General features: G+C 36.0%; 2 protein-coding genes across 2 annotated transcripts; one reads left to right on the forward strand and one right to left on the reverse strand.

Annotated features, from left to right (window-relative positions):
- Window positions 1-10,704: 10,704 nt before the first annotated feature.
- On the reverse strand, window positions 10,705-486,023 carry IMMP2L (inner mitochondrial membrane peptidase subunit 2). The gene is made up of 6 exons (XM_050914864.1): window positions 485,935-486,023; window positions 482,499-482,636; window positions 475,644-475,747; window positions 167,503-167,568; window positions 113,749-113,851; window positions 10,705-11,155 (listed from the first exon to the last, which is right to left on the reverse strand). Exons 2-6 carry the CDS (start codon window positions 482,631-482,633, stop codon window positions 11,036-11,038), a joined length of 528 nt encoding a protein of 175 aa, XP_050770821.1. The 5' UTR covers window positions 482,634-482,636; window positions 485,935-486,023; the 3' UTR covers window positions 10,705-11,035.
- On the forward strand, window positions 288,735-290,861 carry LRRN3 (leucine rich repeat neuronal 3). The gene has a single exon (XM_050914863.1). The coding sequence runs from the start codon at window positions 288,735-288,737 to the stop codon at window positions 290,859-290,861; it is 2,127 nt and encodes a 708-aa protein (XP_050770820.1).
- Window positions 486,024-487,587: the final 1,564 nt, after the last annotated feature.

Genomic DNA, 487,587 nt, shown 5'->3' on the forward strand with positions numbered 1-487,587 from the left:
GCACTTTGGAAATCTCATTCTTCCATAGCTATTTCTTCTTATTTGTTGTATAGGGAGCCTGGGTATTCAGATGGAAGATATTAATTCACTAAAGAAGTAGTGTAGCACCTGAAACCTTTTATGAATGTAGCTTTTCACACCTTAGATACCTACAGGATTAAGTAACGAGAGAGAGAGAGAGAGAGAGAGAGAGAGAGATATGCAACAGAGATTAGACTCTCTGTGCCTAAATGATAGGCTAAAGAACTTATGCTGACTTCTAGATGCCTAAATCACTCTTTGGATTTATCCAAAAATGATTTAGGGTAAAAAGTTCCATTACCTTTCAATGAAGGTAATGCATTTACTTGTGCATTTAAGTATTTTAAGTATTTTTAGAAAATCCCATCAGAATTTTTCAGTGTTTTTAAAAAACTTTCATCTGCCTGCCTCTGAGAAGGGTCTGTTTCAAGTATAGCTCATTAATAGAGAAAAGGTAGAGGTAATAATTTTCTTTTTTTTATCCAGTTAACAAAAGAGCAAATATGTTCAAACTTAGTATCATACTCTTGCAGTGATTTTCAGTAGTGGCTAGTGATTTCACAAATGAAGCATTTCATTTCAGATGCCTTAAAAGGAGAAAGACCTGATTTTCAAAAAGCACTAAGAAGTCAACCCCTGAAGAACAGGCCCTTTCACAGTTGGCACCCAGTTATCGATGACTCAATGTCAGATTTGGAATTGTGCCATAAGGCAATCCAAATAAGTTTAACCAACTTTAGTGAGAGAGCAGAAACTTTTTTTTTTTTTTTTTTAACTTGCTAGGTACTACTGTGTTTAGCATGGATTAGAAAAGACTTCACTTACTTATATAATTAATTTTGGATTTAGTTGCTAAGATCTAGAACAGATATTTTGAAATTTTTTCTGTGAACGTTTAAGAAATGAGAAAAGTAGATATTGTTCCATTTGCTCACATAAAACTACTAATTTCAAGAGTAGGCAACATGAATAGGATCTCTTAATGAAAAGCTCACTGTAATCCACAAAAGAGTTAACACAAAACACAAGTTGCCTGGACTGTAAACTTTTTAACTCACCTGTAGAGTGATGTTATTCAGATGTTCTCCTTGTGTAAAATATGATGTAATCAACAGAATTCTGTATGATCTGGCTGATATATGTGAGTTAAAGCAAAATATCTAAATCTTCTTTTCAACATTTCTGTGAAAAAATAGACATTAGGTTTGGTGGAAATTATTTTTTAAAATCTTAAACTCATATTCTCCAACTGTGAACAATCTATCAAGAAAGAAATCAGCACTTGGGGAAACCTGCAGCTACATAATTTTGTGGGATCAGAGGGAAGTTCACGACTAATCTGTGTAATAAAATTCAAGCAGAACTAGGAGACAATTTGGTCTTGATTATCTAAGTTTTTGATAGCAATCTGCTGTGCAAAGTACTAAATCATATAAAAAAATCAAGGCTCAGATTCATGGAACTTAACTGAGGCAACCAAAGGCTCTTTTAGAGTCACTGAAAAGAAACTAGCACCTTCAGAGAGTGACTTAACCCACATAAGTCCTGCAGCATGCTCTGAAGGGAACCATCTTTAAAAATCTATTAAGCAGGGTCCTGAGTATGAGTACAGCCTCAGTTAAATGGCTGAAGTTTGGTAAGTGAATCTGGGCTTAGAAGTTCTATGGAGGATTTGGTATTCCTTCTTCATGAAGTAGCCCTAAAAAGTCCTTTTAGATTCTGGATCCTACTGTAAGCACTGAGGTCTTTTCTGCTTGTATAGCAGAACCATCTCCAAGGGACAATTATTGTTATCTTTCAGGAGAGAAAAAAACACATTTTTATTGTCAGAGAGTGTTAGTCTGCTGTTTACTCAACACTTTATCTCAGGTAACAAGTTGATAATTAAAAAAAAAAAGCAAAGAAAAAAATGAGAGATGAGAAATTAATTTTATCCCAACTGTTCTCCAGACTTCAGGCACAGAAGATATCTTTTTATTATTATTATAACAGTGTGAGAAGATAATACCCTTAACACACATGGTTTTCATGAAGAAGTGCTTGAAAGATCATGGTATGGCTTTTCCATTTACCCTCTGTCACTCTAGACCTCCGGCAGGAGGAAAAAACTTCTTGCTAATTGCTGAAATAAAGTCCAAGGCATTTTGTTTGAAGCCTAAAAGTGGAGGTTTCCTTCTTAGTCATAATTTTTGTCAGTATTTGTGAGCTTCTCTATTTCAAGTTTCACCTCGCTTCTATTTTTAGACATAGCTGTTCTTTCCCTTTGGAGATTTAACAACCTTCTTTTCACTGAAAATAAAGCCTTAAGCATCAGCTGACCTCACTACTAGGCATTAGGTAATACTATTATAGATTCTGCCAGGCATTTACAGAAATTTATTTCCCGTTGTGGGTATTCTTTAAAAAGGTTTGTATCTTATTTTGGTGACAAGTTAAGAGATTCTGTAGTTTAATGCTCTGTGGCACAAGATATTTCAGCTTTCCTCTAGCACTTTGTTCCTCACAGTTTTATGCATGTCCCTCAATATTATTTCTATGTACAATATCCACTGCTTTCCCCTCATCTACCAAATCAGTCATTTCTTTGTAGAAGGTTATCCAGTTGGTGTCAGCTCTTCAGGCTGAGGAAAGCCTGAGCCTGAATGCTGCTATTTTGTAGGTGAATATACTAGCCATTCAGCTATCATGTAGAAGATAGTCACTCTCAGCACTTTCCTCTCAACACGTCTTTTAACATGAAACACATCGCTGGGACCAGGGTATGCTCCCAGGCAATGGATTCCAGTAAGCAGCCCTTCCTGGAACTGTTGTAGCCCCACAGAAGTTTGCAGGTCTGGTTTTAGTTTTGCCTCCATCAGCTTAAGCACAATGATTAAATATTGCCCTTCTCAGCGTGCCCCTGTTTTGACTCTGGCACTCCAGAGCATGAGTCTTCCTGTGCACCTTTCAGGGAGTCTGGGTGGCATAGATGACACAGTCTATTTCAGGGCCCAAGCATCCTAAACAGTAGGGCTTCATGTATGTCGACCATCATCACCAACTTTGCACACATATAGCAATCTGCTACCTGAATCTTTGTAATCTTTAACAGTGACACTCATAAAGTGTAAAACATCATGATAATAATCATTAACATTGGTATCAGTCTTAATAGGTAATTCTCACAATGTTTTATGAGGATAAAGTTTTTTCCTCCCTAGAGTAAGAGAACTGAAACAAAAGCATTTCCATTTACCAGATTTTTCAGACAGATACCGTGGGCCAAGCATCCCAACATACAGACAGAAGCAGCTAAAAAAGAAATAATTGCTCCCAACTTAACATAGGGGATAGCACAAGTAAACAGAAGTTAAGGCTAAAAATTTCAGACTTTACTCAGCTGTTTGCTATTTACAAACTGAGACTTTTCAGATGTTGCTCTTGAACATTAAACATTTGTATAGATAATGAGAACATTCAGTTACATTAGAAAGGATGTAAGATAAGTAAGGAATTTAAACTTCCGTGCCTCAGGGCATAACACTAACATTAACTGCCCAGGGCTGGAAAGTAATTTCCCTTATGGCAGGTTATTCCAAACTCTTCATGACAGGGAGTATAACTTACTGACCCCTGTCAGGAACAGCTTACTGGACAAATGGACTACTTATCTGAACCTTTAAGATATTTCATGTCAGATTCAGAAACTATCCATTCATAATGAGGGAAGAATGCAGGAGAATAAAGGAAATGCATTTCTTTAATTACAGGCTCATCAAAAGCAGGTTAAAAAGTTAAGTACTATAGCCTGATCTTAGATCCTGAGGCATCACAGTCCTACAGAAAACTCAGGACCATTTGTGTGATTAACCTTTGTAATCAAAGGGATAAAACTATAGGGAGTGCTAAAAAAATGCTGTTATATGTTTCATTTATTAATTGAAATGTGTATAAGAAAAAAACATGAGGGTGGTACATTTTAGCTCCCAAAGGATGTAAAATTCAATTTTGACATTTAATAGAAGGGTATGAGAAAAGGTTAGATGTTAAATAAAACGCTGAGACATTTGTGAGTGGGATGAAGAAGATAGTACATGATGTGGTGTGTTAATATAGTTCCAACAAGTTATCACAAATTAAACATTTTTTTAAATTAATTTTTTTGTCACTATGATCAGGATAACCTGATATTCAGATACAGCTGCTGCATTTTTTAAATATTCTACACCTTCAGGTTTTTAGTTACTAAATCATCCAAAGGTGAGCCACTCATCCAATAACACTCTTAATAAATTCCAATCAAGAAGATATTTGGATGGTGACATAGTTTGAGTATCGGTAATATTTTCTGTGTAATGTTCTGCTTAAAAGTCTCTTGACGTGGAGTTACATAAACCAGCTTCTGGCTTATCTTTTATTTCACAAATTAAAAAACAAACAAATAAACCCACAGCATTCAGGGGCATAACAGATAATGCTAGAACTTCCACAATAGGCTACACAATATTTTCTTTAATTAAAAAACACTGGAAAACACTAGATGAAATTAAGTTTGTAGTTGTGGTACCAGATTTAATAATCTGTGCATTTGCTTCACACAAAGGAATTACTGAAAAGGAGTACAGATGTAGGGACGAGGATTTCAGCTCTGCTATCTCTGGGGTTCCCAGTCTATCCCCTAAGCCACCGCCATGTGGTTTTCTTACAGCCTTTGTCCTCTAGTTTTTTTCAAGAATTTTAATTTATTTCTGCACAAAAGCACAGCTTCAACAGGATGGTTAGAAAGTGCTGCTACATGTTATTTATACAAATCCAGTCTGTTTGGGCGAAATCAGATATTTATGGAACAAGGACATTTTCTACAGTATTTGCCATTAGTATGGCCTCATTACGTTTTTTACAAGCCTATATTGCCACAGGAAACCTTAGCTCTGAAAAGACCCATCTTTCCCTCTCACCATACAATAGTGGAGGGCTAAGCTGTCTGCTTGGAATTTTGGTTCTCACTGATCTTTTTCTTTCATTTAGATTTGTATTTTATATCACAAATGGTACATTTGTGCATTCATTGTGCAAGACAACGAATGATAGTGAATGACAGACAGTCTTGCCACTAAGAAGGTAGACTGTGATCTAAGAAATCCTGTTTTTTTCCAAACCTGTCATGATTATCTTATATGACCTTGGACAAGATGCTTAATAGACTGTGATAAGAAGAATATACCATGTTGGTGGGGGGAGGAAGAAAGTAATAATTTTCTTCATCATAATAGTAATGATAGTAAAATATTCCAAAGAGAGAGGATTATTCCATATTATAATGGATAATTACCAAAAGGATCCAAAATACCAAAGGATCACCAAAGTTGCACAAGAGCATGCAGGTTCATCAGCAGCTAGACTTCTGAGCAATACGCCTACAGAATGATGCTTCTGACAGCTATTTTACTTGCAATATGCTGGAAGTGTTCAGAGCTCTTTCTGATTTTAGTGTGGTAAACAAATCTAAAGGAATGAAAAAGATTTGTGAAAACCAAAATTCTTCATAGCAAGAGCTGATATCTGTCATCACTTGACTTTACTATGATACTTTGAGTTCGTATGTCTTAGATGCTATCTTTGATGTCTGGCAAGTGTGTTATTTCATTAGCGTTAATACTTGAGGATCCAGGCAGTGTAAACTGTTTACTAAAGCACGATCTATTGTCTTGGCTTTACCTTCTTTTCCTTGCATACTTCTGCACTAAATTATCCATTTTGTAATGGCTTCAGATCTGAACAGCTAGTGCTTTGTGCATGCCATGACAGATTGCTAGTCTTCATGTTGCATCATCTAGGCATGTTATCTTCAAGGATGAATAGATGGAAGAAACAAAACACAACACATCTGCTACAGTGTTTCTCTGTCACAGGAAATCCTGAATACCTAACTGAGGATCCTCATATGCACTAGATGATCATTCATTCCTAGCACCAGCTTTCCACTTTCTCAGTTGGCGTTTTTGTTTTCTGTATGAGGCTGGGATGCTTAGACATTGCTGAGGTACATAGCTTTGCTCCGTCACTCTCTCAGATGCAGTTGCTGATGGCTGCTAAGAATACCAATTCCTGATCAGCTTGCAACGTCTCTCCTTGCTCTACAAGTGCAGTCAGGCATCCACTCAAGACAATTCTCTGTCTTGGGCCATAGGAAGGGTATTTATGTGACTCCTTATACATAAAAAAATCAAGTTTTAAAATATCCTGTCATCCTTTCGTTTCTTAATGTCCTACTTCTCACTTGTGCTCATTCTTATTGAACTCCCATGAAACCAATTCCCTATTGCATTGCAGATGTGAGCCAGCACCAAAACACCAGAAGGCCTGTGGTTCAAGAGGAAGACGTTGACTTGGAAAGCTAATCATGAGGACTTGAGTCCATGAGAATTTTGCCACTGACTTCATTACTGCCAGAACAGGCTTCTCATTATATATTTCACATCTGAAGGTTGAAAATCACATATATTGTTATATCAATAAAATAATAACACCTTTAAATATGTGGTCATGTGTTATTGCCGCTGCTTGGTCCTTTCTGCTTTGGCAATATGGGTTTGCTTTTCATGCTCTGGATACTGAATGTTCTGTTACGTTATCTTACTCAAATGCTTACGAATTCACTGAGCTATTTCCATTCACTAAGCTATGTGATGATGTAAAATGTCATGCACATTAATCTGATGCCAATATGTAGCAAAATAGCTTCTTTTACAGGAATCAGATTCCTTAGATGCTTATTACAAGAAAGTGGTACGTGAGGCTACTGTAATACTGTTAGGCTTGCATATAATGAATCTTATAAGTCTAAAGGAAGTAGACGTTGATGTAACTACCTGCCTGCCCAGCATCAAAGGCACCACCAAGTTTACCAATCACAGAATGCCTAATCAGAGAATGTATAAAATAGCTGATGTGGCTCTCAAGGTCTATTTAATCCATACTCCTGTCTCAAAGTACAAACAGGCCTGATGATAAAAAATTTTAAACCCTTGCAATGAAAAATAATCTATTCCAATGTTTTATTATTTTTAAAATTCAAATGTTTCTTTCTCCATGTCTAGCCTAAAAGCCTTATTGTTGCATTGTAAGTCTGTTAGTTCTCCTCCTGTATATGATGGACTTGGAGAACCAATGATTCTCTTCCACTTCATAGCAACCTTTCATGATTTTGAAGACTGTGCCTCAGACTCTCCAGGCTAAATGATAAACCCAAGTTCTTCCAACATTTTTCACAAGTCATATTTTTCTGATTTCTCTTCATTTTTGTTGTTTCTTCTAGACTCCAGTTGTCCCTCTTTTTTTTTCTGAATCTGGTGCCTAAAATCATACTGTAGATGAATGAAGTAGGAATATTGTTTCCTGTGTTTACAATCTGTACTGCTGTTTACAAAGTGTGCTATTTTCCTTATTCACAACAGCATAGTGTTGATTAATGCTCAACTACAATCCACTGTAAGCTCCAAATTTTCTTTTAACTTAATCCAGCATGTGTATGGGTAATTATTCCACCAGACTCTCTGCTCATCATTATTGAATGCAGATCACTGCAGTCTAATACCATTCTTCAAAATGATGGCAGTCTTTACAACCATTGTAACATCTTCAAACTTAATAGGCATATTCTCTATTCCATCATGCCATCATGTATATCCCATATATCCATGTAAATTCATAAATATTTATAAATATATGTATGCAAATACAGATGAATAAATATTCCTTGAGGCATGTCACAGTTGAATACTTGGGACATTTAAACTTCCATAGCTGGTATAAGGTTATGTGATAAAGAGCTGGTCTCCACACAGACAAAGGAGCCCAGAGGAGAAATGGCAGCTGAGGGAAGCCAAATAATACCGTGACACAGCTCCTCTGTGGCTATTACAGAAGTCAGCAGACTGTGAAAGTCTCATCCTCACAGCCATGAAGGAGCACAGAAGCCCCTGCACCAGCCCCACGGGGGACAGCCAACAGCAGGAGTCGGTGGAGAGGTTCTCTGGGTTGCCCCACAGACTGGTAACACTACCCAGGGGTATGGGGTTTGCTATGGGGTCCAGGGAAGAGCATTTCAGTACTGCGCAAGACATGTTGTGGGATGTTTAGGGGACCAAAATCAGGGAAACAAGAGTGGTTTGGGGAGGATCAAGTGTGGAAAAATAGAGAGAGAAGGGTACAAAAGGAGCCAATTGCACATAAACAGGTGCTGGTCTGTCGACACCTGAGCCTGATCAGTGCAATCTGTCTCATCTTCTCATTAAACTTCATTTCTAGCAATTTTCCTGGGTGCGGAGCTTCCTGGGCTGTGTGCATGTGTGGGGAGGGTCTGAGTGCCAGTGGCTGGGGTGGACCAGAGGTGGGAGGCCCATGTGCCTGTGGTGCCAGTATGGGGTGTGATGAGGGTGCACTGTCAGTGAATGACACTGGCCAGCACCACGCTGGACCAGCCAGCAAGTGGGGCACATGGCCTGGAGGGTGGGCTGAGGGTGTCCCCAGAGGTGAGACCACAGATGGCTTTGGCTAACAGAGGCACCACGGGGTCCCAGCCAGCTGCTGAGACTGCGGTTCGATTGGGAGACCCATTTGTGTGTGTACGTGTGTGCATGGGGAGAGTGAGGATCCGGGTCCAGCTACTAGATGGACCTGGATGGACTGGGTGTCTAAGCCCAGGGATCCACCGGAGGGTGTCTGGGGGCTTGTTTGTCCAGGTGCCAGCAAATGGCACTAGGATTCTGCATACTGGACAAAATGGTTGTCTGAATCTGGAGGCATCCATGCTGTATATATTTGTACATATTTCTCACTTACGTATTTTCATCCTGATCAGCCAGCGAGAGGAACAGGATGAGGTCACTGGTGCCATTAGTGTTTATGTGAGTACTGAGTGGGTTTGTCTATATTGATGTGCGTGGCCAGTCACATGTATATGGATGTAACATACTGTGTCTGTGTGTGTGACCAGGGGGAATACATGCTTGGCCTTGCTGCTGGATGGACCTGGGGACATGGAGCTGCAGCAGCGTTGCCTCTGTTGGGCTGCAAGATCTGGCACCCCCTGAGAGCTTGCATGCAGCCCTTGGTGCTACCTCATCTGTAATTTTATTCTCACATATCTCTGGATCCTTCTTCTCCATTGGAAAATAAGGTCTGCAGTCCTAAGGAACTTCAAAGAATCTTTTTGGAAATGTAGCTGGTGCAGACACATTTGGCTGTATCTTTAGACAACATGAATACAAAAATATAATTAAGATAATAACTGAGGAACAAATGCCTTTGTTCTTGTTGATAACTCTCTGGCACTGGTTTTGCAGAATACATACCAGTGAATCAGAACAGCCAACCAAATTTTCCAGCTTGTCAATATATGAAAGAACTTCTACCCAGTTGATACTCAAGAGGAGGAGGAGGGAGGGACTGAACTAGTGGAAAGAAGGGAAATGAAGACCTGAACAACTGAGAGAAATAAAGCTGATCTAATCTGGTTTTGTTTCGCTGCTTTTTATGTTTGTCTCTTTCTTTGTCCTTTCATGGATGTGTGCTTGCATCTTTGTCACCAAAATTAATTATGACTGCAGTAAATTTCTTGAACTCATTTCAGTTTTCTAAATTAATTTGGAAAAAAAAAAAAAAGATTGTAAACTACTGTTTTCAATCACCCTATGCCAATCAAAATAATTGTGAATTTTCTGCAATTAACACCCAAACAAACTGCATTAGGTTTATCTAAGATAAGTTCACACACCTATGGAACAGCTTTTTGGAACAAAGAAAGAACACGGCATACGTAGACAGTAAAGTATTCAGAAAGTCTACAGAGCTGGAGCATTTAAGAAGGTTAGACAGTAATAGAGAGTTTTCATGGTGACTGAACTTATCATCTAACTGATACGCAGATGTGTGTCTTCAAAGAGCTATGGACTTATTTTCATCTTGTCTGAAGTTCTGATAATTGCATGATTTTAGCTGAAATGTTTAAAGATCTTTTGTGTGATTTGTTAAATTTTTAAAGGACTATCCTATCTGAAGTAAAATTCAATAAATATGAAAATAAGCTGGCTCATATTAATCTGCAGCTGAAAATGAGTCATTTTTCGAGTTCTTTTCACTTATAATGTGTGCAGAAGCTCTATGGCATATTCACAGAGTGTATTTATAATATTAATTATATATTTATAGTATTAATTGTATAGTATTTATAATCTAATTACATAGTCTCAAAGAAATGTGGCAATCAATACTAACAATGGTTTACTATACTTGAGAAATTAACAAAACATTGCTTTCAGATGCTGCAATATAATTTGTATATTTTGACTGAATATCTACTTCAGCAAGATATACAAGGAATGTTTATATAAAACACTCCTGAAAGATAAACTAAAAATAAGTAATATGTACTCAGTTTAATAATAAACACAAGCTGCATTAAAAGAAAAAACTCATTAGCTTTTTGAAAAAAATTTGTGACATACGATTAACTTTTCAGCTACACAAGTACTGATTCTTCAGTATTAGAAATTATAGGACAATCCAAAGCATATTACGTGTTTGGGGTTTTTTTCATATGCAATCAATGATAATAATAAAGGTTCCATTCAGTTACTAAAGAAACAAGCTGAATGTAAAAGATTAAAATATTTTATTGAAGTTTTTAATAATTCCTTATCCAGAGAAGCACAGGTACAGACATATGTCAAGCATTTTTCTGCTCCCAGAAAAATTGAACATTCAAACCTTCTACAACCAATTATTTCAAACCAAAATAACACACAACGCACTACTGTTTGAGATTTAAAAAAAACACCAAACAACAAAACAAACAAAAAACCAAAACCACTTTACGCTTAAGGTGGCATTTTAACATGAAGATGTCACGTGTATTTGCTGATATGGTACCTGATGTTAAAACGCACATGGCAAAGCTCTTACGGGTGATGGTATAACCACCGCAATTCTTCCTGGTTAAACTTCACTTCAGCGTTCTGTCTGAACGTTTAGATCACTCTTGCTCTCTCTGGAGTGGTTTGCGCTCTGGAGGTAGCATTGGCTGTAACTTCTGCCAGCGTTGCGGAGGCCAGAGGATATGAGTAGCTCGAGCATGTAGAAGTCCAAGAGAAACCTGTAACCAAAGTATAAACCACAGAGATTATCAAATACTGCAAATAAAAGCAAACATGGAAAATACAAAGCACATGAGGATTCATTAGAGCAATGAGAGAATACAAAGCAGAGAACTTTGCATGCATGAGGAGTGTCTCATGCATGTAATGAAAGGAAAAGAAAAACTGCTTCAGTGACAATTTCTTTTTTTTTATAAAATATTTCATGGAATTCAAAACAGCTTGCTGAAATGTACTGGCTGTAACAGACATGAACTAGGAATGTTTTTTCAGGTTCAAGAAAAACAGCTGGTCAAAACAGGTGAGGCATTCTATAATTCACCTAAAGCTTTTGGTTATTAGTTACTCTGGGTATGGCAGAACAAGGTTCAAGTATCTATTCTGAATAAGTTAAACAGAACCTGTGTCTCAGATTTGAGCTATGTACACTAACCACACCAGGACAGTGGCTTTTCTAAACATGCTGTGCTTTCTATTTATCACTATCCTTCCAAATTCCATTTTGTCTCCAACCAAAAATGGAAATTACTGCGAATCATAAATATTTCCCCGAGGATGAAAACGTATTTCTGATAGAACTATTTGAAACACATCTACAGATCAAATATTTCTGAAGTTTCAGGACTACTTACACTTCATTCATAGATTTTGTAAACATGTTTTACCATCTTATTATTTATCATTGTTTTACTTCAATAATTTTACTTCACTAATGTTTTACTTCAATAAATCAAAATACAAGTCAATACTGATATTGCTTACAAATGAATCACTTATAGGTGGCATAGTTTAGAAAACTGAATTGCTTAGAAAACCTTAAGAAAATTACAAACAAGGCTCTCTTCAAATATGGTATGAAATGGCTAGACTAAGAATAACAGAGAATAGAACAGTCATATTTTCAGATTGAGATAAGACAGGCCTTCAATGTCTGTACTTAACATTGAAATTAAGTAATTTGGTATGGATTTAATCTCACTTAATTTGAAAAGCCTGCAGGATAGACTTCTGCATCTTAAATTATTTGGTTAGTCTTCTTCTGGAGACAATAGTGAGTAATAAGCTTCCCACCAACTACAAAGTATCCAGTGCCAATAGAAAAGTTACAAACAGGACAAAAACATGGTTAGAAATACTGGAATGTCTCCGTAAGTGAAGAGATGAAATAATTCAGACTCCTAAAGAGACAACAGGGTCAGAAGTCTATAAAATTATGAATGGCATGGACAAAGAATGCATAGGCTTTATTTGCCTATTATGTCACCATTTCTCATAAGAATGAGGAAACATCAGATGACATCTTAAAGAATTTTTAAAGCCAACAAAAAGCAAATACTTCTTCAGAGTGTGCACGATTACATCATATTTGCATACATTATACAGGATACTGAAGACACCAGAAAAGAATAACAAACTGGTTCAGAAAATAATAATAGAAGTGAAGTCCATCATGCATAATTGAACATCAACAAAGTAACAATGTAGTCTCTATACTCCACATTAGGAAACACCGAGGGAAAAATTATATATTGTTTTTGTTCTTATGCTCTAATGATCTGGTATTGGCTGTTGTCAGAGCCAGGAGTTAAATGGATTGCTGGTTTGAACCCTTATATTCCTGCTTAAATTTTTATGTAAACTCAGTTCTTCAGTTCTATTGCATTTCTCATCACAAAAAAAAAGCGATTTCAGTAAGCAGGTAATTCAGCATTTTATGCAAATAGACATCAAATAGGCCCCTAGGAATATCTTCAGCTAATTTTCTTGATTTAATTTCATGTATATTCACCAGTCTCTCTCTACTACATAATCAAATCAGTAAGGCTGAAGTGGTCTATATCTAATTCCATATTCTGTAGCTTGATGAAGCAGGTGCTGAATTACTTGAATATAATTTGGTTACTTAATAACCCACGATATCTAAAAGAATCTGAAGTAGATCACCAAAATTGCAGTCTGGCATCATATGTCACTTGCTTGATCCCTTGCAGGGACCACTTGTTTCCCAGATCCATTGCAGCTTTTTTCCTACATTTAAGCACAGGACAGGCTGCTAAGTGACAACTCTTTTTTGATAGGATTTAGCTACTTTTTTTTAAGTCTTGACATACTTCTGCGTAGTTTGTTGGATATTTATGGAATTCACAATATCCTTTATCTTAATTAACCCATAAAGTGGTCTGCAAATGTAATATTACCATGGGGATTTGTTCCCTGAGTATACAGCATGATGGCACACATATTACAGGCTGGTACCAAAATATAAAACCACAGCAAACCCCACCACTGCATATAAAATGTGACAGCATTAGTACAGAGAAAAATGTTAAAATACTCTTCTCAAACACAAATAACATCTCATTTTCAAAGCTTTGTGTTTTTCTCTGTGCATTGCTTGTTACTGATGTCAGTAGGAGGTCTGCATGCAGACTGAGAATATAATAAATTAATCAAAACTTGTTTAAAGCTGAGGCTGGGAATATTTTGCCCAGAGGATCACTTCTACTGACCATCATATCTGACTTGAAACTAATAAAGAAATATCTTTCCTATAAACCTGATTTACAGGACAACATGACTAGTGTTAAAAAGGAAAAACAGGTATCGTTGGGTGATGGAAGTCTTTACTAAATAACAAATGACACTGATGCTATAGGGCTTCTTTTATAATAACTTAAAGACTCACTTTAAAAGCACCTTGATGTTTGACTTCTGCAAACAACCTTAATAACTTTTGTCCATTGCCTATTATTATTATGTAGTTACCACAGCAGCCATGAATTTCACTGAGGAAGAACAGAACTGTTCGCAGAGAATAACCTGCCCTTGTTAATGGGTTTAACCTCATCAAGGTTAGATATGGACAAAGGGTGAACTGAGAGGCTACACTTTCTGTTGCAACAGTGAAATACTGAAATAATCTATTAAAAAAGAGACTAATCAGTTCCCTTACAGACATTATTTACTCTCCTTACTTAAGAAAATGTTTACCCCCTTGAAACACTGTCTTAACTATAAGAAAAATCAGTACTTTACAGGCACAAATTCTTTGAGGAACATATTTCATTTATAGACGTAAGAGATGCCAGCAATCTAAATAGCTGATTTTTATTTCTACATTACGATGTATTTATTATTCTTGCTGTGGCAACAACAGACACTATGTTGAATTGAATCCATATTATTCTCCCTAACCTGAGTTGTTTAGGCATTAATTGTATTTTTTTTAATCTTTGAATATTTAATTGAACAACTGAGAAGTCATTCTGTTGACACAGCAATTTTATCTGCAAAACAAGTTTTGAATGGATAATACTGTTTTGACACTGTTACTGTGATAAAAGCATATTTCCTCAGAGGCAGCTCGTTGTTAGTGTGTTAGTTGCACGGAGACTGATTAGTTTTGGCACTGCATTAGGGAAAGATAAGCCTAAGCTTGATAGTGCTATCTGCAGTGGTATTTACAACTATCTTGCTCATTCTGTCCTAACAGGTTGGGATCAATGCACCTTTATTAGTACAGAGACTTATATTACTATTACTTCCTCTGGTTCCAAAATACATAATTTTAAAATAGACATTGATTTACAGACTATACTGTCCACCTCTTCTTGTCTGTTTGCCATTTGACACCTTCACTGTCTCTTAGCATGATGCCTTTTCTAATCTCAAATCGCAATGGGAAAAGCAGCATTCAGACTGTGCAAGTATCCTGTATAGGTGTAGCATGCAGTGGCGCACACCAAAATTTCTATGGAAATTCAGGTCTTGAGTTTGGATTTCAAGAAAAGAAAAAGTCCAGATAAGGATATGACCCTAACAAGGGTATTCTCAACTTTCTCAGAATATGTAAAGTCTACCCAACCTGCTAAATTCAGGTACTGCTACTCCTAGTTATGAGTTCACTTTACATTAGGAGCATTCCCCACATATTTCTCTTTGCTTCTTTTTCCCTTGAACCTTTGGTGATTTTGCTCTAGCTTAAACAGCCAAGATTTCAAATTCTGTAACAACATTAAAACAAGAAAGTACAGCACCACTGAATCTAACCCGAGAAACAGCAATGGAGAATCAAAAAACCCAGGCCTTTGCAACTTTTTCTAAAGTAGAATTCCTAACTAGCCAGTTTGCTATTTAGAAGTAATAATAACACAAAGAGACAAAAAACAATGCAAGTCTAATTAAATACTGTAAGTAGTTATGATTTTAATGCAGCTGTGAATTGGTGGCTTCCTGTATCAGGTAAGTTTGCTTTTTTGCTCACAACAAAGTTTTGACTGTAATATTTTGTTACTGTTGTTTTCTAATTGAGACTACATAAACTCTCGTTAAGTTGTGCAAAAGAGAGAAAGGTTATCTTTCTTTTCCTCACTTCATATTTCTTTTCGTATTTTTCCTAAACAAAAATGGTGATTTTGATGAAATCTTAATAAACACATTTTGGTTTCACTGTTTCTTCTGCTTCCAAAAAAACCACACTCAAAATCAGAAAAAAGGAAATTAAATAGACTATTCTATTATTTCCTTACGATGTATTTTGATTTGGGGGGATTGTGACTGAAATTTAACTTAGTTATTTCAATAAAAACATGAAATATACATGAAACATTTACATTTTCGTGACAGAAGGTCCTGTAATAATCAAATTACAAAGTATAAAATAACATAAGAAATCTTGGAATATCTAGATCACTCACAGAAGATAATAATAAGCGAAGGTAATAGGAAGATAATAATAAAGCACAGCAGTAATCCTTAACATTGGATCAACATAATGATCCTCTCTGAAGGTGTACTTGAATAAGTGCTTGAATACAAATATACTTCTTCTGAAGAAGAAATACTTAAAAATACTATCTGAAAAATGATCTTGTTTCATCATGTTTAAGCCCAGAAAAATTTCAATATTCATTTGTATTTTGTCTCCTGGTCTCATTCATAAATGTTTAAATTGTGCAAATCCTCTAAAATACCACTGGAAGAGAACAATAATAGCTACCCAACAAACTAGAAACAGAACTAAATTACAAGTGCCACAGATTATAACCTGTGTACTTGAGAAATTTCATCAACAGCCAGAAAATCACAATTTTAAAGGCATATATCAGCCTCTGGATTTGAAGAGTCACTTTTGCTTTAGTCTCTTAAGCTGAGTTATATTCTAGCAATATTGCACAGGACTCTTAAATGCCATGGCCAATAATAAACATGCAAACACAAAAATTTAAAATTCTCTCAAACCAAAAAGAGATAAAACAATACGAACAATCACAGTGGTTCAAATTATGCTTTCTATTCTCTGAAGTAATATATTCTCATTATATTTTTTTGTTCATATGCAGGTTAATGAAGAAGCTTTATATACAGCCTTTCACATGCTCAGCACTATGGAACATCAGCTGTATAGAAAATTTTCTTCTCAAATTTTCTGTTTCATAACACAAAGTCATTGGGGATGGGGGGGTGTAAAATTTTCTGTTTCATAACACAAAGTCATTGGGGATGAAGGGGAGTAATTCTACAGCAGTAGAGGTCTATTCAGACTGTATTTTGCCGGCTGGATACTTGCTGCTCCCCACAGAGGTTCTGAAAGGTGCCAATACACATTAGATGAAAAATCCTCTAATATGGAGAAATCCTGGGTGATTTATAGATGGCATCATTTGAGCAGACATATAGCTTCAATGAATTTTTCCAGATCCAGTAGTTTATAGCCCTGCTACCTATATCCTATTAGCCAAGTAGCTGTAGTTTTATTATACTGAAATTCTGGAAGATTGGGAATGCCAAATTTGCATGGAGGTTGAAAACTGTGTGTAAAGGGACCAGGCTAATGAGAAAGGAGAGAAAAAAGTTCTAGAATATTTCAGCCCCCAAAATCTCAAAGAAAACCTCAGGATAGAAACACTTAGGCAACTATGCACTGTTTCACCCATAACACTAACAAAAATATATAGTGTGGGATAGCTATCTGTGTCAAATTAGATTGCTTGTCTTTAAGAAAGGTTGTTGCACTGGGCTTTGATATTAGATTGCAGGTGTAAAATGGTCTCACAGAGAATTCTCCCAGTAAATTAGTCTCTTCAAAAAATCCATACTTTAATAGAAAGTAAACATGATTGCTATTACATTTCATTTTCTGTACATGGTTGAACTTTGAAACAACTACTATCAAGTGCAGTAGCAGGAAAAGAGCTCAATAAAAATAAAATCCTGTGGATTACAGTAAAATCCCAGAGAAACCACTTCCTCTAGTAGAAGTATCTGGGATAATGAACAATGGCAGAAGAAACAAATATCCTTGACCTCCTTCTTTTATGAATGTAAGAATAACACAAAGATGAGAATCAATAGATTATTTTGTAAATAAAACCATACCATAACAGATGTTCTTTAACTTACATCAACTTACTGAAGATTGGCATAACAAGATGCTAACTAGCTCATGAATACAAAAAAAGTGATAGATTCCTTTCAACTACATAGCAAAATGCTAGTGTCTTCATCATTCTTTCCTCTCGTAACTGAACAAATCAGACCTAATGGAGCCATACAGATCTAGTGACAAAGAAAAGAATGCAGCCCATTAATTTTGTTAGTAAGTGTTCCATTACGGTTCCATTAGTTTGATAGCTGAAGCAGCAGCTCCAGCTACAGATAAAACATCCCATATGTGTTTTCTTTCACACAGCTACTGTATAATCAGTAAAGGTCCTTATTAAAGTTATCAAATTCAGAAGTGCTCATTTAGATAGAAAATATAATATAAAAAATCTGAAAATATATAAATGACAATTATTTTAAAAAAGTTTTAAACAGTGAAAATAGACACTCAAAAGGGATGCACATATACTACACATATACACACAGGCATAATCACAAAATAAGATGTAAAAGAGAGAAATATATCTCAAATGCAATGGATGATTTCCAGAATGAATAATATTTGCATGTTAGCACAGAGTAGCTGTCTGAAATTAGTATAACAATTGTGACTGCTCCAATCCAACACGGTTTTGCAATTTAAGCTATTCATATCAGAAGAGGTGAGCACAGTCACTGCATTGTAATAAAAGCTCAGGTTATTGATTGAATTGAAAAAATGTAATGATGTACTAAATATCAAAATAACTAGGTTGCATTCTCATTTGTTTTATCATGTCTACATGCCTGTTAAACCTAAAGTTACAAAAGAGGTAAAGGAAGGAAATGGTCACTGAAAATAGAATATATTTCACATACGAGATTTTTCTACAGTTAGATGTGCAGACAAAGACTGGTTAACATTGAACCATAATTTACATTCATAAAAGTAGTGCAGATTTAAAGGAATTCAGTATAAAGTAGTGTATTTTTCATTCAATTCGTGAAGAAATCCGCTGTCAATGCCATTGACTAAAGTAAACATAGTAATAGGCTTGGTACAAGTATTCTATGACCTGAATTTTATTTCAGTCCATTTTCTTGGAATTGTCAAGGATATATTATTGAAAGGGACACTATAGCTAATTAACTTCTTCACTCCTTCCCAGTTTCTTCTTCTGTGTTTTCTAAAGACATCTTTTTAAAATAGAGGTTAGCATATAACACAGCAGTACTACTGTTTTATCTTCAGTAAGTATAGCATTCTTAGAAATTATTCTTTCTTGCTTATGATTAACAGAACTATTATGCTAAATAGGTCTACAAAAAGATTTACAAACCAATCTATTATTTATTTTAGATTTCTAGTAACAAAAATGGTGAAAGAATTTGCTTAGTGCACAGTATGATGTGCTTTGTATGCTGCATATATGTAAATATCATTTAATAGTTAAAAGTTTTTTAATATTTCACTGGGTGATGCACAAAATTCCTAGACTAAATAGGATTGTCACTAAGTCATGTAACTCAACAGAAGAACAAAATGTACTAACAGCTTCCATGAAAGAGCCCCACATTAAAAAGCAGTAATATATTTGCAATTCAATATTTTAAAAATTGATAAATCAAGTGGCAGGAAACAATTATTAAAACACATTTATTATCTTCACCTAGAAAGTATTAGCTATATCCCAAATCTATGCATATTAATTATTCAGGAATACATAAAAGACTTCAATATGAATTCCTGTTCAGCAAAGTATTGTGTCAGTGCCAACAGAGTCAGAAGAATGTCAGGCTTAGTGATATTTTTCAGCTTACTACACTGATACTGATTATGTGCATTGTCTTTCTTGACTGAATACTTAGGACACTATGCAGACATGCTGTACACTACAACTTAAGTTGATTTCCAGTCTCGTTCCGTTGCGTGTCATTAATTTAGAGTTTCATTCTGAAGCTTTGGCAAACGCAGCAGTACAGTGCAATGAGTACAAGGGAAGGAGTCACAGAGCAGCTCCAAGAGCTCACACACTACCCAGGGTCTGCACTCGTCCTCTCCCTATGCCGCTCCTCCACAGACCCAATTCATCCCTGCTGGCTGGTGCTCGAGCAGGTGGAACCATGCCCTCTGCTGTGTCGCCCCTTCTCTGCGGTGCTCTGTGCTTCCAGGAGAGCCGGGCAGAGGCATCCCGGCACTGCTCTGGCCACGGAGATTTACTGTGATACTGTGCAGTACAGGGGAGAGCCCTGGCATATTCCTGCTCTGCTTCCACCGCACGCTCACAGATAAAGCAGACCTTAATGATGAGTGGCTAGTATTGCAAAGCTGAGCAAACAAGCTAAGATGACAGATCAAATTCCACCGAGTTTCCGGAAGTATGACTATGCTGGGGATCATATGTGCACAAGCTGGGAGCGATGACATTTCAGACTCATTCAGGATAAATAAAAGGAAAGGAAGGAGTCCTACTGTCAGAAGGAAACAGTAGGCTTCAATTTCTAGATACACTCAAATTCAAGACAAGTGATGTGAAAAAACCCACTTACTAGTTACCTCCTGCATCTAATTTATATTCTTCATACTCTTTCCAAAAGCTCAGAAAAGTACCTGATCTCATAGGTCAAAAATCAGGGCTAATTATGAACTTAGACAAGTAGTGACACTAAGGGATGTCATGGAGAACATCCCATCCTGCTGCTGCCTCATCTGCTCTGTTAGGAGTAGCTCCAGCCTGAGTGGCTCCATCAGTGAGCACTGTGATGGGACAGCATTGGGAGCAGCAGACCCCAGGCGTCTGGGAAAGTTCGTTACCTTAAATTTTACTTGGCAGATACCTGGCAGTCAGTCAAGATCACGTTACAGTAATGATCAAATGCTGAGGTAAGAAAAAAAAAAAGACAAAGTAAAGAAGGCCAGCAGTAGCCAGAAAAGTTAATTCAAGGGAATAGGTGAGAAAATACCTCTTAATTAAAACAAAATGGTACAATACCTTATGATAATACAACTGTTACTGGGCAAAGCAAGCCTTTTCTAAAGCTAGAACTGTTCAGAAATTTTCAGTGACAATAGCTTGTATGTTCAGCAAATAGATCTGCCAGCCTACTCACAGCTTCTCCTTTTTTTATCACACATTTCAACAGTTTTAGTCTGATACAAATGAGGTTGTTGCCATACTGTTAATAAAATAATTTTGATTTTCTCTTACCTTAAAAAGACGACTGTTCAATAGACTATTCCACTTAACTAAATATTTCAAAAAATCCTACTGTGAGGCTTGCCTATATTTTCTTCTAAAATGGCATACAGAAACAGTTTGACTTACAGAAAACATGCTGTTGGCAATATGAGCTATGAAAAGCAATGGGGAGCAAATATTCAATGAGCAGCTAGGATATCAAAATGTCATTAAATAGCTGCATGATATGTTATTAAAATTATAAAAGACTTTTTAATAGAGGTCTTTGTACGAGGATGGCTAGAGCTCATCTAAAATGGTAAATTTCATCAAGATAATTGTGTATACGTAATCTCCCCAAGTTGATTTACCAGAAAAAAACCACATAAATACTTTAAACATATACAAAGAGTTTTCTCCCCCTTATAGTTATAATAATAGCTATGAATTTAACAATACTTAAATACTTCCTCTCTTGTCTTCATCTCATTTATTCTGTATTTTTGTTAAAACTATGGAGAAGAGATTAAATGTACTAAACCCAGCTTTTACTTTACTTGGAAAAACTATCCCCAAAACATTCTTTTTTTCCCTAGTCAATCTTACTATTATTTAGCATTCTGTGTTTTTATTATACTGTGACATTTGTAAAAATACAAAGCTTCTTGGTATAATTCAAATCATATAGCTATCCTTTCACTTCATAACAGAAATTATGATTAAATAATTGACACAATATACTTATGAATATAATTTCCACATCCTACATAACTAATCCTCTTCTTATTCACATTTTGTTTCTTTAGTTCACTCCTGATTAGCTTAAGATAATGGCATAACATGTTTTGCTGAGGAAAAAAGCTTCACAAAAATAAATCAGAAGTATAATAAGATTCATATCCTTAACCAAATACTGTTGCATTTCTTCTATGCAATCCTGAGCCTACAAGGATTGCACATCTCACATGTGAGATGATTGTTTAATTCTCCACAGAAAACTCCCTCAGTGAGGAAGCATGCGTGCTTATGGAGAAGGCAATTTGATAGAGAAGTGACATGATGGATCAAGTCACCAGGCCTGGCCCACGCATCTGGCAGCCCAGGTGGACTGATCCAGAGGAGGGGCAGGGGACCAGCAGTCAGGGTGATGCAGCTCCCCTTCATTACGGGGACATTAGAAAAACTAGGAAGGACAGGAAGAGCCCACATACGAGCTTCCTGACCATTACATTAGAGGTCCAGTTAATTGGCCTAAACAGAGGTACCTTCTGCCATTTGAGATGTCCCAGGAAACCTCTACCAGCCACTGTGCCTCCTCATTCAGAAGGGCACAGGCTTCTTCAAAGTCCTGTGCTATATCTTCCAAAGGCACATAAATGTCTCAGATTCACTAGACACAGGAAAAACAGTTTTGTAGACAGCTAGAGTTCTCCCATTGCTCTCTTCGAGACTTTTGGTATTCTTCTTGGCATATACTCACCATTTTTTTTTTCTGTTTTCTCCTTGCTCTCTAGCTTTCTTTAATGTATCCTTATATAACGAGACAGGATACTATAAACCAAATAATGAGTCACAGACTGCATCCTTTCAAAATAAAAACTTACCCTCCTCACTAGCCAAATACAATAACCACATGTGGTGGGTTGACTATGGCTGGATGCCAGGTGCCCACCAAAGCCACCATATCACTCCCCCTCCTCAACTGGACAGTGGAGAGAAAATATAACGAAAGGCTCATAAGTCAAGAGAAGGACAGGGAGATCACTCAGCAATTACTGTCATGGGCAAAACAGACTCGACTTGGGGAAATTAATTTAATTTATTACCAATCAAATCAGAGTGGGATAATGAGAAAATAAAACCAAATCTTAAAACACCTTCCCCCCACCCCTCCCTTCTTCCCAGGCTTAACTTTACTCCCGAATTCTCTACCTCCTCCCTTCCAGAGGCACAGGGGGACGGGGAATGGGGGTTGCGGTCAGTTCATCACACGTTGTTTCTGCTGCTCCTTCCTCCTCAGGGGGAGGACTCCTCACACTCTTCCCCTGCTCCAGCGTGGTGTCCCTCCCACGGGAGACAGTCCTCCACAAACTTCTCCAATGTGAGTCCTTCCCATGGGCTACAGTTCTTCATGAACTGCTCCAGCGTGGGTCCTTTCCACGGGGTGCAGTCCTTCAGGAACAGACTGCTCCAGCATGGGTCCCCCGCGGGGTCACAAGTCCTGCCAGCAAACCTGCTCCAGCATGGGCTCCTCTCTCTCCATGGGTCCACAGCTCCTGCCAGCAAACCTGCTCCAGCACGGCCCTCCCACAGGGTCACAGCCTCCATTGGGCACATCCACCTGTTCCAGCGTGGGGTCCTCCATGGGCTGCAGGTGGATATCTGCTCCACCGTGGACCTCCATGGGCTGCAGAGGACAGCCTGTCTCACCATGGTCTTCACCACGGGCTGCAGGGGAATCTCTGCTCCGGCGCCTGGAGCACCTCCTTCCCCTCCTTCTTCACTGACCTTCGTGTCTGCAGGGTTGTTTCTCTCACATATTCTCACTCCTCTCTCCAGCTGCAGTTGCTGTTGTGCAGCAGTTTTTTTCCCCCTTCTTAAACATGTTATCCCAGAGGCGCTACCACCGTCACTGATGGGCTCAGCCTTGGCCAGCAGCGGGTTTGTCTTGGAGCCGGCTGGCATTGGCTCTGTCGGACATGGGGGAAGCTTCTAGCAGCTTCTCACAGAAGCCACCCCTGTAGCACCCCCGCTACTAAAACCTTGCCATGCAAACCCAATACACCAGATTTAATCCACTACTTTACCATCAAGAGGTATATTTATCTCAAGGAAATATTAAGACTGACTCTTAAGCTAGACAGCATCAGCAGGAAAGTAGTGGAAGACTAATGAATTCAGTTGCCTGCATATTTAATAAAATATTCTTTCATAGTTGTAATCAAGCCTTAGTTCAGCAAAGCATGTGCTGAACTTTAAATAGTCAAGGGAAACACTTGAGCACATTATTAAAATTAAGTAAAATAAAATAAAATGAATACAATTTCCAGTGAGCTGATGATCTAGATTTATTAACTCTTTAAATTACTCAATTTTTCAGATTAAATGTAGCTATTAGGCTATTTTAGCAAGATACAACCACATAGGACTGCCAGGTCATCAGTATAGGAAAAGGATTAACACATTTAGGATCTGAAAGATCTAAATGTTAAAACTTAACACCACTAAAACTAATTCATTACAAGGAGCTCTTTCACTTCCAGTAAGAAAATCAATGTAATTAAAATTCCTTGTAAGTGTTTACCTTTATAACACAATCCTATTCAAAATATGCTGCAAATCCAACATTTATTTTGTACCTCAGTGTTTTTGGGGGACAGAAATCACAGTTTTGGTCAGAAGCAGACTGTGTATCCATCACCATTGCTACAATGCCTGGAGATCCAAGTACTGTCTCTGAAATTAGCTGAGGAGACAGCAGCAGTGAAATGTGCAGACAGCACAATCTGATACATTTTCAGCAGTCTGCTCTGGAGAAAATATAGTTCTGTATGTTTACTGAGTTGTTTTTTCTGCTTCAGGATCTAGCACTCAAAGTAGATGAAAAAAGTGATCCATATTTTAATGAGACCATTATGAATAGTTCATCTTCTAGCTTGCTTTAGAGTACTAAGTTTCCGTCAGCTGTAGGTAAAGGAGATGGAAAAATGGCCGTTGCAATTGCTTTGCAATGGAGGTCTGACAACCTCCCTGCAGCATCTTTGTTCTCCCACTACTGCACAGCTTAAGCAACCCGGTCTGAGCTTGGTAAGAACTCTACATTCATGTTTCCAAAATATTTTGTGTGTTTTCTTGTTCAATGAGTCTAATGCTTATTATTCTTGAACAGGCAAAACCTACCCTCAAACCTGCAAAGAAAGGCTTCCACGCTTTATTCCAAATTTCTCACAGTGACCTAAGTTTTCATGCTGCCTGGAGTAACATACAGCCAGAGGTGAATCTGAAGCTGCCTTGTCCTCAGAAATCTCACCATCTGGTGGTATGCACCATTAACCCATCTGAAGAGTGAATCAGTCTCAAACTGGAGGCTGCCACGCTATGTTTGTAGACATGAGGACGTGATTTTAACCAGGAGTCAAATACGTATCATAAGTCAAAATCATGATACTCTAAACGCAGCAAGTAAGAAGATGGAAGTTAGTATCTAATGATAAGGGAAAGTGTGGTTCTCATGAAAAGTGAACAAATGCAGGGACGGATTCTCAAGCGAGTTGGGGAAAAAAAAAAAAGGAAGATGCAGATAGCACCAAAACTTTGGATGGGAGTTTAGAGTTGCTTGAACAACCTGCATCCTGAAATTAGAAGACTTCCTCCCCAAACTTCAGTAAGGATATAATAAATGCAGTGACCATTAGCTGCAACTGGAAAACATTCCCAATTAGTACTAATACATGAAGTAAGAGGGCAAGAGCTTTAAACTTATACTGAGCAAGAATAACCTTTAGCATCCATTGCAACAGCAGAGTCCAATGCAGCACCTGCTATGTTCTACAGCAAGGCAGCTCTCGCTGCAATCTCAGAATATGTTACATCACCTTTCTTCATAGCCTCTGCCAGATCTCTGCAGAAATTAAATCACAGCTATTGCAAAGCTCTCTAGTACACGTTTGTGCAAGGAACTTTTTATGTACAGATTGTATCTGGATAGGATCCTGATGCTTTCCTCCCTGGAAAGTCTGGCTCCAACTCCTGAGTGACTTCTCCTCTGATGCCATGCTGGCAGTCCTGTTACCCTTCCCATGTGTGTGTGCCAAGAAAGGGGGGAACCTCCAGCTGGCCTCAATTATTCATCTTTAAGGCTTCCTAGTTGCTGGCTGGTAGCATTCCCCAGGCAGAAGATCCCACCAACCTTCCTCCACTGTTGGGCAGAGCAGCACCCAGCTCCAGTTCCCAGACTCTCTGCTGCCTAGCCCCATTATACAATGGGAAGGGGATCCACTATAAATCCCAAAACACCCTTTTATGAAGAAGGCTGGAGAGCAAGGCATAATCACAAGCAGAATCTGGATGACAAGGGATACAGAAATAATTTCCAAGACAGATTAATTTCCAAGTTCAGCCAAAAGGTGAATTCTCCAACAAAAAAAGCTAAATTCTGTGACATCTGAACAAATATTTAATTCTCTGGCCACAGAACACCACCCTAGATTAGACCTTGATTGAGATTAACAGGGCAGGTCCTATCTATCTCCCTTGTTACTTTTTTAAACGTTATGTAGATTCAGGAAAGCCATCTCACCTGTCTGTTTCCAATGAAAGCAAATTGCTATGGTCATCTTTTCAATCATAAAGAGTAAGGCTCTTTAAAGAGAACTTAAGATTCTCCTCAAAAGAGAGATGAAATAAACATGAAATTTGTAGAATATATATTGTATATGCTATAGCAACTATCCAGAAAATATATCAGAAAATAGCAAATAATAGAAGTGGTTTATTCTCAGGCATAATATTTCAGCTGTCCTCACTTATTAGCTTTAGTGCTTGAAGAAGCTTTAATGCTTCTTTGATTTTCAAATGTTGAGGTTATAATACATTCAATTTCTGTTAAGTAAAACTTATTCTTGCCCAACCCCTATGACTCCATGTTTATTTAAAGTTCTTACTACCCTGTACTATGGCATTACTATCAACACTTCTTAATCACTAATATTCATTTCTGAAAATGCTAAACCAAGCCCTTGAGCTGATGAAAATGCTTGACAGGGTGTACATTGAAAAATACATACACAGAAATTGAGACATTCTTTTAAAAGTCAACATCTTCTCGAAGCTATGACAATAAAAAAAAAGCTCAGTCTCCACTTACCATTCTTTAGTACATTATACATACTCATTTACATAAGTACAACACATGTAAAGTGTTCCTTTTGTTGAGCATCATAGACATGAAGCTACTAAGAAAGAGATATCAGAATCTCTATTACGTCAAATTGCATCTTACTTTAACTAAATTTATTGCTGCTACACAAACAAGGTTGAGCCTATTTGATGATTATCATTTGAGATTTCTTAGAACCATGTCAAAATTAATCCCTATTTAATGAGGTTTTTGAAAAGGGTTTAGAATATCAAAATTCTGAAACACGCTCATTAGAACTATTTGTAAGTAATTAAATATAATAGCTTATAAATAAGTTGTGATTGGATCCTAAAGCCATGTCAGAAATAGTGCTCAGATGACAGCCTGTCAGATAATTTTACGCTTGATACATGGGCCCTGTTGATCACTGAATAGTGACATTTTTATTATTCTCTTGAAAAAACAAAGTTAAAATTTCTGCCATCACAAGTACCTTTCCCTTCCTTTTCCCTCCTAGTTCATGACACATTGACATCATCCACCTGAACACTAGAAAATCATTAATTACTCTGTTTGTGTCCTCCAACTTCTCCATTATCAAATGCCACTGTTACAATGTAAGAGAGCCATAAATTGAACAGAAAAGGTAACCAACATGCTCATGAAGCCTTAATTTTTCTCTGTTTGACAAAGACACTAACATGATGAGCTATGGCATTTCTGTGTAAAATCCTTTTTGGATTTGGAGTGTGTCACATTGTGTCAGTCAGGAGTCAACAAGTTTCTCATGACATCTTACCCACAGGGAAACTTGGGTGTGAATTTTTGTTTTGTTTTGCTGTTTTAAGAATATGGCGAGAATTACAGTAAAGGTTCTGAAAACTCGTCAGCCTTCAAAGTGTAGTATAAAAACTGTCTTTAAAATAGATATTCAGAAATATGAAGTGCCCTTTATTTTTCATAAACAAGCCACTTGAACTGCAGAGTGTTTAAAAATGTGCTTGCTAACAAAAACTTCAAAATTATTTTGGTCAATAATATTTATCTGTTATTCCACAGAAAGTCAATTAGATGACAATAAAACAAATGGATATTAAATGTCAAAATAAAAATAAGAATATCTTTGTTAAACAAACCAGGGACAGTGATAGAAAAATAAAAATTTAAACCTGGTAATTTTTTCATAATTTCTTGATTATGATTATAATGTTTAAGGCTTTTTAAGAGACTAATTCTTGCCACTGGTGTTTCCTAGAGAAAACAAAGCTACCCAGAGCCAATAATATATATCTCTGTTCTTTTTAAATCATGATAAATGTTGCATATGAAAAGCCACCCTCAGCTGTGAATTTCTTAATGTCTTAGTTTCAGATGTAATTTGAACATTGACTGGAGTCTGGAACCTTTGCTCAAACTGATTAGTAACTTATTTGAAAGCTAGTTGCAGTAAATTTGAGAGGACTGTTCCTGTAAACCAGTGCTGTTCTTCATGTATAAGGACACCTGAATCTGACCCTAAGATTTATTTCATTTCCTCTGTCAAATGAGAGATTAAAAAAAAAAACAACAAACCAGATTCATGGAAGATTGTAAAATATATATATGTCAAACTTCACCTCTTGAATCTTACTGGTTTCAACTATTAATTTATAGAGCGGTGTGAGCAGCAAGGCTTAACAGTATTATTACTCTGACATAAGTAGATGACAGTCTAGTATTGCACTGCATTTTGCTTTTGATGAGGACCATTATTTCCAATAGGCATAATATGTAACAAAACCACAGCTTGTCATGACTTATCTGAGAAACATGAGAGCTTGCAGCAAATACATGAGATTTATGAATGTCACTAGTACACAGGCACTGTTTTTCATGGTACTTACTGAAGTGCTAGGTAAACATTAATAGGAAAAAACCAGGAGGAAAATATTTACTGGAATTCTAGGTTTTCCAAGCAAAAAAAAAAAAAAAAAAATTCCCCCTCAAATATTTTGATTTCTGTTACGGAAATGTGAAAGCTACTAAAAATTCTTTTCAACATTATAAAGTGTTGATGATCTGAGGGACTTGTTTAGAGCACTTGTTTATCTACCAGAACAAAGCCTTATGCAAACAAGGAGGAACATTTGTTCCCTCTGAAATTTCTGAATCTCCTGTCCATTTATATAAGACAAGATATGAGTAGTGAGCAGCCAGTTGCCTCACAGGCATTAGACTCAGACAGCTATTGGAATACAGTGCAGACTACTGTAAAATTTACAGGCCTGACACAGAGGTTATTAGATTTAAGGGATATAATTGCATTTGTTTCAATGGACACTGGATTTAACCCTATTGGTATGATCCAATGTCTACAGCAGCATAAGGAAAAATACCCACAAAAGGAATCATATGCAGGCCCTATTCAGAGCTCATTGGGTGGATGAAGAGAGACATTCAAAGATTTTTATTACTATTATCCTTGGCTTATACTGTTGCATTTTCTCCTAATTCAAGGATACTTGGTTTTACATACGAAAAGTTCCTTGGTAATCACCAGAGAACAATTTCAAGTAATATCTCTGTATTTGGAATACATGCTGCAATCTTGCCTTCTTTAGAGAGACTGCCTACATGAACAACTCTCTGACCCAAAAAAGAGGTGCTTGCATGCTGGAGGGATAATAAATCAAATACCTTAGGGTTTTTAACAGTCCCAAATTAACATAATTTAAGTCCAGAAGTGAGACATAAAAAAAAGACTGATTTAACTTTGGAATTAATACTTTGTGCTGAAGTGCTCTGATGTCCAAAACACAAATGTGAGAGAGCAGTGATTACTGATCAAGGTATTAACATTATTTGGAGAAGTTTAAAATACATATTAAATTTAGGAAACTAAAGTTAGAAAATTGAGTTTGAGAAAACATCTAGGTATAAGTCTTGAGGTTAAATGAAGACTGATTGAATTGTTTGTTTACTAGACGCTCTCTCAACATACTCTTGAAATCCTGTGAGAAAATCAGCAAGCTTGGATTCTCCCACCTAACTCAATAGCCTAAACTGATAATCATGCTAAGCTCTGTAGGCAACCAGTGCAAAGAAAGGACCTTGGCATAGTGATGTAGACCTGTAGTAAGCTGTATCAGTCTTCCCCATTTCTCTCCATTGACTGTAGAGGGAGGCTAGGCAACTGTGCTATTAATTTGGGTGTCTCTGTTCAAGGCTTACAATTAGATTAAAAGAATCTGGGCTTTTATATTGACTTAAAAATCATGTAATGTTCTCTATTAAAATCCATCTGTTCAAAAGATATGCTCAAAATAAATGCAAGACATCATCTGACATTAAATTAGCTTCCTAAATGACTTGACACTAAATTTAGAGAGGACAATGGCAAAGCTCCCTTTGGACTTCACTGGCCCAGGACCAGTATACAGTAACTGATACTGCTTTTCCCAGTTTATTGAATAATTTGCAGGGTTTTTTCTCAGAAAATTCTCAGAAGTTCTCCTTTTTATATTGCAATGTTAAAGGAGAGCAGTAATAACTGTGGGTGGATTACTGAGCATAGGTTACGGGGTCTGAAATCTTAGTGACCTTGAGTAGAATCAATTTCCAAATGCGATTCATCAAATAATATTATATTAAATGACAGCTCGGGGCGTGAGGGAATATGAGAATAGTAAAGCCAAAGTCCCTTGGGGTAGTCAGATAAAATGTAGCAGAACCTGTCTAAATAACATATTTGTTATATCTAGTCTTGTTGCTTTAAAATGCTTTGCTTAGGAAACTGCTAAGCTCATTCGAAGAAATCACCTTATCTCAGCTATCACAAAGGCATTGTTGTATACTGCCTCTGTTCTAACCATGGCAACATACTGCTACTAAAAAATAAATTAAAAAAAAAATAAAAATCAGTGATGCAAAGCTAGATGAAAAATATTCATTTCAGAATTAAAACATAACACATTAAAAACAAAGACTTCTTGGCTATCATTAAATCACCCAATTTTCTCTTTTTTAAACACTGTCAATTTAACCTCGGTTCCCAGGTTTTCTTTTTTAGATTCCACTTCCAGTGCAGAAGATATGCCATGTTTTCTCTATGGGACCACATCTGAAAAGAGTCAGTCACTCTATACTACTCACAGTCAAAAGAACTTCATCTAAAAGTACTTTAAGATTGGATCTTTTGTGTGAAGCCCGAACAATCTGCAGCCAGTGAAGAATAAAAATATATTGAGGATTCACCGCCAGAGATGCAATCGTGAGATGCAGAAATAATTGCTGGAAAATATCAGAAGCTGGTGTGCCAGGGAAAGTTTGAGTTTCATCTGCTTTTAGAGGATTATATGTGTCCAGCCTACATACTAATTTTATATGCCAGGGTACATAGATAGTAAAAAAGTATCATATACAAAATTCATCAAGAACTGTTGCAACATAAGAAATGGCTGATTTTTTATGAAAAAAAAAGCATGGCTTATAAAGATATATTTTTATTTCATTTTTAGATACATGATAAAGTCACTGTCAACTTCCTAGTTGACAACGGAGCCTAGTTTTACTCCAGGTTAATTAACATGTAATACTTGTAGTCATTTATAGTTATAATTGTTGTGTATGTTTATATTAAGCTAACAGGGACTATAAGTTTAATTTTTCCCAATATTTGTTAGGTTTAAGTAAACTAGAGGTTTCTATTTAAAATAGAAAAAACCAAGAAAAACAGAAAAAAGATTTATGCTGGAACTCTGTTTCTGCAGGTAGTACATGAATATTTTCTCTGAAATGAAGTGTCCTTGATATACTCTTGCACTTGATACTGTTCTATGAATTATAGAAGAATCCACGCTGGCTGTGTATGTTATTTTGGAAGAGTCACTACTCTCCTTAGAAGCAGACTGAAGTAAGGAAAACTGAATCATCTGATCAGTAGTCACTTGGTACTGTCATAGACTTGCCCAAGGGAAAAATGAAAGTTCAACTTGAAAATTATCTTGAGAAATAAGCCTTCAGAAAGAGATGTTAAGCCAGGTTTAAAAGGATCAGGACACTATTTCTATGAAAACAACAGCAATGATCAAGCAGACCAACTGAGACTTTTACAGCTAATTGGAACAAATGACGAAGATACAGTTCCTATAATACTGTAGCCTTTCCAACTGAAGACCAAAGAAAGGGTGGTACTGGCATGTACTAAAAGTAGCTTCAGATTTTCAGGTGATTTACTATTTTTTTACTAAGTCATCAACATACCCTAAAATTCACACCTCCCCCCTGCCAAAAAAAATTTCCGTCTAATAGGTCACTAACCTTGATACCCACAGAAGTTGTAACATTTTTAAAAGAGTAATAAGAGCTAAGACATTAAAGACTGTAGAAAGGCTTGCACTGTCCAGAGGATCCAGTGCAGGTCCTAAGAGTTCCTCAGCTGGGGAAGCCTCAACTTTTTGCAAAGAGTAGACTGCACAGCAAGGTAGCTATCACGTCTCATGCATCAGGGAGTTATGTTTAATAGTGCTACTCATCTCCTCAAGGAGGCACTAATTCTAGGATAATTTGGAAATGCTGTTCCATCTGCAAATTAAATTGCGCTTCCTATTTCACAAATACCAAGAACTAAGTAGAAGTCAACTTCACTTTTTCTCTTTCTATTTAACGTTACTCTTGCTGCAAGAGGCATGTAATTCACAGTTTTCTTGTTGTGCCTGATGGTTTTTATTTTTGATCCTTTTTAATACACTGTAATAATCAGTCTATAAAGACCAATTTCTTAGAGTAAGGATGACTGGCATCTCTAGACTCAACAAACCTCAGCCTAACAAATTGCATGACTGCAAAATCTATAATTTCCTACGTACCTCCATGTCACCCACTTTCATGTCCCAGCTTGTATCTTAATTGGGAACACAGCTATGCTCTTATACAGAGGAAAATGTAACAATAAATTCAGGAGCACATGAATGCATGAATCATTGCACCCATAGTAAAACAGAACTGGATGTAATCTGCTGTCCAAGGAAAAATATGATTAAGTATCTTTAGCTATCATTTCTCCAAGAACAATCTTGGAAACTTTTGTGTCTCTCTGGACTAAACAAACCTTCAGTTTCAGAGAAATTCTGAATGTCCCTGGAGACCCTAATAAAATCGTCATTTCTATTAAGGAAAGACAAGGCTTAAATTATATCATTCCTTAAGATATAAACTAAAGCTAGGATTAAAAAAGAAAATGACTGGATTCTCCTTTTATCTTATCTATTCGTTTTATCTAAGTCATTGAAATTGCACCCTTCCAAACCAATTTTAAGTTTTAAAAATAAAGCACTGTTTCAGTAGATTTGTTAGATTCAGATTCAACAGCTTTATGGTAAGGTGATGAAGAAGGTCTATGTGTAAAAAGAGGCTCCATTAGAAATGTTTTCTTACAAACATTTAGAATATTACATCTCACATGTCTATACCTAGAGGCAAGAAACAGTAGCTATTACACTGGATAAGTCATAAAGTATTATGAAATGCACTGTATTAAGAACTATAGCAAACATTAATATTTTCATTTTTATTTTAAGCTATCATGCAAAGTTAAAAGCTCTTTTTTTTTTAGTAATGTAATATTAAAATCCTAATGCCAGTGTTGCTAGTTTATATGCAACTGGTGGCCATCTGACTGCTGATATGAAGCCAGTTGCGATACGCCTAATAAGGACTGATCAAAGTTTACTACAGTTTCCTGAATTATTTTTACAGAAATTGCAGGAAAAAAGTATTAAAGATAAATTTCCAGAATATCTGCAAACACTAATAATATGTTTGAAAAAAAAAAAATCCCACAAAACCATGCAGTAGGTCCAGTACCTCCAGTACCCTCTCATTTCACATTTAGAGCAGAGATATCCAATCAAATTCGGTGGTCAAGGAGTGGATTTTGCAACCATATGGCCATGATGGAATCATATGACTCTCAAGTGGCTACCATAACAGCTACTAATTGTCAATGTGGGATTTAACTAAATATCTCAGGATTTTTTACAGAGAGAAGCAAGCCAGTATAAATCAATATGAGATAACCAAAGTCAGCAAGACAATGAGAAACTGATATTGTCCCCATTTAGTGGCCTCTAATATGTGTCTTGAAGTTTCTATTCTCTAATAGAATAAAAAGAACATCTTCTTCTTTGCCGGAAACACTGAAAATGACAAACTAGAGCGAGCGAAAAAAGAGCATGAAATAAAGAGAATACAGCGATATATGAAAGAAGATAATTTCTCAAGTAACAGTATGCAATCTTGTGCCTTTGACAACTCAAATTATTTTGAACAATGAGTAATTTATGGCCACGAAAGGGCAAGCACTTTCCTTCATTCATTTATTTGGTTTATTCCCCGTAGGATACAGCAAATAAATAAAATTACTTCTAAAAAGCCGTTTTCCATTGTTATCATTTACGCCTTGAGGAAAAGAATCTTAAAATCCTTTAGCTTATGAGCAAACCCACTTACTGTCATACATTCCTCCTTTTTCTCATTCTTCATAATAAATTCAACACATTTTGGTGATGTCACAGGTGTTCTAAAGAAAAGTAGTATTAACAGGCTTATTGTGACACAGATTTAGATTTTTAAGATTCTTTAATTCATTAAAGCTGGGGCATTTGGACAGCAATACAATAATTATTTCTCCTAGTTGGGGAAATACTTTCTTTTGTTTGATTTGGAAATAAGTCCTGTATATTCTGGAAAGCAGGATTAATTCAAAACATTAAGAAAAATCTTGGAAGTTATTAAAAATGTTAAACAATTAGCAACTTGTATATAATTCAAATTATATAAGGTTAATCCTCAGAATCCAAATGTAGACCTATTTCCACAGTTGTAGCTAACTCTAGGCACTAACTACTTAGTCTTGACTTCCTTTACTGTTAATGGCAGCAGAGGTTAGGACCCTGCTGAATCACTGTCTACAGCATCCCTTTATCTTTCTCTTTTCCCATTGACCATGGATGCACCCTAAGGAGATTATCCTAAAATTAGCCTTTAGGAATACCCACCAATGCCTTTTTTAGCCAGTTTTCCAAGCAGGTTATTACAGCCAGATGTTCAGGTGTTCCTATACATTGCTATGCAAATGTAGAAAAGATAAAAATACATATTGTTGAAAGATAAGGTAGATAACTGCCTAAAAAATATACTATTCCTAAACATTGCTTGTGGTCATAAGGGACTAGATATCCAGTAGTAAGTAAATCAGACCTGCTGGTTTTGGAACAAATGATGTTACAGCTTGATGAGCGCAGGTATTCAGGAATGAAATTGTTGATCTTCATCTACTTATGGTTAATATACATCCCCACAAACCCTCCGTGCAGGTTCTGTTACATTCAGTAGTTCTTCTGTGTCAGTTTTCCCTAAAGCTGATTATTTTCCAAGTATTGTTCACCTACTCTTCTATATCAGGCTATTGTAATTTACTATGTGTAGGCCAGTTCTTGAAGATCATTCAGAAGCTAAAACATGCAGAAACCATACGTGATCCTTATACATAGCAGTAGATTAATCTGAAGTACGTACATGCTGTTTTCATTCTGTGTTATACTTGGGATCCTGTTTATCTATCAGTGCAGTTAAAAGTGTGGGTTAACATTCATAAACCTAGAAACGATTTTGGGATGCAGCAATTTTAGCTGCCGCCTCTCCCTACACTTCTCACAGCTGTTGCAATTCATTGATGATTTTACCATCTGTCTCAAAAGCTAAAATACTTGGTTTAAATATATAAAAGCCAGACAGGCAACTCCATTATTACATGCAAAGGCATCTCTAGCACCGTAAACACAAGCTTAAAACTTCCCACTGCCTTTGCAGTTCTACCTGTGTTAACAACCGTGAGACTAGAACAGGCTTGGCACCAGAATGGCTTAATCTAGGCTTTGTCATGGCAGTGCAAATTACTACAAAATGCCTCGTGGATTATGTTAAGGTTCTTTCCAAAGGAACCGCCTTACTGGTTGGTACATCCTATTGAGACATTTCAAAGAAAAGCTGTCAATTAAATCATCAGTTGCTATCCATGTTGCTGCTGATTAATCTTTGGCTGAAATAAATAAAGATTCTGTATATGTGAACCCCTTTGCTGCTGTCCCATCTATGTAGGGATTTATCTTGTTAACGCAGTTCTATAGGTCTGTTAAGTTAAATGAACCCTTATCATCACATTCTTATTCCTATATGTTGTAGACAAGATTTGGTCAATGCAATATCTGACAGCCAATCTATATACGGAATTTCTTTGCTTTTGGATAGTTGGGATAAAGTTGGTTTCTTCTTTGTTCCTCCTCCTTTTCTTTTTTAATGGTGTAACATACCATTTCTTTTTCTGCTATAATGTCCTTCATTCCTAGATTTTATCCCTAATTCCTTTTATTCAGTTAGCTATAAATATTAAGGAATAGGCATATTTGGATTTGATTATATTAGCACATTTTACTGTATTGTGTTGTCTGTGTTACTCTGATACGTGTAGTTCTTCTCTATTATCTAAAACATGATTGTCATGCTTTAAGTCAGGTAAGTATAATCAGAAAAGAAATCAAAGGAATGTGCTAAGCTGCAAGACCCTTGAAGTGTCATTTCTCTTAACAACTCTTTTTTGTACAAATTTTCAGTGTAACACTGGGCATTAAAGCATACATAACTTTTATACATTATATTACCACATGATGGGCAGTTGTGATATAGTGTGCCAAAAAAAGAGGCATAACACAGTGTGGAAAATATCTATAGCATTTTTTAGTGATCTTGTTCTAGCAGCACAGAAATGCAATCTAAACTCCTACATCACAACTTGACAAAAATACATTCAATTCAATTTTAGAATAAATTGTTTCTGGAATAAGATTATCTGCCACATTTCAGCTCAGAAACATTTCTTGATATCCAAATTCCATCTTTTCACAGACAGGCATTCTGAGTAAGTTTGGCAGGCTTTTAATTACAGAAGCACTGATATGCCTCTAAAATAAAAGTTTTCAGTATTCAAACTTTGCAGGGACCACTTCATTTAAGACTCTGAGGGTGATATCTAATCTGAAATGACAGTTATGATTTTCAGGCATATTTCCCTCTATAACACATATATTCTTCACACTTTAAAAAAATGAAGGCACAGTTACAGCTGCTGCCTACTGATCTGTGTGCATTGAGCAGCACATCAACATATTCAGCTTATCGGAACCATTTGCAAGAGCATGTTTGTCAAGCAAAACTATCTCAGAGCATTAGGGAACTGACGTCTCAGTTGGATTACTTCACTAACTCTTCAATAATAGCGTAGAAGGGTTATTTTAACTGAGACTATGCAAACAAAACCAAAAAATTCTCACAGACTGTTAAGCAACTCAGAAACCTCAACAATGTGAAACCTAAAATCGTTTCAGGCTTGAGGTTCAATATGCAAATAAAATCTAGAGCTAGTCAGAATACAACAGCAGGAAGAAAATTATAAGCTTTGATACTGGCCTGTTTCCAAAGTACAGGCCATACGACAAACTACAAAGGGGCATTTTAATGCAGAATAAATACAATAAATTACTAATAATTCCTATATTTTTACAGTGATATTCCTCAATGAGTCACAGCAAACTTCATAAGATGGTATCATTATGCTCACGTTGTAGGTGTGGAAATGGGCACAACAGGGCTCTCCTGAGCTTTAAGCAAATACATCTAATAATCAGAAAATATTGATTGTCATGTAGACACCAGGTCTGTTCATTTGTCACACTAGCTTGGCTCCAGACAAAATTGTCTCCTCATATATGACTTTCAGCTTGAGGGCAGCTGGAGAACAAATTCATTATAACAATGATCTCCTTGTTGGTCAACCTTTTAGACGTCTGATGCCTGAACCCAAAATCCAGTGCGCTAAGGGCTGTGCTTGCCTAAGGAAAGATAGCTTTTCCTGTATTGCTTTGAAATGTCATATAAGCACAGGCAAAAACAATAGATTGGTAATTTCACTTTTTACTATGCATTGTTAAAAGAACTTACAGCATTCCCATGGTCTCCACAAGAACAGAACAAGTGACGTATCTATGAAACGTTTTATATTAGGCTTGTCTAGCCCTTCCTGACTAAGCTCTGTCTAGCAGACCAACTTCCTTCCTCAAATTCAGTAGTCAAGCAAGATTAAGAGACCTTGAGGAAACAAGATGAGACATCCAGAAAAATAAAAATAGATTATTGGAAGTAAAGAATCTAATACTCTTAGCAATTATATGATTATAAAATTGATCTTTGTACACTAGAATATTCCTAACACATTACAAGGCATTATAAATATATTTGTACAGAATGCATTGTAAGTATATTTGTATATTTTTATATATAAATATATATACGTAATATATAATCAGATCTCTATCATAGAGCAAACCAATGACAGAAAGCTTCTCAGAATGCTTTACTAAAAGCACAAAAGAGTGAATCCTTTTTCCATTGGTGTCTGTGGAAAAACTGAGCAATTTCAGTAAGGCCAGAGTTTTGCCAAGGTTCAAAGGAGGCAATCATTTTGACTGGACTGTGACCAAGTAAAGAGTCTTGCTAACTTGTATGGCACCAGCCAATTATACAAGAGGTAAAGAAATTGACATTACCTATTTCAGGAATATAAAATGTGAGGACAAGGACCCATATGAGTTCACCTTTTTCCATGACTGCCAAGTTATTCTGATCAAGAAGTATCTCAGGAAAAGCTTCTGCATTTTCTTAAGTATTTGAAGCCCCTCAGCTGTGGCTCTGGTCGGCCTTTACTTAGCACAAATTACTCCAGCTGTTGTACTGCCATGTAGAAAAGATTGGTTCCAAATTAGTCTCTTCTGATATGAGATACCAGCAAAATCGATTGCTCAGTGCATGCATAATGACCTCCCATTCCTTTGAGCTTTAAAATTCCAAAACTGCCATGAATACCTGAAGGGTTTTTACATACATAATGAATACATTCAACCACCTTATCGCACACATACATAATTCCCAGCCGAATTGGAGGATTGTATCATGCATGTTATTAAGAAAATAATCTCATGAATATTTCAAAGGGCCAGATTCCCTTCTCACAATAGGCAGCAAATAAAGATAGCCAACAGAAAATGCTAAGCCCAGGAGCCCCTGTACCCCTGTAGTAATTAGAGGCCTACACATACGGGGAGAAACTCAGACAGTTGATGTCATAAATAAAGATACCTAGAAAGAGATGAAGAAAGCCAAATAGACGTGCCTTGTACATAACCCCTGTATGTGATGAGAGCACTAGCCTGGGAAGCAAGATGCCCTCGTGCAGTCAGAGGAGATTCAAGCTGCATCAAGCACTTCTCGAGGCATTCCTTCTCCAAAGGGCTACAACTGCACTGTGCTAACCCACCGCAAGTGAGCATCACAGTAGAAAGATACAAAGATTCCCGTGGCCACAGGAAGAAGGCCCTGTGAACCTGCCTCTGAAGAAGAGACATTAAACTGAAGATTGGCTACACAAAGGGGAAATATTGCAGAAAGCAGGGAGCAGCAGCCAGGATTATGCAGCACACCTGTGGGAGCTCTGAGTCACCAGGTTATGTACAGGCATGCAGATGGGAACACTCACATGCCCCCCCACCAGAAGTTTTTGGAAGAAATTTGCTACAGGTCTCTCTTATGTGGAGTCTGACCCTGTGGAACCAGGCCATATGCTTCATCTATTTTCTGGATTCCAAGAAGACTTGAGCTGGGTGGTGGCACTGAACTTCCTAAAGCAGAGTACTTGTAAAATCACTTATATATGGCACTGCAGGAAACTAGGGACTTTTGGTGTCAGGAGGCAAGACTCCTTGAAAGCTTAGGGACTTTGAGAGTTGAGTAAGCACTAGCCAGTTGTTTTTATATTAAAATTTGAGTTTTAGATGCCTGAAGGTCATTTAATTTCCGCCTTAGGGATCCTTTCTAGAATCTGTACCACAATGAGTAAACATATTTTGTGGTTGTTATGAATCTGATAAATACACAGTAATTTCATTTTCCCAATAAAATTATCAGATGGGGGGAAAAAAAATCAATAATTTATGATTTTTTTAACTAAAACCAGGACGCAACAGTGTGATTTGTGCAGATCCCCACCAATTTCAGTAGGGCTTCCCATAGTGGCAGTTATCCTCCTGCTTAGAGTAAATCACAGGGCCAAGATCTAACAGTCTGAACAGCTTCACTGATTACGCACACATTGCAAGCATAAGCACACATAAAAAAGTGGGAGAAAACAGCTACCTATTTTTTTTCCTACTAATCTTAAGCACAGACTAAGACTAGCATTTTCAGGGAGAGATTTCACTTCCAGACTATAGTGAGCTATTAATGAAGTTTCCGTAATGATTTTAGGCAGCTCTTCTCCAATACACATCACATTATAATGTGGACAATAAATGCTTTTATTAACAAGCAGATGAGTCTGTCATTCCTATGCCAAGTAAGGATTCTCTCATAATTAGAAATGGCACATTCCCTAGAAGCAAAACTCTTACTGAGTACACAGCTGCAGGGAGCCTCTGTTGCGGCTGCACCCTGCTTCCCTCAGAAGAGGTCCCCATGGTGTGGAAATTATTTCCAGCAGTGTTATAGAAATAAATGCAGAGTAGATTTTAAATATATTTCTAGCTTTTATTTTGAAACAAGTTATGTACTGAGAGTGCAGTTACAGATTCCACCCATCCCTTCCTCTTTGGCTCTAAGTTTAGCAGCAGTATGCGCGATTGAAACTTAAAGGGGCAATTGATGGAAAAAACCAAACAAACCATAAAGCAATGAACATGTGCTTGAATTAAAGTGGATGCAAAGCACTTTCAAAGATAAGGATAAGTTTTGTAACAGATATCTCAGCATACAGCAATGGCATTATAACTAATGAAAGGACCTCAGGCAAAAGCACCCCGTCCTTCAGGAGGGTTCTCCTGAACCTTCTGTCCTCCCACTCTACCAAACCTAGCAATAACTCTCTCATAATGTCTGCTTAAACAAATTCCCTCATATCTATCTTATCTAACAAGAGCTACAACAGCTTCTTTTTTTTTGCCTTTTTTTTTTTTTTGCCTTTTTTAATAAAAATTTGCTCCCAAACTGGTATGTGAAGGGGGCTTAATAGCCCACAACAATTGCAACAACTTTTGGGGCAAATGATCTACCTAAACTCTTCTAATACTCTTCAGGCCAGACAGACCACCCTGGCTTTTAGCTAGAGACTTCTGCTTTTTGCACCCTATCGTGATTGCAGCTCTCCAACACCTTATCCAACTCCCACTCAGCCAAGTGGCAACAAAATGCTCAATGTTGAGACAATCTGGAGATTTTCCCTTGCTTGTCACAAAGTTTGTTGAATTTTAAAGTGTAAATCCTTCTTTTCAAACATTTGGGAAACTCATCTGATTTGCTGCCCACTAAGGTCTATCTCATTATATACAAATGTCTATTTACAGAATCTAATGTGAGCACATTTGCAAGGTAACGCGTGAATCACACAGAATCTACAGCTATACTTCTCTATTCACAATGCTGTCAATTTGAATTTTATATCAAGGAAGCATGCTGTGAATAAGATCAAGAAGGTCATCTGAGGGCTGTTCTAACATTTATTTTAAGGCTATCAGAATTTGAGGTAGCGTGCAAAGAAAAAGATTGACAGACAAACTAGGAGCTTAAAACTAGTAGTTTATTTACCTGTTTAGCTCCCAAGTGGTTTTTTCGGCATGGACAGCATTGATTCATAATCTATGTTAAAGATAGTTTGGTCTTCTATATTACCTTCTCCAGAACATGTCACTCTTCAGAGTAGAGTAATCCCTCTAGTACCAGTAGACCAGGGTAGGCAAATGAAAAATTCTAAACTATCATGTACTCAATATAATCTCAAAAATTGCTCAGCTTTTTGCATCCAAATCAATTTTTCTGTAACAAGTAATGCTGGCCCAAACACCAAGGTTATCATCTGCTTTCTGAATCTGTCATGGCAACAACCGCTTCTACCTGTACTGTCATCAGTGACTGCAAAAGAAAGTTTCTCACGCCAGTCTTCAGAAATGCTCCTTTAGAGTTCAATTAGATAAAGGAAATATTTTCTTCTGAAAATGCTGAGACACAATCCTCAATTTTTTTGCAGGCACAGATGGTCAGTGAATAGAAATATCTGGGTGAAATATTAGTATATTTTACTCTAATATTTAAAGTAGAGGTGTAGTTCTAAGCACTAATAATATCTCTGTTCTGTACTGAATATCATAATGAATGCCTATGATCAAATTACACCTACAAAGGTAGTTTATGAATATTATTTGTATTGACTAGGTTAATATATCTGATTAAAATTTATAATTTTTTTCAAATAGGTTATACAGACCTTTTTCTCTAAAACTCTTTATAGAAACAAACAAAAGAAAATCAGTTAACTCATAGCATCCCACACTTTTGCAGGCTCCAGTGGGTACACTTCCATTTTCAGTGCAGACAGCTACATATTCAGGAGTAAGAATGAAAATTTAAGAAATGACTGAAAATTAAAACCTCTCTTTTTCAGCAGTATTAGAAAACAAACTACCATCAAGGAAGGAAATTTGATTTACAGATAGAACACAATCAAACACATGGCAGTTGTAGGTTTTTACTCTATCCAAACAAAAGGCTGAAAAGCTGTCCATAAAATAATTAATGGAGCTTAGCGGCAAGTGAGAATTCTGGCCTCCCTTTTGTGTTTATTGGTATCCTTGTCAGCACATTAGTTAAATATATACAGTTTTGTTGTGAGATGCTGATAGCTTTGGACTGTATATATTGCTCCCAGTGGTTGTGGGCTCAGTTTGCGGAGCATATGCCTTCACAAACTGGATTTCCTCTAAGGAATAAATGAAGGGCATCCAGTATGCACTATTGCCATTATTTGATTACTTTTCCTGTAGTCCTAGTATTCATAACAGTTACTCAAACATTATTACTGTAAACACCTAAAGCAAAAGATGGAGAATTCCTGGTAAAATGGATTATTTTTTTTCAGGACATATGAAGGATTCAAGTAGTAAGTATTCAATCAGGAAAAGATTCAATTATAAGGACCCTCTACATATATCCATCATCATTCTAGCAACCTTATATCTTGTCTTTCTTTTGGTTTCTATCAAGGACAGCCATGTGTCGTTCTCTCAGTGACAATTCTGCACTTTCTGATGTCCTGCAGCATGGGCATGGAACATTTCCCGACTTTGCTTTCTTTTTGAGGGCTCACAACAGCTGACCCACAGTCCTGAGAAGTCTAGGACATACCAACATTACATGAAAGGTGAAAAGAATTCTAAGAAACTACTGGAAATAACTCAAAAGCATTTAATCTTGATTTATGTAGCAAGTTCAATTCAGTCCTTTCAAGACTCTTTGTTTATCTTGTCTGTCTTTTATACTGAGAGACAGTCAAAGCAAGGAATATTTTATGGCCTTATTCAACAAGATATTTAAGAATATAAATTGTCACACTTGCATGAGGGAGGATTTTCCCATGGTTTAATACTTTCTGAATCACAGTATATTTAACTGTCTTCTACAGTGCTGGGAAAGCCATTGGAGTTTTCTGTGATACTAATGATTCCAAATTATAAAAGATCAGTCCTATGGAACTAGACATAGATTTATAACATAGTGTCCTTGCAAATATACACTTAAGACCACTACGTAGTACTAAAAAAATAATTAAAAATTACATACTGTCAAAATTAATTAGCAATTAAACTGAATGAAGCATTCTGAAAAGTGTATTTAAAAATACACAAAATACATGTCAGATTTTGTAAGTAAAATAATTCTGAAAAGGAATTCTTTTTTTTCTTTTATCTCAAATATGAAGCAAAATCACTTTGAGTCTCATACTTTCCAGGTCCGTTTGCCATGGTGTTATACAATGGTAGTAGAAACATACCCTTAAATATAGTCTAGTAGTCAGAATGCTATCAATCTGTGTTGGATCTTTATTTATTTAGCTACTCAGTTAAGATTTTTTCATTGTAAGTCCAAGTAAAAAGTATGTCTTTCCTACAATAAAGAACAATGCAAGAGAAGGAATCTAAAGTAGAAAATTTGAACAATTACAAGATCAAAGATTATTTCTTTTATTAGCTAAATCATATTTGATTTTCTTCTATTTTTCCCTTTCAATTATTGGATATGAAGATTTTTTGCAACCATTTTAATCAACACTCTTATCCTACTTGATTGTATGCAATGGAGCGACAATCCTGTTTGTATGATAATATCTCCATGGTAACAGATTATAAAACATAAGCACAGGATTGTGATCACTATTTAGAAAAGAAGGTGGTTGAACATGAGGAAATCACACTCCCAAGTAATTTCATTTCCTTGGGATTTCAGCAATGACATTCAAGGACTGGAATGCGCTGTCAATCCACAAGTTTCAATTTAAAAAATACTAATTAGGCAATTTATATAAATTTATACTATAGAAATAAACCAGAAAATAAATTAATATCTTGTTTTATCACATTCATTATTCTGTCTTTAAGGTAAGAACAACCTTACTTATGGTTCACTGTGAGCAAAATCATGCAAATAATTTAATATTCCCATTTAAGTCAACTTGTCTGTGGGACCATTTATGCTCTTAAGGGGAAGCACCTATTTCACAGGATGTATGCCTTTAAAGTGTGCTGTATATCATATTTTTGGTCTAAAGTATAGTCACACAAAAGAAAGCAGCAGAGGCACCTGAATCCACTTAGCTTTTTGAGAATGCATAAGCAAGGAAAAGGATCTGATCAGACATTCCCTTAGTTTCAGTTATGGGCTATTAATAGGAGGAGACCAAACACAATATGACTTCAGTGGACTTGTAGGAAAATTGTCTTGATGTATGTTACTTAGCACTTTGGAGCATATTTAAGCAGGAAGAAAGGTGTCAAAGCTTTCTCTTCAATTCATTGCCTCTCACCTTCTCCTGTAAGGAAAGGACCTTCCATCTTTTCCTAATTCTGCACTAAAAAACTGCTGATGTTTTGATCAGTGATATCTAGTCCCTTTGATCCTGCAGAGCACAGATTACAAGAATTACAAAAGGAATTATTTAGACGAGTTCGCAGGAGGAACCTATGCATTACACCAATTCAGTGGACTTTTAGGAAAAATGTATTTAGATACATTATTTACACTCAATGAAATAGTCTGAGTGAGAAGTTTAGACTAAATACTTAACTTTTAGATGTATATGGCCAGATGAGAGACTCTGTCATTAGAAGTTTATTCGTACCGTTCTAGGATGTGTCCAAGGTAAGGAGGATGATTTACTTTCAGGAGCGACCATTTATCTCCACTGGCAGTAGAGGGAGCCGACACAACCAGGTTATTTTACAAAGCTTCAAGTTACATGACATAAATTCCAACCCCAATTGCACTCCAGTGTTTTATTTATTTACAAATAAACGGGACTAGCTTGCAGAAGATGCATTCCTCTCTTGGCACTTTGTGACTGAACGAGTTTGTGTCTAAATATCTGCTATTTTGTTCCTGCTCTATCTGTTTCCCCATAGACCCAGAAGTATATGATCATTGACCAAAGAGCAGACAGCCTACCTACATTACATTTTTCTTGCTGTAGTCTGCTTGAATTAGAAGCAGTTTGAAAGATGCACGGTTTCAAACGCTAGTTTATTTGCATTACTCGTGAAAGTCCTCCAGCTAAATTTCTACACAGCACGCTGATTATGTCCGTGCAAATGTGTCTGTGGAGCTTTTAAGCTTATTGAGACAAATAGTGAAAGAAACAGACAGTGAGAGCTTCCTGTACTGTGTATAACTAGATTTCCATCTTGGCTTATTCTGAGCTCCCTCAGTGAATGATCCTTTTAGCCATTTTCATATCATCCTAAACTCCGTGTGTCAAAGGTTGAAGAGCATCATTGTACTGATTAAAATCTCTAGTTCCCAAAAATATATAATCTTTTAATTAAATTTCTTGTAAAGCTATAGGTATAGTACCAGTTGCAATCTTAGAATGAGGAATGCTTTGGGCTCAACAAACAGTAGAAACATTACCACAGACTACATTGTGTACATGTCACATTTTCCATATAATGAAATAACTTTTTGTCCCTCTAAAAAGCATTTCTCATCTAGGAAATAACCTGTCTGAAAGCAAAAAGATCCTCGGGCAAAATTCTATGGACTTCATTATTCAGAGATCAGACTAAATGATCCAATGACTCCTTCTAGCCTCCACGGAACTTACAGAAACGACATGGCCTTAATGAGTGAAAGTGTACATATTTAATACTCTTTAATAGATTCACAGATTTTAAAGATCATTATGATCATCTGCTATGACCTTCTACAGTAACCACTTATCAAAACTTAACTTAATGAGCCATAAAAAAATTTCTTACTAAGAGACATATTGATTTTAAGACTGTAGGTGATAAGAATCCAGTACCATCAGGCAAGCTGTCCTGGAGGTTACTGCCCTTCATAATTATTAATTTTTTTTAAATTATTATTTTAATTTGCCCAAATTCAGCTTCCAATCACTTGATCTCGTTAAGCTATGTTTGTTAAACCCTCCCTTCTATCAAAAATCTGTAAATAAAAATCTATTGTAAATAAAAACCTACCACATTCATACTGTTCAATGAGATCACACACTAATATTTTGTTATTAGACAGTAATTCCTCAGTCTTCCACTACAAAGGAAACCCAAATCATGCCTAGTATTTTTCTGAAAAATTCCAAGTTAATATCGTTCTTCTTAAAAACAAAGTTACAAATTCAACTCACTCTTCACCAGCTAGTTCTCTAGAGTTTCTATTTGCAATAGTTCATTCATTTACGTAGGTGGGTTTTCTTTTACTTTGTTTTATACACTGTGAACATGCATGCAGATAGATATATGTATGTGTATGCATCCATATATATATTTGTATATATTCTGCTTGCAGGGTCTCTTTGCACTCATTTAAAGATGTGCAAATAAATAAACCCAAAAAGGGGCCATACAATTACTTTCAGATGAAACTAAACTACAAGATGTATCTAAAGTTCTCCAGCTGCAAATGGTCTGTGGGATCAGACTAGAGATAATTCCAAGATAAAAAAACACTGCAGTGTGTATCATCTGAGTAACAGGCCATTTAGGGCTTTCTGTATCACTGTTCAGATCAGCTCCTGTTGGTCCACACTACTTTCTAAAGTAGACATAGTCACTAATTCCACTGCAATCAATGTTGTTCATGAACCTTTCAAAATCTACCTGAAGACCTTCTGGTTTCCAAAATCACATGCATTATTTTTTCAGACACGCTGGGAGGTTTATTATGTTCAGCTGTCTTATTATGTTGGCTGTCTTAACTCTTACGTCTCTTACAGAGGAAAATTACCTTTGAAACTGTATTGATATCCTATGGATCTAACCTATATTTCTTTTTGTAAGATCCATAAAAATACCTTCCAATAATATTCACATTGGTCAAGTAGCCCATATTGCAACTTAATCCAATCTTTTAATCCTTTGCCTCCACCACTAGGATTACACTTTCACAGGTGAATTAACAGGAAGATAGAGCAGAAAGACCTCAGCAACTCAGCATGGTTCTTGTACTACGTAAGATTTTGAAGCTGTAACAAAAACTTCTTTCACTTTCAGGTTTTGTACAGCTGAGTACATAAACGCATACTTTTCCTGGAGGTTGTTGGTTGTTTTAAATATTTCAAAGGCCTTTACTTTTGTATTTTATCATTCGCAATGGAAAACTATCCCACTTGTTTGACACATTATGTCAATTACCACCAAAAGGTGAGTTATGGCTCAAATTTGGGAATGAACAGTTCAAATATGGAAAGGTCACCACATCGCTGATCAGGAAGAAACCAAAACTGTTGCTTCTCTACTAGGTTTTGAGGTCTGAAGTGACAGCAGTTTAAATTAAGGCTTACTTGTAAGGAAGCTTTATTTTAGTTTTCCTCTTTTTTTCTCATTCTCTTTACACAACTACTTCCCACCTTTACATTATTATCAAAGCTGTCCACACTTAAGGAAACTCACTCTCTGTCTGTCTTCAAATTCAAACATCCATCTGGACTGAACAACGCACTGTAAAAAGAATCTGGCATTGTTCCCTTACTTTTTTTTGCTTTGTTTTTAAATAAAAAGCTTGATAGAATTGAAGTTTTCAAAGCTGGGTGATCTGCTTTTAAAGTAAAACTTTATACTTTGCTTTTGAAGCAAAAGCTATGCAGACTCCTAAGTGCAGAGGATCACATCACTAAAAAGTCTCATTGTACGGTCACCATCTGCAGCCATACAAGAAACAGGTGATGCATCCAGATTGGCAAAAAAGAGACAAAGAAAAAAAAGAGACCAATAATGAAGAGAAAAGAAGTGTTGATAAAATAAGAGCTTTTTACTATCAGGAAAGTGGGAATCCTTATTAGCTGTATTCATTTTCAAAGATGATATCTGTAAGTGCAGATAAAGGTTCTGGCCACTGCTAATTAGCAAAGAGAAGAAATAAACTGTAATTTGCATCTGTAAACACAGGAACATAGAAATTGCCATGCTAAGTCAGCCTTGAGGTCTGTTTAAGTTCAGCTGTCTGTGGGGGTCTCTTAGACACTTCAAAGGAGGAGGATGCTTACTGTGTACTGATCAGTAGCTGTACTGACTGCAGACCTCTGAGACCAGCTGTGGATAAAGAAAAATCTATAATGAATATCTTTGTGTAGGCAGCTGCAATACAGGGAATCAAACCCTTTATTATATGGCTTCACTTCCTAGCAGAAGCATCGGACACATACTTTTCCAGCACGTCTGAATGCAGCAGTAAACATGAGTTAGGCCTGGTTAGCTCTTAGCATAACCCTGTGAACCTTAGCCAGCTTTTAGTTTCAATAAAAGTAGAAAGATTCAGGAAATGTTTTGTGTAAGTAGAAGCAGACAAAATATGATCAATCAGCTGTCCCAAACAACAGCCTGCACTTTGAATAGTTTTTGTGTGCTCAAGTAAGTAGATAGCCTAAACTATGCCAACAATCTGCCGACCATCAAGAAGCACAAAAGCAGTGAAGAGATGTCCAGACTGTGAACCCCACCAGCAGTGACAGCAAATCAGAAAACAACAGCGCAATTTGAACAGATAAATCACCAACAAGTTATTCTCTACTCAATCCTATAACTAAGAACAACTTAGTTGGGGACTGTTGAGCTTAGACAAGAGTTTCTCAAAAGACTCCAGGGAGGGAAATGTCATGACCTTGTACCAGCATCCAGGACCACCAGGGAACAAGGAAGGGCCCAGGGGACCCCACAGCCGGGCCCCAGGACCATGCACAGCCTGACTGGCACTACTCACACACTCAGCTTCTCTGCAGAACTGCAGTATCTCTCGTGTGGAACAGGGAAGTCGTGTACAAAACCACTACACAAACCTGGCCACCTTCTCTGCCTCACTGTACCACCTCCCTCATGGCACAGGGAAGTTATGCAATTTGTAAAATTGCATATATCTGTGATTAAAGTGCTGTGGTATCCAAATCCATTTAGCCTCCACATTTTCATTTGGTCTTCAACCATGACACCAAGATGGCAGATCAAAACATTTTCTTCCTAAACCTCCAAAACTCTTGTTTATTTTTCATAATTCCAGTAATAATTCATTAACAGATGCATATTGCCTTGACTTTCAAAGTCATATGTGCTCCTATATCACACAAATCTAAAGACTTTGTTATCATACGCATACATATATACATACACATTGATGAGAACCAGTGTTATCTTTTCTGATTTCCCTAATACTTCATGGAAGGGCACATGCATTTATGTAAATTCTTTACTGAATGAACACATTCCTTCAAGTGCAATATGTCCCTCATAGTGCCACTTATTACTGCATATGCAAATACTCCTATGAATGTTAATGTCATTGAGGATAATTACGGGTATTTTGTAATTGAAAACAACAGTGATAAAATATTTAACAGGTGAATTAAGTTAATAATTTTTTCAAAAACAATCTTGTGCTATCATAATACTCTCCTGCTTACACAATAGAGATAATCAAAATTCCAAGTGAAGGACTGCATTAAAAAAGGGAGAGAAAACTTACTACCCAGTCTTGTCTAAAAATTGGCAATACCTCTTATTTTATGCTAGATAGGCAACCAAAGTTTTCCAATTTGCATAATCTTTTGAAAAATCCAGCTGTATCCAGCTCGATCAACCTTTCACATCAATAAAAAACTAATACTATATTCAGTAAACCAAAATTCTCTCAATTTCAGATAAATAGATATACATCTCTACATATATCTACCTATGTAGAATGAGCTTGATTTCCATCAAGTGAAATCAACGCTGTCCTGAAACAATCAATTTTTAAGTAAGACGATTTAGGCTACGTCTGTTACTGGACCCAAGATGCATCCCAGTTTCATTTCAGGTCCGAATGTACACCTGGTCATCTCCTGACTTCCTTGTAAGGTAAGAAAGATCTAACCAACCATCAGTCTTCCCCCAGCCCTGGGAGAACTTGCCAAGGTAATCTTGGTGCAGCAGGAAATGGTTCTGAAAGTTTCTGATTGTACATATGTATCATTGTAGAGTATATTCAGCTCCAATTTTAACACTTTCTATAACTAAAATGTTTCAATAGTTTTGGGGGGTTGTTTTTCTTTTTTTCTGAAGAATTACTTTAAGCACAGTGGGCTGAGATTTCTTCGTTGGTCAATGAGAACGGATAAGAACCAGGACCCATGTTGCTGGAGGGCAACATAACAGTGATTCAGAACACCTCACTGACCTCAGTCTAGAAAAAGTTGGGGTTTTGATTTGTTTGAGCACAGGATGATAGAGGGTATTCTGAACATGGGGAGCTAACCCACAGCACTGCAACACTTCATTAAAATATGTGCTTGGGGGCTTTGTATGTCCCAAATGAAAAGTTTAGTTTCCTATCGAACTAAATGTTTCATGTTGTCCTAAAGTACTTTTCAGTATTTTTAGTATAATAAAAACAAATATAAAAAATTGAATTAGATTCCCTTTTCCTACACAATTTTTTGGTTCATCAGCTGAACTAAAAATCAGTTATTCTTACAGTCCTACTTGCAAGTTCATTAAAAATATTGGATTCCGTAAAATCCATTATATTTTGTATAATCCCCAGCTGATTGGCATTATTTTAGGCAGACTAGTTTAAGTCTTTATTTATCAAGTTTTGAACAGCTATTCCATTATTTTGACTGGGATCAAAGTTAGGCTGATGGGACTAGGGTTAATGGAAGTAGCAAGGTACACTGAGTAGTGCCGTATTTGTTTTTTTTAATCAAGTTTTTTTTTTACTTCTTTTCATGCTAAAATAAATAAAAATAGATGAATATAGCATTTTTCAGTGAAACCGAGGATGAAATTGTAGACAATTTAGAAGTATTGAGAATAAAAAGCACAATATTTCTGTGCAAGATTTGGTAGCCTACCATGGGGAATTTGGTAAAACTGTTAGCAAATCTGAGGACTTTATCAAACTGAGTAGGAAGCTTAGAGTTGTGCTTAATGATTCTATTAATCCAATCAACATTTTAGTGTTTAAAAGCTGGACTTAAAGGACTGAGACACATATTTCTGGCTTCCTTTCTAGTTACTCAGCCCAACCAAAACTTATGTTATCCTGAGACATGTCATTTCACTCCCAATATGAATTTTCATGTGGGATGCCTCTCTTCCTCATCGATTGTACAGACAGCCTTGAGTCACTAACTCAGACATACATGTCTAATTTTTAGATAAGATGAAACCTAACCTAGGACCTTACTTTTTCTTTTTTTTTCCTAAACTAATTTATAACTTTAATTATTCAGGTCTAAAGAAAAAGAAGTACATTCAAGCCAGCATGCCTACAGTATCCACACATGATGGCGTCCGAAATTTTATGAGTTTACATACAATACTATTTGTGCAATAATGTTTTTGAAAATACAGATTCCAAATACAATCTTTTAGTTATTGTTTACAGTTTTGCATCTCTTTACTGACAACTGCAGACAATTTTATGTAGATGTATCATCTATAACATTAATAAGAATAAACCAGAAAGGCTCTGATCTTTCCACAGTAATTTATTTCATTTTATATTCCTAAGCCATTCAAGGAATATATTTACCGACTTGAAAGTTGAAGAAAAAAAATCACGCATCCCTTTTTCTAAGAGCATAGAACTTCTACTTTCATTTGGAGTATCGATGTGGGTGAAAATTCTTTGCATACTCCCATATATATTTCTTCAAAGTTTAAGTATTATTAAATTGTAAGTGTAAAATATGTTCCTTACCAGGTCTTTCAAAAAATATAAAAGCTTACTCACTACATCAGAGTACAAATTCTGAACATATTCACATTGATTTTTACCTTTGAGACGTGTTTGAAAATAATGAAAAGAAGTGCAAAACAAATTCAGTGAGGGTATCTGCATTAGAGATAGTTTATATGTAATGTTGCTCTTTCAAAGGGAACTTCTTGCAAACATCCTACCTATACATATTTATTTAATGAAAACTCTGGCCTTTTTAAAGGAAAAGTGAAAAATGTAGTTGGTAGAGCAGACTGATTTGCTATATTGGAAATCAGGTTTCAAAACTGATTTGCCTGTATATAAGACTATTTTTTTTCTTAATAACATATGCTTAAAATAAAGTAAAAAGGAGAAGACTTACAACAGCAGCTTTTACTTTAAGAGCTATACTGTGGTATGTGTTACACAATCAAATCATGGGAGCAAGGGGGAGTAACAACGCTCCTTACACCACTCAGAAGTTCATTGAACCTTGTATACGGGCAGAGAGGTGTGTGTAATCAGTATCCTTGGAGGCTCATTTTCACATTAGTAACAGGTAATAACAGGAAGTTCGTAGCTGTGTAATTGCAATCTCACAACAATGAACTGTGGAGGCAAAGCTGAATGCTGCCAGTAAACACACCTTTCTGTGGGGTAGGTAAAAACTGGTCAATATGCACTTATAATCCAGTTTCCATACAAATAATTCTTTTACATTTAATTCAAATGCTGCTTTCAGTTCTTCCATCTTTTTCCTCCTTTGCTTCTTTTTCTCCTCCTGGCATTTTTTTCCTAAAATTGTTCTGTTTCTATATTCCACCTTCCTTTCATCTGACTTCTGCTTCTTTGTGTCTCAAATAAACAAAACAGAAGAAGATCAAAGAAATCAACAAAATTCTTAGTGAAGCTGGAAAAATTAATTTATAAGAGAGAGATTCAGTTTAAATAGCATACAACTAGCAGGATGAGGAGATAAGTGTTAACAGTGTATGAATTTTTAAACAGGAAACAGTAAGGAATTAAGGAGTAAGAGCCAGCAAACAAATGGATACGTGAAACATGACTACAGCTAGCACAGAGCTTAGGAAGACAATCTTTTTGGAGAACAGCATAAAGGGTATCTGGAAATTAAAAGCTTGTTGCATGGGAAGCATGTTGGATTCAGACTGGTGAGTTAGAAGCAAGCACGTGCAGGTGTTTTAGGCATCCATACGTGTTCTTGTATCTTGTAGAACAGAGTAATGTCTCTGAATCCCACAACTTGATTAGAACAAAAGTAAATTGCACAACTTCATGGCAATCTTTCATAAATTTACTACTTTAAATTATGACACAAAATAGTTCACCAAGTACCTTTTATTTTATACACCTTTGACCATTTTTTCTTAGGTACTTTTCATAGCTACTGAATATGATTATTTAGCTTCTCGATTATTTTTCTTTTAAACTTTTTATCATGCTCTTTATTCTAATCTAGCTGTTCCTCCCCTTCCACTCATAGACTTTTCCAGTTCTTAATTGTGCTTACTTCATGCTTCCATTCAGGCCAGACTGTGTGAGCCGCTATTCCATCCCTCTGTCAGTTTACTATCTGTCGACAGCAGGAATCTCTCTGCCATCCCTTCCACCTAAGGCTGACTTTTTCTCACTCAAATTTAAGAGAATGGAGGAGGTAGCTCTGAGCAAAATTCTGGAAAGCTTTGGCATTGCTGTCTTTTTTGGATGTAGTACAAAAAGGATGGCATGTATCAGGGAAAAAATTGGGGCATGAAAACAGAAAATTCTTTATGACAGTGAAAGGGTTGAATTTGAAAAGGTTTCAAAAAGAGATCATAGATGACTTTGAATCAAATTATTTCACAGGTTTCTTACTTGAAAAGAAATGTGTCAAATCATTTTCAAAGTATATAGCTTGATTATCAATGAAAAGACAGTAGGAGTCAGCCTACGTTCATAAACATGACAATGATTTTAGGTGCTTCAGCTCTGAACTGCTCAACAATATACCCTAAAGGGAACTGCATTCAAGTAAACACTAAACATCCAGCCATTGAGTGACAATTCCTTTATATTCTTCACCTGGGTTTTTCAAAAACAGAAATACCAAAATTCAGTTACTTCCTGGAGCACAGTCTGAAGTTTATGTAAAAATACAAGATCTAATGTCCTATATGCATATATGAGCTTTACTTGTCAAAATTTATTACATCATTACTATTATGTGTCAATATAACTCTTCTGAAAAAAACCCTATTAAATAAATAAAACATACAATCAATTTTTCTTAAACTTTATTAGGTTTTTTAGTGTATTTAACTACAAAGCTGATGAGTTATAATGAAACTGTAGGGTTGTTTTTAGTTCAACATTAATTGCCTGGTATGTAACTTGCAAGTTAAATTAGATCTTAATATTGGCTGATAATGAAAAAATGGATCACAATAATAATAACAGGAAAGTCATTATGATAAGATTAATTATTATAATCATCATGTCTGTCAGTATTAAAATCATGCAATGGTATTAAAGTGCTACCATATTAAGGTCAGCTTTAGTCTCTTGTAGAAGTCTTTGTAACACGAAATTTAAAGCGGTGGAAAGAAAGTAACAGTGAAAGAGCATGTCTTATGCACACAGAATGTTTTTCAACTAACAGGTAGCTGGAGATGAAAAAGTGACTGATATATATTTCCTGAGCATTTTAATACTTAGTTCATTACTCTATAAAAGAAAATGTAAGAGAGAAACTCTTCCAAGCTGCAGTTGTCCTGTCTAGAGTCTCTGAGTCACTCAGACTAATTTAAGTCTCATTATGCAACATATTTGTTTAGGAAATAAGAGTACTAAGGTGCTCTTTAAACTAATTGCTTTTACAGAACACAGAAATTTTCTCTGAGTAACATAATGAAGCTTTATGAGGTAAATCAGACTGAGACAGCAACAGAGGAAAAAAAATCTAGTTACAAGAAATGTCAAAGAGAATTGGTTGAAGTGGTAGGCATGATCTAAACTACTCCAAATGGAAATGTTGCAGCACTACCTGAATGTCTAGAACAGGATAAACAGAGGAGAGCATATAACTTGACTCTCACTATGGCTTTTGAGCCAAACTACCTTCTACCTGTTGTTGATACTATTTCTTTTCTTAAATAGGTCTCTAACAGGTCAATTTTACTTCAACCAAATCTATAGAAGGCACAAAAACAAGTAGGAGTCCAACCTGGAACTAAAATTTCTTCCTTTTTTGGATGCTGCGTGCCATCTCAGAGTCAGTATCAGAATTCTTTCCAATCCTGGGCCCTTCATTTTGTAGGCAATGGAATCCACGCATTCCTCAAGTTTATTAGACCCATAGATGACAGAGATATAACATTGGAATGGGTCTTTTTCCCTTCAATATTAATCAATGGAGCTGATGGGATGCAAAACAGAGAGCATACTGTGTCCTTCCTGGGGCTCCTCAAATACAACTGCAATGTGGAGCTCCACCAGTAAGGCACAAGTGAGCCCCTGTTGAGTATATTTAAAGTGTGATTCATTGTTTGAAAGACAACTTTTTTTTTAAAAAGGAGTTTTTTTGCCACAACACCATCCAGTAACCATTAGATACTCACAGTGCAATACTGAATTCAACTTTTAGCATACAAATGTAGCATAATTACCATTTATGCAATATTATGAAAACCAGCTACATAGTATAAGGTATATACATTTTCACATAGGTTAACAGTACAACAAAAGCAAATTGGTTGTAAAATAATACTACAAATTAGCAAGCTGTGAAGATCTATCCTTTAAATCTCAGCTTAAAGAAACAGAAGATACTGCTTTCTTATTTCAGTAAGAAAGGACACAGTATTGCTGTAAGATCTTTTGTTCTGAAATGATTCTGGTCCTTTATTGCTTTTAGTTAAACTCAGCGTTAAGTACAATTTAAATATATGATGTTCCATTGTACTTGCATTACAGTATGCAAATATAAATAAAATTACCACAAATTGGAGAACAATTAATGAGATTTGTTTCAGGGACATTTCATCACTAAATGCTGTTTCCCTGCCAACCTAGACATGAAGTATTTAATTCTAAATGACACCACCTGCTCCTACCTATAAGTGAAATGAAAAAGCTGCCAAGGAGCATGTTGGGAATTAACTTGCAGCCTTCCCTTTAATCAGGCATTCCTCCATAACGTTGGAAGCCAGCAATCTCATGGAATGAAAAATACCATTGTAGTATATGTCTGCAATTCAATTTCAAAGTCTCATTGTGATGTCTGACTTAACACATTTTTTCTTTACTATTTTTCTTTAGCTGCCAGGTGGGTCACCAACTACTTGAAGCAAAGACATACTAGATAAATACCAACACCCCATTCTGACAAGGACAGTACAGTTAAACAAACATTTATAAATGAAGGCTCCTCTGATTTTAGCTGGTTTTAATTTCAAGGCCTATACTCAAGCTTTCACTTTCAGAAATATGAGACTGCAAGGACACCAATGAAAGCAGAAAGACATTTTAAGAGTTAAAAAAACTTACAGTTTAAAAAACACATAGGAACTTGCTCATACAAATGACTTCTGCTTTGCACAGCAAATGTAGCTTTGGGCAACAATGTGTAAGGCTGGTTTTGGGGGACGTTTTTGTTGCCCTTGAGCTTGTATGTTCCCTTTTCCCCTAACAAACTGCTAATAAAAAAGTAAAACCAGTACACTGTCGTACATTTTGTTCTATGTCCTTAACATCACATTTGATATTTAGTCAGACTGTTTTATCATCACATATAGAACTGCCTTAGCAAAACAAAAAGTCATCATACAAGCATTTTGCATGATAGAAAATAGCAAGATAACAACCTTTTCACCTCATGATTACTGGCAAGAAAAGTCGTAGTGATGTTTTGCAACAAGCCTTCAAAGCCTGTTTATATCTGGGTCTCCTTGCTGAAGTGGCTACGAATACTTTAACAGCTACAACAAAGTCATTTGCCCTGCTGAAGTTCCTCATCCAAACAACCGCAACAAGTTTAGCAGGTGTGCTGCATGTTTAAACAGCACGCGTCCCAGGTTTTATGCCCAGTATTTATTCATGTACACAGTATGTGTTTCTGATAAACTCATAGCCCTTGGTGTCATAAACATCACACTGTTCTGCACTGAAGTGAAAGGGAAGAAGGGCAAAAAGTATCACCCGCTGAGGAATTAGAAGAACAGGAATACAACCTTCCTCTTTTCCTGAAACAAAACACAGTCTCCTCTGCGAAGGTTGGGTTTGCTCCCCACACATGCTGTGTTTTCAAACTGCTGCCATTAAAAGTGTTATCTGCTACCTCAGCACAGTCTCCTGATAAAATATTTGCTAAAGTCAATGGCTGTTTCCCCAAGAGAATTAGTACTAGACAGAGTCAAAGAGTCTTCAGCCTGACCATTTAGATGCTGCACAATATTATCCTATGTGAATATTTCCATAGTTAGACATACTGTTCAGTTGGGTATATAGCAATGATCCTTTCTTTTGCTGCTGTGTAACTGAAAACTAATAAAAGACCAAATTCTGGATATCTCAGTGCTTCTTCAGAAAATCTTATTCACAATAAAGTAATAGCAAAAGTGGGACAAACAATTTCACTTAGCAACTCCACTCCAAAACCAGAGGATTTTTTTTTTAATGTATATGCAGATATTCGTAAATATGACTTAAATGCATAGGGTTCTCCCAGCAGAATTCACAGTACTAACTCATTCACCTAAAGTTCCTCCTAAAGGTACGAAAGAGAGCTGGGTTCCTAGATTGTGCTGAGCACAGAAAGTCTAAATCACAAGCAGGAAAAGGAAAAGAAGGTATGGTGAGAGTTCTGCCTCGTGCATGAAATAGGGTAGCCATTCCAAGTCACACATCTAAGACTCCATGCCTGAATTCCTGTGTTTTAAAGCTCAGTTTTAACCCACTTCCCATACTTTAATGCCAACTTTTACTTTTCTGACTGTGCAGAGGTCCAGCTTCAGCAGTAGGGACAGACAGTGGGCACCTTTGCCCAGAGTAGCTCATAGCTCAGCAATTAAGACACTCACAAGATGTGGAACCGAAGTATTCAAATCTACTCAGGCTGAAGAGAGCCTTGAAACCATTGATAAGTGTTTATCCTAAGTTTATCCATGCTCTGAGCATTTCAAAAATCAGGAAAATCAGAAATTCTTGAAGCCCTAGACAAAGGGAGCACAGCTCTATGTATCCAAGGAATTTTTTGCATGAAAAAACAGGCACCAGTAGTGTCTTAGGCATCCAAGCAGTTTAAAGAGGAGTCTCTTAAATCTTCCTCCTCCACTCTTATGGCATCTAAACACATTGAATATCTGGTAGTGGCCAGAAAATACCCTCAGGAAAAGCCTAATATTCACCACTGTGTCACACAAACTGTAAATGATTTTAGCATTCAGCTTGTCAAGGGAACAGAGTCTGCCATAAACAAATAAGCACTGAAATGCCACCAAAATTGTAGAACATTTGAGATTAGGAATAATTCAGGAATTTGCATCAGTAAAGACATTTTAGCATTAAGTAGAAGTTGCATGGTCTCTTGAGATATTGCATATGCACTGACTGTATCTCTCCCTTAACAATCACTGACAAAGTATTAGAGTGCTGGTGCATTACACACTACATCTACAGTAGCAAGAGGCAAAAAAAGCTCAGGGAAGTCAAATACTGAAATCACAGAAAAATGGTATTAGGTTTGAAGAGGTGGGGGAGTTGAAAACTGATAGCTCATAATTCAGGGTCAGGCACTTATTTTTAACCTACGGGCTGAAATTCTACTTTATGTCATGGAAAAGATGAATAGTTCCTTCAGGGGGTACCTAAAAATTGTTTACTGTTCTCATCACTTTGCCACAGTTAATACTCACAGCACATAATATATTACCTAGCAGCCTAGAATTATTGCTTTGCAGCAATTTCATAGTGCTTACTTCAAAAGAAAGCATGATACATGCCACATAGAGGATGAATGATGACAACGACAAATAAAAGATACTTTAGTGGTATTTTGAATTACGAAAACTTGCAGTCCAGTCTCTTTTGTCCTGCACTTGTCAATAATATCTTAAGGCCTCTTTAGTAATTGCTATTTCTAACTATAGAAGATATTTAAATGGACCTCTCACCATACTTTAAAGCATTTCAATATTTTAAATATAATTATGCTGAAGACAAATGAAAAATGGACATATAGACCCATTAACTGACCTTCCAAAGGTCAAATAGAAAATCTATAACAGACCAGGACATTGAGTGCAGCTTTTCCAACTCCTATTTTGGAGCTTTCTTTCATCTATCTTTAAGTTTGTTACTTGTCTCATTTTCCCACTTCTTACTTTTCAGCTTAGAATTTCCCTTTCTCTGAAAACAATTTATAAAAAGATGCAGTTATATGAAATGATTGCAACCAGCTTCACAAGTTAGAAATTCAAATACTGAAGTTGTCCTTTCAGTGAATTTCACATATTAAGAGGTACCTCCAACACTTAAGACTCTTTTTAAACTCTGTTTAAAAGACCTGAAGTATTTTAACTCTCTAAACTCTTTTTTTGAAAGAGCACTCAAAAAGCAGCCAAAATTCAATGTCGTACCTAATCTGAATCTTCATCAACATCATATGGCAGGCTTTGTGCAAAATAACACTTCATGGAAAGAATTTCATGTTGATATTAAGAAAAGAAAAGCAATTAATCATCCCCTGTATGAAATGTTCCGCGGTCACTGTCATATGCAATTTTATCAGCTGTACTGAAGCCAAAGTACATTCTGAATTTCATACTTCAGGGCAGGAAATGGAGAACCTATACAGCTGTGTGGATTACGATGAGCTCTATTCTGATCCTTTGTGTTCCAGTAAAGGTTTTAAAACTAATACATTAATATAATCCAATCATTCCTGATTATCAGTTTCATAGTTTATTGCAGTTTCAAACTTGTGTGTTGATAAAGCACTGGAAAATCTGGGAGGGGATTTTCTGATGGCATGTATAGTAAAATTTCCTACCTTTCTGATACCTCTGGTTTATAGGTGCAGTTTCCATTAGGAACAACATCTAGAAACTGCAGATAAATAGGGTAGAATATTTTCAGACTTGACAGAAAAATCCATATAATGTCAGATAAACTACAGGCTGTGTTAACCAATATCTCCAATCACCATTGTTTACATACCCTCCATCTTATGTGTGTTATATAAGAATAGGCCTAAATAGCATTTGAACAAGTAAAAACCACACAGATATGTATAGCTAAAGCACGTTCCGATGTCCTGCTAAGACTCATTTTTTCTAAGTAGAAGAACAATTCATTGTATTAACTCTTTTTTTTTTTTCCCTGAAAGACATATAAAGACTTATGAACAGAAATGGCCAGCTTTTTAAAATATCTATCGATTCATGAGCCTAAATGAAACATCAGCATCTAAGGTAACTGCATTGCTACGAGTATATTAAGTTCATTAACTAATTCACAGTTAGTAAACTCTAGTAGAAAGCTGTGCTTGAAAATTGGGGGTTTAGAATTTACAGAAAAAATATTGATTTTTTAGGAACTAAAGGCTTAATTTAAGGATACAATATTCAGGCAAATAAGGAGTCAAACCTTACCTTCATTCAAGTAATTTACACAAACTTAAAGTACTACACTGCCTGTCCTAAAGGAGTATTGAAAACATACTATCCAGCCAAGAGAAGAAAGCAAAATACCCCTGAAACTGAGGTCATGTAGCTGAGAGTGAGAGGGCGTACTGGTTTGGCAGCACTGAAAGGAGATTTTGACTAGAGCTGCGGTAAGACAGGCAGGCAGGAGAGACACCACAACTGGGACAGGTCTTCCAGGACTGTAATTACATCAAGGACCTCAAAGTTACTTGGGACTGGGGGATATGAAATGCCTTAGAACTTGCCATTTCCTAAAGCCTTGTATTTTGTGTTGTGCCTTCTAGTTCTGCAGTACAACTTTCTACCTGCCTGTTTCATGCAGGCAATTATACTGTATATGAAGAAAGAAATCTTTTCTCCAGAGATGCACAATCCATATCCATGTACTTCACAGAGGCAACTTTAACCAAATATCTGTTTATGAACTAAAACTCTTTTTGAAGTATGCTGGGAAGATATGCATATCTAGACTGCATTCACAGTGAGAGGTTTTTCCCCAAAATATTTTTGGTCCTTGTTAACTACTTTGCTGTTGCTTTCCTAGTAGCCACAGTGCAACCACTGGTCCTTACAAAACACTAAAGACGCTTCATGAACGTGGGCATCATGGACACTTGGAAGTCCCAGGTTTTACAGTGGCAGAGCAGATCAGGGGACTGGACTTGGAGAAGACCATGACTTCTTTCTAGCCCATTTGCCACACTTTTTGTCGACAGAAGACAGGGTAGGAGGGCTGAGGATGATGTACATGTAGGTTTCATCCAAACATCCTGTTGGGATGTGGCTGGGCACACACCCAACCCTGTGATCTGGAAATAGCTGGCATCCCACACTCATTAAGTGACTGCCAGCATTCAGTCCTTCTGTTGTCTAAACCTGTCCAGATTATATCTGTCTCACATGGTGCTTAAAATGCCGGTAGCATCAGGAGTGAGGTTATGCTGGTGCTAATTCTAGTGAGCTGCTTCAGAACTATGGACAATATGAAACTGATAATGACTAGAAAAAAAATCATAAAAAATTTCAGAGGAACCTCATAAAGGTAGGGGAATAAGAAGCATGACAACAGATAAAATTCAATTTTGACACAGGCACAATATTCCCCATTAGAAGGAACAATGGAAACTACTTATATATACTGCCTAGTTCTAGCAACTGTAATTACTCACAAAAAAGACAATACAATTGTAATGTAATAAAAAAGTAAAAAAATTGGCCTGCTGAACTCTCAGTACTGACAAGGACATAGAAGCAAACAAGCCTATATGTCATCAGAGAATAGTTTAAGTCACTGCACTAAGAAATAAACTGTGTTTTTAATGTACTAGGTGAATGTATTTGATTTCAAAATCATTATACAGCAACCAGTACAAAAAGTCACAATTTTATAAGTCTATATCTACACCACAACAAAATCTGTCCTTATCTCAAGTATTAGCTAATCAATGTTGAAATGTTGCTGGTGTAAGGTATAAAAATAATTGCATTAAGAAAGGGTGAATCCTGCCTTATTTAGAATGGTGTCATCTCCTGTCTGGGCTCCTTACCAAGTAGCTACCATTTCCATTTAAGTACAATGAAAGTTATGAAAGACTTGGAAAGGGCCTATTGATTTCCAAAAAATAGCATAGTGATAATCTACTGGGAGATCTGTGGTTTTATTCGGTAATTCAAGTTAAAATGAAGATAGATACATAATGATGTACCTGCTGAGAATGAAAAATTGCTCATAGGATTAACAAAATCACCTGTCAATTGTAAAGAAGAAAAAAAAACCCACACAAGAAAACAGGAAACCAGTAGCGTATCATTTTCATAATGCCTTCAAAATCCATTTCCTTTGTCTCACCGCTACTTCTGACTATGTTTTAAAAGAAGTCTGCATGTCCAAGCAAAACATTCTGAATACATATTACATGTTTTGGACATACTTTTTATCAAATCTTATCTAAGTACATTTTCAGCCTCTGGGCTAGGTCTGAAATGAAGAAATGTTAAGTGACCTTTTTCTCATATAGTGTTTTCAATTTGCTATATTTTTTTTGTTTTCTAATGGAGAAAAAAATATTGGTAAAGTCCACAGTTCACTTCCCAAATCCAACCTACTACACTCCCAAATCCCCAGTGAAATTATACGGCTTCTGTGAATTGTAGAGCAAGACATATCTTTCATCTAACAAATGCAAGCTTGCCAAATGTGCAGTCATAAAATTTGAAGACTTGCAGAGTTTCTGTGCACTACCATAGACTACCTATACATTTCATAATTTTTTTCAAGCTTAATCACACTTCTAGACTTGTGACTCTGTTTATGAATTTTTTCAAACTTTATTTTCCTCTTAATCTTTTTAATTGGGACAATATTTGATTATTTCATACTCTTCCATATAGCTAACTAGTACTTATCCAGGCAAAAATATTTCCTCTAGATATTTCCCATGAGCTATTACAGGAGCATAAGACGCCATGTCACTGTAATTGCTATTAAAACATAGAGTTTGTTTTTAGTTACCTATCAAGTAGTGTGCACTCTAATAGAAAACAATGACAACAACAATAATAACAGCAAAGGTTTATTAATTTAAGCACAACTTATTGCTCAATATGGCAGAGGCATCTGTGTGTAGTGTTTTCCTGCAGCCATATAAATATAAGCAAAGAATCCTCAGTTGTGCCTGGACAACATAACTATGGCAGAAAAATCTATTCCACTGTGTTCAGCAAGGTGTATTATAAGGAAGAATTTGAGATAAGTAAATTTCCAGTTTTAGAGATTTGGATTGTCTCGGATGTGTATACCAGTTCAGTGCTTCCGTGAAACTTAACTAAATAAATGAGTCAATGGAATCTAATTCTGGAGTGGAAATCTCACAAGGATACGTAGCTTTTCAAAGCTGTATGAGTTGGCTTCTTGCAGTACAGCCATAAAAGCTGAGAACAGCCTCTCAAGCAAGACTTTTTAGAACTTTTGGTACTAGTTAGAACTGAGACTGTGAATCAGAAAATGTAAAAACAATAACATGAATGCGTCTGAACTTTTTTGGGTACATGGAAGATTCCTTGCAATTTTATTTTGCATCTGGGGAAAGTTTCACGTAGTTCCTGTTCTCACCATGTTGGTATATACTTATAGAACTAAATTTCAGTTTGGGAATAAATTCTGACAAACAAACCTGAGTTTGTAGATCTATTGTACATTAGTAGTAGTGGTTAATAAATAATTTTCATTTATTCAACAGTTAGTCTAAAAAACAAATCTCTTTCTATCTTGGTGGTTTCTAAATCTCACTTAATGCAAAACGAATTCTATATTGATGAGAATATGAAATGCACTTGTGAAATTGAAAGATTACAACAAGTCCAGCCTGACTATGACAGTATTGCCAACATTATGCTCAAAACTCATGATTCAGGTCCTGAAAATCAATTATTAGTTCTTATATAACATAATGCTTTGTATTTGCCTTCTGGCTTTTGAACTGTATTTCCAACTCCTTCAGTGTAATTATGAGTGCTATAGCTTTCCTCTTGATAAATTTTATTGCAGTTCTGCGAATCCCCTCTTATTTGTCAATATATCTCTAGTAATATAGAGACTGAAGTAAAGAAAATACTACTAAAGTAATATAGATTAGGTTCTATGATGTTGCATATAGTATATGTAGCCTCAAAATGAAAATTAGTCTGTGGTCACAAATTGGATACTATATTCAACCAAAAATGCAGACTTATTTTTTTTATCAGCTTCACTTCTAACTCTTTTCCTATAACTTCTATTTGACATATTTCTCTCCAACAATGCGTATTTACTCAATGGTTATATATCCTCTTCTGCTTCCATTTTAAAGCTGAATTTAATTTTTTATTTTCTGACTATTCTTCATCTACCTTTGCAGTTTGTCTTTGGTAATGCAACTTTGGGGAATCAAGTATCATTTGCAGTGTAATTGATGCACTCTACAATTTCTCTCTCATACATTTAATGAAGAAAACAGACATAGTTTGGTTTGTTTTTTTTTTTTCCAAGTCTTGTTTTCTTCAAAGTCTTCTAACTTTTTAGAAATGCAATAAAGAAATATGTGACAGCATCAAAAACAGTTTTTAAATGAAAACTTTGATAAAATTATGTATTTGGTACTTCTCCTCTTGATATATATATAATATATACTATTTCCTTCCTTCTTAAGTGAATCTGAACATGAATTAACATCAGTTATAACCAAGATTTACCAAAACACTTCTCCACAGTGAACATTAACAGAGTTGCATTTATGGGCAGATAACAGAAGTAACACACTCATGACTGAGACCTTACATTATCATTATCTCTATATAAGCACATTTGAATTATTTGCAAATGAAACCGAATTCATGGAAGCTTATTTTTCCCTTTCAATTTCTATTTAATCCTTTACCATTCACTTAGTAGTTTTATGCGGATTCTACATAGTACAGTGGTATCAGCGATGCAGACCACTTCAGTGAATCTTTCTAAATGCCCTGTAACTATGGGCTATTTCCAGTTTTAAATTGCAATGTGTTCTCAGGATGTGCCTGTTATATTCAAGTACAGGTCTCTTTAGCAACCACTTCAAAGGTCAGTTCTCACGCCCATGGAAACAAATTAAATGAAAATGTTAGAATTATTTAACATGTATTAATTTTAATGTGTAAGCCTACTGTTAAAAATCAGAATAGTTACATTGCCTATGCTTTTTGAAAGTCATTATCTGTGAATCATATTTTTTTATGGAATTTCCCTTTATGACACTGATACTTTTTTTCCATTTGTTGATATAATTCACTATTTTCTGTCAGCTAATACTTCGAGGTAACTATCAAAAATTGGTGGGAATAAAATATCTGGAACATAAGTAGTTGTGTCACAGTGGGATTCATTGACTCAGCAATGAAGCTTGTAAGAGAATGGGAGCACAGTATTCTTAACAGCTGTTCTACATTTCTGAACTTCACTCTCCCTAGATATTTACTTAGCAATTAACCTGCCCAAAGTTAGAAACATGTGAACGGTCCATATGCTCCTTCAGATCTCATTTGAACAATGAAATCCAGGATCACGACTAGTCAGATACTACAGCTTGTCTCATAGGTATGGATAGTAGGAAAGTTGTAGATTTTGCTCCCAAATCTGAAGAAATGTTTCCATTTATTGTAAAAATTGAGTTATAAGGAATTAAATAGAAGTAATGTGCCTGGCAGATCAAAGTCTGAGATTTGGATGATTGTACAGCACAACACTATCCCTCTATCTTAGCCTGCTAATGTTACTCATACAGTTTAACATACAAGTACCTTGAATAACTTGGCTTGCAGAGAGACAAAAGAAATATGAACAGTGCAGAAGCAGATAGCATCCCAGAGGGTGGAAAATAGATACGCAGAAAATGACTCATTAAAGGATGTCTGAACCAACCTGTTTTTTGCATGCACAGGGAAAAATAATAGTCAATTCCTTGGTCTGTGCTAGGGGTGGAGAAGATGGCAACTTCACGAATCACATGATTACAAAAATCAGCTCTGACTATACCATAAATAACACTGGGGGATTAAAAATATTAACTCAGAACCATTAGTAAATTTCTGTGTCAAGACTGCAATTAATGAAGTATACAGTAATTAGCCACCAAAGCAATGTGATATAATTTTTTTTTTAAAATAGCCACTTTTTTCACTGATAATATCTTGGACAATTTGCACCTTGGGAAATTAGCATCTTGCTAACCTTGGACAGACCTTTCCTTTAAAATGTATGCAATTTCCTCTTCTGGGCATAAGCAGAACTATCATTGTCAGGCTAAAACATCTATGACCAGGTCAGGTGCGATATAGAAGAGTTTCACTGAACTGAAATGTTTAAGACAACTTGAATTTTTAATATCCTGATCTGTCCTCAGAATAAGTAGATATTTTTTCTTTTAAAATTCTTTTAATTTTTGGTAGACTAATACCAATGACAAAATGAAAGCAGAACAATGGGGAAAACAAAAGCTTAAGAACATGAAGGGTAAATATGGGTTTTATGCTACCATCGTCATCCTCTACAAGGACATAAGAGGGGAGGTGGCTGCATATTTTGAACCCCACAGTGCTGAGAGAATGAAAAGCAGTAACAAAGAGGGGACAATGATCCAGGCTACACCATGAGAACGAATTACAGTTAGCCTAGATTAATACAGCATTTTATCTTTAAGAAATGGGCCGATGTCAATCCCCAGTGGATGACTAAGAATATCCTAGATTAAAGAATATCCTTCCTGGACAATGGGACTAAGAAAAAAAATCATTAAAAGACAAAATGGAACATATCTAGGCAACAATCCCCGACCCTCTTTGGAATACAAAATTCAAGCCTTCACTATTTTCTTTTGTGGTAAATGAGTTTTATCATTTACCAACATAGACTCTGTTGGCTCTATATGAAGTTACTTTGCCAATAATAAATCACAGGTTGTTGCTAACATTGGAAAAGAAATGTTCTGGGTTGCTATGTACTCTTCAGTAACACAGAGTGGAAAGTATAAAATTTCTTTCATCTGCCATATTAGTTGTCTTAACAAATCCCTACCTACAGGGAGTAGATGACAGATTGTCCCCTTCCAAGTTTATGAGAAGTATTTGCAGGACCTACAATGTGGAGTTCAGCAAAAGCACTAGGATTACAACACAGGTTAGACACCCGACGTTTTCAAGATGTGTGTATATGGCTGCATGTCATCTTGAATTAGACTATCCTCCTGGCATCTGCGGCTAATTCAGGCATTCTTGGCTTGTTTCAGAAATACCTATAAAAAGTATCCTCACTGATGCAGTGGTTGAGAAGATGATAATCTCTTTCAGTGTCCTAACTAGGATGGATATATCAAGATCAAGTCCTCACACAGAACACATGCTGTAAGAAGCACACAGATTTCAAACACATTTGTTTGCATCTCAGATAAAGCCAATAGTCCCAGGTGCATTTACCTCACTCTGGTGGCATCTGATCTTGGGTCACTTGCCAAAAACTGGAGAGAAGCTGTTTCTTAGTAAGCAGGCTCCTGCCTGCAGGGTATTGATCACACCTCCAGTTAAGCATCTGCCATGCTGGGGGAACTATTTTATGTAGTTCATGTATGTCCTTGTAATTGTCACTGAGATAATAGAAAGAATGTAATGTGAAGCTATCTCAGTCTTCTTTCAAGACCTACATCTGATTCAGGTAGACATCAATTCCTTCATTCATCGAAAGTGGTGACAAAACTGCCGTTGCCACCATCCATAGGTATCCATCAGCTGGCTTCTTCTGTAAGTTGGCTGAATAACTTTAGGGTAGAATGCAAGTCCTGCAACTCAGGAGCTGTAAAACTCTTGAGAACATTGTTGACAGATGCAACATTGAAGAAAATCGCCATCATTTTATATCTGAAACAGATCTTTATTAAGACTCTTTCAGGGATCCCCTTTTTCTTAAGAATAAAGAAATAGCTGAGAATAAAGAAACCTCTTCCCCTGAAGTTTAATAAAATCTCTTCTATCAAATCTCAAGTAAAAACAACATTTACATCTTTAAAAGGCTTTCATGAAAACAAAGATGATGTTAGATGTTGTGAGATAAAAAGTATAGTTGGGTTGCCACCATACATAACTTTGGCTATTCCATCTAACCACTAATTGAAACGTACCCAGCTCTTTTGACCCCTATTTCATTTCCTCAGTAAAGCCTCTTAAGCTCTACTTTGCTCAAGAAAAGGTGTTATAAGCTTCAATATGATGAAGATCTGGAGGACTGGCCCATTGCTAGATGGACAGAGCCTAAAACATGCAAAACATAGCAGTAAAATCCATATTGAAAGGGGACTTCTAACTAAAAGCATTCATTTCAAAGGGCTGGAACATTTGATTGTGACTGACATACAAAAAAGAAGTTGTGGGTTTTTTTCTTTGATGCATTAAGGCTAAGCTTGAATGAACAGTCTCAACGTGTGCAGGGCAATTAACATTACACTGTCACATACACAAATAAGAAACTAATGTTTCCATTACTGTATTGATAAATAGATGCAGTTTTAGAAGATCTTAACACCAGCTCTCAGAACAAGTTAAAACTTCAGTTTTCTTGAAATCAAAATAATTTTAATGAGACTTCTTTTGAAGTTTTTACTTTTCAGGGACAGTTGCAGGATCTGACCATAAAATTACACTGCAATAAATCCTGGAAGAAACACATGACAGATTTTAAAACATTCAAAAGAAGCACAGCTACTAGATATTTAATTATATCCCCACTGATTATTTTAACAGAAGCACCTACTCCATATGTAAGATTTGTTTTCTAAAATGCAAACAACCATCTCTGTGCTACCCATAGCTGTCTAAAAGTCTAATTTTCAATTTGTCATTTAATAAGATGCAGTTCTACATTTTCACTTTGACAATTTACAACCTTTTGGAGGTTAAACCAAAGGCAGTACAAAATGTTCTATTTCAGTTAAATATCAAGTAATATTATGCTCATTCAATTAGTATGATATTCAGTAGAGCCTTCTAATTGTCTGGATCTTCAGTATGCTGCACTGCAACAATGCAGATTCAAAGGATCTTCATAAATTCAGGTGAAACTGGGTAAGTCACATAAAGGGGCTGATGGAAAGGGAATCCTGCTCTATATTACTCAGTGTGTGTGTGTCTTAAAGTGTTAACTAGTTGCAATGTTGAATACACACAGCAATCTCTTCCTTGGGAGAGAAAGCAAATAAGGTGTATTGATATTCTGAAGTGTCTTGTGACATAAAGCCTGTTCAGACACCTTAGAAGATCAGGTTCGTACTGGGAATGCTCTCAGTCTTCAAGAAACCAGTCACTCCAGTACAGTTCTTGTTCCTCTCAAAAGCAATAAATGCATGTGTTTTCATGTTAGTAAAGTTATACAGCAGTAAATGATGTCTTTCAAAACTATTGGCTTTTACCTTAAAGGTTATGCTCACCTGTTTGCTTGATATCTTTTATATGAATAGTTCCATGCAGTCAGCACAGGATAGCTGAAATCCCAATAAACAAGGGTGGTGACCTTTCATTACTTGTAAACATAAGGCAAACTCTATCAAATATTCAACAAATTCTCTTAGAATAGCACCTGTGTTCTAAGCCCAAGAGGGAATTTGAGAGCAAGCAGATGGATGAGGTACTCATATCAAAATACAATCCCAAGAAAGAGATCAGTGCAGAAATGCCAACTGAGATTTTATTTACTGTTCACTCAGTGAGATACACAGAGAATAGGAAATTGAAAATACAGATGTGATGGGAATTATACATGAAAGCACCCAATAAAATGCAATATGCAATGTACTCAATTCCACTTCTGTGTGTGCTTATAATATACTGAGGTATCAGCAACCTCAGCTTTCTTAAGATACTCTGCCTATCAAGGATAGCTTATACACTGGTTTCATCATCAGACCTCCTCTTTGAAAATGTCTCCTTTCCAATGAAACAAGGTAGAATTGATATAGCTACATCTGCAACAAATAGCATTTTCATTCTCTTTTGGCCTCCTGTCATTCTAAACCATTCTAAATTGAGAGAAGTAAGAAATGTCCTGTAAGGTTCCTTTTGAAGTTCCTGAATTTCACTGGGGACCTTCTGAACTAAAATGGATACGGTTGCTTTTGGGTAGAATATTTGTAGCCCTTTGTCAAGACCAGAATTAAGAAAAAGCAACCTTTTAAAATACATTGTTTTACTGGAAAACCTCCTCTGCCTTTGCACTTCAATTCTTGCTCTAGATAGCTCTTACATGGTAGACGTCTCTGGATTTTTTCACAGACAGTTGCAGAACACTGTGAATCCAGCAGCCACTGGTGCTAAAACCAGCCTCATCAAATTCAATAGCAATCAGGGTTTGTGCATGCAAATATTAACATACAGGTTTTGCCCTCAGACTTTAACTGCACAAAAAAGATGTACTTTGTGCTAAGGAAGAAAAAAATATAAAAATTTCCATCTAATATACTTCTAGTCCATGTCTGCTAATCAATGTCTTCAAAGAACAAGGGCAGACAAAAAAGGTTTTATAAGAAACCTCATTCAAGAAAAAAGAAGTTTGCAAACATAAATTTCAAAACATTAGAATGGCAGCTCCAATGTGTTTTAATATTCTTATATCAATTAAAAAAATAATTTCATTTTCTTCTGAAGCATTATGGGCAAACTCACTTTTAGAACTTTAAGCTCAAGAAACTGCATGTGTACCTGGCCTAACACCAGTGATTATGATGAAATTTGTAACAGAAAAAATTTTTACATGAGTAATTTTTGCTTTTGCATTTCTCTAGATACTCCTTAGAAAATATTTTGATGAACTAGGATGCTTCTCTTATCTGAACATAAACGAGAGGTTGAAGCCTTGTGGGGAAAAGCTAGTAATAATTTATATAGTGCATATAAATAAACACTTTCTTAAAACAGGATCAAGAACATCATACAATGTTCTGTCTATTTTGTTCACTTAATGTGATGAAGAACCTCTCTGAATTGGCAATTCTTAATTAACAGCTCATTCCTGAAGACATTTTCTACTTTGAGAACCCTCACTAAAGGCAGTGGAAACACCTGAGATAATTTCAATACTTGCCCTGTAGATTAATACTTGTAGAAAAAAAAAAAAAACAACCAAAAAAAAACCCCAAAAATGTGCTTTCTCACAACAACTCAAGCTTTTCTGATAAATCTTGCTTATAATACTCCAGTAGCATTAACATAGCATAAAATGAAGTACATTTATAATATCTGGGCTGAGAAACACTCTTCAGTACTTTTGTAATGTGTAACTGATCTTTCAATTATTAGCAGAGATGCATTCAAGAAGGCAGAAGATTAAGAAAGGATTAAAGCCAGCACAGCACTTACATTCTGGAGCTGTTTCACTTAAATAAAGTGCAAGTTTTATAATTTCTGCTTTTCTTAGCACTCCTCAAACCCTAAACCATTACAAAAAAAGAAAAAAAGAAAAATACACAGATACATTGGATTTCCTGCTGAAGAGCAAACGTAGTGCTAATGCAGCTGCAGTACAGATGTTTTTTCTTATACTATTCCACTGAATGCTAAACAGATACTCAAAATATTTGAAAGCTTAGTAAAACAACTGAGTCTAAAAGCCCTCTGCATTTATCAAATGGACACATTCAGGATATCTGGATGCCTACCAGATTTTAAGAGATGAAAAAACAATAAAGCTATACTCAGGAAAACACTGAAAATAAACATAAACATACATTACACATAATTACATATTTATATTCTTACTATGATTAAGAAAAAAGGCAAGAGTCTGATGGAAACCACTGGGGGAGAAAACCGGAAAGAACAGAGTCACTTGTGTGTAATAGTAAAACGATTTCCTAGACTGTGTAGAACAAAATGAAACAGGCATCCTACCTTTAAAAATGTGCAAGACTTGTATTTACTACTAAGTCAGAAAGGAAAGAATTTACATTGAAATTCACACTGAATGAACAGATTTAACTTTTGTGAATAGTGATGAGCTAGGACTGTGGTATCTCCTTCCTCCAGTTAGTATGAACACTTCCAAAATAGAAGTGGAAAGTTTGCAATTTAAGTGGCCTCTCATTTGGACACCAGTTAGGTATTGCATCAGACTTAGTTACAGACGTTTAACATGGTATGATACTGTGACACAAAGGCAGCACACGGAGGCATCCGAAGGTGCGGTGGGGTGCCACATGTTCTTTTGACTTCTCGTGACCTTTTAAAGCTTTTAAAGTACAATGACATCAAGTTATAAGCATTCACTTATAACAAAAACCTGATCCAGAGTCCACTCGGCCCACTATTGCTGTCAGAAAGAGTGGACTATGGAACCACAAGTTACTCAAAACTTCTCATTCGAACTCAGCACACACGACATGACAGAAACTCAGCAACAAAGCGTGTACAAACAAATGTGGTTCTATGCTTCTGGCATATGAGCATCTACAACATTACACATGGTAGCTCAGGCATGACCATTAGTTATCTTGCAATGCTTTTCAACATTTCAAATTTAACTCTTTCTTGAACATTACTTTTCAATGTTCAGAAGCAATCAAATCATATAGTATTTTGCCAAATGTAAATGATTTCTCTTGAAGGAAAAAATACTCTCTCGCTTAATAAATTAGTGGATCGTTAGTTATTGCTGCAAATAGTTTTGTTTTTCCTTAATGCTACCTTGGTAAAATCTCTTCAAGTAATACTTGTAATTACTATATTTTTAAACAATATTCTGATATATTCTTCCTTCTTTTGCCAGAGAAATTATGCATCTTATGCACATGGATTATCTTAAAGTATTTAGAGTCTTTTAGCCACTGAGGTAAGGAAGCTTTAATTTCTTTTGGAATTCTAACTCTCACAAGGAGTTACAACTCCAGAGCAAGTTGAATGGGGATAATTTCTTATCAGGGGAATTAATGACCATCCCATTCTTGAACAGTGCTGGCATTTTGCTGGTGCTTTGATAGAAGATAGATTGCTTTTTGCTGCTTCTTGTTCTTAAAGGCTTTGCACAACTAACAGCCTTTCACTTGCAGCCAGTGTTTGGGGCACAGGAAAGTCTGAAGATTATTATCACATCCCTGTTCCATATTATGTAAACGACTGCTAGAAAACTCACACTTAAAAATATGGATTCGAGCCCGCAGAGCAAGGCAGATTTTTCCATGCGTGTAAATTTACAAGGAAAAGAAAAACGTAAAATTTGTCAGATAAACTTTTAAATCATTTTCTGTTCGGAAAAATGTTTATTTTGAGCCATATTGATAAAATACAGAAGAATCTAAGGACAAGGAGCCAGCCTAAGTAGGAATGAAAAGCCTTGAGTAAAAGGGAGTGTGCAGCCACTCTGCACCAGAGCAGATTAGGAATCAAACATTGACAAAGGGAAACCCTTTAATGCCTCTTACCCCCAGCATCAAGGCAAATTTAACCTACCTCAACCCTATACTAAACCAAATTTATTTCCCTCTCTGTTCTAACACAGTTATACTCACGGTTGCCCTGAACAAGGCTAAATCAGGTTCACACATGCGGTACACATCTACGCAAGAAGATTACCTGATACCAGAGGGACTCCTGAACTACCACAGACTATGAATGAAGCATCCTGTACAGCAAAGTTAAAAGGCCCTAATCAACACTGACTTTCCTGTACAGGCAGAAAATGGCCTTCAAATGTACCCAGCGTCATGGGTGATGTTGCAGAGGCCTTTCTGTCTGAAACATCTTTCCAAAATCAGTGCTCTGGCAGTTCTCAGGTGTGCTCATGATATTCCATCTGATAATAATACATGTAGCCCTTTTACTCCTATTACTTCCATTCATATTGTACAAATAACTAGGTAATATGCTCTAGAAAATAATTGTGTAATAGAAAGAGAAAGAATATCTGCAGTTGCTCTTTTCCCAATCTCTAAATTATTTTAAATTATCAACATCTTTACATTCTATCTACATATTTCTCTTTCACATTTCTGTTCAAACAACACTTTCCTTTTCTTGGACATGGAGCATCCTTATACACTGTTAACAACTAGGAACAGGGAAAAAATGAGCTTCACAGCATGACATAATAACTAAAATGACTCACTTCAGATATGTGAATTGCACAGTCTTTCTAAAATACAGAGAAAAATACTAGAAATTCTTCCTGGATTTTCTACAAGTGCAGTAAGGCTCTATAAACACCAATTGTCATTTTGCAAATATTGGCATGGCTTTAATGGCTAATAAAGAAAGTGACACAGAAAAAAAATGGAACTTGAATCTACAGGGTTTTATTGCGAAGTATTATTTTTTGTGAGAAATGAGCTTTTGGAGAGCAGCGCAAATCCTATTTTGTGTGTACGCTTTAGGGTTTTTTTTCTATAGAAGACATGGGGGGAAGGAATCTGAACCTCACCTTAATATAATGCCAAGGTACAGCCAAGGTATACTCCTTGACCTGAGAACTGGAGTAGTCCAGGGCTCCATCATTTACTGTGACTGAAAGAATTTTTCAGGACTCTGTGTCATCTACTTTCAAACAATGGGTAAAGGCTACAGCAATGACATCATCACCTTGTATAAGATCTCAAACTCTGAAGTCTTTTAGAATATCCATGTTGAATGCATTTGCAGTTGTCATTGTTTCTCATAAAAAGCACTAGTAAATGAAGTCCTAGTTGTTTTGAAATAGCTTGTCTTGAACTCTACATCCACGCACTTTTAAAGCCTGTCATGTTTGCATATATTGCTAGGGAAGAAAAGGAAGGAAAATTCAATGCTCAGAAGTGATTTATTTTATATAATTATGAAAGAAGAACATCTACAGGATAAACATGGAGTCCAGCATTGACCATGATATAGGAGTAAGTTATCAATCAGAATATTCTGTTCCCTTTCAATTTTGGTCACTAACTAACTAAAATTCAAGATAATGATATTTCTTGTGAATTCCTTCTAAGAGATAGTTTTCTGGTTAAATATAGGACTGGATTTTCTAAAATTTAAGTAGTAGTCAGATAAAATCCGTATGAGGTCACAGCATCTCCAAGTTTCAAAGTAAGATGAGGGTAGGAAAGCTTTCCTGTTCCAAAACTTTACTGTGAACCTACATCCTTGTTTGGAAAGTCATGGTAAAGAACATAATGCCTTATGAGTATTTATAATAAATTATTAAGTATATAATCAATTATCTTTCTTTCCAATTGAGATTACTTTATAAATGTGTACATAAGAAGCCTAGTATTCCCTGGAATTTTAGAAGGTTACAAATTATGGGTTTTTTCTACAACTGGAAAAGATCATTTAAAAAGCTCCAGTTAAAATGTTAGTGCAAATGTCTATACTCTCCAATTATTGTGTGAACTCTGGCAAACATTTCCTTTTGTAGTTTAAAAAAGGAAGTCACTGAGAGAAAGTTTTGGCTTTATTTTTATACACAAAGAATAAAAATCAATCCAACAAGATTTATGAAAGACAAGCCTGATACTCTTATCACCTTGAACTAATTTGACAATTATCTAAAGCTTTTTTAATATGTCTACAGGAACAGTATTTTTAACTTCTCTTTTCTTCTTTTTTTTTTTTTTTTTTTTTTTAATTATGGGTTTCCTTACTGTTGTTTTGGCTGACAATAAAAGATCATTGCATTATACCTAGACTGCTATGTATTTGCAACCCCTTTCCAAAACACAATGAGAAGAGAAAGAAAAAGTTTTGTTCTTCATTTTAGTAATAGTCGCACAAAGATAAGCCCATACATTTGTAGTGAATTTCATAAACATCTGTGAATAGACCTTTTTTAACACTTCTATTGCTTCAAACAATCATGCTTTCTGTTTTAGGAGGGGAGGGGCTCAGTGCATTTTCTTCCATAGCATACCTTACAGATATTTTCTTTGCCTCTTGTACTATCTCTGCTCATTGGACAAGAGTATGAATGACCCAGTGAGAGAGTATAATAATCAGGGTATGGTATAAAAGGGCAAGCAGAACCTGGGGACACTCCACTTGTGCTACTGCAAGAATACGACAAGCTTCTGATGCAGCCCAACATCATCATTCTTCCAGTCACTGCAACAACTGATTGTTTCTCTCTGGCCACTAGATTAATTTATTTGTTCAAATATTATCAATTAATTTTATGTCATTCTCCATTACTTATCTTTCCCTCCTGTATTCATCTATTTTGTCTTCTTGCCTGTGCCTTTCTTTTCAGGTGCCCAGTAGTACTCAACACTCTTCTGTTATCTATTTTCCTCCTTGTGACATCTTCTGCTCACATTTCCTTTTTCTGTCTTTGAATTTCCACTTCAAAAATGTACCCACATAGTACAAACAAGGGACCTGAAAACAGGATACAAGCTATATTTCTTATATTTCTATAAAGGCACACTTTAAAAAAATAGAATTATTATAAAAGTTGAGATAGCCAAACCATGTAACTGCAAGGCGCTATCGTTGCATATTTCATTCTCCTATCCACCCTGCATGAACTTACACTGTCACAAGTAAAATCAGACTGTCAGCTGTCCCTTTTTTGTCTGAGAAGTGCCCAAGGACTATATCTAGTGCTGTATAAATGCAAACAATTAAAAAGATAGGATTTCTGCCTTGAAGATTATACAGTGAGGAATAGAAAAGAATGGAAATGAAAGCAAGACGAGGGGGAAGAGAAGGCAAAACAAGCATTAGACACACAGGGAAAATATGAGACACATTTTAGTGGTAGCTGAATAGTACTGATAGTACTTTGAAATGAGAACAAATGGGGGAGTAAAAAAGGCTGAGCTGGAAGTCTGCACTGGAAAGAGAGAGAAGGAAGTGGATTTTGCAGAAAGAGATTGATGATGTTCTAAGTGTTTTATGAGTATGGACTATGAAGTTTAAAGAGGATTTTCTACAATAACATAACTCCCAGCTGGGCCAATTTTCTAAATTCATGAAGGACATTCCTGTCAGTTTTACTGTGTTGGTCTTGATGAAAGCTTTTTTCATCTAAGTATCCCCCACTTTCTGCCCCCCCTACCACAAACCATGACCACTAAAAAACGGCTATGAATATTTCAAAGAACTAAATGGCATGGATGGATTAATATTTTAATTCAAGTTATGCTTGCCTTTTATCGAGATGTAACTTTGAACATAATAAATTCTGTTTAAAGAACCAAAGGCTTTCATATTCTATATTTTGCATCCTTTTTAATTATTTATTTTAAGTTCTTTCTAAACAGTGGAATGTTTATGGACATAGTCAATGGCATGCCAAAAGCAGAGAACAAAACTAAGATCGTATCCAGCCTACTCCTCTGATAAATTTTCAATCTAAAACAAAGAAGAAATCTGTTTTCCATTGCCTACTGTAAACATTTGTGCCATAACTTTCCTTCAATAGACAGATCCATAAAAAGAGTACTGTACAGTATTTACCAGAAAAAATGTGAAGAAATATTTTTTGAGACTGGCTGCAGGCAACAGCTGAATTATAGCAGTCTGGCCAGTGAATGCTACTGGGAGTGTTCACAAGACTAGAATTCAACAGGACTAAGTGATTCGCTCACCTCCTTCTGTGACATGATCACATTTATTTCAAGGAATTCATTGACAATAAAGTGCAGGCATGTCATCATATTAAAAAAAAAACAAATTGAAAAGGCTAGCAGCCAACAAAGACTTTGCACTTCAAATCAATTTGGACACACAGTTAAAATCTCCTAAACTTAACAAAGGCAAAATTGAACTATAGGGGCATGAATTTTGCATTTATATCATGGGAAGTTAATATTTCTGATAATAACCTTCAGAGAATTTCTCAATGCATTTTTAAGTTAGTAGCTCTTTCAGGTTTTATTGGGTTCACTTCATTACATCAAATTGGGTTCAGTTCATTCAATCCATTCATTGGTAACCTGGGCCGCATTAGACAAAGTATTGCTGGCATGTCAAGGAAGGTGATCCTTTCCCTCAGCACTGGTGAGAGATGTCTGGAGTGCTGGGCTCCTCAGTACAAGAGAGACATGGACATACTGGAGAGAGTCCACTGAAAGGCCACGAGGATGATTAAGGTACTGGAGCATCTCTCCTGTGAGGAAAGGCTGCAAGAGCTGGGCCTGTTCAGCCTGGAGAAGAGAAGGCTCAGGGGGGATCTCATCAATGTATATCAATACCTGAAGGGAGGGTGTAAAGAGGACAGAGCCTGGCTCTTTTCAGTGCTGCCCAGTGACAGGACCAGAGGCAATGGGCACAAACTGAAACACAGAAGGTTCCGTCTGAACATCAGGAAACTCTTTTTTACTGTGAGGGTGACCGAGCACTGGCACAGGCTGCCCAGGAGATTGTGGAGTCTCCATCCTTGGAGATATTCAAAAGCCATCAGGACATGGTCCTGGGGAACTGGCTGTAGGTCGCTCTGTTTATTGGACCAGATGATGTCCAGAGGTTCCTTCCAACCTCAACCATTCTGTGATTCTGGGATTACTTCCTTTACCAGTGGTACCAACCTAATCCCACTTATCCAAAAATCCAAAAACTTGGTATTTCCTATACTTTCCCACCTATGCTTCTCTATCTTGCTTTACATGGCTACACACACTCTACATGGCTATTACACATAATGTAATATCTACAGAAAACTGAGTGTTAGCATTCAGCAGTTAACAAAAGTTAGTGCTCAAGCAAGCAAAGACTTCATCTTTTGTTTCTTCAAGGAAAAAAAAATTAATTCTTCTCTTCACATTTTATTTTTCTTGTACTATCAATCTATGAGCCCCTCAAGGTGCAAAGGATGTACCCTGAGGGTACATCTCTATTTTATTTGAGCAATAGTTAGTATTTTGGCAACCTCTCATAATTTAGACACTACTGTGTCAAAGAGTTTACAATGAGGAAAATTTCAGAATACTGTAGAGAAAAGCTATCAGCAGTCATGTTGGTTTGGGGTTTTTTTCTTTTTTTTTTTTAAATCGCATTACGCTAGCAATATGGAATACATACTGTCTCATGCTAATGAGAGCTATGGTGAAATTGAGGCCTTGCTGGTTATAACTTGGAAAGTAGAGCAAAGCAAAATAGTTCAGCTAACAATAGAATCTGTCCCAAACTCTTGGCCTATCTTTGAAGCTGAAACAATAATAAGCTTATAATAAACCAGCAACATTCTTGCAGTATTCAGGATTGTTGTTGAGGCAGGATATTCTAAAGTGGCTATGGTAAACATTGCATCTCTGCCAGCCATTGATGGTCCAAGGATTTTCCCTTGAAGATCACAGAATCACAGAATGGCTGAGGTTGGAAGGGACCTCTGGAGGTCACCTGGTCCAATGCCCCTCCTCAAGCAGAGCCACCTAGAGCTGGTTGCCCAGGACTGTGTCCAGATAGTTTTTGCATATCTCCAGGGATGGAGACTCCACAACCTCCCTGGGCAACCTCTTCCTCCTTTTGGAAGCACACCGACAAACCTAGTAAATTCCAAGACTTAGTTTCTTCTCTCCCATGTTATATACTTTCCTGCTTTTGTTAAGTTGCAATATTCTATAAAAACTGGGTATTTTTCTCTCTTTCAGTCCAAATTCTTACTTCAGGTAGAGGTAATGATGAGATAAATGTGAAGCGGCACGGACCTCAATAGAGCTGTGGAGATTTGTCGGCAAAGACATTTCTAACTGTACTTTTGAGACCAAGTATTATACTAACACTACATTGTATTTCATCTCCTCCTCAACGTTTTTTAACTGTGAAGTCCATGCTAGAGATACCATTTTTGTGGGTTTTTTAATATATTTCCAAGCTAATTTGAAACATAAAATCTCCTGTATTAAAGAACACATAGCACTGACTTCTTGTTTGCAACAGTGCATAATATTCTTGCAGCAAAAAGTACTTTTAGAATAAAAAGAGAAAAAAAAAGGTAACCTATTTTTTCTTACAATGGTATATTTCCAAAGAGTCATATATGCCTGTACACCCTTAGAAACCTAAATTATAATTGATTCATGAATCTTTTGTTTTTTCATACTTCTTTGCGTAGCAACAGAAACTCACAGATATTCTGTATTTGCTAGTTATGACTGTTCTGTTCCACAAAATATAAAAAAATCCATTTAAGACACCACTGTGGTTTGGCAGTCTTAGAAACTGAGTGTAAGAATTTGCCACATGGTACAAATTAGTGCATTAAGGCAGGTCGCAATTTGGTTGTGGTTTCTTCTGTCTTGTTTTTGTTTTGCTCAGGCCTCACAAGTCATCAGACTTACAGAATAAGATGTCTTGCATATATGGGCACATGACGGACACATCTGCACATCGGCATGTGCAGCAATATGCCTCAGTTATGCCAAACTGTATGACAGAAGAGAGTTTATGGCATTTGAGGCTGTCAGGGAATATGCTATCACAAGACATATTCCCCAGCTTCAGTGCATCGTTGCTGCCTTCTTTCTACTCTGGTGTTGTCCTCTGGTGAAAACTACAGGTAGGTCCTACAGTGAGAGAAAAAGTAAGCATCTCATACATCAGTTGGCTTTAGAAATCAGGGACACCTTAAGATCCTCATTTTGTTTTGCTGTTATTTAGAAGTAGAAGCAGTACTTTCTCCCATTAGACATTATTTAAGCTGATTGTAAATTCCAGTGTCATCTTTCTAGTTACAAAGTTGCAATATAACCATTAATATCTGCTATTTGTGTGGAATACCTTGGCACTGGACTGTTCACAGAGTACAGTGCTGATCACCTCTTCTATTAGAGCTCTTAATCATAAACTATTGTCTGAAGGTCAGACTACAAAAAATACAGTTATGTTCTCATGGCTCCCCATTCTGTTATAGTTCTTCCTGCACTAATCAGATATTTACTTTGCTACTGAACACTGAAAGGTCATTTAGAATTAGTACTGTACTTTGAAGTATCTCCTCAGCCACTTCAGCTTATGCAGAATTGGGCATGGTCTCAGGCAGAGACGGCCAGACCCCTGCCAGCCCTGTTTTCTCCCCCATCAAGAGCCCAATGCCAAGGACCCTTCCACACCCTTCAATGTGGAATCACTGCGTGAGTATTGCTCAGATGCCAAAAGGACAGTAGAAGGCTTGGCTTAAATATCAGCTGGTCACAGCTGTTATCTGTTTATTTTAACAATCTTAATTAAATAATTAACAATGTTTACTATTTGTATACTAATCTTTCTCACCATATTTAAACCAAACACAGGGTGCATTAGGTTGTCCCACAGTCATTTGAAAACAAGTGAGTGATAACTGCACATGAAAGTGCTCTGACAGTGGAAGCAAGTTTGAGAAGCATGAGGTTTAACACTAGGTTATCATCAGGTTTATCTTAATTAAACAGTTAAACTGTGTTTAAAATTAAAAACAAAATGTACAGATCATTTCAGTTTTTCTTGTGCTTTTCTAATTTAGAAGAAATCAATGAATACAATAAATTTTTAATATAATTGCAGTGCAGCCCTCCCATTCATATTTCAGATGTAACACATGAAAATATCAGGTAAAATGGGAAAACCCTGTATTTTCATCTGCATTACAAGTATTTCCTCCATATTCATCAGAAACCTTTCCTGCATAGTGTGAACTTAAATGATAGACAAGTCTTTAATGTACCTGGAACATGTACATTAAAGTTGACTATGCAAGAGAAAATCATTAAAATCACCAGGAAAGGGTCTGAGGGTGGCAATCAATGACAAGTTAACACTTGCAAAACAGCAAATCTCATTCTTGTGTGTTTTAAAAATGGAATTGTGACACACAGAAGCCAGTAATTTTTCTCTATGCAGCACTCATGAGGCTTCCCCTGGAGAAGTGTGCATGGTTACACATGATACTAAGAAAGAAGCACAACAGTTGGGAAGGAAGTAGAGAGTAGACGACCACAAATGATAATTTCTTCAGGACTTATGAGAAAGTGTTGAAAGAATTGTGTTTGTTTAATTCAGAAAAAAGAAATCTGAGGGAAATATAACAACTGTCTTTTAGTAAGTAAAATCAAATACAAAAAGGCAAAGATTAACTGTCCTCCATCTCCACTAGAGGAAGGACTAGAAGAAATCAGATGACTGCAATGAAGATCTTGGTTTGTGAAGAAAAGCTAACTCTAAAAATAGTGAAGGACTTGAAAAGACAAGGAAATTGTTAGATCTCCTTCACAGAACAGGTTAGACAGGCATCCAAGGAGGTCTGGGTATACTTGGTCCTGTTTCCATGCAGGCAGTGACCTAGGTTGTCACTGAGCTTTTAAACAGCCCTGCATTTCTGTGCTTCTTTGATATCTCAAATTCGAAGCAGAAATATATACCTCCATTTCAACTTTTTAAAGAGAACTACATATTGCTTGGGAAGAAAAAAAAGGAACTTATCAGAAACAAAATACTATAAATGGTAACACAAACAGTAACTTCAGCTCAAAGAAGTAATAAACTTTAATTCACAAATATAAATTCTATTTTGCAGTATGCAATTTTATCTGTGGTATTTTCTAAAAGAACACATTGTCCTTGTGTAGTTTGGTTTGAAAAGAAAGAAAGAAAAAATTATAGAGCAAATTAGCATTTGTGTAGAGTATTTACAAAAATAGCACATGAACTGTTTTGCCTGGGAAACTCACTATGAAACCTCACAGCCAAAACTGAAACTCTACCGCTACAGGACTATGTTAAAGCACTTGCTGTGAAATCCTCTGTAAATGAACCATACCCAAGATATTATGAGTACTTGCCCATCTATAATCCCAAAAGGACTGTAATTCAGGACATATAGAGAAATCAGTTATGCTGTATGTGCTAAATAGTCTTTTCAATGCTTTTCAAACCACTTTTCATGCACTTTGTCCTACATCTTTGAATCAGTTGAATAGGGACTTGCTGGAGAAAACATTTCCACAATTAATTTCTTGTTTGTTTGGGTATAATAGCATGTCATGAAACACTCACTGAACATAATTAGCTCCTTTACACTACTAATCCAAACCTTTTTGGATGAAAATACCGGCTTGCCAGATGGTGGGAAACAGCATGATACCTCGCCAACTGGGAAATCTGAGTTCAGGTTCACAGGCCACGGGACAGCAATGGCTGTATATGATGGAAAGGATACAGGAAGGCCCCAAGGGCAGGGAGTGAAGACTGCCAGTTAGATGGCTTTTGCTAAACAAGATGCACAGTTCTTGCCTCTCTCACAGTAAAGAGTTATAACAACGTGAGGAATGCAGTTGGGTAGGAGACAAAAGCAAAGGCATCCAGTAAAAGAAGACAGTCAGGTTAAACTGTGCTCAGCTCACAGAGGTGGTCATTAGGAGACTATCACAGGTTACTTATTCTTGTCTTCTTCCTTTTCCCCACTCTTGCTTCCCTCCCTTTGCCCCCCCCCGCCCCCGTCCTCTGCCCAGTCTACCTCTCTGGTGCTACTATGAACAACCAAGAGAAGAACCACTACACGAAGAACTGTTCACCTAGATGTATACAAAACAAAACACAAAAAAATGGAAAGATACACAAAATTTCTGCTAGAGTAAACTGGCAGAGATCAACAGAAGAGAATATATTGCACTGCGTATTTGTTCATTTACAATTTTGTACTCTGCTTTTTAAACAAAGGAAAAACTTTCTGTGAGCCATTTCGTTGTCGGGCAGCCTCATAGCTGAGGTTCTGTGCAGTACTTAAGGGAAGGCAGCTTTAACTGAGGCAGGTGGGGGAACAAAACTATAACTGAAAATCATTATGTTTGTCCTGCAAACTAAAACTCCTGGCCAAAGCACAACACTGAGCTTAAGATGTCTTAACTGGATTCTGCAGCCAGAAATCAGAAAATCTGAATCAGGAGGGCTGAGTCAGATTGAAACTTTTTCTGAAAATCCTTCTACCAATATTTTCTGCTTCTGTAAGTTGCATGTTATTTTTTAAGGCAGGTAGGAATAAAACTGCTTCTTTAAGAAAGGTAAAAGATGGCTCCGTGAGGGAACAGAGAGGCCGGCTGCTTCCAAAGGGCAGGCGAGCTGGAAGCCAAGGAAGGCAGCACCGTGGGCGGGGGGGTCCTGGTGAGGGTGCTCTGGGCCAGCAAGTGCACTCAGGGAACTGGCAAACCCAGAAATATAAAAGCCAGCATAAGACCTACATATGCCACCTCATTTAAACATAACTTTAATCACAGATGGAAACCAGGAAACATATTGTTCCAAGTCATTGCTAGTCCTTTAAGACTACTAGAAAAAGCAATCTCAAAGGGTTTCTTTTTATCAATATAATCTGAAAAAATAAGTTCAGAAAAACACGAGGTGCAATGAGCTGCCTAAATTCTGAACAGAAAGTCAGCGTGGCTCCCAGCCCGGGCCTAATTTTAGTGTCCCCTACAAGTTGATGAAGTCCAGGTCTGCACTGCAGTCCACACAGATGCACCTTTGCATCCTTGCCTATGGGTCCACTGCCTACCACTATAACGGTGGGGCATCTGTCATAAACCTGGACCAAATCATGGCCTTACTATGTCTGTCTGTGAAGGGCTTATTATACCTGAAGTGCTATAATCATAAGAACAATAACAACAATAATAATAATAACAATATGGTTTTGGACAAGGCCAATCTTAGTTTTATCTATCATAAAACTCCAAAACTCTTGCTAGAGCATTACATTTTGCTAGTAGACAGCAGTATTTCATCTATTTTCCACACAGTGACACCATTTAACTCACTTCCACATTTAATCCTTTATCTTTTCCTACTATTTTGTATTCTGTCACTGAAAATGTTTTTTCTCCAGCAAACCTGTGGTGAAGAAGAATGTAAATTCTGCAGCAGCAGTAGCAGTAGCAAGTAAATTAAAACATGGAAAGTTTTATGAATTAAATATGAAACTGGCTAATGCAATCAGTTCTGTTCTATGTACATTATTTATTTTATTAAATTAATTTGACTCTAGCTCAGTTTCCAGGGTGCTAAGGTTTTCATATCAAAGACACAGTAGGGCACTGTAAGAGAAATGGAAGAGAAGCTGATAGCTTTGGAGCTGAGCACAGTGCACTTTGGGATCTGGCAAAGGAGACTGCTTGGGATTTTGGGATACACACATTTTGGAAATTTTGGCTACTTTGATAAGCAGGATGATAGCTTACAGTGTTGACATTTAATCTGTGAACACTGGGCTACAAAACTAACACTTCAGAGAAGAGGAGGAGCAATTCACACTTTCTCATGTCATGATTTCAGTCTTTCTGTGAACTAAGACATCACTGCAATGGTCACATAGCATTTCCATTTTGAAATCTCCTTTTGATGTATTATCCCCAAGGGGTACTGTAACAGATGGCTATTCAACAAACATGCAGTCTTCCAACCTATACGCCTTTATCCCCAGCTACACTTCAGAAACCAGTAAGAAAAAGTGTAAAAAATTACAGTCAGTCCTACACCAGTGAGGGTTGTAAAATTCTGCTCCTAAATTAATACAAATCCCCTTCAAATTATTTTTAAAAGCATTCTACTCAGTATATACTCATCACTTTTTCAAGATTATCTTGCAGCTGATATTTTTCTGTTCTTTGGAGATTGGCTACTACTAAAAAAGCTACTTATACAATTAATCTGCTGACTGTCTATCCATCCTCCTCCCCAAAACATAAACTTTTCAAAATGTATTATGTAGAAAATATGAAAGTCCCATTTCCTGTTAAATAATTGTTGCTAATATGTTGTTCATATTTCTTATGAGGACTAATGGGACTATCACAGCATTTCTCCTTCCAAACAGAGAGGTCAGCTTCTTTAAGCAATTTTCAAGGAATTGTAATCAGGATAAAAGGTTTTCCAGCAGGAAACTGACTGGCACAGAAATATTTGAAAAAAAGTCCGCTGTGGGGAATAGAAGCTAAAGAATAGATGGCAGCAAGTTAGTACATTTTTAATGTGTAATATGTATGAATATACTTATTTCCAAAGGATAAGGACCATTTTCGGTGACCACAGCATGTAAGAGTATTTGAACACTCTTCAGAGGAATGTATCAATGACGTTAAGTTTTCTGGGATTCTGGATAGCTATTTATGGAGATTCGGATAAATTTATCCCAATATATGATACAGAAGTGTATTTCTTTTATGATCAATTAAACAGAAAGTTTCTTGAAAAGGACAATGATTTTCTTTATATTTTTACAGCACATAGTACAGCAATGGCATAAACGTATGTTGCTCAATCTGACAGAATTAAAAGTGGGTGGATAAAGTGAAAGAGCTAGCTGTAAGATGTTTGTAGAGCATGAGAACAGCATCACGCTAAAATTATTTCAGATTGTCTTGAAAACATGACTTGAAAGCTGTCTGAAAAATCACAGACAAACTGTAATATTGGATGGCAGCATGTCCCAGTAGGGGAGGGTGCTAATGGAGCCAGGAGAGGCTTCTGCAGGATGGTCCTCTGGCTTCTGCTACTGGGAACTTCCGTGAAATTCTTGTGGAGAACTGGGGACCTCTGCCTTGTAGAAACACTGACTGCCATTCTACTTACATTTACAATCCTTCATTTGTAACAACGTGATCTGTAATTGCTTGTTTGTATATGATTTATGTACTTTTATAATCATTCCTTAATAAATAATAACAATAATTATTCAGCAAAAATAAATCATGTCCCAGATTAGAACATTCCTCCAAAATAACAGCTAAGATTCTAACCAAGGAGGAGCCCCTCAGCTGGCTGCTAAGGATATGGAAAATTATCAAACCTGAGATCAAAGAACATCTGATCTTTTAAAAGGTCTGCCCTTCAAAGAGAAAAGGGGAAGCTGTCAGCCACAACTGGCAGGCACAGGCTGAAAAAAGCATCTGCATACAGTGGAGAAATGGAGAGCACTTAAAAATTACTGGGAAATCCTAAGCACAGTTAGAGCAGGATTCATGCATGTCTCTGTATTTTGGCTGCTGTGGTGCTAATAGTAAAAACTGACAAATTGTGACTAATAAAACCTAGTTAGTTAAGAAGAAGCTGCTTCTGTGTCCTCACACTACTATCAATCCCATACCAAATGACAGAGGTGCACTCAAGGGACTGAAAGATAATTTTGAGTCTATGTCTCAGCTGGGAGATCTGGGCACTTTCCAACCTACTATTTCAAGGCAAGTCTAAGATACACAAAAGCCCATTCTTATGGCCATGGGTGTAGAGATCTCAAGGAACCTGCAACACTTCCCACACTGGATGATCGGGAGACCAGGAGTACTGGGATGCCCCAAATTCCAGCTCCAACCTCAGGTGACAGCACATCTAAGAGCCTGAAGAGTCATGATTAAAATCAGCTCTCAAACTACTTTGTGCTTTATTGATTATAAAGAATTCCCAAGTGTGTTTACTGCTTATAAAAGATGACAGAGGCCTTGAACCAAAGTTTTGTGATCCAAACTACACATTGGTATTAGAATTTATGCCTAATATCAGTTATTATAAGTTTTATAAAGCATAGAAGATGTGTAGAGTCTATAGAAGATGCCATCATCTTAATTTTTTGTTTTCTATTTCATTCTTTCCCAGTTAAAAAGACAGATGTTGTTTTTGTAAGGCTGAGCATAAAATAACATAATTTGATTAGGAGTCTGAACAAACAAGGCAAAGATTTTGCCAGAGTGAAAAGAGATCCCAAGGCAGAAAAGAAGGCATAGCAGTACAGAGGAAGGAACGAAATCAAACACTGGAGCTGCACAACTGTGAAAAGCAGAGATAGCTAAAGCTCAGCAGCATGCAGCATGCAGCATGCAGCAAGAGCAGAGATGGTACAGAGAGTTTTGCACTGAAAGATGAGGAGCTCTGACTTGACAGAGGGAAAAAGCACAGATAAGTGGAGATCAAGAGTATTCATTCCATATGATGTAGGCTTCAGTTATTATTTTGTAATATTTGTTAAACCACAGCAGTGGTTTAACCAGACTCAGGATAAGATATTTGTTCCTGACCTTTGATGTTTGCAATTACAGAAAAGGTTAACCGTGACTGAGATTGCAAACGATATTAACTGAATGAGTTCAGTTAAGTTTTGCAATGGCAAACGGATAGTTCAGAGCCCTGCATAATCTAGGAAAATGGACCAAATACAAGAAAATGTGAATCCAGCCTTAAAAGTGCATTACATTTCCTCTGAAAAACAGAAATAAATACTTCCTGAGAATAACCAGGAAAGTGGTAATATAGAAAGGAGTCTAGAATTTGTTTCTGTTAGCAAATTATATTGAGTTTACTTGAAATGCAACAATGCCAATACAATTTTGCAATTTTGTGTGTACATAAATATCCACCTTTGCAGCACTTAACAGGGAGGGATCTGCCCTACTCAGCTTTAGTACAAGAACTGCTGGAAAACTGGCTGCAGGTGCGAACAGCTTGCCAGTGGAAAGGCTGACAGTGCCATAGAGACGGGATTCCTCTCATCTGATGGGAGCTGTCTAACCTACATTAGTCACTGAGTGTCCTATATTGTTCATGGCACTTCTGGAGGATGATTCACCCACACATCTAAAATCCCTGTTTTTTGATGGGATGAATCACCTTCAGGAGGCGTCATAGGTGAAAAGGGGATCCTAAATGACTAGTTGATCTTAGTGCTCAACTTCTAAACAGCCAAAGTAATGTAATGTAGCCAAAGCAGAAGCCTGTGACACCTACAAATTATAAATTATAAAAAATAAATCAGGATATAATTAATATCCTTTGCCTTGAACCCCAAAGTAATCCAACTAAAATAGTGTAACCAGCAACAGTATATAAGCCTTTTGTGACTCTGTGAATGCATAGCCAGACACAATGTGCATGCATTTCACATAAGTTTGTGAGAAATGTGACTACCAAAGGGGCAAACAGTGGACATAGGACATAGGAGATACCTAACTGATGCTAGACAGAACAAAATAAGAGCAAAGGACTGCAAATAGGCATCCTGCTGAATACACAAGAAAGATGAATGGCAAAATCAAAAATAAGACAAGCATGATGGAATCTCCCTTTTGGGAGCAGGACAAATGTTTCATGCAGGGAGGAAGACAAAAATGATTAAAACTAGTGTTAATACTTACTTGGACTAATATAATGTTGTGCAACATCACCTGAATTAAAATCAAGATAGTAATTAGAATAGAATAGAATAGAATAGAATAGAATAGAATAGACTATTTCAGTTGGAAGAGACCTACAATGATCATCAAGTCCAACTGCCTGACCAATTCAGGGCTGACCAAAAGATAAAGCATGTTGTTAAGGGCGTTGTCCAAATGCCTCTTAAACACTGACAGGCTTGGGGCATCGACCACCTCCTTAGGAAGCCTGTTCCAGTGTTTGACCACCCTCTCGGTGAAGAAATGCTTCCTAATGTCCAGTCTAAACCTCCCCTGGTGCAGCTTTGAACCACTCCCACATGTCCTATCACTGGATACCAGGGAGAAGAGATCAGCACCTCCCTCTCCACTTCACTTGCTCAGGAAGCTGTAGAGAGCAATGAGGTCGCCCCTCAGCCTCCTTTTTTCCAAACTAGACAAACCCAAAGTCCTTAGCTGCTCCTCATAGAACTTGCCTTCCAGCCCTTTAACCAGCTTTGTTGCCCTCCTCTGGATGCATTCAAGGACCTTCACATCCTTCTTAAGTCGTGGTGCCCAGAACTGCACACAGTATTCAAGGTGAGGCCGCACCAATGCTGAATCCAGCAGGATAATCACCTCTCTTGACCAGCTGGTTATGGTGTGTTTGGTGCACCCCAGGATGCGGTTTGCCCTCTTGGCTGCCAGGGCACACTGCTGACTCATATTGAGCCTGCTGTTGACCAGCACCCCCGGATCCCTTTCTGCAGGGCTGCTCTCCAGCCGCTCCTCTCCCAATTTATACTCGTGCCCAACGTTACTCTGTCCTCAGTGCAGAATCCGGCATTTGGTCTTGTTAAATTTCATCCCATTAATCACTGCCCAATGCTCCAATCTATCTAGATCCCTCTGCAAGGCATCTTGTCCCTCAAGTGAGTCAACAGCACCTCCCAGTTTAGTATCATCAACAAACTTGCTAATGGTGCATTCAATTCCTGCATCCAGATCGTTGATAAATATATTGAACAGAACTGGCCCCAGAATTGAACCCTAAGGAACACCGCTGGTGACTAGTCACCAGCCAGATGTAGCCCCAAAATAGCATAAAAATGTCAAGCACAAGGAGGAAAGATGGAGAAGAAGGAAGACAAGCCAACTAAGTAAGTGTACATATAAATACTAATAGTTTTGTGTACTTAGTGCTGATGATTAATAATGTGTAAAAATGAACCATTAGCATGAAGTGTGCTGTTAATGAATGAGTTTAGCAAAGTTTTGGTTTAAAGTTTAAGACTGGCCTGATGTGTCAGTCTTAAAAATACATCACAGCAATTTCTAATTCCCTGAAAAATATAGACATACATACCTATACTTGAATCTGGACACATACTCAGTTGCAGCAGTAATGTGCATTATGCTAGATAACTAACTAAACTAAATGCTCAAGTTCTTAACAGCAAAAATTGCATACAGGCTTACCTTAGTGAAGGACCTGATACTTTTTTAAATATCAATATATCCCTATAGGTATTCAAAACACTTTCAAACTCACAGTCTAAGATATCGCACTTCCTTACCTTTGTAATTTTTATATAGTAGGAGTGGTAGCAGTCAGATTAGATCAGTGTACAAAATTTTACTCTATGCCAAAAGTAGCCATAGAATCATAGAACATTCTCAGTTGGAAGGGACCCACAAGGATTTTGGAGTCCGACTCCTGACTCCACACAGGACAACCTCAAAGTTAAACCATATATCTAAGAGCATTGTCCAAACAGTTCTTGAACACTGACAGGCTTGGGGCCATGACCACTTTCTTTGGGAGAGTGTTCCAGTGTTTGACCACCCTCCTAGTGAAGAACTTTTTCCTAGTACCCACTCTGAACTTCACCTGATGCAGCTTTAAGCCATTCCCTCACATCCTATCACTGAACACCAGACAGAGGAGATCAGCACCTCCCTCCACTCCCCATCATGAGGAAGTTGTAGACAGCAATGAGGTCATCCTTCAGTCTCCTCTTTTGTAAGCTGAACAAACCAAGTATCCTCAGCTGCTCCTTGTAAGTCATGTCCTCTAGTCCTTTCACCATCTTTGTTGCCCTCCTTTGGACACATTCTAATATTTTTATAGCCGCCTTATACTGTGGAGCCCAAAACTGCACACAGTACTCGAGGTGATGCCATACCAATGCTGCAAATATAAGAAAATGTTAAGATTTGAAAAACATGACCAAAAATTATTCCTAAAGGTAGATAATTTTTACAAGACTGTATCTCCCACAGTCACTTTTTCCAATGCATGCTATTGAGTCTTTTTATTTGTGTAAGAGGAGGAATGTTTGGAAGCTTGCTAAACAAAATGGAGAAAATGATTGTAAGGTATACTTCCCCTTTGAAACATCATCTAACTGAAAGGTGTAAGCAAATCTGGACAAAACTGGTTATCCACAACCATCTGCAAAGTTAATTGAGTTCGGACAAATCTCAAAAAGATCTCAGAACAGATTCACACAGTCCTAGATAAAATGTCTTTTCTATCAGAACTTACTTATTCTGATATTTATAGCTAAAATATATGTAAATTAACAATAGTGTAATAAAATTTAAAACACTGTTATAAGATGTTTCCTTTAAAACTTTTAGAAGACAAAAAGCAAGAAGTTGGAAGTTTAACTTTTGATATTTTACTAAAATGTTACTGCTACGTACCTCCAAATAACAGAATTTTTGCAAAGCTTCTTAATATTTGTATCAAGCAACATTGCCTTTCTTATGTTTTCATTCTGCTAGGAAACACACTTTTTAATTGTAAACTGAATTTAAATAGGAAACATTTTCCAATATATGCAAATCCAGCATTATCATACTGTGCATTGTTAAATAATGTTTCAGTAGATCTTGTAAAACTGCAGCAATGGCAGCATAATCCTCTTCTATACAACTGAGATAAATAAATCTCTGGAGAAGGCAGAATATTCTTTTCTATTGCTGTAAATATGGAAGTGTATTAAACTTCTGAACTGAGATTTGGTTTAGGAAAATGCTAAGTGCCTACCTTCACTATCAGCTAAGATAAAGGTTTAGTATGAATTGTGCACTTTAAACAGTACTGACAAGAACAATGTATTATTAAGCATTGAACTCTGCCATGGCAAATAATATTTATCTCACAAAATATAACTAGTGACTGACATTTTCTATACTAATGTCACGTTTCATCATTTTAGAAAATGTATTTTCTTAATTCCTACAGAGTACCCAAAGTGTATGAAGCTTTAGCAGATGTGTGAACATACACTCTCTGTTCTGAATATCTCACAGACTGACTCACATTGGAGAATATAACACTCAGGGAGTCAAATGTAAGTGATACAAAAAAGGGGAAATTAAAAAGTAGTATAAATATCTGTAATGTAAAGTCACAATGTAAAGCCAAAAAAGTGACTTTTCAGAGAGAAATTAGTGGAACAAACTGAGAACCATAGGCAATATTTGAAAGTTAGCCCACAAGTCCCCTGAACCTCTAACAGCCCAAACTGAATTCTTCATCTCAAGGTCTGAGAACTGCTACTTCCATTAGGGAGAATAAGAACTGCTCCTCAAGGGACAGTTAGACAACTGAGTTCCCTTTCTTCCTGTGGTTCAAGACATGTGACTGAAAACTGGCTGTGTTTCCATTTCAGCAATTCAAAGCACTGAAAAGAAAAAAAAAGGAAAAAAATGGCCAATGGATTCAGAAAGTTGCTTACTAATAAAAAAATCACCTAATACAATTCATATGATTTAACAAAAAACCTGAGATCAATCTCTGTTAAGAAGAAAAGAAATACATGAAGTTCATTGTAAAAAAATGTATTTTCTTTTGTTCCTGGAAAAAAAGGAAGGGAGAAAAAAGTGAAGGGAAGGAGACAGAAACACAGGGAAAAAAGTAAAAACTGAGTTAGGTTTTTTATAAATGCAGGACTTAAGAGTGGGTCTTAGGTTCAGAGTTCACCGGACTTCAATAAGTGTCCTGATTTTCTTTGGAAGATTCATCATTGGAAAGAATCAGGTATGCAGCATTACTGAAAGTTAGACCTCTTACGAAGTGCCTTCTTACAAATACAGATTTAAATGCACACCTTACCTTACCTCTCCATTATTTATAAAATATTTTTGCACAATATTTTTTTAAATGGCATTTTTGAGCTTTTGGGTAAGCATTCTCAAGCATTTTTAGTTTATCAAGATTTCCATCCCTACTACAAAAATTGTACATATACATTTCATTTGCACTGCTGACCACAGTGCTTGCCTTGGGACAGTCTATTAGCCTGCACTTGAAAGTGAACACTAGGAATTTGACAAATGTGTCAGAAAAACCAAGAGTCAGATCATCAAATATATAGATATCCATATATTTAATGCAAGATTAATGCAGAGGAAACGTGCTAATTTGACAGTTGTCAGGTGTCATCTCCACAAAAAGGTAGAGAACATGCATTAACAATGCCAAATCTATATGGAGTTTATACTTTCTAGAGCATACAGAAATTGTCACATTCAGTAATGAAAAATAATTCAATATCTGCAGTGCTTTACTTCTTTGTCTTCTCTGCTGAGATGGCTAAGAGCGCAACATGATGCTAGTTTTATATTTTCAGGGACATTGAAATTTTTATATGAACTAAGTTGAGAGAGTAGGGGTTATTTAAACAAGAAAATATCTTCAGCATGAAACATCTTGCAATCATATAATCTTTTACATCTTTTATACATGAGGAAAATGCTTTAAAACATGCTATGCCTCTCACATAGTTTTTGATGATTTTGTCTGTTTGCTTGTTTTCTCACAGTGAAATCCCTTGCACACATTTTCACAATCCTTTCAACATACCTTCTATCGTTATACTAGTTGAAACGTCTGTCTTTGTGCTGTTACTAAATATGCAGTCCTGAAGGGCTGCTGCAACTGCCTACTCACACACTGCAGTAGCATTGAGCTCAGTTGGGATATTTTTTCAAGTGCTTTGAAATACCTTGAAATAGAGAAGGTATTATAGAAAAGCAAACTCTTTTCTATCTCATCCATGTAAACAGAAATCTATAGTGTCTTCTACTGTGAACTAACAAAGGCTGATGGGTGTGATAGATGAAATGCCTTTCAGGAGACCCATCATGAGAGTGAACCCTTTCAAATGTATCTAGGGTTGCTCAGATGCTCAGGAAAAAAAGTGGCCATGAGTATTCATACAGCTTATTTCAAAAAAAGAAGAAAGTTAGGATGAGTAAGACATCAAACTAGATGACATTGCACACGGCCTGAAAGACACTTTTGTACTTAACATCAAACAATTCTGTAATCCTTACCTTAGCCTGTGACTAAGTGTGAAAGAGTGTGTACTGAGAGGACTGAATTAGGAGTGAAAATATAACAAAAACCCATAATCAAACTGCAAAAATTTATATTGGATTTTTTTTTAATAACAACAAATAAACTTTTGAAAATAGATTTTTTAAAAAGCCTTTATCCTGAGAGGCTCTCTGTGAGTTTTATTCAGGTAGCATAATATAAGTTGTTGTTATTAGCAAATATTTTTTCCCTTTATATAACTGGATTAGCAATGCCATACTAAGTGTATTTCTGGTTAATTACCCAGAACCCCAAGGGACTTTCAATATACTGTTTCATGCTTGATATTGTACCTATAATCAATTAAAACAACTGTAAATGTATTTGCAATTTGCCATCTGTATTCATTTTTAGCTTATGATGCACAGGGGCTGTGAATTGTAACAAACAGTTCAGAAACTTACAAGCATTTGTGATGTACACAACTGAAAGGATGCTAGGGAATGTATTCCACTTGTGGTATGTAATCTTTTTTTCTTACTGTAAAAACATGTGCAATCAATTGTGAGTTTTAGAATTTGCCCTAAGTACTGGGAGATGTTCCTCACTGGCAAAGTGCTACCTCTGACTATGGTAGTTTGAAGGACAGGTTCTTACCATACAAACAGGAAGATAAGTTCTTCATCTACGTATTTAGCATTTATGTGCCACAAATCAACATCAGAATAACAGAGGAAACCTTTAAATATCAAGCAAGAGCAAGATTCTTCTGGTGCATGATTGTGTGACAAAGATATGATCTCTTTCTCTGAGGACTCTGCCAGCCCTGGGCAGATGGAGCATGGCAGGGGCTGGAGAAAGGCATGGCAGAGCTGTGTGCCATCCCTTGCTGGGGAGAGTCTGTGGTGCTATAAGCCTGCAGCATAGCATCAGCAGGAAAAACCTGCTGGGGGATGAAGTCCTGACCTCACTGAACTCTCTGGCAAAACTCCCAGTTAGTCCCACAGCGACAAGATTTTTCCCAAGTTTTTACTACTTTAACATACTGTACAGACCAGACACAAGATCAACCCATTTTAGCTTACAAAAGGATTTTTTTTTTCCTGACTTAGGTAATAAAGGTATTGTAAACATCCCAGACCTCAATGGATGTAATAAATTATTTTTAAAAATGGAATATATCTTTATATCTATATAGGATAGAAAAATGCAATGCAAAATTCTCTAAGAGTTTGCTCAATGTCATTAATACGCTGTCACTGAAAGTCCACTTAATGCTGGAGCTTAATTTGCACTTTTACTGAAATTTCAAGATGATGAGAATACTGTGAAAAAGAGGTATCTTTTGTCCAGTTCCAAATTTAATGGACAACAAATCCTGAGTTTTCCTTTGGTTGCAGATAAGACATGAAATCTAAAGCTACCCTTCATTAATGCTATGTAACACTTATTCTATGAAAAGTTCAAATTAGTCTCCAGAAAGCTGGCACCATTCCATTTTAAAGATATAATTTAATTTTTTATTTCAAAACCTATAAGCAGCATCTCTGTATTCTTTTTTCATAAGAAACTTTGATAGTTCTAGTCCCTTATGAATCTCATTTTAAAATATATGTATTTAAATGCCGATTGGGACTTTCTCTAGAGAGCTCGGAAGAAAGGCTTTAAAGTGGAATTCTGACAGAAGAATAAACTTAATTTTTTTATGCCCAAGATAACTGAATCTTTTCCAGATATCACTGGTATCTGCTACTGTCTCTACTGGTAGACAGAATTCTCTCTCCTTAGATTATATAGTTTTCTTTTCGGAAAAAGCACCTAGCTGTTCTGACAGAAAAAGTCTCTGAAGAATAATCAAAACCCATTTTTATCAAATGTATCAATGCTTTCTTTCACCTAAAGGAGTTATACTACTGTTAGTTTTGTGTCATTAGTGTTTGTTTCTGCAGCAAGACACTATCAAGAGCACAAGATCATAATGACCAATAATGGAACCATCATGTGCTACAGAAGGCAGCATAGTATTAAGTCCTGTCGAAAAAGGAATATCATTTGAATTACATACAGATTTATAATGTTGATGTTTACTAAGTTTATTTTACTTAGATATTTGTCATTGAGTTGGAAGAATTTGTTCACTAGTTTTTTTAGATGGTAAGTGTACTAGTTCTTTAATTATGCATAATAAAGTCAAGTCAGATTTTCAACAGATCAACAATCCCCCTTAAATCTTGAATTCTGTTAAAATAATATGTCTGCTCTGACCTCACTTATTTCGACAAGAAAGGCAAAAATTCAGGTTTGCAAAACTAGAAGAGATTGTACTTTTTTCTTTCTGAGCTTATAGACAAGAGATACTTTATAACTGGATCTACCTGGAGGTAACAGTGCTCAAGGAACATTTGCTATTTGTTTAACAATTACTTTATAACGTATCATCTGTCTAGCCTATCTCAACTTTTCCGTCTCTGTAGAACTGATCACAGGAAAAGATTCAAAATCCCAATTATTTTCTGGGTTTTTTTGTTTATTTTTTTTTTCTTTTTTCAAAATCCGTGCAAAAACTCATTGAATAAGGTAAGTGGATGTGCTCTTTTCCTGTGAAACCCTGGGAATATGTTAGATGTCTTCAGAGTACCAAGAAGATATCCTCTTAAGAAACACAGATTTATGCTAGTAGGATAAAAGCTAGCTGTAGAGGTTAAGTTTGGTTTCACGGGATTTGTCTCTCAGGTTATAATTTCAAAGGCCGAGTGTGCTGTTTGGGCCAGAGCTCTTTTTGATGGATAAAACCCTAGTAACTTGAGACATAGCAACAAGGGTAAAGCTAAGGTTACTGTGCCGTTCTAGTTCAGGTAGTGTGAGATTCACTAAAAAATCTGCAAGTCAGGGAGAATGTGAAGGCTCAGCTGGCAGTCGATAATTTCTTTTTTTTTTCTCTGTGAAGTCTGCAGCTTTTTTCTATATATAACCAATCTATTGCAATGTGATGAAGAACTAAGATTTCACACACTTAAAGACAACAAGAGATAAATTGAAATGACATGGTTCTGTTACTATTTTACTGCTGAAGTAATCCAAATACCTTTTTAGTTTTTGTTACTGTCAAATTAATTTGTGTAAAATGTGCCAGGAGAGAACTCTGAAAGCAAACCAGGGAAGACAGATATCCTATTATATTTTTCTTCTTTTTAGTGCATGACTTACTTCAGGCTGATGCATTTCCTGAAACTTCAAACTAAAACACAGATGTGAAATAAGGCCTTCCATACAACCCACGCTGCATGTAAATGCAAATATAAACGATCAAGACAATATCTTTATTATTTTCTTTTTTAAGATATAGTTCAAGCATGAGATGAATGCTACAACAGAAATGCAAGGTTTCCTTCCGCTATTATGTGAACCATACCTTATTCTACTTGATGAATTTATATTAAAAATAATTTTTGATTTGGCATAAAGATTAATGTTAGAATCTTTCTTGAAATTAGTGCCTAGTTTTCTTAGCCACAACAATCCTTTCCTATTAACATGAATAAAACCTTTCTTTGGTACAACCAGGAAAGGAATTATAATTACTTCTGCATTTATGGGTATGTGAGAACTTCATTTTATCAGTTCAGTACCATCCTAGATGACTTCTTTGTCCTAACTCAAACAGAAGAAAACAGAGGACGACACTGTGATAAATAGAATACTTAGTAAAGATGTCTGGGATAGCAAAGGAACATTCTCCAGGTGCTAGTTTTCCACAAAGAAAACAGCCTTACAGGTCATAAGGTCCACACAGAGTTAAAGATACTCCCTAGAGGAGGATATATAGAAATACCCTGATAGGCCAATGCAGCAGCATCTCTGAAAGAGAAAGGTGGCCTAAAAGCATACTGATACAGCACAGTCTGCTTTGGCCTATGTGCAGTGGAAAGTGGACAAAGTTTACTTTTGAACAAATTTTCAAGGGAAGACTGAATATTAGATGAGGAAATAAATATAAGGTTTATAGTACAAACTTTTCTGTCTGATTCCTACAGACCCACCGAATATGTGAATAATGCTTTGCTTTGAAGACATTGTTTTTCAAACATTTGAATCAGTCCACCCCTAAACTCCTTAAGGACAGTTAGCCTGCTGGCTATCGTATGCTAAAATGAATAACTGCAGCCCAGAGATCCCATCCAAGAGCATTTAGATCACCAAGTTTTTGAAGGCTATATATGGATATATCAAGTTCTTCATGATTGAGAGAGAAATGTCATGAATACATACTAATATTCAGAAATACGTATAAGCACAACAGAATGAGAAATACGGAGCTTTAGATTAATGCAGTAGGGTAAGAGATTTTGGAAATCTTGCTGGAATATTAAACAGATTACGAGGACATGAATCCTAGCTCTGAGAGCAGAGACTTAAAACATCACATCCACGAAGCTGTTAGGGCCCAGCCTGGGCAAAGGCTGAGTACCATTCCTCCTGAGGCTAATAGGCTTGGACTGTGCTCAGCATGACAAAGAAGGTGACTTTGTACCTGGCAGACAATATGTGCATTGTTTAAGAACATTAAAAAAAGGCTTTACTTTAAAGTTAGGCTTGTTTCTGATTAGACAATTACAGAACTTTGTGTCTAACTTACGTACTAAAATCCATTTCTTGTACAAGAAGGTTCCATTGTACAAACATACCTGGTTTGCACTGGTATGTGTACAACTTAATGGGACTAACAGTTTTGCTGACTTCAACAATACCAGTAATTCCTAGCACTCAGCACTATAAGGAAAGAATGAACTATAGATTTTAAATAAACACATTTATGACTGCTGCTGCTTGAAACTGAGATACTGTGACTTTTACAAAATATTTAAAGCAAAACTCTCTCTAAGAGTAGCTAACAGTAGATGGTATATAGAAAGACACAAGACAGTCCTGAGTGGGATCCAAAGTGAATAAGACATTTCTTCCTAACTCGCGTCATTCAATGTAAGCATGAAGACTGCATTCTTCATTAACATTTTTTGTCCTGTTCAATTTAAATATTTGCCATTTAACAGCTAATTGCTTTGTAATACTACCAAACTCTTGACCTTAATTCAAAATACAATGGATACTTTGAAAATTGATGTGAACAAAAATTCACTCTGATACAAAAAACATTTTAATAGCTGTCAATAACTAGGAAGAGTAGACATACTCTCTACATGACTCCATTCACTAAGTATAATCAGATCTTATGTTAATTAGGGAATGTTTTGAGCTGTGACCTTACGTCTTCATTGAAACGAGTAAAATTGTGAGGGCCTCCAAAATTAACTGACAATAAGTAACAGCTGAAAATGTATAAGACCTAACAGCATATTTGAGTACAGATCTCATGTATATATGAAGCAGTTTCTCAAGTTCCTGTGTGCTGGTTTCGCTGAGCAGTGCTTACACAGAGTCAAGGCCTTTTCTGCTTCTCACACCACCCCACCAGCGAGTAGGCTGGGGGTGCACAAGAAGCTGGGAGGGGACACAGCTGGGACAGCTGACCCCAACTGACCAAAGGGATATTCCATACCATATGATGTCATGCTCAGCATATAAAGCTGGGGGAAGAAGAAGGAGGGGGGGATGTTCAGAGTGATGGCGATTGTCTTCCCAAGTAACCATTACACATGATGGAGCCCTGCTTTCCTGGAGATGGATGAACAGCTGCCTGCTGATGGGAAGTGGTGAATGAATTCCTTGTTTTGCTCCGCTTGCGTGAGCAGCTTTTGCTTTACCTATTAAAATGTCTTTATCTCAACCCATGAGTTTTCTCACTTTTACTCTTCTGATTCTCTCCCCCATCTCACCTGGGGGAGTGAGCGAGCAGCTGTGTGGGGCTCAGTTGCCAGCTGGGGTTAAACCACAACAGTCCTTTTTGGCACCCAACCCGAGGCTCGAAGGGTTTGAGATAATGACAAATTTGATTGGAATGTGCTAGATCAAATTTATAGCTGTTACTGCTGTTTAGCTATTAATTGACAGGCTTCTGTGCTTGCCATGGGGCTTGCGTGCTTTATTGTATATCAGAGTCCAGTGCTCGTTAGTGGCTGCTTTTTGCTTTCACTGCTTGCTGTACTATTTATCATCTTACTCTGCTGTGCCTGGGAACATTTTGATAACAGCAATGGTGATGCACCTGGGCTGGCAGATGGCCATGGCATCGCTGCTGTTTCTGTGCTGCTCTACTGGACAGGCTGGAACTCCAGTGTGAACTCAAGTTGAAGGGACCTATGGATGAGTCCACATGGGAGCAGGACACCCTGAAGAATCTGTGGCCATGGATAAGCCCATGCCAGAGCAGGTACGTCTCAAAGCGTCTGTGGCTGTGGTTACATCTGTGTCACAGCAGGTATACCACCGAAGGGATTGTGGCCCAAGGATAAGTCCACACTGGAGAAGGTACACCTCGAAGCATCTGTGGCTGTGGATAAGTCCATGCTGCAGCAGGTACACCTTGAAGCATCAGTGGCTGTGCCTGAGGTCAATCTGGAGCACCTCAAAGCGTGTGGCCATGGATAAGCCCACAACAGAGCAGATGCACCCCTGGAGGGACTGCAGCCATGGGTAAGGCCATGTTGGAGCAGGTTTACTTCTGAAGGGACTGTGGCTGTGGGTAAGGCCATGCTGGAGCAGGTGTATCTCTGAAGGCATTGTGACCCATGGAGAAGGCCACACTGGAATAGGTCCACCTCACAGCCACTGTGGTTGTGGATAAGTCTATGCCGCAGCAGGTGTACTTCTGAAGAGACTGTGGCTCATAGATAAAGTTCCACTTGGAGCAGGTACACCCCTCAGGGACTGCAGTCTGTGGATAAGTCCAAGCTGGAGCAGGGGCAAGGGAAGGAGTTCATTGCAATGTTAAACCCTATGGTCTGGTCCAAAGGGACCAGGGGTGGAGATTGTAATGGAAATACCTTTAAATTGTTGTAACTTAGGATTTGAGTTGCGTGTTACAGGAACTACTACAGCAGGAACCACCCAAACCAGTGGAGGGCAAGCCTTACAAGAAGCAGTGTAAGTGCAGCAGCGACCCAACCTGAGCTGGCTTTGGTGCCCAATAACTCCACGCAACACAGCATCTCTTCTGTTCTGAGTGACCACCATAACAGATGGAGCCCAAAGTCATGGACTAAATGAATTCAATGGACATTTTGTGGATATTTGTGGACATTTTATGGGCATTTTATAGACATTTTACAGGGGTGGTCCATAGACTAAGGGAATGATATCTGTGTAATATATCAAAGGATGGGAAGGAGAGGGGTGGTTAATGAGGTTGTATTGGATAGTGTGGTACCTGAGCATGATGTAAATGGTATGGAATAAGGGGTGAAAAATGTGCTGGTTTTGGCTGGGATAGAGTTAATTTTCTTCATAGTAGCTAGCATGGGGCTATGGTTTGGATTTGTGCTGAAAACAGTGTTGATTACACAGGGATGTTTTAGTTATTGCTGAGCAGTGCTTACACAGAGTCAAGGCCTTTTCTGCTTCTCACACCACCCCACCAGCGAGTAGGCTGGGGGTGCACAAGAAGCTGGGAGGGGACACAGCTGGGACAGCTGACCCCAACTGACCAAAGGGATATTCCATACCATATGATGTCATGCTCAGCATATAAAGCTGGTGGAAGAAGAAGGAAGGGGGGGACGTTCAGAGTGATGGCGTTTGTCTTCCCAAGTAACTGTTATGCATGATGGAGCCCTGCTTTCCTGGAGATGGCTGAACACCTGCCTGCTGATGGGAAGTGGTGAATGAATTCCTTGTTTTGCTTTTCTTGCGTGTGCGGCTTTTGCTTTACCTATGAAACTGTCTTTATCTCAACCCATGAGTTTTCTCACTTTACCCTTCCGATTATCTTCCCCATCTCACCAAGGGGGAGTGAGCGAGCAGCTGTGTGGTGCTTAATTGCTGGCAGAGGTTAATCCACAACGGTCTGTATTACAGGACTTATCAGAAAAGAATACATACCCAAGTGACAACAATATATTGAGCTTGAGGATACAGAAAACACAGCAGCTGCAGCAATACCAGGAATCTTTTGGGGGAGCATGTATACTTTAATTCCAAAGTGCATGTCCATTTTGGCACTATTCACTCTGGAAGAGTAATACAGGCATTTCTATTTTATCCTACACGTGAAAACCTACATTAGCAACATTTTTAAGAACAGGTTTGAATTAGTGGCCCATGGTTGTGACACCATTATAAGACTCTCTAAAAAAAAAAAAAAGATAGGATTTTGGAATGCCTCTAATCAATAAAATTGTAAAAAAACATCCTCTGGTATGTTCTTTCCTCCTGCTAAAGTCTCTGAAATGTGAAGGTAGCTATTACAATAGGTGGAGCCATAACCTGCCAAGCAGCAGTCATGGAGAATTTTGTAGGCAGTTACTTCTTCTGATCCCTCTCCTTTTTCAGTGTATTACACCTTGTTTTGGTCATAGGCTTCCCCTGGCTTTCATTAGATATAGCGTGTATGTGGCCAAAATTCAATGTTGGATACCAGTTTCACATCTGTTACGGAGTAGTCCAAGAGTCTGTTATTTTGGCACCTAAATTATACAAATCCTAGTTTTTAATAAGTTGCAAATTAAACTTGAATTTTAATTTATATAATAGGAGAATATGTGAATATAATCAGGCATAATACAGAATTAAAAATATTAAACTGCTAGCAAGTGAGGATTTTTAGACTTTCTGTTATTTCTTTTGTGCATTATAGTGGGAGGAAGCTGAGCTTTTGGCTTTAAAACTTCTGGCTGGCTTAATCACAAAAAAAACCGAGTCCCCCTAAAGTGATCCAAAAGTAAAATTGGGAAAGATTGTAGCTCTTCAGTTTCCTCTCTCAGCTGTATACCAAGTCAAAGCTATAGTCTACAAACAATAACTCTGACAACATTGACTAAAGGTTTTAATAAGCTCTAACAATGGGCAATATTGCATAAGTACCACTTAACATACATTAATCCAATGGCTGTAAAGCAGTGATTGCAGGGACCATTTACTATGCTCTTAAGAAACAAAATGGAGTGACTCTTTAAGAAAATACCTGATAACTCATTTTACCATCATAAAATACTGAAAGGTTTTTTTTTTTTTCTTATTTCTTTGACTGATGCTGCACAGATTTTCATAATTAAAATTGCATGACTTCCACGAGAAGTGGAAGTGTTATTTTGTGGAGCAGCAGATTTTTCTTTCTTTCTTCCTCTTTCCTTCTGATTATTGATGCATTATTGATCCAAGATCCATGCTTGTAAAGTGCAAATTATTCAACATCTTCAGATTTCTAGCTTTGGTAGGAAAGAAATATCAGACCTTACCGTCACATCATGTTAACTACTACCTTGGTTTACTTCCACCCTCAGATCAGCAACAGATATCTCACAAATATTAAGCTTACAAGTTAATATTTCCTAAAACTTGTAATCTGGTCTCCCACTTATAAGAAGATATATTTCGAAGAAGAAGAGACAGCATTGATATAAGCTCTAATACATACATATTTCAGAACAGTGTTCATTAAAATCATATTGGGATAGGTGCACTGGGGGGAAAAAAGCAATTTTGCAATTAGAAAATGTGATATTGAGTTATAGATCTTGCAGCTTGCAGGCATTGTTATGTATCAGTGGTGTTCAAAGGTTTACACAGGACTTGTCCTCATAACTACAGAGAGCTGCTGGTCACCTGACGGGAGATTTCTGTTCTGCATCAAATGCAGTTAAACACATTCTCGATAATTACATAAGAACAAATATTATAGTTACATAAATGGTACATAAGTGGAAGAGGAAACAGTATATATTAACTAACTACACAGGAAGTACCATAGAGTTTTTGCTATCTCATGCTGTTACTAATATCAGTTTTCATATAATATACAACTCCTTTCTAAATCTCAAGGTTTACAAGAGAAGAATTAAAACTGATTTTTCTGATTCCTAGATCTGACGTTGAGTTGCAGGAGCTCTTAATTGAAAGCAACATAAAATTTCAAACCCTAATAAAAGCTAATCTGCAGTGCCCAAATCCTCAGAGCAAGTAAATTAAAATAACTATGCCCAACTTTAATTAAGTGACATTGTCTCAAATAACAATCAAGGGAAAAGGAATATATTCTACAATTTATTTTGTAAACATATTTACTCTTCTGTTAGGTGGCATTATTCCTCCCAGCAAATGTAACATTCTGTGGGATTTACCTCTCAAGAATTATTCTTACTTGTCTCTCCTGCAGTGAAAGGGAGAACAAATAACTTTTTAAAATTTTGCTAGCAATCTGAAAGTTCCTCTAGGCAACACCATCATTATGTTAATCAGAAAACTATTTCTATACTTTTATAGTTTGATTTCTTTAAAAAACCATAAATAAATAAATAAATCTGTCCATTCTGTGCTATTTTTATAAGAAAACATACAGTTTGGAAAATGCTTTGATGGCTTTGATAACAATCAGGAATACAGTTATTGCCACAAAAAAGTTTGGCAAAAAAGGACAGTTTACTGAGAAAATAAAAATTGCTTTCATAGATGCACAGAATCATATAGGTAGGAAGGGACATCTGGAGGTCATCCGGTCCAACCTTCTACTCGGAGCAGGGCCAGCTCAGGTTGCTCAGGGCCTTGTCCAGTCAGATTTTTTTACTATCTCCAAGAATGGACATAGTAAAACAAACTTACAAACTTTCTGGGTAATCAATGCATGAGTTCCCCAATAATGAAAAAAAAACTAAAAAATATCCTAACATCTATTCAGAATTTTTCATGTTGTGACTTGTGCCTATTGTCTCTTGTCCTACTACTCTGCATCTCTGAGAAGAGTCTGGCCCAGCCTTCCCTGTATGCTGTACTGTAGCTGAGGACAGCCATTAGCTCTCCTCACAGCCTTCTCTGCTCAAGACTGTACCAGCCCCGTTCTCGAAGTCTCTTCTCTATATCATGTGCTACAGCTCCATCACGGGGGCCTTTCGGGGTCTCATTTCCCTATGTCACTGCAATTCTTGTGCAGGGAAGCCCCAAAGCACAGTACTCCTGACCACACAGGCACCAAGTAGATGGAAAAAATCACTTCCCTCAAATAATTTATAGAAGTATTGGTACTTCTATTAATATTACTCATCATATTTCCATAATGTTTTGTTCCTACAATAAATAAACATACATTTGTAAATAAATAAATATGCATTGGTTTGCACATTCACTGCCATATAAATATACATTTCTAACCTCCCAATATGATGTGGAATCGTGTAAACAAGGTGCTACAGTCAAATAGTCTTAATTTAGGATTGGGCAATTTAATGAGATGAATACTTATTATGCCAAAGCATTTATCTTATCCAAAAATGGAATCAGGTAGATAATAATTTCCTATAATTCTGCAAACTAAAATTTAGAACTTTATTTTAGTAATCAATGACTGAGCTTTGACAATGTTCCATGTCCAAGGAAGTAAAAATAGAAAGAAACAAAAACTTTCAATGGATTTTTAAATGATGTCCTGGCAAATCTTAATATGAATGCCAGCATGAATCAAAATTCCCTATACAGTTAAACCATAGAAAAGTCAGCAAAGATTCCTTTGTGCCTCATTTCCATTAAAACAAGTAATTTATGAGATCCTATATAGAGAATATAATGCTATAAATTCTGCAGAGTGGTTATCGAATATAAGGGTATTTCAAGCTGTAACTTGAGAGAAACAGAATTGTAAGGAAACTGATGAAGAAGTATAGAGGGTTCAGCAAATGATTATATTTGAATGCAGAGCTGTTCAAATTAGTTAATTACAAATGATGGTATGAATCTGACAGCTCTGTGATCTCTTCTAATATTTCATTAAATCAATTTAAAATTAACATTTTTTTTCCTGGTTTATTTCAATCTAAGTGATGTCAAAAACAAGTGTAGGCTGTTCATCCTACCATTCTTTCCAATGGGGTTGGAAAATCCTTTAAAGGTACTTGCATTCAGAAATATTCACCGAATATGTGGATTAATAATTCATTGTGCTTGGAGTTATTACATAAATCTTGTTCCATAAGCAGGATGACTGAAGCTTTTTGAATAGTACAATGCTAAATAACAGTGACAGTTCCAAGTAAAATAATAAAGAAAATTAGCTAGCATGCATAAAATGTTTAAGATTTGACATGACTAAGACAAAAACCCAAACTTTCTGCTACTTTACAAGTCCTCATGAGCATTCCATCGCTAAGAAATAGAGTAGACTTAATTGAGAGCTTTTAGTCACAAATATTCAAAAAATTTTTATTCTGGATGTGCTTAGAGAATATATCATATTTAGCATCCTGTTTATATTATTTGAATAATAAAAAGAAAGAAAAGCTTTCTGAGCATATTGTCGGGAATGCTTCAGGTAGGTAGATGTGGTACAGAGAGAAGGTCCTGTCTGGATTGCTGATAGCCGGGCTGCTTGAAACTTTAATTTTTATGCATTGGTTTAGACTACAATCAGGCTAAATATTTTACTTTCCACGAGAATTAGGACAGCCATAGAGGACTTTTTTATTCCCTATACTGCAAATTTAGTTAGTCATGATAATTTAATGGACAGTGAGGCCACACAATCTTATTATCAAGGCTCCCCTTCAGCAACTCCTGGAGTGAATTGTCATTCTCAATAGACAAGCTACCATCCCAATTTGCATCTCACATATAATATTCTCTCAAAAGGGACAGGCATATTTAGCCTTGGAGGTTTATATATCATCAGTCATAACACATAATGTCTTATCCATTTTATTCATCATAGACTTTTACAAGTTCAAGCTGTGCATGCATGCTATTTACTACTGGTAACTTCATGCTCCATATGCAAAGGTTTTTTTCAGATTGTAAACAATTTTACCTATTTCGTTTTTGCTGGTGGCCAGGGATAAATATTATGGAATGTCATTGATTGCATATTTGCATTACACATCCTGTTTAAACACAGCTTCATTTCTTCTTTAATACCCAAGAGAAAAAGTAGAAATGTCACCGATCCCATAAGAGTCATGCTACTCTCCAGGGCTACGTTTATACAGCGAAGTGAAGGTGCAAGTACTGGTCACAGTGGTAGCAAAAAGAAGCGGAAGAAGCTGCAACATTAGCTAGCAAATTGATGCAGACAAGTCCCCAGTAGGTCATTCCCAGTCTTCACTGACTACTTTGCCATCACTGTTATCCTCACCTACATTAACTTTATGAGTGTAAGCACAGACAGGTATTTGCTTGCTAAAATCACACTTTTGTTTTGCAATGCTTGACTATCTCCTTGACTTCAGTCTAAACTAGGAAAAATAGGGTTTGGGACCCTGCTATTGAAACTATTTGTCTTAAGCCTTTCTGAATGGCTGGTTAGAGTATGGGGACACAAATGGGGTCACCGGGTATTTCGAGACCTGGCAGAATTCTCTGTGGGAAGAGTGTGCCCTGCCTACATACCTTACTGTGCAATTTTAACATGGTGCTGTGTAGCGCACTGCTGTGAGCTGTTAAACTCTTCCCACCCTTTGCCTTAGAGGCTGCTCCATTTCAGGGGGATATGTGATTCTTGCACTAGTTTATATCTCATAAATGAAAGCTTCAGCAGATGGCAAGATCATCACCAAGATGATGTGCACTTTCAGGACATGTGGCATTCTTTGTTTGCTATTATGTAAGTAATCCAGAACTGCGGAAAGATACCTGCTTCTTCCTTCAACTGTCCTCTGAACCTCTCTTGAAAGAAGACAGAGCATATAAAGCAGGGCTATTCTCACAGGCTGCAGACTTCTTGGTTCAAATGTTTCCTTTACCAGCAGTCACGCACTGCACTTCACTAAAAGTGTCTTATTTCAGTTCACCTTACTGTCTAATGAACTTCTCTGGTTTTGACTACTTGTATTCACTAACAGTAGTTACAGAGAGAAATACTGGATCAGTTTAAGAAAATAATTATAATAAGCCACATTCCATTACTGTTATTAACTGAATTTGCCCATTGAGGGTTAACAGTTAAACCATTTCTTTTATATCTGAAAGAGATGATGATAGCCTTTGAAAAGCAAATTAAAATAACTAACAAACTCAGCATATTCACTTATTTTGAATGTCATTGTAGTCTTTAGAGTTTTCTAGTCACAGTCTACAAGTTTGTGCTGCTGAAAGAAAAAATAGTTAAACAGACTGGAATGTTTTTGAGACAGTTTATTGCATGAACTTACAGTACAGAATTGCTTATATGGACAATCATAAAAACGACCTCTACAGTAATGCTGACTAAAAGCAATTTACTCATTTGAAGCTTACCAATGTAAAACTTCTGTTAAACAAAAAGCCAGGCTCAGGTTCAACGGGATTTAGTCTTGAGAGTAAACACATTAAAAGATAGATGTATTTTTAGTAAAAGGACTAGGATAGCGACCTGGCTGAGCCAAAAAGATGTTTTATGAGAAGATACTCAACCTACCTGTGTCTCAGGTTTCCCAGGAAGATAAAGAGGATAATAGCCTTTTTGCCCTTACACTGGATTGTGAAGCTTAACTCATGAAGAGCCTTATCCAAAGCCATTAAAGCCAACAGAAATCTCTCATTGATTTTAATGAGCTTTTGTTCAGGTCCTTTACAAGACAGCTGAAAGACTGCTGTTGACTTCAAGCCCTAATTTTATAAAGCTCTTTCATATCCTCAGCTTGGAGACATTTGGAAACATAGAAATGTGGTAACAAGAGTATTATATTTACCAAAGAAATCCCCATAAGATAAAATTGATTTTATTTTTTTTTTTAATTCTGAGAGTTCTAGTCACTGCATATGTGTACATCCAGGAATATATATATATATCAGTTATTGTATGCACTTATTAATAACTGTTTCTCAGACACCCTTACATGTTTGTTGTATAACCATCTCTGCACTGCTGGATGCCAACTCTACACATTTAACCTGGACAAAGTACAGTTTATAATGACTTTTCCCTTGATTTAGCCAGGGTGTCAGATCCAGAATATAAATTGTCTCTTTGTTTTTATGCTGGTATTTTCCTGGCTGTGCAATCAAAGACAATAACTGATCTGGTATAAAGTTAACGCTTTAAAATCTTTAAGAAATTTGAAGCAGCAGAGGAGTTTAGTACTTGATAATTTCTTTATAATGTGTCTCCTGCATTTCTAATCTAAGAAAGCAGAAGCATTGTCAGGAACAGTAATGTTACATTTCCTATGCTGTCGAACTACACCCTGTCCTGGTTTCAGCTAGGACAGAGTTAATTTTCTTCCTTGTAGCTGGTATAGTGCTGTGGTTTGGATTTAGTAGGAAAATAATGTTGATAACACACTGATGTTTTTAGTTGTTGCTAAGTAGTGTTTATACTAAGTCAAGGATTTTTCAGCTTCTCATGCCCAGCCAGCAAGAAGGCTGGAGGGGCACAAGAAGCTGGGAGGGGACACCGCCAGGACAGCTGACCCAAACTGGCCAAAGGGGTATTCCATACCATATGACATCATGCCCAGTATATAAACTGGGGGAGCTGGCTGGGAGGGGCAGATCACGGCTCGGGAACTAACTGGGCATCGGTCAACAAGTGGTGAGCAATTGCATTGTGCACCACTTGCTTTGTATAGTTTAATTCTTTTAGTATTACCGTTGTCATATTATTATTATCATTATCATTGTTTTTCATTCCTTTCTGTCCTATTAAACTGTCTTTATCTCAACTCACGAGGTTTTTTTTTTCCTGATTCTCTCCCCCATCCCAGGGGTGGGGGGGGAGTGAGCGAGTGGCTGTGTGGTGCTTAGCTGCCGGCTGGGGTTAAACCACGACACACCCTCATAGTAAAAAGGCCCCCCAGAATAGTAAAATAACCAGAACTGAAAACAGAAAGTAGAAACTTTAAAAAGTGGTATCATAATTATATAAGCTATTCATTATTACTTTCCTGTAGCATGCCAATTAAGGAATGCTAAGGTAATATCATAAAAATTTGACTTCATTCTATAAGAATTTGAAAACAACAACAGCCAATTGAGTAGAAATCTCTATTCTAGTCCAGGTAATTGAAATAAATTTCCAGCAATATGTAAATTTTTATCCCCTTAAATAATAGTAAAAAGATGCAAGTTCTCTGGATATTTATTGGCTTCTATTCAAGCCAGCTATTTTCAGCTTTATGAATGGCTGACATGACATATTTCCAAACTTGAAACACAGCAGTATCAAAGCAATAGTATTATATAACACCTGCCATTCTGTATTACACAAAGCATTCTTTTTTAAAGACAACGTGCAATAACCATGCGCTATGTAATTTAGTCCAATATTCTGGAAGGATAATTAATATTTCAGTTTTGATCATATAGAGAGTTAACAGCATTTCTAATTCAGCACTACCCACAGATGTCCTGTTATTTTTGTAATATCAGTTAAGGTATTAATTTTATTCAAAGACATGACTAAGCAGAAAGGAAATATTAAACCTTTACAAATCTTAGTTAAAACATTTTCATTTTATTTACACACTTCAGGAAAATGTCTCTCTATGCCTTAACATTCCAATTTTAGTCCTATAAAAACCATGCAATAACAAGAGATAATATAATTTATTTTATAATATTTTTATCAACTAAGTAAAGATAATTTAATCTGTCAAGGTTTTACATTTTAGAAATTCATATCTCTCCAAAGGTGCATCTAATTTAGAACTTGATTGGTATCAGGGTTTTTGCTTTATCAACCTAACCCATTAGGCCATTATGCATATTGTTATTCTCCAAGAGAAAAAATGATTCTAACATCTGCTCTCAATCTGGTTTTCCATAATTTCCTTTTATGCCCCATGTAACTCATTAAGCTCATCTACAAAAAATTACTGTGTCTGACTGTCTACACTATATATGCCTTTCTACTATAAGATTGCACGAATATTGAAAAAATGGTAGCCTACAACATAATCCACCTTAAAAATACGTTATTTTTACTGAATCTTTTGATCCAAGAAAATATATCTGGTTTTGCAAGTCAGAATTGTGACACACGTAACATTTAACCTAATCTCTTAAGTGACCTATATTCTAACAAACTGAGAAAAATGGGTTCATGTCTTACCATTGTGCATTCTGTTCCTTATGACGGCTGCAGTCTTATGAGAGAAAAAGTGTTTACCTTCCAAATGGCTCAAAGAGAGTGATTTTAATATTTTAATTCACTTGTGCAAGCCACCTCCAGAGTACAGCAGACAGAGGGGTAGAAAATGTCCCAGTAACCTAAAATCTAACATGTGTGTAGAATGGAAAAGAAGCTAGAGTCCAGCGTGTCTTTCTAAATAGACTTCCATTTTCTTCTACAGAGGCAAATTTTATTATTCTCAAGCTAGTTTCCAGCCCTGTGATCTCTTCTGCCCCCTTTTGCCTACATTCAACGATTGCTGCTTTAATTTAATTTCAGAGGAAAATACCTATCTATTTACAGCAGACTTGTCCATAATGTATTCATCAACACAATACAAAGGTCATTCTTCCTGCAGAAAGCTGAAGAATTCACTGTCAAAGACTGTCTTACTAGCTCCTGAAAGGTGCCGCTGCTGTAAGAAAACTGACATACTAGCCAATGTTAGCTAGCACCTGATGACTAATGTTAGGTCAAAGCCTAGTGAAAGTGATTTTCTAATATTTATAAACATCACTGAATTGAGTAAAAATCTGAGGGTATTTAGATTTACCCCAACATGCTATCTTGCATGAAAGCTGCATGGTGCCTACCTTGAGGATTTTACTTGTATTAATTTCTGTGTGAGCTGCTGTAAATCTGAAACCAATGCCCAACAGCTAAAGTTTCCTTATGCTCTGAGTCTACATTGGCAATATATTTGTAAGTGAAAAGAAGATTGGTGGCTTTATGACTAAGATTTATCTTAGGAACAGAGAGTGAGACAGAGAAGAAAAAGCCTACTAAGGGAGGAAAGAGATACCTGCACAGGATAGACTGAATTAAATCCTGCAGGAAAGAATCTCTAAAACTAGAAGTTAGAAATCTTAGAAGATAGTAGCAGGAAAATAATAATGAAAAATAGCAAGAAATACAAGCACAAAAAAAGTGAGACAAACCAAAAGAGAGTCAGTGGCATCACATACTCCAAACCAGACAGCAGGCCTTTTTTTGCATTTTTTCCTGAGAACAAATTATTTCAAGTTAATAATTGGGCTAACTTCCAGAAGCCAGACAAACTTATAAGGTCCTTGCTGTTGTTAATTCAATTAGAGTCAGTGGGGTGACTTCTGTATGAAAAAGGTATGAAACGCATAAGGGTGGAAAAATCCAGCCTTGACAACTTCCCTCTGACAACCAGTGGTTTTTTTATAATATTAGAAGAGTATTATCTCTTAAAGACACATGTCAAAAACCTGCATATAGAATAGGGCAAAAAGGATTTGTATTTCCACAGCAGGATGCACAGCTCATACAACTATTTCCTGTATGCTAGATTAAGTTAAAACAAGAACAGGAATCTACACAAAGTGTAACAAAACCAAAACCAAACCAAAACTGGAGTGCAGAGAAAGCATTTACTGTCTTCCTGATGAACAAATGCACACTTTTACCAGTCAAGAAACAGATTTTTCAGGTTGCGTTTTGTCTTTACTCAATATGAAAATGGCCCTATACAAAGAAAATTTAAATATTTATTTTTGGGAAAGTTTTGAAATATCTCTACCATTGTCCACAGACCAATTTAACAGTTAACACTTACTAAGCACAGTTACGGTTTCCTAATTCTTTATCCCAGCACTGGCGCTAAAGCAAGACCGAGCTCCCGGGAGGGAACCATTCCAAATTACATCAGCTGGCAACATGTCCTCAGGGAGCATCTGTCAGCTACAGGGAGCTGGCTCGCCCTCTGGCTACTCCTCCAGTACATCCCTCCAAATTTAAAATCTCTACCACTTCTCCTTCCATGTGGGGGAATAAAAGGAGTCTTTATTCTTTTTATAATAGTTAAGAGCAAACTCAATCTCCACTGACCAAGATATTTTACAAAGTCTAATAATTCTGACAAAAATAATAAAAATACAATCACGATCAATTCATACTTGCTGTGTTGCACAAATGACCCAGGAGACGTGCACTGCTTTTCAGTTGCAAAGTGTGAATGATATACAGAGAATTGACTTACCGGGCCAAAAGCATTGCTGTCAAAGCTGTGTCCATGGTGATCACCTTCCACCCAAATATGCCCGTGTGGAACTTTCACGTATTTCTTTTTGTATCCAATGGTTCTAAAAAGAATTGCAAAAATGGCTAATCAGTGAAAAAGAAAAATTTACAATGTTTTGTCAGGAAAATTCACATATTTATGGTTTTGGAATTTGACCTTGCATACCATCCAACACTTGTTAAAAAAAATCTGCGCTGAAGTCCTTTAGGCTTCAAGAGTGCTACTCAAGTCAAAATACATAATTTTGTATGAGCTAGTTGCACTATCAGGGCCTGTTTACTACATTGTTTTGGCAGAAATCACATCACAACAAGAGACTTTTCAGTTAAATATAATTAAGGGATTCTTATTTCCATCTCTGTAGTAACAATTCTTTGAACCATCAGATTTTATCTCAGGTAAATGCCAGTGGACATGTTGCAGTCACATAAAGATATTGCATAGAGAATGTTTTTCTTCTGGGGTAGCATTAGCTACTCATCAAAAATAGTCTGGCATATCTGAACTGGCCTCAGATTCAGAGCTTGGATTCCTGTAATGCTTATGTCCTGGGGGGTAGGATTTCTTCAGCTGTAACAAGCTAAACAGGATAAACTTAAAGGAAACCTCTAAGAGAAGGCCAAGTGCTGCAAAAAAATTACATTGATGATTCAAGCCACTCTCCACAGAAATTCACACTGAAGCAGTGCCTCAGCATGTCCTGATATTACAAAAATTACAAACTACAGATGAGTCCTAAAGCTGAGGTGCAGAGTATGCAAAATTCCTGTATTTAGTTCCCGAGTAGCTGTCATTTTCAGAATTCCAGTCTGCCTTCTACCATACACTTTTGCTTTCTTTCAGATGGGATCTGTTACTTGGCAATCATTCATGCAGAGAAGTGATTTTATCATGCACACCGAATTATTACCATGATGAAGCATTTACAGATGGGACTACGGATAGTGATACCTCTTATTTTGTTTTGGATAACCAAGTCCGTCCATAGACAGAAACAGACTTCTGATCTAGCTTGTTGCCTCCAGCTGCTCATCACTTTTCACTGTCTGGAAGATACGCCCCCAAAGCAGGAGGCAGAAGGAGCACACTCTAAAACTAAAGAAAATCAACTGAAGAGAGAAAATCACCTTCACCAGGAGATTCAGCTGAACTGTGCAACAGCACTGATCAGGGATGTTCACAAGTCAAAATGGGAAAACTGTTTTTGGTGAGGTTTGTTTGGCTTGGCGGGGGCGGGGGGGGGGAGGATATTATAAGGACAAGCTAATTAATAACCTGGAGACCATGAAATATTAGCTGAATAAGGACTCCTCAAAAGTGCATTTATTAACTTTATTTGACTTTATTAGTCAAATAAAAATAATAATTATTTACTTTGCAAGTTACAAAATCCAACCAGTGCTTTTTCAAACAGCTTTTTCTGGCAGCTAAAAGGATGATCGTGCCAGAACTATATTCTAATGGAAGTTCTACCTGTATTTTCATTGAAAGCTGAAAAAATAATAGCCCATTTGCAGAAAAAAAGACTCTGATTTTAATCTTTCTTTAGAACAGTTTTATATTACACAGGACTCAAGACTGAGTTCCTAAACCATTCAAAACAAAAATGCAAAACTGTCCTGAGTTGGTAAATATATGATTTTTTAAACACAAAGAGAAGTTCTGTAATAATTTAATTATGCTAAAAGAGCAATTTATTACTATGCAATCCCCCTTTTTTTTAAGAAATATGGTATACAGTCGGGGCAATAAAATTATTTATGTTTTGAGATTCCATAATGCTTTGTCTCACTGATAATTTCTTTTATAAAGTACCATATGAGACTATATTTTACTAGAAACATGTTTTAAGATATAAGTTGAGAGAAGTTGGCCATTAATTCTGTTCTGTCTGATTAGACACTATGAAAATTATTAAATTAATATCTTCCATCAGTGATAAAGGCAAACAATAGTTCAAAAAATATTTCATTTTCTCTTCCATTCATCTTCATGAATATAGAATAGTAGATTGTGATAAAGTTTTGTACCTTTACAGACTTCATGCACAAGAAGGGTGAAAGGATTTGAAAGTTAATTCTGCTGACATGTTTACCTCATAAATGTCAGGAAAACAGTATGGTAAATGCCAGTCAGTGACTCCATCTCAGACCGGACACAATCTCCTACCCCCAAATAATCTCCTCCTTTATTATGATTAGGTAATCACTAACAGGAAGGGAAAAAAAGAAAAGAAAAATCTTTTTGCAGTAAGTACTTGGAAACAAAGACAAAGAATTTGGTCTGCATGAATAAGTCTTTCAGAGGTTTGCAGACACCCTGTGAAAATAGAAAGTCTTAACACAGATGTATAGTATGTTCTTTAAGGTTTAAGGCAAAAAGAAAAAGATTACAGAGTGCAGTAATTATCATTGGTTCTTTTTATTATTTCTACAACATAGGAAAATATGTATTTCTTTTCTACTCTTGAAATAACCATCATAAAACAGAAAAATTTGCTACAATTATGCAAAAATAAAGTCTCTTACAGCGATTAAAGAGGAATTATGCACAAATTCTCATATTGAAAAAAGCAGATGATTGTACACAAGAAGTTTTGACAGAGGAAATAGAATTAAAATTGATGATGTTAATAAATGTATTAAGGGAATAGGGGAGAAAAAAAGAAATGGAAAAGAAACAGAAGCAGCAGTTCTAATTATCTACTTTACTAGATAGGACTGATACTGCATGGATAAATCCCTCTGTAAGCTCAGCAGATAAATGTAAAACTTTCTGCCATTTCATGTATGGGGTATATAAATCACCAGATTTTTCCCACATGTAGGTCCAATAGAAAAAATTCAAGATATATCGTAAACAAAAAGGACCTGTATACCTGTGAAGAGGCAAGAAAACCTATTTTCCTAAGACAATTCCTTCAAAACGTTAATGTAGTATTTGCATAGGGCAGTTATCTAGGGACTTTGCATCCACTTCAGCAATCTTCCTGCAAAAACTGTCCTGTGGAATGCAAGTGAAATTTGAAAACAAAGTTTTACTCAAGGTTTTCACTGTATGAATCAGTAACAAACTGCGGCAATAAGCTCATGTTACAGTAAATTGGATCATCCATTATCTATTATTGTTTTTAATTTTCAAGATAATTTCATTGTTGAATTACTCCACAACAGATCGATAAACCATTCATGCAAGCAAACCAGGCTACAGGCTTCAGAAAGCCATATTCGTTTAATGACAGTAGGTTATTTTTAATTATTGTTGCAAAGACTATGTTGACTTTTTTTAAGAACAAAAAACCCCAAACTTGTAGTTTCCTCTCCTATGAGGAGAGCACAAATTGTTTCATAATCAAAATTAGTCAGCTAGTAACACTGCCCTTCTCTCACATGAATCTTGCAGAAATTAAACACTTTAATCTCTGGCGTAAACTGCAAGGAGGAGACCACGTGTGTGTGCTACATTGACAATACGGCTCTTGCTCTAAATGTACAAACTACCATTCATTCATTTCACTTGCTAACCATTTTAGCTAGACATGCTGAAAGCAAACTATTACCTATCTTTTTGTGCAATCCTGCAAGGCCAGATTACTAATACAAATTGTACAACATCATTTCTGAGAAGTGTTGATTCAGCCCTTTTTCTTAAGGATAGCTTTGCAGGCAACTGCCATCCACTTTTTAGGTTTAGGACCATTTAAATACATAACAGTTACAAGTATAATGATCAATACTTCTGTGAAAAATTAATACAATATACAGTGAAAAATGACTTTGGAATGCTTCTAGCACTCTTCAACGACAACAACAAAACCTAACAAGCCAAATATCAATTAAAAGTACAATTAGCTCATCAGGAATTTTACATTAACTCCTTCTGAGAGGCCGTTGCTACAAAAGAAATGCAGTCAATAATGTACTGTATATTTTGAAAGTAAAGTAAAAGCCTATTTTTCTTTCTTAGTTGAGTGTTCTTAATCTCATTTCTCTGACTTTGTCTGTAATCTTGACCTCTTTGTCAGCTCTCACACATGAAGTATTTAATTAAATTTAGAAGATGTCTGAATGAATTCTTAGGAGAACAATTGGTGTAAGTAATAATTAACTTAGTATTTGTTAATCTCATATCCAGTTCATTAGCATGACTTATAATTACTGAACAATCTTTTAAATTTCAGAAAACCTCTACTAATAAAGAGTAGTCTTTCACTTTCTGAAACCTACTACCTTTGAAGTAAAAATAAATAAAGACTGTTTAATACCTCATACCCTTCCCATTTTAAAGGTTCGCTTTAGGAATAGCACAGGCAAAGACATTAAAATACCCAGATTTTGATACATAGTATTCAAGCGTCTGTTAAAAACCTTATTGGTGTGTGCAAAAAAATATTTCAGGTTTTACTGAAGTCTTTGACAGGTTAGTAATAACCACCTATGCTACTGTTGCTCAAACTGTAGTTAAACTCTCACTGGTTTAAGAACAGTCTATGAGAGTTGCAATAATTTTCTTGATCAGAACGTAATTGAATTACATTTATCTTTTTAGTCATTTTTACAGAAATTGGTCTGAAATGCTGATTTTTTTTTCTTACATCTGAGGTATATTTTGAACCTTTGCAAAGGTTTTTTTCTCTATGATTTAATAGTTAACAGATGTACTTATATCTATGCTTGGCTGAGAAATAATTTCAATCGTGACAGTCAAAAATGAGCTCTATATGGTATTCTAACCACCTGCCCACAAGCAAGAAAAATCTGCTTTTTTAGGATGTGGTACCAGTGCCAAAGCAAGCAACTTGGCTCAGCTAAGTTGGATGAGGAATGATTGCCTTCAGTTTGATTTGACCTTGAAAAATCAGAAGGTCTCAGCAATCTGCATACCTTTGGGTGTCATCAGGAAACAGACACTGTAGATAATTTCCTCTGTTTGCACAGGAGATAATAAACAAATACAAACTCTTTCGGAAAATAGGTAGTCTCTATCATACTTAAGAGCAACTTTTTTCAAACAACATAAATTGCTGTACATGGAAGTTTTCCACATACATCCATCTTCATCAAATTCACAGAATGAAAAAATAGCAAGATATACAATTTCAGGTGACACCCAGATCCCAAGACATGAACCTTATTGTAATATATCACGTAAATTGTATTAGTATCACCACAGGGAATCTTCCACATGACACTAAACACCTTCCAACCCCTAAGAAATCTCTTTTTTCTCTTCCAACACACACATACAGCCATCTGTGTCTTTTTACTTTAACCGTTCCCTTACATATACTATATTCCTTTGACCACAAGCTGTTATTTAAATCAGCTGCTTTTAGAAGACAGGGTTATGCATGTGAAGCAACTAAATATTTTTTTTTTTTCTGAAGACCAGGTTAACAGACTATGCATGAGAGTATCTCAATAGGTTAGGGAATATTCTCTGGTTGTGTGCAGCTATTAACTTTTGCCTCAGAGCTGAACCGTGTTTTCCTTAAAAGCTGCAGATCACTCAGGTATTGAGAGGCCTGACTTTAAAACCTGCATCCAAGCTGAGAACTGGGGAAGTGCTGGAGGAGACCTCATGTTTGGGATACCGCTTCTGAAGCATTGCCAGATCTGATATATTGAGAAGGGAACCCCCAAAGAAGACACACCAGAATGACAGAAATGACAGAATCTGAAACAAGAGACTCCGATTCAGTGAGATTAGGAGCAGCCATTACGGAGGCAGAGATTTCCTTTGCCTATACTTGGGCAAATTTTTGAATGTCTGAACCTTGGAGGTTTCACCTTTTGCAATGAAAGATTTTGAAGTTGCAGAAAGAATGACGACTAATTTACTGGTTTCCTCATTCAGAACAGAAATACAATAAAAACACAGCCTTTTGTAATAAATAAGCTAAGCAATTAAAGCAAGCAAGATACCAAACTGCAAATGGGATCTCTTTTTTCCCAGCTAAAGCATTCGTACCAAAGTGACGCACCAGTGTAGGTTCCTATGACTCAGCAGTCCTATGACTAAGAATAAGTAGAAATCTGATATGGAAATTATGGGACATGTTTGTAGCTCTGTTTTATTAATTAGATAATTTCTCATAAAGCATGTCGTTCAAAACAAAATAATTACTTAGCCATTACTTGCTTCACCAGCTTCTTCAAAATTGCAGTTAATCACTTTTAAAACATACAATATTCAAGAAAGTCACTGGATTTCAACTTAAATTAAAAAGCAGTCTAATCAGATACTGATATTTACACTTTTTGCCAATTACCTGCTGTGTGAAAGTTAGTTAAATTTTCAAAAGCATGCATCATGTATTGCATCAGATAGCTTTTAAACTATATTTCTACCAGATGGCTATACCACATTGAGTGAGGTATACAAATGCGATTATATCACTATTTTGCAGGACAGTGTAATGCAGCCAATTACAGCATAACATTTTGAAACCAGAAGAAATGTAGTCATGCAAAATTTTGTATATTACAGCTGTTGCTAATGCAGCTGTCCTTTATATGGGTTAATAGAACCTAGATTTCATTTTCACTAGGGCTTTCTTTATACTACATTGGCAGAGCAATGAGAACTGGGAATATCAATTCTAAGGCCAGAAGATACCAATGTGATGACCCAGTTTGAAATATGGATAAGTACAACCCTCAGACTTTCAGGCAGTAATTCATGATTACTGAATAATTCACTATTAATTGATATCTTAAGCATGCATTGTTAAGTGAATTTAAAATTTCCATTATTTCACATCAAGATGTGCTTTATAAATGACACTTGCATTACAAAATATCTGATATTTTTATTATTATAACTAGTACATATTGCTAGTTTCACAGACATATGACTAGATGAAAAGAACTTCATCTGACTAAACATATAAGCCTAAGTTGTGTTCCAAAACGCTGCCATCCAAAAAGCACTCCGCTTTTATAAAAATGGGAATGAAGATAACTTTGATGCACACATGTCAGTGATAGGGAGAAATTATTTTTAGTGCCACATTACAAACAGGTACAGAAGCTACCCTTCAAAGTTTAGCATAATAAATCTATCTTGGCAAAGACTTATCCCCCCCCACCAAAACGGAAAGTTAGGAAAATATGAAAATATATTCTGTACATCCACTTGTATATTAATAACTTTTTTTTATATATGACCTGATGAACCACTTACTCTCTGCAAGGTTTATTCTGACCTATTTTTTTACCTATTTTATACATACAGTTAAATAGAGATATGAAAATACACATGATCCACATCACATACACATCAAAATAAAATCAGGTTTCTTAAGCCATACCACTTTAACTTCTGACCCCTGACCCCATATATTTTTCCTCAGTGCACTCCTCTGCTACCTTTAAAATCTGTCTGATTATGAATGCTAGTTTCGTCATCTCACTTTTTCTTAAGGCACACAAAACGACCACCCAATTAAACTACAATAAATAGATTAAAATGTTTGTCTGAATACCAACTAGCTATAGAAACAAAAATTGAATTAGAAAACCTTTTAAATGCTCTATACAATATAGTTGATAGTTTGTACAACAATATTTTTAAGTCAACACTATTTACAGTTAATCAAGTCCATACATCATCATATTATTTATACTTGTTTCATTTCTCAGTATATGGCAGCATTGTTGTTACCGTATTTGGATGAAAGTACTGCAAATAATACAGATGAATATACAAGATTGCCTACCAAGACTTCCATTTTATTAAAGAGATTCGTCAGATTTTGCCTTCAAGCCTTTCTGTAACTGAGGTTTTTTTCTTTTGTAAAATAACCGGTCATTCGTTATTCCTAAACATGTAAATGAAAATATGGCAACAATGTTAAAGGCCTTTCTACAAAATTTCTTCCACCTATTCTAGCAGTGTAACAAAATAAATGTACGTGACAGTATTGTGCATATTTATCTAAAATGATAAAATGATTGAAAGGACAAAGAACAAGCCAGCTCATCTACTAGAGATATTAGCCTCATTTCAAGTCTGGAGTTCTCTTGATAACACCCCATTTTGTACCAGACAGGGTACTGCTACATAGAAGAGACTAGAAATAATTATAAGAGAGAAAAGATGAGAGATCATTGCTTATGAGAATCACAGAATTTATGGGATCATTGCTACGAGCAAAAGTATCTTTGACAGATCAGTTTCCCAGCAAAGGTTGTTAATCATACCTCTGAATCCAGATATATTTGACAAAAACATACCAAAGACTTAGACTGCAAAAAGAAGGAGGAATCATTGCCCCTGTCTTAATATCACATAATTTCGCAGATATTTTCTCAAATTTCTGTTCAAGGCTAATTTCAACACAATTCATTTTTATATTCTTTTTCTTTCTTCCTTTCTTTCCTGAATTTTCAAAATATACTGAAAACTCTCAGGCTTTTTAATGAGCAAGCAGCTATGGAGCTGCTGTTGCTTTATATAATCAATGTACTTGATACAATATGCTCTTTGTCTCAATGTGCTACTCCTTCATATATCTCTTTCTTGAGAAGTTTTTCATTATTTCTGCCATTCACTATGAATTTTTCCCAAAGATAAAATTTCATTTAATCTTTGATGATAACTATATGAGGTGATAATATTTCTAGATCGTATTTTATATTCTTTACATATTCTACTCTGCTGTCATGGTTTAACCCCAGTCAGCAACTAAGCACCATGTAGCCGCTTCCCCTCCCCCCTCCCAGTGGGGTGAGGAGGAGGAAAGGAAAAAAAAAAACTCGTGGGTTGAGATAAGAACAGTTTAATAACTAAAGTAAAATATAATACTAACAATAGTAATAATGAAATATAATAATAATAATAATAATAATAATAATGAAAAGGAATATAACAAAAAAAGGAAGGGGGGGGAAGAAAAAAACCCAGTGATGCACAATGCAATTGCTCACCACCTGCTGACCAATGCCCAGTTAGTTCCCGAGCCGCGATCTGTGCCTCCTGGCCAACTCCCCCCTGTTTATATACTGAGCATGACGTTCCATGGTATGGAATACCCCTTTGGCTAGTTCAGGTCAGCTGCCCCGGCTCTGCTCCCTCCCAGCTTCTTGCACACCTGCTTGCTGGCAGAGCATGGGAAACTGGAAAGTCCTTGGCTTAAGATAAGTGCTACTTAGCAACAACTAAAACATCAGAGTGTTATCAACATCATTCTCACACTAAATCCAAAACCCAGCACTGTACCAGCTACTAAGAAGAGAGTTAACTCTGTCCCAGCTGAAACCAGGACATCTGCTTTAAAGACATGTTGCATATCTAGGGCCTAGGTTTTGCCCCTTTTTTGATACTTTTACCCATACGTATATATTCACATCATCTGGACTCGATGATCTTGAAGGTCTTTTCCAACCGAAATGATTCTATGACCACAAAGGTCTATTATACAGGTGCTGGCAAGCATTCTGTGAGTTGAGGTAAAAAAGCTACAGCTGCCCGAAGTTATTTTCTAGGTCTTGTGAACAGTAGAGCTGCAGCGGCAGTATCAACCAGCAATGCCAGGGGATCTGGATTTTAAAGAAATAATTTCTCCTTGGGTAAAATTTCTTTGTATTCATTTGCAGTCACTTTTTATTATTCCTATTTCCAGCCTTACCTTGCCTTTCTGTATGTTTTTCAACTCATCCTACGTCCCTTCAGAAACTACATAAAAGACCACTGCACATCACCATGCACATAACATTTAGCAGCACAGGAATTTCCCTCTGTTCCTGAAAGTTTTGCTTACATAGTCGGGAGGCATGGGGCTACCTCAAGCATTTAATATTGCTCCTTCCTGCAAAGCAGAACTCATTTTGCTCCTACTGCTAAGAATGATCAACTAACAGTAGCTTCACTCCCACAGATGACATCATCCCTTTTTCCTGTAACATTTATGTGTGGTTTCGTTCTTGGGTCTTCTACACTATTCCCTTCATATTGTGTGCCACTTTATTTTCCCTGCATGTGTTTCATCTGTTCTAGCACTAACAGCATTCTCATTTTATGATCCTTTCCATGGCAGCTCTCCTCAACCCTTTTAGGAAAATGTAATTTTGGTGAATTTTTAATGAAACTATGGATGATTTCTGCTAACCTGTACTTGAAATCACACAGATAAGCTCAGAATCTGGTCTTTCTTTTTTTATCCAAATTGAATAAACTTATAGCAAAATACTGCGGAGGTGACACTGTGGAATACCTGTTCAAGGACCATATTCCTTTCAAGGTACATATCACAGAATCATAGAATGGTTTGGGTTGGAAGGGACCTTTAAAGGTCATCTAGTCCAACCCTCCCTGCAATAAGCAGGGACATCTTCTACAAGATCAGGTTGCTCAGAGCCCCGTCCAGCCTGACCTAGAATGTTTCCAGGGATGGGGCATCTACCACCTCTCTGGACAACCTGTTCCAGTGTTTCACCACACTCATTGTAAAAATTTTTTTCCTCTTATCTAGTCTAAATCTACCCTCTTTTAGATTAAAACCATTACCCCTTGTCCTATCTCAACAGGCCCTACTAAAAAGTTTGTCCCCATATATAACTTGCATTACTGCCTCTAACTGTATTGAGAGTATTTTTATTTAAAACAAGTATTAGAAAATTCTAAATTTGATATCAATATGTATTCTGCAATTTGTTCAACATTGGATACTATTTAAAGATAACTGCATGTATTATATGTATGTGAATATAAATATTCATACACACTTTTACACAAATCTGTCACTCCCATTTGAGATACTGAAACTCCTTCATTCTTTTGCTCAGCACATTCTTTTAATCAGAAGAACCATAATTATTTTCAGGATAAATTAAAACAAAACCGAAACAGTAATTTTGTGTTGAAAAAAAGAGCAATATCTCATCTGTTGCATTCACCTAATTTAAACGGCTAACCAGCTTACTGATTCAGCAAAAAGAAAACATACAATATCTCATTTTTCTCTACTAGTCTTTCACTTGTGAATCTGTCTGATTCCAACTGCCAACACTGTTCCCTTTCAAGTTAAGATTATGAAAATTATTCAGTTTGCTTCTTTTGATAAAAGTCCCATTAACCAAATGAGTGTATCATTTCATTACCTTCTCACATTTCTCTACTAAATTATATTGATAATTAACATGGCAGGTTTTTGCTAATATCATTAACAGCTATTAACAATATCATATTATATCTTATATTAGATGGGAATCATTTGTTAGATTCATTATCATTAGCTTCATAATTTTACCAAAGTAAAAACTTACTAGTTATTCTAGGTCATCTAAGTAAAATTACCAAACCCTACCATCACTGTCTGATTGGAAATTTTATATCTGCAAGAATGAGAGGATAAATAGAGACCAAAAAGGTACTGGTATCAAAAAGATTAATTCTTGCACCCCACATCCTCTCTTTATTAATACTGATTCAACTGGAAAAACGCTGGATAAAAGTTTAGCTTTAGACACGTTTGAAGGAATTGAAGACAGTTGTTTTGAAGTGAACAGTTAAGATTTACAGTACTGTAAACAACACCAAGATTTCACCACATACTTGATGGTTTGGGCTTAATGACATACTGCAGCAATACCTTCCTTTTTCCCTCTTTCAGTATCAGATGTAGAAATTTTCCTCTCAGTAATGCCTATGCCAACCTAAGAAAATAGATGGTCCAACTTTTTTCTAGATTAAAAGTTGTGGAAGTTAAAAGTCAACTCAGCAGTTAATCTCCAGCCTGCAGAATCTGCAAGTATTAAATAAAGCCCTCTATAAAGCTCTTCTTGCTTGAACTCACTGTTTCTTCTCACCCAACTCCTGTCCCTTAGCAGTTCTTCTGCCATTTCTTCGGCCACAAGTTTTAAAAATTCTTTGTATCCCAGAGGGGAAAATCATGGCATCTACCGCCTTGGACAACCCCGTTGGCCTATTCCTCTTCTGAGGAAATGCTGAATGGAGAATAGCTCTCTTTTTTTCAAAAAGTGGTGATAGAGGTGGTCACAGCAGCAGTGCCTCTTCATCAGTGCCAGAGGTTACTGGGCTAGAAGTTAAAGCTCTTGTATTCTGATTCCTGGGTCCTCCTCAGCTTAAGGTTGTTTGAATCCCAAACACTAGACATAGGCAGAGGATGAAGAGAAACGTCAAATCCAACTGTTGAGGCCAGATCATTGTGCAGCCAGGGAAAACTATGCAATCAAGGAGAAAAAGACTTGCTTGCATAGAGGTGTCATTCCAGACTTCTAATGTAGGTATCCCTTTTATAATACTGTCCTGGTTTCAGCTAGGACAGAGTTAATTTTCATCTTACTGCATTAAAACACAGACAAACCCTTCTGGGTGATCACAAATCAGGCCTTTTCTCCTCCCAGCAAGGCTGCACTAACAACTGGACTAGAACCACTCTCTCTTTGTTGCCTACTCTCTTTCTGAATCTCTTCCAATTAAATTTCAACCAGCTCTTTCAATCCTCAACTCACCTCCTGGAGGTGAGCATGGGGACACGAAGTCACCATGAGTTTGGTGATTATGGCATTCTCCAGCAATAAGAAAGAGTGGGGTCAAACCCCACTCAGACTTTACAAGATGTTAGTTGTGCTCTTGATTGCATCTAATTTGGTGTCTAGGCATTGTCTGCTAAACTACCTGGCACTTCTGTCCACGTGTAGCTGCTTATAATAAAGTACCAAAGAACTGCTGGAGTACCAGACCTCTGTCTGGGACAGAAGTGGGACTGATGGCAACAAGTCTGCATTTAGCTGAGATTCAGATGGTCTGGATTTTACTGAGCCCATGGAGCCTGAAACAGGGCACTGTGCTATACAAATGAAAGTACTATATATACACCAGATATATATATTAACATTCAGCACAATCTAACCAGTCCTTCCAAGACTGACAACGTACTTGCTCATTGACGTAAAAGGGCCTTTCAAAATATTTTTTATAAGTTATCTACTCTGCAAAGACTCTAGAACAACTTACTCAGGACTGAGAAAAAGCAAGATCCATGACTCTGTAGAGCTTATTTAATAAATAGTGAAGAGAGATTCTGCGGAGTTTCTCATGTCAGAATGGCATTTGCAACTGCTAAAAGAAGTTTTAACACATCACAAAGAACAATGCCCCATCTGTTTTTTTGGAACCTTGTAAGAAGATGAGCATTGTGAATAGATGTCTCAGTTAAAAACAGATTCTTGTAGACTTGTGACTGCTAAGAGAGTCTAGCAATATCTCTGCCTAGCTCCAACTGTAAGAAATAATTCCCCACCCACACATCTTTCACACAGAAGCTAATTGTTATACCGTCTTTATTGCTTAGCACTAACTAAAGGTATTAAAATTTCCTAATCTGCTTTAGGTAGTGTACACAAAATGTGGAACCTTAATAAGTGCTTTCAAGATGTATTTTTTTTTTATTTGTGGAAAGGGGACAGTTGTTATTCTCTGTATAATGGAAGCCTGAAACTTTACATGTTTCCTTCTATTAACGTTTGTTAGGAAAAAATATGAAAAGTTGCCTTTTATTGCTTTTCCTTTAAAAATGCATTTTCTTTTTTAAAGGACACTACTATCAAAAAGATAATTGAGAAGCTTGCAAGTAAGCCATAAAAAATATTAACTCTGTATTATTAAATACATGGATATTTTTGATACAAGTTATGATTATGAGTTTTAAAACTCCCAAATACGTAAACATGTTTATCTCAAATATGTAAGAAAACTTATTTAATAGTAATGAAGGTGTGGTAGAAATCAGAATGATACTTTCTGCTGAGAAAAAATTTGAAATAACTGATGTAAGATCAAGGAAAAAGAGTTACACAGTCAGAATAGAGTTTATAAATGTAATGTAACACTGGTCATAATTTGGGAAATATAATGGAAACTAAGAACAATATGAAATTTCACATAACATTCATCACAAGCTTTCCTGAAATTTTGAAAATAGACTAAATGCAAGAAAGAAGTGGGTTTACCTATTTATTTATTCATTTATTCATTTATTTTCAGTCTTTGTCTCCTGCAACAATAGCTGTTCTCATAAAAGCTCAGTTTGGATTTACAGTTGTCTGATTTTAATGTGAAAAACTTGCTCCAAAAAATCTAAAAAACAACAGGTTTCATACGGCTTCTGTTAAAAGATATGAGCACATCTATGTAGATCAGACTGCAGGAGACACCTACTTTTGAACTAGTGATGCTCTTTCAGACTGAACTTTCAAATTACAGTTTTGCAAGACTCTTTATCCTTTGAGGTTTCCCATCTTTTGTACAGATACAATGAAATTCAAGCTTGGTTTATATATCATTCTTATTTTAAAGGATATTTATATTCATGGAAAGTTAAAGTGACCTATAATACAATCTGCGATTACCAACAAATATTTTTTAAAAAAATTTCCAGGTGTGGATTTTTTTTGGCATTATCAGTGTGTAACATAGTATAAACGACTACTACTGAAATGGTTTGAAACATGGTGAAAATAGTGCCAATCAATTTGCAAATAAAAACCAAAATATAGTACAATAGTTGTAATACAGACTTCTCTGAACCAGTATTTAAATAATTCCAAAACAAACTTTCAAGAGAAAAAATATATCACTTTCAGGAGCCTTTATCATGGAACACTTTTCAAAAAATGCATTTTGGTTTGCAAAATATTTCAGCTATTTTTTTCCTGACCAGCCCTATAAAATCATGTGATTGGAGAGAGGTTTAGTTTTTATTTTTATTGGGAAACATCCACTGAAAGTTATAGATTACTTTTATAAAATATTAAGAGTGTTTAGCATCTTCTCCATCACAGCTATGATAACTGAATGTAATAAAAAAATCTTAAACTGCATGTTACAAGAAAATTTAAGTAACCAGGAATGGGTTAGTGCCTGTCCATAATAAACATGCACTGATAATGTGTAATTGTTGCTGCACTAAATATTATATAGCAACACACTTAATTCTCATTCAGTGGCTACATCCATCCTGTCTTCAGCTCACCATGCTATCTAACATGAATCCCTGTGTCCCTATGGACACCTGATGGTGCCTCAGGTTCTCACTGAAAATGCCCACAGAGCACATGGCAGACTAACCTTGATTGCCTGGATGTCTTACCTGCCCTTGGGTATGGAGCCTCCAAATCTTGCGAGAAGGAACCCACTATCACATGTCAATAAGTCAAAGTTAGATAATAACAACTACCTGGGTCCTTGTATGCCCACCTTGCTCACAGTGCATGCAGATATGTACCTGGGTCCACCTGGTGAGCAGTGAGGCATCGTATTTTCTTTCCCTGTTGTCCCCAAACCTCATTGGAGTGTCACACCCTAGGTGATTTTGGTCTAGAATAAAAACCTATGACCTTCCACAAATTGAAGCATTGAAGGATTCACGTACTCAAGAATTATCCAAGTTGAATTCAAAGTGTGTCTATTCAAGACATTTTGTTCAAAAGTTCAAGCAAGGCAAGGTGGATAAAAGAGAAGGAGTTTTGCTCGAAATGAACGTCTGTCAATTTATTTGTGGCTGATACACACTGTTCCAAAGAGACCCCTGAAATAATTTCAACTAGTAGACATAAATTACTGAATAAAAAGACTGAAATAATACCAGTAACTTTAGTTTTCAAATTTTAAAAAGAGGTGTCTCTAAGCACTTTTTTATAACTAAACTCACAGGTGCCTAATTCCATGATTTCTTCACAATTCTAATTAAACTCATTAAATAAATGATGTTGGTGCCTTCATGCCTGACAATACAAGCAAAGAATGTAGAGATCATAGCACACAACAGCTCGTTTTAATTTCTAGCCAACTGTCTGAACATTAATGCAAGATTCAGGTTCTTCCTCCTATTTTTAATCTCAGCAGAAACAGAAAAATGAGAGAGAAAAAACTCTCTTTTTCATATTTCAGGATATTGTAACTTAAATACAGGTGTGTGCATGAACATCTGAACATATACATGTTTATTCAGCATAGCCACCTTGAGTAATCTATGTGCGGGATTTTTCTAGTATTTCCTTCCACTGACGAAAATTTTTGTCTTGCACTAGAATCCTATAAAGCACACAGCAAGTGAGTAATCAGTCAGAGTGACTGGTGATTTCTGTCCCTTACTGTAACTGTATGATTACTTTAAGGGAAAAAAAAGTGATAAGCATGAATGAAACAAATATTCAAGTATTTTTATTCTTAAAAGGAGACATTTTCTAGGAGGTTTCTACAAGGAATTATTATTACTGAAATAAACAATTATAATTTGAAGTAAGCATCACGTAAACTTTTTTCTTGATGTTAGATTCATGTCTAAAATAGATACTAATATTTTTTGGTGTTTAAGTTTAAGATAACATTACAGTATATCCAAAAAGCATAATCATCATTAAACTTTTATGAGGAGTATAAGAAATGCCTTATTTCTGGGTCTGAGCAGCAGTCCATGTAGCCCTATAGTCTGTCTCCAAACAATTGCAAAAGCAGACAGTACCCAGGAAAAGCATGTTAGCCTGGCTACTCTCCATGAGCATCGAGATTTATTGTATCAGAGATGTTTGATCATACATCGTTGTCTACTTCTTTTAGTATCTATTTATTGATCTGTTATCCATTAATTTGTCTAACCCATTTTTGAACCTGCCGATACTGTCTGCCTCCACAGTCTCCTGAGGCAACAAATTCCAGAAGTTCACTATCTGCTGTGTAAAGAAGTACTTTCTTTTGTCTGTTGTAGACCAATCTCCCACCAGTCTCGTCAAGTGCCCCCAGCTTCCGTATTGTGGGATTTGGTGAACAATTTAGCTCATGCACTGCCTTCACAATTTTGTAAACCTTAGGTATTTCTCCCCTCAGCCTCTGCGAACGGAAGATTTCTTGTGTTTTCAGTTGCCAATGTCAGGCAACAGCTCCATCAACATTGTTTTTGTTGTTTTCCTCTTTAACCTCTCTCTATGTCCATCTTTAAAATCATGTCTCAAGAAGCAAGAATTGACAGTATCCTTTAGGGGTTTTATATTCCTAGCCTGTTAAGGCACACCTATATTTGCTGAATTTTTTGTTAGTTTTTCAGCTTTGGTATTACAATTTAGATCAACAGTGGAAACCTAATAAATGGAAATGCTTGATTTAGGAATAGTCTAATACTTTTCAGAGCAGCCTACTATTTGCCACATGCACCTGTCTTTAAACATTCTTTCTGAAAGAGCTCAATTACACACAGTCCAATATTGGACAATAGTAAAGAAGTGCTTCATGGAGCCTAAAAAGATTTAGAAAGCTGATCTTTGCTCTTAGGAGTAGACGTTAATAATAGCTTCTTTTTTCCTCACAACACTGGAATTTCATATTGCTTTGTTAACAGGAAAACCCTGCAAGCAGTGAAAATTTCAAACCAAAGATCCTCATAGAAATAATCTGAATCACCTACAAAAGGAAAGGGCACTGTCCTCGTTAATACTTCCACAGCATTCGGTAACCTCACAGCATTGAGTCAATTGATGTCTCATTAAACTGGTGTATTTCTCCCATTCTCCTTCTCTCCAAATACATTTTTCCATTTAATGTTACTAAACCAAGAAAATGTTAATTCAATATTAATTCTTGAAAAAGCCTTCAGAATTATTTTTTGACCATTTTAAACACCAACAGAGAACCTAATTCTGTGTCTGGTCATAGCAGCAACTTCTTTGTCATTGTGTTGTATGTTAGCAGGAACACAAGTACACTGAACCCTTTCTTGAGTCTTGTATCATTAAGAAATACTTGGCAAGTAGGGGAATTTTTGTATTTCTTTTTTGAGCCACAAAGTGCTACACAGGAAGTATTTCTGATTTTGCTTTACATAATCTTGCAATATGAGAGCAGGAAAAAATAGATAAACTTTTGTATAACAACAGAGAATCCCAGCATGCTGGTATTTCTGGAAAGAAAAGTACTATCAGCATGATCAGATGGTTCTAAAGAAGTGAGAGTACAGTGATGGGAAGCTATAGAAAAGACTTCTAATCATAAGAGCCTGAGACAGACACAAAACTCCAAATTCTTATTTACAAACCACAGAAAAGAAGAAAAAAAAATCAATCAAAATCAAAACTGTTTCTACTTATGATGGCCAGAAGAAATGTATAATTTAAGATCAAAACACAACAAAGCATATGTTCCTAAACATATTTTGAAATTATGGATATCAGGCTATGCTTGCTTTAGCAAGTGTAAACAGTCATCACCAAAAGCTGAATCTGAGGTACATGAAAGAAGAAAAAAGGATTAACATGGAATGTATCACTCCTTGAACATTACTTTGAACATTGACATTACCTTTTGTCTACATTTTAAAATTGAAGTTTTGTAAGCATCATCCAAAGCAAAAGGATCAAGAATAAGACTTCCAGTCTAATGACTTGTAGAATAAATCTATTTAAAGATTACAAATTTCAGTTTTAGATTATTAATCTCAGATTCCATAGGTTGGTGACTCAACCCAGTGGAAAATGTTTTCATGTCCCCACAGAAAGTCTGCTATTTCAGTTGCCTTCCCATTTGCATAAGGATGAAACAGATGCCTTTCACCACTCTCAGAGAGGAGAACGTTAGCCAGGAATAACATCCATAATTAAAATTTCACGAAAACCAATATATATTTTTAACAGCAAATCATGTAGAAACTCTACATTTTCTGATTTAAAAAAAAATAAATCTGAAAATAGCCTGAGTACCCCCAGTGATTTCAGAGGGAAAAAAAAATGGAGACTCATTCAGTCTGAATAGTCTACACTTCAAATGGATCTTTTGTTGAATTAAAAAATTATCTGGGACAAGAAAAAATATTTCCCCCTGATAGGTTTCTAGGCTCATTCAGGGAGAGACTTTGAACCCCTTATTTTGGGCTAGCAACCATGATTGAGCAGAAAAAAGTGACATTACAAAAAGGACTCAGATGACCTGAACCAGTTCTTGGGTTCAGAGAAAATGTCCATCAGCCCCAAACACCTACCAGGTAAAGGTGATAGACAAGAATAAACATATTAGCTATAAAGGGAGATGGCTAAAACTAGTACTGATAAAGCAGTGAGTTCAGTAAGTCGCAGCTGCCTGTTATACTATGGTATGTATTTCCCCTGGCACTTTTCTTGGAAAGCATTTGAAAGGGCCTTGATGTGAAATGGGAAAATCACTTGGAAGTTGGGGTTACTCATTCATTTTGTTCCGCATGTGGCAAGAATGATAACACTTGTTGACTTTACAGAGTAAAGTGGTCCTAACCAAAATGAGGATCCTCGGATGCTTGTCATTTTGTTCTGGAAACAATATAATTAACTATGCTATAACTTCCGCGTGGAAGACTTTACCATCCATATAGAGAAACTGCCAAAAGGTAGGGAAGAACAAGCACTATTATCCATGTTTAATAGACTGATCTAAAATGAAGAAAGTTTGTGCAAGGCCGTTCAACAAAACTCAGATTTCCTAAGTGCCAAGTGACAAGACCATATCTTCCTTATTTGAGCACTTGTATGGCTTTATTTATAAAGATAGTTTTTAACTGTAATTTTTCTCTTGAGTTTTTCCATCAGTAGCTGTTACTATAATACATTAAGAGAAAATAATTTGTTTACACTGTTCTAATAACTTAGCTGTACAATACCCAGTCCCATCTGTTCATGTTTGTTCTTCAACACTGGAAAAAAATAAGCTTTGTCAGAACCAGGGTCAATAGACCATGAGCAGAAAAACAGAAATACTAATATTATTATTAATACTAACATATTTCCACAGGCTTCTTTCTTCAAGGTCATAGATGAATTGGATTTGCAGGGGTTTCTCCCACAGGAACAAAGGCACATCACAACAGAACAGAGGTAGGAGAATAATAACATGGTTTTGGTGCCACACACACCGAGCCAGTCACAAGTATCAGCAGCAAGAGCTTCTATCTCAGATGTTGGCCATTGCTCTCCCCTTCATTGCCCAGACAGCGATGCATTATAGCCACTGGGAATGTATCTGCATGAAGGACAAAGTACTGGCATATACCAGAGGAGTAATCAAGGTTCTGCATATGTTGCTGGAGGGTAGAGCTGGAATGGGGAGACTCCTATCCCGGTTGCCATTTAAAAAGCACGTACCTCTACCCCCCAACAGCAAGGGGAGCCAAAGGAGCCAACCTTCCTTGCCTTGCTTTCAGATGAGCTGCTCCAGCACAACTCCCCATCAGTCATAATCTGTCACTTCCCCTGAGCATTAAGATTGTAATTAATTCCTCATGCCTAGCTATGCAAGGAAGCGGCACTGTATAATCCCCAGCGAGTCATTCTCCCTGTCATAGCAGAGAATCTTTACAGGAGAAAGAGAAATAATCTGACAGACACGTGACAGCCCAAAAACCCCTGTAAACATTTGCTTCAAAGCGGAAAAATGCACATGTGAATTTCTTTAGAGGACAGCTTTAGAGCTCTATCATATTGCACCAGGAGAGAGAGCAAATAGGGAAGGGTTGCATAGGAAAGTGAAACAGACTTGCTGCCAGGTAATTGCCAGCTCTTCTTCCCATTCAATGAATTAGTTAATATCTATTTTAGGAGAGGGACAATCATACTTTGTTATCTCCTACTGGGAAAATTCCTAAGACATAAAAGCACGTTATGTGCTTTTCTTCTGCAGTGCATACCCAGTTCATTCTTCAGCTTCTCACCTGATGAGTTGCAACAGGCGCCTCACTATGGAAAGTCAGTAGAAAGCAATAACCAGCAATACAGCTGGTATGTCTGAAATAATCCTCATATCTAAAAAGCTACCTGCTATATAGTTGTGGAAATACTACAACACTTGCTGTACTGAGAAAAAGCAAAGTATTAGCAACATCAAAAGTATCTAACAGGGGAGTTACTGAGGAGGAAGAAGGAAGCAGGATTTCTACCCCAGCCTTTTGCACTGCTAGTGCAAAGAAACTTCCCAGTTATATCAGTAACAGCTTAAAAACAGCTATTGGGAAACCTGGAAATAAAACAGATTAAATTCACAGCAGTCAAACCATTCATTTGTATTTCAGACTTCTGTTGCTTTTCAGGAATGCTTTAGTTCTTTTTTTTTGGTTTGTTTTTTTCTTTTTTTCTTATTTTCCTCCAGGCCTTTATACTTCCTTTCATACGCTTCTCCCTTTTCTTTATACTTTCTTAAGGGAAAGGCTAATAGATGTTAGACCTGTTCCACAATGGCCTTTAGGTTTCTCAACAACCCTGAGAAATACTTTTAGAGACAGCATGCACCTAATAAGGGTTGAGTGGAATCAGTCCAATAAATTCTTAGTGCCTATTCAGATCGAATACACCACAAAATCTTGAGCACTGTTTCGCTGTGATATAGCCCTTCTGTTGAGCCATACCCTTAAGTTCCATGTCATCTCTTCTCTCTTCATAGGATGTCATTTACTCACAACAGCCACCAAAAGATTCCTCCATACCTGAGAGATGCAGCCATTCCATACACTGGGTTGCAAAGGTTTGTTTTGTGAAAAGCACATTAAAGCATGTTCTTTATCTGCAAATTCCTCTGTCAACACAGCTCTCTGCTGCTGTGCATACCTGCTTCTCTAGAATGACAACCTTGCAGGTAATAAATACAGTGGCTCTGAGAGGACATTAGTAGCGGCATCAACAGCTAAAAGGCAGGTGATAAGCCATTAAATTGGCAAGAGCATTGGATTTTTCAGGCTGAAGATATCAGGAAAATGAAATATTTTTTTTCAGGCAGGAAGGTACAACATCAGACTTGCTTGATATTTCTGTGCTCAGAGACTAAGGAAACGATACATACATGTGCATGATACACATACCACAAATAGACTTAAAATGCAAAGAAATGGATGGCAGCTTTTGAACACAGTGAAAAAAATAATGAAAACACCATTAACAGTCTGGAATGGGTAATTCACAGCCTAAGCTACCAGTAAGGGAACATTTCCTGGGTCCATAACATTAGCATTAGCATTTATTACCACTACTATATCACATAAAAAAAAGAAAGTACAAAATATAAGGAAGACAGACAGCAGAAAAGAAAATCAAATACTTCAGAGTGAACTTTCTAGCTCTAGATTAATTGTAAGAGACGTGGTATTTTATAGACTGGTCAGTAATAGGAATGGACAAATACATAATGTTCTAATGTATGGAACATTTGTATTCAGTTGATACTTAGATGATACACAAGGTACAATTACGATTCTTAGTTTTCTGTAGATTTCCATGACATCAAGTTTTCTTAATATAATGAATCACTTCAGTTCCATATTTCAATTTAAAGCATTTATGGCAGTTACGAAACTCAATACTCAGTCTGTGAGTTTGACTGCTGTAGGTTTTGAAGATGGACCACATAAAAGTCTTCACTCCCTATTCAGAAAATACAACATATGGAATGAAGACTATACAGTGCTTTAGCTTTGCAAAAAACATGGAATTAAAAGAACAGGAAAATAATTTGCTCCATAACAACCAGGAAGCATTTGGGAACTATTTACCTCCATTCCTTACAAGCCAGCAAGCAAACAAGCAAACTATGCTCTGCTGTACACTGCTGCTGCAGGTAGGAGTCCCAATAGGTGCATTCCTATGAACCATGGTGTTATTACAGCTATCCCTTTATGAACAAATTTGGAGTTCAAGAATACTGAATTCAGTGAGAAGTTTTCCTCTCTTATCAAATGTCTAGCAAATGACAGTGTTTCCTGTACACATTTGGAAGTCCAGAAAAGGGTTCTTCAGGATTTGCTTGGACCTACTAACCTGCTAGAAGCAGGAGTGGCAGAGCTAAAGAAGAATTTCTCATTAGTCCTTGTGTGTTTTCTGCACAGATAATACTTCACTAAAAAAAATCAGACAAATATTTGACTGGTCTGATTATTAATAGCTAATACATCTTCAGTGAGAAAACCTCAAGAAAAATCTAATTTTCATATTTCATCACCTCTCATATCAGCTCCACATTTTTATGCCTGTTTTGATGTATATTATTAATCAGAGGGTTATAAGACAGAAATGACAGAAAAAGGTAAAAAGATAAACTGAAGAAATACCAAGAATATAAACAGGACACTCACTTGTTCAGCTAGATATTATCTTTATTTTCAGTATTGTCAGCACATGTTCAGCAATGTACAAATATGAAGACTATATCTTTACTGCAAAGGGCTTAAATCTTGTACAATCGTATAACTTCCTTGCAAAGCTGTATGGCTCAGAACAGAGAATCTTCTCTTTTCTAAATCACTGTTTCAAATTTCTCTTGACTTTACAGATTTAAATCTGACCTACTACTGGTCAGAAAATATTTTTGGATATTTTTTTCTCCTCAAAAAATCACTACCATGAGATGCACTCTTTTCAAAAGTCATATCAGCTACCAAAACCTGAATAAGCATGAAGTCTAAAACATTCTTCAGATTATTGTCTTATCTTCAGGGCACTAATGGTCATGGGATATGGGATATAAAAAGTAAACAAGATAGTGATTACTCAACCCAAAGAAAAATGTTTAAAAAATATTTAAGGATTTAAATACACCAAAATAAAGAAATTCAGTTATAGACCACATAGCTCATTCTTTTCATACATTACATATTGAATACTTTTTTATTACATTATGTGCTTTTAAAGAACTGACACCTTATTAGAAATGTGCGATGTGGCACAGTTATTGTTGCTATGGGAACTATAATATTAAACTTTCTGATTTATGTACACACATTCTCAGATATAATGCTGCTTTCATGTAAAATTTTATAATAAATTTTCTCTTTCCCCACCAGTCTTCTATGGACTACTTCCTCACAATATGTACATTGCTCTCCCTGGGTGAACTTTTGCCCTTTTTTAAGTCAATGGGAGTTCTACTGTCAGCTTCAGTGGGGGCCATCATTTCATCCCAGAGCTCTGCACCAAATATGGTTGCTTAGGAATATGCCCTGAAGATCTGATTCTGATCTCACTTATGCTGAACAGAAAAGGGGGGAGAGAGAGAAACAGAAAAAGCACGAATGCAAGAAAGCAAGACAAAGCAAGAAAGCAAGAGAAAGCCACAAAGCAAGAAATCAAGAAACTAAGCAAGTCTTCTGTTCCATTTCAGATTTATATGCTTTATATGATTTCTTTGGCGATTTTCCCATCATTCAGCTTAACAATATAAATCCAAATGTAATATAATCAGGATAGTTCTTACGTCTCAAGAACTAACTGGCCTGGTTTCTGTCAATGACCCCTTGTCTGTTCTTTTTAAAAATGAAGTCAGACATTTATTAAAGCTCTAAATGTAAGTTCAGATGTGATGTGATAGCTAGGCATATCTAGAGGAAATAGTGTCCAAAGAGAGAGCATTAATGGCAAACATTTTGACATCAAAATTTATGGGCCTGTCTGTTTTACTTTGCCACTTACAGACTCTGACATGGAATTTCTCTACTTCAGTTGAGCATTTTAAGGGGTTTAGTCACCTTCCAATTATCTGTGAGTGCTGTACAAATGGAGGTGCATTCAAGCTTCATGAAGGCCTGCTCAGCTCTGATAGGAATTCTCTATCTAGCCCTATAAATGTGTGTGTGTGTGTGTGTACACATATATTCCTATATGTGTACTCCTGTGTGATGCACAAGAATTACGTATTCCTTGGCTCCCAAATAAGCCCAACTAACAGATAGTTCCCTGCACAATAAGTAAGAAGATAGAAGTCTCAGAATTTGGTACAATTTTTAAAAAAACAGTGAGGTTTTTAACATGCGTGAATAAGAATATTCGGTTTGTAAATTCCTGTGAGTGACTCTCAGAAGACTTGACTATGCACATTTCACAATCAGCAAGAGCTCTAGATATTCGCCACCTTTGAAAACTGAAGACTATGTCAATCTCCAAATGTCACGCTTCTTTTTCATTTATTTGGTTTTTATATATCTTTTAAGAGGAGGAAGATGAGTATTGGGGTTAAAGTAATGGATAAATGAGAATGATAAAACTCCTGCTCTCTCAGCCTTATCTGATATACATAAGAAATAGCTTTTCAGTAAACACCCTCCTGGAAGACTGGTGTACCTGCAAAACACACAGTAGAGCAGAGGACCTTAGGTGGTAAACTCTTTGGTGAACTCTTCAACGTATAATTGAGCAGTATCTGGCAAAAGAGATATTTTTTTATATTCCTGGAACAATCAGTGAAATGCATACACTAAAGGAATAAAAATAAAACTGGAATGGTTTCAAGGAAATAAGTTTGTACATGAAATTGATTTTATTCTTCCATAATGTTTACAATGCATAAAGCCTTTAGAAAACAAAACATAGATTAGAAATACTGAAAAGTTAAAAATTAACCCTGTTGTATAATCAATAATGAAAGCCAACTTTTTTTTTTAAACTTTGTGCCTTCTGACAATAATACAAATCTTTCAACCTTCAAACATCCACTCCTTTTACACATAACTCACTAACATTTAAACTGCTTGAAAAGAACAGATAAACACATCAAAGGATCAGAAAACTGACAAGACTGCATTATCTAATGTATGTCATACTTACTGGTATTTTAAAATCTCAGGGTCTGCAGTTTCCTATTGTACACTCAATAAACTGGGCTTAGCACAGTTCCAGCTGACTCTTTTGTTAGATCACGCTGCTTTTCCTTTCTAGATAAACCCAGATGACTCTTTATTAAAATTCTTTAAAACTTACTTCTAAAAATTAAGTATTTTAAAACTGCCTTTTTTTTTGTTATTCACTTAAACCTTTACTCCTGATGTACAGTAACAGATTCTTTCTTCATTTGCCTGACCTCTCACACAAACTGACTTTTGTGCCTGCTATCTGAAACTAAATGTCCATATTATATGGTTTTCTTTTGATTATATGCATATGATATTAGATGCATCTCTAGGTCAACATTCTAAGAACTAATTAAGATATAGTACACAAAAGTGAAATATAGTTACATGTAAGCAAATTACAGCATACCAGCATCTCACTCTCCTGATGTTATGTCCTGACACATTAAATTCTTTCTCACTATTACTCTTCATAATGATTAAATGTTAGATTTTTCTTTCCTCTTTTTGTGTATGAGTTTGGGCCCCCCACTTCATCTCATCACCATTACAGATGCATACGTATACAAATTCCTCAGACCCAAACTCCACCTCGTTACGCAATCTGCGCTTACCCATCCATACACCAAAGTCCTTGCATTTTATGCATCAGCAAAGCAAACGCTGAGCTGCCTCACACCAGCCAGCATCACAGAGCCTGTGCTGAACCTCTTTGCTGAGCTTTGACCCTGCACCTATTTTGTTCCTCATCCACTGGGCTCAAAGTCCTCCTGCCAGATAGTAAGACAAAAGGGAACAGACAAAAGATTTTTAGTGGTACTTCCTGAGTCACTTCAGCCACCCAGATCACACTCTGTGGACTCCAAATCCCTGTCTAGGATAATCTGGTCTTCTCCTCCCTTTGCTGGAAGGGAGGCTGAGTTCTACAGCAGGGAGAACTAGGTTCTTATACCCAGTTTATGAGCAACTGGGTTGAGGCCCGTAGTACAGCTTTCAGTAGAAATATATTTGTGCATAATCTGTGTCTGAATTAGAAAGTTTTCACAATTAGAAAGTCAATGTTTAATTGTGTAACACTGTTTAGGGATTTGTATACAACCCTTAGAAATTCTGCAGATATCCAGACTGTTTTCTGCATACCACTAAAGTGTGCTGTAAGAAAGCGCACTGGTGATATCTGTCTCCATTCAAGCTTTTTCAAAATAATGACCTCCTCTGAATTTCTATTTTGTCTTGGAAAACTGGGAGATAAGTGATGTAGGCTGTCTGCAGATGTACGTGTCCGCTGATACTATTTATTCTATTACAGTCCAACTCATCTTGTCACATTGCACCAATGTCTCTGATTTTTGCAGCACATGCCTGGCTCTTTCTCAGACATTATCGCACTTCGTATGCCAGCAAATTTTGTAACAACTGACTGAAAGGTGAATAGTATATATTTGGCATATACAAAATATATGTTAACACATTTACTTGTCATTACACCATGGTGCTTGACATGCATTTTATTTAATCAAAATCCATAATCATTATTTTTTAAAAATTTGTTCAGTATTTTGTCAGGGTTATTTCCTTCATTATGTTCATAGTATTAGTAGCAGCATCAGTTGCTAGTAAGCAGATCAAATACTAATGGAATCTTTTCCCATTGCTGTGTATTTGATAAAGATTATAACCTTATAATACATTTTTAAACTTCTAAATTTTTTATAAAAGGCTTATGTAAATATTCTCCCCAAAAAACCTTTATTATTGCAAAGATTATTATTAGGTAACATCTTACAGGAAGGGTCATCGCCCTCACAATTATTAGATTCCACTGTGATTAGTTTAAACTTCTTCTACTATGAAATTAAATAAGGCTATATTTTAAATAGCTGTATGAAAGAGGAATTTTCCTTCTAAGATTATAAATGGTGATATCTTTTACCAATTATCTGCTCAGACCCACAGTCGATGACCCTTAAACCCAAGATTTTCTATCCACTGTGTGTTAAAATAAACTTTATGCATTTTACAGTTCTTGTTCTCTAAGATGTTAAAAGCAGCAATCAAGATTTGAGTCCCATTGTTAGGTAGCGTATAAACCCATTAACTGGGATTCCACTTAGCTAAGTTTAAAGGTTACAAACCTGTTCTAAACTCATTACTATCAAAGGAGACACATTCAGATGAATTATCATTCACTGCCTCTATCTTAGCAACCTATTTTATCCAATATAATTTTACATATCAAAAGTAGGAGGTAGACTTGGGATTTTTAGAGCAATTCTCAATAGGAAGGGTAATTGGAACAGGAAATTTTGACTCCTCAGTCAATGCTTGTGGCAGGAACACGGTATCTCACACTCACTCTACCAAAGTCTCAGAATATATTTTTTACTGCATAGAAGAAATTAGGAAGGGGGCACAACATTGCTCATTTAATTCTGCCTTGTAAGGAGCAACTCATGGTAAAATTGAAAATGAAATGTGTCTTTATGAAAGCAATCAAAAAACAACAGAGCATGCTTTAAAGATGGGGGAAAGCATCACTTTTTTACAGAAAGTGGAAACAAAGGTATAGAAAAAAGAATAACTACAAAGGAAGAGCACAAATTTGTAGGCTTAAAATCAGTAAGGGTAAAGAATAAAATGAGTTGAAAGAAGAAAGGAGCCTAAAAGGTAAACCCAAACAGTTCAATAAAAAAAAATGGAAAAAGAAAGCAAAGGAAAGTGTACTTCAGTTACTTAACAGTCATTATATTTACATAGGACAAAAAACTATGATTTTTTGTTATAGGGCAGAGAGAAGGCTGAAAGGCTCAATACCTTATTTGCATCAGGCTTCACAAAAGAAAAATCATGACCAAACACTTAATTAAAGGAATTTTAATGATGGGCTAGAATGGTAAACTGAAATACAGAGAGAACATGTTATATAAGATATAGACTCTGGATGTATGCAAGAAGGTAAAGCAGAATGAAGTTCCCTTAGACTAACTAAGACAGTCCATGAAACAATAGTGATTATCTTCATGAATTCATGCAAGGCAGAAGATATGTCAGAAGCCTAGGAAAAGTATGCACAACACCTATGTTTATATCAGATAAAAAGGAGGATCCGGCAATTATTGAGCAGTTGGTCTAATTTCTGCAGCCAAAACTATGCCAGAGGAAATTATGATAGATTCATTTTGAAACCATCTATACAATGATGAAATTATAAACTTCCAGCCAGCACTTTAAAGAGTAAATTGTATTAAATTGCTCCAATTTTTTTTTTTTTTTGACAAAACACCTGACCTACCAGACATGTGAAAAGCACTATAAGTGTTATATCTTCGTTTTACTGAGGCTTTTGATGCACTCCCAAAAACAGTCTCATGATGCTCAGCTAGGAAATACAGTCTACATCAATGATGTCTGACTGGCAACCCATGAGTCAGATGAATTCTCCCAAAGCAATGTATCTATTCACCAGCAGAGTTTCTAAGGAACGTGTGACTTTTGGGTTTTGGGGTGGGCTTTTTGCAGACATGGGAATAAAACTGCCAGATATGTAGCAGGCATGCAGCAATGCTGACTGTAAAGCACCAAGTTAAGAAAGGTAGGGATAGGTCACAGTTTTATTACAGCATGCTATATCATGCCATACCCTTTTCTAGATTCTGTGAGGGGTAAGAAAAATGGGGCTGCACTGGGATTACTAACCCTTCCAGAGCACCAAAGAGCACAGTTTATATTCTCTGGGATGGTTCTGCAGAAATTAGCCTCCACTAGAGAAGCTTAGTGCCAACTGGATAATCACTAAGTTGTAGGCAGACCCAGAGATATTGTGCAGTTGAATAAAGCTCCCTAATGCATTCCATAGTATCTGGATTATCTGTTTTTCCAGTATCTTTAATATTTCAGCTAACGAAAAGTACTCTTTAGAGTTATGCTTATCCCACAGAAAAACTGGATGGGTAAAAGACTCTAAGTGCAAGCTTAGTTCTCCTTAGCATTTTTACTATAGAAACAGGAGATGGACTAGAGTACTCTAATGACTGAGGAAACAAAATTGTGATGGGTTGTAAACTCTGTGAAGAGAAGTACCAGAATTTTAAATTGTTCTATTATATTTTAAAGATGGTCAAAAAACCACCACCATGAGATTGCACCAGATGTGCAAAATATTGTCTTTAAGAAGGAGTAACTGAATAACATTTTTGCACCATTTTGCAGTAAAGATTTTGGTCATTATAGCTGATCACAAACAAAATATGAGACAATGTTGATGAAAAAAAAGACAAGTGTATTTGAGAGATGTAATACAGAGATGTATTAAGAGATGTGTTGCATATAAAACATGAGGGAAATGGGCAATTCGTTTGTTCTTCTATCAGTTGCTGAGGTACCAGCTGGAGTACCACATCTAACTTAAGAAAAAAAGAAATCTACTGGAGAGAATCCAGGAAAGAGCAAACAAGTGATACTAGGTTTCAAAAATGAATGTAGATCCCAGTGCAGGTAAAGCAATGCTTCTGGGAGAGGAAAAAAACCTGTGTCCGAATTTTATGCATATGGGGATGGGCTCTGATCTAACTGTTACTACACAGTAAAGGTATAATTGGGAAAATTATTGGTGGTTTGAACAAAGGTCAGCTCAATATCTATTAGCAGTCAAATCCAATGTCACTCGTAAGGAATACAGGAGAAAAAACAGAAATAGTCATTCTATTATTATATAAAACTGTGGTGTATCTGCTCTTGAATGCTGTGTGCAGTTTTAACATAGATGCCTAATATGACAGGTCTTGATAGAGATTGAAAATGGTACAGTAAAACTGACAAAGTTTTAGAGAAAAGCAATGTATTTGTTAAGCAGACTTGGATTATTCAGCCTGGGAAAGAGATAATTGGGCAGAAGAGAGTGATAAAGACCTAAAAAAATTGTGAACAGCACAGAGAAGGTAAATAGGGAACTACTTTTCCAATAGCCAATGTAATGAACATCCAATAAAAAGTGATTAGTAAGTTCAAAACTGGATGATTCTTTAAACAGTGCACAGGGAAGCTTCAGAACTGCTTGCACAGGGTGTTGTGGATGCTACAAGTTTCAAAGGGTTTGAAAAGTGATCAAACTTATGGAAGAAAAAATCTAGTGAAAAGTTTATTCAATGACATCATCAACCTCAAGACATTGCTCAAAGCTAGAAGAATATTCTGGAGAAGTGTCCCTATGCACCTGCCTTCTCTTCAGATTCCCGTCTGATGTGGTAGGGTAATCCTGTGATAAATAAGATCTGTCAGGAAAAATAGAAGGCCTTTAGCTTTTTTAGTCTGGAAAAATTAGACTAAGTGCTAGAAGCAGCACATAAATACTGCAGCACGTATGAAGTTCTTTAGAAGGAACAACGATCAACTTTTTCAATAACTTTAGAAGCAAAAGAAAATAATTGCTTAATTTTCACTAACATAATTTACTATTATGAATTATTATGAAAAATATTCTGGCTACATAGCAAAGCACTGGAATAGTCTTTCTAGGGAGGTTGTAGGATAGCTTTCAGCAAGGCTTAGAAGAATAAGACAGACAAACATTTGTTAGAATATAGTTTATCTTTCTTCTTTGTGGGAAAACTGATTAGACCATTCTTCCAGTTTCATTTCTATTTTATGACTACAATTTCCATCAGAGTAGATGAAAAAATTGAAGATGTATTTCAATAAATTGTGCCCCCTTAACTAAAAAACACTTCAAAGTTAATTAAATTAATTAAGTAAAGGTATGAGAAAACACATATGGTGCTTCATTCTTTCAAAGGATGTGATGGACAGAACTGAAGGTTTTATAAGAAAAATGTTCTGCCACTTCTTTTATCATTCAAAATCTATTAGATCAGAAGAGAAAGGAAGCCTGAGTGATGGAAAATTAAATATGAGCACAGAACTGAGCCTCAGTGGATGAGTATTAGCAGAAGGTCACCTCTCCAATAGAGAGAGAATGAGCCCATATATAAACTCCTGTTATCTTGTACAAAGTCAGTTTTGTGGATAAACATAGCATACTTCAGACCCCAGGACTACCCAGGCAGTGCTTTTCAGATGAAAAGAACAACACCAAAAAATTAAACAAGAAAGCATTTTTCAGCATTAATCAAATCTAAATTTTTAATGAGAGAAAACAAAGAAATACCAGTTTTGTTCATCAAGATGCTAAGTTCAAAATCTTCCATTTTGTTCAGAATAAAGCTTCAAAACAGGAGGCAATGTGAGGTCCCTCCAGAAGAAGCACTGTTCCCTTTTCAGACTGGGAACAGGTGCACTTCCAACAACCTCCTCCTGTCACCCCATTGTTATCAGAAGGTTTGTCCATTAACTGAATCCCTCTTCGTTTTCCCTCTTAATCTCACTTTGTCTTCTCTATATGGAGTGGGATGAGGGATAAAGATCTGACTGCCTCTGGTGACTGCTGTTGTAGCAGACTGGTGAAGCATGATGCTAGGGTATGTTAAATCACTACTTTTATCCTGTTTATCCTTGGATAACTGTTTTCAAAAAGGATGCAGTGCAAAGGGAAAAAAGGTACAAAATTAACTTTTACAAAGAGTAGTTCTCTTTCTCATCAGCACTGGGTTGGTCTTAGAGTTTCCAAATCCCTAATTTAAAAGTAGAAATTGGTGAGAGCTAAAACACATACATACACAAAAAGATAACTGAGTAGATTAACCTGTACACCAATGAAATCTAGGTCAGGCTTAATAACCTTCAAATTGCAGCTGACACAATGAATATTAAGCTAGTCAACCATGAGAGATGCATTCATGAAGCCAAACCAATTTAGTTTTTTTAGAAGAAAATTCATTACAAGATACTGATGTTTATGTGATTTTTCCCTGTACAAATGTGTTCTACCATTTCTGGCAAACTTGTCACAGATAATTAACAGTGGATCTCTAGCAGCAATATCTGTAAATACTAAAATAATCTATCAAGAAGGCCTGAGTTAGGTATTTTTTCCAGCACAGATTTTTACCAAAAGATCAGGAAAGGAGGAATGAAAGGAAGGAAGGTAATTGCTTTCCCTTTAAAATGTAATTGGAAGAAGACTTCTAGTAAATTGAGAGTTAAAGAGAATTATATTCTGAAAGCACTATTGAGTAAAATTTCCCACAGAAAACCGTAATAAAAAAAAGGTCTTGGTTAACCGTTCAGTCATAACCATGTTATAAAATTTCTTGGAAAAGGACACAGAAAGATGATGACTAGTCTTCTCTATGCTGGCACCTTGTATAATACAACAAATATTCAACAAATATAATACCTGATAAAAAGTTAACATTGCTTTGAACAGTAATTACTTAAACCCAGATACCTGAGCCTGGGGGGGGCAGCCCCCCCAACACATCCCACTCTAGGATTTCTACTTCGTGTTTCATACGCCGATGGACTGTGCCCAGTCCTCACACCTGATAATTTTTGTAGAGATTTCATAGAATTCTTCATTCTCACAGGATACCGTGGCTGCTCCACAAATATTTCTCTGTTTATGGAGATGGGCAACCTGCTGTAGCTGACCCTGCTTGGGCAGGTAAGCTAGACTAGATGATCTCTAGAGGTTCCTTCCAATCTCATCCACCATTGTGATTCTGTGATAATCCAGTTCTATGAGCTCATGAATGGGCTCAGAAGAGATTTATTAAAAATATTCAGGTTTGGAAAAATGTCCCAATCTCTGCTTCCCTTAAAGACCAGAGAGAAGACATGCTATTATTCTAACCATATTCCCTCTTCTCCTCCCCTAGGAATTTTAGGAAAAGGAAATTATATTAAACAAAACAAAAACAACAAAAAATCCGCTGTTCAAAATGGATTAAAGCCTCATTAAGTAGCAACCAGGACTGATGTTTTCAGTCAGTATGATTTATGAATTTTGTTTGCTTTGTGCTGTACACCAGCAAACAAAAGAACTGCTCTGGAACCATTCCCTGGCGGAAAAAATGTATGCAGAATGAGTTCAGTTTTAAGACTCCCAGGCTGCATTTAACAACAAAACTATGTAAAAATAATAGTTAATTTTCATTGCATCTTAATTGAAATAGTGTGATGTAATTATTCATACTTACTGAAGTGTGTATGTTCTGCCCAACATTATCTTCACTAGTTTTTGATGTTTTGCCAGACTGATAAATTTGAAACCAAAGAATTTTCAGAAAGCTTGTTATCTAAGCAAGTGGTTTCATTAAAAAGTCTGGATTTTACATACAGGAATCTGCATCAGATCTATCTGGTGTCTACTATTCCAGCACTGCCTGTGAATTGATAAAAGTAATGGTAGCTCTTTAAATATTTTTATGCTTTTTATATAGGTGGTGTTCTTATGTCATCCATAGACCAACTTTAAAATCAAAATATTGTCCTCAGCTTCTCTCCTAAATGTAATGCTAAAATAAACACAACGTTAAATGAGTACTTGTCTTCATTTTAGAACACTGAAAATACCACCTACTGTACAAGGAATCAATACTGCGTATCTTAATAGAAATAATTCACATATGTGCATATGCAGTATCTTAAAATTGTATACTTTGACTTGAACACCAAAAGCAGCCTCTGTTAATGTGAACATAAGCAAGTAGTATTCTGTTTTGGAAGACAGATCAAAGAAGTGACTATCAGAAGCGATATTTGTTATTTAGAATCCAATTTATCTGGCCATTAATATACAAAAATTGTGCTTAAAAAAATCCCTGAAGCTACCTTGAATTTTGATTGTTCTGACAACTCCGATATTCTTTACCAGGAATATGGTCCTCATGTCTTATAAGCCAACAATTAAATACAAAAAGAATGGTATTGTTATCATTTAATGCAAAACGTATCTAGTAATTTGAAAAAGGTCTAAGAAACTAGTAACATGATTCATATACATATGCTGGTGACATGATTCATCTCATTCTGCCTTTTGCAATTAAGCTGGATGTACATCATTTCTGAGAGATAATCGTCTATCCCCTTTCTTAAAAACCTCTAAGGATTCCTGTTATGAGGAGGCTAAACTTCTTTCTATAAACAATTACCTTGAAAGATTGTATGAGGTTGGAACCAGGTTTAAACAGGTAGCTGAAAGAGTAATTATAAAGGGACTAACTAGATAGCTGCTAGACATTATACAAGGAAACACAGTTTGAATTCTGTAGTTTATAGCAAGGAAAACTTTTTTTTTTTTTAAGAAATGCTGCAATAATAAGCAGATCTTCTGTACAGCATTTGATGGACAGCTTTTCTGTGAAGTAGAAGAATGCACCTTAAATTAATACAAAGATTTTATATTTTGCATATGTAAACATCACAATTATATGTTTAATTAGGCATGCAACCATGCTTTTAAACTATAACAGGTGATACCTAACAGGAAGAGAATAGTTGCATACTTAAGTAACAGCCTAGAGAGAACTGGATGAGCCAGAGGCACCAGCATCTATTTAAATATGCTATGCCATTTTCAACATAATTAGTTATCTAATTGCAAACCCAAACTTAGTCAATGCATTTGCACATGTAATTAATTACAGTTTGTTTAAAAGCACTTCATTTGTAGTGCTTTATTCTTCATTTCCTGCAAATCACATTACCAAAGGATAGATTTGATTTTCAAAAACAACAGAGACAAATATATAAAATGAAGAAAGGCATTAAATAAAAGAAAGGACTATAGGGTAATATACCTTTAGTGCTATCTAGAATTTCAGAAACACACCTTTTTTTTTCTGAAACTATTTTAACTATTTCAAGCTGCAATATATCTAAATTCTAACAGTTACGTGTTAAAAGACTCTTTAAAGCTTTCCATATAAACAGACCAATTATATAGGTCGCATTCATGTCGTAAACTTTATGCAGGCAGGTAACTGTGACCAAATAAAGCCTTTATTTATTGGTATTTATTATTTGTGTCATACTAGCATCTAGAATCTCTACCAACAGATCTGGAATTACGATGGCAGCTTTTCTATCATTACGTCCCAAGAGGTTTACAATCAAAGTATGAAAGTTGCACTGGATGCAAATCAGTATACGGGCATACAGAGAAACAAGATCACCACAAAGAGCAATACAAAAGCATCTTCTGTAAAGTTGCAAATATTATAAAGATTGTCACAAGCAGCTAAGCAAATGGATTTACAGAGCTTTACCTTTTTTCTTTTTCTTTCTTTTTTTTTTTTTTGGTGGGAAACATCAAAGAAACTAGACAGTATTTACTTGAATTACTAAATTAGTGGTCAGAGGAAGTTCTTCCTCAGGCTGAGAAGAGGCAGAAGCCAAGTTCTGTGTACTACAAGACAATGCAGAAAATAACAAAGGACTGAAAACAAAGAAAGAACTGAGTCTTGAGAATGATGATTTGCTATTGCTTCTGCTACAGGCATTGCCCAAAAGATGTAATACAGTGGTTGTGGAGATGCTCCATACTGTAACAGATCTCCAGAGCCTCTTCCAAAGAAGAACAGAAAAATGACATCTGCACCTATTATTTTTAGTGAGTTGTGGAAATGTGTCAGTTTTTCAGTCCCTCGTACTGTCATTGTTGTTGAGCTTTTCCATTTTCACAAGGACAAAATTACAAGTACTGTTCCTGGCAGCAGAGAAGAAACTGTGTTTGCAACAGGACAAAGAGAACAACAGCACAGTTTTTTCACTTAGATTTTACTGACTGGATGTAGTACTTATTTTCTTAAATTTTTGTGTCTCAGAATAGCCTTATGTCAGTATAATGTGTGTCATCATTTCTAAGATAACTGGGCCATAATTTTTAAAAGCCAAAAGTGAGATTTTTCAAACCTGTACTGACATGTCTTGATCAAATAACCTATGCAAGCTTGGCCAATGACACTTCTCATTCAGGTAGCTATTCACTAAGTGTCATTCAGAAATTCCAGTGCTCACCATAATACAGAAATCCGATCCACAATTCACTCAGCACAATGGAAAGATTTCCATTGATGTAAGTGATTTCAGATCAGGTTTTGGTTAATATTTATATTAACAGCACTGAGACTTATCCTTAGAAATGTTACACTCCTTGGCTTCCCATGATCTCCTGTGCATAAACATATTTTTAGTTTTGTGGAGATTCTTTTCAGAGAAGATATTGATGACAATGGCACTGAAGAGCTTGAAAGAGTTTTGTTAGGTGTTTTGTTTGCCAGAACTGAAAAATAAAAGGAAGAGTTAATTATTGCTTTGCTGAACTGGGGAGAAACTGTCTTCTGCAAAACTAGACAGCTTATTTGCTTTCATAACTTTGTGGGTCAGAGTACTTGTTATAAAAAATCCTGAACGGGTGATCAGAAATCCACTGAAGGTTTCAAAATTACAAAAAAAACCCAAACAAACCCCATCATGTGTTTATTGAAAATCAGTGTGATTGTTACTATTAAAAAAGCTTAGAGAAAATTACAAAACACAAGGTTATTAATTTTCTATCAGCCAGTGTTCTCAGGAATTCTCATTAACTTTAATGCCCATTAAATATTGCAACTTAACAATAATTCCCTGGTATTTATGTCTATATACATTTGGCCTTCTTTAATTTTTGGTGATGGGTGCCCTTCTTCCTTTTGACAGTCTGAATGTCTAGATTGCAGCACAGCCAGACAGAGTTTCACGATAATGCAGTTCTTAACTGGATTTTGTGTGTCTGAAATCAGTTGGTTTTAAACTTACCCAGGGCCTTGATCTGCTGTAGCCAATAATGTGATACTAATGGGATTCTGATATTATGCTGATGTGAGTGTGGTTTGGTGACTCATGTAGTCAAGACTTAAAGAAACTTTTAAAACAACATTAAAAGTAACTGATGGTGATTTGGTCAGAAAATGAGACTCATTTTATTTTAAATATGCAAAGATGAGTATAGTCAGAACATGGCTGAGATGGAGCAGAGATACATCTGTGTGAAACTGGAACTCCATTCTCTTTTGCAAACATGATTTCTTTTGTGAAGCTACAATTTGAACCACAGGTTTTATTTTGGAATTCAAGATTCACGCTGTATTGCATCTTCCATTGGGGACCACAGACTCCATTCAGTAATAAGATCTTTATACCTAACTTAATTACAGTATCTGAAAAGCTGACAGGGAATAAACATGACTAATGATTCTGATTATCTCTCAACTGCTGACCTATCCAATCTCTCTGCACAGAACCTTGCAGGGTGATCACAATTGATGATGTTTACATGTCTGACGTTAGAAATAACTATTGTAGCAAATCACACTTGTATCTGTGCAATACTTTAAAATTGAGGCAAAAACTGAAAATAAAATAACTACGTACAATTTAATCTGAATTTAAGGGGCAATTTCTGGCAAATTTCTCATTTTCAGAATAAGTGAAACATTTCATTCTCTCTGCAGATCTACAGGGATGCAAATCTTGTTTTCAGAGATGTCCTGTTCATGACAATATCTTTGTTGTATAACTTTACCAAACAAAGCCCAACAAATGGGAAAGCAAAACAATTTAAGTTGTTCAACTTAATTTGTTTTCAAATTTGCATTTATTGCCAGCCACTGTGACTGTCAGATGGAGAGTTTCGGGTACTTGAGAACACCAGCTTAGCAATCTTTCCTTTTTTTAAGAGACATGAAGTTTATTCCTCCAATCTGGTTCTATTTGATCTAAGCAGAATTTGTCTCCAGTGAGTAACGGATGTTTTGAATGTCTTGTAATTAAAGTCAGTGTGCTTAAGCATATATTATACACTTAATTTATATTTAGACTGAAAGCTTCAGTTGCCTGTAAAGTGACAACACAGAATCTAGGTTTGAATAGCTGAATCATGCTTAATTTCAATCTATTTTTCAGTTCTGTTCCCAGCAGACCTATCTTATACCTCTTGATTCTTGACAAATTTGGCAGGTATTTTTTCTCTTTCATGTATACATCACATATACATATTTATAAAAATACATTTATATGAGTAGATATATGTATATGTATGTATTCTATATACAAATTGAAAATCCAGGTACATTATATAAAATATTTAGAAGGGCTTATAAATTTAGCAAAAATAATGCCTTATCACTTTCTGTCCTTACTGTAGGCAGTCACAGCCAGTGCTCTATACAAATTTATTCTCTAGAACAAAGCAGCTGTCCCAGCAATCGTATGTCAAATAATGTCTACAAGACAATTACAGTGGAAGTTGGTCACACACCTTAACATCAGGGATACTCTTCTGTTATTGACCATTCTTCAAATATCTACCAGTGAGGATACTTGGGAGACAAGGAATGATTCAAATACAAATAGTTTTCACTTATTGCTGTTAAAGGTGTACTCCTTACACTCCAAAGATGTACACCATCCTTAAGCTAACTTCACATACATATAAGAACATTCAAAGAACAATTTCTATACAGCAAATGATTCAAAGATTTAAGGCCCAAAAGGTTGCTGGATGTTTGCCAAAACTTCAGCATGATATTTTTAATTGCTTTTTATGAACCATCTAATTTGTTATGAAGAGTGACTCGTGTGCCTACACATAAGTGACTGGTTCTATTTTAGGTAGTCTACAGAGACATCCTCATGACAAAGGCAGCTATAACACAATGTTCAAGAGAATTGTGCCTTTCTGAAACTGTAACTTATAAGACCAGACAGGATAACTAGGACATGTAAAATGCCACTAGACAGGTATGTTTAAGAAACTGAATCCCACCTATAAAGCCTATAAAACTTACACTTTTCCTTTGGAAATTAAAGGTTGTATAGAAAGACTTTTTTAATTCATCACTCCACTTTCAATGGTTTATTATAGAAGACCTTGGATTCAAAAATTTCAAATACAAATTACATTATTTTCTTTCAGCACTGAATATACATCATGGAAAGTTCTTATAGCATGAAACACTTTATTTCAACACCTAAACAAGTAGCCACTAAGAGAAGAAGGAAAAAACATCCTTCAGCAACGTATGCTAATCTCTTGCCTTTGTCCTGGCAACAAGTCTGCATCTAACAGTTAAGTACGGCAGAACAGAATTGAGCAGCTAAAAGATGAATTTTGCCAGGTATGTCTTAAACTCTGGTAAAAGACAACAGTAGGCCAAAGAGCAGATGTCCAACATATCTTGGCATGTTCAAAATGATCTTCACATGCCTATGTATGAAGGGATAGCGTATACAGATCTGTAAATATTTCTAAAAGACTCCTCAAAATTTGTTATGTATGTACATCAAAGGATACACAGGAACAGAACACAATTATCTACACAGAGGCTCTTACAGACTGACTTTAGCACTGGTACAAAGATGTATAGAGGACACATAAGCACTGGAGGTGAGGCAGGGGGGGAGAACAGAAACATAATTTCCTAAAGTGTTCCCTAAAAATGCAAAGAAAAGAAGGGGGGTTATAGGATGAGTTACACTACACTGCACTACACTAGCTGATTAACTGTTGATGCAGGTATTTCTACTGTAAATGGTTAGTTGTATCCATGCAGAATTTTTAAGTCTTCACATTGAATAATGAGTCTCAAATTACCTATGAAATGGTCTGGCTTTTCTTTTTCACCATCATCATAAAAATTCACATTATCCACAGAGAAATGAAAGGTACAGGTGTTGCCCTGTGCTTTAAGGTTTGTAACATTAGGGACTTTCCCTTTACAGCCCTGTAACCTTTCACTTGTAGCACTGAAGTCTGCTTTTGACTTTGTAGTATTTCACTGACATACCCCAAGGCTGCTGTGGCAATACTTTTACATAATACTCCCAAATGCTCTTGTCCTGATGGCCTTGTGTCATCATATTGCAAGACTTTGACATGTCTCTGATGTTGGGTTTCTCGTGGGAACAGATTATGACTGATTAAGTCACCCTTTCTCCTCTCACCCCTCTTTCACCTCTCACTTCTTAGCTTTTGGTTTATAACTTTATGGTCAGGAATATGTAGAGCTTAGTAGATAACATTAGTAGATAATTATTATTTAAACAGCCCAGAAGCAATATTCAGAAATACACATGCACAGAACTTCACAACCAGTTAAATGAGTGCAACATCTGCACCTGATCAGTGTGCTGCAGTCAGCACCATCAGCACTAATGTGTAAGAGAAACCAGCTGGGATACCAAGCTGGTCCTGCTGTCACTGTAGAGTCACTGTGGGAAGTGTTCAGTTGGATATCTGTGGCACTGGAGGAAATGATGGGAAGAGGAGTCTTGCTTGGAGATATCCCATTCTGTTCTTTTCCGGCTGGCCACCGGTGTAGCTTTCTCTTCTCTTTCTTTTTCTCACTTTCTTTTTTAATTTTTTTTTTTTTTTAATTTTCAAATAAAGTTTTTTTTTTCATTAAGAATATGTATACCATCAGCTATGGACTTCACAGGTAAGCCTGTCTGCTCAGTCTTTGAGCAACAAAGAGAGTACTCCAGATTTTAAGAAACATTCCACAAAAATCAGTAGACATGTATATAGCATTCCTGATATAGCTGCTATTTTTGCCCCTGTTTGGGTAGTCTCAAACATGAATGATGGAAAGAAGATTAAAGATGCTACTAATTATAACAGTGAAACAGTTTAAGTCTATGTGGCCCAGCCAGAAGGAAAGTAATTATGAAAAATTCAATTTTAACTATACTTTTATATTCTCTGAAAAAAAGGAGTATTTGAATTGACAGAGGGAAATAGTTTGGTTAATAAGTCCTCAGGCATTTGTTATCACTTCAAAAATTGACGCAAATTTTCAGATTCTATGTAGTAGAGATCCCAAAAGAACATATCTAAAGCTGATCTAACTGAACCTGTTCAAACATCATCAATATTTTCCAGCAGAAGAAGACAAGAATTAGGAATCTCTCGGTAATCTGTCAGGAAACTAAAGCTTTCTTTAGAGAAATACAGAAACTCAACCAAAGAAGCAACATCCTAACAGGTTTATCACATCTCACAAAATAATTCAAAATGTTCAAGATTTTTTAGATAAATAGTTTGAGGAAACATGGAAGCGCAAACAAACACTGCAGCCAAATATCAGAATGTGCTTTCAACTTAACTATCTAAATCTGACAATGTAAAAACGTGTAGTTGAAATTTGTCTTCATATGAAAGGTAATGCAGCAGTTCGCTAATTCCCTCAATTGCCTTCCATACATATGACAAAATTTAGCCCTCTTCTATCTCATATGACAGGGCTCTTGATAGAGACCAGCAAGCGCTCCATATTAACCTCTGTCTTCTCACAAAGAAACTAAAATTAACATCAGCTGAATAAAACTTACAGGAATGAAAAATATTCTGGTACCTAAAAATTCCTTATGTCATTTTTGCCATTTTCTTTTCATAAATTGGGCTCAAAGAGTTAATTGTGCTGAAATAAACATTAGCATAATGCCCAAGGATACAATTTTTTACCTGGCTATGGAGTGTTGGCAGCATAGATGCTGAACCTAAACTGTAGAATAACTCATTAGGAAATATGCAATAGCTGTGGCAAGATTTACTACAAATATGCTTGAAGTGTTTTTAAAAATTAATATTATGCTGCTATGCTTGGCTTAATTAGCTTTCTTCTTCATTTACAAAGCATATCTGTCTGGTTTATGAACTTAGTCTCTATTCCCCATTCTTGAAAACCTGTTTAATTAAAGTTTTAACTACTGCATAAGCTTTAGAAACAGTAGAATGACTTTTATTACTAGAAATCTAAATCCTTCTTTTAAATATGATCATACCTACATATACTATATTGGAAATACAACAAGACATGCTCCATACTACTGAATAGACACACAATACTGCTACTTTTAATAATACACGCCATCCATTTCCACTATGTTGCATGTAGGTATTTTGAGTTTTTTTGCACAGAAAGTTGCACTAGCAGTGGAACTGTGATTAATTTAGCCAATCACCAAGTCAGTCCCCTGAAATCCATTAAAGGTCACCTTTCTTTTTTAGGTACGTACCTATTTCTAATCTGTTCATTGATTTCCTCATCCATTATTCTATTCTATCTCTTTTAGAGGTCCATCACTTATTAGACTCCCACCTCTACTAGTAGGGCACTATGCTTTGGTTTTCAATTATAGCAAATCCTATCACGATCTTTTTCAGCATTTATCACTTGCTCCCCTTCTTGCTATAATAAATGATTAAATACTAATTTATTTTTGCTATATATACAAAATTGAAACCTAGTCATTAGAAATGCTATCTGGGATATACCTGAAGTTCTAGAAATACATGACATACAGTTTATCATAATATATTTTTGGCTGCATGTTAAAAAGCTTGTGGCATAATGGTCAGCGAGCAGAAATTATTTGTGCAATCACTGCCAACAGACTAAAGGAAAGCAGAAAATATTTTTGGCTCCCCTATGCACAGATGCTGGAGACCCTGCTTAATGACTTGTTACCCAGTATACCCAAAATACACTACAGTTTCATCACACAATTTACTCCACAGAAGCAGAGTGTCAACAATAGTCAGTTCTATAATAATGAAAAAAGATAATAGTCATTTTCCCTCCTATTCTCATTTGAATCTCATAACCACTGGGGTGATCAATTTCAAAACCTTATTAGTCCTGCTACTGTGAACTATTCAGGCCCTCATTTCAAGATCAGTTCGCAGCACAAAACTATGGAGGCAATCTTTTTAAATGAACAATTTACAATTAATATTTCTGCCAACATATATTTGTAAGCTTTATGTAATAACAAACATAATAATTTCAAAATTTTCAAATTAAAACATGGGCAATTATTGCATATGGCTGACAAACAGTGCTATAAAATGTGCACTGGCACTAAAAAACTTTGTCAGCCTGTAAATGTAATGAAGAAAAGAAGCAAACAAATGGGAAAATTTACACTATTTTTCTAAATTAAAAAAAAGAGATAAAGCACCATCAGTTCATTCTGTGTAGAATTCTGTATTCATTACTCAACGGAAAAATATGAAATGTATAAAATCAACTATAAATCTTTGAAGAGGTGACATTTTTTGTATTCTTTACATATGTTCTTATCCAAAAAAATATTTTCTTTACATATGCTCTTATCCCCAAAAAAGTTTTAACCAGATTTTTATTTAGACTAAACTGGCCTATTTCCCTTAACATTAACAGAGCTAAGATGGTTCATACCAGCTGAGACTCTGATCCTATGAGAGTATGTTCAGATGATCACAAATGGCAGTGTCGGTGCATTTTAAGAAGTTACTGTGCTTCAGCTGGAGTTGGTAAGCAGACATGTTGTCTCTGTCAGCTCATTGCAATGCCAAGTACATGGTGTTCACTTAAGCTGCCTTCAGCAGTTCCAAAAGGGAGCCCAGGTGAAAGCATTGGAAAGATGAGCATTTAGGAAGAACACTTTGGAGGCAAGCTATGCTTTTTCATATATACAGCATCAAAAGTGATGCAACTGCTGTTGTTTCCCTACATGAGTAGAGATGGAAATTAATCTTTTTCATTAGACTGGAGTAGTATCATGCATGTGGTCAGCTTAAATGGATCACATGAGGGAGCAGTATCTCCAGCTGTGGGGGATGGAAGGAAGGAGGGAAGAGTATGTGTGTGTGCGCGTGTAGAAATGGAAGGGGAGCAGAGAAAAGCAATACCTTTTAAAAACCACCAACTCAGTCACTTGCGGTTACCTGACCATTACTTGATTTGAAACAGACAGAAAGTCTGCTCAATTCTTCCTTAAAAGGAGACAAAGGCTTTCAGGAAAAAAAAAAAAGTAATTATTTGGGATTCTGAAGCCAGGATAATGATGCAGATAATGAAACAACCCCATACTGAGGCTAGTTCACAAGATAGTTTTCTACTCCTTATTAGTAGGTGGATACAACTCTTTCACCATGTCACTGGCTGAGTTCAGCACCCTAAATATATTCAAGTAAGATAGAGAGAGGACTTTTGTACTGCTGTAAAATGAAATAACCAGTAAGATTTATTTACATTATTCAGAGTAGACTCTTCTGTTTCAGCATGTTTTCCTTCAATTTACAAACATGAAAATATCCCTGATCCTAATACTGCTAAAGCTAATAAAAATTGTCCTTTCGATTTACAGGAGGAAAGTGCATGAATTACCAGGTTCTGAACGTTGTTTGCCTTCCAGTGCACCTAGAAAAATCTGCTGCTGACAAATACATGACCTTATTGTTCATTTTCTGGGATGAGGAACCCAGGGAGTTCAGTTAATGGCTGTTCCACACACTTCTTATATGAGCATAAGCCTACAACATCTTTAATCCTGACTTTCTCTTCTATAAAAGGGGTTTAATACTATTTCCTTCCTCCTACCCCCATCTTTGTTCTTGTCACACTGAGCTTTTAATGCAATACATGTAGATGAGCATCAGAGTTGAAATGGAGCTCAACTTCTATCCAGAAACTGCTTAAGCAGACATCTAAACATTGAGAAGATGAAGTCCTAAACTGCTCAGCACAAAGACCATTTTTACTAAACACACTATTTATTCTGATGCCTAAGTATGGATTTCAGTGCCAAATTTCAGACCACCAATGACATTTGTATCTGTACCTTAGAAAGCAAAAAGGAAATAATTTGTGAAAATTAAAATACATTAAAGCTATTGTAAATGTATATGTATATGTATATGTACATTTATGTATATGTAAAAATACATTTATTAACTATTGGATTTTTTAAATGTTAGTGCATTTTATTCACTTGCTGCTCACTTTTTAAAAATCTTCATAAGGACAACCTATTGAGCTTCCCATTGAGATGATTATACTTGTATGTATGTCTTTTCTAACGGTCTGATGTCTTGGCAGCAAATCAACTTTCAGTGAAACAGAAATCAAATGTGTTTTTTTAAAGAAAAACATCTACAAAAGACATGCTCTCTTAAATGAGATGAAGACACTGTATTTGTTTAAGCTTCTAACAAAGATAACATTCCTCTAAACGGGATGTAACGCATCTGAAAATTAGTATTTGATACCATAGAATCATAGGATAGTTCAGGTTGGAAGGGCCCTCAGGAGGTCTCTAGTCCAAACTCCTGCCCAAACCAGGGTTAGCTACAAGATCAGGAGAGGCTGTTGAGGGCTTTATCCAGCTGGGTCTTGAACACCTCCAAGAATGGAGACCACAGCTTCTCTGGCAACTGCCCCACTGCCTGACCATCCTCATGGAGAAAATCCTTCTTCTCTCTGGTCTGAACCTCTCTTGTTTCAAGTTAGGCCCATTGCACCACTATGCCTGGTTCCACCTTCTTGGTAACCTCTCCATAGGTACTGGGGGCTTGCTGTTACGTGACCCCAAAGCCTTCTCTTCTCCAGGCTGAACAAGTCCCATTTCCCCAGCCTCTCCTGACAGGGCAAGTGCTGCAGCCCCTGACCAGGTTGAGGGCTTGGGGCCTTCTGCTGAACCTGTTCCAGATTATTGATGTCTTTCCTGCCCAAAACCAGACACAGAAGTCTATGTGTGGTCTATGACACAATGGTATTTTTCTTTTCCTAAAACAGCATTTGTGTGTATCACAGCCCTGTTTGTGTTTAAAACCTATCAAAAGGCCTCAGTATCCTAGAAAATAATTTCATAGAAAATAAAGACCTGCCTATTAGTAGTACTACCCATTCTTACATTGGTCTCTACTCATGTCCAGCACATGGAAGCCAGTCAGGAGAAATAAACTGGTGACCATAACTCTGTTGGATATTTGCACTGCAGAGAACTTCACAATTGACCAACAGTGGGATAAAACAGCAAAAGTTACATGCTTTCAGGTGCTGGTGGAAGCACAGTCCAGACAGGCCACGATACTTCAACAGCACTTTTCCCAGCTCCTCTCCCAGATTTCTGTTCTCCATCCTTGTAGTTTTCAATGCTAAAGACATAAAGTGCTTGTCTGTCTCTTTTCTCTTAATTCTATAATATATATTATCACAAGATAGAATGGTACTTCATACAGCTACAGCTAATGCTGGCAATAAGTGTCTGCAGATACACTTCCTGCATATACTGGAGTACACTTCACAATAACCATGGGCTGCATAACTACAGGGATTTATTGAAAGCCATGAGAAATGTTACTCCAAGGTGCCTGCAGAGCATTTAAAAAACTCCCCCACTGTTTATTACTCTGGCAGATTAAAATAGTCTTTGAACACTACTGAGACTCGTTATGCACAGTATTCACAGATATGCCATCTTAAGAGAGATGCTGCTTTTTGCATTTTAGAGTGCTGCTTCTCTAATTAAACCAAAAAAAAAAAAAAAAAGGGAAAAAAGGAAGAAATAATAAAAAAACCCTTTCTCCCTCCTGTAGATGCAGCTGTCACTTGCATCTTGGTTCAGATGCACAGTAATAGAGAGTAGCTGAGTACATATTGCAATTGCAATTACATACTCAATTTTTAGTACTTTTGGGTTTAGTCTGAATAGTAACTCTGTGAAAACTAGTGTTATTTATGGTGTCTTTTTTATTGTCTCTTAGTGTTGTCCAAATCAAACCTCCTTACTTCAGAGGTAATAGGATATGTTGTTTCTTTTTTCTATAAGCTAACACTGCAAATTCTGTACAACCTCAGAGAATCATATTACATTGTCTTTTTTCATTTAATATTATGAGTTCCAGAGGTCACACTGGGTCCACCCTGTAACTCCATTGCTTTCAGTGAATTTTGACAAATGAAACCAACTGAAATATCAGAGAAAGGGTATTCATGATACACATGATCTTTTAGCAATCTTACTGCTGCTACCCGTACTATTAAGAAGAAAATATGTCTTTAAAATGTTATGGATATTAAAGGAATGAAGACTTTACTGCATGGAGCAATGAGTAAATATGGCTATAATATTAACACTCACACTTTCCAATGTGGAAAAAAAAGTAAAAAATTAGTCTGGAAAACTATGTCTTTTCATTTTTTGCATTTTCATATTTTTTTGCATTTGTGAAAAATTATTTTACCCTGTATTTTCTGAAAACAAGAGATAGCACATTTGTACATTTTTTTCCTGAAATTCAACTTTCTATTCATATTCTTTCTGTCTCTTCATGCACCTTCCTCAAATATTAGGCAACCAAAATCTAATGCAAAGCAAAAACATTTCTCCATATTTTATAATGAGTATGAAGAATGCCAAATTTTAGAAATCCAGCTTTGCAGACCTTCATTACTGGGCCTAAAGATCTATAGAAGCTTAGAAATTCATTATGGATACAGAAAATCTTCGTCCCAGGTTTGTCAGATTCTTTTTATAGCTTCAAGATGCTGTACCAATATACATCCCCATCATTTGCATTTACAGAAATGGAGTCCAGTCATGTAAAGACTCTGCATATGGAAATGGAATCAAAATCAATGGAAACTCTATTTAGGAGACTTGCAAGGATACGATCAATGCTGAAGAGTCATGACAGAGCAGTATAGCTGGAACCTAACAAAAGCTTTCATTGGCTTAAAAAAAATCCCATCAGTACCTAACAATAAGTAGTGCAAAATAAACTGCATAAATCCTATGAGATACACATTCTGTGCACATGGCCACAAAATAAAAATATTTTGGAAGATGAAGAGTTTTTCATCTAAGGCGTAGTTTGACTGCTACTATGTCCTTTAGACACATAAAGTACAAAGACAGAACAATATGAAGACTGCAACTAGTTAGTCAAAAGGAAAGATGTTCCAAAATTTGTAATCTCTGAGGACAGTGCTGTGTCTCTGTAGAATACAATCAGTTCTCATTTCTGTCGATCCCACTAGCACTCTTGTCAATGTGGATCCCCACACTCACAGATCTATAACCACAACCCAAAGATGGATACAGTGGACTTTGAGGAAGAAGGGAATAGGATACAGCCATAAACACACCCTGTGTATCATGATCAACTGTGATTCCTAGTCTTTTGATGTCTTTTACTGATAACCCATTTTTCTATTCTTACTTTGAGCCATTGCAAGCAGTACCTTACCACATCACCAGTACCTTACAATAGTTACCAGAGGTCTTTGTGTGTATGTCGGGGTTGGGGGCTTGGGGTGGAGAGGGAACAAGAAGGCTCTTACTACAGCACTAGTGAACATAAAATTATTTCTGTGTGATTAAATGGCAAAGGTCTGGATGCAATTCCTGCCAGGTGGTTGCCCTGAACGTGTTACGTATAGATAGAGACATTCTTGTGCCGCAACACTGGCAAAGTCTGAGTTTTTTCTGAAGGCTATTCTGCTTCCTAGAGGCAGGCAGTAATTTTTTGGTATGATCTAACACAAATTGCTATCAAGTAGTAGAGTCTCTGCATTAAGACAGCTGTTTTGTTGGACAACCATCCTTGGTCCTCAGTGAAAACAAATAGCAGCCACAACTGTCTGATGAAATTGAGCTGGTTCAGTGAAAAAAACCAGTAAGAAAACTTGTTGATTGTCTTTTTCATACTGAAGGGATACTGGAGGCCACCTACTCTCTGAGAAAAAAAAAGCAACCAAACACCTGCATGGCGTAGTGAGCAGTTTGTTTGAAGTTGAAAGGGTTCTCCAGCAAGTGGACAGAATGATCAGATTTTCGTTATATTTTAAGGCAGTATGGGATCTTTGACTGGAAGAAATATAACAGCCTGCATGAACTTGACAACAGGAGTACATGAAGTTATACTGTGATTGCTGCATTTAATAGCTGCTGATGGGGTTTATTTCTATTAATTCTCTACTCCTTTTTCAAACCCCTTTATATCTCTGTCCTTCCTAACATTCTGTGGCAATAGTTTCTGCAATTTAATGATGGAGCTTGTAGTAAAAGTTGAAAAGTTACTGAAGCTTGGTTTAGACCTACAGCCTAATAATATAATGATCTATCTCTGCATTGTCATGCTTTGAGAAACAAGTATTTCCTTATTCACATCTTCAGAGCAGTTTTGCAAGATGCAACATTTACATGCAACATCATTTTGCTGAACCGTTTGGTCCTCAGAACACTGACTCCTAAATAGCCTAACGATATCGCTGGACAAAACTTTTTAAAATCACTCTTCCTAGGGGCTCACAAACCATTCTTGAATCAGGTACAGCATTAAGAAGCAAACAATTATATGAAAGAAACAGAATTGGCACACCAAGCTCCTGCAGACCTGTGCAACTGTGACAGACAGAAGGAAAACAAATTAGTTCAGCAAGTTACTGAACAGACTTAATTTTAAATGTTACTAGTTTAATCCCAATTTTGGTTTACTTCGCATAAACCTTCATTTATTTGTGTTACTGAAAAAATACCATAACTCATCTGTGATAGATTACTATAGATTTTTGAATTTCCCCTAGTGCATTTAAGATAAATGAGTTTTAATAAGTTTAATTTCAAGTTATTAAAAGTGTTTATAATACCAACATTAATTTTTAACAGATTAGATTATATTGGCTTTTAAAATAAGGCCTCCTTTGGAAGAATTATCATTTAAACAGTCTTCAGGAACCATTGTAATGATTTCCTACTTAAAGCTAATTCTCCTGTGAATCCATAGAAGACAAAACAAAACCTGATCTATGGGAGCTACACTTTGCAATATTGTCTATATACAAGCGGACATATAGATTCATTCTCAAGGGCTAAATGGTGATTTTCTGTCTATTCTTTAAATTCTTTTGAGAAGGAAGTTCTACTAGCTTATCCAAATTAAATTATCTGTTATAGGTTTGTGGCATGTATTACACATTTCTGGGGATTTACAAGACACTACCAAACTGACTTCATCAGGACTACCAACCAGACTGGAAATAAGAACAGAAAATTGAAATGTCAGAATTCTTATTCAGTAAGTTTGTAGCATTTTTCAATCCCTCAAAGCGTATTTCAAAAGGTGAAGTACTATATAGTCCATAATGTCTGACTTTGTGAAAAATACAAAATGAAAGGTCAAAATGGACCTATTATAGATCACCTACATTCCTTTTAAAAAACTAGAAGTCAGTCATTATTATTTTCAAAATGTCACAATTTTTATCTTATTTAACGCTTTTAGAAATGAAGAACTGAAAAACAGGATTTTTCTGCCTTGGAGTCATAACACCTGAACTCAAGTCAAAATATAAGGAACATTTCCTGCAGTACTAATGGCTCTGCCTATTTGATCTTTCATTGCTTTCAGTAATTAACAAATAGTAAAATGCTAACTAACTTATTTTAATTGATAACATGAGAAAACACAGCATTCTTGTGACAAATTATCCCTAATCATGCACCAAATACATCAAATAAAGATAATTCATTCATCTATGAAAGCATAACTACAGACTCACAGACCATATTGTGTATCACCTATCTCATGGAGCACTAAATGCAAATACCTTCCAACTCACAATTATTTGCAAACCTTTCTTCACAATGGGAGACTGGAAGACTCACCACTGAAAGCATGTATCAATTAATTCTGTCACATGACACCAAGCAAAATTTGCAGAGCAACAGATAGACTTGTACATTGCACTGACCTTCCAGATAAAATGTCCAACTCAACACAACTCTCTGTATAACCACCACCTCTCTGCAAAACCATTGTACCCACAAACAGCCCCATAAGTTCTAGAACCCCACCGTATCTAACTGATGATTCCCATTCTTCTGTACCCTAGAACTGAAACAACTGCTCTGTAGTGAGACTGGATGTTTTCTCAGCAAGAAGGAATTCTGATTGACCAATGGAGCAGCAAAAGGCTTAAAGAAGTGGGTTTTTTAGCATACAGACATATATATTCCATTTCAAAGACTTGGTATTAGGAACAAGGATGTTCAAATATTCCTCTAAGGTCAGTACATATTAGTTGTGCATCACGTTTCACCCATACCAAAAAAGAGTCAGAACAATAGGGAAAAGTCCCATACTTTCAGATACATTTTTGTACATGATCCATATTACTTTCAATTTCATTCAGAGCATCATGTTATGCTGGTCAGGAATAATTCAATATATAAAAATACGTAGACATAAAATCTTAAGATATCAAAACCAATTCTTTTTGGTTTGTAATAAAGACTGTCTTCAGACATCAAATAGGAGTCAAAAATCTTCTATTTACGTTTTCTATACATGCTTTCAGTTACCAGTTGTCTGTTTCAGTTACAAATATCCTAGTCACATACCTGCTTGCAGTATCTTTACAAAAATAATACATATTTTAGAAAAATCTTGCCAGCTTTGCTGTTTTATCTTATTTTCTAAGTTTTTGCCTTAGTCTAGTGCTATGAAAAGTGACAAGTATTACTTACATTTCTTACACACACAATTAAGGGACAATAATATGTAATAAAAACTTAACAAGTTATAACAGACCAATAATTTACTCCTTAGCTAAAAACTAGTTTCTACAGTTAAAGCAAAAAGCTCTGGGACAATTTTCATGCATTCAAATAGAAAAAATGCACATCTGAATTACTGAGATTAATATTTCTGTCAATAAATTAATCGAACCTGTTTTACCAAAGACAAATAAGGATCATCATACAGTCTTCTGTGTCCGTGAGTGACTCACTAACCTACAGGCTCATCAGTATTCTGCACACACCTTCACAGCTATTATGCCCCACACCTTTGTCCATTTGGCCAAGAACACCCACAGAAGTTAACGAAAAGTTCAGAAACTTAAGGCATTTGAATGTACAGCATAATTAATTTTCTACAGCTGGAATTTAAGTTATTAAATGCCTTTTGTATTATCAAAAACTACATTCAATTTCAAAAATTCAGACAAATATGTTAATAATATAGAACAGTGAAAAGTAACACTCGAAGTTGCCTTATATTGCTCTCTCTTTCTGACATTGCTACAGAAATGATTAAGGAATACTGAATCACGAATACCAGTCCTATCACTTATATGAATTACAGCACTAGTATCAACTACATCAAGGAATAAGTACCTTCTTAAGAACATAGAACTATAAAGGGCATCACTCAGTAGCACACACTACTACTATGTTTTTAGTTCTTTAAAGTGATAGCTAGTTTTAGCTGTAGATGTCCATAGTTTTTGGACATCAAATTGTCTTCTTAGTGTCTGTTATTTCAGATATTTTTCTTCAACAGAGATGTCAGAATTTATTTTCATTTCTCAAAATGACATGATTTATAATTTTTCAATAAAACAAAAATCATATCGACTGCAAGAGGGAAAAAAAAAAAGACAGAGACATATTCCATAGGGCCCAAAAACCCACCAGTGCTGCTATTAACTAGGGCCCATTGAGACCACACTCTAATCCTTGATTTGAACTGCAGCTGCCAAGTACTTCTTAAGTATTCACTACACCAGAGCAAGAATCATTATCTAAATGAATAGAGTCTCAGTCTGCCATATTGTCTGAGAGCTCCCAGGGTCATTCATACTTTAGTGTGGGAAACTAGGGATTTACCCTACCAGCTCTATGCCAATTCTATTCTGTACCGGGGAAAAAGAAACCTTTTCAAACAAGCATTTTCATCAAAATAATACTGTTCCCACAAAAACTTTTGATTTACATCTACTAGTAATTTATTTCCACCCAGCCCCAGCAGGAAGGTCTATCTGTCAGAGTAAACCAAGTCTTGAAGTACTCTAGAGTCTACTCTTGCTACAATTTTTTTTCTGATAGAATAATTTACTTCAAATCAGTTCTACCATATTCCCTACAGATTCCTACACACTGCAGTGAAGACGGTCATCTATGTGGGTTCTTTGTCTCAAAAATAAAATAAAATAAAATAAAATAAAATAAAATAAAATAAAATAAAACTGAAACGAACAAACAAACAAACAAAACCCTAAAAAAACACCCTACTTTTATTTGCCAACCACACTATGAAACCACAGCTGGACTCTCTAAATGAAAAATCACAGCCCTATAATCTTATTGAAAAAATGCTGTACAATTACCTGCCTTGACACGTGGCAGAGATATACTAAGAAACAAGCATTATTTGCACCCATGTACCTTTCATGAGAGAGTGAGCAGTTTTGTGTAGCATTTCTCCTCTCATTGAGAAGGAGACATTAAAAATGCTGACATCCCTGTTAAGAATAGATAGAAAATACTAGATAGTTCTCGTTGTCTAGGATACTGATTTAAAATCCACTGAAAAGTTGCACTATTCCTACAAAGACTCAGAGACTAAGGCTTAAAATACTTACTTGATAATGTCTCCTTCAAGAGCAATCACTCGTTTAATGATCTTCTGTTCAGGGTTTCTAGGAGACCTGAGACAGAGGATAAGGTTATACAATCAGTAATGTTCCCGTTGTTTTAAGAAAATGAAAAGAAATTCCACAAAGAAATAGACACTATTAAAGTCATTAGGAGATTCCATGTTCTCCTTGATATAGCATCAATCATGATGTTCCATCCTGAAGTGAAGCTACTGTAATCATTCTCATTGCAAACCATCATTGAAAAGCAGATGCTGAAAAGTGACCTGCTTACAAACACCACAATAATCAACATACCTTTTATTATGAAAAATACACTCCACAACATTAAAAGTAGAATGTCCCACTACGAATGAAGAGGGTACCTTTGCAAATAGAGTAATGTATTAAAACCTGAATTCCCCATCATATTGTGTTTAAACATTCATGTCATTCGCTCAGTTTGGGAAAAAAAATCTCCCTATGTTATAGTAATATCTATCACTAATTTAGGTAAACCTTGCCTAAGGAATTGTGGAAGCTTAAAAAAAGTTGTAAAACATTCTGAAAGTTTCAGCTTTATCCAAAGCTTCTTAATACAATACTATGTTTTCACTTCAAGTTATTTTCCTATAAGCATGTTTTATTGAGTGGACTCTGATCATGCATTACATAGTATTATGAGAAAGAAAAGCTGAACTTGCATGCCCAGCCTGAATACTCCAACTTCCTGGATACATATTAATAGACAGGACTATTACAAGTGTTATTCTACCATAGTTTTGACAGGTTAATGTAGACATATGTACAGCATAAAAGTTCTTTCTTTTCTATATACTTTACCTTTTTTTTTCATTCTTCACTTTTAATTATTTAACTATGCAAACTTAGTAGAGTGTTTTCATGTTATTTAAAAAATTCTTTTTATTTGCTTCTTGTATATAGGAAAGTCAGTGAAGCAACAAATGGTTTTGATTTTCTGCTGATGCTTGGGTTCTGTCTATTAGACTCCCAAGTACAGCCTGCTAGACATGCAATCGCAAGAGCTTTATATTACAGTTTTCATGCCTAAAAACATTGGCCATGCCATCCTCAAAACAGACCAGTACCTTTGAGCTCATCTTTGGTCAACTGGTAGCACACCAAGATTACATTTCTTTAAAAAGCAAAGCTGAGATGAGTCTGGATGAAAAATTTGCCCTCGCTGCTGCATGACTAAAGGCTTTTGCAGTTGACTTTCAGTTTCAAAAGTTAAAAAGAAAAATGGTTTCAGACTTATTCAATTTTTTAATATGAGGCCAAAAAAGTATTCCAAACATTGTAAAAGGTTTTTTTGTGTGTGTGTCAATTATTTGAAATATATTTATATTTCAATGTAATGAAACAAAATTCAAGAAGCATAATTTTGAATTTTGAAATATCAAATAGTTTCACTTTACAGTTTACCAAGCCTGGAAACCCTATTTTCACAAAGCAGTGTGGACCAGTGAACATGAATAAGGACCATACTTTGATTCACTGGTCATGACTGGAATTTTCAAATCATGATATCATTTACAGTAATATTTCATTTAGCATTAATTTTACCCGAAGAGTTGTGAATTCCAGTTCAGTCTTGTCTTTCATGTTCTTTATCAGGCTGAGAATACACATTCTTATAATATTTTACATGTCAGTCTTGGGAGGAATTAATCAAGTTTTAGATGTTCATATGATTTAAATATATGGAGTATCCACAGCACTTTCTGATGCTGCTCCCTAGCAGGCTTCGATGCACACTCAGTTGAGCATTGACCACCTCTTATTCTCAGCCAGAGCACAGTCTAGGAAAAAACAACACATCTTTATTATTATAAGCTATTATAAATTTAAAATATTTGCAAAAATTACTTTACTGTTAATTAATTTTTAATTCATTTAGGCTCAGATCGTAATATTTTCGTGTAAAATTTAAGTAATGGAAATAATAATACATAATGTATGTGTTGAACTGTGCATTTCTTAAAGATTGAATGAAAACAAATTTTAAGTTTTCTCTTTCAAAATTCTGTTCTGGTTTAACACCTTACTTTCCAAGGTTCTTTGAAATTCCCAATGTAAGCATTTTCACTTGATTAGTATGTATATATTGTAATGTAATTACTGACCTCTCCCTTAATTTGCCTGCCTTGTACAAAAAGTTGTAATGACCTTGAATAAACATCACTCTAAACCCGAGATTTGAGTATTTGTTCTAAGAGTAGTTACTTTTCTGCCAGTAATGACATATTTAACCAAAACACATAATTTATCAGAAAGACTCCAAGGAATTCCTTGTAGATAGTTATTATAAATCAGGAATATGTTTAATATTTGAAGCCAGAATAGTTTAAAAATAAACTTTATTCTAACGTTCTGATTATAATTCATGAAAATTGCGAAGGACTGGTAAGAGAGGGAGCAGCAGGCTCAAAGTGGCCAATAACATGGGCACTGTTAGACCAAGGATTTTCAAGAGGCAAGCAGAATGTTTTGTTCAAGAGCCACAATGATTGAACAGGAGGTAAGAGAGACTAGTTGTAAAGTGATGGATACTGATGCCTTCCTGAAAGGTGTTTAGTGTAACACTGGGATTTCATTGATTATGGAAATCACAAAAACATGCAGATACAGGCAATTTCTGTCTTTGAAATTTCACAGCAAGTATAGAACAAATTAAACAATGAAGGAGAAAAAAAAGCCCCAAATGTTGTAACCAGTAATTGTTTAGTACTTCTCTGTCACTGATATCTGGGTGAGATAACAAGCAATAACCTTTGAAAACAGGAGTCATTCAAAACCGAAGGAAATAGGAACTGTTGATTTATCTGTTTGCACCTCTCCTAAATTACACTGTATTTTTTCATTCTCCTTATATAAAAGGTCATATTCAGGCATGTTCCTTTCAAGTGATATTGTGTGGGAAGAGATGAGATTTCTTACACACAATTAATATATTTTGTCTCCCAAAGATGGCATTCAGAAGATATAAATATCATTAATATGAATTAATACCAACCATCTATACATTTACCAGCCAGATCCATATCTGATGTTTCACAGGGCAGTCACCATTCCTTGACCATTTTCTAAATCAGCCTCTCAAAAAGTTAAGCTTACATTTTCCTCAGTAAAAATATTTCCTCATCTACATATAACCATTTTTGACTAGGCATGAATTAGGGAGAGCAGTGCAAGTAGAAACAGTCAGAATGACTATGAAAATCTCAAGCATGTTACAAATATTAATGCACAAATAGCAGTTAGCAGCATGTCAGGAATGCACTAGGAGAAACATCTCTGGAAAATAAATCCACTTCTTAAATTCAGATTGAATTCTACTCCACTCATAGTCACTTTTCCTTTTTCCATGAAGAAAAATGGAAAACAGGCAAGTCTAGCAGTGTGTCACTCAAGCCATCAAGTTTGAGGATAACTCATTGTTACCAATTTCTATTTAAACAGCAGTATTCTTTGATCAAGCACCTCAGGAGAATGACCACTGTGTAATATAAAAAGAAAGCAATGGCCTGTGTAGCATCCAAGTCTGATAAATATTTTTGATTTTATCTGTCAAAACAATTATTTAAACTTCACCTGATGGCTGGCTGCAAATAATAGGAAAAAGAGCAACATCCTCTCTGTCTGAAATACCTTCCGACAATGGGACAATTCACTCTGCCTTAGCAACAATTTCTAATTTGTCCAAATTTTAAGTTTATGCACAGTAAAATGCAGAAATCCCAGCCTCATGCACAAAGACATGAATCATGACATCAAAATCCAGATTCAGAGTTTTAAGATAAACAATTTACCAGGAAAAATTACCAAGGAAATTACAAATTACCAAGGAAAAATTAGACATTCGGTATGTATTTCTTTGTGGTTTTCCAGATGCAGTCTTAGCAACTCGGCATAAGCAACCTGCCACAATTAGCTTCTGGTAATAATCCTAGCTCCTTCTCCTAAACCTATATATTTGTCCTAGTCTGTATTGACTTTCAGCTGTATAGTCCTCATCCACACCCAGCTTTCATTAAAAACTAATAAGCAATTCCACCACAGTAAAAAAAGAAAAACAAATGCCCACGCCATCAGGACATCATTTACTTTGGATTAAAGCCTCTCACATTTGGTCATTTGCTTGAAAAGGAATTGAGAGAGAAAGGTTAAGTAGAGGTGAAGGTAGATAACCCCAGTGATTAGGGCAGATTCAAATTCCTTATTCACCCACAGCAAGTACTTCAAGATACAATATTCTAACCTCCAGCCTACACACTATTATCGGGCAGGTCTCCCTTTATCTATCCAATTGATACTGCTGAAAAAAAAATGCAGAATACATAGGAACCCCCCGTCTCCCTACACACACATTTAGTTCTAAAGTTAAAAGATATGCTTTAGCAGAAGAGCTGTAAAGAGTTCAATTTCCTTTCTACAAAAAAAAATGCTTTTTAGAGCTGAAGACACTGCATATTGTCATGGAGAGGAAATATTCATTAGGATGAAGACTGGTCAGATAGCTTCATCTGGGTTTTATCAGTGACGTATCCCCAAAATCACTGTCTGAAATAAACTAATAATTGACAAGTTCATAAGAAGAGGTAGTTTCTTGAGGAGGGATAGAATAATAGTTGAATCTCTATTAGAAAGTGACACTTTGTTCTATTTCAGGAAAGCACTGACAACCTTTCCTATTTATTACCTCAATATCACTTCTCCAATAAAAATGAAACATTTATTTATGTTTTTATTTTTAATTATATGCTCTTACAAAAACCATACATATATACGTACACACGCACATATTTATATACACACACATAAATTTATACCAGCATCCATTCTTCTATGTTCAACCCTGTATTGAACAGTGTGGGATTGCAGTACTACGAAACATGTTTACCAGGAAAGACAGGAGGAATGATACAGCCAGCAGGAAAATCCACTGTTTAGCAAGCGGTTGTCAGACAAAAAAGCTGACAATTCTCTGAGGACTTTCTCCTTTCCTGATTGAGCAACTGAGTACTTCAGTCACAATATTGCTTCTAAACTTTTCCCATTCCATCATTTGGATTATTTATTTACTCTAATGGATACTGCTTAACACAATTTTAAATAACTGCTCCATAAGCTAATTAACATTTGATCAATCATTAAATTTTCATAATATTTCCACTTTTTGTATGTGTTATTTGACCCTTCTTTCGTTCTTTGAGTTGTCTAACTGTATTCTCCTCAAGAATGCCCACAGCAAATCATGCTTAAGAGCTTGAAACTGAAGTTTCTACAGGCTTTTCTAGAGAGAGAGAGTGCTTTTTAGGCTATATCTTAAGATCCCAGCAAGATAAGTGAAGGAAGACAGTTGATTCATTTCTGCTCTCCAAAGGGATATATTAACATGTATCCCCAAATGCTATGAGATATCATTCCCTGCTGAACATGCAGTCTCTGTAATAAATAAAAAAAGTAGCCTACTGATCCTGGATAATGATCAAACACAATGTTTGACGCTCAGACACACAGCAGACACACCAAAAACAATTATATTTTTCCACAGATATTAGCACAATAGCTATCACAAAAAGAAGAAAGAAATTAGACCTGAATAACAGTAAAGTCCAACTAAATAATGCTACAACATAAATTTTTTTTTTTTTTTTTCTTGAATAAGCACTCAGATTTTCTGGGTGCATGCATTAGAAAAAGAAGATAAGACCTTATACTGTGAACTCATAATGAAAAAGCAGCTAATGTTTCAAACAGCTTGAATAAGATACTTTGATGATCTACATATGTTTAATGTTACGCATCCATTATCCTAGTCAACCTGCATGGGTTTTGTGCTCACTTTTGAAAATGATTGGAATTTTGATACTAACTGAGCATTTTCTAGAACAGGACAAATAACAGGTATTTATTAAAAAGTTGCGGTGAGAAGTGCCTGAAGTTTCCACTGTTTATATGTATGTATCTACGTATATGTATATATATGTATATTACTGTTAGCACATGGCTTTACTTTTTATGAGATAGAAGCAAGATGTTTAGGCAGCAGCTGGAAGTTTGCCTTCAGATTATTCTCAGTTTACTTCTGATTGAGATTTATGTGATTTGATCGCCATTTACATGGAGGCAACTGAAGCAATGAACACTGTGTTGTTATAGCATGAACAGACTGAAATAATGAAGGCCGTCTTCTTCACAAACTTTATATCTGCTCTTATTTATGTTGTTAATGCCAGATACTGAGAAGGATTTAACTCCATAAAACAGGATAACGGGGAGCTTTTGAGATGTAACACTGTGATCCAAAGCCATTCACTCAGTGACCTCTTCATTTCCCAAAACTAATTCTTGTCTGATCAAAAATTCCAACATAGTTACGGTTTACACTTCTGGGAATTTCCAGAATTGCTGCAGGATGAAAAATTAGTTGTTTATCTCCTTCTCAAGCCTTTTGAGGATCCAGAAAATAGCCAGAGCAGTAAGTAAAATGTAGATGGAGCTCAGAATAAATGGCATTAATATACCTACAAAATTGGGAACCTCAAAGTACAGTTTTGGTGGCTTTACTTTTAAAACATGCTTGGAGGAAGAGGAAATAGAGAGGCAGTGGACCTATCTCATCCTTGTTTTCTGGCCTTGCTTAATAAGATAAACAGAGAATTTCACATGGCTGCATCATACACTACATAAAGATGTTGACCCTCAAAAAGTTTTGTGCCCTTGGTCTATGATGAAGGAGCTTCCTGTTGCCAGCACAGTAGTTGATGCTCAAACTCTGTACAGTACGAACTATGTAGCAATATCCATTCTTTCATCCCTCCCAGTACTATAGCTATGATAAAACAGATCCAACAGTCAACTCTAAATGTTGTATAAGAATGCAAATTTACTTAATATATGCACATATTTTGTAAACCAAAACATTTTTAATCTGTTCGTTTCACTTTTTTTTCCAGTCCATAACATTTATCTAAATTCCATACTTCTTTATGTAGGTAATGAATCTCATAATAAACATAATATTCAACTACTTACATCACAGGTTCTGAGACAATTTCTGTATTGTGGAAAATAACACACAATATAATAGTGGCGGTAAAAAAAATGACCACACTTATTTTATTCTTTTTTGTTATCATTCCTGTTGTCAATTTCTATTATATGGAATTGCTGCATTAAATGTATTCAGTAACCAGGTCCAATAACTGTTTTCAGTTTGGACCCACCAATACAAGAAAGATATTGACAACTGGGAAAAGTGACGGACCACCAAAATAATAGTAATAGAAGAGTAATGTAACAGCAGTGGCTAAGGAAATTGGGTTTGTGCAGATCAGAGATGAGACAAAGGGTTTAATTGCTATTGTCATCTATCTAACTGGTGATTAAGGATTCAGACTTTTCGGAGAGGTGCACAGCAGAAGGAGGGAAGGAAACAGCACGAGTTGCAGAAAGGGAAATTCCAGCTGGATACCAGAAAAATTTTCAAACTGCATGAGGTTAAGCAGTGGTGCAGGTTGCCCAGAGAGGCTGGGAATCACAAAGATTGACTGGACAAGGCTCTGAGCAGCCTGATCCAACTTCAGAGTTGGCACTGCCTTGAGTGGTTGGTAGGACTGGATAATCACCAGAGGTGATTTACAACATAAGCTATTTTTCACTGCTAACTATGTACAGCCTTTAGTCTTATTCAAATATATGAAGAATCACGATGGTGATACCTTAAAAAAAAACATATTTTGTTTGTGATGCAGGCTCTGATGCCAGAAAAGACCATACTGATCACCTTAATTAACTGCTGTAGCCCACAGATTTTTATTTTTGTTTTCTTTTCTGACTTTTTGGATAGTACCTAATTCTATTATAAAGCATTTTTAAAGAAGGTTATGATATAGTCTCAAACATTCTGAGGGACAATGATTTTAACATCCAGAGAAATTACTCCAAAGTTTAATTATCCTTGCTATTAGGAAATTGCATCTGCATTCAAATTGAATTTATCCAACTTCAATTTCAATTTCATGCCTTCTCCTCCAAGGCAGAAAACCCTTCAACATCTTATTTCTTCTTCATGCAGAAAGACTTAGGCACAACAGTTCTTCTTAAATTTCTCTTGGATTCATTAGCTAGAACTCCTTAAAATTCTTAGCATACAGTTAGTTTTCCAAATCCAGGACCACTTTTGTGACCATACTTCAAAATTCGTCCAACATTTTCATTTTCTTCCTGGCACACAGACATGAGAATTTAGTATTATTCAGCTTGGATTATTACTATACTTAATAATAAATTAAGTAGAGTAACTTGGTATTATTATGCTGGCTGAATGCAAAATCTCTTTCCTATTTCTTAATATTCCATTTATTTTGTATATTCAGGCAAAAAGCTCATCCTTTTCATCCCAGGAGCTGATGTTGAAAGGATACAAAAAGTGACATCTAAACCCTTCTCTGAGTAAACTGCTTACTAAAACAGTTAACCAATAAGGTTTTGATTACTACTTGCACTTCACATTCTGTAAAGCATGGTTTTGGACAGTAACTATGTGATTCAGGTCATGCTATAACAACACGGCCGCCTTATTATTTACTGCTCTGTCTATCTCTGTAGTGTTTGCAAACTTAACCAATGATTATGCAGACAATTGACAAAACCAGTACCTAGCTTTGGATCACAAAGCAATCTGCTAGAAATATTACCACTCACAGATGTCTCTCCAACCATATCTACATCTTCACAGTTGAATTGAACCTGTTTATAATCTGCCTAATGTGGCCCACATTAATTCCATAAAAGGCAAGTTTCTAGATCAGGATATTATGTGGTAGTAAAAAGAATTGTTGAAGAAACCAAATATACTATATTATTGCCTTTAGCAAGATGAGATTTATCTAATCGTTTTGTAATTTTATTGATAAAAGATACCAGGATTGCTTGACAAAACCTATTTCTGAATTGATTGACCTTAACCATATTATAGCTTCTGCTAATAGAAACAGAAATAAACTGTTCCTAAGGCCCTTCTCTTTTTTTGTTTTAAATAACTGAAAATTTATTGCAACTCTTGAAGGCATTTGCATTTTCTCCTTTGTCTTTCTTCCCCTTCAACTACTAAAGAGGCGTTTTCCAGACAGTATTCCATACGACAAAAACTGTTTGAGTCCATGCTTACCTGTCAGTAGCAATGTTTGACCCAGTTTTGACCTTAAATAGTGTTATAACTTTAAAGGAAGTGACATAGATTAGCAATTTTTTCAAACAGAAATATTATGCAGAATTTATGTGTGATTTTGACACATTCTTGTCAATTCTTCAATTCTTCATTCTTCAATTGCTCCTGGATTCCCTCTGGCCTAAGTTTGAGGAAGCAGGCCCCAGTCCTAATAAATACTGATTTAGTGAACCATTTTGAACATTCACCATTTTTCATCCATAATTTACAAAATAAGTACTTCAAGACAGCAGTTGCACCAACTGGTTAGGCCTAAGTTCCAGTGATGCTTAATTTGCTCAGCAGCTCCAGTGGAAAATATGTACAAAGATATAATTAAAAATATGAGGAAAACTACTTCTAATAACGTCTTGTAATTCTTAATTTAACTCCACATTACATTAGCATTTCTTAGTCAAACTGCTGTTAAAAAGCAAAATCACTCACTACAAAAAAACTACTTTGTTTTTACTGAAAGTATTGTTTTATAATAATTACAGATTGCAAGAACACACTGTTGGAAAGGTAGTGTTTTATTTTTATTAAATTTTACACTATTTGCACATAACCCAAAACAATGCTTCCCTGAAACTTAATGGGGAATTCTGAGCAATCTCTAAACAAAAATAACTATCTGAATATATCACCTGCATAAAGCCTCAGTAAAGGAGTCATACACTTTGCCATATAGATATGGAATAATTAGAACATGTAAACAATTCTCTCAAGCTCTGCAATTCTTGGATATCCACACTTGTTCCTTCTCTCCCTTTCTCACGGCCCCCATTCCTTAGCTCCTCTCTACATTCTGATTTAGTCTTGAGTTTTCAAACAGAGCAGGAATGTATCGCTCCAAGGATAATACATTCAGAAAAAAACTAGCTCCCATGGAAAATACCCATCCGTAATGTATCTCCTGGTACCAGACACTATTTAGCAGAGATCTCCTACACTAAGATGAAGAAGGAGTTGGAGGAAAAAGAATAAAGATCTGCATACTTTCAAAGCGACTGAGCTTTCCCTGGTATATCTACAGCACGCTACATAGTTGCAGCCTCATTGTTAGATGAGACATCAGTAGTAACAGATTTTTAGCATTTTTCATAGATGTTGAAAAGTTATTGCAAATAATTTGGATCTTTGTCAGTGGATAACTATGGACTCTCCCCAGTGGAAACTAGATGTATAATTGCTACGTGATAAAATTAAGCAAGCCTTTCTACACTTTGGATCCAGCAATCAAAATCATGCATCTGAAAAACTTTCAGAATTACATGCAAGACAAAGTCAAGAAAAAGATAAAATACATCTCCATTAGAAGTTACTATTTAAAAATTTCAGCCGATTAGCTAAAGTGAGGCAAGGAAAAAATAAAATTAAAAAAACAAAAGAGGAAAATAAAAAACTAATTAAAATGTTTCACTGTAATAAAACTCACTGGTACTGCAAAACTATAACAAGTCACTCTGAAAAACCTCAAAATACTATAGTAACTCAGAAGCATAGCTACTATTTTGAAGTAAAATCTCATTTATTGGTTCTTAGTCTTCCAATCTAACCACCTTGAGGTTAAACAACTCAGCTGATTGTAATGTAGACTGTGTAATCACAATAGTTATGTGCACTTGACCTTGTTCCTGTTAACAGAGAAACTCAACTAATTACTTGGTATTTTAACTGGCCATTTCACCTGATCTTCACCTTTTCCAAAAGGGCTGTAAAACTCTATACCTTAACCTTTGACTTTGAAAGCATACATAGAAATATTTATCTACCAAATAGGAAGTTAGCACAATCTAGGAATGAGAGTATCTGGGCTTCTCTGCTTAAGTCAACAACAGTAATATATTCACTGTTTCATTAACCATTATGCTGTAGCGTAGGAACCATATTTCATCCTTACTATAGCTGCCCAAACATTCTATTCTGTAATGGAAATAAAATATGACTTACTTCTGTTGCAACAGACAACAGAGGGAAAGGCACAGAAAACTGCAAAATGTAATCAAATGCTTGAAAATCATTCTCAGGTTTCCATATGGGATAATGGATAGAAATAATCTATTTAATCTATACATAAGCTATTAGGATGATTCTTAAAATTATGCTTATTTTAGAAGAATCTTACATGCTGCAAGATGCACTTCTATACCTTCTTTGATTCTGGGATTAGACGTGTGTTCAGTGGCAACTCTTCTAAGCATACAAAATTAAATAATCAGTTGCTGTCCTAAGATGCTAATTGTGACTACACCCTATGCATTGTGCAGCAATTTTCAATCATTATTGCTTTCTGATGGGGTTCCAGAAAACTTTTCCAGTTATATAGCACCACCACAATTATTGAAAAAAGTACTGCATGCATATTTAGATGTTAAAAACATTAAAAACATCAGTGACTTAGGAACCAAAATATTATCTCAAAAGAAATTTGGATGTTAAGAAGCCTGGGTCTCACATTGTCTCTACTGGATACCAGGTTTAGCATCTCAGATAGGATTAACACAATATTTAGAAAACAGAATTCTGATTCTGAAGAATCTGAAGTTTTTGTCTATCCTTGAAATCACCTAAACTCCATAAGCATATTGGTTTTTAATTTTTTCTGAATACTACTTCAAGCACCTGTTGAGAAAATCTCTTTATTGATATTTCTGAGTAGCTTGATACTTTCTTAAATTTAACCACTACTAGAGTCAAGAAACTAAGCCTTCTGGATGAATTAAGTCTGTTAAAGTCAGTTCACAGAAGGTAGCAGACAGTTAAAGTGGGATGAATCACCTCTTGGAGGAGAATCTCCTCATTGACTACAAAGGAAGCCAGATGTCAGCTTAGTCTAGCCATCTTAATATTAAATGATTAAAGACAAACTGCTTAAAAATATTTTCATCTACCTTATAAGTATCTGTAGCAGGTTTTTTTTAAATAACACAGGAAAGCAAATAAGGTACTAATGGTGAAGGGAAGAGCAATAACAACGTAATGTATACTTTTAAAATAGTTGTAATACAGTTTTTTAGTAAAAAATAATTTATTTTAAGAACAGAGACATTATGTCAATGTAAATTCACAGAAAAGAAACCCAACAAAAAAACAACCAAACCAACCAACAATTTAAAATATCTCTACAGAGGCCAATAGAAGTCTCAACTTTGGAATTATTTGTAATTATTTTTGTAAAATAATGCTGCATGCAATATAAATACTTTTTCCATATTTATGACATAGAAAATGAAAATCAATTATCTTTCAAACAATAAAAGGTAAAGACAGAGGTTTAACTGAAACAATTTTGCATCTCTATTCATGGCTATTAAAAAAACTGTCCATAGGGCATAATCCTAAAGATCTCTATGAGCTCAGTAAGCACACAAAGAAATAAATTATTCCCAGACTATATAACATTAAATTCACTGGAACCTGTATACAGCTATATGATAAAATAACATTTCAGAAATAGAGAGTGATGCTGAGGATAACTTATGTAGTTGAAAACTTAGTATTCTTTATAAGAGAGTACAGAAAAAACTGAGAACTAACATTAGCAAAACAAAAAATGGGAAAGTTACCTACGTATTTTAAACCAACAGTTATGAAATGCAATTTGCAAAAGTTACAAGATATGCTTAAAAAAAAGAACAGTAATAAGACAATTGGACACGGATAAAAACTCTCTCAATGAAAAGAAACAAACCTAAGGTTTGGGGTTTTTCTTCACAACTTCTGCTTTTAGCTTAGATAGCATTTGGGGAAAAATGCCCACCATTAACTGCAGGTGTCCACCCTGCAGATGAAGTCAGGCTGAATTAACCATAGATTGGCTACTGTGACAGAAATCCTTGTAATAATAGGAGTTATGACCTGCTTATGAGGATTTGGCAAAAAGCAGCAATGGGAAATTTAATAGGGAGTATTTTTCCACATGATATTCTTTCTCAAAACCCGATCTTCTATGTCAGCAGGTCATTAAGCATTGTGCTCCATTTGATACTAATTGCATTATCCTCTACTTGCATGCTTTCACAGATAGCAGAAGGGACCCTGCACAATAGCTGAGGATATTGCTCTAAGAGACTTTGATCACTTGAGCAGGCATGAAAGAACTTTGAGTTTGTCAAGAATAAAACGGTGTCCCATGTTGGTTTTTGCCATGAGATTTTTAGGATTCTGAGCCGCAAGACACTTCCTTTCCTGTACGATGACAAATATATTTATTTAAAAAATTAAAAAGGGAAGATGAAATAAATCAGAAGTGTCACCAACAGTGAACAGCACGAATGAGTAAAATACCTATACTTACAGATTATTTTTCCCTTCACACAAAGCAGTTTACAAGCTTTTTAGATAGTGTTCCCCTTCTCTGTGAAGGCCAATCTGCTCTCCCTCTCTTCCCCAACTGTAACACAGCCACAGGGCTTGGTCTGCACACTTGCTTCCCAGCTCTTCCCACGCTACAGGCCGCTCTGGTTATTCCACCCAAAATGAATTCTTCAGTCTCAGGCAGCAGCAAAACCAGCCCTAGCCTCATCCAGCCTGTCAAACCCAATCCTGTGTGACAGTTCCCTGCAGAAGGTCCCTGTCACCTTTTTCTCCAAGTAAATGATATGCTGTTCAGAATATTGCTAGAAAAGGGAAAGACTGGCAGAAGAGGCAAGAAGGGAGGGGAAAAGGATGAATTAAAATTTACAGATACTTTTTACACTCTCTGAGGATGCATTCCTCACTCTCCTCCCTCTATCCATGAGGCAAAAGTTCAAACAAGTTATTTATCATTTTTGTATCTTTATTATTTTTTTCAGAGTGGATCCATGTTAGAACAAGGTGAATTCTAGTTTTACTAAATCTCAAGATGTTTCTGCCAGTCTTATGTTTCTTTTAACCCATCGATCCATTGCTTTGTTTTTAAAAAGCTTTGTTTTTTCTGAAAGTTTTCTAGAAAAAAAGAAGAAAGTCTGCTTACAGAAAACAGTCAGAGGGACAGCAAAAAGAAAATGCAAGCCAGAAGGATTGATGATACAGGCTTGTGTCAGAAACTAATATGGAAGAAAGTAATTCTTTAGTTTTTAGAGGCTGGAAATGTTTGCAGTATTAGCAGCATGAAAACCTGGGAGGAAGAAGTGCAAGATATGGTGTGGGATTAACAAAACTTTTCAGAAATTCTACTGGCTCTACTATCAAATCTTTTAAATATGTGGTTCACATATTATTCTGTACATTTTGGACAGTACTGACAAATTCTGAAATGTGTTGACACTCACTGTATGTATTGGGCCTTGTTGACACAGAATATCGATTAGAAGCACAAAAAGATTAACTCAGCTAATTCAAGCCTGGCATTATTGTCTTTGCCATTCTAAACTTAAGCTTTTATATTTTCATGAGGAGTTCATATCCAAACAGGTTTGAAACACAAATTTTAATGCAGCTGGGTTTGAGACAAGCCCTTTCACATCTTTACCTTAAGAAAGCAAGAACAACACTGCAAATTACTGGGGTTATAAAGAGCCGAATATCAAGAGCAAAAATTGTGGGAAATCATACAGATCTTTGCAACACTGGTGCCTACTGCGTCACAAATTTAATCGTTTAGAACAACCTAACCTTTTCATTTTGATTCTCTTAGTAATATTCTATTATCCATTCCTGATAGGTATTTGTTGCAGACAAAGATCATAAAATATATACTGGAATATATTTAAGCTGTATGGCATAGTGTGTTGAGATACTAACTGTATACTTCCGGCTCAAAATTTGAAGATAGCTTTTGCATATATGGTCCAAATGATGTATCACTACAGAAACAGTTACTAACACGGTTCCTTAAAACTCAAGCTGGCAATATGTTTAGTAAGTGGTATAGTAGCAGGGCTGTTGGACCCATGATGGTGCAAGTGTAACCTTACTTCTCTGAAAGAAACTGTATAAGAGTATAAAAAGGTGTCTATGAGTTTTGGTTAAAGGATTGTATAATTCAGAAACTTCAAGATTAGGCTATGTTTCTTTTTAACTGAGAAACAGCAATACTAAGACTTAGCATTTATGTAACTCTCCGTACATTCAAAGCATTGAGTGACAATACTACTAACATTCGTGATTTGTAGTGTTCAATAAAAAGCTACCAGTGCACTCGTCTCTGCTATTCAAGTCTGCTGTGCAGACAGTATGCAATGGGACTAGTCTTTACAAATGGATAATTGGAACATAATCAAAATGTTATTTTAAAAAAAATAGTTGTCACATTTGGAACAGAAGATATTTCCCTGCTTTAAGCTGTGATCAGTTCAAGTTGGCAAGATGAGTCACCAGCAGCAAAACAACTAGCGACAGGCAAGGAGTGCTCAGCAGGCAAGGATGTTTGTGATATAAATCTATTGTATAGGAACAAACCGCCTCAAATTCCTGCCTGTTTATCAGCTCCTAAGAGATAAAACCGAAAGCTGTTCTTCCTTTAGATTTTCACAAGCATTGTCTTTGCTAGGATTTGGCAGCATTAACTCTCTGAATGCAGTGATAGCAAGTACCCCTGACCCCGCCTGTCCTGGTTTCAGCTGGGACAGAGTTAATTTTCTTCTTAGTAGCTGCTACAGTGCTGGGTTTTGGATTTAGTGTGAGAATGATGTTGATAACACTCCGATGTTTTAGTTGTTGCTAAGTAGCACTTATCTTCAGCCAAGGACTTTCCAGTTTCCCGTGCTCTGCCAGTAAGCAGGTGTGCAAGAAGCTGGGAGGGAGCAGAGCCGGGGCAGCTGACCTGAACTAGCCAAAGGGGTATTCCATACCATGGAACGTCATGCCCAGTATATAAACAGGGGGGAGTTGGCCGAGCGGGTTGGATCGCGGCTCAGGAACTAACTGGGCATCGGTCAACGAGTGGTGAGCAATTGCATTGTGCACCACTTGCTTTGTATAGTTTAATTCTTTTAGTATTGCTATTGTCATATTATTATTATTATCATTATCATTGTTTTTCATTCCTTTCTGTCCTATTAAACTGTCTTTATCTCAACTCACGGGTTTTTTTTTCCTGATTCTCTCCCCCATCCCAGGGGTGGGGGGCAGTGAGCGAGCGGCTGCGTGGTGCTTAGCTGCTGGCTGGGGTTAAACCACGACAGTCCTTTTTTGGCGCCCAACGTGGGGCACAACGGGTTGAGATAACGACAAATCTGACTGGAATGTGTTAGAACAAATTTGTTATAAACATACATTATATTAGTTCAATAGTTGCTGGTCACAATGTTGATGTATTTGCTCTCAAAGTTGGTGCACTTGTTCTTAAAGGTGCGTTATGTAATACCTTACTTGCAGTATATGCTCCCTGTTGTGCTGTTTATCACCCGTGGGAATTGGGCCAGAGTTATCATGTTGTTGTACTTTGTAACACTGGCTTATGATATGATAGAATTGCTGGTTGTGGAACTAATCTGGTATTTGTACTCAGCATTGCCGTCACCAAGATGCATCCTAATTCATTCCCAGGGGCAAGGAAGGTCTGCACTGCTGGTACACTCACAGGTGTCTCTCCACAAAGGGCAACACCTGCTACCTCCACAGCTGGGTTAGTCCAGCCAACACACCCACTATGTGAAACAATAAATGTTTTTTTGAACTTTCTTTTTTAGACTTTTATTTCATGGAGAAAGTATGGGGAATTATACACAAAAGGAATAGTTGAAATACCTCCCCAATATCATTAGATGTTGTTTTCAATTGAGAGAGGAATGTACATTACACAACATTTTATACAGACCTCTTTAACCCATTGATAATTAGTTTATACATTAACTGTGACTGCAACAAAATTGCTGCTGGTTGAAAAACCTTGGAGAATGCTGTGGCTAATTTGTGCTCTTTTTCAGTTCCTATGTTTTATGAAGATAACTCGGCATCATTTCAGGAAGGATTTTCTTCATGTGGTCTCTACCACAAAAAAACCATAGCCTGCATACCTGTCCTGAATCTGAAGGCAAGAATCTAAAGTAGATTCAAGGCTAGGCATCTCAGAGAAACTTGACACAGTCTGGACTGAACTTCTGTAATGCAAGCAAGTTTTTAGTGGCTAAACTTCCACATTATGAAAATACATATGCCATTGTCTTGGCACAGTTGGGTGAATTCATAGCTTATTCACCAGAGTTTGTTCTTCATTTATTTGTTTGATATACTTTAGGGTCAATGAAGAAGGGAAATTATCTTGAGTCTGACTTCTTACACATGCCAGGGTTTGTATATACACGCTAGCAATGCCATCATCACCAGAAGTTTCTCCTTACAGCTCTACGAAACTGCAAGATATGTTAGCTGGTTGATGATAATTATCCTAATGATTGCTACTAGTCAGCACCAAATATAAGACAATTAAAATTACTCTAACTTCCAGTAAAAGAAGGATCAAATTATTTTTTCTCTTTCAGGAGCTAAAAAGGAAAATATGGGCAGCTGCCATGAAACAACTATGTTTGGCAATGCACCTGTAGGCCTGAGAGTTCAGGTCATAACATTTCACTCATTTAACTTGATATTGAGCCTAATAACTTGTGTTTGATTAAAACACAACTTGGCATCCTACCTTCATTTGAAGATTCTAATGTTGCATTTTTTTTCCACTGGTTAATCACAATTATCCTTAAAGTGTGAATATTATTTTCACATTTGAAGTTGTCCAACACCCTTTAAATTTTTCCTCAAGACCAAGTTTGAAGTGGTCTATTTGAAGAATAGGGCCAAATGGAAAAACTTCCACTGCCCATGTTTACACATGACAAATTGTAGGTATAACTGTGGAAGAGCTTCCCTCTCTCAAGACGTGGATGACAAACACTTAAAGTCGTTTTACATCCTGAGAGTTGTTAGACAATCTAAAGACAGATACAAGATCATTTTTCTTTTATACACTTACATACTGCCGTCAGCATGACTACCTTCTGAATAATTTAATGCTGTCTGTTTGAAAAAAAATTAAATGGGAAAAAACCCTTGCACTCTCCTCACATCATCTCCAGTAGTCATTCTCCATTTCTTTAAACTTTGTCCCCTCTTCTGCTCCACTAGCTTACATTTGCTGGCCTAAACTTTGGGAGAACTGGAAGAAGCGGTTGTTTTAGCCAGAGGAAAACCTGACTTCAAAAAAAGAAAAAAAATGTGTAAAAAAATCACAGTGTAACGTAAAGAAGTGGTGTAACCACTGTTTGTGTTAGTGAGAGTGTGAAATTAGGAAATTAATAACACATTTCTCCCTTACTGACTTTCTTGTTTTGGTGCATTGAAATGGTCAACGTGTTTGAATTTATAACATAGGAGTCTAAGTAGAAAATTTTAAAAAGGTCAGCTAGATAGACTAGCAGGAAGCCTGTTTAACAGCATATGACCCAAATAAACAATAAAGCTTATAAAGTAAAAAAGCATAAACCAAGAAGTCTGAATTCATCTGAACAGTCACAAGAAAGGAAATGCATAAAAAAAGTTTTCAGACCGCTAATAGCTCAGCGCTGGTCCATCCAGCTGACAATTGGCTGAGTAAATAAATTTCTACAACAACCTTGGCTGGCAGATCTCAGATCACATTTGTTCTTTTAAATATATTCTCAATTTTGACAAGCTGGTCTAAAGTCCGATCTTTGCAAAAGTCAATACAGTTGTAACTATACTCATAAAAGTAAAAAATATTTCACAGCTTACGGAAAATCTCAACCCACTTTCATAAAATGCTAAATATAAGTAAGTAGAAAGTATATGGATTACATTTAACAGTACTTGCAACAGTGTTTACTCAAGAACAACTTTGTCAGCCACAGTAACAGCTCATAATCGTATTACGAACACAAATGTATTTTTTCTTTGCTTAAAATATTAATGACATCAAGAGATTGGTTTTGGAGATAAGGTGGAAAGACAGAATAAAAACTGGTATAAACTAGAATTTTTACTGCCAAGTTCATTCGTGAATAAATGAGTTTTAGATTGCTGGCAGCAGTTCAATGAGACATCACATACCTTCCAGAAAAATTTTAGACTGTGAGTATCTTAATGAGACAGATGCAGTCTTCTCCACAACTGCTGAATCACAATTTCATCATTCATGTAGTGGAGCAGAAAATGTAAGAATGAAGTTAGAAAGACCGTCTCCATTTCAATACAACAAGCCCTAAAAAGCATAATAAATTTTGGAAAGAAAATTAGCTATATAAACACTAGTGTGTACTGTGTATTTAATGTTTTTTATTATGTCTGGAAATGCAGCCCTGTACTCAACTGATCAGTTTATAATCATACATAATTTAGAAAGTACTAACATAGTTCAAATGAAATTTTATAAAATGAGCAGTGGTACTGGATGCCCAACTTAAGACACCTGAGGGCCTCATTATTTCCTTGGTTAAGAGCTCCTTTTCTACTTAGTTCAAAGTGGGTACAAAAGTCATTAGGTATATAGAAAAAATTTGAGCTTGTCAACTGATATCTATCTGAAGGACCCTTAACAGTGAGCTATACATAAGCTGTAAGTGCTTATATCACTCAGTCTCGCATTTGTGAATTGGCATGATCTGTGAACGTGTGCATTCAACAGCAAAGACAAGGATGAGATAATCATTAGATCTCTGACTAGCCAGAGATATCGTCTCCTTTGCCCTCAGGAAATGCTATAGGACCTTTTTGGAATGCTTTACAGGCAAATACATTATTTTCTTCCTTATAGAATGTTGCTAGTCCCGACCCACAAATTTGACTCCCTGGCTTGACCTTGTACCTGCCTCACCCGTGGAGACTTGTCTGGCAAGCTGGACTCTCAGTTGCCCCAACAACGTCCCTGGCCTGGTCCCACACTGATTTTCATAGAATCATAGAATATCTCAAGTTGGAAGGGACCCGTAAAGATCACCGAGTCCAACTCCCTGCTCTTCGCAGGACTACCTAAAATTAAATCGTATGACTAAGAACCCCCCTTGAGGAAGTTGTAGACTGTGATGAGGTCAACCCTCAGCCTTCCCTTCTCCAGGTTGAACAAGCCAAGTAACCTCATCTGCTCCTCATACATCTTGCCCTCGAGAGCTTTCACCATCTTGATCGCCCTCCTCTGGACACACTCTAATAGTTTGATATCCTTCTTATACTGAGGCTCCCAAAACTGCACACAGTACTCGAAGTGGGGCCGCACCAGTGCAGTATAGAGTGGGACAATCACCTCCCTCGATCGGCCAGCTATGCTGTGCTTGATGCACTCCAGGACACAGTTGGCCCTTTTGGCTGCCAGGGCACAGTGTTGACTCATGCTCAACTTGCCATCAGCCCAAACCCCCAGATCTCTTTCCGCGGGGCTGCTCTCCAGCCTCTCGTTCCCCAATTTGTACGTATAACCAGGACTACCTCATCCCAGGTGGAGAATCCGGCACTTGCTCCTGTTTAATTTCATACAGTTGGTGATTGCCCAGCTCTCTAGTCTATCCAGATCTCTCTGTAAGGCCTCTCTTCCCTCGAAGGAGTCCACAGGTCCTCCATGTTGCAGCACTACTTATTCCCATACAAGAAATGCATACGTTTGAGGGGACAGAGCAGGACCTCACATATTATTTTAAAAGGACTATTTATGACACAAAATATTTTTTTCCAGGGGCTGTGGGCCTGTCCCCCAGAGGGTGAGGGACTGCCCTGCCACCCCCCTGTCCCCAGCTCCCTGTGCCCCTTCTCTTTTCGCCTGCTCCTGTTACTCCCTGAGGGTTTTCAGTTGTGACTTTTTAAGCAGTCAGGCCACCCACTAAGCCAGAATGCCTTTGTCTTAATTCATATAGCACTAAAGCACTACAAGGACCTGATTAACATTGACAAAGTGGCTTCAACATAACTAAAATAAATTTTTAATTACTTTAATTAAACAAATGCAAATTCCCAAATGTAGATGAGTTTAAACCAGTTTAACAAAGCTCTAGTTCATTTCAACGCATGTTCACGATTCTTCTCTGTGTCACAGAAACAGGTATCCCTTGGGGATGGCAAATAAATGAAAGCTTCTGGGTGTTGAGTAAAACAATTGCATCTGCCAGCTGGTAAGATCATTGCAAAAACTAGATGAGCAGCTCAGGGCAAGAAAGGAAATTACTACTTTGAGCAGGAAAGAGGAAGCTTCAGAGGTTTTGACACCTGTGCCAGACAATGAGCAACCATGTGCTAAAAGCTGTACAATCTAGCCCATCAGTGGGCAGGAGACTAAGCTTCACTAAACTGGGATAGAACGGATGGATGAACAGAAGGACTGAAGGACAGAAATCATTTTATCTTGCAGAAACTGGCAATGCTGGCATGGCTAGATGATTACAAATGGGGTGGTTTAAGAAGTCGCCAAACTTCAGGGAGAATCTACCAGGTTTGGTTGGAAGTCAGTAATTAACGGCATTCACAAACCTAGCCACAAAAATGTTGGTGGGGTTGTTTTGTTTTGTCTTGGGCTTTTTTTTTTTAATTACCACTGAGAGCAGCAACTTCTGTAGAGTGAGTGTAACTTTTTTAATTGCTATAACTCAGTTCCTTGTAACTTCTTGATTGCATTCAGACAAACACAGTCCTTGGTTAAATCAGTTTAAGCAAATTTGAGGTTTGGTTTACTGTAGTGGGTGTGCAAAGTTAAAAGTGAACAACTTTACTAAAAAACAGAGCCTGTTATCTACCAAGTGTAGCTTCCTATTTGGCCATCATGAGGCATGATGATTACGGTAACAGCAGGGGAAGGAATGGGTCCTGATAGCCTCCTGCATCAGTGCCTCTGTGTTCATCATTATTTGTGTAGAGCTTAACAACACTCTGTCTCAGATCACCAGCCCACTCACTCACCCAGCTACATTCCTGCTATTTTCAAGTACTCTGCTTCATTAAACCTTAAAAGGACTCTGACTGCAGGCAACAGTTGGGAAGTGGTTATGCACTTTTTTCCTCTCTGTAATTAATACAAGAAAGTCTTTAGAGTCTTACTCTCACACTTCCAAAGCAGTTTCATTTCAGTTTACTTTTTTCTACGAGGAAGGGCAATTCTTGCCTTCTCTAACTTGGGTAGAGATTTGGTCTGAGTTCTCTCTGCCCTTAAATGTGGGAGTGGGGATATTTTTACACTATTTACTGTAGCAATAAATGGCCAGTGTGGCCACAGGTGATTTAGCAGATTACACAAGGCAATGAGACAGTTCTAAATAGATTTTCTCTTTGAATAATGCTTGCTGAAGTCAAATCCTGTAGGAATAAACAGATTTGACAGACAACATATATACAATATCCTACTGCACAAACCTATTGTTTACACAGATAACTACATATTGGATTTTTTGACAGTTGAAAAATCACATAAAGATATTTACTGTTTTCAAGTTTTTGTAAAATAGAGAATATCAAGCTACATTTAAATACTTCAAGAAACAAAGTAATCACATAATTAAAATTTTGAAATAAATTATCTAGTAAAAGCGAGGGTCAGCATAATAGTAGGTTCCATTGAAATGGAAATTTCAGAGATCTTTGCAATTAACCACTATTTATATATAAGCTCACTTGTCAAAGTGGCTGTATAAGGCCAAGTACACTTCAGAACCTCATGAAGTTCAACAAGGCCAAGTGCAAGGTCCTGCACCTAGGTCAGGGCAATCGCAAGCACAAATACAGGCTGGGCGATGAGTGGATGGAGAGCAGCCCTGAGGAGAAGGACTTGGGGGTGTTGGTGGATGAAAAACTGAATATGAGCCAGCAATGTGCGCTCTGCAGCCCAGAAAGCCAATTGCATCCTGGGCTGCATCAAAAGAAGCGTGGCTAGCAGGTTGAGGGAAGTGATTCACCCCCTCTACTCTGCTCTCATGAGACCCCACCTGGAGTACTGTGTTCAGCTCTGGGGCCCCCAGTGTAAGAAAGACATGGACCTGCTTGAACGGGTCCAGAGGAGGGCCACGAAGACGATCAGGGGGCTGGAGCACCTTCCCTATGAGGACAGGCTGATAGAGTTGAGGTTGTTTAGCCTGGAGAAGAGAAGGCTCTGGGGAGACCTTAGAGCAGCCTTCCAGTACTTAAAGGGGGCCTACAGGAAAGATGGGGAGGGACTCTTTATCAGGGATTGTAATGATAGGACAAGGGGTAATGGTTTAAAACTGAAAGAGGGTAGATTTTTATTAGATGTAAGGAAGAAATTCTTCACTGTGGGGGTGGTGAGGCACTGGAACAGCTTTCCCAGAGAAGTTGTGGATGCCCCCTCCCTGGAAGTGTTCAAGGCCAGGTTGGATGGGGCTTTGAGCAACCTGATCTAGTGGAAGGTGTCCCTGTGCATGGCAGCAGGGTTGGAACTAGATGATCTTTAAGGTCCCTTCCAACCCAAACCATTCTATGATTCTATGATACACTTTTCACAATGTGTTCAACTGTGCAAGTGCTAATAACTGTGTGTCTCTTCCAGTAAAGGTACAATCACATAAATAGGCCCAGGGACATCTAGGGATGAGGAATGACCTCCGTGTTTAACAAATTATCTGCCCAGCCCCTTTTCCCTTGCACAAAAGGCAGCAGAAATAATTCTGTCCTGGCAGCTGTCTTTCTGGGAATTTCCCTTGTGACCTGCAAAGCAAGTATAAAACTAGAGTACCAGCACACCAACCCACTCCTCCTCTGGAGCAAGGAAAAGAGCTCAAATGCAATATGTTCTGCTTCTCCTCAGGTGGAAGGCAATCCCTATAGGCCTCCTAGCTATTAGCAGACACATACCATCTCCAAAGATGGGCAAAAAGTAGGGAGGATACCAGCAGGAGCTATATCTTCTCTTCATCAAGTAGAAGCTCATGTACATGGAATATGATCAAGTATTTTATGTCTTCTAAAATAAAAACAGTGGAAGAAGGTTTTATTCTCTCTTGTTCTTATTTTATTCCTGACAAAAGATATTATTCAAAACCTATCTACTTATTTACCCACAGTTTTCTGACACTAATATCTGCTGACTACTATCTCCCAAAAAACTCAATTGTGATTCCTTTCAGAAGCCTCTGTCTGCTACTTCATGCACCATGTTATTCAAGACTCCAAGCTATTTGGTAACATTTGATATCAAGCATTTTAGCAAGAGCTCCACAAAAATTAATTACAACTGAGAATGGGCATGTGATTTCTAAATAAAATTCTTGTTAAATTATAACAGCTTGACTGCATTTAGTAAAGGGATTGAGCATGTGAAAATACTGAATTCTAACCAAGTAAGTCTTTAAAGTGAAAGGGTGAAATCATGTCTCAAAAGAAGTCATACTACCTAACCTTGCTTGAATCATTTAAGACTGTCCTTTCTGACTGGGGTTTATTACAAGCTTCTGATGAAAACATTTCCTTTTGCAATGTAATTTTTGTTTCCTTGGTTTCACTGCAGTAAATATCTTTTTTTCCACATACCAGCAACTGCCTGTACTTTTCCCTCTTCCAAAGATGCTACTTATTGAGAACTTGTGTTCAGATCAGCTTGTTTCTAACTTCGAGGTACAGTGGGATTCTGCGAGGTAGAATGTGAAACAAAAGGACATGCTAGAAACCAACAGACACCAAAAAAATTATTTTGTAATACTGAAAATATTTGAAATTGAATTTGCAACTTGAAAAGATTTTCAACAGCATATGAGATCACCAGAATGCACAGAAAAACCTAATTAGCAATGATACAAAGAAAAATGAACAAGTCTTTTGTTCTGTTAATTATAAAAGGATCAAGAAGACTGACAATGGGAATTATGCCTCTATTCCTGAAAATTAGCTGCTCTTTAAGAAATAAAAATCAAACAACATGAAATTACACAGGCCCATTAACCATGTGAACTTTCTACTATTAATGCTAAAAGTCAAGGTCAATTTGCTTACTTCTACAAAAAAAATCAAACCAATATGGTATTTTTTTCTAGGATATATCAAGCTAATACAAACTAAGTTACAGTACTCAGTTTAGCTCCCATAGAAATAAATGGTAGAAAAACTTTCCCTGATGAAGCTAAGCCAAGACCAAGCCTGTAATTCTCATTCGAAATCCTTATGACTAGAACAAGGAAACCTGTAGATAACTATTGAACTATAACCTATAACCTTGTCTTCAAATGCAGCTTGAGATTTAAAGTTTAACCAACCAACTCATGAATTTTAAAGAGTATGGTGTAGTTGTTTTTTTTCCTAGGATGTTTACCTTTGCATTCAGAAACTGAAAGGCAATTTTCAAGACAAACTTTGACAAAAATAAATCATATGAGTCCTGAAGCAGACTTCTTTGAAAGGAAATAAAGATGCTTTTAATTGCTGCCTTTTCCAAAGAAGAGAGTTTTAGACCTCCTGGGGATCTACCTGAACAATCCACAGACAAGCAAATGACACTTGATTAATTTTGGCAACAGAATGGGAATACAGCAATATGTTACAGCATTTGAAATCACAGACTTGCTAGTTAGTAATAAGCAGGGGAATTATTCCTTCACTATTATTTTAAGTATGACACAGATGTTTTATTGTCATCCAACAACATATCACAGTAAAGCATCTTTAAGGCAACCAGCCACCACCAATGCCTTTAAGAATGAAATTTGAATAAAACAAATATATTATTTTTCTGTGAAAATAACTTCTGTTATTACACCTTTCTTTTAGTTAATTGCATTTCTAAATGTCTTGGCAAGAATTTCATAGTATACAGCAGATTCATTAGGCAGCTTTAATAAGATCATTCAAGCATTTGTTCATAAGAAAAGTTCATCCAAAAGCATCAAAATTCTAAGCCAATATCAAGATACTTATGATTAAGGCATACATTCAGGCATACTACTACTTTTTGTATTTATTCAGATTGCCAACTTCACAGCGAATATATTAGTGTTGTCCTTGTATGTCACTTGCATACAATCCCTGGAGTTAAACTAATTTGGCTAACGTCCAGCTACAAATCACTTAGTTAAAATTATCATCCCCTTGGTGAATATTCATTGGATCAAAAAGGAAATATAAAATGAAAGATGATTATAAGCAACTTGTCGCTACTTGAGCTTTAACCTAACCTTGTTATTATCCACAAATGACTGGTTATTTTCCATTCATGGACAATAATCTCTGCACTATTAGTAATTAATATATAAATAAACATTATATGTAAACTAATGCAAGCCACACCCACTAATAGCTGTGAGTGAATTTTCAAAATTAATTCAGTGAAAATTCATTGAATGAATTTTAAAAACAATAAAAAAAATAGCTGAAAACACTGTGACTAGCAAGAAGAAAGTGAAGAGGAAGTAACAGTCTCTCGTAAAACTCTCAAGGAGAACAAAAAAAATTTTTAGCAAATACTTTGTCAATTAAATGCTTTATCTATGTAATAGCAACTGAAGAAAACAACAGTGAGCTCTGTTAGCCTACTCTGTCCTTAATTCAAATTGTTGAAGTGTCTTTATGTCTGAAGTTACTAAATCATATCTTCTAATTTGCTCAAAAAGGACAAATATTAGTGACATTCAGTCAGGGGGGTACAAGGAGTTTAGCTTCATATTTGTCCTTTGGATGTCCCTGAGAGTGGGTACATTGGAGAGGCAATGTGCTAGAATTCTGAATACAAGAACATCAAATGCTGTCTATTTCAGATAAAATTGCATGAATGGGTGGGATGGAATACCACCACCACCGCTACTGGTAAAACATTTAATTCTTGCAACATATTAATGTGAGACTTCTTCAGATCCAGGCCTAAAACCATCTCCTAGACAATACATCCCAATGAAGGAGACTGTTATCAAGTTTTTTATAATTTTAGCTATATTTAAACTTCTTAAACAAAAGGTTCAGAAACAATTTTTATCCTGAAAGAAATCTGGTTACTTTTATATGTGGCACTATTCTGGTGAAAGACATTTAAGGACGGCTAAGAATAATAGCTGTAACTAAGAAACAGTGCCAGTATACATTTCACCAACTTTAAGAAATAATCTTCAGCACACAAAAACTCTGCAGATATTCCTTTATTAGTCATAGCTACTATTTGTGGGCTGTTGGTTGTGTTGGGGTTTTTTATTTTTTATTATTTTAATAACAGTGTATATTTCTGAAGGACTGAGGAAAATACATGACTTCTTATCTTCAGTTTACACATCTAAATTCTGATAATGAATTTAATGTAGGTCTCTGTACTGATCATACTGGTGATTTTGGATTAAAGACTTAAAGGTAACAAATAAAGAAAAAAAAATTTCTAAATGTTTCACCACAGGGTGGATAATATTTCTGGATAAGTTTTCAAAGGCTTGTATTTAATATGGTGAAAATAAGTGAAAAAACGAAATGGCGGTATCTATTCACAGCACCAACATCGTCATCAAAACAAGCCAGTGATGACTCAACGATTAACTCCCACACAATTTAAATTAATTTTATCAAGTAATTACATCTAGGTACTATTCTTCCCCTTCCTTTTCTTAGCATCTCCATCTCTTTTCCTTGCAAAAGAAAAGGAAAACCTTAAGTCTTAAATACCAGCTCCATAAGTGTTGTGAGCTATCTAAAAAGGTTAGCAAAACATGTGGAAAACAATTAGCATGACAGTGAATTCAGATCTTTGCCAAAGGAAGGTATTATATGGGTTACAAAGGTGATAAGGATAAAACAAACCTGTCAAAATTAACAAAGCTAAAATTCTATGGTTCTTGCAGAATCTGGTTAATACATAGATTAAATCTCACAGTTTTGAACTTTTCTGCCCTTCTTGCAAGCCATTATTGGATACAGATATTGTGGATGAGACATTATTAAGTGCTACATCAGTACATGCTTGCAAGCAGAAACTTGATATATACTGAAAAATTTCCAAAAAGCATTAGATTTGTCAATTCAAAACACTAACATTTTAATTAGAAAAACAGACAGCCCACACTTGTAATATTGTGGTGTTCAAGGGAACAAAGATGTTGTCCAAACTTGTTCTGTCATAAGCATTTCTAACAATAAAAATCTACTTGGCTTGAGACTCAGCATTTATCATTATTATAGTTTTGTAAAGGAAGAATTATTGTGACTCTTTTCATCTTGCTTTCCTCATTTATTATTTTTTCTTCCATTTGTGATTCTTCAGTGATTTTCATCATTAATACCATCCCTCCATATTAGCTATTACAATGTCATTTATTACCTGAACTGCTCACCACAATAAGTAAATACATCATTTCACAATGGCAGCATTTACCTACTCCAATTCTGATACAGGCTTATCATTTAATACTACACATTTCATATGATAGAACTGTCTAATCACAGGGCACTCAGAAGTGGAAATCACACAGTATACAAAGTAAGTCTAGCAGTACTATTTAGGCTGTAGCCTTCATAAAGAGAGTCCAAATGTATTAAAATATATCTATTTATAACAATTTTTTGGTTTTAACATTTGCTAAGTATAACTCTGACTGTCATTTAGAGATGATTAGAGGTTTAAATATATTTTTGTTAATTTCTCTGATGGTTAATTAAGGAAATGCAGTTGGTCACATCTCATTTGGGTTCAACCAGTTTGGCTTCATGTGTTACTGAGTCTTCAGTCTATTTATTTACATAGAAATTGCATTTTATTCCAGTATCTAAAATCTTCTTGTCTAACTCTTCCATTCTAACTTCTTATGTGAATGAAGAGGTATCTCATGTGGATACAGCCAACTGTCTTTTCCATGCCACCTGCAGGGCTAGGAGCTAGCCTGAATGCCCATTTGAATCTCTGTCAGAGGTGGGCCAGAAGTTAGATTATACTGATTTATAACACAAAAAAATAACATTTGTTTACATAGTTCAATGGAAATCCCACATTCTACTTAAATGCTGACCTTTCTGTTGAACAGAATTAAATTATTCTGCTTGAACTGCTAACAAAATTATGATGGAGGAGAATCTTCCATCTTATTCTCCACCATACCCTGATTGCTACATATTTCTCAGGATATATATTTTTAAAAAGGATAAAAATTGAAAGATGGCAGCATTCATAAATATCTTGACACAACATGTTACAGGTCTTGCTCTTGCAGGGTTTTGCAAAGGTATCATGAATGAATACAAAAGAAGAACACTTAATACTGACCAAAGGTAAAAATGCAATTATACAACCAGAAATATTGCAATTAGGTTTGCTTAAAATGAAGCAAACACTATATTCTATTTTCAGTTTTGGAAAACTTTATTCAGAAGGACTTGAATTCTTAATGAATTTGCCCAAACTAGTTTGAAGTAATATCTACTATCTTTAGCAAAAACAACTTATATCCAGGGCTCAAAATAAAGGCAGTGTTTATTAACTTTATTAAACTTCCAAGAGTTTTCACAGGGCAGTGGAAAAGGCTGACATAATTAAAACCAATCAATGCATAGCTCTCAACTCACATGTTTTTCATACCTTACATTATTATGTTCAATCATGTATGAAAATGAGATGAAATATCACTGCTTTATGGCAACTTCTAAATATCTACAGGTTTATTGGTAAACGACACAAAATATAACCAGTCAGCAATAGCACATCACACTCCTTTGCTGAGGCTCATTTTGCTCTCACTTTCTCCTTTATACCCTCCTTTCTCCCCACTCACCCCATTTCTCCCTAAAATACCTTCACATGTCCACAGTTGCCACCACTTTTTCATCCTGATCCATTCTCTTAATCTTCTTTCAGAACACAGCTAGATATCTTATTCTCCTTCAAACTCCAGTAATATCTCCTCCAAACATGCCTTTCTGCTTCAGATATTTTCCTGATACCATACACCTACTCTTGATAACACCTCTGCTGTGGTTGTGCCAGCTGACAGCTGTCCAAAGCCTCTATATACCTCATTCTTTCCAAATTATTGCTCATTCCAGAGACCTGGACCTTTCAGTGCGGTATAACCTCTTTACTTGCCTTAGCTTATAGAGGCCTCCTTCATGAAACAGACCATGAGGAAGATCTGTTGAGCTGCTTCTCCTCCAAATCAGTTCTTGCCTCCATTATCTCTTCTTCTGGAACTGCGCAGCAGTGACTTCCCTTCTTTTCTGCTCTATCTCTGCCATGTACTTATGTTCAGCTGTTCACTATCAGCTCCCTCTTGTTTTCAATTCTTCTTTCTACATATTCTTCTTCTCATGTCTTTGCTTTAATTTCTATGTTAATGAATCATCTTCTCCCTAACCTCCTCATGTATTTGTCATTTCCTTGCTCACCCACTTCAGCTCTTTTCCAAATCCCCCACTTCCCCAGAAAAAGTTCAACAGACTTGATCTTCTCAAAACACCATTCCTTCTCCAGTTATTCTGTTGCTGTGCCTTGTTTGCTTGCTTCAACACAAGGTCATACAGCCCCTATATTATCTCCTTCACACCCAAATAGGATAAAGTTTAGGTCTCTCTCTTCTTCAAAAATCTTCTCCTCCTTTTAAGAGATTTTTTTTTGTCTCTTCTTTATTTCTGTTATCTCTGGAAATTCACACATTTAAAACTCCCAACTGCACACTCAGCATCGCATGTCTCATTTGCTGCAACATCAGTTTCTCTGCCCTTAGCAAATGCAATCTTGTTCCACTCATACCCACTCAGAATGCTGCTACAAAAATGATTCTCCTAATTTGATGCTCAGATCATGTCAATACTGGCCCTGCTGTATCACATCAGGCAAGCTATTGCTCTACATTTTATAGGTCCCCAAAACACATACAAGAACTATGCGTTTTCAGTTTAGCATGTGTGTACTATTAAAGGTGTATGGCTGGACAGCAGGGGAAAAAATTGCTGGGTTTTGTGGTCCTGGTCGCTGCACACTGACTCAGTTTGAACTCCCTGAAAGGAGAAGATTTTCCCTCCCTAAAAACTACTGGGTATGCCAGGAGAGAGAAACTTCTGGAGTGCTGGATGGGGTCCTTCCTGCAGCAAGTCTCTCTTGCACACAGACCTCAGATATGAAAAATAACAGATGAAATCTTTTAAAGATACAGACAGTACATGCAAGTCATTTGTGAAATCTTGGGGCTTAACTGGGGCAGCAAGAGGGGTGGGGGAACAGATGGGGAGAGGGAGAGGAGTGTGTGCTGCAGCCTACTTTAAGGAGTCTGTGCAAGGTGATGGTGAAATGCAGGCCTATTTTCAATAGACCAGAAGCACTATTCCATGGTCTACACTTCATCAGAAAACTGCAAAAGGCTTTTAAATTTTTAAAAAGCAGGAAATCACCAAGCTAACCAATTGCAAGATGAGCGTTATGGGTTCCAGGACATGTGCGACCAGGACACATCTCAGTGTCCTGGTTGCAGTTTACTTAAGAGTCTAACGGGGTCCAAATGAACGTTAGAAGGTAAATAGCATTGTTCAGTGAAACTCAGGCAAACAGCAAAAATAACTTAAGGAAAATCTATTTTACATACATATAGGACTCTCAGTGCAAACTGAAAATTATGTAGTGTGTGAGCAATGCAACAGGCACTGAAGAGAAATTAAAAATAAGTCCTGAACTTCATTCATGCACTGTGTTACTGCTTTAAGGCAACACTTATTTTAAAAAAACATTCTTTCACTTGCATAGGAAATTAAGAAATAAAATCTCTATATCATCATGCCTTTTATTAAACCAACCTAGCCATAGGCTGACTGGCAATTTACCTCTAATTGGACAGTTACAAATTTAACCATATCATCATGTCTCTAGCTTCTGTAGATGAGTATTCAAGACATTTTCCACAGATGTGAGTGGCAAAGAGAGGAACTATATGTATTTTTGATGAAGACTAGATCCAGCACAGCATAAAATATCTCAATTCATATAAAAACAAAAGCCTACCACAAAATCATACAATTACTGTTCCTGAGTTTACTAACAGTCTCTTTCAACAGAACAAATTTACAGGTGTGCTCTTAAGGATTTTTCAATAGAAAAATTACTACTGTTAAAAGTCCATGCTGTTAAAAAATATGTCCTTAATAATATTATACATTATAAGAATTGTTGGTTTTAAAAACCCATCAGTAACCACCAGTTTATTTGCACTTAAAGATGCACAGGCTTTTTTATTACAGTTTATAAATTACACATGTTTACAGTCTTATCCTACAAAACACAGCAAAGAAACTAAATTCCTACTTCCACACCTATGCAGGATGAACATACATCCCAAAAGTACAAAACAGCAGAAGAATAAAATGTGGCATAATTGTCTGTCACGGTGACTACAAGGCATCACCATGATGCAGCTGTGAAAGAGACCCGTGTAACCTATTTGCAGTAAAGAACAGAAAGTATCACTTCGATACCACATACAGATCCAGCCATCCATTCTGAGGCAATTCAGAACACATGACACGGAGAGGCAATAGTGAGACCAAAAGTCACACTCTATTTCACAAAAACGACTAACAGAATTTGGTTTGTCTGACACAGCAAAGACAGAAGACTATACGATATTTCTGTATATATACTAAAGGGCAGAAATTGGAGCAAAAAATGGAAAGAAGTGTTTATTCCTCTTTTTAAATACTGTGAGGATAGAAAATGTTGACACAGGACTGATGACCATAAAGTTACCATGAATAAACTTAGCCTGGGATTAGACAAATACTATAATCATCCCCAAAGAAGAACCCCCAAATATGAAAAGGCAAAAAAAGACTAACCATTTACAGGCTAGACTTGAGAATTTTTTTTAAGTACATGATGTTGAGGCAGGAGATAGCCGGAGACAGATTTTCATGACGCAAAGGGTCTATTTTAGCCTTCTTTTCCCAAATGTGTGGAGAGAGAACTTCGTACTATTGCCCTAGAAATGCCAGTACATTACTGATCAACACACTTTGTGATAGTACCAAATTGCATTCATTCTCATCACTTCCTTGGAAATGCAGATACTATGTTATTTGATGAGCACAATTTCAGATTCCCTAAATGCTCTATTCAGACAGGAACTTAAGGAAGAATATCCAGTTATTTCATCAAATAATAGTTCATCTGCTGGATTCTCAGATAAGTGAAAATCAGCTGAAATATTCTCCATTTTAAGAAGTGGAAGCAAGTTTTATACAGCTGGCATCTCACGTAGGAAACACACAAATAATGAACTAGATACAACTGTCACTCCTGAGTCACCACTATACACTTCCCACATATTTTTAGACACCGCTGATTTACGATATGGTAGACTAACATACTGTAAGTCACAGAGGTAGCTGTAGTATCTTCCTGTAATCTAATCACATTGGCAAACTGCAAAACCTTTATCAATGTTGATGAGCAATTATACTTGTCTGCCCAGTAAAATCAATCTCCCCTGAGAATGAACGCTCACCAGTAGCATAAGCACGATACAGCTGAACGCAGTCCTGCAACCGCAGTACTTATCTGTCATGTGCTTTTGAGCAAACAGCAATATAACATAACTCTGTAATCATTTTCATCAAACTTTTCATGGCTTTTCCTCCTTTTTTTTTTTTTTAAATTAACATCAACTAAAGAAAAAATGAAAAACATATGGTGTGTGACAACAGTGGTGCTCTTCCAGTCCTGACTTTGAAGTTAGACTTTGGAGGAAAAAAATAGTATATAGTAATATATATTGTGAAAATAGGTTGTTAACCCACTACTTTCATTGAACATTTCCTCTCCCAAGCAGTCATTTTTAAATATGTGAGAGCATCCCTGGGAGTTTACCAAGGGAAGTCATGATTCCTACTTGTTTCTTGGCAAGTAAGCATTTATGATTAATATGGCCCTACTAAAGGAAACCAATAACATTGTCTAATGCTTTTTAGGAGTCTAACAGAGGTAAACTCTACACAAAAATAACCTTGAAATTAACAGTTTGTTTTTACTCATACTATCTTCAGTGTGATTTGACTGGATATTGAAGTTGCTACTTTTCAATATTTATGCTGAAACGTCCATATTTCATCATCTGCCTTTTCAGTTTTCAGTCTGAAGGAAATGGACATGAATTATACAAATGCAATATATGCAGACATCAATCTCACAACACAGAATGTTTATTTTAATCAATGTCACCTAGTGATATGCCCATACTTGTCAGTGTGGCTTTTTTTACCAGCTTCAACCTTACTCCAGCCACCTCTTGATAACACCCTTGTTCTTTTCCTACAGTATATACCCTGATTAACACCATTTTATTTCCAGATTAGGAACATGTAGCATATGTTGTATGGGGTCACGTACAAAAAATAACTGGTGCTACAATGGGTCAGCTATTTTAATTCCGTCTATCACAAATGAATGTAACATGCAAGACTGACAGCAATTTTATTTCCCGGCCACAGTCACACAAGAGTTACAAAAGCTTAAATCCCACGACGACAGTGGGATGACACACGAACACAATGTCTGCTATTATGGTCACTTTGGCAAGTTATTACTAACTGAAGGATGTCTACTGATAGCATAAGGAAGTAAAGTTGGTATTTACGCATACGGTTCCTCTACGACAAGTTCATATAACAAAGCAGTGTTTGGTGCTCTCTGCTCTATCAGAGAGGCTACCAATAAAGTACTTGCAAAAATGAAACAGCCCTCAAGGATGAACCCAACTGATCAAGGCCAACAGACACACAATCCAGCCTTAGTGATGCTGTGAATACAGAAATACAGCCTCCAGTGACGTCAATATTCTTTTACAAATATTACATTTACATACACACAGAAATTATGAAAAATGTATGTATAGATAGTTAAAGTGCATAATCTGAGTTACTCCTTTCAACTAGACTAATACAACAAATTGAAAGGCTAGCCAACCTCAACATATAAAAGTGACTACAATTATTGCAAGACTACTTTGCATCAGAATATAAAATAACAGACAACCTTTCCCACTTACAGATTTAATTTATTTTTACGCTTGTCAGATCCAAGTTTGATCAAAATTGCTGCAAACAAAAGACTAGTAAATCCATGGTCCATTGGACAGTTATTGAAATGTCAATTTATTTCACTTGCTTAGTTCTATTAATTATATTCACAATACTAATGAGGAACACTAAACTCTTTTCTTGGGATAACTTTTTATGTATTTCTAAGTGAATGCCTATGTAAGATAAAAACAAAATCACCTCATTTAAACTTATTTAAATTTTCTGAGATTTTAAAGAAAGGGCAATAAAAAACTTGACACATCCACATGTTAACTGCTCTTCCCAAAGCTTTAGGAAATATGGATAAAGCATGATATTACCCCATGGCATCATTATAGCACTACAATAATTTTAGTAGCTTGAAGTAGTAAGGTAAAAATAACATATTCCAGTGGTGACAGCATTTAAGTTGTTTCCAGAATGATTCCTCTATTTAAAAACAGATCTTGTAGAGGACTTACAGGACTTTTTATTTGACATGATAGACTCAATACCTAACTATACTTAAATCAATGGTTCTCTGTCACATTCCCCTTTTCTCTAAACATTCAGGAAGTCATGGATCCAACTAGCTCTCTGATATGAGATAAGCCTATCTGCTTTTATAACCTACAGAGATTTCTAAGTGGGCCTTTAGATGCCAATTAGCAAAAAAAGCAGCATGCTGGTGCTCTCTGGTCAGCTCTTAACAGACTTCCTTTGCTAAGAGAAAGGGAGAACTAATACTGCTCTCATTTCTCTGGAAGATATCTCTGGCCTAGATGAATTCTGAGCTGCTCTCTTCGGGCAGCTTTAAGCTGCTCTGTGCAAAACCACAGAGGGAGCTGAGAGATAGACCCCACTATTACTAAAAATGTTCAGTAAATGTGTGTATGCTGTATCACATTATATATATGTATACATTACATTAATTTTAAGAAATACATAGATACAGAGATAATGACTATTGCATTTCAGAGTTTCTGTGTGATTTCCTTGTGAGATGGCAAACTTGTATATGAAAGCAGAAGCTGCTCAGGCTTATGTAAAGCTCCTATTAGATCTTGAAGTCTAAAGTGAATAGCTTGCATGTAAAAGAAAATACATAATACTCTAAGCTTAAAGATGCTTTGAGAGTTTCACATGACAAGGAAAGGGAAAGGGAAAGGGAGAGAAAAAAGAAGAAAGAAAAAAGAAGAAAGAAGAAAGAAAAAAAAAAAGAAGAAAGAAAAAAGGAAAATTAAAAAATGAAAAAAAGAAAAAAGGAAAGAAAATTAGGAATTTGCTGCAGACATGTAAACAGACTACCAGCTGAAAAGCTGATGATTTATGAAGGCCAGCTCATGTAGGTTTTGAGCCAAACAAGAGATGACAACTAACTTCAAATCTCACAAGGCCAAAATTGGTGGGCTTTTTTCCTCTCATCTTAGCTATGAATAAGAGTTAAGTTTTAAAATCCTAATAATAATTTATAATAAGAGCATCATAGTTGGTGACTGAATGTTTTGCTCGACTTTAATTGCAGTGTTCCCAAGACGTATCAAAGACTTCATTGGACTAAAATAGAAGAAATCTTATTCATCAGAGAGCTTGAAAATAAATTATTAAGATTTGGTTTCTATCACTTCTGTAGTTTATCATTTTGTTATCTTTAAACAACCTACATATTTTTACTTCTTTAGTATTATTCTAAAGAGAAAATAATTTGAGACTCTTTACTCTTGACACATCCTTTCTATATTTTCTCTATTTGAACGACATACATCCAGTTAGCCACTCCTGTATTGCCTATGTAAAATGAAATTACCCCCACAATCCACTTGTTTTGTATAATGTAGTCAGTCCTTATTTGTAACTTTTGCCAATACTCTATAAACCATTCAACACACAAAGGCTTTTCCTTGCTTGAAGGGCTTGTAGGATGATTTGACTATGAAGACCATGAAAGGAAAACTGAACAATGATTAATACCACTACCACCCCAACACAGACACACACACATATTTCTTGTGGACGCTGCAAAAACAAATTTTTTAGTGCCACTGAAGCAGAAAAATGACAGGCTGTCTTTTATTTAAAGATATCACCGGGAAAATGCTTTCTGCCTCAGGTGGAGTCGCTACGCCTACTCCAATACAGGATTCCGGACAATGCTGGAAGAAGGAATTGAGGGCGTCTTTGAGCATGTGAATCTGCTTTCTTTTTTCCTAAAATCAGGCGACGAAACAATTTTCTCAGCCTACACTACAGATGTAGATCCAGATGTATCTTTCTTCTCTTCAGTATTTGAAGAGTTTATTATTATCTAGTTTATTATCAGACACAGAGACAGGCATATTTGGCGTGCCCATAACACCTTCTGGTATTCTGATTGAGACTGACAGGTCCTGACCACCAGGTCTAGAGCAGGAGAGGTGCCCTCTGCAACGGTCCTGAAGTTCTGGTCTCCTGATCATCTACAGCTGGTGACACGCAGATGTCCCCTCTGGCACAGGCACCCAGGTTTCCTTCCCAGGGAAATTAGGACATGTCTAAAATAGAACGTGGATGTGGCTGGGGTGTGCACCTGTGTTTCACAGTTGGAGATAGTCGCCATGACTCTGCTTTAAGAACAAGATTGGACTAAGCAGCACAGCGCATTGAAAGTAGAACAGATTGTGACTATGCAAATAGTAAGCTGTTGAGTCTTCAGTAAGAAATCAATGTTGAAGGATGATTTTGGCCCTGAGAAAAATAGTGCTTATTGGCTTTAAGAGTGGCATAGGACAGAAACTGTGGCAAACGAAAGGGTAAAAATATTTCACTAGGAAGAAGAAGAAAATATTTCCATGCAGCAAAGGCTTCTAAAGATAGTTTTATGGGTTTGCTTGCATTGTAACCTTCACGGCACCAAATGCATTTATTTTAAGGCAGTAATGAAAACATTTATTTCAGCGCATTGAAAGAGCAATCTCATACTATTACTATACTGTAGTAAAGTTTAATCCATACCATCCTCAGCTGTGGTAGTTCTGATAATACACAGAAGTATGTTATCAATGCCTGGAAAACAGCAGGGAAGCAGCTAGTCAAAATAAAGCATGTCAGTTCTGCAGTTTACATACAAACCTGATAGAATTTCTTTTCCTATGTTATTATAACTGCTCTGCTACAGCAATTGCTCGGGTCTCATAATGACAACACGGGCAAGAAAAATGAAAAGAAAATTAAATAAAAGCAGGATGACCTAGTAACGAGAAACATAAACCTCCTTCTCCCTGTGTCTAAAAGATGATATTTAATCAGCAACTGGGTGCTTTGAATTTGAGTCAAACTACCTCGAAAGGCCCTTGACCAAAGACAATTACAGTCAGTGAATGGCAGTTATTTTATACAGTTTAGTATTTTCGAATTTGACTCACTCTCTCTTTTCTATTCACCCAGAGTCCAATAATTCTATATTAAAATAAAGTGCTAATAATATCATGCTAAGTTCACTGGCTTAAGGCCAGAGAAGTTCAAGAGTAAGAAATGTTCCTGCTTCCTGTTTACCTGACACTTTAGTTTAAAGCTCTGCATTGTGCATGCTATTCAGCTCACATAACATATTACAACTGCACACTAAACTAACAGTTCTGTTCTGAGTTTCCATTAAAATTCTCTACTACGAAGAGGTTCAAAATTCACCCGTGAAAATATATTTCTGGGAGGCATTGGGTCTCATCTCAAGAATGGATATTTTGAATTTTTCACAAAGTATCTGAGGACAAATTTTAAAAAAAATCTCTGAAAACATAGAGTGAACTAAGCATTGATTTGAAGAAGGTCAGTCTGACAAAGGAGCCCTCAGTGGGATGCAGAACCTTCATGCACTCCAAGCACTTGCTGGGAGGTGGCTGGAGTCCCTGGCAGCAGCAGCAGCCTTGTGCCCAGTGCAGTCACAGAGCCCCGATAACACGTCTGCACGACAGTACAGATGGATCCCCTTCAAGCATATGTCCCTAATGTGAAAGGCTGCAGTCCTCTTATACTCTAACATAAGCTTTCCACATCCTGTTCCGTTCTACAAAGAGGAACCAGATTTATTTTGCTTCCTTCTGCCATATGTGCTTCTATAGAGAAAAGAGGATTTGTCCTAGTAAATGAGCACATCACACAAAAGGAAAAATATTAGTCTCATTTCTCTCTCTCTCTCTCCCCCTCATGCACAGACTTAACAAAGAAAAAAATCATTAAATATCAAGTGTTTAATGTGGAATCCTGCTTCAGATTTTTTTTTAATACATATTCATGCTTAAACTTTCCAAGCATTTAATACAATCAATAGAATTTTGTAATGTTTTTTGTCCATTTTCTAGCCATCTTAGGCAACATAGTGAAGGAAGAGCAAAATATTTCTGATTCATGTTCCAAAGCCATGTTCTTGCAGCTTTTTCTCCAAGGTACCATTTGAAGCCACGTTGTCATTTCTCTTTAAGGTTTATCAAGCATTGCAAGTCTCCCTTTGGAACCTAAACATCGTTGGAGGATAAGTAATTACAGAAAATGGCTCCAACTGCTGCTATAATGAACAAAATTTTCCTAGTCAGAATAATGCTTTCAAGTTTGTATTGGTAAATAGTTGCATGTGAACTGCTGCTATAGTGAAGCATCTTTGAGACAAGTGATTTTGATAGATACTTGTAACAATCCCACCGCGATAATCTGTATGTAAACTCAGTTATTTCCTTACTTTCTTGTGGAAAGGGTAGGCTACAATGTAAGGAAACTGAAATGCACAAAATTATCTTTACATTCTCTTCATCTGCCCATGCTTGAAGGCAGCTTTACTTTATTTTATATTACAAGAGTACCCAAAGTCAAATTGGTGTCAAAGAGCACTTTCTAGTCTTCTTCATGGCACTGCTTTCTCATTAAATCAAAAATAGTGACAATGTCAGGGCAACAGGTTGGCTTTCTACCATGGGAAAAACACTTCTTGACCTAAAAGAAGTCTGCTTGGACTGATTAAACTAGCTTTAAGGCCAGATTGTACAGGTGTTTGGCACAAAAGAGCTACTCCACAGGATCTAGCTAAGAAGGCTTCTGTGGGAGAAAGAACAGAAGGTAGTCACCAGATTGATGACAGAATAGAAAAAAGTCTCCCATGGATAAAAGTCTAACGAAATTTTGGCTGTGCACTATTCAGAGAGAAGCATGCATGTTTCTGCATTTGAAATGCCAAGCATCTAACCAGCCTCCAGAACTATCTTTTGTGCAGCTCTCTGACTGCCTAATCTGACACAATTTGTTTCACAAGTACAGGAGCTGGAATGTGAAACGCCAATTACCAGAACAGGAAGATACCCTTGGGAGCAGTTATTAAATATGCATGTATATTCATGAATACTTCACACTTCTCCACTGACCACACTACATGAACATTCATTAAAATATGTAAGAGTTCATGAAAACTGCATGAATGACAATGAACATCAAATGAGACATTTTGTATCACTTTTTGATATGTGACATCTAGACCTTCAGGGATACTATCTCACTGTCAGACTCTTCAATATCTAGCTTAGAAGCTCTGAATTACCCTCTGCAGGAATCTGCATTGTGCCTTAACAGGTTGTATAGACAACATGCAACACCTAAATTACAAGCTTGTAATAGGTTAACATAAACACACATGAATCTACGTACACCAGCACAAGGTATCTTCCTTGCAATCAATATTCAAGCAATCATTTCTCCAAAAATTTCCCATTCTTTCCCATGCTTTTTCAACAAAGAATACTCTCAATATATTCTGGGCAAAACTCAACTTTCCAACTTTTCAAACTGCAAGTAAAGCTCCACTATTAGCAATAACATGGCATTTCCACCCTGTTATAGCATATACATAAAGTATTTATGAATAACTCAGCCTCTTCCTCGCTGCTGACTTTGCAGACTGCTCTTGGAGTTGGGTCCTCTCTCAGCCCAGCGCTCCCTCCTCTTAGGACACTGAAAGGCACCAAATCCACTAACAGTTCTAAAAGAGAGTTCTTAGACATGACCAATAAAACAACTTGATGTGACTCAATAAAATGTCTCTTTGCATGGTACCATCTGGAAATACAGGTCTCCTTACCTGGTCTACTTTTATGTCTATTCTGAGACCTGAAATTGTTTTCCTGTTACACTGATCTTTCCTCTGTCTACCCTCTCAAAATTATTTTTCAGCCTTCTACACCCAAAGCTCTTCCTAGAGGAATATAATTGACTTGTCCATAACTTCCCAGCTGTACATAGAAAATCACATTGCAGTATCTATAGGTAAATCACAAAAACTAGGCAACTGACCACATTGTAAACTCATTTGCTATAGATCAGTTGCAATAGATTCAAATGTGTACATGGAGAAACTTGCACTGATCTAACTAAATTGATTAAAATATCAATGTAATTTAGATCAGTGTCACTTCTTTTTGAGGGAGGGCCTTAAACAGGCATTTCTTCCCATTCAATGTAGGCATTCTCTGGATGTAACATATGACTTTCCTGTTTGTAGCAGCACAGACCTATCCTTTACATAGGTTTGATTTAACTCCACCAAAGTGGGTGAAAGCTCTCCACTGACTCTGAATAGCTTTGAATTAGTTCTGTGGTGGAAGATATGCCTTTATGAGCTAAATACAAAAATATTACATACCAAAGTTATTTATCTGTCTGATGTACAATATACTGTTCTTGATCTCTCATCTCAAATAAATCCCAATTATCTTTCTTTCCTCTTCCTGTGCCTGTTTGAAGCAAAAAAATTAAATCCTTTTTTTCTTTGCATTAAAAAGCTTATTTTCTGCTCCCTATTCAGTTGTTGTCCCATGTCTAACACTATATGCTATTAAAAAAAAGAGCTGTATTTAATCCTCAAAACAAAGTTTCTTTTCTTGTCTGTTATTGCATAGGAAAGTAATGTTGGCAGATGGATCAAACGGTTTGCCCTCAAATGCCACTATGAGTGGATAATGAAGAAAAAAATGTGCAACTTAGATTAGATTACTGGGCTGAAAGCAGGCTATTCTAGTAGCAATTAAAGAAAACTTACTTATTCACATATAAATAGCTAAGAAATTTCAACAGAAAATGTACCTTAAGACATAAAATAAGAAGTTCAGTAAAACAAGGCTTAGGTGCATCTCAGTGCTTGGTGAGGCAATTACAACAACCATGCATCTAACAAACAAAAGATAGATAGAAAGCCATTTTAAAGTCTTTATTGGAAGAGAAAGAGCCATGGATTTTTTAAAAAAGTACTCCCACAACAGTCAGAGGTCCAATATCATGAATGTCTGACTTTCCATTCAACTATTTTTGGAACCGTTCAGTTCTAATATCAGCCAATCATGCTTATATAGAGAACAACATTGAGACTACAGTTTGAACACACTGTATCTCTACTTCTGCCTAGGAATACCTTAATTATAGCCCAGAGCTCAGTCAGCTGGATATCTACGAGTTAAATCAGTGGTCCCTAACTTTTTGTAGATTCGCTTGAGAAAGATGGCAATAATCTGAATCTCTCCAAGTTCAGCTTCTTTGCTTTGTCTTGAGATTGTTGCTGCTGCCGCCTCGGTTCCTGTCCACCCCAGCCTGAGGAGTACAGTGCACAGAGCCAGGGTAGATCCAACAGTATTTATACATGTGGATTCCACGCTGGTTTATGTATTTATTCCATGCCATTGAGATGACCTCACAAATTGTGAACTACTGAGCTAAGCTGTATGTACTGTCTGTAAATGCTAAACATACTTAACAACGCTATGTGAGGGAGGGCAAAGAGATTATATCTTGCTCTACATATGACAGATGACTCAAAGTTACTCATCTCAGTCAGAAATAAAACACTAATGCTGCCATTGTGGTATTTCTGTTTGCCTATTTTCTTTTAATTTTATTAAAACTGGACTAATTTTTCAAGATACAAATTGTATTATGCTTTTTGTTTTGTTTAGTAAGTCCTGAAATTTGTGGTTTAAGAAATAATACTTCCTTCCTTTAAGAAATAGCCCCAAGACAAGGAAAAAACATTTGGGGCACGTGTTCTGTGAACACCCAGATTGAACATTTCCCCTCAAAGTCAGGAAGAAAGATATTTTCAAGGTGAGTGAATTTGGAGAAAACATTTCATACCCTGTCCCCCAGTTTCATACAGTTCGTAATTCTACCATGGCTTTTAGTCGAATAACATCACTCCATATTCTTCCTGAAGCCATTGCGGTAGAAATAGGAAAATAGAAAAAAATATTGAAAGGTCCTGTAACATCCCACTATATCTGGATGTCTTTAACCTGCTTCTGGAATGCATAAAATAGCAACAACTCTTATGGACATGTTATTTTCAGTGACATCTTGCTGGCAAAGAAAATGAGTCCTATTGGCAATAGTAAATAATGTCATCAAAAATGCTATCATTTAGCAGCAAGGGTTTGATCAACATTGGTCTCTGCTAAACCATTCCCTCACTCACTGATCAAGACCACTCAGTTGTCAGAGACATACGTAGGCTTTGCAGACAAACCAGACTGCAGACATGACCCGATGCCAACTCATATCTGTTGTTTAATTACTTTGAACAAGAGTCTCTAAAGGATGCTGAATTCTGTCATCAGGAACGGGGTGACCTGTCTTTGGAAGGCATAAATACACTAACAGTGACTTGATAGAACAATTTGAAAATGAATAACAACAGAAAAGGTCACACATGTAAAGGAGTGGAACATAAGGAAGAAAAAGAAAGCCTGAGTCCCTTGAAAGGAAAGATTTCTGCAACTAAACTACCTCAAAAGAAAGTCAGAGAAGAAAAAGAAAAAGGATTTTCTATAAATGTAAGGTATTTTTATTCACTGTAACTAAACTCTAGGGAGCTTTATCTAGATGAGCTTCGCAGAGTGTCAGGCTAGATATGCTATGCAAAACATTTCTTCTAATCTTGAGCAGCTTCTGTGCTGTTAATAAATCCTGTTTTTAATTAGACCACTTGAGTCTCAGACTTTTATAAGGAAAATTTCATACAGGTTGTCCCAGAGAGACAAAACTTTCAATCACTAAAAGGTAGTGGAAGAAAGGTGGCCAACAGGGATTCCCAGTCAAAGAGGACAATTTTCCACTTCTTTTAGAGAGATACATTACTACCGCAGGCCTAAGGTCATAGCCATTCTTCTTCCACTGACCAAGAACAAGAAGAAAATTCAAAAGAAACAGCAAAGAGCAGAACATTTATGCCCTTTTGTCCTTCCTCAAACTTTAAATACCTAGGCAGATAAAAGGAATGGTAAGTACTTGCACTACTACCAAATGACAAAATCCCAAATACAAGATTGTAATTTCAGAGACTACAATTGCAACGATTTTCAAATGCAACTTCTGATTTTATCAGCCTTATTTTTTTTGTCCCAATATGAAATGAATTAAAGGAATCAGCTTTTTTGAAAGCATTGAGAATGCTTATTTAGATTACATTAAGATTAACAGTGTCAGTTCAAATAACAGACCTACAACAACTAGGAAAAGTACAGAGAGATCTGCAGTCAGTAGAATGGTTAAAGACATCTGCTTTAACAGCTAATGAAATTTAAAGTGAAAAAATTTGAAAGGTCAGGAATTTAAAAACTTTGACAAAATGTGTGACAAGTAGCTAGAATGCTGATGAAAGTATTCTGTACAACCACTCTAATCTCCTATAATCTTCTCTCCTGCACAAATTTTCAAACACTCCCAAGGGAAAAAAATTAATGTTTAATATTGTTTGATAATAAATTACTGAATGCGACTCTTGAAGTACGTCTTGTAAACACAAAAAAATACTTTGCCAGCTATAATACGTGTGTTATTTCTACTATTATAATAGTTGCTTTTTAGTCACTCCCTACTTTGCCTACAGTTCTGAAATAACAAACACTAGCAGCAAGTAATATTACAGCTAGCAAACTGTCACAATATTTTTAGGACATATTTGGTCTGCAAATTTCACAAACTAGCTGTTGCAATCAGCATAGAGGCATTGCAGCTGTCACCACCTTTGAATCTGCTTAATAATTATCCTCTAAAGAATACACAAATAAACCAACACTAGTAATTAACCATAAAATCCCCATGCAAAGAGAGCATTTCAAAATACATCCACAGTGTTCTGCAAACATTGCTGTAACTACTGACTGAATAGAGGCTCTTCCAAAAGGAAAAAAGCATTAAATACTTATCCTAAATTTCCCACATGCATCTCATTCTCTTAGGAAATCTTCATCAGTTTTTTTTTCCTTTTTAAAGATCGTAAGGTCATGTGTATCAGTAATGTAATTCTTTCCTTTTCTCAATTTAGAAATTTTTTTTTTTCTTTACTTTTGAACTGCACCTGTTATTTGACCCACTGCTGTGGCAAAAGCTGTGCAGAGAAAGGTTTTAAAAGGCATGCCCAACATGAAAGACAAAGAATGGTCTAAAATAGGAAGTCAATGACAATAGTCTGACTCAGTAAAAAATAACTTTGGGTTGAGGCGGGGAAGGATGGAGGAAAATCAAAGCTTTTCATGTATTTTTCTCTTGACCTGAGAAAGAGCAGGTGGGATGCTTAAAGAAACTTATTATAGCTAATGAAGACCTTCATGAAGACTCTCAAGTTCAACTGAAATAGCAATCTGCTTGAAAAAAAAGCATTTGTTCCCCTTTTTTCCCTATTCTATACATACTCTGTGGATCCGAAGACTGTTTCTTCTGTACCTGTTTAACCAGGAAAGAATTATATGTAAAATATATTCAACAAGTGATAATGAAGAAACTAGAAACACAAAGTAGGGTATGATGTTACAGAGATATCATATCACAACATTAGATCAGGAAATGACTGAGGTTATGAACTGAAAGTCATTAACATGCCCATGATATTTTGGCAAATTTCAACATTTCAAAGGAAATTATGTAGAAAAGTTTAAATTATCTTACCTGAGAGTTTCAGGGCCTAGCCCAACTTTTTTTTTAATTCAGTAACGTATGTGAGAGACAGTCCATATGCAATGAATACATGGCTTGAAAAAACACTGACACAGTAAATGTCAATATTCAAATAATAATGCCTCCAGCTACTCAGGCAATATACCTCTAAAATAGAAGTGTTAATCATATTGTGAAAACACCTGAATTCACAGGTAAGACTACTATTTTGAAGTTATGATTTTGCACCCATATGAACATTATTTGTCATGGAAATAAACCAGATTTCAGTGTCCTTATTTTCACATTTGAACACCTATGCTAGTTATGGTTTTTATATATTTATCATGTATTTAAATATTTTTTTTTATACCATGAGGCTTACCACACAATATGATCCCACTAAAGACTTGCACTGTATTAAATCAGCTACTGCATTACTTTTAGAGACCAAAACCACTTTATTTTTCTATTTGTACTGCAACATCAATCATTTAAAATGTATTTTCAATTGTGTTTATATTATGAGACATACAAAGCACATGAGGAAATATATTGTAAATAAATTATTATTACGTTACTAGGTAGCAATAAAGGTTGAAGGCAAGGAAGAAAAAAACCAAAGCACATTACTCTCTGATGGTAAGACTGCAGCAAACAGCAAGCCGCTTAATCTATAGAGACAGGACAAATGTCAAAAGTAAATTCCTGAGCAGGACTATATAGCTCCAGGGAAAGATAACGGCATACTGTGCTCTTCAGCTTCTAGGTGACAGCCTGGCACCAGGCTCAGATCATTCCTCTTTTATGCAATGATCCACTGCTTGCATACACAGACGTCAGAGCTGTTGGTTAAAGGCACATGAGGAACGCTGGTAATAAAACTCACCACTTTCATTTCTCATAGCATTGTCAGTAACTCACAGTACAAGCCAAATGGTTTCTATCATGTTTGAAAACCAACCACTAGCTAATGGTACAGGCACAAACTATAAATGTTTGAGCAGGTATGAAACTGCTACTGAAAAGAGGAATGTAGAGCCGCCCATGACGTCTGATGGCTGCCTAGTGGCCCACCTGAAACGAGCACTTGACACACTATTTCCTGGCTCCCGGTGGACAGATAGGAAGTAATACCCATGGAAACCAGTAACCTTGGCAGTAAAGCCAAAAAGAATGAAAAATTCTGTCTTTCTCACAGTACCTAAGAGTTGAGATATGTTACTGGAATACAGAATAGAAGCATGCACTATCACCAAAGACCACACTATTGCGATATCCCAACTTCAGTGTCAATCAGTGGATGCAATTACAGGCACACTACCTTCACATTCAAATTAGACGGGGAAAGCAGCTCATTTTCACTGCTGCTAGAGTACAACTCAGTACAGAGAATTTTCACAAAAGTGTCTACTGATTTCAACACTAAAGTATGCTCCTGAGAGGCACTAGAAAGAAGTGTTTATCTGCTAGCGAGACCTCTGTAAAATATGTTACATATGCCAAAGAAAATAACTTTTCCACAACTATCAAAATTCTTGAAAGAGCATTTCTGGCAGTTTCCAAACACAGTTATACTGGCCAGAATTTTATAAAATAGGATTCATGATCCAGCACACACCTGACAGCTGTTGTTACCACCATTGCTGTTAAGGCTGTTAACTGCTGTCATTTTCAATGGCAATAAATCCCTAATTAGGAGAATCCTTGATAGGAAACTGAATGGGCTTGCTCTCAGGATACAGGAATACACTTTGAACAAGTCATGATAATAAAAATTAAAAAAAGAAATGAACATAAGCACTGGCACGATGAAGTGGATGAAGATTTTTGCCAGCCAGCAGCTAGCCAAACCAAGCAAAGCAAAAGGTTTGGTGGAAAAGCTAACTAACAGAAAAAATGTTGGGAAAGGAATACAGGAAAAGGCATAAAGGCCAGCAAAGTCTTCAAAATCATTGATGGCTTTTAAAAAATACTATATATTTTTTAAAGATTATATAGTATCACATATACTTTGTCTCTATAGTTGAATAAGAGCTAGAAAAAGGAACTGGAAGAAGGGCTCCTCTAGACTGGACATTAACCCCAAGGAACAAGCTGATGATTGAGAATGTGATGGCAGGTGAAAGGCAACTTGGGTGAGACCAATGATTAATTTACAGAATTCACATTCCTTTAAAAGGAGAGAGATAAACAGCAAAATAAAACAATGAACTTCAAAAAGGCAAATAAATTTGGATGAATCAGTGGAAAGACAGAAAAAAGAAGTTAAGAAGAGAGGGTCAAAGAGTAATTTTTTCCAATGGAGAGAAAGGCTGGAATCCCACTAAATCAGAGCTTTCATTCATCTTAAACAAGAATAAAGTAGGACAAGTAGAAAAGAACATACAGTGACAAAATAAGAAAAGCCAACACACATTATGGAATACAAATAAGAAAAAGAAACAAGATTAACATGGAAAAAAACCTGTAAAGACACTAGCAGTGAGAGAAAGCCAAAGAAAATATTGACCTGCCATTCAATAGAGAGGAAAGGCTATTGACAGAGAGAGTGCTGAGAAAGGGCCGAAGTATTTAATAACCTTTTCCACCAGTTGTCACTAAAAAGTCAATCACAAGCAAATGGCCAATTCAGTTTCTACCAAAGACAAAAGAGAGCTCAACTTTTAACACTGGTCAAGTTGATCTGAAGATGTGGGCTAGAATCATGATTGTCTTGACAATCTTTGCAATCGTTCAACCTCCTAAGAAAGGAAGGTTAGGGATATAAAGGCCACTGGTAAACGTGAAAGTGAGAATTGAGTGGGAAGTGCAGTCAGGATTGAAGTGTGAATATTTGGGGAGACTTCTTTTTTTTGCTTTATGTAGTAGGGTACAAACAATCTTTATTAATAACAGACCAGTGTCCAAATCAAGAATAAGGCAATGAAGAAGAGTTGAGCCATTCTAAAACTGTGAGGAGCATCTGTTCACAAGAAACATCTTTGCTATTACAGAAGCTGTGAACTGAGCTGAATCAGATTAACCTAACCCATAATTTTAAAAAACATTTTTAAAATGGTTACTTTTCTTCTCATCAGAATCCAGTAGATGCTATAATGAAAGAAAAAATATTATTTATCTCCCTCAAATCCATAGTGTAAGCAGAAAAATTCTTTATGGAGCAATCATTCAGATTCACTATTCAATTTTTACCATCATTTCTTTTCCTTGTTCCTTCCTGGTTCTTCATCGCAGGTTGTCCATATACAAATTAGTGGTGATAATACAACTGACACAGTCCAGACAAAATGAAATCAATCTTAAGATACCCAGGATCATGGGATCCAGTGAATAAATAGTACTCCAAGTAGAGGTCTAAATCTCCACTCCTTTTTACTCTTCAGAGTAAAAGTGTAAAAAATATTGCTGGGAGAAGACATGAGACAAAAGACTTTAGAGGTAAATACATCCAACTAATCACAAGAGTTCAGACCTGATTCTGAAATCTGACAGAACAATAAAGCTTAAGGACTCTAACTCCAAGACAACAAGAGCTCTGTCTCCTCAGGAAGGAGCTGCAAACATGAACACTGCACACATGAGGTTTGCAAGGAATTCTTGAATATAAAATGCCTTTATGTTACAATGTCATAATCAGAGATCTATCATGTTGGCAGTTACAAACTTTTTGTTTGTTTAGTGAATGAAAACACACTATAAATATCACCCCCTTTTTTTTTAATTATTAAAACCAATAAATTTTAAATCAGGAGGAATAGAACTTTTTCATAAATTCAATAAAGAATAAAGATCAAAAAGAAATTCGTGATTTATTTACAATCTATATAAATGAACAGTCTGCATTATACATTACTTATATCACCCTCAAATAAGAAATACACTGTGTGGGTTTTGCAGTTAGCAAGAAACACCTATTTCTAAATTTTACTTGTGTGACAGTGTTTTGTGGTAGAAGAAGTATGCATGTAGACTAAGTAAAAGGGACCATTAATGAGTACTTACAGGTAGGAAGCAGATATTTAGCTTTCAGCTAATAACACTGTTGTCTAGGCTGAGTCAGACTGAAAATGATTTTTTTTAACATTGGAAAATTTAATTAACATTTTGCAGTCATTACGCTGTTCTGCTGTAAGTTGATTTTCTTGATCAAGCTGTTAGTTGCTTTAAAACACTAAGATATCCTCAACTACTACACACAGCACAGAACATTAATCATATTCCTGACATTTTCAAATCTGGGTGGGTCTGTTTTGTTTTGTAAATATGTGCTGTATCAGATGCATGTCCTTCAGATTGATTTAGAATATCACCAGAAGGGCACTGAAAAATCACAGAAGAAAGAAAAGGAAAACCATATGAAATTGGAGAATCATAAGATTTAATTGAGGCCAGAAGCAGAAGCCATTAATTTCACAAGAGAGCTTTGGATGGTATAAAAACCCACTTCAGATGCATTAGTTGGATATCATTTTCCGTTTCAGTAAGAGTAAGATCAAATCAAGGCAGCCTCCTAGTAAAAGGAATCCTACAGTTACACTCTGCAAAGAGGGGTCATTTTAATTTCAGGGTCTTTTATTACACAGCAAGATAACTGACTGAACTGTGAAATAACATTTAAAGCATAAATAAATTCAGATGTCCTCTCTTTAACACATTTAGAAACTACAGAAGTATTTTTGGTTTTGTGTTTGCAGGAAGTATGATGATTCTTCAATTACTTTTGCATAACTTCAAAATATTTATGTATGAAGACTGTACTATTGCTAAATCTTCTGCCACTGCTAAATTTTGCACTAATTATCAGATTAACTTTTTTAAGGGCTATGATGATTTAATTGTTTCAGGGGTTCAAAGTTCTTGACCAAGAATGAACTTGTTTGCTATAAACCCGTTACTTTTTCCTTACCTCTGGAAGCCTTTTTCAAGAACAAAATATTGTAATTCAAAGCAAGAAAGTGGAAAATGATGGGCATTTCTATTATAGTAAAAATTACTCAAAATAGGAAACTATACTTCTTACAGCCTTCAGAGGATCAACTGTCAACAGAAAGACAGCTTGATACCTGCAGAAGAGTAGTGTTTCCAAAAACCAGGCAAGTAGCTTTGACTTAACATACAATTTGTACTAATACATGTACAAAGGTGGTTTCAGTAAGCACAGATGTTTTAGTGTTTATAATGTGCAAAGATTCTGAAGAACTCAAAGATACTAAGCTGATCTGGTTTTTGAAGGCATATTCTTTTAACAGAAGGTGGTACCGCTTTTGTTTCATTTTCAGAGTTCCCTTTTTGCCAAGGACATCACATTAAACTAATAGACGGTAAACGTTTCAAGGGCAATAGGTACTTGTACTATTTCTATTATAAATATACAAAAGAGCACTTTTTAAAATAACAACTGCAAGAGCCTCCTTAAACTGGTGAAGACAGACAATACCACCAGGAAACATTCAGGCCTAAAATGACAAATAATCAGCATCATCTGTGCTTTCTCCTCCTTACAGACTGGTTGAAATCCTATTCCCCTCAGTTATAAACTCATTGGGTATCAGCTATCTGTCTGATTAAGCAAGGCCTAAGTTTTTTTTTTTAATATTTTCTTTAGATAGATACCTTAAAAATAAAATGACAAACCAAGTTTCATCTAGTGTAAATCTGAGCATCTCTGTGATGTAGCTGTATTGCAAGGTCTGTATTAGTCTACATCAGTGGAGATCTAGCTTAAATAGTATAATTTTACTAAAATAGTTTAATTTTATATGTTTTTTTTTTCTAAAATAGTATAATTTTACACAGCTATATAAAGTGTTAACAAGGTTGGCTAAATTGTAAATTAACACACAGCTTGTAAATTAATTAAACCGTAAATTAACACACAGCTTCAGTTCAACTAAACTAGCATTCATTCAGAGAAACTCTCAAGTGTGTGTTGATGATACTCTCGTTCTGGCTAAATTGTGTATTACATCCAGGCCTTTTTATGAAATTTTTGGGAAGATGAAGTGATATTTATTCACACTCAAGGAAAATGAAACTGAATCACTTTTATCCCAAGACTCTCGAGTTCCTGCCTGTAAATTTATAATTCACCTAAAGACAACACATAGCTTTTTGGAATGGAAAAGCTCCCAAGTTTGTCTGATGATGATAATGATAGAAATCAGCGCGTACTGTAATGGCTTAGCATCAGTGAGGCTCCATCCCTCTCCAGCTACAACCCCACTAGTCTGCGCTAGGATACTGATCCCAGATATTTTTGGCAGGTATTACACTTCTTAGAAACTTTGCTGAAAACCTCAATACATAAAACATACTCTATTGTTTTTATTTTAAGGTCTTAGCCAAGTACATGGAACACCTCTCACAAAAGATTATCTATTAAGGCATGAATATGTGCTGAGACACTATGCTGTATGCCAGCAGCTTAACAGTTCTGAATGTACTTAGCAAGAAACATCTTGACACTTTTATTTACATGCTACCAAAAATACCTTCAGGAAAATACATAAACATTAAATGAAATGCAAATTTGGCATCTGTCAGTTCAAACTTACCCACTGCAACTTTGAGTCACACAAGTTGGCTGAACTGAATATTCTGAATCCAAGTAACCTCATCTTTAGTCATAGACTCATTCACACCTCACCCTCAGTGCCAAACCACCACTGACTAAGGGATGGATTTGTCTACCAGAAGAATAGCAGATTGTAGGAATGAGGTTAAATACATTTTGCTGTTACCGCAAGTACTTACAACTAACAGAACAAGTAATACATTTATTTTGCAGTTGAGAAGGAATATTTCTGGACTACAGCAGTCAGTTACTATCCAGGTGAGAGAGGTAAAAGTAAAATACTGTGAACACAAGAGTTAGTAGATACATTATTTTTAGTTTGGCAAAGAAGACCAAAGAGGCACTTCGAAACTTTCAGTGCAGGCATAACACTACAGTATGTAGATCAGCTATTGTGTTTCAATCACAAGACTAGTAACAATGGTAAATACGTTTAGATTTTAATTAAACTTTCCATAGACTTGAGCATGTATCACTAACAGTATTTAAATTTCTTAAATCCCATAATATTTATACATCTTCACCACTCTTCCTTTAAGGCATAAAGAACTATGCATAATCAGTGCTTTTCCCCCAAGGAAAGAACTATCTGTATTATAAACAACTTTTATTATATTCCATATATAATTACTATCTACACTTCAAGATTATTGTGGCTAGTCTGGATCAAATTATTAGCATACTCTAGCTCTGAAGTCTTTATTATCTTCAAACATATTACCGAGCTTTGAAATAAGAATTCCTGTTTCCTGCTTTAACGCAACTTGTTTTCTCCATGTGTCTGTAGTGATGCTTATATGTCTTCATTTGAAATAGTCCCATTATATTTTAATGTTGCCCTAAAGACTCCAATCTTTTCATTTCTCTGTGATGATTATTTCATTGGATTATAATACTTTTCCAATGTTTTCACTGTAGATTTTTAAGTGAAAATTCTACGTTAGTCCAGTTTTAATTTGTATGTAGAAATCACTACTCCTTCAAAAACACCCAAATATCAGAAAGAACTGTTTATATTTTTAAAAAATATTTTTAAAAAATATTTTTAATAGAATGCATCCATTATCTTAAAAAACTCCCTCTTATCAGGAGCATTACACTCTTCTTTTTTAATGTCTTGATCTCAAGATCACCTAGCTATGCACTCCCAGAAATTAATCTTGATTTATGCTCTGGAATTCTCAAAGTCATTTCACTTGGCTATAGGAAAACACATGGCAATTCCCAGTAAAGTTTTCCCTACTGCCGCTTTAAGCCTGGGGGGCAATCCAAAGGCAGCACTGGCAAGAAGAGCCATGTGTGCTAATATGGAATTACTGCTAGTCATATAAATTTTTTAATCAGGATAGCTGCATTTACAGTTCTTAACATTCAAGGGCTCAGATGTGTTATCCACTTGTTAAACCACTTATGCTTAAGAGCAACATAATTAAGCCCAAACTTAAAAAAAAAGCAACTCATCAATGAGAGAACAGTCACTAATCAGAAAAGAATATGATAATCTCCTCTCCTATTCTATTTATGCAGAAGAAGAAAGGTTGAAACTCGGTGGTAACCTTTTTATTTGTAGTTCCCAGTCTACTGTTAATAACTACTTCTGTTAATTAAGCTGTTGTAACAGAGCAAAATAAAACAATTTTTAAAAAAACAGATAAATTCTTAAACTTAGAGATCCAAGTTTAACAGTGCTTTTGTGATTTCTCAAGGAAGATTTGATTATATTTTATTGCTGAATTAAGGAGGACCACCTGCCAAACAAACCCAATTTTTAGCAAGTGTGAGTTCTAGATGTAACTCTGTAGTAGACACAGAATCAACTCTTGACCAGCTTAGAGAAATACCCTCTGAGGTTCAGAAGCTGAACCTAACACAGTTACTCATATGGAATTCTATTAGGAGTGAAAGATACCTAAAATTTTCCAATCTGATTCTTCTTCCGTTTTCTAAGGCAGTTACTCACTGACCAGCCATTCTAAAATACATCATGAAGCCATTCTCTACAGAGATTGAATTATTTGATCAAATGGCTAAACCAAATTATGTGGCAAACATAATTGGACTATACTTTTGGTGAAACTACCTGAATTCTGACTTGAAGCTTTATTTTTCCCTCTCACCCGTAATGTACCAGATAGCGCAGCTGGATACTTAAGATCTAAAAAGAAAACCAAAAGGCAAAGGTTGAACTGATTTGTCAGGGTAAATGCAACAAAGAGGAATACTGCTCCTACTCCAAATAACTATGAAGACAGTCTTCTGAAAAGGAGGAAGAAGAGATGCCTGCTGCAAACACATTTTTGCCTCTTTCCCGAATATAAAGAAGGTACCAGTACTGTATTATGCTGTTAGGCAAACATCTTACTAGATCTCAACAATAGCTAGTGGGCCCCAATGTACCCAAATACTTGCCTTACATCAACAACTTATTGACCTATTGAAGTCAACTAAAATTCTCATGTGCTTAAGGGTAGATAAATTGGTTTAATCTCTTACTGAATCATAACTTTAATTAAGATATCCTTTATACAATCCCTCTAATGTCTTTTTTTCATGTGCAGTCCCAGTGACTTCCATTAGCTCATATTAAAATACGTGTATAAAAGCCACATGAAAATTATTCCTAAGGATCTAACTCTATTTAAAGCAAAGCAATGCATTGTGTACATAAATCATTTTTTCCTGTTCCCCATCTTACAATTGTTGCCTCTGTGTAGGGAGGCAACAGTGTTTTTCACTGTTGGGAAAGTACTAGCATACTGGGTGCATATTTGATTAATGCACATGAAATGAATGCTGTCTTTTTTCTACATTACTTCCTTTTCCCAGTACACCCTTTTAGAATAGTGTCTATAGAACAGGTCTTTTTAAAAAGAGGTGCTTAAAATCTGAATAGAAAAAATAGAATCATATGTATTACAGATAAAAACACCTAGTAGGCCAACTGTTCTGTCTCTGCACTAGAACAAGATTGTTCTCCATGGTACCTTTTCTAGTATTTTACCAGTAAAGTTCTTAATGTGCTAAAAAATAAGACTTTTACCATCCCTCTTGGGAGATTATTTCCACTTAATATATACTTCTGAAGAAGCTTTCTCCAAGATTCTGCCTACATTTTCTGTCTTTTACCATACAATGTCCTATTGAACAGCCTATGTATTCCTTCCTGTTTTTGGTCTTTATATATACAAAATATTTCATTGGTCACCTTCCTCAATCCTCTCCTAATCTCTTAGCTGATATATACACATTTACTTTATTTAAAAAAAATACAGAGAGATCATATATAAATATAATTTGAACATACGTATAATTGGAACATACATAATTTGAACATTATATATACACACACACACATATAAACACACACACACATAAATGTATGTATTTATAATGTAAACACGTACTTAATGTTTCCCTCTTCAAACAAAACTTCCATCATCCTCACTGTTTTTCATTATAGAATCATCCTCAACAACCTTTTGGGATATTGATTTATGTATTTTTGGATGTGTCGTGGTTTAACACTGGCCAGCAACTAAGCACCATGCAGCTGCTCGCTCACTCCCCCCACCCAGTGGGATGTTCTTCAGCGGCCCAACTCGTGGGTACATGGGCATCTATGTGACCTACTTTTACAACCAGATTCTCTAGCCAGGATGCAATATCTTGCCACAGTGCAGCAGCCCAGATGGGTTTACCCCTGCGTTGCCAGTTACTCTGCTTCCATTGCTGTAACCGCTCCCACAGGGCATTTGCCACCACCCCTGGTGTCAGTATAGAGAAAAAGCACTGGCCACTTTTCTCGTTCAGCAATTTCTAAAGCCAGCTGGATGGCTTTCACCTCTGCAAACTGACTCAATTCACCTTCTCCTTCTGCAGTTTCTGCAACTTGTCGTATAGGGCTCCATACAGCCACCTTCCACCTCCGATACTTTCCCACAATGCGACAGGACCCATCAGTAAACAGGGCATATTGCCTCTCATTTTCTGGCAGTTTATTATACAGTGGGGCCTCTTCAGCATGTGTCACCTCCTCCTCTGGTGATATTCTAAAATCTTTGCCTTCTGGCCAGTCTGTGATCACTTCCAGAATTCCTGGGTGACTAAGGTTTCCTATTCGACTTCGTTGTGTGATCAGTGCAAGCCACTTACTCCACGTAGCATCAGTTGCATGATGTGTAGAGGGGACCTTCCCTTGAACATCCAGCCCAGCACGGGCAGTCGGGGTGCTAATAGAAGCTGTGTTTCAGTACCAACCTCTTCCGACGCAGCTCAAACTCCTTCATATGCTGCCAGTATCTCTTTTTCAGTTGGAGTATAGCGGGCCTCGGATCCTCTGTACCCCCAACTCCAAAACCCTAGGGGTCGACCTCAGGCCTCCCCAGGTGCGTTCTGCCAGAGACTCCAGGTAGGGCCATTCTCCCCGGCTGCAGTATAGAGCACATTTTTAATATGTTGTCCTGCCCGGACTGGCCCAAGGGCTTCTGTATGAACTATCTCCCATTTAACCTGTTCAAAGGCTTGTTGTTGCTCAGGGCCCCATTTAAAATCATTCTTCTTCCAAGTCACTTGATAGAGAGGGCTTACAATCAGACTGTGATTTGGAATATGCATTCTCCAAAAACCCACGCCTAAGAAAGCTCATGTTTCCTTTTTACTAGTCAGTGGAGACATAGCTGCTATTTTATTGATCACATCCATTGGGATGTGATGACCATTTTATTCCTAAAAACTGAATCTCCTGTGCGGGTCCCTTCACCTTACTTTGTTTTATGGCAAAACCGGCTTTCAGAAGAATTTGGATTACTTTCTTCCCTTTCTCAAAAACTTCTTCTGCTGCGTTGCCCCATACGATGATGTCATCAATGTATTCCAGGTGTTCCGGAGCTTCACCCTATTCCAGTGCATTCTGGATTAGTCCATGGCAAATGGTGGGGCTGTGTTTCCACCTCTGGGGCAGTCAATTCCAGATGTACTGGATGCCCCTCCAAGTAAAAGCAAACTGTGGCCGGCACTCTGCTGCCAAAGGGACTGAGAAAAATGCATTAGCGATATCAGTTGTGGCGTACCACTTGGCTGCCTTTGACTCCTGTTCGTATTGAAGTTCTAGCATGTCTGGCACGGCAGCACTCAGCGGCAGCGTGACTTCATTCAGGCCACAATAGTCTACTGTTAGTCTCCACTCTCCATTAGACTTTTGCACTGGCCATATGGGACTGTTAAAGGGTGAGTGAGTCCTGCTGATCACTCCTTGGCTCTCCAGTCGACGAATCAACTTATGGATGGGAACCAGGGAGTCTCGGTTGGTGCGATATTGCCACTGGTGCACTGTTGTGGTAGCGATTGGCACTTGCTGTTCTTTGACGCTCAGCAGCCCCACAACCGAAGGCTCCTCAGAGAGACCGGGCAAGGTGGACAGCTGTTCAATTGCCTCCGTCTCCAAGGCAGCTATATCAAAAGCCCACCGATACCCCTTCGGGTCCTTAAAATAGCCTCTCCTGAGATAGTCTACGCCAAGGATGCACGGGGCCTCTGGACCAGTCACAATGGGGTGTTTCTGCCACTCATTCCCAGTTAGGCTTACTTCAGTCTCCAATACAGTTAGCTGTTGGGATCCCCTGTCACACCAGAGATACAGATGGGTTCTGCCCCTTTATAACTGGATGGCACTAGAGTACACTGTGCACCAGTGTCCACTAGAGCCTTATACTCCTGTGGGTCTGATGTGCCAGGCCATTGAATCCACACAGTCCAATAAACCCGGTTGCCCCTTTCCTCCACCTGGCTGGAGGCAGGGCTCCTCTAATCCTGGTCAGAGTATTCGTTACTCACTTCTCGTAAGAATGACTTAGAAGTCCACTCAAGAGGATCAGAAGTCAGATCAGCCCTTCTACTCTGTCTGGGGAATTGCCCGCTGGAAACTGGAGCAGCATTTTTCCTGGAAGAATCCCATTTGTGGTTGCTTTTCCTCGCAACTCACATACCTGTGCACCTAGGGTCGAGGTAGGTTTCCTATCCCACTTCCCCATGCCCTTTCTGTGGTCACGCAGGTAAAACCACAGGGCACCCTGTGGTGTGTACCTTTTATATGCTCTCTCTTGGGCAGAGGAGCGCTCACTCCTAATAGCTGAGATACTGGTCTGTACAAGTGGGGAGTAGGACTTTTTGATCAGTTCGACCAGTTTTTCAGACTTTTGGGACAGTTTTTCCACAGCCCAGACACAGGCTCGTAGGGAGGAAGAGAGATTTTCTCTGTATTGCCGGAGTTGGCGAGCCATTTCATCCGCCATCGGTGCCTCTTCGTCTTTCCAGGTCAGTACTGCCAATGGGTTGGCATATGACGATGGTGTGCTCTCTGCAAACTTCTGCCACATGGGTCGTGTGCATTGGACTTTGTCTGGATCTCTGGGTAATTGTGCATTGTCCAGGTCGTAATAATTTATCTCTAGCATGGCTAATTCCCTCAGGTACTGGATACCTCTTTCCATGGTGGTCCACTTGCCTGGTTGACATATAGCATCTTCCTTGAAGGGGTACCTTTCCTTCACGCTTGACAGGAGTTGCCTCCAGAGGCTGAGGGCTTGTGTCCCTTTTCCAGTCGCCTTGTCAATGCCACCTTCCCTAGAAAGTGATCGCAGCTGCTTGGCTTCCCTACCCTCTAATTCCAGGCTCCTAGCCCCATTGTCCCAGCATCAGAGCAGCCAGGTGACAATGTGCTCACCTGGATGACGGCTGAAATCTTTTTGCATATCCCGCAGCTCACTCAGGGATAGGGATCAGATGATTACCTCTGGTTCTGCCTCTTCCTCCTGTTCTCTTCCATCCTGGTTCATCTTCATCCCTTACTAAGTGACCTGATTTTTTTGTATATTTCTTCTTCTGTATATGGGCGACTGATGCCGACACAGGTTGGTTCTCTGGTTCAACTGCAGTGCCTGCTGCAGGGGTTGGAGTAGCCGCAGTGTCTGTCACTGGGGTTGGAGTAGCTGCAGTGTCTGTGGTGGGGGCTGGAGTAGCTGCAGTGCCTGTTGGTCTGTTTTCCCTCCCTTCCCCTGAAGGTGCTGCATAATATCGAGCACTGTTTGGTAGATACTGGCCAGGGCCCAGCACAGTGCGGTAAGTTGTGCCTCTTTGGAATAGCCACAGCATTTTCCTTTCAACTATTCTATCACTTTATCAGGGTCCTGTAGTTGTTCAGGAGTGAAGTTCCAAACCATTGGAGGTGAGAAGTTCTCTAGATACCTGCCTGTGTTCTCCCACATGCCATGCCACCCATGATTATCCAGCCTCGGAGCAGATCTCTGGGTGATATTCTTTAAGAGTTGATTAACCTTAAACAAGACCTGGAACACATTCAGGAGACATAGCAATAGGAACATGCTGGTTTGAACTTCCCAAGGATATTCAAAATTCTCAAGAGCTATTGCAATTTGCCTGGAGGAGAAAGGGAAGGTGAAGAAATGTGTCTCCCCCGTGGACTGGCTCTCTGATGAGAAAAGGGAAAAGGAGTAATTACTAATAGTTTCTGATAGACAGCTCCCGAAGTACGGAGATGACGGCAATGCTGCGACAAATAGCAGATTAGTTTCACAACCAGCAATTCTGTCGTATCATAAGCCAATGTTACAAAGTACAACAACATGGTAACTCTAGCCCAGTTCCCATGGGTGATAAACAGCACAACAGGGAGCATATACTGCGAGTAAGGCATTACATAACGCAGCTTTGAGAACAAGCGCACCAACTTAGAGAGCGAATAAATCAACATTGTGACCAGCGACTACTGAACTAATATAATGAATGCTTATAACAAATTTGTTCTAATGCATTCCAGTCAGATCTGTCGTTATCTCAACCCATCAGGCCCCACGTTGGGCACCAAAAAGGACTGTCGTGGTTTAACCCTGGCCGGCAACTAAGCACCATGCAGCTGCTTGCTCAATCCCCCCACCCAGTGGGATGGGGGAGAGAAAAAAAAAAAAAAAACAATTCGTGGGTTGAGATAAAGACAGTTTAATAGGACAGAAAGGAAGAAAATAATAATAGTGATGATAATAATAATAATAAAAGTGACAATAATAATAATAATAAAAGAATTAGAATATACAAAACAAGTGATGCACAACACAATTGCTCACCACTCACTGACTGATGCCCAGTTACTTCCCGAGCAGTGATCTGCCCCTCCCAGCCAGCCTCCCCCCAGTTTATAGACTGGGCATGATGTCCTATGGTATGGAATATTCCTCTGGCCAGTTTGGGCCAGCTGTCCTGCCGGTGTCCCCTCCCAACTTCTTGTGCCCCTCCAGCCTTCTTGCTGGCTGGGCACGAGAAGCTGAAAAATCCTTGACTTAGTATAAACACTACTTAGCAACAACTAAAAATCTAAGTAAGTGTGTTATCAACATTATTCTCATACTAAATCCAAAACACAGCACTACACCAGCTACTAGGAAGAAAATTAACTCTATCCCAGCCGAAACCGGGACAGTATGCCATTGCATCTACAGTCTAATATGAAATGTCTTGATTTTTACCATGCAACAGTGAAAATTTGTGTCTAGTAGTTCTACATAGGAATGCAGCATCTACAAAATACTAAATTATAAATTATCTCCATTATATAGTAGTCTGGAATCATAACACATTTTGCCAGAAAAGACAACTTTTTCTTTTTTTCTTTTATTCTCATTATGGAATGACTGTAATCTCACTGTTACACATTAATAGCAACCGTTATTTAAAAAAAAAAAAAAAAAAGATTATTCCACAACTTAATGAATTTAGACTTTTGGTACTGACTCCTGTGCTATCACATAAGTAAATTCAGGAAATACAGTCTAGCTTAAACCACTCAGTCACTGAAAGGTATTAAGAGTGGTTTAGGCGGAAAACTGTCAGATATAATTTAGACAAAGCTGATTCTACGTTGATGAGAGGTAGCTATATTAGAAGCAACCTCAGGAGGTCAGGTAGTCCTGTTTTCTATGGTTCACTTAATGAAATTATAACAACTGTAGCAATTAATTCTAAATCATTAAAAAGTTGACGACTTAGTCTCATTAAGTATCAGCAATTATATATATATATGTTAATCTAAAGAATAAGTACAGAATTACTAGACATACAAACACAGAAATAAGATCCACATTTCCCATATACACATACGAAGCAATACCTGGTATTACACAGGAATATTTGCTTTGGGCATAACACAAGGACAAACATATTATGCAGTTTCTATGTATTCTTACTGCTTATCTTAGGCAAAACAAGACTACATGAATTCATACAAAGTAAGTAGGTAAGAGTTCTTAGAGAAATCTAATAATTTCACTATTTTTTTCCTCTTCAAGAAACATTTACTATTGATGGTTACATTAGACCACATTATTCTTTTTTTTCCTTAAAAAAATATTCTGTCTTAACATTGTTTGTCAGTCAAACTGTTAAAATTGCCATTTCACAGTTCTGCTTAATAGCTCAAGCCTGCTAGAAGTCAGTGTCAGATACATTTTTAATCCTGTATAGAATTCTGGAGATCTCTTGTATCACATAGGAGTGAAAAAATGCACAACAGCAACTACCTGTGGAACAGACTCTGTACAGTATTAGCCTGATAGTAGATAAACTGCAAATTACCTGCTACAAAGCCAAGCCCAAACAACACAATCTTTAGCAGACAGAAAGCACATGGTTTATTCCAATATGAAAATTACCATATATTGATCCACTATATGACTGATCTTATGTCTAATTAAATATTTCTAGATTTCAGACAGTAAGGAAAGTGAATAATTACAGTATCAAAATCTATGTATTTAAAACACTTAAATTCTACTTAATAATGTCACATTTGATATCCAAAACTTGAAGTCTTTACAGGTTCTGATGTAAAGTAATCTAAAGGCATTTCAATTTTAGAGTGAAATGAGATGTCATCTATGGATCTTTAGTATCAGCAAGAATCAATGAAGTGGCAATTTGCAGTAATAGGCAAAACCTAAATATGGCACACCTGGGAAAGGAGCAGCTCTGAGGACTACAGCACACTCAGCCCAACTGTCCTTATTCCAACTAAGGCTGCACTAAGTCAAGCTCTCTCACTCCGTTAAATTTTTAACATGTAATAAAATTAACGTTCCTCTACATATTGATTTTTCACTTCATAAAAATGTAACACTCTGCAAATGAAAATTTCATCTCATTGCAAGTTTTTGTATTTGTTTCTTTCGTTGGCCTAATTTCAACTGGCAGCCAAAGTGCCCCGTTCCCAAGGCTGTCCCAATGACACTGATCCCTCTGTCATGATAAAGTAACACATTGCAACTGCCATGTTACTGGCATACGCAAAACCCAACAGCAAAACTCCTACTTTTAGTGAGAAGTCATCAGTCCAAAAGCACGTTTAACAAAGTACCAAGAATAGCTTCACTGGGGTACAGTAAAACAGCTTTGAGACTGGGATTCCCCACTCCAGTTTAACACCAATTAAATATTACCTATTGAAAAGGAATAAATCATAACTTACCCAGACAGAAGAGCTAGTTCTTGTCAGTTTTCTGCCTTTTGAACAATACCGAATTATTGTATGCATTTTGGAGAATTTTGGAATGTAAAACAGGATAAGACAGTAAAAATAGGATATTAAGCCTGGAGTATCAGCAAAGGAATCACATAACTACAATAAATTCCAAAGTGCTTCCTTGAGATGAAAGACATCCCACCATTAAACATAAGTAGTGAGATCATTTAGAAAGATTCCTCCAATGGAGGGTACATCTAGGAACAGAATAAAACATAGTGACCTCCGCATCTATTGTAAGAGACACGGAGGATTATCAACCCCACTTCGGTATTTTCAAATACAAGCTAACCTAACTGCCGCTTTATAGTGAAACTCAGGCACTATATGAAAATGTAAACAAATATATAGCTGGTTTGAATTTTATCATATTTGGCCAAAACTATGTGCCAAATTTGACCCAAAGGAAGCATTAAAAACTATTTCCTCCATCTCTCTTAATCTTTTATATAATTATTTTTATGGTATAAATATTTGTCGTAAGAAATCCATAATATAATTTCTATTACCACCTTTGCAAAACTCATTTTTTTGAGAGTTTGCTTGGCTTCTACTGAGTTTCTGTGGCCTGGTTTTTCCATTTGAATCTTAGTGAATGGTGAACCTTAGAACTAAATTGTTTACATTTAATATTTTCCTTCCTCTATACAGTTATAATTGTTTATGACAATTCATTTAGCATTGATTTTAACAAAGCTACACCAGTAATAATATAATTAGGAATGCTTAAAATTATACACATGTTAGAAACCAGTTTGCAGAGAAATAAATCTGAAAGAAAAGATTATTTTTATGTTGCAGATTAAAAATTTAAAGGTCCAAATTGATTAAGACATGAACAATAGCTGACACATCACACGATGTGCATAAGGTCATTTGACCAATGCGCTAAATCTACTGAGCATGGTAGCAATAATGCAGGTGGTCAGTGAAGTCTTATTCCCAATGGCTCAGCCTCTGGTACTATCACTGCTGGAAATACGAAATCAAAATAGTTGGACAAGACCTTTACATAAGTAGACAAGGCTTTTCACCGGTTCCATGAAGCAAAGTATGCTTCTCAGTGGTACATCCATATTTGCCAGTGTTATCAACCTTAAGAATTTTTTTTCAGTTACTACAGAACAAACTTTATTGTTTTATGGTCATGGTAATGTGGCACTGTGTTTTGCAATTCAATTACTTAGCACTATCTGAACAGAAATCTTTCTTTCTTAGTTTAGTATAAAATTATTTTGTCAGAAGCTTCTTCTCATCAGCCTGTTGTTTAATTGTTTTTGTCTTTAGCAACCAGAGCATTCACAGTTTTTTAATTATTTGTTTGGGTAGGCCCTAAATCACTGCAACAGACGTGGACAGGACGACCATCATTTCCTTCCATGGTAAAGAAGAACTGACTGGCACTAAACACTGTAATCTGTAGAATTTACATAAACACATTAATTAGCCTTCCTTTGTTTCTCTCCAAAACCATATTAAAATACCAGACACAGCTGCCTCTATGAGAGATTAAATTCATGTCCTTTCTAATTCATGATGTCACCCCAGTCACAAGCAATTTCCAGCAGTTTTACTTTCAAAAGAAAGACAACTAATGAAAACATCACTATAAAATTTTACATGTGTAAGTTGTGCAGACATTCTACAAAAAATTTAGTGTTCATTTGAGGCCCCTTTCTCACACCGCTGGGCACAGATATATAGGCCAGCATTCCTGAAGCTAAATCAGACTTCACTTCCAATAAAATAGGCAGCTATTATGACACAAGCTGAGAGCTTCAGCTTTTATTTCTATTAGAATATTGCTTTCTCACATACACATAACAAAATTATTTGACAGAGTGTAATGCTTAAGGACGAGCCAAATCATTGGAGTTTTACTTTTTCTGATAGGGGTGATCAGTACTAGCAGAACACTTCATGGCAATGTATCATATGCAAAGTACCATACGAATTTAAGGAATAATGTAAATGGGTTGATGTGATGGCCAAAAGGGCCTTTCTAGTGTTTTACAGAAGACTGAGAATGAAAAGTTCTCAATCTGAAGAGTAATAGTAACATTAGAAGAGTAAAAATGAGTAAAATTAGAAGACCCTACGCTAGGAAAGATTGATACAAGGAAGGCCAAGGACAGCAGCAGCAAGATCATGGAACATGGACATGTGAGTGTCTGGGAGCAGAATGAAAGGAGGAATGAGGAAAAGAGATTTACAGTAGTAAGCAGCTCTGAAGACTGCCATGTAATAGACACAAATTGTGGCTCCTGCATGAATCCCCCTTTTTGACTCTCGAACATGTAGATTGGTTTTGTGGACTGTTTCTGACAAATAAGGACAAAATTCAATTATTTTATTGTTACTGTTATGATTTCTGGCACGTCACTGTCAATAAGCTTGTATCTACAGTGCTTCAACAGATAAGGACTAAAGGAAAAGGACAGAGACCATGTAGAAAGTCCATCGTTAAGAGACTGAATCCACATGTCTTAGTCAAGTCCATATCTATTAGATTGTCTTGAAATGAATATAATTATCTTTATTCCTTACCTAATGTTAATGAGAACATTGCAGTTAGAATTAAATGCCACTTACACATCATACAGCATTCTCGACCACAGTTAGAAAATTTAAAAGGTAAGAAAGCCATAGTATTGTGAACAGTCACTTTTTCACCTATTCCAGTCAAATACTATTTTTTAAGAGAAACAAGCAAGAGAAAGTTCACAAGTGAGAAAGAGAATTAAAACAAACTATTATTAACAAACTACTAATTAATCTGCATTTTTGGCATAACATAGTGTCGTGGTTTAACCCTAGCCAGCAACTAAGCACCATGAAGCTGCTCACCCCTCCCGGTGTGATGGGGAGGAAGGTCGGGAAAAAAGGTAAAATTCGTGGGTTGAGATAAAGACAGTTTAATAACTAAAGTAAAATAAAATAATAGCTAATACTAACAACAATAATAATAATAGTAATGAAAAGGAATATAACCAAAAAAAAAGAGATAAATAAAACCCAAGAAAAGACAAGTGATGCACAATGCAATTGCTCACCACCCGCTGACCGATGCCCAAGCAGCGATCCGCCCCTCCTGGCCAACTCCCCCAAGTTTATATACTGGGCATGACGTTGTATGGTATGGAATATCCCTTTAGCTAGTTTGGGTCAGCTGTCCTGACTATGCTCCCTCCCAGCTTCTTGCACACCTGCTTGCTGGCAGAGCATGGGAAACTGCACAATCCTTAACTTAGGATAAGCGCTACTTAGCAACAACTAAAACATCTGCGTGTTATCAACATTATTCTCACACTAAATCCAAAACCCAGCACTGTACCACCTACTAAGAAGAAAATTAACTCTATCCCAGCCGAAACCAGGACACATAGCTTTAGCTTTTTAATCTAATGAACCAAAATTTCTTTAACAATCAGTAGTGACAGGCCCAGTACTGACAACACGTACAAAACAAAGGATGAACTCTACACAAATATTATTCAGATCAAATTTTTCCCAAGACTAGGCCTTAAGTCTCTGTCCACAGAGAGTTATATTTACACTTCTGTGCTCATAAACAAACCTTTAAAATTTATACAAAGGTTTTATTATACTACACACAAACGTTATAGTCAATATTATCTTTCATTCCCTCTATGGAATTGTGAGTCAGACCTCGCTCTGGAATGGACCCACCTCTCTGTCTAACCTCCAGAGATACAATATTGGCCAGCATTGATGTTTAATTAAACAATTAGCTCAGAGGTTTTGAATGCTTATCTTAAACTAATGCTCATCATAAACTGACTTCACTGTGCTGCCAAAATACATTTTAAATACAGAAAGACAGCTCTAATAATAAAATATTAATTTTACAAATTTAAATGCACTGTAGCAAGGGAAAAAAAATTTAAACAGACTTGGTCACCCAGCCACCCAGCCACATTATAACTACACACTTTAAAGATATTTTAAATTGCTAGCTAGATGACTATTACTATGTAACCATAGAGGTCCAAAATGAGGACTAGGTCCCCTGAACTAAACAGAGAAAGCGTGCAGTGCTCTAAACAGCTTATGAGTTAAAGGAACTGCTTTGTAAAAGACTCCTAACTGCATGCTAGATTTGTAGCAGTAACTGCATTAAGCAAACCTATCAACTGCAGTGAAGGTAGATGAATGTAAGTAAGAGTAGACTGTTGTTCATGACACGAAATGTTGGCAATCTGCTCTAACTGGCCATGCTTCAGCAAAGCATTTAAGCATGTGCTAAAGGGCTCTCTTGGCTAGGAATACTTTCTTGAATTGAGCCTAAGTGCTTTGTGGAGTTAGGGCCAGATAAAAACATGCATTATTCCTTTTTGTGCACAAAAATGTTCAAATACAGAGTGCTTAGAGAACTGATGCATTCAACTTCTCTATCATTTAAGAGAAAAAAGAACAGGATGTACTTAGCAACTATAGGAATTCATGATTTTCGTATGCATTGACAGTCACACCTGAAGTTGACTATGAACTTACTTGGTACAGACTGTTCTCTGCAACGCTGGAGTGATGAAGATGCAATGATGCATGTTGGAATGAGTGTATATTTATAAAAAAGAATGTAAGAAGTATATTTTTATTATAAATAAAACCTTAGAGTATGTACGGTTTGGTGGAAACTTTGAAATGCAGAAAACCATGCAAAGGTATCTTTGTTTTTTTAAGGAATTTTTTAGAGGAATTCATGTATTTCATATACATGTTCTTTATGCCGGTCACTTCTCTGAAAGGAACAGTCCACATACCTATCTTAGGGAGGAAGCCGTTCAGTGGTCACTACTATCTCATCTTTCTTCTAATAGAAAAATGCCAACATGTCTATCACCAATGCAAAAATATTCTGTAATAAACCATAGAAAAGATTTATTTTTGTGTGTAGAGGTGTAATCAATTCAAAAAAGCTGAAAATATCAAAGGGAACATGCATTTCCATCTATTTTTTTAGTGTAACTGTTAATTATTAATTGAAAACAGATATATTGTTTATCTTATCAGTTGTATAGATGCTATGAGCTACTGAACACATTGAATCTTTTTATTTGTTTACAGCCCTTACAGAAGACTACATTTCTCATTATAGATACCTTCATATAGCCTGACTTTTTGTGCTTTGAAGGCTTAAGAGAGGAATTACTGCAACTTTCACTCAGAAAATCTGTCTTTCGTGTCTTAGGAAATAAACCTCAGCCTCACTAAATATAATAATTAGAAGTATAACCAATTGCTTTCCTCTAATGAAAGAGGCATGTTCCTAGTTCCTCCCACTTTACCCTCCAACATTTCTGGCACTGGGGGGAAAAAAGATTAAAAATTTTTAATTTACAAAGAAAGAGCCTTTTGATTTCTAAGTCTAGTTTCCAGCTTTTACAATTATGTATTTTATATGTTCCATGTGACAAAATGGTCAAGTTGTTTCCTAGTACTAGGACAAAGAACCAACCCAGCACATTTACTGACTAATCTAGAATCTCACTCCCAGATGGTTATTGTCTCTCATTTCTACAAAATAAGTCATCACTGCTAGCATATACACATTTGTTCTTCTGCTAACATTGTTCTACAGCTTAAACAGACATTGTCACTCTGCCAGTGCTTTTCTCTTTGAGGAGAACAAAAAGACAGTACAATTTCTTTATTCTGCAAGGATAAATAATGAGAATTTTTTATAATACCTGTGTAAGACAGAATCTCTGTTTCCCCAACTTTAGCTACCCATCTTGCACCTCTTTCTTTTAGAATTCATGTTTCGATCATAAGTGACCAAAACTACAAACAGAATTCCAGATGAGATCCCACTAGTACCATGTACATTGCCTTTAATATTTTCTTTTCACTCCTAAAAATGCTGTAATACATCCTGATACATCTTTACACTTGTCTTTTTTCATTGCCGTGTCACATTTATGGCTTTAGTCACCCTGAGACTAATAAAGCCAGATCTCTCTCTTCCTCTGACACTTTCAATTATAACTCCCAGCTTATAACAGAAAAATCTTATTAGTTCCTAATTAGACTTTGTACTACACAATTTTGTTTCACTCACCCTTGCTTCTCTGACTTTCCTGATCTGACTTTCCCATCTTCTATCAGCCAGTTTCCCAGCCTTTATTTTTACACTCAGAGAAATATTTCCTATTGCCTCCAAGTTAAGCCACAGTTCAATACGAATTTCTTTCAGCAGTAGCACTGATCTGAATTAAACTAATCCAAGAGGGGGAAAAAAATGCGCTTTTTTCAGCCATATAGGTTCCCCTATCCAGTTTATCATACAAGTTCTTCTGCCAACAGTCAACATCAGGGTGAAAACAAGCCCAGGAAAGGAGGATGTGCTTCTTTCAACAGCGATGTAATCTGCAGACACATCAGCCTTCTCTGGAGGCATTACCCTGTAGTTCTTCATTAGCCTCCACCTGTCTAACAGCTGATTGCCACCATCTTCTCTTTGCTATTAGCCTTTATTTTTTCCTGGCTCCGACACTTGTTGGATCCATCGCTCATTGCGCTGCTTCAGGATGCTAAGAAAGTAGACCACCATTCACCTGTTGCCAGTATCAAATATCAGCATGCTGACAGGACTGAGCAAAGGGTCAGAGGAGGAGGAGAGCCCATGGAGGGGGTGGGGAACGCAGCTGCTGGTGGCGGAAGGCTGGAAAAACTGCAGCTAGCAAGTTAATCTGCAAAGGTCATTTTACAGCCCAGTACCAGACTGATAAGAGCTTGCTGCTGTCAGAGGACCAGATCTTTTTCTCCTTGTCCCTTTCCTTGCTATTACTGTTCCACTTCCCTGCTCCCAGCCATGCACTCCTACTCTGGGCGTTGTTCAGGCTCTTTGTGAACTGCCTGCACCCACCTCAGAGCAAACAACTGCCTGAAACACACTGAGTGACTGTACGCGTGTATACTGTGTGACGGGAACGCTCAGCAAGGAGGAGAGAGGTATGAAGGCAGAACCACGCAGCTCTTTTCTTTTGCATCTCTTCTCCTTTTCAGCTGTTTTATCTATAGACTTTTAATACAAACTAATAATTAGTAGTTTTAATAATGAATAACTGAACAATGTATTTGAGTTGCTGGCCATAAACCAAGTGGAATGCTACTCAGTGTTAAAAACAATATGCCAGTTTAAATGCTTGAAAGGTATTTAGAAGTTGGGAAGATTTAAATCATTAACTCAGCCGGATTCCACAATGTGAGTTCATGGTAATTTTGATTGCCCAGTGGGTCAATTAGAAAAGTTCAGGGAAAATTACGCCTTTTCTTCAGAAGGAGCCCAAAAGAGAAGAAGAAATATACTGGGACACCACCCTGCAGCATTGAAATACACATTCACCATCTTGTCGTATTAGAGTGCAGACATACTTGCTGATATAGAAATATATCATTAAATAAGGTGTCTTGTCCAAATATTTATGACTTAATTACTTATCTGTATAAAGACAAACTTCTGCTTTAAAAAGTCATGAAACTTTAATGAGGACAGAAGGCAGTAGAGTGAGAAGACTTCTGAAACAAACTCTATGTTTATCTCCAAGGTAGCAGCTGAGAAAACGTCCCACAGTTATTACATGACTTGAGAATGGAGAACAGGTTCTGACACAATTAACCTTTTGGCCATATAGAAAAGTTATTTTAAAAAGTACATGGTGTTTTCCTGAAGGCTAGAATTTGTACACCTTGCAAACTCCACTCCAATCAGTACTTCTTCAAAACTGATAAACACACAAAGAAGAGGAGTTACAATTAACTTTTCTTTTCAAAATAAGTATTAGAAGTACCAAAACATATTCTTAGCCTGCACATAAATTTTCTTTATTTGGAAGAAATGACAAGAACAGACAATATGTACCAAATATTAGTACAGGAGCAGATGACAGATAAAACAGTAATAAAGGGGAACATAAGGGACAGAACTTCTAAAAGTAACAAAGTTAGTTTAGTCAACCTGGAAGATACATTTTTTGTGTTCTTAACTGAGTCTTCTGTTATATGCAAAGTATTGTTTGTTGTGAATCTGTGAAATGGATTCCAGGATTAAGACTTAACAAATTTATCTCCTCCTGAGTCACATAACATCCTTATGAAAAGATATATTTTTATTTCTATTTTAATGGCAGCATTCTACTTTTGTGGAGCACACACACTACAATTGCTGCTGCAGGTAATTGTGCAAATAGCAATCAAGGGAAGTTTTGCCAGTGAAAATGTTGTTGCTGTTCCATTGCAATTTAAAATATTTTCAGCGCTTTTGTTAATTTAAAACTCCAGTTAAGTACTGCAACTTTTCTGTTCTATTCCGAGGTGCTTTCTGCTCATGGTTACTTAATTGTTTTACGAAAATCAACAAAATCATTTTATTCACCTTAAAAAATAACTCATTATGGGGAGGAGATCAAGCAAGCAAAGTTTCAGACCTGAAGTTTAAATGCTGACAATGTGTAAATACTAACTGAAGACAGATGTCAATTAAAACATCCTAAAATTCTCAGCTAGGGTAACTTTATGTGCCTCAGCACACTTCTCATGTTTTACATGCCCTAACTAGTCACTTGCTTTACGTATTCTCGGCAGTGCTATCCATTGTTCATCTTAGTTGTGAACTCCAAGTAGGGTCAGAAAGAATAAAACTTTTGCTATCCTATTTATTTGTCCATTGTTCTGGGAAAATAAGCACTAGGCTGTTCTCTAATATAACGGCACACTTTGAGCATTTGATTCCGTAAATTCCAACTTATTTGCCTACACTGAATGTGTTCCTGGTTTAGAAATCAGATTCTCTTTTTTATATATATCTTACTCAATTAGCATTTTCAGCTCATACAGTAGCTCCATCTTTAATTTCTTTTTAAAAGAAATTTGATAAGTTGCACAATAAGAATTCTGGAATAAACTCTAGCATCAGCTAGAAAATATGTTGCATAATTTTGTTGCGTTTCTCCATCTTGCCATTTTTTACTAGCTTTTTCACATTTTTGTAAATAATTCAGACATTAGTATGCAACTTACCCCTTGGAACACTTTACCACAACCTATTATTTCAATGTAAATTAAATCTTTCTGCAAAGACAATTTTTAAGGCATCAAAAATATAGTACTAAAACCAGTGCTGTAGGTCACATGTTGACATGTTAACCAAAAGACACTTCTAGGATTAGAAATAAAAATATATCAGGAATTAAATATCTGATATGCAGTGACTATGTATCATCATAAAATATTGCAATTTTACATAAAAGATTGACTTTATCTGCTTAAAGATTTTGTGTAATATCCATCAGTATACAACAGTATACAACCTACCTGAATACATTGCCGTGTAGTCATACTTTGTGTCTCTCTACTTTTAACTGTATTAGTTTAACAAGGCAGTCATTAGACCTTCAGTAAATTCTTGACTCTGCATGTAGCATTTACTTTTTGTGCACAAGGTATAGAGCAACTAAGAGAGCTAGGGAGATAAATTATATAACTCTCTTTAAGGCAAAGCAATGTACATTGTAAGAAATCTTCAGAATAGTACTGGAAATAACATTTTCTACATATGTTTAGCCACATTTATTTAATTGCTCGGACAAAATTTTCTAACACATATTAAAAAATATGGCTATGTTTCAAATAGATGAACAAAACAGAAAAGACACAAAAAGACTACTCTCATAATCCATCTCATAATCCAGAAAACCTGAGAGTCAAGTATAGGATAATATAGTATCAAATTTTACATAAGGAAATTAACTGCAATAAGAAACATAAGTGAAATGAGGACAGGTTCAAAACTGTCTACATTAGGTGAAGGTAGATTTTTCTTCACTGCACTAAAAATTACAGAAAGGTTTAACTGACCAGACTGGCAAAGAATGTTACTCCAAATCACCCTTTTTCAATAAATCTTCCAAGTTTGAAGAATAGCCTTTTCACCACACTGAATATAGCATCTCAGTGTTCTGACATAAAAGTAAGGTTAGAAATGGAAAGACAGCTAGAACATATCTGCCCCAAACAAATTCTTTCAAAAGGAATTTTGTTTTTTGAAAGAAAATTCACCAAACAAAAGAAAAAAATCTGTAAGTGCTTGAAGAGATATGTTATAAACAGGGTGAAGGCTATAAAAAACTACATGAAATGAACTAAACATGGATTTTAAATATATAAGCATGTTGAAGCTAATGGTCATAAGCCTGATACTTAAGCTACTTGGTTTTGTGCAAAGGTGGCATATTTGTGTCATTTTGTTCTATAATATATTTTAAAACAAATCTGAAAACATCATTATTATCCAGCAATATAAGCAGCACTACAGCTGGACTGAAATCCTAAACTTAAAGCAAGTATTTAATCAGCCAATTTTTAAAATAAAAAGATTCAGAATCAAGAGAAATAATCATCTATCATGCAAAACAATATAATTTTCTTTCTTTTGCCCATTAGGCCAGTGGCTCTTTTCAAAATCTGATAAGTGAACAGCAACATGAAACAGCTGCAAAATTTGTGAGTTTATATGCCTAGGAAAAAGAAGTTCATATCACATTGGAGCTTAATTCGAAAATACCTTGTACAATGTAGAGAGCCATGACTGAAACTCAGAGCCACGCTGCTGGACCTTCCTTTAAAGCTAATTAGAATTAGGCTAATTAAGTGTTTTCAAAATCCTCTTTTGGATGGAAGGTTGTACCTTCACATGGTGTTGCACTGCGTTGTATGCATTTACCACTGCTTGGAAGCAACTTAGAGACCTGCCTTTTGGGGAATGAAGACATGCTCTAATATGCATACATCTACAAGTTACTTTTATTCATCTATATATATATATATGTATTATACTATATACAATTTGTTTACACACATATATATAAAAGTGTGAGGATGACTAACAAAGTCTAGTATCTGACTCAAGTTCCCAAGTCACTGGAAACAAGCTCATGTGATAACAAGGTACACCATGGAAGCAGAGAATAGTAAATAGCAGAATATCTTAGCCATAAGGAATTAAATTCTTAAGGTGGAATAAATGCTTATGGCAAAAGGATTTGAAACTAGGGTCAGGCCAAAGATTCATCTAACGTCCTTTGTCCAACACAGGCTAAAAGCAGATGGAAGACGGGATCATCCCATCTGCAGATACACTCGTGTTATCTAAAACCAAATTCACTAGAAATGCATATGCGCACACACACATGCATGCACACACACAAAAAGCAGGACAGAGGGGGATGCAAAAACAGTGTTATGACAAATTCCATCCAGGAACAGTAAATTAACTGTTAATGAGCTGCATATCTCAAAAATAACTTCTTTCTTCCTCTTTCTGGAATAGCTTTGTACTAATATTGCTAAAACAAAGACATGAAATTCTGATCACACTGAAATCAGTAATTCACAAAGCTCTCTTCAACAAAACCTACACCTTACCTGGCTTTTCACTTATATATGTTGCTCACTATTACTTAGCTTAGCTTATGGGTAATTTGCTTTCCAAGTGTATAAAAGTAGAGTTTACAATAGGCCTTGGAAAAGTGACCATGGCATATGCAGTAATCGCTACCTTGAAAGCCACCATTCCACATTTTTCATGGCTTCAAGAAAACCAGTAGTGAATTTCTCTTTATAAAACTTTAATTCTGAAACCCATAATGTAAAACATTTTATTACAACATCTATCTCATTCCCTACAAGTATGTTTGGGAATGATTTGTCAATGAAAGTGAGAATGATTCCATGCTTCCTTGAGATGTTATCAATAAATTACTGCAAATTAGGTACCAAATAAGCCCCATGTTGCTGTTGCTAAATGTTTCATTTCCACAAGCTCTTTAGAGAGCCAGTGCATTATCCCACTGAACTACTGAAATACGGAATTATGTGGTATTAAAGGTGAGGTATGTGTTTATAGACCCTATTGAATGCTTTCAAAAATAAAGACCTATAGCCTTTCATTGTTTAAAAGCAGTTTCTCTCTTTCTTTAAACCCTTTAAAAACCCTATGAATTGTAATATTCACAGGATTTACACACAGGTAAAATAATAGAAGTATGGTTCTCAGAACAAAAAGATTTGCCATGTATTATAGAGCTCTCTAATACTGGAGCTCTTCTGAAAGGGTTGATTAATCATACTATTTAAAGGTTGTGACACATTTATGCTCAAACTAATACAGGCAAAGCTAGTAATTCACAGTTACAAACCTGTGCAAGAGACAGCTCACATGTTGGGACACTTGGTTTTAAATTCTGGACCTTTTTTGACCCTGCCTGTAGCTTTGTGTTCAAGCCAGTTAATTAGCACATCTTAACTCTTTAGTGATTTGTGTGTTAAGGAAAAAAAAAAGGCATAATTTGTTGTTATTCGGATTTGCTTTGAAAAGCCTTTGTCATTTAGGTTGACTCAGAAGAACCACAAAAACTGTAAAGAATAAGGATAATAATTCATATCGTACTTCTCCTTAGCCAAGATCATAAAATTTTAGACTCACTTTAAAAAAAAAAAGCAATCTGCAGAGCATTTATTTAAAACACAGAAATAGGTGTTGACCATAAATATACCGAAGATGTCAGCCTAATTTATAAATAAATATTTAAATGGGTTTTAGTAAATTCTGTACATAGATCTTCAAGCTTTATACAGCCAAAATTTATTCAAGGCAGAGCAGTATGAAAATTTGCATAGAGAGACACTGGATATTTGGTGCCATCAACACCCTAGAACCCTTGGAATACAGTTGTGCTGATCATGGGGAAGGAAAAGGTCATACTGGCATATGCCAAGTAAAAGCTTCTCTCACCAGTTCATCCAAGCCAGAATACTGACCTTTCAATTTATTTGCCTTACAAGCTTTCAAAGCATTTACCCATGAAATATATGTCTTGCTGCACCTCTTTCTGCCCCTCCCTTCCACCAAAAAGAGGAAAAATGGACTGCACACATGATTTCACCTTCCCACAGTTTAAACTGAGAAATGGGGTTGCAGCAGCTGACTCCAGGAGCATTGCAGTGAGGGGGGCAGATGTTGATCAGGCAGCACTTAGCCTACCCATAAATGTTCCTCCTGCCTGCCCCACGCACAGTCTGGATTGGAAAGAAGGGAAATCCACACAAGCAGAGGCCATGAATCAGGTCTTGGGCTGACAGCTGTGTCCTGGGGTCAGACCAGCCATGTGTTGAGCCCTACTAAAGCAGACCACTTCAGAGAGGTCTTTAAACCAAGAATACAGGAGTCTTTCTGCAACAGCCAAAGGAAGGAATAGATCCCACGCAAGCAGCAAGGGCCAGCCCTCCCTCTGACATCCTTGAAAGTGTCTGATGCATAAGACACCTTGAAGAGGAAGCAGAGGACTGAAATCTCCATCTCTCTGGACAGAAGCTAGCAAGGACAAAGACCTGAGCAGTGAGCAGGGAAGAATTCAGGGAAAAGAAAGGTGAACTGCTTTTTTTTCAAATTTAGGAGTGAGGTGGGAGAAAGAAATCGCATGTTCTTTGCACAACCACAAAGAGGAGGGAAAGACTGGGCACAGGGAAGATGAATCAGTGGAAAGTGAGATTCAAAGCCTAAGGTAATTTATAGTTAGCTCAGTTAGGAATATTCAATTAAAGGCTTTGAAATGCAGTGTAGGCAGCAATGAAGAGTTTGGCTTCTCTCCAAAAGTAGCTGCACTCACACCCAGGACCGGGACGGTCTCAGGAGGGCTTAGTGGAGTTAATAGAATTACTAGAATCTCCTCTCCTGGTCAAAAGTTAGTGCTCCTGCCTGACATACCAAATTATTCAGCATTTAGGTTACTCTTGAGGCACATTTGTAAATGGCAATATTGAGTCTCCTTTATGTTCAGTTCAATATTCTCCATTTGACATAACAGCAGCCATGATAAAAATATGTGGCCTGAGAGTACAGTCAGGAAAATATGAGAACGAATCAGCAGTTTGATTTCTCCCTCTTCGACCCACGCATTTTAACTTGTTGGGTTTCCAGTTTGAATGTTATTACTATTTCATTAAGGCCATAACTATCTGTGTTCCGGTTCCTGAAAGCCTATTTGGCATAACATTCGAATTAGCAGTAATGAGAAAAATACGCTCTTCCATCATCAAGTTTGTTACCTTGATGAATATCTCTCTGTAGGAAAATATGAAATGAGTTAATGTACGTGCCTATTAAAGACACTTCAGGAGATGGCTGAACATATAGGTGGCCTATTAGCTAAAGAGAAATTCAACCTAAGGCCCAAGGAAGAAATACAGATGTATCTAAAAAGTGGATTCATTACAGCTATTTCCTACAGCTACTGATAGAAAAAGTAGATGTCAGCAAAATTAAGAGTGCTAAAAGATCACACTAAAAAAAGTTAGGCAATTTTGGGGCATTTGGATTTTGCATATAGGATGACAGGGAGGCTTCTATGCATTTTTTGTGCATATAAGGCTTTTTGTGACTTCTTGTAGCTGAACTTACTTAGATTATCTGTCACAGTAACCAAAAAAACCCAGCGGAAGATACTGAAAACATTACCTGAACAACAGAGTGAGGTTTCTATTTAGTGATCAAACTTGCAGATGGGAACAAAACTTCAGGTAAAATCTAAGGCCTTTGGATGACAATTTGTTTTAGAGAATATTATCAAGGGGATTACTGTTTCCAGAACTATCTAGAGAAGTGGAAATCAAAGATTATAATATGGATTTTAGTTTCCTTTTTTCTTCTGAACTTTTTGCAGTGCCACTCAACTATTAGCACGTAGAGATAGCTAAACCACTATTTTATAATGGTAAGTAAATGTAAATTACTAAAGTTATATTTGCTTTATTTATACTTGCTGGGGTAAATATTGAGAAAATCTGTTTTACCGCTGAAAAATCAGTATTCCCACCAGTTGGCAGTTAGAAATTCCCACGCTCGCAAATATTCAAGAGTATCAAAACCAGTTTAATAGAATTTAGAACATAGAGATGGGGACTGGATTTATACAGAAATCTGCTAAGTAGGGTTTATCTTTGATAAGCTAAAAAGGACTGGAAAGATCTTCCTAAAATGTTAAGTCTAGCTCCTTCTTCTGTATGCATGAAGTCAGCTATTTGTAAACATACCTCTTTTATAAATATACCAATCAGTATCTTTAAAGAGGTTTTTTTTTTTAGTGGTTGGTTTCATCTGGGTTGTGGTTGTTTTGGTTTGCTCTTGGTTTTGTTTTTCTACCCAGAGTATTTCCACTGGAAGGTTGTCCCAGGATGTGATGACTCAAACATGAAGAAAAAAAACCCAAACTTTTCTAATTTCCAGACTTAAATTTAATCACAGTCACTTACACATTTTGTTCTTCTGCTAGCTTTACCTCATTGTGTACCAGCAGGATGTATTTATCAGCAGGAATCTTATTTTCTCCCTGACTCTCCTACACTATACAAGGCAAGGTTGTATAAACCCCTCTGTAATGCGGGCTCTGCTGTCATCTGAATAGTATTTAATTGCATGTGTTCCAGTTTGAGTTCACATTTTTTTTCAAGCACAAAACCACAGCTGAATGAATTATTCTAAATGAGGTGTCCAAAGTGCTACTAATTTCTTACTGCTACTGGAATAAATTTACTGGTGCATTCTAGGACCATATTTACTTTTTTTCACAGCTGTGCCATGCTGTCAGCTCATACTTCTTGATCGACCAGTAACACAGAGATGTGTTCTCCTCCTCAGTTATTTCTAAGTAATAAGCCCACAACTTACAGCAGAATTGCATGTTATTGGCTTCAAATGACCTTTCATCGTAGACTACTTAGAGTGTAATCCCATTTCTATTATTAAAGTTCAAACAGCCTTTCTGAATGATATTCCTATGTTCCTCTGAGCTGCTTATCGTGGGAAAACCTCCCTCCTTCTGTTCTCCCTGTCCTTTGCCTCCTCTTCACAGTGATGTCATCATAAAATTTACTTGGCACTAAACTATTATTTATATTATCTACTGCATTTTTTATTATCTTTTTTTTACCCAAATATTTAAAAAATGTTGGTTCCTTTTCTCTGGTAACTAGAATTACATATTCAATTATTAACTCTTAATTGTGTCTCAGTATCAAATGGTTCTGGTCCTCACCAGGTAAACTGACACTCTTGTATCAAAACAGACATTAGCTTTTTCTGAGAGTACCTATCGCAGTTATTTTATAAAAAAAATATTGATTTCATCTCTTTTGTGATGATAATACTGATGGGAGTTGGAGGCTGAATGCACTCTTTTGGAAACATACCAGTTACACCGTAAAGGAAATTGTCAGTATTATCAAACACTGAAGATCTTATTCCTTGCTTCAAGCATAAATTTAAGGATAATGAATAGCAACGCTTTTAGTGTACCTTGAAACATGTTGTGAATCCTTGCAATAAGACAGTAGAAAGCAAACATAACCAGTACAGGAATGAAACAACACAAATACTCTGGAATATTAAAAATTGATATTTCTTAGCTGAAACAAGTGAGTTCTGATATCTCTATGTAATCTAAAGACATTTATTTTATTGCACCCAAAAGTATTCAACTAAGTCAAGCTAAGGACATGTCAACTTTACCACAGCTGTCATTCTCCGTCTCATTTAACAGTTAAGGAGTTAATGAAGAAAATCTATATGGGACTCACTGCTCATTAATTGTGCACACAAACACACGCATAAATCGCTTTGAAGCATATTAGCTTTAAAAGTAATCTCTTGTCACCCAAAACGGCACATAAACTATGCAACATATACTAAGAATAATTATTCATCAGACATATCAGATATCAACTGCTGACAACTTAAGGCTCTTCATTTCAAAATAAATTGGCATTAACACACACACAAAATATAGAATGTATTTCTATTTTCAAAGGAAATTAACTTTCTGTAGTACTGTTTTTGTTGTCACATGACCCTACAGAGTCATGGGGTTTGCAGACCTGAAAAATGGGAATTTCCATCTTTGTCTTTGGTTTTCTATCCTGTTCGATGGAAAAACTAACTGATAAACTAATTCATATATTGGACACGCTGAATAAGAACACTTATTGGCCACATACTTAATTTCCCTACAGCTCTCTGGCAATCTGTTAGATTTCTACATCTCTCTGACACTTCCAGCTTATTTGTGAACAATTATGATTTTTAAGGAATAGTTTGGAATCAGTTCCAAGTTATTTAAATACTTTAATACTTTAAAAACATATCCCCTCAAACCAGATTCATCTGGATGTACTAAGGCAACCTTTTGTTTCTGAGCATATCAGTTGAGCATACACAATTGTTAGTAGAGGGGGTTTTAATTCAATTGTTAATATAAGTGTTTGGTCAGCATAGAATACATGTGCTATTCATGTGGGGAAAATGTGCTGGCCCCAATACAATGTAAGTATGTTTGGGTGTGTATTTGCAGTCATGTCTTAAACTTAAGCTAGGAATTTTGCCAAACCAGACTCACTTTCCAAGCAAAGGTTTGGTCAACTGTTGAATACATAGCCATCCTCGCAGCCTTGTTTTAGCCATTATCATTGGATAGGTACTTCTTTCTACTTCAATCTAATACCACGTTTCATTTCAGCGAATGAAAATCAGAACTCATATTTGATACTACCTAAATGGTACACCGGATTTCTCAAGTGTCCTTACAATAGAGGCATGCAAAGTGCAGGACAAAACAACATCTGCTTTCCCTGTTTTACTTATTAATACTTTCATTTTGGTTTTGGTAGGAACAAAACAATCAAAATACATATATATGCATCCCTCAAATATAAACAGATGTGTACACTTTCATAAGCACGTAATACAATACTCTTAGACTGTATTCCTTAAAGACATGGTGATTTTAAGCCTCTTTTGTTTCCTTTGCCTCTTTCTCAGTGCTATAATGCAATCCTCAGTGTTTGAGCACCAGACTTCAAATGAGAGATCTATTCAAAACATGCACAGACAAAATAAGTGGTTTCCTTAGTAATGGGAACTATGTGAAAGCCTCTGAAACAGCTCCTCCTCCAGTAAGTCATTATGTACATGATCCTTTCTACTCCCAACTTATAAATGTAAAGACAACTTTGTATTTAAAGAAAAATACCTAATGTGCACCCACAGTTTTTGGCAGTCAAATTACAGAGGAGAGGGGAAACATTTACTGCATTCCTAATTAAATAGTTTGGTTTTTAATCAGTAAGGATGCTGTATGTTCCAGTGACCTTTTAATTAATCTTCTAGATCTGCAAGTTGAAAAAAATGAAATTGTGTAACTAAACTACTAAGAACCTCACTTTGGTACCCATTACACTTCAATAGTTTAGTGTATTTGATTTAAACTCTCATTAGGTAACCATATTCTGAACACACACTGCACATATCCATGCTGTTCCTTGTCACCACCAAGATAACTTCATGCTATTGATGGCATGGGAAAACTACTCTGATACTTCTCTTAGTCTCAGAGTAAAAGTAACTAAAAGCAAAATGACATTCTAGTTCTAATATTTAGCTTAGTGACTCTGTACAAATTTCTAAATCAGCAACATAGCTCTTGTGCAAATAGTTATGAAAAGCAAATAATCTAGAATTGCTATTGTTGTCCACCAATTTTTACTATTAAACCACAATAAAATGTAATAAAAATATTGTTTGTTCAGTTTCATCAAAAAAGGTAAGAAAGTCAAGTCTGAAGTTCTGCCCTTGAGAAACACAAGGAGGCTTGCCATATAGACTTCAAAAAAAAAAAAAAAAGTGACATTATCAGGGAAAGTGGCTAAATTAAAAAAATTGATTAGTGGGAGAAGGAGGTTCCCTCTCACTGATCATGTACTATTTGCCACACCGCACAGTGTTAACAGAAAAAGGGTAAACCTGTTTCAGATAAAAAATCAGTTAATTGTCCATAGAAAGGAAAACAGATATGAGCAAAGAAATTGAGAAAGTCCTTTCCATAAGGACAGAAAGTTCAAGATTTACTGCCACCCGTAAGAATTACAACAAGTCACAATCAGGATGAAAATTCTAGGCCTTATATTCAAATCATTACTGCCACCATTTTCTTCATCAACCTCAGATACAGATTAGCTCAAAGAGCCATGACACTAAAAGATATATCCCATGCACTTAACTGGGTCCCATGAGCAACAAGCAGATGTTTATGAAATCAACAAAGGCATCTCAGTCTTACAGATCTACCATTGAGAAGATTCCAATAAATTATATCCGATTACTGTAGGTTACAAAAACTGAGATGTCACCACAAGTAAGATATAAACGTACCAAGATGAAATCAGTTTTAAAATGGAATACATACACTGAGCTTGAAAACCTCTTTACAGATCCCACATTTCATCTACCTAATCCAGCTGCACATAAGGATTCTCTAGCTGCTTTTCACTACTCTGTCTTCATTAAGATTCCCATGTGGCATAGCAAGGTTGTGGTTGCTATGTGTGACTCACTTCCAGCCTTCAGCAGATGCTGGTATGCCAGAGATTCTTGCCTATTAAAATAGAGCCAGGGATGAAAATTAGAAGAACTTGGATATCACTCTGAGTTGGACCCAATAGGTATAAAACATGTTAAGATTTTTCAGAGCTCAGGACACTCCTGAGGAAGGCTGACTATAGCTCTGGGACCTATAATGAGGAAAAAGACTATAGCTCTTGCCTGGGATCTTGCCCTTTCTGTTTCATAGAACACAGTTGCTACATGAATAGGCGAATTTGCTGGAATATGCAAAATTCCCTTGATCACCAAGATAAGCATCAGCTCATCACCACTGCTTTCATTCATCCTCATCACACATGATTGAATTTGCCTGTACTATATGGCTTTTTTTACTACACAGTTCCAGCTTTTGCTAAGTCATATAGCACCTACTACCTACATAGCTTTTAATGAAATAACTGGTGCTTTGTGTAGATGTGAACTTTTCCTTATGTGAAATTCTTTACAGGTTCATGGCCTAGATTTGTTTCCACCTGCTTTATCTCTATCCTATCAACACTAACTCTGAGATCTGATAAAAGGAAGTTGGTAGCAGATTAAGTAATCTGAGCATAACGCTTTCCATTATGAAGTACAACTGTATTTAGAAACTTGAACTCATTGTTGGCAACAAGCCTTTCATCTTCAAAAAGACAAAGAACTAGAGCTAGAAATGTTGCTTTTGCTTATAATTGAAAAAATAATCCAATTTTAGAGGGATACACATTAATAAAAGTCACTCCTTGTCTGTATGGAAGCATAGCCCTTAGGAAAATGTCAATAGTTAGTGGCCATAATAACGAAAAATGTGCATGACAGTGTCAGGTTGATGACATTGCTCTGAAAATGCTGGCAGAACGGGGTTACATGAAGTGGTGGCACTTTTTTCTCTCTTCCAGGCAAATCATGCAATGACAACTGCCTGTAATTAAGAAGTCAACTAATAAGTTAACTGATGATGCCACAAGACACATTTCTTTGAATCTGAGCAATTCTGGACCTTCACTCAGAAAGGAATACCTCCCCACACCTCACATGGAAGATACACTAAGGGTATGCTTTGCAGAACTGGTGAGAATTAATCTGTCAAACACCAGCTCCTCACTTTTTTACTCTAAGGGCTACAAGAAGCAAGTGCAAAGAGCTGCCACTCAGCCCTCTTCCTTGTAGTTATGGTGCCTCAGAAACAAAGATAGGAGCACATGTAGTCATAAGCAATAAAGCTATTCAAAAAGTGTCGGCTCTTTTACACTTGGATATAATCTGTATGGATACGCACTTAAAAAGAATTTTTTTAATTGCCAATTTCCCATATAAAGTGTGTCATCTTAGAATTTAAATCAAATACTTGTGGGTTTTTTACTTTAACTGCATAGTATTTATTTCAGTTTTTAACTATACTTGCTGCGTTCTAAACACAGCTGTGTTCTCAGAGCCTAAAAATACTAAAATGGTCACTGTTAAGCCCAAGGATGCGCTGCCTTTCTATGTAACGAAAAAAGGAAAAAGTTTTGAAATTTTCTTCCAACTTTGAGAAAAACGCAGACACAGAACCACTGTATTTTAATAACTAAGGTTTTTATGCATCGTATTAATTGTCCATTACAAACAAATAATTACTTAGTTTATTTTCATGTGCACTCAGTAATCAGATAAAATGCATGCTAAATAAATACCTGGAGTTAGCCTACATTACTTTCATCATCTCTCTATCAGTCTGAGATATTTTTTTTCTATCCTGTAACCTAATAAGCTATATATATAATTCTGGTAAAATAGATTACATTGCTATTTTAAAACCACCAAGCATCACAGTGAAATCAGCAGGAAAATAACTTAATGAACCTTAATCATCATAATTGTATTGGTTATAAAAGATATTTTTCTCCTGCAGATAGTTTGAAAAAAAAAATTATTCTTTAGCATTAGCTAAATTAAAAAATTCAATTATTGCACTTTTTTATGAAACAGAACTTTATTATGATATAATAACATTTTCACTAATATGTAAATGTATGCCTATCAAGGAGGTACTTTAATTGCATATATAGTCTATCGTAAGAACTCACTTTCTTTATGCAAGTATACTTTAGCTGATTTAATTATTTAGCCCTCTAATTACACAGTCCATACCAATCAACCAAAATGAAGCACTTCTTCTATAATCTTCATTTCACATGTCAAATCATTGAATATGTTTTTGCATGATTCTCACATTAACTAGAAAGCCAGATTTTGAATGAGCGACAGTGAGTATGTGAGGTTAAGGGCAAAACGCAAGAAAGCTTTCATGTAGGGCAAGGGTAGTCCCTACCTATTCCCTTTTCCTCAGATCTTCTTTTTCTCCATTGATTGAGATAAGAGAAATAGCAGTATTTAGTTGGCTTTAACAGAACATTTTCCTATTTTTAATTTTGCCCAAACTTTTTGAAATTTTCTTCTCTCTCACTCCACCCACCATCTCACCCCTGTAGTACAGGTTTACATCTTTTGTTTGGGATAGGTGTGACTAACTACACAGCTGAGACCAGGAAGGATTTCCATTTTTCCTGTGTGGGCTAGCATGGCAAGAAGTCTTACTTTTCTGCCTTTGGGTTGTGCTACCTTAACACATCCTGAGCATTGTCCCATCAGACACGGGCTGTTATGTTGTGCAGCAGGGAAGGCTCATAGGTTCACTTTGGAAAGTTTACAATGGCTTGTATTTGCAGCTCATGGTGGTGAACATTAAGCACTATTAGAGGCTCCAAGACCTACCTCGTAGGAGCAAAGGAGAGACAAGGTTTCACCAATGAGCCCTGAGGCTACAGAAAGGTGACGTGACATCTTTCTGGCCTGAGGTGTTCCCTGTCCCAACCCCAGGCAAGAACACCTGAAAGGTAACCAAAGATGGGTCAGCCGCAACTGTTTTTGTTACACCTCTTTAACTCACACTAGAAAAAAATGTAATGCCCATAATAAGAGAATGGGAGAAAATGGAAGGGCCACGTGGCCTTCCTCCCACCCTAGAGTATCTCACGTATTTGCAGCCTGTCACTTAATCTATTTCATATATGAGACAGTCCTACTCAGTTGTATGAAAACTGAACAGCAGCCATCTTTAAAAAATTTTAAAAGTTGCTCCCTCTACTTAGTTTAAATGCAGTATTCAAAAGTTTGAGGCAGAAGAAAAAAAACCTGTTTTATTACAGTCACAACAACATAAGTACCACTGAGTCAAACAGGACTGGTTTTGCAAAATTTGTCCTAACCAATTATAACAAACTGAAATTTATTCAAGAAGGTGGCATTACTTTAATGCAGTTTTCATAATAAGTGATTTTATGAAGTGTAAAATCATTTTCTTACAGAATAAAAACAAAAATAATGCAGTCCACAATCTCAGACTCAAACCGAATCGAAATGATACATAGTATTCATAAAATAGTAACCATTTTATAATAGAATTTTGTTGCTATTGCCGTTGCAAAAAAGTACATTAATTTACATTGTTTGCTAATCTTCAGAAATTTTTCATGTTATTATTAGACAGGACTGTGAGCCTTTCTTCAAACAAAGCAGAAGAGTGCTAAATGAGAACCACATCTCACTTCAATCCACTAGAGGGTGGCCTGCCTCAGTCAGGGCTGTAGGACTGAATTCATGCAAGAGAGCCAACATTTTCTTCGTTTTGACCTGTTGATAACCAACTCTTTGTATTTCACTATTGTTCATTTTCTATTACAAAGTAATTTCCTCTATATAAAACAGTACGTATGGCAAAAAAAACTTTTCCTAACAACATCCATCTCGTTTATTGTTTTGTATATCTGGGAGAAGGGATGATGTATTTCAGTGTATATTTCCCTTACATTGAAAAAAAAATCATAAATTATTTTACAATTTTTAAAACCTTCATAGTTTGTATGCCCCTTGTTCACAGATACAGAATAAATAGGAAAAAAAAAAATTCTTCACCAAAGAGTATGGCACAAAGGGAGAAGGGAGAAAGAAAGGAAGAAGGAACGAAGGGAAGGAAAAATCTTTGCAGCCTATTGTTTTTATAATTAGATGGCCATAAAAGAGAGAGTCAGGTAGACACAGACTGAAAGAAACTGACTTTATTTAACCAAACCCTTCCTCAGTTTATTCTGAATTTTTATTTCTCAGGAAGATGTATTACTGCTCCTACTTTCTACCGATAATCATACACAATAAAATATACTTTTATATTTGATAAAATTTGGAAAAGGAGGAGTATGAAAAATCCTTTACTTTCTTAAGCTTAAAAAAAAAAGCACCAAAACTGGGGGAGGGAGGCATGACACATTTCTCCTGAATGTTTTCAACATGCAGTATCCTCTGAACTACAGCCACCTTTGCAGAACTTCAGTGATCTCTAATCAGTTGTTCTGAGCACAGACAACATCCTTATATAGCCTTAAAAAAAAAACCCAACCAAAACAAGGAAGGGGGATTTAACCCTCCCCAGCTGTTCTGTACAAACACAAAGCATGCCCTGTAACTCCCACAAATCGGAAGAGATATCTGGAAATGTGCAAAGGCTTGTTTCGTGTATCCGTACCCGAAGCAGCAGTGTCACGTAACAGACAGCTTCCCACGGCCAACCAGGCTGGCGCAGCCGCGCGTACTACGCAGCATCTGGGCACGCTGAAGCATTGGCTCCTCTCTGGGGAGTGGAAGGGGCTCAGTTATTAATGACCGCTGAGCAGGCAGCACCATGTCAGTGTGACAACCGAGCCGGTGAACGATGCACCGCTAACCACCATGGAAACAAGGAGAAATAAGAAGAGCTAGTGAGCATCTCTCTCTTCCCCCTCTCTCTCTCTCCACTGGATTGCGAGCCTCAGCCAGCCAGGCAGCAACAGCGCTCTGGCAAACATAAGGGATCTCAGCTGGCAGCACAGAGAGTCTCTCATGTTGTAGGATATCAATAGAAACATCCCTGTATTATATACTGTTAGACGCACGCACACCAACTCACACACACACATATATGTACGCACATCTATTCAGACTCTGGCTTTAATACAAGTATGTGGCTACCTGAACTAAGGAATCAAAATGACCGAGATGCAAGAACTCCTCCAGCTCTGAAACTACTCTTATTATAGGGTAAGTTCCTCTTTATTTTCAATTTTATCCTGACTTTTATCTTAACATGTAAACTCTTTCCTCTTTCTTCTTTTCGTAAAGTTATTTTATTAGCGTATTTTCACATTTTACTTTCTGAACGGAAATGCAAATGCAATTTGCTTTTTGTGCCAGAGATAATCTAAATATGCTTGCAAGAGTATCGGATTTGTGCATTTTTTAGCTTGAAAGAATATCAAAGGGTAAAAAATTATAAAGGGAGAACGTTTCTCCTGATGTTTCAGATGCAAAATCAAATTACACAGTTGCTCTGTGTTTTGAAACCAATAAAACAAGATACAGGACAGCCTCCTTTCTTCTCTCCAGTGCTAGGATTAAGGGAAATGCTGTTTATGTCAGGACCTAAAAACCACTGAGCAGCAAGGCTGAATGAGCATATCACAAACAGTTATTGAATTTCTGCCAGGCTACATCTTAAGGATTGTGGCAAATGACTTCACTTAAAAACATCCCCTTTCCAGTAAGAAGGGACAGTGTGAATGTCTGATTACTGATGCAGCTGGAACGGACGCGTTAGGTAAAAAGCATTGCATTAAGCAGAAGAGTTCTAATCTTCTTTGGTAATTAACAGGATCGCAGCAGGGTGCCTCTAAAGTCTATTTTCATGTAAGGAGACTGTTCAAATCCATCACTATAAAAGCTTTGCCTGTTTTAGTATAGGAAGGCTCAGAACTGTCTTTGCTTTTCGTGGCTTTGTTTTCACATGTCTAGTTGGAGTTTTTGCCCAGCACTGCTGTTCAGAAAGAGAAGAACCCATCATAGGGGGATGGAGGGGGCAGTAAATGCAGGGGGCTAGAAAAAAGACAGTAATTTTCTATTTAATCAATTTAATCAACATAAAATTCCATGCTAGCACTCCTGTTGCCTAATGTGTTTGTGTTTATGCATGTGTATTGCATTTCTTTCACGCAGTATAAGAGTACCTCAGTATCCCTTCAGATGAAAACACATTCAGTAAAGTCCATCAGCATGGATCTGTGATTCATGCATCAGTGAAAGCCAGAGAGAGATTTTACTTTACACCATGAAAAATACAGGTTAGCTATCTAATGCATGCTTCAAAGTGAAAAAATACAACCTGCCTCTTCCTGCATGTTTTTGTTTGCTTTTTAGAGTACTATTTCTGTATTTAAAACAGCTCAGTCTTTAGATTATTTCTCCTACCCCTTTTTCTCTCCCCAGTCCCTCACTCCTGTACACCTTGGAGAACATCATAAAGAATCTGTTCCTTTGCAGCAATGCAATTATTTGCTTGTAATTTTAGAGTTACTGTGTTTTGAGAAACAAACATTGTGAAACAACCATCAACAGATAGCCAATGGCTGTAAGCCTGTTACCTTTCCATAAATGTCAGGAAACGGGTAGCTTAACAATATGTATGGTAAGAAGTCAATTAATTCAGGTGACCTTTGTAAATGGTGACAATAAAGCAGCTCTGACAATATGCCACAGCATTCGATATTCCCTCTGGAAAATGAAGGAGCTTAAGAAGAGGTTTCCTTTTCAGAGTACAAAATGAAAGGTATTGAAGCATTAGCTCCTGCTATTGGCAAGCTTGCTTCCTCTATTTCAGATAGTCTATGAAATCTGTTTAAAGCAAGCTGGCTTATTTTATTATGTGAACCACAGTCTCTGGTTCAATTAATTAAATATCCTGTTTTCACCCACACTGCATGTGCATTTTAGCTGTTAAAACAAGAATTTCAAGCTACTGGTTTGGATTTTTACAGAATGTGCTATACAATAAGGAGAGAAAACCTGATTCTGATCTCTTCATGGTATATGCAAAGGACTACTCAGATGAAACTTTTTCTATATACCACGGTACATGCTCAGCTTTTCTGAATCTTCATCCTTACTCATTTTTAATGGAAAAACTAAGTAAACATGAGTAACTTTACACTAATGCATATTGGTTTTTGTCACATATACTCTAATGTGCTACTTCAAAATATTATATAGATATGCCAAAGAGTTTCAGAAAAATGTGGTCATTCCAATCATACATGTAGAGAGAAAATATGCTGTAGATGCATCGTCTCAGTACACGGCATAGACATTCTTAAGCAAAAGCAGTCAAAATGTATGGTGACTGTATTTTGGTTAATACTCCCTCAAAGCTCCTGCAATAATGTTGTAGTGTCAGACAATGACTGGCTGATGTTGTTATGGCAACCCCGAAGTACCGCCTTTCAGGGTGGTAGATCTGAGCATGACATCACAGCATGCCTGTTTGGAGTACCCAGAAGTAGGTGAGTATTTCTCTTTTGCACCAGAATTAGACCAGATCAATCAGGCAATGTTGCTACCTGTAACGCAGATCAAAAATATGTATATTATTTGTTAACTGATCAAGAATGAACAGTTTATGAAAATACTCACGTCCTGCAAATCACTTGTGATCACTTGTCCCTTGACACTAGAGGACAAAATTAAGTGCTTGCAAGTGAGAGCAGACCACTTAGCAGTGTTGGAGCCACTTTCTTTGACTCTTACCCCCTAATCTTTATTATATTAATAATGATTCTACAAGGAAACCAAAAGCTTTGCTGCTTGGTGACAACCACTCTAACTTTAAATGGCTAGTGTTTAATAGCCAAATTTTAGAGCATCTAAAGCAATACAAGATGATAAGCAGTAGAAAACAAAGAGTTTTTCAAGACAAGCTCTATCTTACTTCTGAAAGAAAAGTCACCACAGAGAAACAATTAAACTTTTTTTGAACTATAGGCATACGTTTTTAGTGAGTTATGGTACATCAACATTTTAGTTAATTTGCATATCCTTCCTTCAGATAGTACCATTAAAACCTAAAGGAAAACAAAACTCTTGAGAGAGACATCTACTATCTTAGTGAACCCTTCCACTTTAAATTTCACAAAATCTACTTAATATCAGCTAGCAAAAACTGACAATGAAAAACTAATTTCACACGTAGCGCTCAAGGAACTATTTTCTGAAGACCAAAAAATGGACAGCTTCTAAAATTTTTCTGAAGACCAAAAATCAGACAGCTTCTAAAATTTTTATTTTTTTTAACAGAATAAGTCTTCAAGCCTTCATAGTACTTTAAAAAGAATATTCTCATTCTAACAATACAACAAGCAATTAAAATCCTTTACTGAAGAGAAAATGCCAGTAGAATTTGAGAAGAAACAGTAGTGACAGATGTCATTAGAAAAGTCATTAAACACATTAGTATTAAGAGAAAAATCAATACTTCTCATTACAACTGTAATGTAACTGTAAAAACGAATTACTGTGCCTTTTACTTGTCCAACTGACCAGTCCACAAACTGTTAAATGCCGTTATTGTGAAACAACATTGTTCATAAAGAACGTTCCTTAATATCCTTGATGCCAAAAACTTTATTTAAACGAACAATATAACCTTCAGTGTTATATGCAAAATCTATAAATGATGTCATCAATGTTTCCGCAATAAATTCATATCCTCAGCTGACCTGAACCGATAAAGTTTTATTAGCACAGCACATGGAGCTATACTCATCTGCACCAGAGAACTATCCAATATGGATGTCAATAAGATTATTCCACTTTGGGTTCTTTGTGGAGTAGCTGAGTGTGCCACCTGGTGAGAAAGAGCATTTTCATGAGGGCAAAATACAAACTGGTTTCACAATTTTGTTTGATCCAGTTACCCTCTCCCAACAAGATTTCCTCTTCTTTATACATGGAAGATGGTGCTGTATAATATATCAACCATAATAAAAAGAATAGCAAAGAAATAAAAAAAGATAGTCAACATGTGCATGTTTTCTTCTCTCAGTATTTAAAGATATGTTCTAGCCATATGAGCCAAAGAAAATATCATTTGATAAATGGGATTACATTTATCATGCTCATTTACTTCTATTTTATGATTTCTTAGCTTTAATTTACAAACTGCTTGGAAGAACAAGCTACAGATATGCTCTCACTCCTAGCATTCCCAAACCTGCTTACTGGTTTTCTGCAAAGCACAAACAAATGCAAAGACATTAAAATGAAGGGAAAGTTTAATTTCATAAACACAATTTTATACAGCGTATCCTTGAAACAATTGTTCTTCATTTAGAAATATTTCTTCTTCACAAAAGATTTATCTCAATAAAACTCACTCTCTTTCAGCTTGCCTATTCACTGTAACTGCTTGGCCACAAGCAGTAACGCTCTAATTCAAAGGAAATAAGATCTCTGTATTCCCATTATTCCTATTCAGCTGCTGTATTTCTGGAATTCATTAAAATATCTGCCCCAAATTTAATGGTAGCTTAACTCTACTGACCTCTGAATTAGAGCAGAAAAGAATTTTTTCTTCTTTTCTGCTCTCAACTCCCACAATCTCAGTCAAACTGGGAAATGCTTTTTGACAACATTGGCACAAAAGAAATCATTTAGCCGTTCCCTTTCCTGCATAAGCATCTGTATTTAGAGGTAAACACTGCAAAGCTGAACTACAGGGAATATTTTTTCAAAATATCTACTGATTATCAGTATTACCCCAAGAGTCTTTTAGTAGAGGGTTCTTGTCATGCACATAACAACCACTCTGCCAGGAAATATTTTAAAGTCTCTAAAACATTTGGTATAAGAAAGGTAAAAATCTTAAGTTAGCTGTACCAAAAATTCCCCCAGCTACCAGTATGAAAAAAAAAAAAAAAAAAAAAGAAAAAGAAAAAAAGAAGATTTTTTATACAATTCTCTGTCTAGGGATCAGACAATTTCAGAAATTACCTGTTGAATAAATGACAGAATTATAAACCAGAATAAACATCAGGTAACAGAACACGCAACGAAGAGCAAAGTTGTGCACTGAAACATTTTTAAAATCACCATAGAACAGCCATAATCCTGGGTGAGAGAAGATGACTCTCCTAACAGTCTTTACAAAGGCAGTATGATGGTCAGGCATTACTAGGGCTCTTCTAGTGTGGTTAGAGGAAACCACAGCTGACAAACAGGTTGGCTAGCTTTGTCATCATGCTGTCAAAACAAAAAGTCATCCTTATTCGAGACAGCATGAGAAATATATGCCTGACTTGGGAGGCACTTAAATAAGTGCAAATGTTTAACTCGTTCCCTGAATAAGGATAAACACAAATGTCTCCTACTTTTGCTTTACAATAGTGGCACATCTCTGCTGAAAATGGAGATATATACGTGTTGCTATTTATATCATATTTATGTGATTTATTCTGTACCTAAAGTCCTAATAAAATTGTTCATCTTGACAGGAATAATTTTTATGCGGAAACAGAGACTTTTCTCAAAGATTTTAGCAAGTGTCACGGCAGCTGTAAATCGAAGGACTAGAAACATTCGTTTCTTCACCCCAAGCTCATTCCTGTTGCCAAGTTCTCTCAAGTCCCTGAACTTCCTCTCCCGTCTGGAAAGCAGCTTTCTCTAGAGGTCACGTCAAGCACCAGCAACTTTTGCAGATGACACTTAACAGTGAGCTAATTCACAGTGTTTCCACCAAAGTGCAGAATTACCTGCTGAGTTCTCCCCACCAGCTGGCTCCATGTTGCAGGCCACAAAAGGAGCAGAGAGGCAGGAGAACCTGCTCTGGCCAAGGCTCACGTGGGGGCTGAGCTTTTCAGAAAAACCTCTTCTCTCTGTAACAACAGCTCCAAACCCACTGCACAATATGAAACTGCTCTTTTTCCTGTGTCCCATACAGAAATCAGGCAGTGCTTTAAAAATTCCTCCTCCCTCTCCACTGCAAAAGTATGTTTCAGAAACAGTACAATGAATTTATAAAGTACAATATTTTCTCTTATCAAATTCTAAGCAAATAAAAAAAGCCTTTCGGTATGAAAAATAAAATTACAGTCAAGTGGTGCTTCATTACCACTGTAGCTTGAGGGACATTATCTGCACAACTCCCATTTCATACCAGTTTATAACAAAACAGAGTTACTTAGGTTGTCCTCTAAGCATAACACTACAAGTTTATCCTAGATATATTCAGTGTATTACACCTTTTTGAATATATATTTCTTTTTACACAAGATGCACCATGTTAACTTTCAAAAAAGACAGCTGAGACTGTACAGCAGCTATTTCATGACACTCCCAGAATACAGTAATTTCACTGCTCACTTCATTTTAATTTGTTTGGCCAGTTACTTGCTGGTAAGTCCAAATACAAGGCTAAAACGCTACAGCACTTGAGAGAAATGGAATGATTAATGACCATTATACCAGTTTATAGAGATATCCTTATGAGGTGAGAGAAGACAAAATGAGGTAATTGCAAATATAATGATCTGTAAAGCTAGAAATGTTTGTCTGAATAGCAATTTCACCCAGCACATATAATTCAGGTAACATATTCTTCTGAATGTTGCTTCGATATAGATTATCCAGTCATCAATATTGTATCAGACAAACACATTTTCAGCCATTTCATTTTTATTGTGCAATAAGAGACAAAAGGGATATTCAGCATATTACTCTAGGGTTAACCTCTAAACTCCAAACTCCAAAAACACATAAGGAAAAGTACTCTGCCCTCCAAGAGCAGCAGCTGAGCTACTGAAGTCTATCTTTCCTGGGCAGAAAGAACAGCCAGTCAATCTGTGGAACTGCACGGCGATAGTCCTACATTTTTCACTTCCACAGACCCAAGAATAATTTGCATGTTTGGACGCACATCATACAAACCCTATACTCACTCTGATAGGAAGCAATCCCCTTAGATATTAGTGCATAGAGTAATTTTAACACGATGAACTTACCTCTATATTTCAGTGGTGTTATCTGTAAAATAGTACATTTTTATACCTAAACTTGCTGTCAAGAACCCATGGTCCAGAACAAGTCCTAGTATACTTGGACCATATCCTCAACACTGCTCTTTTTCAGCAGCAGTCAGGAGAGCCAATGCATCTGTGTTCATACTGGTAGAGAGGTTTCCATGTCTTTAAAGTATAATAAAAACCAAATACCAGTTTTCATTCTGTAAAAAGTACACTTTCATTTTATAACACACATTCTGTTACTGCTAACCACAAAAAAAAAAAAAGGTGCAAAAGGTATATTAATTTTAAGCTATAAATCAAAGAAAATCTGATTAACTACAACTCACACAATATCTATAATTTTGCCTCATTAGCCACAGATACTAAAGCATAAATTGCCCTCTCTTGTACCTCTAAAGCTGGTGATACTGTGTATTGCTGGTGATTTCTGATGTGTTCAAATACCTCAGTAAAACCAGGGAGCCTCAACTGAAATTGTTATCTTTTATTCCTTCTTGAGTTTTTGCTAATTGTGTCTGTTTCCACTTTCCCATTAACATTGTTTTAATAGAGTTCTGTGTAAAAGTAATTATAAGAGAACTATCAGCTAAAAACAAACAAATGAAACTATTACCATTAAAATTTCCATACTAGATAGAACAATCCAGAAACCTTTCACAGATGGTCCTTAGAATTGCTATCTTTGAGTATAATTTTACTTCCATTTGTGGTAAATGGCCAAATTCCCATTGATGTCAACAGATGCAGAAGGGATTTGTAAATGCTTTTTCTCTTTGCTTTTTGGTGTTTTCATCATTTTTCTATCTAGAAATACAAAATTCATCATTTTCCTTCATTTCCACTCATGCCACAAAGTAAAAGACAAAAATAACTCCTTGAGAACTTTTCTTCTTCTTTAGAATAATCCTAATTATTATACATGTTATGGTACAGCCTCTTTATCTAAAACATCTAGCTGGAGATCCAAAACTTTCTGAAAAACAAGATTCCCAATAAAAGGAAATCTACCTAGCCAGCTACAAAAAAACTTCAAATCACAGTCAATATTGCCTTGAAAAGTTGGTTAGGTAGTTTTTCAAGTACTACACCCTGAGAGACACCGGAAACAAACCTAGTTTTCAACTTCTGGTCAAACGGAGTTTAATTAAGCAGAATTATACCAAACATTTGGCAACTATTGTGCATTCTGGTTTGCCTGTGTGAGGAAACAGTAATATTCAGAAACAATGAACAGCATATCATCAGCCTTAATGAGGAGAAGCAAATCTCTTCAATATTTAATATGCACCTTATCTTGAAATACAACTTACAGACATTAAAATGATGTTTCAAAATGGAAACACATGGTTCTCACTGTAACTTTTTCCTCCTATTTATATTTCACTTGTCTGTAGTATACATTTTTTCACGAAGGACATCAGTGTTTACATTGCCATTTTATCACCTGTGAGTAAATGGAATAAGATTATGCATATTTCATTTTTAGGAGTTGCCATAATTAATTTACTTAGTAAAAAAAACAACCAAAAAAACCCCAAAATCCCACTAAATTTATTCTGTATTTCTATGGCTACTTGACAAATGAATGAGGCAAATAAAAAGTTTTGTCCAAACAGCATGGACATCAAAGATGTATTCCTATTCCTGTCATTAGTAGCAGTAAGAGTTTAATTTAATTCTCCCAAACATTCAGAGAAGGGACTTACCATAAAACTTTGGCTTTTTACTCTTTAGTCATAATGGTTAACTTGCAACTTAGAATTTATTGCAAAACTGTTCATGATTTTTGTCCTATTTTCTCCTGTTCTAGTCTAGACCCATGTACCTTTCTCTTGTCCATTAATGAGTTAGATCTCTTGGAAAAGAAAAGAATATACTGTGATCCTCTGATACTCAGATCTTCACATGTTTGCTGCATAAATCCATCCTCTCCAGCCTATCAAAAAGATGTCTAACGTTGGAGTTTGGCTATTCTTAAAGAATGCTCCATTCACCTATAGCTTAGCATGTCTCAATAATTCTGTTCTGTTCATGATGATTGCTGACACACTGGGGAATGAAAAGGAAATGGGAAAAAGACAAAAAAAAAAAAAAACCCAAACCCAAACCCCAGAATTATTTCATTTACATATTTTGACCTGTGCTCTCAAGCTACTAGCCCAGATGTCACTGATGTTTTAGAGAGAATATAGTATTTTCTACTAAATTTTTAAAAAAGATATTTGAAAGAAACAGGCAAACTTTAATGTCTACAATAAAGGACATTAAGGACATTTTCAGTGTTAATTACAGTAGTGCTAGATTCTTTGTTGCTCCATTTTAATGACAGAAGTTATAGTACTTATTCCTATATATCTTTCTATGATTTGATATAATTTCTAACTTTTATACCCATTATTAATTCTGTTCACAATTACATTTAGAAGCTGCTCTAGAAAGGATTGTGTTATTTATATGGTTCACAAATTAAAAATATGTGATTTCATTGGAAAAGTATCGATTCAAATAGAATAGAACGCATTCTGTTTTAACTATGTATTTGTCTTAAGGGTTTTGAAAGTGGAAGTCAGAGAAAGGTTTTTCAATTTGTACTTAGGTACCTACATAAAAGAACTTCCTCTAATAAAGTTTACTTTTTAAAGTTGGCGATTGCCAGTGCTCCCACTGCCTTCAGAGGCTTCTCAATGCAATCCAGATCTAGGTGCCTTTTTCAGGCATTTAAATACTGCCTTCAGTAGGTATCATTTAACAATAAACTGTAACTAGAATAAAGAAGTAAAATTACATGCAATTTCAAAGATTTAATGGCTGAAATGTTAAATTACCCATACCCTGTCCAAATTCTCAAGTACATTTAGGGTCCTTGGTCATCTCAGTTAAGTAAAGTACATAGATCCATATACTTGGAGTTGGCATACTTGGAGTTATGCCAACACAGGTCCTGGTCTTCTGTTCCAAACTGAAACACCTTTTGCTCTTTTAAGGGTTGGAAAACCCAAAAACTTTCTGGCTTTCAAGTGTTATTCTTCATCACTGTTCTGACTGTCTCTGAGGTTTACCAAAAGTTCACAGAAAGCAACAAAAAATCTTTCCATTTGCCTCAAGTGAATGTGGATTAAGTCTCTGCAGCCTTTACTTCCTTTTATATTTGTTTTATATATCAGTTCTTCAAACAACGTCTTGTGTTGGTATGTCATTATATCAGCCCTAGCAACAGCACAAATACATAGAAAACATTACAAAAAATGAAGACAAATTGATAAAAGGTTTATATAAACACACACCATACATGCCTGACACAAATATGGCAGAGATATGATAATAGTTATGTTGAGATTGTAGACTATCTATATACAACTACTCAATGGTAAGCATATAAAAGTTGTGGTACAAATCCACTATACTGCTATTTAATGTCTCAGGTAGAGGTTAGCCAAACTTTCAAAAAGTCTGAGTAAATTTTGTGGAAGTCATCTACTCTATCCTTAATTGAAATGTAGATATTTTAATAGAAGTGATGAAGAGTAGTCAATCCTCAGGGCTGAAGAAATGTTCAATTCCATAAAAAATAAGTTTGCATTAGCATTGCTTAAAAATAAATTTTGCTTGGCATGTCAAAGTACAGTATTGAATCCACATGGACCAGAATCAACCGTGATCTATGTGAAAAGGGATGGTCAAAGGACAAGATTAATAAATCTTGCACAGCAACTAGTAAGAAACTCCAACGTCTGATTTTACCTTCCATAAGCTGGTCTGATATAACAGCTGACTTCGCTTCAAGCAGGAAGTTGGACTAGAGACTTCCTGAGGTCCCTTCCAACTTGACTATCCCATGATGCTATGATCCTCCCAGTAAAGGGGCTCGCTCCTTTGCCCTCTTCGTCTTAGGTGACAGTCTACAGCACCACTGTTCTCATCAGAGCCTGCTTAGATGTCTTAGTATGACTGCATTGGATGAGAGCAATTAAGATGTTACCAGAGGTGAAAGGCACTGTCCAATCTGTCTTGCTACATGTTTTGAGTTTAGTCTCTGAGCCAGTGGTATGGAGTTGAAAATTTGGAGAAGGCAAACAGTCTGATAGACTGCTAGCAGCTATAAAGGAAATAAAACTCCATTTAGTCACGAGACAACATTTGCTTTGCTGTTACCTACCAAAAGAAGGGTAATTTGACCACATCCCAGCAGGATACTAAAAATTGTTTCAATGCCCTCCTACCTTGTTTAAAATTTTTGAAATAACACACTATGTTTATTCAGATAACAGAAAACAACTATTTTCTAGTAGGAGAGGAGAACAATTCCCTGAAACATTACCATCTTAATTTGTAATCTGTGTATTTCTGCTCAGCCAGGTGTTCAGTGTATTCCACAGATCTGGGGCTGAATATACTACAGTTTTATATACAGTCTTAAAAATACAGCATTAGCAATTGTGAATTAGAATTAGCATAATAACCACTTCATATTAAGCTCTAAACTTTGGCTTTCACTTCCTATTTTTATTCATGTATTTTATTCAGTATTTTACTTCATGTAGTGAATATACTTAAACTGTTTCACTCTTTAAATGATATAAACCTGCAATGAGTTTCATGAGGAGTGATTCCGATGAGAAATCTTGCCAGTTTGGAGCTATTATTTGTGCTAAGTTTCTCATAGTTATCTCCAATATCAAGATTCATCCAGCAATTACTTCTACCAGAGTAATTTAAAAAACATGAACTGGTCAATTAGAGTCGCCTAAAATTTAGAGTACCCTTATACAGATGATTAAATGAACACCATTTTTAGTCCTAATCTTTGAAAAAAGACAGCCATGTGCAAAGGATGACAAACTAGAACCATGCTATAATACTATATGTAACTTCACTGAAGCCATGGAGTGTAAATCAGGGCAGAAATAAGCTGCAGCACTAAATTCCAGTGCTTGCTCTAATGTTATCAGTGGATAGCATAAGACAGCCCTTTCAGTTCTAAGTTCTGAACGTGCATAAAGTCGTTGTCAGGAGATTTATTTAGTACTAAGTTTAGAGGGAGGGTCGGGAAGACCTTAAAGTATTTTTCTCGTATTAGAAACCATCTTGTGCAGACAGTTTGCATTTCTGTTCTTTAGCAAGAGTAAAAGCTATAATTTGATAATGTTTTTAAAGAAAAATGTTTCTGAAAAAAATTAATTACATTGCTGATATTAATCACTGGTATTATATCAACTCTCTAAATCAATATTCCAACACAAGCATACTTTAAGCTCAAAAGTATGAAGTACAAAGAAGTTTTAGAAGTACCAAGCATTTCACCAAAATAATACCAACATAGAATTATAGACTATTTCTTAGCTATGATCTTTACATTTGCCTCACAAAGTCTGCTTGTTGCCATTCACTGGGGTTAAGTATTTGAATGTAATTCAAATCAAAATGTTAATGATACCTTATAAAATTATTTCCTCTTATAACACGGATGCATTTCTCATTGTGCAACAACTTGCAGAATTCATTACCAAACATTTTCCAAAACAAGCACAAAAAAGTTTGCCTTAATAAGAACTCCTGTTCAGGCCCTAAATTGGACTCTTGTGTGAACAACGAAATCTCGTCTTTCTAAATGCCTGCTGGCTTTTCACTCAGACACTCATAGTCAAGATAGATGCTTAATGGCATTTGACCAATTACAGGAAGTCATATTTAAGTGCAAAGGACAACTTTAAAAATTTAATTTCATTTCTGCTTACATGACCTGATGATCACACCCAGCAAACATGATCAGCACTTACAGCAACCACAGATATATCTTATTGACAGTAAATACAGATAGTTTGACAGGGCACAAAACAGTTTAAGATTAGTAGCTGAACGCTTACATGACTTCCTGAGCCATGCAAAATACAAGTGTATGGGAGATTCAAGGTAAAAGCTGAAGCAGGTCTAATTCATTGTTATGTAAATACTATAGAGGAAAACCATAAAGAACAATTTGAGAATATGAGACTGTATATGATACTGCTTTCCACACTGCCAATTTACATGTGTTTTATTCTGGGACTTTTTCTGCAAAATGCAAAAAATGGTTACCCTAGCAACTGCCACATGTTACTCAGTGTATTTCTGAGATACAGAGCAGCCTATAAAAGAATAATACTGTGCACTTTTATCAGGATCTCGCAGCACCACAGAGAATTGGGAACTAAGTGTCACAACATGTACACGTATTTCCTCAAAGTTTTAAGAAGGCATATTAAAGAAAGAATAGTTGTATATGTTTTGCATGTATCTTTTTGCAATCTCATTTTCTTTATCGCTTTATGTGTAAATTAAAAACAAAGATTAAGAGTTGCATGGAGAAAAATGTATACTCTGTCCAACCTGACAGTTGTTTTCTTCATTCTCTTTTTATTACAGTTCTAGTAGACTTCTATACCAAACAAGTAAAACTTTCAAAACTTCTTTAATGATGTAGGAGATATCATCTTCCAAAGCATAATCATAAGGTAGATCTCCAATTCCCATCATCTGTCAAAGGTTAAGGTTCAGTTCAAAGTCAGAATTAAAGCATTTCACAGTTAATCATTAATTATCTGCCCTCCCTCCCCAAAATGAAGTGAACTCTTTGTTACGCGCCTAGGCCCTATATAATTTATGAGGAGATGTCTTGCAATAGTAGTACAAAACCACCAGCATGCTAAAAAGGGAGCCAACTGAAGTTAGCCATTAATGAACACACCTTAAGGAAAAATCTGTCATTCTTTTGCTTTTGAAGTTTGGAAAGAGGCCTCTCTGTCCACCTAAGATCCACAGCCCAGGTCCTAGAGACAGACCTTTTTCCGAGTAGTCAGCACAGGAATCAAGCCAGGACTCACAATTTATAGTTTATAGGTCAAGCTAGGAATCTTGAGCTTTTTTCCCATCTCCCAGTGCATTTTTTTCTGGTTTCTACATGAAAATGTTTTTGGATAGAATAGAGGAAAAGACTTGGTTAAATCCTGACTCCTCATTCCAAATACATGATTGTGTACATTCAGATAATAAAAATATTTCTAAATTTGCACTTGAAACAGAATAATCAAAAATTAAAAAGTCTTTGGATTTAAATAAGCATTTGTATGTTTGAATATTCTTCCTGCTAGCTCTTTTCACAAGCTCTAACCAGTAAATGCTGCTCTGCCTATTTTACTTGTCTCTGCTGATTTCTTCTATATCATTGCATACCTTAGGAAAGAATACAAAAGCTGAGGAACAGCTCAACAGAAGAAAACAAGCCCAGATACATTTTTTCTGCCGTTATCAGGGATGCAGATTTTGTAAAACTTAGGAAGAATGGCATTTGGTTAAAACTGCAAATTATAGTATTAGATTAACAAGAAAAACAACAGCACTTGTAGAAGTCCTGAACAGGTTAGAAGTTTTGAACAGGTCTAGTAGCATAGGAACCTCTTGGATTGGGAGGGTAAACTAATAGAGGCTAATTCTGTATTTAGGCTTTGCGAAGAATTCAAGCTAAAATTGCCTCAGACATTAATGAAGGCTTACGAGATGTCTGTGAATTGGACTAACAGTAACACATTAATTTCATATATACCACATACACCTACATATGCTGGGCAGTCCAAATGCTAAAAGCACATGCTTCCCTTTGGAAGCACATAAACTTCAAAAAATTATTACAGATATATAAAAATAAACACAATAAATTCAGATGCAATGCTATGCTAGTCCAGAACACACACACACACACGTGATTAGATTCTTACAACTTAAAATAACTTACCTTTAGTAATACATAAAATAAATTATTCTTTTGATGTTTAGTTTAATCAAACTACAGAAACAGAATAGCAGGGAACATATAAACAGACTTTTTTTGCATTCCCTTGGGGCACAATATAGAGTAATCAATTGTAAATTAATTGGGGAAAATTTGTTTTGCATTGCATAGAGAGGCAAAACATTAATTCAGAATCATTTGCTTAATGGCATTTCTAATATGTTATGCATGTATTCAGCCTAGTTCTTTATAGTGAGATGCAAAACAATTACCAAGGATGTAAATACCAATAAACCGTAATCTACACCTCTATTAAACAAGTAAAACTAGAGTCAAAATACTAGATAATCTTTAATTTCTACCAAGGAATATTCTGAGTAGTTATTTGTGTATCAAATCCTTCATCAATTAATGAGGATTTATAACGATTTTATTACATTTAGGCACACTTGGTACAGATATGCAAAGCCACTCGACAGCACAGAGGTTGCATGTTGTACAATCTATCTGTATGTAAGCATTCAAGTCAGTGCTAGCTCTCCATATGTTACTTACTTTAGTTCTTATATAAATTTAATACCTGCTCTAAGTACACTTTCAATAGAAACCAATACTGGTTTTTAATGATATAAATATATATGTCTAGAAATTGTTCTCTTTATTTTTAAACAAAATCCTGCTTGTGGTTTGTCTTGTATTGGTATAGATAGATAAACAGATTTTTAAAAAAATGGAATATACGAGATAGATAGAGAGACAGAGAGAGAGAAAGAAATTTTTTTTAAAGCCGCTCTATGGTTCAAGTCCCCAAACATGTCTTCAAGGGAAAGCACAAACACATAAAGTAATAAAAGAAAAATCTGTATAAAAATATCAAGCATTTTGCATTTTACTGGCCTTAATAAAATTAATTTTAATTGGTGACTTACTGAATATGAGATTCAATAAATGCCATTCTTGCTCTGATTAAATGTCAAGGCCATAGACATGTTGTTTCAAAGTGAATGAGCAATAATTTGGTGTGTATAATGAGCCTTCCAGATGATTTATCTGCGCAATACTTTTCTTATCAATGAAACTTCACGATCTGGTGTCTTAAACTGTAGCTTCTTTATTATGATATGTTTTGGTTTAATAAAATTTCATTTTTATTTTCAACAATAGAAACAAACTGATGCAAACCTAACCTGATTGTGACTAGATCTCTGTCAGTAGGCAGAGAGGAAGGAGCAGTCAGAAATCTTATTGCTTATATGGAAAAGAGTGGCTTGTAATGATTTTTGCTTTTTCATATCATAAATGAGATTTGAGAACCCCATATTCAACTTCCTGTCCTCAAATCCACCATTTCCACAGCCAGAGGCATTCTAGGTCAATGTGGTTATCTTAGAAAGATAAGTTTTTTGTGACTCTGTACAAGTCTAAGCTCCAGAGGCACTCTAGGTCCATGTGGTTATCTTAGAAAATTAAGCTCATCACCACACTATTCTATAATCTATGCCTAACCAGACACAATTGAGCCCTTAGGAATTAATAGACTTTTCTAAGTGGTATAAAAAGCATCTCTCAGCAGAAAAAATGTGTACTGGACCATTCTGTTCAAGTTCCTTGCATGTAAGAATTCAGGAAATAATTAACAAGTATTTCTAGAAGTATTTCTAGCATTTTTAGGACTTATGTCTATAACCTAGGAGTATAAATAAAGAAAGATAAACCCGGGAAAAAAATGCAAAAAATATTTGCAAAGGTTACTGAGACATTCCGAATGACATTTCAGGACAATATTTGCATCCTTTTTTTGCTTTTTAAACTTGTTTGTATGAATAAATGTGTTCACACAAAATTAATTTTGGGTCTGTTACTTGAAATTGTTCAGCTGCGAAGCAAATTCTGGGTTGGATTCAACAAAGTTCATAAGCAACAGTTTATGAAAAGTGAGTCATTCACTTAGAAAATAGCTCCAACAGAAAGTATTGCACAGAGTAAACAGTAAACTCAGAATATCAAACAACAAATATGAATTATTATATTTATTCAAATTGCCTAAATGCAAAAAAAAAAAAAGTATTAAAAAGAACATGCAGTTAAAATCTGTAATCCAGAACTGGTAAGTGAAATCTAATATATATGACAGCACACTGCAGAGAGTAGAAAATATTGATAACCCAAAGAGACATGGAGTTTAGGCTAGAATTTGAGATCTTTTAGATTGTGTGATAAAAGCTGAGAGCTCTTGTAGCAGGCTGATGGCATGGTAATTGCTGGTTTCACTTGTCTCTTTTGGGCTTAGAAAGGAGTGAGAAGTCTAATTCTTACCACATGGGTGCCCAAACAGCCATTAGACAGATAGCCTTAGCCTCAGCAAAAAAAAAGCCCTCAAAGGACAAAGCAATGAAATTTCTTTTTTCTTTTTTTTCCTGAGAAGTGCTGGAATTTACTGAGTAGAGCAGAAGTAGAATTAAGCTAACATCAATTCAGTTTTACTTCCAACTCAGTTAACTTCCAAAGATCGTGAGCAAGAGAATGACAGAACAGGCAAAAATAAAGGAAAAAAAAGGAAAAAAAAAATTCCTTTCTCTTTCCCCTCATGTTACTTTTTCCTGTCTGCCTCTAGCAGACAAAAACTGTTATAATTCTTCGTACCTATAGCTTTCAGAATAAATCAACATTTTAATTTATTATAATGTTATCACTTTAAATTGTGCTCAGAATTCTAGCCATCAAGGAGAAAGTTAATGAATTCCTTATAAATCCACAGCTATTTTACAAAGCTAAGCTGCAACTGAGATGATCAAATTAAAAAAAAAAAAAAGAAAAATCATAGTCATGCTGAAGAGTTTGATAACTTTTCTTACCAAATAGCTTTCTTTTAAACTCTGAAGCTGACTGGCAGGAAGACTATGAATGCTGCATATCAGCATCCCCCAAATCAGGATGTGCAAGGCTGGGAGATATTGATGGAGCTACCTTAAGTTGATTTCCAATCAATAAGTATTCTGAATATTTTCCAGTCATAAAATTAAATGAGACCACAATTAACCTCAGCTGGATTCTAACACATGTCCAAACTGCAGAATACTCTATCTGTATCCTCCTTTACTATGGCCAATCTCTGCAACTTCATTTTTAACTCTACTGACAATGCCTGTTTTATGAAGAAATAGATGTGGTATTGCAGCAAGTGTCAGTGCCCCCATTAATATTGTCACATCAGACAGACATCACTGAAATCTGATGATAATCACTTTGAACATAAAAAAGGATATTTAACAAAGACTGTATTACAACAACTATTAAAGAAAAGTATGTTGCCTGATAGAGCCAAATAATTACCTGCATTTGTCTGGTACCTATTTGTAAAATCCATCTAACCCTGCAACATTATTTCTATAACATGCAGAATGGAAGCCTAACACTTCTAAACGTTAAAATATCAAACTTCTAAATACTAAAATATCCTCTGGAATTAAGGATTTTTTCCAGTGAAACAAATTCTGTTTCATGCTTCTTAGTTACTGTTATTTTTAAAAGAGAAAGCAATTAAAACTATGGTGAAAAATTCTTCGAGAGTAACTTTTGTAACAAAAATATGATAGACTTATATTTTTGTAGCAGTAAGATAGGAATGAGCCTGTTGCAAAACAATCTGCCTAAACTAATTACCAAACTAATGAAGGCTAATCATTTCAAACCTTAATAACAGCTTGAAAAATATGCTATTTCACAGTTAAGCAAATGAAGCAGATATTTTTCACTAGAATGTGCAGATTTATCTTTCCATTAGATTTCAAGGATCACATTTGTATATAATCTACTATTTTATCTATACAGTAAAGCAAAATAAATCAAAACAAACCTTCCCATTCACCAAAAATAGTTAGTGGGTTGTAAGGTTCTTTTATGTTCTGTAACAAGTTCAGAGGAGAGAAATGTTGCCTCTCTCTTCTTAACAGTTCTAGAAATTGAGTCTATATGTATAGGGAAGAAGTATTTGGTGGCATCGATAGGAGCCTTTCTGCTTTAACAGAATGGAATTCTTACTTCTCTGACACAGTCACAAAGGGGAGTTCCTATAGAATTCCTGAAAAGAATTAAAACCCTAAAAATAGCTTGGAAGACCAGAAAGAGGAACATATGAAACTCATCAAGACTCCTTCACCTTAACACTTCCTAGGTTATCAGTTTGGCAGGTACACAGTATTAAAATGAGATTATTCAGCCTAAGAAAAAACAACTATGAGTGCTTATCAGCTGAGCATAGTTAACATTTGGATCTGCAAACATTAAGTGAGCATTGCCAATACCCAAAACATCCTTGATACCATCTTATTTATTAGATCATCATCCTGGATAACCACGATAAGGAAAAGGATGCACAATCCTGCTGGAGACATATTCAAAAGATCTGTTAACTCTCAACAAAACAACAATCCATTTCAAAGCAGGAATTCCTTTGACAAAAAAGGGTTTGGTAGATCAAGCTACTAATAACGCAACCTGCTGAATCTGTTGTGAAACCTTTTTGCACTGGCACAGATCATTACAGGACAATTTTCAAAGAAATACCAAGCTTTGCTTTATCTTCATCAATATGTAACTGTAGTCTTCCATTTTTATTTCTTTCAAGGTAATGCTAGGTTTTTGTAATTAAATATCTATGTCTCCACCTGCAGTAGTGTTGTGGTTTAACCCCAACCAGCAACTAAGCACCACACAGCTGATCACTCACTCCCCCTTGGTGGGATGGGGAAGAGAATTGGAAGTGTAAAAGTGAGAAAACTTGTGGGTTGAGATAAAGACAGTTTAATAAGTAAAGTAAAAGCCACGCACACAAGCAAAGCAAAACAAGGAATTCATTCACCACTTCCCATCAGCAGGCAGGTGTTCAGTCATCTCCAGGAAAGCAGGGCTCCATCATGCATAATGGTTACTTGGGAAGACAAACGCCATCACTCCGAACATCCCCCCCTTCCTTCTTCTTCCCCCAGCTTTAAATGTTGAGCATGACGTCATATGGTATGGAATATCCCTTTGGTCAGCTGGGGTCAGCTGTCCCGGCTGTGTCCCCTCCCAGCTTCTTGTGCATCCCCAGCCTACTCGCTGGTGGGGTGGGGTGAGAAGCAGAAAAGGCCTTGACTCTGTGTAAGCGCTGCTGAGCAATGATGAAAACCTCTCTGTGTTATCAACCCTGTTTTCAGCACAACTCCAAACCATAGCCCCATACCAGCTACTATGAAGAAAATTAACTCTATCCCAGTCAAAACCAGCACAAGTAGATTCTCCATCTTTCATTAAAATGTTAGACTAGTGACTACCAGTTTTCTCTGTCCATATGACTCTATAAATCACAAGGACATTAAAAGGGATTTAGACATCCTGACTGTAAAGAGAACTCATCTCAATAATTCTTCAGTATTCTGTTCCAAGATAGGCTTTTATTAACTAACTAAAAATGTTTTAAATGTTTTAAAAGTTGACCCTTGAAGAATAATTATTTCTAGAAAAAGAGCAACTAAACAGCAAGTTTATTTGTAACTTATCAATTAGCTTTCAATTCTACTGTTTAGCAGCAACATGGAAAATGTATTGAAACTAAAACCCAATTTTCAAGCCAAACATCTTTATAGCCTTTTGGGTATTTTCCTTATTGCTTGTAATGCAAGTCTTGATCAATCCTAAAAGCCTGCTCCTGAAGGACTGCCAAACAAAGCTATTTCACCTCATAACTGCTATAAGTTTCTACTCATTACTGCTATAACTTCCAAATGCTACTTCATCTTCCCTGGATGTGGCTCACATTATCTCTCATGAATGACAGGAGACAGAAAAGAGCATTCTATCACCTTCAGGGAAATGTTTTCAGGACTTTTCAAGTTCTCAGCCATTCAGATGTGTTGCTTTGCCTATTCATTTAATTCCAGAGTAATCTCAACCTTTAACCAACTGAAAGTTACCGGATGGCACTGGAGATTCAGAATTGGAATTTCAGGAATACATCATGATTGTTCTCCACAACCAGTAGTGGAAACTGAACCTGATCAGTCAGGGTTTGAAAATGTAGGAGTTAGAACGCTCACACTGTTCTGCACTCCCTGTTCCAAATGATAGAAGTTAAATCTGGATTTACTTTCAAAATTTGCATTTCCCACATACAATAGGATACCATAATAAGGACAATTTAAAGCACACTAACACAAACTTAACAACGGGTATGGATTTTGAACTTCAAATGCTTTCCATGCTTTGTTTTCTTTGTATTAAGAATGTTAAAGCAATTTAAGGTGACATTTCCATGCTCATTAACAGAGGACACAGAGTCATTTGCAAGGAGACAGACAGGTGGTTTATAATTTCCATCATTACAATATTGAACAAGGTGACAACTATTGCCTGAAGGAAGGATAATTATACTATAAGAGAACTTAAACTACATATTCAGTTCACATTCATAAGAACTGGCAGAAAAAGCCACACACCAAAGCTAAATCATCCTTGTTTACCGGTTTAAATTGTGGTTAACCAAATTAATCCTCAATGCACTTTTATTGGTATTGGTTTGTGATTTGCATCAGCTAAGTCTATCAAGTGAATTGGCTATTTGCCTTCAAAAGTATCTGCGCTACCTATTACACACTACTGCAAGAAAGTAGACCTACTTACATTTTTAGAGAAACACCTTGTCACCAGAATCTCTTTTTTGAGATGGTGGATTGAATGCTTTTGAGATGCTGTCTGCCTGGTTTTAACATACTAGCTAAAGAAGGACCAGTTAAGAGGTAAATCAACCCTTCCAAATGTCAAGAGAGTTGATATGTGTCCTCTGCTTTAAACTCTTCCATGGTATATGTGTACTTTTCTTCTCTGAACTACAGCAACATATATAGCTTTAAATATTGCAAATTACATGGATGACTTCAAAGAAATTCAGGCAACTTTGGTATCCCAACTGCTTTGTTGCTTGTGGAGAACAGTGGAAAATTCTAAAACCCCAAGAGCTATTTCTGAGGAGGTTACTGAAATACCATATCGCTCAAAAAAAAAAAGGCATCATTCTACCCTTCTGTTTCTACTTCCTTCTATTACATTATGGGATGTACTCTAGAACTTACGGTATGTATCCAGAAATCTTATTTTCTTCAAATGCTTCACAAGCGTTTACATAGGACACAAAGTGTTCTTCCGTTATGTTTGTCTGTTATGTTTTTTCCATACATACTCCTAGTTATTTTCCATACATGCTAGTATGTATTTTCCATTAGTTCTAGTTAGTTTCCATACATACTCCTAGTTACCTGGGGAGAACAGTTTATTAATTCAATGAAGACCAGCAGCAATATGATGGGACAATTTCTGAGAATATTTTAAAGAACTGGAATAACATTTTTGCAATTAAATCTTCATATGGCCCTTCTTAGTTGATGTATTTTCTTCGAATTATCATGTACCTACATGGAGAGAAAACAACTCCAGGTTTTTCAATATATATAACTACTCCTTATCTACCTGTAAATGACATATCACTGTACTCAATACTCATACAAATAACTAACAACTTTCTGCTGTGCTATCAACAAATCTAAAATTGTTTTACAGAGGAAGCAACATTCTTTTTCCTAGTTTCCTTTCAGAAAATTTATTGTCATTTTCCTCATACTAACTGATTCTACCCTAATTCCAATTTATTTTACTGAACCTGAGTGACCAGAACCATATACAGCATTTCATGAGATTTCTTACCTGTAGCTGATAAACGAAACTAATGGGTTTTGGCATATGCTAGGTTCATATTTGCTGTTTCACAGGCATTCTAGTGCCAGTGGTCCTCCTATGAGTAAGGAAGCATACCATGTCTTTCTCTTTACTTCTGATATTCCCTCTGATGTCTTCCAACTTTGAAGCAGAAATTACTACTAGACCCTGAAAGCATAATTTGTCATTTCACACTATTGAAATGTCACACTATTGAAATATCTCTCTTTCTTTACTTATTCAAGTTGTTTTACTGCTGGAAAAGAGAACCATGCCATTGTCTGAAAGCAGAAAGGCTGAAGTCAGACTTAAAAATAAATGTCTTATAATAAAAAAGCAGGTTGCTTTGACTTAACATTATCATTATTACAAAATTATGCCTACTCCATCTTCGGAAGGACAAATGAAGGACAATTTGAAATGGTTCATCTATCCCCCTTCAACACCAGTGATGAACAAAACTGTTCATTCTATCATTCCATAATCACCACTAATAGGATCTTTTCAGTATCTTAATTCAAATGTATCTTTTGTTGAGTTTGAAGAGCCATTTTCCCATAGCAAGATGCATTTCATTGCACAAATACATCTGTGCATCTCCAACATTCTTATCGTAATATGTGAGGTAGTGTTCCTATGTGTCTTTACATATGCACCTACAGCAGATGTCTATCCATAGTCTTTGAATCATAAGCAGGAATCACAACAAAATGCAAGAGAAATTATGCTTGTCAAGAAAAATCTAGTGCAAGCTTTGAGTACAGTGATCACAATCTGGTTGATTGACTTGAATACTTGAACAGTAAATACTGGTCAAAATTCTCTGGGAGATCAGAACGTTAATTTTAACAGTGCTGTCAGATTTGGCATCCAAAATGCAGAAAGGTGATGTAAAAGGATGATAGATGCTGGAGAGCTAAGAAAGATACACAAAAACAAGATGTGGCTCTATCGTGTAAGTTTCATAATTGAAATAATCCTGTTCAGTGACACGCTAATGAGCCAAATCATCTAACATTAAGGGATTGAGTACATTTTTCACTTTAGACAAAATACAAAAAAATCTTTAAAATAATAGGAAACACCAGAAGGATTGTACACTGGGAAAAAATGGAGTGGAAACGGTGGCTATGAATCTATACATGTTGGAGAGGTAGAATGGTTTAAATAAATTTGCAATTTTGAAAGAAAAAGAAAAACACTTGAAAGAGGATTCAGTTACTGTTCCAGGAACTGTATGATTATTTAGCTGTAGTGCCACACACAGTAGAAGGGATACTGTACTTAACTATAAGTGTTGCTATTTATTTATCTTGTATTTATCCTCTTTCTTCTGGTCTTATTTTAAAAAGCAAACCATAAAGAGAAAATAAGATCAGCATTTTAATGTATTCACTTCTGGGGAAACAAGAAATTAACCATGATAATCCTATATGTGGATTAGAGCTGACGAATGGGTCATAAAAGCACAAAAAGCAATAATTTCAGGTCTAAAAATAACATTAGTTTTGCAAATCATATAAAAAAACTTAACATGTAATGTTATTAATGAGATGCTCAGCTGAGCAAAAACTGTAATTAAAAGTAAATACAAACCAAAATACTTTCTGCAATCAGAAATGACAGTATCTCTATGAACTGGTAATTTATGAGTATGCATAAATCACTCCAACTGATATAAAACACAGCAGAAAACAGAACTTTTATTTCCTAGTTTTTACAATAATATTCTGTTTTACGCATTGTCAGTTTTTGCATCCTGAAATTGTTTTTTCATCAATCTGTTTCTCTACACTGCCTCAAGCAAGATTAAAAAAAAATTATCCATTTCTGTTGAACAATACATTGTGAACCTGGTTCCACAGGTGGCTCAGAATGAAAGTAATCACCCAATATGGTCACAATAATAAAGTTAAAGCAACTCAGCCTAATTTGGTAGGAAAATTCATGACATAGAAAAAATTATCTCATCCACTACTAGCACCTCAAAAATAAATTATTTTTGTTTTTTAGTAAGGAATTTCTGCTTATTATAATGACAAGCAATAATTTTTTTCCCTTCATGGATCTGAAACCACATTCCATGTAATATGTTATATGTATACATCAAGTACTGGCTGGGATTGTAGCAGGATGTTCCTGATATAACTCCATTTATTAAGCCCTTTTATATCTTTAGATTATTATAGTTGATAATCAATACAGTGCACACTGGAAATGATATTTTTATTATTATTATTATACGGGCATTTACCTTGATGTGACCATTTCCCCAAACAAATCATAAATATACCAAAAACTAAAGGGTGAATTCACTAAACATTAGGAGTCTGCCATTAAAGACTGACAATTTAAATTAATTTAGGTATTTCCAGCCTAAATCTTTGTTATTGAAAAATTATAGAATAGATATTGTAACTCCTAAAATTATCATGTTTATTATTATGCTAATTTTATTACAGTGACTTTTTTCCCATGATAAATCAAAAAAAGATTAATTAATAAATTCCCAAGGAAAATATTATGTGCTAAGTACAGTCAGTATCTTTCTCTGTCTCTATTACAACTACCTGAACACATCTACTTCTATGTTTTAGGCATGTTTAATATTTACATTTTAAGAGCCACAAAGAAAAAAAAAAAAAAATCACAAAATGCAGACTTTGCCAATAGCTCTGCTGGATTTTGGCTAGGCTTTTTTACTAGTCAAATGTACTATAGACCCCCAGAATCGGTATGGTAGCTTTCTAGAAAATCAAGCCAAAACTGGTCTCACTCATCTTTAGTTCTGGCCATCTGCTTGAAGCATCTGGTAACTGGGTACATGCACCCACATCTAGAACGTGACTGCTCTCCTGCCAACTATGTGCCTAGGTAACTGCCAATATGTGCTTCTCTACTACTAACATGACAACTGTCAAAAAGAAGTTGAACATGTACGAATAAATCCAAATTAAACTAACACATTACTTTCCCAAGTTACAGCAATAATTTTTTGACATAATTGCTTGATAATGGCAACGATAAATAAGTCACACAGTGAAATCTTTCTAAGGCTAAGAACTATAACAAGGATACTAAAGATCTAAGGACTTAGAAAAGTTATTTTTAACATTTAATACTTGCCTTTTTCTCTGACAACTAGAAAATATAGATGTGCAGTTATTATTTAAGAAAAAATCAAGTAATACTAGCAAATTAGATAAAAACATGAGAATTATATATTCAATATCTGATGTAAGAAGAAGAAATAAAATAAGAAATCAGTTCAGATTCTTTTCAAAGTTTCTTTTACAATTAATCCAAGTACTTAAAATTACTAGATGTAGTCTAACTGCCACACATTAAAGATATCGCAAGAGGATTTGGAATGCCATATTAGAAATTAGAACATAAATGACAGATTAGAACATAAATGGTAAAGAAATGTGCAACTTCCATTGAAATTCATCCTCGTCATCTAACTAAAATTTTCTAACATCTCTGCTCACTCAAAAAGAATACCTAAAAATTATTTTGTGTACTTCATATTAGGAGAGGAAATTAAAAAAAAATGCAGTAACTGATCACTGAAATGATTAGTCCCTTTACCAAGTATCATCAAACAAACTTTTCGTCTTCTCTTGCTATGACATTTGTGAAAAGGTCAGATGTATTCAATGGCTAGGGAGCGTGCGATTAGAAGTTAAAAGCACATGAGAGAGAGATCTACAGACGGAAAATCTAAAATCAAAGCCTGGAAAAGTAATCCAGGATCATGATAGTAAACTATCAGACTACAGTTAGAGGAAAAGAATAAACTCGAGGATATTCAGAGATTGTCATAGTGACTTTTTTTTTCTTGCCCTGTCTGAATCATGAGTTGTCCCTCTTCTTGTATTTAAATTTTAAGCTCCATGGAGCAAAGCTCACGGTTTTGTTTTGCAGGAAGTTAGCACACAAGACAGTGCGGTCCTTATCCACCACTATGGCTCCAATGCACAATGCTGCTGCTGCCACCAAATTAGTAATAGTAACAGAATTATATACTATTTCTGTTAAACACTGTGATTATGATTGACAAACACCTTACTTCATGTGCAGGTGGTCCCATAGTTATCTGCCATTCCATGGTCAGTCATGGTAATCCAGTTTAAAATAGGCTAGGAAATAAGTGCTATATCTTTTCCATCCTCCCATTTTTAAAAGAAGGTTTTACAAAATGTTCATTTAAGTCCATTGAAAAGTTATTCTAAAATAGCATATGTAATAAATTATGACATACCATATGTCAATATTCCTTTGGCTTTCATTTAGCTTTTTTGTTGTCATCACATCTATTTTAAATACTGTATTTTCAAAGCTTTACGATTTATTATATTGCAATGTTTTCCAAAATACTGTGATGTAATTGTTGATTGATACAAGAAATAGAACTACAGTAAGTTCTTAATGAATTGTACATGGTGATAATTCCTCTGATATCTGTTAAAATGCATTAAGATACAGTAAACGAGCACAAGGAGAGTAGACCAGACTCAATTAGTGAAAGAGGAAGGGTAAATCTCATGTAAATTTAGCTGATCATAATGTTTTTCTGAATCTATCTTTATTTGTAGATTAAAGTAACCTCAAAGCACATGATGTCCATGGATATAAAGAACTTTTAATGATGTATAAAATCTTGTCATTCTTATCTTGTAATCGTCTAAGGTGTGAGAATTTGACCTGTTTTACAGTCATATTAAACATTTTAAGCTTGTGGCTTACCCTCAGGCAAATTTATTCCAAGTAAGGAAAAAAATGAAAAGGAGGTGTAACAAGTTCACAAAATAAATATAAATACATATGCTGAAATAATTATTCAGACACTGCAAATTGCTTCTAGGGTTAAATACAAGTAGCTTTGCCATTTCCTTTACATCTTGCACTTAATGCTATTCACGGCCAGCCTGAAGTTCTAAAAATCAGTCATTAGAAAAAAAGTAAATTAGATTTCCAAAATTAGTCAATATCCCAACAGGAAGCCCTAGTCAAATTTTTCAAACACGTCCAGATATTTCAGATACTCACTTTTGAGGTTTTTAACCTAAGACTCTAAAAATCCAACTGTCATCTGGTACTGTCAGCTGCCCAAGTTGAACACCTCAGAACTGAGATTGTCTGAAACACACTGATTTCCAAAACTCCTCATTCATGTTTTAATGTGAGACTATATGTTACCTATATGTAACAATATAAAACATTAAGAGCATATTACAGTGAATTGTTAATTTGTATTTGTAAAGAGAAACAGGATTCTGCATGAAACTCTTTGCTCCAGAAAGTGGAATAAAAGCAAGACTAAATATGCCAGCAGAAATTCTTTCCAGTTTTACAATATCTATATAATTTCCAGCAACCGTATTGGACCAGCTAGTAGAGCTTACTTCTAGAAATATTTTATTTCAAGACTGATTCTGTTATGAAAATCCATTATATTATCTTTTTGTGCTTTAACCTAAACTTGTACTCCTGCCTCAGTCACAAACTTTCAGTACCTATTTCGACAAAAACATCCCACTTACATTTTTATAGAGGAAAAAAAAACAGATTTTTGTGCCAATTCTTGAAATATGTCAAATAAATAAGTTGTTGCATCTTTTTATCAACCATGCTGTAACAAAAAATTGCCCAAGGAAACAATTTTTTTTATTTTGATCATAGAACAAACAAGGAAAAATTGCCTTATAAAATTATCAGAAAGATACTAAACGTTCAAACTTAAGTCTGTATATTTTCATAACATTTAAAAAAACCAAAGAAACCCTAAGTGCTGTAACTACAATCAAGTGAGGTATGAAATGTCTCATGCCCAATTTTTCGTTAGTGACATTTCCAGATTTCTGTCCACAGAACTGCTCAAAGTGGTTATAATGACAAGAATTGAGAAGTGGCTCTTTCAGTTGATGTGTTTGAAAGGTAGCTTTGTATGAACAGCTGTGTTTTCAAAATGCTTGCCACCTCTAAATTGGTCCTTGTGAAGTGAACTGTTTGCCTTATTGCCAGCAGGGCACATTGCAGTGTAGCTGCTGCATTTTTAGTTTTTATCACTGTCTCTCTAACTGCTGAAGTGGAAAAGAAAGATTGCCAAAACCTGACGTGTTTCTTTTCCTTTCTGCCCACTCTGACTTGGTTCTTAGCTGTCTGTTGCTCCAGTGATGAGAAACATTGCTCAGTTTATTCATTCACTGACTGTCTTTTCCAGCTCAAATAATGGTGATACCCTCTTGTAAACCAAGGCTCCAGCTGTCGATAGCAGTAAATGAAACAAACCTAATTAAGACATACCAGTCGTTGTCTACACAAGAGATAATTAGGCTGCAAAAAGTCACACACATCAGGGTGCATTTTTCTAAAAGCAAGAGATAATACCTTAAAAGCAAGAGGCACACCACATTTAGTAAGACAGTAAGTATGGATTGCAACAGGGATGGACTTCCAGAAGAAATTAAATAATCTGTCCACAAAGATTTAAACAGTTTTAGGACAGAAGTTCTAGTACAGGAAAACAATAATAAAAATACTGAATATCATTACTAATAAGCAACACTAACTTTTTAGATGCAGACTCATTTAGACTTTTAAATTGCAGACATTAGGAAACAAACCATACCATTTTATCTGGATGAGGAAACACATGTACAATTAAAGTGCACACAAAGATTTATAAATGCTGTTGGGTAAAGAGTTATGTCAAAAACTCCAAAAGTACGATGCACAGCTCCTGCTGCCACTTGTGTGAAAACACTTATCCTACACCTCAGCTTACTGGTGATAATTTACTGCTGAGCCTCATCTCTACAAGCTTTTCTATTGTGCACCATAGTAGGTACAAGTGTTAAGAATCGCTTACATCACATCAAAAATCTTGAGAGGTCATCAAAACCCACTAACAAAAGAGCTATAATAAAAATAGTATTTCTGCTTAACAGATAATGCTGACATAATTGCATTATTTGAAATAACTTTTTTTTAAGGAAAATATCTATTTTTGCACAGAAACCTCTGGGTATGTAAATCTCAGATACTTTAAATAGTACTCAAAGGAACACGACAAATAACCTTCAGGTACTCTTTGTCCCTCTTATTAGTACCTTTAAAACTGGACATTTGAAATGCAAAACTTTCACATAAAACTCCAGATGGTACAAAGCACTTAGCTTTAAAGCACTGGAACCCATTAATAAAAATTCTGAATCTGTAAATTTAAATTTAATCTTTACTTAGTGTTATCAGTACATATTTACTATTATCAGTATATTAATGAAGAAAGGAAATCAATGCATTCCCAAAGTTCAAAGTATCACAAAGTTAAATGCTTATATTCCAATACAAACATTTGTCTCTGTGACGCTACATTCTTCAAGGAAATTGAACTTCAGTTACAGTTTATAGTGTTGAGTCCAAGATATCAATTTACATGAGATTTATTTTGTTACAGTAAACTGCAGCTCAATTCTCAGTTCAAAATGGTTTGTACACATCTCAAGGTTAGAAATTAATTACACAGACACAGACACAAACATAATCAATACAACTGGTTGGCATAAGCAAAGTCATACTGCATAACTTGATTCTGGGTTTTGATCTCTTCAGGTGGGACCAGAAAACTTAATATCAGCATTCCATGTTTTCTTACCTTCTTTGTCAACATTGTATATCAGAGTCACACAATAATACTATTATAAACAAAAAGACCAACAAAAATGTTTTGCCACTCAAATGGTTCTATACAATTTTTGCTGTGCATTTAACTACTTCACTTTTTTGTGTACTATGTCATATGATGCATACTACCGTCATATGATTTAGTTTTAGGGTGTCCTGCAAGGAGCAGGGATTTGGACTCGATGATCCTTATGGGTCCCTTCCAACTTGAGATATTCTATTCTATGATTCTATGATCTCATAAGCCACCATGGATGTCCATACTACTCCAGAAACATTCTTTTACTCCACACCTTGAATGACAGTTAATACCAAATAATTTTAATGTAAAACAATACATAGATATGCCACTATTTAAACCAAAAATCTTTCTGAAGTGAAACAATGTCTTTTGGAACGATGACTCTGCAGGCTGGGAGAGAGTGTGAAAATTATTCTACAATCTGTTATTCAAGGCACTCAACCCCAGTGAATATTTTACACAAGGCAGAAGTATTTTAACTGGAGAAATAAGAAAGATTTATGCTAGAACACCATATGAGCTTGAGCTGGTGGCTTATTAGCTGGAGCATTCACCAGAAAGAGAAAAGACATCAGATTAAATCATAAAGAAGAAGAATTTCAACCTGGATCTCTCACCTCTTCTTTTTTGCTGCCTTTTGCAGAAAGCCCACTCTGATATACATGACATGAAAATGTCCACTAGTGCCCTTGTTTTTGGCTTGAGAATCCCATAGAAGCTGAAGTACAAACTCAGGAGGAGTATAAATGCAAATCCAGGAGGATGTTGGCTCTATGTACATGAAAATGTAGTAGTTTACATGCTTTAACTGGTACAGACTCTCAGGTATCTGGTACACACATGAAAAGTCCATCTTGGTCCACATCCTATCTTTCACAGTGGCCAATAGTAAATGTCCAGGGAGGCGCAGAAAACCAGGTCAGCTATGTAGTTATGCTTCCCCAGAATACTTTCCCAGTACCTCTACTGAGCAGAAGTCCCTGAGCATCATAGTGGGATTAAAATGCTGAGATTAGATATCTGCAGTAGCAGTCTGTTGAATCTCAGTTAATTTACTATTCAGGTATGATATCCAATGACCTTTCAATTATTAGAAGCGTACATTTTGTATTTGCCACACTTAGAGATACATTTTTAATATACAATCCAAATAAAATTCCAGAAGTCAATGGGACATGTGCTTTAGAAAGTGCACCAAGAACACGACTCATAAAATTCCCCCCCATGGCCATCCTCTTTTCTCCCTACATAGTAAATTACATCCGTGCATTTGGCATAGAATGATTTTTACAGAGATCTTTAGTAAATGGGACAGTACTCCATATAGATATCACCTTGCCTCCTTGTGGCAAAATTAAGAGCAAGGTATAGGCATTAACTGTCCAATGCAAACCTTTATTTTTCTGCAAGCCTGAAGTTCATCTCATTTCCCAGAACAAAGGAACAGATTACATTTTTACTATTTCAGTCAGTATGTCTTTGCATTTCGGTATAAACTGGGCCATTTGCATAAAAACATATTATTAATCCTCAAAACAGCAGAATGTTTTCTGTATGTTTATCTCACACATTGTCTGTTCACTTTGTTAATACACTTACATCTTAAAATAAAATATTAAATGTCCTTAAATGTACATAACACAAAGACTTGCCAAATGTACTTCAAATTGGCCCAATGCTCATATCACTCAACATGGTCCAACACCTTTCCTCTGAGCTGATATGGAATGCCTATGTGGTCAATATGCCCAGTCCTCCTGGGCCTGGAAAGGAAACCTAAAATCCAAATCCTTGACACTTGACTTTTGCAATTCTGTCTATACCAGCAACACCTCAAAAGTTATTTATCAATGTCAAAGAAACATTGATCTTATCTTACAGTTTGTAAACAATGTCACTGTGAATTTTAACACTAGAGGCAAGGGGAGAAAGTGCATAAACGTGTATCATATGACAGTCTTCTGAGACAAAATACAGTTAAAGTTAGTGTGAAGTCTATATTCTGAAGTAAATGAAGCAGTTAATGGGTACTACTTCATATATGAAAACACAAAAGCTTTTGAGTTATATGGCTTGGAACACAACGTACACTCAAAGTAGGATTTTTTTTTTCTCTACAAAAAGCAAGTACATACCAAAAATCTGGAGAGGACACATTTGATGCTTCAAGATGCTAAGATTTCAGTCTTTACTATAATTTGGAACATCAAGACAATCTGCAACTTCATAGCAAATTTCAAATTCTTGTAGAGCTACAGACCAAAGAAATTCCTAGTGTAATTTTTTTTCCTTCTTATCACTCTAAAGACACTTTTCTGTTATTATTATTCCTTGCAATTGAAGTTATTGAAGCCAAAATAAGCAAGCCAGTAATTAAGCTGAATTTGCCAAGATGACAAGCTATTTATTATGAGGTACATATTTCTTTCTAATTATTGCTTTAAAGAAAAAAACAAGTTTTCTTCCTAAACAGCAGCTACAAAAAGAATTAGAAAATTATAAAACCTGTGGATTATCAATTTTGTATATTTCTGTATAAATATCTCACAGGCTTGCCTAAGAATGTTATCATTAGGAATGTGTATTAATCCAACCATTCCGTTTTCCTTTGATTACACATAAATTATGTTCTTTATATTTGTAAATTTCATGTTCAAAAGTTAAATATTCATGCTCTGTAGGATTTTGCTCAGTGTTTACATTTTCAAAGCCAACAGAACTCAGTCTGCTTCTAGTGATAACTGAAAGAAAAAAGAAAATATTTTAAAAGAGCATAAAATATGTTGAAAAACCTCACTGATATATTTTGTTTTATGCTTTGTGGATCTTCATCTTTCTGTAGAGCAATGCTCCACTGGATGTATGACAAGCTACAAGTCTAAAGATATATTACTATATTAACTTCATTTATGCTATCTGGATACCACTACAATACTCTAGGCACCACAGTCATTTGCTTTTCTTACTTGCAATAATTAACATTAGAGAGCAAAAGATGGCTAAATTAATTTATAACTTTATACTTTCTTATACTAATTATTTCCTCTTCTTATATTTTAGGTCATCCTGTCATTCCTGCAAACACTAATCAATCATGGGATTTGAAGTTAATACTACTAAATAAATGAATTGCTTAATCTCCTATGACCATCTATACATACTTCATCTTCACAAAGCTTATCAATTTTATGTCATCAAGGACAGAGTGACCTTCATTTCCACAAAATGCCTCTTACTACTGGACAAGTTGGTTACAAATTTATCACTTATCCTCAGGAAGAAAGTCCTTCACAATCATCGTTTGACAAATACAAGTGTGTGTTTTATCAATTGACCAGGTCATACTGAATTCCAAAACCGTAACTGTGGAATACTAAAGGGTCTGTTACTTTTCTGAACATTTGAGCTAAGATGAAGGACATGCAACTCAAAATTAATTTTCTACTTGGCCTAGTTATCACTGCGCTAGTACAAGCTGTAGAAAAAAAAGCAGACTGCCCAGAGTCATGTATATGTGAGATCAGACCATGGTTCACCCCCAGGTCTGTGTATATGGAGGCTCCAACAGTGGACTGTAATGATTTAGGCCTTTTTAATTTTCCAGCCAGACTGCCTGCTGACACACAAGTTCTACTTCTACAGACTAATAATATTGCAAAAATTGAACATTCAGTAGACTTCCCAGTGAATTTAACTGGTCTAGATTTATCTCAGAACAATTTATCCTCAGTGACCAGTATTAATCTTAGAAAGACACCACAGTTGCTTTCAGTGTACCTTGAAGAAAACAAACTTACTGAACTCCCTGAAGAATGTCTCTCTGAACTCCACAATTTACAAGAGCTTTATATTAATCATAATCTGCTTTCTGTGATTGCACCGGGAGCTTTCATAGGCCTCAATAATCTTCTCAGACTTCATCTCAATTCAAACGGTCTGCAAATGATTAACAGGAAGTGGTTTGAAGCTACTCCTAATCTTGAAATTCTCATGATTGGAGAAAACCCAATAATCAGAATCGAAGATATGAACTTTAAGCCTCTTATCAATCTGCGCAGCCTAGTTTTAGCAGGCATAAATCTCACTGAAATACCAGATAATGCTTTGGTTGGCCTTGACAACTTAGAAAGCATCTCCTTTTATGACAACAGATTTGTTAGAGTTCCCCACATTGCTCTTCAAAAGGCTACAAATCTTAAATTTCTGGATCTAAATAAGAATCCCATTAACAGAATACGACGAGGAGATTTTAGCAATATGCTGCACCTAAAAGAGTTAGGAATTAATAACATGCCTGAACTGATTTCTATAGATAGTCTTGCTGTTGATAATTTGCCAGATTTAAGAAAAATAGAAGCTACCAATAACCCCAGATTATCATACATTCATCCAAATGCATTCTACAGACTTCCCAAACTGGAATCGCTCATGCTCAACAGCAATGCGCTGAGTGCCCTGTACCGCAGTACAATAGAATCCTTGCCTAACCTCAAAGAAGTTAGTATACACAGCAATCCCATTAGATGTGATTGTGTCATCCGCTGGATTAACATGAATAAAACAAACATTCGCTTCATGGAGCCGGAGTCTCTGTTTTGTGTAGATCCTCCCGAATTCCAAGGCCAGAATGTGCGGCAGATACACTTCCGGGAAATGATGGAAATCTGTCTCCCCCTGATAGCTCCTGAAAGTTTTCCATCTACTCTGGATTTAAAAACTGGCAGCCATATTTCCTTACACTGCAGAGCAACAGCAGAACCAGAACCTGAAATCTACTGGATAACACCATCAGGACACAAACTTTTGCCTAATACTATTTCTAATAAATACTACATTCATTCCGAAGGAACATTAGACATAAGTGATGTAACACAAAAAGAAAGTGGCTTATATACATGTATAGCAACGAATTTAGTTGGGGCAGACCTAAAGTCAGTCATGATTAAAGTGGATGGCTCTTTCCCTCAGGACAGCAATGGATCTTTGAATATTAAAATAAAAGATATAAAATCTAATTCTGTTTTGGTTTCATGGAAAGCAAGTTCTAAAATTCTGAAGTCCAGTGTTAGATGGACAGCCTTTCTGAAAGCTGAAAACTCTCAGGCTGCACAGAGCGCTCGAATACCATCTGATATAAAGGTATATAATCTTACACATCTAAATCCATCAACTGAATACAAAATTTGTATAGATATTCCCACTATCTATTCACAGAATAAGAAACAATGTGTCAATGTAACCACAAAAGGACTGGACTTGGCAGTGAAAGGCTATGAAAAGAACAACATAATAGGATTCCTTGCCTGCCTTGGTGCTCTTTTGGGAATCATCTCTGTGATATATCTCTACAGCTGCATCTCACGAGAGATGAACTATGACGTTGGACACAGCTATCTAAAGAATTACCTGAAGAAACAATCCTTTTCACTCAATGAGCTTTATCCTCCTCTAATCAGTCTTTGGGACATGGGCAAAGAAAAAAGCACAGCAATGGAAGTAAAAGCAACTGTAATAGGTGTACCAACCAATATGTCATAAATATGTCATTATATCACTTAATTTCTGAAATAAAAAGCACATGACTGCATTTGTGCTGAATAAAAAGGCAAGAAGAAAAAGTATTCCTTTTAGGAACTAGACTCCTGGACTTTGCTGCTGCTCACAAATGGAATATGTACTGATTCAGCATAAGAGAAGAATTTTAACTAACTGGCTTCTAAGGGTATTCTACCAACCAAATACAATTAACTTCATTTTCTAGAACTTTCATGGGACTTTTAAGTCTGGAATACAGTGAAAGTAGCCAAGAACATTTTCTGTATTTTTTTTTTAATTATTATATAAAAGTAGTGGAACTGAGCAATACCTCCTCCTGTGCTGTATTACACACACTAGCCACGAGTTTTTGCAGTGAACAGATATACTAAGATTGACACATGGTGTAATGAAATGGACAAATTCTGTAGAGTAGACACAGTGAGTATGTGAATTTTTTTTATGAGGAAAATACATTTTTGATTAAAATCAAAATAGTTTTTGGCTTGTTTGTTTCTTAAAAAAACATTCTGGGAGCTCTTGTCTGACAATAAACAAACTCATTCTCATGTCTGATAAAATATTTCCTTACATATTCTCCTGTCAAAATGCAATTCTGAGCACATAGGATATTTTTGCTGGTTTGAGGCTGTATAACTGCAATAGACCACACAATAAATGTTTTTATAAAGGACTTACCCATAATAATAACCCTATTTTACATGTTGCTTATTGTGGGAAGAAGAAGAGAGAAGGAGGGCAGGAAGGAGACATAAGACTGATAGGGAAATAGATTGTTAGCTACTGATAACAGCAAGTTTTGAGCTGCTTTGGTATTTTCCCAGAAGCCCGAAAACTAAATGCAATGTTTAGACTCAGATAATAAAAATCCAATATTTTGTCTTCAGTCAAAAGGGTAATTTAGTTATTAGTAATGTCTAAACTTTAGGCTGGCCATACAGGGAACTCAGATAGCTTGAACGGTTTAAATGATATTAAGGTTTTCTTTCTGGACCTGGACACTTCTGTTTAGCAATAACAACTGACTAGTTTATAAATCTCCTCAGCTTTCACAAAGTAACAAGCAATAAATGATTGACAGAAACATTATTAGTAGAAATGAAATGAAACAAAACAAAAAGAGAACAATGAATAGCCAACTACTCATATTGAAGCTAAAGTTCTCATGGGAGTAGGACTGGGCCCATAAGCAGCAAACGTGCACAAGAAGCTGCTGATCAGAACGTTGATTACAAAAATGACTGCTCCTAAGCCCAGTAGAGAAAAGACACCTGACCATTAAGACACCTGATGAAAAGATGTGGTACCTCCTGACAAAGAAAGCAACAGCAAAATTTTTACATTATTTTGGTTCATATATATGAAAACAAATAGGAAGAATAAAGAAAAAAAATATTATCACTGAATATTGTGCTTAAGGAAGTAAATATTCACAGAATGCATAGGTAGCTTGAATTACAAAGTAAAAATAGAAGTAACAAATATTTCTTGTAAGTCTTTAGTAGACTTTAACATTTTTTAAACTCTATAATAATATACATTTTGTATTTCTAGACTTGGTTGAAGTAAACATTTCTGTGGAATTGCTGACAGAATTTTTGTAGGTAGAAAAAGATTTACTTCTTGTATTTAGACATTAACAGAAGAGTTACTTCTTGTATTTAGACATTAACTTTTCCACTTATTTATAGCTTGCTGCATACTTTCTAAATATTATTGGTCTATAAACACTTATAACATGGAAAAATAATTTCATTTTACTTAGTACTAACGAATAACTTGCTTTCATGCTAAAGATGGCCTTTTTCTAGTTAAATCCCAGGATTTTCAAATTATGTAAAGGAAATTTTCGGAGTTGTTGAAGGCAGAAAGGAGAACCTGGTACTAATTTTAAGCTACCAAAACTTAAGATATTCATAGAGTCGACATGTTTCACTGAAGAAGGAAGTTTACAAACCCGATGAATCGCTTCGCTGTCGCACATAAAGGCACGCTGAAACGGCTCAGAGAAGGGCCGCGATGTCGTGACAGGTTTCAGCACCGCGGACAGCTCCTGCGGCGGAGCTGGTCCTCGAGAAACGGTAGCTCAAATGGGACCCGTCACCAAGCAGACGTTGTACTTGTCAGCAAGAACTTGTAGGTATATCTTGTATTTTTACCTTTGGAATCAAGCTACATTTAGGACTTGCAACTCTTAGAGCTTAGAAATGAGAATCTAATTTTTTTCAGGCAAAAACATCTCTGCACAATGGTATAAAACAGCACACTAATACAAGTCTAATGGGGAGCACTGATAAGAAGACTTTTCCCCCTCACAGAATAAGTACAGGCTTTATTTACTTTATTTAAATATCTCATTAAAAGTTTTTGTGGGCAGATAACATGCATTTTTATAGAGAAGAATTCTCATACGAAACTTTTGAGAGCTGAAATATAACTAGATATATCTCACAAATATTTGAATCATTCTATACTTTATACTGATATCAAATGAAAATATACCTTACATTTTAAGAAGAAATGGATTAACCTGTTGCTAATTGTTAAGATGTAAATTATTTCCTTTATATCCCAAAAAAGAGAAATATAATTGCATTTTCTTAAAGTAGCTTTGCAATCCTCCTCTCACATGACCTTGATCAAGCCATTTTACAACTTTATACCTTCCTTTCTCTGAAAGTATCTCTGAAAGAACATGCTGAGCTTTTGTTTTCAGCATACCAACAAGATGCATCTTCTGTAATTAACCATCATTGAGTAATATTCTTTATTTGTGCAAATATGCCTTCACTGCTATCACTCAAAAGTGAAACTTCAAGAAATACTAGGAAAATGTCCGTAAGAACAGGGTCAACAGTGTTTCTACAATAGGTTACGAGATCACTGAATCTTTAGTGACTCATAGAATAAAATATCTGTGATTTGGTAGGGGTGCTTAACTGATGGGGTACAAAGAAGGGATAGAACTGCGATAATGAGAACAGGGATATCCCTTCAAAGAGTTCTTACTCTTACCAAAGGATCTGCAGAAAGAAATGCTTGCAGATTCAGATTAAAACTTTAAAAAGACATACTTACTAGCACATTCAAGTTAATATCAACATCCATTTATTCATGAACTTATATGTCAACAGCATTACAATTCTTCAGTATTCTGCTGAGGTTTTAAATACCTTTAAATAGAAATTTTACATGTTTCTAACAGAAACGTAAGTTTAGTGATATTTTTTGACCAAATTCTATTTACTGTAAGAACATGTTAAAGGCAAAATTCATGTTGGAGGTGAGGCCGTTTAAACCCACTTAAATTAGATTTCAACATGTATATTGATCAATGAATGGTTGTTTGATCCTTCTATTATATATACTTGTGTGTGTGTGTGTGAAGTACTTCTGTTCTATTAGCAACATGTAGGTTTCTGCAGACCTTTATTTCTTTATATCTGTATTGCATTATTTTATCTACTATACAAAAGTAGTATCTTGTAGAACACATGGCAATGCTTTCAATGGCAGTACTGTGAACCACCTACTATCCACATAAACATAACATCTTTAATATCTACACAGAAACATCTCCCTGATATTAGTCTAACAAATCTCTAAAAAGATTCATTATGTCTCCATGACAAAAGACATTCTTTATGTTAAAATCCCCACAGAAGCCACAGGTGAGCAATGGGATTCTTGTGTAGCTGTGTGTAAAAATGGATAGCTGTTCCTTCCACAGATATACTATAAACCTGAGGGTCCTTAGGAAGTAGTAAATCCACCTTTTAGCTTTAATAGCTTAGTGTATATTTAACTTACATCACTTCACAGACATATGCCAAAAAAATATAACAACAATTTTTTCAGCAAAGTAGAATCTGTTAAAAAAGGGTAGGAAGAACTTCCTAATAGTGGTATAGTATACTTTTTAGTAATCTCTTCATTTACAGGAAGGTTGTTTTTTCCACACAAGGCATAGGGCTAAAATTTTTCCGTCTTTTATTAATTGGGATGTTTACTCTCTTTAATGGAGGTAGGAATTGACAACGAACTATATTTAATTTCCTCAGAACCAGAGAAAAGCATTGTTATACACCTGTGTTTCCATTTATTTAATAGTTTTCTCTCAGGAATCCAATGTATTAAAAGCAGTACTTACTGATTATTCAAACCAGTAGCTCAGAAATAGATTAACTTTATCTTGGCATTTGACAGCAAACCTCATTCTGAAACATGCTACTAATGAAAGAGAGAAGGCAAACATGAGTGTTTGAAATGTCTGGCTAGGCAATACCCAAAATGTAAGACTGAAAAGACTTTTTAATTTAATTTTTTAATTCAGTTACCTTACTTGTTTCTATCAGCTACTAGACTGAAAAGTAGTGTTCTATTCATAAAAAGATTAAGCATTTACTTCTTGGTAAAACATTTACAAAAATCAGTTCCAATATTCCACCAGCTAACACAGCCAAATGCTAACTTCCATATGTATATTTAAGTTTCTGTTTTAGCTACAATGATGTGAAATCATAACTCCAAATAGTAGCTAAAAAACTTAGATAAAAGATCACAGAATAAATGTTGATTTACATCCTAAAAGGAAATGTACATTTCCAAAATTCACTAATAAAATTCATTCTGCTCGTGTAACCTTAAGCAGTGACCTCAAGATAACTTAAAAAAGAAATGGAGATTCTTCCCTCAATCTTGTGCTGGCCAGTAATAAAAGAGACACAGTGGTCAACAATAATCTTATAAAATATTCTTTGTTATCTGAAACCAGAAGAGACATTTCAGAAAAAGGTGCCTCTATAGTCTAGAAAATAAGTTCACATACTAGACAGTACCAGAAGAATTGAGGTTTTAGAGAGAAAAATTTGAAAAGTATCACTCTGTCAGACATAAGGAAGAAAACAATTCTTATTAATGAACTGAATGGAGTAAAACCAGAGTGGAGGTGTGGCACAGACAAGAAACTTTACATAGCAGAAAGTGTATAGTAAATATGAAAAGTTCAGTACGAAAACTACAGAAGACATTTTGAAGGATATAGTTAAATGGAATAGAGAAGATGATAGCCATTGAACACAAACCACTAGGGACAAACCAAGACTAACAATTCACCTCATGCTAAAGATGAGAAAATATGCTTGGAAACAGATTAACAATTGCATGCAATTTTTGTAGAGGTAAGAAACAAGATGACTAGAAACTATATATCCAGACTAAAAAATTGCTGGTGTTGCCTACTGAAGATCATGAGACTTCATCACAACGTAGCTTACAGAAAGACATCTTGAATAAAATTTTTGGGGAAGTGACAGATACAAGTGATCTTTTTAGAGCACCTTTGGGTCCCACTAGCAACAGCAGAAAGATGTTGGAATAAACTGCTAGGTAGGGAAAAAAAAAAAGCATCTTTCTGGAATATCGGTTGACCTTCCAAACCAATTGTTTTGGTAGGTCAGTTGGTTGACGTATCAAATGTGTAATTTGAATAGCTTCCAGTTTAATACCATGGGAAATAATTGGAACCAATCTTCTTGGGAAAAAGCTAAATAGATACTCAGGGAAAATGCTAAGCTACAACAGAAAAAGAGAAGGATTATCAAAACAAGAGAAAGATTATCTAAACATTCAGTAAACATAAAATCAAGACACTGAGAACAAAAATTAACCTAGATGCCAAAGTTTGTGAAGATAAAAAAAAAACCCAACAACCAAACTTCATTTACCCATATGACAACTCTAGAAGTTGGATATTAAACAAGAGAACTGCAATTACTCGTTTATATGGATAAATTCAATTTGAGTTATTACTGAAACTTGGCAAGATTTCCATGATTGGAATGTTAAAATACATGACCATAACCCGTCTAGTGAGAACTGCACTTTGAAACTGAGATCTGAGCTATTGACTTCAGGTTCAATAAAAATTCTGAAGGAGCTGAGTCCTCTTCAATGTTTGTCTTACAGGGCAGTGTGAAAATAATATAAGGTATCAGACTAAATTCTGTCCATGATTAGCTGCACTTCAGTATTCTGAGACAAAATGTACAAGCATCATTTGTAAATAGCATAAGCATACAGTAGAACTAGTAACGAATATTGAAAACTAACCCTATGGTACATGACTGACTATGGTTATGTTACTGTTCTGGTTACATTAAGTAGTGTTTCGTTTCTACAGCCACAGTTTTCAAAAAGACATATAAGGTTAAGCCAATTGGACAACATGTTTAAAAGACTTGTTATTTTGAACAGTCAAGAAAAACTTTAAATAAAAGTAGAGTACATCTACCTACTTGACTACAGTATTCTCAGAGAGATATAAAGCTGCAGTTATATTGAAGTGCCTTCCCATTTTCAATTTGAAAAAATGAAGTAGACCACTCTTCAAAGAAGCCAACTGTAAAAGAAAGACTGCAAATGATCATAGATCTGGACTATTTTTTTCAAATAATGGACAAATCACTTTTGTCTTTGGTTGCTTAAGAGATTATGATCAATTGTCAGAGCTACCAAACATGAATGAAACAAGAACTATGACTGTGTAATTTCTATTTCTAGGAATTACAACTACAAAAATTAATTTTTACATTTAATTAATGCCAAGAAAAGAATATCAATATCTTTTTTCATAAAAAAGGAAAGTATATTCACCTATGAAAAGTCTATACACTTTACAATAGTTATACTACTTATTATTTGGCTAACCATTTAAATAACCTGTACACTGTGATGACTAATGACAAACAAAGCTATAACAAGACACAAATATCCAGTTTCATTTTGAAAGCTTTTGGGTGCATCCCTCCTGACTTTCAGTTGTTGCTCCAAAGGACACCTGTCCTCCTATCTCTTGTAGCTCTTGTCAACCCTGTACGTATGTCTCTGGTATACCAGAGCATCAAAAAAGAACTCTAGATGCTTATGTTTAGGAACATAACTATGAAAGAACAATCACATACAAAAAGAAATTCCATTACATTTCAAAGAAAATTAGCCATTTGATGGGAATTTATTTTTATCTAAAATGTTATTTTACAGTTAATGAAGCTCATTCCTATTTAGAAAAAAAGGGGCAGGGGAAAGGGGAGAAAGTTCCAGTGTTCTTGCAACATTAAAATGGTTTTATATGATTTCTTCAGACATTTAGGAAGAAAACCTTCCATTTTCATTTGCCAAATTACTGTGACAGAACAAATACAAGTATTTACACAACATGAATTAATGAAAAAACTGAAATGAAATGCTGATATGAAATGTTGACATTCTTGTAGGACATTTGATAGTCATTGAACCAACAATTTCAGATTTTAAAAAGTTCCATTGGAAAATGTTTAATTCTTTCTAAAGCTCATCCCACAAAGACATTCAAGTATAATGCTCATCCCACAAAGACATTCAAGACTATAAATCAACAGTCTTCAAAGCAACTGAATCTTTTATTAAGTCATTCCTCCCTTCAGACGAAGCTGAAAACTACAAATGAAATTCCTCTGGCAGCTGAAAAATGCTTTTTACAAATCTCTCTCACTTTTTTTTTTTTTTTTTTGGTCCCTCAGCTTCAATTATTTTTAGACTTTTTTCCCCCAAGGTCCTTTTCTTGGCCTTGATGCAAATGCTCTGTTCGTCTCCCTTCCATGATCCCTGTGGGTCCTTTCCTTATTTCCTGCTACTATTGTTGTCAGACTGTCACATCATTTCCAACACTGCCAGTAAGGACAGATGTTGTCTGACTTAATAAAAAAATATCAAGCAAACATCATATTTGGAGGCAAAATATTTGAATAGTAAAATATAAATATTAAATAAAGACCTGGAATTCTTAAAGAAAACCCTGGTGTAAAACTAATCAGCTAATGAGATGAAGTATCTTTCAAGGAAACAAAGCATAAAAATGTAATGACATTCAGATGAAAATAATAACAATAATATGGGAGTAAGATAAAGCTGAAAGAGCAGGCAATTTGGGCAGATGGCCTATTCCTGATCCTAAAATAGCTGATGTTCTTTTTAACATTACAGTTTAGAAGAGTGGAAAACAACTCCATCTGCCTTACCCTTACGTAGCTATTGTTCGTTATTCATGTTGATGACAATTTCATGCTGTGCTCCAAATAGCCATAATGCTTTTGGGAATCACAAAGCTACATGCTATATGTATTCAGGTGTGGAGAGCAATTTAGAATAAATGGCCAAAAGAACAAGATATTAAATATCATAATAATTGTAGCTTCTTGATCCAAGAAATTTGGGATTTCCCTCACAAGTTGAATATACTGATTCTCTCCTACCCATTCAAAGTATACAGTCACATAACACCTCGATCACAGACCAGTATTTCCTTTAGTAGGAATTCTCTACTAAAATAGAGAAAGGAAAGTAAGGAAAGTATATGGGAAAATACTTCCATACTGAAGTAACTTCTTAGAAGTATATAACAGCCATGGCAAATAATTATATTCTTCCTCACAAGAATTATCCATTAAAGAGACTATCAAAATCTACAGGTTATTGGGTTCTAAGCACTACTCTGAATACAGGACTGTTCTCATTGTGTGTCCTGGTTAGAGCTCAAGTGAAAACAGAAGTGCTGAGGACAGCTGTACATACAGGAGATAGTCTTCCATAGCTCAGTGCTAAATTAAGGGTCAAGGAAGGCTATAGCTCCTGTCCTAGATACTGCTTTCTGCTTCAAAATGTCCACACGAGACAAAACTACTTTCCAAGCCATCATCATGAAATATACAGGTTGATTCCTTTTGACAGTCCAGCCCAACTTTACTCTTTATCTCCATATGTCATGCAGATTTACACTCTTTCCCAGGACCAATGCAAGGATAGGATCCCTCTATGACATTTGGCGCAACATATCACCCTGAGACTGCATGTCAGTACTTGCACAGTGTGGATTTGATCAGACAACATTGTTGCTAGCCAGATAGACAGCTCTCAGGTTCACACAGATAAAGAAGCAAACATGAAGACTCCCATGTTAATAACAAGGTATTCACAGGTGATCCTTTCAGTTCAGACTATTGCTGCAGATGAAAAAGCAAATAAGAACTGGACTCCTACGGAAGCATTCACTTATTTCACTCTCCAGCACTTAAGATGGCCTGAGAGCTAGGTGCCAGAATAAGGGCCAGCAGGGCAATAAGAGTCTCTTCTATCAATAGAAGACAGAAGACAAGGAAGAAATCAAGATGCAAAAATGAACCTATTTATGTTCTTTTTTAAGGACTAAACTCACTAAATATGGTTTCCACTGACATCACAACAGTGAAAGAATTATCTTGTTCATCTTTTTAAGCCTAGCAATTACACCACCTGGATCACTAGACCTTGAAGGATAAATAAATGGGAAGATTATCTCTGCAAGACAAAAAAAGGAGTGAGGCATGCCTGAACTGAGGTGTGCAACAGCATGGACAACACAAAACTGAGTAGAAAATGCTGTTTTTCAAGCTAACTGAATAATTAGGAAACACAAAAACAAATCTCAAAGCTTTCCTGATAGTTAATTAGCTGTGCTTCAGAACCTCAATAGGGAAGAAGGAACATGCTCCTTTTAAAAGCAGAATAAACATGGGCTTTGCAGTGGTCAAAGACAGACGAACCTCAAAGAGAAATATCTAATACTAATTTTGAAAAAGTTGCGATGATAGTCTTCATCTATACACATTTCTTCCAGTCCAGACCTAGATTCTACAAAGAAAGCATTTTAGCATTCATATACTACACTTTACAGGTCAAAGGGTTTACAGTTTTGTCATTTAGCCTGTGAGCACAAGTCAGATTCCTTGAGATGGCTGTTGGGAATAACATTTGAGGGCAGAATCTTGTCAGAAATTCAACATTATTTCCTTTTCTTCCTTCCAGGAACTTCAACCTCTCTCTCACCCTTCACATTTCTTCCATTCATTTAGCATTAATCTACTGTTTGCTCTTACACAAAATCACACCAGCATGGGCATGCAGCCCTCCTTTTTAACTACTTTCTACTTCATTGACGCTTCATCTTTTTCCCAATTTCCTATGAAATGTATTTGCAGAGTATACTTCTCTATGCTATTTGTTATCATTTTATAATTTTCAACTACATTAAAAAAGAACAGAAAAAAGCTGAATTGTTCTGTGGATTTGAGTGCAAATTTCAAGTGTAGCCAGAGGAAAATCGCAACCCTGAAAACTCTGCAGTCTGTTCCCCCACCTACTTCAGCAGTTAACTCTTCTTAAATGATATTATGTTAACTAAAGTTCACTTTCTCTCCCTTGGTCTTAGAAAAGCTGATTAAAATGGAGGATGTCCACTACAGCTAGAGTAATTTGAACTTATTTCTAGTTTGTGTAATGTCTGGATTATTAGAAGAGAAAACAGAAAGAGAATAATCTTATTCATCCAGGCTTTCAAAAGCATATTACAATTTATAAGCATATACCAATAAACACATTACACCAAAGCACATACACCAAAGAGAAAAGTCCCCTGTTGCCCTGAACATTGGTTAACTAAAAGTTTAGAATAAAAGAAACAAAAATATATTGTCAAAAAGTTGTGGTTTTCTTCTCTACCACATAAAGAGGTACATTAGTGCCCACCAGTACTTCCTCATACAGCAAAAGCATTTAGGTGCGTAACTTCCACTGAATTTAACTGATACCAGATTCTGACCTGTTCAGGTGTTTTGGCCATTATGAAGCATGTCCCTGGCTGATCAAAAGCCTGGCCCCATGAACCGATCTATCTGACTGATGGCCCTCAAAAATTTGCATACGCATGGCTCTACTAAAGACAGTATAAAAGCAATGTACATCATTCATTTAACTGAAAACATTACATGTATTTTTAATTAAGACAAAATGGGAAAAGAGCAATATTATTTATTTAAAATGTTTACAATAGAATACTTTGTGGAGAGCATCTGTTTCAGGATTAAATAATTCAATATCCATCAAAGAAATATTGGATAGTCTAGAATTTTAAGTACCAGCAAAGGAATGTTCTGTATGTTCAGATATTATCTAATTACAAACAAAAGTAATATGCCATACAATATATTCTAAATTACTTTATTTTAAGGTACCACAAATAATATAGGTTTCCCTCAGATTCTTACTCCTCCTGACCTAAAAAGTTTGCAAGAGCTTGCTCCTGCTATTCACCTCTAACTATCAATTATCTTCCTACAGGATTTCTTAGGTTTCAGCTTGTCTTCCTCCTCCTTTTGTCTCCTTCATTTGAAAATTATTTTTTGCTTCAATTATCTTACACGTGAAAGTTCCCTGTCTTTGTATGTCATGCAACATCATTCTCCCACTATCAGCATCTCTTCTTTTGTTTATCATTCTGGCACAGAACTCTACTTTTCCCTTCTCAAAATTAATATTCCATCACACTGGATGTGTATGAAATAATCTAAATTCTTCTTGCTAGAACCCTTACATTAAATATGTCAAACTGTATGTATAATAAGATGACTTTCCAGTGAGTAGGGGTTTACTTTAATCAAAAGTGTGGAAACTATCTCATCAATATTCAGAAAATAGAGAGAAAGTCTAAGGAAGGAAAAAAAATATTTAAAACAAAAAATGGTAGATTACAAACCTTATCATATGTTGCTAACAAATCAAGTGCAGAGCATGTAAGTATTACAAATAAAAGTGAGGTAAAATCAGAAACTGTAGATACTCTATGGCAGGTAAGTAAGTCAATGGTAAAAAGCAAATTGTAACATAGGATGACAGAAATATTTTAGAACAAACCAGAAAAGAAGAGAGCTGGAAAAATGTGGCCAAAGAGGACAAATTGCTAAAAGATCAAGTTTGCAACAGCATCAAATCAATAAATATGAGAAAAAATAAGCTGAATGAACAAAGAGGTGCTACAAGTAGTTTTAATGATGGTGAAGGAGAAAAGTAGGGTAGAGGACAGGTATAGGAAAGATTATTGAAAGGAAACGAGTTAAGACACTGGGTCCAGCAGCCCATCCTGGTAACATAAGAATTAAAGGTAGCAAGAGACAAGTCAGTAGTTGGAAGCAAATTTTGAACAAGAGGAAGTGTCAGTATTATCAAAAATTGAGAAAAAATAATGATAAAGAGATGAAGGAACAGCCAAGGAAAACATGTGAGCTTGAAGATACCATGAAATACACATATCGAGAAGTTTCAAATGAAGACAAGACTTAACAAGAATGGGGCAGAAGGACAAGACAGCAGGAGTATGTGCTTTGACTTGGCCAAAATATTTAGTACAGAAAAAAGCTGTAAGAAGCTTGACCTTATGAGTATTATGAAATCAACAGGAAACAATCATGCTTAGGAGACAAATTATAATTTCTGTACCTTATGAGTCATAATTCACCAAGTGTTAAGGAAAAAGTTACAATACTAACTGTAAAACAAGGAGTACAAAAATATTTATTCGAAAGTGAAAAGAAGTAAATGCTTCAGCAATGAAGAAGAGTATACTTGGAAATTCTGGCTAAAATGAGGAAGGCAGATACAACAGGTAGTGTCATTTGGGAGGCTTCATCCAGAAGACAATCGAAAGCTGATAATCCTGTGTTATTAAGCAAAATACCTTCATAAAGAAATCTGAGGGAAGGAGACACCACTGCCTCTAATTAAAGACAGAGCTCAAGGTCCAGGAGCTGCTTAACAGTTTCAATTATAATGCCACTAATAACCAATTAAGGTTTGTGATTTTTCTAAACATTACCAGAGCCACAGCAATTTTTATTGTTGCTTTTAAGAAGCCTCAAAATTCTTTAAAAATAATTAATTCTAAAGGATTAACTCAAAAAATCCATTTAAAGGCAATAACAAAAGACACTGGAATGTACTCAAGTTTGTTCTAAATCATATCCAAAGCAAGTGTATTCCACTAAAAAAGAAGCCAATCATTGTCACACAGAATAAAAGCTTGAAGAAAAAGAAAAGGGAAGAGCAGGAGTAGAGGGGAGAACAAAGAAAACAAAAACATAAAATTAAGAAGAGGAAAGATGGAAGACAAGAATGATTCCATTTAATATTAAGTTATACAAGTTAATATATTTAAGTTATATATGAAAATGATGCAAAAGAGGCAGACAGAATACAGTAACAGAAACTTTTTTTTAAAAAGGATTTTTTTTAAACCAATTTTAAAACTGTTAGTAAACTAACTGAAAACTTAGTGAAAACTTGGAAGTATGAGAGACTGAATAAACCAGCTAGGTGTCTGTGTGTAAAACCAGAGCTGATCTGTGGAGTCTCTGAGGATATATCTACATTTAAAGATGCCTCTCAGATGCAATTTGGAAAGATCTGAATTAGCAAGTCCATAAAGTGCTGTGCAGCACTTCAAAGCTTTTACTAGCTTGGGTCCAAGTGCATTTGAACATTATTAGTCTGACAGAAAGGCACATTAGCTTAATAACACTTCCACCAGCCCTGATTATCTTGGAAAGAACCCGCATTCATATACCTAGGTTGTATACACAAAGGTGCTAAAATACACGGTACTAGCCATGGTAGTTTGGACAACACTCCACACTCAAAGGGTAGTGGTTAATGATTTGTACCATTTAGAGACCAGTCACAAGTGGTGTTCCTCAGGGGTCTATTCTGGGTTTTAATCTGCCTAGCAACTGTATCAATGACCCGGAGGAGGAGACAAAATCCTTATCAATCTGACAACACTAATTTGGAGGATGCAGTCAATATATTTGAGGACAGGGCTGCCATGTAGAGGGATCTAGAAAGGCTGGAGCATTAGGCCAACAGGCTGTCATGAAATTCAGCAAGGAGACATGTAAAGTCCTGCACCTAGGATGGACTAACCCCTGAATGAGTACAAACCTGGGAGTTCCTCACTGGGGAGAAGCTCTGCTGAAAAAGACCTGGGGGTCCTAAGGACAGTTGGCTAACAGTATACTGGGCTATATTAACATGAGAGTAGCCAGTAGATTGAGGAAAACAATTATGCCCCTTTACTCAGCACTTGTTAGACCACCTCTGTAACACTGTGTCTAATCTTGGATCCTCACCCGCCCCCGCATACAAGACATTGATCAACTGGAACAAGCTTAGCAGGAGGCTCCCCAGCTGTCAGGGGCTGGAGCACTTGCCCTAAGAAGAAAGTCTAAGGCAGCTGGGCTTGTTCAGCCTGGAAAAAAGAAGGATTGGGAGGAATAAGTAGCAGCCTTCCAGTATCTAAGAGGTGGCTGCTAAGAAGACAGAGCCAGGCACGTTACTGAGGTGCACAGTAGAAAAATGAGCAGCAACAACCATAAATTGAAATCGGGGGGAGGGTCTTTAACGAGATATAGGAAAAATAATTAATTACAAGGAAAATAATCTTGGAAAGAAGTTGCACAGAGATGTTATGAAATTTCCATTCTTGGATGTTTTCAAGACCCAACTGGACAAAATCATAAGCAACATGATCTGATTCATAGTTGACCCTGTTTTGAGCAGGAGGTTGAACTAGATGACTTACCTTCCAACCTGAATAATTCTGCAGAGGAACTATAGCCCAGAGATTATACATGCGATGTAACCTGCTCAGAGAAGCAGAAATATTTTAGCTGAAATGACTCCAAAGTTTTGATCAGGAATATCCTCTTATTCCTTTTTAAATTATTCAAAGAGTTCTTCTTGCAGGGACACTATAGTTTTGGTAGGTTGTTAGGCCTCTTAAATTTCTAAATTTTAAAACTGTATTCATAATGCAGACAACTATTTCCATACTTTTTCAATATGTGGCCATACTTTACTTCGAATATACTTAGTCTACTTTTTTGGATTAAATTCTTAGGAATTTCTTACATGCCTTTTCTTATATTCTACCATTTGCGATGCTCCTTCTACATCTCTAAATGGTATGATTTTGCACAAATGTAGAGCAACAGACTGTGAAACTGAATATAAGAATGTTGCCTTCTTTTTTTCCAGTGCAGATATGAGTAACTAGCTATAACTAGCATCCATTTTTCTGGAATATAGAAATTTAGAATAAAGCTGTCAACATGAAAAAAGATTCAAGTTACCTTCCTCCTTCCAAAAAAAGTATGAAACTGATGATCCAGAAAACCTTTCCTCTTGTACTGCTAATTATTTTGAAATTTCATTTCTTTCGGGCATGGTTTTGTTCTATACTTTCAGTCCTTCCTTCTTAACATCTCACTCTGTCTTCAAGCTTGAAATTTCAGTTTGATCAAGGATAATTCTCTTATAAGTAAGGTAATGTCCCAGACTGTATGCCTAAACATGCAGTTTCACCACTATGATGACAGTGCCACGAAATCTAAGAACTTGGAAAAGCACAGACTACTTTACAATATCAAAATATTTCCAAAGTGGTCCAGAGGAAAAATTCTGCCCAAACAATGCCTTGCTCAGAGCTTTAGATAGTCCACTGGAAATGCTGTAATTAAAAAAAGTAAAATGGAGAAGTGAAAAGAGTAGGCAGAAAAAGAAAAAAAAAAAGATACAAACAAGAACAAAAAGAGCATCTGAGCAGTTTTTTAATTTATGTAAGTGTTTAGCATTCAAAGCATCCTCCTGATGTGCCAATGAGTTCTAATGATGTTTTAACAACATGCTAAGGAGATATGTGATTTTTTTGCAGCCAGATGCAATTACAGGGGCTTTTATATTTTAGTAAACGCAGAGGGGTCAAAACATTTTTCCTTTTAAATAAAGAGTCAACTTTGTCAAATATTTGGTAAAACTTATGTTAGAATTCTAATGTGGACAACATCCTAATAGGGATAGGTGGAGGAACCCTAATAAACTAATCTGTGAAAATAAAGCGCACTAAATCAACACTCTTGAGACCATTACAGAATGATTAGACTGTTGTCCCTGGTCTGAAAACGACCAAGGTGACTCCAGGAAAGAAACTGTCTCCGCAAACACTTTGCAATCTAAAGGTGATTATTACCTAAACACGTGCTAAGATTTATTCTGGGACAGAGAGGAAAAAGAATTTGGGGATTGTGTAAAATTTACTACGGGATGTTTTAAGCAGAAGGAAGAAAGGCAGGAGGAAAGAATCAAGGTGGATTTGGTAGGATTTGGTGGCTGAAAAATTGGACATGAACTGGCAATGTGTGCTCACAGCCCAGAAAGCCAACCATATCCTGGGCTGCATCAAAAGAAGCATGGCCAGCAGGTCGAGGAAGGTGATTCTGTTTCTGTCTGCGTTGATCTGTGTGGCCAGCCAAGTGTGTGTTCTGCATGGTGTGTGCATCTGCCTATGCAGGATGTGTGCTTAGCCTCGCCACTGACTGGACCCCTGGGACACAGAACCACAGCAACCTCACATTTATCGCACCAGGACAGGAGCACCCCCCTGGGTCTTACAATGCACCAAAGTGGGCTCTAGCAGACTACAAAAAAAACTTCCCTGCATCCTGAAGTTCATAGGATCCAATATCTCTAACACAATTTCTAAGGTTACCCTCTCAATAAAAGTATTTATCATAAGTAATAACATCTGAGGTGATGACTGGTTTAATCTCACAATCACTATATATGTAAATAAGCATGCTTTTCTAGTTTAAAAAATAGCTTCTAGTTTAAAAATATTTCATTACAAAACTTTCCCAAACTGTTTTCACATTTTCTTTCCCCTTTACAGCACAAAGTAAACTCTCACTGCAACATCACCACCACAGGCAATAAGAATTGATCAGGGGTAGGCTTATTGGTTCTGACGTATGCTGACAAACACTTTGACTAGTTTTCTCTAAGACTTCAAACACACTACACCACTGAAATAATTTGCTTTTTGTCCACAGGCAAAAGAACTACCTGTTACTAAAGCGAACAACCTTTGCTTGTACCTTTGAGATCCTAATAACTAACCATTCAAATTGATAGTACCAACCAGGGTCAAAATCTTATGGTGTCCTGAGGAACACACTTAGGAGAGCCACACCTTAATTAGTCGTGCTACCTTTGGTGAGAGAACATTCAAAAAAAAGCAACTGCTTTCATTTTACCTTCTGATATTATTGTGCTCTTTCATTTAAAATGATAATTAATTACACCAATTTGAGTTTGGTAACCTTTTCTCACAAAAAGCCAGTTTAGTAATAGTTTGTTTGACTACTAGCTCTTAGTTCTGTGTTACGGCTGATGCCTGTGATCTTGATATTCTCTCTTGAGCAATTGCCAAAATTTAACCCCGTTACAGACAGTCTAAGCTCTACCTTTATCCCCATCCCTGATATTTTCTTAGCTTCCCTCAGAAACTCAAGGGAAAATATTAGATGCAGGGACTTAAGTTGTATTTAGAGCATCTGTCTTAAAGTCTTGAGTCATATAGGTCTCCATTAATCCTTGTTCCTCAAACTAACAAGTCAATCATGCTACAGCAGCAATAATTCCTTTCTTTTGTCAAGTTCCTAATGATGGAAGAACTTGTAATATTTAAGTCCAGGTTTGTTCAAATATTTCTACTTGTGTAGTCTCCTCCATAAAATCTACTTTTTAATTCTATACTGAAGTATCATACAGGTAAGTGACAAGGAAATCTCCATTCTCTTTGCAGCTTCAGGTTCTTCCTGCTCCATGCTACTCAGACCAGCAAATGCAACTTCTTTAATGTAATTTCATACTAATCATGCACTTAACTGCATCATTACCTTGATGCCTTTCCTTGATTCAAATTTCACATTCATCTCAACTGCAAACAAACCACCATTTCTTCTTTTGAGAGCAGCCCTGCAGAGAAGGACTTGGGGCTACTGGTGGACGAAAAGCTGAACATGAGCCGGCAATGTGCACTCGCAGCCCAGAAAGCCAACTGTATCCTGGGCTGCATCAAAAGAAGCATGGCCAGCAGATCGAGGGATGTGATTTGGCCCCTCTACTCCGCTGTCCTGAGACCCTACCTGGAGTACTGTGTCCAGCTCTGGAGTCCTCAGCACAGGAAAGACATGGACCTGTTGGAGCGGGTCCAGAGGAGGGCCACAAAAATGATCAGAGGGCTGGAACACCTCTCCTATGAAGAAAGGTTGAGAGACTTGGGGTTGTTCAGCCTGGAGAAGAGAAGGCTCTGGGGAGACCTTATTGCAGCCTTTCAATACTTAAACGGAGCTTATAAGAAAGATGGGGACAAACTTTTTAGCAGGGCCTGTTGCAATAGGACAAGGGGTAACAGTTTTACACTAAAAGAGGGTAGATTTAGACTAGCTATAAGGAAGAAATTTTGTACGATGAGGGTGGTGAAACACTGGCACAGGTTGCCCAGAGAGGTTGTAGATGCCCCATCCCTGGACACATTCTAGGTCAGGCTGGACGAGGCTCTGAGCAACCTGATCTAGTTGAAGACGTCCTTGCTCTTTGCAGGGGGGGTTGGACTAGATGACCTTTAAAGGTCCCTTCCAACCCAAACTATTCTATGATTCTATGATTCTTTTTTCTTAACTACTGTGAAAGCTTGAGACTTTGCTATTATAGCCAAAATAATATCTATAAAAAGTACTGATTAAATGCTTCACATTACTCTAGGAAATATCAAAGCTCTTAAAGATTTTTCATAGTTCTTAATAATTTATTTAAACACAATAAGGCAAAATATTTAGTAATTTCTAATATTTTATTCTATTTACTTCACCTTTATAGAGATTTCACACTTCAGTTGATTTGGAGATACTGGTAAAAAAATCCTCTTCTGCAGTTAAGATGGCCAAGTTTCACTTTTAAATTTTTTCCTTTTAAAAAAGCCACTTTAATGTGAACTTTATATATAAATTTTAATAGCCTATAGTGCAATGAATGCACAAGTTTCCAACCCAGTCTACAATACTGTAAAATCAATTGTTCTCTGAATGACTGCTCATATCCACTCAGCATGAATTACTGCTTTATAAAGTACATGGATATTTTTCCCTTGTGCACAACACAATATACTGTATCTAGTTAGAAAAAGGAGAGAAAGATTCATATTGTCTACTGCTTATTCAAATTCTGTGTACTAGAAATCTCATTTTTCTAATTGTCTCAAGATGCTATAATGAACAATTCTCCCAAACAATTTTTATTGTTTGAGCTACTAGTATGAGCTACTAGTTAGCTCATACACCCTTGCTTTCTTCCTTTTATTTAAAAACAAATGATCCCCAGTAATTTCATAGTAGAATGAGTCATTCATAATCTCTAGCCTACTTATTACATATAAAAAATTATAAATGCATATGTCCTGTAGCATACATTATTGTTACTTATAATAACCAGCAACTACTACAAATGGCAGAAATTACAAGGTTGATTCCCACCTTAAAAACGACAAAAACAACAAAAATCAGCATTTAGATTACCATTATATTGTTATTTCATACAAGGACATGTTCACAATTTTCTAATCTTGCAATCATTGACTTTAAGACTAGATACTAGAATAAAATTTAGCACATACTTAGGCATGTAAATGCCTATGAACTCAGACCCAGAGTGCTGTGGTGGTTGCATCATTTGCTCTATCACCTTCTGTTCAGAGTAGAAATCAAGCACTACTATATTCAATATGAGATATTCAAGCGTTCAAAAGATTCTGAGTTCATAAATGCACATGCAGTGTTATCAATGGAAAACCTTACTAAATAAATTTCTCATTCCTAAAAATCAGGCAATGCTTTATTTCACACGCACCAAAAAACCCTGATTTACTTCAGATAAAAGCTTCTTATGAACTATATGCAACTTGGAAAAGCATTCTGGGTAATATGCAATTACTTATTCCACATGTATTGCTAGATTCAACATTAACATTGAAGAAATAATAGCTCTTATATTTACAGTCAGTTAAGCTACCATGGAACACCTATTTTTTTCCTAGATATCACTATCACAGCATGACATAAAATTTCTGTATAAGCAAATGACAAAAGGCAGGAAAGAAAAAAATGTCCACATTAGAAATTAATTAACTGTAATTACATTAGAGAATGGAGATTTTTTTCTAGATTAGAGAGTTTGAAAAGGTTAGTAACATGGCTAACAACAATAATTATAAAATTAACTGCCTTAATTACTAGTCTAAAATGCAATGCTCCAAAGAAGCCTTACCTTCTACAGCACCTAAAAGGATGCTACAAAAATTGAACTAGCCTTTGGAAACTATTTCACTGACATTTAACTCCAGAAAGGTATGAATTCAGTGGTATCAGTTTATCTATCAATATGCAAGCTAAACAACACAGACACATTAAAAAATGAAATCCACAAAAGAAGCAATTTCTTGAAACTTCTTCAGGCTTAGAATTAAAATTAACTTAAGCCAGAGGCAGATCTTATTTTGGAGAGAGTGAGGTTCAAACCCAGCAGAGTTTTATAAATCTCCCTAAATCTTTCCTCTGTTGTTCTGATACAGTGACATGCAGTGGCTGCATAACAAAACAGAGGTTTAGGACAAAAGTATTGCAAAAAACCCAGTGTCTATTATTATCAAGAGGACACAAACAAATGATAATATTTGTTTGTTCTTGGGGATGGGTCTTAATTATCCCCCTGCATCTTCAGCATGTGTTTCATTTATTTATATTCACAAAATGACTACTTTATTGCAGAATCACTATACAGACACTACTCTTATCATGAAACCAGATAACTACCTTTTGTATAACAAGGAAAATTAATGGGAATTTCCTGCCAATCAGAGTTTATCTTTTATTTTAAATCACTTTGTTAAAGAAAATCATTCAAACACTTGCTATGGACTTTATGTTAGTAACTAGCACATGTATTACACAGCAGATATGCTGAGAAAACACCCCCATATTTACCACCTAGTACACATTTAACTTATTCTTGCTTTCCTCTGATGATTGGCATTTATGCCATATCAAATGTATTTTTATTAATTCTCTCTATGTATGTTTAAGTACACGTAGACTCAGATGCAGCTTCAATTTGACAAGGGAGCTACCCAGGCATAACATGTCTGCTAAAGGCCCCTTACTTCACAGTTACCAGCATATCTGCACTTGATGCAATTTGTCCTGGAAAAGAAGGCAGGAACAATAAGCAACTAAAGACAGTATTTTATAGCTGAGTAATTCTCCTCAGTATCAGTGATGCCCTGTGTTCCAGAAGTCAAGTATACATACTATGAAAAGAAAGACAAATTTAATCCCAATAGGTGTTTATAATTTTGTGGGTTTTGAATTTCTTAAAGGTATCTTTGCTCTTGTGTTTCCAGAAGCAGCAATCAGCACAATTCAATTACCTTTCTTGTACCAATCATTATTTTTTACACTTCTCCAGAGAACATTTTTATTCATCTACTGACCAAATTAAATAGTTTCAGTTTTTAAACCCTCTCTTCTCAAGAAAATCTCTCCCTGTATTCATCGTTCTACCTGACTATATGGTAATAGTAAATTTAATGAATTCACTTAGGAACTCTCAGGGTAACTCAGCTTACTACTTCTGTTCATCTGTTACTAACGAATTTTACATTCCATTAGACTGCCTATTCACCTTGGCTGTTTTTCTGGAGTTCCTCAGTCTTCCATGGTACTACCTCATTCAAATAATTCAATATTACATATGAAATTTGTCTTTTCTTCAATAGTACCATTCTTAAACAGCCCAAACATTAGAACAAGATATTAATTTACTAAATTTCCATACTAAAAAAGGAACCCTCAACCTTACTGCTTCATTTATCTGATCTCTCCAGTCTCATTGTAGAATTACTACCACAGTATCTGAGTAGCATCTGTACAAAATCAATAGCAATAAGGCAAATTTAATGGAGTCTGTCACATTTAATTGAGAATACTTAAGGTGTCACTTAGTTTTGAGAAAGTCTTACTATAGGGATGAGTCTGTTATTTTTCTCAAATAATGTCAAAATTTAGATCTACTCTGTCTCTTCTGGAAGATTAAACTCTGCATTATTCCATTTTTCTTAATTTGGAGTAATCTCATAATCTTCAAAATTTCATAATATTTTATTATTTGAAATGTGTGTATTCATACAACTTGTGCTGGCCTGCTAGCTGCATCTAGCAAAAGGCCAAATCCTGTTTTTCTGCTCCAGCTACAACTATAGTTATTCAAAGAACCTGGTTTTTTTTAACAAGGAAGAAAAAGGATTTAGAGTATCAAAAGAAGAAAAGGTTTTGATGAAGAAACAAGGAATTATGACAGAAACTATTCTGCAACAGTAAGTAACGTGAAATTAGTACTCTGATCATAAACTAAAGCCATCACTATTGTTCTATTCTGTCACTACTCCGCACAGCAATTTATAATACAAAATAAGATGCAGTATGTCATACACCAATGTCATGATTAGAGCAATAAATTTTAGAACTGCAAATGATGTATACATCTCTTTTATTGTATACAACAGCTAAATGAGAAAAAGCATCTGATGAAGGAAATAAATCATGTGTGAAATTCTTGTGAAAAAACAATCTACTTGCTTCCATAATATATGTTATTACTAAGCAGCCTAACCAATTACTGAAGCAAAAAGTGACCCCCGTTTATAGCTGTCACATTTTGATTAAACCAAAATATGAGAAAAATCCTTTCTAGGTGCTATTAAATCTCAACTGTAGTAGATATTTTCTAGCTTAATTTCCAGCAAACTTTTCCTGAATCACCCATTTTTTTATTATGGGCTTATATATGGTTAAATTAACCCCAATATAAATATTTTAATTCAATCACTAAAATGTATGTTGCCTCAGTGGAAAAAAATATGAATTTGTTCTTTTGATCTAAATTTACTGGAAATGAATCATGGAATAATTTTGATTGGTAGGGACCTGTGGAGATCATCCCGCTCAAATCATTGCTAACTTCATAGTTTGATCAGACTGCTCATGGCCTTCCCTAGACAAACTCTGAAAAATTTATGAATTTATTGTATCACGTCTTCTTTGAATCCTGTATTCTCATTTTTAAGTTCTTCAGGCTACCTTGGACCATCAGTCACAGGACTTTCCTGTATCATACTGGTGCTCAACTTGCTTCTTTAATATATATTGTTCTGAAGGAAACGATTGTAGATACACTAAACTGTTAGTCACACTAATTTATTTTTCTGTGCATGGGCAAAACAGCCTCTTTCTCTTTGAAAGTACCAGAAAACTCAGAATTCAGCTTATATTTTTCCAAAGTCTATTGCTAGTTGCCAATTTTTATAGAAAGCAAAAAAGAATTCTTCTCCATAATGCTGAGAATATAAAAACATTACAGAGCATTGTCTAGCTTTAAAAAACAGCTGTGGATTTATTTATTTAGGTCATCAAGTGATGAAAACTAAATAGCAATGTGGCTATTTTTATAACAAATTTCACAATATCTCAGGTAAAGTTTTCTTTCCAAAAAGCCATTTTAGCTAAATAGATTCAGCTCCAGTAGGGGTATTTTTGTACTGAATTAGGTAACCCTTCTCAGATAGCAGTAACTAAAACACTAAAGCCAACATAATGTTTACGTGCTCCACTTTTGCTTCATAGTGAAGATAAGCCAGTAGTAACAAAGAAGGAAATGTTGCGGAGGGGGGAATAAAACAAACTAAATCTAAGGCATAACTTCCACATTTATAATGCCCAGGATCTAAGTGTTGGGAATAACTCTTAAGAGACTAGACCTTCTCAAGCATAGTCAGTTCGCAGTCATCCATGGGGAAAAAACAAATAACCTGGATAATCTATAACCTAATCTGGATAATCTGCTGAGGTTCCCCAATTATTTGTTCTGACTTCCTCACAAGGAAATCTAGGCATTGAAGAGGGCAGCGAACACAACCTGAAGCGAGGACGCTGTAGGATACACAAGGGACAGACATTTTGCCTTTTGACTCCATGCCAAATGAAAGCAGCCCATTTTCACACATGAGCAGAACTTTGAAGTAGTATGGACATGTTTTTGCAGCACTGCATATAAGAAAATATTGCCCTATAGTTCTGACCTGTTTCTGTACGGAATGAGCTTGGTGATTATCTTACAACAGTATTACCAGATTTTCAAAGTGACATTAAATTACTGACATAATCTAGTCTAACCTCCTACAAAACACACAACTTCAGTCCCTGAGCTCAACTTCCTGGTGAACTACAGCATATAGTTAAAACAATTTAATTTTTTTAATCAAAAAATTAAAATATGGAGAACCTTCTGTTTCAATGTTATAATGCAGAGTTGAAAGGTCACAATAAAAAAAGAGGTCACATTTTTAGTTTAACTGATTGATGCATATGTTATGAAGAAAAAACTAATGCAATTGACCTCCAAACAATGTCTGCCACTATCTGTGACTTGAAACTCAGTAAAACTTCTCACTGAATAAATTTTAAAAAATAAGACAGCATATCTTTTGAAGAAAACAAATTAAGATTTCTATCTAGGAGAGAGATTTAGAAAAAAGACTAACCAAAACATAATATAGATTTCAACTGTCTTAAAGTATTACCTCGCCATATATAAACAATTGATTTGTGTTATGATTTATATCTCAGACATCACCTAAGACACCACATAAAATGTTGAAAGACATTTTTCCTTTTTTTAATTTAGTGGACAAGCTCATAGAAAACCTTTATTAGATAGCAGTTTTCTTGAGAGACAGAATCAAGGACATCCATTATCAGCAGAAATTCCCTTGCTTATTTCTGCCAGGCATTTTTTTTTGTCTCACTCATTTTACTTTCAAACACTTTTTTCATCCAAGACAACTTCATTAAACAAAAACTTGGGGGGGGGATAAAAAGAAAAAACATCTAGACTTTAAGATCATAAAATGAACAGAAGTATACCTCCTTACCCTTCTAGTAAGAACTTTTTTTTATATATGTAGAAAGCAAGTGAACAGAAAAGTAGGAAGGAGCTATTTCTGTGCAAAAACCACACCGTTTCAGGATTCTGTTGGAGAAGATGCTTTCCTCTCTTCATTTTTCCTCTACCTGAACTGTTGATCTTCCTCTTCAGCATTCTACACTCATTTAGCTGTAAGTCTATCCTGGTTTCGGCTGGGATAGAGTTAATTTTCTTCCTAGTAGCTGGTATAGTGCTGTGTTTTGGATTTAGGATGAGAATAATCTTGATAACACACTGATGTTTTTAAGTGTTGCTAAGTAGTGTTTATACTAAGTCAAGGATTTTTCAGCTTCTCATGCCTTGCCAGCAAGAAGGCTGGAGGGGCACAAGAAGTTGGGAGGGGACACAGCCAGGACAGCTGACCCAAACTGGCCAAAGGGGTATTCCATACCATAGGACATCATGCCCAGTCTATAAACTGGGGGGAGGCTGGCTGGGAGGGGCAGATCACTGCTCGGGAACTAACTGGGCATCGGTCAGCGAGTGGTGAGCAATTGCATTGTGCATCACTTGTTTTGTATATTCTAATTCTTCTGGTATTACTATTGGCATACTATTATTATCATCACTATTATTATTTTCTTCCTTTCTGTCCTATTAAACTGTCTTTATCTCAACCCACGAGTTGGGTTTTTTTTCGATTTTCTTACCCATTCTACTGGGTGGGGGGAGCGAGCAAGCAGCTGCATGGTGCTTAGTTGCCAGCCAGGGTTAAACCACGACAGTTCTTTTTGGTGCCCAACGTGGGGCCTGACGGGTTGAGATAACAACAGATCTGACTGGAATGCATTAGAACAAATGTGTTATAAGCATTCATTATATTAGTTCAGTAGTCGCTGGTCACAATGTTGATTTATTCGCTCTCAAAGTTGGTGCGCTTGTTCTCAAAGTTGCATTATGTAATGCCTTACTCACAGTATATGCTCCCTGTTGTGCTGTTTATCACCCATGGGAACTGGGCTAGAGTTACCATGTTGTTGTACTTTGTAACATTGGCTTATGATACGACAGAATTGCTGGTTGTGAAACTAATCTGCTATTTGTCGCAGCATTGCCGTCATCTCCGTACTTCGGGAGCCATCTATCAGAAACTATTAATAATTACTCCTTTTCCCTTTTCTCATCAGAGAGCCACTCCATGGGGGAGACACATTTCTTCACCTTCCCTTTCTCCTCCAGGCAAATTGCAATAGCTCTTGAGAATTTTGAATATCCTTGGGAAGTTCAAACCAGCATGTTCCTATTGCTATGTCTCCTGAATGTGTTCCAGGTCTTGTTTAAGGTTAATCAGCTCTTAAAGAAGATCACCCAGAGATCTGCTCCGAGGCTGGATAATCATGGGTGGCATGGCATGCGGGAGAACACAGGCAGGTATCTAGAGAACTTCTCACCTCCAATGGTTTGGAACTTCACTCCTGAACAACTACAGGACCCTGATAAAGTGATAGAATAGTTGAAAGGAAAATGCTGTGGCTATTCCAAAGAGGCACAACTTACTGCACTGTGCTGGGCCCTGGCCAGTATCTACCAAACAGTGCTCGATATTATGCAGCACCTTCAGGGGAAGGGAGGGAAAACAGACCAACAGGCACTGCAGCTACTCCAGCCCCCGCCACAGACACTGCAGCTACTCCAACCCCAGTGACAGACACTGCGGCTACTCCAACCCCTGCAACAGGCACTGCAGTTGAACCAGAGAACCAACCTGTGCCGGCATCAGTCGCCCATATACAGAAGAAGAAATATACAAAACAATCAGGTCACTTAGTAAGGGATGAAGATGAACCAGGATCATCATGAGAACAGGAGGAAGAGGCAGAACCAGAGGTAATCATCTGATCCCTATCCCTGAGTGAGCTGCGGGATATGCAAAAAGATTTCAGCCGTCATCCAGGTGAGCACATTGTCACCTGGCTGCTCTGATGCTGGGACAATGGGGCTGGTAGCCTGGAATTAGAGGGTAGGGAAGCCAAGCAGCTGCGATCACTTGCTAGGGAAGGTGGCATTGACAAGGCGACCGGAAAAGGGACACAAGCCCTCAGCCTCTGGAGGCAACTCCTGTCAAGCGTGAAGGAAAGGTACCCCTTCAAGGAAGATGCTATATGTCAACCAGGCAAGTGGACCACCATGGAAAGAGGTATCCAGTACCTGAGGGAATTAGCCATGCTAGAGATAAATTATTATGACCTGGACAACGCACAATTACACAGAGATCCAGACAAAGTCCAATGCACACGACCCATGTGGCAGAAGTTTGCAGAGAGCACACCGTCATCGTATGCCAACCCATTGGCAGTACGGACCTGGAAAGACGAAGAGGCACCGACGGCGGATGAAATGGCTCGCCAACTCCGGCAATAGAGAGAAAATCTCTCTCCCTCCCTACAAGCCTGTGTCTGGGCTGTGGAAAAACTGTCCCAAAAGTCCGAAAAACTGATCGAACTGATCAAAAAGTCCTACTCCCCACTTGTACGGACCAGTATCTCAGCTATTAGGAGTGAGCACTCCTCTGCCCAAGAGAGAGAATATAGAAGGTACACATCATGGGGTATGCTATGGTTCTAGCTGCGTGACCACAGAGAGGACATGAGGAAGTGGGATGAACAGTCCTGGTTTCAGCTGGGATAGAGTTAATTTTCTTCCTAGTAGCTGGTATAGTGTTGTGTTTTGGATTTAGGATGAGAATAATGTTGATAACACACTCATGTTTTTAGGTGTTGCTAAGTAGTGTTTATACTAAGTCAAGGATTTTTCAGCTTCTCATGCCTTGCCAGCAAGAAGGCTGGAGGGGCACAAGAAGTTGGGAGGGGACACAGCCAGGACAGCTGACCCAAACTGGCCAAAGGGGTATTCCATACCATATGGCATCATGCCCAGTATATAAACTGGGGGGAGTTGGCTGGAGGGGCGGATCGCTGCTTGGGAACTAACTGGGCATTGGCCGGCGAGTGGTGAGCAATTGCATTGTGCATCACTTGTTTTGTATATTTTAATTCTTTTAGTATTATTAGTCATTTTATTATTATTATTATTATCATTACCATTATTATTATTTTCTTCCTTTGTGTCCTATTAAACTGTCTTTATCTCAACCCACGAGTTCTACTTTTTTTCAGTTCTCTCCCCCATCCCACTGGGTGGGCGGAGTGAGCGAGCGGCTGCGTGGTGCTTAGTTGACGGCTGGGGTTAAAACCATGACAAAGTCTAAATTCCCTACAGGTCCATTAAGTATGTTGCTAGGCAAACAGTCCAGTAGCAACTGTAAAACAGGAGGTTTGGATGGGAGCCAGTTTTATAGGTCACTACACTGTAAACCTTCACATCATTAGAGAAGAAACTAGTCTTGCTAACTGCAACTATTAGGATTGGTATTCTTTCATTTCTCTGAAAAGACTGAGTCATTCATAGTACACTAAGTTTTCATTAATGAGTATTTCTAAATCAAAGGCATCAATAAGTATAGTATTTTTCCATATACTAGAAGAGTATAATTCTCTACTTATTGAATGTTTTAATACTATCTATCAAGTGTTTAGAAATAATACAGTCATAGTCATGTTAAACATGTACAATTACCATGCAACAGACTTCTAGCTTACTAGCTTGAAGAGCACATATAACATAACAGAGGACTTAACCCTAGTAAGCAGTATGTATTGTATTTCCTTCCTTTTATTTATTTTAATGACAATAAAACAAAGCACACCTATTCACACAAAAGTAGCCAGCTACCACATTATCTGATTCAGGAACGTGCCATTTCTTAGACTGAAGTATTGTTTCTTCGCTGTTACTTATCATTATCTTGAAACTGAGCATATAAACTCTTCAGCGTGATCCTTATATTAATTCAAACACAGAATAGCAAACTGCAGAGTCCTGCTGATGTGACCACACTGCATCACCATGTGGAAGAATTGCTGCTCCAATTAGTACATTCAGAAATAAATAAATATGGTCCCAGAAAGTAGAAGATTTCAGTACCTTTGTTCTTACAAACTGGAATTGAGCAGTGAAAGAAAGTAGCATGCAAAATTGAAAAATCAAGGCAGATCCACAAGAAAAATGTATGGCTTGGACATATATATGTTAAGGTTTCTTTAGTTACCAGTTTGACTTTGGAGCACTTCTGAGCTCAAGAAACAATGTGAGGCAGAGCAAAATAAAAACATTTCCTCTGTGAAGTTTATACATTTAGTGGAAAAAATATGTGTCAAAATATATATTATTGGAACTGTATCATCACAAAAGAAAAGTCATTCAGAAAGCAAAGCACTCATGATATCAACTAGTTCTCCGAGTTTCTCTGTCCTTATTTGTTCACTATCAGTAACATTATAACTTTTATGGTAGTAGAAGTGCACCAATAATCTCCAACCTTTATGTTTTCAGGTACAAGAAAAAGGCAAATGGTGTTGGATACAAGAAATGGAAATGCATAAGCTGAAAGATCACCACTGTCAAAGGTACAGAGATTTAAGCAATGACAGTAATGCCAGGGATTTCTCATCACTATTAAGTGCAGGGAAAATAGTGGCAACATTTTTCCCAATTAAGCCCTAGACAATCTTTTGTATCCCCTAATTTGTTGGTCCTTGTATGATTTTTCTCAGTCTTAACATGATACTCTGTGTGTATTTACGTCTCTAGAAACGCAAAAAAATTTCAAGCAAAGAAATTTATTTTTATAACATTACTATAATATTGAAAGGTTTAGAATTTGTCTACTTATCCTGTCAATTCTTGAGGAAAAATATCATCAAAGATATCAGCATTATTTAAAATCTCTGACGCATATATGTTTGGGCTTGAACAGGCAAGACGGTAACTTACGCTTGCAGCTTTACAAACAACTTCCTTGTGTTATTTGGGCTTTTTTTGAAGCAAGATTAGCAGAAGTAACTCATGACCTCTCACTGATTCTACTCAAGAAAATTCTTATATCCATCCTATGTACATAAACAAAGATGCCGGAAGGGCTCATTAAAGAACCCCCTTTTACAAAACCCTGAGTGCTTAAAAAAGCAGTTTTTCAACTGCTCTTAAAAACTTGGCATTATAATTTGCATTCAAAAGACAAAGATTAGGTACCAGATACTAGTAAACCCTATGTTGATATAAACCTCAGAACTACTAGCAAATTGTTAAACTGAAGGACAAAGCCTGGTACCTGACATTTGCTAGTTTTATGGGAATTCTGTTAAGAAACTTGATTTACATGTTGTGATGAAAAAGCACCATGGCATTTGTCTCTTAATGTGCACTTAACAAACACAACCATCAGACTGTTAGTGGTGCATTTCTTTTTTTTTTGTAGACAATTGTCTGGGCGCTGAGGGCACTCAGAGGCCTTAATGTCCCTGCTTGCCTCCCCTGGGGTTTCCCCGCCCCCCCCGCCCACGGCCCATGAGCCCCATTTCACCTCAGTCTGGAACCATGTGCAATGCTGTGGGCAGATGTCCCTAGCCCTCTCACATGGGTGGACTTTGGACCCCCACTGTAGCCTGTCTCCAGCCCTGTCTCTGGTTCCATCAGCTTTTGCTGCTGATGGGACTCCTGTGATGGCCCCTGGCCCTGGCTCATCACTTGCTGTGTGTGGGGCTGTCGCTAGACCCTGATACCAGATCCTGGCTCTGCTCCCGTGTTTGCACCCCTCCGTGAGAGCACAGGGTCCCCTTGGCTTGTCCCCCTTGCAGACCTGCCCTGCTCTTGCTGCTCCCTGACAGCAGATACAGGAACATGCTTGTGTTAATTAATGATTTTCCATGAATGATGAAGGCTTTGCTCTTAAGCCTGGACATGGGGTAGATCATCCCTAGTCACAGTGGAAGCTTAGAAAGTTCATATGCAAACAGCAAACAGGTGCCTGTCTTGAACTGAACCAGATGTTATTTTCTTATTCATGCATTTATGCACCAAAATATCTTCTGAAACCTGGCCATCAGTTATTTGCTAATTCATGTTTTTTAACGGACTAAATAATATTAAACACTCTATCTGGCTGAGTTTTCCTGATAATTTTTTTTAAGTTCACAGAGATACTTTCTTGTTTCATTAATATTCTTGTCTCCACTGTTGCTACATCAAGAAAAAACCAAAAAAATTTCATAAACATGAATTCATGAACAGAAGTTAGAAGTTGTAATGAGGCAGTCCCTTTTGTCAGAACTCGAATAGCCTGAGTAACCTGTGAAGTATGTCCTCATTGAAAATCATACCAATAACTAAGGAATTAAACAACTCATTTCTGCAGATACGCAGTCTACTTTTTTTGGTACACACATAATACGCATAGACAAAACACATATCATGAATTTTTTGCAAGTGATTTTCTGCTGTCAGTGCATCACAGAGATGCCTAAAGTAGTTCTAAGTGGGCTAGCTCGGTTGCTGAGATAGCATAGTCATGTTAGCACAGACACTGCATAATGTACTCAGACCATTAGTTGTAATACATTTTTTAAGATAGTGGTATATTTAGAAATTATTTTTTATAAGCTATATGTACCTAAAGAATCTCAGTTGCCTCAAAAAGGCAATCCCATTTTGGAACAGAACAGGACAGGAAGGAATATGATTTGGATTCGTGTAAAGAAATAACCATATCTTCTCTAGACAAAAAGGATAATAAGTAAAACATACTTTAATAAAGTGTAATAGATGAGAACCTTTACATGCTGCAACAGTAAATGGAGTACACTGTTACTGTCTAGCGTATGGTGCCTAAATCAATAGAATTTAGAGGAAAAACAGCTTTCTAACAACAAACAGTCAAACGCACTTACCTAATCAATATCAGAAGTAATGAATTTACCATGCACCTCATATTTCTAAAATGGTCTTTATGAAAGTTTAGAATTATTATACGCTTTAAATCAAACCACAACCTAGTATTTTAAAAAAAAAATTAGATAATAGATGGAAAGACTGAAGATGCATTAAAACAAAAACAATGCACTCAAAATGTTCAAACCAAACACAACAGTTTATACTACCTAATTACATCAATGAGCTTATCATTTTTAAAAATTCCGTAGATGCTACAAAGAAATTTAATGGAAATTTAAAGAAAAACAATCCTATACCACACACACTTTTGTTGGAAGTTAAGAGCTACCTTAACATTGTGCTTCAAGTTCTAAAGAATATAACAGTCTCTCTTCCTTAATTGCATTTTTAGATATTTCCTCCATTCATCACAATCAAATCAAGTAATAACACAAATTTGTTTACTGTGTCTGCCCACCAAAAAAGTAAACTTCACTACATACACACTACTCACTGCTGATTAAGCAGTTAAATTTTATCTTGGTCCTCTTCATAACAGGCCAAATTAAAATCTTCTTCTCACAAATGTTGGCCATGTGGCAATATGAGGGGATAAGCCCATCACTAAGTGCTTTTACTTGTAGATGCAGCTCTGAAAATCACAGAGATTAAGCTGAGTTAAAAGTTGGAGACTTGTAGCCATGTTTTATAAGTTTCAAATCTCACCAGAAATGAGATTAAAAAACAATTATGTTTGCTACATGAAATGATAAAGTTGGCAATACCAGACAGAAGTTATTTTTAATCTGTGGTTGTTTTCATTTTGGGGCATATTTGGTGTTTTGTTTTATTTTTTAAAAGACAATTTTTATGCTTACCAATTTCCATATTTAATAACATGAAAACATAGCAAACATATTTATTTGTAAAGCCTTGAGGTCATCCTGACTTTGCCAGCTGCAAGAGAAACTTAATCCAAGCAAAAACTGAAGTGCTTTTAAATGTAAAATGTGCTTGCTTTCACATGAGCAAGCAGCCCGCAGGTAAAAAATGCCTGCCACGGACTCAAAAGATAATGGTGGAATTTCAAGCTCTCTTTTCAGAATATTTGTAACTAAATTTGTTGATCAGAAGTCCACTGAATATCATAACGAACCCTATTATAATATGCAATGGGCACAGATGTGAGATCTGACAACAAGATGCCATTTTCCTGCTCACATTTTTTTTTAATTAAAAAATGTAACCATTTCCTCTCACAGCTGATGTTATGCTGGGTAACTTATATTTTGTGAAAATGCAGAAAAAGGAGGCGGGGGGGGAATGACAGAATAACGATATCACGTTGCCTAAAGAATGTTTTTGGCCTGAAAACATTAAGATATTTTACAAGAGTTCCCACCATCACTGTGAGCATTGCCGGCTTGGACTGAGCATTTCTGAAACTTAAAGCTGTTACCATGTAGATTTTAGCCTACATAAAATTAGACTGAGTGGCACCATCAGTGAGGAGACAGTGTAGATAAAAGCCTACAAAACTTCTAACTTAATTGAGAATATCCAAAAGCACCTAATCTTTCTGGCAAACAGATGGATGCAGAGGTGTAGCAGAGAGAATATACAGCCATTAGATACTGACAGGCTTTCCTTGTTTTCTGTGCTCCAGACCTGAACATAGTATGATATTGCATTTCCAGTCCTGCATCACTGAAAGACTTCAGTCCATGAAGATGTAAGTATAACTTTTATACCATTAAGAGCCCTTTAAACCTGCCAGCATAGCACAGACATTTTTAGTGTATGCATGCACTAGGCTTCACAGATTTGGACTATCTGAGGTGCTTGGGGTTTTTTCTTGAGCTCCATCAAGAAGATACTCTAAGGTTTTCTTAGGCATTTACTATTCTTATCTGAACTTAAGACTTCTTCATTAGTTAATTTATATTTTAACAGCTATATAGTTGGTTGAACAGAACAGGAGCCTTTGATATTTATGGTGCCATATTATTTTTGTTCACTCATAATGGACAGCCACCAGGAACTAGTAGATATGGTTGCAAATCAGAAATGTTCCAATAATGAATTCTTTTCATAAGTCCTCTTAAATGCAATTGCTAGAATTATTTCACCCATAGTTCTTTGCCTTCTGTTATTCAGCAGATGTTAAAAAATTCAAAAAACCCTAATCACTGACTGAAAACTCAATGAGTAGTAATTAATGATTACAAAATCCAAGAATTTATACAGTTCCTTTAAAACTATAATCTGGATAAAGAATGAAAACACACATTCAAAGAAGTATTCCATAAGTGCATTGCTAAAAATATTTAAGAATGTTTTTAAATTAATTAACTGTTTGAAATACATGCCTTCATTTCTGGATACCAACCTTTCTTCTCCTCATTTGTTCCACCTAGTCAAACTTAATGCTGGGAAACAGATCACTAAGTAATAATTCACCCAGGTAGAAAAACACTACATGGATGAGTGTGTGTTTCACTACACTAACTTCAGGGTTAGTTACATATGACTGAGGCATGAATTCCACAAAAGATAAAATTTTTCTCGCCATTGATGAGAAGGAGGATAGCACGTAATTTTATTCAGGATCGTCTCTATGCACTTATACTATTCAAGCAGTACATTTAATTCTTGCATGGTTGAGAAAGTCCGAGACACACAGATGGAAACTCAGCAGCTAGACAGAAACAGTAAAATATCAAAGGTACACTCAGGTTAGATCACAGTCTTCTATAGATCTTTACATTCTATACAATACGTAAGAAGAAAAATCTCTCTACTCAGTCAACATTTTCATTGACTTCAGTGGGATAGCATTTCATCCTGAAAAATTAATATTAGAGGAATATACAGTTCCCTGGTTAGGTAGCCCAAGTTCTATACACAGATCAATTTCCCCTTGGCTACCATTCCCTGTTAGTCATGCCTCCTAGCTGACCCATCAGTAAAAATGTCAGAAACATTTCACTCTGCCAAAATAATTCAGAACTGGATCTCTCTTCCCCAACCTGTCCAATTCTTCACACTCTCCAGCCTCACTCTTTCCAGCCCAAACAGGCCTCAGCCTCTAAATCCAGCCAATCCACACCAAACAGATTTGCATTTGTATTTTAAAAGCTGATTTCACACAGACCTTAGATCATATGAAAAATGAACTGTTTAACCTTTTGGTAGTAGGTGTTGGCAGCACAGTAAGAAAGTTTATTCTGCTTGACATATGTGTACTATGACTTTACCAGAAATCAATTTTCAAGCAAGACTTCAAAAAACTCTTGCTACATAGGTATGCATAAGGGAAAATTCCTATCAGTTCACTTGCTAAGATTTTTTTCTGTGGTTACACTGAGCAGAAGCCCAATTGATTTTCTAGGAATCTGGGCATTCAGAAACTTCATATGAAGACAGATATGAGTTCAGATTACAAAGTTGAAATTTTTTCAAAAAAGTATTAAACATACTGAGTATTTCTGCATTAGAGACTACAAAATTGATTCTGATCTAAATCTAGGTATAGAAAAAGTAAAAGAGGAATATGTCTAGTCAGAGTGAAATTTGTCTGACTTAAGGTACCAGAAAATTATCCATGTAGCCATGAAGATCATTGTCCTGGCAAACTTAAACCTGTTTTTTTTGTAATTCATTCCAGATACTCTGCCAATAAGGATCCACAGTTGCTACATTTTCAATAAACTCCCAGGGAATCAGAGTTTCAAACCAAACATTCTCCTATTTTTTGCAATCCAATCCTTGCATGACAAGGAAAAAGGACTATGAAATTAAAGGTTCATAGCCAGCAAAAAGAAACTCCAGTATTCCGTTTTCATTTTCCAATCTGAAATAAATATAAATATGAAAAATCAATAAATAACTAACAAAGAACAAAACATAATATATCTTTGGCTTTTAAAACTATTTTATCTCTGATGTTTTAATTTTCTTCTTTAAATTGAAGAACAACAAAACTATTTTAATATTATCTTGTGAGATACTATGTACTGTATCAAGTACTGCAATACATCTGCTGACAGAAATGAGACTCCTGGGGTCACCAGTAAAGAGAAAATTTGCAGTATGTGCTATCTATAAAAGTGTAATCAAAGAGAATATTTTATACAGTCAGAAATAACTTCTTAACATTTTGCACTCAAGCAAAACAGTCTAAGCCTATATTTTCTAACCTTCTAATGATTCTTGACCAGTGCAGGTAATTTTATGAAAATATGTTAAAGCTACTATATTAAGTCACTTTAGTAGAAGTAGGAAAGGCCACAGAGTAACAGTTAAGGGTAGCAAATTAAGCATATTTTTATTAGGTTACCTCTTCTTGTATTCTTTTACAGGGCACTATAATATTAAAATAAAATAGGACACTGAAGGAGTCCCTGAATGAAATTTTCTCATGATACCTCTCTACTACTGTCATTCAATATTCCCTCCCTGTGACTGAGAGAATTAGCAGATTTGAGGTTTTAATACTAGCCCATATAAATGATTAACATAAATGATATAAACTATTTTCACTCTTTCCTATACAGTGCTCCAATATGATTCTCATTACTCTATTTGAGTAAAGACAAATACTTGAAAAAAACTGAAACCACCACCTGAAAAAAAAAATAAATAAAATTGTATGTGAGATGCAGCATACTTGGTAAAGCTGCCTATTCCACCTCAGCATCAGTAAAGAGCTGTTGTTCTCTTCTTCAAGACTTTTCTTTCTTGTAAATGAAGCCTTCTAGTCTGAAGTAACCTCAAGAACAAAAGACACAAGTGAAGATCCCTAGAATAAACTAATTTCTCCAAATTGTTTCAAATCTTTTCATTATTTCTGTCCTGACTCAGTTATCATGCTATTAATATTAAAATGTATCGCAACTTCCAATGAGAGAATCTTTGAAGCAACTTTTATAATAAACCATGATACTTTTTGGAAACTGTATACTATCAGGTTCCCAAGAGCCGAAAACAGTTGTGAAGTAGCTCTGCACGTTAAGAATAAATTTCAGGTGAACTTGAGTAGTTCTTTCATGGTGGATATGAAGATAAAGCTCAACAGTCCTTCCTGCCATAGATCAAGATTGTTAGCTTTACAAATAATACCAGGTGAAATTAGCAAAGTCAGATAGCAAAAGATGAGGAACCTAAGATGTCTTTATTATGTTTCAAATATATCTTGGGAATCATACTTGCAACTTCTTTTCTAACCTGACTAGACTAACTGGAGTTCAGATGCCATGACATCTATATGAATATCACTAATATTATTTAATCTAGAGAAAAATGATACCTTAAAACATATTACTTCAACAATAGCAGGAATTGACTTGTTTCCTGGTTTCAGCTGGGATAGAGTTAATTTTCTTCCTAGTAGCTGGTATAGTGCTGTGGTTTGGATTTAGTATGAGAATAATCTTGATAACACACTGATGTTTTTAAGTGTTGCTAAGTAGTGTTTATACTAAGTCAAGGATTTTTCAGCTTCTCATGCCTAGCCAGCAAGAAGGCTGGAGGGGCACAAGAAGTTGGGAGGGGACACAGCCAGGACAGCTGGCCCAAACTGGCCAAAGGAATATTCCATACTATATGGCATCATGCCCAGTATATAAACTGAGGGGAGTGGCCAGGAGGGGCGGATCGCTGCTTGGGAACTAACTGGGCATTGGTCGACGAGTGGTGAGCAATTGCATTGTGCATCACTTGTTTTGTATATTTAATTCTTTTAGTATTATTAGTCATTTTATTATTATTATCATTACATTATTATTATTTTCTTCCTTTCTGTCCTATTAAACTGTCTTTATCTCAACCCACGAGGGTTTTTTTTTGATTCTCTCCCCCATCCCACTGGGTGGGGGGAGTGAGCGAGCAGCTGTGTGGTGCTTAGTTGCCAGCTGGGGTTAAACTGCAACTTGTTAGCAAGTGAAAAAGGATAACATTAAATATTCAATGATGATCATTGTCTCTCTGAATTTTTCTTCTAGCAACTGCCATTCTTTGGGAGAAGGAAATCCCAAATATCAAAACACTGCAAAGCAAACATGCTAAATACAGTTAAGTCCTCCTCATTAAAAGCTTTTTGGTTTTCAAAGATCTTCGTGGAAAAAAAATCAAAGAAAAATATTAACATAGGTAAAGTGGAGTTATTAGAGAAAGGCTTATTCAGCCAAGAGCAGGCAATTTTTCAATATGTGTTTCACATTTTTAGAATACAGAATTTAAATAAATAAATTTAGATAAATAAAATAAACATTTTAAGGTGTCGGTTCCCTTGGGCTACCATACGTATCTATTCCTTTACACTGAAGAGTATAGCCTTCCTTAGAAAGCAACTGCTTTTGTTTAGAACTCAGCAAAAAGGAATTTTCCTTCAAGACTGGGATAATAGGCATCAGCACAATATTAATATCAATACAAATACTACAGAGGCTGATCCATCAGCCTTCCAATATGTCCTGATTTTGGTGGGTTGGGGAAAGAAAATACAGGATACACAGGTGCTTTGCAGATTAGCTAATATAAAAAACAAATAATTGTCCATTCAGAGTTAATATCTCTTTCTATTTACAGCATTGATAATTCAATATTCATTTTATTACGTATAATCCAATTTTTAGAAGATAAATTATTTAAACTAAATAATGAAACAAGAATCTTGGCTTTAATTAAAAAAAATTCCATTCCTCCTCATTAAAAAAAAAAACAACACAAAAAACCAAAAACAAAACCAATCAACCAACTTTGGGGGGAAAAAAAAAAGGCATCTTGTATCCTTCAGGAAGCTAATTTCATGGTTCTCCAGGAGCATTCTTGTGATTTTTGAATGGTTGGGGCACACAGTATTCTCTCAGTCAGCAGAAAGGCACAACAGATTTTGATTTATGGCTTGTTATTACTGATTGTATGGACTCTAACAAATAGAAACTGAAATAATCACCTGCATAGACACTCACACTGTATAGATGTTTAATCTCTGTATGTTAGAGAGCTGCTAAAGACAAAACACAGTCCAGTAATCCAAAGCATTAGAACTCCCTAAAATAATTTTTAAAAAGGACAATTAATGATTTCTTATCATCAAATTATTTTCTTTTTTTTTTAATTAAATCAGCATCCATAGAATTTCCAGTTGTTTTGTATCTCCTATTTGAATTATCATCCAAATTTGCTTCCTAAAGATTGATGAAGAAAGTACAACACTTTAAAGATCTAGATATAGTCATGGTGTTGTCTGAGAGGGAGAGGAGAAGGCTACAAAGTCTCTTCCTGCCTTGTGATGTAAAGCAGATGTGAGCTAGAGCAGAAATAGCATGGAGCAACTTCTCCCTCCCTCTGCACACTAGTAAGTCTGCTCCGCAAATACAGCTGTTTCAAGAAATACAAAGTGGACATTTGCAAAGCTAAGAACACTGCCAATGTAATGAGGTAATGAAATAATTTTTGTTTTTCGTTATATGCAGCTAGGCAAATTATTTCAGAGAATGATTTTTTTTTTTTTAAAAAAGCCATGATAGCAAGGATGAACCATCTTTTGAAACGCAGAGCTGAAAAAAGGCTATTATTTTCCTGTCTTTATCTCCAAAGTAATGGTCTCTTCCATCCATTAGGACTTAAATACATCTGCAACCTCTCATTATGGAAACTCAGGAAAAAGGATCATGAGTCAGTAAAAAAACTTGATAAGGTTAAGAAAACAGAAGGAAAAAACCAACTATGGAAAAAATGCAAACTGATATAAAGATTTCATGCCAACTTAAGTATCTGGATGACTCAGTTGAACATCATACTGCAATTTGCTCGGCATTTACAGTTTTGGCTCCCTATATTACTAGTACAAAATCATAGACAATCATGCAGCAACAAACATGCACATACCTATTTACAATGCATACCAGCAATCTAGCTGTATGGTGTTGTCTTTTCCACTTAGTGAAATTTATTTCTAAAACATCCACTTAATACTTGACCTGGATACTTAAACTGCTGTATTTTCCTGTATGTCTGACCAGAGTTATATTTAGCCATCATCAAAGAAGGCCATTACTTGGGCTGTCAGGCTAGTAAAGGCAACAAAATATGACAGGAGGAGAGCAGATCTGAAGCATCACCCTCCCTAAGGAGGGCACGGTGCTGACGGTAATGAAACTAGCTGGCAGTTTGTGGAGCACATGCTTGTGTAGCTGCTTTCCTCTAGTCCTTCCATAGCCCATGGAGAGAGTTGCTGAGCAGGCAGTGAGTTGCCCAGTGGTCACAGGGACAAAGTGAAGCACCTCTTATGTCCTCTTCTAATCAATGTCCCTACATTGTTCAAAAGCATGGGGTACAAAGATCTGACACTTGCAGAGCCTGGGATACAGCCAAGCAGAGCTGGCTTGTTGCTGGGGCAGTAAGTTCACTTAAAAGAGGCCATCGTGCTAATGGGCAAGGGAGGGAGGACAGAGAACAGCAGCTGTTCTGCTTCAGCAAAATTTTACTATTCATTAGATGAAGGCAAAATAAAGCATTTTATCTTTGCTCTCAAGGGGACAAAATTCAATTTTTCCAACACTGCTGAGTAGCGCTAAGATGTGGCACACCTAAACTAATGAAGTCAAGAAAACTGTTGCATTTTTAAAACACACATTATCTACACTTGGCTAATATCCTATTCAGTGATACTTTGTATCACTGTATAATTACAAACCTATAAAATCTCCATTAAATGCACACCAGTAAACATTTCTTTGAACTGAGTGAAATAAAGCATTTTGATGTATGCTATTCTCAGCATTTATCATAGATATCAGAAATATATTCAGTAGACTAGATTACAAAAAAGTCGTAATTCCACAAGAATCAAAGTAACAGGGCGCTTAATTGCCTCAGACCAATAAAGGAAAAATGATGGCAGAATCAATTAAAAATATATTAAACAAATGTATTTTAGGTGGCAGCACCCCACCTTCATTTTAGTGCATATTTCCTTGGGTTTTATGAGCTTGCTAGTTTTACATCAGAAACTGTGGGACATAAAGAGATAGAGTACAGTCATTGTCTTACAGATTCCAATATAGGCTAGAAGGTAAAACCAGCAAAAAACACCCATAAAATATATCATATACTCTTTGGAGGGGATTAGAATTTTTCTTAGGAATTACTTTCCACTTTTTCTCTGCCCACAAAGATTTTTATTTTAAAAAAGTCTTCTCTAAATGAGAAGCACCAAAATGGCTGTTTCCTAAAGCAATGGATATTTAAAATGTTCCTGGAAAGACCTGATAAATGACAGGGATCATTTGTGAGTGCCACATCTTTCTCAGTCTCTTCTGCTTTAGAGACCTCGGAACCTGATCTTTTAATCGCTGTATGCCAAAAAAAGGCCTTATGACAAGCATAATGATCCACCCAGACTGCCGCTAGCTGTAAATTAGTAAGAACAAAGAGGAATGGAGGAATTAGGAAACCTGCCTGAGTCTTCTTGTGATTGGGGCACAGAAAACCTTTGGTTTTCTACTTTTCTTGAACAGATGCAGACAGATGTTCTAATTTCCCAGAGGAAGTCAAGTCCACAGACCCATCTTCATTGTGTCACAGTCACAAGCTACAAAATTTCAAAATTCTGGCAGATCTTTCTCTGATATGCTCTCTCCATTAAAATATTCAAGACATACAAGATGGAACATTAAGAGTTTGTGCAAAGGGAATACCTGGAATCAAAAGGCTCCTCACATACATCTTCATGGTATCAAGGACAGATGGCAATTTCTTGCTTCCAAACTCTCACTTATATCAAAACTGAGGAATTGTTTTTCTTTTTTTTAAGCCATATAACATGATATTTAAAAATCAGAGCAAGAATCATATGTGAGAATATTATGTATATATATGTATATATAAATGTATAAACATACATAATTATTTACAGAAATACAATACACACACATTCGGTCAATAAAGGACCTGTAACTTTATCCACTAACAATACATCTGCAAAATCATGATTTAGTAGCTCAGCATAAATATTGAACACAGAATACTCAACCTTCACAAGAAAATATTCACAAACAATTTGATTATGTTATTTTATTAAATACATGCAGGGAAAATAATCAATTAAACAGTTGGTATATTTCACAAGCTGGAAAAGAGGCCATATTTGAGAGAGAGACAAGTATTCCTGAACTATTCATGCAGACATCATTAGACTTTAAAACAGAAAATACCAACATGAAAACAAAAAAGCATGAATGAGCCCCAAAAGCGCAGGGAATCAAACTCATCCATCTTGTTTAAGACCTTAGATTTAAGCTAATGGGAGTCAACGCAAGACTTTCCAGCTTTCTTGAGAAGAAATACAACCATCTCCGAGCACATAGCAGTCTGCTCCCTTCCGTCTCTCCCTTCTCTCACAAAAAAATAAAAAATCCTACCCAAAAACTCCAAATATATTCTAGTAGTAAATCTTTTTAAAAGATAAGATTATGTCTGAAATCAGTGTATGTTATGCTGCAGAGGTTTTCAGCAACCTACGTGAAAAGTTTTGGCTGATGCAGTGGCATGACAGGTACAGCCTCAGCTGCCAGCTGCAACTTCCTCGTTCATGAACAGATACATTGGGTGTCGATCACAGAAGACTGATGCCTTCAGGGTAATGTGTGTCCAAATATTGCTGTACCGCTGCTGACTATTTTATAACGCAACAATGGTACCACTTCTAGCAAAAGAAGGCCATTTTGCTCTTCCAGCTAAACATCAAGGAATGCAATTGCAAGTCAGAAAGGGGTAGACACTATAGTAGATAGCAATCCAAAGCATGATGGTATGTAATGAAGAATATGGTCTCTTTGCCCTTTAGTATATACATATTGAACCACTGAATTGCAGGGTATCTCCTGCTTCTTACTAGTAGGAGAAGAAAGGAACTCCTTTTTTTGAGTGTAAAAACATTTTTCCTTCTTGTTCTAAAAAGGAATAATTTTTAATTAAATTAAGATACTTTAAATTTACAAAATTACCCTCAAATATCAACAAAAAGTAGTAGCACTAGATTTGGATGAATACCTTCATAAGAACATATAAAATTCATGCTATAGCTGAAAAAATAACTCTGCTATAAAATATATATATTCATTGTACATATATAATTCAGTTTTCCAAGTGTAAATATTGCAACAAGACGTTTTATCACTGATTGCTGCTCTAATAATGTACCAAACGCCAGCTTGGAAATTAAACATTCACAAGAATACTATTAAAATGAAACCTCCACTCCCAAAATAAAAAAAAAATCTGTGATAAATAAATGAAAAGAAGTATTCCTGCTGCCTTTGTCCAGTTCTTTTTTCCCATATGGTATCTTATTTGTCATACGGAGGCTGCAAAAATATCCTTTTAGAGAATAAATTAGAAGAATGAAGCATAAACAATAAAGCCTGCTCAGCAGTCATGTTTTCCAGTGCTCTGTAGGGTAGCTGCAGGAATTTTCCATGCTGTGAGTGTTAATGAGACCCTCCATAGGCACCATTAATACATAAAAGCAATCACCTATAACTCACCTTTTCAAATCTGTACTCCTTGAATTTAGTAACTGGAAGCAAAATAGGAAGCATCATGCAAATACCACCCTCATTTACTGATAGGCAACTATTAGCCAAAAAGGGATTGACAACAGAAAAGTTACCACAATACATAAATGCTTCAATAATCAAGCACAGTCCAGAAGCACTTGGAGAACATGTACAGTTTTGAAGACTACAAAACTGTCCCTAAACATATGGTTTTCCTGATGGAAGAAAACATACTTACAGGAATTACTAATTAGCTAAAACTGTCTGGATTCAAGATACTTAGAGCAGAATGGGTATCTGACCAAACTCTATAATGACAGTAATCTGGCATGAAGAAAACACATACAAATTTTATACAGTTTATTTCCACGTTGTGGTTTATCTTTTATAACATTTATTTAAATGAAAGGGGGGGGGGGGGGGGATTCAAATTTTCCACATGGATGCCATGAAAGTTCTGGCTAACAGTTGCCAACATGAGGCAATTGTCACTAACCAGTACCTCACACGAGCAAGTTTCCAAACCAGGCACTGGACTTCAGCCAAAGACAGCTCCACCAACCTGTGAAGGACCTCAAGCTTTTGGTAGGAAGTCCCTCATCTCTATTCCATGTCTGAACTGCTAACCCCCTGGGCAAAGACATGTGTGGGGTCTGTCAGTCCCTAATACTTGACAAATTTTAAAGTGAAAGAATATTAGTTCATTCTGCCAAAACCACACAGCTTAGGACATTACTTGGATATTTAGTGACAGAAACATGAAACATAACGTGCCTGATAGCTATCTTGCACTCTGGTCTGGGTTCAAAGTGATTTCTCTGTTCCAGTTACTGGCAAGTTTCTACATAATTTGAACAGATACCCAGAAATGAGATGCATTTTTTTTAAAAAGGACTCACCTCTTCCACAAAATGAACACTGACTTGTGGTAAAAGCCTTAGGTCACCCTTTCTCAGCTGCATTTCTGCTTCTGATGATGTAAACCCTTGGGTTTCCCATAGTTCTCATTACCAATAACTGATTCAGGCAGGACATCCTGTATCAATGAAGTCTTTCTTGGTACAGTGCTATCCATTGCAGGTAAAAATACTTCTTTGAATAGTACTACCTGCTGGATGAGCCCAAGCATGTAATTTGGGCTGCAGTTCTAAGCTGAACATACCAAATACATATCAAAGATATCCCTCAAAGCCAGCTTTGCTAGAGATTAGTTCTGGCCCTTCCCTACCCTTTTTCTGGCTTTGATGCCCATCAGGCCCATCAGTGAGTAATTTCAGCATGCTATGTTATCAAAGGCACTTTTATTTTGGCAGCCAGGTTAGCTTCCTGATGCCTTAGTGTGTTGCAAGAGCTCAGTCAGCATCTGATGTGAACTGAAGCATTTGAAAGAGAGTAGGAAGTGAATAGGGCGAAGGAAGACGGCAGCCAGCAGTTAAAGGGGTTTGGCTGCTACCACACTTATTTACACAATGAAAAGCACTTCCTGAGTGCATTTCACTTTCATAGAGGTGAAAAATCACTGTGGCTGTACATGAGATTTTCATCCTTAAACTTAAATGAAATATGACTTCCGAAATACTCATTATGCAAACACATAACTGAAAATAAGAAATGCACCTCATTAATAGCTCTTCATAGAACCAAAACATGATGATGGACAAACTTGCGAATGGTAACTTATTTGAGATAAATGATCTATAAATGTGACTTGCTAGAACGGGGGGCACCATGACAGCAGCCATTTTCATCTAAGATTAAAATTTCTTTTGCTTCCAGTTTCAGACTGGAATATCACCAGCAAGGAGTCACATACTGATATTTGGTAGTTTCACTGAGTGGTTCATATAACTGAAATATAATTTCCTCTCATCTGGATTCCATCAAATAACTTAGAAAAAAGTAAATTCCATCACTGTTCATGTTCCAAAACAGCAGTAGCTGAACTGCAGTTTTCAAAGGCAGAAGGCTTTATACACTATCCCAGTGGCATGTTAAACCACTGTGTCAATTACTATTGTAATCTACATCATCTACTACATCTCCCTCACTTTCTTTTTTCTCTCTCTCTCCCTCTCTCTCTATTTTTAATGAAAAAGTGAAATACTGCTAGTGCCTGCCAGACAGGAAATTAGCTCAACATTAAGGACAAGTAAAATTGCACTAACACTCACTAAAAAGAGCATAGCTATTTTCTGAGTTTTTTCTTATTGCTTTTCTACTCTGCTGCATAGACATTTGACTAAACCAATAAATTAGCAAAGTTCAAAACAGCCTGATCCAGAGCACAGCAAAGTCAAGGGAAAATGTCTCAACATATTTAAATTTTAGAGATGTCTGCCACAAACTCCCATTTCAAAGCAACTTTGAATTACTGTCAACATCAGTGGTACAACTGTTACTACCATGAGAAGCTCATTGCCACAGGATGTTTTACAGACCAAAAGTCTGAAGAGCTACAAAAGGGGTCACCAGAATTAATGGAGGGTGGATACTAAATTAGATCAGAGGTATTAAACAAAACAATACAAATGCAACCTGTGGCTCAGACAGTCCCTGACATGCTATCTGTTAGAAGCGAGATTCACCAGGGGAAGAAACACATGATTCTTCTTCCATATGTTATAGTTTGGGCAGATTGATGGGAGTTTGTTTTGGTTTTAAATACTGTTTATGTCTTCATTCTGTCAAGAAAATTCCTTATTTCTTAAAACCCACTTACTGCAGGGAAAAAATAAAAGTGACCGAGACTGACAAAAAACCCTGTGAACCCCATAAAATGCAACATTTGTGATGCTTTTTTTTTTAAGTTATGTTGATCTTTCATTGATTGTTAGTGATATGGCATACATAAATGGGGCATTCTGCTAGCAGTAGACTTTTTTTCCCTTGTAACAGATTCAGTAAATAATGTTCCACATATTGTGACACCAAAAGCACTGGTGCTCTTCATCTGTTCTAACATTGTTTCAAAAAATTACACTCAAACATCAAAGGTTGTTTTTCTCGACTCAAATTTTGCACAGATATAAACTGCTATGGTAGATTAACCTCAATATGTCAAGTCATATACATGAATCATTAGGTTTTATTTAGTGGACATTTCTAAATATCAGCTTTCAGTGAGGTCTGTGCTGATAATTTTTTTCCCTGTAATTACCCACTGAATTTATTTGAACTCATTTATTGCTAATTTGTCAAAATAAAGAATGACACTAGAATCAGCAACTTCATGCTAAATTGTACATCCATTTAACGCCTACGATTGCTGACCATGGAACTATATTTCTTGTGTTCCAAGAAACCATATTGGGATGAGTTTCTCAGGACTTCAGTCTTAAAAGGACCATCGATAGCAATATATGTTTAATTTCCCTCCATTCACAGGTATATAATATAAAGTTTATAGATCAGCGACTACTTTTCACTTAAATTATGGCTTCTGTGATGGGCGTGACCTATTTTATTGTGTGTTCTTAATCGCCTATTTTGTCTCTTCAAGTAGAGTGAGTCAGGTAAAACCATCTGGAGCCAGGAGAAGATTGTGCCTTCATAGAGACTAACTGAGCACCAAAGGACAGAAGGTCCCAAAGGCAGCGAGGGATGGCAGAGCAGGGAGTGCCAAGGGGAGCAGGGCACATGCACCAGGCATCAGAGGAGAAAGAAAATTAGTAAGGATCAGAGGGGATGATTCAGAATTTTCTTCATCCCAGAAAGCCATGTAGTAGTTGAAACCAAGCATGGGATGAATGAAGGACTTACTTGCAAGGACTCACTGTACATGGAAAGAGTACTATTGAAACCCTGTTTATTCTGTTTTGCCTAAGCTCGCCATGTGTTTTGTTTTGTTTTTTTCTCTGTTTAAAAATAACTAACCAGTACAAACTGGTTTTATGAGTTTAAAAACCTTTTGGTCTCTTTCAGGAGCTCCCTATAAAGAGAAGGTCAAGGCAGATTCTCTTCAAAGCTCTGGCCTTCTCAGGGAACCACAAGAGCTTGCTAGAATTCTGCTATCAAATCTCATTTCATTAACATTTCAGGATTATATTTTTATACATTTTGTAGATTTAAAATTTATAGATTTACACAATTTATGGAGATGTGCTTTATATAGAGGTTTAGAAAATTTATAAAGATAATTCTATAGATCTATAAAATTTATGGACAAATCTTCTTGAGGTAAATGAGAAAAGCTTCTTTTTATTTATTTGATACCTAACACTTAGGCCAGCTACACTTACCAGGGAGAATGTATTTCAGTTTATATTAAATTTTCTCTTTGTGTAGAATTTGCCCAGTAGGGATTATGTCTATATCTGATTTAATGGATCAGTGCTGAATGACAAGAAAAGACAATATATAGTCATCCAAATTTCTATTATATGCAAATGAGATATTATTTTAGAAGTTATGATTAAGATTATGATTACTCTTTCTAGACAAGATATCACTGAGATGGAGAAGAACTACCTTGAATGCCACCTGAAAGCTAAACAGAGGGGCAAGAATAGTCTACACATAACACTCAAAAATACATAGCAAACATACAGCCTCTAAAAATGACAAACTTACATAGAGTGAGCTATATCTGGTGTTCATTGAATAACTAGAACAAAGTATGAGTGCAGGTCAACTTTCTAGCTCTAGAGGAAGAGTTTAGATACTCAAGGAATCTTCAAAGTGAATCTGAATCTACAAGGGCATAATGTGGGAAAATAGGTTAAGAACAGGCAGTATTACTATTTTTAGGCAGAAAGGAAATCTAAGAATATGCGTGCATGTGAATCCCAACAGAGAGCAAGCAATGTCAAAACAATAAAATAGACTGAACACGCAGATAGAATAAATGTTTTTGCCAGTATGTGGAATGACTGAGAACTACAATGATCAAAAAAGCTCTAAAAAAATACTCCCATAACAGAAAAAACTACCCCGCAAGTTAGAAGGACAAATAATCTAATAGTTTTTTTCCATAATTTGCATTAATGATAGAAAGTGCTAAAAAAGGAATAATTTACCTATCACACTGGAGTTTTGTGAACTGTGCTTATTGTTCACAAAGTGCTCCAAAGTCAAAAACAGCTGCTCAGACACTCATACTGTTATTAAAATGTTTCTAACAGACTGAAATAACAAAACGGTTTTGAAGGCTCTCAAGTCAGATGACCAGACCTCCTAGTTTTGGGGTCAATCTCAGAGTCCAGTCATGTATTTATTTGTAGGTTTTGGTACTAGTTTATGTACAATCTACTCATCCTGTTCTGTTTCCATCCCTCTTTTCCTTGTATTTCCCTGATAGTTCTTTAATTCTGCTGATTTGGGGCCCAGCTCTAACAGAGTAAGTTATCACACAATTACATCATTTTTCCTATCTGTCCACCAGCCTCCTCTCCAATTTGTAACAACAACAACAAAAAATCTCTGAGTTATCAATCTCATTGTAGTTTAGTTTGAGAAAGTACGGATAGTCCACCTAAGCTTCATGGTGTTAAGTTTTTGCAAATGTAAGGGAAATCAGCAGCGGGGGAAAGGAGACACTTAAATTAATGACCTTCATGGGAAAAGACTACGGAGTGACCATAATCATTCTCTGTTCCACATGGCTTGTGCTGTGGCCAGAGGAGCCATGGCATAGTTCCTCCCCTTCCACAAGCCTAGGCAGGAATTCACAACACACTTGTGGGTATGATACAATGTGTTAGATGGAAACTAGAAGTACTATGGGGTGACAAAGCAGTGGCAACCTGGGGAAGACATGGAGTTATTGCTGTGGGAGACAGCAGAGGAAAGAACTGAGCATACCGCAGTGGGAAGGATAACGTGGGCAAATGGGGAGGCAGCTGAGATGTCTAGAGGGATATAGCGTAACTTTGCAGGAAACCTGGCTTCTAGCTCTGTGTGACACCCGAGTGCAACAAAGACAAAGGTCTTCCACTCAGTCTACAGTGGAAAAAGTAGAAGACATCAGTGCTGAATGGAGAAGGGAAGGAAAGCAAAATAAAATGTAGTAGTGGCATAATGGAGAAGGCAAGCAGTCTGTACAGTAAGATAGTTCCAGAGATACATTTTGTACTATTTGAACAAAAAGCTTGCAAACTTAGGTGGATGGAAAAGTACTTAAAAGCCAAATTCTTCATGTTAAGATTTTCTGTCTGTTGCAAGACTTTAGCGCTGCTTTGCGACAATTTTTAGAATAACAACAAAAACTAAAATATCAACTAAAATAACAATCCTTCTTCACATTTTGTTGTTCAACAGTTGCCTGTACAAATGGCTTCCCCAGCATAAAACACAGCTATAGATTGACAGCACAGATGATGATAAAAGCTAAAATATCTCTCAGGATCAACTTCCAAATTGCTATCAGAATTTATTAGAAAAAAAGAATTTCTGTTGAAAAGACATTTTTAACATTTCATAATTTGTTTTCACTCAAACAGGAAAGAATAAAAATTCTCACAGCAAAGAAATTCCAAAAATATTTCAGTTAGAAATCTAAAAACTTAAGCATTTTAAATTATTCTGATAAAGAAACAAAATTAGCCCAGAATGAGATAGATTCATTCTAATCTGAAATTGCTATCTTTTGATATAAACTATATTTTTCTTTTTTTTAAAACCTTCTCTTAGGTTTTAGAAAATAACCTCAGATTTGTATGCCATGAGGGCTATAGGGTGAGTTCTAAGAGCCTCCAGATACACTATGCCAATAGTTTTTTGATGAATAAACAGTTCTTTCATTGCAGAGGTGTTAACTCTTTTCATTAAAGAGCACAGTACAAAAATTTACATTCGTACAAATAGGTACAAAAATTTGTGCTTTCTTTTACACATATGCTGCACTTGTCAAGCTTCTGTACTGTAGATGTTTGCAAATATGCCAGTCGTCTCCTGAACCACCACTTATCACGGGTAAACAAAGTGTTTGGGCAGAGGAAGAGTCTTGGACTGCCAAGACAAGAGATAACTCAATCTTGTTGCCTAACTGGCTCCTCTGCCTGCTCCTGAAAACTCTGTGTGGCTCCTACATATTGCCAGACCATGCTGGAACATATTTATTGCCAGCTTTCAGTACTACAGAGAACCTGGAAAGCACAAGGTTGAAGTGGAGGCAAGAAATGTTGTACACTGTAAAAGCTAGAATTTGGATAGAAACTCCTTGATGGGCATTGCCTGTCAAAGGCATGAAAGGTTTGCAGCTGAAATAAGAAAGAGGACAGACCCTCTGCCTTGACACACAAAAAGCTATGCATGTTGCAGTGCTTTTTCTAGAGCATTCAGAAAAACAGGCTAAGAAATGGACAATCGATTACTAGAAGCAGCAGCTTGGAGGAAAGGATATGCATCCTGTCTCTTAAGACACTAAGAATCATACTTTGCTATCATTATCATAGGAGGTCTTGTCCCTTAGATGTGGACAGAATTCCTGACATCATGCAATACTTACTAGCTTTTTAAACTCCACTAATACCTAAATTACTCCTCTTTATATTATTTTTCACAGCTGTAGATACCATACATAGCCCTGTCATTATTTTTATTGTAGTTCCTTAGCCAACAATTGATTCCAGACCTCGTAGCTCAAACTGCTCAATATGATTTTTAAATTTTATCCATTGTTTTCAGCCTCCTATTTCACTTCATGCCAATCTGTTTTAACCTTTAGATCCTCAAGAGAACAAATCAAATACTAAGCCACAAGTCACTGCACTATTCTTTTTAACACTTAATTGTGTGCATCTCTTTAAATTATGCCATTTTTCTCCCTCTAGCAGCATATATCCAGGAGCCAAGAAGGTCAGAACTTTGAGAATACAATCTGACTCACCTTAAAGATGCTTAATTTTCAGAAAGGGCTACTTCTGTACTGAATCATCTCCATAATCATTCATCTCTTGAAAACATTGTCACAAATTTCTCACTTCACAAATAACACTCTTAAAATGATTTCCAAGTTTTTTCTCACATATATGGGAACTTTAAAACAATGTGATAAGGTTTTCTTTCTCATTTTTTTGAGTTTCTGTGCTGTTTTATATGACAATAATAATATACATATATGAAATCATATAAAAATAATAACAGATAAACTAAAAGTGATACTTATTTTGCTTTTAACTTCTAATAAACTATATCTTAACATATTCACAATGTCATACTCAATTTACTAAAGGAAGTTAGCTGTAGTCACAAAGCTGTGTGTTCCAATAAGAAGTGACTCAAATTTGGAATATCAGCTAATGAAAATATTAGAGAATTTCACACAGTAACACTAAAAATAATCACTGATTTCATGTTGAAGCAGCTAATGATCCACATTAGGAAATGAAATCTAAGAGAACACTTTAGTCACAAATTTTTTGAGGTTCGATAGGTAAAGCTGATAAATTTTTAGATAACTTTCTTTTCTCTTTAATGAACCATGAGTATTTGTGTATTGAAATGATCTAAACATAAATTTTCTTTTATCTGAAAGAGGCTATTTTCCTAGCCAGTACTTGTTAAAACAAATCAGTATTTAATATTTGTTATACGTTAGAATATTTTTAAACTTACCTGGGTAAATAATTCAGAGTTTTACTCTTTACACTTACTATGATGTACATATCAAAGGTGCTTTCATTACATCTGTCTGTTTGAGCTTATTTACTGTGATTTTAAGTGATACAGACAGGAGGAACTGAAATCCCATTATTACCTATGGAATATCTGATGCATTTTGCAACACTGTCTGTATTTCATCTGACGGCTGCTACTGCTCATCTTGTACAAATTGGGCTGACAGAAAACCAACTGATTCTGAAGACTAATTTCATGACAACATCAAGTTTCTATAAATGTTAAAAGACACAGCAGATAGTTTCTAAGATCTTCTAACGACAGAAAATGAGTACTATACTAATTAATGATAATAGACTCAACAACTTACCAAATTTTTGATCAAATTTTCTTCACCTTTGGTCACATGAAAATGCACCTTTACATTATTTAATCCATTATTTAATTGGTTTTAAATGATAGTTCTGTGGTTTATGTTCGCTTGTTTACCTCATGTTGAATTGAAAGAAAAGCAATTTTATTCAAAAACAGCATGTAGAACATACCCGGTTGTTTGCTAAATTTCATAATGAACAGCAAAGCAATTCAATATAGGCTAATTAATAGTCCAAGCTTCCAGTTTCTGTGTAATTGCTGCACATTTGTGACACACAGTTTTCTTCAGATTTTTGTTCCTGTATTGCTCTTTATAGACAATAAGAGTCTTTAAAAGTATGACTGTAAAGCTTACAACAAGCACATTAATATCAACACCGAAGAATAAGATCCCGATGCACCACAACTGGTGATGCAGTTCTACTCATTGGAAAAATGGATCTTTTCTGCTTTTCATGTTATGTGCTAAACAAACAGATCAAAAAGAACTGTATTTTTTCTTAAATACCTCTTTTCTTTGGTCATTTTATACACACCAAAATATTTTAAAATGTGCAGCTTTCAATGACGTTACTCGAATGCCTTAAAGAGAAGACTTCTGACTACATCAGCGGCAGATGTCCGACCACTGACATGAAAATAACTTTTACTACTGTTGGCTGATACATAGTTTTGTTCTTAACTTTCTGTGCTTTTCTCTCTTTCAAACCAAGAAAAAAGTTTGTCCTCTGGACCTCATTCTTCTTCATTTCATACCAATATAGGGCTGTTTGTACACAGCAGTTCACCGTTTTTCATTGTCTGTTCCATCTAAATCAGTCTCCTCCTCCCCGTCACTACGCTCTGTTTTCTTTCTTTCCTTGTCTGTCATTATAACTTCATTACAGCTCAGTCAAGGTATGTGGATACTCAAAGGGTTAAAAATATTCAATGGATTAGTTCAGCCAGTCATATTAATGACTAGAGACACCACTGCTATACTTACCAGTTATTGTGATGATATAATGCACTTCATTAAACATGGACAAAAAAATACTGGTGTGGATTTGATATATACAAAATATTTTTGCATTTGCAACCAGTTTCACCTTTTTTAATTTGACCTGACATTTATCTGTTATATAAATACAAAAATAGTTTCAGTAAAAATATATTTGGAAACTACAACTTTTATTAATATTAAAATCCCTTACGTTAAACTTGAACTACCCTTGGTGGTAATTTTTGAAAGACTGATACATTATAAACAAGAAAATATCTAGCATGGATTATGAAGCAACATGGCTATCAAATATGAACTGCATATGTGACCCAAAGACTTAGTAAACAAAGTGATAATATATTACCTCCAAAAAGCTAGTGCTTTCTCACTCATTAATCAAGAGACAAAAATAATTCTGTGCCAATATAAACAGAAGCAGAATGATGTTATGAAAAGAAGGTGCTCATGTTAAACTGGGAGTCGTGATCTTACGACATAAAAACCCATCCATTAGGATTCACATTAAAACCATCGATCTAATTTCAGGAGACCTCACCTTAGACATAAACCCCATTGCAAGACATAAAATGTCACTGGTTTATCCTCTAAGTAATCCAGCTCCATCAGGAAATTGGATAGTAGTTTTAATAAAATGGGACTCATAAGTTTTTATTACTTTTATAATGAATGCTTTTCAGTTTTATTGGCTCTCGGAAGGAGTAATTTAGCTTCTCTACTTAAACATGACTTTTTATCCTTCACAACTTGCAGGTTTCAATGTTATGTTTCTAACATTATAAATATAAATGCAGATACTGAGGTTTTAATAAAGGTATGAAGTTCTTTTCACCGATATATACAATATATGATTTTGAAAATCATAGGAAAAGGAAAAAAGATTTAATCACTTTTCTAGGCTGATACAGCTAACACCACTTTTGAGAATATAAGAATATAAGCTTTACAAAGTGGCTATCAGTGCTCACACTGAGTTAGGTAATACATACTGTTATATCTCGATTTCGGTGTTTCTCTTGCTCTTCAAATTTTCCTGGAAAAAACATTCTAATATATTTCCCACATATTAATTTCATGGCCCTTACTGACATCAGTGAGAGTTTTACCATCGATTTCTTAGATCACAAAATGGAAAGATGGGACATCAACATTTTTCTATAAAGTGAACCAGGAGACTGATAGTGATTTCAAAGGGAAGAAAAAAAGGAATTTCTGTTATGTTCTTTTTTTCTTTTACTGTGGTTTAAATAGTTAAGCATCAGAAATTTAAAAATACTGCTTCTGAATTGCTGTCTAATTTTTTTCTAGAGTTTTGGACTAGACAGGGAAGACGTGCTCTGATATCATAAAAGTGTGTTTTGTTCTTCTCTGATTTTATTTGTTACAGAGGAAATGGGAAAAGAACTATATATTTGTACAGTCTGTTTTTAAAATTGTGAGAAATCTTTAATAAGTAGTGAAATTCTGGCATCACCAGACATGTCCTAGTAAACAATTGACTGAAGTACATTGGCAATCTGAAATTCTACTAATTAATTTATAGAAGGCAAAGCGGGCAAAGCTGTCAGGTATAGTCTCCTGGTATAAAAACCATGAAAACTTATTTTTCGCCTTGCTCTTTCCTGTATATCTGAGTGACATGATGCCAGTAAAGTGTTTATAATAAGCTGAAGAAATGTATACAAACGGCTTAAGGTTTAGCTTTAAAAAAACAAACAAAAATTTCTTTTTTTCATTTCGTTATAACTAAAGGGGACATGACACAAAGAAACAACAATTTTCCACAGCTGCATGCGTCCTGGTATTTTTGCAACACTGAGGTGGCAATAGAGTGGCTAGTTAAAGACATAAATTAGAGCGGCATTCACGACTAAACAAGTTGTAACAGGAGTTGCCAACAGAAGCCGATGCATCGATGCCTGCCACCTCTGAAATAATGGTGAGAAGCTGCGTCTGCAACTTCCATACAACACATGAGAATACTCTGGCATTCATGTATGACATGAGAGCAGACGGTCATTTATAAAGCACTCATTAGCTGGTTATGGAATTTCTAAGATTATAGAGTGAAAAAGTACATAAGAAAGAAAACTATTAAAATAAAAATTTAGTAAAGCTTCACCCTGTTGGACTTCATGAGGAAAACCCGAATTTCACACTTACTTCTTTTTTTTTTTTTTTTTTTAATTGTAGCTGGCTGTAACTGAAATTTGGAGGTTGCTAATATGTTATCATTACTCAAATAATTAAGCTTGGGAGCAATAGATTTTTTTTAATTAGCTATCTCAAAGCAAGTACCATTATAATCGTCTAATTATCCTTTGAGGCAGCTTTATGCATAAATGCCTTAAATGTTCATTGCCTTACTACTGGGGGCTATGCCTCAGTTTATATACTCTATAAGAAAATAAAATTAGTGTTATGTACTGAAGAACATGCATGAACAGAAAATGTCAGAATGCCGAAAGCTCCAATTTTAAGTCTATATTTTTCTTTCAAGACTTTCTAAGGCTTAAAGCAATAAACCAACTTATCCACTTAACTTAAATATTTAAAAAAAAAATTATCTTTGTTTTACTGTTTATGTCATTTACACTGTCTACACCTGCTTCTTCCCCATAAGCCTGGAATAATGCCACTTCTCAAATGATTGAGCTATATATAGTTAATGAGTAGCCTTTAAGATTTCCATATACATCTGTCTTATATTTAATAAATCAGTCTTTCAGCAAAAGTACAGAAAAAGCCTCTTAGCTATTTTTAAGAATAGTTGGTGTATCTCCTCAGCAAAAAGAATGTTGGACTGCGGCATGGGAAAGCACAACCTAGCAAGAGGGGGTATCAACAGTGAAAATGCAGAAGCACACATTAGCAGCAAGCCTGCTGCGGACTTGATACACGTTGGGGATGCTCGCCAATAACAAAGCATGTGCCAGCATGTTTTTATTAATACTAGTACTTTCAGCAGATTCAGGAAAAGCTGAAAGGAATCTATTCATCGGTGCTGCAATCAGACCTTCATGTTGCTATATACACGTGCTAAGAGGGCAAGTTTTACATAGTCTTATTTCACTTGATGAAGGCTTTATGTCTTTGGTACGTAACATGAATTACCATAGATTAACATGCAACTGGTACCTGTTTCAAACTAATAACTCAAACAAATTAACCCAAATAAGTATTTTAGTGCTCAGTTTGTATTTTTAAAGACTACATCCAATAATATCTTTATGAACCTATAATTTGACATAGCATGATCATTTTTCTACATTAAATATAATACTCTCTATCTTTGTACTTCTTTCATACATTTTAAAAACGCCTGGAATTGAGATACCAGTAGATGTTAGAATCATTTAAGTATTCTGTTTTAAGATTAATCATTAGATCCACTATAACTATTTTTGATTAAAATGTCACCTAAATATGAGAAGTAGCTTTGGTTTAAAAAATACTTTCCTCCCAACTGGTCAGTAAAACAAGGCAAATCTTCCTAAATAACATATATATTAGGATGTATACTCTCTTGTTCTCAGATCATCCTCATTATATCAGACTTCAACTTTGTTCACAAAATATTTGTATTTTTTTTCTTATTTCTTTACTTTTCAGCATGATCCTGCTAATGAGTATTCCTTCCCCACTCCTAGAATTTTGACAGAATTCATTCAGACTTCTGAAATCCACATTCTTTTGCAAGCAAACTGCCTCACCTGCATTTTCTATAACTAGCACTCTTGTGTCTTAATGCTAACAGCATGTTTTAAGAACTATATAGGGTACCAGATACACCTCACAACTCCAGTATGCTGGTAATCAAAACTAGATAACTACTTTTTCTTACTGGCTGTTCTATCTATTAGAAAGCCCTCCCCAGGAAAAGTCTGGTCCAAAAGATACGTTCTGAAAATCTCAGCACTATCACATTTGGAAGACCATAAGCAAAAATTAATGTCTATTAATGTTTTATCTGCCATCCTCCTGAAATTTAACTCTGAGGACAGAAAAATAATCCTAGTTTTATTAGCTGACGTATAACAGCTCTAGAAATGAGAGACAGAATTGTGGTTTGTGAACAGACAGCTTATCATACAGCTGATATAAAAAAAAAATCCATTAAAATATGTCTTTACTATAAACGCCCTTTCTGCCTAATATAATTTTATTCATTACATATATTCTACATAAAGGAAGGTGAACACTTCACTGTAATCAAAGAACACCTCAAATTAAAAAAAAAAAAGGCCTATCAGAAAAAAGTTACTCAGAAAAGAGATCATTCAACTTCAAAATGCTTAATTTAAACTTCTGATACCCAACCACTTAAATAAGAAATTTGAATTTACATATGGAGTCCATCAAGTAATGCAGTTTTTTGGTTTGTTATTTTTATAGAGAAAAATATATTTTTTACTTAGTAGACACCAATCTTCTGCTTATTATTTATATCAAGTCTTTATAATATTAATAAACGGGTACAGAAATTGCATTTGAGAGGCAAGTAAAGCAAGTCAAAACTACAAAGGATACTTATTAAATGTGATTCTTGCATGATAATCATGTAATTTCTGTATTGAGTTAGAGCAATAAGATGGACAAACATGCACAGCATTTCAAAGTATTAGATCGATGAAAACATTTCCTCACCAATTTACCATAGCACCAGAAAAACTAATCTGGATCTATTCCATGAATGTACAAGTCTTCTCTTGATTCAATTTGACAATATCTTAAAAAAAGTAGTTTGGATGTAACAGGAACATGTTGTGACACGTTCTATCTCTGAATTTTCAAATAGAATAACAAAATAAAATCAATAATAAACTGCACTTTGTTCAAGAGCCCAGGTTGTAGGCAATATTGCTAGGAAAAAAAGAGATAAATAATTCATATCCAATTCAATTTCATTCTAAGAGATTTGTAAAACCAAAATAATAATCAAAATCATATACCAGCATCTGCAGCTGATTTTTTTTTTTCACTTTAACTATATTCAGGTGATGTTTACTTCAGATATGTAAGCAAACCAAGTATTCTTAAAGTTTTGGTCTCCATAGTTTCATCTCTTAATGAAATAAATATCCAAAAGCAAACATTTGTCAATGTTCTGTCACTTCTCTATTTTAATAAAGAATTTTTAAAAATCCAATATTCTGTCTTATGCTTTAATTACCCAGCAGAGAGAGAAAAGTTTATATGCACATCCATTTACATTCAATCCATATACCTGTCAAAGTACTTAATGAAAATAAATGTATTCCTCATGCGAGAAACACAGATCTGTTGAGGCTGTGTCTGTAAGGCTTGTATGATTTACTGTATTTCCTAAATTCTGAGAAACAATAGAGGGGCGATTCTTCCATCAACACGTGTATCGATATCAGAACTTGAAAAGTAACTCCCTTTTGAAAACAAAATAGAAATGTTTTTCTTCAGCATCTTACAACAATTTTACAAAACACTGTATCTTTACTCAGCTAGACTTCTGATACACATCTCAACCCATGAATGAGGACAAATATCTCATTAACTATCTTCATTTGGGCATTAAAATCTGCTACACACAAATGCCTGAAAACTGTCAAGCTTGGCTGGCCAAGCTGCATGGAACAGGAAATAAAAGTCCTTTTTTGGCTGTATGAGATGTGGATGCAAGATCAGATGTGTCTATTTTCATTTAATTTTCTAGGTAGCCATTGTATAAATAGAGACAGAATGTATATTGAAGATTAAGAAATATCTTTTTAAATCCTTAGTTTTAAATAAGCATTTAAAATACATATATGAATACAGAAAAATAATTTCCTGAATTATTTTTTTAAAACTAATTGTACAATGTCCATGCGATGCATACTTAAGAGATTATTTTGTTGCTAAATGTCAAATACAGGTAACTGAAACAGCTGGAGAGAACAAAAATGCCATAATTTATCATGGGTTTGCCTGGACTGAAGAGCTTCTCATGACTGACAGCTAGCTCTTTTTACAGCTAAGCGTGGCTTTCTTCTTGATTAATTGAACTTGGAAAGACAGTACACTGGAGGGGGTTTAAAACCACTTGCCTTAGATATCTATTCCAGGATGGGACAAGTTGCCCTTTGGGTGAGTCCTTCTTCTTTATAAAGCAAACCTGGATGATTTTCTTAGACTGCTTTGGTCACAAATACGTATTCAACTGGGTAAGGAATAGATATGTCAGAATTATTTGGCTACTGATTAAAACGACTAGTTTTATTAAAATGCAAAAACAAGCATCAGGGCCCCACGCGGAGCCCCAGGCTCTGCTACCTCTTTTCCCCTCATCTGGGTTTGGCTGCCCAGAAGCATGTCCATGGACATGGCCAGCTCTGATGGAGTGCAGCTGTGTCACCGTGGGTCCCGCAGCTGTGGGAAGCCTTGTGGGGTCCCCCCTCCTCTGCTCTTGCCAGGGGCTGGCTGCAGCTCAGCCTTGTGCCTCATGGCTACCAACTTGCCCAGCCCCATCGGCCTCTCTTTGGACTGCTGAAGCGGCCTCCTTTGATCTTTAATCAACACAATAGTATTTGCTTTTAATGGGATTCCTCACATGCTTATATTTATGCGTATGTTAAGAATTACACTGGATATGCACTCTCTGACCAAGTTCAAGCAAGGTTTGAGGTCATAGCATAACCTACAACTCATTAAACTGCAAAACAAATGGTTGGTTTGGGTTTTTTTAATATTTTTATCAATTTTCCTCCTTTAATCATTTTCAGTGTTAAGATTTTCATACAAACCTGCCATTGTACTTCAGTGATTTGTTCCATTTTCATTAAATCCATATGAATCATCCAATTACCTCACTTCCTACTATTAGCCAAAGTAGTCCCAACTAATTGACAGCTTTTTTCCAGGCTGTATGTGCTTCTGGAAGCTTTACATCCCATGAAGTGGAGGTTGTCCTTATCTGCATCACTGAGATTATCTACAAGCTGTGGGCTATTTGTGTCACCAGCGCACCACAGGTTAACAATGACAACCACCACTAACACTCTCCTGATGGATTGTCCTAATGGATCATTTGGGACCTCCTTGAGAGAGCCAAGGGCAAGTTGACAGATAAAAATCAGCACTAATTGATTTCCAGCAGAATCTTGAAAATCAGAGACATACATCTCACTTGTCTCTTCAGATACACAGACTATGTTTCTCCTAGTGTGCACTGCAAACAAAAATACCCATGAAGGACTGGTGGATTCACTCAATACTTAAAGAACCATGAACTGCTGTATTTTAGCTTTGAAAACAATAGCATGCTGTGTTACCAGCTGTTTCAACCCACCAGTATGTACCTGCACTACTTTAATTGAAGGTAGTAACATATTAAAGGTTTGACCTTTGGAAACAGAGTATTTCAAGTTACTTGGGGATTATTCACACCAACTACTTTATATGCTTCACTTTCATATGTATCCCAGGCTTCCTATATAGCCATTGAACCACAGTTGCTTCTGTCTTTAAGCAGTATAATCACATTTATTATCAAGCCAAATGTATTTGACCCTTACACAGGTGTTGAGGGAGAACAGGAGGAACTTGAAAAGTGAACACAATGGCCAAATGGTATTGCCTTGAAGACAGTAAAGTTACAGCAGAAGATGGAAAACTTGTAGCAGCATCTCCTCACACAGTGACAAGTAGCATGGCGAGACAGAAGACATACACTTCATAAAGGAGTACTCAGCAAAAATTAATTTTTAGAAACTGAAATGCTAGAGAATGTTCCCAATAAGATGTTGCCTTGTACTACATTACTATCACATGCTTAATTGTCATAATTTAGACATTAAAAATCAGACTGCTAATTCTATCAAAACCAGAAAGACTGCAGGCAAAGAAATGTTAAGCCCTGCCTATGCACTTATAATTTTTCTAAGTAATCCAGACCGTTTTACAGCTTGTTTCATAGTAACTGTAGGAGTCTAACAAGCAATCACTGTTCTATGGCATTAAAATATCTTCTCTAGTAACTGTTGAGGCTGTTAAAAATACTAATAACACCCACTCAGCAGAGAAGACTCAACCTACTTGTAAAGCCTAGAGAGGAGTTCACTCCTGTTCTTCAAAACTAAAAGTGATAATAACACAGACAAAAAGAAGTTTCTTGCATTTTTTCTATCTTGAAATGCATACTTTAAATTCATGTTATGTTTCCCAACATGCAAAAAGGAAACTAAGTTATTAAAAAAGAAAAATGTCTATGAAAACTCAAGATAAAAATCTGGAATTGGAACTCTTAAAGATATTTCTATATAAAAGTTATATTCTTTCAAAATAATAATTCATAAAGAGAAAAAATTCTTCAAGATGTAGACTTTTCGCTATCTTTGTATCCGAGTACATATTACTTCTGCAATAGCTGTTCCAGTATGTGACAATGTTCTCTTATTTCAGTTTAAATCCTAAAGTTAATAAAAATAATCAAAATAAATTCAGAAATCCATGTGAATACAGGCAAAAACATAAAATACATTTTCTTCTGTTGTTTTCCATTTAATAATGACTTTAATAATGTAATCAAAAGACATGAATTCAACTAATTGTACATGCATGACATTCACATGATATAATACTTTCTGTTAGAAACAGAAACCACACGTGATCAACTGTAAGAGCTCTAGATGAAAAAAAAGTAAGCCAAACTGGTCCCCCATGGATGGCAGAAATAAGCACTAACTGAAGTTACAGAAGATGAACAGCCATATGTGGGAACTCAGCCAGAAAGCTGAATAGAGAGGTTCCTAACATAAATATATTATTGGTGCAATCTTTGAGCTTTAAAATTAAGGGATCCAGGAGATTACTTTAGACAAATATATAGTATCATGGGACTTGACGGAGATAAGAAGTAGTCAACATGCTATCAAGAGGCCTCATAGATCAATTTCTACTGTGCTTGTAGAAGTCTAATAATTATGACCCTGCATAAAGTTTCACAGTAACTAAGGGAATTAAGCAAAAGGGTCTTAATAATAGTCAGCATATTTGAATAATGTAATCAGGTTAGGTGCCTAATTCAGAAATAGGCATAAAAGGCTTTAAACAGCCAAGTGAGAGCATAAGCTTTAATTCAAAGACATACCCAAAGTTAAATCCCTATACAATTACATATTTGCAGAAACTCTTGCTTGCCATGCCCAGTAAAATATGCCACGATTGTTGTGACAGGTCTGTGTTATATACCATGGTAGCCTCCAAAAGGCCGAACAGCTGAAGCACTTTCAGTGCTGATGTTGATTTTAGCTAATGAGCAACAGTCAGTGTATTGAGAAGTTTGGTTACTAGGGCAGTGAGAAGCCTTCATAATGGTGATTTCTCAGTAGAAACTGTCCAGGACTGACTGGTTTTGTAACTGGGTTTAGGAAACCAGATGGATGATGAGGTTTCCGTAATTGTGGCCCCACTGTGGATATTAAACAATTTCAAAAATCTGAGTTTGAATTTGTACTAAAGCAAAGAATGCAGATCACTATGTAAAGAACATTGTTTATACAACATAAACATGCCTAAAATATAATGTAATACACTGCATTACAGTTCAAGAATGTATTTATGCCAATAAATAAATATGGGAATGCTATTAATGTCAACATAAGCCTATTCACTAACACATATTCAGTGTAAGATATCAACAAAATTATTGCTACTATTTCCATATTTCTTAACCCAGCTGCATTGAGAAGAAAAATCCTACCATTAAAATAACATTATTGCTTAAAGGATCACAGGTCTCTACCCTTCATGTTCTTATAAAATTATTCAAATATTGAATCTCCACAATAAAATGTATCTACACAATATGAAGCTTTCATCTATCAAGTTACTATTTATTTCAACACCCTGTAGGAGCCTAGGAAAAAATAGAAAAACTAAAATGATGGGAAAACCACAGAGGATTTTGAAAAGATGTTTTAACTTACCTAATATAAAATGGCCAGAGAGCTATACAGCACAAAGTTAGGGTGGCCAGCCAACCTGCAAGTTATACTCCATGGTACAAGGAAAATATAATTCTAAAGAAATCACTCTCAAAATCTTCGTAATTAAATTTTGCATTTATTCATTTTGCTTGATATTTGAACTCTACATCTTATCTGTACAGTTAGAAGTTTACATTTGTACAATGTTCCAATAAACCTAAACTTCCATCAATACAACATTACATGGCTAGAAAACAACAGAAGAAATACTCAACCAGAAATAAATCTCCTTGTAACGTGTTGCTCCTTTTGGGGTAGCTGGTCATTAATCTTTTAAAGACCTTTGCCTTCAAGGAGTTTACAGCAAAAAGTGAAATTGATACAACTTTTTATAGAGAAGAGGATTAAAATATTACTGACTATACAGTTTACACAGACATTCTCTAAAGCACAGAAGGAGATACAGGTATGAATTGTATTCTAGAATAGTGGCAGGAAAAGATGAACAAATATCAGACAGAAACACAAAAATAATGACATTAGATCAGAAAAGCCTGGTCCTTAACAGGGCAATATTTACATTATATTAGTTTCATGTGACAGAGGTAAAGAAATGCAGGCAGAGTAATCTTGGTCTACTATGGAGGAAGAAATGTTTAGACAAGTAAAGCATAATTGCTGAAGCTACTTGTTCTGCTCAAGAGGGTTGAGAACTTTCAGCAAATTCTTGCAAGACATCCAGACAATCTGAGGACAAAATATCACATTCTCACAGTGATGACATGATGAGCACCAACAGAAGAATTTTCAGAGTTTTGTTGTGAATAAATTAAATAACGTATCTTAGGGTTTAACTCATAAGGCAGTCTTCTTTTCTCACTTATTAAATAGGTGAAACTGAAAGAAGTGATTCCAGTTCTTAATTTTTTTTCTGAAAATAAGGTATTTATCTGTTTCCAGGTGCTTTCCAAAAGAGAGACATATGATAACAGAGCAGTAACCACACCAGAGCCCCATATCACAGTAGGAGAAATAGGTATGCCACTCCTTTTTTTAACCTCATGAAATCTGAATAAAATATAACAACATGAACCTATCTGAGAAAAGACAGTAAGCTTTTCACATCAGTTGACTCAAAGGCCTATTAAAATTAAGTCGCTCTTAGTCAGCTGTCACTATCCATACTGTACAGGTAAAGAAATTGAAGGAAAATATTAGTTGTCTATGGAGCTTCATAACGACATTAAGGAAGAAAGGAAAACCAACACTCAGAACTTGCTGACCTCAAGCCCTACTCCTCCAGAGCATTCTGCCCATCTCATCTTACCACACAGAAGAGTCAAAGACCTTTACTCCATATTAAAATACATTTAAAAACTATGCACCTAAGAAAAGAACTGATAACTAAATATCATGGTGTCCTGGTTTCGACTGGGACAGAGTTAACTCTCTTCTTAGTAGCTGGTACAGTGCTGGGTTTTGGATTTAGTGTGAGAATGATGTTGATAACACTGCTGATGTTTTAGTTGTTGCTAAGTAGCGCTTATCTTAAGCCAAGGACTTTCCAGTCTCCCATGCTCTGCCAGCAAGCAGGTGTGCAAGAAGCTGGGAGGGAGCAGAGCCGGGGCAGCTGACCTGAACTAGCCAGAGGGGTATTCCATACCATGGAACGTCATGCCCAGTATATAAACAGGGGGGAATTGGCCAGGAGGACGCAGGCTCGGGAACTAACTGGGCATCGGTCAGTGGGTGGTGAGCAATTGCATTGTGCATCACTGTTGGTTCCTCCCCCCCCCCCCTTTTTTGTCATATTCCTTTTCATTACTATTATTATATTTCATTATTACTATTGTTAGTATTATATTTTACTTTAGTTACTAAACTGTTCTTATCTCAACCCACGAGTTTTACTTTTTTTTCCTTTCCTCCTCCTCACCCCACTGGGAGGGGGAAGGGGGAAGCGGCTGCGTGGTGCTGAGTTGCTGACTGGGGTTAAACCATGACACATGGATATTTAGTATCTACAACATTCAGTACAAAGTAATTGTTGTTACCTTCAGTGAGCACCATAAGAATCATAGGCTGTGTGAAGAAAATAGGAGTATATAATGTTCAGAACAAATTTCTGGTTTCTTGTTAATATACAGAATGATTAGTCATAACCACATATAACAATTTTGCAAGGTAGTAATACTAATAAAATTAAAATAATGTCTGCAATGTATAATTGAAATAGGAAAAAAAAACCCCTTTTGTACCACATGAATAACACAGCAATCCCTTTTAAAAAGTTCACAGTGTTTTTTTTTTAAAACCATCCTGCTTCTTTTTTCACAATAATAGAAAGATTTTTCTCTATGTAACGTATTTACCTAATTAATAATATGTACTATGGAACATTTTGTGAGCCTATGAAAAATCCACTATGCAATTCCTCCGAAATCCTCTACCTTGGATTCTATATTTTCTATTTAAATTTAACATCACACTGTGAGCAAAAACGATGACTGCTTGCCAATTACACTAAAGCACCCTGACTGGAACCCATCATTACTTTAAGTCCACTTTTCAGGGCGGAATAATTCAATCATTTTATATTTTGTAGAGCTCTGGATTAATTCAAACATGTAATAAGAACAGTTTTAAAAGGCATTCATCCTTCAATTAGGAAGAAAGAAACTTTATTTACAACATTTCTTACACTACCACTGAAGAAATAGAACTGTGTGCGAACTTCAGTTAGATAAAAAAAGAAATTCCCACCTGTTTCCTCTCATGCTTCGAACTAGAAGACACAAGCTTTAGTAAGGGAGTCATAAATACACAAAAGTTATTGGTACTATGCTACAAAAAATATTTTTTCTTCTGATAGGATGATGATGATGATAAAGCAGAGCCTGGTCCTCAACCCCTGTTCTCACTTCGCAGTGACTGTGAACACTTTCCTCCACTTACACACCTTATAAAGCTAACTACTGATGACTCAAAACCCCACCTGTCGCACCAACTTATCTCCTATGCCTGGTTAATGTCTCTTCTTAAGCATGCCACTGTCACTTTAAAGAGATGATTCTCCCATCTTGACACTGTTACGACTATTATTCTCTTAATCTTTTAAGACTATGGGCTATATTTTTTTCTTTGTTCCTTATTCTCTATCCTCTCATCAGTTATCCAAAATGTCTCTCTAGCACCTATCATTTTATTTCCATACACATTTCAGCAAGCATTGCCATTCAGCAACTCATCACTTCTATTAATAAGGTCTTGTTCTGGTCCCGAGCTATTCTCTCACCAATCCTTTCTGTCTCAGTGACAATTTTTGTGCAGCAACATTGTTGTCAAACCACATGGCTTTGACTGTCTGGTGAATCCTTCTCTGCTGCCATTTCAAAATTTAAATTTATAACGCTGTCCTAAGATTTTTGAAAACACCACATTTAGCCTGCTTTGCTGTGCCCAATTCCTCCCCATTCAATCCACCACAGATTGGCCACATATCCTTCAAATCCCTTTTGTTAAGCTCCTCCATCAAAGGCCTCTTCTTCTTTGCCTTCAGGTTGCTCTTTTGTTAATACCTACCTTCAGCCTACATACAAAACAGCCAGCTGATTCATTCTGACAAGTATACGCACTTACTCCAACTCTACTTACTCACACCCATGTGCAACCTGACACAGCTGGTGAGGTGTTTACATCAGAAATGCAACCTGAGCTATACAAAGTGCAACATGGTAAAAGAAAGAAAAACTATTATATATACTGCTTTTTTTAGCTCATTTGCAGTACATTCGTACTGTTTGTAGTATGAGATTATTTGTCCACTCTTGCACCCATGTTCACATGTTCATATACGATGCATGACAGAATTTCACTACTTTTGAACTACTGAAATACTGTATTATAAACTAGGTGCAGCTGATATGGAATGTCTGTGATCACTGGGTAGTGTGGGAAAAGTACCATTTCATCTGACTAGCTGCTACTCTGCCTGTTACATCCGGTACTCATCCTCAGACTATCTATTGCATTTATATTAATGGTTTCTTGGTTATTTTTCCCTAAATGCTATTCTGCAGTGAAGAGACTTGATATTGTCAAGCACAAGCCCACACTTGCAGCTCTTCAACAACACATCACACACCTGATCGGATTTGAGACAGAGAGAAACTGTGTCTCATTAGTTTTCTAAATGAGCCCCATATACATTGTATGCATCGAACATCAGCTCATTCATCAATAAATGGTTCTGCTATTCTGTTATTTTAGCATTTTACATAAGAATTAGACAGTATACTATTCTTCACTATCCTTCTATATATCGTTTGCTTTTTTTTCAGATGAGTAACAGATCAAATGCAAAGACACTCAAAACAGGAACATGCCATCTCTCAAACATGCACTATCCCCTATTTATATGTAAAGATTTAAAGCTTGCTACATTGTGGGAATCATTCAGTTCAATTTTTACCATTGGGATAGTTACATAATCCCATCTAAACGAAGTATAATTCAGACTGCTCAGCATGATTGGCTGTGTGCAGAAATGGCTAGATCAGAACTATCATACTTTTGCAGATGTTGCTCAACCCATTACACAACCTGCAGAAGGTAGCTTGGGAAAAGGCAAAGATTACATTATCACACTGCCAGCACCCCAGCCATCTCAGCCACAGAGCTAAGGGGTTTCAGTTTGCTCTTGCGAAAGAAAGGGAAAAGGGTATGCTGAAACGGAGAACAAACTTCTATAACAAAGCAAAAGAAATAACTGTAAAATTTATAAATGAAAATGTAAAGGACATTTCCTGCAGCTGATAAAGACATGCTGTTAAATTTCAAAGTGGCCTACTGCTGTATGTGAAATATGAGTATTAGATGACCTGACCATGGAAAATGCCCTTAACCAATCTATGAAATGGCTTTTCTCTCCAGATCATGAAGATATATGTGCCGAAAGAGCTGTGTATCATGGAGTTGAATAAGAAAAAATTGGACAAAGAATGAAAAAAAAGTCCTAGAAAATGGACTAGTAGTTTCTTTTACCATAAACTTTGCTGAATATGCTTTAGGGAAATAGAGGCGGCTACAACACAAGAGAACAAGGACAGGTGCATGCTGCTCAGTGATCATTCAGCTGAGCAATAACTCAGTGCCTTTAAGAAGCTATGAGTTTAACGTACAGCTGAAGTACATCAGCAAGGAGAGAAATCCAATCTCCTCAGAGATTATTTATGACAAAGTGCACCTAACTGAGGCCCAATTTGTTTGTGGAATTGCAGTCATTCCATTTCAACTAAACAACAAATGAATCTGCCTTGCAGAGGATTGGTTCAGGGTATAAAAGAAAACAAGGGAGAGAAGAGATACAACACTTCATTTACACACCAATTTACAGGCTCACTTACAGAAATGATTGATAAAGCAGTTTTTTGGAAGCAGAGAACTATCTGAAACAGAAGGCCTCTAAGTCACATCTAAAATTTTTCCTCTGTAGAGTGAGCACTTCTTATTACAGGTTTATTAATGCATACTCTTTGGCTTAGAATTCATACTTTGTCTCATTATTTCACTGTTTCCCAATTTACTTTACTTGGTTAAATTGCAAGTTTTGTCGAACTAAGAAAACTAACATAATTCTTGTTTTATATAAAACAGTCCGAGATTAAATTTTAAAAAGGAAAAAAAAGTCAGGGCGTGATGTGGGCTGGCAGCTCCCCGTGGGCAGGGGCACCGGGAGCGGTGGGGGCTCCCCAGGGCACAGCCTCCTAGCCAGGGCTCTTCCCACTGCACCCAGCAAGGGAGCAGGGCAGCCGGGAGGCTGCTGGGGGCAGCCGCAGGCATCTGGCACCTCTGTGGGGAAGGTGCTTTTCTAATTGATCATACTTAAATTTTATTATATATGCTATTTGAAGGCATTCTATTTGAAAGGGCTCACATTTTACATTGGATTTGCTGTGAAAACATTGAAATCACATAACATTGGCTAATATATCAATCGATACTTTATCACTTGGCTTGACTTTATTCAAAATTAACTTTAAGTACGTTCACTGAAAATTAAAAACTGAAAAGGAATTTTGGTCGCCAGTTACAATTTTGGGTCAATTTCTGCTCCTTTTCTCATCCTTATCATCCACAGCAGGACTTTTCATTTCTCCACGCCAAAGCTCATATGAGCCCAGTCACCGAAAATGACCACACATCAAATAGGAAACAAAAATATTCAGGGACAGACTGGGCAACATTACTAGAGAGGTGCTGCTGCAGTCTTGAAATTAGAGTAGGAAAAACCTGAAATTGTTCAGAAATGGTAATCAGTGGGTCCAGAAAACCCCTACAGGTCCACAGAAGAGGGATAGAGAAAATAGTCAGTGTTCACCAATTAAAAGCAAAGCTATAATATTACACGCACTTAAAATGAATTCTCAAATTCCAGGTCTTAAAAACTACCAAAAATAGCAAAGCAGCAGTGCACAGGAGAACTGCTTTTCAAAAGAAGTACTGAAAAAATACTTCTTAAATAAAAAAATGTACTGAAAATACAATTCAATATATATTTCCAAGCAGAATAGGCAACAGTTATGGCAAACATTCAACTAGAAGAAAGGCAAAAGGTCAAAAACAGAGAACTAGACAATTTAGAGAATCTGTATTTGAAATGGGATAAATTAGCACCTACTGAAGAGTAGTGCAGAATGATTTACAAAGAAATATACAAAAAACCCCAGTAATCAGACTCATCTTGTCCAAAAGCTGAACATGAAAAGAAGAACCTCTATCAAGCATAAAAAATGGGTTTACTCTCCTGCTGAATGAAAGCAAAAATATAAAGGAGAGAGAGGCTTCTCTCAGCTTCTCAGATGTGTTATATAACAGAAGTGGAAGAGGTATTTTTAATTGAGAACCTCCAAACTTTAAAAGACATACAATGATAACTGACCTTTGGCAAAAAAGAAGGGAATCTTCTGTGCTAATGATACAACAATGAAAGTGTAAAGCTGTATGGAAAGAACACAGAGTTAAATGAAGCCAAAGTAGAGAGACAGGACTCCCAAGATTGACCTGAATGTGAGAAATGTGTATCTATGTTTGTAACTAGCACCCCAATATCTTATTTTTAATATTGTGATGCTTATCAAAATATCTGCTTTATGCACAATGCAAATAAAATTAATATTACTAACACCACTAAATTTAAAACACTGCAGAAGTAAAAACGGAGCAGCTGATGTCAGAAAAGGTAAAGGAGCAAAGAACCTGACCATCAATTTAAGTAACACTATGAAAGATGGTTTAACTTAATACTTCCTTGTTTTGCCAATTATGCAAAATCTTTTGACTGTGTGATTATGAAATATTGTAAGAAGTGATGTGTGAAATGGGATTTCCTAGACACACCATAGACTGATAAGCAATATATGTTAGCTGTAGGGAAAATATCAATAGATGTGACAGGACGGTTTAAACTGAGGAATATATTTGCCAAAGATGTGTACAATTGCTTTTGGATTAAATATATATGTCTACTTAATAATGTGAGACTCACTGGAGGATTTTCGTCAAAGAATGAAACTTAGAGTTGTCATATAATCAAATTACAGTATATAAATTACATGAACACAGAAGAAATGAAACATTACTAAATAAAAACTAACAATAAAATAAAAACATTAGCAATTAACGATGAACATAGCTCCAATATAAAAGCAGTTATTAAGCCATTAAGGGAGGAGCATTAAAAACAAGTGATAAAGAATATTTTGGATATATCATAAATACTAAGGAAAGGTGTAAATTTGAGAGCTGCACACTGTCCTGAGCAGGAGGCTGGATGATTCTGTATATATTCTTTACATGTTTCTGTATAAAGCTCTGTGAAGCTTGATGTCTGTGAGCTCACATTGGGAAACTATTCGTTTCTTTTGAAGCTGGCAGTGTTCTTCTGAGTAACTTCTGATTTTGAATAAGGGTTTGCAAATCTCATTGATGGGGCAGAGGCTTTCAGGATTTGACACTATCAAAGACTACTATAGATAGCACATAAAGAGAATCTCTTAATGTTTATTTCTGAATATTACTGTAATCTTACTTTACAAAACTCACTCTAAAAAGGAATTCATACTTGTTGAGAAATGGGAGTTCTTGGAGGTTATCTTCTTTGGCTTCAGAAAAGGCAAATAGAAGCATTTTGAGACTTTGTGTTCACTGTATACAGGACATCTAGCTCAATGGCAGAAAATTAAGAGCCATTCTGAGTGGCATTAGTTGTCATCCTACAACATCTGTAACTATCTGACTCAAAAAGTCACATGCAAATGTCAGGATCTCCACTAAGCAGCAATATATTCATCTAGAAACATGTAAGACTTAGCCAAGAAAATAATTTGTACTATCAGAAAAACAGAAATGTTGCCTTAATAATGTAAGGAAAATAGTAAGGCCCTTGATAAAACCTATGATTTAATAATTTACTTCCAATAATGCAAGGTAATCACTTTACCTGACTTTATACGTTTTCGTCCTGCTATCTCCCCACCTATATGCTAACCAAATACCCTATTTTTTAACCTCATCAAGAAAATATTACACACTTTAATTTTTTTTAACATACTATGTATAATTAGCGCATATATTTCAAAGGGATCAGAACTTCTGTCTGTCCTGGTGAATGCTGAAAATGTAGAAGCTTAAGAGACTCCTACCAGAAATGCCAGTTCTTTGAAGATCTGCTACAAACAGACTTTCTACATGTCCTCTAATATTCTCCTTTTCTTCTTCCTTCCCTTTCCAAGGCTTCTTTTCATCTTACATTGCCTCTAAATTAAGGATGGAATTCACTTTTTATTTTTTATACTAAGCATCACGGTTGTTTATGAGACCGACTTGCTTTGGAAAATAAAAGACACATAAATATGCTTCCATCACTAACTCACCCATATTTTTTATCAGACAGCATAAGTTTGCCCAGTAATAATGCTTTTGAAAGTATGGGAGCAGTGCAGGCTTCTTGACAGCCATTTGAGGAACAAACTAGAAAAGAATATGCCCAAACAGGATAGGAAGCAAAACAGTCAATAAATTTACTCACTTTACTGGGTGGTATAGGATTTATCCATATATATACATTTATAACAAAAAAGAGCTTATCCATTTTTGGTTTTGAGTGTAGGGTTCAACTGACATATGCAACTCTTTGCACTACAGTGGTTCTGGTAAGAGTTATTTCAGGTTTAATTTTATTGGCTAAATTATGGTAATTTCTTATTCACGTCTCACCCTTCCTGAGTAAAAAAAAAATAAAAAATAGGATGTAGTCTGGGATATGTTTGCCAAAATACATCAAAATCTAATGGCTACTTAAAATAAAATTAGCTGATAACTTCTTTGTGAAACTGCACATTTGGCATCTTTGGAAAAGTACATCATATATTCCTAAGGAAATTCAGCTGACTAACCTGGTAAACATATGCAGTGTTGCCTTGTGTTTTTCTGGCCCTAATGCTGTTAACATCACATTGTTAAATTTCAATATCATCATAATTCAAGTCTGCAGTAGCAAGTATCTTCAAAATGGAAGAAATCTATTACTTCTCCATTGCAATTACAAGTAATTCCAAAACCTGCCCACTGAAACTCAGTTTTAAATACAGTTATGACCTGAGATTTCTATCATAATTTAATTTCTGTGCTAGTTCATATAGAGCTTGTTGTTTTTATATCATTATAGTGTTGGATTTTACCAGGAAAATGATGTCTGAGGAAGTGGTGGTGGTGTCCCTACATATTCCTAGCGTAGTTATGCCTTTTCGGGAACAACTTTGGCTTTACAACTCCCTTAAAAATCTAAAACCTGTTAATGAAGGAAAACTAAATAGGATCATGCCTATATCAATAACAGAAAGTGAATTTAACAATTCACACCCTGGATGTTTTAAAACACAATTTTACATAGTATTGCATTATCAACATATGTTTATAGGCACATGCAAAGAATTCATGAACATATAAAATTTTTTTGAAACAAAGAATAGCAAAATTACATACTGATTTGCTGTTACTTAACCCTGTTTACAGATTTATCCGTATCAGGGCACTGTTTCAAAAAAGCTCTATTTTGTAACATGTAGGAACTTAATGTATACTGTTTTGAAATTTCCTATTACACACATTGATTTTAACACATACTATCACCAAGGTCCTCTCAATGATTCAGTCTTACAGGTACGTAGGTTCTTAAAGTTTGTAGGATCTGAGCTCCCTAGTGCTTGGTCTTGAAAAAGTCTTATAGAATATGACTGATTTAGCATATGTTTTCCTTCAGTTGTTAACAAGTTGTATATTATTTGATTGCCCCACCACCAATCAAATTTACCTTTCAAGTAATGAAAACTCCAAAGAAAGAGGCTTTTGACCTCTGCTAGTAACTTTTTCTTTTGCCTGAGGTCTACATTAGAGGAGTAAAAGGGCTTCCCAAATGCCCTTTTGTCAGAACTCTGAATGTATCCTCCCCAGGAGTGTACATTTCCTCCAATTATTTCCTGCGTCTACAGCCACTCTATTCTGCTTTTGATCCATGTTTATCTAACTCAGAACAGCCTTTCACTCCACTTGTCAGTTACTCTTCAGCAGGATTCTTTGCTCTTTGGCTGCATTTATGACACACCTAATTCATTGTCCTTTGCACTTGTTTTTTTTCTTGGTGCCTCACATGTCGGTTCTGAGGTATTTCCCAAGAGACTTCATTTCAAGCCATAAGACGTGCAGACTGTAGTCAGTCTCTGAACTGCCAATCCCAAGATTTGTTTTGGTTTTGGTAGCACTCATACAGCTGACACAATATGACAGAAGAATGTGAAGGTTATCACAGATAAAATTTCTGTTAAATGAAAATTTACAGTACACAACATCTTTCAGAGACCCGAACTTAAAAAAATATGGAAGATCATAGCTTTAACAAAAAAAACGCAATTAGCCCCCACAAAGAGCTTTTTTTAGTACTTCTTCATATTCAAAGCACAGCAGTAATTAACAGATCTGGAATAATTTACACAGATATGACCAAATATACTTGCTTGCCAGATTTGTATCTCCTGCCTCTCTCTAACTATCTTTAACTATAAAGCTATCTTTTCTTGTAGGATTGTTATTTCACATCAATAACAAACATTTTTAACCTGAAATAATGTTTAACAAAGGGTGGGTCTTTTTAATGGTTAATTCTAAATCTTTTCTCTTTAGTTCATATTTGCATTCATTACTGCAGAACCAAAGGCATGTACAGATGAAAGGTACTGCAGGACAGCATTAAGCAGGATATTTAATGTCTTTTCAGATTACAGCATTTAAAGGGCTCATAACATTCCACTACAGGATACAAAATACTCTTTTTGGAAACCACAATGTAAAAGACTTTTAATCATTTGATTTTATTCTTGATATATATTCAGTTTTAAATACTCTTACTAATTGTCTCTTCTATGCAGTTTGAATAAGGAAATATACAGCAAAAACTACATGAAAAAGCTATTTCACAGATGACAAAATTCTTTGAAGCAACAGTTACAGAAACAACTTATTGTATGCAAAGTAAAACAAATCTGTCTTCATGGAGGACTGTCAGAATACACAATAACTTACTGATTAGATAACTGATGAGTCTAACATATTGACAATTTGTAGCAACCACGCAAATCACTTACTGTGCTCATCTAGAAATTGGCTAGTTCTGTATCAATGAAGAGTTCTCATCTCATCTGGTGTTTTCTAAATTGGTTGTGGATTCTTCAAATAAGAAGATACATCTTCCATTCAATGAAAAGTAAAAATAATCTAAGAGGCATTTTTTCAACAGTTTTGTAAAAGAAATATGCTCCAATTTTCTACAAACATATGAAAGTTGAAAATTATTCAATACATCTGCTTTTCCTAAGACTACCTCTTCCCTAAACAGTTCTTCCCTAGACAGATCCTCTTGGGTACAAGAACTGACAAAAGTAGTTACAGCGTAAGAAAATGGCTTCATTATTGCCAAAACTGTAGCCCCACATTGTAAAGCGGGCATCAATGAATGAGGAGAGCCCTGAGTGACCGAGTACTAAAACATCTCTATGGCTATGACTATGGCTCTTCCGACAAACTCAGGAATTACCTCAGATATATTCCTTCCAGCACTCCTGGCCGAGGACAACATACAATACTGCTGCTGCTCTGACAACCATAATACTATTAACCCGGTGTTGTGGTTTAACCCCAGCTGGCAACTAAGCACCACACAGCTGCTCACTCACTCCCCCTTGGTGGGATGGGGGAGAGCATCGGAAGAGTAAAAGTGAAGAAACTCATGGGTTGAGATAAAGACAGTTTCATAGGTAAAGCAAAAGTCACGCATGCAAGCAAAGCAAAACAAGGAATTCATTCACTACTTCCCATCAGCAGGCAGGTGTTCAGCCATCTCCAGGAAAGCAGGGCTCGTTCACACATAACAGTTACTTGGGAAGACAAATGCCATCACTCCAAACGTACCCCCCTTCCTTCTTCTTCCCCAGCTTTGTATGCTGAACATGATGGTATGGAATATCCCTTTGGTCGGCTGGGGTCAGCTGTCCCAGCTGTGTTCCCTCCCAACGTCTTGTGCACCCCCAGCCTACTCGCTGGTAGGGTGATGTGAGAAGCAGAAAAGGCCTTGACTCTGTGTAAGCACTGCTCAGCAATGGCTAAAACACCCCTGTGTAATCAACCCTGTTTTCAGCACAAATCCAAACCGTAGCCCCATACCAGCTACTATGAAGAAAATTAACTCTATCCCAGTCAAAACCAGCACACCTGGTCTGCTTAACCCAGGAGGAGATAAAAGTTCTCTAGAATTAAAAGGAGATGGAGCAGACACAGCCCATCCTGCATTAAGCAAGCCTCTGATTAGGAGTATGTTTGACAGATGTTGGACAACTGTAGGAAGTATCTCTGGCAAGCACGTCTCAACGAGTCTCTGAGACGATGTGCTACCACCTAAAAGCATAAGTTAGTCACTGCTTTTACAGCCTTGAGGAAAAAAAATGCATGATCTTGATTTAACTTTCCTCTATATCCTCTGAATCATCAGCATTTGGTACTTAAATAGTAATTAATGAAACAAATGCTAACAATAACACTAAGCTTCATCCTTCCAGCAAAGCTGTGAGAGATATTTTTCCTTTTTATTTTCTCACAAGGCATTAAGATAGCCTATTAGCAGTCAAATGTACTGCTGAAAATTACAGAGCAGAATGCATAGACAACAGTGAGACAAAGTTGATTTTAAATATTAAAAAATATGAGTTATTAACATATATAGTCCTTTGAGTTTTCTTGGAACTTGTCTGCAATTAGCCTACGAACTCTCAAAATAAAAATCAAAGACTTAAACGATTTAGAATGAGAAATTGCCTGACACATCGATCAGGAGTCCTTCAAGTGGAAAAAAATATTGTAAGATTAGCAATTATTCCTCCAAGAATTTCAAAGTTCAAATCTTCAAAGAGAAAAAAATAATCTTTAAATGATAAAATCTTACACTTTGAACTTACAGTAAACCTCTATTTTCATTTGGCAAAATCTGGGCTACATTTCATTTCTTGTTCATTCAAGAATAAGGCTGCACGTAAATAAAATATTGTCTTTCTTGAAGAATTCCCATCATCTATTTTAAAATCCTGAGTCCAAATAGAAGGAGAAATGCTTTGATTCAAAATACTTTCTTCTACTCAGCATCTTATCAAAATAATGAAAGGCCAGCACCATAAATGGGATACAGAGTTCACAGATAGCTGAAGAGTACCAAGGATGAGAACACAAGATGGAGAATGTAAAGTACTGAAATCTATGACCAGGTCTAATGGAGATCTATGGTCAGAAAGGCCTAAGAAAATGTAAACTGCCAGTCACAAAATTTAAGTGTTCAATAAAATAAGAACTAAACAAAGAGGAAAAAGTGACAGAGTACGCTAGAAAATTGTACCATGCATCAAGAATATGGTTGAAAGTATCAAATACATCACTGAATCTGCACAGATGAGAATCGAAAGCAAAGATTGGACCACATCAAAAAAGAGCTTCACATTTACAGAAGAGACAGTATAGTGATCATGAAAGTCTTTTGGATAAGGTGATTATTGGTTACACTCTTTGTTTTTAATTCTAAAGTAATTCTATCTGGTTGGCAAGTCCATAGAATAACATTCCTTAACCCGTTTGAACTGAGTAATTTATTAACTAACTCCACTTGTCTACCCACATTTCTACCTATGTTTTCAGCATTCTTTCATAGTGCTAACTTCTCTGCTCTTAGTGGTTGTACCTTTTTTCAGGTAATAGATGCAGAAGTTAACTTAGTGGAAACTTAAACCTATTCATTCTGAAGTTATTTGAAAAGTTACCAGAGACTAAATAAAGGTTTAAAAACTCTGCTCATGATTACATGAGTATGATCTAACAAATCAAACTAATACCCACTGAGATGTGTAGTCCTTTCACTGAACAGAAACAAAGTAAAAGGTATTTGTTCACTATAATAACTATTATATTATTTTTAAGTGAAAAAATAATAAAAAAGCATGTCATTCTGCAAAACAGACTGATTTAGGTCATGTATAAATTACACATTGCCACTTTCACAGCATCTCACTACATATGATAATGTAGTGCCTTTATTGGAACAGTCACCCATTTTGTTATTGTTTATAGCAACCTAATTTGCTACACAATCGTTCAGGCAGCACAGATTTCAAATTGCGCAGAAATATTCAATTTTAATACAATCACAATCTTTTGTCCAATAAAAGCTTGTTCTTTTGGGATTTTACTGAAGCAATTCTGAAGTTATTCTATGAGGCAAATTCTTTCAAGTTTTGTATCTCTTTTTCACCCCACTGATTTACTACTTCTTAAATTAAAACCTCATTATGTCTTTTTTTTATACCAGTTTACATATTTCCAGAAAACACTGAGTGAGTACAGTGAGAAAAAAAATGCATGAATACTGATTTTTTAAGATCGTCTTCCTGCTAATGAAACCACACTTTCCTTCCATTTTTCTAACATTTTAAAAATGCTTCAAGTTTTTAAAAGAATGTGGATAAATGGATCGCTTCAGCTGTAATATGCACCAAATCCAAACAAACAGAGTAGAAGCAAGAAGCATCCTTTAGAAATCTGGAAAAAAACCTACTACTCAGTTGTTTTCCCCTCCACTTGGTATGCAGGATTACACAGATTTTTACTGTAAAAAAAAAACTGAAAAAGAACACTAGATCTCTAAAACTTTAGTTTCTTAAAAATTCTTCAATTGCTCATAGGGCTCTTTATAAACTTAAAAAAAAAACCAAAACCACAAACAAACAAACAAACAAACAAAACCCCCAAAACCAAAATAAGACATGCAAAGCGAAACAAATTCAATTGTGTTTCCTGTCAATTTGCATGACTTGTTTTCCTTGGTTTGTCTTCTGCCAATTTAAAAACTTTGAAGTCTGCACGGCCTACTTTCACTGCCATTTCAGGCAGGATTCATGTCATGTACTTTGGAAATGTCTGTTATCTCAGCTAGTCCCCTTATGCTCCATAGCGAATAGAGAGAAAATGGTCACTTTTAGGACCCAATTTATGTAACTTATTTTAGATGTCTGTTTCAAAATGAGATGGTTTATTCATCTGGGAGTGCCCATTTCTCTCCACTGACTGAAGAGAAGTCTAAACAATAAGCTTAGATTTAGACACCTCCATTTGGCCAGATGAATCCCAGGCTTCCAGTCCTTCCAGATACAATCTCTAATTCACATGCCCAACAGGCTTTTTTTTTCTAAATCCTGTATAACAGAACCTTGTTTCCTGGCGGAGTTCCACTGTGCTACTCGCTGAGCTGGTCACTGTGGTAATTTGCTTCTAAACTCTGTAAAATATGGTATTATTCCAACAGTGGCATGGTTTGCTTTGTCTTGTCTATATGGTTTCGTTTCTGATATTACAGCATCATATAGCTTAACTTTCATCAAAATTCTGACAGGCCTAGGGCTAGCATTTTCCCCTCATTTTTTCGGTTTCCAGAATTTGTATGGAAGTTGGTGTACTATTGATTTGGTGCCTTTTTTTGACGCCCTCTTTAAAGGGCAACCCGTTTGGTTTTATTTCCCTTTTAATTAGTTCCATCCTCTGAGCTATACTGCACTTAGGATAATTTTAGTATCTTCAACTGTAGGAATGTCATCCTGAACCACATTCTCTTCTGTACCTCACAGCTTTCTTACAGCTCCTCAATTTAAAAACTTTCTTGCAATCTTCTTGATGTGAAGTGTCAACAGCTTTGTTTCCTTACAGTTTAGATGAGGTCACTCTCTCTTACATAGTTGCCCTTTATTTGGAATAGTCCTTCACATAACGTTTCCTCCACAAAACGTTAAAAACCTTTATACATGAGCTTATGAGTTTAAACATTGGGTTGATGAACAGAGCTAATAGCCAAAAGCAATAGCTTTACATTTCTTTCCAAATTTCTAACCTATTTTGGTTTTTGGACAGGCTGCTTTTGGACTCTTTTACACTAAAATAATTATTTAATTCCCAGAGTAGCATTTGCTAATCCATTTGCACGACATAGAAGGTTATCTACTATCCCTCAAAGGACTGTCAGACTGTTACTAACAAGCATTTCAAATTAAAATTGCTGTTATTCTGCAATTAACAAACAGAAATAAATCACTGATATAGCTAAATCCCTGGAACCAGAGATGAGGATGTTCAAGTACACCACAGCTCTTGTTTTCTTAACAACTCTTTGACGACACTGGACTCAAAAACCAGTTTTAATGTAAACAAATATTTCTTCCAAGGGCTAGGAACAAAATAGAATAGCTTTTCTTGCTTGATTCCCCATAGAAACAGTACAGCTATTATTGTTTAAAATATTAATGCTTCACAGACATTAAAGACACCAACTTCTCCCCATCATTATGTAAAGCACTTGCACTCTATCATTTGCAGCTTTGTTTGCTTGACATCTAGTTTCACACACCAAAAACACAAAACCAAGGGACAAAATTGTTCTTCATTTGCACTGATACTCTAAATTTGAGGTGCATCAGAAATAAACCTGGCATTCTTCCAGTTTATTTCAATCTGATCACACTAGGGAAAATGTGCTTGGTTTTTAGCATCCTAATAATTCTCAGACGAATCAAAGATATCTCTCCAAATGAATTGTTAGCAACAAAACTCACTATGCAAGGTCAAAAAACATTGCTGACCACATATGAAAACTTTGTAAGGAAGCTCATGAACAAAGACAGTAACCTTGATATTTTTCACTTACCTGCTTTGAGAAATCCCTTTTGGAAGATCAGACACTTAGTATTTAAAATTATATTATCTGCACACTAAGACATATATAGTAAACCAACTGCATTGATTTCAGCCAAGTTGTATGGAGTAAATGATCTGATAGTTTCTTTCTACACTTATGGCATTGTATTTCAAGCCTAAATTATCTGCATTAATTCTAGTGTTACACCTGTCTTGAGTATAAAGTGACAATGAGTGACAAGGAAGGGACTATATTATTTTCTTCCTGAGTAAGTTCCTATCATGAAGTTTCCTGGAGACAAACCTTAGATCCCCTGGAAAGAAAGCTCAGCTTCACTGTTGAGATACTCAACACTACAGACCCAGAATGTACATAATCCTTGCATGCAGAAGTGAGCCTAATAGAATGACTATGATGACCTATTCATGGCAGTACAGTTTCAGCAGCTTTAACTCCCATTATTACCCATCTCTAATCCTTTGATTTATACATAAAACTTTTGGGGTTTCTTCCAACCAGAGGTTAGATAGAACTTCACTATTTATACAATGATAGTTCCTCTGTCATACACAATTTTGAAACAAGAGAATTAAAGCCCATGATTGAGGATGCCAGGTATGCTGGGGTTCCAGGTGAAGTCTGAGAGCTGTCTCCAACTTATCTCCCTTGTAACCTAGGAAAAGTCTTTTTTTTTTTTTTTTTCCTTGTGCCTCAGCACCACTTGTGCAAATAAAGACAGTACTTCATTGTTTGAAAAAGTTGTTTGGAAAACATTCACAGATTTTAGTGAATTTAAACTCATTTTACTGTAATGATGTTGGCTATATGAGCATTTAGATGGAAAGCAAGGTGAAACAGGTACATCCAAAATCGACCATGCTTACTGATAGATGACTACGGAAATGATGAGATAGAAAAAGAGGATGTGGGCCTTACCGCATCCATTAGCCAAAACCTTGGTAAATTACAGGCATCAAAATAAAGCTGGCATTGGAAGCTCTAATTTCCCACTGTCCTGGTTTCGGCTGGGACAGAGTTAACTCTCTTCTTAGTAGCTGGTACAGTGCTGGGTTTCAGATTTAGTGTGAGAATGATGTTGATAACACTCGATGTTTTAGTTGTTGCTAAGTAGCGCTTATCTTAAGCCAAGGACTTTCCAGTTTCCCATGCTCTGCCAGCAAGCAGGTGTGCAAGAAGCTGGGAGGGAGCAGAGCCGGGGCAGCTGACCTGAACTAGCCAAAGGGGTATTCCATACCATGGAACGTCATGCCCAGTATATAAACAGGGGGGAGTTGGCCGGGAGGTGCGGACCGCGGCTCAGGAACTAACTGGGCATCAGTCAGCGGGTGGTGAGCAATTGCATTGTGCATCACTGGTTTTTTCCTTCCTCCCCCCCTTCCTTTTTTGTTATATTCCTTTTCATTACTATTATTATTATTATATTTCATTATTACTATTGTTAGTATTATATTTTACTTTAGTTATTAAACTGTTCTTATCTCAACCCAAGAGTTTTTACTTTTTTTTTTTTTTCCCCTCTTTCCTCCTCCTCACCCCACTGGGAGGGGGAAGGGAGAAGCGGCTGCGTGGTGCTTAGTTGCTGACTGGGGTTAAACCATGATACCCACTTATCCATTGGCAGTCATGGAAAAAAGTGTGTATCCAGTACTCCCCGTGCTCACCTCAAAGGCTGTCATCCCTTCTTGAGAAGCTAATGGAAGTTACTTGTGATTTTTTCCAGAACTGCCAGAGATCTTTCAGAAACTCACAGTACATGCAAAAGTATTCAAGGAGCATCATACTGTTTCTTTATTTTCCAAGGAACAGAGATTGCCCATGGCCATACAGTCCTGCTAAGTATCTTCTAAAAAGGAAACGTATGGTCCCAGCACTGCTGAGATGGCAGTATTTTGAGAAAGCAGCAAAAGCTCACTTTTACGTAAGTAATGCAACTGTCCAGTGAGCAAAATATGTAAAAGGCTGTTGCTGGAGAACAATCCTCTTCTAATTTACCACTGAAAAGGCCTTCAAGAGAATCTAAAGACCAGGCAGTGTCTTATATTACATTAACTGATGCCTCTTGATCTCAGCAATAGCTCATGATCTGTTGTGATGGCTGATTATGATTTGGTCATGCATTTTAGGTTCATCTTCTTTACTTAATTTAGATTCTATGAGTTAATACATGGTGTTCTATTCTCTAGTTGAACTTCTTTACACCCCTTCATAATTTAGTTGCTTCATATGCTGTGGAAAATTCAACAGGATGGAAAAAACGCCATGAATGTTTCTAGGCTACAGTGCAATGTGCCTAATGAGAAACTTAAATTTCATTTTCTCAAAAACTAACATATGTAGTACTAAAAGTCCTTGTCAGTGTCTAACTATAATTGTACTCTGCTCACTTATAGGACTGCCTAATTAGTCATTAGTCACACTGACAGAATGCATCCCCTATCTCCCAGAATCAAATATGACACAGCAAAATATTTTAGGCTTGTGTTGCTAACTATGTATTTTTGACATACTGAATATTCTAGGAACACAGCCATCAGAGACCAAGAGATTCTGGTCTGATTTGAAATTGTCTGGCAAGATGGAAAACTTTAGAATGATTCTTCTTATTGTCTCACATCCATATTAACAGATAAAAATCCACAGCAATGTCGAGCTCAGACTATTTACAATTAAATATAGAATTTCTACCCATTATTTCTTTTCTTTGGATAGTAAATAGCATAATGAAGAAATTAGCATGAATGCTTATGTCTGGCATCTAGCAGGGCTGAGTAATTTGGGGAGTGCAGGAAAGTGGAGACTGGCTGATGGGTTTAATTTGGACTTGTTTTTACACTAATTTAAAGTAAATTTAGCTAAATTGTTTTGACACAAAAATCTGAATGTTTCATTTTCAAAATGTTTAGTTTTATCAGAACTGCTTACTGTTTTAGTAGAAACTGTTACACAAATAAAGATTCGCATATAATATCATTTTCTTAAAAGATGCAATTCTAATGAATAAACTATTTGTCCGTTAGTAAACTTTGTTTTGAAGCAATATGATTTACATCCTAAGATTGTGAAGTTCTGAATCATTTAGATATGTGACAGAAACCAAGTTTACAGTAAAAGGTGGCCAAGGAGCTCCTTGCCATGAGATGTAAATTATACTACCGTACTTACAACTGTCTTCCCAGTACTGTCAAATCTCATGCAATTTCACTGTTCCATGTACATTTAGGTCTTTCATACAACTGTATTAGCCACAAGAGAGGTAACAATCTTTGCAAAATGTGTAGTTTTTGTAGCCAACAAAGACTCTCCTACTCCCAAAATTTTCCTTTAACTTCCAACAGACTTCTCCTAAAAACCTATGGCAGGCATTTACAATAAGCTTTCACTCCCTTTAGACCACCTAATTGGTACAGTTTGCTAACAGCCTAAGCCTGAAGATTTCCTGGCAGGTCTCACTCCCTTCACACAGCTTGACTAGCACAAAAAGATATATCCAGCATCTAGTTTCCCTAGATGCTTACGGAAAATTGTAAGAACAGGGGAAACATAATTCATGCTGATATGCTTTTGGCCACTGGTCTAACCCAATACAAGCATTTTTGCATGTTTTACTATATCCTTTTGAAATACAGTACCTAAAACCGCAGGCAGTCATCAAGATGCAGGAAAACCATGGATTTATGCAATCTTATAATTATATTCTCTGTTTTGTTCTTTGTTCTTTTGCTGAGACTTCATAGCACTTGCTTTGCTTTTTTGTCTGCTGTTGAGCATCTAGTTTTCAAAGAATTACATGTCATAATCCCAGGCTTTCATTACCATGTGATAATGGTCAACTCAGACCCCATAATTTTATATATGCAGCTAAGATTCTTTTTTCCCCCGTGTACACCACCTTACATTTACCTATAAAGATTTTCATTTGCCATTTTATTTGCCAGACACTCAATTCAATAAAGTCCCCTGGTAAATTTTCATTGTTGGTGCTACCTTAACTACCCTGAATAAGTTAGTAAGTCAACAGCAAATTGACTCATATCACTGCTTACTTTTTTTCGCCATATTATTTATGAATATATTGAAAAGCCTATGTTCAATAAAGGTCTTGCAAACTTCACTGGAAACCACCCTTCACTGACCAAAGCATCATGCATTTTAATCAAGTATTTATCCTTGCAAACCTTTCCACTTACACAATAGCTATTTAGTTTCCTTTATAGCCTCTGGTAAAGGACCAGAGCGAACACCTTTTAGAAATCCCAGTCAAAAGTATTAATTAACAGGATCCACATAACAACTGATTCTCTCAAAGCAGTATCGTATATCTGAAAGGCAAGATTTCCTTTCACAACAGGCATGCTTGCTCTTCCAAAAGTGTATCATATTCATCCATTCATTCATTAATTCTATTATCCATTCAGTTTTCACTAATTTGGCCATGTCTGTACTTCTGGTAGCCTCTGAAACCCTTTTTTTTTTTTAAATTGCAATCACATTTGCTACTTTCAGACCTCAAATTCTAAAGTAGTTTTAAGCAAGAATAATCCTCACTGAAGGCCATCAGAAAAACGAGTTCAGTGCATTTTAATCCCAACTTCAAATGCATTCATATGGTAATAGGAAGTTTTTGTTTTGCAGTCATCAATTACACAAAATGACAGAGGCGACTGAATGTTTTCCTTAGAATAACAGAAACAGTACAGATATATCCAAAAAGTGTTTTATTTTCACACTCAATTTCCTCAGTCTGTATTTCTGCATACAGATTATGTCAGACATTTGTAACAACTGCATAAATGCTCTGCATTAACGAACAGACATTTCAGTCATTTATAGGACTGCTAATATTTTAGCCTATGAAATCATTATGTAAATTAAACTAATTTCCACGGCAGCCATTCGACTTCAAACAGCTGCACAAACCAGGATTTTTCCTTTTCTAAAGAAATCTGCATACCATTGCCTTTTGTATCACAGTTAGCACCAGTATTGTCCTTTACTGGAACAAAACAGACCTTCAAGCCATGGTCCATATTTTAGGCGCTGCTGTGATGCTTACCTTACCATCTGTTCACATTAATCTCATGAACAAATCTGCTGAAAAGCATGCCAAATACAATCAGTTTTACAGTAAAAAAAAAATCTGTAATTAAGGGCAGAAAGAAGCACTTGATCACTAGAAATGGTGCGGGTCTGTATAAATCTAGAGTCAAGTTACCTTTAAGCTTGTATTACCATAATTGAGAGTCTTTCTTCTTTTGAAAACACCCACCTAACAAAGTGGACAAGATAATCATGCCACTCCATCAGTGGCTATTCTGACCAAGTTCCCCTACAGAGGCAGAGCCAGTCTTGGCCTCTCTGTTTCCTTCTCCTTCCCATCACCCACTGCAGCAGACTAGGAGAACAAGCTACATCTTTGGAAGGAATATTAAAATGCTATTACTTAATGGATCCAGTTGAAATAAAACTAAGGAGTCTGGTGGATTCTCAACACCAACATGATGGAGAAAGACAAAGGGATCTGAGCAGCAGGGAAGAGAGGAAGCGAGAAAAAAGAGGGCTACTGTGCTCCCAACCTTCTAGAAGCCACAGCTTCTCTTGCCCCCTGAACACCCTTAAATTATCCTTCCTAGCTCTCCCTTTCTCCAGTCCAGAATCTACTCTGTAATCATTATGAAACTGAATTTTATCTGTCTCAAAAGTCTTGACTCACTTCTAATCATATGTATTCTGAGGTTATAAAAATTGTAGTTACAGATGAAAAAATTGGGAGAAATAGATAATTTGTTGAATATACAGAAGTTGAAAGATAAGCAGGAACCAAAAAGTTCAGTGAAAGATGACTCATTCTTCCTGTAACAGTTATCAAAGTTATTAGTCTATTACCTGTTAAAAAAAAAAAAAGTAATTTTTAATTGAAGAGCAAGACATGGTAGAAAAATATGACTAAGCAGAGACCTATATATGGGCATAAGCATGTGTTAAAGATTGGTTACATTTGGCAGAAGCAAAGATTTCAGCACTTCAGACTTAGCCAGATGGATGAACGCAAGCAGGTGCAGATTAGAAAGCCAGACAATACAATGCCAAAGTCACACTCAGAGATTATATAAATACAAACAGGCATGATGGAAATTCTCTGTCTTTAGAAGAAAAAGCAGCTCTCAGTGTTTACTAAAATTTCTGATATTTGGTATTGCTTCTGATGGATTCTCAAAACTTTGTACCACCGTAATTTTCTAATTACAAAACAACAGAATGATAAGCGTATCTGACAGGAAAATGACTTTCTAAAATAGAATGTGTATATATAAAGGGGCTAAATCTACATACAAAATCATGATTAGAAATAATGTTTAAATTGTAATACATGTGCAGGTTATCTTATTCTTTAGAATAGTAATTTATCTGACCCTCAGTGCAAAAAGTATGTCTAGCTTGTAATTTTTGAAAATATGTAATGGTAATCACATGCAGATACCCAGAGAATTCACCTGTTCTCTTTAAAAACCTACGTAGATGGCATGTGTGTCTCCCCATCAACAACAACCAAAAAAAAAAAAAAAATCTTAGCACCTTTAATCGGTGTTCTGTGGGAGTTTATAAAGACTTTCTGGAGAGACGTCCTCATTTTCTGGGTATCCTTTGGAGAAAAAAAATCAGCTCTTGAAACTCAAAGTTATGAAAAAGCATCTTAAGAAGTAGAAAGCAAATAAATGGCTCCTCCACAACCTTATAGTTAGCTTCACACAACACAGAAAACACATGCAATAAAAAGCATAATAAGATGTAAAGGATAAGGACTCACTCATTCTATTAGGTACCATATTAAAACAAATCATTCAAAAACAATAACTGGCATTTAGGAAATACAGCTACTAAAATGGATTTAATAATTAGAAACTGTTTGGATTATTAGCCTAAATTAAAGTAATGAGAAGATGAAGATAATGTTAACAGAATTAGTTGTTTTCCTTAAATGGAAATCTACTATTTCAGTTATGGGATCAGATATTAGTGTCTCATACTAAAATTCATTTGATGGAAACAAAAGAGCACGAACAATTTTTAAGAGTGGAAAATAACCCTAAAACACATCACAGTGCTTTTTTCCAACCCAGACGTTAAACTTCTCCACCTATGGTGGCCTATATAAAGTACTGATTTTTTTTTTTTAATTCTGTTGTTGCTGTGATGATATTTTCTGCCTCTATATTGCAAGTACTTTCGACAACTGTCTTTCAAAATTCAGTTTTGGTTTTTGGCCTTATTAAGTGATAAACACTTGTCAATAAAAAATGTCCAGAAAAGGTATGCATTAAAACCATCAACTGAACATTATTTGTCCTATAACCCTCATGTCACTTTGTTTCAAACCTCTGTTAATCAGTAAATTACCAAATGGTAAGAAGATGGATGCTTAATCATTGACTAACTCCCTCAATCCACTCATATAGGTGTGTAACTAATGCCAATTATGTTGATTCTTTTGTAACTAAATATTTGTCCTGCAGGAACCAGCAAGCTACAAATTCTTTCTATGCACAATATTAAACAACTAGTAATTGTTGATTTGGCCAATTTTAAATCCTTATCAAGGCACCACGTACTGTACAGATCTATGTATAACTTATGCAGTAGGATTCCTCTATTTGGCAGAAACCCTACTACAATCAGACCACTTCAATTAGTTTTAAGGCAGGATACAGTACAATCTCCCACCTTGCTTTTAATGTTAAAGGTGAATTTGAGATTATTTTACATACCCACAAATGTGCAACAGATTATTCAATTAATAGTACACTATGCAGCTCACCAAGAAAATCTGGAGATGATGATGAGTGGCAAGCAGACACTTTGGACTGCTAGCACCTAGGCTAATTTTAATTTTACATAGTAAGGAAAATCATTTAGTTTAGGAAAAGATAATATTATTATAGCACTACTAATCAAGATGCTCTACAACAGAAAAAAGAAGCCTCTGCTTCAACAATTTACTTTTGGACTATGACAAGATATGTTACATGAGCAAGTCACGAATGAAGAAGATAAAACCACAGTAATTAAGTAAATTATGTGTAGTAAAAAGAACATTGTACTTGGTATGTGTTATTGCTTTTCTTGAGATCTTGTGTAAAGAGACAAGATTTGAACTCTGATTGTTTCTTGGGAAGAAACAAGAAGTGCCTATCACCTTCACATTTCATCCTGTTCTTAGAAAAGAAAAAGGAGTTAAATCTAGTAAACAGGAAAGTTTCTTATCCAACACCTCAACACATTTTGACAGCAAACTGCACATTTGCCATTATGAACAGAGAGAATGTTAAGACAAAAATCATCCTAATAGTTACCAGTTGGGAAAGGGTAAAATGTGCTGACATCTTAAAATATTGCACTCAGACTTTACAGATACAGTTTAAATTGCATCAGTGCCAGGTGGAACAGTAAGCAATCACAAACACTGAGTTTATGTTCATCTATTTCTCTTTCTCAATTAACATACAATCAACAGGTTCAAAAATTTTATCTGTAAAAAAAGGAAGTCTTAGATTTCATAGCACAGCTATACAGCCATGTCAAAAATGATGACATGTTTCCGGCAGGTTTTTAAGGCACTGTACTGTCCTGAACAGAGCCCTCTATCCCATGCTCTTGAAATGAATGCTGCAGAACATATTTCGAAACTGGGCCTATACCTATTTCAGGGGCCTCAAATAGGTCAACAGACAAGGCCACATTAAAACTACTTCCACATCATCTATCTTTATCCATTTGGCCCGCAAACTCAAATGCAATTCAGAAGGATGATGACTCAAAATATTTCATTTAGAAATAGTACTCACTCCAAACCATTTTAGAAAGTAATCTATATAATACAATAAAGGTCAAGCGCCAATTAGTACTACATGCAATTTATAATGTTATATTTTAAGAGAAAGGACTAAAATAGACTTGATTTATTTGTGATAGCTTTTCTCAATATGTCAAATTGCATGAACAGAAGCATAATTATAACAAGCAGGACCAGGCCCCAAAAGGGTCACCGCGCAAAGCCCTTTACAATGGCAGGTCTGTCTTTGCCCACAGAGCTTACAATGCAAATGTTATTATTCTTTGCAAATGAAATATAAAGAAGAAGAGGGGGGGGGGGGGGGGGGGGGGGGGAAGAAAGGATTTAGATTGCTAAAAAGAACTCTTGGCTAAAGATGCTTTAAATGTGCAGTAGTTTCCAGAAATGCTAAGCTCAAATTGATTCAATGTAGCACCTGTCAGTGAAGGCATTTCACTCCTAAGTCACTCTATAACACAGAATACGACTCAAATATTTGTTTGAACTGTGTCCCAAACTATGTCCACACATATGTGTGGTTGATAGCTTTTTACTCTTCAAGCCCGGCAAGCAGCATATGAGTGATTAACTGAAGTTATCAATCTAGATTTGCCACTGTCTCTTTTAAATATCCTGCTCCAAACCAATGAGAAGTTACCTGAAGCACTAAGACAGAACCATTTGCTGCTGCAAAGGGACTATAATTAGCTTGTAAATTGTTTTAATTTGTTTGATTAGCCTCAACAAAAAGCAGGTCATCTGAAAGATTTCTTCCCTGCTTTGATACCTAAATTACTTTCTCCTTAGATCATTACAGACAGCATGTACAGTGACACCTATTGCCTAATTGTAAGATCCAGCTTTTATAACCTCCACTGTTCAGACTACAATTTTCTATGCTGGGTGTCTATTAAAAGTTGAATTTTTTTTTTAAAGTTTCCAATTAAAATTGCTTAACTATTATTAGAAACCAGGCAGAGGTAGAATATATTATTCTGCCAATACTATGAAGTTCTTACAATGATTTCATTGTGAGATTTTAATGACCATTTCTTTTGAACCAGGATCTTCAAATCTGTCCAGAGATTAAATTTCTCTGAAGTTATAGTTTCTTCTGAGCCCATAAAAACCTCTTTAAATCCTGCAAAGTGACAAACCTTTGAAGACTGCTTTTTGCTTATACTCTGTCGAGGTCACCTACTTTACCCTACGACAATCTTGTTTATACTGAGCATATTCATTCCTCCCATAGAGCCAGCATGGTTCATCTACCCCCAAAGGAAAACTGGATATGTTACCAGCTTGACTCATTCTCCTAATTAAACTAATCATGCCAGAAACTGAACTTCTAGTCCTTGATTCAACATTTTCTGTGAATCCTACACTGAAGACTATGTGTGTCATGCTAGGCAATTAGTATCATGGTCTGCTTCAGGGCTATCAAGCATGCAAGCTTCTTTCTGCAATTGCTCCCCATGCCTGGTATTAGATGACGCAGAGGTTCAGCATGAGAACCAAAACCAAGCAGAATGTGTGTCCTGTACTTTCAATAGCTCTACCAAAGGCATCTAGGGAAGTCAGCAAAAATAACACTAGCTGGTCTTGCTAGGAGCTGAAAACTGAAGCAGACTAGATAATAACCTAGGGCAAACGAGGGGACACAACAGAAGAACAGGATGAGACAGACACACAGAAAATTGTCTTTGCAACTCTACATATTCCTTTTCAGAATTGCACTTGTGTTTGTCGAGTATAAAAAGTAGTCTTATGTCACCAATTACCAGCAACAGCCGCTAGCAAAGTTGATGTCTCACCTCTCTGTGCTGTTGCTTATATAAAGCCCAACACTACCTTGCTACTACTAAACAGCTCGATATTCTTTTAACACAATAAAAGACAGTAACTAAAACACAGGCTTGTATTTGCATGTACTTCCTATTTTTCCATAAACCTTTCATACACAATAACTTTTTTTTTTGGTGAGAAAAGTCAATTAGTTTCATTTCAACAGTTATTTTGCTCTCCTCAATAGTTAACTGTGGTCTGTAAAATCAACAAAATAAACAAAGAGAGACATCACTGTATCTCCCTATTATTTCCAACACTAATGTCGATTTAACTGATTAGCCCATTTGTTTAGACAACTATGGTATTAAAATAATTCTTTTAAAAGAATGTTTTTTTCATGTGTCTTAAATAATGAAAGCATTGTTATTCTAAGTCTCTTTCTTAACCACGTTCAGTTTATTTTAATCTTAGATACCACCCGATTTTGCTGAAATGTCAGTTTCTGGATCAAACTTCATCTTTCTTTCCTCCCCAGACCAATCTGAAGCTCATGTCTTTTCAAAATATCTTACATCTTTGCATCACTTCAGAGGTTTCTGCTTACTGAAAAATGTACTGCCCCAGTAGTTTCATTCTGTTTTGAGGAAGTTTTCCCACATCTCTAACCATTTCCCTTAACATTCATTCCTAGGCTATTTTTCAGACCTACATTTTCAGGATGTATCTGTACAGGATGACGGCACGTCAAGATTAATCCAGAGCTGTAATACTAAGTACACACACCATCTGTAAAGGATTTTGTTATCTTTTGAAAAGATCATACTTTCTTGCTTGCAGGTTTGATTGATGGGAGGTTGTTTCCTTTTACAAGGAAAACAGTAATCAGATCTCAGACTAGGAACAACCACTGCTTGTATCAGAGGCACTTCATTTGGCAGTGTTCCAGAAATTTGAGATGAAAATTAATTTATGTTGGCCAATACTGCGATGGTGTGATCAAATCAGAGCATTTCAGTGCTTTCACTGTTCCACCAAGAAATTATTGAAATACACCTACTATTACTGATACCATATCATATTACAATCATCAAAAAGAAGAACAGAACACATCTCTTCTGGAGCTTACAGGGTCTTCGTCACTGGAAGTTTTTTGAGGACAGGTTAAACCATTCCTGACTGTGTTAATTCTACTTGGACAAACATCTGAGGGACACGAGGGTGAGAGGCTATCATTGTAGACAGGAAGTCAAAATCCGGCACCTAGAAGTAGATGCTTCTATAACACCATTAATGTGTGCATGTGTGTGCATGGGCTTAATCCATATGACTGACTGAAGTCCAGAAACATCCAGAGAACAAGGAGTTTTGATTCTCCTGCTTATCCCACCGGACACAAAGCTGCAGACTGCTTGCCCTTCCTTCTGCAGGCAGGAATCTTGCACTGAGTATCCAACGGCTAGTTTCACAGGTTAGAAGAAGGATTCTTCTACCCAGAGTGGTGGTTAGAGCAGTGGCGTGAACTACACAAAGCCACTTTGGCTAAAATAAAGCAGAGTTTGCCTCCTGGGCAACTGTGCTAACTAATAAGCTACTATGCTGAACCAGGTATTACCTAATCCTCCAGCTACATACTATCACAGATTTAATGATCTTTGCAAAGCAAAGTTGTATCATCCAGTTATAGTGATCTCCACATGGAGTAAACTTGCTCACCGTTTCAAATAATTTATAAGCCTTCTGTAATTTCATGCTACTCTCTTTCTAAAGTCTCTGCCTTTCTTATGATAAGTTAATTTTTTAATTTATTGTCAGCGCTGTGGTCCCAATTTTGATTTCTTTTAGTATTCCTCATTGTTCACCATCAGTGAGTATTATATCATATTTTTTCTTTTTTTTTTTTAGAACTGGAGATTGGCTTACAGAAACATACAAGAAAAAACTGCAAGAAGATGAATTGGGCTATACAACATAGTGTAATTATATAGCTAGCTAGTTTTATGTATTAGCATCCATTCCTGATGCTGGTCTGATTCAACCATATTTTGTTTGAGTGGTTGTAACTTTAGGACTTAGAGATATTTCTAATATTTTTTTAGGATGTCTTGCCTTGCAGCTATCTGGATGAATTTCTATTGCAATCATGCCACTCAACTCACTAGGTCAGCCTTGCTAGAGTACTTCACAACCTTTCCAATTTAAGTTGCTGAAATGGTGTTGTGTCTTCTGCAAAATTTTCTACCTCTCTGTTCATCCTCCATTTTCTGGCTAATAATAGCACATTAAGTAACACGAGTCTGAGCAAAAAGCTGAAGTACATTGCACTACTAATAGAAAACTCGAACATACATTCTTACTGCCTACTTTCCTTCTGTCAGAGACTGTCCGTTTGAGAAACCTTGCTTCTCCCCTAAAATCTCTGGTTCTGCCCAGGCTTTTCTACAGAAAAGCTGGAAAAATACTAAACGAAAGTAACAGACATCCTTTGTGTAAATTTCCTCATCTCCTTTCCAGTTCATTTTGGAACAGATTAAATGTTTTCTTTCTGATATTTTTTCTGGCTACTATAGCAGCAAATATGAGAAATACTATTGACAGCTTAATAATTACAGAACAGCTTGATTTTTCTTGGAATAGCTGTTAAGATAAGCCTTTCTCCTTATCACAGCCTTTCTCACCACTCAAGCCTGCTTATAGCAAAAATTTCTCCTGCTTAGAATGTTCCTACAATGCTAAGATACAGTACGCAAGTTTAAAAGTGGAAAAAAAGTTCAAGAGAAGACCCAAAGTTTCATAATATTCCTAAAGTTCCAGAATTTAAGGAAAAGGTGAATATTTTTAACAATGCTTCATAAACTATAGAAATGTAAATTTAACTCTCCCCAGGACTAAGACTGTAGTCTTATCAGGATATTATGTAAGTAATATCATTCATTGTTAATATATTCTTTATTATTTAGTACTCTTAGGTAAAGTTTTAAATTTTCACAGCTGAAAACAGAATCTGATAAATAGAATAATATGCACTGCTGCCTTTATGGAGTTTACTCTGTATGCCAGATTAATGCCAGTAAAGTCAAAAGTCATGGTGCGGTTATAGCTGTGAGGATTTAAGGATATAAGTAAGTCAGGGTTTGGAGGGTGAAGTACTGTCTTTTATTAAATAAAATCATACAGCTGGACTGCTTGCATTTAAGATCTGGGCTTGTGTGCCCAAAAGCCTGCCTTTTTTTCCTAACTGACAAAAATCACTACCCCTCTCTATAAGTCTTGCCTGCCTGATAGGGAAAAAAAGATCAAAACAAGACTTGGTGCACAGTTCTGAAGAAAAGCTTAGTTTTGGAAATCTCAACAAACTAGTAGCACGCATCTGAATTTGTTTCCTGGCTGTTGCTTAGAAGGAATAAAATAGTACTTCCTTGTTAAATGAGCATTGAAAATCAGGAAAAAGTGGTCCCTTGGTTGCCTTTTTTACAAATCATGGTGGAAGCAGAAAATCTTTCAACACTTCACGACATAAACTTAAGGAATAATTATCTTTTTAAAATATTATTGGCATACTAGGTATTTTACAGGCTGAAAAAGACCTCAAGAAACTGCCAGTCTAATAATAGACAGTGTTCGGAGTGGAAGAAAGAAGAATACAAAGGTATGTTAACTCAGACGTGCAAATGGACTTAAAACGTATACCCACAGGTGACAATTTAGTAAATTATTTATGTGCATCAGAAAATTTACAGTAGGGATCTGAAAGTACAGAACAAAAATGCTTTGCAGATAGACTGAAAAAGGTACATACAAGGGAGTAGGAGGGAAGATATGGAACATTAGGACTAATAAATGCTAACCTTGAGAATGAATGCCTAGAAAATGATGGCGCTCAGAAAAGCTAGTACTGAGGGCTGCTTGCCTTTGCTAAAAAATAAGCTACAAAACAAAATGGAGAATATGTAACTGACATAAAGAAACTGGTATGAAATATTTTTGCAGACATAGAGGAAAAAACCAACAAAATAAGTTAAAAATTGTCTGAGGCAATGTGTTTTTGAGATGCAATAATATTTCATGGCACTTTAACACTCGGTATAATTTACTGTTGTAAAAATTATGTTTTTAAAGTAATTACTTTGTAATTTCATATATTTTGAATCCCTGTGGGGTTTCTTATTTATTACAGGAAAGAGTGTGCTTAACTATAAAAAACATTATTATGGGTGCTTAGCTCTAGTGCCAAGCAAATAGATGAGTAAAACCTGACAAAACTGTTTTACAGATCTGGTTTCTACAGTATTGTAAGCAGTCATGTCCCTTTATAGCATGTAGAGTAGGAATGGGCTCTAGTGACATACAAAAGAAATTCTTACTTTGATTACGCTGGTATTAATTATACAATACAACAGCTCCTCTGAGATCAATAGAATCATTCTAGCTTGGTGAAATATTTGAGTATCTGTTACTACTGAGAAGCATTGCAGAAGTGTAATAATTAAATTAACAAATTAGAAGGACTGCCAAGCACTTAGCATGATCTATGTTTATGTATAAGAGTGAATGAAATTATAAGATTAAAAAGTAATTTCCCTTTTTAATCTGAGACCTTCTGTCATATATGGAAACAAGCATCCTACATGTTTGAAAATTCACTCCTGAATTGAGCAAGTCACGATGTTGCAGTTTTTCGTGTGTTGTAAAAAGGTAACAACGAGGTAATTACTACCTGCCAACTTTCCCTATTTTGTTACTGTCTATATCTTATTGCGGACACAGTTTACTTCACATTGTTGTCAAAAGCTAAATCACTTTTTCATAACTATAATTCTTGTGTTTTTTAAAATAATGTGATCCTAAAATAATGTGATCCTAAAATATTGTACATTAATATTGCTGAAAATAAACTTGTTCTTGAAAATACTGTGTTTGACTGCAACGCTTTTTTGTGTAACTTCATTTTGTAGTCACACATTTGTTTTGGCCATACCTACATGGTTTTTAACTTCTTTGTTTCTTCTCCTGTTTTCATAAATGATTAAAATGCAGTAATGTTGAACCATATTCAATGTTGCATTTAAGAGTTCAATTAATCAGGAAATTTAAACTTTTATTCATGTGCTCTAAAATGACAAGATGCTAAGTGTTAATGGATTTTTTTTTTTTAAATAGAGAATCAAAATAAAGAAAATCCCTAAGAACTCAGAAATATGCTTTTTGGCAACTTGTCTTATAATCTTTCCTATCTCTTCTGCCAAGTTTTCTGGGACACATTCTCATCCCCAGTCTATGAATATACAGCAAGTACAGCACTCACACAGCAAGTAACGTCTTGGTTATGTAACACAGCGTGACATTTTAAATAAAAGCGAAAGTATGCACAGCAAGACGAACGTGCAGTGAAAATACCTCAAGAAGCAAAAGAAGAATCCATTCACTAGTGAATGGAGGGACGTGTGATGATCAGGCCTTTCTGAAAATAACTTGTTGATTCAGATCATAAAGAAACAACTGAGCTCACTTAAGATTGTGCACGAGAAAAGTTGATGAAAGTAATTTGATGAAGATGCAACATATTTACTGTTACCTTTTAGAAGTGAAAAACCACTCACGTAGTTGGGGCATGTCTGATGGAGTTAGGGGAAATATATGTCATGTTCTCCATTTTCATATTTCTCCTTTGAGCAATTTGTTTCCTTCCTACCCGTGTTTTTGGTGGATGAGCTACAAACAGTGTACTCCTGCAAATTAAGCTGCCACGAAGTTGTGATGGCTAGGTACTTAAAAATTCTTGAAAACATGACACTCACAACAGGCACTTCTCTCATTTTTTCCCCGTTTTATACGATGTAAGCATTCCAGTACTTTGTGCCTGTTTCTGTCCTCAAAGACCTGTTCCTGACCCTTCATATACAGAGCATGAATAATTTCCAGGGCCAGGGAATAACTTATGAAACATCTTTCTGTCAAAAAAGAAAACAATAACTGTGTGGTGGTTTGTCTCCCTCACAGCTCTAATGAGAACACAAAGATCTCTGATTCCAAAGAGTTACTCTTGGACCTGGTTTAGCAGCCTTTTCCCTAATACCTTGACCTTGCATCGGACAAATATGAACCTCCTGTCTGCTCTGAAGTTGGGAAAAGCAGAATGTTTTTTTCCTTCTCTTTCCTATATTTTCCAGGGCAGAATACTGTGGCTTTTGCAACAGCAATTATGGGCAAGACGCTGCTAATCCTCTGCCTCCATTTTTAATACTCTTTCCCAGTGAACAGGTCCAGTGTACATTACCATTGTCATAGTTGTATTTCTAATATTTTTAGTTCTAATTTAATTTCACCAGTTACGAAAGACCTTTGCAGAGAGAAAACAGTGACATTAGCTGTTATATCAGCACCCATTTAGTAGATATTCTTTGCCAGAATAAAGAAATTATTACATAAACAAAAGAAGTTATTTCTTAAGTAGCCCTTGTTGAACAAGGAGTTCCACTCACCAGGGAACAAATAAGTGGGCTTTTCCATTTTTAATTACCAGTAAAGGAACCTAGTTCTTAGCTGTGCATCTAATATGCTGTGTAATTGTTTATGATGTTAAATTGCTCAAAAATTATCGTCTTTCAAGTAAAATTCCATTATTGCAATCAATTCTCCCAGGAAGAAGAAATAAAGTTGCAAAACTAGAACTTCTGCAGGTCATCCTAGAAAATTCCCTATTGGCTCCTGACTCTAAGAGACAGTACTTCGTTTCACAAAGGAAGAGGAAACAACTGCAGAACAAATATAGCCTTTATCTTTTTAGGGTGTAGAACACAGAAATCCACTAGGAATGATCACAGCTATTTCATTGAATTGTGTTTTAAATTAAAAAGAAAGATCTGAATGAAAGTACAGGTTATTTTTCGATCTCAAAATACTTCCCTATTTCAAGAGTTACTAGCATTATAGGGTACCAATTACAAAGCATCAATAAAAGTAATAAACAAAGAATCATCCAGTCCTGGTTTTGAATAATCTTCAAATATTGACCTAATAGAAAAGGGTGAAGTTAAATCCGCATAAAGGGTTTGATGTTTTGAAATGGACAAGATGAAGTGTCATGTTGTTATCTACATACATGGAGATGAAGGATGTAAACTTATGGAGGCTATTCCAGTTTGCTGCTAATTATGATTCTTGAAATGACAAAGTTGTATTTCATATAGCAAAAGGGAGCAAAGGAAAAGGCTGCCCACCACCTTGGAGGCATTTTCATACCTGCACTGCTCTTTTCCACCAACTTCAGTGAATTTGGGCAGCAGTTACTGTAAATTACATCCTTCTTATCCAAACCACCACAAAGGCAGCTTAAGGTGTTTCCCCTTTTACAAGGGCATTTCTTACTTTGTTATCTACGTGATTAGCATGACCATTTCTGTATTTCAATATCTCTGTAAAACACATGCTGCATATAAAAAGTCATTTGGAATATTTGAAGGTAACAATCTCTGATATTTCAGTCTGAACTATTTTATGAACACGTTTCAGGTAACAGGTACTATATTTTGATATCAGTATTATTTTAGAAATATAGAATAAAACTAAATAGCGTTTTGCAGAAAAGCCTAACAAATTATTGAATGTGGTGGGACCAGATTAACACAGAAACCACCCTTACCTTCTTCAGTCTTCCAAAAAACAGAACACCCCACAGTTCATGTGACAAAGCAGCTGGATAAATGCAGATTAAGCCGTCAGGTAGAAATCTGGATATGACTGAGCTCAAAACAAGAAGTGGAAAGTAACTCTTCAGCAAAGTTTTCCATCACAATTGATTCCTTTTAAGAAGTGAAAAAGCAGCAATTTCTGGTGATTATATAGATGCATACTGTTAATTTTCTCCCCACTGTTTTTAAAAAGAATGTGAACAAAGTCAGCCTCTTCTTTGTGAGCCGATAAAGACATCTTTTATTTTCAGGTTTTACAGACTTCAGCTAAATTCGAGATTGGCATTAACCCCAAGAAACTGGACTGATGCTCCTGTTCTGCTAACAACTGTTCACTGATTTAAGACTTCTATGATATTCAGGAAAATGAAAGTGTAAAAATGCATCACATCATTATCAGTCTTACATGTTAATTCTAAGAGCTTTGTTTGGTTCACAAACAACAAAGACTGGGAAGGATATCACTGCACGTTAAAATGTACTAGGAAGGAAAATACTAGGTAAGAACTATTTCAGCTGAAAGACAGTAGTAACAGCAGAACAAATAAATATAAACTTAATATAAACACACTTGATGTATGTATGTATAATAATCAATTGATCATCAATAAATTTAGGCTAAAATGATAGTATCTGATCCTGCAAGAAGAGATTCTGCAACAATCTTCCAATTAAAGCACTGGGTACACAAAGTTATAAAAAAATGCTATATGGTGTGATAGTTTGTAATGGGAACTTACTGTCTGAAGTGATGCAGGAATTACTAACTTATTGTTTCCTCTCTTACTAACTATACATTCTACAGCAGAAAACTAAGAGAAAACTCCTTGAATTCTAAATCTTACCAGGATAAGTCAAGAAAAAGATCTCATATTTTGAATTATTAAAGAATAAAAAGATTAATAGTACTTTTCAATAAAGCAAACTTTCAAGTAAAAAAAAAAAAATCTTCAAAAATGCATTGGAAATGTTGACTATAAATTGACTACTTTCTAAATTAAAGGAACATCAAAGAAAATTCCAAGTGAAATCAGAGACCCAGCTTCACTAGAGGGAGAATTTCTTTCCTGGAGGAAACAAGGAGTCACCAGAAAAAAAATACACCTTACAGAAGAAGTGCATGTAGAAACAAGCTATATTTGTTTCATTGAGGAAGTGCATATTCATCCTTAGATCAACACCAAACTTATGAGACTCAAAATGCAAAAATGTTTTAAAATGTTAGAACTAAGCTAAACAGCATAAATTTCTCCATCTTAAAACACTGAGGAAATATCATATGTCAGTCTCAAAGGTTTCTATTGTATTTGCAGAATAAATATTTCAATATCAATTTTTTTAAAAAAATTAATTAAAAATGTTAAGTAATAGCAAAAATAAATTTCAAGGTCCTATACCCATGGCTACTGACTACAAGAATATCTTTTAAATTATCACAGCATCTTAATCAGTAAACTGGTGTAGGGCAGCATGCAGACTTGACATCTAAGTTCACAGTCTAAATAGGATGACATAAAAAAATTTGCTTCTCATGGCAAGAACAATTTACACACATGTGAACCACTTAGTATGATGTTTTATATTATCTAATGTGGTACTGCTGCCATTCCAAAACCTCATATAAAAAGTCTTCTGAAACATACCTCATAGGACAGTCAATGTCCTCTCTGGAGCCAGAAAAATGACTTACATTTAGGTTCTAAATTCCTGACTGCTGTTTTACATTCAACAGAATACTTTTCCAAGTTTAGACAAAAAGGAAAGCCAATGGATTATAGGTCAAAACTTCTGTAAATCCGTATTTAATTCCTTTTAGTATCCAATTAGCAACTTTTCTATATTTACACTCTCTTTCCATTCGAAGATATATTTTTCTAGAATCTAATTACATTTTTGGCAGGAACATTGCCCAGAGCGTTCTGGAGTTCTGCAGATTCTTAACACCAGAACTCCTGGCAGAATCTCTATGTAGCAGATAAAATTCTAGTAGAAAACACAAGAAAGAAAAAGCAGTAAAAATGAAAAATCTCTCCTCATCTCTTTCATAACCAATGTTCTTTGAGCTTACTTTGTCCCATTTGGCCAAAAGTGAAAGGCTGTAACAGGGCTCAAAGGTACAATTTCGGATGGGTACACTTTTCATTGGAAGCAATCTGAAGTTTCAGCTGTCAATTGTTTCAATTATTTTTTTTCATACAATAAGGAGGATCCTCTGAGAGAAAAAATAAATTAAAAAAAATTTTAAAATCATTAAAAAGTTTTAGTATTTCATTACTCATGTATATAAATTCTATGAGAACGAAACTTTAGTTATAACCTCCTTTTCCCCAAACCCAACTCCAACATATGGAAATCTAACAAGCGTTATAGAAAATTAAACACCAGAGGCAGGAAATAGAAAAGTTTATGCTAAACTGCAAAGAAATGCAAAGGATTTGTTAAAGAACATATGAAAAGAATCTGAAATATTCTCTCTCTTGATATCACTTCCACTGTACAAAAGAAAATGGTATTATGAATCACCAGCATGGAGAATGAGTGAATGAATGAACTACTTCTGATTTCTCCCAACTAATCTTCTTATAATATCATCCCACAAAAAGAGAAAATTATTTAGTATTCATGAGAAAAGAACATCATAAACACTGTACATCATATTATAATATAACATCATAAAAGAACTTTACAAAGCCAATATAAGTTCTTCAAGAATAATACAAAGTATTGTTAAGACATATATTCATTTCTGCAAATTGTTTTGCAGGGACTATGGAACATCATTCCAGAGAAAGTCTAATTCTTAAACAGAATCAGAGAGAATAAGGGACTTTAAGAGGTCTTCAAATTCATCCTTATGCTCCAAAGCAGGTGCATCTTTACCTACAGCATTCTTGACAGATGCTTTCTGGTCTCATCTTATGCACCGCCAAAGTCAGAGATCTACAACTTCCCTAGGCAACATAAACCAGTGCTTTTACTTTACTGTCAAAAACGGTCATCTCATGTATTGTTTTTTCTCCCTAATATCCAAACTAAAGATCCCTCATTGTTACCTAAATATACAGCTAGAAAAGCAAGTCAGCATTCCATAACTGGCATCATCATGCTTGAGTTAACCAATTATAAATGGGTGCACTGTTAATTTTACAGCTGATGCTAGGAGTTCTAGCTGCAAATTATCCTAGATGGTAACTCCAAAGTTCTTGGTGAGATTTTCTTAAATTTAGCACTGAAATATTAAAGGAAAATATAATAAATTATTTCCTAGTTATAATATTCACTGTGTATTATACACATCTAATATATGTACCTTTAATAATCCAGTACATACCAAAATTACAGAATTAACACCTTGTTAAAAAAAGCATAAATATTAAACTTCTAAGGAAGTATAGTTAACTGAAAGAATAGTTAACCTCTTGAAAGGGGGGGGGGAAAAAATCAGAGCTTACTTGCTCTGAGTGTACAAATTACATATTCTGTGGCTCAAGAACATATAAAAAAATACTTTTTAAAATTACAGTGAATGTAAAGTAATTTAACATAGTTGACACAAAGAAAGTTATATTGGGTGCAAGGAAGAGATTCATATGAAGTAATTATTCCTAGAAACATTGTGGCCATTTTGGGCACCAACACAGGACTGAATTCAGAGCTTGTGGAGGTCACAAGAGCTCGTAAGAAAGAATATAATACGATCCCGCACGAGGGCAAGGAACCGGTTGAAAAGATGAAGTTCCACTCAGACCTGAGTTTCTTTGACGCAAAGGAGTAAAGCAAAGCAGAGAACCTGCTAAACATGTTCGATGAAAAAAGAGGTTTAGATATCAGAAGGAGTACATTTGCTGTTTATTGTTACTATATTCAAAGAATGAAGACTTGGATTACAGAATTTGCAAATAAACATGATGGCACACAAGTCATGCATAAGTAATTTGATCAATTCCTCTACCTTCTGGAAAGAAGTCAAAAAGGCTTTGAATATCATCTCACATCTGTAGGAGAACAATATATTCAAATCATCTAAAACCTTGCAAGAATAAAAGTTTTTTCTCAAAAGCTTTTGAATAAGCTTTAAATACCACAAAATACTTTTTAATGAATGGCCTTTCCTGCTGGATTCAGTTGGATGAACATTTATTGAAGCACTAATTGTCACCACTACTTTCAGATCTCCATCAGTTCTCATAAATGTCCATATGTTCCTTGGTTAAAAAGTGTAGCTTAATGACACAGGAAAATGCAAGCCAATTTATCATCCTTCCTTAACCTTTTGAAAAATAAATTAGTTTTTATGAGAAACAATCACTGTAAATAAAGTAAAAAGCATTTCAATTCTATCATAATATGCTGTCCTCTTGCATTAAATCGTGATGCAATTGCTTAACTTTAAAATTATTTAAATCAATCATTTTTTTTCTTAAGTGTTTAGCATCTATAGAAGGGCAGAGACACAGACCGACTTTGCAAATAGCTATATATGTTTAAGATGTGGCTACCTACCACGTGTTTATACATCCCTCTCAGCTGAGCCACATTTCTACAGTACAACCTCTACTTTCAACATATTTATGCTAGTATAAAATTCTTTGTGCTACAGGGATTTATCATCCCTTTAAACACCTACACTTATGTAAAGGATTTTAACCAGTATAACTGAATCCACACTAGAGGGTGCTACTATTTTAATTGTAAAAGGTTTTTCCAGTTAACACTGCAGTTTCAGAGCAGTACATTTTATAAAGTTTCAGAAATGCTTTGTTGCTATCTGAGACAGCAGATTGCTACCAAATGAGAATTAAATTTATGATCACAGACACGCTTTTGTGCTGAAGTTCAAGTTCTGTCATGTATTGCCCTAGCCAACTGTACATAAAATAAAAGAAACCTACTACAAACCTCACGTGGTACACTGGAACCTGTACTTAATGCTTCAATTAAAATATTTTATCTTCAAAGCAACAAAGCTCATAATAAACACTGGAGAGCCTTTTTCTCCCTATCTGCCTCACTATAGACCACCAGACACATCACTAGTACACATCAAGTCTCATTCCAAATTTAGAAGTTGTTTATTTTTTGCTATCATAATTGCATATCAGTGCTTGTATTACACATTTGAATAAATTAGTTAAGAAGATGATGAAGAATTTTTAGCATCAGAAAAACAATTTATAAAACGAATACTGATAGACTTGAAACTGCCCAAAATTGTACCAACTCTTCCAAAACAAGAATATGTACTTTTCCCATGTTGCATTTTTGGTGAAATGGGAATAATTAGCTTCTACTAAATAAAAAAGTGAGGTTTAAATCTTCAATAGCCTCTGAGAAAAAGTAATCAGTATCTTAAACACATCTATCCATCTCTTTATAAACAGATTATAGGTGTTATGGAGTGTCAAATATGGTTCCTCTCACAAGGAAAAAGAATTACTTAAATGAATATCATTTGAACCTATTAAAAAGCTCTTTTCTCAAGAAACGTTTTTGCACTTCGCAGTTCCCCTTGCTATGTAATGGTCACTGTTATTCCAATAAAAGTGTTAAGTACATTCTCGTAAGTTCCCTTCACTTCTGAGAGTTTTGTCATCTTTAGTAGTAAATCACTGAAGTACAAAGAAATGAAAAAGAAAGAACAGAGCAATGTAGAGGAAAAAAAAGATTAAAAAGGAAAACCCACTTTACAAAATACATACAACTTGAAAGCTTCAAAGAGAATTTTGCCTCAGGCTGCAGAATAGCCTTTGCAGGAGCTGGCTTCCATACCAATAATTCTCCATCTTCCTTGATCCATATGAAGCAACATTAAGTAACGTGCTGCCTCATATCTGATCTCCCTATCCATACTTTGAACTTTCTGTGAACATGAGCATTACTGGAAGGTCTTAAGTGTATCATGTCAGGGCCCATTTGTCCTGGTCCACATTTTTGGATTATAAAAAATTTTACTGTTATCCATTTCCATCATTCATCCAATACCAAACCCACTCCAGAATGCATATTATAGATCAAGAAAGAACTTGATTTAGCTTTTACTTCCTCAGAGATTTCTGCCTCTCTTACCTGAAGGTTCCATCCAAAGAATAAGGGGAGAGGAGAAGATATTACTCTACCTTCTCTCTTCTACCTTTTCCACAGACAGAAGGAAAAGATTCATAAATGCAATAAAGTGAAGGGAAAGATTTTGGTCTACGACATGGCAAATAACAAGCATGATGCCACAGAAGGATCCTGTGAGAAAGTGTTCTGTGAGCTAGGGGGTATAAATCCAGGTGATCTGAGCTGGACTGAAAGAAAAGAAAGATTTTACTCTAGTTCCAGTTCTTCAGTGGGGGCGGGGGGGCGGGGGGGGAGTCAAATCACAACACAGGAGACTAGAGAGGACAAAAATATCTCAGCTGAATGAAATGCATAAATGAGTAAACCTCAGAAAATTATAATGAACACACACAGAGTGATTAAGGGGTACTATGTCCACTGCTGAGTGAAACATAGTACAGATGTAAAAAAAAAAAAAGAGCCAAAAAACAAATATGTAAATTTTTAAGAGTTTGAAACATTTCTAAGCCTGCTTGATTTCTGATCTCTCCCCCTGCTCTCTTTCTCTCTCTTCCTTCCACTCCTTCCACTCTTCCCCCACTCCCTGGCTCCGTCTATTTTTCTAGGAAAAAACAGACAATGAAAGTGCTTCATTAAGTTGTCAGAAAGATATAAGCACTATTTAAATTTTTCAGGTGCATCTCCACTTTGAAAAGCTTAGTTTATTCATCCAAGGAAGAAGCCATTAGGTAAAACTTGCAAGTAACAAATAGCAAATATTCATATCAGAATAGTTAGCAAATCATTTACACCAGAAACCACTCATTTCAAAGATGTATTAAAGATTTAAAAACAATCCATTTATATAAAAATAATGTGCTCTGTTTACTGATAATTCTGTAAATCTAATATAATCTTTTTACAAATATATATTGTGAATTTTTTGCACAGCTGCAGAAACACCTGTAATAGTTAAAACTTCTTTAATTTTTTCTGAGAATATTTAAAGAAAATAAGATTTTCATATCTTATATTAAGATCATCAGGATAACTTTGATAATCAAAACAACTAGCCACACACTTAACTGGTATTAGGGTTCAAAGACTTCTAAATATTCCATAAAACAACCTATTTCTGGGCAACAGGATGCAAGGGAAGACCAACATTATAGACCCTCTAAGGTCCCGTTTCTTGCCCACTTTCGCTATTCAACAACATGGGTTGAATGAACATGAGAATGGACAGGTTATGAAAATTGGTTTGAGGCAACTAAAACAATTATTTCAAAACAATTATTTTTAAGATTATCTCAAAAATGAAGTAACTTCAAAGAAATGCTTTCCTTTAACATTGTATTGTCTCTCATAATGTTCGTGGTAAGGTTCTTGTTTTATTCCATGTACAAATTGAAGCTCTGATTTTTAAGAAAATCTATCACTGAATACAGATTTGTTATTTAACTGTTTACAAGATAAGCAAATACATTTTACCATTTCATAGTAATTCAAATGATATTCCTAAGAAAGGTTTTAGAAACAATAAGTCACTTAGCAATTCTCTCCACCACTTAACCAGAAGCCCCATAATAATACTGTAAAATGTTATCAATTAATATTAATTAATTTACTATTCATGATATTGCTAACATGTACAATCTGTACCACCCAAGGCATTCTCTCTTTCTTGCAAGAGTAAAGTTAGATATCATAAGAGCTGCATAATACATATTTGAATGGAGAAATGCACAACAGTTGCATGACTAAGGTGAGAACAGCCTTATAAACGTCCCATTTCATTACTGAAATCTTTTCCTCAAAATCTACTTTTAATGCAGTAGGCAAAAATGATGTCCTTCAAAACTTGCTCTGTTTATTAGCAAAAACATTTATGACTGCTATTTATTCTCTTCTAGTCTGTTTTACTTAAATTTGCCCTTAACTTTTCCCCCAAACACTTGAAACTTCTATGTGCACAAACTTTTATCAAGTTTGATTAATTCAGACAGCCTGCTGTGGACAAGTAATCTTGCTCATTTTATTTAATCTGTTTGCACAGCTTAATGTATACTGATGTCATCTGGGAAAAGAAGGGGAAGTTTCCAAACAGCTGATATAGAATCAACTAGTATGGATAAGTCATACATAAGTCATGTATATACAGCTGTATATACAGATTTTGGTACAGATTGTGTCTCACCATGAAGTACATAATGTAATTTTTATACAAGCATAAAGATATTCTCTGTCTATAATAATGGAAAGAGCCCAACACAAAGACTATGTAATAATTCTGGAAAGGGGATGCTGAGCTAAGCAGACCTTGGTCTGAGCCACCATAGTCATTCCTGTACTCTTAGTTAATGTCGCTTTGGAAAAAGGTCAGTTCCATACATACATGAAAAAATATAGTAATGATAAAGTAAGAAAGTATGCTTGGCAAGAAAAAAAAAGATTTAAAAATGCAAGCTATGTGCACTACAAAGGGAAAATAGAAGTATGAAGCTTGAATTTTATCTTCCTTTCACTAGTCATTATAGCCATTTCAAGATAATTTCAAATAATTCTGTACATAATATTTCTTAAATAAGCCACAAATTTTGACAAAGGCTGCAATAATTCAAATACTATTATCAGATTACAGCTGCATTAGGATGCTACGCCCCACACCACATTGCAAATCTAGCATCCCCTGAAAAAGGGCATGCTCATGGAAAAGCATTTGTAGGTGTATTGTCACAAGATTTCACTTTCTGTTCCCATTGCCACTGTTCTTAGCAGCGAATCATTCTGAGCATTCAGAAGATACTTCTAAAAGCATTCCACTCTGGTAAAAATACATTGAAATACATAAAGTGTCTTTAGATTCGGCGAGCCTCTGATTCTTCATTTCCAAAACCAAGAAAATGCAGCCATTACTAAGACACGAGGATCGGAGTTGTACGACCACATGCTGCGCTGAAGAGGGTGCAGCAGTATTTAGAGAGGTATTTCACCTGCTGTGGGACAGGTCTGAGGACCTGTAAAGCACAAGGCTGGGTGCAGGCTGAGCTACGAAACCAGAACAGGAATTTATTACCGTGAAATCAGAGAGGTCAGAAAAATGTGGAAAAAGCCATGTCATTGTTTCATTCTATCCATGCAGAAAGAAAAAGAAAGCTAACTTGGAAATGCTTTCTTACCTAAAATTTGTCTAATTTACATCTTAATGCACATGTGGCACTGAACCAAGGTTTTGTTTAGCTTGCAAATTGCTAAAAACATTTAGAAGTGTAAGCAATTACAGCTAGTGAAAGACACAACAATCAGCTAATAACCATCCCACTCGAATATATATGGGTTGGCACTGTAAACAACTATGTGAAGCTGAGACCATGCCTTCTGGGTAGCCAGGAATGGGTAATACCTGTAAATAATTAGCAAAGGTAGGGGCTGGAGTAGACAGTAGATACTCTTTGTTTCCAGAACATATCCTGAAGCATTACATTTAGCAACTTCATTAAAGCACTTTGGTTTGTATCAGTATTACAGCATTATTAAACAGTCACACTGAAGTTGTCTAATATACTCCCTTGCCTAAAAACTTCCAAAAACATTTAGCTTTTCATTTACTTTTATTTCGACCTAGACATAAAAATTATCCGATATTTCTTTTTTGAAGTTCTAAAATCAAAGTCAATAATAAAATATAGCACAGAATAATGCAAATGATATGTAGTAAAAAGAAATGAGAAATTAAGCCTTCTGAGATTCCAGGGGGAGAAGTTTATTGCCAGCATTAAAAGAAAGAAAAGAAAAAAAACCAAGCATGATATTTTGTATACAAGTATACAGATACAGACATTGTAGGTTCTTCCTTGAAAACATCGATGCTAAACACATTCTCACTATCCCTACTTACCCTGTCAACAGTAAACATTTTATGGAATGTTTCTCCCACAAAGGCTCACAACTTTATATGAGCAAGACATTTCTTTTCTAGGATCTAGGATTACATGTCAGTAAGCATTTGACTAGTCATGTACTGCTAATACTCCCATTAAGGAAAGAAAGAAATATTGATTTCAAAGTTATCTGATATTTAGGTACCATTTAAATTAACAGCATGTATTAGTTTTTTAACCTAGTAGAAGTTTTTGAGATTTTCTAGAGACCTTGTATGTGACTTTACCCACCACTTAGCTAGTGCAGTGCTAGAGCTTCCGAAAACAGTATTTCCTCCACCCACACTGTATTCTGTTCTACACTGCCACTCAATCAGAGGGGAAGCAAAGACAACTAATATAAGAGAAGTCTTTTGATAAGAGACCTGAGTTCTGGAGGAGGTTACTACAACTGCGCGGACACGGGCTATCTTCTGAAGGGAAGCAGCTTGCTAGCACATCCTGCCACAGCATGTTCTTTGCCCACATTTGTAGGACCCGTTAAAAACAACAAAAAAAGAAACATTCAATATCAAAGTAGGGACTATGGTATACAATGAAAGCATACAAAATCCAGTGAAAATTCTATTTACGTCTCTGTAACCTAAGTACATCTTGTACACACAGAAATGTGTGTTTCATATTAGTGTCCAACTCCACAAAGCTAGCTTTACTTTCTATTTATTGGTATTGTCATAATATGAAAAATAAATACCATTTGTTAGGAAAGCAGCCGTTACACAAAATTAACAGACATATTCTGCTTCAGGGCATGAATACAAGAAAATTGTCAGACATTAATAATGTAGACAGAGCATTTTCCTGGGAAAATGAGGATCCAATGGAACAACAGATAAATCATACCCAACTGCTCACTGTTTGTTGTTTCACAATCTGTTGTATTTTATCGAATATGACTAGTACAAGTCTGTTACAGCCATAAAAAAACATTAGCGGAAATTAATATGTAAATTACTGTAGTGCTTGTGTGGGATGCCATTTCATTAATTTGAATTCACTGACATGACTGTGTAATCTAAATTTATGAGTTTTTCAACTGCCACTCCATGGAGAATTCTGCATTTATTGAATTTTGCTTTAGAAGTATTTTATGCATTAAATAATATTTGCATGGCAGTAATGTACATGAATGGCTTGGAATTTAATATATATAATATATACCAGGCATTTTGCCTGTGAGAAGACATATAACCTACAGTGAAAAAAAATGCATGTAGATATTTCCTTTTAAAACATTTTTAGACAGCAATGAAAACAAATTATTGGAAGAGGGAACAAAACCAGTTTTTTAAGTTCTCAGTAAAGTAAATATTGCTCATAATTATTTTGCTGAAACAAATGCAAATCTTCTTGTTGTTAATATAAGGGCTTTATGATGCATAGAACTTCTTGTGTCACCCATCACAGTTTAAGAAAAAAGCACAGTCTAAAAAGCACCTAAATTTGAACAAGAAGCTTTATCAATACATAGGCCAGCCTGAAGGTTAAAGCTTCAATATCAAGTTTTGGAAAAAGCCAGCAAGAAAAGAAATGATAAAATTCTTTACCATTCAATGCTTTTCTTTAACATCTGGACACAAAGATAGTAAATGCTTTGCATAATCTTGGCTTTAATATCCTCTAGTTTCCTAGATGTAAAATGGAGTACTGAAATAACATGATACTATCAAGATGTTTCTCAAGCAAATACTGCAAATAAAATGTTCGCTTTCTGAAGAAAACACAGCAAATAATACTATGGAAAAGATATAAAACTTACTAAAAATACAACAAAACTTTTACTCAGTTATGAAGATCTAATTTTAGAAGTGTGAAAATTTCAGGGTTAAAAAATATTTCTATGATCAAAAAGTTTTATTTTTACTTATTGACAGCATTGTAAAGTGTTATTTTCCCATTGTGATTCTAAATGTTTTGACATGACCTATTTGCTGGTGGGACACACTACTGGGTTGATTATTTTGCAAATACATAATTTTGTTAAGCAACAGGATTGTTTCATTACTATGCCTTTTCAAAGTATTTATCTAGGAGTGTCTATGGTGCAGTTTTACCCCTGGACACTTCAGTCTTTTTCACATCGAGACTTGTATCCATAAACAAAATGGTTTTTTATGTATCATCTAGCCCTTGAATGTAGAAAATCACTTTGAAACGGGGTTTTTGGAGGTGAGGAAAGGGAGGATTTGGTATCAGATTTATTTAACCATGACACAATAAGGAATATATTCCCAGCCAGCAGTGAACGTTTCGCACTTGTCAAATCCTCCTGTCAGCATCCCCTACAGCTCTGCTGACTACCAGGAACACCTGTCTGCTCCAAGGTCACTCTGATTCAATGTCACCTTGCAATGAACATGCTCACACACAATTAGGATTTCAGTATCATCTTGCAGGGAATTCTGATATCTCTGTCATTTTACTTCTAATTGATTACTAGGTAATTATACTTTGTGAATTGATATGATCTTATAAATCAGAACCTTGAATTAGTTTGTCTGGATGGCAAAGAAGCATGCACAGATATGACACAAAGCACGATGTACAGACACAAGTGTCTGTTAGATGAAATGGCTACAGTTCATTTATTTATATCAATTATATGGAGATAGCATTTTCATACGTTTCATTCCACTGATTTCCTACTAAAGGAATCTTTTTCCTTTTTTCTTTTTTTCAAATTGAGGTAGAGATACGTTTTATAGGTAAAATATCATCTGTTTTTTGCCTCCTAAAACATTTCCAGCTACTTGTTATTTAGGAAGCTACCTATTTCATGGTAAATACCGCAGAGTCTTAAAAAATAATGCTGTCTTTCCCAATATTGAATACACATACAAATCAAACAGGCATCACATGCCCACAGACCTGCATTCAGGTGTAAACTATAAGAGCAGGTAAGACTACAACAGAAGTCTTTGTTTTGACTTGACCTTGGCATTAAAATGAGTGTAATACATAACTTTGTTCTGTTCCCCTGAGTAACTGTAACTTTTATTAGAATTCTATCCTCTGGTTGTTCTGAGATTGAAACCTTCTCTTCATGTCTGTAACTATCATTTTCTATCCTAAGTTTTGCAGAACATAGCAAGCAATTGTCAGGAGACACACATTCCTCAGCAGCACTCAACCTACTTACCAGTCACCTCTTCCTACACTCAAGTCTTCCACAGAAACATTTCCTTTCTGCTACTTCATGTTAAACTGTTCTTTTCTCCATCCAAAAAATGGAATAACAGATTTCATAGGTCAGAAAAGGAAAGGGGAATGATTCAACTTTTCAAATGACCAGAGGAATATCGATGCCACTGCTGTCCCTCATGGAAAAATTCCATTTGTCACTGCAGAAATCGGTGCAGAAGTTTTAAAGACCCACTCATCATGGATCTTGTAAAACTATCTTCTCTGAATTTCCGTAAGCATTACCTCGTTCTGCATATGCAAAGACAAGTATGTTTCTACTGAAAAATGACAAGGCTTTCTACTGGAAAAGAAATAAACACATGCAACCTAGTCTCAATCAAAACACAGGTAAAAAGATACCTCAAACATAAAAATCTGCTAAACCTTCCCCATGCATTGTCAGTACTTTTGACTGTTTTCATAGCATTGGCTAGCAGTTTATTAGCTGTAGGCTGTTTAACTACTGAGAATCAATACCAATCAGAGTTATTAAGAGTGCAGATACTGAAAGTCATTACAGAGGACCAATCATGGTGGGTATTGGCTGCACCACGGCAGACCTAAGCTGCTTTGCAGGTAGACCTCTGGAAAGTGGCATCTGAGGTCAGTGCCATGGCTGGCTGTCTTAGGTCTCCAGCACTGACCTAACAGGGATACCTAGGTACAGGCTCTGCAGCGTGGAGTTATTTCAGTAAAAAGTGATCAAGTAGAGGGATGTTTAATGTCAGCTCTTTCTCAAGTACCCTTATAATCCTCATTCTGTAGTCACCACCCAATTTTGCTCTTGGCAATCTGTATACACTTCTCACTTAAGGTATCGCAGCTTGTTAAAGTTCCCACTATAATTGTCTGAAATGTACTTCAAAAGTTATTCTTGTTCCCAGAAAGTAAAGAGATGAGGAAGGAAAATAAAATCAATCCCAGGAATTACTGATTTTGTCCCTGTCTCACAGTTTCTTTCCCTCTCAGTTGGAATCTTATAATGTGAAGAGCTGAACAGCTATTCTTTCAGATACACAAGTCCATCTTCATATCTGATCCCTCTCCTCCTAAGCTCGTCTTTTGTCTGCTGATTTAATAACCACAGTCAAGGACTTTATAGATTTTCTTCAGAGGGGGGAAAAGTTGTGGTGATGGCTGGTTTTGCTCATGACTTCATCACTCATTCTTCTGCTGAAGTCAACAGAAATATGTGACATTATAATTATAAACTGCAGCAACAACCGATTTGACCCCACCTGCTACCAAGTTTTAACAAGAGACTCTGCATTCTGCTTCACATTATTGACAATGACATCAAATCCCATCCTTACCAGCTCCTAGAAAAACTGTACAATCTGTACTGTCACTCACAGACCCATCATATTTAAAAACCACAAGGAAGGAAATCCTACCACATTTGTATTACATGCAAGAGAATACTCTCAGTGAAGAATCAGCAGAATTCACAGAAACCATCATCAAGCCTCCAACAGCTCAATAGTTTAGTTTTCTGGGAAACACAACAGATCTCTTACACACACACACACAAAAAAAGTAAAAACACCACCATCTTGGCCAATCCCACAACAGCAAATCATGGTCTATCTTCAGTAAGAACAAGGCCAATACTCAGATTTCTTGCCTAAACATAAATTGATTCCATTCTCATCCACAACTACTTCACCTGCCAATACTGACTGATCCGCAGCATGCCAAGTTACAAATGAGACACTAAATGTAGCACCATTTTATTATTCACGCAACATATATAGATAACATTCTTATCTTCTGGACTCCCTCAAATTTCTATGACAAGATTCAATAACCACTACTTCTCCATCAAACTGAATCTCAAATACACCTACAGCAGTATCAATTTCTTAGCCACTGTACTCAACATAAAAAAGAAAACCTGCAAACTACTATACATAAAAAACGTGCAAACTATCATATCCATCGTTATAAAACCAGGTGCTTCTTGAAACACTGCAAGAAAACTATAAAATACAGTAAGCCCTCAGACACCACTAACATTCATTGTACTCTCAGGATGCCCAGCTCAGCAATCTCAGCCTCTTAACTAAATAAACACACCACTCTAGAGAAATCTGTCAAATCTTTCAGAGTCTTCTAAACCTCTCAGTTCTGACTCTGAGGGAGACTCAGAAAACCCAGATGATTCTGAGAGCTAAAACATAAACTCCAAAGGATGCTAAAAAACACAACAGAGAACATTAGGATTCTGATGCTTTATAATTCTCACTCATCCCTAACACAATGCTTCACATTCATCTCTATCTCCTGCCTGAAAGGACTTAATGGCTCTATTGTCTCTTCCCTGGATAATATCCTTTCTCCTTACTCCACCCCTGCTCCACAGATACCACTATTTTTTCTTTCAGATGATGCAGCTCAGTAAACAGGTTAAACTTGCAACAACTTACAGGTGCACTTCAAGACCTCTCCTGCTATTTCAGACTGCTCACAAGGAGGTCCATTTTCCAGTTATTGCAATTGGTCTAGGACATTACCACCTCCTTACAAAACCTGTAAAGCTTTTGTTCTTAGAAAATCATAGTTACAATGCTATGAGTGCATTACAGTACTTGTTGTTAGTATAAAGACTTTTAAGTGCTAATGTCTACGGAGATAAATAAAACAAAACTATGTAGGGCTTCAAGAAGCCTGATTACAATGTTCTTTTGTCTACAGCAGAAAAAGTATTTCTACACTGCACATAAAATTAAGACAATTATCTAGTAGTTTAATTTAAGGAAGAGCATACAGGCCTCTTACTGCAGTAACAACAGCAATTACTTTTGTGGTAAGTTAAATATTAGATTTGGAATGTTTTCAAACTAAGCATAATAATGTTTTAGCAGCAGTTTACGCTATAAAAAATTCAAGCAGTGTCCTTTTATGTATCTGCAAATTTAATTTTTAATGTGCTAAAACTTTACAGGTACCACAGTACAGAAATGATGTTAACCAGCATTTAACATGTACAGTAAGTATACTAAGAGTTACATTACTATCTATGCAATTATTAGGTATAATTTACATATGCATGTAAATTACATGGTATAGAGGTATAAAAACAATCTATATAGTGATTCAGTTAGAGGGAGAACTGCTTTTTTGAAATGTGATCTGTTACTGGTTTCTATACTTGCTTTCATTAAGCCAAAGATACCGCAAGTATGGTAACAAACTATTGAGATTAGCTTACTAATAATGTTTGTGGTTTTGCGTGAGACTATTAAACTCACATTGTATTTATTTTATTATGCAAGCAAACAATGTTTCTAATACTTCAATAGTTTTCATTTGATTGTTTACAAGGACAGAACCAATTAAAAACCAAGCTTACTAAACTGTCTGGTTTTCATGTAAGAGATCTCAACCACATGAGAAATTCCAAAGTATATAGGCAATACTAGTTGAGTTGAATACTACCATGAGACATCTGACCTACACACCCACCACATCCCTTCAAATACTCCTTTTTTCCCAAAAAAATAAAACAAGTAACATTAATTCAGTCACATAAAAACAACTCTGTCTGTATGGTGTTTGTGTGCTACACACAAAGTGTAGCACTATGAAATGCTACAAAGATTTAATTTAAATATACAAAACTTACACAAAGTTAAAAAAATGTAGCTTTATCCCTATAATACTAAAAATAAAAATTATTTAAAGTGGAGAAATTGAGAGATCTTCTAATATTATACTACCTCCTCAGATAAACTGTTTGTTGCTTATTTTTAATATTTAAAAAATATTAAATAAAATAAAAAAAGAATATTTAAAAAAAAGAAGAAGCTTTAGTTATTTCAGAGATCTTATTCATCAGTTACTGGTCACTATCATTTCCCCATTTTACTTTGCATGTTTTGGACATAACAATTATCTTCAGGCTGATGTTTGGCATATTGTTCAAAACCTTAATCTTGGAGACCTATAGAAAATTAAAGTTTGAATGGGAGGAATCAGATTGATTTTTATACTCATTTAATTTAAAAACAAAAAAATCCTGAAGTTACTGTTTTCAAAGTCCTTGTTATGCCTTCCAGAATTCTTCACAGGCCATTAAGTCCATAATGCGGATTATTGCCTTTGGGTATTAAAAACAAACTATTAAAAAAATGCTATTTTATTTACCAGGGTAGAACCCACACTAATTTTCTTCCATGAAGATTTCACAAGATTTTGGTATGTCATTTTAATATTTCTTAAGTAGCTAGATTATCCTGATAAATCTAACAGCCCAGAGACAGCCATCACACTCCAGTACTTCAATAATAATCCATGAAATGAAACACGCTGATTCAATGGAATACAACTCATTATGATCTGTTAAATTCAACAGGGGGAAAATCCACATACGCAGAGAAATATAGTATAAATGCCCTAAAAAGAAAGATGAAGTTGATATACACAGATTTTCAAAGGAAAGGTACAAAGAGATTATCTAGAAATGGAGCTACTCTATTAAATGAGGCTTTCCAAAGCAAAAGTAAACACGGTCATTTGTTAAAATACTTGGGAAAACTATTGGGGGGAAGGGAGGGGGTTGAAATGGTTTTGTAGAACTTTGGAAAAGCTAATTGTTCCCACACATGCTTATGTTCTGCTCAATCTCATGGTATATTCTACCCAAACCAGCAGCCCATCCAGCAGATGGGCTGGCCAGTCTCAAACGTTACCAACTATGTAACTGCAAATATCTTACACACTGTGCACCTACATCACAGAGGCCAGGGTTGGTAACTTGTACTACAAATTATTAAACCACAACTTATCTTATTCTTGGAAAATGAAAGGTGTTTCACTGAAACAACTTAGTATATGGATTCTTTGGACGACAAATGAGTTTAAAGTTGTTTAGTTTTACTATTATAAATTTACAGAATAGATGCAAGGTAATTTCTAATGATAACAGCTGGATAAAGACTGGACGTAAACCCATGAAAGTTGTCACAGCAGAGGCACATATTATAAATTGTGGCTTCTGGAAGCACCACATCATTCTGTACTGCAACAGAGACTCACAGCTGCAAAGGGCAGTTAAGGCTCCATCATTCTCCAACAATTCTCTACTTGCTCTCTTCAAATTACACATGCTGTCTACCCAGCATCATACCTCACACAGCCTCCGCACGGCCCTTTTCTTCTCTGTAAATAAGTAGCAGCTGCTTTGCATATGTCAAAATAGTTTCTTGGCAGACGTTACAATACCAGGATCTATCCAAGGCTGTGGTAACAAGGAACTTGAAATTCCAAATGATTTCACAGGATATAAAAATGTTTATCTGAAAATCAGCTTTTAACCATTACATGTATGCTAAATAATTAAATCTAGCAGCATTTAGTTCTTAGTCACAATGCATTTACCGAGTAAAAAAACAATTTGCTCTTCCAAGAAAAATACTCTTCCAGCAGCATTATTTTAAAATTGCCAGGAAAAAAAGCTGATTTCTCTAAGGATTTCTAACCTTATTTTATACATTACTCAAGACTATTCAACCCCACGTAACCATACACATTTTAGTTAGATGACAGATTTTTAAAAAACTTCTATCAGGGACAATACAATTCTAACGTGGCCTTTTTTTTAGGTGGCCTACAAATTAAAGAACAATTTCAATGAATTTTATTGATTATGTATGGCATTACTGTATTACAAGATATTACGCATTTTCAAACAAAGGTCTACAATGCTTTCCTAAGTATGTGGATAAAAAAGCAATTTTTCTCAGTAAACACAATATTTAAATATAAAACTTATGCAGTTTTCAACAGGAATAAAAGAAAATATATCATTAAGTGTATTTTCTCCATCACCTGAAAATATACCAAGTGAATGGAGTAGACATTTTCAAGTACTGATCAACACCCCAAAGACAAACTGTTGCAATTTCTCACTTCTCAAGTCACTTCCATCAGCTACTTCAACACGAATGTATCTAAAACAAGCTACACCTAAAATAAAACCCCTTATGTTATTTTAAAATATTATATTTATATTTAAAATATTGTAAAATAGGGGTTTTTTTCCCCCAATGTATTACATTCATTATGAAAAGATTCTTATTTCTAATAGGGACAGATAAAGTAAAAAAAAAAAGTTTGGAGGAAACTACAGGACAACTTCTTTAAAAATTAGGAATATTCAGATAAATTTTTTGCATAATATTTAATATGATCACTTCTTTCAGCTAACTCCTGGTTAAAGCAACAGAAAATGAAGGAACTATTATTTGAAAGGCTTTCCAGACATAACTTAGTTTTCTTGAATAGAGAGGACAAAAGGATCTCTTTTGCTCTAATCAGAGGCAGCACTAACCCTTTCTAGCTAGTGGGGATCTCAACAGTGTGTATAACTGTATTGGGTTTGCATGGCAAGGTTTTGGGGGGGGGGGGGGGGGGGGGGGTACAGGGGTGGCTTCTGTGAGGAGCTGCTAGAAGCTTCCCCCATGTCTGATAGAGCCAATGCCAGCCGGCTCCAAGATGGACCCGCTGCTGGCCAAGGCCGAGCCCATCAGTGACGGTGGTAGTGCCTCTGTGATAGCATATTTAAGAAGGGGAAATTAAAAAAAACCCAGCAATTGCAGCCGGAGAGAGGAGTGAGAATATGTGAGAGGAACAACTCCGCAGACACCAAGGTCAGTGAAGAAGGAGGGGGAGGAGGTGCTCCAGGTGCCGGAGCAGAGATTCCCCTGCAGCCCATGGTGAAGACCATGGTGAGGCAGGCTGTCCCCCTGCAGCACGTGGAGGTCCATGGTGGAGCAGATATCCACCTGCAGCCCGTGGAGGACCCCACGCCGGAGCAGGCAGATGCCCGAAGGAGGCTGTGACCGCATGGGAAGCCCGCGCTGGAGCAGGCTCCTGGCAGGACCTGCGGACCCATGGCCCCATGGAGAGAGGAGCCCACGCTGGAGCAGGTTTGCTGGCAGGACTTGTGACCCTGCGGGGGACCCACGCTGGAGCAATCTGTTCCTGAAGGACTGCACCCTGTGGAAAGGACCCACGCTGGAGCAGTTCGTGAAGAACTGCAGCCCGTGGGAAGGACTCACATTGGAGAAGTTTGTGGAGGACTGTCTCCCATGGGAGGGACCCCACGCTGGAGCAGGGGAAGAGTGTGAGGAGTCCTCCCCCTGAGGAGGAAGGAGCGGCAGAAAAAACATGTGATGAACTGACCGCAACCCCCATTCCCCGTCCCCCTGTGCTGCTGGGGGGGAGGAGGTAGAGAAAATCAGGAGTAAAGATGAGCCTGGGAAGAAGGGAGGGGTGGGGGGAAGGTGTTTCTAAGATTTGGTTTTATTTCTCATTATCCTACACTGATTTGACTGGTAATAAATTAAATTAATTTTTTTCCCAACTTGAGTCTGTTTTGCCCAAGACAGTAATCGGTGAATGATCTCTCCCTGTCCTTATCTCAACCCATGAGCTTTTCGTTGTATTTTCTCTCCCCTGTCCAGCTGAAGAGGGGAGTGATAGAGCGGCTTTGGTGGGTACCTGGCGTATAGCCAGGGTCAACTCACCACAATAACTTAGGATATTTTACATGTGACTTTCTGACTCTAAATGTAAATTAAAGAGAACATTCAGCAAATTAAAAAGGAAATTCATATTCAGGAATATAGTTCAAAAGAGCACTACCTACTGCATCAGCAATTTGGACAAGAGAAAGTGAGCATTTTTGGACACAGTTAACATCATCCTCAATATACCTGGAAGCAATAAACCAAATCTACAGCTTGTATGAATCAGTACAGCTCCGTTAACTTCAGTGATAACAGGTCAATTTGCATGACCTGAGAATCTGGCACAAATCTGCTGAGAGTTTTTCAAGCTTTAGTTTTTGACATATAACTAGCTCTCAGAAGAGATGACGTGAGTTGACTCAAACATAGCATTTCTAATGGTAGACGTATACAGATCTGAAAAATTAGTTCAAGTGCTAGGGTTCTAAATCTATGGCTTAAAGATAATACACTAAATACTTATAAAATATAAAAACACCAAAATGGAACAGTGTAAAAAAAAATTTGCATTTTTTTAAACTAGCAGCAATTTGTACATATGGAACTTCATATTTCCTTCTGTACTCACAGGGGGAGAAATTTAAAGTAAGAACATGGGAGACAAGGCACCTTATTGATTTTAAGTCCAATATTTAAACATTTCTGAGGTTCACAAAGCCCTGCAGGCACCTCAGTTCACTCAGTGCCTAAGATTATGTTGCTAAACCTTGCAGAAGAAAATAAACCTTTATCCCAGAATACCCTATGGCACCATAGTCATGGCATACTCCCGGGTGTCAAATCTCCTCTGTCAAAGAAAGCGTGAGCCACAGCCCCCCGCAAGGCAGGGGGCCATTAGTGAAAGACGAAAGCGGTACTACTTCACTCTCTCTTTACCCATCCTTCTTCCATTTTTGAAAGGTGGACTTTTCTTTAAAAAAATGAAAAGTTTAAGGCCAAATTTTAGGATCTTGGGAAGACACAGATGCTACCTTGCTGTTTAGACTTGATGCTCAAATTCCCAGGAGTTAAAGGCTTATGCCATTACTGACCAATTTAAATCCTTGCCTACCTACTGTGCCAGAATTTCGTATCTCAATCCTGGCCCTTCTTCACATACACTGTATATAAAAATTTTATATTTAATTTCACTTGGCAAAGGGTATCTAAAGATTATAATTTAAATGCACATTATAATGCTTCAATCTTTGTCTGAAGCTAAGTTAAGTCTTGCAAAGATCTGAATATAGACTTGAACATTCTGGAATATATTCTTTTTTTTTCATTGACATGCTCCCTTGGCCTTTTTAAAAAACTGTATCTGAAATGTTCTACTGAAATGGAATTTAATCACAATGCACATTTATGTGCCTTACACTGCTGACCAGATTATTAACCTAAAATATTAATCAGAAAGAAATACCTCATAGTTCTTCTGACACGTTAGAGTCCCAGATTGAGCCTCCTATCTCAAGCAGCAATTGGAAAATTGCTGAAGCACTTACATGTCTCAAAAGTAGTTCAAAACTCAAGGACTCAAGGACAAGGCAAAGCCTTCCCAACACCCCAGCCCATCCCTGAAAACCCCAAGCAAACAAAAAGCCCAAAGAAAACTATAAGCAGTATTGCGCCTGTCTATGACCTGTGTCTTGAATCAACACAGATAAATTAGAAGTATATTGCTTCTTGGATTAGATAACAGTTGGATTTTGGACAGAATTCATGTGTGTGTCTGTGGGTGGGTTCTATATAATACTGAAAGGCCAGAACAAGATGTATAGCTTGGGCAGTAATGTGCCTAACTTTATCATTAAACAGTGGAGAAATTACTGCAACAAATTCCCACATAACTATTTCACATGCAACTCTAACATGCCTTTCAACTTGCTTTACTTATATATTTATCCAAGATGAACTCTCCACAATGAAAAAAAATGGTGTGCAAAAACATAACCACTGATTCTGCCCGACGGATTCAGAGGTGTCCCACAGTGGTAGTGTATGCTATACCTCAACTAAACAGCAGAATGAAGTTTAGAAATTACCCAGAGTTATATATTTTACAAACAGATAGAAATCAGAGATCATTATCAAAGGGAGCCAGCAGTTACAAATTTCCTTAATTTTCTGTGGCAATAAGGCCGATTACATTTTTAGTGCCTGTTTTAATCAACAGAAACCTAAATTTTTTCTAATAATTTGATGTGCATAATTTATGTCCTGCTTATGAGATAGCACAAATCCAGTCAAAACTATAAACCAAGTGTCACTTTAAATAGAATCACATGAAGGATTTGGTGTGTTGGTCAGAAACAGAACTCCAAAACATACTGATTCTCATCCAGTCTCTAGTAAATGTTTAGCTATGACTTATTTCATTTTCTGTGATTTCCATTTCATTATACTCATAAGATAATGAACACAGTGCATTTATAAAAGGACTAATGTACTAGTTCTATCTGAAATCTTTTATCTTCACACCTTTCAGGGTATGCAGTAAGCCCTTAAAAAAAATCAGCCTTCATTATCACTCCTTACTGGCAAGCAAAGCAGCAGCAGAAGATAAAAGATATCATCGTGCCAGGAGCAATAGTAAACAAGTATCACCTCCTCAGAAGTTCTCTTGAGTCCAAGTTCCTATTTCTTTCCTTTTCATTATGTGTAAGAAGTTCTCAGTAATGAGCAAGCACTGGCTGCAAAATTAGCCTGACTGAATATCTGAAATTTTCTTTTATGAACCTACTTGCTGTTTTAATTGTTAGAAGCATACTTGAAGAACAGTTTATTTAGGATTCATCATCGTTTCTTGTTCACCACAATGAATTTCTGAAAAATAGTACCAGCTAATGTGAATTTAAAACTGGAGATAATAATGTTCTTTAATTGTGTGAACTTTCTGAACAAATACTCAAAACTCTCACAATCAGAATATTCCCCAAATATATAGATACTGAAAATGTTCTTAAACTGGCACACAGAACATAGCATATTCTTTAGAAGTTTACATTTTAGTGTTATCAGTAAACAAAAATATTTAGAAAATCTGTTTGCATGTGACATTACTATATACATATAAATCCATAATCCCTCTTTAAAAAAATAAATTAATATAAACTTCATCACAATAGAGATGTTTATACTATAGCTATTCTGGCTTCATAGATGTTTTGTAAACAACAATTTCTAAACCACACAGGGATTTACCTCAACTGACCTTAAGTATCTGAAGTTGACACATGGTTTATGCTAGAGATCTAAATCCTCTCTTCAGTCAGTGAAGAGAAATACCTTCGAAATTATTAATGCAGCTTTACTTAGCAGTCTTACAGGCTGATGAATTAACCCCTGAAGTTATTTCCTCTCTGTTGAGTATTACAGGAGCCTAGATGACTACTTCTAGATGTCTAGAGCTACTTAAGATGGATCCCATCTTTAATGATCTGAATGTCAATGCCTCTAATACATCAGCTAAGAAAAACTTCTAACTATTTAAATGCTGATTGCCACTGGCAAAACTTGCTCTGAAAAGGCTCAGCAAATAAAATAACATAGAATTATTTATCTTGTGCTCCAATAATGCCTGGAAACACACAATTTATATTATAAGAAATATGTTTATGTCTGTTTCTTTCAGACTATACTTTCAAGATCTTTGATATCTACAGTCTCTTCTTCAGTATGGTACTGCGCAAATGTTAGAGCATAAATTCTCTTTTACAAAGGACTGGGTGCCTACCATCAGAGATTAGAACTGCCGCCTTCCATTTGAATAGAGATACTATTCCTCTCTGCAATGGGAAAAAAAAAGTATTTGGGGCAAAGAGTTTTACAAACTGAATATCAGTCAGCACTGTAATGTTGTTTTAAAAAAGAAATATGTTTGATCCCTTAACAGGGATATTTTGGGACATACTGGGGAAAAACAACAAGATCTTGGGATCTAATTGCTCATAGAGTTGACAGACATCATAAATAAAAGGGTAAACCATGTGAAATGTCAAGGAAGATAGTGCTAATCAAAGAAAGGAAGTAAAGAAAACTCTCCAGAACGTACTACATTATAACATACTCGTTAGACATCATGTCATGCTTGTTGGAATGAAGGTGCCGTCCTTGTTTAAACTCAGGAAAATAGTATATTACCAGCAAAAATTATTCCTATCAATAGTAAACCTGGGTATGACCATCAATTATTTGTCTTACCAATAGCAATGGACAATCTCTTTTTTTAGATTACATATAATCTGTTCAAGGCCAGGCTGGATGGGGCTTCAAGAAGGAAGGTCTCCCTGCCATGGCAGGGGGTTGGAACCAGATGATCTTTAGGGTCCCTTCCAACCCAAATCATTCTATAATTCTATAATGCATGGAGCAATTTTTCCACTGTATTCAGTACTACTAAGTTCTTAGGTGAAATATTGTGTCCTATTTTCAACACTACAATTCCGGAAAAATTTGGACAAACTGCAGAGAATCCAGAAGTCCAGAGAAGAGCAGTAAGAACAATCAGAGGTCCATAAATATGATCTACAGGAAAGATATAAAATGAGTTGAGTTTGTTTAATATAACAAGATGATTGAAGTAAAGACTTAAAGTCTTTACTTTGAAGACCTAAAGTCTTCAAATAAACACAAAGGTACTGTAAAGAGGAGGGTAATAAACAGTTCTTCACTTCCATTGCGGATGGGATAAAAAGCAATGGGCTGAAAAGGCACCAGTGGACGTTAAGACAAGAAACTGAGAAAAAAACATTTATATTTGTAGTGATAAGTAAGGTGTGAAACAGCGTGCCTAGGAAGCTAAGGGATCATCAAAACAGCGTATTTTTCAAAGTAATTTAAAACAGTAGTTTACAAACCAGCATAAGCACTGGCCAGGTCAGATCACCTTATATCATACCATCACCTTATATCACTTGCTGCTTCCTCCATGACCCAGTGAGAAATTCCTGCTTCTATTTCACCTATTTCATTCCAGATCCTTTCTCCAGATATTGTGTCAAGCACCATAGCTTCTAGAGCCCCCTCTGTCCCTAGTTTCTTGGCTTTTTTCTTCTCCCATCTGTCATACAAAAACAATTAGTGTCTGAGGTGGTGCAGCCCCCCCGCCCCGGGCCACGTCGCGATGTCAGGACGACCAGCCACCATTGCGTTCTTGTGCAGTGAGCTGGGACAGTCTGGGACTTTCTTACCCTGGCTACGGTACAGTGAGTTAGGACGATTAGGCACTCCCTAACCTTACCTGAAACTCCTTTTGCCTGGAACCATACTTGAAACTCCTGCTGCTTGGACCATGGCCCACCTTGGAGGATGCCAGAATTACCCGACAAGAATTAAGGCCAGAATGGAAATACACTGACCAAAGTCAATCATCTCGTGATCCTATAAATAGTGATCCTAAGGGAGACCCTTTGAGCTCTCTGGGATCGTAGCAGGCTGTGACCCAGTATCTCCCTGAGTTGGCACACCTCTCAGGCTACATTTCGCGATGACTTTTAAGGATAGTTTTGCGAGAATTTTAAGTAGTAGATGTCACAAGGATTTTAAAGAACATATTTAGCGAGGATTTCCAAGATCGTCTGCTGACAAATGCTGATGAAGGAGAAGAGTGAGCAATTCACTACAATTGGATTTCGTGAGGTTTTTAAAGATCATTTGGTACCAATAATTTATCACAATTGGCCAAAAGAGAAAAATCCTGATTATAGGTTAACCTCCATATCTCTGTGTGTTTGTGTGTGTGTGCATGTGTGTGATTTGATTTAGTAAACTTTGTAGTGCCAATAGCAAACTTTATTAAATCACTCTGATCATTGACTGATGATTAAGTATTGTTAGAAATCATATAACTTAATCTTGTAATTTACCGTAATAGTATTAATAAATCTTAAATCGCTGCTACCTTAAAATCATATAGGATCCATAATCACTCATTCCCTGATAAACTGACATAATAATTTAACGGGAGATTTTCCTTACCCTCTGTATCCCTTTTATTAGGCATAAACCGTTGTCCAAGTCTGAGATTAAGTTTGGATCCAGCTGCACCTAGACTCCGCTCTGAGATGGAGTTTAGAAAGCAAGGGGGTCCACTCTGAACCTCGTGACTCAACGGGAGGGTCTCCCTTACTCTTTTGCGTCTCCAGTCTCTGTGTAAATCATTCTAAATCGAAGCTAACTCAATTTCCCTTTGCTTGTTTCTTCCATATAATAAGTAATAGAGTGAACTTTGTCATCGAACTTTAAGTCACACTTTCACAAATTCACATTAAAAAAATCACTTTTGCTAATATCTTTGACGGTGATTCTTTAAGTGATCTAAACCACTCCATTCACGACAAATTGCCGCAGTGGGCAGGATCCTAAATCAGGATTCGCGACAGTTTCCGTTATGTCTCAGTAGTGTACACAGGTCAATGTATAAGGAGTCCTTTGGACTTGGTGAGGCACACCTCACAGTTTCAGTAACCCTTAATTATATGTTCTCTCACAGTCTCTGCAGACATATTTTGCTACAAATCTATGAATGCAATTCACACCGATGGAGTGACCTTTCTTTCCAAAGCCTCCTTGTGGCTGGAAGTTGAAAGAAACAGATTTTCCTCAAACATGCATCAATATATTTGACTGATGTCAGCTGATCTACTGAATTTTATATCCAAACCTTCCATACAAAATCTGAAAGTATCTGTAATATGTCATACAAAACTGCAGGCCTCTTCAGGCCACCAGTACACAAAAGTCTGTTTACATTTCCAAGCCTTTTAATAACTGCCAGAGCTTCCTATATTTGAGTTAATTAAATTAATTCTTTCATATTAAGATCAGCAAGCCTTCACAGCCATTCTTTATCTTCATTATGTGCTTGTCTTCACTGATGCATACCCTTAATTGTGAACCAACTGATTATACGAAGCAAATCCCTAACTCCAGAAACATCTAGGTAGCCATATTTATAGTTTACTTTATCTTGAGACTGTTTATTTGGGGAATTTCATTACTCAACCACTTGCAGATGTAATTCATTCCAAATAATACACAATGCTAGTTCAAGTTGTTCAGATAAGAAACAGACTTGAAGTTTTAGTAAGACATTCTTCTAGGTATTACAAGAAACACATAAAGTGTTTTACCTGTGAAAAAAGTAATCCTTCTTTGGAGAATATAGACCTAGGAAGTGACCAGTGATTAGAATTAAGCTTTTCCTTTTTCCAGCAGGGTATGGAAGGTCCACCCACAAAGTAAATCAGAGTCAAAAGTATCCTCCTGTTCTTGGCTACGGTCTCAAATAAAGGGACATGGACAATTTCTGAAAGAAATACTCCTAGGATGTTGCCTCAAACACCCTCAAGCTGAGGAGTGCCTATGACGCTCAAACTGAGCAGATCATCAACTTGCAAGCTACTATACATAAGACAATCTCTGTCTAAGTTTTGGATCCAACAACAACTTTTCAATGGACTTCAGAATAAAGATGCATGCTTTCTGAATCCTAAATATCATCAGATGGAAGACAAGCACATTGCAAGTGAAGAATTATGGCATTACTAGACATGTCTGATATTAAATATTATGTGTAAATCCCTGTTTGTTAAATATGTTTTGCCCTTAACTTCTTAAGCACCTAAGAGCATTGTACACGATTTCCTGAATTTAGCGCTTAATCCTGCTTCAGGATTTTTGGCCACCAAACCCTTTCTTGAATTTGGCTCTTATCTTTTAGCCCCAATAGAATACCAGTGCAAAAGGCCATGTATTGTACTTTATTTTTTAACAGAATGAAGGTATCGAGCATCAGCATATTATTAAAACCTCAAATAATTACTTTCTCTTTCATTTCTGTGTTTATTGTTCACATATGGAAGCATAAATTTAAAATCCATGAAATTCTGAGACTTAATTGGATTAAATCTGAAAGGGCGTATTGATAATTTATGCAAAAATATATTATAGAAATGTTGCTATTTTCCCAAAACCAAGCATACTGAAAGGAGAATGTGGCAATTAGACAAATAATTCCATTCATTTCATAATGTATCAATAACATCTGTTATTATTCTGAAGTAATTCCCAAAGTTATTTAGCATTATTTTTATGGAAAATTTCAACTGCAAGAAATATATACAACCACTGTACATGAATCAATTCCACATTTGCTAAAATCTAACAGTGTATTTTTGAGCTGGATTAGCACTAAAATATAACAGCACTATGGTATAAATTTGTGAAATTAATATAAGGTATCATATAGTTTCCAAGCTGAAAGACATCTTGTGGGATTGGTCAAGTAAAGTCTTACCAGATAGCTAGGAAGATTTGCCGCCCTTATCCATTCTTAGCAGGCAATGATGATGATGACGGCGACAAAACAGATAATCTTACTAATCTGTCATAAATATAAAAATGCCTTTTTCCTGAAAACGGAATTACTGTGTGCTATATATTCACAACATTGCCTACTTCTTCTTATTGCAGCTTGAGCTTTACATAATGCTACTTGTGCTATACATGGCTCAAATACGAAAGAAAATAAGATTCCTGCTTCAAAGAACTGATACAGAGGTTCTATCACTGCATCTCATTTCTGTAGTGTCCTGGGATGATATTGAGTAACTAATTCATTTTCTTGCAGATTCTTTGAAGTCGAGAAGTGGTAACAGTTCATGCAGTAATGAGTCCTCATATTCAAAACATCCTGCACCCAGAATCACAAATTCAAGAGTTTCCTGTATCTTTGAACCATCCTACTTTGCTCCAGCTCAATAATGATAAAATTGCTTATATCCCCTGCACCTCTGCAACCATCTTCAAGGCGATCAGTTTACAGTGTGTTAAGCGCTTACAGGTAGCTTAGCAAACAGAATCCACGACCTGATGATGGGCAACCGCAGATTAGCAGCTAAACTACAAACTGAGATTTAAAACACAAACAAAAAAGTTGCTCTTCGTGGGCACAATTCAACTAGTGGACTGGAAAGGGAGGGAAAATGTCATCCCCATGCTGAGGTGAACTCACAGAAGCCTGCACTTTTTCGTACTGACATTTCATCAGGCAGAGTGTTCAATCTAGTTGAAAACACAAATGTAATTTTTTTCAACTTCTTGTCTCTATTTAAAATCAAGAAACACAGAGACATATGTGATATAGTTAACATTAAAACAGATAGATACACTAAAGCACAGAAGTTTGATACTTTCCACGATTAATAGTTTATGGTATCTTTTATAAAAGAGAATAGATAGACTCTGATTCACTTATTCAAAAAAAATTAGCAGCAATTGCTGTCCGACTTGAAACCACTTTAGTTTTGTCTAAAAGGTGAAAATGTAACTGAAAAGGCATCTCCCTGCCTTCCACATCCATAATATCTGTCAGGCTAGAAAAGTTCTGCACAGATTAAGCATATGCCTGAGTTAGCACACTCAAATAGAAAAACCTGTGACCATACCTTCAGGTACAGAACTGTTGCCTTGCCCTCTATCCTAGCCTGTTGTTTCTGTATGCAGGCAACACAGCCAGCTGCGTAAGACTACCAGGAAACAATGCTTCAAAGCACAGCTATTCCTGCGAGGTCCCATTCAATGCCCACAAAGAGAGAGGGAGATGGTTTTGAGATTTATCCATGCTTCAGGAATACCTGGATGTGCCTGCTGCCTCCTGGGTCCATTAACAAGCAAACTAATTTTGTCTTTCCAACAGTCTTACTGATCCTGGAGGACTAGTTCCATACATTGCCAGAAGCAGGAAAAAAAAGAAAAAAAGATTCAGAGATTCAGTTTATTTTTTCATCCCAATGGAGACCCAAAGTCTCATAATGGATTAAAAAGAAGTTCATTACAGTTAAAAAATAGGACAGTTTTAGTGACATTCTTAAATTGATGTGCCATTGTATTACACACCTTTTTTGGGGGACGGGGGAATATTTCTCTGTTACCTTTTGTTCCTCATCATTCCATTGATTTTACAGGTACCAATGATCCAAAATACTGGCCTTGGATAAAATATCACACTGATTGACCCAGTATGGCAGCATTTCACTTATATTAACAGCCGAGACATTTACCACTACCTGCAATGGCATTCTCTAAGTTTTAGTATCCTGGCTGTTTTACAGGTACAGAGGTATAAAAAAAGTTAAAGTAAGCACACACTAAGAGAAATATACAGCCGTAGAGATGTGTAATAGAAATGTTAATACTGATATGAATGGAGAATTAATGGGAATGCAGGGGAGTGGAAGGAAATAACAAAAAGGAGTGACAAAAGAAGGCCTGTATGAATGCATGTATTGGTGAAAATGACATTAATAGGCCTTAAAGACCCTCCACACACTTCATAGCACACACCAATTAGAAAAACAAACAACAGGTTAAAACAAGGGACAGTCTACTGTGGAATAAACCAAAGATCTACAGATTCAAACCATTAAAAGATGATGGTGGAAGGTAAAGAATGGGGTTGGAGTCACCTAGGTAAGGAGACAAGAGATAGCAAGTACATCCTAAGGACTCAGAGAAGTGGGATAGGATGGAGATAAAAGATCACAATCACTGTCAGCTCCTCAAGAGTACAAAAGGCAAATCACAAACCAGTACACCGTCACCAACCTAAGAAGAAGAAGCAAGCATGATGAGAACTCAGTATTATGGTCAGTGTTAGTATAAATATGACTACAGTACAGGTGTACCAAAACTAAATTGAAAAGCATTAAAGAAAAATCAAAGAATATTAATAGTTTAAAATATTTTTTCACTTCTTCTATCAGTCAGAGTGACTGATGGCTCATGAAACCACGTTCATGATATTAATCTTTATTTTCTTCCTGTCTCTTTATATCTGACCTTTTAAAACAGCATGTAGTGTGTACTCCTTTCAAAGAGGCATAGATATTGTATGCTGGTGTACAGACTGCATATAAATAATTTAACTTGAAACAAAGCCTTCTGGTTGAATTTCAAAGTCCTGAACTCCTTCTATGTTACTGCATTGTACTAATAAAAAATATTTTTTAAATACCTATTAGCATATCTCTGGCCAACTCTCTTATTAATTTTTAAACCTATAAAGTTAATGTTAAGGTACGCTTACAGCAAGTGATACCAGCTTTTATATTATAATTCGTTTAAAACTGAAGTCCGAAACTTGGCAGATGGGTGGGTGAAAGAAGGGAAAGGAACATAGTGCCCAGTCAGTCCTGGGGTTTGCTTCTGAGCTGGCAGTTGTTACAGTTCCAAAGAAACGCACGCCCCCAATCCTCCATTCAGTCCTTCTGTGGGAACCATTTTGCTCTGTCCCTCCTTGCAGGAAGTCTGAATTCCCAGGCGGTAACACCCCTGTTCGCTAAATGAACTCTTAGTAGATCCAACTGCATTTCACATCCTGCTAGAGGTTTCCATTCTAGGGCACATCAACGCTTTCAAATGGCTATGACAGAGAACAGGTTGTGGATTAAAAAAACCACTTCTGTATTTTCTAATACAGCAAAGAGAAAAAGGATTAAGATACCAGATGATATATAACCTTAACTTTTGCACTTCTTTACAAGTTTTGTAGATCACTTCTCCTGGCTTACCATGCCATACAGTTCTAGAGAAATGGACCGCACTTTGCTTGCTACTCTCAAACAGCATTTCCAGTTTACAAATCAGTCTCTCAAAAGATACTTTGTGCTGTTGCCTGCACTTCATAAAGCTGTTTGATTCCTATCTCCAGGAATGCCAGTGGTAGACTTTCAGCAATACATTTACATTTCAAATCAGGAAGTGAACACAAGCCATTTTCTGACCCTTTTCATTTGCATTTCCTCTGACAGGAATTACCCACCAGAACAAGGGCACCCTATTGAACCCATTGTCTTGCCATGCTCCAACGAACGAGAGAGAAACAAAATACCCAATAGCAGCAACAACACAGATTTTTTTTTCAGTATCTGATTACAAGTAGAAACTCAATTCCACAGACAAGTTGTGCAAGGATATGCTGCCTAAACACAAAATCAGAGAAGAAATTTTCATATCTAGAACATAACTGTTTCAGTGCATCAGTTGTCCAGCACATTTTAAATACATGAAAATAAAACCTTTTTTGCAACTAAGCAAAATGAGGAAGGTATGACTCTTCAAACAACCATTTTACACCATTTTTCTTTTAAACACTTTAAAACATAAGAATGGCCATACTGAACCTGATCAAAGATCTCATCTAGCTTGGTATCCCACCTCTGACACCAGTTAGAGCTGCCTTCAGAAGTGTTTAAGACAGGGAAAGCCTGTATCATGCTTCCCTCCCCCTTGACCCCATATTTTCCCATCCTCCAACTATTTTTATCTCAATGAATTTCAGAGCCAGGTGTTGTTTTCCTAAAACTCCATTCAATCTGTAAAACATAAACCAAGTGTAGTGTTTCGTCACACTGATGTCTTGTCATACTGACTTCATCCTCGATCTCAGAAGACTGAATACTTCCACTGTCTTAAGCCAAACAACCAGCCAAAGGAAAAGAAAAGCCATTTACTGGTGGGGTTTTTGTATATTCGCAACAGCAATTTTCATGTAATGAGAGAGGATTTCAGTTGTCAGAATTAACAGCTTTATTTAGCATTAACTTGACAGAAAATTAGCAGTTTCCATCTGAAAATAAAACCTGAAGCAGTTATGTTTTTCAATAGGTGATCAAAATAAATACAAAAATTAAGGATCACTCAGGATTTAATCATCTCCTTCGCACAGCTGACAGTAATTGTAACCATAACATAAATAATTTGTGTATACAGGCATATAAAGAAAGCACTGATGAGATCCACTATTAGAGTAAAGTATTTTGGTTGCACTTCATTTAAAGTCAAGTCCAGACTGAAGCACGTTTCAGCCTATACAGGATCACTTTATATCTGGACATCAGAAGCATATTCTGTGGTCCACTGCTCTGCAATAAACAGATGTTTGAATACACCCTATGCTACAGATAACATTAAATTTGCCTCCTGGGATTTACAGGACATTGGTTCCTAACGAGCAAATTTAATACTACGGCAAAATACAGAATGTGTGAGATAACACACATAGAAAATAATGCAAAAGACTATGATTGTCCATGCATCTTTAACTGTACTTAACATTTACTATGGACTAAAACTATACCAAGAAGCAAGTATTACACAGTAAGTGTGTCTCGCTATTATGCATTGTAGAGCACTAGTTACGTACAAAGGAAAAAATAAAATATGTCGGCTACTCTAAAATTGTTATTTTCTTCAGAGAAAAAAACATTTTAAATTATACATGAAATTCACTTTATGGTCATAAAGTCAAAATTAAATATAGGTAAGAAGATCAGGAATAAGAAAATTAAGCCTTTCAGCAGGAAGAGATGAGAACAGGGTCCTGCTAGACTGTGTATTGTAAGAAAATAAGTGAATCTCTGAGCTTGGAGTAAACAGCCCACTTGAGCCACTGTCAAGACATAGCAGAGTTTAATCTGGCCTTCCTCAACATCTTGCTCAAGCAGTCTCTCAGCCTTTTTCCAGTGTGCAAAATCAGGGATATAACCAGAAGTGATGTTTTGTGTGGTTTTGCATGCATCTTAAAACAGTATTTGGAGAGTTTGATGGGTTTGCCATAATAGTGTGAATGCCAGTTTTAGGTTTTGTTTATCTAAATTAGAATTAGTGCAGAAATTTAATGTTATTGTTTAAGATTTATAAACAAATTTTTTCAAAGCCACACCACTAAATACATGGCTTAAGAAGTGTTTCTTATTATTCTGGACTGCAAGCAACAGGTAAGTATGACTGAGAATAATATACATATACAGACTGCACCACAGATCCAGAAAACATAACTAGCATCGAATATCATAAAAATAACACTTTTTCAACTTTGGGCTTCCAGATGAAAACGGCGTTTACACAACCTATATATTCTTATTTGTTAAATGGGTTTATGAAATTCAAATACTAAAGTAATTTCTATACATACAGAATGAAAGCATATTAAAGTCTAATACATAGTTATGTCAACAATATTTTAGCTTTGATTCATTCAGTATTTTATTACATTTCTTGCTATATAGTCTAAGTGAGTGAAGAATGACAACTCTACCTCATATTTGTCAGAACTGTGTAATACATCCATTATACACCATTTCATACTTTGGAGGTTTGTGTCTTTGAGAAAGCTGTTACACAGCTCCTCAGTATATCCCATTTGATTTATTAATATTAAGCAGAATGTGATTAGACTACCACATCTCAGTGAAATAATGTTCAGGTACATTAGTGCTAGTTTCATTTCAATAAAATGAAAGTTGACATGACAGCTTTCCTTCCGTCATGTCAAAAAATGTCTTTCATATCTGCACATATTACTGTTTTATGCTTTCGCCTACTGCATCTGTAAAGCACTCTCTGTATCACTTTTCTGCATGGATCCAAGCCTTTGCAAGTGTGATTAATGTGAATGCAGCATGCAAGGCTGACTACAGTCATTTGTGTGCCAGTATCATTGCTGGTATATTTCTCTGTATTCTAGATCTCCAAGGATGCTGTGATGAGATTTGAGTTCAGAAAATCTGTCGTTAAAATCTGAGCTTATTTAGCATTTCTTCACCTAGATAATACTCAGAAACTTCACAACGTCCTAAACAATGAGGACTACTGTAACATAAATATCCTACAGTGGGAGTTTAGGAAACAACTTTATTGCATTGATATAATTAAGTTGTAAACTAGAGTGCAGGATTTCAGTGGGGAACTAAAACTGAAAATGAGGACACTTGTCAATTTATTTCTATTTAACTACAATTCAAAATTCACATTGAGGCCCCCCCTTGATGGGAAAAGAATATACTGATATTCAGTCTATTCAGAGAAATCCCAACAACCATCTATAGGGGAAAAAAGTTATTTTGCCTTCACATTTGCCATTATAGACTGCAGTCAATTAGATTCAGTGTCTAGGTAGGAACACAAGACACTTCATTTAGTTGGGAAATATTTCTAGTTGATTGCCAAATGAATTCATTGCTACCTGATTTCAAACCTTATTGTTCTGACCTCATAACCACAATTTTAGAACACGTGAAAGCAAGAGAAAATATCCAGTACAGATCACTGAAAGGGACTGCGTGGACTGTGGCCAAACAGAATCACTACATGATGTCACACAGTTTAAAAAAAAAAAAAAAAAAAAAAAAAAAAAGCACAGTTACTTCATTTAAATGTGATGGACTGAAAACATTTAAAAATATATCAGGATGACTATAGCAAACAGAGGAGGGATAACTTATAACAGTTGAGGCTGGTGAGAAGCATTCTTTTTGTAGCCGTGTTTACTGTGTCTGTAGATAACAAAACCTTTTGTTTCTATTGTAATTTCTGATTCGGGTAATTTCCTGATGCAGTTCAGTAGCCTATCTATTGCGTCCTGAAATGGAGCTTTCGATGAGAGATTAGTCCTGAAAAAAAGCAAAAGAATATTTATACACTGGCAAAAGTAATTAGATAAAAAGGCAGTTCTGAGAGCTGTATGTCTGTTCCTTGTTACTCTTGCCAATATAGATGTCTGTCTGTATCCAAGCTATCATCTCCTGGCTCTCTGGTAAGTATCCAGCACAAAATTGTTTTAACTATTTCCATGGAACAAGGCAACCGAAAATTAGATATGGACCATTTCACCCACCCACCCTCTTTGTCACCTCAAGATTGCACTGTCTGTATTTTAGATCCATGAAGAATTTGCAGCTAACTTACAGACTACAGAACACGCATTAAAATGCTGTTAACTGATTTTCTGACTAAGGGTAAACTATTGCTTTAAACTGATGGTTAAATTTGTCCTTCTGAACTGCCATTAGCTAACCCTCTAGGGCTTTTATGAGATTTTGGTCCAACCAGAGCCATCTGCTGCAATTGTCTTATTGAATGGGACCTTTAACCCTCATCTGACAAGAAATCCCAATCACGGGCAGTTTCTGACTTGTTACCAACTTTCCAAAGTATTCAAAAGGCTGCTTACAGTTCAAGATATTAATTTAAAAAAAAACACAGAAAAGAAAAAATATAAAAATAAATTAATTGCAAGTACCATAATGGTATGTAACATTACAACAGACTTCTCTGGATTGGAAGAAAGGGGGTTTTTGTGTTACTAAAATGGTTAAGTAGAAAATTTCTTGGATTAAACACTGTGCTTCTGTTTGGGTAGACTGCTCCTTTTTGTCTTTCCAAGGGCATATCTTTTATATAGACTGTCCTTTAGTTATCCAAAAAATTGTACAATTAAAAGTTAAATTGATGATTTATTTGCTATTCAACTCCTTCCAAGGCTGTTTGTTTGATTGGTTTTTAACAAGTGTTAATTACCTTGCTCCTGATCAAGTCACTTCCCACTTTGTTCCTGGCTTCCTTAGCCTAGCCTTGTGCAGCCTACCCTTGCCTAGCTTTAGTAACTAGAAATCATTTGCCCTGATCTGGTACTTCATCCAGGACACGAACCCAACACGTATTTTTTCATAGAAAAATAGTACGAAAATCATTAGGAGTAAGTATACTTGAGTTTAAACTTTGTATACAAACATTTTCATGGTACAGGTCTTATGGTAGAAATATTAGGCTAACAGCAGTTTCATATACATTCATATTTGCATTGTCCTCCTGTAATCTTTCAAGCCATAAAAAACTCAAGGTATTTTAGAATCATAGAATGATACTGGTAGGAAGGGACATCAGGAGGTCTCTGCTCAAAGCAGGCTCAGCCAGAAAGGTCAGGTTGTTCAGGGCGTGATCCAGTAGGGAACTTCCAAGGATGGAGACTGCACAACCTCTCTGGGCAACCTGTTCCAACGCTCAGCTGTCCTACTGATGAAAAATATTTCTTGCTTCTGTATTTTCAGGTCAGCATAGCCCGTTTCACTTCTCTCAAGAAAAGTTACTTGTCTTAATTCTAATGAATCTCAGATACCCTTAATAAATCCTCAGTTCCTGGAGCGCGCTCTCAGTCATGTGTATAAATTAATCTCCCAAATTTGCAGCAGTTGATTATCTTGGCAGAGCCTCCTACTAAGCCTACCCTGAGGTAGAAAATAATACAGCGTCTGTGCCCTCTGAGGTTTACCTAAGGCTCCTACTAGCTCCTTGCATTTGCTATTGATTTATTTTGCAGATACCCCATATAGCTTTTTGAGAAAGAGACAATTAATAACTCAGCAGCATTACGAAAAAGAACAAAAACAAGAAAAAAAAATCCCAACAGAAAATCCACCTCGATTTACCCTACTAGAAAATTCTCACGATGGTAATTGTGACTACTGCAAAAAGAGTTTTCTTCTGAGCTACTTTAAGAGATCCATCTTCACATAGTACTTCTGTGAGTTTTCGTGCCTTTCTGTAATTGAACTATGACAAGTTTAAAAGAGAGAGGACAGGAAGCAGAATGCTTTCAGTAAAGTCTTCACTTTTGAACTGCTACTACAAACTCAGCTAATGCGTATGGTTAAGCACACTAGTGCGAAGAGATGCTTTTTGAAGAAGAGGGCTAAATTAACTGAATTTTGGTATAGAACCTAAAGATAATATGATACGCACTTGAATAAACCAATTTTCAAATTTTCTGCATTAAGGTAAGGGAAAAAATAACAGATCTTAATACAGGATAAGATGTTCACCTAGCAAATAACAGAAATGGAAAACATACCAAGTATAGTACATCATGCATTTGTTAAAATAATGCGAAAAGACCCTAGAGAAAATGACTAAATTCTGAGGCTTAGCATATATTACCTTGATAGAACACTGAAAATGAGTAAAACTGTTCAAAACTTGTGAAAAACTGATTTGTGATAAATAAGTTCTACATATTTTTTAACTCTGTCCTGCACAGAGACTACTTGGGGCACTTTCTTTGAAGAAGCTCTGACATTGATTTACAGTATTTTTAGTGAATTCTTCCGTTCATTTCAGCAAAAACTGACACAACATGAAGCATCATTTCCTAGTAACCAACAACACAGAACTATCTATCCATAACTGACAGTGAAATTCAGTCATCCATATTGAATTGTGATGACCATAAGTGCCATTAAAAACGTGCTAATTCATGTAGCTTCTAACCATGTTTAATTGCAACATTAGAACAGTAAAATGCATTCAGTTTGGATTGCAGAACATGAAAAAAACACCTTGCCTGTTTAAGCCCATTTTCTCAAAACACGTTTTTCAACTTCACTTTATCTGTGAGAGAGTTAAACTGTTTGGTACCAGAGGCTCATTTGTATACTTGCACTACAAAATTCAAATCAATTAGCATAATCAAGTCCTACCAAGTGTTTGCCACCAAGATGAATTATGTCTTTTCTTTTAGTTTACCCTTGAGCTATTGAGATGAATAAACTAAACACAGTAGTGCTAGATAAAATTTAGAGTTCTGACAGAGAACCTTAAACTATTGCACTGAATTAGGAATGACCATAAATGCAACTTATTAAGCCATCAAACTTCTGCATAGCAACCGTTTTATTAGGATTGATTTAGTATCAATACGTATCTTAAATGTATAAACACTTGTATATTTTATGTGAAGAGTGTCTTACAGGCAGCATTAAGTAGTTGTGCCATGTCTAGTCCAAATCCTTTCTCAGACTGTAATTAGTACCAGGCATTCAGAAAAAAAATGTGAGAAATCTCAGATGAATTCTATTTGCTTATCACTGTAGATGGTTTCATCACTTTGTACTATTTTGAATCTTAATAAATTCTTAGTTTTATTTCAGTACTGTTTGCCCTAATGTTTTTATATATGGATAAATATGTGTACGCTGATAAAGATACATAGTCTATCCTCACTTTGGTAATAAAAGGAATGAAAGTTTAAGTTAATATTGTTTTACTCACCATCATCAACAGTTTCATACAGGGTATTCGAACAAAATGTTTTTGAGAGAGATGAAGTGCATGAGATACTTGTCCCCTTCTTGCATACCCAAATTATTTAAATAACCTACCTCGTCTTTTTTTTCACCAGATAACATTATTTTTCAACTCTTATTTTTCCAGATGTCTTTAAATTTCAAAGCAAGATAGTCACTTTACCTTTTACTTTCCCATTACCTTGGCACAGAGAGCAGAAATGTTCCTAATGAAAATTAGTAGTATCCACTGCAGATTGTAAAAAGCATGTAAAATGTCTTGTCTTTCCCAAAGAAAATATCATGGCCACTAGGAATTTATGCTGATTGTTATTGGCCATGAAACAGGGTGATTAGTCATGATCCAAGAGAAAGAGAAGCTAGGTTCATGGGCTCCACAGTTCATGAATGTAAAAAAAAGAATTTTATCTTCATGAAAGACTGAAAAAAAACTTAAGCAACAACAAGGAAAAAAAATTATTGCGAAAAAAATAAAAGCAAGTTTTCTGACAAGGGAAGTTTCAAAAACTGAATGCAACATGATACTAAAGTGGAAATCAAATTCAGTAAGTCTAAAGTAAAAACTATACTGAGAGCAGAAATCCTGACATTTCAGTGGGAGACATATATTTAAAAGGATCAAATTGTTCTTACAAATTGAAGATAAAACAGTGAATTAAATAAATCAGCTGGAAGAAACCCATAAGATAGTAAAGTTCAAAATATCAGAAATAGAGTTTCCAACTTTCCTGAAATGAATAGTTTACACAAAGCATTAAAGATTCTGCATGAATTTTGTTAGTGCACTTTTCATTTCTATGTTAATAATAGGGGAAAAATGAATATTTTTACAGCTCATTTTATCACTAATTTTTGAATATTCTGGAAATCATAGAAACTCAGAGAGGAAAGGGTTTCTAATTGAGAAATACAGTAATCTGATGTTTTTAAAGGAAAAAAACTTTCACAAACTTTATTGGAAACATAAATCAAAGTGGAAATTTTTAGCTACTGATTCACATGAACCATGTCTAAACTGCAGAATGTATTCTCTAGAAGAAAGATTAAATACTAATCCAAGTTAATTGGATGGGAAAAAAAGAATGAGCAACATTTTCTGAAAGATAATCCACTGCATTTGTTGTAACCAATATCAACAAATCTTGAGCAAGAAATCCAGTATCAAGTACACCAAAACCTTTCATCAGTAGACTTGCATGAAACCAATGCCTAGCAGAGCTATGGCTTAAAATTCAAACCTAAAAGAATACATCAAGCTGAAGATTTCACTACAAAATTAAAATCCTTTGTCATTGTGTTGGAAAAGCCTACACACAAATACATGTGCTTACATTGCATAGCATGCACACAGGAAACTCCATATTCTCGGCAAGTACCGGACCTCCTACATAAGACACACACACGTATGCATATATGCATAAGTCAAGTGCCAAACGTCTAGTCCATTTGAAAGGCACCAGACTTGTACTGTGATTTCAAGGACAGACTAAACTAACATCACCCAGCACTGCATCAAATGAAGAAAGTATTCTCCTCATCCTGCAGCTCCTTGCCTTCACCTTCTTCTCCTTCAATACCCCATTCCAACTGTGACAGACCATCTGTAGAGCTCCCCAAAGACCTGAATTACGGAATTGTTCTCATTTACAATGTTCTCAGAAAACAGGCAAACAAAAAACAACAACAAAAAAACCCAAAGGAACAGAACAAAACATTCCAAATGGCTGCCAGTTATCCAGTTCATCAGTATGATTTACTGAGCAGTTACACATACAGTGAGCCAAGCAAGGAGGACGCCCCTTGCAGCTGCAATGTTGACTGTTTGGGAAACTGCAATGTTATATGTATGTACAGAGCTCCCACACGTGCAACAGAGCTGACACTTCTGGAAAGTACTGATCTACTACACAGGTATGACATGACTGTGTACCATGTCCTACCAGTCCCTGCTTCACTCACCACGGCCTACATAAATACATAAAGTTCTTAAAAGTCCAATCTGCAAACTGTTGCAGGTGTGTATGGGAAAACCAGATATACAGAAGTCTAAACTGACTAAAACAGAAAGAAAAATTGATTCTGAATAAAAATATCTGAAGGTAAGTGTATGGATTTTTAAGAGATTTTAACTGAAAAAATGTTTTAGATGATAGTTTTGAAAAAAGAACCAACTTAACATCCATTTTTATACAAGAAAACACTAGCAACAATGCAAATTAAGGAAACTGGTTTTAATGATATTGTAAATATATGACTTTCAAAAATGGTATGGATCCCTTGCAGGAAAAGTGAGAAAACTGAAAGCTATGTAGAAGTTTTCTCCACCCTCAACATATCAAAGCAAGAAAAAATAGCGACGTTTTTACTAAGAGTTAGCCCACTCAAATTAAAATCCTGGTCAACCCTGGAACACTGTTTTGAACAGAAAGATTCTGTCAGATTACCAAATTTTAGAAGCACATCCCAGAGAACCACGTAATTCAACAGTCCTTACATTTGATATAATTCCCATTCCTGTGCACTTCACATTCTGAAGTAATATTCCTTTCATTGATGTTGAGTTCTATAGATATAAATGAAAATTTTTTGACTAAGTAACCACAGATGCTCTCTCTTCAACTTGTTGACTGGTCATTTTGGATCACAACTGTGTAAACAGAAAGTGTTACAGAAAACTCAAACAATCCCTCTTGAAACAAAGCTGTCAAAATACATTTAAGTTAGTTACTTTTAACATACCACAATAAGAGTAGAAGGTTCAACACCCTCTCTCAAACACAAATTCAATTACATACCTACATGACTTTTCAAGAAAAGAATAATGATGTTTTGCACAGGCCTTTTTTGAGAGAAAGACTCAGACACTTCAGTTCTGAGTTCAGAAAGCCGAATTCAAGTGTTTACATGTACGCATCCATCTGCTTTCTAGGCTCTACTGATGGTCTTGACTAGATCTCTGCTGTACCTCACAGGACTTGAAACACCTAACTTCCTAGATACCTACAAGTAGGTACTTAAATTTAACCATCCATCTCCCAACAGAATTCTAACCTTTAACTACTGAGCAAAACCAGGTTTTACCTAAGCTATAAATGATTGCCAGCAGAGAATAGACTTTTTTTAAAGGTAAAAAATATGCAATAACAAAAACTTGCAGCTATATTTTCTACTGTATTCTGGCACCAGTGGTAACTCTGCGATAAAATCCTTAAAAGGAAGATACTTGAGGATTTCTTTGAAGTTACTCTAGGAATTTCATAAGATGTACAAAATGGACTACCACCAGAAAAGGCTGATTTGTCTAACCATATTTATTAGTTCTCTTGACTCTCATTGTCACTGTTACAGTACAACAGCCACTTCAGTAAGTTCATCTGAATAATTAAATCAACATAGCATGGAAATTAGAGAGGCCTAGAGACCAATTCCTGAAGCAACATGCATAACAATTTTATTTTAGCAGCAGGTGCAATTAACAATACTGCAAGAACAAGTATCCAGAATATAAAGAAACAAACCCATGCAATTATAGAAGCTAACATTTGTCTCAGTGACACAGATGACTATGTTAAAAAAACACATTTGAGGAAGGCTTTATATGAAGGTAGGCCACTTCTACCGATTTTTGTACCCTACTTTGCCTAAATAGACTTACAATTAGTCTTCTGAAAAACCACCTGCATTGCTCCCCTATACTCCTGCATGCTATTCCTCCTTAATTCAATTATCACCTTAAATTTGTGTCACTTTAAAAGGATGTTGCCAATGAAAGTATAAAAACACTGTAATGTATCTTGTGGTATCTTTGCCATATACCCAGCTCAGAAAGCTCATGCATCACTTCTCTAAAGCCCATGCTTGCTTCCTTATGAAGAATTTATGTTCTAAAAATATCCTCCAAGATATCTTGCTCTATTAACATGTTTCCACTTCTTAGAAGAAAATAAGCAAACTGTTTTGCTAACTAGGAGCTCTGTCTTCCTTTCAGACTAAGTTTTAACTATTTTTAGGTTTTTCACCCAATAATCTTACTTGCACAAATATGAAAGTTTAATGTTGACACTATCCAAAGTGCTGGGTCAACTCCCAAGAAGGCTGTAAGAAGTTTCTCTTAACGTTAATAGAAGACAATAAAAAGTTTAAACACCTGACAGATCGGGTCAAAATGAATGCAGACATCAATATGAGATATTTATAGCATTCTTATACAGACAAGCCAACAGCCAAACTATTGAACTAATAAGGAAGGAAAAATAAAAATTGGTATTTTAAAGTGTGCAGTTCATATAAACTTTCAGACAGTAGACTGCATATATCCCAGCACTAGTCTCTCCTACACTGGTTCTTCTCAACCTCCATGATTCTTATCAATACACAGGAGCAACAATATACAGCATGAAGGCTTGAACAATAAAAGGAAGGCGCGTGGGCTCTAGAGAATATCTTCGATATCATGGACAGCCTGAAAAGAAGATCTGATGGTCATTAATTATAGTGATTTTAATCCCACAGAAATAGAAGGTATTTTCTAAGAAACAAAGGTCATAACATTATGAAAAAACAGTCAACACCCTCCCTCACACTTGAACAGGTACAGTTGCAGATTGCTTCATAATCGTCCAGCTTTCAACCCGCAAATGATGGCAGAAGCCTAATGGGCTTTCTGTTCATTTTTTGGACTAAGCACATAGTCCCCATCAAGCCCTTTTCCTTAGGAAATATCTGACTCTGCAGTCCTCAGAGGAAGAAACAACAAAAAAAGTCTGCCTCAGCAGATTCCTGTGAAAGGGTTCTTGAAAAGAATGATGGCAAAGACAGAAGATATAGCAGTCAAACTAGGAGCTTGCTGTAACAGCTCAACATGGAAAATTCCAATAAGAGAGTGAAGAGGGAAGCTGAAGGATAGAAGAAAGAAACTTACTTCTTCCATATTACTCAGAAATCTAAGTTGTTAGAAATGAATTAAAGCCTTCTTCTAGCAACTGCTAATGTTTTGTAAAATGGGTACTGTTGATTCCCTTTCTCTGTCTATGTGTATATATGTGTGTGTATATATATATGTAAATATCTCCCAATGGAGGCTCAGAGACTGGAAAGTCTGAGCGGGAGCACCTCCTCCCTATGCCCCTCTTAAATGAGGCATAAGATCTGGACATTTATACACCCTTGCTAAAAAGGAAGAGAAAACTCACAAAAGACAAGCATCACCTTTGAAAGTATCAGAATGTTTGGAAGCTGCAATCTGAGATTCAAACACTGCTTGAATTAATAAGCATCCAAACATGGCTGTCATGTCAGCAGAACAGTCTGACTGCACCAAGATGGTCAGGTTTTTGGTTAGAACAGGTAAGGAGAGTTTGGTAGTCAAACTCTCCTTCTTATCCTACCCAGGAGTGCAGCAGAAGAGCACAGTCCCCTTCCTAAGGAACTGAGATACTCCTCTCTGAAGCCACCACTATCATCATAAATGATTTTCAAAAAAGGGCAAGAGCAGAAGAACAACTACTGGAGGGGGATTCTGATAACAATGATTTATTGTTTTCAGTGTGAAAATCCACAGAAAGGAGTACTCTGGATGAAACAAACTGAACCAATATGTCTGGTTTAATTGGCAAAACCTTGTAAAACGGAATATGCAGACAGCCCAACGCCATTTTAAGGTTGAAGAGGTTCAATGTAATAGGAGTTCTGATGTCACACACATGAAACACTGACAGATCTCTCCTAAACTTTAAGAAAAAAAAAAAAAAATTAAAACTATGGTAGCTTTAAAAAGAACTCAACAGAAGAGTACTGTTTTAGTGAACTAAGCTAAAGTTACAAACTTGTAAGTGAATTAAATTAGTAGCTCTTAAAGTACAAGGAAATAATGTGTAGTTATTTCTAAATAATAAGCAATGCTTTGTAAGTAAAATATTTAATCTACTGGAAAGATTTCTATGCTTATAATTTTCAGCAATAATACTGTTTTATTAATACTGTTTAATTATGTACATAATACTGTTTTATTATGTACACTTTGAAGGTTAACACTTACCTTTCCCATAAAGTTACTCATTTCACACTACACTACAGATACTACTGGATTTCATGGACCTTAATAGCCAGTCCTAATACAAAAATAACGGAAGGACATGCACAAGATTGAAGGGAGACAGTCAGGCAATACAGAACTGACACATCATGTTCTAAACTGTCACTTCTAAGTCCAAATGAAGACTCAACTACTTGAATACTTTTGCAAATATAAGCAATTTGCCTGAAGTACCTAACTCCTGTATTAAAAAATAATGGAAAAGAAAGAAAAAGAATTGAACAGAAACCTGTGGGCAAAAGATGAGTGAAAGACACTTATTTCAACCATGACGTGTGGGGATTTTGGCGGGGGGAGAAGAAGAATAGCAAACTAGGCTAGTATCAGGATTAAAGGGAATGTTATCAATGGACCTAAATCGAAGTTAAAGCATGGAATTGAAAGAATTATTTATAAAAATGCTGAATAGACAGAAGTATGCAACATGTATGCTCCTCTGCAGAACAGCTATTGATGCATAACTGTCTAGATGCACGACAGCTGAAGTAATCTAAAATATTTATTAGCTAAGATTTAAAATAGAAGTTATTTTGCATCCTGTAGTTCTCATGTCACTGAAAAATGAGCCACTGTGCCTTGCAAGCCTTAGGAATCTAAATTGGGGATAACCACAGAGGTAAGAAAAACAAAATCAGCTCATATCCCTGATCTTACACACAAATGGTGACACAGCAGTGATTAAAAGCAACACTTCGGAAACTCTCTAGCCACTTATGCAAAACACTTTTTTTTTTTTTTTTTTTTACACTATATGAGTAACTGAGTTGGAGAAATACATATGATCTTAGACAACAAAGCACATGAAATTGAGGGGTCAGTGAGAAGGCTAGAAAAATTCAAACCCAAGAAAAAACATTACAGACCATGAAAACAAAAGGCAAAAATACCTCTAGACATAAAATCTAGGACAAGTTTTAAGACTCTAAATATAGTTGTGCTGGATTTGGCTGGGATAGAGTTCATTTTCTTCATAGTAGCTATTATGGGGCTATGTTTTGGATTTGTGCTGAAAACAGTGTTGATAATACAGAGATGCTTTTGTTACTGCTGAGCAGCGCTTACGCAGAGTCAAGGCCTTTTCTGCTTCTCACCCCACCCCACCAGTGAGTAGGCTGCGGGTGCACAAGAAGCTGGGAGGGGACACAGCTGGGACAGCTGACCCCAACTGACCAAAGGGATATTCCATACAATATGACATCATGCTCAGCATATAAAGCTGGGGAAGAAGAAGGAAGGGGGGGACGTTCAGAGTGATGGCATTTGTCTTCCCAAGTAACCGTTACGCATGATGGACCCGTGCTTTCCTGGAGATGGCTGAACACCTGCCTGCCAATGGGAAGTGGTGAATGAATTCCTTGTTTTGCTTTGCTTGCATGTGTGGCTTTTGCTTTACCTATGAAACTGTCTTCATCTCAACCCACGAGTTTTCTCACTTTTACCCTTCCGATTCTCTCCCCCATCCCACCAGGGGGGAGTGAGCAAGTGGCTGTGTGGTGCTTAGTTGCCGGCTGGGGTTAAACCATGACAATAGTCAAAGACTGAAAATGGATGCCACCTGCAGAGTACTCTGCTCTTTCTGATGGTCTTTCTGAAACTGTCTGAACACATGAAGAAGGAAACAGTGAAAGCACACAGGATTTCTGACCCTAAATACACACAGTGGGACCAACATAAGAAGATATTAGAGAAACACTTAAAAAGACAGTATGCTAAGTAAAATACAGTGAAGGGAATGACAGGACTCATCTGCTCAAATTCCAGGCCCTGGATAGGTGTGTTACTGAAAATGAGTGCCATATATTTTCTAAGTGTGGGACACTCTGCGGACAAAAATTATTTAATATTCTATGAAATAATTTGAGGTGTCATATACCTGATGAGTAAAGGGTAAGCTAACAATTTCCAGGGCATAAACTTTTATTAGCCCACTTTAGTGTTCCTCATTCAAGTGAGGTTTTTGAAAAGTATATGTATATAACAAATCTAGACAGAGTCATGTATACTTCCTCCCACTTGTTTAATATTTCTTTGTATAAAGCCAAGGCATAGCCTTATGTACTAATTACCAAGTCTTCTCTACATACGCCTTAGATATCATTAGAGTAAGCAATGAAAACCTTAATAGAAACTCTGCATTTGGCTTACTCACAATGTATCAACAAGAAACAATCTGTGTAACGGGAGGATTGTAGTCATTGCCTTCTCCCATCAATATAAGTTCCATTCTCATACAGCTCCACTACCCCTTTTTTCCTCTCTTTTTATTTTGTCTTCTCACCTTTTATTTTTATTGTCCATCTGCTTCTCCTTTCCCTTGCATAACTCCCTATCTTACTCCTTAGCAGTAACGTGGGGCAGAAACTTGTAAGAAGATAAGGTTCATAGGCCACTATGAATATAGTCCGTTCCAGCACACAACAGCAATCAATGCTGCAGTAGAAGCAGAATACTGCACAAAATACAAAGATTACTGAACACAGAAATATTGATATAAACCAGGAATCAGCACAACAATGAACCTCCCGCAGCCTTGTTTCATTTTGCACATTTTTATCATTATATTATTTGGATTTATTGGGAATATAAAGTCTGCAGATACCAACGGACTGACTATTAATGCTGCAAAATTATTAATGGATCAATTTTTATGGAAATGCATGCATTCTCTCATTCTTTGATCTTCCCAGCTGTTACATAAGGAAGCAAAATATCAACTATCTGGAAGAGGAAAATGGATGGGGGGGCAATATATAAAAACATAATATAAGCTTCAAATAAAGCAAGAAAAAAAATCATCTGACTCTGCTCCTTTCCCTCACTTCTCTGCCCTATGGTTCTATACATTGAATACACCTGACCCACTGCACTAAACCCAAACCAATGTATCAATAAAACCAACCAAAGATTGTGCACTGTGAAACAGAAAGAAATTTTTGCCAACCTGTTAACCCAATCAGCTAGTACTTAAACAGGCTAAATATTTAATCACTGAAGAAAGTAACACAGAAATAGAGGATCTGTATACTATTACAGTTGTTTGTAAACTGGTATTTAGCTCAAGTCTGTGCAAATATAATGGACAATAAAATTGATCACACAAGATTAAAAAGTTCTGTTGTAGTAATACTGCCAGATTCAACTATTTCTGTGACTCATTCACAGCAAATTTTTGTCTTCAACACTAACTAAAAACACTGTAAACTAGCATAAGGTCACCTGCTCTCTTTAAAATTTTCATCCCTGCTCTTAAAAATTAAATGAGGGCTTAAAACATTACTGATTCTATTCTCCCTCTAATAATCCCTCATTAGCTTTAATTACTTACATTCTACATAGTAATATTATTCCTGCAAACAGTCAAGCCTCCTTAAAGTTACTGTTCTAGAAATAACTAGAAGCTATGATCCAGGAGAGATGCTCATTTTCCTTTACCACACACCAGCAATTCAAATGTTCCTTCCTTGTGTGCCTTATTATGTATAGAAATCAACAAGTCCCTTCAAGTTAATATCTTATTCTTACAACTTGGTGAAATTTTCTGAAATGCTTAATCTATTTTACATATGACTGTCTTTGTGGGATTTGCAGACAACTGCCTACATACAGCTCACTCCTATTTTCAGACTGATAATAGAATAATTATTTTCTTTACAAAAACTTATACACAGTGCAATTATTATGCCTCAGAATAACTTGCAGTTATTCACTGTAAGTATGTCTGCTCGTATGGTACCCTACATGTCAAATTCATCATCCTTAACTTCACCTATCTAAAACATAGGTTTGTCTACTCTAATCACCCAGATCCTCCATCCAATTGATTGGGACAGACAAGCACAAAAAGATGGCACTTCACCCCATCTATATCAGACATCTTTTAAAATGGGATAAACTGCTCTCTCAGGATGCCTGCTTGCCCAGTTAATTATAAAGGAAGTCTAGGTGACTACTTTTTATTAAAAAACTCATTTTTAGACAGATACATTTAAATAAGATATAATTCAGCTGTTACATGGCAACAGAAGTATTTCTGATAGTATAGTTACATCACCTCCTCAGAATGAAACAGACTAAACAGACAAAAGGCATTTGCTGTCAGCAGAGCCGAATTCAGACCAAGAGGAGTCTGCACAGCACCTTTAGCTGGTTTGCTGTTCTCCTACCGTGACCCAGCACAGCTATGCTGACAGAACTCCATACAACAAGCTTGGCCTGGAATGCAAGTATAAGAAAGCTGAGTCAATAAACATATTAGTTGAATATTATAAAAGTTCACAGCTAAGTATGATTGCTGAGATGCAAAAGAATCCTGCTGGATATTAGTGCTTATTCTGCGCATTCGTAGTTTATAATCTACTTTAAATGAGAACTAGAAGCACAGTTCACAGCAGACATTAAAAAGTGTTCTAAGAAATATACTGAAATGCAGAGCAGTGTGTGCTGGAACAAATTCATTTTTAGATCTGTATACAAACATCATCCCCCAGGTCTGGGTACTGTGGTGGGATGGTACCAAAAAACAGGACAGTAAATTTTCTTGTGAATTTAAACAACTCACTTTGTAAAGGCAGACCTTTCTGAAGTCAAAGCCAGGAAAACAGATTCTGATGTTGGCTTAACCACCTGTTCGTGTTTTCACATTAGAAGTTTTGTCCTTACCAAATGTACTTAAAATAAAAATCATAACAGGTATATTCAGGCCCTTTAAAAAGAAACTAATCTGTCCAAACCAAAATGGCAAGAACAACAAAAGCTTTATTTAAACCTGATACTTATCAGGCAAACATAGCATGAAAAGACAGTAATAAACTTATGCTCTGCTATGCCTACTGGACTCATAAATACTGCTTTTTCTTGCCTCCTCTCAAGTCTGTGATCAAAAGACAGAACACTCTTGGCAATAATACATTTAAGATTAAAGAAGAAAAACAAAAGAAGCCTGGAACAAAAGAAAACTGTTGCTGTGTAGTCAGTATCATCATTTTTATTAAAACTTTTCTTTTTAAGGAATATATGCTCCTGCCTGGAAAATAAAGGTCCAGAAGAAAGTAAAATATTTTGGAAAGGAATTCAGAATGAAAATACAGCTATAACGACTATATGCAACACTCAAGCCGTGTTAGTGCCATACTGTATCAAGTCTTCAAAAAGCTTGCTTTGCTCACCTCACATTAAGATGACAAACTACTGTGTTTAACTTTCTATGCCTCTTCTAAACATTTTATTCTTTTTTTTTTTACAGAAACACACTTTTTCTGCTGTTTACAAACAATTATAAATAGTTTGAGTTAGAGGAATTAGAAACATTTCCAATATGTATGCAATTTCCAGAAAGACAGTGCAAACATTCGATTCATTCCACTGGTTTATACACAATGGTTTAGATCATTTGTTTTAGACAGAGCTGTTTCTCACATCTCATACATAAATCAAGCACAGCTTTAAAGTATACAAATTCTAGAATGGATTTGTTAACCTTGTTTTGATAACTAACCTTCTTAAAGCAGGCCTAAAAAGGCCCATACTACTAAGAACTTAATTAAAATATGTATATTGAAAATTCAGATTTTTCTCAGTAGAAGTGATAATAGCTTGTTCTTTCTGTGGCCAAAGAATTTACACAATTCCTGCTTTGGTACCACTAGGAGTTATATACATGCCTCAAATATTAATGAAGATGAAAAACTTTCCTTCTTTTTCTGTCAGTTACACTAATAGATCTTAGATTTACGAATAATGTAGCATGAAGTGAATAAAATATTAAAAGTTTCCTCCATAACAGTGACAAAAGCTGTAGGTTGAGCTCAGACTAAGATGCATCAAGACTTGTAAAACATTTCAACAAGGATTGGTATTAATATATAAATGTATTCTTCACATCCAATGTGAAATACTTTAAGCCAATTAAGCAGCAGAGACCCGGCTAATATATGTAGTTGATTTTTAAATTTGTATACTACTTATCTGAATTACTGTAGCTTTCCACAGTTGTGCAGTTGAACACGAGCAGTTTTGTACATTTGTAGTCACCACACAGCCTAAACATTTTGGTTTTCACTTCATTTTATTACACTGCTCCAGGCAAACAGATTTCCATTAAGCAACAAAGATTATGTGGTTTAAAAATTATTTCTAAAAGCAAAGAATTTGAGATGACATCTGCCATGTCTTCTATGGGAAAATAATTTTAACCACGAAATCTGACAATGAAGATTCACCCTGCCCCATATACCGAGTAGTAACAGAAACCTATCAACCAGCAATCAACATACACTTGTGCCCTCTTTCAACTCTCCAGGTTAACTAAGGGCAACTACCATCATTAACAAGAGCAGAACTTAAGTCTCTATTGTCAAAAATCAGTTTTGATCTTAGACAATTATGCAGTTCTTTTGGATGGAAGAGCAAGGCAAAGAGTTAAGATCAAAGAAAATTAGGTCTGGAAAAGAGGGAGAAGATCCAGTTGAGCCTTCCTGCACTGAGGTGGAACCAAGAATACTTGATTTATTCCTGGCAGAACTTTGTCCAATTTGCTCTTTACATCAAGAATTCTATGTTTCCTCCTCATCTTCTTTTTTTCTAGACTAATTAAACTCAGGTTTTCTGTCTTCCTTCGCAAGGCTTTTTTAAAAAAAATACAAACCTTTTTTTTCATTCCTCCAGAATCTCTCCAGTCTACCAACGTTACATAGTATGAGTTTCCCACATTCACAATGGAACATGTGCAAGGATGATAAAAAAGTAAATCAATCCTCCATTACTTGAAAACACTTAGGTAGTGCTAGGAGGCCACTTGGTTTCTTCTAAATTTTATTTTCAGAGAATCAGAATGACAGAATGGCTGGAAGGGACCTCTGGAGGTCATCCGGTCCAACCCCCCTGCTCAAGCAGGGCCACCTACAGCCAGCTGCCCAGGACCATATCCAGATGGCTTTTTGTAATTCAGAATTATCTTCTCTATTACTTCACCTGTTTTTTTACATTCACACATTTTTTTCAACTTCAATGTAAATAATAAATCAATTCTTTCTAAATCAGCACAATGACATCCTAAATCTGATTTTTATGACACTTATGTGGAAAACTACAAAATTGATTTCTTCCCTGCTACAGCAAAGGTAAATTCAATATATTCAGGCTAGCTGGTTGATAGACCTGAGATCTTAAAAAACACATCCCAATGTGTGGATTTCTATTTGTATTTTGTGGGTTTTGCTATTGACAGATTTATGTCCATCTCCCACTGTAGAAAGAATATGATCACATTACTGTGATAGTGCAGTAATATTACGGCTCAATTTCACTTTAATTTACACTATTGCTTAAGAAATGGCTAATAAAGCAGTTTTCAATATGGGAACTAAACTAGTACAATATACATTACACAATAATGGATAGCAAATTACCACTGGGGAAAAAAGAGTATGGCAAATGATACAATTTTAATTTATTAAATTTTCAAAACTCCAGCAGAGGATTTTTATAGGAAGCTTGTATGAACACAACCTCCCCCGTCAGCTCAAGTAACATACCATACTGGCCACAAAAAAAGAGCTTTGGATTTTGAAGAAAAACACATTTTAACTATTTAACAAGGTATGCATCCCTCCTTCTTTGGGTCACTTTGTTCAAGCACCATTAGTCGTGGGCAAAAAGTCACTGCAAGCAGAATAATCCTTAAAATGCCATTAAAATACAACACTTATTTAACAATAAATATGATATTTAAAACTATTTATTGACTAATGCACACAAAATATACCTACAATTTCACGAGGTAACTAAGCATTAGTATTACCACCACCCAGGCAAGACACACAGAGCCCTTTCCCCTTAACTGCTATCATTCATGTTGGAAAGGGCCATCCTTCACTGCTACCTGGAAATGATCCTTAATGGTGCTGACTTGACGTCTCTTGCTGACTCCAGTTTTGCCTTTAGGTTTGTATACCTCTTCATGCTGGTGTTTTCCAACTCAAGTTACTGCTGATTCCTACCTCAACAATATAACCCACATCTCTCATTTTATCTTCCTTATCTTGCACTATTCTACTCTGTAGACATTTTCTCAGCTGTCTCAACTTAGCAGTCTCCTCAGAAACCTAAGCCATGGTTATACATGCCATATCAGGGATGGGGCCTGGATCCTTGATCATGGCTGAATACAGAGGGAGAGGGGAAGAGGTGAGAAAGAGAGTTTTGGCAAGTTGCTTTTTCCTCATGTAGAGCATGCCTCTGTATCCACTCTTCTGTTTCTGTAAATAGGATGAGAGTAAATTTTGGACCTGCTGCCAAGGAGTACATTCAAAGTGTCTAACAAACACCCAGAAGAAATGCTGTACCTAGAAAACCTGAAACAGCCACACTGCAAAACCCTGTCTGCTCAGAAGTATGAATGAAGGCAGGTACCAACACAGCTCAGCAAGCCCAGCACTCCATCCTTCAAGCAGAACTCAAGGGATCCAAGTGACTTAAGGACACATATTGATAAAAATGCAGACGTTGAACACCTTCCCTACACACAGATGAACATCCTGGTATCATAACGCATCCCAAACAGTAATTTCAGGCTAAAATGTATAAACAACAAAGAATTGGACAAATCAGAGAAAACATATTAAAAACTTCTGAAAAGTCAGCTAAATTGCCTCTTCATGTAGAATGCTAATTGAAATTACTTTAAACTATGAGAAGGTTCATTGTTCATGTAATGAAACATTTTAAAATCTGTTACTTAAGAAACATTAAAGTATACTTGACAAACATTTAAGTATATTTAAGGAAAGCATAGCAAAAGCACATCCTTCTATTGAACTGTGTCGTAACATTTGCTCATATTAGCACTAAGAATCATCATCAGCTGCCTGATTGACATACATGCTTAACTGCAGAGAAAGTCTTGGTAATAATTTTTTGTGTGGCATTTAATTGTTACCTTATTATCAACAGTGTGATTATTTGTTTTAATGCTTACCTAGCCTCACATTTTATTATTTTCCCCAACAAGTATTCTAACGTCACAACACTTGAAAAAACACGATTTATGTACCTAACTCACAAAAGTCTAGTATATTTCAAAAGAAAATGCACTCATGATGCTAATACTTCCATTTAAATCAGGGGGGTATGAAAGAAACCTGTTTGACAGAAACCTATGGGAGCTAAAATTAATTTGTGGTTGCTGGCAGGATTTAACAGGGATGCACACAAAATTTGAGAAAGAAGTGACAAAGGCAACTAGAATGCTACAAAAAATACATGCTTTTTTTTCCTTGTCTGCAGGGTGTTACACTTTTTTTTAATAACTGCTCTTTCACTTGAGATAGAAAATTGAAATACTTAGAATGTTTTCTATTCATATGGCAAATGAAATGTAACTGACTCACTTCATCAAAAAAAATTCAATACCTTTTCTCACAATTGAGTTAGTGACTGAGCTTAAATAGTCATTTTGCTGATATAGCAAAATAAGGATAGGACATGTGATATTTTACAATTCTACCAACAGGGTGATAGCCTTCTGTTTGTTAAATACTATCCTTTATAAATATATCATAAGGAGGGTAACTATGTAAGAATGACCTAAACTATTAGGCAACTTAGTCCCTTGGCTTCTGATGTATGTTTGCAGCTAAGGAATGACCATGTCCAAGCTGCAACCTAGATATTTTTGTGAACTCCTACCAAATGATTTACGAACCTCATGAAGTTCAACGAGGCCAAGTGCAAGGTCCTGCACCTGGGTTGGGGCAATCCCAGACATGGATACGGGCTGGGCGACAAGTGAATTGAGAGCAGCCCTGCAGAGAAGGACTTGGGGGTGTTGGTGGATGAAAAACTGAATATGAGCCAGCAATGTGCGCTCGCAGCCCAGAAAGCCAACTGTATCCTGGGTTGCATCAAAAGAAGCACGACGAGCAGGTTGAGGGAGGTGATTCTGCCCCTCTGCTCTCATGAGACCCCACCTGGAGTACTGTGTTCAGCTCTGGGGCCCCCAGCGTAAGAAAGACATGGACCTGCTCGAACGGGTCCAGAGGAGGGCCATGAAGATGATCAGGGGGCCGGAGCACCTTCCCTATGAAGACAAGCTAAGAGAGTTGGGGTTGTTCAGCCTGGGGAAGAGAAGGCTCTGGGGAGACCTTAGAGCAGCCTTCCAGTACTTAAAGGGGGCCTACAGGAAAGATGAGGAGGGACTCTTTATCAGGGAGTGTAGCGATAGGACGAGGAGTAACAGTTTTAAACTGAAAGAGGGTAGATTTGGATTAGATATTAGGAAGAAATTCTTCACTGTGAGGGTGGTGAGACACTGGAACAGGTTGCCCAGAGAAGTTGTGGATGCCCCCTCCCTGGAAGTGTTCAAGGCCAGGTTGGATGGAGCTTCGAGCAACCTGGTCTAGTGGAAGGTGTCCCTGCCTGTGGCAGCGGGGTTGGAACTAGATGATCTTTAAGGTCCCTTCCAACCTAAACCATTCATTGATTCTATGATTCTATGACAGGATTATATGCCACATAAATTAAATCAGAATCCTGTTACAAAAAATAAAAATAGGTAAGAGTGAACCATTGTTCAAATAAGGTTTTTCTCCCTTTTTAAAATTTGAGTTTACTGAAATGTAATTTCTTTAACCGCTCTTCAGCTACACAGCTAAGTATTAACAGAAGACTTGCCATCGTTACCACTGCAAACGGATGTTTATATGCCTTTTTTAAACATAAGTATGGAAAGCCAATAAAGAGGAATTAAGCTTGTTGATATTCAGCAGCATAATGACTACCGCTAAGGTGCCTCAGTCAGAGAACAGAATCCAAAGTACAAAGGCAGAAATACAAAGTCAGGCAAAGAAATTCCTTTCATATTCATTTTCATAAATAAAAGCAGATGTTTCACAAAGGCAGTCCAAAAATCTGCATTTCTTATTTGTTACAGTGACAAAGCAAAAATGGAAAATACTCAATTAATTGGATAATTAGGTGATCTCCTGGCACAATTTATCTTCAATAGCTACCATATATTTTAACAATATATATGTCAGTGTTTATGAGCATAAGAGTGAAAGGTTATGGTTTTAATGATAGTAATCAAATCTAGAAATCAGATCTGCTTTTTGCCTGTGATAAACTATTATTTTAATAATTTCTAGAAGAAGTAAGGAAGTACAGGAAGTGCAGGAGGACAGAAAGCAAACTCAAATTGAGAAGTCAATTATGAGTCTTCAAATTTTTCTTTAATAATCATAATGCTTATCTGCATAAGTGTTTTTCCCATTTCCCAATTAATAGAACAGAATAAGCTGTAAACTGACAAAGGTATTTCTGAAGTGCCAGAAGAAACAAAAAAAGTTTCAGTCTTAATTAACATAATATTTGCAAACTTCCCATAAATTTCATCATTTTCAGCTTGTTATGATTTCTGTCCCAAAATTCCCTTTGTACTGAAATGTTCCATACAACTTCTCTGTCATGAGGCAAACTTTAAAAAAGGAAGGAAAGCATCAAGAAAATAAATTTACTAACCTTTCAGTTCCAAGGCTATATGCAAAAGCAAAGCTTGAAGATGAGAAATCATCAGATAATCCATTCAGTAATTTCACACACATGTAATTTAGCCATTGAACAGAATCTGGCTGTGTATTTGTTTTTAAAATTTCAGTGAAAACTACAAACAAGTCAGGTTCACAGAACACACATACTAGATCTGGAATACTGATTACTAGATCAGGTCAGTCCTAAACCTGTTTTCATAATTTTGAAATGGAAGTATCATCACCTTGATTTGGTTCTATTTTATAAATGGACAGAGACATCAGATTTCCAAATATTTCATGCATTAGGAATAAAGAAACAGCAAGTCACTCTTGCGACCAAACAATGTAACTAGTAGAAAAGGGATAGAGGTGTGATATTTGGAAATATGGAAAATTAGAGTTTTATAAGACTGTGGAAGCAACCAACCGTTGACAATTTGTTAAAACTCAGACGATAACCTTGAACCCAATCTGCCAGGTATGGCATTTGTCAAAAGGCTGAAACTTTGTACCGATGAGACCCCCTAGTCACAATACACCTCAGGAATTAGACCAGGTACTGTGAGAGTTAACGTTATCTGTCAACAGCTTTCAAAATGAATGCCAGCAAGTCAAACATATATACATATTTTAAAGCAAGTCGCAGCTAACTTGGTTTAAAACGTGCATCACCTCAGTATTAAAATAATAATACAAAATAAAAAAAAAATACAAAAATATAAAACACCCCCTCAAAAAACCCCCTGTGAATTCCACAGGTAAAAATGTCCCACGTATGCCACTTCTCATGGGCTATTTTACATTAAGAGCCAAATTAAATGTATGTGCCTGCAAACTGCTACAATAAAGTAAGTTTCTACATACAATGAGGCTTCCACAGAGTATTTAGCCAACAAATTCAAGACTGTCCTCATAGCACAAAGTAGTTTGAAGATAGTTATAAAAGCTATCACACTGAAAAGGCTTTCTTTCAAGCATTTTTTTCATATCACTACAAAATGCACACATTTTGTTTTGTTACAATAAAAGGAGGAAATTACAGGATATTCTAGTATGCAAAGCCGCATAGTGATAAGTATGACTTTTTAAGAAGCTGTCCCAAATTAAAAAAAAGAAAAAAAGCTTTTGTGTGGTTGGTAGCAAATTTATCAGATTAGAAATGCATTGATAATTTTACAGCATTTCATAATATTATGTGACACTACTAATAGTTTTTACATATATGTGTATACACACATATATATATAAATGTATACATACATATCACACATGCTACTTTTCATTGCTGTTGGGTGAAAAAAGCTATGAAAGGTGCAGGGGGGAGTATTACAAATATTGAGTTCCTTGAAGCTGTCTCAGGCTCAAAAAGATAAAGAGCTGAACACAGTGTAGTTAATCAAATAAGTTTGATGTTTTTTCTGATGAATAGCACACACAGACACAAAAGCCTTTAAAAAGAGAAAGAACAACTATTACTTATAACGTGTATTTGGAACTGTCACTAAGGTGAGGATTCCCAATTCAAGAGTCATGGCTCAACAGCATCACAGACAAGTTTCAGAGGGTCACAATCACTCTGCTATGTAAAGTGAAAAAAGTCCTACTGTAAGCAGAGAAGCATACCTACAGGAAAAAAATCTTGATATTGAAAAGATGAAATGATATGCTGGCATACAATTGTGCTTGTAGAAACTCATAGCATTTTCACAATAAGTGATTTGTTAATTCTGGTAACTTCTGTATTAGTCCCAAACAAAATTCTTCAAGTAGACAAGATGATGTTAGAGGGTTTCTATAATGGAGGACGGGCCAAAGACAGCAATCCTGCTTTCAGACTCATAAACTGAATATCACATTTCACAATTCTACAAAATCAAAATTACCATTTTTATAAACTTCAGTGCACGAGGAATACAGAGCACTTGCTGACAAGCCATTAAGTGCAGCACTGCTACTGGGCAGTGTTATAATTAAGTGAAAAGCCTATTTTATTGGTTAATGATCATCTCATCTACAGTGCTCTATTTTTGACTATTTGACGGAAACAAAATGCATGTCATACATCAGCAAGATATAACAAATACCAGTGCCATCCCACAGATCTTTCCAACCAAAAATCACTCACACAAATAGCTCTGGATAGCTTGTCTTCAGCTATTTCTCTTCCTGCGTTTAGTGTCCCTATGTCTGGACTGAACTAAGCTGTATCCATTATTAGTACTTTAACTCCTATTTTTGGTTATGCAAAACACAACAATCAACTGCAGTTGTGAAGTTTGGTGCCAGAAGTAAGGACACCAATCCAAATTTTCTCCTGAGAGTTAAACATGCAATGACAGTGAAAAATCTCTAGAAAGTCTGCCTTTTTCCATCTATTAGAATTTAAATGCCAGAAAAGCATCACCTGATTCATGTTAAACTGTTTCTGTACTACAAATGCTCTCCCTTCTAAAACACTGAATTTCCACATTTGTGCTGGAACATAATATAAGGCTGCAACTTACAACTCCCTAAGGGAATCATGTCAATTGGCATTTTAAAAATTAATTCAGTGACCTACAATAATACGAGTTTCTTATGCACAATATTTGTCAGTAGGCAACATGGGAAGTTCAGAATTCATTTAGAGAGCCCAAGCTTTATAAAGGCAAGAAAAAATACTCTTGAACTGCTTCCTCTAACTTGGTAAGTGTCTTATGGTGAATGTTTGTAATATAAGAACAAGGAAAAACTGAATATATGAAAGTGATCTGCAGTATGGTTAATATTTAAAACAGGAAGGAGAAAGGAATAAAAATTCCTGGCAGTATATGCCCATCCAGCTATATTATTGACCTGGTGAGACATTCAGAGCTTGTGGAAATTTTGCAAATCTTCTGGAAACTATAGCACGGTAGGTCTCATACGTGCTTGCACAGCTCATTTTTAGTCACTGTAAAGAATATTTGCAACCATAAGCAGGTCTTTGGGGACAGAAGACCCCATCTAAAAAGGCTTAGTATCTAATTATATCAGCACTCCCTCCTTCTGGTCTTATATTTCACCGAAATGTCAGAGCAACACTTCACTGAATGGCTTGTGTAAATGAACCAAGCACAAAGAGTTGCCTATCGGTTCCTGGGGTTTGCTGTAGTAAGTACAAGTTATCTTTAGAAACAGGTTTTTTAAAGTGATTCCCACCATTTCATGAAGCATGTTATACTGTGCACATGAGTTTGGTTTATCAATAATAGAGAGTTAAAATGGGATGGAGTTATCAAAATTAGGGTTTAGGTATAAATGTATATGAAAACTGAATGTGTTCTAAGCAAGGATGAGATACAATTATAATACATTCAAATATTGGAATATTCAATATACTCAACATTTACGATGAAATCAAAACATTATAGTCACTTGAAGACAGAAGCAGAGTAGTCACTACTGAAACTTTAAGGAAAAAAGTTTCAACTTTTAACTTCACAATCCTGCTTATAAAGCCACTCTCAAACATTTAAATGACACAGGCAAGAACCAATGCTTTTTGTTATGAAAATGTAATAGCTTACATCTGAACTATCTATGTAAAATGAAGTACCTATAGAAGCAACCTGCAAGAAGTGATTATTATTCCATGAAAAGATAATACAGTACATATTGTCAACTTTCCTATTTTATTACAGAGCCTGAGGCAGCAAACAGTTCAGAAGTGCTTTGTGTGCAATTGCCATCTGTCCTTCAAGGATAGTCTTCATTTCCAAACAGTACTAAAAATATTTGAAATGGTGGATACGATTTATTTTCAATTCCTACACAGCATTTATTAACTCTCCATACTTATCACTGGGCATATGTAACACTTTCTTCCTCAAGGAGGTAAGTACAAAGCTTCCCCACTCAAATACTATTCTCCACTTTTTTCCAGACTACACATATATTGTTAAATCAAGGAGCCTTCGCCATCCCACACCATATTTCTGCATACTACTAATATTCATTTGGTCAAATATATAACATCTGACCGATAATCTGAAAATTAAGATTCCCAGTAACATTAAAATATTTGAATACATTAGTTCAAATACAGCAAAATGGCCACTATCAGAGAACAAGGAAGTTAAAGAAAAATCTAATCATATAGTAAGACAAAGAATACAAAGGGATTGTTTTCTTACCGAAGATTAGCTTTTTTTTTTTTTTAAATATGTTCTTTACATAATGGTCAGGTTCTGGCTGTACAGTCTGTTTCACTCATGGAGAGTTGTATTCTATCAGCCATACCTACAGTTCCAGCAGAATTACTTTCTCTAGAGTCACATCAATGTAAGCATCTTCAGAAATATGTACCGATCCTTCTTGAGCAACTAGCTGGGAAAATTAGGATCTCCCTACATCACAGACTCTCAAATAGGAGGCTTGAACTTCAATAACAGTTGCTTTTTTAATACTTCTTCTGTTCTCCTCTTAAAAAACCAACCAACCAACCAACCATCACAATGCTACATAATACCAAACTGGAACTCACACAAGACGATGCGTTCTTCATTACTGGAGATACTCAAAATGCCTGGTTAAGTCCCTGCACAACCTGATATAATATTAGCTCGGCTTTAAGCAGGTGTTTGGACCACAAAACTCCAAAGTTGTAAGTCCATAACTCCATAGTTAGGAACTAAACCACTTTATGATTATCAGAGCAGTAAGGAAGCCAGACCCCTAAGAATGAGAGAGGGAAAAATAGTAGTGCAGGAACTAAAGGCCACTAGCAAGCCCAAACTAGTGTTACATTGATGAATGGTAGGAAGAAAGTCAGGTAAGTATCTGACATCTGTATGGGAAAAGCTGGAATCCAGCTGAAGTGAAAAATAAATTTCACTGATAACTACTTTTTTGTTTTTGCTGAACCTGTACCCTACTCATGAGTTAACCAATTCCCAGAGCCAGATTGAAAGCGCAAACTATGAACTGCAATTGCAACAATACTGAAACCCCCAAAAGAGACACTTTTGAAAGATTGCAAATGAAACTGCAAAAAGTGAAAGAATTCCTTGAAGGATCTTTTATTCATTTTAAACTAATAAGTCAGACTTATAATTAAGGCACTTGGCAGATTTCATTATAACAGATCAGATACTAATTCAGTTCAGATATCCAAAGCTGCGGGGTGGAGGGCGAGGGGCAAGGAACTAACAAAAGATATGACTTCACACTTGGAAAAGAGTCATATGTGATAACGGCAGGCTGCAGAAATCACTCAGGACAAAAAGAAAATGTGCCCCCCCCCCCCCCCCAACCCACAACCACACTTATTTTGGCTACAGAAGAAAATGAAAAATGGAAGAATACAAAGTAAAAACTTAGGAGAGACCTCACAAAGGAAATACTCCTAGAAATAGCATAAGACAAGAAGCATATGGGATGTAGGGCCATGCATAGTATTTGCAAAACAATGTACAACTGCAGGTGATGCAGCCAAGAGCTACCAACTCAGAGTAAGGAGAAAAAAGTCACATCTAGGAAGCATACATATGCACAGTGCATCAAAAAAACAGCAGATGCAGCACTGTAAACCTGCTTAGAGGTGATGTCTGCAAGATCCAACCTGGAAACCCACACTAAGAAATAAAAGAAAGCTCTTGTGCTTTTAGAGCTGAATTTACACAATCTCAGGTAAATGTTATTTCTGGAAAATGCTTTAAAAACATAACTAGAATCAAAGCATTGATATAGAAGATAACTAAAATTGAGAGCTTAAAGAATTAATGTTAAGGATTGTATGACTCCAAACTAAGGTGGCTAAAACAGAACTGGGTAAGTTTGTTTTTTTTGTTTACTGTCATAATGAACAGAGATAATACAATCTTTTAGAAATTCTAAAGCTTTAAATCTTGTTCAGTAAATACCAGTACAGAAAAATATAAAAGTAAAAAACTGTGTTGATACATCAAGATTCTAGTGACCCTTTATTTTTAAAATATGCTTTCTCAAAACTAGCATTATACCCTCTACTACTTCCACCTCTGGATGAGAAGGCTAAATCGGAATGAAATGTATCAAGATGAATTGAAGGGTATGAGAAGCTGCAGAAAAATTCTGTCTTTTCTTTCCGGAAGAGTAATGTAGTATTTCAACCGATGTATAGAATGCAAGCAAGACTAGAGACTGCAAGCTCTTCTTCCACTGTCCATCTCATTAAACCTAGCCTGGGTTGTCCTAACGCATGCCCTTGCTCTGGGAAATGGAGAGCTGAGAAAGGCCTGAGCAATGTGTCGCAACAGCTGCAGCAGACACAGTCCTTCCTTCTCCTCACATATCAGGCTCACAGGCTAGCACAAGGAGCAGTCACGATACAAGGAACAAGGCTGTCAGGAAAGGAGGAGGAAAATGCTTTAGGAAAGGAACCAGTAGAAACAAGAGGAAGGTTCTTCCTTCTGTGCTTCAAGTGCCAGAGACGAAACTATTTATCTGCCCACAGAAACAAAGCGCTGGCTAGGAAAAAGGGGAGAACTGGAAGCCCCTGCTGAAAATAGATACATGGTTAGGAGAAGGAAAAAAGGGTGGATTGGTTGGACAGGATCACAGGGAGATGGATTTCCTGGAGTATGAGATACAAAGGTTATTGTGAGGAAGAGGAAAAACAGTAGATCGGTTTCAGAGTAAAACATCCGCAAACAAGACAGGAGAGTTGGTTCAAATTCTCTGAACTTTTGATGGGTGTTTCAAGAAAGCCTAATGAGTGGACCCCATAGGAAAGTGGGAGAATATCTAATTCATTGATCTTGAGTAGGTTTAATTATGTGCAATGAGCCTTTCAGCACACAAATTTCAGGTGATAGGGAGCTTTGACCATGCTACCAAATGCGGACATTCCCAAGGAAGCTTTACTGATAGAAATTAAATGCGAAGAAAATTTATATACCACCAGGATTAGATGGACAAATCTAAAGAATGCGCTGTGTGAAGTTTAATGAACTTGGATCGTTCCTCATCAGAGAGAGAATTATCCTGGAGGATTTCTTTGGTGAACTTGGTGACTTCTCCGAGGCACAAACCTCATCTGCTGAATTTCTGTAAAACACTACATTCCCTACAGTATACTGTAAAAAATTATGCCATTCTTCAGAAGAAAGATGTTTCTTTCTTCAGCAGTTACTACGTATCTTCAGAAAATTCATTACACACAGAACCTCATATTTCTGATACCATCCTAAAAATTTGTTTAGTAGAGTTCTGCAGCTACAGGTATCGTGAATAATTTTAAAAGCAATCATGAAGGAGATTCTTCCCCAAGAACAGAAAATCCAAGTTATGGCACATAATTTCTAGCACTTGCTAGACAAACAATGGGCATGTAGCTTTAACGAAGTAGCTAAAACACCATAAGATGGCAACTGCTTCATTTACTTCAGAGTAAATATACAATTTCAGCTACACATGTATACAGTAACAAACCAATTAAATGAAAAATTCACATGGAAAATAAAAACTAGATGGATGGGGTGTTTCTTCTGGATAGAAACACAGCTTTGACACAAAATGAAACTACAATTGGGAAATAATATTTACAGAAAAATGTTCCCTTTACACTCAAGAAGGATACACATTATTTCACGTCAACTGAAAAAGTTTATAGTAAATCGTTCTGAAGAAAAAACGTGGCTTGAAATCCTCCAGGATAAGTCTCTCTCTGATGAGGAATGATCCAAGTTCATTAAACTTCACACAGCACATTCGTCACTGCAAAAACAACAGAGAAAGAGGAGAGAAAAAAAGAGAGAAAAAGGGCGTGCACAAGGGGGGGAGAGGCGGAAGGGGAGACTGAGGTTTTGTTTAATTCTGAACCAGGATGTAATTCCAAATATAAATTAAGTGAAAATAACAAAGCAAAGTTTTCCTCCTTCTGCCAGCAGAGGTAGTTTCTTTCCTCCTTTACTTGTTATATCAGTATCATGAAAATGCTAAAACAGCAGCTGCTTTTCACAGGGTAGAAGTGAAATTGAGCAGATTTGCTTGGCATCTTAACTGCTGATTAGAAAAAACCTGCTTCAGTTCATAAAAGATTTTGCTCTGCATCTTAGTGGATCAGCCTCCTTCCAAATTTCATGAAGACCCTTGCTGGCACATAGCTGATAAGCAATCACCACTTAATTTTTTTTTGCCATAAAGCATTTTTTTGTTATGGTACTTATGAGCATATGAGACTGCTAACTCATACAATATTCACCTCTACTTAATACAAGCTAAAAACAAGCTAAAAGTATATTTTGATAGTATGGTATATTGTCAGAATAGAGATGTAGCCACAGCAGTCAAAAATATATTAGCAGAAATGTTTCTGTCAATTGAAATTCAAATGGTAAAGAGATTAGAGATATTGTTTTCATTCAGAAGGTATCTTTCCATATCTATATGCAAATCTATAATTATAAAAAGCCTTTTTTTGTATATGCAATATTTACAACATATATCTGCTTTCATACAGAGACTCCAGTTTCCATTTATTAAACTTTAAACCGAAATGTGCCTTATTTAGCAGGAAATCAATTCTCGCCCTTAATTCTATCAGAGTATGAGTTGTCTGCCTAGAAAGCAATACATCAGCTGTAAATTTATGGCTCAATATGGATACCAGCCCACAGCTAAAAATTTGCAGATCTATATAACCAAGCACATTAAACAGTCCTCCTGGGTAACGTATAACCAGAAGTAACTCTCATAATTCAGCACACACTATGGGAAGAGCTATTACAACCACGTCTGTTCACCTTTTTTGGTCCAATCCATTTTCAAAAGAAGCTGTGCATATTGTCACCATAATGAATGAAATCACAAGACGACTCATAAATTTTAAATGTCCTAAGAGGTTTCTTCACCTTCATGTGAAATCTGAGTAGTCTATGCTTAAACTGGTGTGGGGGTTTTTTTAATTAAATTATGCATTTTGATGAATGCGCCCTTTTATTGGCTACATCAGCATTCTGTAAAATGCCTGAAAGTGAAAACATTCAGCAATATTATAGCTGTGTTTTCTTAGATTAGTCCTGTTTTACTGTATAATCCCTTCAAACTGCACCAGTTTTCATTACAGTAGAAGCTCTTCCCATATATCTTCCATCATGCCTTAGAGATTCTATTATTTATTTTAGTATGAAGAACACTATAAAAAAAATATTTTTTAAAATGTACCATGAAATTCCTTAAGGAAGGGGGTTTTATATCATTCTAAGAAAATAATCTCCAAATTCTAGTAATAGAGAAAGAGCAGCACTTCATTGTAAATACAGGATAAGAATACCACATGTCTTCTGTTCTGTCAAATGTAGTAACACAGAATATATTTTATTCTTTGTAAAGCAAATGTTCCCTAGAATGATCCTTTTATAGAAGGAAGCTTTGCTGGGTTATTTTTATAACTGAACTAGAAAGCAACCAAGTGAGTACGTCAGTGTTGGTCAGAGTTTGGTATATTTAGTAAAACAAAATCTTTGTTCCTATTTTACAGCAGCCTTCAATATTGTCATGACATTCTTTCATCAGTAAAAGGAAAATATTTGAGAGGCTGTGAATTCCTAAAGTTAAACCAGTAACTGTAAAAAAGGAATCCATTGTGCAATGAAAAGTACAAAACCAGATTTACTTAAGTTTAAAGACTACCATTTTCTTCAATACACCTTGCTCCTCTCCCTGAACCATTACTGTTTCCACTAATTTTAACACACAGGAGAAAGGTATCACAGCAGCATTTTGTAAACAACAAATAAAAGTACTACATACATTATGATCGTAAGTATGAGATACAAAAAAAGAGCAGCACAGGTGTGGAGTTCTTTGAGGTTTTTGTTCTGGCATTTGGGAAAAAGTATTTTTTCTAGGATTCATAATAAACTTTGAAGTTCGAGAGCAGAATTTGAAACCATCATAAAAAAACCTACATAAAACCAATACATCTGGCTACAGGCACATTTCTCACTATATATAATACAGCAGTGAAGTCTAATTTTGAAAGTACATGAACCTTTCTCCTGCTTTCTTATTTTGCATAGATTTCACAATGATAGTCTTCACAGATGCAAGTTGGGAGTATAAAAAATGGCAGAAGTAACTAAAAATCAAATAAATATACCTCATCCTAAGAGCACCATGGCTAAATAATCATGGACATGAAGAAAAATTATCATGGCATTCATTTCCTCTTCTAGAACTACTTCTTCAAATACATCTTGACATCACTAAGATACAAATTTAATACTAGATACAAATCACGTAGCTTGGAGCTAACGATAATGGAAGACACAATGTTTATGTCAGAACTTAATGTCTGGTCTATGGATACCTTCCTACAGTATATAAAGTACAGAAACTAGAGATCATCTTTGAGTATTTCTCATTTTGCTACAATATTTAAGCAAAGGAAGGTGAAGTCTGAGCAAGAAATACACACTCTTCACATAACTGGCAACTTCTTATGCTTGAGAAAAGTGAATCTGGAGAGATTCTTCAATTCTAACCAATGCTCTGAAGACTGTGCTCAGACTCCCATACATCTCAACCTGGATTCTACATGAAGAGCTAATGAGATATGCAACACTGGCACAATTTTAAGCTAAATCTGATATCCAAATTTGAAACCTAATACTCAGATGCATGGATTTGTGGTATTCCCTGGATGAAGAACAAAAAATACCTGATAATTTTTGTAGTTTGTTGCCACAGGAAGTTGTAGAGAGACGTAATATTTAGCAGTTTATGGATCAGCTGTCCCTGAATTTGTTTAGTTTTAAAAAGATGCTGGACAGATTCAAGGACTATATTAATGGAAAGAAGCATATCCAATGGCTGTCAATGCTGAGGAACTACAAGGGGAATTGACCACAGATAGGGAAACCACATGACACTTGCCACCTTCTTTTGCCAGTTTTAGAAAAAGATGCTGGAGTAAATGTTTTCTTTGTCAGAGATTTCCAATAAGTAGCCTTAGATTTCGTTAGACTTGTAACCTCCACATCCCAATTTCTGACTGTCCATCTTATTTTGGCAATTGCTGTGCCAGAAACTTAATTTATAAATCTGTGGTTTAAAAGATCTCCCACCTACCCTTCTACCAGAGCCCTCACCGAAGGACTTCATTTCAAGATTTACTTTGGCTCGCAATAAATTGCGGCTAGGACAGCTTTCATGTATTTCTTCCTAGTTGAAGGTACTGAGCCTTTTAAACCTTCCACGCTTAACAAGAATCAAGACTATTTTGTGTTTTAGAAGTGTTAAGGATTTTGACTTCAATTTTATAATCTCATTCTAGTGCAGAATAAAATGAAACACAAACTGTTTTCTACATGATGAATGCTATTTCTTGGTAATGTTGTTTTTTCAAGTAAAATCTCTGTCGGGTACTTTTAAGATGCATACAACACAATGTCCTTACAACCATTTACCATATTTAATGGAACACAAGCCCTTATGTAACACTGATGTCTCCATAAATTCATATCAGTAATTTCACGAAGTTTTTTCAACTTCCTTGCATCAACTGGCATTCAACTTATCACTCCTTATGCTCACTTCACAGGTGTATACTGCACTTTCCAACAGCCTACCCTATTTAAACGTCCAAAAGCTTTAGCTTAAAAATCTCAGAGATGATTATTGCCTGTTATTTCCAGTAAAGCTTATCAAATATGAAAGAGTTACAATACAGTACCTAGTAGATTTACAACCAGGTTGGTTATTAATGGGCACAGGTAGCCTGAGAAAGGAAAGGAACAGGAAGAAACCAGGAAAGAAGAAGAAATTAAAAGGCATTATCTGCTCTGACAGATTCAGAGATAATTGATTACCTCACTCACTTCTGAAACTGTTCCATACACCATGTTAAATGTAGCTATCAATAAAGGAACTAAGGGTCGGAAGTTCCCATTATAGTCAATACTATCAATGGAGCCTGGATTTTGACGTCCCACTTCTAATGTGTCTATTTGAGTAGAGCTAAATCTCTCTCTGTCATATGAATACACCCAGTGTTACTGCAGTATACTATTAGTGAAAGTTTGGGATTGTACAGTGGCTGAAGCCCCTGTACAAAACACTGTACACGGTTTCAAAGTGCAAGAGCCTAAACAATAAGTATTTAGTTAAATATATATGTATTTAAATGAAAATACTCCTTTCAATTCATCACTTGTGTGAGAACTTCAGCATTCTCTTTTAAACCCTTGTCATAAAATACTGCTTGAAAATCCTCTTAGATCAATGTGGTGAGAATCTAATTAAATCAAGTTACTGAACTGTATCCATAAACAGTGGTTTTAATTCTGTCAACTTAGTAACACTAATGCCATCCATAAATTTTGTCATGTTTACAAAGAAACCATGAAAAAGTCACAGTTTCAGTACATAATAAGTTATGCTCTCTTGTGTGCCTTTAACGGGCTCTGTTAGGATAACAGCAGCCAGCCAATTTAAAATTTTCAGGCTTGATTTTGTCGGCATCTGTGATCCAAGGGGTCATTCATTAAATTATGACCTTTTTTCCTCTGTGTGGTTTAACAGACAGAGAGGAAGGAAAGGAAAAAAGAAAATATTGATGTAAATACAAGAACAGTAAGGAAGACCCCCGATATTATTTAATTGCCTGCAAGTATAACTCATTAACAGATGCTTTATCACAACAGGATGAAAATTTGACTATAACATTGAAGACCCTTGTTGGTCAGCTATTACAGTCTCACAAAAGGAGGCTCCAAGATATGTACAGTGAAGAGTAAGAGATGTCACCCTGAAATTTAAGATATAACGTGGAAAATATTTTTTCTGAGTATAAGTAAATTGTATGTAAATAATCCTTAAAATTGTATGGTGAAACAAATTCAAATAATTTCATTACTATTTGGTCACCTAGTTTAGGGACAGCAGTGGAAAATTCATATAGAAATATGTTTTTAATCTAAATTAAAATCCGTGGCATTTATTTGGCCCATCATTTAAAACAAAATGTCTAAGGATAATCGATAAAAACTCACTTCTGGAATTGCTCATTTTTCTCCATTGACTAGAGAGAAATTCTGGTGTGTAGGCTTGATTTATGATATCCAACTATTAAAACAATAGAGATAATTGGAGTAAGTTTAACGCAGAAACTCCCCTTGAGGCAACAAAGAAATCTATGTGGAGTTTCTCGAACAATGATGCCCTTGTCCAAAATCAGCATCCTTAGGCATGGCAAAATATAAATAAGAATAAAATAATAGCCTAGAGGCTTCATCCTTAAGGCTTCATTAGAGACTCTTCAAATGAAAAAAAAACAAGTCAAAAGATGCTATGAAGAGAGGAAATAGATTTGCTTGCTGGCCAGACTTTAACAGATGAACTAGTCTGTTGCAAGCACTGAAAAAGGAAAGTATTAATGTAACCTGTTTGTTTAAGGAAGTTTGCAATGGTAAAACAAAACAAAACAAAACCAAATCAGAAGTAAAATGAAGATGTCACAACTCCTTCTCTAGAATCTCTACTGAATATAGACTCCACCAAAATGCAGCTAGAATCAACAAAAACAGAACAATCTCACAAAGTGTCAATCATATGGCTTTTTTCTCCATCACAGGCCTGTTTTCAGCTTCCTTGTTTTCTCTCTGATGTTTCTGTATGTGTTTATTAGGACTGGTTGAAAGTGGCATGATTGACATCCCAAGATTTACACACTCCGATGGAGGGGGTGTTGAAAAGCAGTTCATTGTTCAGCAGCACACCATCTGTGGCTTGGGTAGGACCTTGGATACAGATGGAATGTAAGCACCAAAAACCATTAACTGGAGACAAACCTAAATATATGTTTCTTTAGCATCCCTCTATATAGATCTCATAATCACATTGGTTGCAGTGTTACAAATTCCCTTCAGCTTATTAGTATCCTCCTGAATATAACAATCCAAAGACAGCCAGAAAACAACTTTAGAAAGATATCTCATTTGCCTGTAAATACACAAGTCAGAATGATTTTTTTTTTTTTTTAAATGGGCCCTAAATTGAAAAAACCCTCATCTATATTTCCTGTTCATTACTAAGATGCTGAATAATCCCCATATCTGACTAGAAGCTTACCATTCACCCTCACCATGGGGAGGACCTTCAGCTGCTGCATGCACATTCTATATGACCTGATGAACAGGGATTTTGTTTTCAAATACAACACTGTGTCATTTTAGGATCTAAAAATTTTATATACAATATAGACCATAAACACATCTATAAATCAACACATTAGAAGAGTGTAAATACCATTTTTTAATCTTTGATTTTTTAATAAACTGTAAAATAAATACATTTAACATTTTTCCTTCTGCTATTTTTTAAGTCTTCCGATTTTCTGAACTGGTTTAAAATATGTATTGGATTTGGACGCCAAGGAGAAAAAGTTGAGAGTAATCTTTTGGGCTGTAGGCTGGAAGAGCAAGGTGAGGATAATAGTCTCTTTTCTCACAGGCAATATGAGCCTCATACGCTCTAAGGAATTACGACAACAGGGATTCCAAATCCTTTCACAGTCTGGGTTCTCAGCAGCACCAACCATTGCTTTTGTTCCAAGTCACCCAGGGAAAGGAGAAAATTACTGACTTTCATAAAGAGCATACACATTTAAGAACTTTTGCAACAGGTGTGAGTGATAAGCTGCAGTCATTCTACTACTGCATGCCAACTGTTTCAAAATATGACCCCTGTGTCCCTAATTAGTATTTCCCAAATGGATTATGTAATCTGAAATTTAGTCTACTAATATTACATACACATAATAAGCATTATTAAATTATTATGCAAGCCTCTTATTTGCCAGCATGTATATCATAGATACTTTTTTTTTTAATGATAATGTCACCAATTCACATCCGTTAATAATTTTGCTATTACAGTTCACAAATTTCTAGTGTGGCTAATTTTCTTCCTAAATTAAAGATCATTTTGAATATCAGCTATTCATACTAGTCTACATTTGTACACTTTTTGTACTTGGATCAAACTTCCATAGCAATCTCCAAAATCAGTTTATTCTTAGAAGACACATGGGAGACCTATCAGGAATATATGAACACGGGAATCATAAACCTGTTGTGTTCAAAGCGCATGTTTAAAAAAAGGGTTCTTCATGAGAGAACATTAAAAATTGTCTGACTTTTATATTCATGTAGATGAAACTCATGACAAAAGCAGTATTGACGTGTTTTATTTGTTCACTTTGTCAACTGCAAGTATGAGACAAAGAGAAAAATACTAGAATCTTTACTGAGCCCATTCCAGTATCAGTCATATTACTATTAATATATCATAAAGCAGGAGTATAACTAGTAGATTAGAGATATCAAAATGGATTATATCTAGCCTGAAGTAATGTTTTGTGCTAATAAGACCAAATGCTCTGTACATGTTGTCTGAATACCAGGGGCTGACACATGTTTGCTAGCCCTGCCGCTACCATCTAGACAATGTACTTGTTGCTGCGATGTAATACTTCATGAGCTTTAGCAAACAGTATACAGCTGCACACAGGAACTGAAACAAGCCACACAGTAGGGCTAAATGTAGTTGCTAGCAGAAATTTCTAGAACAGCCCAGGAGGGCTTTTACAAATCAGGACATGAACAGTCTCTTCAAATTTAAATTTCCCTTGGCGGTTAACTGCTGCTGCATTAGCAAATCTTGTGAACTGAAAAACACTGCTGAGTTGCCTTGCATATAGTTATACAGCTGAAATCCTAAACACAACTGTTAGAGTCTTTGCAAGCTCTAAGTATTTTCAAATGTGTCAATTCATTCACATATGGACTAGAGAGATATATTATGTTATACCTGTTCACTAACCACAGGTAAAAGCTGATTAAAACATACATAAAAACAAGCACACACAAAAAGACCCATTAAGTATTACAAAGGAGAAAAGTGAAAACTATTTACAATTAGACAGCTGGAAAAATGGTGGCAGATTTTAGAAAAGTGGGAGACAACAGCTCCTAAGCTGCAGATGACAGTCCTCTAGTTTTAAGGTAACACAACACAGAATCAACTATTACACTCTGTAAATACTTACATAAACCTTAACTCACTTCATGCATTCACAAACTCTGTAATCTTTTCAACATCAGAAATGGCCATGGGATTACAAATGAGAACTGACCACAAGAATAAAATTGAAAGGCCAGCTACTCAACTCTCTCTCAAAGATAACCACTGAGATAATGCCTCAAAAAAGACAGACAAAAAGGGAAATAAAGAGGAGGAAATATTCTATATGAACATGCTCAGCTGTTTCAAGTATCAAAACTAAGAAGCATCTAGATAAAGTTTCAGATATTAAGATGCACTTCTTTTCTGCTAAATTTGGGTTCAGACAGAGGCTCTTTGTTTTGCTAAATCACGTTTAACTTAATGTTAGCTAACACATTTTCACAACATTATAAATTTCTCCCAGTAAAGACTCATCCCAACATCGCACCTTCCCATCACTGCCAATTTTAAAACATATGGAATGAGGTGCCCTCTCTCTCAATTAAGCACTAGTACTGCAGTCCTGCTGATGCACAAAAAGCGCTGTCTGACCACAGGAACACATAAGGTTTCATGCAGTAAGGGTGACAACTGCTAAGTCAACTTATTTAAAAAAAATCTAACTAACATTCAGTATTACAGTCTGGATATCATGGGATAACGTAAAGGTCAAACATTATCTTAGAAGGTCACAACAGGCCCATCAAAGATTTTTGTTCTTACAACTTCCTGGCTTTGCAAGATATTTTAAATATGTTACAGTAAACACATGTCAACTAGACCAACAGCCCCCTTCAATTCTCAAAGGTGTGCATGCTGCTCCTATGAAGCAGTGGTTATATTGACCTAGAACAATCTATATTCTTCACAAGTTTTATAAAGAAATCACAGCTCACAGTGAGGAAAATGTAGTTAACAACCAAGTCAGCATTTCACGTTCTATGGAAGCTATTACTATTTTAATCAGAAATCTGAAACCATGTCATCATAAGCTGTTTAGAACAATGAAGCTAAGTCTCTAATTCTGTCTCATGGATTCAGCTAAGCTATTATCAATTAAGGATACGGAATATAATTTGTAATCAAGTTTTCCCCTTTAATGTTAAACAGATAAGCCTTTGAAATCAAGGAAAGTGCAAACTAATACAAATTTGCTGTAGAAAAAATACTATGTCAGTGTCCTATAAGACTAAGAAACACACTGTGCATGATCATGCATTTAAAAATCTTCCAACAGTATCGCTTTACTAAGGTCAAATTCGGTACCACTTTAAAAATAGACTGTTCTGAGGGCAAAGGGGACCTTATGCAGACGCAAACATCACAGCAGGCCTTCTGGGTGTACAGGATGCTATTATCTTTTGCTTGCTGACAATATACTTCCCTTTATATGGCAAGACCACACTTCTCTCATTACAGTTGCCCTAGTTCTCCAAACATCAAAGTTATTGTTCTGAGAACGTCACTAATTTGCCCCTTAAAGCAAACATACAAAACAACACATAACACAAGAAATATGCTCACTAGGTATCTCTTTTTTGCCTTAAGATATACACTATTAATTACCGATACTCTAAATGGCATTATGCTATGGATCGTGGTTTTAAGTGAACTATAATTTTAAGTTTTTACTTCTACCTTTTTCCCTAGTCCAAATTTCTGTTTATATACTACTTCTTTACATTTCACAAAGGTAGCCATAAAAGAAGATACCTACACTACCAGGGAAAATCTGAGCTAAGTGGCTAGAGAGTAGCAGGCTAGATTGTTCTGCTCCATATCGGCAGAGGACACAGGTCAAGTTCAAATCAATTTAAGTTCTATTTATGAAATAAATGAAAAAGATTCTTGTAGATTCTTCCTACATCAAGTCATTAAATTACAGCCATGACACTAAAATTTGTAGGCAACCCCTCTCTTTCCTTTCAGTTTTCTATCATATTAATTTCTTTGCTTTCATTTTAGGCATCTTTTATCCTTTATTCCTGACACATTTCTCTCCGATTTACAGTCAAAATGTTGATCCTGTCCCTTAAGAATGAATCCGGTCAGACTTAATTGAAAATTTAACAAGTGAGCAAACAATTACTTGTGTACTTTTCCAGGCTCCTCTTCTCACTTGGGAACTGCTCTCCACATACATTTGCAAAGCAGTTCCCTTTACTATAGTATGTTAAACATGACCCAATGTTCAGTCGTCTGCATGCAGACTGCCACCCACCCCACTGATTGTTTCACCATATGCATCTGCCCGAATCTACTCATTGTTTCTCCTTTAGAGAATTTACAATCTAGTTATAAAACCCAATGCAATCTCACCATTCTCTGTATGTTCAGCTATTAACACAACAGGCTTCCAATGCATGACTGGGTCTTTTAGAAGCTGCTATAAGACAAATATCACAACCACAGCTACAGAATAAGAGGTTTTTAGAAACTCCACTTCCATGCTATAAAACAAATTAAAAACATCATAATGCATATTGTAAACAGTAACTGGTAATGTTGACTTCTAACTTTGAAAGGGTATAGCTATTATGTCTCATATCTTAAAATTTCCATTGCTGAAACTCCATTTGATGTAGACAAACAGAATAATTCAGGTTGGAAGGGACCTCTAGGAGTCATCTGCTTCAACTGCTGGCCAAAAGAGATGCAACGGCAAAGGTAGATCAGGGTGCTCAGGCTTTTGCTAGCCAAGTTTTAAATACCTCCAAGGATGGATGTTTCATAATCTCTTTGGCTAATGACTTAGCCGTTCTAATTCTGCTTTTTTTTTTTTTCCCCTTGTATCTGGTCAGAATGCTCCTTGCTGCAATTGTGACCGTTGTCTTTCGTCCTTTTCCTGTGCACCTCTGAGAAGAATTTGACTCCATTTCTCTGTAGCTAATCAACAGATAGACAGTTGACAACAGCCGTAAGGTCCCCTCTCAGCTGAACAAAAATATATGCATGTAGTTAAAGCTAAGTTTTGTTCAACTGCACTTTCCAGGAGCAGCTGATTGCACATAAAAAACTAATGTTACATTCATGAATACAGTGTAATATAATTTCCCTAGAAAATACAGCGATGATAAGGTTAATTATCATTTTAAACCTGATTAATTTGCTATTCCCTTGTTTTTGCCTTTGCTAACAGGATGAAAAAACAGAAAACAAGGCCAAGACTCTGCTTATTACATGCAAAAATATTCATGTCCACAATATACTCAGCACAGGTCAAGACCCATGGTTTTTCTTCCAACTTCACCAATTAGATTGGAAATAAATATTTTTGATGTGTAAGCAGAATTCATTTTGTCAGCGTATGTATAGTTCATTGAAAGATTCCTAGAAGTAACATTATGCAGTTAATATTTATGGTTGCTTATAATACAACTGACTAAACTGGCTTAGAGGAAGTTATTACTAAAAGATATGAAGTCAGCTGTGGCAGTATTTAAACTATAATTTGTCCAAGAACACACTGTATGAAATATCCCGTATAACAAAATATCACCTCAGTATTTCCCAGTTTGTACACAAAATAAAAGCAGCCTAATTGCACAAAAGGCTAAAATGTATTTAGGTATCTTTTTGCATACTCAAAAACTACAGAACCAATTTCATTTGTTTAATAGCTTATGTCCAGGACTTAAAAAAAAATAAAAATAAAAATTATCAAGCTTCATTGTTTAAGAAAAATTACTGCATTCTAGGTTTCAAGCATTGCTGAATCATATTACAACCTCCTACATACATTCCTCTGTTAAAGCTTTCATAGTATTGCAGGTAACAGAACTTAGCACTGGAATATGCAAGCCTTGATGTTAAGGAACTGGGTATCTTTGAAAGAGAATAGTTTCATATTGAGAAGAAAGGGTAAGCTGATCTCCAGAGCTGTTCTACAAAAAAGATTTTGCATTACTCCCTCTCTAAGTATAGAACAACTTCTTCATAATAGAAGTTGACACAGCATCTTTAGACCCAAAATGTGTACCATTCATGATTCAAGTAAAGCAGTACGAAAGGTAAGATCTTAATCCAGTGAGAAGTTTATCTTAAACTGAATCTAGTATTTCATCAATTCAGTACTCAGTATTTCATCAGTTCAGTGGAACCTAAGTTTAAGTACTTTGATACGTTATCTTCTTCAGGAATCATAATTGATGCATTGGCTTCCTCAAGTTCTTTACCTTCAAGGGAAGAAAATTACTTTACTTTCAACAAACTATCAGTTTACTTTCAGTTTAACAATCCTCTAAAGCTTCAAGCTATCCGTTCAGCAGATTGAGTACACATTCAAAAATTATGGTCCATCTACACTTACCATAATCAAATATTCACTGGATGTTTTCGTGCAAGGATAACCATATGAATACCCATGACTTTTTTTATCCTATACCATCACAGATGTTCACTCTGAATTTACTTAAGAAGGAAGTGTCTAATCTGAATACTCTATAGAGAATGAGCATTGGAATTCCCCATTAGTTGCTGAAACAATCATATTTCCTGCCACATCCAGCAATGAGATTGTGTAGACTGTTCCACTGACTTGTAAAACTTTTCCTAGCTCTAGGTTCCTACAAGCAATGCTAGTCATAAATAACCAGTAATTACTTCTCAGCAGTTGGAAATGTGCTGAGAAAAAATATATCAAATATTTCGCTACCAGAGTTGTCAAATTTTCTTGAGGTTAAAGAAAAAAAAAAAGGTTAGGAAAAATATACTGTTACCTTTCTGTACATACATCGCAGCAGACATTTATATCACCAGATTCTGCTGAAAGCAAAGCAAGTTCCTAGCATCTAAATTATAAATATTTCAAAAGGTAAAAGTGACATTTTTCTAAACCAAGGCAGGTTTCAAGTTCCTTTTGCTCAACATGACCTTCGCAGGGCAGTCAGCCATCACACTGTAAGGCAGAGAGTTACAGGATCAGAGACAGCTTTCCAGCCAATCCAATCATGGCTGTAATTTCTGCAGCATTTCGCTTAGACCCAGGATCTCCAACATACTATGACTGCCCATCATCAAGAACAGCAGAAAAACCTATTCTATGCTGTTCCCTTTTCTATTGAATAGAGGCAGGTAAAAGTTATTTCATTTGTTAGAATAGGGTTTTTTCCCCCTTCTCTTCTTCATATGCCTGATCACTAAAAAGTGAAGTGAAAATAATTGAATCAAATGAATAAAGAAATTAATTTTGTTTTGAGATTGAAAATTACTGTTAACAGTCCTCCTTCAGCAGAAGATAGGTCCTCCTTATGTATTAATTAGCTGCTAACACCTTATCTGATCATTTTACAATTTAAAGATCACAACAGAACCAGTTTTCTCCCATCTTTCTTGCCTTCCAAAGAATCAGACTTCATCATATTTGATGAAACTTCAAATGTAACTTGTTTTTATAATTCACATCCTAATCTGGCTGAGTTGCAACATAACCATAACTCGCAGTTATTCCAGTGTAAATACAGATGGTCCAAGAAACAAAACACTTAAAACAAGGAGTACAGATCTGTAGATGATCCTGTATAGAACAGCTTTAATCCTGATGCTATCGAATTGGTACTGAGGTTGGCAAGATCGTAATTTCCCTCCACTTTCACTAGACTGTCTTAGTGAAATTTTATGCTACTTATCTCAGCAGTAAATTCAACCAAATATCACAGACTGTGCATCTGATTTTAATTATTTTTGTCAAGTCCCTCAATGCTGCATTTTAAATGACAAGCAAAGACCATATGCAGCAAAAAAACCCAAAACCAAAACTGAGAGCAAAAGACACGGTAATAGTGATTTACAGTTTTTCCAAGTTGTACCCTTCAGCCACTCTAAGAGCAATACCTCAGATAAGAATTCATGGAATTATCTTATTAATAGTCATCAAGATCAAACTATTTTCTAACTAATAGGAATTCACATTTTAAACAGAATTTCTGACAACCACACTGATATCCATAAATTTATTCAAGGGATGCTAACTAGAAAAAAAAAACTGATTCAGATAATGGTCTCCTGTTATTAAATCTCAACATTTGGTTTTAGAGCCAAAATTACTGATCTTATAGCAAGGTTCCAGATCCACTTATCAAGTACCTAATGTAGATTTAATAATTTTACCTGACATACGTTGCTGTAATACAATGACAATTTCTTCTTTTTTAATTACCAATTGGCCGCATTCTGGTTTATGTTAGTTTAACATATGCAAGCTTAATGTTCACTTTTGTCCGATCAGCTTAACTCGGTAATCAATGAAGTTGTTTTTAGTAAACTTGCAATGTCGTATTCTAATGGATACTCTAATAAATATTCAACAAGCAACAATTTGTTTCTTAATTCAATAGCAAGGTACTTCATTCAATAGCAAGGCCAATAAAATCAAAATCAACCAGAACATGAAGTTCTCACTGGCACCACTTACAACAATACAGTAGTCTTCCCAATCAACTAACACCTCTTTCACAAATGACCCAGGCCATCTAACTGACTTCCACATCATTAATTTTTTAGAAAAGAAAATATATTTAATTCTCCAAATTGCAATTTGACCACTAAAGAATCTGTGAGCCATAACATCCATATATATTACTTTTTGGCCTAAATTCCAGCTAGACTCTCTCCAGCAATGATTCTTGCAATCAAATCTTGTAAACTTCCTACTCATATCCATAGACTTTAAATTAAATAACCGTAACTTTAACTACAACAACTTCTTTCCTCCACAACTTTTCAGTTTCCACAGTATTACAATAACTGCCTACTTAAACCCATCCTGAGCACTGCATAATAAAACCAGGGATCATGTACAGTATCTGAAAACTTTCTTTAGAAAATGGATTTTACTTACTTTATAAATACAAGATGCAAGTCTTTCTTTCACCAACAGTATTAACACACTCATATATAGTATGATATCTACTCTAAGAACAGATTGTAACACAGATAGTAAAAGTAGAACTACATATTTGATTTTTATCAGGAAAAGACATGAGGGTTTTTTTTCCCAGCTAAAAGAACACAATAGGAAAAGATTTTCTGAGGTCACTGAGGCACAGAAAGTAAAGTGATTATTTAGCTTCTATGTCAGCACAAGCTCCTTTGTGGTGTCCTACCTGCCAGAAGACAGATGACTTGGTACAGGGACCTGAGCACAAACAAAAATAGAATAGAAATTGGAAGACTTAAGAAGGTCAAGCAGAGGTATTCGTAAAAGGTTGTTCAGTATTTTAGTCAGAAACAAGCTTTCTTAAAAGTAATGCGAGAACCATTAAATATCCATTCATGTTACATCTATCAGAATTTAGTAGAAAGCCTTTTCATAATTACAACTACTGATTCAAATTCAAGGCAGTTCCTTCCATCAGTACCTTCTTACTGATTTTTATTTTACTAGGCTAGTCTTATTAATGAAATTCCAATTAGTGATGTTTTATGAATAGTATGTATTCACTTTGCACCATTTGAGAACTCTTTTGTTTCCATCAACTGAGCAGGACCACATTCCTTCAAAATTTGTATTACTCAGATTTGTGTGAATAGGCTGAAACTTGTTGAACCATCACATAAAATCATCACGGCAACTATCTTTTCCAATTCTCATTTCTGAACAGATGTCAGTGAGGGACACAGTTGCAGAGACAACCTCACACACAGTACTTTGATTCTTCCTCTAGAATGCTGATTTGCACTGGATTTTTCAGAGCTCAAAACACACATAACCTTACACAAAAATACGTAGCAGTTACCAAAAGTAAGGGAGTTTGCCGAAAGGCCTGAACATAATCTTACAGTCAGAGGAAGAAGTGACAGAAGCCACTTAACACCCTTCATCAGGAGAGGAGATAGGAAGTATGCTTTTTTTTTAAATGTCAAGGAATTTTCTATGTAAAAAGTTGTTTTTGTACTTAAAGCAATTATGCTTCTATATAAGAACTCACAAGAAGCTGACAAAATATACAATATTTATTTCCTTATTATTATAGCTGACCTTTAAAAACATGTTTTTAAATATACTGCCCATTTTCATTCAGCTATTATAGTTCAAAACTTTAGAAGGATATTACCATTCAGAATGTACAGAACAAACGGCATTGGTTCTCAATCTTTTTCCAGATTAGATTAGCACAGCTATTTTTATTTAACACATAAGCACACATTCTAAATTAGAAATGGAGGCACACTTGGCAACCTACCCAGCAAGTAGGTTCCTGCTCTCAGTCACACGTTGTAGAAGGTGTTCTCTCTATTACAGAAGTAACACAACCTCCGAAGGCTAAAATTAGTATCTGTGAATATTTGCAGCCTTGAAATTTCATCTTTCAAAACCTAACAACCCTATTTATACTGCAGTCATTGTTAACTCCTGTATTAAAAACCTATTAACCAAGTAAAGAACAAGACAATTTCCAAACTTCTATTTATCTAAAAAAAAATTTTAAATGTCTGAATTAATACTGTTGTGTCTTCATTTCAAAAGCTTACTTAAATTTTCTCATATCAATAAAATACCCATTCTACAAACACATGCTGATTTTGTAATCTTCTACATGCTGCAACAACCTTTTTCTACATTAAGACAGGAATTTTGGAATAAAAAGAGGGCACGATTTTACAATCGGGATATCAGGTTTTCAGTAGAGACAAGCAAAATGAATTCTAGAGCTATAAATCACTCTTTGGCAACATCTTTTTATAACAATGCCTGCACTTGTACACAGTAGAAACCAAATTACATATAGGTAAGTTGGCAAAAATGTCCATTAATACGCATTAGAAGAGCACCATTAGTACCAGGAAGTGCAGTTGCAGCATATATTCCCAAGGACCTGCATGAGCTGTACAGCCCACACTGTGATGAATACTGGTACAGCTACAATGCTGTTGGCACTCAAACTTTACAGAGTAAAACCAGCTGGGAGAAGCCTACTCATAACTCATTCTGCAATATCTGATAAAGTTCTACATAACTGTTGGGATCTACCTCAGCAGAGCTCTTACAAAACAAAATGCCTGTTTCACCACAAAAGTTACTGAAAGATCGAGGTCCGCCTGGCAACAATATGCATTCATTTATGTTTTAAAGATGACCTCATGTGCCACATGACTATGTTCTCTCTTCGAAGATAAATAAATGCATTTCCAAAACAAAGAAAATAACACACTTTTTTTTGCATCTGTTTAAGAGATGCAAAGGTAGTATTCTGGAACATGTAATAATGGAAATGATTTAATTTATTGAAAAAATGTTCCCGTTTTGATTTTTAATTTATTAAGTCCCAGTAATACAGCAGTATCTAATTTAAGCACTCAAGCAAGTGATCAAATTAAGGATGATATTAATTTCCATTAGTTCTTAATCAACTTAAAATTGTGAGTTCAAAAGTTATAACATGTAACATTGAGCTCACTTAATTCTGGTATCTATAAGGATGAGTTCAAGCTAAAAGGAAAAATGTTAACTTAAAACATCTTCTAAAAAGCTGAAGTAAGATTTAACTATTTGTAAAACACTAAACTGCAGGTAAACAAATCATTCTTTGCTACCAACTTATTCTCTCCATTGGTTTTATCTGACTAATTTTATACTTTTAAGGACTAATGTCATTCTAAATATTATGTCTAAAACCAGGTATGTGCACATGTGTACATACAGAGTGGCTAATTTCACAGCTGTGGTTGTGATGCATAGTTACATCTACATCAGATGCAGAGACAGGGATGACAGGGACACATGACACGTGTTTCCATAAACATGCAGTCTTCATTTAATACCTTAACCAGGCATAAACACCACCAAGTGCTTGGGACAGGGTGCTCATTTGTAATCAAAGTCAGCAAATAACAAAAATATATATGTTCATCAAGAACTAGACTGGACGAGAGAGGAAAAACTTTTGGATATGCAAGCAGTATCACAAGCATAATCACAGGCTGATTGATCCTCTCTTGGGGCGTCCAGGGCCACCAAGACTAACTCATCTCTTTGCTCCAAGGTTTGACTGTTGGCCATCTACTTACATTGGACTTTGCCAGCTGGGATCTCAACAATACCTTTTAAGAGTTGTGATAGAAACAGCACCCATCCAGAACGACACAGTATTTCTGATGGTATGAAGAAAGCAAAGAGCTTGGATGGCCCTGGTCAAGCTGCCATGAAGGAATATTTGACCTCAGCTCTTGTTCTGCAAAAGACCACCCTCCCACAACTTCATGGCTATCTTCTACTATGACTTGGCAAAGAGGAGACAGTGGATAAATGTTAAGCAGCCAAGAAGGATATGAAAGAAGGTTTACCTATCCATCTGCTTATCTCGGTCACTGTCCTGGTTTCGGCTGGGACAGAGTTAACTCTCTTAGTAGCTGGTACAGTGCTGTGTTTTGGATTTATTGTGAGAATGATGTTGATAACACCCTGAGGTTTTAGTTGTTGCTAAGTAGCGCTTATCTTAAGCCAAGGACTTTCCAGTTTCCCATGCTCTGCCAGCAAGCAGGTGTGCAAGAAGCTGGGAGGGAGCAGAGCCGGGGCAGCTGACCTGAACTAGCCAAAGGGGTATTCCATACCATGGAACGTCATGTCCAGTATATAAACAGGGGAGAGTTGGCCAGGAGGCACGGATCACGGCTCTGGCATCGGTCAGCAGGTGGTGAGCAACTGCATTGTGCATCACTGTTCCCCCCCCTTCCTTTTTTTGTTATATTCCTTTTCATTACTATTATTATTATTATATTTCATTATTACTATTGTTAGTATTATATTTTACTTTAGTTATTAAATTGTTCTTATCTCAACCCACGAGTTTTACTTTTTTTTTTCCTTTCCTCCTCCTCACCCCACTGGAAGGGGGGAAGGGGAAGCGGCTGCGTGGTGCTTAGTTGCTGACGGGGGTTAAACCATGACAGTCACACCAACACTTTCTCATCTGAATTTCTGACAGGAACAGAAAAAGCAGCAGCTGATGGGAGACTGGCCTTCCCTGTTCATGCCTTGCCTAAATCAGCCAAATCCTCTGAGGACTACCAAGTAAAATTCATGCATATACATAGGATATCTATTCACTAGTGAGTTATGGAAATCATAGGTAAACAATCGGAATGAAAAGGATAAAAATATTAACCCATTTACACAATAAAAGTGTCATGTACCAAAAATTAAGTCTCAAACAACTCACATGGGTACAAAATCACATCCAAATACTACATCCTGCAAGTCTTTACAACACAACTAAGAACTTTACATTACAATAAGCTAGTAGGCCAAAGCTGCTTCTAACAAACCCATACTATGAAGTACTTAATGTAAAAGTTGTTACTGATATATAAAATGTCCTTCAATATTTTCATATCAAAACTATTCAACAGATTATTTTTATATTGTTTAACTTCCATTGTATTGTTCTTAAAGTGCTTTTTGAGTTCTCTAGTCTGATTACTCAGTGTACTTCCCCAAAGATTAAGAAAAACCTCAGTACAGTGCATAAATACAATGTGACTTCTTCCATGTGAGTGTACATAAGCTCCACCAATAATAAGCAAAATTTCCAAAACATACCAAAAACCCACAGCATCTAAAATATTAGTTGCCCAAACACACAGCAAAGTAAAAGCAATCAATGCAGATAGCTCCGATGGTACCACAAACCTTCAAGAAGTATAATAAGAATGAAACTATTCATTCTGTTTTCTGATCAGACAACATGCTCATCTTCTGTTCAGTCTATTAATTACTAATCAGTTACACTCACTGTTTTAAACAATCACCAGAGCATGACTGGGGCAGAGGGACACACACACAGGCAGAATCAAATTTTACAAGCAGTCACTAAGTGACCTGAAATTGGGAGTCCTTTTGCAATATTAAGCATTGAAAACATGAATACATTCTTATTTGTAGCTAGACCATTTACAGCAAGTCTTACATGCCGGACAGTAAGACAGACCATAAAGTAAATTTTAAATTTCTAACAAAAGACGACTGCATGAGAGAGTTTGCTTTAAGAGCTGGTAGTGAAAGTTGTCATACAAATTACCACTACAGCGAAGAGGTAGGCAAAAAAAATGGGACAATTAGAAGAGATATATGACAAAAAGGAAGCCAGATAATATAGCTTCCAAAGACAGTTCTGTTACAATCTACATATTGTGCATTTCACTTACAAAACTAAAACCTTAAGCTTAAACTATCCAAGCATGTAGTATGAGTATGTATTACATCATTGTGTCAGTTATGCACACTTTGACATTCCATTTCTATATTACATTAAGGCTGAAATGGAGTTTCTGTCCTCTGTTAGTCTTGAATATTTTCAACAGCAAAACACTGCCACCTTTTGACTTGATACATAGACCTCCCCATTATAACTGGAAAACTTTTTTTTTTTTTGCTACGTTTGTCCTTTATGGAGACAGTTGAATTCTTGTGATCTTATTTAAAATTTATTCAGTAGCCTGATTTCTCCAGGGGAAAAAAAAAAAAGTTAGTATTAATTGCTAAAGAAAACACTATTTTTCACACAAATAGGAATGCATAGCCAAACAACTTAAAAAGTATACTCCATTAAGCCACATAATGTTTTATCTATTTTCTCTCTATCTCACAACTCTTTCTTCTTGGCATTTTTGGTACACATATATACTGTATCCCATAATATCTTACACTGCATTCCTTTCAAGTAAAAACTTGGTAATGCATCCTTTGAACATCTGAGTTTTGAAAACTGATTATAGGAATAACAGTAATGCATTATTAAAAATTTTATGTTCCTTGTTCATATATACTTACAGTATTCTAGATTAAATATTAAATACTGATGGCTCAACATTTATATAAGCATGTATTGAAATGTAGGCAAAATTACTTACACCAGTGACACAATGTCCCCACGTTGTACATCATAATTTCGAATGCTCCAGTGGTTTAAGAGCACTACATCAGATGCTTGTCTTCCCCCAGGATTCAAAGACGGCTGAGAGAGGGGGAAAAAACCCAGCTTTAGATCTAAATTTCCTCTATGAATCTTCCACCTAACTCTCATTCCATCAACACGTGAAATCCATTAAAATCAGTAAAAATGTACCGACTTACTATAAGAGGACCAAGAACCTGTCGTATTCTGGGAAATACATTTCTTTATTAAATGCCATGTTAAATGTCATTAATTTATGACAAACTGTAGTTCACATCTTTCAATGCACTACTGCATGCAAATTAAATTACACAGGATACATACTTATGACAAGCCTGATGAAAAGAAGTCATTGCCTTTACTGCATATCATTTAATATTAAAAACAAAGGAGAACCAAGAACACAAATTCCCAGAAAAAGCAAACTTTCTGCAGGCATCTTACTGCTTATACAACCATAATGCACTAAAAATGAACTACATACTTGTAACAATACTGATCTCAGCACCCTTTGCAAAGGGAAAAAACAAACCCCACACCTACAGCAAATACTGACACTGCCAGTAAATGTGGGCCTTCCATAACAGGATACAAAGAAGCATGAACTCTTACAGAACCATACAGTGAAATGAGACTGTTCAGTAACCTCAACGTTAAAATAACCAAGTAATTAATTAGTACAGAGTATTAGTAGGTACACAGAACCGTACATAATTATTTTGTGTGATGTGGTACAAAACCAGGGTACCTGGTCAATGCTGGCTCTGAGTTAACCCATCAGAAACGGCAGAGGAAGGAAGTAGCCCATCACAGTACTGTCTTCATTGATTTTTGCAGGGGTTATTTCAATACAAATACTCCTTTTACTAGACAGAAAGTATTTAAGAGTAATCCAGGCTAAAGTCTTCTGATAGCTTATTTCTCAATAAGCTTTTTCAGACTCTTCGAATACAGTTACGGTATCTCCAAGTTGGCCAGCAGATGACCTCTAATTTAGACTCTAAAGTTAGGTGACATATGTAATAAAGCAGAGTATTGAGACCAGGCAGCCCCTCATTTATCGGCATGACAACTGCAATATTCACTAAAATTTGATTTATTTTTTTTTTTGTAGAAGAGGTTTTCAGTGTTCACCTTACAATACAACTTGGCCCTCCACATGTACCACCAGACTTTCACTGCTGAGATTCCCCTCCCCAGACTGATTGTACCTTTGATGAGCAAACCAGTCGGGGTATAGGACTGAAATTAACTGTTCTCAACACAAGTAATTACACAGTGTTAAATTTCATTGTATTTTTATTCAGTAAAACTATGCTCCCAAACCAGGATGGATACTTAGTATTTATTTTTAACTTCAAAAGCGATTTAAAAGTGCTGGTTTCTCTTTACTACAGTTTCCTCACTCATCTTTTCTTTGCTAATCAGATCGGTTGATAAAGGCCTATTTCAAATGGGACTTGTGAAAAACTAGCTTGTCAGTGCGCAAGTAGTAGTAATGTGCTGGCGTCCTGAGTAGGTGTAATTCACATAAACAGTAAGGAATATGATAGGTCAAAAGAATAAATATGTTGGGGTGGGGGGAGGGAAATGACACAATATGTTTAGTTGAACAGCAAATGAAGCTAGTTATATTTTGAGCTGTGGACTATAGGGCAAATTTCTAGTCAAGTAAGTCTGCAGATCAAAGCAGATCACCTTAACATCCACAGAGATATGGTCCAAGTCTAAGCTATTAACACTCATTGCTATTTTATCTACTAGAGTATATGCATTGCAAGAGCCAGACAAATGAAAACCACAAGCTAATTAGCAGATATTTGATTATTATTTTTTTAATCAGGATTTTTCAGAATGATTTTCCACCTTCATAGCATCTTCCACCAAAGGGTAGTATCTTTACATACAAATTATTTACGTACAAATTCACAAACAATTCACAGTCATACTCATTTGACCAAATGCAGGCACATTTGTTAGCTCTTGCCAGAAGCTAACAACAATACTAAATATAAGGCAAATAGGCCGATCTTACAAAGCAGAAATCATACATATGTATATTCTCACAAAGTAAACTGCTTGGTACTCAAAAGTATCTACCTTAAAGGGCTGAAAGAGAAGGTCAAAACAAATGGAAATTTTAAACTCTTTGCTCCAAAAGATAACGTATTTCACAGCTGATACTTAGAAAAGATTTACATGAATGTTCACAAACTTTTCCTCTCAACTGAATCTATATCAACTTCATCTTACAGAGAAATACACCAGGTAGTTACAGTAATCCCCTAGTTGCATTATGCTAGTTGACTCCTACTGTTTTCTGTATTTAAACAAAGGAAATGCTTTAGAGTTTAAATACCTTTAGATATTGCACAATCTTTTTAACTTAAAGCACCCCAAATGTAATACCATATTTCTTGCTATTTTTAACGATACATTGCTCATGTGGTTTTGACATACAGAGTGGATATCCAACTCATTACACATTAGAATTATGTTTGAGAGAAATATGACAATGTAGAATATTTTTTTTCTTTCCCACAAAACAACCTGACATATTCAAAATGCACAGACAAAAATGCTATTTTGGTGGAATAAATGTAAGGAAAACTAGAAGGAGACAACTTTCATTTTACATCAAGAATTACAAAAAAAATCACTAAATACTTCAGCAAGTCTTTCTCTAATGTAAATAACATAAATTGTGATTCCACAACAAAAAGTACAGAAAGAATTTAATGCAGTGTGTTCAGAGACAACTTATTCCCCATGACATTTTTACTAGCAGTAAGGTCTCAGGTCTAGCAAAACAAAAATACAGCTTCTGAAAACATAGTCAACAAATAGGCTCACAAGGGCTCTTTATTTTTATAAGAAACAAAATAATACAGGGGCTTCTTCCTTTCTCTAGCTTGAAGCATTACAACTTGTTTGCCCAAGTTCTTTGTATAATAGCCTGCTACAAATGAGACACAGAGGTCTTAATTTAGAACTGTGGTGCAGAAGTCACAAAACATTCACTCTTTCCAATTACTAACTAATCTAATGCTAAAAGCATGCAAATTGAGATCCCCAGCCATATGATGAAGCCTCACAGGACATGAAGTTCCATAAGTAGGAGTGTAAAAGCATGCCCTTTTACTATAAATAATGATTAACTTGATAGTTGTTATGCTGCTAGTGAATACCAGAAGGTCACAACTTATTTGCTTATAGCTTGGGGAACAGAAAGAATATTCACATGAGCTCACAGGCTTAGGTACAGTAATCCTAATAATAAAGTTAGGAGAAACTGCCACAGAATAATTATACCTGCTATTATGCATAATGGAATAGAACATTCAATAACGTTTGCTGCTGAAACAAGTGTGATTTGTCAGAGATCGCTGGGCAGGCTACTTGCTATAATCCTTGGTATTGAACTGTTTGGAATAAAACTTGCATATAAAGTTGCACATACGCTGTCATCTTCCATCTCACTTGAAAACAGTCCATTTGATTTAATGAATTTACAAATTTATATATCCATGGGGGGTTCCCTTTTCCACATCATTATGTATGAAGAGTTCGTAATACCAGACAAGCAATGAAACTCAACAGAAAAAAACCATAAATGGATATCAAGATGTCCATATGATAACGAAGATTTTAAAGTAGACATCCAGCATTACAAGAGGAGTCACAAAAAATCCACAACAGCCAATTAAGAAATCATATTACCAGTTATTTGTGTCACTTACAGTCAATGTTGTAAACAGATTACAACTCACCTGAAACCCACTATTAACAAAATGCTAGATGAGCACATCAATCTGTAAAATCCTAAGCAACAAAACGACCTCATGTGAGGATTAAAAAAACCAGTAATTTTGGAAAGAAAAAAGAAGGTAATGGAACAATTAAAAAATGTTAAAATTATAAACTGCAATAGTTCACTGTTATTCCCTATAGGTTAGAGTTAATACTCATATACACTGAAGTCAGCAGAGGTGAAAGAATTATGACAGGTGGCTGAAAACACTGTAGAAACACAAAATCAGCTTGAGACAATGAAATGCATGAAGTCTGTCTTAATTGATTGGGAATAAATCAGAAAATTTGTATTTTCATTAGAACCTTTATTCAGCGTGCTTGCCAGGGTGTCAAAAAGTATTACCATCATCAGTAACTATGAAGCAGCAGTAAGGCTGGTCCAAAACAAAAACAGAAGCGAGGGGGGAGAGAGAGTGCGCAACAGAGAACGAGAGTAGGAAAGCGAGCATGACACAGAGAGATTTATTCCTTACTTCTTGTCAAAACTTTTAATTTCAGGCTCAGCAGGAGCCACAATGATGAGTACACAAAGCCAGCTAGACATTTTAGAGGTCTATTACAAACAGATTCTTCATGATATCTTCAAGTTGAGGCAATAAGATATCGTTGGAAGCATGCGATTGAAGGATATATGACTACTTGCTGACTGAACTTCACTCTCCCTCATACCCATAGCTTTCAGATACATTCAACATAGATCACTCTTCAGAGAACACAGTAAATGGACAGAATTGCAACACAATGACCGGTACTCCTTCAAGCTACTCTGCAAGAGAGGAATATATTCCTTATAATTATGTCCCTGTCAGACTTAGTTAGGTGTCTAATAAATCTTGGCAAGGAAATTAGTATCTTATTAAAAGCACTAGGAAGTTTTTTTGTAGTCTGAAAAACATCCATATGCATAGAAGTTTAAAACAAACTTCTATTTCAGTGCTACAGTCCAGAATAAAACCAGAGAGAGAATTTTACAGACACTGAGATGTCGGTAAAATTAGAAATGTCAGCTTTCAAGCTACCCATACTTCAATCAACAGAGGGAATGTTTAGTCAACAGACACACTGAGGGAAAAGCTTAGATTTTAATCACACAGTGAATATGTATTGCTTTCCCTAGCCACTACGAAGACTGCGTATCCTTCTTTGTCAGGTTGAATAAATCTGAGCAAATAACCGTAGTGTTTTTCAAATCTTCCATGGATAAACCACAGTTAACTATATGCCCTTCAAGTGACTACAGAAGCAACACTCTAGAACAATACCCTAAAGCACTCCCTAACACTTGAAACTTTGACTTCAAAGGAAACATAAAACCAAGGTCTTGACCAGAGGGGCTCAATAGACTGAGGTAAAACTATCCAAACAAGAATGTACGTCAAACAGAATATTATGTCAGAGACAGAAAAGACTAAACAATGAAAGGCAATGTGGCATGCTAAAAAAACCCAACCCCTCAAAAATTAAATGCTCAGGTCATGCTCACTAGTAGCAAAAACCACCCCCACCAAAACCATAAAATCCAAGATGCATCTGCATCTTAAATGCTGCATGTGGCTCTAGATCCCAACAGAGGCAAAAAACGGGGAGATGGAAAATGGGGGAGTTGTATTCATCTGGCTGATTTTGTACTTATCTAGATGCTGTGTTATATATTTGAATTTCTCCTGTCTGAAGACAGTAAAAAGAGAATGAAACTGTTTTTTCCAGTTTCCCACTCCTCTCCTCCTTTCTAGAGCAAATTTCTGGCTCTGCAATTGTAAGCCCTGAGATTCTCCTACTTTTGATTGGTCATCAGTGATACTCAGAATAACATTCATGAAAAGGGCAAAGGTAACTTTATGTTACACCTATCTTCTGGTCTTGGATTGTAGAATTACTGGAGCACGATGATTTTTACTTTGGTCCCTGTTCTTGAGGTGAGAGATGCCTTCTAGACCAGCTGAAGTTTCTTGACAGAGGTTAAACACCAGATTACAGACTGCCACAAAAGACACAATGCCACCTTGCCATTGCCTCCTCCCCACTGCATGCTTTCTATAGCATTAAACACGACTCAGCCAAGCCCAGGTTCTAGCCCAAGTTTTGTTTGCGTGAATGCTGCACAATTCACACTCTGGCAGCTGGCCTTGATTGCTGTGAAACCTCTCTTCAAGGTTCTGAGCTTACTCAGATAATCAGAAAAGAGGGCTTGGCATCCGAGAATCAGATCCTTAGTCTCTGTTAATTGGAATGTTACAACATTGGAACAAAATAAATTATAGTTACCAGTGGTGATGCACAGCAATATGCAGTGCATATGATTTAAAATGCAAAGTAACAATACAAAAATTGGCTAACTACATTACAACATCTATTTTGCAAGTCCCAATAACAGAGGAAACAAAGTAGCTGTTCGCTATCATGAGTACTTATTTATCTTCGAAATGTTACACAACCTATTTATTTGCTTACACTGTATAAACATTCAGTATAACCAAAGTAAAAACAGTGAACTGATACTTATGTCCTGATAAGCACAGGCATATTAGGTTCATGCCATTTTCAGTATTCTTCATTGAAATGGTGCCGTACTTGTTCATTAGTAAGAGCAAGTATAGCAAGAATTGGTTTTGCCTTACAATTACTATAATACAGCTACTAAAAATTAATAAAGCCTCTTTGTGAGTCATCAGTTCAATCCCAAGAGACAAAAGGTAGTGCTCAAAAAACTAATCTTTATTTCTAAGTGACTAGGAAGATATCAAAAAAATGTATCGTTATCACTACTTATCTATATATTTTCCTTTTACTGAGACAGAATTTTGGCTTGTTCTCAAAAGCTTTTCTTTTCACATCATAAAAGTATTTGTTTAACAAAGTTGAAATTAAACTATTCCATACTACAATGTGGTCATTTAGTAACAATTGAGAAACAGATTTTTTTTTTTTCCACCTTGCTACTGTCAGTGGACAGTCACCTTTCAATTTCCTGACAGACAAAAGATATTTCCAGCAATACCTGCATTGATGCTCCTTCCACCCTTGCTACACAGGCAACTCTATCCAGGAAAGTCACGGTTACCGGAACAGCAACAAAGAAACCTTTAAAAAAGGCTTTAATGTATCTCTTCCCCAAACCTTGAGCCTGTGCCATAATCTGAAAAATACGAAGAAAATGGAAAAAAAAAAAGTTGTTATAAAACAAATTTTAAGTAACAACAACATGGTAGCAATCCAACAAGGAGCAATTAAGAATAAATTAACTGCATTATCTGTTAGGGTCTCCCAATATCCACAGTGAAAAAAAATGAATGTGCACATGAGAATGAAAAAGAACAGAAATCTTCATCAGAATTTAAAAGTCTACTCTACAGAAGAGAGCTTGATACCTGACATTTACTCTTTAGCTAATCTGACTACTTCTTGTGATCCTGTGCTAGCAGTACTTGATAAAAATGACTCAATGATAACAGTTCAGCTAAGCAAGAAGCAAACTGATATAACCAGACAAAATTTAATTATGTATTTCTGAAAAAAAAAAATCAACGAGATTGAAATAACCAATTACGGAGCATTCAGTTGGAGTTTACAACCAAAATTCTGTAAATCATTTTCTCTGCATACACCGGTAATTATTAATTTGTGACTCCCAAAGACGGATTGTGTTATGTAAGGAAAAGCTGACTATTTGCAACACATTACCATTTCTTTATTAAATATTTTCACACGTAAAAATGCACAAATGCATCATTTCCACATTTGTGGTAACTGCAAACATGTAAAACCAATTTGAATTGTCACATGTATCACAGGGACACACAGTAACACAATGACTCCTTGTTAACTACTACATCAGAAAGTTAAAAGCACGTTGGCAGACTGAGCAGCTAAGTAACGACAGATGGGACTATTCCACTCCAACTCACCATTTATTATGCTGTCTCCCATCTATTTATTTAGCCCTGAACCACTGAACATTCCTGAAAAATACTTACAAAGTACACTGAAACACAAGTTGTTTGATCATATTAGTTATACCTCTGAAAAGCAAGCTGAATATCCAGGTACTGCTGCAAAGGTACAAGACTATTTTACATAACTGCAGTTTCATTATAAGAAATGCTGCCCTTCACCTGTTGGCAAATCCAATTTAAACTGTTGTTTCCACCTAATGAATCCCTGGTAGACCCCGCACAAGATCAGTTTGTGGAGTCCCTGCTCCCTCTATCACATCCTAACTCCGACAGACAGTAATACAGTAATAGAAGGAGAAAACAGACTGTGTGCGCCCTGAACTTTTGAGTCTTTCAGTGTGTTTTATTCAAGAACACAGAATTATTTTTGAACCAAAATAATGGAAAACATAAATACATGCAGTTTTGTTCAATCCTCTTACAAACAGAATATTTAGAATTTCAGATATAATCATTTTTTCTTTGTTGCATTTTCAGAAACATGGAAGTGATGAACTATTTGTATGCAAAATACAAATTCAAATCACTCTGATGAAATAATACTGAAAGCAGTATTTCTGTCACAGATATGGCTTAATTCCATAAAGCATTACAATTAAGAGAGGAAAACCAGTTCTACAAAGTAAGCCATCAGCATATTCTTCACTAAAATTCTTTATAGATATTAATAGCTTTGCAATGACAAGATGTGTCTTCTAAAACACAAGAACATCTTTACTATTACTTCTGACATTGACCTTCACAAGGTTTTAGATCTCTCTTACTTTTTTCTTTAAAGTGGAAATTCTTCACCATCATCTAAAACTCTTGCTCACAACACAAGCTTAACTAGTAAAAAGTCTAACTGTATTTAATGCTTGTAATTCAGTTATATTTTCTTTCTGCACATTTCATGAAAACATTTTCAATTCGCATCAATAGCTTTCACAAAGAATTTGAAATAGGTTGTGAAACAACAAAAACCTCATCAATTCAAGACAAATGTTAAAATGCTTTACTTCCAGCTTATCGTTTTAAGAACTCGTTATTGGAATCAATCCACCAAAAGAGACTATTGCCTCAATCGGCACAGATTTACCTTTAGAATTATTCCACATAAAAATAGAATCTCTAAAAATCAGGTTTTTGTCTACCGCTTAACAAACTATACCATCTCATACACCTTAACACCCTTCTCTCAACCTGATTCTGAACTTTGCCTCTCGAGTTTTCTGGCTGGAATTCTACTTCTCTGCTATGAGGTCTGGCATATCTCAGACCTCCTCCACTCTAACAGCAATGTCAGCCTCAAAACACAATTTTGAGACCTTGCCCACAAACATATCCACCGTGTTCTCTACAGTCACTCTTGGAGCTGAAAGACATTGCCTGACAGATGTATCACAATATGACTGATTTAGGATTTTTTTTAAAAAACTTTAAGAAATCAGATGAATTTACTTACTCTTTAAATTCCTCATAGTCAAACCTATTTTTCATTAATAATGAAGCATGAATGTTCACTGCATCCCTCCTACTAAATCCATTGAGAGATCTTGTTATAAACTTCTTGCAAAAGCCCCATGCTGGTATCTACAGAAAAATCTAGTACCTGAAGAAAAGTAATTGGTCAGACAGTCCACAGGAGACCAACCATATGCTCCTGGAACTACAAGCTAATTAATAGTGACACAGAATCTAGCAGCCAGCTTAAAACAGTTAAGACAAAATGCTACATTCTCAGTACATCACTTGGCCAAGGCAACACTGGGAGTATTAAGCGGCTGTGGACAAAGCTGGGTCGTACTTTTGTGTTTTTGGACACATGCAGTATTATAAGGCACAGTATGAATAAAGATGAGGGAAAAAACACCAACAGCACCCCTACAAGCAATCGATTTGCAAAGCCACGAAAGCCAACAACAGCTGTTGTGCTGAAGGACTTGTCTGCTTGCCCTGAAATTTTTTTTTTCTTTCTTTCCTTCCTCTCTCCCTCTCTTCCTCCCTCTACTAGGCAACTGATCAAACCACTGGTTTTATCTTCCATCCACACCAAGATGAATCTTTCATTTCCAGTCACACGCTACATTCTGAAAGTTTCCTGGGTCCCCACCTCCCACAGTAATGGACAGCTTTTCCCCAGGACACAAACTGAGCAGGCCTGTAGATTACTCTACTGTAGAAGCCCTTCTTCCCACAAGATAGTAAACATATGCACACGCATTTTAAATAGCCTGAGAAGAACTACTCAAAACCAAATCCATCTTTAACCTTAAGTCCTTCCATATAACAAGACATTTTTAACACAAGGGTAAGAAGTCACTACATGTCAGTATCTCACTGAACAGCGTGTACACTTTTGCCAGGTCTATTTCATAAGCTTTCCCCTCCAAAAAGCACAGACCGGCTTTTACCATTGGATAAGTATACGCACATGCAGAGTTGCCATGCAACTGTTGACACAATAGTACATCATCCAACTGCCAGTAAATGGAAGTTTACCCATCACTCTTTCAGTAAGAAGGGCTTCAAGTTGTCTTGCATTGCCACAGGGGAAGACCTTGAATGTAGGCAGCAGAAAGACAGTTTGCAGCATTATCTTCTACCAGTAATTGTACACGTGAATGGATAATCCTCAACTGATAAATACTGTTTGATTAAAATGTGCAGTGTTTTCTTTTCTTATACTTAGGTGGTCTTAGGAAAAGAAAAGGAAAAAAAGAAATGATAAGCATTTACTGCAGTCGCAAGAAAGAATTTAGGGTAGTAAAGGATAGACACAACAAAGATCCTCACAATTTTTTTTTAAAAACAAATCATTTTCTGGTTGGAGTATTTGTTCAAAAATAAAGAAAACATTAGATAGCTATCACTCCTGGAGATAATATTCTGCTCTTAGAGATTATATTTTATAACCTCAATGTGCTCTAATTAACTATTTTCTTGGAAAACATATTCCATCTGAGAAAATCTGTGAAAACTACTGAAGGAAATATTGCCGTAACTTTCTAATATTTCAATTTAACACATTTTTCTCTATATTATAGAGAAATTGTATATTTATAATATAGAAATTTTAGAGTTTATATTCATTTTAAATTTACACTATAGAAATATTATATTAAATATTTTATATTTATAATAGAAATACATTTTTCTATACCAAATTAATGTATGGGCTCATAAAAAATGCATATTACATGTGCCTGTCATTTATATACAAAAATGTTGATGTCCAACGTCCAAAGTGAATTACAAATTTTAGCAAGGTTGAAATTACTATTTCCAAGTCTCTAATCTACTTTATTTTTAGTATCCGAGGTTACAAAGTTACTTCTAATGCTCCTTTAAATTACATTTTATTTTTTTTAAAGAAGAATATCCTCCAGAATGGATAGTCAACTTATTTTTAACAGCTTTAAATCTAAACATACAGCATCTGAGGAAGTGTTGGACAGTAACACCCCAAAAAATGTTAAGGGCAAAAAGTTAATTATTTCACAGGTACATAAAGATATGCTAACAAGTTTGAAAGACACAACATGATTTCCTAATATATAAATGCAAAAAGAGGGTAATCATATATACTATTTTAAAATTGTAAATTCATCCAAGTAACAAATCAGTAAGTAACAGTTGGTTCGAATGCTGTCTAGAAATAAGATCTCTGTGAATTATCAGTGTTTAATGATACTGCATGGAACTCTCTGGTATGTAAAATTCAAAAGATCTCTAAAATATCTGTAGATTTTAAGAGCATCATGTTTCCAGAGTGAAATTCTGAAATCCAGTGTGGTGTCTGGTTTCTGCTGACAGCAGGTTTAAATGCATGTCAGTGAAGTAAGTGAAGGATTCTTTGCTGAAAAAAATAATTTCACCAACACATATTTCTGGATCTCTGCCCAGTCAGTGACACCTTGAATAAGATCAACAAATCACAACACTTAAAAGATGGCGCAACAAAACCAAACACATAAAACACAGAAAAAATACATACATGCATATACTTTTCAGCATTTGTAAATTACACTTGGTTTAGGGGAAAAAACCAGAATAATTCAGTAGAACTGACAAACTTCAAAGCAGCAACCTTAAAAACTCATTTGAAATGGCAACATGGACAAGAAAAATCCAAGATCAAAAATGCTAGCATAT

Source organism: Gymnogyps californianus, chromosome 1 (genome assembly GCF_018139145.2).
Source record: "Gymnogyps californianus isolate 813 chromosome 1, ASM1813914v2, whole genome shotgun sequence".
NCBI classification, from domain to species: Eukaryota; Metazoa; Chordata; class Aves; order Accipitriformes; family Cathartidae; genus Gymnogyps; species Gymnogyps californianus.

Excerpts from the sequence above, each read along its gene's own strand:
- LRRN3 (XM_050914863.1), top strand. The coding sequence starts at position 288,735 with ATGAAGGACATGCAACTCAAAATTAATTTTCTACTTGGCCTAGTTATC.
- IMMP2L (XM_050914864.1), bottom strand. The coding sequence starts at position 482,633 with ATGGCACAGGCTCAAGGTTTGGGGAAGAGATACATTAAAGCCTTTTTT. Across the intron at positions 475,748-482,498 it reads TGGAAGGAGCATCAATGCAG|CCGTCTTTGAATCCTGGGGG; the intron begins GTATTGCTGGAA and ends CCCCTCTCTCAG. Across the intron at positions 11,156-113,748 it reads ACAGCAATGCTTTTGGCCCG|GTTTCTCTTGGACTTCTACA; the intron begins GTAAGTCAATTC and ends CTTTGGTTACAG.